The sequence below is a fragment of the Scyliorhinus canicula genome, chromosome 3, assembly GCF_902713615.1.
Source record: "Scyliorhinus canicula chromosome 3, sScyCan1.1, whole genome shotgun sequence".
NCBI lineage: Eukaryota > Metazoa > Chordata > Chondrichthyes > Carcharhiniformes > Scyliorhinidae > Scyliorhinus > Scyliorhinus canicula.
The window spans coordinates 126,587,043-127,078,345 of record NC_052148.1 but is presented as its reverse complement, the minus strand read 5'-3'; the positions used below and the strand labels follow the sequence as shown (position 1 = coordinate 127,078,345).

Below are 491,303 nucleotides of genomic sequence, written 5' to 3'. Positions count from 1 at the left end.
TTGCTTTATATATTTGTAAAAACTTTTGCTGTCTGCTTTTATATTCTGAGCAAGCTTACTCTCATACTCTATCTTACTCTTCTTTATAGCTTTTTTAGTAGCTTCCTGTTGTCCCTTAAATATTTCCCAGTCCTCTAGTCTCCCACCAATCTTTGCCACTTTGTATGCTCTTTCCTTCAATTTGATACTCTCCCTTATTTCCTTAGATATCCACGGTCGATTTTCCCTCTTTCTACCGTCCTTCCTTTTTGTGGGTATAAACCTTTGCTGAGCACTGTGAAAAATTGCATTGCATTGACATTGCATTTGTTGTAAAAGAGAAATGTGGGCCAGGATCTGCATTTGTGAGACACCAGTCATGACGAGGTTGCAGCCAGGACAGGGGGAAAGGATAGTGCAGGTAGCAACTCTCCAGAGGGCAAAGTTACACACAGGTTCTGTTGTGGCGAGCTCAGATAAGTACTTTAATGAAGCAGCTTACAAGGGGGCTAATAGCAATGCATAACCTTAGCACATTGATAAATCTAACAAAGTGCCTATGATCAATGGCAAGGAGCATGAAGGATCAACTTGGCACAGGGCTTTGTACACAGCTTGAAGCCAATGCTTTCCAATAGACAGTGGTCAACTGCGTTTACATGCTGATGGATCAACAATGATGCAGTGTCTTGTGGGCAATGTTGCTGTTTCACTGCAGTACCAGCAGCAACCACCCAATGTCTGGGTGTTGCATTGAATGCTCAAACTGCTGTCATCATGACTGTTGATTACAGTGCTTCAAGAGCTTGTAAGGTATCACAACAGCCTAGCAATCTTCCCTTCAACAGAGGAGTGATAGTGGGTCTGTGGATCATGAGCCTGTTGTCTTCTCTCAGAGAGTATTTGTCCTCCCACTCCACAACTTTCCAGCAGCCTCAGCCAAACTGCTGCCACCCATGCTGAGATGGTGCAGTCTGCCACCTGACATGCGAGAATTTGCCTGAGACATTTAGTTAATTGCACCTAAAATGATATTATCAGAATTTGAATTTGTGTCAATAGGGTTAGCGGTCAGGACAGTGGGAGTAGAGACTATAGAAAACATGTTTCCACTGCCCACATCAGGTGCAAAAATCTGGCATTGGCCAGAACTATGGAAATACCCAAGCAGAATCACTCAACTATTTGAGATGATCTAGATCATCTTGTTCCTTTTGTGATATTATCTGCTGAACAGTTAAACCATCAAGATGGCCATTATGTCAGGAGTAACTTGCTTCAATATCTGAGTATGATGTGATATAACTCATAAAGAAAGGGTACACAATGGCCAGAATTCTTTGGTCGTTGCGATTCACATTTCCCTACCCGCAGCATGCCCCCACTCGCATGTTGCCCAGTGGTGTGGGTAGTTTCAGTGGGAAATCCCATTGACAAGTGGAGGAAGATAGAATCCCACTACCAGTGAACAGTGCGCCGCTGGGAAACACATGTCAGGGGAACCAGAGAATCTAGCCCAATAATTTAGAGACCAATTGTTTTGTTTTTAAAAAATTTACAGTACCCAATTATTTTTTTCCAATTGAGGGGCAATTTAGCGTGGTCAATCCACCTACCCTGCACATCTTTGGATTGTGGAGGCGAATCCCACGTAAATGCGGGGAGAATTTGCAAACTCCACGCAGACAGTGACCCAGAGCTGGGATCGAACTGAGACCTCAGCGCTGTGAGGCAGCAGTGCTAACCACTGCACCCTCATGCTGCCTCAGAGACCAATTGTTTTAACCTCCACGGGTCTTACGGGGTAGCGATGATTAACTACCCCATGGATCTTGCAGAATACATTCTCCCCGATAAGGGGGCAGGGGACCATTAATAATCTCTGGTTATGAATAAGTAGATGTGGCCAGTAAGTCCCAGAGAAGACCCAGTAGGAAATTACTGGAGCTGTATTTAATAGTAGTGTAAAATAAAGTAAGTTTTTTGTTTCAACAAACTCGGTGTGGCCCTTACAAAACAAGTCCTCTAAGGTCAGAACTCACAGGGCACTGGGAAGTTCAATCTCTGCGTTGGCCAAGTTTAATCATCATAGGTCTTCTGGACCTATATGATTGTTCATCATAGGTCACACCAGGCTGTGTGAATCTATTGTGAAACCATAATAGCTGTTATGCTGTCTTGAGTTGTAAACATTTGGGCAATGCGCTTGAGCCTGAACCATGAGGAATTGTTAACTGTTTTTAAAGATTTCCTAATATTTAGCTAAAATATGAACCATTTTTATCATGTTCCTGCTCCTCCTCTTCCTCCTGCTGCTTCTCTGATGCAGGCGTAACCCAGGCTGTGCCGTCATGATGTGAGGTTGTGCAGCATATTCATGAATCTACTTGCCAAGCTACACTGCCAAGTAATGCAGTGCTCCTCCAGTGCAGTCCAGACAGTCTAAGTGTTGGTTTACCATGCTAATGTTCTGCCACATCACATTTTATGTGCTAGCACGACTTTCATTATCACAGTTTTTGATTTGATTTAATTTATTATTGTAACATATGCGTATACTGTGAAAAGTATTGTTCCTTGTGTGCTATGCAGACAATGCATACTGTACATAGGTAAGGAATGAGAGACTATAGAATGTAATGTTACAGTCATAGCTAGGATGTAGTCCGTTCAAAAGTCTGATGGCAGCAGGGAAGACAGTGTTCTTGTACGTGATTTCAAACTTTTGTAACTTTTTCCTCACGGAAGAAGGTGGAAGAGAATGGGCGCAATTCTCCGCACTCACGACGGTGCGGAGAATAGCGGGGTTCGTAAATTTTTACGGCCACGCTAGTCTGACGCCCTCCCGCTAATCTCCCCCCCCACGCCCGACTCCCGACATGAATTGCTGCCGCCGTCTTTTTACGGCCAGCAGCGATTCTCAGCTGGCCGATGGGCCGAAGTCCAAGCCCTTTACGGCTGTTTTTACGAACGGCAAACACACCTGGTCTGGCCATTCGTAAAAACGGCCGTAAAGTCCCGATTTTGAAAACCATGGCACCGATTGGCACGGCAGTACCACGGCCGTGCCAAGGGTGCCATGGGCGCGCGATCGGTGGGCACCGATCGCGGGCAGCGGGTCTGATTCCCGCGCACTCTTTGTCCTTCCGCCGCCCCGCTGTATCACTTCGCGGGGCGGCTGAGGGGCATCCCGGCCCGCGCATGCGGGGGTTTCGCGCTAATGCACGATGACGTCATCCGCGCATGTGCGGGTTGTAGTCTTCCAATCTGCGCATGCGCGGCTGACGTCATGTGACGCATCAGCCGGCGCAAACTCTGGCAAGCGGGCTTAACGAAATTCGTTAAGCCCGCGATGCCGGAGTTCACGGCCGCAGCATACTAGCCCCGACCGGGGACCAGAATCGGTTCCCGGTCGGGGAGGGGGAGGCTGGCGTCAAACCAGCCCGGATTTGACGCCAGCCTTACGATTTCTCCCTGTCTGGGAGAATCGCGCCCAATATGTCTGGGGTGCGTGAGGTCCTTAATTATGCTGGTTGCCTATCCGATGCAGTGGGAACCAGGACAGGTTGTTGGTGATCTGGACTCCTAAAAACTAAAGCTCTCAATCCCTTTCTACTTTGTTCCCATTGATGTAGACAGGGTGTTGTTCTCCACTCCGCTTCCTGAATTCAATGACAATCTCTACGTTTTGTTGACATTGAGGGAGAGATTATTGTCGTATCACCAGTTCACCAGATTCTCTATCTCATTCCTGTACTCTGTCTCATCGTTGTTTGAAATCCGACCCACTTCGGTGGTGTCATCGAGAAAATTTGAAAATCGAGTTGGAGGAGAATTTGGCCACACAGTCATAGGTGTATAAGGAGTATAGTGGGGGACTGAGGACACAGCCTTGTGCGGCACCGGTGTTGAGGATGATCGTGGAAGAGGTGTTGTTGCCTATCCTCACATGTTGTGGTCTGTGGGTTAGGAATTTCAGGATCCAATCGCAGAGGGAGGAGCCAATGCACAGGCCATGGAGTTTGGAGATGGGTTTCGTAGGAATAGTGGTGTTGAAGCTGAGCTGTAGTCCATAAATAGGAATCTGACACAGGTGTCTTTGTTATCTAGGTGTTCCAGTGTTGACTGCAGGACCAGGGAGATGGTGTCTGCTGTGGACCTGTTGCAGCGGTAAGCGAACTGTAGTGGATGAAGGCAATCCGGGAGGCTGAAGTTGATTCGTGCCATGACTAAGCTATCGAAGTACTTCATAACGATGGATGTCAGAACCACTGGATGATAGTCATTAAGGCACGCTGCTTGTCTTTTCTTTGGTACAGGGATGATGGTCATCTTCTTGAAGTAGATAGGGACCTCAGATTGTAGTAAAGAGAGGTTGAAGATGTCTGCGAATACCCCCGCCAGCTGATCCATGCAAGACCTGAGTGCCTGTCCGGGTACCCCATCCGGGCCAGTAGCTTTCTGTGGATTGACCTTTGAGAATGCTGCTCTGAGATCTGCAATGGTGACCTCAGATACAAGTTCATGCGAGGCTTCCAGGGAGAGGGCTTGCTTTCACTGACCTCTTGCTCAATGCGGGCATTGAATGTGTTGAACTCATCAGGGAGGGTTGCGTTGGAGCCGACAATTTTACATGCCTTTATCTTGTAGCCCGTTATGTCTTGCAGACCTTGCCATAGTCGGCGGGGGTCTGTGTGGCTAGCCTGGGACTCGAGCTTGGTCTGGTACTGTCTTTTGGCATCTTTGATGGATCTCCTTAGATCATATCTGGCTTTCTCATATAGGTCAGGGTCGCCTGACTTAAACCCCTCAGACCTAGACTTCAGCAAGCAGTGGATATCTCTGTTCATCCAGATCATCTTGATTTTTTGCTAACAAGGTGGATAACTTGAGTTGGGAATCTCCTGGGAAACCGAACCACCTCAGTTTAAATTTACGAATCACTCACAATGTTTGCTCCAACTGGAGTGGGGGTGGGGTGGGATGGACTCAGATTCACCCACCACTGAAGAATATCCTAGCTGGCTATGGACATGTGTGTTCTGGAAAAACTAGAATAAAGTATCAACCACATTTATAATGACAGACTACAAAGGAGCGGTTGAATAAACTCGGTTTGTTCTCACTGGAACGACGGAGGTTGAAGGGCGACCTGATAGAGGTCTACAAAATTATGAGGGGCATAGACAGAGTGGATAGTCAGAGGCTTTTTCCCAGGGTAGAGGGGTCAATTACTAGGGGCATAGGTTTAAGGTGCGTGGGGCAAGGTATAGAGGAGATGTACGAGGCAAGTCTTTTACACAGAGAGCAGTGGGTGCCTGAAATGAAATGAAATGATGTTACTGTGAAAAGCCCCTAGTCGCCACATTCCAGTGCCTGTCCAGGGAAAGCAGGGACGATAGTGACATTTAAGGGGCATCTTGAGAAATACATGAATCGGATGGGAATAGAGGGGTACGGACCCAGGAAATGTGGAAGATTTTAGTTTGGACAGGCAGCATGGTCGGCACAGGTTTGGAGGGCCAAAGGGCCTGTTCCTGTGCTGTACTTTTCTTTGTTCTTTGTAGGAAGGAAATTTGAGGATAAACCTTGACCCAGCCTCAGTGAAGGATCAGCGATATGTTTCAAAGTCAGGAGGGTTTGCGACCAGCAGGGGAATTTGCAGGTGGTGGTGTTCCCATGCATCTGCTGCCCTTGTGCTTCTAGATGGTAGATATCACGGGCGGGATTCTCTGTTCCTGAGAAGTGTTGTCACCGGGGCAGAATTCGTGGACTTTCACAACAGCAAAATGTGTGTATGCAGCTGTAGCAAAACTGACACCGAACCTGGACCGATTCAGCGACTGTGGAGGGGCTAGCACCGACACCAGGCAAAATTCTCCGACACCCAGCAGGGTCAGAGAATCGCCTGGGGGCGCCGAAAATCCCGCCGCGCCGTGGCAGAGATTCTCCGCCACCCGGGAAGTGGCGGGGGCAGGAATCTCGCCACTCCGATCGGAGAGGCCCCTGCAGTGATTCTCCGGCCCGGATGGGCCATGACCTTAAGTTCACAGTGGCCTGTTAGCGGCATGCTCAGTTCCATAGTTGCCTTTCCGGCTGCGGCAATGGTGTTCCATTCCCTTGCACCCTGACCCCAGAGCCCACCTCCTGGCCATCCCCCGTTACTGCCCCCGCCCCTGGCGGAAGCCCCCTCATCAGTGGCACAACTGTCAGCACACTATGGCGATGTTGGATGCTTTCCGTACCTCCTTTTTCTCCCTCAGCAGCCACGATGTCGATTTCACAATTTTTAAAAGCACAAGTGAACCTCGTCATCGGGAACTCGGGAGCAGAGCATCGGGAAGGCTCCAGAGAATATTGGGTCAGGCCCGCTCATGACATTCAAATGGTGTTTACTGCATGTGTATTCCGGAATGCATTGACGCCACTGTCGAGGTGACGGAGAATTGCTATTTGGCGTCAAATCGGTGCCCGCTACAATTTTAGCGTCAGAACCGATTCTCCGTTCAATCGCGTTTCGTGATTTTGGCGTCAGCTAATGGAGTATCCCGGCCACTAGGTTTGGAAGGTGCTGTTGAAAAATGAGTTGCTGCAGAGCACTTGGTAAATAGTACATGCTGCTGTAACTCTGCATCAGTGCTGGCGGAGTGAATGTGTAAGGTGGTGGATAAGATGCTGATCAAGCAGGCTGCTTTGATCTAGATTGTGGTGAGTTTCATGAGTGTTGTTGGAGCTGCACTCACCCAGGCAAATGAAGAATATTCCAGTACACCCCTGGCTGGTGCCTTGCAGATGGTGGACAGACTTTGACAAGTCAGGAGGTGAGGTACTTACCTCCGAATTCCCAGCCTCTGACCTGCTCTCGTTGCCAGAGTGTTTATGTAGCTGGCCCAGTTCAGTTTCAGGTGAATGGTAACCCTCCGGATGTTGATGTTGGGGGATTTAATGATGGTAATGGCATTGAGTATCAATGGAAGATGATTAGATTCTGCCCTGTTGAAGATGGTCTTTGACTGGCACTTATGGGACACAAGCCCAAGCCTGAATATAGCTGCATATAACCGCGGACTATTTCAGTGTCTGAGGAATTGTGAATGGTACTGAATAAGTGGGTGGGTATGGCGCAAGGTGGGGGGGGGGGGTCCTGTTCATGGGAGGGGGTGGTCGGCCGGAGTGGCAGTGAGGGTGGGTTTGGATATCCGTGCCGCTGGGCAATCCCCCTAGTTCACGAACCTGGAGGGGGTTAGAGCATCCCATGCACGTTGGCTCAGATGCACCCGTTCTGTGGCCACCACAATGTGGGCGATCCTTCTAGTGCTATATTGTCGGGCCCCTCCAGAGCGATCCAGGCACCTAAACCGCACCTTCAGGATGCCGAACCACTGCTCGATCACTCCCCTGGTCGCTGCATGGGCGTTATTGTAGCGGGTCTTCGTGACGGTTTGTGGGCTCCGGATAGGTTTCATCAGTGTATAACCCCTGTCACCCAGGAGCCGAACCCCCAGCTGGGGATCTGGGGGTAGGGCTCGAAGAGGCCGGGAACCGTTGCGTGTGCCAGGATGAAAACACACTAAAAAGGGGTACCGTTGGCAGGAGCAGCGTTTGCCAGCGGTTCCCTCCGACACCCCACTATAGGGACTTCTGTGGGCGTTGCTCTTGGGTGGGCCACGTGATGCTCACTGGTGGATGGCAGCCGGTTGGGGGGGATGTTATGGTGGAGGATGGGGGCTGGGGTGCGGGGGGGTGGGGGGGTTGCGGGATGCAGGTTTGCAGTAATGGTGGTCCATGCCTGGACACCCCGGACCCATGGGGGGATGCCCCGCGCCGCGTGGCCTGTCAGCCCCTGCTGCCCCACCCCAACCCTCCAGCCAGCCTGCCAGCCCACGATCGCGCCTCTGCATGTCTATCTCCTGTCTCATCTTTATCAGTCACAGTGCCTGTTTCCCTATTTTTAAAACCACAAGTGAACCTCGCCGGTGGAGACGGACGATTGCAAAGACCCCGAAGAATACCGGGTCAGGCCCACTCATGATCTGCAAATGGCGTTTCCTGTATGTGCGGAGTGGAATGCATTGACGTCACTGTTGAGTCACCGGAGAATTGCGATTTGGCGTGAACCCGGCGCCGGCCAGGATTTCGGCGTCAGGACTGATTCTCTGCCCAATCGCGTTTCTCGTTTTTGGGGATAGCTGGTGGAGAATCCCACCCATGACCTTTTGAGCCAGTGTTCCATTCTGGCTTCTTCCCATCCAGTTATTTCTTTTAAATTTAGAGTACACAATTAGTTTTATTCCACTTAAGGGCAATTTAGCATGACCAATCGTCCTACACTGCAAATCATTGGGTTGTGGGGGTGAGACCCACGCAGAAACGGGAAAAATGTGCAGACCTCACACGGGCAGTGACCTGGAGCCAGGATTGATCCCGAGTCCTCGGTACAGTGAGGCAGCAGTGCTACCCACTGCATCACCATTCTGCCCCTTCAGGTCTAGGGAGAACAGTAACTGGGATTGAAATAATATGAAGATTAGAAACATTATGAACCGTGTTGAGGATGGTCTTGAAATTCAAAAGGACATAGACATGTTGGTGGATTGGGCAGACAAGTGGTAGATGAAATGGAAGCCGGTGGGATTTTAATTCAGATAATGGATAAATTGGGTGCTAAGAATCCATGGGATTTTCCTGACCTGCCAATGGTGGAACCTATTGTAGCTGGGATGAAAAATTCAGAAAGGTAGCCAAACATCCACTGTCTTTGCGAAAATAATAATTTTGTATATTGTGAATCACTTTGGTTTACATTGGTCACTGTGTTTTTATCAGGTCGTTCTTTGTCCTTCATTTTCAGACAAACCATGAGGTAGCAAAAATCCTGAACATTCTTTATCATATTGCCCAACATGGTGATACTAAAATCCTGTGAGTGGAGTAATATTTCATCCAGTAAGAAATAAAGGTCTCCTAATTATGAATCATATAACTCACACAGGCAGTCAGAAGTTGACCAAAAATTAGGGGAAAAATTTGGTTCTCGTTGTGCCTGATATTTGAATGCAAAATCTATAGAGTGTCGGGGACAGGGCTGGATTTCCAGACATGGTTAGAATGTAGTGGGCCCATTCGCTCCAAGCTCAAATCCCATTATATGTCTTGGAGAGGGCCCTAATTGGTTTGTGCCCACCGAAATTTCAGAATGGGATCTTCCCCTCCCCCAGACAGGTTCATACCCAGAAAGGACGTGAAACTAATTTGCATTATTTAAAATACAGTTTAACGTCATTAAATGGCTTTCCGCCATAGCGTCTTCCTGCTTTTTGAAAATTAAAACCAGTCGCGATGATTATTCTGGTGCGCGGAAGTGAGTACAGCCCCCGGTGGTGAAGGTCATGGCCGGGCAGTGCCTTGCCAATGCCAAGTTGTCAGTGCCACCTTTGCACTGGCAGGAGTTGTCCCTCTGGGGAAATCCATTGAGGGGGGTCCCCCTTTTGTTTTGGAAGGGGCATGCATTGGGGAGGGGGTGTACCAGAGACTTTGAAGAGGGTGGGCACGGAGGCTGTGAGGGGATTGGGGTCAGTGCCAGTGAGGGGGGGGCTGCCCCTTTGATGCTTGCATGGCATGGGGGGGTGCCCACTCCTTTGAGTGCTGGGTGGGGTTGCCCTTCTGCATGTGACGATTTGGGGTGCTCATTAATTGGCAGGGGTCCCGATGTCCTTGGGGGAGGCAAAGGGAGCCTTTGATTTAACTTTGAGATCAGGGCATCCTTTAGAGGACACCTTGATCTCAGAATCCTGGCTTTGCCGGCATTTTTATGCACCGTCCCCTCCCTCAGCTGGCTGTGTAATTTTTGTGAGGGCCACGAAGAATCCAGCACGAGTTGAAGGATAGAAAGAAATAACATTTATTTACAATAACACATATATGCACACACAACAGCAGCAGCAATTCCTTCCTACTCACTCTCCTCTAGTCGGTTCCAAACTGGCCAGCTTTATTTATACAGGGAGCCTGCTAACGATTTCTCAGCCCCCGCGCCCCCCACCCGCCCCCCCCCCTCTCATTGGGGAAGCTCATACTCCCAAAGGATTGTGGGATTGCCATTTGTCCCAAGCCAGTGGTAAGCAGGGAGGTTATAACATCCCTCCCCCTCCAAAGTCCAAGGAATCCACTGAAGACTCTAGCGAAGGACGGCCTCGGACTCGTTTTGCCACAGGCCGGACACCATTTGCACGAGGCACTGGATCGGGCGGGGTGTAAAAAGACGGAGAACAGCGCTTCTGTGATGAACGATGTAACGGTTGTACATCCACGGCCCGTGGGCCTGAGGATTCCCCCTCTGATGCGTCCTGTTTCTCCATCCCGGAGTCGCAGTCCACTGCCTCCGTCATCTCGGCATCTCTATCTCCACGCAGTTCGCAGCGGCTTCGCTGGCTTTGAGTGCGGCACCAGAGGAAGATTGTGAGGAATACTTTCCACTGTGTCTGATCTCTGTGGCTGTAGAAATGAGCTCCGTGGGCGGGGAATCTTTGGAAGGGATGGTCTTCTGGACCAAACGTGGTCTACATACCTGCGCTGGAGACGACCATGGGCTTGCACCTGGTAAGAAATAGGGCCCATTTGGCGAAAGGTTACGCCAGGGATCCATTGGGCACCCCCAGCAAAATTCCGAACGAACACTGGGTCACTGGGCACAAACTGCCGAATCGGCCGATGCCGAGAAAAACAATGGGCAGAATTCTCCGAACCCCCGCAGGGGCCGGTGTAAATCCCGCCCCGCTGTGGCCGGAATTCTCCGCCACCCAGGAATCGTCGGGGGCGGGTATCGCGCCGCGCCGAATGGCGGGCCCCCAGCGGCGATTCCCCGGCCCGCGATGGGCCGAAGTCCCGCCGCTGTCAGGTCTCTTCCGCTAACGTGGTTTAATCTGGTGCCGGTGGGAGCAGGCGGCGCGAGCGGGCCCTGGGGTCCTAGGGGGGGGGGGCGCGGCGATCTGACACCGAGGGGTGCCCCTACGGTGGCCTGGCCCGTGATCGGAGCCCACTGATCAGTGGGCGGGCCTGTGCCGTGGGGGCACTCTTTTTTTTACGCCGCCGCCACGGCCGCCACCATGGAGGCGGAGGTGGAAGAGACTCCATCCACTGTGCATGCGCCGAGGTGTCATCAGCGGCCGCTGACGCTCCAGCGCATTTGCGGACTCACGCCGACCGGCAAAGGCCTTTCGGCCAGCCGTGGCGCCGGGCGGCGAGGCGCCAAAGGCCGTTCACATCGGTCGGCGGGGCGCCAACCACTCCAGCGCGGGCCTAGCCCCTAAAGGTACAGAAAATTCCGCACCTTTGGGGAGGCCCGATGCCAGAGTGGTTCTCGCCACTCCAGTACGCCGGGACCCCCGGCCCTGCCGGGTAGGGGAGAATCCCGGCCCATGTCCCTGCTGTTCTTGTGTGCAACGTACTTTTGCGCCAATGTCCAGGAAAACCATGCTAAGGCGGGTGCGAAGTCTCCGGCCCATTAGGAGTTCTGTGGAAACAAAAAACGAGCCGGTCTCGTGTCCATCGACCCAGAAGACTGCTTCTGTAGGCCTTGTTTGAATATCTGCACTGCATGCTCCGCCAACCCATTTGAAGCCAGGTGGTTTGGGGCGGTGCGGATATGGTGTATGCCGTTCATCTTCATGAACCTCGCAAACTCCTCAGTTGTGAACAGAGTGCTGTTGTCCATGACCAGCACCTCGTGGAGACCATGCATACTGAAAGACAAACGCACCTTCTCGATTGTTGCACAGGACGTTGTGCCTACCATTTTATGCACATTTAACCATTTAGACTGGGCATCGATTAATAGAAGGAAGATGGATCCTTGAAAAGGGCCGGCGAAATCCGCATGCAAACACGCCCAAGGCCGCCCTGGCCATTTCCAGTGATGTAGGAGCGGAAGCTTCTGATGCTCCTGGCAAATGGAGCAGTTTTGGGCCACCTTCTCAATATCGGTGTTGAGGCCTGGCCACCAGACATAACGCTGGGCCAACATTTTCATTTTGGTCACACCCGGATGCCCATTCTGCAAATCTCTTAGTATCAGCTCCTGTCCTTTTTCTGGGACAATCACAAGCATCCCCCACAAGAGGATACCATCTTCCATGCTAAATGAAATGAAAATGAAATGAAAATCGCTTATTGTCACGAGAAGGCTTCAAATGAAGTTACTGTGAAAAGCCCCTAGTTGCCACATTCCGGCGCCTATTCGGGGAGGCTGTTACGGGAATCGAACCGTGCTGCTGGCCTGCTTTCTGACAGCTTGGAGGAAAATGCCTGCAACTCTCCTGGGAGCTGTGTACGCTGCCCACCATACAGGACTATGTGCCAAACCTTTGACAGGACTGGCTCCATCTGGGTCCACTCACGGATCTGTGATGCTGTGACAGGCAAGGTGTCCATAAAATTTAAGGTTGCAACTGTAGCCATCTAAGATGGACACTGGACTACAAAATGGAGAACTGCTAAGGCTGCAGGGAAAAACAGTCTTAGTGAGGACAAACAGCTTGCAGAAGACTGTTTTGCATTCTGCACGTACAGAAACCAGTTTCTGGCCAGGTGCAGAGTTTCAGCCAAAGGTGCAAATGGGAAACAGATCTGCATAGTAATGAGGTGATCCAGATCCAGACCCCGGACAATAGAAACATTTAAGTATCAATGGATACTTTTCCATAGACGCCCAGACAGAATGGCGCCAAAGCAACCAACACAAAGAGCCGTAGGGACCGCCCCACCCATCGAGGAACGACCCTCAGATTGGGGATTTTGAAAGATATCGATTGGGAGAGACCCAATCGATACCTGGCAGGTGAAAGAACCCGCCCCAAGGGGCACGGACTTCTAGGACCTATAAGAGTAGGTCCCGCACATGGTTCGGTCTGCTTGCTCTGGCCCAGGTCTGTTGTTTTGCTCCGGCCCAGACCTGTTACATCGCATCCTGACTCCAGTTTCATCACCGGCCGTTGAGCCTCAGCCATCGAACTGTAAGTGCCAACACAACGATCGCTACGTGATCCAGACCTTGCTAGATCTTGACAACTTTACGAATCAAAAAGTTGCAGACCAAGAACGGGACGAAGGCCTTGCTCCCTGACCTTGCCTATTCCTGTCTAGATAAGTATTTAGTTGTTTAGTATTAGAAGTAAGTTAGTCTCTTTAGCGTATGCATGTGTATTTATTATATTTGTTATAATAAACACCAATCGTTTGGACTTACTAATCGGTGTACGGATTTATTACTTTGAACCTGACCTTGATATACTTGTGACGGTGTCTCAATACGGCACCTGGCGACTCCGAGCATAATTACATATACAGAGCCATAGTAGTGTTAAGCACACGGCCTTTAAACGGAGGCGTGTTAATCACACTCCAGTAAAACGAGCAACACAACCACCTCACCGGTCGTGGGGATCGACTTGGGGCCGGTCGATAAAGGCAATCAGCTCAGTGCGTCAGCATTCTCTATCTGGGTTCCTGGTTTGTGCTCCAGAGAATACTCGTAGGCAGCGAGCAACAAAGCCCAGCGCTGGATGCGTGTGGAAGCAATGGGCAGTATTGGCTTATCCTCTCGGAAAAGTCCCAGCAGAGGCTTATGATCAGTCACGATAGTGAAGTGGCGGCCATACATGTACTGGTGGAAACGCTTCACAGAGAAGACCACAGCCAGGCCCTCCTTCTCGATCTGCACATATTTCTTTTCCGCTGCAGTCAATGTGCGGGAGGTGAAAGCTATCGGCCATTCGGCCCTGTTCACCATCTTGTGGGACAGGACGGCCCCAATACCATACGGGGATGCATCACATGTGATGAGCAAAGGCTTTCCAGGATCATAGTGGGTTAGTAACCCAGACGATGACAATTGTTGTTTTACCTGCCGGAAAGCAGTTTCTTGCGGCTGACCCCAAACCCAGGTGTGATTCTTCTTTAGCAGAAGGTGCAATGGGGGCCAGCGTAGTTGCCTAGTTGCCAGTTTGGGAAGGAACTTTCCGTAATAGTTTACGAGGCCGCGAAAAGAACGAAGATGTGAAGTGTCAGTCGGGGCGGGAGCCTGTTGCATTGTTCACACCTTCTCTGCGATGGGGTGCAAATCTTCGCGATCCACCCGATAACCCAGGTAGAATACGTCCTTCATCTGAAAGACGCACTTTGTGCAACGTAAATGGACTCCAGCTTCTGAAAAGCGTCTAAGGACAGACTCCAAATTTTCCAAATGTTCCTGCTCCGACGTCCCTGTAATCAAAACTTTGCCTAAGTAGACAGTGGCACGCGGTAAACATATCAAAATTCCCTCCACGGCGCGTTGACAAATAGCACAGGCAGAGGATACGCCAAAGGGTAAACATGTATATTCATACAGGCCCCGATGTGTATTAATCATTACATATGACCGGGAGGCAGGGTCCAGCTCCAACTGTGGGTAGGCGTGACTACGTATCATGTATCTAATTTTGTGAATGAGAGTCTGCCTGCAAGCTTTATGTAGCGATCCTCTATGCGAGGCATTGGATATCGGTCGAGTCGGGAAGCCGTATTCACTGTAAGTTTATAGTTGCCGCACAAGTGAACTGTGGCATCTGGCTTCATTACAGGTACAATTGGTGCTGCCCAGTCAGCGAAACAGACGGGCCTGATAATACCCAAATTCTCCAAACAGGTGAGCTCCCCTTCTACCTTCAAGCAAGGCGCAAGGCACCGGGTGCGCCTGGAAATAGCGTGGCGTGGCTCCTGGTTCAATTTCGATATGGGCTACGGTCCCTTTTATTTTCCCCAAACCAGGCTGGAATACATCTGGGTACCGTCCAAGCACCTCAGTCAACCCTCCAGAAACTATTTGGAGGATGTGCTGCCACTGCAGCCGCAAATAGCACAACCAGTCATGACCCAACTGGCTGGGTTCATGGCCGCGCACCACGATAAGTGGGAAACGCCCCTCCTGGCATCCATAAACAACAAGGGTCATCGTAGTTCCTGCAATGTCCAATGGTTCCCCCGTATAGGTGGCCAACCTGGCCTGTGTGTCGACTATTGTAAGGGTCTGTATACCCCGCTTGGTGCGGTTGAATGTCCTCTGGGCAATCACAGCGATTGCTGCGCCAGTGTCCAACTCCATCGCAAGCGGGTGACCATTGACCCATACTGTCACCTTAATGGGGGCCACACAGGGAGCTGCCACACAATGCAGCTGCAGGCAGTCATCCTTCATCTCCACGTCCTCGGGAGTAGTCGCCGCAGGTTCATCCAAATGGAAGGTACTGCCCCTGGGCTATCCAAACGGTCGCTAACATTTCTGACAAGGTCTCACCGTAGTCACAGTACTCCGCAATCCTGCATAGCCTGGATAGAAAATCGACAAGGGATTCTCCTGGGGTCCTCTCAGCAGTATTAAACCGGTAACATTGGACTATCGTGGACGGGGTTGGGTTAAAATGTTGCCCCACTAAGTTCACAAGTTCACCAAACGTTTTGGTGTCCGGCGCAGCTGGGTACATAAGGCTCCTAATCACCCCAAACATATGCGGGCCACAGGCGGTGAGCAATATGACTACCTGGCACTCGTTTTCGGTGATGTTTTTTGCCCGGAAATAGTAACACATCCGTTGTGCGTACTGGTTCCAGCTTTCCAGCGCAGCATCAAAAACATCCAAACGTCCATACAGAGGCATGGTATAATAGAAAACAACTTCCAACCTGTATCCAACAAAAATCCAGGGAGGTGGCTTCAGCAGTGTAGACAGCTATTCACTTTAACCCTCGTCGCCAGTTTTGTGAGGGTCACGAGTTGAAGGACAGAAAGAAATTGTATTTATTTACAATAACATATACACTCAGCAGCAGCAGCAGCTCCTTTCTGCTCACTCTACTCTAGCTGGTTCCAAACTGGCCAGCTTTATTTATGCAGGGAATCTGCTAATGATTTCTCCGCCACCCTCATTGGGGAAGCTCATACTCCCAAAGGATTGTGGGATTGCCATTAGTCCCCAGGCAGTGGTAAGCAGGCAGGTTATAAAAGTAATCCTCATCAGCACTTTTAAATTGCACAGAGTGTTGTTTAATCAGGTAAGAAAAGGCATGGGTGAAGCCGACGAGTTTCATACAACTTTTCCCACCTGATCCAACACTGTGCAATTTTGAAAACCCTAACCATCCATGATGTCCCACCCCTAAAATTCCATCTGGCTGCCAAAATGGAAGCCACTGATTTCCAAGTGACCAGTGTGGTCCACTTAAAACAAATGCTAAAATCCTTGAATACACTAGTAAGGGAAAGTCTATTTTAGGGCTTCAATCACAAATTTGGAAAAGAACGATCTGATGCATGCTCCATTCAGTATATCTGGCTGCCAGGGGCCATTGACTAACAGTTACATTTTTGTTTCTTTAGTTAATGTGGCTCCAGGAAGAGCAGAGGTCCTCCCCCTGGCTTCAGAGCAATATCTTAGGCATGGCTGCTGGCTTGTGCTCACTTCTTCCCATTCACCTCTATACCCCAGATCTTACTGCCAGGCCAGCTCAGCAGGCTGACACTGAACAGGCCTCAACAAGCAAACTGTATTAGGAAACCTCATTGCCATCTGCAACTATTAGTGGAAATGAAGCTTGAGCGCCAAATTGGAGCCAGCCATGGGCCTCCATTTTTTTGCCACCAGTTCCAGGTATGTTGCTTAGTTCATGTACGAAGCTGGTCCAAACACAATTTGAAATCTAGTGCTGGATTCTCCGTCGGGGGGATCCTCTGTTTTGCCAGCAACGCACTCGTGGCCAAATTTCCCAGCAGCTTGGGGGTGTCCGCAATGTGAAACCCCATTGGCCGGCTGCCAGGACGGAGAATCCCGCTGCCATATTTTTAAACTTTCAAATTTGACTCTAAATAGAAAGAGGCCTTTAACATGGCTGTCAAAAAGTTACATTTTGTGAATCTCAGTTGTGTTGTGACCAATGAGATTTTACTGACACCTCTAATTATTCAGGTTGCAGCAAATTTCAATTACTGTGCAAGTGTCTCCAAGTCCTCCCGTTTTAGAAAAGTGTCATTCATTTGAGGTTTGAAAGTATTATAAATCCATACTTTGTGAATAAATTGTTGTATGATTTAAGATAAGGGTTTGAAGGGTAGAAACAGTGGGCTGAATTTGAGGGGGGGGGGGGAATAAATGGCGGGTGGGCCACCCACTGGATTTCACAAGCGAGGGCACAATCCAACTCACTCTCTCAACCCTGCCTGGTCTTCCGACGGATAGGTAAAGCATTGCTTTTGCTTTGAAATAAATAAACCTGTGACTACATGGGGATGGCTTGCCAAATTAATTCAAATAACTGATTTTGGATTCAACAGGTAAGTGAAAAAGGTTTCAAATTCTCCAGACTGGTGATGGCGACTGGAAAGCATGGCTGGAAGATGGAATTAATGTAACATGTCCAAATGGTTGCTTCATTTCCCATACAGCACTTCATACTGTGATCTAGAAATTTGTCATCAACTGGAATTGTATGTTTTGCATATTGATTTATTCAATCGTAAATTTAGTCAAGTTTCTTGGACCTGTCCTCTGCATGCCTGCATTCGCTAAGGTTCATAAAAGAGATTCATCCATCCATTTATCCATGCTATATCTTGCAATGTTGAGGGAACAAATGTTTTCAGCTGCTATGATAATGAGAAAATCATGACCAGCTTGACAAAGGCATTTTTAATAACATTATTCCCAGGTGAATCACTCTTATCTAGTTCCTCAATTGATGGAACCATATGGACAACAGACACCTGACTACCCAATGGTAGGAAGCATGGCTGGGGTTCTCCAAAAACGCGGCTAAGTGTTGACACCGACGTAAACACTGGAGTGTTTCTCTTGGCCCAGCGATTCTGTAGCCCACAGGGGGCCAACACGGTGCCGGAGTGCTTCACGCTGCTCCAGCTGCCGTACGTGGCCCTGCACTGCCGGCCGCGTGTCCGCACATGTGTGCGGCGGCCGCATCTGCGCCATCGCAGCGCAACATGGCGGAGCCACACAGCGGGCCGGCGCAGAAGAAGGTAGGCCCCCCCCCGCAGATCACGAATGTCTGCCGATCGGTGGCCCCCATTCGTGGGCCTGGCCGTCGTGGAGGCACCCCAGAGACTGATCCCCCTGCCCCCACCAGGATGGCCACCGCAGCCGCGACGCTGAGCTCCCACTGGGTGGAAGGATACGTGAACCACGCCGGTGGGACCCGGCTGGTCGACCGTGGAGAATCGCAGCGGGGGCCTCTTTCAACGGCCTCCGATCGGCGTTGTGCCGACTGCGTGCACACAACTGCCGCTGATTCGCAATTCGCCTGAGAATGCCGACCCGGTGTTGGACCCGATCGCGGGTCTGAGGCCCCATTCTCCGGCTCGGAGAATTCCAGCCCATACCTACAGTTTTGAACCCCTAAATATGAATATTATTATTGTTAAGTAAAGCTTTGAGATTGTGACTCATATTACATCTCCATAAATGTAATAGAGTTCAATGGGGATCTTGCGAATGCAAATCATTTACCCAGCCAGGAAAACAGTCTGTAAAGAAAAAATAATGCTATTGAAGTGAGTGAATATTATCTCTGATTCCACTCTCTTGTATAGATTATCACCTATCATAACAGTAACTAGAATTATCTAATTTTCTGGCTATTTCGGTTGAATGTTGTTCCAACTAATCTAATACTGCTCTACATTATGGACTGGATTGAACTAGATGGGAATAAAGTCCTATAGCGAGCGCGTTTAGCCGCATGTTTCCCGGCATTCACAGTGCTGAGAAACACAACGCTATAAAATTACACCCGGGTTAGATAGGGGACCTCAGCAGGGAATGTGCGGCCAAGCCTGCGCATAGCTCACCGAAACTCTTCAGTGTAGCGAGAGATTGGGATGCCTTTTTTAAATGGTGTCCCGATGTCTGGAGCCCCCAAAGTGACTCCTGACCTACCCCCAAGCCCTAACACACTATGGAGGGTCCTGGGGTCCCTGTAACCCCCCCACCCCCTGCGCAGGACACCTGCCAAGCTGGCACTTTTCCTTTGATGGGGAGAGATCCGTGGGTGCGGTGGGATCCGGGGGGTGCAACAACCCCCTGATAGGTGAATTGGGGATTCTGGGGTCACATTGGGGGTCAAGAGATCGGGACACCATTTTAAAAGCGGGGCTCCTCATTGCAGGAAATGGGACTAAGTGCGGCCTCGTCGGGCTGAGGCCCTGAATAGAACCAGAGTTCCAGTAGATAACGTGGTGTTTCCCGTCGCTGCAAGCTTCGGGAAACACCCGGCTAAATGCACTCATTATGGGACTCTATTCCCATTCGGTTAAGTGGCGCACGGAATATTTCATGCTGACTGTTGTTCCAATGCGTGGAGGATAGGTTTTTAATTCCAAATCAGCTCATTGATTATAATAACCTGGATCTTTGAACCCAGGGTCAAGCAGATCTTTATTCAAGTTAATGCACCTTTTCTGCACTCCATCTTTCCCTTTTATTAGATGTAAATATTAAATCAGTTGGCAATTAATTCTTTTTTTATCCAGATGCCTTTTCAATACTTTTTAAATATGTCCAATAAATGTTGTTTTGAATACAAGTTCTCCCTCACCTGTTGCTGCAACAACTCCTTCCTCCTCACTCTCATGCAAAGTAGCCAACATGCTTAATATCAGCAGAGGTATCCTAGCAACTAAATTTCCACTGCCTTGTCAAGTCTTAGCTCCTATTATCAGACAAAAAAAGATTTACTAAACATCTAAATGAGTGGCCTTACTAGGGGAAAGAGCCTGCTACATGCACAGATTTTTTTTTTAGTATAATGAAACATTGACTATCAACATTTTTATTTCATAATACATTTCATTTGTTATAGCACTTCAAAAGACAGTTCTGTTGAAATCAGAATGGAAGAAATGGCCTCTGCAGCTTGTGTCAGAACCTCAGAGTGACGTGACCTGACAACTGGTGTGTGCAAATCTGTTCATATGATTAGACACTTCAGATTTCGATTTGAAATAGAAGGCATGAGTCTGTTTCGAAGAGATAGAATAAAACTAAAATATTCATGGAGTTAGAATTGAACATTTCCAATTGGGGAATGCTTAAAGTAGAAACCATGGGAAAAGGTCACAGCCTGACATATCAAAATATACAGGGTGAACAAAATTGATGAAGGTGAGAGGTTAAGAAATTGAGAAGTAAAATTAAGAAACAAAAATCTACCACAGTGGGTCCTCAATAGTTTACCTTAATAGATGGCATATCCCGACTGGCAGATGCCAGGCCACCCTTGATCCCTGACCTGGCATTATTTGAAGGACTACGTGCAATAGACAAGTCAAGGAAGGGGTACGCTATCCATACTTTCTGCTTATTAATTTTCTGGGATGTACCTGGCAGTGTGCACGTCCCAGTATCATAAGATACTCCAGTGCCAGTACATCCTTTCTCAGGTAAGGAGACCAAAACTGAACACAATACTCCAGGTGTGGCCTCACTAACACCTTATACAGTTGCAGTATAACCTCCCTAGTCTTAAACTCCATCCCCCTAGCAATGAAGGACAAAACCCCATTCACCTTCTTAATCACCTGTTGCACCTGTAAACCAACTTTTTGCGACTCATGCACGAGGACACCCAGGTCCCTCTGCACAGCAACATATTTTAATATTTTATCATTTAAATAATAATCCCTTTTGCTGTTATTCCTACCAAAATGAATAACCTCACATTTGTCAATATTGTATTCCATCTGCCAGACCCTTGCCCGTTTGTTTAAACTATCCAAATCCCTCTGCAGACTTCTGGTATCCTCTGCACTTTTTGCTTTACCACTCATCTTAGTGTCATCTGCAAACTTGGACACATTGCCCTTGGTCCCCAACTCCAAATCATCTGTATAAATTGTGAACAATTGTGGGCCCAACACGGATCCCTGAGGGACACCATGAGCTACTGATCGCCAATCAGAGAAACACCCATTAATCCCCACTCTTTGCTTTCTATTAATTAGCTAATCCTCTGTCCATGCTACTACTTTACCCTTAACACCATGCATCTTTATCTTATGCAGCAACCCTTTGTGTGGCACCTTGTCAAAATCAAATGGCAGCTCCCACAGTACTCCAACTCTAATGGGGAGGGAAACAACATGAGACTCGGCCAAGATTGCAGACACTCAAACCAGTACTGCTGGCTATTGCTAACCTGATTTGCAGAATATTTAAATAGAAGGAGGGAGAATCCCAGGAGTAAGCTACTGTAACAGGAATTGCTAAAATAAAAAGCAGAATCATCTATGACTGCATAAGGATCACAAAGTGCTGGAAATGAGGGGCAGAATGGTAGCGCAGAAGTTAGCACTGCTGTCTCGCGGCACCGAGGTCCCAGGTTTGATCCGGCTCTGGGTCACTGTCTGTGTAGAATTTGCACATTCTCCCCGTGTTTGCGTGGGTTTCGCCCCCACAACCCAAAGGTGTGCAGGGTAGGTGGATTGGTCATGCTAAATTGCCCCTCAATTGGAAAAAATGAATTGGGTACTATAAATTTTTTTTTTTAAAGTACTGGAAATCGAAGGATATGTCAGTATTTGAGGAAAGCACATAAATGGTTGAGGCTTGAGGCATGCTTCTTTCAGTTAGCCTGAATGTAAGATATTTGTGGCAATGTTAGAAAGAGAAAATACAGGAAAAATAGTAAGTATAAAAATATACACAGATTTCCTCACAGGTTTCATGTTGATATTCTTTCTCTGTCTCTCCCTCATGTTTCTCCTTTCTTCTTTCTGTTTGCCTCTCTCTGGGGAGTGTGCATGCTGAAAACAACTTTCAGTTGACAGCATGAAAGAAGTCATGTAAATCTGAACTTAATTATAGACTACCTCAATGAAGCATTTGAGACATTGGGTGTGATTTACTGGCCGCATTGCGCTTAAGCGAGAGGTGGGTCTCGGGGGAGCGTGTGGCTGATGTCGCCACTCCGTAGGGTGGCTCTGGTCGGTGCAATTGGGTCCTGAGATATCCCTCGGGATTGATCGCGCTCCGTACTGCCCCTGCGCCATCTGGCTCTGCCCGCCCTGGCGGCTCCCCAATGTCTACAGAACAGTGTCGATGCCCCCGGCGATGCTCCAGCAAGGTTCATCTGCGACTGGGACACGTCCCCCAGTAACTGGGACATACTCTGCAGCACCTTGGCTATTATCACCTGAGACTGGGATATGCCCACAAGGGACTGGGAGATCTCTCCTAGCGACTGGGACATGCTCTGAGGGGCCTCGGCAGGAGGCGGGGGATTGGCCATATGGGGGGAGGAATGGGGAGCATGGAGGGTATTAGTGGGGTGGTGATGTGGGCAGTACTGCTGGACATGGGTGGGTCGGGGCACAGAATGGTACTGGGCAGTGATGGTGCCAGGCACATTCTCGTGGCGGGGATGGGGGTCCAGTGCCAACCCACCCTTGTGGCATGGTGAAGGTCGTTGATCTTATTATGGCACTGGGTGCCGGTCCTCGTGGTCACGCTCTCCGAGCTGACAGTCGCTGCCACTTCCCCCAGGCGGCACTGGGCAACCCATCTGGCCTCGACTGCATCCAATAATTGCCCAGGTCAGTATCCCTGAATTGTGGGGCTGGTGGTCTCGAAGGCATAGCTGCAAACTATGTGCGATTGACTGTTTAGGAGCGGTTTAAGTGCTGCCCTCCCTTTTTTGCCGGGGGCTGGCGAGCGCGGTCCTGATGAATCAGCCATCGGGATCATCATTTGCGGTGTGAGGCCCTTGGAGCCTCGTTAAGTGGACCAATTAACGTTTCATAGTGGTGGTGGCCTCACCGGTCCGAGCGTCGGGAAGCTCGCGGCAGTTCCTGGTTGCTACCATTCTTAGAAATGTTTTGGTTCAATCGCGCCCATTATTCATCAAGTTCCTCATTATTATTACATGTATCATTACATAACTAATTCAGCTATTAATTGATAAGCTGTGGATCATGTCACTCAAATTTGAATGATGTGTTAATAATTTAATTGGACCATTTTAATAACAAAAGCTATAGGATTTAGCTAGAATCATAGTGATCACATAATCTTGCAAATCAAACATTAATTGGCTTGTTGCAGTTTTCCTAAATGAAGGTCTGGTCATCTAAACATACTCTTCTGAAGAGACTTGTGGAGTTCTTCCTACATGCAGAGAATTATGAGTACATCAGGATTTTCCATGTCTTTGCGTTAGCATTACACAGGTTTCCCTCAGTTTTTCGCTGTTTACACGAGCATTTCCTCCATTATACCATTTAATTAGCAATTTTTATTCTCCAAATTTGAAAAGGGAATCATTTTTGTGTCACAATTGGCTATTTTATTTTCTTTTTACTTCTATCAAATTCTTATTTTGTGAATGTGGCTGCAGTAAATTTGCCTCCGACACCCATTTTGAACTGTGGGCTGCAAATCTACTAAAAGTAGTGTGAAACGAAAAGATGAAAATGTAGTCCATAGTTCCAGGGTTATATGACTCATATCATTTCAAGTGCTAGCTTTTTTCATATGCACTCACGAAATGGTGGTTGCCATGGAGACAGGCATTATTCAACATGCACCGTTAAAGCAGTGAACATACTGAATGAATTCTTATCATGATGTAACAGCAAGAAGTCACATGCATGAACAATATAGCCATTTTAAATGAGTCACTGCTCTGCTTTTGCAGCTACAATGGAATAAATAAGAGTAACAATTTTCAGCCTCCCACTTTGCAAGGACATGAACAATTGCAATTCATCAACTCAACTGCCATCAACGCCTCGCGACTCAATGATAAATGCCTCATTTGCGGTATGAAAAATGGCAATTCTTGTGAACAATGAGCAGAGAGGAGCTGCCCTTAAAAGTCCCACCATATCAGGTTAAATAATAATAATCTTTTGTTATTGTCACAAGTAGGCTTACATTAACACAGCAATGAAGTTACTGTGAAAATCCCCTAGTTGCCACATTCCGGCGCCTCTCGGGTACACTGAGAGAGAATTCAGAATGTCCAAATTACCTAACCTGCACGTCTTTCGGGACTTGTTGGAGGAAACTGGAGCACCCGGAGGAAACCCATGCAGACACAAGAAGAATGTGCAGACTCCGCACAGACAGTCACCCAAAGCCAGGAATCATTCCTGGGTCCTTGGTGCTGTGAGGCAGCAGTGCTAACCACTGTGCCATCATGGCACCCTTTTTCTGTTTTTTAAAAACAAGTTTAATGAAAGTGAACAATTGTGCATATATTGTTATTTTCATACATAAAATATCAACAGAATTTTTTTTTACAGAACATACAGTGCAGAAGGAGGCAATTCGGCCCATCGAGTCTTCACCGACCCACTTAAGCCCTCACTTCCACCCTATCACTGTAACTCAATAACCCCTCCTAACCTTTTTTCAGACACTAAGGGCAATTTAGCATGGCCAATCCACTTAACCTGCACGTCTTTGGACTGTGGGAGGAAACCGGAGCACCCGGAGGAAACCCACACAGACACGGGGAGATTGTGCAGACTCCGCACAGACAGTGACCCAGCGGGGAATTGAACCTAGGACCTTGGCGCTGTGAAGCCCCATAGCTAGCCACTTGTGCTACCGTGCTGCCATGTGGGTCATATTGATATCAAAAAGGAGGAGGTATTGGGCATCTTAAAATGCATTAACGTAGATACGTCTCCAGGGCCAGATGGGATCTACTCCAGATTACTGAAGGAGGCAAGGGAGGAAGTTTCTGGGGCCATGACAGAAATCTTTGTGTCTGCATTGGCTACAGGTGAAGTCCCAGAGGACTAGATAATAACCAATGTTGTTCCTTTGTTTAAGAAGAGTAACAGACATACTCCAGAAATTATAGGCTGGTGCGCCTTACTTAAGTGGTAGGGAAATTATTGGAGAAGATCCTGAGTGACACAGTTTGCTCACATTTTGAAACAAATGAAGCTATTAGCAATAGACAGCATGGTTTTGTGAAGGGAGGTCCTGACTCACTAATTTGATTAAGTTTTTTGAGGAAGTGACTGAGATGATTGATGAAGGAAGGGCAGTGGATGTTGTCTACATGAACTTCAGTAAAGCCTTTGACAAGGTCCTTCATGGCAAACTGGTACAAAGGTCACATGGGGTTAGAGGTGAGCTAGCAAGATGGATACAGAACTGGCTTGGGTAGCGGTGCAAGAGTGCTTTTCTGAATGGAAAGCTGTGACTAGTGGTGTTTCGTAGGGATCAGTGCAACAATTTTGTTGTTCGTAGTATATACAAATATTTTGGAGGAAAATGTAGCTGGTCTGATTAGTAAGTTTGCAGACAACACAATGATTCGTGGAGTTGCGGATAGTCAAGAGGATTGTCAGAGGATTCGGCAGGATATAGATCGGTTGGAGACTTGGGCGGAGAAATGACAGATGGAGTTTAATCCAGACAAATATGAGGTAATGTATTTTGGATTGTCTAATATAAGTGGGATTATACAGTAAATGACAGATCACTGAAAGTGGTAACGCAGACGGATAAGGCAGTCACAAAGGCACGTAGCATGCTTGCCTTCATCGGTTGATGTATTGAGTATAAAAATTGGCAAGTCATGGTGCAGCTGTACAGAACCTTAGTTAGGCCATATTTGGAATAGTGTGTACAATTCTGGTCGCCATATTACTAGAAGGGTGTGGATGCTTTGGAGAGGGTACAGAAGACGTTTGCCATGATGTTGCCAGGCCTGGAGAGTATTAGCTATGAGGAGAAGTTGGATAAACTCAGATTATTTTCACTGGAACAACGGAGGTTGAGAGGTGATCTGACAGTGGTTTACAAAATTATGAGTGGCATGGGCAGAGTGGATAGTCAGACGCTTTTTCCCTGGGTGGAAAAGTCAATTACTAAGGGACATAGGTTTAAAGTGCAAAGGGGAACGTTTAGAGGAGAAGTGCGGGACAGGTTTTTTACACAGAAGGTTGTGAGTGCCTGGAATGCGCTGCCGGGGGAGGTGTTGGAAGCAGAGTTTAAGAGGCACCTTGACGACTACATGAAAAGGATGGGAATACAGTCCCCGGGTGTGTAGAAAGTTTTAGTTCACACACGCATCATGATCAGCACAGGCTTGGAGGGCTGAAGGGCCTGTACCTATGCTGTACTGTTATTTGTACTTTGCTTTGAACAAACAGCCAAAATCGAATCTTTTCAATTGTTATGAAGTTTCTTTGAAAAAATGTTAACTCACTGCAGACCGCGTTTATATTATTTTTGCCATTTATTTCTAAGTTCTTGTAATTACCAGTAATTGTAATATTAACATAAAGTGTATTTTTTTACATATGTTTCTTAAATATTAAAAGGTCATTTTACTAAAATCAGCTGCAAGAAGATTCCTAATTCTTTAGCTTGTTTACAAATCCCAGTGCTGCTGCTTCAATCTTCAGTTAGTTGCTTCTGTACGTTTTTACTGAAGGTGGTGGTGAGTTGTCTCCTTGAACTTCTGCAGTCCAAGTTGTTTAGGTACACCCACTGTATTGTTAGAAAGGGAGTTTCAGGAGTTTGACCCAACGACAGTGAACAACAGCGATGTAATTCCAAGTCAGAAAGGTGTGTTCCTGGAAGAAGAACTTCCAGGTGGTAGTGTTCCCTTGCATCTGCTGCCTTTGTCCTTCGAGACGGTAACAGCAATGGAAGGTGCTGTCTAAGGAGCTTTGGTGGGATCCTGCTGTGCATCTTGTAAATATACACACTGCTGCTACTATGCATCAGTGGTGGAGTGTGAATGTTGAAGGTGGATGGGGTGCCAATCAAATGGGCTGCTTTGTGTTGGATAGTGTCAAACATTTTGAGTGTTGACGGAGCTGCACTCATCCACTTAAGTGGAGAGTATTCCATTATACTCCTGACTTGTGCCTTGTAGATGGTGGACAGGCTTTGGAACGTCAGGAGGCGAGTTACTCGCCACAGGATTCTGAGGCTCTGACCTGTTCTTGTAATCACAGTATTAATGTGGCGAGCCTAGTTCAGCTTTGGGTTAATGGTTACCCCCAGGCTGTTGCTGGTAGGGAATTCAGTGATGTTAATGCCATTGAATGTCAGGGGGCAATGGTTAGGTCCTCTCTTGTCGGAGATGGTCATTGCCTGGCATTTGTGCTATATGAATATAACTTGCAACTTGTCAGCCCAAGCCTGGATATTATCCAGGTCTTGCTGCATTTCGACATGGACTGCATCAGTATCTGAGGAGTTGCGAAAGGTGCTGAACATTGTACAGTCATCAGTGAACATTCCCACTTCTGACCTGATGATGGAAGGGAGGTCATTGATGAAGCAGCTGAAAATGTTTAGGTCGAGGACACTTCCCTGAGGAACTCCTGCAGTGATGTCCTGGAACTGAGGTGATTGACCTCCAACCACCACAACCATCTTCCTTTGTGCCAGGTATGAATTCAACCAGCGGAGGGGTTCCCCCTGATTTCTATTAATTCCTGTTTAGCTCAGGATCCTTGATGCCATATTCGGTCAAGTGCTGCCTCGACGTCAAGTGCAGTCACTCTCACCTCATCTCTGGAATTCATCTCTTTTGTCCGTGTCTGAACCAAGGCTGTAATGAGGTCAGGAGCAGAGTGACCCTGGTGGAAGTCAACTAAGTGTCACCAGAGCAGGTTACTGCTGAGCGAGCACCATTTGATAGCACTGCTGATGACATTGACACGATGCCTGGAGCAATCTGGAGGCAAACCTAGAACCTGAGGGCAATTTGAAAAGATGGACAGCAGCCATGACTGTATTTACCATTTACTGTAGTAATGGCATGGGCCCGTGCCCCGGGGGCATCTCCACAGTTTTTGGATGCCTCCCTCGAGACTTTAAAGGATGCAGTGTCTGACAGGAGAGATGGTTTGCACCAGTATCCAGCAGGCAAAATCTACCTGGGGAAATAAATTGGGCAGGGATGATTGTAGCGATGGAGGTCAGTAGCAGGGGAGTCACCAGAAGTATTTGAGTCTAGTGCAGAAAGAGATTCGATGACTGGTTAAAGTCTGAAAAGATGAGTGGGAAGTGACCCCCCGGAAGACAGGCCTTTAACATTGTAGAGGAACAGCATGCACAGGGGCAAAGTTAGCTGAGTGCCCATAATTCTCCTTAACATTGTTAGAATGAGCAGCCAGTTGCAGCATTTAGGAGCCAGTGACCATCACATATTAGGCACAAGTAAACAGGGGGCATGAGGGAAAAATCTCATGTGATTTTCATGCTGGAATAGGAGGGGGAGGACAGCCCACTCATAAATCTTACTCTTTCCATCCCATGGGAAAAGAAAGTGCATAATCCAAGATAAATCTCTTGGACAGGTGGTGTGCCACCATTCCATATACTAACCCCCAATGGGAGAGGCAGTGCTGAAGATCAGGAACACCCTGTTGTATTTGTAGATGAGACAGGAGGTCATGAAGAGCAGGGTCATTTGGTAGCTTGATATTTAGGTGACAAGCATGGAGAATATCCCTGTCCAATGTCCTATGTGGCTACACAATTGCTATCTTCTATCGGGTTGGTTGTGCTGAGATAGCTACAGACTAGCCCAAGTTTTGTGTGTCTCACAGAGACGATTGCAGTGCAGAAGCAAGAGTGTACTCGCTCAGTTGTCATTTGCTTCCTTGGCGTGGGAGGGAGAGATGCTCTGAGCGTGTACGATCATGCCAATTCAGCACATTGTCCACCAGCACAGGCACACTCACCTTAGGCCTCAATCAAACTTAAAGCTGGTGTCACTACAGGAGCATATCACAAGTGAGAAGGAGAAGGAAAGTGAGGCAGAGTCAGCTGTGAGCAGTCCCCTCAGATGACTAACACAGCCATTTTCAGTGCAGTTCCAGAAACACTAAAGGAGCTCAACATCATCCTGGACAAAACTGCTCACGTGATTGGCACCCCTTCTAAGAACATGAACAGTGGTAGCTCTGTGTACCATCGACAAGATGCACTGTAGGAACTCACCAAGGCTCCTTAGGAGGCACTTCCAAAACCCACAATGACTACTATCTAGAAGGACAAAAGCAACAGATACCTGGGAACACCACCAGCTGGAGGTTCCCTTTCAAGTCACTCACCATCCTGACTTGGAAATATATCACCGTTCCTTCACAGTCGCTGGGTCAAAATCCCTACCAGGTGTACCTGCATCACAGGGACTGCAGCAGTTCAAGAAGGCAGTTCACCACCACCTTCTCAAGGGTAATTAGGGATGGGCTATAAGTGCTGGCCTAGCTAGTGACACCCACATCCCATAAATGAATTTTAAAAATTGCTCTGCAGGATGAAGATGATGAGCCTTGGGTGTTACAAACATGAAGTGTTTTTTGGGAGCACAAGAGATGAGTTCCTGATTGTTGGAGATCCATGAAGCATTGCAAAACCATGGGCAGATATTGGAGGAGTTTGTGCAGTGTGCGTGCTCCCAGATAATTGCGAGTTTGGAATACCCAAATGAAGCAGTGACAAAAACAATCCTGATGGAGTCGCAGCCTGATGAGTCAGACTTCTTTCTTCTTTGATGAGCCGGAAATTATAGGATTACAAGATGCTAGATCAACTGGAAGAAAGGAAAAAATATCATAATGAAGACCATTAAAACAAAGCAGACACATGAGGGTCAGTGCACTGGTAGAAACTGTACCAAATGACTCTTTCTTCAATTGTTTTAGCCCTCCTCCAGTTCCAGAGGATGGGGATCTGATGAAGGTTCTGCAGCAAGACTCACCACTGACTTTGAAATTGGTCACTTCTTGCAAGAACACATAATGCCATGAGCAGTGTTATACTTCACAGAAGAAGCTATTGCAGACGATGATGAAGATTACAATGATGATGATTACGATGATGAAGATTGCGATGGTGATCATTACGATGATGATCATTACGATGATGATCATTACAATGAGAAAAATGAGGAAGCAGACGATGAACCAGAAAAGGAAAACCATGAAGGTTTACTTGCTTTATTTCGCGTTAGTGACAAGGTGATAATCTGTGCAGGATAACGATGCGTGTATAAATTCCAAAATGGAGGGTGCCGAGGTTGAAAGCCAGATTGCAACAGCAAACAAATTAGTTGAGAGCAAATTGACTGCAAACAGCCAACAGGTAACTGAAGAAATAATCCCCATTTTGGAGAAATTGACTCCAGAGAAGCACAATGATTTCCCCTATGTGCAGAGAATAGTTCCTGCAGTAACTTCCCAAGCACTCATGGCCAGTCCATCAAACAATGTGCAGCAAGAGAAGATGGATACATTTTTGTGCAATTCTACAACAACAGACAAAGTATTGGTGCAGCAGAAGCGTGCTGGGCCCATATCCCAGAGGTCGATGGATCAAAACCATTCTCTGCTGGCTATGTTTTTAGGGGCTGTTTAGCACACTGGGCTAAATCACTGGCTTTGAAAGCAGACCAAGCAGGCCACTGCACGGTTCAATTCCTGTAACAGCCTCCCCAAACAGGTGCCGGAATGTGGCAACTAGAGACTTTTCACAGTAACTTCAGTGAAGTCTACTCGTGATAATAAGCGATTTTCATTTTTCATTTCATTATATCAGATGAGGATGAGCCACGAATTGAAACTAAAACGCAAAGTGAAGATGTAATGCCTAATGTTGAGGATATTGATCCAGCTAAGATCCCAGAATGCGAGGGTTTGCAGACCATTCCTCAAGTCGCAAGCTTGTCTGCCATTGTGAAAATGTCCAAATGCATGCCGACATTAGATGCCTCACCAGTTGATGGACATGCAGTACAGCGATCGAGCGCAAGCACCATGGATCAGCCAAAACGTCTCAATCCAACAAAGGCTCCAGGATCAGCTTTTGTGGTAGAACTTATTCAGCAATAAGCTGCTTATTGATACTCAGTTTGGGTTCTGCAAGGGCAACCCAACTCCTGGTTTCATTACAGCCTTGGTCCAAACATGGAAAAAAAGAGTCGAACTCAAGAGGTGAAGTGACTGCCCTTGACATCAAGCAGCAGTTGACCAAGTATGATATCAAGGAGTCCAAGCAAAACTGGAGTCAATGGGAATCTGAGGGAAAACTCCACTGGTTGGAGTCATTCTTCGCATTAAGGTAGATGGTTATGGTTATTAATGATCAATCATCTCAGTCTTGGGACATCACTGCTGGAGTTCCTCAAGGTAGTGTTTCATTAATGCTTCATTAGTGCTTCATTAATGTCTGTCCGTCCATCATAAGGTCACAAGTGCGGATGTTCACTGATGATTACCCAACGATCTGTAACATTTGTGACTCTTTGAATGCTCAAGCAGTATGTGCCCATAAGCAGCAAAAGCTGAACAATATTCAGATTTCGACTGTTAAGTAGCAAGGAACATTCTCACAGACACTAGTGCGAGGCAATGACAACCTCCAACAAGACAGAATCTAACCACCGTCCCTTGGCATTCAATGGCGTTACCATCACTGAATCCCCCACTATCAACATCCTGAGGGTTACTATTGACCACAAACTGAAATTGGAGAAACCATATAAATATTATGACTACAAGTGCAGGCCAGAGGATGAGAATTCTGTGCAGAGTAACTCGTCTCCTGATTCCTCAAAGCCTGGCCACCACTTACAAGGCACAAGTCAGGAGTGTAATGGAATACTTTCTACTTGCCTGGATGAGTGCGGCTGCAAAACACCCAAGAAGCTCAATGCCATCCAGGACAAAGAGGACAATTTGATTGGCACCCCATCCACAAATATTCACTCCCTCATTCACACAGTACCAGTAGTGTGTACCATCCGCAGATGCACTGTAGCAACTCATTAAGTCTCCTTCGGCAGCACCATCCAAATCCATGACCTCAACCACCTATAAAGACAAGGGCAGCAAATGCATGGGAACACCACCACTTGCAAGTGCCCACCAAGCTACACACCATCCTGATATTGAATCATATCACCATTCCTTCACTATTGCTGGGTAAAAATCTTAGAGCACCCTCTGTAATAGCTCTGTTGGTGTACTGGGGGCCGGTTTAGCTCACTTGACTAGACAACTGGCTCGCGATACAGAGCAAGGCAGCAGTGCGGTTTCAATTTCCATACTGGCTGAGGATATTCATGAAGGCCCACCTTGCCGCTCGCCCGAGGTGCGGTGATCCTCAGGTTAAATCACCGCGTCAGTGCTCCCCCTCAAAGGAGAAAGCAGCCTATGGTCATCTGGGACCATGGTGACTCTACCTTTCATACCACACGAACTACAGCAGTTCAAGAAGATAGTTCACCACCACCTTTACAAGGGCAACGCCTATAGGCAATGAATGCTGACCTAGCCAGCAGAGCCCACATTCCATGAATTTAAAAAAAAAACATGATGAGGTCATTATGCCCCTTGAGCTTTTTTGGTTAGATCCTTGCTGATCTGAAATCTAACTCCATGCCTTTGCCTCATATCCATTAATACCTTTGAAATTAAACATTGATCAGTACAGGCCCTTCGGCCCATGATGTTGTGCTGACCATTTATCCTAATCGAAGATCAACCTAACCTACACCACTTCAATTTACCGCTGTCCATGTGCCTGTCCAAGAGTCGTTTAAATGTCCCTAATGACTCTGACTCCACCACCTCTGCTGGCAGTGCATTCCACACACCCAACACTCTCTGTGTAAAGAACCTACCTCTGACATCTCCCCTATACCTTCCTCCAATCACCTTAAAATATTGTCCCCTCGTGACAGCCATTTCCACCCTGGGGAAAAGTCTCTGGCTATCCACTCTATCCATGCCTCTCATCACCTTATACACCTCTATCAAGTCACCTCGCTTCCTTCTTCACTCCAGTGAGAAAGGCCCTAGCTCTCTCAACCTTTCTTCATAAGACATGCCCTCCAGTCCAGGCAGCATCCTGGTAAATCTCCTCTGTACCCTCTCCAAAACATCCACATCCTTCCTATAATGAGGCGACCAGAACTGGACACAATATTCCAAGTGTGGTCTAACCAGGGTTTTATAAAGCTGCAGCAAAACCTCGCTCAACCCCCCTGTTAACGAAAGCCAACACAGCATACGCCTTCTTAACAACCCTATCAACCAAGGTGGCATCTTTGATACACAACATTTGTTCACAAAAAAACCCTGCATCATTTTGCAGAAGTGGTTTCCAAACTTCTACCCCTCCTGGCATGTGCCTAGCCTTTACCTGTCGTGTCTCTCAGCCAATTCCTTAACCAGGTCAATAACTTGTCTTCAATTCCATAAACATGCACTTCAGCTGACAGCCTCGTTTGAGGGTCTTTATCAAATGCCTCTGAACATCCATATAAATCAAAGTCAGAGACTATTTAATAAACCTTTCAAAAAATTCAACCTGAATAATCAGTTCTGGTCTCTCCTTTATGCTGACTTTCACTGATCAGCTGAAGATTTTCAGGCTTTCCATTCACCCTATGCTTAATTAGAGTTTCCAGCAATTTTCTGACAACTAATGTTAGGCTAATTGTTTTTAATACCCTGCTTTCCTTTTCACACTTTCTGTAAAGAGTGGAGTGGCATAGTGGTATTGTCACTGAGCTAGTAATCCTGAGACCCAGGATAATAATACTTTGGGGACCAGGGCTCAAATCCCATCATGGCAGATGATGAAATTTAAATTCAATAAAAATCTGGAATTAAATGCCTTATGATGACCATGAAACTATTGTTGATTGTTCTAAAAGCCCAACTTGGTCACTAAAATCCTTTAGGGAAGGAAATCTGTCATCCTTACCTGGTCTGGCCTACGTGTGACTCCAGACACACAGCAATGTGGTTGACTCTTAAATTCTCTCAGTGATGGGCAATAAATGCTGGTCTGGCAAGCGATGCCCACAATAAAAAAAAATGCATGATTTTCCAATCTAAAGGAATGGTTCCCAAATCAAGAGAACTTTGGAAGGTTATAATTAGGTCATATGCAATGTTCTCACCTACTTTGAAAATACTAGCGTGCAGTACCTTAAACTCTTCAGGATGTCTTTCCTTGTGTTTCGTATGGACCTTATGGGCACGGTCCACTGGTCACGTTCTGCCAGAATCAGTGTGAGGCGCAGCGAGTAAATACCCGGAGAAGCCTCCCCAGGATTCCCAATGGCCATAATGTCTCACAAGACCTAATCAGATCGCGTGAGACGTTGTGATCTGGACCTTGCCCAAAATGGGTGGGACCCAATCTCGTACAGTTAAGTGGGTTCTTAATCGTGCTGATGCCAGATCTAACTAACTCCTGGCATCTATCGGCCTCCCCAAGGAGACCTCCAGTCAGGTGTCGATTAGTACTGGTCCACACAAACGTGGGCCAGGTAGAAAGGCATCTGTGAGGTCCCTCAGGCCACTCATGGCCCCTGGGTGGACAAGGATAGGTTAGGGTGGCAGTCTGACCCACCCTTGGCACCCAGGAACCTTGGCACTGTCAACCTGCCATCTTGGCAGAGAGGTCATACCCATGAAAGGAGGGATGAGAAGGGAATGAAGGATGGTGGGGTTGAAGGGCATATCTGAAGAGGCCTCAGGAAGGTTGGGGGGATGGATTGGGATCCTGAAAGGGTGGGTAAGGAAAGGGCCTGACAAAGTGACTAAGTGTGGTTAGGTGGTGGTGGGGAACCTGCCGACAATGCCAAAGAGAAATTCCCAGCCAAACCCACCTGAAATTACACTATGGGTGCAATCTACTGACCACATTGTGTCTGAAGGTCAGCCCACCGTGGCGTAATGTGACTGGCAGTACCAGGAGACCCCGCTCCCGGGATCTACCTGGCTCGCTATGCCTCATGAGATCTAATGTGATCTCACGATACATCGCGATGTCAGTCCCACCCATTATAGGCAAGATCACATTTTGGCAAATCTGCATATTAGAGCAAGAAGACTAGTCTCACTCTAATATGCAGTTCCCTCAGGTAACTGAAGCATTGGTAGCTATCCCCATCGCTTTGGAGATCTTGGGCGAGCACTGTTCAGTAATGATTCTCACAAATGGGGACCAGGCAGAATGGCACTCATAAATTGGAGGCCCCAGATGCATGCCCTTGGTATTGCTGGCATTGCTGGTGCCACCCAGGCACTCTGGCACTGTCAGCCTGGCACTATGCCCAGGTGGTGCTGCCAGGGTGCCAGGTTGGCACTGCCAAGGTGACAAGCTGGCATATTGTGCGAGGCAGTGATCTGGTTGGGGTGGATCTCTGTGGGTAGGGGGGCTGTGGTAGTGAGTTGAAGCTGGGGTTGGGGGTTCGGGGGCATTAGAGATCTCTTGCTGTACTGAGGAGTTCCCGTGAGCGGAGCTCCTCAGTGCAGAAAACGGGCTAAGTGCGGCCTTGGTCGTGCATTCCCCTCTGAGGCTCCAGATCTACTCAGATGGATTTTAAAGAGCAGGGTCTTTCTCCAGGCACTGAGCACTGGGGAACACCTGGCTAATCACGCGCAACGGTACTCTGTCCCCATTCGAGTAGATTGCGCCCTTAGAAACTTTCCCATTAAATCGCACCCTATATTTATGCCAGGCCTAGCATATTGCAACCATCTCAATCATTCACCGTCCCTTTTGCACTCAGCAGTCAAGGGATAATCACAGGCTAGGGTACAGGCAGTGGAAATGAAGAATAGACAACTGCTGCTAGACAACTGAAAGGCAGATTTATTCAGGAAGTACATCATGTAAAGTGGATTGACATTGGAAAGTCTATTGTACAGTCGGTCTTTTTAATGACAATACTTTCCAAGGTTAATGTAAAATGAAGACAAAGGCTTTTTGTGTCGACCATTGATTGTTTTTAGCTAGTGCTTGAAGTGAATCCCAGAATGACAAAAAATTTCCATGTACAATTTCAATTGAACAGTATCCCTTTAACTAAGGAATGACTTTGATGAGCAGCACAGAAAGAACTGCAACTTTTTATACAATGGTGCACATCGTACAGGGAGAAAAAATGACATTGAGGACAGAATATAGTATCATCAAATTCTAAATTGATATTGTTCATGTGGCTGCCATTTAGTCAGAGGATATATTGCCCTGAAACTCAGTGGAATTTATATTGAGGTATACCTACAGCAGAGGGTTTCACAAAGTGATTACATCATCTGTTTGGTCTCCACAGCGCAGAGCAGACCACATTGTGAATAGTGAATAATAAATAAATTGAAAGAAGTACAAGTAAATCACTTTCACCAGGAAGGTTGTTTGGGGCCCAGGATGTTGAGATTTAAGGGTAGGGGTTGCATCTCCTGCACTTACATGGGAAGGTGGTGTGAGAGGGACAGGGTGCAGGGTGTTGAGGGTAATTGATGAGCAGGCCTTAATTTTGTGGAGGGAATGGTGCTTCGGATTTCTGAAAGGGCAGGAGAGGGAACGGTGTGTTTGGTTGTGGAATCACGCTGGTGGAAGTGGAAATGGAACTGGATCCTCGATCAAATATTGAGGCTGCTGGGGGGGAAGATGAGAACAAAGAGGGCACTCTCATGGCTCTTGGAGGAAAGGGAATGGGTTAATGTGGAAAGATGAGACATGGAACAAACATGGCTGAGATCTCTGTCAACCATGGTGGAAAGAAATCCTCGGTTGAGAAAAAAGAAAGACTTATCTGAACTGGTGTAGTGGAAAGCAGTACCATCAGGACAGATGCAATGGAGAAACTGGGAAAATAGAATTGAGTCCTTGCTGGAAGCAGGATGTAAGGAAATGTGGTGGAAGTAGCTCTGGGAGTCAGGATGCAAACAGTGGATGCGGGTCAATGGCGTATGCCCAGAAATTGATAGAAAGAATTGGAGAATAAAAAGTCAAGAACCATCAATAGACCATATAATGGTGCGAGACGGTGAAAATTGGCAGCAAACCTGGTGAAATTTTCCATGTTGGGGTGAAAGCAAGAACCAGCACCAAAACAGTCATCAATGTATTGGAAAAAGATACGAGGGAGGTTTCCTAAATAAAACTGGAACATTTCACAGATCCCACAAAAAGGCAGGCCTTTTCATGTTTCATGATTTCTAAAAGCACAAGTGAACCTCGCCTCAGGTATTCGCCCCAGTGGAGGCAATGAATCGCGGAGGCCCAGAGAATACTGGGGTTAGTCCTGCTGATGATATGCCAACGACATTTACTGTACGTGTGGAGTGGAATGCATTGATGTTGCTGTTGAGGCACCGGAGAATTGTGATTTGGCGTGAAACTGGCGGTTTGGCGTGATTTGGCGTGAAACTATGACCTTCAGGGGTACACATAGCAACATCTTTGGGATGAGCCAATGGAAAAGTTGTTCAATGTGAGAACGCATTTAGCCAGACAGAGAACGGTGGTGGTAGATGGGGATTGATTGGGCTTCCATTCGAGGAAGAAGTGGGGAGCCCTCAGACAGTCCTGGTGGGGGGTCAGATCTGTAGAGGGATTGGATGTCTGCCGTGAAGAGGAGGAGATATTCAAGACCGGGAAACTAGCAACTGTTAAACTGGCAGGGAATATCAGAAGAGTCGAGGAAGTAGTTTGAAAAATATTGGAAAAGGGTTTAAAATAGAATTAAGATTGGCAGAATCAGTTTAGCAGAGCAAAAAGAATCTGAAACAATCAATCAACTAAGGCAGACTCGTCAGTGGATTTTTGGGAATGGGGTAGATGTAGAATTGGGATTGATGAGGCTTGAGGCTGTGGAGGGAAGATCTTCAGAGGAGATAAGGTCAGTGATAGTCATGGAAATGATGGCTTGATGAATGGTGCTGATGTTATGGTTCTGAGGTGAACAGTAGGTATCAGAAAATTAGCGTTCAGCTTCTACAAGTTGAGGTCAGTTTGCTATTTTCAGCAGATTTAATGATAATATTAAGGTTGGACCTAAGGGAACAGAGTGCTACAAGTGCAGAGGGAGCTAGGTTAGAATAAGTTAGGTAGCAGAGAAATTGAGAGGGCTGATGTCATGGCAGTAGTTCTTAAAGAAAGGGGAGGGCTTCTCCGTTGGCCGATACTAGAATTGGGAAATACGATTGGCCAGGGAATTGGTTTTGACGCTGAAATCGTGACCGCCGCCAGTTTCACGCCAAATCACAATTCTCCGGTGCCTCAACAGCAACATCAATGCATTCCACTCCACACGTACAGTAAATGTCGTTGGCATATCATCAGCAGGACTAACCCCAGTATTCTCTGGGCCTCCGCGATTCATTGCCTCCACTGGGGCGAATACCTGAGGCGAGGTTCACTTGTGCTTTTAGAAATCATGAAACAGGCGCCATGGCTGCTGAGGGAGAGAGGATTCGGAAAGTGTCCAACATTGCCATAGGTTGCTGAAAGTTGTGCCGCTGGGCGGGGTGGGGTGGGCGGGCTTGTTCCAGGGCTGGAGGGTTTAGCGGAGGGTGGCCAGGAGATGGGCTGTGGGGTCGGGTTGGACGGGCATGGAACATCATTGCCACAGCCCGCAAGGCAGCCATTCAGCTGCGCATGCTGCTGACTGCCCACTGTGAAAGTAGGGCTATAGGTCGTTTGGGTGTCCCCCCAGAGCCTCCCCAGATGCCCTCTGGCCAGCCGACCCATCAGCGAGATGGGCGTGCTCAAGCACAACCAGTGCCATCTTGCAGGCTGGGATGGTGTATGGAGAGTGAAGTGTGTATATGAGGCTGAAGCTTGCCGTCGTGGAGCTCCGTGAATCCTGCACTGGTGTGAACACTTAGGGCTGGTTTCTCCGATTTTGCGGCTAAGTGCCGACACTGGCGTGGGAACTGAGGTGTTTTACGACACCAAAATAGGCGGCGAACCCTCACCGATCCTGGGACCGGTGAGAGGCTAGCAGCCATGCCAGGTAAAACCTCCAGCTCCCACACCAAAAATGGTCGGAGAATGGCTGGGTCCGTGGCCGTTCATGTGCACGGCGATGCCCTGCAATGTACAACACGCCACCGGCCGCCGCAGACCCGACCTGCCAAATACGTCCCCATAGGACACTCCCCACCAGTTCCCCCAGCCCTCGTGGAAGCCTCCCCAGCCAGCATCTGGCTCTTGGTTGACTGTGACAATGCTGGACACAGTCCGCAGCCACCGCACCAGGTTCCTAACCACTCAGACCACACGTCAACCGTGCGGTCGGGAACTCAGCCCATCGGGGGTGGAGCATCGGGGGAGGCTCTTCCAATGATGCAATAATGCCATTCCATTAGCTTTCGGCACGCGACACAATGAGTAGGAAACCGGCGTCAAATCAGCACTGCCCCCAATTTGGCTGCCGGAAGGGATTCTCCACTCGATCGCCAATTATGCTATTGGCATCGGGCAATGCAAAATCCCGCCCTTAGTCGCGTGGAATGGAGAATCCAACCCACTGTATTTGCTCCTTACAATGAAGTCTCCTCTGCATTGGCACTTCCTGCTGGTCACCCTCTCTTTGAGGCATGGAGCCTCCATCTCCGACGGCAAACTGGTCTGTCACAGAGAGGCTGCCTCCTGTGCACATGACACGGAATGCCCCACTGCTGGGAAAATGCTGGCAGATCCACAAAACCGCCTAAATGCAGATTGGTTGATCGCATGTGGAGTACACCTCTATTTAAGTCGCAAGCTTAGTTTCGGGTTGCCTATCGTTTTAGTTCTCTACCCCACTCCCACTCTTACATCTTTGTCCTCATCGCCTGAGAAGTTTGAATGGAGCTCAGAGTAAGTTTGAGGAGCAGCACCTCAACTTTATAGCCTTCAATATTGTGATCAACCATTTCTTTTTTTAAATTGTTTTTTATTGGGTTTTTGAACATAGTATATTTACAGTTATGTACACAGAATGAAATAAAAAGAAAGGTGGTAGGATATTGTACACCAGCTCAAAAACAGCAACTCTGAGTTAGCAATATTACATTTAACAAATAAGTAGACACATGTTTGGAGTGAGGGAGGGAACTGGGGAGGTATATATACATTTGGGTGGCGGAGAAACAATTACAGTAGTTATGTCCAATACAGAGAGGGCAATATGAGAATGGATCTGATGTTGGTGTTGTTACTTGCTTCTCCCAGACAGTTTTCGCTGGGGTTGTTGTTGCGCGTTCACCTCCGCTGTGGCCGTTCTTTCTCCTATATTTTCCTGCTCTCTGTTACTGTATTTGCCAAGTTTATCGCCTTTTCCCGTGCTCTCCTTCCGGCTTTCATTCCCTTGCCTTCCCTCCCTCTCTGGTTCCCCTCTATTGTTCCCTGTCTCGTCCTTCTTCTCTCTTCCCTCCCCCGCTTCTGCCCCTTCCCCCCCCTCCCCTTCTCCTGTGGTTCGCCTTTTGTTTCTCTTAGATTTAGCTGTTCCCCTGCCCCAAGTCTATCCCTCCATCTCATGCCTTGGCTACTTTCCAATGATTCTTGGCTACTTGGCTATTCTTCTGCTTGTTCGTTGGCCACAAACAGATCCCAGAACAGTTGGGTGAATGGCTCCCACATTCTGTGGAGGCCCTCGAATGGCGAATTTGATTTTCTCCATTTGGAGAGATTCTGAGAGGCCGGACAGCCAGTCTGCAGCTCTGGGTGGTGTTGCTGACCGCCAGCCAAACAGGATTCTATGGCGGGCGATCAGGGAAGGAAGGATGCCGCCCTCCTCCCCATAAATAGATCTGGCAGGTCATTTACCCCGAAGACCGCCACTTTCGGGCATGGCTCCACCCTCATCCCTACCACTTTGGACATTGCCTCGAAGAAGGCTGTCCAGTACACATCAAGTCTGGGGCAAGACCAGAACATATGGGCATGGTTGGCTGGGCCTCCTTGGCACCGCTCACATCTATCCTCCACCTCCGGGAAGAACCTACTCATTCGGGTTCTTATTCAGTGGGCTCTATGTACTACTTTTAGTTGGGTCAGGCTGAGCCTTGCGCACGTGAAGGTAGAGTTGACCCTATGCAGTGCTTCGCTCCAGGGTCCCCAACCTATTTCAATCCCCAGGTCTTCCTCCCATTTCTTTCTTGTTGCGTCCAGTACGGTGTCGGCCCTTTCTACCAGTCGGTCATACATGTCGCTACAGTTCCCTTTGTCTAGGATGTTTGCGTCCAGTGACTCTTCCAGTAATGTCTGTTGTGGTGGTTGTGGGTACGTCCTTGTCTCCTTTTGTAGGAAGTTTTTGAGTTGTAGATACCTTAGCTCATATCCCCTGGCTCGCTGGAATTTCTCCGTCAGTTCATCCAGTGTTGCGATCCTGCCATCCGTGTATAGGTCCCTGACTGTCAGTGTCCCTCCGTCCTGCCCCACTTTTTAAGGATGGCGTCAGTTCGCTCTGGTGTGAATCTATGTTTATTGCAGATGGGAGCCTTGTCCGACATTTTGGTCAGGCCAAATTGCTGCCATAGTTGGTTCCAATACTGGAGGGTGGCTATCACCACCGGGCTGCTGGAGTGTTGTTTGGGTGGGGATGGGAGTGCTGCCGTGGCGAAGGCCCGGAGGGAGGTCCCCATGCAGGAGACCTCCTCCGCGCGCACCCACTTGGCTTCTGGCTCCTTGATCCATCCCCTTATTTGCTCGGCTATCGCCGCCCAGTGGTATAATTGGAGGTTTTAGGAGGGCTAGCCCCCCCCCCCCCCCCCCCCCCCCCCCCTCCCGGATATTGTTTTTTGTAGGACCTTCTTTGGGATCCTAGCATTCTTCTCACCCCATACAAACGCCATGATTAGTTAGTCTAGTGTTTTGAAATATACCTTGGGGTTGTAGCTCGGGATAGATCTAAGTAAGAAGAGGTACCTGGGCAGTACGTTCATTGTGATCGCCTGGACTCTCCCTGCGAGGGAGAGTGGGAATGTGTTCCATCTTTGCAGGTCCTTTTTTACTTCCTCCGTCAGGCTGGTGAGGTTCCTTTCTGGTTCCCTTTCCAGTCATGGGCTATTTGGATCCCCAGGTTGCAAAATTTGTGTTGTGCTTGTTTAAACGGCAGTCCCGTTAGTGCTGCCCCCCCCCTCACCGCCCCCCCCCCCCCCCGCCCCCCCTTGCGGGTGTACCAGGAAGATTGCACTTTTGCTCATGTTGAGTTTGTAGCCCGAGAAGGCCACCAAACTCTTTCAGGAGCGCGATGATTCCGTCCATGCTGCTTTGTGGGTCCGAAATGTAGAGGAGCAGGTCATCTGTATAGAGTGAGACTCTGTGCTCTCTGCCTCCCCTTCGGATCTCCCCCAGCTTTTTGCTGCTCTGATCGCGATTGCTAATGGTTTGATCGCTCGAGCGAACAGCAGCGGGGACAGTGGCATCCTTATCTGGTGCCCCTGTGCAGCTGGAAGTATCGGGAGTTGGTGTTGTTTGTCTGTACGCTCGTCATGGGGTGTTGTATAGGCCATTTTGTGAGTTCGACTCTGACGGCCCGCAACTAGGAGCGATCACACTCGATCAATCGCGGCCGAAACTCCTGCGAAACTCGATTAGACGGGTGCGAATCAACGGCCACGACACTCCCTGCCTATTCGACTCCAGGAGCACGGAGAGCTTTATCCATCCAGACACGGTACGGCGCTGCTCCCTGCGCACGCACCCCGCGTCTCAAACTATCGCCCTCGCCTCAGGGTCCCATTTGGTTCAAATCACGGGGTATTGTGTCGCTGACCTCGCAATTCAAGGCGCTAAATGCTCCCGTTTTAAACTGTACATTTTCCCTCAACTCTGCGCCCCCCTGCTGCTCGGCCTGGACTCTCAGTGCAGCTACCGGAGCCTGACACTGAAGTTCGGCGGACCCCTACCCCCACTCACAGTATGCAGCCTGGCGACACTCAAAGTTGCGCCACCCCGCCTCTTTGCGAACCTCACTCCCGACTGTAAGCCCATCGCCACCAAGAGCCGCCGGTACAGTACCCAAGACATGACTTTTATCAAGTCAGAGGTTCAGCGGCTACTAAAAGAGGGGGTCATAGAGGCCAGCAACAGCCCTTGGAGGGCTGAAGTATTGGTAGTCCGCTCCGGGGAAAAGCAACGAATGGTAGTGGATTATAGCCAGACCATAAACCGCTTTACACAACTCGATGCTTACCCACTTCCCCGCATAGCAGAAATGGTGACTCAAATCGCCCAGTATCGGGTATTCTCCACGGTTGACCTCAAATCGGCCTATCATCAACTCCCTATCCGCTCAGAGGACCGCCCCTACATGGCTTTTGAAGCAGCCGGTCAGCTGTTTCACTTCCTCAGGGTCCCCTTTGGTGTTACAAATGGAGTCTCCGTTTTCCAGAGGGCAATGGATCAAATGGTGGACCAGTACGGCTTACGGGCGACCTTCCCGTACTTGGCCAACGTCACCATCTGCGGCCATGACCAGCAGGACCACGACGCAAACCTGAGGAAGTTCCTCCAGACTGCCCGGGCCCTCAACCTCACGTACAACAAAGCGAAATGCGTGTTCCACACAACCCGGCTCGCCATCCTCGGCTACATCGTGGAAAACGGGGTCCTAGACCCAGACCCCGACCGCATGCGTCCCCTTAAGGAACTCCCCCTCCCCCATAGCCTCAAGGCTCTCAAACGGTTCTTGGGGCTTTTCTCCTATTACGCCCAGTGGGTCCCCAGATATGCGGACAAAGCCCGGCCACTCATTAAGACCACGGTTTTTCCCCTGACGGATGAGGCCCAGTCAGCTTTCGACCATATCAAGGCCGGCATCATCAAGGCCGCCATGCACGCGGTGGACGAAGCCATCCCCTTTCAAATAGAAAGCGATGCATCAGACGTCGCCCTGGCTGCTACCCTCAACCAAGCGGGCAGACCAGTAGCGTTCTTCTCCCGAACCCTCAACGCCTCGGAAATTCGGCACTCTGCAGTCGAGAAGGAGGCACAAGCCATAGTGGAGGCCGTGCGACACTGGAGGCACTACCTAGCCGGTAGGAGGTTCACCCTCATCACCGACCAACGGTCGGTCGCCTTTACGTTCGATAACGCACAACGGGGCAAAATAAAGAACAACAAGATTCTGAGGTGGAGGATAGAGCTCTCCACCTATACGTACGATATTAAATATCGCCCGGGGAAGCTCAACGAGTCCCCAGATGCCCTGTCTCGCGGCACATGCGCCAACGTGCAATTAGACCGCCTGAGATCCATCCACGATGACCTCTGCCACCCGGGGGTCACCCGGCTTGCCCACTTCATCAAGTCCCGCAACCTACTCTACTCCACAGGGGAGGTCAAGGCCATGACTAAGGCATGCCAGATCTGTGCGGAATGCAAACCGCAATTCTATCGACCAGACAAGGCCCGCCTGATAAAGGCCTCTGGGCCCTTTGAGCGACTAAGTGTGGACTTCAAGGGGCCTCTCCCGTCCATCAACCGCAACATCTATTTCCTCACCGTCATCGACGAATTCTCCCGCTTCCCTTTTGCTGATCCCTGCCCTGCTATGACCTCGGCCTCCGTGATCAAGGCACTGCGCAGCATCTTCACACTGTTTGGTTTCCCCGCTTATATTCACAGCGACCGGGGTACATCATTCATGAGCGATGAGCTGCGTCGGTACCTGCTCAGCAAGGGCATCGCCTCGAGCAGGACGACGAGCTATAACCCGCGGGGAAACGGGCAAGTGGAGAGGGAGAACGCGACAGTTTGGAAGTCTGTCCTCCTAGCCCTACGGTCAAGGAGTCTCCCTATCGCCCGCTGGCAGGAGGTCCTACCCGATGCCCTGCACTCCATTAGGTCGCTCCTCTGTACGGCCATGAACGGGACCCCTCACAATCGTTTGTTTGTCTTCCCCAGGAAGTCCATCTCTGGGGTCTCGCTTCCACCCTGGCTGACGACTCTGGGTCCAGTCCTACTCCGGAGGCACGTGAGGAGCCATAAAACGGATCCAATAGTCGAGAGGGTCCACCTGCTGCACGCAAACCCACAATATGCCTACGTCGAGCACCCGGACGGCAGGCAGGATACTATCTCCCTGCGAGACCTGGCACCCGCTGGCTCTCCCACCTACCCCACCGACTCTCCCACCGACCCCGACGTTTTCCCCACCGACCCCCCCCCCCCCCTTCTACCGATGCTCCCCGCCCTGCACCGACCACCGACTCTGACAGCGCCTCCCCTATAGGGCCCCCTGCCCCCCAGCCGGCGCCGGCTCCGACCACCCTAATCACCCCTGATACCCCCTCCCTCTCCAAGGCAGGCAAAGGCTCAGTCAACCGTGCTCCCGGATAGACCACCATCGGAACCGACCGCATCCACGGTGCCACCACCGGAGCAGCGAAAGTCAGCACGGACGATCAGACCACCACAAAGACTGAACTTATAATTTACAACACTTCATCCCCGACGAACTATGTGTTTTTTTTTAAACAGGGGTGAATGTGATGATCGGTATTTACCTTTAATACCTTGCCCCTTTAAGAGGCTTGGAACCATGGGGGAACTCTGCCTCTAGCTACGCCCCAGGAAACAGTATATAGGATAAGGCTCCATGTTGCGAGCACACTTCTCTCGAATGCAGTCCTGTTCTCTGTATATTAAAGCCTATGATTACTGACCTCGTCTCGCGTCGTAATTGAGAGTGCCTCACTATTCGGCCCTGTCAAAGGCCTTTTCTGAGTCGAGATGATCACCTCTGGTGTTCTCTCCCCGGATGGGGTCATTATCATGTTCACCAGGCGGCTGATGTTCAAGGTTAGCTGTCTACCTTTGACAAAGCCCGTCTGGTCCTCTGCAACCACCTCTGCTACGCAGCCTTCTAGCCTTTTGGCTAGGATTCTGGCCAGCATTTTGGTATCTGCATTTAGCAGTGAGATGGGTCTGTATGACCCACATTCTGTTGGGTCTTTGTCTTTCTTAGGTACCAGCGAGATTGAGGCCTGTGTTCGTGTAGGTGGCAGTGTTTTATCCTAGCCAGCGAGTCTGTGAACATCTCTCGCAGCTGCGGGGCCAGTTTTTTGTGGAAGTCTGCCAGGAACCCATCCGGTCCTGGCGCCTTCCTCGCTTGCATGGAGCTAAAGCTGTCCATGATCTCTTCCAGTGCTAGTGGTGCTTCCAGGCCCCATTTTCTGCCCTCCCCCACGACTGGTATGTCCATTCCATCAAGGAACCGTTTCATTCGGACTCCCCTGTTGAGGGGCTCTGAGGGTGATCAACCATTTCTGATCATAACCACTGCTCCCATTCTTTTCAACAGCAGCTGATGATGATTATGCTATTGCTATTTACACCGTCTCAAGGCTCATCTTCCCTTTGGTTTCTTGTCTCATTGCCAACTACTTTTGTCTTGCAACATCATCTCCGTTGTCATCTAATCTCTCATATCTTCCAGCCTATCACTGACATTCCCTTTCAGTCTTTGCAATCATTCCTGTCTTTCCCTGCCTTTCTAATTTCTTAAGCGCCTCTATCTGCTCAGTATTTCCAGAACTTTTGTTTGATGTAGAAGTAACCCCGATAACACACGGGCAGCCACAGTAGTGTAACAAATCATGTGCTACAACGTTGATTTTCGTCTTCAATTATGTAAAATGCTGACAGCTGTTCTGATTAAAAACTGGCTATTTTTTCAGTTGTAGAACGCTCCAGTTAATTATTATCCCTCAATTCTGATTGCCCCAGTAAACTATTAACATTGCCTGAAGAGCTCATTGAGTATAACTGTTCGTGACAGAGGATAAGACAACAGCTGGATGAATATCTATCTCTGAACAGGATTGGTTACAAGGCAAAGTAAAGACTTTGATCATCAAATATTGTACAAAACATTACATTTTGTCCAGCATCATGAAAATATTGCTGCCAGATGCATCTATTGAACGGTGAAGTTATTATCATGTTTGACTAATAATTTCAGACATTTCACCCTATTAGTTTAGGCATTGGGGAAAATTGGCACAGATTTTCTTCTTCCTAATGGAATTTTTACCTCTGGTCAGTCTCTTTGTGGTGATTCCACTTATTTGTGACTCCAACTAAAATTGGCCTGAGGATGAAAAAGTTTGATGGCATGAATACTATGGCTGAATATTCCCACAAGACCATAAGAAACAGGAACAGGAGACCATTCAGCCCTTCAAGTCTGTACCGCCATTTAATAAGATTATGGCTGATCTAACACTCAATTCGTCCACTTTCCTGCCTTATCTCCATAACCCTTATTTCCCCAACTGATTAAAAACCTATCGATCTCAGCCTTGAAAATGTTCAAGGACTCGGCCTCCACAGCTTCCTGAAATAAAGAATTCCAAAGATTCCCCTCTTTGAGAGAATAAATTCTTCCTCAAATCCATCTTAAATGAACACCCTCTTATTCTGCAATTATGTCCGCCGTTCCAATGCTATCTCATGAGTGGAAACATCCTCATTCTTCTGAAGTCCAAGGAGTACAGATCCAACCTGTTTAATCTTTCCTGATATGGCAGTCCTTCCAAATCCAGGATAATCCTCGTAAACCTCCTCTATGCTGCCTCTAATGATCACATATATTTCCTTCAATAAGGGGACCAAAACTGTACACAGTATTCTAAATGTGGCCTCACTTGTACCTTGTACAGCAGCAACACCTTTACTTCTATATTCCAACCCCCTTGAAACAAAAGCCAGAATTCCATTTGTCTTCCCTATTACCTTCTATACCTCTGTACTAACTTTCTGGGTTTCATGAACAAGGACACCAAATCCCTTTTTGCTACAGCTTTCTGCAATCTTTCTCCACTAAATAATAATCTGCCTCTCATTCTTTCTTCCAAACTGAACAATCTCCAATTTTCCCACATTTGCCAATTTTCTGCCCACTCACTTAACCTGTCAATATCTCCAAGTTATTTATATCCTCCATACAACCTGCCTTCCCTCCCACATTTGTATCATCCACAAATTTGGTCACAGTACACTCTGTTCCTTTTCCTCCAAATCATTAATATATATTGTGAAGAGCTGCAGTCCCAGCACTGATCCCTATGGCACTTTCTGGTTGCTGCCCACCAAACTGAGAAAGGTCCCCTTATTGCTACTTGCAGCTTCCTGTTATTTAGTCAATCCTCTATCCATGCCTGAATACTATCTCCAACGGCAGGAGCTCCTATCTTCCATAATAGCCTTTTAAGTGGCACCTTTTGAAAATCCAAATATACAACATCGACTCTATCTATTCTGGATGATATCTCCTTCAAAGAACTCCAGTAAATTTGGCAGACATGATTTCCCCTTCATGAAACCACACTGGCAGTTTTCCAATTCTTTGGCACATGGTGGCACTGTGGTTAGCCTTACTGTCACATAAAGCTGGGGACCGAGTTAAATTCCGGCCTTGGGTGACTGTGTGAAGTTTGCACGTTCTCCCCGTGTCTGCGTGGGTTTCCTTTGGGTGCTCCAGTTTCCTCACATGGTCCAAAGATGTGCACGTTAGATGGATTGGCCATGCTAAATTGCCCTTAGTGTCCAGGGTTGTACAGTATAGGTTGCGGGGTTACAGGGATAGGTTTGGGTGGGCAAGAGTGTTTTAAAAGAAAATAAATTTAAAGTACCCAATTTTTTTTTTTCCAATTAAGGGGCAATTTAGCATGTCCAATCCACCTACCCTGCACATCTTTCGGTTGTGGAGTTAAGACGTGCCTTAATGAGAAAGAGCAAGATAAAATACTAAAATCCTCATTTGTTTGTGGCAGTTAGAGTGGGCTGGGTTGGGGCCCTGCTTGCAGTGGCTTAGCTGCTGGTGAGCGAGCTTTCACCTTGGTGGTGCCATGTTCCTTGGACGATGGTCACCAACCGAGATATTGTCTATGCTGGAAATCTCAGCTCTGCGGTGCAGGTCATCAGGGTTCACTTCCAAGAGTTCAGGGGTACTTTTATTGAGACATTGGAAGTGCACATGGATGTTCCTGTATTTGAGAAAGGTGGGGGCCCATCTCCATGCTCTCAGAATTCTGCTACATGGCTTGCTGTCCATCCTGTAGGGTTCGGGAGAAGGACACTGAGTAGGGTATACCACGTGGCACAGTCCCTGGTGAGACCTGGTAGAAAGATTCCCTAGTGAATTCAAAAATTAGTTACAACGTTTCGGTAATCTTGATATGTAGGCTGGGTGTATCAGTTTTGATGGAGCACAACGCATCATGTCTCCAAGGTTAGGGGTTGGCCTGGGCAACCGATTGCTGGCCTTTTATTGTCCCGTTCATGATGCTCATCATGAGGAGTTAGAGATGGCCGAACCAGTCAAGCCATCCCCACCAGCCAGGGCCTAAGTTATAGACTCCCTGGGTGTTGGTGAGGTGGTATGGTAGAAGTAATCGTGTCTCGTGCCTTGATCTTCGGAATCCTTGAGAGATGCTGAACAGTGCTCGTCGTGCAGTGCCCTGGATGGGGTTGGGTTGGTGCAGGCTCAGCAGGGTGTGGGTTTTGAGGTTATGTGGGAGTTCCTTGGGACATAAATTCCTGAGTTTTCTTATTGGACGGTGCCGGGCTAGACCGCACCCTGAGCCTTGACTGGTATCCTGTTATCTCCGAGGATCGGAGGTACCCCCTTTTGAGGGAACTTGAGGGTGGTTGGGGTGGGCTCGGAGGGGCTTGGGTTGGTCCCAGGTGCAGAGAGATTTGTAATGGTTTAATGCTGTTCTCAGTAGATATCTTGTTTTTTCCCTGGGGTAAGTGTGATTCTTCCCTTACAGACTGTGGCTGGCTCGCCTTATTGTTGCATCAGGAGAGGCAGTCAAGAAGTTGGGGATGTGGGTTGGATACTAATTCCCTGTTATCTGAGTGATTCGTTCTGATTGCTCTTACTCTCTCTGACTTCTTTTTCTCTTTTGGGAGGTTGCAAAGTTTGTGTCCTCTGCTGGGTTTCTCCCTGTGCTTTTGTCTTTCCGCTGAGCTGCTTGGAAGTGAGTATATTCCTGGTATCTGTTGAAGCAGGTTGGGTTTTGTTTGTTAAGGAGTAGGTCCACTTTGAGCGTTTTTTCTGTGTTGGCACTGGCCTTTCTCCAGATCTGGCCTGTTTGGTGGGGTGGACTCCATGTGGCCGGGCGTGGGGGGAGGGCATTTGCCCTCCCTTCCAGGGTGGTCTATTGAGGGGCATCTTGACAATTCCTTTCTTCCCAGAGCAGGGGCCATCTTCGATTAGGACTGGAAGTATTATCCTTACTCAAATTTTGTGCCTTGAAGATTATCCTGTCATTCCTTTTAGGAGTAAGCTCTCCTTTGGTCAGGTGAGTGGCCTATTCCCTTTTTGTTGATGGACGTCTCACGAGCACTGTGGTGAGTCAGGGCCTATTGGGTCCTGAGCTCTTGTTATCTGGTGGGTGAGCTCTGTTAACTTTAGCCTTTCCTTTCCTCTTCTTTTTCTATGGGAGGCACTGGGTCTGAGAATGTTTTGCTGCTGATCCTTTCTTAATAATTTTAGAACTATATGAATGATATTGGTTTTGTTTTGGGCCTGGAGCAGGGTTAGGTTGCGCCGTGGGGTATATATGGGATTTTCCCTTAGGGCTGGGGTTCTCATGGATTTTATTTTTATTTTTGAAGTGTTGTGTATGAAGAATCCATTTTTGGTTTCTTCCTGGGTGTGACTGGGTCTGGTATCCGAAGGAGATGGCTGCTTTCGGTCACTGATGCCTATGGTGCTGCTGGGGCCGAGTGAATTATATGTTGATGTGCACCCATACTGGCTGCGGGAAATTTTATCCTGACTTCTTGATAATAATCTTTATTAGTGTCACAAGTAGGCTTACATTAACACTGCAATGAAGTTACTGTGAAAATTCCAGAGTCGCCAAATTCCGCCACCTGTTTGGGTACACTGAGGGAGAATTCAGAATGTGGGGTAAACCGGAGCACCCGGAGGAAACCCACACAGACACGAGGAGAGCGTACAAACTCCGCACAAGCGGTGACCCAAAACCGGGAATCGAACCTGGGTCCCTGCTGCTGTGAAGCAACAGTGCTAACCCTCTTATAATGGTTACAGTCCTGTGCGGCATCTGGTTTCGGTTGCATTTGGTGACCTGCTTCTCGGCGGCTAAAGTGCCAGAAACATCTTGTTATTCAATGGCATTTTGCCATTTTCTTCAGCCTCATGGAAGTTGTCTCCGCTGAGGGCGCACTTAGAGTGATTATCAATCCCCCCTCCCCCCCAACCTTTGGGCGCCCCTCACCACCCTCTTCCAGGTACAGGCCACCCCCCCCCCCTCCCCCCCTTCATGGGCCCAATCCCTGGCATTGCCAATCTGCCACCCAGGTATCCTGGCAATGGCAATGCCCCTGCCCCTGCAAGCCTGGCAGTGCCATGCGGGCACCTCTGGTCCACGTTTGTGTGGACCAATACTAAATGGTGTCCTGCCGATGTCTCGCAGATGCAGCAATTGTGTCCCGGGCATCGGTGGAATCTGGCCAACGTTGACTCATTTATATATACTGCTCTGGATCATGCCTAGCGAGAGGGAGATCCAGATTGCTGTTTGTCATTTTTATAAATGACCTGGAAGAGGGTGTAGAAGGATGGGTTAGTAAATTTGCAGATGACACGAAGGTCGGTGGAGTTGTGGATAGTGCTGAAGGATGTTATAGGATACAGAGGGACATAGATAAACTGCAGAGCTGGGCTGAGAGGTGGCAGATGGAGTTTAATGCGGAAAAGTGTGAGGTGGTTCACTTTGGAAGGAGTAACAGGAATGCAGAGTACTGGGCTAATGGCAAGATTCTTGGTAGTGTAGATGAACAGCGAGATCTCGGCATCCAGGTACATAAATCCCTGAAAGTTGCCACCCAGGTTAATAGGGCTGTTAAGAAGGCATATGGTATGCTAGCCTTTATAAGCAGGGGGATTGAGTTTCGGAACCACAAGGTCATGCTGCAGCTTTACATAACTCTGATGCGGCCGCACCTGGAGTGCTGCGTGCAGTTCTGGTCACCACATTATAGGAAGGATGTGGAAGCTTTGGAAAGGGTTCAGAGGAGATTTACTAGGATGTTGCCTGGTATGGAGGGAAGGTCTTACGAGGAAAGGCTCAGGGAATTGAGGTTGTTTTCGTTAGAGAGGAGAAGGCTGAGAGGTGACTTAATAGAGACATATAAGATAGTCAGAGGGTTAGATAGGGTGGACAGTGAGAGTCTTTTTCCTCGGATGGTGATGACCAACACGAGGGGACATAGCTTTAAATTGAGGGGTGATAGATATAGGACAGATGTCAGAGGCAGTTTCTTTACTCAGAGAGTAGTAGGGGTGTGGATCGCCCTGCCTGCAACAGTAGTAGACTCGCCAACTTTAAGGGCATTTAAGTGGTCACTGGATGGACATATGGATGAAAATGAAATAGTGTAGGTCAGATAGGCTTCAGATGGTTTCACAGGTCGGCGCAACATCGAGGGCCGAAGGGCCCGTACTGCGCTGTAGTGTTCTATGTTCTATGTTCTATAAATATGGTCATTCCTTTATTTGAATTATTTATTAGAAGACAAAGTCCATAATATTACAGCATAATCCTCAGTATAATCCAAGCCAAACTAAGTATGAGCATACAGTAATGATACACTTTTGACACATAATTGCTTCAAGTGCATAACAGTGCATCTAGTGCTTAGAATATGTGCAATAGACGCCCGCAACCAGAACAATGCAGAAGAGCAGCAATAAATTGTATCTAAAATGCTCTAAACATTAAATACATCTTAAGTTTATTTACTGAAAATAGACATCAATTGGACGCGAGACAGATGCCAGGTAGCAATGGAAGAGTTAGGAACAATGGCATCAAAGAAGAAACAAAGGATAGGTGATAGTTTTGCCACTAAGTGGAAGGAATGCACAGGAGCTCTGAATCACCGCGCTTTAATTGAGACATAGGCAGGAGGACATTACAGAGGTAGAGCCCGGACACTTTTATAAACAAGGAAGTAGATTTTGCATTCAGTGCATTGTGGAGTGGGTAAGCAATAGAGATTGGCGAGAATATAATTCATGTGCAGGCAGACTTTACTCTCAGACAAGTTATAGGTAATTTTGTACAAGTTGAAGTCTGAAAAGAGTGCGGCTCTGCAAGCAGCAAGGAAAGCATTGGAAAAGTTAAGTAACAAAATGATGAAGAAGGAATTCAGTGTTGGTGAAGGTGCAGTAAGGTTCGAGGCAGATAATGTTTCAGTGATAGTAGAAAGGAGGATATGAGGTTTGAAGTTAATCACTTTAAGCAGAATGGGAAAAGAGATTTTTGCATAAACGTTTTTTAACTATGTATATTTTTAAAGTGCATCAGCTATAGTTGTCATCAGAAGCAAACTGACGGTCCTTGCCATTCTTCTACCAAATGAAACCAAAGGCCCTGGCACACCAATTTGGCAATTTTCAAAGTAATTAGCCCTACCTTAGCATCTGTTCTATAGACACCAGCAAATAGTTTCCACTGCAGGGATGGGACAGCCAGCAACTGTCAAAAGTGCCTCCTTTTCAACTATATGCTCCTGTCTCTTCCTAGGATTCATCTGCAATACAAGACAAATTGCTGCCAAGAGATGTATCAAACAAATGACTGTTAAAGAGACAATATTCACAGCTCATGTTACAGGAATATATGGACAGTGGCAGGCCATTCAGCCCCTTGAGCCTGTTCTACTGTTCAATTAGGTCATGACTGATCTGTACCTCAACTCCATTTCCACCTTTAATTCTTACTCCTGATGACTTTCACTAATGAAACTCTGACAATCCCAGTCACAGAAAATGCACTTGAAAAACATCATGGCAAAGCATAGGTGCAATATGGGAATAATTGGCACTGCTAGGTTTGGAGTTTAATCTGCATTCACAGCCAGGCGTTATATTCCGGAAAGCCACTTGCTGAAGGAAAGAATTGGAGCCAATCTTTCCAATTTTCAACTCTCTTCTAACCTTGTTTATATTACTATTCTGAAATTTCACAGTGCTACCCCATAAGAAATCACCAACATGCATCAAAAAGATGCTTGAAAGTTTTCCTTTATGATACCTAAAATAATTTTGGGATCTGCTTTTAGTTGAACATAACCTATTTTCAGAAAAATGGATGTCACCAATAAATAGCACAATCTGGAAGCATCATTCAGACTACAGACATATTTGTTTCATTTCTACAGTATTTGCTCTCCGTCAGCCACCTTTCTGATTGTAGTTTCAGAAACAATCCTGCAGATATGAGGCTCTTATGTCTATTGATCTTCGCTCACATGAATATGCGGCCAACAGAGCTAAAAGGATTTCAAGATTACATTTCCAGCTGTTGGAGGATCCATTCTAAAATCTGTTTGATGTCACTCTGCAAAACCCCTAGCAACTAGCCTTACTTTAGCCTGAAAGTCCCACTTGCATGGACTTTTCCAGTGAAAATCCATAAATGCGACAAAAGTGACTGACCCTTCTCTGGTATTTCAGGTTAAACTCCAAACTCTCTTCGGCTATTTCAGCCAGTAAATTTTGTCTTTTATTAGTTTATCCTCAAATTAATTGGCAATCGTCAAAACGGGATGGTTATGAGGAACTTCCATTCTGAGTTCTGCTCTGAGACTCTTCTGAAACCTTCATTTCATGGCTAATCTATTCAAGCAATTGTTCTATTTGCACTTTTCTATCTGTCAGGACTACTACTGTGTGATTTTTCTCTTTGGCAGACAATGGGGGCTGGATTCTCCATTACTGAGCCTATGTCCCTATGCCAGCATCGAAACAGTGGAACTTTAGTCCTGAAAATCCTGCAGAAAAGTGAAATGAATTCATAGCACTGTCGGGGGCTAGTTGGGACCCAGAGTGAATCTCACAGCTTTTGCTGCAGATACGGGCCGCCGCACTTCCGGGTCAGAGGGCAGGCATGCGCACGGCGGCAGCCTCCAGCGGCCACGCCGTGCTCCATGGCGGACTCGGACCGCGGAGGTAGACCCACAAAGGAGACCCCCTGATCGACCGCGAACCGACCCTCAAACCCCGCACAATCATTCCCAGGCCGACTGAGTCTGCAGCAGCCACGCGAGCATCCCGACCGGCAATAGCAGGTTAGTTCCACGCCGTCGGGAGCACGGCCGGTCGGAAGCGGAGGATTGCTGAGCTGGCCTCTGGTAATGGCCCCCGGTAGCGCAGCGTACTGTCTGGTGACACCAATTTCCAGTTCTTGGAGAATCGCCGAACTGGCGCCAGGCCCGATTAAGGCATCAAACTAGATTCTCCGCCCCGGCGTCGGCCGCGATTTCGGCGTTGGGGTGCGGAGAATCCATCCCAGGGTCTTTCCCTGTAAGTGATTATTTTCTGCCGAAAAGGTCTCTTTTTGATGCACAATCACTGCATTTTTTGACACACTTGCATAATTCTGTCCACCAATGGATCTTTTTTCTTGATTATCATCCTGAAAATTCAACCCATATTTAACTTGTCAGTGCGTTTCCCTGCAGGTTCCACTATTACCATGTTTCTCTATTTGTTAGACTCTTGTAGAACAGGCCCACTTAACAGCTTGGCTCCCCTGTGTCGGATTAGGGTGTACCCCAAATGTGCACTTGGGAATCCCTCTCGGAATGTTCCCACTTAGGGTTTATCTGGCAATTATCCAGAAGTGCTAACGTCCCCTAGACAATTGCACTGGGGCTCATCTGACAAAGAGATTTGAAGCACTAACTTGAGATGGTTCTGCCAGTTTTACCCTCAGAATTATTCTGAAAGAGTTCGAAGGAATAAAAACACTTCCAACTTCAGCGTAACTATTTTAGAGACCCAGACAGAGCCCAGCATCCCCATCCCTCAGGGGACCCCTCAAACCCCACCCTCAACTAACCACCCCATCTTCCATTGTATTCCCCACCAATCCCCTCCCCTCCCCCATGCCACCTCAAATTGACCCCATCACGAACAAACCCAACTGGGCCCAAGCCTATAATGGCCCGACAACCCACCCTGACTCGAGCAACAGCTCCGACCAGACCTCCCCTGCTGCCTGACTTCCCTCCCCCCCAATGTCCGACTTCCTTCCCCTGCAATGTCCAACCTACCCCCACCCCTCCACCCGATGTCAGGCTCACCCCCGGTGTCTGCCTACCATCTCTACAACCCCCACCCCGATGTCCGCCTCCCTCCCCCTGATGTCCAACTTCCTCTCCCTGATGTCCAACTTCCCACCCTGATGTTTCAGGCCCTGCCCCGGAGATCCGTCTCCCTGCCCTGCTAATGTCCGAATCATCACTCCCACATCCTATTCACTTACCTCAGAAACTTAGCTTATCCCTTTCAATGGGACCTTTAAACTAAACTGCTTTACAGCAGTTAGTGCTGTAAAAAAGGGGGCGTGTCCTCCTTCACTCCGCCCCTTTTGCACTTGGGGTAGCAAATTTAAAACAGAGATGAGGAGAAACTATTTCTCCCAAAGGGTTGTGAATCTGCTTAATTCACTACCCCAGAGTGTGGTGGATGCTGTGACAGTGAATAAATTTAAGGAGGAGTTAGACCGGTTTTTAATTAGTAATGGGTTGAAGGGTTGCAGAGAACAGGCAGGATGGTTTACAAGGGTTTACAAGCTTATGGATTTTAGAGCATGAGTAACTATAAAATGCAGAGATTGCCTTGATCTTTTACAATCCTCCAACAAACCCTTCCATCCACAAAACTGGTCACATATTGTAGCCCTCTAAAATGGACACCAGTCTACAAAATGGAGAACTGCTAAGACTGCAGGGAAAAACAGCCATAGTAAGGACAAACAGCTTGCAGAAGCTTTCAACAGTGAGACACTCGTAAAAACCGGTTTCAAGGCAGGTGCAGAGACTCAGCCAAAGGTGCACATAGGAAAGCGATCTGCATACTAATGAGATGATACCGGCCCAGTCCCAGATACAATAGAAACATTTTTAAGTATCGATTGATACTTTCTATAGCTACCCAGCCAGAATGGCGCCAGAGAACCCAGGTCAATGACCCCTAGGAACCGCCCCCGCCATCGAGGAACGACTCCAGGATAGGGGAATTCGAATGATATCGATTGGGAAAGACCCAATCGATACCTAGCAGGTGAAAGAGCCTGCCCCAAGGGGCACGGACCTCTAGGACCTATAAAAAGAAGGTCAAGCACATGATTCGGTCTGTTGCTTCCAGACTCCGGCCCCAGCCTCCAGATCCTGTCTTTCATCACCGGCCGTTGAGCATCAGCCATCTTTCAGTAAGTGCCAAAACAACGATCGCTACGTGACCCAGGCATTGTTATACTCTTGCCGACTATTAGTGAACAGAAGGTGCAGTCCAGAAAGGAACAAAGGCCTTGTCCCCTGACCTTGCTGGTTCCTACTTAGATAAGTATTTAGTCGTTTAATAGTAGAAATAAGTATTAGTCTTTTAGCGTGTGCATGAGTATTTATTATATCTGTTATAATAAACACTAATTGTTTAGACTTACTGATCGGTGTTAAGACTTATTGCTTTGAACTTGACCTTGATAACTTGTGACGGTGTCTGTTACGGCACCTGGCGACTCCTGAGCATAGATACAGATACAGAGCCAAACCAGTGTTAAGCACATGTCCTTTAAACGGAGAGAACAGTAGAACGAGCAACAATATAAACTCTCAAATAGAGATATCCTCCAATTGTGCTTGTTCAATTGCTTCACATTATGGCCAAGTTTCCAGGCATGGCAGGAACTGCAGTCATTCTTCTATGCAACTTTTAGAGCATTTAAAACAGATAATTCTCATTGACGCTTACTCTGTATTTCCTGTTTCTTTAATACATTTTGGGCACATTTAAAGTAAAAGTCCACTGAGCAGCGTGTTTAGCAGGGTGTTTCTCAGTGCCTGAAGCATCGAGAAAGACCCCATTATTCAACGGCACTTTGACTGATTATAAACCCCCTAACCTTGGGAGGTCCCGAGCAACCTCACCCTCACTCTATCTGGGAAGCCCCACCCCAATTCTAATCCCTGGCAGTGCCAACCTGGCATCCAGGCACTCTGGCACTGCCAGTGTGCCTGGGCAGCACTGACAGGGTCCCAAGCTGTCCGTGCTGAGGTGCCCAGGTACTAGGGGGAGTGCCAGGGTGCCACCCTGCCCTGCTCCTGACCACCCGGGGTCTCCAATGGCCGAGGAGCACCCCACCACCCCACCCCCACCCCCCCACCTTTGGTGCCTCATGAACAGCCCAGTGTGAACCTATTAAGGCCCGTGTGCAATTCACCTGTTGCTTCCGGATTTGTGCGGGCATAATGGGGTCGCTGAATTGTGCCCTTTGTGTCACAACTAGAAATGACCCAAAAATAGAAACTAATCATCAGTTCCTAAACAAGCTTGGCTGGATTCTCGGTCCCCCAGCCACGTGTTCCTCGACGGGGCACCCTCACCGACAGCGGGATTCTCAGCTCCTGCCAAGGGATTTCCCATTGGGGCCACGCCAGTCCACTGGGGAACCCGTGGGTGGGCGTACACCTCCGGCGGAACAGAGAATCCCACTAGCGGAGAATTCACCCCGCTGTGTCTAATATGTAGGAATGACGGTTAACTTTGTTGAAACGTATATCTTCATACCCTAAAAAAGAGTAGCACTTTCCTGTCAACTTATTTTTTCTGCTCATTCATATGCATTTTTAGTTTGAGCACATTCTAATGAGAGTGGCTGGATACTTGGCATCAGCAAAATGGGTGATGGTTGGGCACATTTCAGTCAAAGATTTGGGTTGTACCCATGGAGAAAACCTCAGGTCATGAGAAGGATTCCAACTGACGACCTTTCAGCATGAATTTGTGAAATGTCTCAAGAAATCTGTTATCACTGGAATCAGGCTGATATAATCAATTAGCAACTTTCCTGGGAATTTAAGTTAAGATTAGTTTTGGAACTGTGTGGAGGGAGATTCAGAGCTGTACTTAATTCATATTACAGCTGACCTGCTGTTGCTTTACAATGACACTGAACTTGAGAAGAAAACAATGCTCTATTCAGAGTACTGCCATCCATCACTTAGACAAGCACAAACAAGTATCCTACTTTTGTTCTGTAAATGATGCATCTTCTGCGTCTTCACTTTCTGCAGGTTGATATACTTTCAATTTTTGAACTGTCATTGTCAAGAAATTGTCTCTTCCCTGATATCCTTTTTAACAACCACTCGGCCTGTTCTAAGCAACTATTTTAGTCTCAAGCCAGATGAGAAGACATGTTTTCCAGTAGCCTTGTAAATAGGTGATTTAAATGGTATAGAAATTTGCAAGGTCTTGACTATTTAATATTTCCTATAAATCCCCAAAATAGTAAACAAAGCTGACTGCACGCATGGGCTTCTGTTGCAAAGTCACAGGATCCAATTCTTTTATTTTTTCAAGTGCAGATCTGAGCCTTGCACTAGTACAGTTTTTTGTAACAAATCCCATGACCCAATGTTGGAGCAGAATGTCGAATAGAATGAAAGTTGCAGCTGATGATAACTTTCAATTGTGTAGCATCATTGATTGAGGAAAAATGTCCTAATGTGCTGACTTCATTCTCCTTTTACTCAATCTGCAGAAACAATAGCTTCTAATTTATAAATGCTCCAAAAATAGCCCCATGTGCAATCTAGATTTGCTCATTGTGTGTATAATTACTATTATTTTAATTGTTATAGTTGTTCATTATTGTTCCCGTGATTAAAATCAGTAAGGTGAATTTAAATAAGTATTCATGTGAAGGAAATGATCCTGGAATTTGCAGTAAAATAACTGTGTGGCTGACAGCGCTCACCATTATTAATGGTGCACATGTGTAGTTAAATATGAGAATCACAAAGTTGTCCAAGTTATCTTTGCTCCTCCAGAGGCATTGCCAGTATCTCACTAAAAGAGTCATACTGAAAGTCAGGGAATGCATGAAGTTGCTGTACCTTATCACAAAACATGGCAGCAAAAATTAAGACTTGTCCATTCTACTGTAAATGGATTTTTAGCAGTATAATAAGTTTAAGGGGTGATTTTCGATGAACATTCTAGGTGTCAGAGAGGTAAAGTCATGACCAAGGTGGAGTCTTCAGCTGAAAAGCTGGTGTAGCTCGTGTTTAGAGTAAGACAGATCCAGCTAAAGGAGTTAAAGCCAGCACTAGGAATGGCTGCCTCGAGGCTTGTTTAACAGTTGCTTGCTACTTAAAATGCCTGTCAGCACTTGTTACAGAGGCTGCACTGCAGTTTGGTGGCTATTGTGCTTTAGGCACTTCAACTAATGCCCTCCACTAATAATAACCTACTGTTTGGGAGTAAACATGACACTGATGTTGATTTCAAGTGCTACTTAAAGGAATACTCAGCATTTCATGTTCATTGCTCTGTAGCTGTGAAAAGGACCTCATTTGAGGCTTTCTGAAACACTTTGTCAAAACTTTGGAGCATTTCAGCTGACCCTTATAGGAGTTACCAGGAGAAAGGGATTTGGTCACGGCTAGCTGTCTGAATGAGGAATGGAGGAGTATTGTAACCGCCCCCAAAAGAAGAAGTCCACATCGGGTTGCAGGATAAACAGGAGGTTTATTTAAGTTTGTTAAAGAGACTTTTGTACAAGCCATTCCTCCGAGTGAGTGCCAGTCGGTTCTGTGTTGGCTGGCTTTATATTGGATGTCCTCGGAAGCTCGCCCACCTTTTAGCATATTCTCCAAGGGCTTTTGAGAAAACCAGATCCCCCCCAACTCCGTAGGCTTTTAATCAGCCCAGGATATGACATTCCTGCACCCCCCCCCCCCCATCTCCCCAAATCCTTTTTCATCAAAGCCTTTCCATCAGCCATTGACAAGAGGGAGGAGGAGATATTAAGGGAGAGGAGGGCCGATAAACCCCCTTCAGTGCCGGAGGAACATCTGAAGATTGGGGTGGTGGCACCCCCTGCAGAATGTACTGCGCCAGAGAACATCTCTTATGATTGGAACACCATTGCAGAACAGTGGCGGGCGGACTCTGTACCTCCAGCTCCACTCCCACCCTCGGACATCCCAGGGGGGGTTCAGGCTCTATTTCTGAATCCGAAGAGGACACTGCCATTGGGAAGTCCAGGGGGCGGGTAGATGAGGGCATCACAGGCTCACAGAACCCCTGCCCTGGATCATCAGGAACGGGACTTGTGGACACCAAGCCGATCGCCATGCCTGCAGATTATCTAAATGGCATCATAATTGCTGAGACCCTACCTGAACCCAATTAGACACCAGGCCAGTCTGCTGTAGCACAGTGTCAGATAGCCAATGGGCACCAAGGGTGGAATTTCTGATGAGAACCTTGTGTCCTGGGGCAAAATGACAGGCCTGCCAACCTTGTGTGCATCGCACTTTCGGCCTGATGTCCGGGGGTAATAACCCTCAGCGGGTGCGTCAGTCCATGAGCAATTCTGCTGGAGCCACCCCGGTTACGGTTTGTAGTGCGGTCTGGTATGCTAACAGAAATCGGGCCAAACGTGTGGCCAAGGATCCCATCAGCTGTTTACAGAGGCCCTGCTTGAAGGTCTGGATGGTCCTCTCTGCAAATTCATTGGAGGCCTGGTGATAGGGAGCTGTCCTCACATGCCGGCTGCCATTTCTCTGAAGAAAGTCCAAAATGGCCGGACTCATGAAGGACGTCCCGTTGTCTGCCACAAGGACCTCCGGGATGGAGAAAGAGAGGTGTATTTTCTCCATCATTGCATGAGAGGTGATCGCCACCATCCAATTGACCTCTAACCATTTAGAATGGGCGTCCACTAAAAGAAGGAACATTGATCCCATAAACGTGCCGGCGAAGGCTGAGTGGACTGGGGTCCACGGGCGGCCAGGCAGCTCCCAGGGATGGAGGGGTGCAGCGGTGAGGAGCCGCTGGTGATCCTGGCACATGGAGCATTGCTGCACTAACGTCTTGATGCCGGCGTCGAGGCCCAGCCACCAGACATAGCTCCTCGCCAGCATCCTGATCACGCCCAGGCGCCCGTTGTGCAGGTGCCGTAACACAGTGCCTGGCCCTTATCCAGTCTCACAACCCTTATACCCTACAGCAACTGTCTTCGATACTTAGTTCTTATATCCGGGTAGAAAAGGCCTGCAGCTCCCTAGGCAACTGGTGAATCTGATCACCCTGGAGAATGAGGTGTTGCACCCGGGCAAGGATGGGATTCGTCCGGGTCCAGTTCCGGATACGAGATGTGGTAACTGGCAAGGAGTCCATAAAGTTTAACACAGCAATTATCTCATCCACCAGAGTGGGAGGTGAGGCTGTAGCTGGCAGGGACAGCCAGCTCAACACATTGACATGCGTTACCTGAGTCCATGTCCAGAGGGTACTCATAAGTGGCGAATAGAAGAGCCCGCAGCTTGAAGCGTGCTGACACTATGAGTGGAATCACATTATACCCATGAAAAAGGCCCAGGAGGAGTTTGTGGTTTGTAACCAGAGTAAAATGGCGACTATAGATAGATTGGTGGAAATGCTTAACTCCAAATATCATCACCAAACGCTCCTTCTCTATCTGTGCATACTTGCACTTGGCAGCGGTCAGTGTTCTGGATGCAAAGGCGATCAGTCGTTCACTAACGTCCAGCATAGAATGGGCCAGGATGGCCCCAATCCCGTAGAATGACGCATCACAAGAGATAACTCGGGGCTTACACTGGTCATAGGGTCAACACGCCCAATGAGGATAATTGCTGTTTGTCACGATGGAAAGGCACCTCCTGGATGGTGTCCCAGAGCCAGTCCTGGTGTTTCTTCAGCAGGAGGTGCAGAAGGGCCAGCACCATTGCCAGATTCGGGACGGACGTCCCGTAGTAATTCACCAGACCGAGAAAGGAGCAGAGCCCCATTGAATCGGTCGATGCTGGGGCCAGCTGTATGGCATGCACTTTGTCTTCCATTGGGTACAATCTGCCTCGGTCCCCGCGGAAGCCAAGTTGGACAATGTCTAGCGTGAAAAACACAGTTCTCCTGCCGCAGGCGTATGCCAAATTCCGAAAACCGGCAGAGCACGGCCTCCAGATTCCGTAAATGTTCCTCGTATGTTGCGTCCGTAACCAGGATGTCAGCCAGGTATACTGCAGCTCGTGGTAGACCGTGCAAAATACCTTCCATCTCACGTTGAAAAATTGCGCAAGCCGACAAAACCCCAAAATGCAACTGTGTATACTCATCGAGGCCGCACTGTGTGTTGATAGTAACATATTTATGTGAAGATTGATCCAGTGGCAGATACAGGTAGGCATTGCTCATATCGAACTTGACATAAACATCCTCGATGTGGGGCATGGGATATCAACCGTGAGGCTGTGTTAATCGTACTTTTATAGTCGCCGCAGAGGCAATGTGGTTAACTCTTAGATGCCCTTCGGGATGGGCAACAAATACTGACCCAGCCAGCAACACTCACATCCCATGAAAGAATAAAGAAAAAAAAATTGTGTCATGAAGTCTGCCACCGACTCATCGGGGATACACTCTGCTTATTCAGATGGTACCATTGGACAATGACAGGGATAAGGGGGCTGAAATGTCACCCAACGATTTCCTCCAGCTTTTCAAAATATGGGTGTCCATCGCAACCATCTATGTGAGGTCGCGGATCACCTCGTATACATGAGCCCCACAAGCCATCAGTAGTATGACCGTCCACCAGTCATTGTCCGTAATGTCATTAGTGCTAAAGTAATAATGCATGCACTCTGCATAACAGATCCATCCTTCAACTCAAGGAGCGAACGTGTCCAACAGGCCGAATAAAGACAATGCAAAGGTAATACCACTGAGCAAGGTCATGGCTGATCTGATTTTGGCCACAACTTCATTTTCCTGACACTTCCCCATAATAATTAACTCCTCGAGTTTTAAGGACCTGCCTATCATGTCCTAAAATAGTACAGATCGGCCTCAATGCGATCCTCTTGGGTTCAACACAGTGTCAGTATCTGAGTTGGTGCTGCCAATAGACTGTGATGGGAGGGTGAAGTAAGATGTGAGAAGTAGGATTAGATCATGATCTCAAGAATGGCAGCACCAATGATAGTTAGGTGCCCCTGCCTGTGTCTATGTGCCACCGACAAACCAACAACAACCTCAACAACTTCAACTTATATTTATGTGGCATCTTTAACATGACAAAATATCAAATGGCACTTCAAAAGAGCATTATAAAACAAATATAACACTGTTATATATTTATAATGATATAAAAGCACGGGTTTCTCACAAAGAATTATATATATGTGCTGTTGGTTTATTTATTAATTCTAGGCATATATGAACAAATATACATAGACAGAAAGATTGAAGACATTGGGAGCCAGATTCTCTGATCCTGAGACTAAGGGCGCGATTCTCCGCCCCCCACGACGGGTCGGAGAATAGCGGGAGGGCCTTCCTGACCTCCCACTATTCTCCCCCCCCCCCCATGGCCGCCCCATGACACGAATCGCTGCTCGCCGTTTTTTTACGGCGAACAGCGATTCTCCCCTAGCCGATGGGCCGAGTTCCCAGGCCTTTACGGCCGTTTTCACGAACTCAAACACACCTGCTCTCACCGTTTGTTAAAACGGCTGCAAAGTTCCGTTCCCGACAACCATGGCACCGATTGGCACGGCCGCACCACGGCCGTGCCAAGGGTGGCATGGGCCCACGATCGGTGGGCACCGATCGCGGGCAGCGGGTCCGAAACCCGCGCACTCTTTGTTCCTCCGCCGCCCTGCAGGATCAGTCCGCAGGGCGGCTGAGGGGCATGACGGGCCGCGCATGCGCGGGTTTGACGCATATGCGTGATTACGTCATCCGCGCATGCGCGGGTTGGAGCCGTCCAATCCGCGCATGCGCGGCTGACGTCATCGTGCGTGTCAGCTGCCGTGACCCTTGGCGTGCGGGCTTAGCGACGATCGCTAAGCCTGCGATGCCGTGGTTCACGGGGCCCCGCTGCTAGCCCTGACCGGGGAGGAGAATCGGGTCACAGGAGGGGGCGCGGAGGCTGCCGTGAAACACGGCCAGTTTCACGGCAGCCTTTACGACTCTCCGCATTTGCGGAGAATCACGCCCTAAGTGTTGACACCAGGGCAGGATTAGTGGATTTCTACCACAGCATAATTGGCGCCGCACCTAGACCAATTCACAGACCATTAAGATGCTGGCACCACCACCATGTGGAACACAATTGATTCCAATTAAAAACTACCGGATTCGCCGGATTTGGGATTGACACTCAGGAGGCTGACAAGCTGCAGATACATCTACACACTTCACTCCCCACACACCATCCCAGCCAACAAGATGGCAGCGAGGAGAGCAGCTCCCCATTTCACCCAAACCGGCTGCCATGGCTGGGTGCACAAAAAAACAACAAACCATTTTCAACTGCCCCAACAGTCTCAGACACACACCTGCCATCACAGCCTCCAAAGTCAAATTGACCTTCGCAAAAGTGAAGCCTTGGAAAGTAATGGGTTCCTGATGGAATCCCTGATTGTGCACTCAGATCCTGCGCTGACCAACTGGCAAGTCTGTTCGCGGACATCTTCAACTGCTCCCTACTCCGTTCCAATGTTCCCACCTGCTTCAAGAAGATCACCATCAAACCAGTGCCAAACAAGAACCAGGCAACGTGCTTCAACAATTACCGTCCAGTGGCCTTCACATCTATCATTATGAAGTCATTCGATACGTTGGTCATGAGACACATGGGGCGGGATTCTCTATTGCCCGACGCCGATATTGTAATCGGCGATCGGGCGGTGAATCTTTGTTTACCACTGAATTGGGGTCGGTACCTGTTTTCAGATGCTCCGCCCCTTCCAAAACGGTGTCATCAAGGAGTATGCTGCATGCCTCAGTAAGGCCTCAGCAACATCCCCCAATGGTCCGCCCCCTTTGGGTCAGTTCCCGATGGCGCAGGAGTATATGCTCTCGGTTTTCGTGAACCCGGCGTGGACTGTTTCCAGTGCCGCCACAGTCAGGGGGAGCCGTGCTGTATCCTGGGGGGCTTTGGCAATGCGGGGACTGGTGGGAGTTGGCCTGGGGGTGGCCAAGGGGTGTCTAGGAGGGCGCTATCTGGCAGGTCAGGTCCGCGGCATCCGGAACCATGCTGTACGGTCCGACTGCTGCAGGTCGTCGCCGTGCACATGCGCGGCCACGGACCCAACAATTTTCCAGGCGTTTACATGGGAAGGCCATGCGTTTTACGTGGCGTGGCTGCTAGCCCCTCACCGGGCGGAGGATCGGTGCTTGTGCCTCGCCGATCTTTTCATCATAAAACTAGACACTTCATCCAGACAAAGCCTCAAAATTGGAGAATCCAGACCATCATCTCCATATTCTCTGAATGTCTTGGTCCACTGCAATTTGCATACTGCCACAACCGTCTACAGCAGACGCCATCTCCCTGGCCCTACACTCAATCCTGGAGCATCTCGACAACAAGTAAACCGGACATCAGACCCCTATTCATTGCATACTTAGCCTCCTACTATATACCCTATACACACACGACTCGATCAACATGTTTGCTGAAGACACAACCATAGTAGGTCGGCTCTCGAACAACGATGTGTCAGAATCTAGTAGAGATTCTAGTAGCTGGTGTAATGATAACAATCTCTCCTTCAACGTCAGCAAAACTGAAGAGCTGGTCATTGACTTCAGGAAGTGAAGGACACACCTCTGGCTGCATCAATGGTGCCAAGGTGGAGATGGTTGACAGCTTCAAAGTCCTAAGTGTGCACATCATCAACAATCTGTCCTGGTCCACCCATGTTGACGCTATGACCAAGAAAGCACAAAAGTGCCTGCACTTCCTCAGGAAACTAAAGAAATTCGGCACGTCCACATTGCCTCTTATCAATTTTTACAGATGCGCCATGGAAAGCATCCTATCTGACTGAATTACAGCCTGGTATGGCAACTGCTCGGCCCAAAACCATAAGAAACTACAGAGAGTCGTAAACACAACGCAGTCTATCATGCAAATCTGCCTCCCATCCATTGACTCCATCGACACCTCCCGCTGCCTTGGGAAAGCGGGCAGCATAATCAAAGACCCCTCCCACCTGGGTTATTCTCTCTTCCAACCTCTTCCATCGGGCAGGAGATACAGAAGTCTGAGAACACACACTAACAAATTCAAAAACAGCTTCACCCCTGCTGTTACCAGACTCCTGAATAACCCTCTTAGGTATATCTTTCTGACAGGATACTAGACAGTCATTCTCATTGCTTGAAGGTACTCATTGTGTACAGTTGGATCAGACCATGGCTCTTTGTAGCTGCATGACTCTTTGCTGTAGTGCACTGCTGCTGCCAATGGTCCTTTCTACCACATGCTTTGCAGAATGAATGAAAAGTCGGGCATTTCCTTGGAGCTTGTAGAAGGCCGCATCCTCCACATGGTTTGGTAGGTTTGTGTATTGCGATAAATGCGTCAAAATTTGGGGTTGTTCTTAGATTCTGTAAGCTTAGTTGACCTGCGAGAATCACTTCATACTTACATCCGTCCGTGAGTAGCTCTTTGATGTTATACATTTTGGGCTTGTCTAGCAGATCTTGCTGGAATTTTCCATGGGAATGGAGCTGATCAACAACTCAACAATTCTGTCTGCTGCCTCTGAATTTGGAAACTGACAGAACATAATCATTTCTCTGCATCTGCTGACAAAGTGGTCTATGGATTCTGTAGGCTGTTGTCAGAATGACATGAATGCCAGCTGATGATTACGGAGGTTAAACCTGGGGCGGGATTCTCCCCTACCCAGTGGGGCGGGGGGTCCCGGCATAGCGGAGTGGCGCCAACCACTCCGGCGTCAGGCCTCCCCAAAGGTGCGGAATTCTCCGCACCTTTGGGGGCTAGGCCCGCGACAGAGTGGTTGGCGCCACGCCGACTGGTGCCAAAACCGGCGCCAACGGCCTTTGACGCCTGCCACCCGGCGTCGGGGCTGGCCGAAAGGCCTTCGCTGGTTCGCGCATGCGCTGGTGCGTCAGCTACCGCTGACGTCACCACCGGCGCATGTGCGGTAGGGGGGTTCTCTTCCGCCTCCGCCATGGTGGAGGCCGTGGCGGCAGCGGAAGAAAAAGAGCCCCACAGCACTGGCCCTCCCGCTGATCGGTGGGCCCCGATTGTGGGCCTGGCCGTGGGGGCACCCCCGGGGTCCGATCGCCCAGCGCCCCCCCCCCCCCCCCAGGACCCCGGGTTCCGCTCGCACCACCGCCACCAGAGGTGGTTCAAACCACGGTGGCGGGAGAGGCCTCTCAGCGGCGGGACTTTGGCCCATCACGGGCCGGTGAATCGCCGCAGGGGGCTCGCCGATTGGCGTGGAGGGCACGCCGATCGGCGGGGCGTGATTCCCGCCCCCGCCAATTCCCGGGTGGTGGAAAATTCCGGCCACAGCGGGGGCGGGATTTTCGCCGGTCCCGGCCGATTCTCCGACCTTGCGGGGGGTTGGAGAATTTCGCCCCTGATACTGAACTGGGCTTTCAATGTAGTCCATGGATGGAATTCTCCATTGGCTGACGCTGAAATTGCGAAACATGATTGTGAGTCTTCATTTTCTTGTTGGTTGTTCACAATTGATGTGCTCTCAATTGATTTGTTCACTGCTGCACTCTATTGTCAGCCCCTGTACAGTCCAGCTGAGTACTGTCAGTCTCGCCGTTGTCCTGTACAGATTGGATTGCAAATAAAGTAGATAGACCTACATAGTCTTCCTCTTCTTCTGGCTCATTGTTTGATTCACCACTGTTCTCATCAGATGATTGCAGCATCATATCTCGTGGCCAGTTATAATTATCCTCTGGCTTCATGCTGTCTGGAACGTACAGTCGCTCAACGAGGTTCAGGATGGAAAGTTATACACCAGTTAAGTAGGCATGGGTGAAGTACATAGGTTAGTGATAGGGGCTAGGGCACAATACTTGTACATATCACAATAAACTGTAGGAGGGGGTGTCAGCAACCATCCACCTGTTCACCAATGTCCCGAACTATCTTGGTCCTCTGTCTGAAGGGTGTAAGAGATGGCTGGGCTGAGAGCAGAGAGTGTGCCCATTGCGGGGTTTGTGAGGCTGGGGTGTGGTTGGAGGCCAGGGTTGGGGTAGTATGCGGGTGATGGGACGGACATTCGAGCTGCCGGTAACCCCCAGTCGGTGACCCTGGAGGCGATCAGATTTTCCCATGCACGGCAGCCCTGGTGCACACGCTTTGCGGCCTCCTGTGGCTGCCCGTGCCCCATGTCCTGCCCACCCTTGCCCCCCTCCGTATCCTCCTCAGCAGAAGAAGCCTGGCCTTTATCCTGTTCCTCCAGCACATCACCTCTCTACATTGCGATATTGTGGATGAGACCCTCCTAATGCTACCATTAGCCTTTGTGACTGAGCCAGTTCTGAATCCACCTTGCCACATCACCCCTGATCCCGTGTGAATTCAGCTTTTGTACCAGTCTGCCATGAGGCACCTTGTCAAACGCTTTACTGAAGTCCTTCTGAGTGCTATACTGGAAAGCCCCACCAGAGTGGTCCAGGACCTGAACAGCATCCTCAACATGCCGATGAACCACTTGTTCACGCCCCTGGTTGCTGCATGGACGTCATCACAGCATATAACCCCTGTAGCCCTTAAGGCAACTTCTCACCCGGAGTGTCAGGCACCATCAAGTGTGCCAGGATGAAAGAGAGGTGCATACTGCCTGGGTACCGGGTGCAGACATGCATGATAGTGGCTAGATTAGTTCACTTGGCTAGGCAGCTGGTCCGTGATGTAGAACAAGGCCAGCAGTTTGGATTCAATTCCTCGTACCAGCTGAGGTTATTCATAAACTCCCCACCTTCACCTTCTCAGCCTTGCCCCTCGCCTGAAGCGTTGTGATCTACAGGTCAAATCACCACAAGTCAGTTCTCGCCCAAAGGGGAAAGCAACTTATGGTAGGATGTGCAGCAGGTGGTCACACATCAGCTATTGTGGCGAATCCCGCTGCCCGGGCAACCTGGTGGGCGTCATCCATATCCAGATAGATGTATTGAGCCATCCGGGCATACAGGGCCTACTGAACGGCGCAGACGTACCTATGCATGGAAGTCTGGGAGATCCCAGACAGGTCCCCACTCAGCTCCTAGAAGAACTCTGTTGCAAAAAGGTTCAAGGTGGCCATCATCTTGATGGGCACCAGGAGCGGGTGTCCTCACCCATAATCCCGCAGCTCCAGGTGGGCCATGGCCTTGCACAGATGTCTCAAAGTCTCCCTAATCAGTCGCATCATCGGTGGTACATTTGGTTTGGCAGGTCCTCTTACCACAGACGCTGTTGATGCACGTGAGGCCTGATGAGGCGCACCAGTCCCATCTCCTATCGTGCCTGTTGGGCAGCCAGCTCTCCATCATCACCAACTGGCTCCTGTTCCCTTGGGGCAGGCTCATGTTCTGCAGGGATACAGAACTGGCTCGGTCACAGAAGGCAAAGGTAGCAGTAGAGGGGTTTTTTACTAAATGGAAGATTGTGACTAGTGGAGTTCCACAGGGAAATGTGCTTGGGGCTCTGTTGTTTGTCGTATACATAAACGATTTGGAGGAAAATTTGTTTCATTAGAACGACGGAGGTTGAGGAGTGACCTGTTAGAGGTCTACAAGATTATGAGGGGCATGAATAGCGCGGATGGGCCAGCACTCTTTCTCAGGGTGGAGGGGGTCAGTCACCAAGAGGCATAAGTTTAAGGTCCGTGGGGCAAAGTTTAGAGGAGATGTACGAGGCAGGTTTTTTGCTCAGAGGGTGGTCACTGCCTGGAATGCGTTGCCAGGGGAGGTTGTGGAAGCAGATACATTAACAGCGTTCATCTCGACAAGTACATGGGTGGATGGATATAGAGGGATACGGCACAAGGAAGTACTGAGGGTTTTGGCCATGGGTGATATCATGACCGGTACAGGCTTGGAGGGCTGAAGGGCCTGTTCCTGAGCTGTGTTGTTCTTTGTATCGCAGTCTCGCAGTCTCCATTGGGCCAGCCGTTGTGCTCAGTTTTACAAGGCCCAGCTGAGTGGGCCTCTGCCCCTGACCAGGGAAGCTCGTACTCCACGAGCCCCATGGAGAAACCACAATCATTGTTTTTACAAACTTCTTGTATTTACATATATTTGTCCATTAAACTCCCTGTGGAAGATTACGGCGGGTGATTAAATAGGTAGGTACTCTTTGAACAACGACCTGTCCAGTGAAAGAGATTTTCTCGCCCCACACACCGGCAGGATCTTCCAGTTCTGTGCCAGGAAGAAGACTTTTGACTGGCTTGTCGCCTTATAACAATAATCTGATAACGATCTTTATTAATGTCACAAGTAGGCTTCTTTAACACTGCAATGAGGTTACTGTGAAAATCCACCCCAGGAGGTGCCACTACAGTGGGCCAGAAAATCCTAGCCAAAATCTTGGCCGGGATTCTCCGCTATCCGGCGGGGTAGGCCGTATGGGCGCTGAGGAGTGGCGTGAACCACTCCGGCGTCGGTAGCCTGGAAGGTGCTGAATCATCCGCACCTTCAGGGACTAGGCTGGTGCCAGCATGGTTGGCGCCGCGCTAGCCGGTGCCTGTGGGGTGGCGCCACACCAACCGGCGCCGAAGGGCCTCCGCCAGGCGGTGCAAGTTGGTGCATGCGCATGAGGGCCAGCGTGTTGTGGCGTGATCCCAGCGCATGCGCAGCCGGGTTCTTCTCCGCCCCAGCCATGGCAGGCCGTTACAGTGGCCAATGTGGAGGGAAAGTGGCCCTCTCCCCCGGGGCCAGATCCCCACGCGCCCCCCCCCCCCCCCCCCCCCCTCCCACAAGGACTCCACAGGCCGCCTGCAGAGCCAGGTCCCGTCGGTAAGGGCTTTGTTTGATTTACGCTGGCGTGACTGGCCGAAAATGGGTGGCTAGTTGGCCCATCGCGGAGCGGAGAATCGCCCTGGGGGGGGGGGGGGGGCACTGCCAATGGCCCCCGACCGGCAGCCGGCGACGGGGTGGGATTCACTGTTAATAACGCCGGCTGCAAGCGGCCTTCAAAACGGCCACGAGCATGTAAAAAAAAAATGCGGCCGCACTGCGCATGCATGACATCATCGGCGCGCATGCACAAAACTATCCGCTTGTGCTCCGATGATCGGTCACGCATGCGCAGTGTGGCCGCTTTTTCTTTAAACGGTTGCAGCTTTTTGTTTTACAAGTTCAGGGCGGTTTTATTCATTTATTTTATTCATTTAGTTTTATTTTTTTCTACAAGTTTGGGGGGGGTTTATGTCATAAAATGCTTCAGGAAAAAATGCAGAACTTTGGACAGATGGAGACTGTCTTCTTTCCAATACCGGAAGGCTTCACCTTCATCCACCAGGTTCCATTGGAGGAGCGTGTACGAGGGCCAAATGGACCCAAAACCATTTCCTCCATTTTTGTCAGCAGCAGACAAGGGAAGAGAAAATGGTCGCGCAGGTCGGCCGGCGTGGTCGCGAAGATCGGCAGGCGTGGGTCGCGAAGGTCGGCCGACGTGGGTCGCGAAGATCGGCAGGCGTGGGTCGCTAAGGTCGGCCGACGTGGTTCAAGAAGGTCGGCCGGGTTGGGTCCTGTAGGTTGGCCGGTTGGTAAAAATGGGTCCCCCATTTGGAGAACACTGAGTGAATTGACTTTTGGTTATATTCTATAAACCAGTCAGAGTTACATCTTCCATCTGAAGGAAAGTTCCAGAATATCTCACATCATTTGGGATTCTAACCTGCACAATATATCTCACAGTAATTCCTTTGTCTGGTACCTCGGTTCCCCACTTACTCTTTTTAAAGATTCACAGATCTCACCATTTAACAATAAATCTCTGACCAAGTTTTACTATTCAGCATTCAGTAACTTGCTTTCCACTTTTCAAAATATCCCAACAAATTATATCTAATCAACATCCCTTTTTCCATGTTTTGATGTCCTGCAAGAGCCCACTGGAGTGGAAAATACCAGAATATAACATTTTTATAAAACTTATAAAACTTGGAGGAACAGGACCGCTAATTCGTTTAAACAACAAGAAAGAAACATTTATTAAACATGAAAATTTGGATTATTATACAATACTCATTTATTTCCCCCTTGGTTCAGCAAATGATAATTATTCAGCAATTTAATGATTAACATGGATTATAAAGTACATCTTAAGCTACAACGGTCTCATTAACACAAAAGTCCCTTTTAAGCAGATAAGATAAGGACAACACTGTGGTTAGCATTGTTGCCTCACAGCGCCAGGGACCCGGGAATTCCGGCCTCGGGTGACTGTCTGTGTGGAGTTTGTACTTTCTCCCTGTGTCTGCGTGGGTTTCCTCCCACAGCCCAAAGATGTGCAGGTTAGGTGATTGGCCACGCTGAATTGCCCCTTAGTGTCCAGGGATGTGCAGGTTTGCTTATGAGGTTACAGGGATAAGGTGGGTGGACACTTGTAAATGGGCAGAGTGCTCAATCGATGGGTCAGTGTAGACTTGATGGGACGAATGGCCTCCTTCTGCAGTGCAGGGATTCTATGATTCTGGGATGACGGTGGTTAAATACACACACTGTCCTCCGAACCCAAGCTAGTGTCTGTGTATTTCTCCTCAGAATCCCCCCAGATCGAGTTCACATATGAGTTTCCAAATTTCACCCTCAAAAACAAATTTTTTAATCTTCTCGCATAAGTATGCTTTCCCTTAATGGTTTGCATTCCGAAATCCAGACCACGTTTTCCAAATGACACTTTTAAACAAAGCTTTGGCTCCAATTTTAACAGTGAATGCAGTCCAGTATTTCATATCTGCCCCTTTAGGATTTCTTCATCTTTCACACAAACTCTGAGATCCAACCATCGATTCATAGTTAATTCAATGTATGAAAAATGAAATGAATGAAAATTGCTTATTGTCACAAGTCGGCTTCAAATGAAGTTACTGTGAAAAGCCCCAAGTCGCCACATTCCGGTGCCTGTTCGGGGAGGCTGTTACGGGAATTGAACCCGTGCTACTGGTCTTGGTCTGCTTCACAAGCCAGCTGTGTTCCACAGGCTGCATTAAATATCACAAGCCTGAAAATCACTTCAGATATCTTTCTGGCATTGTCATGTGAGAGTACCTTTAAGAAATGAGTGTTTATAAATGGGTATGTATATAAATATCTGTAGTGAGAGTACCTTTAAGAAATGAGTGTTTACTACTGCAGTAATGTCAGAAAGTGGGTGGAGCTGGGCTGCCTGTCAGCTTTTTACTTTTGTTTTAGCCTGTTTGCTGCAGGGTGTGTTTTAGTTTCATTTTCAGTGTTGGATCTGAAGCTAGACAGAGCAGGTGTACTGTTGATCTCTCTGCCATGAAAATACTATCTCTTGATCATTTGGTGAATTCAGAATTATAAATGTTTTCAGTAGTGAGTGTAAATCTGATGTGCTTCTCATAAAAGGTGTTTTAAGTCTTATGGATGTTAAAAGGAAAGCTTAAAGTATTACTTAGTGTTGGATTCTTTGGGGGTTGTATTTGAGTTAATGGTTGCTAAGATGTTCACTGTATGTTTTAAAAAGGTTAACTTGAGTTCATAGAATAAACATTCTTTTGCTTCAAAAATACTTTTCCATTTCTGCTGTACCACACCTGTAGAGTGGGCCGTGTGCTCCCCATACCACAATCTATTAAAAGTTGTGGGTCAGGTGAACTCCATCATACACTTTGGGGTTCTCTAAACACTGGCCCATAAGAGCATCTCAACCTTCTTCTCAGCTCTGTCTGTCTTTACTGCACAGTACTTTGTTCTGGTACCTTTAACCGCAGACTTCTTGGACACTTCTCTTCATTTCTGTGGTTTACGTAACTAACTGTTCTCCAGATCTCTGCACTTGTTTTCTTAACCATTACTCCATGGTATGGCTTTTCTTCTAGAAAAGCTGAGAGAGATGTTCCCTCTCTAGACTTCTAAACCCATTACTTCCAACATAATTGCAAACAAATGATGTAAACTAAAACTTAAAAGCTTCTTTATCTTACAAGACCCCAGATGCTAAGCATGCTTATGCCTTTTATTTATTCATCATGCCATAACTCTCTCCAAGCACAATAGAGACACAGTTAGAATGTAACCAACCCCCACACATACAAATATCCTTGTCCAGCCCAAATCAAACTATAGGTTTTCCCCTTTCAGGCATCAAAACATTAAATTTAATCCACTTAAAACTACACCATATTTCTAATGCTGACCAATACAAATATGTATTGTTGCTCGTTCTGGGTGAGTGTGCTTTACACTCAATTTGGCTCTGTTTTGTTCCTTATCTCTAGAGTCGCCAGGTATCGTTAAGATACTGCCACAAGTTTCAAGTTCAGACCAATAACTCAATACACCAGTTAGTAAGTTCAAACAAGACACGTTTATTATAATAGTTATCTACTAATTATGCATATAAAACTACAAGACTAGGCTAATCCTACCTCTAACAGGCCAATACCTATCTGGAATAAGGGAACTGCTGGATCAGGGAACAATGGCCTCTTGCTTTGTCCTGGATCCGCAGGCTTCCAGTTGTTGTGGACTAAAGGGGTCAGGAGTGTCTACCCTCGTAGCGTGCGTTGTATGACACTTACTTGATGGCGGCTGATGACCAGGCCTCTCCTTCTCAAGGTCTTCTGCTGCGACGGTGGTCAAGGAGAGCGCTGGCTAAGAGGAGCTGGTCAAGAGGAACTGGTCAAGAGAGCGAATCAGTCCTGGAACCTGACTTTTATAGGTCCCAGGGGCTTCGCATCCTTCTGGGCGGACCCTCTATAAACCTACAATCGATTGGGTCTCTTCCCAATCGATTGATTTGAATTTCCCCAATAATGAGGCTGTTCCTCGATCACCGGGCGGTTCCTTACACCTTATTGGTGTCCTTTGCCTTAGACTCTACTGGCGCCGAAATGTCTGGCCTTCCATAGAATGTTTAACTGTTGTGTCCATTGTGCCTGGGAATCACCATAAATCGTTTCATTAATATGCGCAGCTTGTTAGTTACAATTCTGTCGGGTTTCTGTGGCAGCTAGAATACAGGGGATTCTGCAGACTGCTGGTTTCTTTGTCAATGTCCATTTTACCCTGCAATCTTTGTGTTCTTCCATTTTGTGTGAGGAAGCGGCCAACCCAGGTGGCTACAGTATCCCTTAAAATTACCTTTGTTTTCCGAACAAAAGCAAATCACATTAAGTGCATGAATCACGAATGCTAATCTCGCTTGTGAATTTGGGATGTTTGTGGTGATGCATAAATCAAAAACACACCAGTGGTTGTATAATGGCTGTTCAAATAAAGCTATAATTTAGCAGAAAGTGAATCATAGATAATTGACTATAGAATCTGCACAGAATGACCATAAGGAAACTATATGTAGGATGTAAAAACTGGGTGTCTTAACATATGTAAACTAGACTATTCCATTGCCTGGAGGGTTCTACCGCCCCAACGTTCACTTAGGTTGGGGTTTTCATATTGCACAGGCTCTCCTCGTTAAAGGGAACCCAAGGGTTGATGAATGTTATTAGTGATGCGACCATCAATTCACACGAGACGATGAGTAGAAGTGAACAGTAGTTTTAATATGCTAGATCTGTGCCTGCCTGCGACTGCTCTGTACTGAGTGCTGCCTACAGGCTTACAGGTTTATATACTACCCCTGAGGGGGCGGAGCCACAGGCGGTGCCCACAAAGGCATCAACATAATACAACACAGTAGTGGTGAATTGTAATAGCATATGTTCACCACAACTAGTTACTGTTAAAAGGTCAGCACTGGGGTCAAAGCTGTTCATAATCTATATAAATGATTTGAATGTGGGGACCAAATGTAAGATTTCCAGATATTGCTTATGATACAAAACTAGGTCAGAATATAAGTTTTGAGGTGGATGCAAGGAGGCTTCATGGCTGAGTTGGATAGGCTAAGTGAATGAGCAAAAACATGCAGATGGAATATAATGTGAATAATTGTGGTTATCTACTTTGATATAAACAAAAGGAGAAAGGCAAAGTACTTCCTAATGATGAGAGGTTGGGAAGCGTTGGTGTCCAAAGGGGGTCCTTGTTCAAGAGTCACTAAAAGCTAACTTGCAGGAGCAGCAAGCAATTAGGAAGGCAAATGGCATGTCGGCTTTCACCACATGGGGATTTGAGCATAGGGATAAAGATGTCTTGCAGCACTTGTACAGGGCCTTAGTGAGACCGCATCTGGAGTACCGTATACAGTTTCGGTCTCGTTATCTAAGGAAGGATGAAATAGAGGGAATGCAACAGAGGTACACCAGACAAATCATTGGGAAAATGGGATTCTCTGCTCGTTGTTGGAGGAGGTGCTGTCAGCGGGGGCGTGGGGGCTGGGGGGGGTTTTAGAGAGTGCGGTCGTCTCTGCGATCTACGGCTGGATTATGGGGAGGATAAATGGTTCATGCAAGGGACTAAGGTGAAGTGGGAAGAAGAGCTGGGGATGGGGCTGGTTGAAGTTTTATGGTGTGAAGTTCTGCGAAGGGTCAATGCATTGATCTTGTGTGCTGGCTGGGGTTGATTCAGTTAAAAGTGGTGTGTAGGTGCACTTAACAAAGCCAGTTGTTTGAGGGGGTGGAGGACAGCTGCGGGCAGTGTGAGAGTGGCCCAGCCAATCATGTCAATACGTTCTGGACCTGCCTGAAGTTGGAAAAATATTGGGCGTCGTTTTTCAGCACCATGTCTGAGGTTCTGCATATGGAATTGAAGCCCGGAATCCTGGAGGCCATATTCAGTTTCTTGAAAATATGAATAAAATTTTTTTTTTTTTTAAATTTCACTTTGACCCCAGTCATGGATCCCAGTGACTCCTCGAATATCTTTGCATATTTCTCAGAAATTGTTGAAGATTGTTTGTAGAATCACCAAGTTGGTTTATGATGACCCAGTTTAGCTTAATCTTCCTTAACCACGATCTTCCAACAATGTGAGGAGGCAACTCCACTTTCTGCTCAACATCCAGTCACCTTGAACTGCTCCAGAAGCACCACTTCCTCGGTATATGTCCTGAAGACCACATCAGATGGTTGTACTGGCAGATACTTTAATTTCTGACAGTATATTGATTCAGGTATAAGTGATACAGCAGCACCACGGACATTTCCATTTTCTTAATGTTCTCATTTAATTTTGCAAAGACCCAAAATCATTGCTGGTCTCCTTATACTGCTAGAGTGCCGAGCTTAAATTCCTTAAGTTGATTTGACATTTTTGCACATGATAAGTCTTCTGTTCGGTCATTTAACTGGTAAACTTGCCCTGTAGACTTTGCAGTAAATGTATTTTGTGCTGATGAAGATTGGTGTACATGCCTTGGTATTGTGACCAACTTTTACCATAATCTTTGCATTTTCCTTGCTCTAAATATCTCACTTGGTTGCAGCGATGACATGGTAAGTTCTTGTTGGACCTGCTTCTCCCAAACTCCATCCAATGGACTTTAGCTCGAAGTCCAATCAGTGAAGTTTCGCTTGCAGCAAGTTCCATAGTAGTTGCGATTTCTGTGGCAGAGTTTAGGGTTAATGCACCTTCAGTCAACAATTTCCTTTGGATGGCTTCATTTCTGAGGCCACAAACTGATCAGTCACAAAGTGTATCATCCAAAGTCTGGCCAAATTTCCAGTACTTTGCTGCTTTCACAGTGATGTAACAAAGCGTGGTAGTAGGTTGCAGAGTCGCAGCCTCATAGGTTTGCGTTCCCACGGACCGCTTCAGTGCCTCATACGAGGTCTCCACAGCTCTACCCACTACACCAGTAAGTGTACTGAAAACTTCGATCCTCCGTTTGAAGTAAGCCCCCAGAAACTCGCAGTTGTTCAGTAGCTTTTTTTAAAAAAACTTTTTACTTGCACTAGCGACTGTCGTGATCTACCGGCTGATTCGCTGACGCCCCACTAAAAACTGTACGGTGTCCAAGTATTTACTTGAGAGCTGTTTTTGCTTGGCACAATAATGACTTTGCCTCGGAAGTTGATGATATTCTTCCCAACTTCACTCCTAATGCAGTACATCCCGTGGGCCTGGATCTTCATCGATGATTCCTTTATCTGGCTCAGAAAATCGTCATCGAAAATCATTTTCCTCTAGGGTTTTCTTTACGGCCCAGACCTCACCGCCAGCTTCTCTTTTGTTATAGTCTTTTTTGTAACCACAAAGAGAAAAAATCAGAGGTGGCACGCATTGAGTTTGTATAACACAGTGCAAGGAGTTTATTTTTTTAAATGTTGTTCAAACAGAGCAAACTCCGCAAAAAACCCATGAAACACTCCGATGACATAATTGTCTAATAAGTGACAAAACTCAAGTGAGCGGAAACAAGCCTACAGGCAATTTAAGGCCGAGGCGCAACAAAGAACTTGTGACCTAAAGAACAGATGGTGGATGGAAACAGGGGAGGAGACTCAGCAACTTGCTGACAACCACGATATCCACAGCTTCTTCAGCACTATCACAAGCATCTACCGTCCGATGGCCCAAGGACCCACCCCACTGAGAGCCAAAATCAGAGAGCACTCTTCAAAGACAGAGAACCAATCAGCGTCCGCTGGAGAGAGCACTTCAAGGACCTCCACAACCAAAACACAGCCTTCGACACAAATGCTCTCGACACCATCCCGCAGCGTGCTACCCGTTACCATCTCAGCATAATCCCAGCTTGCCGTGAGGTCATCCGGAAGCTGAAGAACAACAAGGCTTCTGGCACAGATGGAATTCCTGTGGAACTATTAAAATGCAGAGGAGAGGCACTCTTGACATGGATCCACAAACCCATCACCATTGCCTGGAAGGAAGAGAGCATGCCAGACGATCTCAGAGACACCTTAATTGTGACCACCTTTAAGAAAGGAGACAGGTTCGACTGTCACATTACTGTCCACCACGGGAAAGGTCCTCGCGAGAATACTCCTCAACCACCTCCTCCCAGTGGTTGAAGAGTGTGGCTTCAGCCCATCAAGAGGCTCAATGGACATGAACTGCCAACACTTCTAAAAACAGTCTACATTGCTTCCAGGGTACTTAAAAATGATCTGACCTATAATTTGGTCCACTCAGAGGAGATACTCATCTGCATCTTGCTCTTCACAGTACATCCCGTGGGCCATGCGGAATGTGGCTAGTGGCACAGGACATCCCACAAAGCAGCCTTTCGGCAGCTGGAGCCTATGCAAGGGCATTTTGCACATGATTCCACAAACTCTGCATCACTGGGAATTTCCTTGTGTTACTCTTGGGCCTGCTGTAGCCTAACTGTTATAGGCTGATTGGAATGACTAAGCAACAACTCTATCATCGTTGTAGCATCTGAACACCAGTATGATAGAAGGCAATTTGTGGGCCTAGGTGTTACATGATTGAAATCAATTTGAAAGAAAAATAGGCAGCTTGCACAGAATGGCAGTTTAATGATGATTTCTGAAACTATTTTGAAATGATGATAAATGTACCTGTATTGGTGAAATTGAATTTCTGGTGTCTTGTAGATGCTTATTTTTACTTAGAACAATGCAATCTCATTGAATATTGCTGAAAATGGAGACATAGTGGCAAAGCTTTTAATCTTACACTTATCAGGACGAACACAAGAATGCCAAATTTCAAGCAATCATGACTATTTAGGTGTGCTTTTTGGACTCTGGTAAATGGACTTTGATCGGTTGAGGCATTGCCCTGGAAAAAGCAGCACAGTCCCCAAGATTCTGGGTAATTCAAGAAAAGTGCAAGGTTTGAATCTATTTCTTTTGTTTGCAGATAAAAAGTCGCTGCATATGAGTGTATGTCACTACTAGTAAACATAAATGAGCCACGTTACGAGCTTGACTGATTATCTTAAATTGGTTGTAAGTGCACTCAAGTTTGCATAGCAAGTGCTGCCCAATCATACAATCATGTTGTCAGAGCTTTGGGTATTTTGTTGAAACCAACTATTTTTGCCATGTCTTTAGCTCAGGCACAGTTGTTACTTGAACCTTGAAAAGAAACACATTTTCTAGAAACTCATAACAAACTTCTGTGACATTTAAAAATACTTTTAAAAGTAAACATCAGTTTAATTAATGCTTTATGAAATCAACATGACACTTTTGCCAGGTTATTTGCTACTTATTTCTAATGGGGTAGAACTATTCTAATTATCTCTGATTTTTTTCGGGAAATGATAACAGCAGAGTAGGGTGGCACAAAACTAGCCAAAGGAAGTGCCATAATTAATGGTATAAATCACTGACTCCATAGTTTCCCTTTTCCTTCTGCACCAAGGCCCTTACATCTTAGATATATTATTACAATAATGCAAGTTCCCAGGAAAAGCTGGACCATTAAAACTTACTATCCTCTAGCTCTTGGTGATAAATGGCCCACACATACCACCAGCTAGTTCTTAAGCATGTGTGCGAATAAAACTAATGTCCAAGTCCTCACATAACTTTTAACTTCTGGTCAGTTCTTTGCTCCTTCCTGTACTTTTATACCTGTTAATGGGCAAATAAAGCAAGATAAAAGCAATAGTCATAATAATTAAATGACATCCTTTATATTCTTAATCTTAAACTTACTCTTTATGATTTATGCTCTCTCAGTGTAGTGATCCACGGGAGGCAGGAGTTCCGTCACCACACCAATATTTATTTACAATAATGATATTACAGGAGCAGCTCCAAACAGTGCTGCTAGCAGTCCAGTCAACTTAAGACTGGCTCACAAAGCCTACACAGCTGCTTATATGGGCCCCCTCAATGAGCTATCATTGAGGGAGCTCATACTCCAATTGGCCAACCAATAAAGCCAATTGGAGTTCATTACACCCCTTCCCCCCAAGGTCCGAGGGATTCCTGCCAGCTGGCATTCCTCTGAGCTTCTTCCTGCTCCTCATGTCTGGATCTGTCACCTCTGTGTCGTCCGCCGGGTCGTTCTCCGAAGTGGGCGGGGTGTACCTTATAGGTGCCCGTCTTTTCCTTGACGACCTCCTTGGAAGTTGTTCTTCCTCCTCCTTGGGGAGAGGTGTCGCGGCAGCCTCGTCGAACGTGTCCATCTCCGACTCTGATGACTGGATGACAGGGTCTGGAGAAATTGCTCGGGGCTGGGGTGTGGGTATCCTTTCCGTCTGGGCTATCCCAGCTTGAGGCGGTCCTGCATCGCCTGCCTCCAGGTGTGGTTCCGCTGCCCTTATTTGGTCTAGGTGTTTCTTCAACACCTTACCTCCTATCGAAACCTCATAGGATATGGGCCCTGTTTGGGACTCTACCGTGCCTTTGACCCACATTGGTCCATTCCCATAATTCTTGACCCAAACCGGTGCCCCCACCTGGAAATGTCTCTGCTGCCGACTATTATCATGCCCCCTGTGTTGGGCCTCCTGTTGTTTCTCCACTTTCCCCGTTAAATTTGGGAAAAGGAGACTCAGCCTCTTTCGCAGCTGCCTTCCCATTAAGAGTTCAGCTGGCTTCCTGTCTCTGCCTTTGACTCAATCTCGAATAATATTAATTCCATCCACCGGCAATTAAACGTTTTTCAACCCACTGGCATAGTCTTCTATTCCCAACACAAAATGGATCAGACATACAAATTCAACACATTTCCAAGCACAGGCTCCATTTAGGACAAATATGAACCTATTTTTTGCCGTAATGGTCCTCCCCCCTCATGACCATGCTGATCTCAATTTGTAGCAATTACCACACAAGCATAAAACTGGAAATACATGTAGGTCGGAATTTTACTTTTCACACTGGTAGTGCACCCCTGGTGGTGTGGTGTGGTTTCAATGGGAAATGCCATTGACAAGACTCAGAAAGAAAGAATCCTGCACCACCAGCGAATGGCGCAGGGCTGAGAAACACGAGGCTGGGGTACCGGAAAATCCAAGGTATTATTTTACCATCTGCCCCGTCCCTCCTGAACAAAATATATTTCATAATAAAGCTGAAAATTGTGCAGTAAATCTGTGAAACCCACAATAGTTTACATGTCTGTTTAACTCGTCTGGTCCGCACAAATGGGGACCAGACAGAGCAGCACTTGTGGGACTCTCCTAGAGTATCAGAGGCCCCCAGGTGCTTGCCCTCTGGGCAGGGTGCCACCTGGAACTGCCAGCTTGGAACTATAAAGATGCTCAGGTGGCACTGAGGAAGTGCCAGGGTGCCCAGCTGGCAATGCCAAGGTGCCAGGCTGGCATTCTTTCCACGGGAGATCGGGCGGGGAGGGGGTGCCAGGAGGCCCTAAGAACACCCTTACTTGAGGCTTGTGGGGGGGAGGTTCGGGGGTTACGTCGGGGGCGTAACATTTCTAAATGGAGTCCCGATCTCTTCCTGCACTAAGGAGTTGTTCCGAGTATGATTTCCCACATGAATCTTGCTGAGCCTGTGTTACCAGGCATCGGATTCAGCCAACTCAGGGCTCAGCTGTGCATTGCTAACAAGGGGGAGCTGCATTTAAACGGTCCCTCAGCACTCCCTCTCAGTCAAGCCAAGAGGATGGCAGCATGGAGACCTGCTCCTCACTTTCTGGAGGGAGACCCGAGCAGGCTTCTAGACGCCAGGGAGGAGAGGTCGAGCACACTGTACCCCCGTGTAGTTAAGTGACTCCTAAACTATGTGACTAATCCCATCTGGGATGTGGTGGCTGCTGCAGTCAGTGCCAGCAGCCTGAGAACCGATGTCCAATGCTGAAAGAAAATGTTTGATTTCCTATGAGCTGCAAGGATGAGTTCCCACCTGTCTCCTCCTGACATCAGGCCTGTTTTTTACCATTAGAATCTCACCCTTAATCCACTCGCAGTCACCTTGCACCCTCCCAGCACTTAACCTTCCTGCATGTTCCTCGGATCCCCCTGGCACTCCTCATCACAACCCTATTCTGCCTAGGCGCACTGCCCACACTTGCCACCTGCTATCGAACCCCTCACCCACCGCCGTCCAGCTCTGTGGTGAATGTAATTCACACTGTATTGTATGGTATTGTGTCCTTGTGGGCTCTGTCTGTGAGCCATTGCGCGGCTCTGCCCATAGGGGGAGATGAGGAGCTTGTACAGGGCTCCACCCTCAGCACTGCCCATGGCTCCGCCCATGCCCCTCCCACTACCGGAAGTATAAAGTGCTGCAGCCGTGTGAGCCTGCCCTCAGTTCTTCTGGCCGCAGGCAGGCTCAGTTGTAAGACTATTAAAACCACAGTTTACTTCCAATCGTGTTCCGAGTGAATTGATGGTCACATCAATTTAATAGTCTTAGAAAACTTGAAGAAAACTACTATGGAATCAGCCCTCAAACCTGATCGACTAGAACTCGACCCGCAGGCTGCAGAGGCGAAGGAAACCTTCCTACACTGGCTTCGATGTTTCAAGGCCTAACTGGCTGAATCAATCACCTCCGAGACTACAGAGGAGCAGAAACTCAGACTACTGCACGCACGGGTGAGCCATCGCATCTCTACGCAACTCAATTGTACCGACTCCTATACTGAGGCCCTTGCTGTGCTCGACCGATTATACGTGCGGCCGGTAAACGAGGTCTACGCGCGGCACATTTTCACTACCCGCCACCAGCGCCCCGCAGAGTCGCTAGAGGACTTCCTGCACGACTTAAAAGCCCTTGCTCAGGACGGCAATTTTCAAGCTGTAACGGCCTCCCAGCATATGGAACTCGCTGTCCGTGATGTGGGACTCCGGTCTAACTATGTCCTCCAGCGACTACTCGAGAAAGGGGCCCAGAACTTGAAGGACATGGTAGAGCTAGCAACTGCTATGGAGGTCGCGTTCCGAAGTCTAAACTCATTCCCCACGGACCAAGCGACCCCATCGTGGACCCCCGACCAACGACTGCCCCAGGCCTGTGCCGCATGGCCACCCACTCACTATGGAGCGCCAGCGTGCCATTTTTGTGGTCAGCCCCAACACCCACGGCAGCACTGCTCGGCCCGCAACGAGACCTGTAGCTGCTGCGGTCGAAAAGGACATTATGCCAAAGTATGCCTGGCGAAATCAAAACCCTCTAACTCCCCCGCAGTCCAGAACAATCACTCCCCCAACTCGCAGGCCCGCAGGCTCCGCAACGTTGCAGCGTGTCTGCTGACTCCGCCTCCGCCCGACATGTGCGACTCATGGGGGCCGCCATCTTGGCAATCCTCCCCCACACGGCCGGCCATGTGCGAGTCATGGGGGCCGCCATCTTGGACGCCATCTTCCTCGCCGCCCGCCACGTGTGATCCACGGGGGCAGCCATCTTGGACGCCATCTTCTTCATCATCTGCCACGTGCGATCAACGGGGGCCGCCATCTTGGCCATCACCCAAAGTTCACCTCGACGACTACGACCTCCGCGGACAGTCATCATGGGGCCACTCCAGCACTGCTGATCGAGCCGCCGACTACCCGCAACTCAACGCAGTCACGTTGGACCAGTCGCATCTGAAGCACCTCCAGAGCTCGATAATGTCTGTTCAAATCAATGGACACAAGACTCCGGGAGCACCGAGAGCTTCGTACATCCTGACCTGGTAAGACGCTGTTCGCTCCCTATCTCCCCCGCACGGCAAACTATCTCCCTCGCCTCGGGCTCGCACTAGGTCCAAATACAAGGGCGCACTGTCGCGACCCTAACGATTCATAGAATTTACAGTGCAGAAGGAGGCCATTCGGCCCATCGAGTCTGCACCGGCTCTTGGAAAGAGCATCCTACCCAAGGTCAACACCTCCCCCTACCCCCATAACCCAGTAACCCCACCCAACACTACGGGCAATTTTGGACACTAAGGGCAATTTATCATGGCCAATCCACCTAACCTGCACATCTTTGGACTGTGGGAGGAAACCGGAGCACCCGGAGGAAACCCACGCACACACGGGGAGGATGTGCAGACTCCGCACAGACAGTGACCCAAGCTGGAATCGAACCTGGGACCCGGGAGCTGTGAAGCCATTGTGCTGTCCACAATGCTACCGTGCTGCCCTGATTCAGGGCGCCAGCTACTCTAATTTCCAGCTGTACATACTCCCTGACCTCTGCACCCCACTCTTACCCGGGCTCGATTTCCAATGTAACCTCAAGAGGCTCACACTCAGCTTCGGCGGACCCCTACCTCCACTCACTATATGCAGCTTAGCGACTCTAAAAATCGACCCCCCTCCACTCTTTGCTAACCTAACGGCTAACTGTAAACCAGTAGCCACTCGCAGCAGGCGGTACAGCCTGCAGGACAGAGTATTCATCAGAGCCGAAGTCCAGCGGCTCCTAAGTGAGGGAGCCATAGAGGCCAGTAACAGCCCCTGGAGAGCTCAGGTGTGGTCGTCAAGACCGGGGAAAAGTTCCGGATGGTGGTTGATTATAGCCAAACCATTAACCGGTTCACGCAACTCGATGCGTACCCCCTCCCCAGAATTACAGACATGGTCAACCAGATCGCCCAGTACCGCATCTTCTCCACGGTGGATCTGAAGTCTGCATACCACCAGCCCCCAATCCGCCCGGAGGACCGCCACTACATGGGGCTGGTTTAGCTCACTCAGCTAAATCGCAGGCTTTTACAGCAGACCAAGCAGGCCTGGTTTAACACACTGGGCTAAATCGCTGGCTTTTACAGCAGACCAAGCAGGCCAGCAGCACGGTTCGATTCCCGTACCAGCCTCCCCGGACAGGCGCCGGAATGTGGCGACTAGGGGCTTTTCACAGTAACTTCATTGAAGCCTACTCGTGACAATAAGCAATTTTCATTTTCATTCATTCATTTCACATGGCGTTCAAGGCAGATGGCCGCCTCTTCCATTTCTTCTGGGTCCCTTTGGCGTCATGAATGGGGTCTTGGTGTTCCAACGAGCAATGGACCGAATGATGGACCAGTACGGGCTGCGGGCCACGTTTCCGTACTTGGACAATGTCACCATCTGCGGCCATGATCAGCAGGACCACGATGACAACCTCCACCGATTTCTCCAAACCTCCCAGAAACTCAATCTCACCTACAATAAGGAGAAATGCGTTTTCCGCACTACCAGACTAGCCATCCTCGGCTATGTCATGGAAAACGGAGTCCTGGGCCCCGACCCGGATCGTATGCGCCCCCTCTTACAACTCCCTCTCCCTCATTGTCCCAGGGCCCTCAAGAGGTGCCTGGGATTCTTCTCTTCTTACGCCCAGTGGGTCCCCCAGAATGCGGACAAAGCCCGGCCACTATTTAAGATCACACTCTTCCCACTGTCAGCAGAGGCCCGCCAGGCCTTCAACTGCATCAAGGAGGACATCGCCAAAGCTGCCATGTGGGCAGTGGATGAATCCGTCCCCTTCCAGGTGGAAAGCGACGCCTCAGCAGTCGCTCTCGCCGCCACATTGAATCAGGCAGGGAGACCAGTCGCCTTTTTCTCCCGAACCCTCACCGCTTCGGAACTTCACCACTCCTCGGTCGAAAAAGAAGCTCAAGCCATTGTGGAAGCCGTACGGCACTGGAGGCACTACCTCGCAGGTAGGAGGTTTACCCGCATCACCGACCAAAGATCGGTTGCCTTCATGTTCGACAACTCGCAAAGGGGCAAAATAAAAAATGATAAAATCCTGCGGTGGAGGATCGAACTCTCCACCTATAATTATGACATCATATATCGACCGGGGAAGCTCAACGAGCCCCCAGATGCCCTGTCCTGCGGCACATGCGCCAGCGCGCAAGACGACCGCCTGAAGGCTATCCACAATGACCTCTGCCACCCGGGGGTCACCCGGCTCGCCCACTACGTCAAAGCCCGAAATCTGCCTTTCTCCACCGAGGAGGTAAAAGCGGTCACCAGGGAATGCCCGATCTGCGCGGAGTGCAAACCGCACTTCTATAGACCAGACAGGGCCCACCTGGTAAAAGCATCCCGGCCCTTTGAACGCCTGAGCGTCGATTTCAAAGGGCCACTCCCCTCGACCAATCGCAATGTGTACTTCCTCAATGTCATAGACAAATTCTCCCGTTTCCTCTTTACCATCCCGTGCCCCGATATGACCTCCCACACAGTTATTAGGGCCCTGCATAGTGTCTTCACCCTGTTCAGTTTCCGCAGCTACGTACACAACGACAGGGGTTCGTCCTTCATGAGCAACGAGCTGCGTCAGTACCTGCTCGACAAGGGCATCGCCTCGAGCAGGACTAGCAGCTACAACCGCAGGGGGAATGGGCAGGTGAAGAGGGAGAACGCGACGGTCTGGAAGACCGTCCTACTGACCCTACGGTCCAGGAATCTCCCGACATCCCACTGGCAGGAGGTCCTCCCCGACGCGCTCCATGCAATTAGGTCCCTCTTGTGCACCGCCACCAACCAGACCCCTCACAAACGATTATTTGTTTTCCCTAGGGGCACTACCACGGGGGCTTCGCTCCCATCTTGGTTGAGGACACCGGGCCCAGTTCTCCTCCGGAAGCACGTCCGGACACACAAAATGGACCCACTAGTAGAGACAGTACTACTGCTACATTCAAACCCACACTACGCCTTTATTGAATACCCCGACGGCCGTCAGGACACCGTTTCCCTCCAGGACCTGGCGCCTGCAGGATCCAACTCCACCACCGCCGAGGTACCCCTCACACTACACCCCACCCAACCCCCCATGCCCTGCGCCCCCGCGCCTATAGGTTCCCTGCCCACGCTCGGCACCCCCGCACCTATAGGTTTCCTGCGCCCCCCTTCGCCCGTCGCACCGGTCATGAACGGAGCTCGGACAGAAACACCCCTGGAGTCCACCCCCATACCTACACCGACCGTCACCACCCAGCCACCCGAAGAGGCTGCAACCCCGGTGCTCCGCCGATCCCAAAGGATGACTCAGCCACCGGACCGGCTCAATCTGTAGACCCGTAACGCCCGTCGGACTTGATTTTTTTACAGGGGGTGAATGTGGTGAATGTAATTCACACTGTATTGTATTGTATGGTATTGTGTCCTTGTGGGCTCTGTCTGTGAGCCGTTGCGCGGCTCTGCCCATAGGGGGAGATGAGGAGCTTGTACAGGGCTCCACCCTCGGCTCCGCCCATGGCTCCACCCATGGCCCCTCCCACTACCGGAAGTATAAAGTGCTGTAGCCGTGTGAGCCTGCCCTCAGTTCTTCTGGTCACAGGCAGGCTCAGTTGTAAGACTATTAAAACCACAGTTTACTTCCAATCGTGTTCCGAGTGAATTGATGGTCACATCAAGCTTACAATGTTTTCTTTTTGTCCCCACAGAAGAAGATAGTGCAGAATAAAAGGAAGAAGGAGAAGGCAGGTGGGGGATGCCCGGGTTGCTCATCCTCATACCCTATGATGAAAAGGCGTTGGAGATCGCGGCGGTGGGCATGGAGAGAGCAGAGACCGACAGTGAAGTTGGTTTGCACCAGAGAAATGAGGATCCACTGCACCTTCATCCAGATAACTTGTCTCAAGTGATTGATTTATTTCCCAGAGCCTTGTCCTTCCTATTCACTGGACCTGTGTCCCTTGTGATGCAGAATCTCCATCAGATGAGGCCGGGCTATGCGAAATCGCTGCCTCCCTACAACCTAAAGGAGCACCTTGGAGGATACAGGACACTGACAATGTGTCACAGCTATCACCCGCATCATCCATCAGTACAGAGACACACATCTGAGTGGGCGAGATTAGTAGACAGGCCTTTGGGTCACTATCTTCCAAGGGAGTGGGCACCTGGGTATGTTGGAACCCAGGACACAGCTGTCCCCCCAGCCAGATGCTGAGCCTCCAGGAAATGTTTCACCTGAGCTGCTGGAGATGCAAAGGCACAGTCCAGGAGGGCTTTTCAGCAACTGCAAAGCCAACTGGAGGAGTCTGGAATCCTTCAGTTGCACAAGATTGTTCCGGCATTGTGTGGCACCCAAGCCAACACTGCAAGGTTGGCTTCTGCAGTGCAAAGCCTGGGGTGGACCTCAGAGTCATGACTGATGAACTCCAAGGCGTGGTTCAGTATCTGAGAACCATTGCAGAGGGTCTAGACAGCACGGCCCAATTGCAGATGGGCATGTCCCAGACACAGAGGGACATTGCTGAGGCACGTCAGAGCTTGGCCCATTCACAGAGCACCATGACTTAGGGGTTAGGCACAATAATGCAGACAATGGTGAGCATCCATTGACCGAGTGGTCCACATCACCCTGAGGAGTCTTCCACCAAGGAGACTTAAGCAGTCTCCAGCACTTCTGATTCCCCTCTCCTGACACCGGCGCATCTTAGAAGCAGCGAGCAGAACAAGGTAGCATAGCTCCATAGTGATATAGGTCAGTCGGCTGGGGTCCTCCAGGTTTAGGCTCTCCAGAGAACGCCTGCCAAGGGCATCATAAGCCACAGGGAGTATATGGCAGCCGACTGCCTCTACCTATGATGTGCAGCCTGGGGGAACATCTAGGAGTAGCAGTAGGCCTCATAAGATTTAGATGTTTTAGAAGAACAGTGGGCATGGGTAAAGTCAGAAACAGTTAGAAAGGGAGTAGACCGTATGGTACTGTAGAAATTCACCATATTAAAGACCACAACTCAAGACAAAGAACACCTTGCACATCGAAGACGGTGAAACAGCAGAATCAGCCAAGAGACTGATACAGACTTAGTTTAAAATACCAGACACTTTTTTAAAAAATTGTATGTGTACAACTTGACCCCATTTTAAAAACTGCCTTTGTAAATAGTTCATATATTATTTAATAATCATCTTGAAAAAGAAGAGGATGTTATAATATGTAGAGTATAATTTGTGTATGATTTAACAAACGAACTGTATGTTAGGATAGGTGCTGTATGCATAGACTGAGATTGTAGCATCCGGCCACAGGTGGCACGGTGTCAGGAGTAGGTCACTAGAAGACAAGGCCTCATGGAGATACGAGGTAATCGCCTCGACAGCACCGAGACAAAGAATCAGGACGACAAGCTCAGATGCATTTCGAGCAGCTCCTGAGTCGACAGTGATTAGTAAGAGTTAACCATAGTTATTTGTACTTAGCTGTAATATCAAACTGCAATTTTACATCATAGAAACCCTTTAGTGATTTAGTTATTTAATAAAGTTTTGTTCATTTACAAAGCCGTATATTCTCTGAGCACTTCAACTACAAACACCTCGCCATCTGTGCATGCAGAGAATAGTGATTTAAGCAGAAATGCAGCAAAGCGGACACGGGAACGATGCCTGCATGCCAGCGTCCAGACCCCCTTAAAGAAAGGAGCGCCCTGAAGTGAATGGAAGGTAAGGTCTGCTAGCGGCACCTCCCGAAGAATGAAGGGTTAACCCATCCCCTGCCCTGATTTGAACTTGCCTATGTCCCCCATGTCCTCTCCGGTGCACCCTGAGCAGTGAAGAACCTGGGGAGGCATGGCTGCCTGAGCACTCACCTCCAACATCCCCCTCAGTGGTGAAGCTGCCATGTTCAGGTTTATGTAGAGTTATTGTAAATGAAGCCAGCGTGGAGTCATGCCAGTGCCTGCCGAATATTTGGTGAGGGGTGAAGGTCTGGAGAGAGTGTTTGCGAACCACATGCCAATGATGTAAAATGAGGTTTCTGGGCTCACGTGGCGTGATTCGTACTACTCCACTGACGGGATTGGGGGGGGGGCGGGGATTCCAAAAGCCTATCACGCTGGAGGTAATCATGTTTTTGGCTTCAACCTGGGATTTGAGCCTGCGCCAACTTTCTCACGGACAGAGAGGGCTGGCTCCAAATCACCTCCAAAGTTTGAGAGGCTTAAGGCTGATCTAATCGTAGTCTTCAAAATGATAAAAGGATTTGGTGAGTCAGAGGAACGATTTCTCTGCTGAAGGAATTCGGAACAGAAGGCCCTAACTTAAAATTAGAAGAAGGACATTTAGGATGTACTTCTTTATACAAAGAGTAGAGAAAATCTTGAACCTACTTTCCAAAAAAGGAGAGGAGTGATGGACAAGTGAAATTTTAATGTCTGATATCAATAGGCCTTTTGTTAAGTAAAGCCATCAAGGGATCCAGGCCAAGGGTGGGTAAATGGAGCTGAGCTACAGATCAGACATGGTTAAATTGAATAGCAGAGTAGGCTCAAGGTGCTGAAAGGCCTCTTTCCGGTCCTAAAGCATATCTTTCCTTAGTTTGTGAGAAACAATTGTTCTCTTTTGCGAAGCTACAGCATGAATTTTAGAAAGTGTTTGAAGTAGCTTTTGACAAAAAACTATTTAACCTGAGAGCGCAATAAGGAAATTTGAGACACGAAAGAATGAGAAAATGAGGGACAAAATGTGAAAGAGACAGCAATGTATAGACACGCAGAATCAGAGCCTATTCTTTATATTCTTTATTGCATTTTAAATTGTACGAGTAACTATCTTTTTCAAGAATTTGAATAAAGAAATTGATTTGTACAATTGTGATATCTATCAACCTGGAGTAGGAAAGGTAAGTAATTATCGTTTACTTTTCGGCATTCTACTAATACTGATTTCCTTATCTATTGATAAAGCTCTTCCAAACTTCTTTCCAAATTGTTTCATTTCAGTTTTACATCTAATGAACATCAAAGCAGCCCTGCCAATCCCATCATAAAGCAGTAGATCTCAGACTAACTATGAGCAACATAAAGCCAGATCTGGTTTGCCTCCCCCTTGCTTCTCTTCCAATCTCTTTCCGTCTTCTGTTTGATTCAGCACTCTTCTTCATTTTCCCATCTCTCCTCTATCTTAAAACAACGTGGTAATTTGTGTTATTCAAATACCACTCCTTGGCTGTTTTAACTTCAGATGGCTTAAACGACTGCTTGATTCAGGCAATGTTAAAATTGAAGTCCTAGAAAACTTAATAACATGGTATGACGAGACAAAATCAACGTGGATATTCTGGACAGTACAATGTGTGAGGGTCACAAAAGGTGAACAGAAAATCAACCTTGAGGGACTAGGAGGAAGAGTATTGCTTCTCGAAGCATCTAAATAAAATTTTTGTTTGCTTAGCCCTCCTGTCCCATCTGCCAACCCCCACTCATGGTTTACCTGAGTGCTGGTGGGCATCTGATCTTTTTGCCTGCCAGCGACCAACCAGTTACCTCTTTTGCACAAAACAGAAAATACTGCACAATCTCAGCAGGTCTGACAGCATCTGTGAAGAGAGGAGGGAGCTAATGTTTTGAGTCTGGATGAATTTTTGTCAAAGCTGACAAAGTTACCTCTTTGAACCTGCTGCAAGTGGGCAGCTGGCCCACTAAATGTTAATCAGACGTGGCTGTTAAAATCAGCAAACCATAGCAGACAGCCATTCCCCAGCTTTCTGCCCAGAATTAGAACTTTCACTTATTAACTTAAGAGGCACCTCACCTAATTTTGAGTCAAACCTACTGTATTCGATCTTATTTATACCTTCTAAAAATGGTACAAGGTACCAATATCAACATATTAGTAAAGAAATTAATATGGTTAGGTTGCATTTTTAAAAATATTTTGCTGTGTTATTTTATGAACAAAATCTTAAATATCAGACAAAAAATTGGGGTAAATTTTCCATGGTGGAATTCCTGACCTTTCATCATAACCTCAGTGAAACCCTGAACAACTTCGTAGACAGCCATGTATGCTATTTCTCTGGTGTTCCCATTGATCACTTTTGTGACAGCGGAAGATCAAAGAACTCTTCCACAGAAATTCTACCCGTGGATAACCTTGAAAATCCCATGAGAAATTCACCCTCAGGGTTGGAAATTTTTTCCAGGCATCACCAGGATTCCTGTCATTTTAATTACATGTTGCACTAATTATTTTCACAAACTGACGGACAAATGGTGTCAGATTTTTGCTACCGCTGTGTAAAACATAATTAGTCCCACTTGCTTACTTTTAAAAATTCTGTAAAAGAGTATAGGCCATTTGAGATATAGAAAACCTGACATAGTGAACCTGACAAGTGCTCAATTTATTTAAAATTATGCATTTCTGGATCAGAGTCACACTATTGAATTTCTTTTGATTAGCCTTTACCAATTGTAATTACTGAGTAACATTATACTTTTCATTCAGTATTGTTCAATGAGTCAGCATGCAATCTATATCTTCGTCAATTGGAGAAATGCACCCGATTCACATTCATGATTGGATCAGTGTGATTAAAGACTTTTGTGGCATTGATAGTTTATGCAGGTTAAATCTGTGCTGTCTGGAAGGATTGAAATTAGTTTTTACCAAAGCTGTAAACTAAGGAATTTGACTTAATCAAGCCATATTGCTTAAATGAAGACAAATGTCGCACTATTGTGTAGCCCAATATTTGAAGAGAAGAACAAGATTGATGATAGGACATAATATTTGAGATATGTTGATGATCTACTTTCCATTGTGTATAGATAGTGATGTTTCAGAGCTTAATTAAATATCATTTTATCAATAACTGCAGGCAGCTTAATTGAATGAACATCAGAAAAAACATAATTTTCCCTTTCTTCCATAGATTGTTATCCAAAATTTTAATTTTCATCACTTAATATAATAACATCATAGCATAAGAATGCAGAAATATCATAAGGCCAATCAACCCAACCAGCTCCTCCGCATTTAATGTGCTCTTTCTCTATCCACTGTGTTGCTTTGTTTATGGGAGAAATTCAACTCAATGTCACCCTGGTGTAAAAGGGGTTTTTAATCTTCAAATTTCTCTTGGTGATTTGCGGTCGCAGTGCGGCACCAAATACACACCTGTTAAATACTGGGCTGGGTGCTTTTCAGTAATTCTGTCTGCCTGCCTGGAAAATAAATACTTAGATATGCGTTTTGGGGTCCTGTTAGATCCCAAGTGCAAACTTCAGGTATAAAAAGGTGTTCTTCTGCTGCTAATGCTCCACCTAGTTGTCTCAGGAAATGAGCAGCTTACCAAGTGATCCTTAAAGTGACTGCTGTGGGTGCTCAAAGGAAGCCTTAGGCAATTTGCCAATTGATCACCCTCCTCAAAAGGCAAGCAGGAATTTGGCACGTGCTTTTAAATGAGACTCACATTGAATATGGGTCCTTTTAGGGGACCAGGCAAAAATCCTAGCCATCGAGGCTGAATACAGTATACTTCATGGAAATTTCTCAATTTAACTAAATCAAAGGAGAAGAAATTAAGAGTAGATTTTATCCTGCCCCCATCTTTGAAGCATAGAATCCCTGCAGTGCAGAAGGAGGCCATTCGGCCCATCGAGCCTGCACTGAACCCTCTGAAAGGGCACCCCACCGAGGCCCACTCACCCACCCTGTCGCTGTAACCCCACCTAACCTGCACATCCCTGGACACAAAGAGGCAATTTATCACGGCCAATCCACCTAATCTGCACACCTTGGACTGTGGGAAGAAACCGGAGCACCCGGAGGAAACCCATGCAGGCATGGGAAGAAAGTGCAAACTCCACACAGAGAGGTACCCGAGGCCGGAATTGAACTCAGGTCTCTAAAGCACCAATGCTAACTACCGTGCCGCTGAGGTGGAGCAGGGCTGGGAGGACTGAATTCAGGCATCAGACGGCTTCTTGTCCTTGACAAGTGTGGATTGGTCCATTACAATAATGTCATTGGGATGCATGTATAATTTTTACCATGGAAAACTAAGGTATACATTATCCAACCTCTCAGTGAAATCTGGCAGCTGTGCGTAACCTGCCCACAGGAGACCTAGATCAGAAATTATTTTGTTAATTTTTAAAGGTTTCTTGTGTGCCAAGAAGCACTCGTGAAGAAAATTTGGGGTTGTCTTACCCCAAGCTCCACCTGCACCCCCCCCCCCCCCCCACCCAATCACGGATTTTCTGATACACTGTCCATTTTGTTACCAACTTTACTGGGATCAGACTCTCTGGGTCCCTAACTCAGCCTCACTTACCCTCCGGTTATTCTGCCTTCTGGTTTGCCGGAGTCTCTGCATTCAGATGGAAGTCAATCATGAAATGCAAATGAGATCTGGAACTTAATATTTCCTGGATCTCACATTTGTTTGGGGGGAAAGGGGTGGTCGGTGGTGTGCAGATGGTTGGCTCCTGCTTCTGCTCATTCATGGCAGATTTCAAGCTCGAGTTAAGATTACCCTTTAGCATCTTAAATGAATACATCTGCAATGAAGAAATCCTGTGGAAGCTAAGAGCTGCTTGCTGTTCCTGGCATAGTCCATTTGATCAGTTACAGAACACAGAGAAATGCTCACATTTCCAATTAAAAAGGTTATGATCCCAGTGCATCTTAAACATCTCGAGAAGAAAATGACTTAATTCATTAAATTGCAATTCCCCTGTTATTTTTATGGATTTGCTTTTCTACAAAAACGGTCAAAATATTGACTTCACAGAAGAAAATCTATCAAACAGATCTTTGAGTTCATTTTTCTTTATTGTATCCCTCAAGGTTCTGCATTGTTAAAGTTGGTTCAGAAGATAAAATGGACTTCGGAGATGTTAATGCGGTTACTGAGGCAGTTTTTCTGTGCATTGTATGATGCCATTGTTGGGTAAGTCACACAATGTGCTCTGTGACCTCAGCACCAGTATCATCATGCAAATCCCCAAATCACATGCGTCATATTTAACATTAAAACCAAAATAGCAGCACAAAACAAATGTGGAAGAAATACAATAAAGTTAACATTAAAGTTGTGTTATGAGATTTTTTTTGAGAAACCTAGTTCTTGTGTTTATTTAACATTAACTATCTCTCGCAAGTATATAAGAAACATTTCTTTTTACAAGTAAAAGTTTTGCACTGAACCAATGTAAATTCTGTACTAGACTCAGGAAATTAAAAATCACTAAACTACTGATACCATCAACACTTTCATATAACATGTGGTCTTACAATAAAAAAATGACAGGAGTGTAACCTAATTGTTTAATTCAACCAATAAGTGCTAACATATGAACTCTTTTGATATTGAAGTATCTGCAATGCAAAACCTTGTAAACAGTTGTATGGCACAAACCATTTGAATGTATGAACCCAAGTTTTCACCATCACACTGTGAAGTAAATTTCGCATTTTGCCACCTGGGTGGTAACCTGGCAGAGCAATTGCCCACCAATTGTAGATACCATTTAATTTGCATTCCATTCTTTTCTACGCAACTGACGTCGAGCAGATTTGATAATAGTTGAGTGGCCAGCTCTCTCAGGTTAATCCCAGCAGTGGTCAAATTGAAAATTACCCACCCACCACCACCACCCCTCTAAGTGTCTCTTGGCGATACTATTCCTTCTAGTGTCCAATATCTTGTTCCAATTGTTCTCTCATTGATTCTGTAGAATGAATCATTTTATAAGTCAACTTGCGGATGGTGTGGCCATTGCAATTCTTCTGTGTGTGAATCATGACAAAATAAAGGCTTATTTCTATAAACATACCAAAGTACATAGATTAGCAATTACAGGTTGTATTTGGCATCATCACCCTTTAGAAATTCCACATGCCTTAAAATGCATCAATGATTATTTTGCAGCATCATTGCTCATCTCTTTCACAGCAAGTTCTCTGTTCAAGTATGTAGCCCAGTAGACTAAATTGAAAGTTCCAAATAAAACAGGGAACATTATCCTGGACATTCTGTCGATTTTGCTTACGCTGTTAAATGTTTTCTTGGCCTCCTGTGGCTTGGTCTCTGGTTTGGCTTCTTTTGGTTCTGCAGTTGCACTCTTTGCAATTGTTGGTAGTGCTGAGTCCTTAGTAATATTCGGTGCATAATTGGCAACTGCGACTGCATAAGCATTATTTTTCTTCATGACAGAAGCCTTGTCTTTCTTCTGTGGAAGTAAATGAAAGCTATTAATAGATTTATTCATTATTTTTTGTTGCGGAATCGGAAAATGGCACTGCACAAGAGGTTGCCATTTAATCCACTGTGCCCATGTTGGCATTTTGGAATGGCTATCTAGTTAGTCTCATTCCCCTGCTTCTTTCTCCATAGCGCTGAAAACTGTCCCCCGTATTTATCCCACTTTCTTTTTCAAAGTTCTTCTTGAATCTGTTTCCACCATCCTTTCAGATTGCAGATTGACAACTTGCGACATAAAAAAAATGTTCCTCATGTCACCTATGATTCTTTTGCCAATTACAATGTTCGCTAAAATAAGTTAGTTGAAGCAAAGGAACAATGGGATCTTCTGGTTACTTTACAGATGGAAAACAAGTTTTTGAATTAAATAAAAATGTTAACAATATCAAAATGCATCAATAAATCTAGAGATTTATTCACTTCACTGGGAGAGGTGAGCACTGCTCGGGCAGAGGGAAACTTGGAGAGTGCCGCACAATGGATGTGCTCATGAATGGAAGCAGATAGTATGTTTAAAAAAAATGCCCTGAACTATCAGGGTCATCAAGTGGAGCGGGAACGATGGTATCACTTCCAGCTATTGGGATACTGGCATGGGCATCAGTCAAAGTTTACCCTCTTGACCTCCAGGCGTGAAGCTTCCTCTTTGCATTGATTGCCAATCTCCCTACTGGCAGGGGGTTCATGTGATACTGTAAAAATGTGTCCCTCTATAAAAATGTCCCCTCATTAAGGGTCTCGATTGTATTCCCGCTTAAGAGAAGTGGGTTGCTGATTTCATTGAGGGGAAACGTAACCTCTCAAAAACTCACCCAAAGGCAGGATCATGATTTTGAGCTGCCCCAAATGAGTGTTCTGCCTGCTTCCCAGCCACTCCCCAACTCCACACTCACCTGTGAGGGCCAGGAAAATTCCACATTTGGGTCAGTAATTTAAAGAGATTAAAATCGAAGGTAGCTAAGAACTCAACGTAAAAATAATTGTTACATGATGCAAGACAGACATAAATCACAACCGTTTCTACAAACATAATCTAAATATTTAAGCATTTCCATTTTATCTCGACTGTGGAATGATCATGGAATGTACATAAGACATTAAATGTAACGTGAATGTGTTAACATTCGCACTCTCTAAAAGAGCTCAGATATATCCCATGAGCCAAAAGGTTCCACAGATGTGGAATGGCCATTCCTGCTATTTCATTGAGCGTTCCATTATTCTTTCAGCAAAGCACAAATTGGAAGAATCCTGCGAAAACTCAGGAACATTGTTGGGATATACAGTAACATTCCAGGCAACAATGAAGCAGGGTACAATATCTAATGCAACATATATCATGTCCGGGACACCAAATATAAATATACACAATAAGGATTTAATGCAGCTGCTTTGTCTAACATTTTTCATTGGTGAAAGGTTACATGTATCCATATTTTAAACTCTTATTCCGAATCATGTAAAAATGTAATTAAAATTTAAAAATGAACACTGCCTCATTACATGTCAATGGTAAACATCTTCAGCTTGAGCTGCCCTCTCCAACGTTTTTTTTGCCATTATAATCAATTCCTGAAAAAGATGTTCTGCACCTCAGTAATAAACAAATGTTTATTAAATTATATTTATCATATCATTGCAGGTCTTTGTATTCAAAGTGCTTCATTATTGTATTGTTCTAACTTCAACCTCAAGTTCTACTGCTGGCTCTGCACTGTCTGGGCAGGAAAATGCAACTTTTGAAACTGTATCTTAATGGCATTATAGGCGAGATTGACCGGCCTCCCTGCCACGTATTTCTCGGCGGCAACTGGCAGCATGCCGTTCACTGGCGGCGGTACACTCTGCTATAGCCGCTGTCAATGGGAAACCCGCAGGCAGGGCTGCACTGCCAGCGGGACCTGAGAATCCCGCCGCCAGCTAACGGCCGGAGAATTCCAGCCTATATTTAATTGTTGACCAAGGATTGGTGGACGAACCAATTCTTGCATAAAGTTAAAAATAATTCAAAGTGATGTTTAAAAAGGTTGACCATGAAGTCACAAGTCAGATGAAAAACAGTTGGACACAGACTAAAATACCAATAGTGTGCCCAGGACAAGAAAATAATCACTTATAAGCTACACTATGACATTCCTAATTTCCAACACAAGGCATCTTATTTGCCTTATCGATTGCTATTTATTGACAAATGAATGAATTTAATGGAGATAAAATTTGGGTGCATGACAGAAAATGTGCCTGATTTAATTATATCAATTTTTGTGCATCACAATGACCAGGCCAGATCCACCCCATCAATTCACCAAAGTGCCCAGAGTTTTACCATGGCGGAGTCTCTCTCTCTCATGGCAAAAATGGCAGAAGTGCCCAAACTCCATAAATCTTACCCCGAAAATGGCACTTCCCATTTACATGGAGGTGACAATGGAGAGATTCACAATTCATGCAGGTACGTTTTATAAGGCCTATTTAAATTATCAGCTGCCTCCCACTGAATTTGAATTTTGATGGCCTAAGTGTGTGAAACTTGAAGTATATAGATCAGATTGTGTAAGAGCAGGACTGAACTTTGTGCAATTGTTGTTATGTATAAAATTGGAAAAAGCTGAATAAAAATGTTTTTTCAAAGGAGGCTGAATATACAGTCAATTTTCCTGCAGTCATTCTCCCCAGTTTTGAACAGAACCCCATTGGAGAGGTAAGGTACCCTTCTGGATCTGGTCCCTGGTCACACTTGGCCAATTGCTAAAGGTAGGCAGGAATATGTGTAAAATGTGCATAAACTCATTAACTGTCAAACTTATTGGAACTGTCAAAATCAATAATCAAAATTGTCAAAGGGAGCTCCAAGCTATCAAGGCATTTAAAAAGCCTTTGAATCTTTTAAAATTATGTAGTGTGTTAAAAAAATGATTAGTAGCTATTTAACTCTGCTAACGTAAGCTGAGATCTCCCATTACAAGATTACTGCTGCATGGCTGATTTCATAACCATCCATTATCATCATAGGGTGTCTGTAATTTTACAGTTTGATTGGTAGCTAAAAGTGGTTCAATGAAGTGGGACAATGAATTTCAATGCTTGTTGTTATAAGGGATAATGCACTTGAATGCTGTAACTTTGTTGTTGTAAGACTTGATACAGTTGAACGAATGTATATTCAGTATTTCTTTCAAAATAATGAAGTCTTCAATAGACACATATGGCAGAATTTTCCCATATATTTCCTAAATTCAGGTCCTGATGAGAAAACTGGGGAGAATGACTGCAGGAAAATTGACTGTATATTCAGCCTCCTTTGAAAAAACATTTTTATTCAGCTTTTTCCAATTTTATACATAACAACAACAAAAGCAGGTAATAACAAACTCCTCCCAACCCCCTGTAAAAACAACACCTAGAAATCCCCCCAACATTCCTCCTCCCCAACAACTAATGGTGACCAGCTCTTTAAAGTATAAAATAAACGGTTGCCATCTTCGGTAGAACACTTCAATTGCACCCCTCACAGGGCAGCACGGTGGCCTAGTGGTTAGCACAACCGCCTCACGGCGCTGAGGTCCCAGGTTCGATCCCGGCTCTGGGTCACTGTCCGTGTGGAGTTTGCACATTCTCCCCGTGTCTGCGTGGGTTTCGCCCCCACAACCCAAAAATGTGAAGAGTAGGTGGATTGGCCACGCTAAATTGCCCCCTTAATTGGAAAAAATAATTGGCTAATCTAAATTTATTAAAAAAAATAAAAAAAATAAAAAAAATTGCACCCCTCACATTGTACTTACCTTTCTTGAGATATAAAACTCCATAAGATCCTCCAGCCAACTAAGGCGCTGGGTGGAGAAGCTGACCTCCAACCCATCAGCACTCGCCTACTATATTCAGCCTCTTTAACAATTTATTTTTCCACGTGATTCATGCCGTGCTTGTGACGGCTTGCCTCTGACTCGCTCGCCCAGGGAAAATCTAATCTCTGTAACCCTTGGGGCTCTCCTTTTAACCACCGTCTCAGCACTCCCCAGCACTTGTTCCATGTCCAGTCGGGGTAATGGCTGCTGGGAAGACAACACCACATTTCATGGAGGGAGCCCTTAACTAACTTCTAGATTGTGCTGAGTAGATTACATGACATCCTGGAACCACGGTTGGCCAGACATCTAGCAAGCAAAGTCATCAACCCCGCCTGGGAGGCTGTGACCACAATAATAAGTGCCAGCTTGCTCCATAAGAGGATGGGGCTATAGTGCCGAAAGAAGATGAATGAGTTTCTTCATGTAGCCAGGATTAGTCTGTCTCCTCATGCCTCCTGCTGTACCCCTTCACACACCCATCACCTCCACGGTGATCTCTCTCCCCGCCACCTATGGGTTCCCAACACTTGCCATAGACCCCTCCCACCCCCACGTTACCCCCAGTTGACAATAAGCTCCTCCCATTCCCGGTCTCATTCATCTACCACATATGCCAGACTTCATCACCATCTGACCTGACAGGACTCATACCTGCACTCTCTCCATCTGAATCATTGCAGGACAAATTTGATCATAACCAGCGAGAGCGGACATAGCCTTGTGGAGTCATGCCCGAGTTGAGAAAACTAGCGCCCTTTGAGAGCCTTGAGCTGGCTGGAGAGGAGCAGGACCACACCTGTGCAGAGGGCGAGATGGGAGCACCAGACAAAATTGAGGACCCTCGACACAAACAGCTGTGGCGCAAGTCTCACATGAGTTAACTTTCTCCAATCATTATCCCTCGTGATTTACTAATGCCATCTTTCTTCCCTTGCAGGTCAATTTGTTGACCAGTCCAGACCATCTTCACGCCGTCTTGAGACCCCAGACATGTACAGCTCTAAGGGAGACTTCTCGGAGACAAGCATCAAAGAGGTGCCACAGTTGCCGCCCACACCCTCCACCAGTGCAGATACTTGCACCTCGGTGGGATTAAGTAGTAGGCAGGTCTTTGGGTTACTCACTGGGGAGCACCTCACAGCTGTTTATCCATAGCAGGTTGAGGTAGGGACATTCCAGGGATGGATGCCAGAGCCCAGGACTCTGCTGAGCCCCAGGTCAATGGCATGGCCCTAGGTATGGCCATCCCAGAGCTGCTGGAACTGAAAAGGCAGAATTGTGATCAGCAGGAAGGGATGACAGCATCACTCTTTGGATTGAAAGGCCAACCAGACAAGTCTCATTGCCTTCTGATCGAAGACATGCAACCATCATTCCTACTGAACGAGGCCAACTCTGCAACAGTGGTGTCCACAGTGGGGACCTTGGCTCAGGAGGTGCACTCCATGGTGGGGATGTCTGCTTCATGGTTCAGCTCATGAGCTCCATGGCTGAGTGCAGGAGCTCCATTGTGCAGGGTTTCAACTGTATTTGGAATAGTGGGAATCGATTAGTGTCAGCGTCAGAGGATAGCGGGGCTTCTGGATCTCATTCCAACCACCCTTCTATCCCATGGACAAATCCAGGGGAGCCCAGGCACCTGACGAGAAGAGGACAGGCATGAGCACAGACCGGGGCCTTCCACCGAGGAGGTTGTTTGGCTCATCTGACACTCTGCACAGCCTGAAAGTAGGCTCTGATCCTCAAAGCACGATCCCACCAGAGGACAACTGCCATGGTCATCTCAGGCAACAGAGTGTTGAAGTCTGCAGGCTGCCTCAACCTCAGCTGTGGATCCTGGGGAAACATCTAGACACAGCGGGAGGGTGAGGAAGAGTAATAAACGTTAGGCACCACATGGATATGGGTGACTGGCATAGCTGAGATATGTCACAATTGCAACAGCACACTTGTATAACTTTTTAAAATGTTTTTATTGAGAATTTTTCATATTATACAGAACAAAGGTAAGCGTGAACATACATCGAAAATAAAAATATATATTTATCGGTCATTTTTCATTATTTACATTGGTTATCTTCCGTTATTCACAATGGGTACAGCTTCTTGTTTTACATTCTCCAGTCGGAGTTCATTTCTATCTGGGTCTCCTGCCTCCCTCTTCCCCTTTTCTTCCTGACCCCTCTCCCCTTCAGGTCATCTGGCATGCCCTCTTCCGTCATCAGATCTTATGTCTTGTTCCTGTTTGATTGGCGTGATGCTGTGTATTATGTTATTTGCTGGGCATGATTGGGCTCTTTATTCCCCCCTCCACTTTTTCGTTCGCATTCATTTTTGTACCGCGACTACCCTTTTCCTTCCTCTGATACAAACAGGTCTTGGAACAACTGGGTGAATGGCTCCCATACTTTGTGGAAGCCCCTTCCGACCCCTGGATGCCAAATTTAATTTTCTCCATCTGGAGAAATTCTGATAGGTCGGACAGTCGGTCTGCAGGTTTGGGTGGTGCTGCTGATCGCCAGCTGAGCAGGATTCTCCGGCGGGCAATTAGGGAGGCAAAGGCGTGTGTGTCAGCCCTCTTCCCCATGAAGAGATCTGGCTGTTCTGATACCCCGAAGACTGCCACTCTTGGGCACGGCTCCACCCTCATCCCCACCACCTTGGACATTGCCTCGAAGAAGGCTGTCCAGAATCCAACAGGCCTGGAGCAAGACCAGAACATGTGGCCGGGCATCCTGGCACCGTTCGCATTTGGCCTCCACCTCTAGGAAGAACCTGCTCATTCAAATTCTGGTTAAATGGGCTCTGTGTATGGCACGATAGCACAGTGGTTAGCACTGTTGCTTCACAGCGGCAGGGTTCCAGGTTCGATTCCCGGCTTGGGTCACTATCTGTGCGGAGTCTGCACGTTCTCCCTGTGTCTGTGTGGGTTTCCTCCGGGTGCTCCGGTTTCCTCCCACAGTCCCGAAAGACGTGCTGTTAGGTGAATTGGACATTCTGAATTCTCCCTCTGTGTACCCGAACAGGCGCCGGAGTGTGGCAACTCGGGGCTTTTCACAGTAACCTCATTGCAGTGTTAATGTAAGCCTACTTGTGACAATAAAGATTTTTATTGCTTTCAGTTGCATTAGACTTAGCCTTGCCCAAGTGGAGGTGGAGTTGACCCTGTGAAGTGTTTTGTTCTAGATTCCCCACCCTATTACAAATCCTCGGTCTTCCTCCCACTTTTCCTTTGTCTCGTCCATTGTTGTACCTGCCCTTTCTATTAGTCGCCCATACAGCACGCCGCAGTTGCCCTTCCCTAAGATTCCCGTGTCTAGTAAGTCCTCTAACAGTGATTGTTGCAACGGTCGTAGGTGCATTTTTGTTTCCCTATGTAAGAAGTGTTTGACCTGCATGTTACTTGGCTCGATTCCTCCTGTCAGCTGGAACTTTTCTGTTAGTTTATCTTGTGTTGTCAGTCAGTTGACTGTGTAGAAGTCCCCAACTGTCAACGTCCCCCCCCCACCCCCCCTCCCCCTCCACCCCCGTTCTTTCTCCACCTTTTGAAGGTGGTATCCATATGGCTGGCGCGAACCTGTGTTATTGCAGATTATTTAACAGACATTTTGGTTAATCCGAAGTGTTGTCACAGTTGGTTCCACCACTGGAGTGTTGCAATCACACTGGGCTCATTCCGGAGGGAGACTCCATGCAGGAACCCTCCTCCATTCACATCCTCTGGCTCCTTTATCCACCCCAATTGCAACCCAATGGTAATATTGCAGGTTTGGGAGGGTTAGGCCCCCCGTTGTTCTCGTTCTGTGCAGTAACTTTTTGGGGATCCAAAGGTCCCCCCCCGTCCCCCCATCCCCCCACCCAAACAAACACCATGGTTAGTTTTTATAGTGAGTTAAAGAAGGCCTTGGTGATGTAGATCAGTTTGGATCTGAACAGGAAAAGGAACCTGGGCATTACGTCCATCTTGCTCGGCTACATTCCTCTTGCTGGGGAGAGTGGAAGTATGTTCCATCTCTGCAGGTCCTTTTTTACTTCCTCCACCAAACTGGTCGGGTTCCATTTGTGGATCCCGGCGCAGGCATGGCCGATTTGGATCCCCAAGTAGCGGAATTTGAGTCGGGCTTGTTTAAATGGCAGCACCTCCAGCTCTGCCCATCTCCTTGCTCTCACTCTTTCTCAGGTTGCGTTTGTACTCCGCGAAGGCTCCAAACTCTTTCAGGAGCACCATGATTCCCTTTGTGCTGCTTTGTGGACCTGAGATGTGGAAGAGCAGGGCATCCACATCGAGCAAGACACTATGCTCTCTGTCTCCTCTCCCAATCCCCATCCAATTCTTTGCCACCCTGAGCATGATCGCTAGTGGTATGATTACTGGGGCGAACAACAGCGGGGATAATGGGCATCCCTGCTGTGCCACTTGTATTAAATATCACTTTGTTCACCCATACACATCCTCAATGATGTCATGATGTCATGGAGCCATTCTCTACAAATTCCCGCGCGCACTCAATGCTTCATCCCTGTGGAGTGTGGGAATGGCTGTGCTATGTCTCTCCCACCTCCCACACTGATGATGGAGTAAAGCCTTGCCGCTGCTGGCAAGGGCCCACCCCAGTACCCTGCCCCAAACCCCCCATCCATGGAAGGTTACCCCCCAAAAAAACCAATGCTTAGCCACTCATGTCTGCCATTATTCTCTTGTTATGAGGATGCTGAAAACATGTAGAGAGTCTGTCCACCTCTTCAGTAGGAAGAGATAAACACTGTGACCCCTGACCTCGGAGAAGGCTGAGACATGTCATTCAGTCTCTCTGTGCCTCAGGATAAGTCCATTCATGGAAATAATGCATTCAGCTCTCTGTCAGGCAGGGATCAGACATTTCGCAGAGGATAAGAGGAGCATTACTCTGTCCTCACTGAAAGTCATCATCATTTTCCTCTCGGCCCAGGCAATTGCTTTAGCACCCTGCCCATGAATGTAGCCCCTATCATGATGACCTCTTGCAGACACCACAGGAGTGAGCAGATATCAGGCACGGTGGTGAGAGAGGTCTTCACACCCCAGTCCTGGGCATCACTAACCCGAGTCTGTGAGGGCATCCCTAGCCCTGCGCCCCATGCGAGCCCTGGCCATCATCCAAAGTCCTTTTACCTCTTCCTCCATGGGTTGCCCCTCACTACCCATATTGACATCCTTCTTATCTGAGATGTGGTGCTCCTCCATCTCCTAATCCAACTGCTCGCCCTGCTTATGTGCCACTATGACATGTTCCACCCTCTGGGTGCTATATTGGAGGGCGATCACCAACTCCTCCAGGCACCAGAACCACATCTCGATTGCTCCAATCGCCGACTCGGCCAGCGCACGTGTTGACTCATGAGACTCATTGTAGGAAGTTTTAGTGGATGTTTGCATCCTCTGCAATGGTGTCATTAGCCACCTCCTGAATGGGTACCCTTTGTCCCCAAGGACCATCCGTCCTATTATGTTCCTTTATTGTTCTCCAAGATAGCCGAAGTCGTAGTGTTTACAAAGTACATAAAGCTATATGTTTAAACCAAAACTAGTTTATTTTACACTACTTGAAATGGTCCGCACAGTCTATTGAGTAACAGCTAACAAAATAATAGTATTGAATCTATGTTACAGTAATTAATTATCTCTCTCTAATACAACCTACACCCTAACTCAACCTCACACTATCCTTCATCATTAACTTCTCCAACAGCTCCTTCCACACCTTCGCCCAGAATGCTTAGAGACGCAGCCTTTAATACTACTCAGTGATGCCATCTGATTTTGATATACATGAACATCATCTTGTTAACCCTTTACTCTCCTTAGATTATACATATCACACCTCCAACCGCTGGTCCCCTCAAAAACAAGCGCTGCAAGAAATGAAAATGAAAATCGCTTATAGTCACGAGTAGGCTTCAATGAAGTTACTGTGAAAAGCCCCTAGTCGCCACATTCCGGCGCCTGTCCGGGGAGGCTGGTACGGGAATATATCTGTCATGGATGCTCCCCAGAAAACAGGCGCACACATGCATGATTTGAATCATGTAGTCACAGATGATCTGGACATTGAGGGAGTGGTATCCCTTGCAGTTCAAAAATGGCACCCCCTCTTGCTATGTGGAGCGCACAGCCACGAGGATGCAGTAAATGAAACCCTGCACTTAGGGTATGCCTGCCCTAGCATCATGGCTCGCCTGGGCCCAATCCAAGTTGATGTACATTTGGATCCTCACACCTAGTGCATCTGTGACCTCCCTTACACACCTATGTGCGGCAGATTGGGATATGCCGCTACAATGAGGCTCATGAGTCAACATGTGCACTGGTCAAGCAAATGACTGGACCGCTCAAGTTACGGATCCGGAGCCTGGACTGGTCTGGTGGTGCCCTCCAAAGGTGTCCTGCATCACAGTGGCTTCACATGCAGCCCTGAAATGAGCCACTGGCATAGAGGTTCAGTGCAGCAGTAATTTTCAGGGCCACAGGCAATGGGTGACCTTCCAGTGCATGTGGTGTCAACTCTTGTCTCACCTGGCACAGGTGGTCCACCATACCCTGGGAAAGACGCAGTCTTCTGCGGCACCGGACCTCTGACATTTCGGGGAAACAGGTTCCAGGCCAGAATACCTGTGGCCGGCAGTGTCTCCTCCAACTTTACCATCTGTGGTCCTGCTCTGGGATGATCAACACGCCCTGCCTTCCCCTCCTTGCTGCATGCAGCGGCACATCGATGTCGCTGCTGCTGGTCGATTGCAATAAAAAGAATTGCCAGCTCGACAGGCTCCACGATTCTCCCGAATCAAATACTGAGAGTAAGAGAACATCAAAGGGAACGAAGAGAAACCCTGACAATGTCCTGATCCACAGCCCTCTCAGGATCAGGGACATCTACGCAAGCGCATCCTCCAATGTCAGCGCCTTTCCAATGAGCCTTACTCCCTCTCCTGCTACACAATAGCCATTTCCCCACTGTTGTCCCTCTCAACTCCACCTGAACAAAACACTTTGACCCTCGAGTGTTTCAGCAGGCTGCGTGACTCCCCCAAGGGTGAGGAGTGAGGGCAATTGAGTGCATTCAATGGATCTGTGTTCTACCTTAGGGGGGAACAAGACCATGACATCCGTCACCTCCTGAATGGGATTGAAGAGCAAATTTACCCAAATGCCTTTCAATAGGGGCCACATATGTGGCACGTCCCTATTTTGGAGGCATGATTATGAGCCTTGGGAGTTCAATGTTTGGGGGGCTTGGCTTCCAACTATTTTGATGAACACAAATAACCGAGTAAACAAAATCAAATAAACTAAGATACAAATTAAAGAGACAGTGATTAAAGGGAAGCTGCCTTAAACAAAAAGCAAATCATAAATGTAACTTAACAATTGGGCGCCAATCAGTGCATTGCAATGCTGACTAAACTGGCCAACTAACTAATTAAGGAAGCATCAGGGAGGTGATTAGGCGATTGGTTTCCCCTTTTCCCCTTGTGGCCAGTGAGGGACACCTGATGCATGGGAAGACTGCAATTTGCAGTCAACTTCATCCTTCCAGGGCACCCTCATCCCCCAGCTCTCATGGGCTGCGGGTTAAACGAGTCTTCCAACTTGAACAGCAGCCACCCATAGATCAGTCCCTGAGCCTGGCTTCCATAACCAGTGCCCTTGAACTTCCAGACAGCTCATGCACTCTGGCTACGAAGTGTAACCTTAGTGTGGGGGTTCATTCTGACTGCACTGTCCTCACCCATGTGACGGTCTCAGCCCGCATGAGGCTGGAAACCGCGCCTTGTCAGAGTCCCTCACTCTGCCCATGCAGCCTGACTGCTCATGGGACCCTGCTCATGGGACCCCACCCAGGGACCTCGCAGTCATTCCGTGTTGATCCTATGGATTCACCTGTTCCCACCCTCCTCCCAGCTGCCACTCTAAGAAAGGCAATCCCTCAGTGTTTACATCGCCACAACCCCAGCAAGGAGGAAGTGATGCCTGCAAACTAGTCCCAGACTCCTTTAAACCGAGCGGCTCATAAACACGAAGGACTGCAAAGGCCTGCAAGTGACCCCACCACCCAGAGATCAGAGATGCCTAGACTGAACCCCCCCCCCCCCCCCCCCTTCCAGCCCCGAGTTGCAGTTATCTTGGTCCCTGCGTCATCTCCGGTGCCCCCTCTGCACTCGGCACCCCGGTGAGTGATGGCAACCTGAGCGCTCACCTCTGATATCCCCTTCGGAGATCATGTTGCCAGATTCTCATTGCTAAGTAGCTGTTGTAAATTGTCACGCCAGCACCCGTGAATATTCAATGAGGAGGCAAGTCCCAGCAGAACAGCTTGCTAATGAGATGGCAATGTATTTAAATTGGTATTTAAATAGTATTGTGTTTCCTGATTGTTGCCGTATCTTGTGCCCACATCGCTGTTCTGGCTGATGGCTAATATAGTTTGAAAACCTCCCCCCTTAGAACTTTATTCTGTAGGACTATATTTTATCTGGGGCTGGGACTGGTTTAGCACATTGGGCTAAATAGTTGGCTTGTAATGCAGAACAATGTCAGCAGCACGGTTCAATTCCCGTGCCGGCCTCCCTGAACAGGTGCCGGAATGTGGCGACTAGGGGCTTTTCACAGTAACTTCACTGAAGTCTACTTGTGACAATAAGCGATTATTATTAGTATTATTATCTAATCTCAGGATGGTCCTGAGGTCTGTCCATTGTGGCTACTGAGTTGCATTGTAGGTGTCAGGGCAAAGGGTGGTGGGTGGGTGGGGAGGGGGGGGGCTTTGTTGGTATGAGTTGGCACTAAGTTGGCAATGGGACTAGAAAGGACCATGAGGGATGGTAGAGGGGCATAGGTTAGTACAGAGGGTGAGGGGTTATTGGGTGGGTACAGGGTATAGAAAGCATATGGGTTGGCATGAATGACGGATAGAGACTGTGGGTTGAGGACTGGAGGGATGTTTCATGTTTTATTCGTCTTTAAAATAAATTTGTTTATAGTTCTGGAGCCCTCAGGCAGGTTCCACCCAGCTCACCTCCACAATTGGCAGCCTCCTCTGTTCTTCCGGGGTTACTCACCCTGGTTCTAATCTAGCCTGCTGCTCTAAATGAAAATCTGACATCCAGGAAGCCAATTATAGAACTCGGGTTCACAGAGCTGCAAATTCCCACAACTCTGCTCACCCAACCTGAGAAAGAAAATCCAGGTCCAGAGCTTATAACCTTGCATTCCGAAGACCAAAAGGTGAGGAGGCACCAAAAGAAGATTTGCCCCTTCACATTCTTAGAAGCTGTTGTTTATATTCTCTTTAATGTGTGTGGGTGTGTCTCTTTAAAAGAGTAGAATTAATTTTAATTGCACTGTTAACATTTCTTCTTAAAAATTCTACTCTGAGTCTGCCCTCTGTAAATACACTCAACATATGTTTCTGGAATCTACCTCTTCATTCACCTGAGGAAACAGCAGTGCTCTGAAAGCTAGTGATTTGAGTCAAACCTGTTGGACTTTAACCTGGTGTTGTAAGACTTCTTACTGTGCTCACCCCAGTCCAACGTCCGCATCTCCATATCATGGTACTCAACATTAGCTGAGAGTTTACTTCATTCTTTTGAAGGTGTTTTGAGCAGAAAATGGAGGTAAAACCTCAGTGTGGCTGACATTCAGCTGTGCCTCCTCCAAATATCTAATGCTTTCTATGTCAGATTAATGCCTTCTGCGCAATAAGAGTAAAAAACCTGTAGTTTGGCCTTGCCACTTCATGAATTTAGTCTTTTTGAATGATAATTTCCAGTATTTTTATACATCTATGATTATTTAAAATAGATTTTCAAAAGTTTGAAATTGGTAATGGATAGTAGACAAAGCAAGAAATAATGAATCAGCAGCCTGTTTTACAAATCACACAACTTTCTGAATGGGAAAGAATATCGGATGGGGTGTAAAACTAGCGACCAATTTGCTGTTGCCCATTTACTGCTCAAGGCCAACATCTGCCCAATGTTTCTAATAGCCCACTTTTGACTCACCCAGGCTCAATTTACTCCTAAAACTGGACTACCATTCTACTTGGAGGGCACAGACCCTTGGGCACAAGCAGTCCTCTGACACCTTAATCAGATTATGTTCTTGCATCTGAATCTGGATAATAGATGGTGTATGGGGCCTCATAGATTGAGTCTGAACTGGTGACCTCATTTTATTCACTTTCCAATGCAATTTATTTTGGAATGGAAATCTAGGCTATATTTCTCCTGCCTAGCAATGGTGTGCAGATGCTATTTGTTACAGTTCTGTTCTGCACTGGCTGAGCAAACTGAACACATTGGGACAGGCATCCTCCTAACCTGTATTGCTCTGAACTACAGTGTACACTGAATTTACCCACTGAACCATGAAGGATGAACATATTATGTTGGCATGGATTACACATTAAGGTTCGATTAAAGCAGCTGAAAGGACCCCTTACCTTATCATTCACAACACTTTTGCCGTCCCAAGCCCAGCCTCGTTTCGTAAAATAATTTACTGTGGCGAATTCTATTAGTGCAGAGAACACAAAGGCGTAGCAGACTGCAATAAACCAGTCCATGGCAGTTGCATATGCAACTTTGGGAAGAGAGTTTCGAGCACTAATACTCAGAGTCGTCATTGTAAGCACTGTTGTAACTCCTAGAAAAAGATAAAAATCAGGAACAAAAAGCCATAATTTTATGCCAACAAACAATAAGATCCGTAGAGTACAAAATATCCCTTTAAAATTTCCAATATATTTATTTTTTGGACGAAGCAAGGCCGATGCCCAATGATTGCTATAGACAAAGTGAACATGGTTATTTCTGTTGTGACACTGCAGCAGCGTTTTTCTATCGCATTTTGTTACAAAACACATTTTAATATGATGTACATTTCAGATTACATTCTTTGCCAGTCCAATGTTCTGTTGACAAGGAACTGGAGGTTGCATCCACAAGGTGCCTGAGGTACTGAACCTGCCTTTTTAATACATATGAATTGGTATGACCTTTACAATGCTAAATACATTTTTCTGTCCAAGTGGGGTACTAGTCATGTATTAGCAGTTTGATTTTCTCTCATGAAAGAACTTTGTTTACATATATGTGTCCTGATCTGTCCCGAAGCACCTTAATGCTTTTCTTTATCATTAAAAATTAAATAGCTCCTTTTCTGTCTATGAGGGAAAATGTTTGTATATTTTTTATTTCCGGGCCATTTCCATCTTGACTACTTGTTGAAATTCTTGTGGACCAAGACAAATGCTCACAACAAAATTTTCAAATAATCTCATTAAAGTTTACTCAGGTTGGAAAAAGGTTAATCCAATGATTGGCTGAATACTAGCCCTGAGATTCATCTGAAGGCAGCTTCCTACTCGGGGTGAGGAGGTGGGGTGGCACTGCGAGGGTACAATCGAGAAAGTCAGTGGGACAGATTTCTGTCTCTTCGTGAAGGTGGGAATTGGCTCGCAAAATGCAGAATTTTCTGTTTTTATTGCTGAACAATTGTTTTGCAGGAAATATAATTTTAATGTGCCTTCCCGACCTTGTGCAATTTTTATTTGACATTTTTGCAGGTTGCGAAGACCTTGGGTACAAAGAACAAAGAGAACAAAGAACAAAGAAAAATTACAGCGCAGGAACAGGCCCTTCAGCTCTCCAAGCCTGCGCCGATCCAGATCCTCTATCTAAAACCGTTGCCTATTTTCTAAGGATCTGTATCCCTCTGCTCCCTGCCCATTAATGTATCTGTCTAGATACATCTTAAATGACGCTATCGTGCCCGCCTCTACCACCTCTGCCAGCAATGCATTCCAGGCACCCACCACCCTCTGCGTAAAGAACTTTCCACGCATATCTCCCATAAACTTTTCCCCTCTCACCTTGAACTCGTGACCCCCAGTAATTGAGTCCCCCACTCTGGGAAAAGCTTCTTGCTATCCACCCTGTATATACCTCTCATGATTTTATAGACCTCAATGAGGTCCCCCTCAACCTCCGTCTTTCCAATGAAAATAATCCTAATCTACTCAACTTCTCTTCACAGCTAGCACCCTCCATACCAGGCAACATCCTGGTGAACCACCTCTGCACCTTCTCCAAAGCATCCACATCCTTTTGGTAATGTGGCAACCAGAATTGTACGCAGTTCTGTACTGCATGCAGTTGTACTGCGTACAAAGTGCACATGCACCTCGTCAAAGGTCCAGGTCTCCATTATGAGGAGAACAAAAGAAGAGAATTTCCTCTCATGCACTATTTTTACGTGCTGGGGCCGAATTTGTAAGCCATAATGAACCACCTTTTGGGAGAAGCCTGTAGATGAGTTGGAAACATGCTGAAAAATAAGTGTAAAATGTTATGACATCTTCAAATGTCACAATTAAATGTTTCATTGTTATGCAGATGTATTTTTAATGCAGTGATTTAACACAGGGCTCTGTCCATCAAAGGTAAGATGATTATTCCCTTGTCATTGCATGCATTACAGTGGCTGGGATTCTCCTTTTGGAAACTATCGGCGGGATTCTCCGTCCAGCAATGGCGGAATCGCAAAGCACGATCGGGCAGAGAATCAGGCGTCAGTCGAATATCGAGGCCTGCGCCGGGCGCCACACGGAATTCCATGCTCCGGTTCCTCGACAGTGGCGTGAATGCGTTCCATGCCGCACACTGGAGGGGGGAATGAAAATCGTACAGTAAATGCCATTGGCATATCATTAACGGGCCCATCCTGGCATTCTCCGGGCCTCCAGTGATGCTCCTCCTCCAGCAGGAGGAATTACCAATGTTGAATTTAACCTGAGGTTAAAATTGGGAAACAGGCACTGTGACTGCTGAGGGAGAGAGAGAGGAGATAAGACATGTTTCCCAAAGATGCAGCCATGGGCTGCCAGTCCTGCTGCTGGCCGGGCAACTGCAAGGGCTGGAGAAAGTAGCACAGGGTGAACAGGGGATGGCCCTTGGAGTTGCTGTGAATCAGGGGACCGGGGTGTCCAGGCATAGACCTCCATTGCCATGGCCTGCAAGGCAGCTGTCTTGTAGCACACCCCACTGATCCACCCCCTCCCCCCAGGGCCACATGCCAAGGAGCTCACAGACCCCCTCTCACCCCCCCACAAAAAGGCACCACCCAGCTGGTGGGGCACAACGCGGCCCACCCAAGGGGTCGCAAAAGTAGATCCCACGGGAGGTCGCAAGGGCTGCAGAGCATACCGCTGGCATAGGTAGCGCCAGCCACTGGTGTCCCTGCCGGCATGGACGGGTCCCAGGGCCCACAGTGCCAAGCACCAATGAGGTCAGGGGTGCAGTGCGGAGGGTGATGTGTTAGGGGGACTGACTGTGGTGGAGATGGGAGGGGAGGGAGTCATGCGGGGGCAGAAGCTGCAGTGAAGGACGGGGCCAGCATCGAGCCTGTTGGACTTTGTTGGGCATGGGGGTAACTGCCATGCTAACATGTCTGCCTTTCACACCCTACATAGAATGGATTTCAGTATCCAATCAGGGATGGTTGTCATCTGCCTGGCCACAGCAGCCCTGGTGGATGCCATGAGGCTGCACATGGAGGTGCAGCATGGGGAGGACCCTGCGTGACTGGAGCCTATCCCAAAGGATCAGGTGCAGTCAGTGAGGTTGGGGAGCTGGCCATCCAACAGGCCGAGGAGGATATGGGATGGCAGCGCCGCAAATGGCCTTGTGTATACTGGCCAAGACTGTCATTAGAGGACCTGCTGGACTGAGCGTGTCGCCGAAGACTCTGGCTGAGCAGCTGGACTGTGCAACATCACTGCCGCAGTGCAATACATCAAGCTGAATTTGGGCAGAACCCATCGGGTTGCCCGGGGTTCACCACCATTACTGGAATGCCCCAGGTCCAGGGGGTGTTCGACAGGATGCATATCCCCCTACGAGCTGCATGAGGGGCTGGCCTTCTCAAACCAAGAGTTCCACTCGATGAACATGCAGCTAGTGTGTGACCACCAGCTGCTCATCATGCACATCTGCGCCTGATACCCAGGCACGATGCCTCATCTTGGCACACTCGACGACACCCGACACCTTTGCAGCGCACCCCTGGGTGAGGGGTTGGCTATTGGGTGCCAGGGTTTATCTGCTGCGGTCACGGTTGATGACGATTATCTGGTGTCCTCAGACCAATGCGGAGACCTACTACAACGATGCCCATGCTGCGACCAGGGGTGTGATCGAGTGGTGCAGCGGCGTCCTGAAGTTGCAGTTCAGGTGTCTGGACTGCTCTGGAGGGGCCCCCCAGTATAGTTCTAAGAGATTCTCTCCCATCATAACGGCCTGCTGCATCCTCCACAACATCTCCACCCCCACCCCATCCAATCATCCCCTCTCCTGTGCATCTTCCATGCACCCATTCCCAGCACCAGTGCCCCGTTCCGTGCTTCCGACCTGCCAAACTATAGGGTGAAGGCCCTGGGTTCGCAGTATCAGCGGGCCTGGTCCATGGAATAGAGGATAATGATGATCCGCTCAGGTGATCCTTGCATGTGTGCTGGCCATTCCATCTTATGGTCCCATCGAACCACTGGGATGACAGGGGTTGGGACAGGGTCCGGGGTAGCGACGGCTATGGGGTAGGGGTGGGGGCATGGGAGGGCTGGGTAACAGGGTGGTGTGTGCGGAGGCTGGTCTGGGAGTCCTTGTCCGTGGCCCATCCCCAACGCCCGGGCCCACACAAGCCCTCACAGTTTTGACAGAGCACCGAGGCAGTTCAGAACGTTGGTTAGACAGGTATTTATTGTGCTATTAACAGATATTGCACCTTACCCCTATCGCAAACCTGTGTGCTGCACCCGTGCCAGCTTAACCGGTGTCTACCTTTCTGGCCTTATGGGTCCTCGCGCTCCAACTAGGTGATTCTTCAGGCGGTACATCAGATTATCATAGAATTTACGGTGCAGAAGGAGGCCACTCGGCCCATCAAGTCTCCACTGGCTCTTGGAAAGAGCACCCTACCCGAGGTCAACACCTCCACCCTATCCCCCTAACCCAGTAACCCCACCCAACACTAATGGCAATTTTGAACACTAAGGGCAATTTATCATGGCCAATCCACCTAACCTGCACATCTTTGGTTAGTGGGAGGAAACCGGAGCACCCGGAGGAAACCCACGCACACACGGGGAGGATGTGCAGACTCCACACAGACAGTGACCCAAGCCGGAATTGAACCTGGGACCCTGGAGCTGTGAAGCGATTGTGCTATCCACAATGCTACTGTGCTGCCCTCAAATGTGGAGGCAGCCTGCTGCGATTTCCCCCTGTGACCTGGGTCCCCTTTGGCGGCTGTCCTCTGGAGAGACCAAGCCTGGGTGGGTCTGGCTGTCTTCCAGGTGTCACAGTTGGTGTGATGCCATCCTGTTCTTCCCGCTGCCCATCAGATGTGCCAGGGACAAGTGAGGGGGGAATTCAGAGGTGCTGCAATGTTCCACAGTGTTCCAGCACTTTCCTTGCGGGAGTCACAGGCGCGGGCCCCTACCTCTCCTCTTCCCTCGAGGTGCCTGTTGGCCCCTGGGATACTCCCTGGGACAGGGGTGTGGCTGGTGTGAGCTCCGGGAGGCTTCTCTGTCAGATGGATAGGTTCTTGATTAATAAGGGGAGCAGGGGTTATGGGGAGAAGGCAGGAGAATTTGGATGAGAAAATATCAGCCATGATTGAATGGCAGAGCAGACTCGATGGGCCGAGTGGCCTAATTCTGCTCCTATGTCTTATGGTCTAACGCTGCCAGTGCTTGAAGCATCTCTCCTATCGAACAAGGTCTCCATGCTTGTGGCCATGGAGCAGAGGGACTGTGCTGAGTACCTCTGGAACTGTGCCAGGTCTCTTTGTGTCTGGTTCAGCTAGCGCCAGGCCAATGCCATCAACCCTTGCAGCCATGAACCATTGTGTTGGGCCAAGCTCTGGAGCGCCGCTCAATGTCCATGCGGCTCAGATACCTCACCTTGGGGGTTCTTATCTCCACCTGATGTACCGCAGCACCTATGTGGTGTGCACCAGATAGTGCCCCAGGAGCCTCTTCACTAAAGGGCCCAACTGAGGTGAGTGTCTCTGGGGTGGTAGAGGATGTCAGTGACAGCTGTGCTGAGAAGTTGGTGTGGTCTCCGGACACGACATCGGAGGTGTCGCGGGGTTGCGCCCTGGGGGCTCACTGCACCAGCAGGTCCCGCCTCATCGCCAGATGAGTCTTGGGGTTGCAGACAGGGACAGGCGACCCCTGATGACCCCGCCTCATCACTGGGTGATCCTGCATGACAAAAGACAAGAGGCATGGTTAGGTTATGGGAGGGGTGGTGCGGTGTGGGCTTTCGGGGGACGTGGGGAGTTGGGGAATGCCGGGGGGGGGGGTGTTAGGGGTAATGGGAGTTGGAGAAAGAGTGCCACATGTGCTGTAGGGACACCACAATACATCAGGGGCTCACTTGCTTGCCTGATGCCAACCTCCGCCTCAGCGGCTGCCCGCTCTCTGGGCCCACCGACAAGGTTCAACGCCCTCTGCTCTGCGTTAGTAAGGGCTGACTGTCCGGTAGGCCTCCCCAGTCTCCTCTCTCTCCTGTAGTTGTGGGCCATTTTCTCCAGTCGGGGAGAGGGGGTGAACAGACAATGCTCAGTGTGAGGACGTGGAGAGCACAGGCTGGTAGCCTGTGTGTGCAAGGCACCCGGCCATCGGAGATGGTATTGGTGTGTTGGCATGTGGTGCAGTGTGGGGTATGTACGGACTGCTGATGGGTGGGGTTTGATCGCCCCCGAAGGTGGGGGGTGGTGCTACTGGTGTGTGGGATGGCCTTGGTGCCAGGGTCTACGTGGTGGAGGTGGTTCTTCTGGCTGGTCTGGGGGGTAGCTCACCCTCACCCAGCACTGCCTGCCAGTCCGCCTGGTGGGGGACGCATGGGGGTGTGGATGGGACATGGGTAGTGCTAGGGGCATGGAGGTGGTGACTCACCTGGGCCATCCTGAGGAGGTCACGCAGCTTCTTCCTCCACTGCTGACTGGCCCAGGGCACTCACGGCCTCTGCCACCTACGCCCAGGCGCGGTTTACGTCTGAAGTTGGCACCCTCCTTCCCACCCCAGGGAACAAGGTACCCTGCCTCTCTTGCACATCATCCAACAATGTTTCCAGCTCTGCATCTGTAAATCTTTGGACCACTCTTTGGGGTGGCATCATCTCTGCTGGAATGAGTGTGTGTGGGGAGTGGGGTGCTTATATGTGTCTGCAGCCTGTCAGGCTCTCCAGTGTCAATCTTGACCCCGGCAAATCAGACGGTGGCATTGGTTGGAATTGCACTAGTCCCATGTGGCGCTGGTGGTAGCCTATTAACGTGCCCTGAATTGCTCCGGGACAGGCACCGCTTTCATCAAAGGAGAACTCTCACAATTCAATACTGGCACCAGCACTCCGTCTCTCAAATGGAGAATTTGCCCTATGTTCTCCCGCTGGTGGTGAATTGTACCTGATTTGCACTCCTGCTGGAGAACAGATCAGGAAGCAATTCATTATCCTTCGTCATGAAAAATTATGCATTCCAATCACCCCCTCTTCACACTTGGGTAATTTTGAAGTGCTCAGCTTGAAATTGACAGCATTTAACTCTCTTCGAAGTGGTTGATGTTTGTAAACATTAAGGTTACAGCTCTTATTGAACCATGAAAAAGATGAATGAAGCAAGGCTCACAGCTGTGTGTGTGTGTGTGTGTGTGGAAGCTGTCAATCACAGCCCACGAAGGGAAATTAATGAATGGCTTGCAGCTCAAGGATTTGATGGGTTTAAACACAGGTCACTGCTTTCTCTTTCCAGGAATTGACAATCGGCACTTCCTGCCTGAGCCAGGTGTATGCCTAAGTGAGAGTTACAACAGTATTTTTTTCACTGCATCTGTCTCAACTGCTCTCTAGCTTCCAGGCAGGGGTCTCTTTTCTGGGGGGCTTCCTGACAGGCATTTCATTTCTGTGGTCTTTGTGGGGGAGGGGGCGCCACGATTCAGGGGTCCTTGTGGGGGTCCCCATGTTTAGTGTATCTTTGGGGGTTCTCGTTATTGAGGGGGTCTTTTTAATTAGGGGGTGTCTGGGGGGGGGGGGGGGTCTGGTGGGGATGGAGGGAGTGGGCAGGTCTGACATTGTGGGGAGGAGGGTGGTCCTCAGATGGACTTTGGGGACAACTACATTAAGGGGTTAACCCTCAGCCCACCGCAAATTCTACCATGTCAGGGCCATGCTGGGAAATGCCAGTAATAATCCTGGAGAATATGGTGCCAGGCCTGCTAAGTAGATGCAAACAGGTAATTAAGATCCATTTGCATCCTTCCGCTGGCACACGGGTGAGACCCCCGATTCCGTCACCAGTGGGTGGCCGGAACATTGCAATCTGGGTTTTATCTCGGGAGCCCTATTCTCCGCTGCATTGGGACTCGCTACCAGTGGTGGGAGGTGGAGAATCCAGCCCAGTATGTTCTCAATTGGAGAAAGTGACATATGGATTCAAAAATGTTGGAAAATGTGTTAATAAACTGTCAAGTCTGGCACTGGGATTTAATTGTGCAGACAGCACTGACTTTGTAAAGAAAAATCCTGCTTTTGAATGGTAAAGAAATCTACACAAGACAAGCCTGTTCACAGGAATGACTCACAGTTTTACAATGTTGTCATTATATAACCTGCCTTTTATAAGTTTCAAAATTATGGTTACTTTTTATGCAACATACAGGTCACTTACAAGATTAACATGGAATTTTAAAAATATTATCCATGTCAGATTTTTGAATGAGTATTTTATTAGGTATCATTTTTTAAAATCTTCATTTTTTAAAAGCTATTGCATGGCTTTTGAGAGGTGTACGGAATGGATTTTGGCAAGTGCCTATGGAGGATAAATGGGAGGAGTGGATGGGACATGATGGGTCATGGAGGATGGGGGCTTCAAACACTGTTGAAAGTTGAGTTGTTGTCTTTGAGAATCGAGGTAGACCTTCTAACTAGGCCAGACTCTGTATCCACATTCCTTCTGCACTCCATTGCAGCTCACAAACTGCACCACGAACCTGAATGTGTGTGAACACAAACATTCTGGGCAAAGTCACCTGAGTGGTGTGTGGAAAGGTGAGCATTTGCATTCCTCTGAACCGAACAGAAAATACGAGTCAGTGAATCAGAATCTGTGATCCTAAATGAATTGTAGTAATAAATTTTGACTTCCGGATTTCCCATCCCCAGGATAAACAGCAGGCATGATGCACATCCATATGATGCCACCTCAGCGGTGTATAAAACAAACACTTGTATAAATAGATATTGGAGGTAATATGATGGATGCACATAATACAAAGGCAGTGGCCAGATTCAATAATGCAGCACTTGATTTATTGCTGGGTGCATGAGGGAGCTGGAAAGGTATACCTTTCCACAGCAATGGGAGGACGAAATGCACCTCAGCGGTATGGTCCCACACTGCTGTAACCATCTTGGGCTAGATTGGGAGACTAAGTCCCCACGCCGGCATGAAAATGGTGGTGTTTCATCGCGGATGCAGCCTGTGGACCTGGACTGCAAAACTAGTTTCCCACCCCCCCCCTTCGGCTGGCTCACGCGCCCTGGACAAACACGATTTTGGCTTCAGGGATCGGAGAATCCAGCCCCTGGTTTCTTACACAAAACTCCTCACGTCTTCTTCCTGAACAAAAGGTCTGGAATGTTTGACTGCTGCTCCAGAAATACATAACAACAGCTTCCTGGGAATCTTGTATGTATGTTATGTGGTTGTACAGCATTTCCATATTAATATCTCTTGCAGTTTAGAAAAGCCCCTGCTTGTTGTGTTAGTGGTCAGCTTGTCACTAGTTTGCCATTGTGGACATCCTGCACTTGTGTGAATTCAGCTGGAGGACCTAATGGCTACTGTCATCAGAGGGGAAGTTCATGAAACACCAGCCCCGGCAGAAAATCTACTTGTCATGTGCTTTATGTATTTGGGGGCACCTGACTGTGAGACATTTTAAGATGTCTCCAGCAGCAAACTGGAACGAAGAGACAAAAAAGAGTGGCATGATAACTTTCACAACCATTGATAATGTTTGGCCACCAGGTCTAAGAGATAGCAGCTGGCCACCTCTTGAAGACTGCAGACACCTTCCACCAGCTGACATGAGAACCTCAGGCCCTAGATGTACTGCTCTTCTGAGTGGTCTGGGAAGCGGATTCTCTGTCCAGGCACCCTCTAATGTGAAGCTGCCTGTGACTTTGAAACCTTTTGTATCACCCTGCGCCTGCGCACTTTGCTCCTGTGTGCCTCCCTCCTGTCCATGTGCCTCCCTCCTGTGCTATCCACTGCTGTGGATAGTGATGATCTAGCCCCTTTTGTACAGTTTAAAGCACATTCAATGCATCTCCCATTCTGAAGCTCCCGAAGTTAAGAAAAAAGTTGTATGCACAGATTAACTTTCTGCCAAACATTTGCAGCAGGAACTGAAACACCGGCTAGAATGAACAAAGTTTCCTTCAGGTGGGCCTATCACAAACTGAAATATCCACCCGAGTTGCAATTCGATCCTGCCACTGATTGATTGGTTAGCGACCCAAATGCCAGGAAATCCATGCTGAACGTGTTGGCTACAATTTTATAGTGCTCCAGGGTCAGGATGGCAGGGGTACGACTTACCCCGACTTTTACATTGAGTGCAGAGATTCTGTTCCACCATAAATTCAGCCTGCTAAATTTAAAGCCAAATAAAATTCAATTGAAAAATACTTCACTAATGCTTCCTTAAGATGTGAATTGCAGCATTAAAATTCAACCACATGTACTAATTAAAGTCCTGGGGCAGGATTCTCCGTCCCACCAGCCCCATTTTCCGGGGCGGTGCGCCCCCGCCAGAAGGGGGATTCTCCGTTCCCGCAACAAACAATGGGGTTTCCCATTGTGGCCACCTCACGCCGCCTGGAAACTCACGGGCATGGGTGCGCTGCCGGTGAAGCGGAGAATCCCGCTGACTGAGAGTCCCACAGCTGACGTCTGCTGGTTGGGACTTGCAAACACACCACCATTAAATTCAGAAGTGCGTATTGGAGCTGGGTTATGGTCATCTCAAATTCATTTATTTTAACTACTCACCCATTCCTAAACCACCCTATATTAAAGATTAAAATTTCCCCCATTGTGTCCGATGAGGGCACAGGTGCTGTTCAAAATTTGGGAATGGTTGCATCGTGGTAATGTCACTGGACGAGTAATCCAGAGGATCAGTCTGGGAACACGGGTTCAAATCCCACCATGGCAGATGGTGGGATTTAAATTCAATTAATAAAACCTGGAATTGTAAGCTTAGTAATAGTAACTCTGAAACAATAATTGACTGTTGTACAAACTCACCTGGTTAACTAATGTCTTTTTAGGTAAAGGAAATGTGCCCTCCTTACCTGGTCTGGACTACATGGGATTCCAAGCCCACAGTAATATGGTTGACTCTAACCACCTCCTGAAATGGTCTAGCAAGCCACTCTGTTCAAGAGCAATTTGGGTTGGGCAACAAACTGTGGCCTTGCCACGGATGCCCACTTCCCATGAAAGAATAATTTTAATAAACTAAACAAGCTTCTCTTATTTGACAGACAGGCAAATATCTTTTTAAAAGTCCCAGTGGCATTAAACCGCTTTCCTCATGTTTCAAAACATCATGGCTGATTTAGTTTCCATGAACCCGGTGTGTATCTTACTATTATGGTCGATATGCATGTTGTAACACTCGCAATTGGGTGAAATAGTAGTCTAAACTAAGGTAACGATCGTACCATGTTGATATTAAACAATTAGAAAGTAAGCTGGTATAACAATACCTTGGTCATAGAACTATACAGCGCAGTGCCTGTGATGGCCCTTCTGAAAGAACTAACAAATTAGCCAAACTCTCCTGGTCTTTCTCCATAGCCATGCAAGTTCTCACATTTGATGGAGCCCACGAGGGAACAGGCTATTCTGGACTTAGTGTTGTGTAATGAGCCAGAATTGATAAAAGATCTTAAAGTAAGGGAACACTTAGGAAGCAGTGATCATAATATGGTAGAATTCAGTCTGCAATTTGAAAGAAGGAAGGTAGAATCAGATGTAAAGGTTTTACAGTTAAATAAAGGTAATTACAGGCGCATGAGGGAGGAACTGACGAAAATCGACTGGAAGCAGAGCCTAGTGGGAAAGACAGTAGAACAGCAATGGCAGGAGTTTCTGGGAGTAATTGAGGACACAGTGCAGAGGTTCATCCCAAAGAAAAGAAAGGTTATCAGAGGGAGGATTAGGCAGCCATGGCTGACAAAGGAAGTCAGGGAATGCATCAAGGCAAAAGAGAGAGCCTATAATGTGGCAAAGAGTAATGGGAAGTCAGAAGATTGGGAAGGCTACAAAAACAAACAGAGGATAACAAAGAGAGAAATAAGGAAGGAGAGGATCAAATATGAAGGTAGGCTAGCCAGTAACATTAGGAATGATAGTAAAAGTTTCTTTAAATACATTAAAAACAAACGGGAGGCAAAAGTAGACATTGGGCCGCTCCAAAATGACGCTGGTAATCTAGTGATGGGAGACAAGGAAATAGCTGAGGAACTTAATAAGTACTTTGCGTCAGTCTTCACAGTAGAAGACATGAGTAATATCCCAACAATTTAGGAAAGTCAGGGGACAGAGTTGAATATGGTTGCCATCACAAAGGAGAAAGTGCTAGAGAAACTAAAAGGTCTGAAAATTGATAAATCTCCGGGCCCAGATGGGCTACATCCTAGAGTTCTAAAGGAGATAGCTGAAGAAATAGTGGAGGCGTTAGTTATGATCTTTCAAAAGTCACTGGAATCAGGGAAAGTCCCAGAGGATTGGAAAATCGCTGTTGTAACCCCCCTGTTCAAGAAGGGAACAAGAAAAAAGATGGAAAATTATAGGCCAATTAGCCTAACCTCAGTTGTTGGCAAAATTCTAGAATCCATCGTTAAGGATGAGATTTCTAAATTCTTGGAAGTGCAGGGTCGGATTAGGACAAGTCAGCATGGATTTAGTAAGGGGAGGTCGTGCATGACAAACCTGTTAGAGTTCTTTGAAGAGATAACAAATAGGTTAGACCAAGGAGAGCCAATGTATGTTATCTATCTTGACTTCCAAAAGGCCTTTGACAAGGTGCCTCACGGGAGACTGCTGAGTAAAATAAGGGCCTATGGTATTCGAGGCAAGGTACTAACATGGATTGACGATTGGCTGTCCGACAGAAGGCAGAGAGTTGGGATAAAAGGTTCTTTTTCGGAATGGCAACCGGTGACAAGTGGTGTCCCGCAGGGTTCAGTGTTGGGGCCACAGCTGTTCTCTTTATATATTAACGATCCAGATGACGGGACTGGGGGCATTCTGGCCAAGTTTGCCGATGATACAAAGATAGGTGGAGGGGCAGGTAGTATTGAGGAGGTGGGGAGGCTGCAGAAAGATTTAGACAGTTTAGGAGAATGGTCCAAGTGGCTGATGAAATTCAACGTGGGCAAGTGCGGGGTCTTGCACTTTGGAAAAAAGAATAGAGGCATGGACTATTTTCTAAACGGTGACAAAATTCATAATGCTAAAGTGCAAAGGGACTTGGGAGTCCTAGTCCAGGATTCTCTAAAGGTAAACTTGCAGGTTGAGTCCGTAATTAAGAAAGCAAATGTCATGTTGTCATTTATCTCAAGAGGCTTGGAATATAAAAGCAGGGATGTACTTCTGAGGCTTTATAAAGCACTAGTTAGGCCCCATTTAGAATACTGTGAGCAATTTTGGGCCCCACACCTCAGGATGGACATACTGGCACTGGAGTGGGTCCAGCGGAGATTCACACGGATGATCCCAGGAATGGTAGGCCTAACATACGATGAACGTCTGAGGATCGTGGGATTATATTCATTGGAGTTTAGGAGGTTGAGGGGAGATCTAATAGAAACTTACAAGATAATGAATGGCTTGGATAGGATGGACGTAGGGAAGTTGTTTCCATTAGCAGGGGAGACTAGGACGCAGGGGCACAGCCTTAGAATAAAAGGGAGTCACTTTAGAACAGAGATGAGGAGAAATTTCTTCAGCCAGAGAGTGGTAGGTCTGTGGAATTCATTGCCACAGAGGGCGGTGGAGGCTGGGACGTTGAGTGTCTTTAAGACAGAAACTGATAAATTCTTGATTTCTCGAGGAATTAAGGGCTATGGGGAGAGAGCGGGTAAATGGAGTTGAAATCAACCATGATTGAATGGTGGAGTGGACTCGATGGGCCGAATGGCCTTACTTCCGCTCCTATGTCTTATGGTCTTATTTCAAGTACTTATCCAATTCCCCTTTGAATAGTATTATTGAGTCTACTTCCAACCTTTCAGGCAGTGCACAGAAAAATTGTTCTCATCCTCCCTCTGGTGCTTTTGTCAATCAGCTGAAACCCATGTCCTGTGATTACCACCTCTTTTTGCCAGCAGGGGCAGACTCTTTAGTTATTTGAAGAATTGTGAGTGGAACAGAACACTGAATCCACATTGCTGACCTGACGATGCAAGGAAGCTCATTGATGAAGCATTGGACGGCCACTGTGGAAAGGCCATTGATTTAAATGAAAATGTGTCAGGCAATTTCTTCAATGGACAGCAAATCCACAGCTTGGATTAGAATGTTTGTATTGTACTGTGAGATTTGTATCTTTCAATACAAGTAGTAATATTCTTATTTTGTGTCAGTTGTTTGATATATTCGCTGTAAGACAAATTTGCTGTAAGATAATGATAGGCAAACCATTGATAATGTCAGACTAAAGCAGAATGCCAAAAAAAGCATCATATGAGGGTGGATTCTCTGTTGCCCGACATTGGTATCAGGAGTCCCGACAGGTTGGTATCAGGATTCCCGACAGGTTGGAGAACGGCGCATCGGCTGAAAAAGAGGATTGGCGCCGGGCACTGAAACAGTTGGGATACTCCGATCCCCTGCTGGTGGCGGCACCGAGCTATCCGCCCCGTGCCATGCAAAACAGCACTTTGCATGCATTTAAATATGATAAAGGGGCTGCAAGCCTGATTCTCCACCCCCTGTTATGCTCCACCCCTCACAACTGCGGGTCACGCGGGCATGATTTGGTGCCAGTCCAGTACTTACAAGCAGGGCCCAGGCGTTAGGGCTGTTGAGGGGGAGCAAGGAAGAAAGCAAACCATTGAAATATTTGGGGCTTGCGGGGGTGGGGGTGTTGGGGGGGGGGGGGGGGGGGGGGGGATAAGCCTGGACCTCAAGGAGTAATGGGGAATGACTTAGTGGCACGTGCATCTGCTCAGGTGTCCCCCTCGGAATCCGAGTGCCCTGATTGAGACACCTATTGCTGCTATAAATTCATTAAACCCATTGTTAAGCTGCAACTTACAGGCTCCTGGCTGTTGAGACTGCTGACTGCTCACAGAACCCTGCAAATGCTCTGAGGGCTACTGGTCATGTGGAAACCCAACCCTTGGGCGTCTTGACCCATGACCCTGATATCTTTCCCCAGGCCTTCCACCGCAGTTGCCACCCTTTGTGTTGGCCTGGGAAGAATGCATTGTCAGCACCATCTCCTGCATCTGAAGGTGGGTGGACTCCTCCAGCTCTAATGGAAGGTACTGTAATGTTGCTGACAAACCCTTCTGTAGATTCTGGCTCTGCGACCCCAGATGGCCCGGCCTCGTCTGATATAAATCTTTGGACATTGCATTGGGCTCTCAATTGCTTGCCGCATGCCAAACTCCACTGCAGCTACTGCCTTTTCCTCGGCCTCTCCCTGAGTTGCGGGGCCCTTTCCTGAGAGTAGGTGTCGGCCCAAATATTTGGGATTCTCCTTCCCATCTTCTGGCATTTCTGCCAATTATGGCCCACTTTATCTTTAGGGACACGGAAAAGACACAGTGAGACGCAGGGACATGGGTTTTATGGGAGGTTTGCAGCTGGTGGCATGTGTGTGCAAGGCTCCTGGCAAAAGAGAACCATGCATGTATTGGGGATTCGTGGAGAGTGGGTTGTAAGGGAGATGTAGGAGGGCTGAGTGTTATTGGCCTCCAGTGGATTGGGGGCAGATGTGAGGAGTGTGGGATAGGAGTGATGCCAGGGGCACACAGGTGGTTACTCATCCAGCTTATCAAAGGAGGTCATTCATCATCTTATGGCATTGCTTGCCGGTCCTCTTGGTGAGCCTACCAGATCTCACAGAATCTGGTGGTTAGCACTGTTGCTCCACAGCTCCATGGTCCCAGGTTGGATTCCCAGCATGGGTAACTGTCTGTGCGGCGTCTGCACGTTCTCCCTGTGTCTGCGTGAGTTTCCTCCGGGTGCCATGGCTTGTTAGGTGAATTGGACATTCTGAATTCTCCCTCAGTGTACCCGGACAGGCACCATAGTGTATCGACTAGGGGATTTTCACAGTAACTTCATTGCAGTGTTAATGTAAGCCTACTTGTGACACTAATAAAGATTATTATCATTATTATTATTATCCCAGGCGTCATTCCGGATTGTGAGTTGGAGTCTCTGCCTCACCCTGGGTAAGAGGATGTCCCTCCTCTCCTCAACGGTGGACAGCATTTGATCAATGATAGGTCTTGGCGCAGGTCTTTTAGCAGTCATCTTCTTGGCAAGAATGAGAGTCTGTGCTGAGTGGAGCTCTTAAAATCTGCTCCAGGGTCTGAATGTGAATCCCGACCCCAGTGAATCAGACGCCTGCGTAGGTGGGACTTGGGTGGCCTGCGTGCTGGTCAATTTGGATGATATGAATTGCTCCTCGCCGGCGCTCCAAGTGGCAGCACACAGTTCCTGCTTTTCTTCGCTGGGGCAGCACTTGGGGCTGGATGCTCCGGTTCCCCAGCCCCGTGTTTCACGGAGGCGCACCACTCGCTGGCACCAGGGTTCTCTACTCCCGCTGCTTCTCAATGGGATTTTCCATTGAAGCCAACCACACCGCCTGGAAATCGGTAGGCGGGGGTGCACTGGTGGCGGGAACAAAGAATCCCAATGGCTGGAAAATTACAGCCCCAGTCTCCAGAACGGAGAGTCCAGCACCATGTAATAGTATAACTTATATTTATATAACAGCTTTAGAATCATAGAAAACAGGAGCAGACCATTCGGCCCTACGAACCTGCTCCGCCATTCATTCTGATCATGGCTAATCGTCCAACTCAGTAACCTGTTCCCACTTTCCCCCATATCCTTTGATCCCTTCAGCCGAAAGAGCTACGTCTAACTCCTTCTTGAAAACATGCAATGATTTGGTTTCAACTGCTTTCTGAGGTAGCGAATTTCACAGGCCTATCGCTCTCTGGGTGAAGAAATATTTCCTCATCCCAGTCACAAATGGTTTACATACCTGTATCCTTAGACTGTGACCCCTGGTTCTGGACTTCCCACCATCAGGAACATTCTTCCTGTATCTACCCTGTCTAGTCCTGTTAGAATTTCATCGGTTTCTATGCGAACCCCTCCCCTTATTCTTCTAAATTCAAATTCCAGCAAATATGCCATTGGTAAATGCTGCTGGAGTCGAAGTATCTGGACAGTAGGGGTGAGGATGACAAGAGTGAATGCAAAGAGATCAGAAGTGAAATTTAAAAAAACACTTCGGAGGGCAAAGAGGGACTATGGAATTAAATGAACAAGGAACATAAAACAACATAGGAAAATATTTTACAGAAATAGAAGTGAGAAAGAAGGGAAGTTGTGAAAGGAAGGGCCATTTATTGATGGACTTGATAGTCTATCCTGGGAATGACTGCAACGAATTATAAGAAGATATTAATAAACGTGCACATTGGCATAAAATTGGCAAATTGATGTCAATATATGTAAATGTGAGGTATTACATTTTGGCTAGAAAATAAAGAGGTCTGGCAGCATCTCTGGAGAGAGAAACAAAGGGCAGAATTCCCCATTTGGGAGATTATGTTGCAACCGATTTACAATCCACCTGGGAGCGCAAACCAGCAAGCAATTCACTGTTGCTTGCTATGCAAATTTCTACATTCATGGAATACGAGGGATTCCCGAGGGAAACCCATTATCAGGTCGCCATTTTGAGAGGGCGACCAGAGTCCTGCGGTGGGCCACTCCACCCACACTCACCCCGCAAATAAGCCTTTTCCCCATCTGCACTGCACACCAACACCCCAAGTTACCTGGGAACACACCCACCCCCCCTCCTCAAGTACGGCGTTCACCCAACCCATTCCCCTCGGGGACCCCTATAATAGGGAGACCATTCCGGACCCCCTTTTCTAGGTAGACCCCGACACAGACCCCTGTAATAGGGAACCACCACAGGGACCCGTGTAATAGGGAGCCCTTCCCCCCACAGGTACCTCTGATGTAGGGAGAACCACTCTCAGGGACCCCTATAATTGGGAGATCCGACACAGGGACCCCTACAATAGGGAGATCCAACACAGGGACCCCCTGCATAAAGGGACTACCCCCCCCAGAAAAAAAGACCCCTGTATGGAAGCTAGACAGCAGTCCAGACAGGGACAGTGAGAAGAATTACAGCTGTAACACTTACCATGAAACTCCACGTGTCCATTCCTTGAAGAAGAACATCTGTGGCCTGCGTCTGGTTCCCACAGATCCATTAGCTGCATGCTTTCTAGTAGTGGTCTGTGATTTACAGCTGCTATAAACCATCTGCAGCTTTGATTCATTCATCTCCCTTCATGGTTCAGTGGCCTAAGTGGTGAAACCCCAATGTTTACAAACATTGACCATCAAAGAGAGGTAAGTGCATTCCAAGCACTAAGTACATTCCAATCACTCAAGCGTATGTTTGTACTATTACAGGGGTCCCTGGAGTGGGGGGAGATGGGATGTTGGTCTGGTTTTGGGGGGTGCGCAGGCTGTGCACTGTGGGTGGGGAAGCCCTCCGTTGGGTTTGGATGGTCTCTACCAGCATGGCCCTGGCATGGTGAATCTCGCGGTGGGCCAAGGGCTAACTCCTTGGGGGAAGTTACCCCTTTGGCCTACTATGAGGTCCACCCTGCCAGGGTAACGCCACAGGATTTCTGGCTGCTGAGACAAGAGCATCACGGAGGGCTGGAGCATACGGTGCCCGACCCGCTAAATGGATGTAAATAGGTCATTAAGACTAATTTACATTTTCCCGCTAGCATGCAGTCGTGGACCTCGATCCCGCTGCCAGCAGGGGGTCAGAGCACCGCGTTCGAATCAGTGCCCGGTGTCGATCCTGAGCATTTTGTGGACTTTTGAGGAGTTCACCATTGTACTGTTTCAGCAGCATCCTTTAAATAAACCCCTTGCCCTATGTTATGCAAATTCGACGTGCACCATCTCTGATTCTTTCTCTTTGTGGTTATAAAAAAGAATATAACAAGAGAGAAATTGGCGACGGGATCTGGGCTCAAAAAAAACAGGAGAAAAAGAACTTTCGATGACGATTTTATGAGCCAGAAGAAGGAATATTGAAAGAGATGCAGGCCCATACACCATCGGGAGTGAGGTCTGGAGAAATGTTGTCAACTTCCAAGGCAAAATCATCATTGTGGCAAGCAAAAACAACTCTCAGGTAAATATTGAACACCATACAGTTTATAGCGTGGCATCAGCGAATCAGCCGGTTGCTCACGACAGCCGCAGTTGCAAGTAACAGGGTTTTTAAAAAAATAAGTTTTTGGACAACGGAATGTGAACCAATGGGGCTGCCAATTCTGCTACCTACTGTCTGGAAATCGATAGTAGGGCTCATAAACAGCTGGTCTGCTTGTGCGCTGTGAGCGTGTCTGTTTTAAACAGAGAGAAAATAAATGGCAGGGAAGACGGGCTGAAGGCCGAATAGCACAGATCAGGGAGCTGCAATCCAAAAATGGTGGGAAGAAAAGGCGCCATGGACACGTTTGATGAGGAGGATGATCCCGGCCCTGGGCCAGTGTCCGTGTGGAATTCTCCCAATGTCTGTGTGGGTCTCACCCCACAACCCAAAGATGTACAGGGTCGGTGCCACGCTAAAACTTGCCCCTTAATTGGAATTGTTTTTTTTAAAAAGCAATGAAACCATCCAAAGGAAATTGTTGACTGAAGGTGCATTAACCCTAAACTCTGCTTTAGAAAGCTAAATATTTATGGAACCTGCTGCAAGAGAAGGTTCGCTGATTGGAGTTCGAGCTAAAGTCCATAAGATGGAGTCTATGAGAATCAGGTCCGTCAAGAACCTACCATGTCATTGCTGCAACCAAGTGAGATATATGGCTGGAGATATTTGGAACAAGGAGAACAAATGCTAAAATTATGGTAAAGTTGGTCACATTGCTGAGACATGTGGTCATACCAACCTTCATCAGCACAAAAGAAGTGTACCAAGCAAATTACTGCAAAGTACACAGGGCGAGTTTACCAGTTAAGTAATCCAACTGAAGACTCACCGAGTACTAAAGTGTCAAGTCAGCTTAAGGAATTTAAGCTCGCCATTCTAGCCGTATAAGGAGACCAGCAACGATTTGGGGTGTATCCAGAATTAAGTGGGAACACTATTAAAATGGAAGTGGATGCCGCACTGCAGTATCACTTATACGTGAAGTGATATACCATCTGAAATTGAAGTATCCGCCATTTCAACTATCTGATGCTGTGTTGAGGACATATATCAAGGATATTGAGTCACTGAAGAGCTTCATCAAGCTGTCTGTGGAAGTTAACGAAAAGCAAGTGGAGTTGTTTCTTCATATTGTTCAAGGAAACTTTACAGGATTGTTTGGGATCTTGGTGAAGGAAGATGAAGCTGAATTGGACTGTTGATCCAAAAAAAATCTCCCACCACTTCTGAGAAAGTATGCAAAGGTATTCAAGGAGTCACCGAGATCCATGACTGGGACTCAAAGCGAAACTCAACATAAATGCAGAAAACTTGCCTTGATGTTTGAAAACATGCACTGTATCCTATGTTATTTGACCTAGAGAGGTTTCACTTCCTCCTTTTCACTACAAAAAGCACTTAGCTGCTTTTGCAGTGGTGCGGAGCTGTCAACCATAGCAAGAGCACTTATAAACATTGTGGTTAGCATCAAAGCAGGGTAATAGGGATACACTCAAGCTTGAAGGGAAAGATAAATAAACAATTCACCAAGCACCTGTGTCTGGACCAATAAAGCTGTCAATCCCTGGCTAGTGAAATGTATTGCTGTGTGAAATTGAATATAAGATTTGTACATCAAAGACTTTCAGCGGATATGAAGCCCTTTCAAGTGTTCTGGACTTTCAAGGAAGCCTCTGATACTTGCAACAGCTAAAACCAAATTATTATGGATGCCAGAATCTGAAAGAAGAACAGAAAATACTGGACAATCTGAGCAGGTCTGACAGCACCTGTGGAGAGAGAATGGAGCTGACATTTAAAGCTTTGACAAAGGGTCATCTAGATTTGAAACATTAGCTCCGTTCTCTGTCCACTTGTAACATCTATTTCTTTAAAGACTTTTATCTGAGGCAGCAGATGTTATGAAAGGGTAAATGAAAATGCAGTGATTTTTCACTGTTCTGCCTGGACCACTCTTCAGCTTTCAGACAGGAATTTCTGATGGGGGTCTCTGATGGAGGGGTCTGATGGGGGTGACTGATAGGGGACTCTGATGAGGCATTCTGATGGGAAGGCTGGGGGACATTGGTGGGGAGGGGGGAATCTGGTCCGATCATGCTCACATGTGTATGTGTGTGTGTGTGTGTGTGTGTGTGTGGGGGGGGGGGGTGTGGGGGGGGGGGGGGTGTGTGGAGGATGCCCTTCCTTGTCAGCAGCGTGTGCAGGATTTGCGTTGTGGGGGGAAGGGGCCTCCACTGGACCTCGGATCAGGCCGTACACTCAAAATGGTGCCCCCGATACTGGGATTCTGATGGAATTTGGCATGCTCTCCACCATGCATATATAGTTGCATGGTTAAGGAGAGAGACTCGCATCTGGGCCCCACTCCCAGCACCAGCAGAAACTCATCCCAATTATTTGCTGGCTGCATAATGGAGAATCCCAGCCATTAACTGCTTTGAACTAATTTTGAAAAATAATTCTGTGTAGCATTATGTCTATTGAATTTTGTTGCAAGCATTTATAGACAGTATTGGATCAAAGTTTTTATGTGGTCGAACATGATGGATAAATAGCTGGCATGGTCCGACAGGGGAACTGTTTATGTTGTAATCCATCGCAATGTGCGACACAGTGGTACTGCGGTTAGAACTGCTTCCTCACAGCACCAGAATGCGGGTTCGATTCCCATCTTGGATAAGTGTGCGGAGCTTTCACAAGCAGAATACAAAGAATTAGGAAGGAAGTAAAGAAATCGGATTTCAAAGGCAGTGATCTCAGGATTACTATGGTGTAACAGAGTAGAAAAGACAGGATATATAGGATGAATACGTGGCTGAAGAGATGATTTCAGGGGGAGGGTTTCAGATTCCTGGGGCATTGGGACCGGTTCTGGGGAGTTCAGACCTGTACAAACTGGACGTGTTACACCTGGGCAGGACTGGAACTGATGTCCTAGGGGGGGCTATTTGCTAGAGCGGTTGGGGAGGGTTTAAACTAAAATGCCAGGGGAATGGGAACCTACGCAAGGAGTCAGAGAAAGAGGGAGCAAGGACAAAACCAAAAGGTAGAAAAGTGAAGAAGAAAAGTGATAGGTGGAGAAACCAAGGGCAAAATTCAAACAGGGCAATAGAGAAAAATATTGGGAGCAAGACAAACAATGTGAAAAAGACAAACTTAAAGGCTCTGTGCCTTAATGCACGGAGCATTTGCAATAAAGTGGATAAACTAATCGCGCAGATAGATATAAATGGGTATGATATAATTGGGATTACGGATAAATGGCTGCAGGGTGAACAGGGATAGGAACTGAATGTCCCAGGGTTCTCAGTATTTGGGAAGGACAGGCATAAAAGAAAAGGTGGTGGCGTGGCACTGCTGGTTAAAGAGGACATTAAAACAGTAGTGAGAAAAGATGTTAGCTCTGACAGTGTGGAATCTGTATGGATAGAGTTGAGCAATACCAAGGGCCAAAAACACGAGTGGGTGTCATATATAGACCCCCAAACTGCAGTGGTGAGGTTGGGAATAGCATTAAACAAGAAATTAGTGATGCATGTAACAAGGGAATATCTGTGATCATGAGTGATTTTAATCTTCACATAGATTGGACAAATCAAGTGAGCCACAATGCCGTAGAGGAGGAATCCTGTAGTGCATACGGGATGGTTTTCTTGACCAATAAGTGGAGGAACCAACTAGAGAGCAGGCCATCTTAGACTGGGTACTGTGTAATGAGAAGGGAGTCATTGCCAATCTGGCTGTACGAGACCTCTTGGGGATGAGCGACCATAACATGACAGAATTTGTCATCAAGGTGGAGAGTGAAGTAGTTGATTTGGAGACTAGGGTGCCGAATTTTAATAAAGGGAACTGTGAAGATATGAGGCGTGAGTTGACCTTGATAGTTTGGAGAGAGTTACTGAAAGGGATGACAGTGGATAGACAATGGCAAACATTAAAGGAACATATGGGACAATTACAGCAACAGTTCATTCCTGTCTGGCACAAAGGCAAAGTGGTAATAGGGCCAATCCATGACTCACAAAGGAAATTAGAAATAGTATCCGATAAAAGGAAGAAGCATACAGATTGGCCAAGAAAAATAATGGGCGCGATTCTCCGCAAATGCGGTGAGTCGTAAAGGCTGCCGTGAAACTGGCCGTGTTTCACGGCAGCCTCCACGCCCCCTCCCGGGACCTGATTCTCCCCCCCCCCCCGGGTGGGGCTAGCAGCGGGGCCCCGTGAATCGCGGCCTTAGCGACCGTCGCTAAGTCCACGCGCCAAGAGTCACGCCGGCTGACGTGCACGATGACGTCAGTCGCGCATGCGCGGATTGGACGGCTCCAACCCGCGCATGCGCGGGGCCGTCATCTCCCTCGGACGCCCGCGGACTTATCCTGCGGGGCGGCGGAGGGAGAAAGAGTGCGTCCGTTACGGATGCACTGCCCGCGATCGGTGCCCACCGATCGCGGGCCCATGCCCCCCTTGGCACTGCCGTGCCAATCAGGGCCCTGGATGCCCAGAACGGGCATGTTGCGGCCGTTTTTATGACGGCAGCATGCAGGTGTGTTTGCTGCCGTAAAAACGGCCGTAAAGGCCTGGGAACTCGGCCCATCGGCCTGGGGAGAATCGCTGTTCGCCGTAAAGTGGGGCGGCCGTGGGGGGGGGAGAATAGCGGGAGGGCGTGAAAAATGTCGGGGACGCCCTCCCGCTATTCTCTGACCCGTCGTGGGCAGCGGAGAATCGCGCCCAATAGGTCCGAGGATTGAGACCAGTTTAGAATTCAGCAAAGAAGGACAAAGAAATTGATTAAGAAGGGGAAAGTACAGTACAAAAGGAAGCTTGCAGGGAACATAAAGACTGACACTATGAGTTTCTATAGATATGTGAAGAGAAAGAGATTGGTAAAGAGAAATGTAGGCCCCCTACAGACAGAAACAGGGGAATGCATAATAAGGGACAAAGAAATGGCTGAGCAATTGAATACATCCTTTGGTTCTGTCTTCACAAAAGAGGACACAAGTCAAAAACCAGATGTGTTGGAGAATGAAAGGTTTAGTGAGAGGGAAGAACTGAGGGAGATCAACATTAGTAGAGAAATGGTGCTGGGAAAATTGATGGGATTGAAGCCGGATAAATCCCCAGGGCCTGAGAATCTGCATCCCAGAATGCTTAAGGAGGTGGCTCTGGAAATAGTGGATGCATTGGTGGTCATCTTCCGGGATTCTATAGACTCTGGAACTGTGCCTGCAGATTGGAGGGTAGCTCACATCACTCCTATATTCAAAAAGGGAGTTAGAGAGAAAGCAGGGAATTATAGACCAGTAAGCCTAACATCGGTAGTGGGGTAATTGCTTGAATCCATATCAAGGATTTATAACGGATCATTTAGAAAGCAGTGGCAGGATCAGTCAGAGTCAGCCTGGATTTATGAAGGAAAAATCATTCTTGACAAATCTGTTGGAATTCTTTGAAGAGGTAACCAATACAGTCGACAAGGGGGAGCCAGTCGATGTGGTATATTTGGACTTTCAGAAGGCGTTTGACAAAGTCCCGCATAAGAGATTATTGTGAAAAATTAAAGTGCATGGGATTGGGGGAAATGCATTGAGGTGGATAGAAAACTGGTTGGGAGAGAGGAAACAAAGAGTAGGGATTAATGGGTCCTTTTCAAATTGGCAGGCAGTAACCAGTGGGGTACCACAGGGATCGGTGCTGGGACCCCAGCTATTCACAGCTATATATTGATGATTTGAATGAGGGAACAAAATGTAACATACCAAAGTTTGCAGATGATACCAAGTTAGGTGGGAGGCTGAATTGTAACGAGGATGCAGGGATCCTACAGGTTGGGCAAGTGGGCAAATCAATGGCAGGTGCAGTATAATTTGGATAAGTGTGAAGCTTTTCACTTTGGAAGCAAAAACAGGAAGGCAGATTACTGTCTGAATGGTTGTAAACTGGGAGAGGGGAGTGTGCAGCAGGACCTGGATGTCCTTGTGCACCATTCGCTGAAGTAAGCATGCAGGTGCCGCAGGTGGTAAAGGAGGCTAATGATATGTTAGCCTTCATTGCGAGAGGTTTTGAGTATAGAAGCAGGGATGTGTTGCTACAATTGTACAGAGCCTTGGTGAGGCCACACCTGGAGTATTGTGTGCAGTTTTGGTCTCCTTCTCTGGGGAAGGATGTTCTTGCTCTCGAGGGAGTGCATCAAAGGTTTACTGATTCCAGGGATGGCGGGACTGTCATATGAGGAGAGATTGATGAGGTTGGGATAGTTCTCGCTGAAGTTCAGAAGAATGAGGCAGGATCTCATAGAGACTTATAAAATTCTAACAGGACTAGACAGGGTAGATGCAGGGACGATGTTACCAATGATAGGTTTGTCCAGAAGCACGGGTCACAGTCTGAGGATTCAGGGTAAAACATTTCGGACAGAGATAAGGAGACATTTTTTCACACAAAGAGTTCTGAGCTTGTGGAATTCATTGCCACAGGATGTAGTTGATGCTAAAACTTTGAATATATTTAGGAGGCGACTGGATACAGCACTTGGGGAGAATGGGATCAAAGGCTATGGGGAGAAAGCAGGATTCGGCTATTGAGTTGGATGATCAGCCATTATCGTGATAAATGGCGGAACAGGCTCAAAGGGCCAAAAGGCTTCCTCCTGCTCCTATCATCTATGTATCTATGTATTCTCCCCGTGTCTGCGTGGGTTTCCTCAAGGTTCTCTGGTTTCCTCCCACAGTCCAAAGATGTGCAGATTTGGCTGATTGATCATGATCAATTGTCCCTTAGTGTCTAAAGGTTATATGGGTATATGGGGTTGCTGGGAAAAGGGGGGGGGGGGTGCCTGGACAGATGCGATAGGCCAAATGGCCTCCTTCTGCACTGAAAGGATTCTATGAATGCTAAATTGTTCCATGTGTCTGCTTAGCAAAAAAACAGGTGTGCTATGAGTCATGCTGTACATTTGCACTTCCACTCGGAATCCAGAGACTCAGGGTCATGCTTGGGTTCATATCCCACCACGGCAGAATTTGAATTCAATAAAAAAATATTCCATCAGGTGCTGGAGCCTCATCTTTCCATCCAGTGGCAAGAACATATCCTGCTGCCATGCAGGTAAATTTTAATAACATGGCACGGACTACCAAAGTAAGATTCTTAATTTGTATCTCCTATTATTCCCAGATTAGTCCTGTTTACCCAAGTCTCAGTAGTCCCCCCACCCCCACCCCCACAACCCTCCTCAGTTACTCCTACAGTCTTTGCCCTTCTTTTAATCCTAATGTGACATATTGCACTTGCTTGTTTCCTCACTATGACCTCTTCACACTCTTTAATATTTAGCACACAAGCAACACTATTTGCCTTCAACAACCTCAAAATATCTCATCAGAATAACTAACGCTCACCCTTCTTTTATGCAGAAAGCTCTAGCAGGGAATAAGCGGGAACAGGGAACCATAGGAGGAGTCCCAGCCGTACCCCTTCCTGAAGAAACAGTCCGAGACATTGGGTCTGTTAGGAACATGGATTATGGAGAGGCTGTTCTTGGCCATTCAACCCCTTTGCCTTCTCATTGAAATCTCACCTTCACACACTGTACACGAGAAAGTGTGGTTGCTTTTAGTAATTACTTATCTGACTGTGCTTACCCTTGAAACTCTGTAAGGTGCAGCCCATCCAAGGAAGAGGAGATAGCCCTCGGGGAAATGCAATGCCACTCAACCATACCCAACCAGCACCAGTTGAGAGACTGGTATCCTGTGTAGTTTATAGGTTAATTAACTCTGTACTTGGAGAATCATTAAGTACAACAGCCCAGGGCAGCACGGTGGCTCAGTAGGTTAGCACTGCAGTCTCACGGCGCTGAGGTCCCAGGTTCGATCCCGGCTCTGGGTCACTGTCCGTGTGGAGTTTGCACATTCTCCCCGTGTTTGCGTGGGTTTCGCCCCCACAACCCAAAGATGTGCAAGGTAGGTGGATTGAACATGCTAAATTGCCCCTTAATTGGAAAAAATTAATTGGGTACTCTAAATTTAAAAAAAAAAGTACAACAGCCCAGGTGCAAGGGCAGGAAGATAAGGGGCGGGATTCCCCAATAATGGGGTTATGTCCCCACGCCGGCGAGAAAACGGGCGCGAATCACTCCGGACTTTTTTCTTTAAAGTCTGGGGTGATTCTGCATTTTGAAAGGGGGCTAGCAGGGCCCCGGAGTGCTGCATTCAGCTCTGGCTGCATTGAGCACTTCGGGCAATCGCGGGAATGCGTCGCAGATCTGATGTCCCAGTCTCCGCCCCCGCGCCGGCCGCATTCATGACGCGGAGGCTCGGAGAATCCCGGCCAAGTTGGCTCAGGAAACCTGACATTGGAAGGCAATGTTGTATCCCTGCCCTGCAACAGAGAGAGAAGCTGAAGATCTCGAGGGCCCAGCCTAAAGAAGAGAATTGTTCTATGTACCAGTAAATGTCTAATTGCACTAGGCAGCATGCCAGCTAACTTCTGGCAGAGATGTATTTTTAAATTCTATTCATGGGATATGAGCATCACTGGCAAGGGCAGTATTTGTTACCCAACTCCAATTGCCCTCGAGAACGTGATGGGGAGCCACCTTCTTGAACCACAGTGCCCCATTTCTAATTCATGTCGGAAATTTATGCCCAACATCCAGACCTTGCAGTCAACCAAATGAAGCGAGTGGTTACCTCTATGAACAGTTCATTGGGACCCACAGTGATGGAGCCTCAGGTGGCAGCTCAACAGCTTTGATAAAAGCTATGACTCTTGCCTTCTTGATTGAGCTCTAGTATGTTCTCTAGTGTACAATGCATAGAGGACAGTATTGAAAGGGGCTTTGGAAGCATATCTTAATAGTTCTCCACTCTTAATTGTACATAACTGCTGAGGTTGCAGCCGCTTGAAAATGGTAGTGACAGCATGGGAGAGGCAGATCCTGATTGGATGATAGTATGCCTGTTCCCCTCCATACTGTCAATAAATGCCCTGACACCAGATGGTCTGGGTGGAAGAAAGTGGGATTTTAGGACTAGTGCAGGATGAAAACATCATCCTGATTGATGAGTTGGCATGGCTTTGATCATGTACGCTGAAGTGTTCCACTCATGGCCATTGAATAATTATAATTTAAAGTACTTCTGTGAGGGACTGCTTTCATTGGTTGTCAGTGGTTTGCTGGTTTAGGGGCTGGTTTAGCACAGGGCTAAATCGCTGGCTTTTAAAGCAGACCAAGGTACGCCAGCAGCGACGGTTCAATTCCAGTACCGGCCTCCCTGAACAGGCGCCGGAATGGGCGAGTAGGGGCTTTTCACAGTAACTTCATTTGAATAACTTCAATAGAAAATGCCTACCTTTTCTGAATCTGTCCCATTTAGCATGGCACAGTGTCACACTTCTCTTTATCTCTTTCAGTACGTGATTTGACCTTGAATTCACTCCCTTAAATTCCCTCTCGTTCTATAAGAACATAAAAAATAGGAACAGGAATAGGCCATTCGGCCCCTCGTGCCTGCTCCGCCATTCAAAAAGATCATGGCTGATCTGACATTCCTCACATTAATTTTCCTGGCCTTTTTCCATAACCCTTGCTTCCCTTACTGATCAAAAATCTGTTTATCTCAGCCTTAAATATTCACAAGGACTCTGCCCCCACAGCTCTCTGTGGCAAGGAGTTCCAAACACGCACAACTCGCCGAGAGAACAAATTCCTCCTCAAATCAGTCTTAAGTTGCCACCCTTTATTCTGAGACTATGCCCTCTGGTCCTGGCCTCTCCCTTGAGGAGAAACATTCTCTCCAACATTTACCCTGTCAAGTCCCTTGAGAATCCCATGTGTTTCAATGAGATCACCACTCATTCTTCTAAAGTCCAATCATTAGAGTCCCAACCTGTTTAAAATTTGCTGATAAGACAATCCCTCCATACTGGGGAACATCTTAGTCAATCTCTGTCCTTCCAGTGTTTATATCGCAATCTTCAAATCTCATTGGTTGGACCAAAATTCCCTCATTGTGTGGTTGTATCAGCTACCACTTACACCAACTTAGCAGGCAAACCTTCTTTGAGCTGAAGGGTGCAAGGGCAGGTTTAATAAATGATAGATGCCATTAGATTCTTTGTGACAGAAAAATCAGCCCCATTAAAAGAGGCACAGTACAAGGGAAACGCTGGGGAAAGAGAGCACTGGCAGAATTTGGAAAGCACGTTGCAGCTCCAAGACCAGCATGGACAACAGACGGATCACCTGCCTGGGGAGTGGGAGAAGCTGCCAGGGGAGTGAGTGAAGCTCTTATTCCCTGTAATAGGGACAGATGATGAAGACCGTTCAGTGCATCCAGCTGACCTTTCTATTGTAGTACACATCCCACCGTCTGGTTCTAAAGTGCCTTGAGAATAATTCCACATTTTCTTGCCAGCAATATCGCACGCAGATGGTCATTAATCATTCTTTCCATGAAGAAGTGCTTCCTGACATCAATCCTGAACTTGTTCTGAACCAACGTATTGCTGTCACATTCAATTTCATTTCAATTTTTTTATTGAGTTATCTTCAAATTGATGAAGGAGGCACTTCACTACACTTCATGTGGGAAGATAGCATTTTGTCCAGGTGTGTAAAAATAATCCCCTTTAAATTTTCTCATTTAAAAGTAACATATTCCTTGCATATGTGTCACTTTTTTTCCTGGCTTTATTTCCATTCTTAAAGTATATTATTATGTATTAACGTATGTGTCCAACCAACATGTAAGCATGTGAATAACACTTCATAATTGTTATTAGAGCATAATGATAATTACTTGGAGCAGCTGTTCATTTTGGTATGCACTTACAAATCTTTATGCTTAATCTCATTTGATTTAAACAAAACACAAATAATGAATACTCCATGTGTTCCACTGTAATAGCCTTAAGAAGTGTGCAAATGCAATCTTTAAACAGATGTGATTTTACCATTGAACTAAAACAAGAAATGCCTATTTTAATCTCAGAATAATAAAATCAATGCTGTGTGCTGCAAAAAGCAGCATTTTCTGCCTGGCTGCTTCTGTGTATAATCAGAATCTAGGAATATTTCAGATTTGAACAAAATAAACTGAAGAAACTTAATTCATATTTTTGATACTGTACTTAGATTTAAAATAAAACTACAATACTTAATGGCAAAATCTAGGAAATATAATTGGAAAACCTTATGAGGAGTTAACTACGCTTTGCAAAAATAATCTTCATGTATGAATAAGAGGATACATTTTCAACGGGGCTAGAATTCAGCATGGCAGAATACACTTGATTTTCACTTCACTGATTTTAATAAAATAGAAATCAGGTAGGTCTTTACAATCGATCGGTGATATGATCTGCAAGATTATTGTCCATATAGTGAAGAAAAAGATACCCAATTTAATGATGATTGGAACATTATGAAGATGTTCAATAACTTTTCTATCCTCACTAATAAGAGAAAGGTAAAATCGCCATAGTACCAGATGACCATAGGCTGCTTTCCCCTTTGAAGGGACGGCCGGAATGCATTCACCAATGGGACAGAGAATCAGGTGTTGGAGCAAAATTAGGATCAGCACCGGGTGCCAACCCAAACGCGATGCTCCAACCCCTCTCTAGAAAATCAGCCCCTAACCTCCCCACCCCCTGCACCTCAGACCAGTCCCAACCCCTGGATTTCCTGGGTGGCCCATCACCCCCCCCCCCCCCCCCCAAGTAGGATGGTGACCCAACCCCCCCTTGCCCCAGGGTCCCCTGTAATAGGGAAACCTCCCACAGGGACCCCATGATAGGGAGACACCCCCACAGGGACCAATGTAATAGGAGACCCTCCACAGGGGCACGCTGACTAAAGCAAACACCCAAGGACCCCCTTTTTACTAAAGGGACTCACCCAAGGACCCCCGGACTAAGGGACCCCCCCCCCCCCCACACCGGCAACCCCCTCCCCCCACAAAAAAGAGGCAGCTAGAGAACAGTTCAGACAGGAGCTGTGGGAAGGAATATAGCTGTAATATTACCTCATAGCTCCAAGCGTCCATTTCTCGAAGGACAGCAGCTGTGCCTGTGAGTAGTGGGCTGTGAAAACCTCTGCATCTTTGATCCATTCATATCCTTTCATGCTTCAGTTGCCTAAGTGGTGAAACCCCAATGTTTGTAAACACTGACCACATCAAACGGAGGTAAGTGCAGTTAAATCACACGCCTGAGTGATTAGAATGCACTTAGTGCTTGGAATGAGGTGATGGCAGCCCGATTTAGCAGGATTCCCTAGATATCCCTTGTATTCCATGCTGTTGGCATCATCAAGAGGGAAGGCCACGGCCCCAGGCTTTGCCATTGGTCCTGTGTAGCATCAGACAACTCCAAACAGGACAACAGGTCTGAGTCCATTTAAAATAATTACTGGCAGACCCATGTCCTTACCAGGAACATTGATCTGCGTAAAGCGGATTGTCATTTGATGAGTGATGCACTCCTCAAATATTGCCAAGATCTAATAAATGCCGTTAGTTCTGCTTCCTTACAGGTTATCAGCAGCGTGGGGTGATCCTCCCGAAGGTGGGCACGACCTTGTGCCAGGAATTGAAGTCTATATAAAGAAACTGCAGAAAGAACCACTGGTGGCCAAGTGGGAAGGATGCTACCAGGTGTTACTTACAACTCCAACAGCCGTAAAGGGGCTGGTTTAGCTCACTGAGCTAAATCGCTGGTTTTTAAAGCAGACCAAGCAGGCTAGCAGCACGGTTCAATTCCCGTACCAGCCTCCCTGGACAGGCGCCGGAATGTGGCGACTAGGGGCTTTTCACGGTAACTTCATTGAAGCCTACTTGTGACAATAAAGCGATTTTCATTTTTTTCATTTTCACATTATTGGAGCTTATTATGATTAAGATAGCCGCTTTAAAAATGTTTTTTGCTGCCTTGATTTTCAGACGTCCTTTTAATCTGATGAATTGTGGCCAGTTCACCCAGGCTCACAAGGAGTTAAATGACAATACTTTTCTTCATATGTCTAGGGTATATGCTGAAAATTTCAACATCTCCAAATGTTGGGTATGTATTGCTATTCCTATCCACTCAGGAGAGGGTATCCCTTTCTTATCTATTCCTTTTAACACTTCAGAAACAGCAGAATGGTATATTTTTCTGTGTCACCCACTCTTCACAGATCCGTGAAGGAGCAAACGCATGTCAGAAAACCAAGTATCAAGTTAATTTAAAGAAAATAATCCAATTATGGAAATCTGCAGGTTATTCATTAAATACATTTTTAGGATGGTATCAATACAACTATGACAGAAATCAAATTCCTCCCCATATCAATCTCCCATCTACTATGAATCAGCAAGGATCAATATGTTTAATAAGTTATCATCCGAAAGGGATAAAGATGGGATATTGTAACTGTACTCTGCCTTTTGGCTCAGATCTGGTATGTTTCTCTTATGGGGACCATGAATTGGATTCAATTTGAAATGGAATTAGTTTTTGGAGCAGGCAAGGAGCTGGATTAGGGGTTTGCCCCTGTCCACACTCTGAGCTCTGTCTTTGTAACTCAGAAAAAGTAATAATACATTTTCAGATTGTTGGTACCTAGAGGAAGTTGCCCATTTTACTTCTTATAATGGGACTTATTTTATCTGTACCAACAAAGCCTATCCTTAGCTTCCAAAACTCTGGTCATTTAGGATATGTAATGCCTGCTATCCGTAATCTTCCTTCTTTATCAAGACTACCAGTTCAAAGAAATAAGCGTGCCTTCACTGCACGAGATAGATTCCTTGCCCAACTTGTTTCTTTTTATTTGAAGGCAAAAATAGCCAAAGAATTGGATAAAATAATAATCGTCAGAGAAAAAGTAGTTAATGATACCTCTACTGCCCTGGTTAACGTTTCTGCTGAAATCCGAGCTATCCGAACTGTAACATTGCAAAATAGAATGGCTTGATTATATTCTGGCGGAAAAAGGTGGAACATGTGCCTTAGACATGTACTTAGATAAGTAAGTACATCCCAGATAATTCCAAAGAAATCACAGATTTGGCAAACCACAGTCAAAAATAAGTGGAAAAATTAAAACAACCCAAGTCTAACACTCTTTGGAGTTGGGCTGTGGACTGGTTGGGATCCTTGGGAGCCTCAGTGGTATGAAGTCCGGCTATATTTTGTGTACTCATTTTTGCTGTGTATCTTGTATTTTTGACAACCAAATGTGTCTGTAAGAGAATGACAAGAAACCTTGAAGTAGCAATACCTTTACAGGGCACGGGCGTCTCTTTTTATTGATTTCTTATACCTGATATTATTTACTAAATCTACTAATGTAAAGCCTTGTAACTCTTTTAAATGTTTGTAACCCATTCCAATTTGAAGGACAGGGTCCATCAGAAAATTGTGAATGCATTGTCCTTAGCTTATATTCCTTTTGCTTTACTATTATTATACTATTACATTATTCATTTATTAATTAATTTATTTTATTAAGCTTAAAGTAATGAAAAGGGGGAAGAATGTTGTAGTCAACAATTATAGAGGGGGGGTCCTTTAAAATATTAGCTAAAATGATTCTTGAAAATGACTGAATTTGTAGAAATATGAGTAAATTATAATTGCTTGCTTACTGTCTATAGCCGTCTCAAATGTTACGAATAATGTACTACAAGTTCTGATTTGAAAGGCACATTTGATAAGATTGAAACAATATCATAGCTGAGGCCAGACGTGATGTTGGGAGTTTGAAGGTGGGACAAAAGTCATGGGACAGTTAATTAATTTGGGGTTCGACATTGATTAATGTCGAATTAACCAATCACCTGTTAGCTGACTGACACTTTCCTGAACAAATCAAGGGGGTCTCAGCTGAGAATTAGAACCAATGAAACTAAGGAAGGGGCTAAACCTAGATAAGGATTCCCTTAAGATTGTGATCCATCTAACTGGAGAGAAAATTATAGACGTCGGAGAATAGACATTACTTTAAAGGCCTTTGTTGAAATGACTTTTAATTTTGTAAATCTGAAGTCACTTTTATCTGGAAGTTTTTGTTTCTACTTGTTGGTGCTTCAAGGACATTTCGAGAGACACGGGAAAAAGCATTTTCCAGTTAATTTTGTGTGAATGCACCAAAATGTTTTTAAGAAAGTAAACTTTGTTTACATTCATTCAACCGGACTGACGTATTTAATAATAATAATCGTTTATTGTCACAAGTATGAAATTACTGTGAAAAGCCCCTAGTTGCCACATTCTGGCGCCTGTTCAGGTAAGCTGGTACGGTATTTGAACCCGCACTGCTGGCCTTGATCTGCACTACAAACCAGCCATCTAGTCCACTGAGCTAAACCTGCCCTATGAGCGAGAGATAAGACGAATCTTACTCACGCCATGCATAAATTTGCATGGCATGGAACACTGAATTGCATCCTATATCAAGACAGCAAGGGGATTGTAAAACTGGTGGAATTCAGATCCGGCAGGAGAACATAGGGCTGGATTCACTGCTTCAGTGGCTAAGTGCTGGCTCAAATGGATTCTGGGACTGGTGAGGGCAGGCAGCAGCGGCGGGTGTAACTCCCAGCTCCCACGCCGAAAACGGACGGAGAATGGTCGGATCCGTGGCCGGGCATGCGCACAGCGATGACCTGCATCAGTTGCGCCGTACAACATGACGCTGGCTGTTTGCGGACCCGACCTGCCATCCATGATGCCAACCCTTGGCCAAATCCCCACCAGTCCCCCAGCCCTCTTGGAAGCCCCCCAAGCTGACGGCACGGATCCCGGCCGAGTACGCAGTCCGCAGCTGCCACATCGGATTCCCGCTGTGACCACACATGTCCCATGTGGTCGGGAACTCGGCCCATCGGGGGTGGAGTATCGCGGGAGGGCTGGCTGATGACACAAAACGTCGTTGCAATGGCGCGTGGTGCTTAAGCCATTCTCCGAGCCCGATGAGCCGAGCGGCCGGCCCTTCACGCCCGTTTCACCACGGCAGCAACCACACCTGGTCACTGCATTCGTGAAACGGGCGCCGGATGCCCGTTTGGGGCATCCAGAGGCCCGATTGGAACGGGAGCACCGTGACTGTGCTCCGGAGGGGACAGGCCCGCGATCGGTACCCACCGATCGTCGGGCCTGCGTCCAAAACGGATGCACTCTTTCCCCTCCACCGCCCGGCAAGATCAACCGGCCATGTCTTGCCGGGCGGCGGTGGAGAAAGACGGCACCGCGGGTTCGCGTCGTCAGCGCGCTGATGTCATCTGCGCATGTGCGGGTTCTTGCGCATGCGCGGTGACATCCGCGAAGCGCCGTTCGGGCGTCATTTCCAGCGGCTGAGGTCACGGCCGGGAACGACGGGGCCCCGCTCCTAGCCCCCCGGGTGGGGGTGAATTAGGTGTGGGGAGCGGGCCCCGAGGCTGTCGTGAACCTCGGCCGAGTTCACGATGGCCTCCACGATTTTGGCCACCAGCGGAGAATTCCGCCCATTGTGTATTGCAGAGCTAGTTAAGATATAATAATTATAATTAGTTGATAGAGATAGTGTTAGTGAGTGTAGTTTCATTCATACCTGTAGTCTGTTATTTAGAATAAGTGTCAAACTCAAATTTAGTAGCGTTAATAAAATTTCTGATCACTACGCCTTTCATCCTAAAAACCCCTCACGAAGATCACCACTCCCAAGAGTAAAAATACAGGCATGAGACTCAACCTTAATCATACTTAATTATCCTGTAGAAAATATAACAGTGAACAATAATAGTTTTTACAACCTACACATTTATTTTTTAAGTGTTGGAAACAACGTACATTAATAAAACATCTTCTCGGATCTTCAGGCCACCTTAAAGCAAGAACAGCCAATGGATTACTTTTGGCATGAAGGAACTGTTGTTCGGCAGGCAAATGTGGCAGGCAATTTACATACAGCAATTTGCAGACAGCAATTTGCACACAGCAAATGTAGCAGGCCAGGCAATTCACATGCAGCAATTTGCAGGCAGCAAATTGCACAAAGCAAATGTAGCAGGCCAGGCAATTCACATGCAGCAATTTGCACAAAGCAAATGTAGCAGGCCAGGCAATTCACATGCAGCAATTTGCAGGCAGCAATTTTCACACAGCAATTGTGGCAGGCAATTTGCATACAGCAATTTACACACAGCAATCTTGCACGCAGGAATTTGCACATGGCAATATGCCATAAATAACAAACCCAAATTAATGGTAAGCAAAGTAAGGTTGCCATAGCCCCAGGTGACCGAGGCTGCTTTCCCCTTTGACTGGTGGTGATTTAACCTGAGGATCACAACACCTCGGGCGAGGGGAAGGTTGAAAAGGCAGGCCTTTATGAATAACCTAAGCCAGTATGGGAACTGAACTCGTGCTGTTGGCCTCGCTCTGCATCTTGAACCAGCTGTCCAGCCAACTGAGCGTGACAAAGCTGTACCATCACTCCCACCATCCACGATGTCGTATTACTAGCTTTTGTGTTTGCAGAGTTGTGAAACAGGTCAGAATGGTTGTTCTACATGTTGCTCCAACAAATTATGGCACAGATTAGTGCCATGGCTGTGGTTTGATTCCAAAATAACCCAGAGGGTAAACTGACAGTCTCCCAGACATTGCCACATGATGAGTTGCTGAACAAAGTTTCCTTGGAGAGGAGTTTTATTTCAGGCCATTTTTTTCAATTCTTCCAGGCCACTGAATGAAATGAATTTTGTGTGCTGCAGTGTAATGTTTCTGGTCACTGCTGATGTCGAATAATCCTCCCTGATGGAGAATTCCAGCTGTCTTGTGGTAAGCTCCCCTCCTGTTCTGGGCTGGAGTGAGGGACAGCAGCACAAGCTAGATCAACTAATGTGGCAGGGGGATGGGAACCAATGCTGGAAGTTGGAAGGTAGTAAAACAGGGACAGAAACAAAAGGAAGTAAGGGGAAAAGTGCAAGGCAGAGAAGACATAGTCAGAAATCCATAAGGGCGACAGTACAAGGTACAGTGACTGAGGGGAGCACAGTGAATAGGCCCAGTAATAACAAAAGGAATAAAACTGGAGATGTTAAGATTCAAAACAGAGGTAAAAAAACCAACATAAGTGTACTTTACCTGAATGCTCGTAGTATTCGGAATAAAGTAAATGAGTTGGTGGCACAAATCATCGTAAATGACTATGATTTAGTGGCCATTACTGAAACATGGTTAAAGGATGGTCACGACCGGGAGTTAAATATCCGAGGGTATCAAACTATTCGGAAGGACAGAGTGGATGGTAAGGGAGGTGGTGTTGCTCTGTTATTTAAGGATGACATCCGGGCAATAGTAAGGGATGACATCGGTGCTATGGAGGATAGGGTTGAATCCATTTGGGTGGAAATCAGGAATAGTAAGGCGAAAAAGTCACTGATAGGAGTAGTCTATCGGCCACCAAATAGTAACGAGATGGTGGGGCAGGCAATAAACAAAGAAATAACTGATGCATGTAGAAATGGTACAGCAGTTATCATGGGGGATTTTAATCTACATGTCAATTGGTTTAACCAGGTCGGTCAAGGCAACCGTGAGGAGGAGTTTATAGAATGTATGCGCGATAGTTTCCTAGAACAGTATGTAATGGAACCTACGAGGGAACAAGCGGTCCTAGATCTTGTCCTGTGTAATGAGACAGGATTGATTCATGATCTCAGTTAGGGATCCTCTCGGAAGGAGCGATCACAATATGGTGGAATTTAAAATACAGATGGAGGGTGAGAAAGTAAAATCAAATACTAGTGTTTTGTGTTTAAACAAAGGAGATTACAAGGGGATGAGAGAAGAACTAGCTAAGGTAGACTGGGAGCTAAGACTTTATGGTGGAACAGTTGAGGAACAGTGGAGAACCTTCCAAGCGATTTTTCACAGTGCTCAGCAAAGGTTTATACCAACAAAAAGGAAGGACGGAAGAAAGAGGGAAAATCGACCGTGGATATCTAAGGAAATAAGGGAGAGTATCAAATTGAAGGAAAAAGCATATAAAGTGGCAAAGATTGCTGGGAGATTAGAGGACTGGGAAATCTTTAGGGGGCAACAGAAAGCTACTAAAAAAGCTATAAAGAAGAGTAAGATAGAGTATGAGAGTAAACTTGCTCAGAATATAAAAACAAACAGTAAAAGTTTTTACAAATATATAAGACAAAAAAGAGTGGCTAAGGTAAATATTGGTCCTTTAGAGGATGAGAAGGGAGTTTTAATAATGGGAATTGAGGAAATGGCTGAGGAACTGAACAGGTTTTTTGTGTCGGTCTTCACAGTGGAAGACACAAATAACATGCCAGCGACTGATAGAAATGAGGCTATGACAGGTGAGGACCTTGAGAGGATTGTTATCACTAAGGAGGGAGTGATGGGCAAGCTCATGGGGCAAAAGGTAGACAAGTCTCCTGGCCCTGATGGAATGCATCCCAGAGTGCTAAAAGAGATGGCTAGGGAAATTGCAGATGCACTAGTGATAATTTACCGAAATTCACTAGACTCTGGAGTGGTCCCGGTGGATTGGAAATTAGCAAACGTGACGCCACTGTTTAAAAAAGGAGGTAGGCAGAAAGCAGGAAATTATAGGCCAGTGAGTTTAACTTCGGTAATAGGGAAGATGCTGGAATCGATCATCAAGGAAGAAATTGCGAGGCATCTGGATAGAAATTGTCCCATTGGGCAGACGCAGCATGGGTTCGTTAAAGGCAGGTCATGCCTAACAAATTTAGTGAAATTTTTTGAGGACATTACCAGTGCAGTAGATAACGGGGAGCCGATGGATGTGGTATATCTGGATTTCCAGAAAGCCTTTGACAAGGTGCCACACAAAAGGTTGCTGCATAAGATAAAGATGCATGGCATTAAGGGTAAAGTAGTAGCATGGATAGAGGATTGGTTAATTAATAGAAAGCAAAGAGTTGGGATAAATGGGTGTTTCTCTGGTTGGCAATCAGTAGCTAGTGGTGTCCCTCAGGGATCCGTGTTGGGCCCACAATTGTTCACAATTTACATTGATGATTTGGAGTTGGGGACCAAGGGCAATGTGTCCAAGTTTGCAGATGACACTAAGATGAGTGGTAAAGCGAAAAGTGCAGAGGATACTGGAAGTCTGCAGAGGGATTTGGATAGGTTAAGTGAATGGGCTAGGGTCTGGCAGATGGAATACAATGTTGACAAATGTGAGGTTATCCATTTTGGTAGGAATAACAGCAAACGGGATTATTATTTAAACGATAAAATATTAAAGCATGCCGCTGTTCAGAGAGACTTGGGTGTGCTAGTGCATGAGTCACAGAAGGTTGGTTTACAAGTGCAACAGGTGATTAAGAAGGCAAATGGAATTTTGTCCTTCATTGCTAGAGGGATGGAGTTTAAGACTAGGGAGGTTATGTTGCAATTGTATAAGGTGTTAGTGCGGCCACACCTGGAGTATTGTGTTCAGTTTTGGTCTCCTTACTTGAGAAAGGACGTACTGGCGCTGGAGGGTGTGCAGAGGAGATTCACTAGGTTAATCCCAGAGCTGAAGGGGTTGGATTATGAGGAGAGGTTGAGTAGACTGGGACTGTACTCGTTGGAATTTAGAAGGATGAGGGGGGATCTTATAGAAACATTTAAAATTATGAAGGGAATAGATAGGATAGATGCGGGCAGGTTGTTTCCACTGGCGGGTGACAGCAGAACTAGGGGGCATAGCCTCAAAATAAGGGGAAGTAGATTTAGGACTGAGTTTAGGAGGAACTTCTTCACCCAAAGGGTTGTGAATCTATGGAATTCCTTGCCCAGTGAAGCAGTTGAGGCTCCTTCATTACATGTTTTTAAGGTAAAGATAGATAGTTTTTTGAAGAATAAAGGGATTAAGGGTTATGGTGTTCGGGCCGGAAAGTGGAGCTGAGTCCACAAAAGATCAGCCATGATCTAATTGAATGGCGGAGCAGGCTCGAGGGGCCAGATGGCCTACTCCTGCTCCTAGTTCTTATGTTCTTCTGCAAGAGGATAGGAAGGAAGGGGAGATTCGATCTTAGGGATGGCAACTCCCTGAAAGACAAAGGGCAGCCTCTGAAGGTCAAACCTCCTCTTCCTGCCCATCCTATGAAGGGTGCATTTAAAAAATCAGGCAGCCACTTGTGCCCGGCTGCTCATGCCAAACATTTCTGGCGTGGGCAGTATATTTACAGGGTCAATTGGCTTGTTAACAAGCCTATTTGATCTTTGATTACCTGAGTATGTCGGGTAAGCATGGGTGTCGGTGGGAAGGTGGTGGGATGGGCACCTCCCCTATTTTATGTGATTCCCCACATAGCCCCATCCACCAGAAACACACTCAGTGGGGACATACAAAATGCAGTCCACAGAAGGAAGACTACGACACAGTCCAAACCCTTATTTTATCAAACTCTTAAATAGTACGTAAATGATTAAGAAGTTAAAGAACTCAACCTGACCACAGGTAAACTATGGACTCGATTGACTATGGACTACAAAATTTAGAGTTCAATTGGCCTTTCAATTTTATTCTGTAAATTAACAAGATTGCATTTTGCAATGTATTGTAATAATTTCTTTACTGAAATGTTCATAATTGAACAATCCTTTCATTATTTTATTCTTTATCTTTAGCTTGGTGATTGTATATAATTATGTCATGGATTATGATTATTTGCTTTATTTGGATATATATCACCATGATGACTTTTCAACAAACCAATTATCTATCTATCTAACGAGTCTTCACGCTGTCTGATTTTTAAAAGGTTTCATGTGGAAAATTTTTAAAATTCAACCAATTTTAACTTTTAAAATTGTATCAGCCTCCTCATTAAGTATTTATGAACTGAGAGGAGGTGCTTTAAACCTGAAATTACAGATGTATAATTTAAAAGTGTCATTAATTTGGAATTAAGAAGCATTTAGCATAAATTTGCGCCGGTTCTTTTCTTGACATTTAATGTAGAGAACCATCAGAAAAGACATTTGTTGGCCGACTCCAACTTTTAGATTAGTGCACCCAAGAGTGCATTACGTAGCCAGGGATGAATTTCCCCCTGCACAGGTGGAGATGGGGCAGTCATCAATTCGGCTCTCATGAGGACCAGAACCCAGGGGACATTGGTCGAGAATGTCCTATCAGAGCAGCGATATGAGCAGCCTTTTTCTGGTTTGGCTAAAACCACGGGCAAAATTCTCCGACCCCATGCAGGGTCGGAGAATCGCCCGGGGCCGCCGAAAATCCCGCCTCCGCCATGGCGGAGGCAGAAGAGAATCCCCCAGCGCGCATGCGCCGGTGGTGATGTCAGCGGCAGCGCGAACCGGCGAAGGCCTTTCGGCCAGCCCCGGCGGCGGGCGGCGGGCCTGAAAGGCCGCTGGTGCCGGTTTTCGCGCCAGTCGACGTGGTGCCAACCGCTCCGGGAGAATGCCGCCCCACATGTGTACAATAAAGACAGACCATAAAAATTAGGAGCAGAATTAGGCCACTCGGCCCATCGGGTCTGCTCCGCCATTCAATCATGGCTGATATTTTCTTATCCCTATTCTCCTGCCTTCTCCCATAACCCCTGATCCCTTAATTAATCAAGAACCTGTCTATCTCTGTCTTAAAGACACTCAGTGATTTGGCCTTCACAGCCTTTTGCGGCAAAGAGTTCCACAGAATCACCACCCTCTGGCTGAAGAAATTCTTCCTCATCTCTGTTTTGACGATTGTCCCATTAGTCTGAGATTGTGCCCTCTGCTTCTAGTTTTTCCTACAAGTGGAAACATCCTCTCGACGTCCACTCTATCCAGGCCTTGCAGTATCCTGTATGTTTCAATAAGATTCCCCCCCTTATCCTTCTAAACTCCGCCGAGTACAGACCCAGAGTCCTCAACCGTTCCTCAAACAACAATCTCTTCATTCCAGGGATCATTCTTGTGAATCTCCTCTAGATCCTTTCCAAGGCCAGCACATCCTTCCTGAGATACGGGGCCCCAAACTGCTCAGAATACGCCAAATGGGGTCTGACCAGAGCCTTATACAGCCTGTGTTGTGTTGTTCATGGCCACAGCAGACATACTAATACTCTTTATAGTCAATGAAGTAGTTTTAAAGTGTCATCACTTTTGTAATGTAGGAAATGCAGCAGCTAATTTGCACATAGCAAACTTTATTACATTATATTGGCACCAATCGCTCATCAGGAATTGTGCAACATGTTTTGGATTCCTTTGTTAACTCCAAGCTCATGGATAGAATGCTTGAAGACATTAGATCGACAGATCTGTGTCTGGGGTTCTGCTCTAGACCAAAGTGAAACTGAGGCTGGATCACATAACACACTTCCCTTAAAATGATGATATGCTGCATCCTTGGAAGGCATATTACAACATTCCCCTTTTAAAATATACGTAACCCCTACAACGAAGTATAACTATTTACAATACATGTTCATGTTTAGTTACCCTTAAAAGTGTGTATAGGGCTGGTGAATCTATGCATCGCTAAATCTACTGGTATATCCAGATCTTGTAAATGGTAACCTGGTCTCACGATACCTTTAATTGCTCAATCTGTGGGGTTGTCATTCTTGGGTGTTGTCCCTGGTTGCATTTTGGATCTGACTGTACAGTGGTTGAAAAGCTGAAATGGATCTTATTTTTCCTTGGTTACGTCTCACCTTTATGCCTTTGAGTCCGTGACTTCTTAAGAACCTGGTGCTGAACATGTCCTTGCACGTCAGCTCATTGCCAAGTACCTTGTGTGGGATCCTGGAAGCAAACTTGTTGCCCCAACTGTAATTCTGTACCTGTATTTTTATTGTGGATGTTGGAGGTCTTCTCATCGCTTTAAAAGTTGCTGTCTAGTTTCTGAGAGAGTAGAATGGATAAGAGTAGGTAAATTGATAAGCATTGGTCTGCCAAATATGAGCTTTACTTGCGACGGAATAGATGCAGTTACACGTGGCACTCTCATATAACATTGCAATGTGTAGAACTTGCTTGGTCTGCCTACATTTGAGTATTAGGCATTTCATCGTGCAAATCATTCATTCAGTGACCCCATTAGGTCTAGGGTAACAAGAAGTAGCGTCATCAATTTTTCACATCTCACATGTACCCTGAAATGGCTTATTCGTAAATTGCGGACCATTTGTGCTTCGGACCTGTGAGCTTTGTTCACCTGCGAAGATTGCATTGTACCTAGGTTCATTCTTGAGTAGCTCTTCAATGTCATATGCTTTGGGTTTGTCTAGCAGAGTGGTTTCCAACCCGTAGTACGCAGATCACTGGTGGTCTACAAGGGTACTGGAGGTGGTCCGTATGTCCATTGAAGAAAAAAGGGTCCGTGAAAAAAATGTCAATGGAGAACAAATAACGAGTACCTCGTGTGTAGCATACTAATCCTTCTTGAACTATTTTCGCCATTATTTTCGGTATATTAATCCCTGCAATCAAATATTGTGGCCAGTGAAACACACAGCACTGCAGCATGGGGCCCGGGCCAATGTAGGGGGGACCCATACGGAGAGGTTACTGTTGTGGTATCAACACCGTGGGACACCTATCAGAGCCTAAATTTGCTGAATAAGCCTATCAGCAGGCAATATAGAACAATATTTGGCTGTGATTGATGGCCTTCCCTTTCGAGCGGGAAAACAATTCATCAGATGTTGAAAGGTGGTGAAAACTTAGAGCAGTTCAGGCACGGATCTTCTGAAATGCGATGAAGTTTCTGTATTTTCACTGAGTAAAGGTGCAAAGCAGCAGCCAGATTTCTGACATTCAACCTGACGGGTAGCCTCAGGCAAAAGTGAGGTCACCGACCTAACGTCAGCTTGTGAACCTGAAAAGCCTTCAGTGAGGCAGTAGCCATTGAGGCGCGCAGCAGGTGACTCTTCACCTCTAGGCCGGGCTGAGGGAGGCAGGAGGGTGGGAGGGCAACCAACCAAAACGACCAGGGGCCACTAGGCCAGATAGCCAGCAGCAAAAGCCAGGCAGCCAGCCAGTAGCACACGCGGTCGTTGGGGCTCCCGGCCTGGCCACCCGAGTGAGTGCCGAGAAGTGAGCACAGCAGCAGTCGGGAGGTGCTAAGGATGCGAAACAAGCGTTGGATTTATGTCAGGGAATCAGGGAGCAGCTGCTCGTGGGAACAGGTCGACATGACCAGAGGCCAGCCAGGCAGCAGGTCTGAGATTGAGAAGGCTGGGCAGCAACTGGACTGGACGGCAAGGGAGGGCAGAGGCTAGGCCATGTAGCCAGTAGCAACAGCAAGGCAGCCAGCCAGGTGCACATGTGGTCATCGAGAGCTAAGGCTTAAGGCCTAGCCATCTGAGCGAGAGCCATGAGGTGAACAGAGCAGCTGTTGGGAGGTGTGAAGGAGGCCAGGCAAGCCCCAGCATCATGTCCTGGGTAACAGTGGTCAGCAGCAGCGAGGTAACTTGACCAGAGCCAGAGGCCAGCCAGGCAGGGCTGAGAGTGAGAGGGCTGTGCAGCAACTAACATCATCTTTCTTCTTGACCTCGGCAGTGCAAGACAGCCTCATGAAACACTCTTTAAACCGTGCTATTGTGCTGGATTTCTCTCAGAGCTCCCTGATGGACTTTTGGCTTAAAGCTGCCTCGGAATATCCAGAACTCTGCCACAAAGTAGCAAAGTTTCTGACGCCATTTCCAACAATCTAACTTTGTGAAACTGGTTTTTCCGTGTTACATCGGAGACCAAATACTGGAACTAACTCAACATTGAAGCAGATCTTCGATTGAGACAGTCATCCCTGGAACCTGACTTCCAGCATTTGACATCTGCGAAACAACATCAATCTTCTTATTAAGGTGTAAGCTTTATCTTCTTCCATTGACAGGTCAGGTTGCGCTATGGCGAGTGCAATATATTTGTGAGTGTACAGCATAAACTATTAGAAATAGTTGCGTTTTTAATACCCCCTTGATACATTGCACAAGTTCAACTCTCGTCAGCTATAGGCTATGTAAAAAATATTTAAAACAGCTTGCATATGTGGTGGTCCGTTAAAGCTTTGATGATGATCAGTACTCCCCATGAAGGAAAAGTGTGGTAACTGTGGTGAATATGATTCACACCGGATTGTAATCTATACATACATGTCTGTATTGTAAGTGCAGTTACACTACATGTCCTCCAGGGGGAGTAGCTCTGGGAATGCTCGAATTCTATGGGGGCTTATCCCTTGGCTCTGCCCAGGACTCCTCCCCCGTAAGCTGCTGTATAAATGTCACTGCCACATGGTCAGCCGGCCAGTTCACTGTAAGTTCAATGGCTGACCGGCTGCGTCTGTTGTGAGTATATTAAAACCGCTATTCTAATCCTACAGGCACGTGTCCGTAGAATTGTTGGTTCCAACAATTTAATATACTCAGGAAACAGTCGACGAAATTATGGAAGCAGCACTCAAGCCCGGACGCCTAGAACTCGACCCAGAGGATGCAGAGGCTAAAGACATTTTTTCCCACTGGCTGAGATGTTTTAAAGCCTACCTGGCAGAAGCCAGCACCGCCAGAACAACGGAGGAACAAAAACTCAGCCTACTGCACGCGAGGGTAAGCCACAGAATATCCACACAGCTAAATCCGGCCGGTTCTTACACCGCAACGCTGGCGATATTGGACAAAATGTATGTTAGGCCCATTAACGAGGTTTATGCACGCCACGTGTTTACGACCCGCCGTCAGCGGCCTACAGAAACGCTAACTGAGTTTGTAAGGGAATTGAACAATCTTTCCAATGACTGTAATTATCAAGCCGTTACCGCGGCTGAACATAGGGAGCTTGCTGTGCGGGACGTTTTCGTGGCGGGCCTCAGATCTAACTATGTGCGCCAAAGACTGCTAGAAAAGGGGGCCCAGGACTTAGACACTACTGTGGAGGCTGCTACCACTATGGAAGTTTCCTTCCGCAGCCTCACCTCGTTTCCCGCGGACCCCGCGACCTCATCGTGGACCCCCGACCAACAGTCCCCCCTAGCCTGTGCCGCACGGCCCCCCCAGCTACCGCGCTGCCAAAGCCAGCTACTCAGCTGCTCCAGCCAGCTACTCTGCTGCCCCAGCCAGCTACTCGGCTGCTTCAGCCTGCCATTTCTGTGGCCAAAGCCAGCACCCACGGCAGCACTGTCTGGCCCATAACGCGACCTGCAGCAGCTGCGGGCGAAAAGGACACTATGCCAGAGTGTGTCTGGCGAAGAAAGCCCCAGCCTCTAACCCTCCCACGGCTCAAAGCACTCGTTCCTTGAATTCACAGGCCTGCAGGCCCCGAAATGCTGCAGCCTGTATGCCGACTCCGCCCCCACCCGACATGTGCGACTCATGGGGGCGGCCATCTTGGCAATACTCCTCCATGCGGCCGGCCATGTGCGACTCATGGGGGCAGCCATCTTGGCAATCCTCCTCCATGCGGCCGGCCATGTGCGACTCATGGGGGCGGCCATCTTGGGATCCATCCCATTCAAACTCTGAAACTCACCTCGACGACTACGAACTCAGAGGGCAGTCATCACGGGGCCACTCCAGCACAACTGATCGAGCTGCTGACTACCCGCAACTCAGCTCAGTCACCCTGGATCAATCCCGCCCCAAGCACCTACGAAGTTTGATGGCGGAGGTCCAGATCAACGGGTACAGCACGCCATGCCTCTTTAACTCCGGGAGCACCGAGAGCTTTATACATCCAGAGCTGGTAAGACGCTGTTCGCTTTCTATTTTTCCGGTGAGCCAAACTATCGCCCTCGCTTCGGGCTCCCACTCAGTCCAAATCCAAGGACGCACCGTTGCTACGCTCACAATTCGAGGCGCTAGTTATTCTAAATTTAAACTTTATGTCCTGCCCGACCTCTGCACACCACTCTTATTAGGCCTGGATTTCCAGTGCAACCTCAAGAGCCTCACCCTCAGCTTCGGCGGGCCCCTGCCCCCACTCACTATCTGCAGCCTAACCACGCTGCGCATCTCCCCCCCTCCGCTCTTCGCCAATCTCACTCCAGATTGCAAGCCAGTAGCTACTCGCAGCAGGCGATACAGCCTACAGCAGGGGTGGGCAAACTTTTCCGTGCAAGGGCCACATTCAGAAATTCACAATTTTAAAGGGCCGCATAGTATATTAAGTAAAATAATTAATATTTTAAATAGCCAAAATAAAAGGTCTTTAAAGAAAAAAAAGCACATTTATTTGAAAAACAAAGTAACTCAGTAAGTAACAGAACAATGTCAATGAGAATGATGCATCTGACTGCAGTCATTTACCAGTTTGTTGAAATCAGGTGTCAAGTTGCTTGTGCTGATCCTTAACACTGACAGAAGCACAGCCTAGCCGAGTCAACGATAAAAACGCGCGTAGTGGGGTGGATGAGTGGGGCTGCCTTATTGGTCGGTTTAGTTGGGTGTGCGACCAATAGGAGTCCAGGTTACAAACAATAATAAGGCTTATTGTTTGTAACCTGGACTCCTATTGGTCGCACACCCAACTAAACCGACCAATGAGACAGCCCCACTCATCCACCTCACTACGCGCGTTTTCATGCGGCCCGCCAATGAGGTGCCCGGAATCATAACCGGCATTTTTGAAAAGCCGCTGAAGTAAATGCGCTTATTCAATAAGCGCATTTACTTCAGCGGCTTTTCCCCGGCGGCTTTTCAAAAATGCTGGTTATGATTCCGGGCACCTCATTGGCGGGCCGCATAAAAACCTTTGTCGGACTGCATGCGGCCCGCGGGCCGTAGTTTGCCCACCCCTGGCCTACAGGATAGGGTCTTTATCCGATCGGAGGTCCGACGGCTGCTCAGTGAGGGGATAATAGAGGCCAGTAATAGTCCCTGGAGAGCTCAGGTGGTGGTCGTCAAGACCGGGGAAAAATTTTGCATGGTCGTCGACTATAGCCAGACCATAAATCGCTTTACGCTCCTAGACGCGTATCCCCTCCCCAGAATTGCAGACATGGTTAATCAGATCGCCCAATATCGGCTACTTTCCCCGGTGGATCTGAAGTCTGCATACCACCAGCTCCCAAACCGCCCGGAGGACCGCCACTACACGGCATTCGAGGCCGATGGCCGCCTCTTCCATTTCCTCCGGGCCCCTTTTGGCGTCACTAACGGGGTTTCGGTGTTCCAACGAGCAATGGACCGAATGGTAGACCAGTACGGGCTGCGGGCCACGTTTCCGTATCGGGACAATGTTACCATCTGCGGCTATGACCAGCAGGACCACGACGCCAACCTCCACCGTTTTCTCCAAACGGCACAGAAATTAAATCTCACTTATAACAAGGAGAAATGCGTTTTCCGAACAAACAGACTGGCCATCCTCGGCTACGTCGTGGAGAACGGAGTCCTGGGCCCAGACCCGGACCGCATGCGCCCCCTCTTAGAACTCCCCCTCCCTCATTGCCCCAAGGCCCTCAAACGGTGCTTGGGGTTCTTTTCATACTACGCCCAGTGGGTCCCTCAATATGCGGACAAAGCCCGCCCACTCTTTAAGACCACACGATTTCCCCTGTCAGCTGAGGCGCGCCAGGCCTTCAGCTGCATCAAGGAGGACATCGCCAAAGTAGCCATGCGGGCGGTGGATGAATCCCCTCCCTTTCAGGTTGAGAGCGACGCCTCAGAGGTAGCTCTAGCAGCCACTTTAAATCAGGCAGGGAGGCCCGTTGCATTTTTCTCCCGTACCCTATCCGCTTCAGAACTCCGACACTCCTCAGTCGAGAAGGAAGCACAAGCCATCGTGGAGGCTGTTCGTCACTGGAGGCACTACCTCGCAGGTAGGAGGTTCACCCTCATCACCGACCAACGATCGGTTGCCTTTATGTTTGACAACTCGCAAAGGGGCAAAATAAAAAATGATAAAATCCTCCGGTGGAGGATCGAACTCTCCACCTATAGTTACGATATTAAATATCGACCGGGCAAGCTCAACGAGCTCTTGGATGCCCTATCCCGCGGGACATGCGCCAGCACGCAGATCAGCCGTCTGAAAGCCATCCACGTGGACCTCTGCCATCCAGGGGTGTCCCGGCTCGCCCACTACATCAGAGCCCGAAACCTGCCTTTCTCTAACGAGGAGGTAAAAGCGGTCACCAGGGACTGCCCGATCTGTGCAGAGTGCAAACCGCACTTCTATAGACCAGACAGGGCCCACCTGGTCAAGGCTTCTAGGCCCTTTGAACGCCTTGCGATCGATTTCAAAGGGCCACTCCCCTCCACTAACAAGAATATTTATTTCCTCAACATCATCGACGAGTTCTCCCGATTCCCTTTTGCCATTCCATGCCCTGATATGACCTCCCACACAGTTATTAGGGCCCTGCATAGTGTCTTCACCCTGTTCGGTTTCCCCAGCTACCTGCACAGCGACCGGGGTTCGCCCTTTATGAGCGACGAGCTGCATCAGTACCTGCTCGACAAGGGCATCGCCTCAAGCAGGACTACCAGCTATAACCCCAGGGGGAACGGGCAGGTGGAGAGGGAGAACGCGACGGTCTGGAAGACCGTCCTGCTGACCCTCCGGTCTAGAAAACTCCAAGTCCAAGTTCGGACGGGACCCGCCCCGGAGTCTGCCATCGTACCCCAGCTCTCAACACCCACACAGCCACCGCAAGAGGCTACAACCCCGGTGCTCCGCAGATCAAAAAGAACAATTCATCCACCGGACAGACTAAATCTGTGAGCCACCACCCTCGCTGGACTCGATTTTTTTTCGCAGGAGGTGAATGTGGTGAATGTGATTCACACCGGATTGTAATCTATACATACATGTCTGTATTGTAAGTGCAGTTACACTACCTGTCCTCCAGGGGGAGTAGCTCTGGAAATGCTCGAATTCTATGGGGGCTTATCCCTTGGCTCTGCCCAGGACTCCTCCCCCGCAAGCTGCTGTATAAATGTCACTGCCACATGGTCAGCCGGCCAGTTCACTGTAAATTCAATGGCTGCGTCTGTTGTGAGTATATTAAAACCGCTATTCTAATCCTACAAGCACGTGTCCGTAGAATTGTTGGTTCCAACAGTAACCACTGGTCGAGTAGATAGTTCTGGAATACTTCCATGGGAATGGTTGTGATCACCAACTCAATAATTCTGTCTGCTAGCTGATCTCTTGAGCAAGCTGAATGAAGTAACTTGCAGCATAACACGTACCACCTCAACCCTGTCCTTTTATTTTATTCATCCCAGACATTTTATTTTGCCCTGGATTAGAAATAGTAAAAAAACATGAAAGTCGACTGGCCAATTGACCTGTAAAAGTGCATGGACCACATAAAACCTTGGCCAGTTGCATACCTAATGAGCTTATCTGCCATTCTGATTGTTGAAGGGCCGACTTGCACCACCGCCAACCGAAATATCGTGGGAGGGCGCTGTGATGCTGGGACGCACGCCCTATGCCTCCCAGCTCAGTTATGCTGGCTGGTCAATGGGGTTTCCCATTGTGAGGCAGCCCCATGCCGTGGGGAAACGCCCAGGCTGCCGGCAAAATGGAGCATCCCACCGGCAGAGAATTCAGCCCCTTAGCTCTGTACACATTAAACATTTAGAATTTTGATTTGAGGCAATTTACCTTCCAATTTAAACTGGGGGAATTTTGTAGATATTCTGACAATATCCATTTGACCTTCCACCTTCTAAAGTGCTTGGGATGTGTACATTGCTGCTTTCACCCATTTTTCCAAAGCTCTACTTGCCATAATTGCAACCTTCTCTGGCCCGATTTTCCAACATTACTTTGTTTGAATCTCCCTCCCTGACCCATTGTTGATCCAGTCCAAAACCTGGGCCGGGATTCTCCGAGCCTCTGTGCCGAAATGGCTCTCGCCGTGGGGACGGAGAATGGGGCCTCAAGCCCACGATCAGGTCCGATGCCAGGACGCGATTCTCCGGGGACGCGGTGTCGGTCGGGTGCCATTGAAAGAGGCCCCCACGGCGATACTCCGCAGTCGATCAGTTGAGTTCCCGCCGGCGTGGTTCACGCATGGTTCCACCCGGAGGGAGCTCGCGTTGCGGCTCCGGTGGCCGTCCCGGTGGGGCGCAGGGGGGGGATCAGTCTCCAGGGGGGCCTCCACGACAGCCACGCCCGTGATCGGGGGCCACCGATCTGCAGGCCTGCACGATCTGGGGGGGACCTACCTTCTTGCGCGCTGGCCCGCTGCGTGGCACTGCCATGTTGCACGACATCGGTGCGGAATCAGCCAGCCGCCGTGCGCATGCGCTGACCCGTGGCGAGCAGTGCAGGGCTGTGTACCGCAGCTGGTGCAGCGCAGAGCACTCTGCCGCGGTGCTGGCCCACTGTGGGCTACAGAATCGCTGGGCCAAGAGGCCCACTGACGGCCGCGTGAAACACTCCGGTGATTAGGCCGGCGTCAACACTTAGCTGCGGTTTTAAGAGAATCCTGGCCCTGATCTCTTAATTTTCCTGACTGAGCTGACCCGATACTGGTCCTCTTGATGCACTGGCCCACTCACTGAACTGATGGGCTGTGCACTGCAATCTCACCAGGAGGGATCTGTCTGCTTCCCAGTTTTCATAATGATATAAAGACATCAATCACTCAAAAGGGATTGGTTAACCACGTTCATAGAATCATAGAATGCCTACAGTGCGGAAGGAGGCCATTTGGCCCATTAAGTCTGCACCGACGCTTTGAATGAGCACTCTACCCATTTACACTCCCCCATCCACCCCGGCCTATCCCCGTATCCCAGAAACTAATCTGCGCATCCCTGGACATTAAGGGAAAATTTAGCATGGCCAATTCACCTAACCTGCATATCTTCGGACTATGGGAGGAAACCGGAGCTCCCGGAGGAAACCTACGCAGAAATGGGAAGAACATACAAACTCCACACAGACATAGGCCAGAATTGAACCCAGGTACCTGGTGCTGTGAGGCAGCAGTGCTAACCACTGTACCACCACTGTGGGTTCATTTATTAATACGAAGCACATAAGAACATATATACATGGATCAAAGCTTGACGACATCAGCTGCAGAGCTGTGTGTGCTATGTTCTGCTACATTCTAATGTGAAACTGAGCCTGGATCATATGACACATTTCCCTCAAAGTCCCTTCAAGGCATATTGAAGCAAATTCCAACATGCAGCAAGTATGGATGACCAAATACTCCATTTTTGTGATGTTGTTTGATGGATAGATATTGGCCAAGGCAGAAGGGATAATCCATTTTATAATTATTTGAGTACCATGCACTATTTTATGTTCAACTGAGATGGCAGCTCATCCAAAAGGTGGCACCTCTGACAATACAGCACTCTGGTGTGTTTACTCAAGTACTGAGTGGGGCATGAACCCTAACCTTTGATTCAGAGGGCTGAGTGCTAACTGAGCCAAGACTAACACTGCACGGTGGCACAGTGGTTAGACTGCTGCCTCACAACACCAGGGACACTGGTTCAATTCTGGCCACTGGTGGCTGTCTGTGTGGAGTTTGCACTTTCTCCCTGTATCTGCGTAGGTTTCCCTTGGGTGCTCCGGTTTCCTCCCACAGTCCAAAGATGTGCAGGCTAGGTGGAGTTATAGGGAGAGGGCAGAAGAGTGGGACAAGGTAGAGTGCTCTTTCAGAGGGTTGGTAGAGACCCCATGGGCTGAATGGCCTACTTCTGCACTGTAGGAATTCTACGGTTCTATACTGTAGTGGATGAAGGAATAAAAAGAAACTTCATTAGGCTGCTAATTTTCGATTAAGTTGTTTGTATGATTAAAAGTCATTTGTTTACTTCATTTTCTTGTATTGCCCACTTTTTCCTGCTGCTTGGCAGGTGGCCGACTGTTGTGTTGAATAGCGCGCCAAGAGTTAAAGATAAGCAATGGGTATCTGTGAAAGAGTTGAACTGTCGATTGTGGAACTGATTTGTGCTGGGACATGGGAGGTGTGAGCTCAGTGTGTTCAGAATTTGGCTACTAGTGTACTATCCAAATCCAAGTGAACAACCCTTGAATTAGGCATTCACATGTGCAGTTGCCTGGTCGTTAACACATCACATTCCTCCTGCTGCTTCTCCTCATCTTCGGAAGTGACAGAATGCAGTACTGTTTGCCTTTCGGAGCTCTATTCCTTGCTGTGACACTATCTTGTTCAAGGTGCTGCACACCACTATCATTCCAGTTATCCAACCTAGTGCACAATGACAGGTGCGCCCAGATCTGTCATGGCATCTAAAGCACTTCTTCAACAAACCGATTGCATGCTTGGTGACAATTTTCATGTTCAGGTGGTCCTATTTCACCTGGCGGATTCCTCGAAGCCTAGGAAATCCATGCACACACAGCTAAATTCAAATATCCCAGTTAAAAGAGCTGATAATAAGGTCTTTGCATATTATTATTGCAAACCCAACTATTTCAAGGACAATGCTTTCTTTAAGCTGTGAGGCAGCTCGGCAGCCCATAAGTGCAGTGACACAAGTCAAATTCCCATGTGTGTGCGGCCACACAAAAAATTAATTGAGCCATGCCACTAAATTAATAAGACATGTACAACAAGAGAAATTAGGAGGAACATTGCTCATGGCGTTTACTGCATGCAGTAGATTGCGTGAAGGCTAAAGGTAGAAGTTGGCAGTATGTTGCTTCTCAAGTATACCATTAATTACAGGTCTTTTATCCAATTGTCTGCTTGAAAACTCATGTTTTTTGGATTAAAAGTCCCTCCATTGGCAAGGGTTCTAAACTGTGGTAAGCTTACCCTTGGGGATACACTTATCTCTCGAGATGTACACAGTAAACCTGTCTTGACGTTGGAATGTTCATGCGCGGAACCTATTCTCGCACACCTCTGGCTTATTTCCATTCTCTTATTTCACCATAACCTGTAACAACTTGCATTAAATTCGGAGCTGCAGTCTCTCAGTCACCAGAATTAATGGTACCATAGGCAGTTAAATAAAGGAATCTTTTGGGTCCAGTTTAAACATTTTTGCAAGTTGAGCTACTGCTTGCTTTGTTAACATATTATAAAGTTAAAAGAAAGACTTGCAATCAAGAATATTACCAAGGTCACTCCTGTTCAGATAGTATATATTAGGTAATGGATGCAACTCATACTTGTGCTGGAATAGTCCTTGGGTGAAGATGTTGAGCTTTTAAAAATATCTTTGCTTGCTGCTGCCCATGATTGTCTTCTCCTTTGTAAAGTGCCCTTTGCCTCATCTTTCAAGGTGCTAGATTTGATTTTTGCAGAGGAATTAAAATTATTTTATGTTTTGACTTATTTTCAGCAACTTCAAGAGCTGACTATTCCTGTCTCTATAAAAAATTGGTTTTTATTAAGTATGCACAAAATCCGAATTAAGTCTGAAATGCATAACTTTAATGAGGCAGTCTCATTAAAATGTAAAATATTTTAATTTCAAAGGTTAATTTTAATGTTAATTTAATATTTTAATGTTTAATGTTAATTTAAAATATCCCCAAAGCCTGTCCACCATCTACAACACACAAGTCAGGAGTGTGATGGAATAGTCTCCATTTAGCTGGATGAGTGCAGCTCCAACAACACTTCTGAAGCTAAACACCATCCAGGACAGAGGGCTCGCATGATGGACACCCCATCTACATTCACTCCCTCCACCACTGATGCATAGTAAGAAGTCTTACAACACCAGGTTAAAGTCTAACAGGTTTGTCTCAAACACTCGCTTTCGGAGCGCAGCTCCTTCCTCAGGTGAATTAAGAGGTAGGTTCCACAAATATATATACATAGACAAAGTCAAAGATGCAAGACAATGCTTTGAATGCGAGCATTTGCAGGTAATTAAGTCTTTACAGATCCAGAGATAGGGGTAACCCTAGGTTAAAGAGGTGTGAATTGTCTCAAGCCAGGGCAGTTGGTAGGGTTTTGCAAGCCCAGGCCAGATAGTGGGGGATGAATGTAATGCAACATGAATCCAAGGTCCTGGTTGACGCCGTACTCATGTGTGCAGAACTTGGCTATAAGTTTCTGCTCGCCCATTCTGCGTTGTCGCGCATCCTGAAGGCCGCCTTGGAGAACACTTACCCGGAGATCAGAGGCTGAATACCCTTGACTGCTGAAATGTTCCCCGACTGGAAAGGAACATTCCTGCCTGGCGACTGCCGCGCGATGTCCGTTGTCACAGCGTCTGCATGGTCTCGCCAATGTCACGCTTTGGGACATCCTTTCCTGCAGCGTATGAGGAGACAACGTTGGCCGAGTCGCACGAGTATGTACCGTGGGTGGTGTTCTCACGTGTAATGGTGGTACCCATGTCGATGATCTGGCACGTCTTGCAGAGATTGCCCTGGCATGGTTGTGTGGTGTCGTGGTCGCTGTTCTGAAGTCTGGGTAGTTTGCTGCAAACAATAGTTTGTTTGAGGTTGCGCGGTTGTTTGAAGGCAAGTAGTGGGGGTATGGGGATGACCTTGGCAAGATGTTCATCTTCATCGATGACGTGCTGAAGGCTGCGAAGAAGATGTCATAGTTTTTCCAATCCGGGAATTACTGGACGATGAAGGGTACTCTGTCGGTTGTGTTCCGTGTTTGTCTTTTGAGGAGGTCGGTGCCGTTTTTTGCTGTGGTGCGTTGGAACTGTCAATTAGTTGAGCGCCATATCCTGTTTGTCCGGGGCACCTTTCAGCGTCTGTAGATGTCTGTTACGCTCCTCCTTGTCTGAGCAGATTCTGTGTATACGGAGGGCTTGTCCATTGGGGATGGCTTCTTTAATGTGTTTTGGGTGGAAGCTGAAGAAGTGAAGCATCGTGAGGTTATCCATAGGCTTGTGGTAAAGTGGAGTGTTGAGGTGACCGTCCTTGATGGAGATAAGTGTGTCCAAGAATGCAACCAATTTCGGAAAGTAGTCCATGGTGAGTCTGATGGTGGGATGGAACTTATTGATGTAATCGTGTAGTCGTTTCAGTGATTCTTCGCCGTGGGTCCAAAGGAAAAAAACCTCAACAATGTATCTGGTGTATAACGTCGGTTGAAGGTTCTGTGCAGTGAGGAGGTCTTGTTCAAACTTGTGCATGAAGATGTTGGCATATTGAGGTGCAAATTTGGTCCCAATGGCTGTTCCGTCTGGATGAAGAACTTGTTGCCGAAGGTGAAGACGTTGTGATCCAGAATGAAGCGGATGAGTTGCAGAATTGCGGCTGGAGATTGGCAGTTGTCGGTGTTGAGTACTGAGGCTGTTGCAGCAATGCCGTCGTCATGGAGGATGCTGGTGTAGAGTGCCGAGACATCCATTGTGACGAGGAATCTTCCTGGTTCAACTGGTCCATGGGTGCTGAGTTTCTGTAGGAAGTCCATTGTGTTGCGACAGAAGCTGGAGGTTCCTTGTACGATGGGTTTCAAGATGCCCTCGATGTAGCCAGAGAGGTTCTCACACAGGGTCCCATTGCCTGATTACGATAGGATGGCCTGGTGTGTTGGCCTTGTGTATTTTCGGGAGGCAGTAGAGATCTCCAACGTGGGGAGTGCATGGGATGAGAGCACATAGGGTGCTCTGAAGGTCTGGATCCCAGGTCTTGATCAGTCTGTTGAGTTGGCGGGTGTGTTCCTTGGTCGGATCTGCGGGTAACTGTCTGTAGTGTTCCTGGTTGTTGAGCTGTCGGTACACTTCTTTGCAGTAGTCCGTTCTGTTCAGTGTGACAGTGGGCCCTCCGATACACAGTGGCAGCATTGTATATCATCTCCAAGATGCAATTTGGCAATTCACCAAAGCTCCTGCAGCAGGACCTTCCAAATCCTCGCCACTTAGAACAAGAATGGAAGATACCACCATCTGCAAGTTCCCCCCAAGCTGTACTCTGAGTTCCCCTTCTAACTTGGATCCCCTTCATTGTCGCTGGATCAAAATCCTGGAATTCTCTTCCCAACAGCATTGTATATGACTGCATACCCCATGAACTGCAGCAGTTCAAAAAGACAGATCACCACCATCTTCTCAAGGGAAAATTGGGATGGGTAATACCCACATCCGCTGAACAAATAAAAATCTTAGAGGAAACAAAATATTCACAGCTGCAGGAAAGCAATCCTTCTTTTTTGATGTGGTTGATGTTAATTCCATTTGGATGCATTAAAAATAAAGCATCTGGAGGAAGAGTAAATTTCACTGGAAAAGTGGATGTGTTGTAGTTTGCAGGTACCGTGATTGCAAGATCAAGTGACACCCAATGCAGAGAGTTACATTTCTGAAAACTGATGTGCATTGAAGTTTGAAATTGAGAAAAATAATCCTCCATATTCTTGATGTATGCAACATTTGAAAAAGTATTTGGAGTAAGAAGGGATGATCAAAATTAGACTAGTGTCTTAATTATTCATAGTAGCAATTGAACTGACTGGTCTGTCATCCTAGATCTAGGTGAAACTGATGGGAGATTTCCATTCAGCACCAAGTGAAATACAAAACGTTATGTCCACTATATTTGCACAGTTATTTCTGCAATATCCATGCTGCACACTTGTCACAGACATCTCAAATTGAGTTCCAACTAATGTCTTTATAAAATTGCATCGTTTTGCACATACAGTTTATTAAATATGCAGTCCCTTCAGATTTTTCTGTGCAGTTTGTGGACATAATATTTAAATGTTACAAGGCCTGCGTGACCTTTCAGGCTGCTCATGGCTGTGTACCTAAGCAGCTGAGTGGAAACATTGGTTCCAACAAAAATGGTTGGCTGTGTAATGGGTCCAAATTAAGCAGAATTGCCCAAATTGTCAGATAGTGCCGTCAAGTCTTTGCTTTCATTTGATACAACTGACTTGTGTGAAAGTGGGCTTTCATCACTCGCGGGAAATAAATGGAAGTGTCATTAGCGACTTTGTGTAGAAAACAGCTGATGACTTGAACTATCACCTACAACTCCAAACATGCACAAATGCGCAAACAAACAGTTTGTATTGTTAATGATGAAGAGCACTATTAGCCATTGCTTAAGTTGCACATGCATGTTGTGAGGATTTTCCACGCTCTTTACGATGTGTTTCTTGGAAGCGGGAGGTGACCTGCGTATGGTCAGTAGTGGGATCTTATGATGCTGTTGCTTTCAATGGGATTTCTCGCAGAATCCACCCCGCACCAATGGGAAACCCGTGGTGGGGGTTGGTAATCATCGGGAATGGAAGGTCCAGCTGCAGGAACGGCCAGAAACCCCCACCCCATTGTGTTTTGCACATTTTGGGCACTAAATTGATTAGGAAATTAAAACTGTAGAGAAACTACAAAAGAGAATTGAAGAAATTATATCTAAAAATTCAGACAAATCAAAATAATTTTTTTTGTTTAATTTCGAGTACCTAATTATTTTTTTTTCCAATTTTAGGGGCAATTTAGCGTGGCCAATCCACCTACCCTACACATCTTTGGGTTGTGGGGGTGGAACCCACGCAGACATGGGGAGAATGTGCAAACTCCACATGGACGGTGACCCAGGACCGGTATTCGAACCCGGGTCCTCAGCGCCGCAGTCCCAGTGCTAACCACTGCACCACATGCCGCCCCTGAATCAAAAATATATTTATAAAAGAATTAAAACAGCTTTCTTTAAGGTATCTACCAAATTATCTTCCTTATATTCAGCACTCAATATTTACTGGAGTTACTGATAGTAACTGTTGCAACTCACTGAACCTTCTTCGTGAACTTGGGTGTTAGAATTTCTGATTCTGATTTACACTTTTCTGTTGAGAGCTAATATCATTTCCTCTTCAGTTCTGACTGACCATCTAAGTAATAAAATAATCTTCAGGCAGTTTACTTAAAACGAAGGAACAAATGTGACTAACTACAATTCCCAAAACCAATTTGATGTCTAATTGATCATAAAAATACTCAAAAGACACAATATATTGTTAACTAAGCTATAATTATACCAGGACTGAGATATGTGACAAAGTTAATCAATATTATTTTAGCTAATCAATAAATGGAATAAGATAAAATCATACAGAAAGCTGTCTATATACTATAACCGTTAAAATCACAGTATTTATTCATTTCCTGTTAATAAAACTATTGATATTTTGTTAATGCACATATTCTATAATAAACAACATTATGAAAATACAAATTTACTACACTGTGGTCAGATTTAGTGATTTGACACATTTTAGATGTGAGAAGATATTCTATGAATAAAAATTGTTACTATATGAATTGAAACATTGCTAAAACAGAAGTCCAGCCACACATAAAATAAATGATCATTGATGAGGTATCTGTGCTTTAATTCCCAAATTACTTAAATTAAGACTGAAATATACCTAACATATCACTTAACTTCAGTAACTGAGCAATCAACTTTTACTGTAATTTGAGACAATATATTTTTGATGTGTTAGATTTTGTTGCATTAAGATAGAAATTTCTGGGCGACACGGTAGCGCAGTGGTTAGCACTGCTGGCTCATGGTACCAAGGACCCAGGTTCGATCCTGGCCCCAGGTCACTGTCCGTGTGGAGTTTGCACATTCTCCCAGTGTCTGTGTGAGTCTCACCCCCACAACCCAAAGATGTGCAGGGTCGGTGGGTTGGCCATGCTAAATTGCCTCTTAATTGGAATTTTTTTTTTAGAAAAGATAGAAATTTCAATATGTTACTGCAAATACAATCAATAGCAGCAAAATAAATAAAATTTATTTAATATTCAATTGAGATGATTTTGATACTGATCTCCGTGACTGTACAATAAATAAGATTAAGGCACTGATTAATGTGGAAAGCTTATTACCCGAAACCCTGGTTATAGTCTACATTAGCATCCTTCAATCTATTTTAAGTCAATGCTGTCGCTTCCGAATATGTTCATACCTGTATAAAGCAATGAACAATGTCATCGACTAGACAAAATTATATTAAGAGCTCAACCTCAATGAATGCTGTCAACTGAATAAAATTTCTATTCATGTAACTATCCCATAATATTTATAATATAAATTTCCTGAGTTGGTCAAAATATTCCGTTACAAATTCCTTAAATGTAGTACGCTTTATGCCTGTTGGTGGTACTATAAATGTCCAATTTTATTATTAACCTGGAGGTGGGAATAGAGTGCAACGCAACAGCAGGCAACAACTGCCCAACATTGCACAATGTGAGGGCTTTGCCCATTTGATGTACAGCCAACTTGTGTCATTCACGGGGGTTCCATTCTCATGAAGTCTCAAAGGGTGAAACTATGAACGGTGAACTTGTACATGCGCCAAGATAGTCGGAAAGATTCTACATGGGAAAGGTGAGAGTTTAACAGCCTAACATGAGAAACTAAATTGCGGATGAATGAAGTATTGGGCCGCGAACCATGGGTAAACGAATATGCGACAAGAGGGGGTTGTAAATGATGGGAGTTGACTGTGCCTCATTATCATTGTACTTAAGGGTTTTGAGACTGCACAGTATGAGCATGCATTTCATGGACCCAAATGGTGTAATTTCCCTTCAGTTACCTTGAGGCTTACTTTAACAAGAGAGCATCTAATCATTTCCCCTTCACATTCAATGGCATTACCATAACTGAATTCTCCACTTGCAATTGGGGGCGGCAAGGTGACACAGTGGTTAGCACTGATGCCTCACAGCGCCAGGGACCCTGGTTCAATTCTGGCCTTGGATGACTGTCTATGTGGCTTTTGCACTTTCTCCCCGTGCATGCGTGGGTTTCCTCCGGGTGCTCCGGTTTCCTCCCAGCAACCAAAGATGTGCAGGTTAGGTGGATTGGCCATGATAAATAGCCCCTCAGTGTCCAGGGATGTGTAGGTCAGGTTGCGAGTATAGTGCAGACCCGCTGGCCTTCTTCTGCACTGTAGAGATTCTACGATGCTAAGAATATCCTGAATGTTATCATTGACCAGAAACTCAACTGGACTAGCCATATAAATGTTGTGACGACAAGAGCAGGTTCGAGGTTGGGTAATTTGTGGCGGTAACTCACCTCCTCACTCCCCAAAGTTTGTCCACCATCTACAAGGTTCAAGTCAGGAATGTCATGGAATACTCTCCACTTGCCTGGACGAGCGAAGTCCCAATGACACTCAAGAAACACAACACCATCCAGAACAAAGCAACTCAATTGACTGGGACACAAGCAACCACATTTAGTATTTACTCGCTCCACCACCAATGGACAGTGGCAACAATATGTGCCATCTGCAGGATGCACAACAGTAACTCATCAAGGCTCCTTTGACATCATGGGTGGGATTCTCCGACCCCCCGCCGGCTCGGAGAATCGCCAGGGGCCGGTATCAATCCCGCCCCCGCCATGTCCTGAATTGTCCGCCACCAGAGATTCAGCGGGGGCGGGAATCGCGCCACGCCAGTCGGCTGCCCCCCCCCCCCCGGCGATTCTCCGGCCCGCGATGGGCCGAAGTCCCGCCGGCGGAAGAAGCTTGACCTACCTGACCGCCGGGACTGGTGGCGCGGGCGGGCTCCGGGGTCCTGGGGGGGTTGCGCAGAGCGATCTGGCCCCGGGGGATGCCCCCACGGTGGCCTGGCCTGCGATCGTGGCCCACCGATCAGAGGGCGGGCCTGTGCCGTGGGGGCACTCTTTTCCTTCCGCCTTCGTCATGGTCTTCACCATGGCAGAGGCGGAAGTGACCCCCTCCCCTGCGCATGCGCCGGGATGACGCCAGCAGCCACTGACGCTCCGGCGCATGTGCAGACGTACGCCGGCCGGTGAAGTCCTTTCGGCCCCGGCTGGCGTGGCGCCAAAGGCCGTCCACGCCAGCCGGCAGAGCGCCAACCACTCCGGCGCGGGCCTAGCCCCTCAATGTGAGGGCTTGGCCCCCAAAAGTGCGGAGACTTCCACGCCACTCCATCACGCCGGGACCCCCCGTCCCGCCGGGTAGGGGAGAATCCAGGCCCATGTTCCAAAACTTCTGACATCAATCGCCTCGACGGACAAATAACAGGTACAAGGGAACACCACCACAACATTCTTCTTCAAGGCACTTATCATCCTGACTTGGAATTCCTTCACTGTTGCTGGGTCAAAATCCAGGAACCCGTTCCCTAATAGGCACCTACACCAGATGGACTGAAACCATTCAAGAAGGCAGCTCACTATCACCTTCACAAGGGCAATTAGCGATGGGCAATAAATGCTGGTTTAGAAGGTGACCCGCAAATCCCATGAAGGAGTAAATTTACAAATGAAGCGGAGGGAGATTCTTGAAGGTGAGGTAATTACATAATACAAAAAGACAGAGATGACTTCAAGGAAAATGAAAGTTATTCCTTGGTTCACAGATACTTCCCTGGATGTTCCACTGGTTCTGAGCAAAATTTAAAGCTTGTGATACCCTGTGCTCAGCTGCATTTCCGGCCCCAGACCCTCACCCCGGGATCTGAAGGCCCAAGCCCACATCTCACACACACTCTCTGTTCCCACACACTCTCTCTTCTTCCCTACCTTCACGCACACTCTCCTATCCTCCCTGCCTCTCGCATACACTCTCTCTTCATTATTATTATGCTTTGATATTGTTTTCAATGTATTAATAATTTGAGTCAACTGTCAGTAAAACTATGCTTTTTAAGTGAAAATATTAGTGCCGGTTCGCACATTATTTCAAAACAGGAATCACTGAATCATTAGTCTTTAGCATAGCTAGAAATTCTTTATGCAATAGTTTAATTGTGTAACTCAAGCATGTTAAAAAGTGATTCACAGAGATTTATTTACCAGATATAGAACAAATCTGGATAATTCAAATTAAGATACTGTTATAACCCCAATGGAGGTCCCGGGATCAAGACTATATGGTTTCCCATGACTTCTCTGAAATATGAACTTCCCCTTTAAGGGGGCGGAACTTCCCTTTAAAGGGGTGGGGCTTTCCCTTAACAAGGAGAGCCCCAGCTGCATAAAACCAGGGTCTGATTACAGGTGGGAAAGGACCCTTAGAGGAGTGGAGAAGTATTGGAATTGTATTATAATAAACCTTGTTCGATAATTTCTACTATAGTCTAAGCATCCTGCTTACCCTGGATTCAACAGATACAAATCATCCATAATGGCAGAACAAGCTTAAAGGGAGAAAGGTCTTTTCTTGTTCTTTATTCCTATCGAAATATTAATGACTAGGACTTGGTACGTGTGTGCAAGCATTAATGTATCAAGATCATTCTCCAGTCAATTCAAACAAGTCCAGATCTCAAAAAATTATTAGTCAGCGAAATTAATGGCTTGCATAGTATCTCTCTGATTTTCTACAGCTTTTGAGGTTAAATGCATCAGGTCCAGCAACCTGATTACGTTTTAGAGCCTCAAACGAAGCTAAGGCCATTTATGTATTTGCATTTAGGGAGTCAATATCTAAAGCACTGCATCATCCTCAATAGTGAAAATGAATACAAAACATATATATTTACATTTAAGCCATATCCTACTCCTCAATCGGAACCATCATGCTAAATCTTTAAAATGACCTATGTGGTTTTTCTGCCACGAATAGAACTTATAAAGCTTTACCAGTTGTTTTTTTCCCCCAATGTATTTTTGCTATTCAAGTACGGATTTTGTTAACTTCAGCTGTATCTAACAACTAGACATGCAATCTTTCCAATGTTTTATACTTTGTGAAGTATTTATTTTTGAGGCTACTTTCTGACTATTTATGTAAATAGCTTTTATTTTTTTTCTCCATAGGAGCTGGTCATTGACTTGAGGAAACGAAGAGTCATGCACTTCCCAGTCTGAATCAATGGTTCAGAGGTGGATATGGTTGATAGCTTCAAATTCCTCGGTGTGCACATCACCGACAATCTATCCTGGTCCACCCACGTCGACGCTACAATCAAGAATGCTTAACAGCGCCTATACATACTCAGGAAACCAAGGAAATTCAGAATGTCCACATTGACTCTTGCCAATTTTTACAGATGCACCATAAAAAGGATCCTATCTGGCTGCATCACATCCTGGTATGGCAACAGCTCGGCCCAAAACTGTTAGAAACTACAGAGAGCTGTAAACACAGCCCAGTCCATCAGGCGAACCAGCATCCCATCCACTGACTCTGTCTACACTTCCCGCTGCCTTGGGAAAGTGGACAGCATAATCAAAGGCCCCTCCCATCTGGGCTATTCTCTCTTCCAACCTCTTCCATCAGGCAGAGGATACAAAAGTCTAAGAACACGTACTAACAGATTCAAAACAGGTTCTTCCCCGCTGTTACCAGACTCTGAATTACCCTCTTATGGACTGAACTGACCTCTCCATGCATCTTCTCTACACTTCGTATGCTTCACCCGATGCTTGTGTCTATGCATTTACATTGTGTATTTATCGTATGTCCTTTAGTTTTCCATGTATGGAACGATCTGCCTGAACTGTGCGCAGAACAACGCTTTTCACTGTACCTCGGTACACGTGACAATAAATCTAAAAAGCCTATAACTTATCTCCATCGACCAGTCTCCATTTCTGAAACCTTTCTTTATATCTGAAAATTGAACACATTCTTACAGTAGGTACAGCAAGTTGTCTGCAGCAATAATTTCTCAACTAAATGAAACACAATACAATGACTATTGATATGAATTGAGGAGTTGTTAGCATACAGAATGTTCCCACCATAAAAGTGGCAGGAACAGACTCCATTATATATTTCATTTCTGAAATTGAAAAAAAAAGAGAAGAATGTGAAATAGGATGATATGCATAGTTCTTTCTGAGAGCTATATCGTGACAGTGATTGGCCAAATAGCTTCCTTCTGTGCAGTAAAATTCTATAGCTCCCACATGGAAATCGGATATCATCTCAGGAATTAAACCTTCTCAACAAGTCCAAAGATGTGCAGGTTAGGTGGATTGGCCATGCTAAATTGCCCGTAGTGTCCTAATAAAAGTAAGGTTAAGGGGGGGTTGTTGGGTTACGGGTATAGGGTGGATACGTGGGTTTGAGTAGGGTGATCATGGCTCGGCACAACATTGAGGGCCGAAGGGCCTGTTCTGTGCTGTACTGTTCTATGTTCTATGTTGAATAAGGAAGAAATTCTTGTCTGCATCCCCACCTATCTTTCTCCTGCTATACAATCTAGTGAATAAAGTAACGCACCCTAATTTTGGACAATTACCATTGTTTCATGATGTGCATAGCGAATTTTAGGTACTGTGGTCATGCTTCAAATAGGGTAAATGAAGTGATTGACAAAACATGTGAGACTAAAGAAATCTCTATATTCTTAGAATTGCACCCCTTATTTTGTATTGTCTCTCCGTGTTCTCCCCACTAAAATGTAACACCTCCTACTTCTCAGTATTGAACTTCGTCTGCCACCTATTTGTCCACCCCACCAACTTGTATTTTTCTTCCTGACGTTCTATAATGTCCTCCTTACAATTTACAATTCTTCTAAGTTTTGTGTAATTGGTAAGCTTTGAAATTATCCCCTGCGCATTAATACATATCAGGAAAAATAAGGATCCAATACCAACTCCTGGGGAATACCACTACAAAAATTCCTCCAGCCTGTTAACCATTACTGTGTTCTCTATTACTCAGCCAATTTGGTATCTTGTAGCTACTGTCTCTTTTATTCCATGAGCTATAACTTTTCTTACAAGTCTGTTTTGTGGCACTGTGTTAAATGCCTTTTGAAAATCCATATATATCACATCAACAGCATTACCCTCATTCTGTTACCTCCTTAAAAAAAACTCAGCAAGTTAGTTAAATGTGATATTCACTGAATAAATACATGCTGGCTCTTACTAATCAATAATCTTTCCATGTGACTATTAATTCTATCCTGAATAATTGTTTCAAGAAGCATCCATACCAGAGAAGTTAAACAGACTAGTCTGTAACTTCTGGGTTTCTCCTTGCAAACCTTTTTGAGCATGGGCATTATGTTTGCAACTCTCTTGTCCTAGGGAAGACTGAAAGATTATGACCAGTGCCCCTGTAATCTCCACTCTCATTTTTTTCAGTGTACCTGGATGCATCTCATCTGGTCCCAGTGCTTTGTCAACTTTAAGCATTGCCAGTTTCATCCTTTGCCACCGTGGCCTGGGTAAACATCTGTGCAATAACTTGCATGGGAAACATCCTGCTGGAGATGATTGTTTCTCTGTGCTCATTAGTGCTGCGAGCTCCCCCACTGTGGGCGGGGTAGCTTATTAGAACTGATACAAAAGTTCAGCCAAAGTGGGGCTGACCAGAAAGGAGAGGTGATCCAATGAGGCATACTGAGCCTTGTGTAGGTAATGGTGTTTGCTGAATAAAAATACTTCTAAGAAACATGTCAGACACTCCTCACTTTACTAAAATCTGCTTCCTTGGTAAAGACAGATGCAAAGTATTAATTTAACACATTAGCCATGCCCCCTTCTTCCATGTGTAAATTCCCTTTTTGATCCCTAATTGGCCTTACTCCTCTATTTAACACTTTTTCACTATTTATATGCCTCTGGAAGACTGGGATTCCTCTTTATGTTGGCTGCCAGATTTTTCTCTTAACCCCTCTTCATTTCTCTAATGTGCTTTCCCCTCTTCCCTCTATACCTTCTTTGTTCAGCTTAATTCTCAATTGTATTTTCTACCTGACACATTTCTTCTTTTTTATCTTAATTTCTATCTCCTTTTTGAACCCGGGAGCTCTGGATTTGTTTACCCTGCTTTCCCTTTTGAGGGAATATACCTTGATTGTGCCAAAACCATTTCTTTTTTGAATGTTGCCCATTGTTCTATGACAGTTATTCCCACCAACTTTTCATTCCAGTCTATTCAGCTCATCTCTTTTCTTGCCCCATTGAAGTCCGCTTTCCCCCAGTTAATTATTTTTACTTCACTTCATCCACTTCTCATTCCCCTCACTGCCTCAATTGCTCCAGTAACTCCTCTCGCTTCGTATTTCCATCACTGCTAGTTACTCCAATTCTACAACACTATGATTATCGGGCGTGACTTAGCGGCCTTGTTGCGCCTGACTTGGTGTTGGGACGAGGCTATTAAATCTTGCGAGAGGCCTCTCACGAGATTCGTGACACTCAAAATGTGTCCTCACAAGACATCATGATCTGGATCTCTCCCCCACTGGAGAACTCCAGATCAGAATATTTAAATGAGCCTAATAAATATCCATTCACCAGATTCTCCCAGCACCCGGACCCAACAGCTGTGCCTGGGAGATCTCGTCAGGGTGGTGTTTCCACACAAATGTCAGGGTGGGTGGGTCGCACTGCCAGCCTGGCATGTTGGCACTGCCACCCTGGCATTGTCAGGGTGGGTGTGTTGCATTGCCAGGCTGGAAGGGGAACTGCTGAGGTACCAAATGCAATGGTGTCCATGTGGCACTGCGAGGCCTGAGGTGTAATGCCATTGAAAGTGGATGATGGGGAAATATGAAGGATGGGGGCTGAAGGGGGTGAAGGGACTTCATAAAGTTTTGGGGGATGAAGAGTGGGGGTCCGGAAAGAGGGGGGGCCTGAAAATGGGGGGTGTGTAGGCCTGAAGGGGTGGGTACCCTCAATGACCCTCGAGTGGGGTGTCCTCACCTGGTGAGGTAATGCCCGTATGTGCGGGAGGGGGTGGCAGAGTCTGTGGGTGGGGGAGTGGGGGACCCTCAAGCTCACTTACGAGATTGGGGGTGTGATTGAAAGGCCTCCTCGGGCCAGACTCAGTGACGTGACGAGGCCATTAAATCTCACGAGAGGCCTCCTGCGCGATGTGTGACGCACGGAATGCCTCACGAGATTCAACCAGAAATCGTGAGACGTTGCATTCTAGGTCTCACCCTCGCTGGGCGAGATCCAGGGATACAGTATCAACGCTTGCGCCTGGGAGACCTCGCCATTTAGCACTGGTCCACACAAATGTGGACCACGTGTAACGGCACCTGGGGGGGTCTCCCAGGCCATTGGAGATCCCTGGGTGGTCAGGGACATGGCAGGTGGCACCCTGGCTCTCCCTCTGCCACCTTGGTAGTGCCAGCATAGCACCTTGGCACTGTCACCCTGGACGTTCCCAGAACGCCCCAACTAGGCTGTACTCAGTCGCATTTCCTGCATTGAGGTGCTCCGTTCACCAGTGAACGGAAGAGACCGGGTGCCATTTTTAAATGGCGCCCTGATTTTCCGACCTCCTGGCGCAACCCCTAGACCCGCACAACGCCACCAACTCACCTGTTGATTGGTCCTCAAGCCCCCCCACCTCATACGGGGAGGGCAGCCCCAGGGCCCGAGCCCCAGCATAGGCAAAATCCCACATGGGCACCTTGGCATTACCAGCCTGGCATTCTAACACTAGCCTGGCCAGGCTGGCAGTTTCATGTGGGCACCCTGACACTGCCAGTCTGGAACCTAGATGGCACTTCCAGGGTGCCAGGCAGGGGGTGCCACGATGCCCAAGTGGCATCAGCAGTGTCAGGATGCTACCCTGCCCAGAGGTCGACCACCCAGAAGCCTCCATTCACCTGGGAGACCTCCCATGAGCCATTCTGCCTGGTCCCTATTTGTGTGGTGACCAGTGCTTAATGGCGCCTGACTGGGGCTTCCTCGGTAATCCGATAGATCCAGGGGGGTGCTTAGTTCTAGCATAGGCATAGTTAAGTGAGCACTTAAGCTCACTTAACTGTGCAGGAACGTGACGTCTCGTGAGATCTTGTTAGACCTCGCGGGGCATAATGACCGTAGGGAATCCTGGAAGAGGCCTCTCATGGGATTTACCGGCCGCTCCCTGTCCCGGTTCCGGTAGGACATAGCCGGTAAATTGTGCCCTAAGTGTGGGTGAATGTGTGGATCTCACACGAGGGTGCAATTCTCCGTAAACAAGTGTGGTAGCAAGCTGGAATTGCCATGAGCTTCCAATTCAATGTTAATTGGTCCACTTAACAAGGCCTCATGGGCTTCTCACCGCAAACGATGGCTCGCCAGCTGATTCGCTGGGATCGCGCTCACTGGCCCCCCGCTAACAAGATCGAGCTGCATTTGCTCAGCCAACCCCAGCCAGCTCGCAACAATGGTGCCCAGGAGACTGGCCCAAAGATTCGGGGACGTTGACCTGAGGAGGCTCCTGGATGCGGTGGAGGTCAGGAGGGATGCTCTGTTCCTGCAGGGTCCCGGAGGGTGAACTACAAGGCAGCCAGTGTTCCATGGGATGAGGTGGCAGCAGCTGTCAGCTCGGTGTTATCAGGAGGACTGGCCTTCAGTGCAGGAAGGTGGTCAGTGCAGGTCAAAGATCTGACATTAGTGAACCAAGATAGATTTTTACAACAATTGACAATGGTTGAATGGTCATCATTAAACTTTTAATTCCAGATATATTGTTGAGTTTAAATTCCATCACCTGCCATGATGGGATTCAGGGGCGGCACACAGGCGCAGTGGTTAGCATTGCTGCCTATGGCGCTGAGGTCCCGGGTCCAAATCCAGCCCTGGGTCACTGTCCGTGTGGAGTTTGCACATTCTCCCCGTATCTGCGTGAGTTTCGCCCCCACAACCCAAAAGATGTGCAGGGTAGGTGGATTGGCCACACTAAATTGCCCCTTAATTGGAAAAAATAATTGGGTACTCTAAATTTCTAAAACAAAAATGATGGGATTCAAACCTGTGTGCCCAGATCATTAACCTGGGTCTCTGGATTACTAGTCCAACAATAATACCACTATGCCACCATAACCCCAGGTTCAACACTTGATGATCAGCTAAGTGTGATGCTCAATTTCAGAATACATTGCTTGCTGCTCATTGTTTTAGACAATAACCAAAGGAGACCATGGACCAGATTTTCGCTCCCAGGCCAGGTACACAGAAACGGGAGAATTCCCGGCTTCGTAAACCAGTCCAGTAAAAATGTCCACCTGACAGTTCGATTTGCCCTTGGCGGGTGTCTGTGGGGGGTTGGGCACACGGACCCTATTCGGAGTAGGAGTGGTGAGTTGTCAGAAGTGAGCCCAGGTAAGGTTGGATGACTCAGGTGGAGATAAAAGTCGACATTCTGAAAAGTTTATTTGAGAGATAGGAGCGGGATTCTCTGATCCCCGAGCTGGGTTGGAGCATCGCCGGGGGCGTGGGAAATTCCCTCCACGCCGCTCCGACGACGGGCCTCAATTCTCCGGCAACTGGAGGATAGGTGCCAATCGCGCCTGCGGCCTGCGGCCGGTCGGGGGCTGCTGAGATAGGCCCCCACGGGCGACGGGCCGAATTCTTGCCTACATGGTTCCAACCTGGTACCCTGGTACCACCTGGCGGGAGGTCGGACCCACAGCCGCGGTGGATGTCCTGGTGGGGGGTATCTGACTCCGGGGGGGGGGGGACCTCCACGGTATCCAGGCCCGCGATCGGTGACATGTTGCGCTGCGCTGGCACGGAGACGGCAACCACATGCATGCACCGGCGCGGATCCGCGGTGGCCGTGCAGGGCCGCCTTTTGGCGCCTGTGCAGGGCCGCCTTTCGGCGCTGGAGGAATGTGCAGCCCTGCATGTGAAAGGCAGCCCTGCACGGCTGGAGCTGGAAATTCCCGCCACACCGCCTGGCCGCATTCTCCGCCGACTGTAGAAGCCCCCTGAAGACCGGTGAATTGCTAGGCCAGGAGACCCGTTGATGCTGGCATACATCACTCCGGTGTTTATGCTGGCATCAACACTTGGCTGGGATTTCAGAGAATCCTGGCCAGGTTGTCAATGGGTAAGTTCCTATCTAGCATTGTCAGGTTAATGTTCAAGCTGTAAATGCTGTTCAAATGTTAGAATGCCCGAGAATGGATGGCCCATCAAAGGCATTTCCTATGGAAACATTTTCAAGTGTTTCTGCCAAATCAAAGTGTACTCCACTGTATAACCAAAAGCATGAGTGGATTCACAAGACACAACCACAGAGATGGGCTAGTTTTTTTTTTAAAGTATTTTTATTGGCATTTTCTAATTTTAACAATTAGATATATAAAACTCAATTGCCCGTCGCCAATATCGTAATCGGCGGTCGGGCGGAGAATCAACACCGACGCCCAAATCGGGGCTACCGCCAGTTTGACGCCGGTCAGCCATGCACTCCTCGGAAGTGGTGACATCGCGTTGCGTGCCACGGGCTGTTGCAACACCGTAGGCGCATCATTGGCCGGCCCTCTTACGATGCTCCACCCCTGATGGGCTGAGTTCCCGACGCCTTGAGACACGTGTGGTCCCAGCCATGCAGGAAGCGGCTGCGGACTGTGTCCAGCGGTGCCACACTCGGCCGAGATCCATTGGCTGGACGGGGGGGGGCTTTCGCAAGGCCGGGTGTGGTGTGTCCAGGGGGTGGCCTGTGGGGTCACGGATGGCGGGTCCGTGACCCCACAGGCCGGCGCCATGTTGTACGGTGCGACCGCTGCAGGTCGTCAGGCGTGCGCATGCGCGGCCAGGGACATGGCCATTCTCCGGCCGTTTTCATCGTGGGAACCGGGAGTTTCACCCGGCATCGCTGCTAGCCCCTCACCCAGAATCGGTGAGGGTTTCACGCAGATTTTGTTTTTCAATTAAGGGGAAATTAGCACGGCCAATCCACCTAACCTGCACATCTTTGGGTTGTGGGGGTGAAACCCACGCATACATGGGGAGAATGTGCAAACTCCACTTGTACAGTGACACAGGGCCGGGATTTGAACCTGGGTCCTCAGCATCGCAGTCCCAGTGCTAACCACTGCACCACATGCCACCCCTCATGCAGATTTCTGATCGTAAAAGACCACACTTGCTCCGCTGGCACTTAACTGCTGAAACGGAGAATCCAGCCCATAATATTTACAGAATAAGATGTTTCTTATGTACAATTGTGCATGAACCCCTTTTAACAGCCCTCCCCTTTACTTGTTACCCCTGTGGCTTCACGGGTGGGGTGGGGGGGGCAGTGAGGGGGGTTCTCTGCCCTCTCACCCTCTCGCTCTTTTCCCATGTCCCTTCCTGATACTTCCCTGGGCTCCTTCCATGCCTCCCCCGCCCCCCCCCCCCCCCCGCCCACTTGTTCCTCTCTGCTCTGTGCGATCTTGACTGCCCTCATTGGTCCCCCGTCCCCCCTTTCTTCCTATTCACCGTTGGCTTCGAACAGGTCTTGGAACAGGCTGATGAATTGCCCCCGACTTTGTGGAAGCCCTTGTCCGACCTTCTGATGGTGTACTTGATCTTTTCCAGGTGGTGAAATTCTGACCGGTCTGCCAGCCAGTCTGCAGCTGTGGGTGGAGCTGCTAATCACCAACTGAGCAGGATTCTCCAGTGTCCGATTAAGGAAGCAATAGCCAGGGCATCGGTCCTCTTCCTCATATGTAGTTCTGACTGGTCCAACACCCAAAAGACTGCCACTCTCGGGCATGGCTCCACCCTCACCCTCACAACCTTGGACATCGCCTCGAAGGACGTTGTCCAGAGCCTGCCAATTCTGGGCAGGCCCTTATCACCACTGCCTGGTACAGATATTATACTGTCATGTAGTTAGCTGCCAAGGCTCAGCAGGGATCGGGGTTATCGAACGATGAACAGTGCCATTCTCCTTATCTCTTCCACTTGCCCTCTTCCCATCTATCTTTTAGAATGTGGCCACACTGTTATGGTCCCACTCGGTCCCTCACAGCTGCACACAGTCAGGGCATAACAGTGTGACTAAGAGGGAGGAAACCTGTCAGCGGCCGTGGAACACACCATGTAGTCTCAGAGTCACAGCCACAACATGCATGGCATCCAGCAGTTGTGTAGAGCCATTTCCTCCACTATACTTCCACAGTATTCAATAATGATAGAATGAAAATGGTTAGTGTTGTGTAATCAAGTTGTTGGAGCATGGTTACAGGGTTATTACATGACGTACTGATAACGTTACTGGCAGTTTGGATGGGCTAACAATCAGTCTACACTGGCAGTCTGTGTGAAAACGCCTTCCCCAATATATATCTGTTTGTTTTGTATCTTTGTGGTCTGTGATGCACAATCAATGACTACTAAAGCGAGGTTGTAGTACAACTGAAGGCTTTAATAAGCTAGATGTTTCCCCCAGCAGCTCAGGTACAGAAAGGAAGCTGCTGGGGCGGCTCGGGCTATTATACCCCGCCTTGCAGGGCGGAGCTACCATACAGACTCAAACAATAGCAAGCATACATTATCTACCAATGGTGTTCCAGCATTACTAGGTACCGTAATACCTCTACACAGACTACCACAGTCTGAAAGCCTGTACTTTAAAAATACCACAAAGAAAACTGGCGGCTTGGTGGTTGATCCACACTGCAAACACCCGAAAAAGAACTGGAGAAATCCAGTGGAATAAGAAAACTCATTGATCCGTACCAGCCATTCAAAAAGGATCAGGAAGATAAAAACGTGACTCCACCAAAGCTGGCAAAAGGCGTGCCGAATGATAGCAGTAACCATCGGAGAAACCAAAATTCAAACAAAGGTTCAGTGAAAACAGCATCGAAAGGGAGGCTGCCACATGCTTTGCTCAGAACATTCTGGAACAATGCTCAAGTGCTCCCTCTACTGTGAGTGCCAAGTAAAGTAGCAAATTAACTGAGAGCAGGGGAAAGGAACAAACTGAGTTTAGGATTACCTTGTTTGAAAGAAAAAGAAGCAACTTAGTGCTAAAAACTTTGTGGCACACATTGTGCTGACCCAAGCCCATCCCATAGTAAAAATAGTAGGAGTTTTTCACACCATGGGAATGTATGATGAAAGCACTGAGCGCTGGAACTCATACTGAAAGGAGCACTTTGTTCACGTGAACAAAATTCCGACAGACATTGTAGTCCCAGCTTTTCAGAGTACAATTAGGGAGGGCAATCTTTTTTTTTTATTTAGAGTACCCAATTGACTTTTTTCCAATTCAGGGGAAATTTAGCGTGGCCAATCCACCTAGCCTGCACATCTTTAGGTTGTGGGGGCAAAACCCATTCAAACACTGAGAGAATGTGAAAACTCCACGCGGACAGTGACCCAGAGCCGGGATCGAACCTGGGACCACGGCGCCGTGAAGCTACAGGGATAACCCACTGCGCCACCATGCTGCCCTGGGAGGGCAATCTTAAACCTGTGAAATCTGGTGCAGCCAGAAAAACAAGGCGTTAAAGCATATGGTGAAATAGTGGAGGTATTGCAGGGCCATTTCGCACCTCATCCTTTGGTCATTGCCCAGAGGTTCAGGTTCCATCAACATAACCAGAAAGAAGGTGAATCAACCACACAATTCGTAGCTAATTTAAATAAATTAGCTGAAAACTATGAATTTGGAGGTGTCTTGAACAACACCATTAGAGACAGAATTGTTGTGTGGGCTGAGAAGTGAAGCTATCCAGAAAAGGCTGTTATCAGACTGTAACATAAATCTAAAGGTTTTAGAAGTTGCGATCTCTGTGGAACCATCAGCTAAGGAAGCACAATTAAGGTAGAGCACGTAAATCCATAAAATATCGTCTGAGACCCGAACACCAAGACAGGTTTGAAATTGCCATTGATGTTCAAAAACTGGGCACACAGCAACTGATTCCTGGAGTAAAGATGCAAAACACAAGAATTGGAGTAAAAAAGGGCACATGGAACGTGCCTGTTGAAAGAAACAACAAGTTTCAAACTCAAATTATAAAAAATAAGATCCAAATTTATTAGATGAAAAATCAAAAATCCACTGATACAAAAAAAGTGAGAAAAAGGACCAAAATTCACAGTCAGATGAAGTCATCGAACATTACTAGCCACTGTGGGTGCAACAAACCATTACTGGGTCTCTCCCTTTCGGGACGGACAACCAGTGAAAATGGAGGTGGACACTGGTACCAGAAATGGTTTACCAAGAGAAATTATGACACATCGCCTTCAACCCTCAAAGATAATATTAAAAACCGACACTGGGGAAGTGGTCTGTTGAAGGGCCACATCAATATAAATTTCAGCCAAACGGACAGACTTGTCCCTGCACATCGTTAAAGGTAACTATCCAGCCCTAATGGGGAGAACCAGGCTGGCAAATATCAAGCTAAAATGGGCCGAGGTGATTCTCATGTCAGAGTCTGAAGCAGGTCGACCATTGATTTTAAAGAAACATGCCATTTACTTTAATGGAGAGCTGGGAAGCATGAAAGAGATCTCAGTCAAACTAAAAATTCAGAACGAAAGCCAAGCTGGATGTTTCAAGGCTAGGTCAGTGCCGTTGCCATTAGGCCTAAGGTCGAGGCAGAATTGGAGACGCCGGTCAAGGCGGGGCTCCACTAACCGATTAACATAAGTGATTGGGCCACGCCCACAGTACCCGTTATGAAGAAAGATGGTTCGGGAGGAACATGTGGTGATTTTAAAGTCACTATCAATCCGGTACTGTGTGCAGAGCAGTATCCCCTGCCTTTAATTGATGATTTATTTGCTGGGTTGGCTGGAGGCTACCATTTCTGAAAGATGACCTTAGTCAAGCTTAATTCGTGATAAATGTGGATCCAGATTCACAAACGTATTTGACAATCATGACACATAAGGAGCTATTCAGACATAAAAAGCTTCCAGTTGGCATCTTGTGTGCACCTGCGTTGTTCCAACGTGCAATGAATCAAATTCTCAGCAGACAAGGAGTCCAGTGCTATTTAAAATGGATTCTCCATTTCAGGGAGTAAGTCCTGACGCCAGGACAGATTTGATGGGTTACTATGACCATGGAGGCGGCGACGGTCCCGGAGCAATTCAGGATCCGTAAATGGGCTAACAGTGGCACCACATGGAACTCGAGCAATTCCAATGAAAAACGGTGTCCCATTCGCCGGTGTTGTGATTGGCACTCGAGAGGCTGACAAGCTGCAGCCGCATCTGAGCACTCCACTCTGCGCACACTCATTCCAGCCAACAAGATAGCACCCCTAACTGCAGCAACTCATTTCTCAGATGCAGAGCTCGAAACCCTGCTGGATCCCGTGGAGGAGAGGTGCGGCACCCGTACCCCAGGGTGGGAAGGTGGCTGCTATACACCAGGCCTGGGCGCAGATGGCAGAGGCCGTGAGCACCATGGGCCCCAATGCCAGGACCGGCCAGCAGTGCTGGAAAAAATTGCATGACTTCCTCAGTGCAGCTAGGGTGAGTAGCTAGATCCATGCCCCTGGCACCAACCCCTGTCCCACACACCCATAACCACCCACAAGCGCGCCCGCCCCCCCCCCCCCCCCCCCAATCCGGAGGGGGACCGAACCTCACATGCCGGTAGTCTGATTGCACCTCAACCTGCACCACATGACAGCACCCATACCACCCGCCATGGCCATGTGCCCTGTTCATAAAGGCCACCAGCAGGGCTGCCTGAGTCTGACTGCCTAAAACTGCATTTTCTGCTCCCCCCCCCCCCCCCCCCCCCCCCCCCAACCACCCCACCCCCGAGAGAATGTGGCGCACAGCTGCCGGGAGACAGAGAAGGCTGGAGAGGGTCCGTCGGACCTCCGGCCCCCACTGTCTCAGAGCGGCGAGCACTGGACCTGGTTAATGAGCCTGGGGAGAGGTCAGGTGCCGAGACGGAGGTTAGCATCAGGGAACAAAGCAGGCCCCCACTGAGTTGCGGTATCTGGATAACACGTGTGGCACAACCCCCACACCACACACCTCTTCCATCCCAACTCGTGATCCAACCATGCGTCATGTCTTGTGTCTTGCAGGGTCACCTGCCGATGACGTGGGCCGCTCTGGTGTCCCCACACCCTGGGCACAATCACAGGGCACGTTGAGATACGAGGTGGCACCAGATAACGACGTGAGCCCCTAAAATGCCAACCCTCGACACAGTTGGCGAGGACACCGACTTTCCGTCATAGCTACCTCCAAAACCCTCAACCATCACAGAGACACTCACCTCGGTTGGAAACTTTAGTGAAGCAGCTCCTGAGGCACTGTCTGGTGCACACAACAGGATCTACTCAGTTAATGGTAGGGAGTTGGGGAGAGTTACAGAACAAAGAGATCTAGGGATACAGGTTCAGAGCTCCGTGAAGGTGGAGTCGCAGGTGGACAGGTAGACAGGGTGGTGAAGAAGGCATTCAGCATGCTCAGCTTTATTAGTCAGAATATTGAATACAGGAGTTGGGATGTCTTGTTGAAATTGTACAAGACATTGGTAAGACATCACATGGAATACTGTGTTCAGTTCTGGTCACCCTATTATAGGAAGAATATTGTTAATCTAGAAAGAGTGCAGAAGAGATTTACAAGGATTCTTCCAGGACTTGATGGTCTGAGTTATATAAGGAGAGGCTGGGACTTTTATCCCTGGTGCGTAGGAGGCTTCGGGGTGAACTTATAGAGGCCTATAAAATAATGATGGGCATAGATAAGGTAGATAGTCAACATCTTCTCCAAAAGGTAGAGAAGTCTAGAACTAGAGGGCATAGGTTTTAAGTGAGAGGGGAGGGAGACAAAAGAGACCAGAGGGGAAATTTCTTAACACATGAGGGTGTGAGCATCTGGAACGAGCTGCCAGAGGCAGTTATAGAGGCGGGAACAATTATTTCCTTTAAAAAACAGTTAGAGAGTTACATGGGCAGGGTGGGTATAGAGGGATAGGAGCCAAATGCGGGCAAGTAGGACTAGCTTATTGATAGAAATTGGGCAGCATGGACAAGCTGGGCCAAAGGACCTGTTTCTATGCTGTAAACATCAATGACTCTAGGTGGTGGTGGAGCCCCTGCACCCACGTCCCAAGGAGTAGCCCGGGGGCCAATGGGCATCCCGGGGGAGGAGGAGGTGATGAGGCCCGTGCCGGTGACCCCGCAGTGGAGGTGCTGGAACACCACATTGCCTTAGACTCCGTCCCTCGCCTACTGTCCCTGGCGCATCCGATAGGCAGCGGGCAGAACAGGGACTCTTGGGACACCCAAGAGTCTGTCGGGACCATCCAGGCCCAGTCATTCCAGAGGACGGCCGCCAAGGGGACTCAGGTCACAGGGCGGGAATCGCAGCAGGCTGCCCCCACTGTGATGTACGGCCTGGGGATCCACCTAGACGTAATGTTAGGGCCTGTAAGGCCAGAAAGTTGTATACCAGTTAAGTTAGCACAGGTGCAGAACACAAGATATCATTAGGGGCGAGGGACAAACCTGTCGAAACATGTTCACCTGTGCACAATAAACACCCGTTCACAAACGTTTCAACATGTCTTGGTGCTCTGTCAGAAGAGTGTGGGGGTGCGTTGGCTGCAGAGGAGGAGGGGGGGGGGGGATGTGCGGCCGTTGGAGGTGAGCATGGGCCACGGCCTCCAGGTCAGCCACCGCTCACCGCCACACCCCACCCCATCCCTCTTCACATTAATCGGCCAACCTGGAGGTAATTAGAGCGTTCTGTGTGCGGCAGCCCTGGCGCTTGAGTTGTGAGGCCTCCAGTGCCTGCCTGGGACACATGCCCTGCATATCCTGGCCGTTCCCTGCATCCTCCTCTTCGGATGAAGCCTGGCGTTCATGTACAGATGGAGAAGGAAGCTCAAGGTATCATCTTAGGGATCAAATGTTTTTATAGAAACCTTTATAGACGTAAATTTACTTTGCGAACAGATTATCGGCCACTGACAACCATACACAAGTATTCCACCTCCAGCAGCGAGTTGGGTGCAGGGATATTGGCATCTTACACATAGACAGTAAAACATCATAAATCAAATCTCCATGGAAATGTTGATGGACTCCCCAGATTACCTTTACCTGATGAGTGGTCAACACAGTGCGAGTGCGAGTGGTAATATTTTCTATTTCAAACAAGTCGATAACACTACACTGATGACAGGACAAGTTAAGAAATATACCAGAGACAATCCACAATTGTCAGAATTATGGTCATGGTACTTTGTGGCAAGACCGTGGGAGCAAACTCGGAGTTGAAGCCATATGTCACCCGAAGACTCAAATTACCATTCAGTCTGGTTGTCTCCTCTGAGGAATGAAGTTCATCATTCCGGCAATGTTAAGGAAACGTGTCCTAACCCAACTCCATGAAGGTCATTGTGGGATAGTAAGGATGAAGGAGAGAGCCAGAAGCTAATTTTGGTTGCCAGGGCTCAATAGTGAAATTGAGGAGAAGGCGGGGATATTCTTGTCGCGTGCATAAGATCAAAACTGCCGCAACTAACACCATTACGCCCATGGGAATGGCCAGAAGGGCCATGGCAAAGAGTTCATATAGATTATGTCAGACCGATGTCAGGGCAGATGTTACTCACTGTGGTCAACACACGTTCAAAATGGCCTGAAGTCGCCATTATGAAGACTCTGTCCTCAGACAGAAAGATAGAAAGTCTGGGTGAGAACGTGGGCCGTTCTGGTGTCCCCATACCGTGGGCACAATCACAGGGCACGTTGAGAGATGAGGTGGCACCAGATAACGACCAGATTGCAAGACTCGGGTACCCTGAACAACCTGTTAGCGATATGGGCCACAGTTCGTTTCACAGGAATTCACGGATTATCTAAAGGAGAACCAAATCCACCGCATTTGGTACGCTCCTTATTATCCTGCCACAAATGGGCTGACTGAAATGTTTGTTCAGACAATGAAGCATTCATTGAAGGTGACTTGTGAGCGAGGCTCACTGTCAAAATGACTAAACCAATTCCTGGTGACATTCAACAATACAACACATTCGACAACCCAAATTTCTCTGGCATTACTCTTGATAAAATGTCAGTTACGCACAGCATTTGATTTGCTGAAGTTGCCTAAGACAAGAGAGATTGTTGAGAGGAAACAGCAAAATCAGCTTCTGCGACGTAACAACAGGGCTAAACACTATGCTTTTCAGAATTGCCAGGAAGTATTGGCAAGAAACTGTACCACCAGTGAGAAATGGATACCTGCCATCATTTTAGCACAGGCAGTGCTCATAGGAGGAAAGTATTTGTGCATTCATATTGTTCCTAGTGGAAACAGGGTCACTTCAAGGGTTGGTCAAGTGAAGTACTGATGATGTCATCAGCAGTTTGGGTGGGCTGACAGTGAGTCTACACTCGCAGTCTGTGTGATAACACCTTCCCCAATAAAGCTTGGTTTGTTTTGTACCTTTGTGGTCTGCAACCCTGTACTTTAAAAATACAAAGGTTAGTGCATGTAAGCACACAAAGGTGATTGAGAGCATTGTAATGTGAATGGCTCATGAGCTCTTTCATCTTTATTGATAAAATGTCACACATAGCAGACATGGGGGAAAGAATGGGTCCAGCTACCCCACACTTTTCTGACCAGGACATTCAATTATTGGTTGAAGATGGCCCGATGAAGAGAGCAGTCCCTTACCCTGATAATCCATCTGCAACAACCAAGGTGACCTGAATTAAAATCGGACCTGCAGTGAGCATAGCAGCAAACCATCAGCGCTCATAGATTCAGTGCTGGAAAAGGTTCAGTGACCTGCTGTGTTCTGGCATGGTGAGCAGCTTGGCTCATCCACACAGTTCTCCAAGGGAAGGGCCATGTCTTCATTCTGTAGATAAGGTTCGACGCATGGCCCATACCTCTGCTTCAGCATCGAGGCTTGTATGTGTAAGCAGCTGATGTTGATGCACACAGAACACTCGTGTATGAGCACTGTGATGCACACACGCAGTGAAGAACAATAACTCTCCTTGCATTAAAAACCAGTTGAACAGAAATTCATGTTGCTATTGTAATCAAAATAGGCGAGGAGCGCTATGGAGACTGGGGTTCAGTCTGGCTGGGGCATGTCTGTCTCATAGAATGGATGGGCATGGAGAGTGTCAGGGTCTGTTGGTGATGGTGAATTACCATAGAATCCCCATCTATGCTCCCTCACCCATCCCGGGCCAGATCATCTTTTGGAGATCAAGAGGAGGAAGAGATGTCCAAGGAGGCAGCATCATATTAAAGAACAAAGAACAAAGAAAAGTACAGCACAGGAACAGGCCGTTCAGCCTTCCAAGCCTGGCCGACCATGCTGCCCGTCTAAACTAAAATCTTCCACACTTCTGGGGTCCATATCCCTCTATTCCCATCCTATTCATGTATTGGTCAAGATGCTCCTTAAATGTCACTATCGTCCCTGTTTCCACCACCTCCTCCGGCAGCAAGTTCCAGGCACCCACTACTGTGTGTAAAAATACTTGCCTCGTACATCTCCGCTAAACCTTTCCCCTTGCACCTTAAACCTCTGCCTCCTTGTAATTGACCCCTCTACCCTGGGAAAAAGTCTCTGACTATTCACTCTGTCTATGCCCCTCATAATTTTGTAGACCTTTATCAGGTCACCCGTCAACCTCCGTCGTTCTAGTGAGAACAAACCGAGTTTATTCAACCTTTCCTCATAGCTAATGCCCACCATACCAGGCAACATCCTGATACATCTCTCCTGCACCCTCTCGAAAGCCTCCACATCTTTCTGGTAGTGTGGTGACCAGAATTGAACACTATACTCCAAGTGTGGCCTAACTAAGGTTCTGTACAGCTGCAACATGACTTGCCAATTTTTATACTCAATGCTCCGGCCTATGAAGGTAAGCATGCCGTATGCCTTCTTGACTACCTTCTCCACCTGTGGACCTGTACACCTCGATCTCTCTGACTGTCAATACTCTTGAGGGTTCTACCATTCACTATATATTCCCTACCTGTATTAGACCTTCCAAAATGCATTAACTCACATTTATCCGGATTAAACACCATCTGCCATCTCTCCACCCAAGTCTCCAAATGATCTAAACTCTGCTGTATCCTCTGACAGTCCTCATCGCTATTTGCAATTCCACCAACCTTTGTGTCGTCCACAAACTTACTAATCAGACCAGTTACATTTTCAACCAAATCAATTATTTCTACTATGAACAGCAAAGGTCCCAGCACTGATCCCTGTGGAACACCACTAATCACAGCCCTCCAATCAGAAAAGCACCCTTCCATTGCTACTCTCTGCCTTCTATGATCTAGCTCTGTATCCATCTTGCCAGCTCACCTCTGATCGCGTGTAAATTCACCTTTTGTACCAGTCTGCAATGAGAGACCTTGTCAAAGGTCTTACTGAAGTCCATATAGACAACATCCACTGCCCTACCTGCATCAATCATCTTTGTGATCTCCTTGAAAGAGGAAAGTGGCAAAGATACTCCAGTGCGCAGAAATGTGGAGCCTCAGGAACCACCTCTTGAAGCACACTATTTAGACAATCAGCAGTATGTGTGTGGACATTTGGCTGAGTTCCCTGAGGTAGCGGGAGCTCTAGGACTATGAATGGAGGAGCCCATCATGGTCATGAACTCCATATTATCCTGAGGGTATGAGCTCTGACCATGAAAGATTGGACAATCTCATGGAGAGACACCTGCAGTAGCATTCAGAATTAACATAAGGGCAGCTTCGCGGCCAGGAAAGGGTGACCCCTTTCAGTGGCCTGGATCAGTCCACTCAGAGAACGAGTTCTAACCTCCATGGAATACATGAGGAGCTGTCTAGCCTGAAATGCTGGTGCTGGAATGGACAACTACTGTGCACCAACAGCCAATCCCAACAACCCCACCTGGAGGCCAATTCAGGCCAAACAGGTGACTGAAGAATGCAAGGTACTAAATACTTCTCTGCACCCTTAACTTTCTCCACCTCCCCAGCCCTCCTCTAAAGCTCTAGCCTGCTCCACGAGTGCCAGTGACTATGGCTACCCATGCTGGAAGGCAGAGAGGCGGAAGTCACAGTCTGAAGGAGGCCCCCAATGGGTGACTGCATGACGAGGACGGCCACCATGTTCTTCATTGCCATTTAGCAAAGAAGAGAATCTCATGCTTCCACCTCTTCCGAGGCAATGCAGCATCACTTTGTAGGAGTGTGCAAGAGTAAAGAGTGTCATCTCACATTGAAGTCTGGGTTATACTTTCCACATTGTATATGGCACATTGGAGCACCTCCTGAATTCATTAACTTACACTTGTGCAAGATTCATTTTATTTTTCCACGAGAGCTCAAAAAGAATGGAAACATTTGATGGTGTTTTCACCAATGATAATGAGGGCACGATTCAGAGGTCCATCACAACAGATTGTCAACAAGATAATGGTTATTGGTTGTGATATTTTGTACAGCTTCTTCCTTCTCTGCTGTATCACATAAGACTCCAGTGTTCAAAAGCTCAAGCAGTGGGGCTCCCTTTGTATCTTTCATTGTCCATCCAAGCTTGACTTAAAGACAGGCTCAATGATCAGACTCCATGAACAGATACTGGGCTGCAGATGCACTTCAATCATGGGTGCTGGACACAAGGTATTCATCTGCTTGACAGCATTATACATTGACCCAGATGTAGGCATCGTAGCTCAAGACGATTTGTGTACTACAGGTAATATTGGTAATCTGTTGTGCCCAAACACTTTGGCTGCATTTGCATTCCAGGTGTGACAGAATGTGATTTGAGCTATAAGCAGAGGTATGTGGAAGCCAGGAATGTTGGATGTGGCGCCCACTTCATCAATTGGACCATTGGCCGATGCCAACATCCTGTGAACGAATAAAGAAAACAAATAGTTATGGGCTCATTATGCATGAGATTCCCCTCATTAACAGTAAGGGGGCAGGTTGTGAATAACCTCTTATCCTGCGTGTTTGCAATACGATGAGGCCCATGATTATGCTGGTCATGATGTCAGCCATAGGAATGTGATCAAGTCCATTGTATAATTGTGAAGACAATGTACAAGATTCCTCAGGTTGAAGGGTGTCACCAGGGACCGGCTGATATCGGAAGACTTAGAATCTATTTTCACAAGGATTCGTCTGGTGATTACCCTCTCTTGCACAGAGTCAGCCCTGGTTCCATGATTATACCTCCCAGCTATACCGCCATTGGCGGTATCCTCATCTTCATGTTTTTGAATCTTCCGAATGGACAGTAGCTTTCTCCTCCACCTCCTCATCCTGCTCCTGCTCAGAAATTGGAACTCTTCCCAGAGCCTCATGACCATCGATTTGCATGTCCCATCACCGCACAATGTTGTACAGCATGCAGCATACAGCATACCGTTACCATTCTTGATATCTTCACTGGGGCATATTGGAGAACTCCACCTGATTGATCAAAGCACCTGAAGCTCATCCTTAAAATGTTGATGGCCTGCTCGATGGCACAACTGATGACTAGGCTGCTGTTGTAGTTGTGGTCTATATTTGTGACTCCTATGAGGGTCTCTATCTATCTCGCTTTGAACCGAAGCATGGGTCTGCATTGGTGGCTGAAATAGCTGAGGGAGTTGGGAGCTCTTTATTGTGAAGGAACTATGGCAAATGCCAGGCAACCTTATGCGCACATGAAGAAAAACCTTGAGATGATCACAAACCACCTGTAACGTTGGTTGAGTGGAAGGATTTTTTATTTACAAATGTAACCAAATGTTGAGTTGGAGTCTTTATGGAAACCAGGATGCAATCAATAAGTCCATGGCTGGGATTCTCCGCCAGCATGATTCTCCATTATGCCAGTGCCCAGGAGTTTCCTGACGGCATGGGGCTGCCCCACAATGGGAAACCCCGTTGACCGGTCAGCGTAACGGAGAATACCGCTGGCTGGTCGGGGCAGAAATGTGGCGCGGCGGGGCAGAGAATCCATGTATCTGAGGGAAGCCTGTTAATTGGACAAAGGCCGGGCTCACTGCCTGAGACACCAAACCTGCCCACTACAGTCCAACACCAGCATCTCCACATCATTGCTACCATCGACACTGCAAACTGCCGGCTCAAGGTAGAAAAAACACTTGCTTTCAAACAACCGCGCAACCTCAAACAGACCATTCTTTGCAGTAAACTACCCAGCCTTCAGGAGAACAGCGACCACGACACCGCACAACCCTGCCATGACAGCCTATGCAAGACGTGTCAGATCATCGACATGGGTACCACCATTACACATGAGAACACCACCCACCAGGTATGGGGTACATACTTGTGCGACTCGGCCAACGTTGTCTACCTCATACGCAACAGGAACGGATATCCTGAGGCGTAGTACACTGGCGAGACCATGCCGACGCTGCAACAGCGGATGAACGGACATGGTGCGACAATCGCCAGGCAGGAATGTTCCCTTCCAGTCGGGGAACACTTCAGCAGTCAAGGGCATTCAGCCTCTGATTGTCGGGTAAGCGTTCTCCAAGGCGGCCTTCAGGACGTGCGACAACGCAGAATTGCCGAGCAGAAACCTATAGCCAAGTTCCGCACACATGAGTACGACCTCAACAGGACCTTGGATTCATTTTTTAAAAAATATTTTTTAATTCTCCTCCTTTTTCACATTTTCTCCCAAATTTACACTCAACAATAAACAATAATCAATAACGAATGTAATGTCAATCCCCATATCAATAATAATGATCCCATCCTCCCACCAATCCCCAGACATTGGCCCACATGTTAACATAAACAAATGACAAAAAGGAATCAGGAATCACCCATAGTCACCCCTCCGCCAACCTGCCAGCCCCCAAACCCCCTAATGTTCGATGTGAAGCAATTCCTGCATAATGAATAATGCCCATGAATTGTAGAACCCCTCCATCCTTCCCCTCAGTTCAAATTTGATCTTTTCAAGCGTTAAGAATTCCAGCAGGTCCCCCCGCCACGCCAGGGCACAGGGTGGAGAGGTTGATCTCCACCCTAACAGGATTCGCCTTCGGGCGATCAACGAGGCGAAGGCTACAACAGCCTCCGCACCCGTTTCCAACCCCGGCTGGTCCAACACCCTGAATATGGCCTCCCGAGGGCCCGGGTCCAGTTCCACGTGCACCACTTCAGAGATTACCCTAAAAACCTCCTTCCAGTAATCCTCCAGCTTTGGATAGGACTAAAACACGTGATTTGCGGGGCCTCCCCGCAACATTCACACACATCTTCTACCCCCTCAAAGAGCCGGCTCATCCTCGCCATTGTAAGGTGTGCCCTGTACACCACCTTCAGCTGTATCAGCCCCAACCTCGCACACGAGGTGGAGGCGTTCACTCTCCGGTGCACCTCACACCAGAACCCCTCCTCCATACCCTCTCCCAACTCTTCCTCCCACTTTGCCTTGATTCCTTCTAGTGGCACCTTCTCCTCCTCCAAAATAGCCCTGTAAACCGCCGGTACTACCCCCTTTTTCAGTCCCCCTGTCATCAGCACCTCCTCCAGCAATGTGGAAGCCGGCTCTACTGGGAAACTCTGAATCTCTTTTTTGGTAAAAGTCTCGAACCTGTGTGGATCTAAATATTTCCCCCTGCTCCAGCCCATACTTTGCTCCCAGCTCCTTTAACCCCGCAAAACCACCACCAAGAAATAAATCTTTTAGTGTTCTCATCCTTTCTCCTCCCATCTCCGAAAATTTCCATCCCACTTCCCTGGCTCAAATCAATGGTTCCCCCGAATCGGCATTTCCCTTGACCCTACCCCCAACCTGAAGTGCTGTTGAAACTGTCTTCAAATTCTCAACAAAGCTATTACTACCGGACTCCCTGAGTATCTCCCTGGGGCCGTCGGGAGCAGCGCTGTTGCTAGCGCCTTCAATCCTGACCCCCTACCCAAACTCTCCTCCATTCTGACACATTGGGAGTCAACCCCTCTGACCCAGTTCAGTATCGTATCCACATTTGCCACTCAGTAATAATACATCAGGTTCAGAAGACCCAATCCCCCTGACTGCCTTCCTCTCTGTAGCAGCAGCTTTCTAAATCTAGCCACCTTCCCATATGAACGAGGTAATTATTCCTTCAATCTCTCTAAAAAATGCCTTTGGCAGGAATATCGGCAGGCATTGAAAAATAAACAGGAATCGCGGCAGCCAATCCCGACCCGCCAGTGACAGAGGGAGACCATCCCACCTTTCCAGATCAGCTTTCACTCTCCCCACCAAACATGAAATGTTGTACCTGCGGATCCCCCCTCAATCTTGGGCAACCTGCACCCCCAGGTATCTAAAGTGAGTCCCTGCCTTACGGAATGGGCACCCCCCCCCCCCCCCCCCCGCCCCCCTGGCCGGGACAACGCAAAATATTCACTCTTGTCTAGATTTAATTTGTACCCTGAGAAAGACCCAAACACCCGAAGCAGCTCCAGTATTCCCCCTATTGACACACTTGGTTCCGACACATATAATAACAAGTCATCGGCATATAAGGATACCCTATGCTCTATCCCCCCCTCGCACTATTCCTTTCCATACCCCCGCACTTCTTAATGCGATGGCTAATGGCACAATCGGGAGTGCAAACAACAGGTGGGACATAGGACATCCCTGACTAGTCCCACGGTGGAGAGGAAAGTATTCTGAGCTAATGTTATTCGTGCGGACACTCGCCCTCGGCTCCTTATACAGTAGCTTTACCCAGTCCACAAATCTGGGTCCAATTCCAACCGCTCTAGAACTGCCATCAAGTAGGCCCCATTCTACCGGTCAAATGCTTTCTTAGCTTCCAGTGCCACAACCACCTCTGTTTCCTTCCCCTCCTCCAGCGCCATAACCACGTTCAATACCCTCCTAATGTTCGAAAAGAGCTGCCTCCCTCTCACAAACCCCGTCTAATCTTCACCTATCACCTTCGGGAGGCACTCCTCTAGCCTACCTGCCAGTACATTCACCAATATCTTTGCGTCCACATTTAAAAGTGATATGGGCCTATACGACCCACATTACATTGGATCCTTATCTTTCTTAAGTAACAGGGAAATAGATGCCTGCCCCAAGGTTTGTGGTAACACCCCCTTCCCTATTGCCTCCTCAAACATCCCCACCATCAACAGTGCAAGCTTAACCGGAAACCCATCCGGCCCTGCCAACTTCCCCGACTGCATCCTCCCAATCACAGCTTTAATCTCCTGCTCCATTATCGCCCCCTCTAATGTAGCTCTGTCCCCCTCCCCTAACCTCAGGTACTCCAGCCCATCCAGAAATTCCTGTATCTCCCAGCCTCCCCCAGGTGGCTCTGATCTGTACAATCTCTCATAGAATTCCTTAAAGACCTTGTTAATCTGACCTGGAGCTACCACCAACATCCCTGCCCTGTCCCTCACCTGGACAATTTCCTTTGCCACAGCCTCCCTACGGAGCTGACCCGCCTTCTCTCCATGCTCGTAAACTGCCCCCCCTTGCTCACCTCAATTGGTGTACTGCTTTCCTGGTAGATAGTTGGTTAAAGCTCACCTGGAATTCCTTCCTCTTTTCCAAGTGCGCTGGGTCCCTATCTTCTGCATACCTCCTGTCTACCTCCAGCATCTCATCTATTACCCTCTGACCTTCCAACCTCTCCTCTTTGTCTAGCCTAGCCTTTGAACGAGATCACCTCACCCCTCACCACCGCCTTTAAAGCCTCCCAGACAACTGCCTTTGACACCTCATCAGTGCAGTTAAAACATACATTTTCCTCGATTACTGTTTCAATTTTGTCACAGAACCCTCGTCCCCTAACAGTCCTAGCATCTAACTTGCACCCTGGTCTCTGTACCATCCCCTTCTCCAGTACCATATCCACCCAATGCGGAGCATGATCTGATATTGCAATTGTCGAGTACTCTGACCCTTTAACCCCAGCCAGCAGCATCTTCCCCACCATGAAAAGTCAATCCGCGAGTATACCTTATGGACCGCTGAGAAAAACGAGTACTCCCGCTCCCTCGGGTGCAGAAACCTCCAAGGGTCCACCCCTCCTATTTCCACCATTAGCCCAGGCAGCGCCTTCGCCCCCTCTGATGGGGTCAGCGAGCGCGGCCGTGACCTGTCCAATTTTGGCTCCTGCACCAAGTTCCAGTCCCCCCCCCACAATCAGTTTGTGTGTGTCCAAGTCGGGGATGGCCCCGAACACCTTCTTTGCAAATCCAACATCATCCCAATTGGGACTGTATACACTTAACAGCGCCACTAGCCTCCCCTCCAGCGCCCCATCACAATCACATACCTACACCCCTGATCTGCAACCACTTTCTCCATCTGGAACCGTACCCTTTTGCTAGCCCTTGAGCCCTTCCGTCAAATCCAGAATGAAACACCTGACGAACACAGCCCTTTTTACGTCTCACCTGGTCCGTCACCTTCAAGTGAGTCTCCTGTAGCTTTGCTACATCGACCTTCAAACTTTTAAGTTGCGCAAGCAGCCTTGACCTCTTGGCTGGGCCTCTCAGCCCCCTCACGTTCCACATGACTATCCGAACTGGGGGTCTCTCACCCCCCCTTCTTATCCATCATCATACCACTGGGCCCTGCCCAGTGAGCCTGACCCGTCCCTTTTCATTATTAACATCGAACCCCTTCCACCCCTCCCTGAATCCACCCATGCACTTCCCCTCGAGAAAATCTCCCCCAGTATCGATCCTCCCCCCACACCTGCTCACCTCGTAGGCCCATCGAAACCTGATACACAGGCTCCAATGTCCGCAGTCCTTCTCTCCCCTACCTCCATTCACTAGCCGACTTTAGTTAGCTAGTGCGGGTAGTCCCCCTCTCCCCCAAAAAAGCATTCTGTCCCCTCCCACCCAGTCCCAGAAGAAATAGAAAAATAATCTAACCCATGCAATTCAATGAAATAACTTCTTGCAGTTGCAAAAAAAAAAAGCAAAAATGCCAATCAAACCAAACAAAAACTTAAACTCTATAACAATGTGAAGTCAAATAAATTATAATACAGATCAGTGAAAAGAAAGTTAGAACATTTATACATTTTCCAGCTCCCCAATCACAGTCCACAATCTCTCTTCAAGCTCCACTCCTCACTTCTGTCCCAAGCCTTCTGCCTTCATGAACTCTCAGCCGCCTCCACCGTTTCAAAATAAACATTTTTGGTGTTGTAGGTCACCCTCAGCTTTGCTGAGTATACCATATCAAATCGCAGTCCCTTGTTGTACAGTGCCGCCTTCGCTCGGAGAACGCTGCTCGTCTGTTTGTCAACTCCACCGTCAAATCCTGGTAAATCCAAACTCTAGCACCATCCCACTGCACCTCCCACTTCTGCTTCGCCCAGCTTAACACCTTTTCTTTCATGCGGTTTTATGGAAGCAGGTAATTACTGCTCTCGGTGGCTCGTTTACTTTGGGTTTCGGCCTTAACGACCGATGAGCTCGGTCCAGTTCATACCGGGAAGGGTCTTCACCCTCCCCCATCAATTCCGCCATCCTCTTAGCAAAGTACTCAGTTGGCCTGGAGCCCTCTGCCCCTTCAGTTAAGCCCACAATTCTCAGATTTTGCCGCCTCGAGCGATTCTCCAAGTCCTCAAGCTTTGCTCGGAGTCCTCTGTTGACCTCCATTACCCTCTGCAGTTCGTCTCCCATTGAGGTGAGCTGGTCACTGTGCTGCGACATGGCCTCCTCCACTTCCTTCATCTTTTCACCCTGTTCTCTCACGTCGGCCGATGTCTTGCCACATCCACCCACACCGGCGATTGCCTCCTCCAGCAATGATCTCAGTGCGACCGCCATCTCCTTCCTCAACCCCTCCATGTGCCTCGCAAACTGCTTCTTCAGCGCCACAGCCATCACCTCCATCATCCTTTCCACTCTAAGTAGTGCAGCCCCACCAGGCGGTCCAGCATCTGCCATCTTGTCAACGCTTTTACTGGTCCTCACCTTTGGTGGCGAGTCCGTGTTTCCTCCCTTCTTCACAGCTGTTTTTGGCATCCCTTAACCACTTAATATGTTTCTTCTTCTTTCTTCAATCTCGAGATAAATAATAAAATAAATTTTAAAATTTAAAAATTCAAAAATTACATTAAAATTTTTTAAAAATAATTAAAAGAAAACTTATTTTAATTTAAAAAACATTAAATTCTAAAAATCAGAGTTCAAAACATCTCTTCTCCTGCGGCCAGACTTCAAACTTCCCAAAAATGCATTTCCAGCGGGGAGCCATCCTGTGTGCGCATCTCCCCCTCTACATTCGAGCTGGATTCAGGCCTCGCACCTCAGGTCACACTCCTCCCCTGCTGCTTGCTTTGGGCTCGATGCCCCTGCCCCTCCGGTCACAGCAGTCCCCACCGGCTCCAAACCCGGCCGCCCGTCCCTCAGGCCCCAACAGTCGAAGAAATCCCGACCGGCGAAACCACGGGGAAACCCCCGGAAAACACCGAATAGCCGCCGACCGGTGGGAGCCCCTCTCCAGCGCGACCGCTCCGCTCGCACACACCACCAGAAGCTCCCGGACCTTGGATTCATGTCGTATTACATTCAGCCCCCCCCCCCCCCCCACCACCACCACCACCACCATCTGGACTGGGCTTGCGAAATCCTACCAACTTCTGTGGCTTGAGACAATTCACACCTCTTTAACCTGTGATTATCTGTCTCTCCAGTCGCTCCATCTAGACCTGTAAAGATTTAATTACCTGCAAAGACTTGCATCCAAAGTATCATCTTGCATCATTGACTTTGTCTATATATACGTTTGTGGAACCCACCTCTTCATTCACCTGAGGAAGGAACTGCGCTCCGAAAGCTAAGTGATTCAAAACAAACCTGTTGGACTTTAACCTGGTGTTGTAAGACTTCTTACTATGCTCACCCCAGTCCAACCCCGGCATCTCCACATCATGGCATATACCAGACAGGTCTTGTGATGATCTCTGGAAAGATCCTGAGGCATGGAACTTGAGAATGACGGTAACTTCTGTGGCTGCAAATAAAGCTTTTAGGCAAATTCAACCAAGCTCTCCGAATGAATTCCCTGGCTATCCAAACGAACATGTCAAGCTCAGACCTGTACTTAACAGGTCTACTTTACACATTGCAGAATCCACAGGCTACCAAAAATCCAACAAGAGTGGAGTCAGCTGATGAATAAATGACCAGCTGTCTCCCAGCTGCATGAAACATAAGGTTCCCTACGGTAGGCTATTGCAGAAAATAAGGAAGTATGGAATTGAAGGTGATTTAGCGGTTTGGATCAGTAATTGGCTAGCTGAAAGAAGACAGAGGGTGGTGGTTGATGGCAAATGTTCATCCTGGAGTTCAGTTACTAATGGTGTACCGCAAGGATCTGTTTTGGGGCCACTGCTGTTTGTCATTTTTATAAATGACCTGGAAGAGGGTGTAGAAGGATGGGTTAGTAAATTTGCAGATGACGCGAAGGTCGGTGGAGTTGTGGATAGTGCTGAAGGATGTTGTAGGATACAGAGGGACATAGATAAGCTGCAGAGCTGGGCTGAGGGGTGGCAGATGGAGTTTAATGTGGAAAAGTGTGAGGTGGTTCACTTTGGAAGGAGTAACAGGAATGCAGAGTACTGGGCTAATGGCAAGATTCTTGGTAGTGTAGATGAACAGAGAGATCTCGGCATCCAGGTACATAAATCCCTGAAAGTTGCCACCCAGGTTAATAGGGCTGTTAAGAAGGCATATGGTGTGCTAGCCTTTATAAGCAGGGGGATTGAGTTTCGGAACGACAAGGTCATGCTGCAGCTGTACATAACTCTGGTGCGGCCGCACCTGGAGTACTACGTGCAGTTCTGGTCACCACATTATAGGAAGGATGTGGAAGCTTTGGAAAGGGTTCAGAGGAGATTTACTAGGATGTTGCCTGGTATGGAGGGAAGGTCTTACGAGGAAAGGCTCAGGGAATTGAGGTTGTTTTCGTTAGAGAGGAGAAGGCTGAGAGGTGACTTAATAGAGACATATAAGATAGTCAGAGGGTTAGATAGGGTGGACAGTGAGAGTCTTTTTCCTCGGATGGTGATGACCAACACGAGGGGACATAGCTTTAAATTGAGGGGTGATAGATATAGGACAGATATCAGAGGCAGTTTCTTTACTCAGAGAGTAGTAGAGGTGTGGAATGCCCTGCCTGCAACAGTAGTAGACTCGCCAACTTTAAGGACATTTAAGTGGTCACTGGATAGACATATGGATGAAAATGGAATAGTGTAGGTCAGATAGGCTTCAGATGGTTTCACAGGTCGGCGCAACATCGAGGGCCGAAGGGCCCGTACTGCGCTGTAGTGTTCTATGTTCTATGTTCTAACACATCCTCTTGTCATTATCACCCACTCAAAAATGATTGGGCAGTTCCTCTATTTTTGTCATGATGGAGAGCCTCTCCAATGTAACGCAAAACTGGGCCCATAGATCAATTTGTAACAGATGCAGAGACAAAGGATGTGGTTGTGATTTTACAGAAGCAGAACTGGCTGACAGAACAATCAACCTTGTGATAGTACCTACCCCAATAGAAGGGTTCCAGATTATCTCTTGGCCCAACACAAATATGAAAGCATTATTACAAAGCAGATGAAATTACGAAGCTATATTATTGGATATGCAGCATCTACAGGCTGTGTGTAATTCATCTGTCATTGACATACTAGCCCGATGCAGGCAAACTTAGAAAGCATCCTCACGCATGCAGCCATAAATTGCCCAGCTTCCAACAATATATGCAGTGTATTTGGCACCAGACAGCAATAGAAGCACCAGTGCAGAAAGTAAAAGCTGGACCAGGTGGTTGAACATCATTAGAAGCTACAGACCAGTTATGTACAGAACCAACTAAGAGCACCGTCCAATACCAAAACATGATGCACATAATGACTAACCAGGTATTTCCATCGTCACACCCAATACTCTAAGCCGTGTGCAAACATATAACCATTGGAGGAAGGCTAAACTATTAAATCCGCTCCTCCATTGCTACTAAAGTCTTATTCCCGGTGGAAGAGGTCAATTCACAAATACCTGAAACAAAAGGTGCATTCAGAACTGAAGGAAAAGTCACCTCAGAATTCTCCCCCAATTATAGTTAAAATTGGTGCCCTCAACTGAAGAAGGTTTTGTCTCACTCTTCCAAGACAGGGAAGGTCAGTGTATTGATTCTTGTCGAAAAGAAGTTGCACACCAATTATACTGACTACTGGTTTCCCGACCTTTGCTTTCTTGTCTCCATCTCTTTCACCTCCTTCCCTTCCTCCTCCTAACCCCCGTGTCTCCCTGCCCTATTTTCATTCCCATCCCGCTTTCTCAATCTTCCTCCAGTTCTTTCCTCTCATGGAGGTCCCTTAAATATAATGTCTCTACCTCTGATGTTCTCTTGGCTACAAGCATCCAACTTGTCTTAATGCTTCACCTGAGAATTACATCAAAACCCTCTTCTGAACTTAAAACAAAACACTCAGGGTACATTTTCACTTTGACCAGATAGTGTATGTAGGAAGGAAAGAAGGATAATATCCTGGACCCACGCTGGAATGCCTTCCTCACCTTCCCCAACTTTTCTGACATCCTTTATGCATGTCTGAGTTGATTGATCTTTACTCCAACCAAGCCACACCCCCACCTCCCCCCACCGTAACTGGTAAGGTGTTTCGGGGGCTGCAAGTGACACCATGCGCAGCTCACTGAAATCAATTCCAAACCTCACATTTCTCGGTGTGTGCAGAAGTTTCTCCTGATCTCTGATCTAAATCTTTTCATTTAATCTTACACCTGCAACCCCTTATTCTTGGTTCTCGATGACTGGAAACAGTCTGCTTTTATCTGCTCTGACCTATTCTCTCACAATTATAAACACTTCTATAATGCTGCTCGATAATCAGGATTGTTATGGTGAAAAAGCTCAATTTTTAAAAAGTCTTTCTTGAAAATCCTTAGGGACTTTAATGTCAGAGCTGGTATGCACCTGCCTCAGATCTCCACTGCTAACACACACACACACACACACACACACACACTGCACTGGCAGAGGCTAGGGAATCACCAAAACTACATAGCAGCCCTCATTCCCAGCCTATCCCGAGTCCTGCTTAAATCCCGATGCACCTAGTGCATTCCACCAGGAATACGGTGGAATAAAATCATAAAGGCTGCAGATGTTTAGCCTCAACTTTCCTGAACCGGAACAATTTTAGCTGTCCTTGATGCAATAAGATTAATATTTATTATTCAAGCGTTGAAGTTAAATTCATTATATATGGCATTTATCAACATGTTATTAAATGGAGTAATAAAGCTTTGAATTAGGAAAATAATAGTTCAATGAAATGGAAGACGATAAATAAAAATTGATAAAGAGCATTTTAATAGTAATATGCGTTATTTCTTGACAGCCATACCTAATAAAATGTGTCACTTGATCACAAATTACAGGATTATGAGTCTGATTGAAGTGTAAAATGAGTTTTCAGCCTAGTTTATTGCTGTGTTGATTTTCTTTGAGGATTACATTTTTCATTTTATTAAAAATAGTTACATGTAATTATATCAAAACTAAGGGCCAGGTCATTGGTATATGTGGTCCAGGAACTGTTATCAGTTCAATTGCCGGTTTCATCTTTCAATATTTGGGATGTGAATAATTTCTGATTTTTCAATTACTGCTGCCCATTCCCACATCTAGAATGATTTAATAAGACAAGAACAAATGACCCATCTCTCCCTCACTATTTTGGGAGAGTGAGCATTTAAAAATAATTCCCCTTCTAATTTCCTGTTTTCAGCTACCCAAGAACGTACCGCCTGCACAGACAGAGCAGCCTCAGGAAGAAGGGGGGAATGGGGGGGCAAGAACAGCAGCTGCTCTTTGGTGAAGATGCACTGTCGCTTGATTTGGCATTTGCACCTTTAGTGAACAGTGCAGAGTCACTAATCATGAGTTGACTGCATCCAGGCCAGGGAGAAAGGACTTGTCCGTGATGTAGAGTCTGGTGGCTGCTATCTTGCCTTCTATTGCAGCAGAGGCACAAGCCACTCACCATCTTAGTGCTGCAGTGAAGGTATTAAGGTTAATGTTTGTTGCAATGTAGGTTCAAAGTGCTGCCACCATGGCTGTGGATTACAGTGTTCTAAGGGGTGTGTGGGCAAAATGTACAACCTCACATTTAATGACAATGAAATCCATATGCCACGGTTTTGCCCATTTTGCCATTTTATCAATATTGCACTGCAGCTTTGATTCAGAATTACTTGCAATGGCTCCTACTTTGCTGTAACCTTTGCAAATTTTGATAGCATTATATCCAAGGTCATTGATGTACACAGTGAATAGACGATGCCCCAAAACAGAACACTATGAGGCACAATTTCCCACTTACAACCACTCAGAGAGACAGTCCTCAACTCCTACTCTCTGCTCTTTCCTGATAATCCCAATAGTCTGCTATTGGTACATAGCAAAGACTTTTTGGAAGTCCATGTCCATTTCATCCAGTGAATTTCCTCCTCCAACACAACCCTACAAGATTTATAAATACAATTTTCCATTCTAAAATGCATGTGGCTGTTTCTAATTATTTAATCTTCATCAAGATATTTGTCATGTGGGCAGCACAGTGGCTCAGTGGGTTAGCCCTGCTGCCTCACGGCGCTGAGGTCCCAGGTTCGATTCCGGCTCTGGGTCACTGTCCATGTGGAGTGTGATGAACAGTATTAATAACTGCTGTAAACGGTACCTGACCTTTAATACCTTGCCCCTTTAAGATGCTTGGAACCCTGGGGGACTCCGCCTCTGGCTACGCCCCCAGGAAACGGTATATAGGATAATGCTCCACGTGGTGAGCACACTTCTCTCGGATGCTGTTCAGTTCTCTGTAGATTAAAGCCTTTTGATTACCGACCTCGCTCTCGCGTCGTAATTGAGGGTGCCTCAATTTAATCTACAGACACATCAAGATGGACAGCACTCTAAAACCGGAGAAACTCAACCTGGACGCCAGGTCGCCGGAAGCCCTGGAAATTTTAAAATATTGGCTCCGGTGTTTCGAGGACTATCTGGACTCCTCAATGACTGATGTTGACAGCACTCGCAAGCTGCGTTTACTATATGGCCGGGTGGGCCACCGACTCTCCGCCGTGATCGAGAACGCTACAACCTATGATGCGGCGGTCGAAATACTGAAGAAATGCTTCATAAAACCTACTAACGAGGTACACGCCAGACATTTGCTCTCAACCTGCAGCCAGCGTTCCGGGGAAACGCTGGACGAGTTCGTGGAAAGACTCACTGCGCTCGCAAGGAACTGCAACCACAAAGCAGTGACGGCAGAAGACCACAGGAACTTGCATATTCGCGACGCCCTTGTGTCCGGTATCAGGTCCTCGTACATCCGGCAGCGGCTCCTAGAAGACGGGGCAAAGGATCTCCAGGGCACGGTAACGCTCGCCTCTTCTCTCGAAATGGCCCACCATAACCTCCGTACGTACTCCGCAGACCTTGCAAACCCCTCTCGATCCCCTCCAGGCTCGGCCACGCTACAGGCCGGTGCCGCTTGGCGATCCGCTCACTCCGGGGGTTCCCCATGCTATTTCTGTGGGCAAGGCCAGCACCCACGTCAGCGTTGCCCGGCCCGCTCCGCGATCTGCAACGACTGAGGGAAGAAAGGGCACTTCGCTAAAGTCTTCCTGGCTGGGCCCAAAGGTCACAAACGAAACCCTCACCAGGCCCAGAAATCAAGCTCCCGGTCTCACAGACCCCGCAACGTGGCTGCGCTGCGGCCGGGCACGTCCACTTCCGATGCGTCATCGACCTCGTGCGAGTCATGGGAGCGACCATCTTGGCGGGAACCATCTTCGAAACCCGACACGTTCAACCGGCGCCGGCGGCCATCTTGCGACTCCGGGCAGCCATTTTGTGAGTTCGACTCTGACGGCCCACAACTAGGAGCGATCACACTCGATCAATTGCGGCCAAAGGACCTGCGGAACTCAATGATGCGGGTTCAAGTCAACGGCCATGACACTCCCTGCCTATTCGACTCCGGAAGCACGGAGAGCTTTATCCATCCAGACACGGTAAGGCGCTGCTCCCTGCGCACCCAACCCGACTCCCAAACTATCGCCCTTGCTTCGCGGTCCCACTCGGTACAAATCACGGGGTATTGTGTCGCTGACCTCGCAATTCAAGGCGCTGAATACACCCGATTTAAACTCTTCATCCTCCCTCGCCTCTGCGGCCCCCTGCTGCTCGGTCTGGACTTTCAGTGCAGCCACCGGAGCCTGACACTGAAGTTCGGCGGGCTCCTGCCCCCACTCACGGTCTGCAGCCTGGCGACACTCAAAGTTGCGCCACCCTCCCTCTTCGCGAACCTCACTCCCGGATATACCACCATCGGAACCGACCGATGCACGGCGCCACCACCGGAGCAGCGAAAGTCAGCACGGATGATCAGACCACCACAAAGACTGAACTTATAATTCCACTTCACCCCCGACGGACTATGTGTTTTTTAAAACGGGGTGAATGTGATGAACTCTATTAATAACTGCTGTAAACGGTACCCGACCTTTAATACCTTGCCCCTTTAAGACGCTTGGAACCCTGGGGGACTCCGCCCCTGGCTATGCCCCCAGGAAACGGTATGTAGGATAAGGCTCCATTTGGTGAGCACAATTCTCTCGGATGCTGTTCAGTTCTCTGTAGATTAAAGCCTTTTGATTACCGACCTCGCTCTCGCATCGTAATTGAGGGTGCCTCAAGCTGAGGTCCCAGGTTTAATCCCGGCTCTGGGTCACTGTCCGTGTGGAGTTTGCACATTCTCCCCGCGTTTGCGTGGGTTTCGCCCCGACGACCAAAAGATGTGCAGGCTAGATGATTGGCAACGCGAAATTGCCCCTTAATTGGAAAAATGAATTGGGTATATATATTTGTCATGCTCCTTCATATCGCCTCATAACTGCAAATTTTCAAAGCTAAAACAAAGTTTGCTTGCAAGCTTGTGATTTCTAACTGTTTCAAAAATAAGAATGAGACCGTTATAAGCGATGTGTTAAAAGCGAGAATCCAATTTTGTTTGCGAATCATCTTTCAATTCAGATTTAGAGATGCAAAATTGAGTTAGTAATAGTAAATCTTAAGGTCCAATCCCGATGTATTCCTTGAGAAAAAGTATTGCAAATTTACTTCAAAAAAAGGTAGATGACCCTCCAGCTCTTAAAAAATATACTATTTCGTCTGAAGGCGCCGAGGTCCCAGGTTCGATCCCGGCTCTGTGTCACTGTCAGTGTGCAGTTTGCACATTCTCCCCGTGTTTGCGTGGGTTTTGCCCCCACAACCCAAAGATGTGTAGGCTAGGTGGATTGGCCACGCTAAATTGCTCCTTAATTGGAAAAAGTGAATAGGACACTCTAAATTTATTTTTTAAATAAATACTAAATTTATTTTTTAAATAAATACTATTTCAAACTATTTTAAAGTGAATGCCCAGTTTATTGAGGATCTGGGGCTCATCCCAAGCTTGGAACCCCACTTCCACTGATCCAACCTGTTATGGTTAGAGACCAGTAACATTTTGATTACATTAGACAAAGATTTGAAATCCCAGGTATCAACTAAGACAATACAACCTTAAGATTCCATACTGCACAATAAATGGCAGACACAACTAAGACAGATCCCATGGATTTCTCAGCAACCCACCCTGACAGTGGTGACTGTGAATTACACAATCATGAATTACACAGTCTTATTAAAACTCTGTCTCGTTAAACTCTGATTCGTTAATGAGCAATTTCACGTCTTCACTTTTGAAGATCTAGCCTCTGAATTACCTCCAACAATTGCTCTGGCTCGGACTATTGCAACACCTCCAGATTCTTCAATCTCTTCTCCTGAGACTGTGTTCTATGGGATTCACAATGCTGAACTCCAGCATCGACTCATGGGCACAACTCCAACTCTTCAGCCATGCCGGGCAGGATACCACTGCTCCCAAGTGTTGCCTTTGCGCAACAGCCCACAGCACAGGGTCACCAACCTTTCACTCTTTTTCAACTCTTCATGGCTTCTCCCAAGCTCTCACTACCTAGAGCTTGCCAGCAGCAGCACTTTTGTTGGCTGGAGCCTCTTCTTCAGCCTTTCAACACATTTAGTCCTGCGGGCTCACTTGCTCGGTGGTTCCTAGTGGCTGGTGCATAGTGAAGATCCAGCTCGGCAGCTTAAGCACATCGTTCAGAATACCAATGGCTTGTTCGATCATGCATCTGGAAGTCATATGGCATTGATTATAGCACTCTTGGCTTCATTTATAGGCTTTCTAATGGTGCTAGCAGCCAATTTTCAGTGAGTATCTATTATCTTCCAAAAGCCACTTCTAAAGTCTGTTTCTAGGTCCAAAGGCATTGTGGAGCTTGGACTGTTAAAGGATGAATGCATTATGGCAGGCTACCAGAAATCTGGCGTGCTGCTGCAGAATTATCTGTTTTTGCTTACAGCTGCACATTGATGGGATAAAAGCTGATGAATACTCTTGTTTGTTCTGGGATTACCCAGATTGCCACTTGTATGTAGTTGATGACACCATACACCTGTTGAAAGTCAGCCAGAACAGAAAATCTGAGCACTCACTCATTCGAGCTATCGTTGTTGCAGGCACAGTTCACATAATTTGTAACTCTGATAAATGAGTTACCTGCATTCTGCATTAGTAAGGTGTCCAAGTGGGAAATATCAGACATATTTCCATCTGAGTTCTGGAGGTAAAAAAGTTAAGCATGGTGGCCACTTTGACAGCAGGAAGTTGATACTCTTTTTGCAGGCTGCAGATGTCTGCCACCACCTGAAGCACCAGCCAGAGGCACCTGAGACAATGCTGTTCCAACATGTCATGGATATTCAGTCTCTGCCTGTACACCCGGTGTCATGTCGAATGCATCCTATGGGCGGTAGTTCTGAGCTGCTACCCTCTTTGCTGCACACATCCGTTGCCACCCTCACTGCTGTCCAAGTACAGATTCCCAAATGACAGGCTGCTGTTGGTATCAGTCATATTTCTCCTCATCCAAAGTCTAATCTAAGGATCCAAAGTGCTACCCATCCTGATTTGATTAAGAAAATCACCAACATATAGAAAGCAAAAGTACCATGAACATTGTCAAGGTAGAGCAGTGGCCCAGACCCAACTAACTTTAGCTGTTGCATCAACAAATCTTCCTTCATTGTAAGGTCAAAAGTGGGGATGTTCACTGGTGGCTGCAGTGTTCAATTCCTTTTGAAATTCATCAGTTACTGAAACAGCCCATGCCTGCACACAGCAATACATTGGCAACATCCAGGCTTCAACTGATAGATGGCAGTAACATTTGGCCAGGAAATGTCTATCTCCAACAAGAGACACTAACAACTTCCCCGTTAAGTTCAATGGCTATCGATATATCTCTCACCATCAACATTCTGGAGTTACCATTAACCAGAAACTGATAAGACCAGCCATATAAATACTGTAGCAACAACAGCAGGTCAGAGGTTGGGAATTCTGTGGCAATTAACTCACCACCATCTACAAGGCTCAAATCAGAAATATGGTGAAATAGTCTCCATTTGCCTGGACCACAGCTCCAACAACACTTAAGAAACTCAATATCATCCAGAATAAAGCATTCACTTGATCAACACCATCTAACACTTTAAACATTCACTTTCTCCACCACTGGTGTATACTGACAGTATTGTGGATCTACCTCTACCATCTAGAAGGACAAAGGCAGCAGTCATATAGCCTCCAAGTCACATACCATTCTAACTCAGAAACATATCACTGTCACTTCATTGTCATTGGGTTAAAATCTTGGAACTCTACCTCAGCAAAATTAAAGAACTGACATCACAAGGATAGAAGTTCAGAAAGGCAGTTTACAAGGCCGCACAGTGGCACAGTGATTAGCACTGCCACCTTACGGTGCTGAGGACCTGGGTTTGATCCTGGCCCCAGCTCACTGTCTGTGTGGAGTTTGCACATTCTCCCCGAGTCTGTATGGGTCTCACCTCCACAACCCAAGGATGCGCAGGGTAGGTGGATTGGCCACGGAAATTGCCCCTCAAATGGGAAAAGATAATTGGGTACTTTAAATTAAAAGAAAAAAAGGCAGTTTACCATTAACTTCTAAAATGTAATAAGTCAGCCATGCGCATATGTTAAGAACAGCTGAGAGCACTGAATATTTATTGTAATAATTTATTGTAATGTAATTGTGAGGTTGATTCAGCCGCCTCAAGAGCTGTGTTCTCATTTTCCTTTACTAACAAGTTTCAAGGAGCAGGAGAAACTTGTGCATTTGCACTTCTAAAATTTAAACGTCAGTTTAAATATTGCTCTTATTGAGCAATGAGCAAATTTTAATAGCCAACCTGTGTCTCCTAGGGTAGGTGCACACAGGAAGCTATTGCATTGCAGTTAAACATGTAAGTTGGCCAGTTGAAGCTGGCTTCACGACGAGCTGAAATCTTGAATGATTTTACACCCCACCCTAAATTAAACCACATGTTCCCCCAGGTTAACATTTTCCTCTGTGCCCATCCACCTCCCATGGTTTCTGTTGCCACCTATGCCAGGTTACGGCCCTCCATCTTCCATGCCCATTGGCGGAGGGCCCAGGCATCCATTATTCTTGTTGAAGCAGCTGTGCCCCAAGGAAAACATTGTTTGAGTGACAGCTCTGGCTCTCTGATCTCTGTGGTAAATTTCACAATGTTTATTTACACAAGGTTAAGAGGGTTCAAGGACTTGTGGTTTATGTTATTAATATTGCCGTCCTTTGTTTCTTCCCTTTCCACTTCTTGGAACTCTACCTAACAGAAAATGAGAGAACTGGCATCATAGGATAGCAACAGTTCAGAAAGGCAGTATACAAGGCGGCACAGTGGCGGAGTGGTTATTCTGCTGTTTCAATTTTTGTACATGGACAATTAATTAATGGGGCCTATGCACTTCAGATGAACTTCACCTTTAATTCAAGTGGCTGGGAAAATGAGGTTTGATTTGTGACTTCAGGCAAGGCAGATTACAAAGAGTGGTTTGTATTTCGGATCAGCAGATTCAAGAGAGACCATTGATGACACATCTTGATGGACTTAGCTATCGGCCAATGGATTGTTTCAAATTGCTGGGCCTTACCAAAGGCCCCTGTCAATTGGTCGGTGTCCTCTCTGGAATGTTCCTTCCTCTGTGTGACGGTTTTTTGCTTTTACTTTCGCTTTTGTCAGAAGCTGGTAGGTCAGATTTGGCTCAGTTTCACCTCTGAGTCAGAAGGCTGAGGGTTCAAAGCCCAGTCCAGAGACATTAGTACATATCTAGGTTGACACTTAATGATAAAGGTGTGCTGAACTATCTTTCGGTAATGAAATTTAACTAAAGCTCTGTCTGTCCTTTCCACTGGATGTAAGTGATTCCATGGCATTCAAAGAAGAACAGAGGATATTTCCTGGGGTGCTGCCGAGTGTTTATCCCTGAATCAACATCATTTCAACAGACATCCTGGTCACTGTGCAAATGTCTGACTTTGTAGATATAGCTCTTTTCTCTGCCAGCTAAACACATTACAATATGGAGTACTGATATAGTCCCCACAACATGATGTTAAAAATTACTGCAATTTAAAAATAAAATCCATTAGTTCCTTTCTCAGTAATCTGCTTTACTTCAGGCTTACATGAACTGTTCCCAAATAACCACAGCAGTCATCCATCTTGTGTTATAACATGCAAGACTAGGGCTTTATCCATGTTCAGAAAACCATGATACACACCAATTTCATACCCCACAGGTATATTACTAAATCGTTCATCTTTTATGTTAGGTATGAAACGCAAGACAAAGGGATTTTGAGATGAGAGATTTGAGTCAGATCCTGCTTTAGACAAGACACCGACGATGGTGACCAGGTTTGTGCTCTTTCAGCTGCTTCAGAAGTATTAATACAGTTTCACAATTGGCTGATTTAATTCATTATATCTTACAAATTTGTATTTAATAGCATTGGCTTAATAGTGCTCATCTGCATTTATATTGAGAGAGGGATAGCTAAAATCTGCATATAATAAGATCTAACACATCCTCAGAGAAAGCTGCTTATAACTTAGTTACAAGCTGAACTAACTTAATACATTTGGAACCCTTACATCTCTCAATTCTACTCAGGTAATGCGTCTATATGTTTGAAAAATGTGAAATCCTAACATTTTAAACTGACTCATAACAAGATCATAATCAGCTACTAACACACTGGATAAGTGAAAATTCCGTTTTGGAAAGAGCGAACTTGCAAGATTCCCAGAGCTTAATGTCGTCCAATATTATTCAATAAGCTTGTATAATGTAACTTTGTCCACATCAAATATATACCAAACTTCTTTAAGTTGGGTAATCTCCCAGGTCAATATTATTACCTTCTATTTGTCACCTTCGGTAATCCCTTATAATTACTTAAAAATCAGCCATTTGCAAAGACTAGCTTGTAATGATTTAACAATGTGGTTCGTCCGTTCAATGTGATCATAATGAGCAAGCAGTAAATTTCTCCTGGCAGTAAACTGAATTTTATATTTTAGTGGTCATTTATGCATTTTCCTGGATCATATATCTAAAAAATATAAATGCTGTAATGCACATTTTAGAGGTCATTTACCCATTTTCCTGTATCATAAATCTAAAAAATATAAATGCTGTTATACAGAAAACAGTCTTCATCAAGCACATACTAACATGAACTTAATGGTGCAAAACCAATACTTGTTTGACCTTTCTAGCTCGAAGCTTAAAAATGAAAGGTCATTAGTGTGACTAAGGAGGGCGCGATGGGGGATTCGAGCACTGAGGCAATATGGATAGAGCTAAGAAATAGGAAGGGTGCAGTAACATTGTTGGGACTTTACTATAGGCCTCCCAAAAGCGAGCGTGAAGTAGAGGTACAAATATGTAGACAGATTATAGAACAATGTAGGAGCAATAGGGTGGTTGTGATGGGAGATTTTAACTTCCCCAACGTTGAATGGGACTCATGCAGTGTTGGAGGCATAGATGGAGCAGAATTTGTAAGGAGCATCCAGGAGTGTTTTGTAGAGCAGTATGTAAATAGTCCAACTCGGGAAGGGGCCATACTGGACCTGGTATTGGGGAATGATCCCGGCCAGGTGGTTGACGTTTCAGTCGGCGATTACTTTAGGAATAGCGATCACAATTCCATAAGTTTTAGAATACTCATGGACAAAGACGAGAGTGGTCCTAAAGGAAGAGTGCTAAATTGGGGAAAGGCCAACTATAACAAAATTCGGCAGGAGCTCGGGAATGTGGATTGGGAGCAGCTGTTTAAGGGTAAATCCACATTTGAAATGTGGGAGTCTTTTAAGGAAAGGTTGATTAGTGTGCAGGACAGACATGTTCCTGTGAAAATGAGAGATAGTAATGGCAAGATTAGGGAACCATGGATGACGGGTGGAATTGTGAGACTAGGTAAGATGAAAAAGGAAGCATATAGATCGAGGCGACTCAAAACTGATGAAGCTTTGGAGGAATATCAGGAAAGTAGGAAAAATCTCAAACGCGCAATGAAGAGGGCTAAAAGGGGTCATGAAATATCTTTGGCTAACAGGGTTAAGGAAAATCCCAAAGCCTTTTATTCGTATATAAGGAGCACGAGGGTAACTAGAGAAATGATTGGCCCACTCAAAGGCAAAAGAGGGAATTTATGCCTGGAGTCAGAGGAAATGAGTGAGCTTCTTAATGAGTACTTTGCATCGGTATTCATCAAGGAGAGGGACATGATGGATGTTGAGGCTAGGGATGGATGTTTAAATACTCTAGGTCATGTCGGCATAAGGAAGGGGGAGGTTTTGGGTATTCTAAAAGGCATTAAGGTGGACAAGTCCCCACGACCGGATGGGATCTATCCCAGGTTACTGAGGGAAGCGAGGGACGAAATAGCTGGGGCCTTAACAGATATCTTTGCAGCATTCTTGAGCACGGGTGAGGTCCTGGAGGACTGGAGAATTGCTAATGTTGTCCCTTTGTTTAAGGGTAGCAGGGATAATCCAGGGAATTATAGACCTGTGAGCTTGACGTCAGTGGTAGGCAAACTATTGGAGAAGATACTGAGGGATAGGATCTATTCACATTTGGAAGGAAATAGACTTATCAGTGATAGGCAGCATGGTTTTGTGCAGGGAAGGTCATGTCTTACAAACCTAATAGAATTCTTTGAGGAAGTGACAAAGTTAATTGATGAGGGAAGGGCTGTAGATGTCATATACGTGGACTTCAGTAAAGCGTTTGATAAAGTTTCCCATGGCAGGTTGATGGAGAAAATGAAGTTCAGGGTGTACTAGCTAGATGGATAAAGAACTGGCTGGGAAACAGGAGACAGAGAGTAGTGGTGGAAGGGAGTGTCTCAAAATGGAGAAAGGTGACTAGTGGTGTTCCATAGGGATCCGTGTTCGGACCACTGTTGTTTGTGATATACATAAATGATCTGGACGAAGGTATAAGTGGTCTGATGAGCAAGTTTGCAGATGATACTAAGATTGGTGGAGTTGCAGATAGCGAGGCGGACTGTCAGAGAATACAGCAAAATATAGATAGATTGGAGAGTTGGGCAGAGAAATGGCAGATGGAGTTCAATCCAGGCAAATGCGAGGTGATGCATTTTGGAAGATCTAACTCAAGAGCAGACTATATGGTCAATGGAAGAGTCCTGGGGAAAATTGATGTACAGAGAGATCTGGGAATTCAGGTCCATTGTACCCTGAAGGTGGCAACGCAGGTCGATAGAGTGGTCAAGATGGCATACAGCATGCTTGCCTTCATCGGACGGGGTATTGAGTACAAGAGTCATGTTACAGTTGTATTGAACTTTGGTTAGGCCACATTTGGAATACTGCATGCAGTTCTGGTCTCCACATTACCAGAAGGATGTGGATGCTTTAGAGAGGGTGCAGAGGAGGTTCACCAGGATGTTGCCTGGTATGGACGGTGCTAGCTATGAAGAAAGGTTGAGTAGATTAGGATTGTTTTCATTGGAAAGACGGAGGTTGAGGGGAGACCTGATTGAGGTCTACAAAATCATGAGAGGCATGGGCAGGGTGGATAGCAACAAGCTTTTCGCAAGAGTGGGGATGTCAATTACAAGGGGTCATGATTTCAAGGTGATAGGGGAAAAGTTTAAGGGAGATGTGCGTGGAAAGGTTTTTACGCAGAGGGTGGTGGGTGCCTGGAATGCTTTGCCAGCGGAGGTGGTAGAGGCGGGTTCGATAGCATCATTTAAGATGCATCTGGACAGATATATGAATGGGTGGGGAACAGAGGGAAGTAGATCCTTGGAAAATAGGCAACAGGTTTAGATAAAGGCGCAGGCTGGGAGGGCCGAAGGGCCTGTTCCTGTGCTGAAATGTTGTTCTTTGTTCTAACTATAACCCTTTGAAAATGTTAGAACATATTTATTTTGGTCCAATATTGTCACTGGAGTTGTCAGAGACATCTGTATGTTAACTTCTAAATATTCCACTGGCTGTGTTAAATCAACTTACCAAAGACGGTTCTTGCAGGGACTGACTCTCTGTTCAACCAAAATGATACTTGTGAAAGAATGACAGTCATGATACACGGCAGGTACGTCTGGATCACAAAATACCCAATTTTTCTCTTCAGATGGAAATATGTTGTCATGACTTTGTATTCACCTGAAATTAAACAGCAATGAAGAGTGTTTTTGTGGTGAAAAAAATAAACTAATTCTGTAAGCCAAGGCATTGTTCGAAATACACTTTATGCACAAATGGGGCGCAATTTAATGGAAACAAAGTGTCCCGTTTTGGGCATGTGTAGCAGGGTGCGACACTGCTATTAAACGGAAATTTGGGTTTTTTTGGGTCTCGGCGAGGAATGCACAGCCGAGGTCACACTTCTCTCATTTCCTGCACTGAAGAGCTGATCGGTGTTCCATTTTTAAATACCACCCCGATTACTTGACCCCCTCAGCCACCCCATTGTGGCCTCCAGACCCCAAACCTACCTCTTAGGGGGTCCTGAAGTCCCCCTCACCCCACCTCTTAATGGCTGGGTGCACCTGGACCCGATCCTGGCATGGGAAATCCGGCACTTGGGCACCTTGGCAGTGCTTCTGCTAGGTTGGCACTACCAGGGTGCTTGGGTGGCAGTGCCAAAGTGCCAGATTGGCAGTGCCAAGATGCCCAGGTGCCAGTAGGAGAGCCAGGGTATCACCCTGCCCAGAGCCTGACCACCCAGGGGCCTCCAAAGGCCTGGGGGACCCACCCAGGTGCCATTACCCCTCGCCCACGTTTGCATGGATCAGTGTTAAACGGCGCCATGGCGAGGTCTCCCTGATGTGGGGGTTAGTTCCTGGGCCTCGGGATAATCAGGTGCAGAAATACTTAAATGAGTCTAATGGCTAATTTAAATATGTTACTATGTATCTCGTCCAATGAGGCCTCGTTGCATCACCGAGTCGGGCACTACGAAGTTGTTTGATCACACCTCTTATCACCTGTATGCATCTCTCTTAAATGAAAGCTGTATCTACATAAACTATGTGTCGCTTATTCACTAACATTTCGTAAATTATAGTTACATAGTAGATACAACAGCGTTGATTATGCAAAACGTCATACAGCCCAGACTGCACTTTAAATGAAAACAATTTGTTGAGTTGTTTGGGAACAGATAAGCAAATATTTATTAGGGATGTTCATAACGAGCTGGTTGGATAATGGAATACACATATTGTGTGTCCTTTTCAATTAATTAATCAATTAATTATGCTTATCAATAATGCATCCACAAGAGGCATATTGAATCCCTTGGTGGGGCAGACAGGAAGTGGCCTGTCCGCCCATCATCTCTTACACTCCAATGTTCTGACACCAAATTTAAATAGCACCAGATAGCCATTACTCACTTCTGGCCAGGACCTCCAGATTCCATGAAAGAAAATAATGTGGAGATAACAGCAATTTTTGGCCTCATGGTTTAGTGATGCCTCCCTGGAGATTCTCCTCCAGCTGACCGAGGATAGGTCGGAGATTCCTTTTCGGAGGGATGGGAGCAGGAAGCCCTCCCATCTGGCTATGGCAACCCAGGAAGAGGTTGCCAGGGTGGGGAGTGCCCATCAGGTTCAAAGGGTAACCGCCTGTAGTGTGGATGAAGGAATGAATGATCTCATCCACTCTGCTAGGGTACATCAAACTTCTACTCATTGCATACTCACACCATCATAAGGGCACCACGCAGTCCAAGGGTCAGAGTCGACAGGGATGCCACACGCGGTCAGTGGATCAAACAGCAGCAGTGCTATTTCTATTGATCCACAGCAGGTGGAAATTTCTGGCCAGGCCAGCACTTTTGTTGCCCATTATTAATTGCCCTTGAGAAGGTGGTAGTGAGCCGCCTTCTTGAATTGCTGCGGCCCGTGTGGTGTAGAGTACTGAAAGGGAGGAAGTTCCAGAATTTTCACCTGACAACTATGAAGGAACAGTGATGCAGCTCAAAGTCAGGATGGTGTGTGGATTGGAGAGGAACTGTAGGTGGTGGTGTTCCCAGGTATCTGCTGCTCTCGTTCTTCTAGGTGGTAGAAGTCCCAGGGTAATAGTCACTGTCAAAGGAGACTTGATGAGTTGCTGCAGTGAATGTTGTAAACGATACACACTGCTGAAACTATGCCTCAACGGTGGAGGGATTGAATGTAAAACGTGGTCGATGGGGTGCCAATCAAGTAGATCGTTTGGTCCTGGATGGTGTTGAGCTTCTTGCATGTTTTTGGAATTGCACTCATCCAGGCAAATGAATAGTATGCCATCAACCTCCTGACTTATGTCTTGTATAAGGCAGACTGATTTCGGGGAATGAGGAGGCAAGTTATTCGCTGCAGAATTTCCAGCATCTGATTTGGGGCACGATCAACCCGAATGGGAACAGAGTCCCACAGCACGCGTGATTAGTCGGGTATTTCCCGGCGCTTGGAGCGCTGAGAAATCCCACGCTATCGAATGGCCATTTGGCGAGATTGGGAGCCTTAGAGGGGAACGCGCGGCCGAGACTATACTTAGTCCCATTGTCTGCACTGCGGCACTCCACTCGCCGGAACTCCTCAGTGCAGTGATAGATCGGGACATCCTTTTTAAAAGGCATCCCGATCTCCAGACCCCAAAGCCCTCCAAACCCAGAGCTTAGGACCCTCTCACAATTTGAAGAGCAGGCTGCAGGTTCACCTTCCCTTAAAGAGTCAGGGAGAGGACGAGTCAGGGAGAGAAACCCAAAAGGAGCAGAAACGCCAGCAAGACACCCCGGGAGCATTCGCCCAGGACACTCTAAGCGTGCCCCGCTGTTCCACCTCCCCTCTGCAAGTGACTCCACTGCTTGCAGCGGATCAGGCCAAGGAGGGAGCACGTGTGTTAGAGAAGAAGACCCTCTGCATGCTGGGGCCCACCAGGCCTCAAGCCTCCAGAGGATGCCTGCCAAAGGTAACCCAGACTACAGTGCATAGCAGTCAACAGGCTACCTCCACCTCGGCTGCAGATGTCAAGTTGCACCGAGAAGTAGTAGTAGAGTAAGGAAAATTAAAAAGTTTGAAAGCACAAAGGTGGCATTGGTTTTCACTCATTATAGAAACTTCTCACTTTTGTAAATATATTCTGCTTTCTTCCTTCTCCATGTCTCATGGATTCAACAGAGATTCAATTGACACAAAATTCTATAATGCATTCAGGGATGAAATATATGCCTCCAAATAAGAACTCCCAACTGTAACTTTAAATGCAGTGATTCCACACAATCTCGGCACAGTGAGGAGATTTTGTTTCCACATCTGCCATCAGCAACACCACATAATATGGCCAAGAAACCTGGCACTCTTCAATCATTTGAGTGCAGGGAAATTGTTCATCAGGCCTGTTGATTATCCTAATGCTGTCACCTTTTCCTGGAGGACCAGAGATAGGTGTTCCTCCCATTCACACATGGACGCATACAGAGGCATTACTCTTTGTCCAGGGTGAAGAGAGCCACATGCAAGAAACCTTTCCACAGTCGGCTGCCCTCCACCAGCCAAGTCCATAGAATCCCTACAGTGCAGAAAGAGGTCATTTGGCCCATTAAGTCTGCACTAACCTCTTGAAAGAGCACCCTAACCTAGGCCCATACACCCACCCTATCCGCGTAACCTAACCTGCACATATTTGGACTGTGGAGGAAACCAGAACATCTAGAGGAAACCCACGCAGATACGGTGAAAACGTATAAACTTCACACAGTCACCCAAGGCTGAAATCGAACCCAGGTCCCAGGCACTGTGGAGCAGTAGTGTTAACCACTGTAGTCATCCACCTCCCTCCCTCCTGGCCTTTGTCTGCAGCTGATGGCAAATTGCTCAGAATGAACAGCAGCTCCACAGCTCGATGTTTTGAGCCACATGATTCTAGAGTAAATCTGCTGCTGTGTGGGCTTCACCATCCATTGTTAAATCATTGGAAGTGCTATCAGCACATGAATTAAAATAGCGGTACAGACAGATTTTTAAAAATTAATTTATGGGATGTGAGCATTGCTGGCTAGGGCAGTATTTATTGCCCACCCCTAATTGCCTTTGAGAAGGTGGTGATGAGCTGCCTTCTTGAACCGCTGCAGTCCATGTACTTTAGGTCCACCCACACTGCTATTAGGGAGGAAATTGCAGGATATTGACCCAACGAGTTTGCACATTCACCCCATGTTTGCATGGGTTTCGCCCCCACAACCCAAAAGATGTGCAGGGTAGGTGGATTAGCGACGCTAAATTGCCTCTTCATTGGGAAAAAAAAATAAATACTCTAAATTTATAAGAAAAATAGGCATTCTTTGGTTATGCATCTAGTAATGTGCCTTGGTACATTTGGGCATGTTAAAGGTGCAATTCGAGAAAAATACAATCACCAGGGAAGTGGTGTTGAGCAAATTGTTGGAGCTACAGCGAGTCCTCGGGTCCGAACAAACCTAATCCTGTGGTGTTAGTGAGAAAGTTAATGTGATAGTTTTAACTTTCCAAAATTCCCGAGATTCAGGGAAGTTTCCATTAGATTGGAAAATGGTGACGGAACTACTTTATTCAAGAAGGAGGAAGACAGAAACTGAGAAACTACAGGCCAGTTAACTTAACATCTGTCCTAGGGAAAATGTCAGAAGCTATTTGTAAAACCGTTATGGCAGGCTATTTAGATAAATTCAAGGTAATCAGGCAAAGTCAACATGGTTTTGTGAAAGGGAAATCATGTTTGATCAACAGGCACGGTGGCAGTGGTTAGCACCCATTTTAGTTCTGGCCTGGGTGACTGCCTGTGTGAAGTTTGCATGTCCTCCCCGTGTCAGCGTGGGATTGCTCCAGGTGCTCAGGTTTCCTCCCACAGTCCAAAGATGCGCAGGTTAGGTGGATTGGCAATGCTAAATTGCCCCTTAGTGTCCAACAATGTGCAGGTTAGGTGGTGTTATGTGGATAGGGCAGGGCAGTGGGGCCAGATAGGGTGCTCTTTCAGAGGATTGGTGCAGACTTGATAGGCTGAATGGCCTCCTTCTGCACTGTAAGGATTCTGGGTTCTAATTGATTGGAGTTTCCTGAAGTAATATGTGCTGTGGATGAATGGGAACTGGTGGATGTATTATACCTATATCTCCAGGAAGCATTTGATAAGGTGCCACATTAAAAGTTATTGCAGAAAATAAAAACTGGTGTAGGGGGTATATATTGTGGCTGACAGGAAGACGAGAGGCTAGCTCCTTCACATAAAGTAAAAGGTTATGACCATAACTACAGATTAATCCAGAGATTCTATTAGCCAATTCTGGATGCACAGGCTGAAGTAATAACGCATTTGAAAACTGACCCTTTTATTTAAATAAAATCACACCAAGGACTATATGCATTGGATATGTATTTACAAGATATAAAAAGTTATTGCAATGTACTGTATAATAGTTTAATTTCAAATTAGTTCGATTATAGACTTTGACAAAGATTAATGGCTTGGATCCTGCAGTTCTAATAGTTGTGAATGCTGAACTGCCAGTTATCATTTCCCCCACCCCCTTCACAGCTGACAAGAAGATGCAGGCCTATGAGTCATAGTTTAAATCCATCCACAAACACCATGGGTGGAATTTTATATCCCCGACCCCAACCCCCCCACCCCCACCCCCACTATAGTTGTTGGATTTCCTCCCTCCTCTCTGCTGAGGTCTGTGTCCTTTCCAACTCTGGTGTTGAAGTTGCCAAGGAAGATCAACTTGTTGCCCGTTGGGACTCGAGCCAAGGATTGTTTGAGGCTTGTGGAAAATTCCTCTTTGGACTCATCTCTAGCTTCTGGTGTTGGGGTGTATGCACTGAGGACTGGAGCATAATGTTTTGGGCTGGGGTGAGCCAAAAAAGGGGGAATGTATTTATCCCGCAAGGGAGGTTTCTGAGAATTTTGAAAGATAAGCAAGAAGAATGCTCACCAAACGATCAGCTACCTGTTATCTGTAATGTCAATTTTGTCCTTTCTCAGAATGTGGTCAGTCCATTCTTCATCCACGGGCTGGACTGAACAGGACACCTCTTTCAGCAGCTGCTGTCAGTCTCTATCAGCAGCTTCTGTCCATCTCCGGATCCTCCTCTCTCCCGCTCTTTCAGCAGCTTCTGTCCGTCTCCGGATCCTCCTCACTCCTGCTCTATCAGCAGCTGCTGTCTGTCTCCGGATCCTCCTCACACCCGCTCTTTCAGCAGCTTCTGTCCGTCTCCGGATCCTCCTCTCTCCCGCTCTTTCAGCAGCTGCTGTCCATCTCCGGACCCTCCTCACTCCTGCTCTATCAGCAGCTGCTGTCCGTCTCCAGATCCTCATCTTTCCCACTTTTTCAGCAGCTGCTGTCTGTCTGCGGATCCTCCTCGCTCCCGCTCTTTCGGCATGCTGTTGTCTCTCTCCGGATCCTCCTCTCTCCCAATCTTTCAGGTCCTGCTGTCAATCTCAGACCTTCTTCTCTCCCCCTCTCTCAGCAGCTGTCTGTCTCCGGATCCTTCTCCCTCCCGCTCTTTCAGCAGCTTCTGTCCGTCTCCGGATCCTCCTCTCTCCCACTCTTTCAGCAGCTGCTGTCCATCTCTGGGCCCTCCTCACTCCCAAGCTCATTTGAAATTGAAATGTAAGTGATTGCCCTCAGCTTTTTAAATGCGCTGGGGGGAGTATTACACTAGGCAAAGGGATGATTTTGGCTAAAGTGGGCGGCATGGTCCCATTGGGATTATATGCTGGGAGACCAATAAATGGCCAACATTAGGACAAGGCAAATAGGAAGTCCATGGTGGGATGTAAGTGGTGACGGTGTAGGTAGTTACCAGCCAGCGGCTGAAGGTAAAAAGGCCGCCAGTAGTGTGCTGCAGGCCAACAGAGGGGCTGTACCTGGAGGGCAGTGTGCAGCAAAAGGGTACAGACTAAAAATCTGCAGACAGATGTGCTGCCGTATTTCTTGCGTAAGGCATTCTGCATGAATGTTAACTGTCTCCACTTCTGCACCCTCTGGCAGATAGTGAGAAGGCGACAGGACTGCCTATCTGGAGCAATGGCAGAGGCACCATCATGGGTGGCCCATGGTTTGACTCCTGCTTGCTATCCTCCAGACCATAACCAAATGGTGGGAGTTTCTGAAAATATTCCCGCTTGACCAAGCAAGCCTGAATGGAGGATGCAGATGAGGTCACCAGCCATGGGATGGTCTGTAGGACCTGGCTGCTGTGCCAAAAAAAACTGATGACCTTTTCTGTACTGCAAGGGTGAAAGTGGATCACCCTTGCAGTACAGAAAGGGTTACCAAATATCCAATGTAGGTGCACACCTATGGAAGGTTAAGCATGTGTTGTGGTGTGTGCAGAATTACCCAGGACAATAGGAGAGTGCTCCCTGCATGTCCGCAATGGCAACACAAGAAGCATCGGCAGCTGACCAGGCTCCCAGGGTCGAGGGCGTAGGGACGGAGAAGGTTACATGGCACAGTAGGTGTAAAATGAAATGGAGGAGAGAAGCATCAGAGCTTGTTGGAACCACTCTAAGGGTTGGATCTCTCCAGATAATGGGCGCGATTCTCCCGCACCGGGCCGGAGAATCGCCGCAACCGCGACACGCCGCCCCGACGCTGGCGCACAATTCTCCGAGGTGCGGAGAATCAGCGCCATTAAAGGCGCTGGTCACGGGCCGCTGTACGCAGCGCGGCCGCCGATTCTCCGGCCCGGATGGCCAAGCAGCCGTAAGGAAAACGCAGAGTCCCGCCGGCGCCATCCACACCTGGTCGCTGCTGGCGGGAACTCTGCGCGAAGGGTCGGAGGGGACGGCCTGTGTGTGGGGGGAGGGGTGCTCCGGCTCCGGCCTCCGATGGGGTCTGGCCCGCGATCGGGACCCACCGATCAGCAGGCCGGTCTCTCCACCACCCGCCACCCCCCCCAGGCCTACTTTGTTGTGCGTCCCGGCCCCTGAACCCCCACGCCATGTTGCGCCGGGGCTGGAGCGTTCAGTACGGCCACCGCGCATGTGCGGGTTGGCGCGTCGCCATTGAGCATGCGCGGGTTGCCGCCACCCCCAGTTCGCACCAGGAAGTGAGGCTGAAGCGGCATGAACCACTACAGTGCTATGCTGGCCCCCCGAGGAGGCCAGAATCGCTACTGCCCACGCCCGTTCCACACCGTTGTGAAACGCAACGGCGCGGACACTCTGTCCGGCGATCAGAGAATCGCACCCATGGAATTTATTATTGTCCACTTGACTTTTCAGGGAAAAATGATCCATAAGATGCCTGAGAGGACAAGGACCATTGAGGAGGTGCCAAATCTGGGTGCCCTGATAAGGTTGGAGCAAGCCTGGTTCTTGCTGCTGAAGAGGCGGGATAGATCAGTTGGATAAGGAGAAGCCGCAGTTAGTTCTGGGTGGGTAAGGATCAGTTGGACCATTTATTGGTTCTGGGGTGTTGCAAGGGAGTGTATCTGGGACAGATGATGGGATGGGTGTGTGTATGTGGCACTGGATGGATATGAACACCTCTATGACAAGTATAATTCATACAACTTCTCTCTCTGAGACATGTGAATATCTGGCAGAATTTCTAGACTATGCGTGACCTGGCAAGAACGGTGAATGTGTCCATTTTGGTAATGAGTGCTGCAATCACCCCCTCATCTCTGTGCATGGGATCCTCCATTGAGAGATTGGTGATTATTGGAGAGCCAGAACCAGGAGAAAATTCAGGAGATTCTGGGTATATATGCAGATCTGCAAGCTATTGGTAAACAGGGTGGCCAATTGGACATCACACTGGTGGATGAATAACAGCTGACTGTATCTGAGGGCTCCTCTCAGGGCACGCATGACGGTGATATGGCTTCACCACATCCCTAAAAATGACACTAGCGCCTCATGCTGCCGTGGCAATACAAAAGGCTCCTATCACGAGGTAGGACTCTCTTAAAATGCTGGGCAACCCCTGATTTGATGATGACTCCCTGCTCGCTCTCCTCCAAGCTGTAACTGAACAGCAGGATGCTCAGGAAAGGGTGGCATCTCCCCCTCAACAAGTAAGCTTGGGTGGAGGATTCAGACAAGGTCAGCAGCCTTGGGGTTATAGGATCTGGTTGGCATGCCTCAAAAGGCTGAACTACCTTCTCTATACTGAACAGGTTATGTGGGTGCACAACTATGGGAGGGTAGGCATATGTTATGAATGTACAGAATAAAGCAAGGGGAGTGAATGAGTGCTCTCTGTATGTCCGCAATGACAAGTTAAGGTCTCTGGTATCCAAAGGACACTCCCCAAGGCCATCCAGACCAGTGAGGCATCAAAGTCATCAGCCTGCCTCCGGTACTGCTGCACAGCATGCCATCAGACATCTGGAGGTAATCTGAGTGCTGCCTGTGGACCTTTCCTTCAGGGTAATGTCTCCTCATTGGGCAGAACTGCCCACCTTGCACTCTGTGTCCTTCTGGATCTGCTGCATCACCATGCTGCGCAATCAATTGGCTAACAAGGTGCTGCTGCCCCTGGCCCGCGACCTCTTTCCCCTTCCTCTCCTTCTTGCTTGAGGATCCCCACCAGAGTGAGCTATCCGCATGACCCTTTCCTTGTCATTCCTTCCTGCCAGCTGCCCTGTAAGGGTTCCTCGGTCACTGTAACCCCTCTACAAAATCATTCTCCTCCAGATGAACCCTTTGGTGTTTCCCATTCAGAATTCTGCACAAAGTAAACTCAAACCTTCACTGCTCATGCAGTTTCAACTCCAACTCTTCACTGTCTTCTCCTCTTCAGACCTCATTCCTGCCATGATTTCCTCCTCATCATGGACCTTGTGCAATCAGTGTAAAAGCACATGGGCATGATGTGTTGGGTAGGCTGGGTCTGCAAGGATTGCGTTTACTGCAGCAATGAGAGAGACAGGCTTCCAACACTTGAAGAAATGCAACTCGATTTTATTGAACTCTTAACTATCATACATACTTTAACTGTGGGTTGACACGATGCTGACTTGACTGGAGACCTGAGGCTAACCTGACCAGACTGTCTTACTACCACATGGTGTATGTTCTACTTGCTGCTCACAGGCTCTGACTGTCTCAGGGGCTGGATCCCAAAACAGCGGGAAAACAGGTGCCCTCTGGCTTTATAGTGGCCGTGTCCTGTCTGGTGATTGGCTGCTGTGTTCTGTGTGTTCACTAGTCATCCTGTGTGTTAATCACTGCCTGTCTGTGCATCATCATATACCTGTGTGGAAATTATCACAGGGCAGTTAAAAATCACAGTTAATTGCTACATCATTGCCTCAGGTTTACTTTATCCGACTTTGTGCTCTGCTCATCTTCTGTATTATTGCGGTCGGGGATGATGTTGGGGGCCATGCTCTTGTCATGACACCAGATTTTATGGAGGAGTTGGTAGGACTGCTCACCTGAGTCAGGCGCGAGGCCATTTAAAATTCAAGCAGGGGCCTCATGATGTAGATAAGATCCCACTTACCATTTTAATGCAGTACTAGGCATAGCTTGTGATGTGCATATTTCAACCTGTCTCAGGCGGCAATCCAGTCAAAATTTTTATTTTTGAGAGCTGCTAGGATTCCTCCGCAAAACCAAATCGTGGGCTGACCCTCCAGGTAACTCCCCACCCAGCGATCCATAGACTAACTTTCTTTGAACCCTGAAGGTGGTCAGATGTCGGAAGCTGGGGTGGATCAGAGCTGGAAGCTGCCCATTTTCAGCCTGTAGCCAGTTTTCTTAATGCTAATAGAGCCCAATCCTCAAAGCCAAACCAGGCGGCTCACTGAGATTATTAGACAGTCAAATCGCACGCTCTGCTTGCCAGCCAAAGTCCACTTGGTCAATCTACAGCAATATCTGTTTTTTTTAACCAAGTTGTTTACTTTTCTGAGAAAACCCAGGACTGGATTCTCCGATTTTCAGGCTATGTCCTGACGTGGGTGTGGGAACAGTGGCGTTTTATGACTGAAAATTCACGGACCCGGCCTGCCAAATATTGCCCTCCACTTTGGCCGGCTCCCAACCCCCGGACCACCCCCCAACAGTGCCGCCAGCCCCTGCCAAATTCCTCACTGCCCGTGGATCGGCTCTTCCCCGACTGTAGCGGCGCTGGACTGAGTCGGCCGAGTTCCTGAAAATAATAGCATGGAGACCCACACTGTCGGGAATGCGGCCGGTCTGGGGTGGAGCATCAGGGGGAGGGCCTCAGGCAACATCCTGAGGCCGTCGATATGGCATGCGGCCCTTTGAAGGGGGTAGGCTCCAATGACCACGTGACCGGCTCAGGGCCAATTGTATGGGAGCGCACAAACCTCGGCCAATCGGGAGTTTGTGTGGGGCCTTGGGTGCAGGACTCCGGGCAAGGGAGCCAAAGTGTTAAGACCTACTGCATAGTGTTCTGTGCCTCTCACTTAACTGCCTTTGCCTTTCATCAATAAACCCCTTTGTTAACTGTTGGAAGCCTCCAGTGTATGTCTTGAGCAACCACATTGGTGACAAGGTATTCACAGCCGACTGTCACACGAATTGAGGGGGGAAGGAACAGTTGAGAAAATACAGAAGGTCTAGCAAGAGCCGGAATCATTGAAACCATGAATGAAAATGCCTATCATTGATAAACTAGACCCATTTGACCAAGGGGTTGAGCATTGGAGTCAGTATATCGAACGGCTCTGGGTTTTTTTAAACTGTGAATGAGATCACAGGCGAGTTAAGCAGAAGGTGATACTTCTGACAGTTTGCGGGCCCCAAAAGTATAATTTGAGTAGGAACCTCACGACCACAGAGTCGCTCAACTCAAAGACCAGAGAGTAAAATTGGTTAAAAAAGAATCTACGGCCCTCAATCATCCCCCATTGTTATAAGTTTAACAATGCAGTGAAGGGCAGCACGGTGGCCTAGTGGTTAGCACAACCGCCTCACGGCGCTGAGGTCCCAGGTTCGATCCCGGCTCTGGGTCACTGTCTGTGTGGAGTTTGCACGTTCTCCCCGTGTCTGCGTGGGTTTCGCCCCCACAACCCAAAAATGTGCAGAGTAGGTGGATTGGCCACGCTAAATTGCCCCTTAATTGGAAAAAATAATTGGGTAATCTAAATTTAAATTTAAAAAAAAACTAAAAAAACAAACAATGCAGTGAAGGGCCATGAAGGGACTGTCTCAGCCTTCAAAGCCAGACTTTGCAATTTGCTGAGCACTGAGAGTTCAGGACCGCATTTAGTGACATGTTATGTGATCGGCTGGTTTGTGGGATCCAAACCTTACCATCCTGAAGAAGCTTTTGACAGAGACGACACTTGCTTTGGAAAAAGCGATCGAGATAGCTCAGGTGATGGAGTGCACCGACAAAGGCCCCACTGAGTTTCAAGGTGTGGCTGAAGGGGCAGTTAACCAAGTCTTGGGGCGGGGGGGTGGGGCGGTATGGCCACAAAGTCTGCGGAAGGATCAATAGGCTCAGCACAGATCCAGAAATAGTCCTCTGGACCGAACTAGAACCTAAGGAGTGGGAAGAAGTCGGAGGGTCAACCCGAGTCCAAGGTGGACTGCTATCATTGCAGGGGAAGACCATCCCCAGGAGACTTGTCATGTTTGGGGCTTTGTGTGCTTTCAATGCAACCGAAGGTGGTACGTTTAAGTACTTTGCCACGTGTACTTGCCATCCCCCTCTAAGGCATAGTGCATTGTCACTGGACTAGTAATTCAGCGACCTAGGATAATGCTCTGGGGACCTGGGTTCGAATCCCACCTGGGCAGTTGGTAACTCGCTAATTTGAATTCAGTAAAAATCTGGAATTAAAAGTCTAATGACGACCATGACATCATTGTCAATTGTCGTAAAAACCCATCTGGTTCACTAATATCCTTTCGGGAAGGAAATCTGCTGTCCATACCTGGTTTGGCCTACATGTGACTACAGACTCATAGCACTGTGGTTGACTCTTAAATGCCCTCAGGGATGGGCAATAAATGTTGGCCCAGCCAGCGATGCCCACATCCCGTGAACGAATAAAGAAAAAGAAAACAATGATGCGGAGGTCCAACATCATATCCAATCCGCGAGCGCCACCTTTGGACACAAAAGGACAAGAGTCTTTGATGACCATGACATCCGTGCTGACACCAAGATCTTCGTGTGCAAGCTGGTCACTCTCCAAACTCTCCTATGTGGCACAGAAACCTGGGACTACATACAGATGCCACCTCAAGGCCCCGCAGAGATACCATCAACGATGTCAGAGATAGATTCTTTGCCTAAGCTGGGAGGACAGGTGCACTAACATCAGTGTCGTCAAAGGAGCCAGGAGCACCAGCAACAAGGCCATGATCATCCAAAGCCAACTCCACTGGGCCGGTCATGTGCTCAGGACATCAGAGGCCCGACTGCCAAAGTAAATCTTATTTATAAAGTTCAAGAAAGCTTCCCGAAAAGGAGGAGGATAAAGGGAGCATTTTAATGACACCCTGAAGGTTTACCTCAGGAAATGCAACATGGATGTCAAACACCTGGGAAATCCTTGCTCAGAAGATACCTATTTGGAAGAACCTCTTGATTGAAGGGACACAATTCTTCGAGGAAATCTGAAGGCAAGTGGAGGCCCGGAAAATGAGTCTGAGAAAGTCCAATTATCGATGCCACCTCCTAAGTGTGCAGTTGAAGACACGGCTCCAGGATCAGGCTCATCAGCCATGAAAAAACCCACAGAACCCATGACCAGTTTCTTAGGTGCACAATCAAACTCATTAGCGAGTAACCACCGAAAAAGATGATTCGTTGAATGCAGTCCAATTGAATAAGGTGACTTCAATTGAAATTGTCTTAAGGGAAAATGGTAAACCTCTTAAAATGGAAGTCTACACCAGCGCTTAGGTGTCCGTAGTGGGCGAGCAGGCTTCCAATATCTTCATGCTGGAATGTAATCTTTAAGCTTGAAGAGTACTACAGTCAAGCTTTCAAGATACACTGGGGCAGCCAATAATCTAGGGTCCCACAGAGGGCAGGAGGCTGATCTGCCTTTGGTTGTCGTAGAAGGACATGGACCCAGTCTGTTGGGAATGGGAAAAGACTGGTTACAGATTAGGCTCAACTGGCAGGATTCGTCTAAATATTTGACGGCGTCCTCCAAGATGTCTTAAGGAGGCATGAAGACATCTTCCACAAGGAATTGGGCCAGATTAAGGGCGTAAAAGTCAAGATACATGTCATTCTACATTCAATGCCTAAGATTTGAAAAGAAATAATAACCTTATAACCTTCCTAACAGTATGTGGGTGGCATGATGGGGCCCTTACGGGTAATTACAGCAAAGCTGGCCATGGGAGGGGGGGGGGGGCAACGGGGGCTGGGAGAGGTTTCCAGCATCATGTGATCCCTGTCTCCAAATATTGTGGAGGAAGAGGCCAAGGAAATATCCAGGCGAATTTACACGAATATCCACAAACCTTGCAGAAACTGCTTTCATCCCAAATTCCCAGTATTCCCCGCCCACTAACCCCACTACTCCCATCCTCAGTATGCAGTAAATCTGCAACCAAAACAAATCCAGGCAAGGGTGTTTTTCCCTAGGATCAGACCATTTTTTGACCACTAATTTTCATGAGCTACTGAACAGCCAAATAAAATATTATATTAGCATCAGCTTTATTTAATTCTCTTTACAAACCTGTACTGGACTGGACAAGCTCTTCCCCCACAGTTTGTCCTAGTAAATCATACTGATTCAGACGAGAGCCATCTTCTGCGACTTCCACAGAACGTTCCGGTCCATGGGTCCAATTGTAGTTTACCTCCGCGCTTGTATATGCATCTGCAATCACAATGAAGGAGAGCTTGGTCAAGCAGAACAAAGATTATTGCCATTGGCTAAATTGCCAATCTGAGTCTCTGCGTCTTGTCTCTCTAGGTCAAATTTAAATACAGTTTAACCAGAGAGATGAAGGCAGGAGGTAGACATTTTTGTTTCTTCAACAAAATTGCTGGCAGTCTCCACCTGATTATCAGGAAATGTGAGTCAACATCTCAAAGCCTTTCTAAATAAATGGGGCTTACTTTGGCAGTCTCAGGTTCTGAAAAGAACAGAACAGAATCCAGCCTATAAAAGCACCAACATTCTTCCAGGTTTATAACTAAAATGCTTTCTCACAAACTCAGATATAACCAGAGAGATTGGTCTGGATTTTGCTGAACTAATAATGTCAAGGCTGTCAGCACTCACCATTATTACAAGGTAAAACTGGCAACTTCTGGTATCTGTGCATGCGCAGTTAAAAATAGAAATGCAGAGGCTGCTGTCATTAATATCCTGCTCCTCAGCAGGCTGCACTATTGCAGTGTTTGCTAATGGAACCAGCACAGAACTCAGTGATATGATGTGAATTTAGGCGCTTTACTCACCACTCACACTAAGGACTGATGAAAAATTAAAGTATTGTTCAATCAGGATTAACTCCATTTTTAGTAACATAATTAGTAGTATATACTGATCAACAATCTCTTTGTAAAGTTGACGAAACTTTAAGTGTGGAGTCTATTCTTTCAGAAGAAAATTAATTTGAGAGATTTTGTTCTAAATATATGTTTAAGCTTTTCTGTTTCTCTATTTGATAATTTTCCCTTAATCCTCAAATTATGAACCAAATTGTATTTTGCTTTCTAACAATGATTTAATATTAATTTAGATTTTCTGTTTTATTTTATTTTTGCTTTGCTGTCCGTGGGGGCTATTCTGCGCACTTTATGTCCATGAGAAACTCGGCACAAAATCAGAATCTGGAGAGAAGTGAAAAACGCGATTCTCTCCAGCATGATTGGCCTTTGGAATTTTACACACCCTCCCGCTACCCGGTGGAGGAGTGCGAACTTGGTTGCGTGAGCCCGGGAACCTCATTTTAATACATTCGCAAGTCAGTAGCGAACATTCGCTCCAGACCTTCACTCCTCACAGAATATTCACCGGGCACCGGTGTGACGCCAAACTGATGTCATTTATAACAGGTCTACAAAAGCCCCCGAATGAGATCTCGGACAGCCATGATTCTTCAGGCTCTTCACTACTCAGGGTGCACTGGAGAGGAAGCAGGAAATGCAGATACGATCAACTCAGGACCGGGGCTGGCGATCAGTCAATCATTTTCGGCGTGGGTAGGGGGGGGGGGGGGGGTTGCAGACAGGCCTTGCTTTCCATTCACTTCGGGGTGGCCCTTGTTTTATGTGGGTCTGGAGGCTGGCATGCAGGCATCACTTCCTATGTCCTCCTTGCTGAGGAAGTGCCCATCCTGACTGGGAACTGGAAAGTGGCAGCTGGTGAATACTGAGACTTAACACGAGGGATGATTGTGAGGTTGCAAGGGCAGAATGGGCAACTCAGGAATGACTTGCTTCCATGCTTCATGATGTGGAGATGCCGGCGTTGGACTGGGGTGAGCACAGTAAGAAGTTTTAGAACACCAGGTTAAAGTCCAACAGGTTTGTTTCAAACACGAGCTTTTGGATTACTGCTCCTTCCTCAGGTGAATGGAGAGGTATGTTCCAGAAACATTTATATAGACAAAGTCAGAGATGCCAGACAATGTTTGGAATGCGAGCATTTGCGGGTAATCAAATCTTTACAGATCCAGAGAGAGGGGTAACCCCAGGTTAAAGAGGTGTGAATTGTCTCAAACCAGGACAGTTGGTAGGATTTTGCAAGTCCAGGCCAGATGGTGGGGGATGAATGTAATGTGACATGAATCCAAGATCCCGGTTGAGGCCACACTCATGTGTGCAGAACGTAGCTATAAGTTTTTGCTCGGCAATTCTGCGTTGTCGCGTGTCCTGAAGACCGCCTTGGAGAACACTTACCCGGAGATCAGAGGCTGAATGCCCCTGACTGCTGAAGTGTTCCCCGACTGGAAGGGCACATTCCTGCCTGGTGATTGTCGCGCGATGCCCGTTCATTCGTTGTCGCAGTGTCTGCATGGTCTCGCCAAGGTACCACGCTTCGGGACATCCTTTCCTGCAGCGTATGAGGTAGACTACATTGGTCGAGTCGCACGAGTATGTGCCGCATATCTGGTGGGTTGTGTTTCCACGTGTAATGGTGGTATCCATGTCGATGATCTGGCATGTCTTGCAGAGATTGCCCTGGCAGGGTTGTGTGGTGTCGCTGTTCCGAAGGCTGGGTAATTTTCTGCAAACAATGGTTTGTTTGAGGTTGCGCGGTTGTTTGAAGGCAAGTAGTGGGGGTGTGGGGATGACCTTGGCAAGATGTTCATCTTCATTGATGATGTGTTGAAGGCTGTGAAGCAGATGTAGTGGTTTCTCCGCCCCAGGAAAGTACTGGACGACGAAGGGTACTCTGTCAGTTGTGTCCCGTGTTTGTCTTCTGAGGAGGTCGGTGCGGTTTTTTGCAGCTTCACGTAGCATAAGCTGCTTCCTTGATGTATATTCTGACAAAGGAAGGTTCAGACTTGGAGATAGATTTAACACATTTATTGAACAGTTAACAATTCTCCTACTTGGGTTCGACTCTCCTGCTAATCTTACTATAGTAACTCGATCTAACTAACCAGTTTGCTCTAATCCACGCAGTGGGTGTGATGCTTCCTGATCTGCCCCTGTCTCTCTGAGTGTTGCCTATGGAAAGAGGAAGAGCATGTGTGCCCTGTCCTTTTATATGGGTAGCCCCCTTGTGGTAGTGTCACCTCTGGGTGTATCTTGACTGCCCATTGATCGTGTCCTATCTTACTGACCTATTGGTTGAATGTCTGTGTGTCATGATGTCTCTGGTGCTCCCTCTGGTGTCTATTTAGTCCCAGTGTATTTACATTAACCCCTTGTGAATTTGCAGTCCCCTCGTGTATCTACATTAACACCTTGTGCATTTACAGTGATGCATATCACCACATCAAGGACATTGAATTCAAACTAATGCTGGATGACTGAAAGTCTCTACAGACAAGCCACTAAAAATCTGTGGGCAGCTTATGTCAGATGAATGAAAAAAGCCATTTCTCTTCCATTCCAGGTCCTTATTACAGTCCTCACATTCAAAGTGGGTAACATTGCGTTCTGCATCAATACCAGCTCTCATTGTAATTATGTTAACAGACATTGGGTGGAATTGTATCATTTTTTGAGTCGGTGTCAACTCAGGCAAGAAAAGCAGTGTAGCCACCCTGCTCTTGACACTTTAGTCAAACAAAATCCTGGAGGCGGGTCCAGAACATCACAATGGCGGGGTTGGCTCTGAATGAGTCCACCCTGCCAGCGTCAACTTTCAGGAGATTTTCAAAGTTGAAAAAAGGATTGCCTCCATAAACACAGAAGCGTCCCCCTGCACCCCCCCCCCAATGGACATGGGAACCCCCCCCCCGGAACCTCCCCGACGGAAAAGCAACTCCTCAGCACTGTCCCTGGCATCGCAGTGCCAAGATCAGTGCCCGGGCCCTGCCCGGGTACTGCCTGGGCATGACCCGCTCGTCCAGGGGATGTACGTACCTGTGTGTCCTCGGCATGGAATGTTAGCCAGGCCCATTTGTCAGGCCCCTGTTTATCAAAAGTTGTCGTAAACCCCACTGACAGTACATCAGTGGGAGTGAGGGGGGGGGGGGGGGACCCCAACATGAAGGAATAATATGTAAATATATGGTAAGGGAGTTCCTTGCCCTTTTTGGTGGGAACCCTTTATGTCATTGGTAGGAGGCGGGGACAATGGGTACAGTAAATCCCACCACTTAAAAGACACTCAGGGATTCCCGTTGTATTCTCTGCCCCCACCGATTTCCCCGCCTGTCAAAAACATGGGCGGAGAATCCCAGCCATTATTTAGGCTAAGATAGTAGATTCCATTATGTTGTCACATTTAGCTTACCAACTAAAATAGCTGATATCAGGATTTCATTGTAGACTGATGTTTTCACCAATTTCACCATGAATCAATTTGAACTAAAAGCATTGCAAAAATAAATCAATTCTTTTCACAAATTATTTGTACTGCAATTTTACAACATTTTCTTAACACTGACCCTTTAGAAATAATGACAGTCCCTTTCAACTGAATGCTGTGATTATGTATGGATGCAAAAGCATTTGGAGAAAATCAATTTGAGGGCAGCACGGCAGCACTGTGGTTAGCACATTGCTTCACAGCTCCAGGGTCCCAGGTTCGATTCCCACTTGGGTCACTGTCTATGCGGAGTCTGTAAGTTTTCCCCGTGTCTGCGTGGGTTTCCTCTGGGTGCTCTGGTTTACTCCCACAGTCCAAAGATGTGTAGGTTAGGTGCATTGGCCATGCTAAATTGCCCTTAATATCCAAAAGAAAAATGGTCAGGTGGGGTTACTGGGTTACAGGGACAGGGTGGCGGTGCAGGCTTAAGTAGGGTGCTCTTTCCAAGGGCCGGCACAGACTCGATGGGCCGAATGGCCGCCTTCTGCACCGTAAATTCTATGATTCTAAAAGTGGTGGCATAGTGGCATTATCACTGGACTAGCAAACCAGAAATCCAGAGTAATGCTCTGGGGATTCGAGTTAGAATCTCACCACGGCAGATGGTGAAATTTAAATTCAATAAAAATCTGGAATTAAAAGTCTAATAATGACTTTGAAATAATTGCCAATTGTTCTAAAAACACATCTGGTTTACTAATGCCCTGCAGGGAAGGAAATCTGCTGTCCTTACATGTGTCCTTACCTGGTCTGACCTACATGTGACTCCAGACCCACAGCAATGTGTTTGGCTCTACTGCCCCTCGAGTCAATTAGTAAATAGCCAGTGATGCTCACATCCCATGAACAAATTTTAAAAAGTGACAAGTACCGACAGAGAGCAAAAAAAAGAAAAAGAAAGTAATTTCCCACATCGTTTCTCCTGGTCTCCTGCACTGAAACTCTATGAACCGTTTACCTGGAGGTTCTGATAATCTCCTGACAAGAGTTATGACATGAGTCTGGGAAAATCCCTATGGAATTTTAGATCCAGTCATCTATTCAGTTTTGTACTGTTGAAATGATTTGCACCAAGATGAGGAACTGAGATGAAACTTTTATTTGTCAGTGTTAAAATAAACAGTACAGCACAGTTAGAAGCAGAACAATCTTTGTCTATTCCAAATTAACGTCTTAACCTGGCTCAATTTTTAAAAATCTACTTCTTTCGCCTCTGATTTTATGCACCCTAAATAGATTAATTCATATTAAAGTATCAGCAGTTTTGTGGTGTGGGCATTATTTATCGAAGGGCAATGGATGAAACCTTGGTCGGAAGTGTAGAATGGATGACAAGAACAGAGGTAACCCATTTTATGCGCCGTCTAATTTTTTCTTCCGTCATGTAAATTAGGCTCTTGATGCACTGTTGTCCATTTCACACTCCTGTTCAAGATACATTTACTCACCCTGTGCCACTTAATGCTCAAATACAAAAAGTGTTTGAGTTGGAATAATAATCAACTGTAATCTGTTTAGTCACTTGGATAGTCTGAAACCAATATCTAATCTGAAGTTCCTTATTTAAATTTTTTTTTTCAAACTTGCTAACATTTTACTCTCTTGAAGAACTTGGTGCTGATTTTCCTTCCTTTTTCCACATTGTCACAATATCAGCAAGCAATGATTTCTAGTCACCACAAATCTGTTGCCGCTACCACCTAACCACAAACCCCAGGTGAATTCCTTTAGGCAGTTCTCTGAGCTAAATCAGCAAGACTCCCAACTGCATTGGGAAAACCTGCTTTAGGGGAATAAGCAAAATGCATTCCATAAGCATGCGAAGAGACAAAGGTCTGCTCTCCTGCATGCTCCACTCCATATTTAATCAGATTGTATCCGCTGGAGTTTGGAACAGTAAGAGGTGACTTGATTGAAACATGTAAGATCTTTGGCAAGGTGGGTATGATGAGGATGTTTTCTCTTCTGGGAGAACCGAGAACTAGAGTCACTGTTTAAAAATAAGGAGTTGCTCAATTTAAATGGAGATGAGACAAAGTCTTTTCTTTCAGAGAGTCGCGAGTCTTTAGAACTCTCTTCCTGAGAAGGCAGTGGAAGTAGAGACTTTGAATATCTTTAAGGCAGAGGCGATAGGTTACCAGGGGTAGGTAGGATGTACATTTGAAGTACTATTAGATCAGTCAAAGAAAAAGAGTATTTTTATAAAATCAGCCATGATCTGATTAAATGGCGGAGCAGACTTCAGGGGCTGAATGGCCTCCTCCTTGTTCGTATAACAGCACATGGATTCTCAAAATAGCCATAATTGGCAGTGGCAACAACTAATTGACAAGAAAATGTGCACACAAAACAATTTCAACAATTATTCTCAGTTTTCAAAATGGTTCCGAGATATTCCTTTGGAAAATATGTGTGTTTATCCGAGAAAGTGGAAATTTGATGATTGCGTCAGGACTTTGCAGAGTAGTCTGACAATAAATGGAATAGTCCAGATACGTGGAAACATGTCAACATGGCCATCCAAAGGTAATGCAAAGTAACTACCTTTAGTGTTCTACGAAGCCATGGAGTGATTTATTCCACATCTGCCTGTGTTGCTTCATTTATACATAAAACACGTCTCATAAATAACAAGCATTTTTGTGAACTGTATTTTTATAATCAGATGGCTGCACACCACTTCAAGAATCTGTATCAGTAAGAGTATTTATGAGTTTCTCCGAGTGATAGATTATCAGTGGCAACAGGAATTATAAAACTGAAGATTCAAAAATCATTGCCGTCACGTATCAACAAGCAACAGCGCTAGAGAAGACTGGGGATGGGGGGGTGGGGAGCAATAGAAAAATTCATTCAAAATGGGAGCAACAGGATAAATTATATTACAGTGGTATGGTTTGGTGATTTTCAATACAGGTACAAGACATTATTCTCTGGGAACATAGCTATGGAGATCAATCTTTATATTTATTCTTACTTCAGCCAACACTGATACAGACAGAAATTGTGTAACTATTCTGTCTCTGTCATGATTTGGAACGAAAAATAAATTTGTAACATTTGATATTTGATTCACCAAATGCCCTCAGATGTTTTCAAATTTCCTTCTCGTGTGGTGGATCAAAAAACCTTGAGCGTTGAAAGGACTGAAAGTCCCTACACTACTATGGTTGGCCAGGGTTACAGTGGGATCAGCCAATTTATATAATGCTAGCTGTGCCCGTATGGCCACCACTTCCGCATCTCCTGGGGGCAGGTGTTGTGGGTGAACTGGGGGGAGATAATGAATCATGGAAGGTTGCTTAGGGATGCAGTCAGGTGAACAAGTGCTCAAAAGTTGCAGCCATGCAGTCAATTATTCTCCTTTCTAAGAGAGACGATGTTAGAAAAGATAATTATCAGGTGGGGCAATGGTCTTCGGCATGCCGAGTCCCGCAGGTCCTCGAATGACAGGCGCTGCAGGTACTTGCGAGGTCTCACACTGCTCTTCCTTTGCACCTCCTCCTCGGCCTGTTGGGCGGCCAGCTCTCCATCCTCAGCCGCTACCTCCTGTTCCTCTGGGGCACGCTCCACTGCAGCAGCTTCCTCCTCCTCCTCGAGCAGCTCCAGCTCGTACAGCCGCAGACGCCCCCTCCCCACAGCTGCGGCGACTAGTAGGAAGGCCACCATTGTTGGTTAAATTCCAATATCCATTGTTTGCAGGGCGTGAAAGGCTGACATGTTAGTCTGATGCGCACCCCCGTGCCAACTAGCTTCAACAGGCTAGACGGTGGCCCCGGTTGGCACTGAGGACTCTGCATGTCCCCCCTCCCCAATTCCCGTACCCATGGGGCCTTTGGCCCTGATGCCCATTCTTGATGCCATGAGTATCATTGGCTGTCATTGCCCATCCCAGCAGTATGCTCCCCAGCCGCGGGCCAGGTGGGCCGCATGATGCCCCGCCGATGGGTGGAGGCCAGTTTGGGGAGGTACGGCGGAGGGTCAGGTGTGGGAGAGGGGGCTTGGGTAGTGAGATGGGTTAGTGGGGGCTGGTGTGCTGGATTGCTGGGGTGAGTGTGTGGGGCCTGGGGTGTGGGTGTCAGGGGTGCGGCCACTCATATGGCTGGTGTCATTCTGCAGACCCAGAGGCCAAGGTAAGTGGTCAGTAGGGTGTGCACTAAGATGCTGCCTTGCAGGCCAAGACAATGGTGGTCTGTGCCTGGACACCGCCCCAGTCCCATGGGGGGTCACTCCAGCCCCAAGCCGATCCCCGGGTTCACCCGCTCCCCTCCTCCCAGCCCTGGCAGGGCTCCAACCCAGCCAATGTCCAGCCAGGTAGCTTCTCCACGTCCTACCTCCTCTCTCACCCTCATCAGCCTTAGCGTCTGCTTCTCGATTTTTAAAAGCACAAGTGAATCTTGCCATTGGGATTTCCTCCCAGCGGAGGTGGAGAATCGTGGAGGCCCTGGAGAGTAGCACGTCAAGCCCACTAATGATATGCCATCAGCGTTTGCAGTACATGCGGAGAGGAACACTTTGGCGCCATTGTCGAGGCACCGGAAAATTGTGATTTGGCGTGAAACCGACGCCGCCATGATTTTGCCATGAAAACAGACTGTCCGCCCAATTGCATTTTCAGATTCTAGTGGCAGCCGATGGAGAATCCGGCCCAGTTAGTTGAACTGGGATTTTCTGCACCATATGTTCGGCAATGCAAATAGTTTCTTGCTTGGTCTAGGTATTTGATAAATGTTGGCTAGACCATGGACAAGTACTTCTGGCTCTTCAAGCCAGCAGGATCTTCTGGTCCTGCCGATGGCATACCCTGCTGCAGGTTCCCTAGGGTACACGTAAAGGACATGCTGAGACGCATGAGGCAAATTCTACAGCGGGTCTTTAGATTGTAACATGTGTGTGCAAGGCACCTGGCCAAAGAGGACAATGTGTAGGTGCAGGGTGCGATGTGAGGGAAATGCGGGCAGGTGGGTTTTGATTGGCTTCTATGGGAGTGGCAGAAGACAGGACGGGGTGCATTGGACCTCAAGCTCTCACCCCCGTCAAGCAGTGGGCAATGGAATTATCTGAGGAGGTGTAAAAATGGATTATCTCTGTGGTGGAAGTTGGCATGCGACAACCAAGGGAGCCCCTAATGCAAAACGATGGTCTTGTAGCAAGTGAGTCATCCCTCTTCCCCAGACCACTCCTTCCCAAGATCTCACCATGTGTCTTGCCTTTTGTCTTGCAGGATCACCATCAGACCATGCCGGATGTCTGGGGTACCTAGCCCCCAGCCACATCCAAATACACACCGGAGAACCAGTCCTGTCGGGGACAACACTGACCTCTCGGCACTGCATTCACCTGCACCTTCTACCATCACAGGTTTGAGTGAAGAGACTCCTGGGTCACCTTGCTGACACACATCGCAAATGCTGCAGCACATCAGGAGAAGGTAGGGATTCTGAGAGAGCCGACCGTTGGAGGGCAGTCCAATCCCAGGAAACAGCTGTAGTCCAGACAGATGTTGCACATCTGGAAAGTATGATCCCATCAGTGATGGTGATGCAGTCGCAGAGTCAGTATCTACTGCATGCCCGGTTCTTCCTGGCCATCCTCCTCATCCTCCTGGTCAGATCATAGATCATAGAATTTACAGTGCAGAAGGAGGCCATTCGGCCCATCGAGTCTTCACCGGCTCTTGGAAAGAGCACCCTACCCAAGTTCAACACTTCCACCCTATCCCAATAACCCAGTAACCCCACCCAACACTAAGGGCAATTTTGGACACTAAGGGCAATTTATCATGGCCAATCCACCTGATGAGGCGTGGCTTTCTGCCTCCTCCTCCAGAATGTCCTCTCTCTGCTGTGCGATGTTGTACAGAATGCAGCAGGCCAGTACAATATTGGAGACTCTCCTGGGGCTATATTGGAGAACCCCACTGGAGCAGTTCAGGCATCAGATGCACATCTTGAGGAAGCTGATGCACCACTCAATGCGCTCCTAGTTGCCTCATGGGCATCATTATAGCGCAGGGGTGGGCAAACTATGGCCCGCGGGCCGCATGCGGCCCGCCAAAGGTTTTTATGCGGCCCACCAAGATCAAGTCATTAAAAAAAAAAAAATTTTTTTTTAAATTTTATTTTTATTTAAAAAAAATTTTTTTAATAAGGTTAATGGGGGGGGGGGCTGTTGGGTTACTGGTATAGGGTGGATACGTTGACTTGAGTAGGGTGATCATTGCTCGGCACAACATCGAGGGCCGAAGGGCCTGTTCTGTGCTGTACTGTTCTATGTTCTACATGAGGCGCCCAGAATCATAACCGGGTGAAGCGCCATTTTTGAAAAGTAGAGAAAAAGAGGGCTAAAGGCAGGATGCCACCGGGGGAAGCGCTGAGGTATATGCTGCACGCTAATTGGTTACAACCGGGACTATTAATTAATATACTATGCGGCCCTTTAAAATTGTGAATTTCTGAATGTGGCCCTTGCACGGAAAAGTTTGCCCACCCCTGTTATAGCGGTTCTCCGCTTTGATCACTCGAAGCTGTCGGGAACCGAAGAGCACGCCAGGATGTATGTGCCGTGCACACTGCGTGGGTACCAGGCACAGACATGCATGATGTGCAGCTGAAATGTAATTAAAATGAGTATTCCCTTGCCCATCCAGATCCACAGGCTACATGTTGTCCCTGAGTTTCACTTCAGCTCCACCCTCCACATGCCCCCACCCCCCCCCCCCCCCCCACCCGCAGCCATGGATGAGCCGTGTGTTATCTCACCAGCAGATGGCATCTGGTTGTGTGGTGGAGAGGGTCATTGTGTGCCACCAAATGCCTGCATGTTTAGAGGTTTGTGTATGGGTACGTCCTACAGATGGGGGTGAGGCAGGGAAGTGTTTGTCTGCTGGGAGTGCAGGTGCAATGTGATGTGGGTCCTAGTGTTATGGGCCAGTGTTGAGAGAACACCAAAGTATATCATGGAGTTCATCGGACCTACAACGTTTAATAGATTTTGGTTACGGGGAGTACAAGGGTCCACTCTCCAGGTGTTATGCAACAGAGACCTAAGTATTTTCAAAACAAAACAATGTTTATTCTATGAATTCAGTGAACACTTTATAAACACACAGTTAACAGTTTATCAACTACCAACACTGATGATGCCCCAGATACAATACTCTATAGGTAACCCTTAATAACTTTCCTAACAACATCCATTAGTCAAAAAACCCCTTTTAACAAAGACAGCAGGTTTGAAATCTCTACAGAAAGCAGGTATCACGTTTAAATTATCAAGTGATCTGAACACCTTTTTAAACATAGAAAGAGAGAGAGAGAGACTCCAACATCCTTGTAGTCTGAATACAGCTTTCAACTGAAAACAAAACTAAAACACACAGCAGCTTCCAGCTCAAAACGAAAGTAAAGGACAGAATCACATTCCAGCTCCACCCAAACAATTACATCGCTGCAGTCATTTAATAAAACACACTTTTCTCAAAGAGACCCTCACATGACACCTAGGTGTGACACACAGGTTGTGACAACCTGTGCAGGGGATGGGAGCAGGGGTGAAGTGGGTAGGCAGGGCTTGGAGACAGCAGATGGTCCTGTGGAGTGGGATAGCTGATAGTGTTGCTGGTGAGGCCTCCTCCCTGAGGGGGACAGCACTCCAGAGTGGGTGCCAAGGCCACAAATCAGGTGTCCTTTATTTGGGGTCAGCTCTGCTATTGCCTTGATCCCCTGCAGTGGGGCACAATTTTGATGAGTTCACTGAGTGGCAACACCTGGTATGCCACTAATGGATGGCATGGTAGCACAGTGGTTAGCACTGTAGCTTCACAGCGCCAGGGACCCGGGTTCGATTCCTGGCTTTGGTCACTGTCTGTGCGGAGTCTGCATGTTCTCTCTGTGTCTGTGTGGGTTTTCTCCGGCTGCTCCCGTTTCCTCCCACAAGTCCCGAAAGACGTGCTTGTTAGGTAAATTGGACATTCTGAATTCTCCTTCTGTGTACTCGAACAGGTGCCGGGATTTTCACAGTAACTTCACTGCAGTGTTAATATAAGCCTACTTGTGACACTAATAAAGATTATTAATTGATCAGCTGCGGTCGGAGGGTCTCCGGAGAGGCGAACTGGGTGAGCTCCCAAATAATCAGAGGCTTTGTGAACATTTGCAGGATACAGTGAGTGGTCAGGAGAGTGAGCAGCCGGGGCCTGTAACTTGTACCAGATGGGTGTGTTCAAAACAAATACTGCAGCAATGGTGGTCTGAACCAGGCCACCCCAATCGCAAGGGGGCACCCCAAATACACAGAGCTGTCGCCAAGTGTCAGTCGCCAGTGATGTCCCTTCCACCGCCCCCGGCCCTGGCAGCCACACCCAGCAAGCGGTACAATTGTTTTCTTTTAAAAACAAATCTTTTTTTCCAATTAAGGGGCAATTTTGCATGGCCAATCCATCTACCCTAAACACATCTTTGGGTTGTGGGGGTGAGACCCATGCAGACACGGGGAGAATGTGCAAACTACCCACGGACAGTGACCCGGGGCCGGGATCGAACCCAGTTCCTCGGCGCTGTGAGTCAGCAGTGCTAACCACTGCACCACCATGTCGCACAAGCGGTACAATTGTTAACAGTTTTTCAAACTTTGCTTACCTTCTCTCTCCCCCTCAGCAGCCGGGCCTCCAGTCCCCGTTTGAAAGTACCTGTAGTATATTTTGCTCATGTGACTTCCGCATGAGAGGGGCAGAGCATCACAGAAGTCCAGAGCATAGTGGGGCAATCGCGTTAATCACATTTAAATGAATGCAAATGCCGGTTTTTCATGCGCCGCCAGCGTGGGGTGCAAACCTCATTATCGTCACCAGCGAGGGCCGGAGAATGGCACCCGAATCAGTGTTGGGCACAGACTTCGAATTTGGCATGACGCCTGATTCTCCGTCCGATCGTGGTTCGTATTTGCGACATTGCGAGGTGGAAAATTTCAACTTAGAAAAAAGAAGTCGCTGACAAGATCTGTGCCGTAAGAAAGGGAAGAAAAACAACTTTCGAAGAGGATTTTATGAGCCAAAAGAAGGAATCATCGACAGAGATTCAGGCACATACACCACTGGGAGTGAGGATAGGAAAAATATTGTTGACTTCCAAGTAAAAACAACTTTCAAGAAAATACTTGGACACCGTACTGTTAGTAGCAGGGCATCAGCTGGTGCAAGTAAAGGGGTTTTGAAAATTAAAAGCTATTGGACAATTGCAAATTACTGGGGCTGTACTTCAAACATGGGATCTGAGTTTTCAGTACACTTACCGTTGGAGTGGGCAGAGTTGTGGAGACTGCGCTTAAGGCACTGAAGTGAGCCGGAGGAATGCAAACCTACAGAGCTGCCAACCTACTGCCCAGCAATGGATAGTAAGGCACCCAAACAGCTGGTCTGCTTGTGCGCTGCGAGTGTTTCTGTTTTAAACAGAGGCAAAATAGGCAGCAGGGAAGACAGGCTGTAGGCTGAGCAACACAGATCGGGGTGCTGCAATCCAAAAATGGTGCGAAGGAAAGGCACCATGGACACGTTTGATGAGGAGGAGGAGACATGGAACTTTTATGAGGAAAGTTTCCAGTCATTCCTTAAAGCCAATCAGACACCAGCAGACCTGAATACTGCGACCTTTCTCAGCTCAGTTGGGAGGAAGACATTCATGTTGCTGCAGCATTTAGCGCACCCAGCTAAACCTGAAGACAAGTCACATGATGAGTTAATGAACGTCTTGCAAGAACATTTCTCGCCCCGTCGACTATTAATAGCTGAAAGGTTCCACTTTCACCGTTGTGCACAGGAGGAAGGGGAAAACATTTCACACTTCGTTGCATCACTGCAAAAGCAGCAAAGTATTGAGAATTTGGCCAGACTTTGGATGTTACACTTTGGACCGATTAGTTTGTGGACTCAGGAATGACACTATCCAAAGGAAATTGTTGATTGAATGTGCATTAATCCTAAAATCTGGTTTAAAGGTTGCAACAACTATGGAACTTGATGCAAGTGAAGCTTTGCTGATTGGAGTTCAAGCCAAAGTCCATTAGATGGAGTCTGTGAGAAGCAGGTCCATCAAGAACCTACCATGTTATTGCTGCAATCGCCATGGTATCGCCATGTTATGTTTCAGTACGAATATGTGGGGATTTCAAAACGGCTATCAACCCTGTCGTATGTGCTAATTCGTACCCTTCATCACTTATCAAATATCTTTTTGCAGACCTCTCAGGTGGGCAAAAATTTAGCAAAATTGATCTTTCCTAAGCCTATCTGAATGTCGCTATTCAGTCTCGCCGTTACTGGCCATAGTAACACATAAGGGCCTATTTTAATATCGGATAATGTCAGTTCCGGCTCTCTTCCAACAATCTATGGGTCAAATGAGTGGGCTATCAGGTGTGCAATGCTATCTGGATGACATTTTGATTACAGGTTCGAATGATGCAGAGTATTTAAAGATGTTCTTGCAAGACTGCAACTACATAATCTCAAGGTCAAGAAAAAGAAGTGCAAATTTTTTACATTTTCAATTCACTATCTTGGACACGTTGACCAAGACAGTCTGCACAAAGTACCTATGAAGATGTTGGAGATCCTGGATGTTCTACGACAACAGAACGTGACTCAATTAACGTTCTTTCTTAGATTCTAAAATTGCTGTGGAAAGTTTGTACTGCACTTGGCAACAAAGGCTGAAGAATTTATATACAGATCTGGTGATGGGGGTGGTGTTGGGACTTGATTCAAAAAGGCACTCTAACACAAGAGCACAGAAAGAATCAGACCGTAAACCCTATCTTGTCAGGCATCATGAGTTGACCGTACAAAATGGGGTATTGTTGTGGGGTATTAGGGTAATCATTCCGCCGTGTCTACGAAGTGAAATCCTGGAATAGCTGCACGAGGACCATCCCGGTGTACTTAGAATGAAGCAGTTGGTGAGAATCTACTTCTGCCGGACCGGATTGGATACCCAAATAAAGGAGAAGGTGGAGTCATGGAACCCCGGTCGAAGGATACATGTTTTTGGTCATAGTTGACAAGCATTCAAAGTAGCTGGAGGTTGCCATCATGAAATCACAACTACGAAACAGACTATAAAAAGGCTTGAGGAGGTATTTGCAAGAATCAGGCGACCTGAATAACTCATGAGAAGTAGTAGTGCCCAGTTCACATCAGCCAAATTCGAGGGCGACCTAAAGGGGTGCATCCACCATATCAAATCTGTCCCCTACCCTCCAATTACCAACAGCTTAGCTGAATGTTTCATACAAACGCTCAAGCATGTAGTGAAGGTTTTGAGGGATAAAGGCACTCTACCTAAACATGTTAAAGCTTTTTAATGACATACAGAAACACTGCACATTCAACAACACAAAGCTCACCAGCTATTCTTTTTTTTAAATATAAAAGATATTTTATTCCAAACATACACAACATCAATAGAATACACAGTCCATCAAAACAGCCAACAGTTTGTACAGCCTTCCCCCTTCAATCCTCCCCTCCCCCTCCTTCCCCCTTCCCACGATGAACATCTCCTTAAATAAGATCATGAATGGCCTCCACTGCCCCTCGGAACCCTCTTCTGACCCCCTCAGAGCGAACTTAATTTTCTCCAGCCAGAGAAAGTATTCACCGCCCATTCTAATATTCCAAAAGAAAACTATACACACAGTTCAACCTTTTGATCCCCCCTTCTACTTCAGAGATAGTCAGGCAACAACATCAGATGCAAGTGGCTGGAAGCGAATAACATTCCAAAAGCAGACTCTGTCGCCATGGAGAATGTGTTCTTGTGAGAAATTACACCTCAGGCAAATAATGGACTCCAGCATTTGTATTAGCCAAAATGGGTCCAATTTCATACACTGCACAACCTGATGATGAACGAATTTGGCATCAGCATGCTGACTAATTATTGTCTGAATGTAGTGACAGTACAGAATCTGCACCAGATGTTTACACCACAGAAATTGTGGATAGTGACATGCCCGACTTGAGGACTACAACTGCCAAAATTACAGAACCTGTAACGACAGAATCATCCACACAACCAGTTTCTGATTTGGTTTCATCAGATGTAACACTGACCAGTGTACAGGAAAACACTCCTGGTACCCCTAACAGCTAAGTTCCTGAACCTTGTGTTCTGCCAAAATGAGACAGACGTCCACCCAAGACTATCTTACATTTGTATCCGTATCATAACAATGTTAGTTATGGCAAAATGTGTTGGCTCTGTGTTAAAGTGTTTGATTAAATAAAAATGCTGGAGGCACTAAAGGAGTAAAAAGGGAGGGATGATATGTATCAGAGTAATATCATTGACTGGTGTAATGTTACATGTTACACAATGTCATCGGAGCGTTTCGGGGGCTTTTGGGGAGTTCACCATTATACTCTGTTTGAGCAGCATCTTGTAAATTAAACCCCCTGTACCATGTTGTACAAACTTGGCCTGTGCCACCTCAGATGCTTTCTCTTTGCAGCTATAACAAAAACTACAGTGGCAACCTTTCCTTGGATTGCTACCTGTCCATGGTGGAGAGGCTGGAATGTTCCGTTACCCATAATGGTAAGATCAAACGGGAGGAATCAGACAAAGTGCAATCCAAAACAAGTCCAAGTTCTTAATGGCGGATCAGGCGGAAGATACTTGTTTGGTGTCAACGGCTGCGATGGCGAGTGAAGACCGCAACAGTAGGAACATCCCCAATTGTTGAGGTTCCCTTGTCACTGGAACTGGACCTATTCTCTGTCAAGGAGCTGGTTTAGCACAGGGCTAAAGAGCTTGCTTTAAAAGCAGACCAAGGCAGGCCAGCAGCGCGGGTTCAGTTCACGTATTGGCCTCCCTGAACAGGTGCCGGACTGTGGCAACCAGGGGCTTTTCACAGTAACTTCATTTGAAGTCTACTTGTGACAATAAGCGATTTTCATTTCATTTTTCAAGGACCACGTATCTGATTATGTCCAACGGTATACCCACTTTAAAAGATGTCTGGTACCAGGCATCTACCTAGCGGAAACCAGCATACTCCTCACACTGTTGATGGAGTTTTTTAGGTGGAAAATCATGCTCATTAGCGAGTGATCACTGAAAAAGACGACAACAGAGAATATAATAAATGGGAAATCCCATTGACAGCAACGGGACCAGAAGATCCTGCCACCAACCTCCTGCTGCCGAAAATCATACCATGGGGGGGTCAGAGAATTTTGCCCCATATTTATGGTTCATCTCTAATTTACTTAAGAAAATGATATGGTTCTTCGCCATGAAAGGCTATAGTCTATCAGAATATCTCGTGTGGAGCCCATGTTGTTCCCACAACATTGCTGCTGTTGTCCTTATTGGTGGGAGAAAGGTGCTCTTGAAGTAACTTTGGTAAGCTGGAGTGCATCTTTGCAGAACTCATTCTGCAAGTATGGTGTGCGTGTTGAAATAGGTCAATTCCAAGTGGCTCTGTAGTCAAATAGCAGGATCCCTGATCAAGGGAACTGCTTTATCCTGCATAGTCTCAAGTCTCTTGAGTATTGTTGCAACTATACCGATCCAGGTAAATAGTGCGTGTTTCATCACTCTTTGGACTTGATAGTTGGCGATTTGTGATAGGTTCTGACGGTCAGGTATTGAGCCAAACATTGCAAAGTATTCAGTATCGATCCCAGTTCTGCTATTGTACCCCAGTCTGGATGTGGCTGTTCAAGTTCAGCTTATGGTCAGTGATGACTCAAAGTTGTTTATGGTGGTGCCATTGAAGTTCAACAACAAATATGAGGCTGATCGTTATCTGCTGATTATGTGGTGCAAATGTTATCTGCTGCTCGTCAACTCAAGCCTGGATGGCACCCAGGTCTGCAGTTTGCTGGCATGGGCTGTTTCATTATTGCACATCTATGAATAGTGTTGAACACTTGTGCAATAGTCAGTGAACTGCCCACACCTGGCCTTATGGTGGAGTAAGGACACAATGGAGCAGCTAGTGATGCTCAAGTCAAGGATGCTTCCATGAGGTTGTGACAACTGACCTCCTAAAATCACAGCCACTGTTTTCTAGCCAACCGAGGCAGTTCCACTGAACCTCCATTTATAGAATAGAATAGAACAGTACAGCACAGAACAGGCCCTTCGGCCCTCGATGTTGTGCCGAGCAATTATCACCTTACTCAAACCCACGTATCCTCCCTATACCCGTAACCCAACAACCCGCAACCCCCCCCCCCCCCCTTAACATTACTTTTTAGGACACTACGGGCAATTTAGCATGGCCAATCCACCTAACCCGCACATCTTTGGACTGTGGGAGGAAACCGGAGCACCCGGAGGAAACCCACGCACACACGGGGAGGACGTGCAGACTCCACACAGACAGTGACCCAGCCGGGAATCGAACCTGGGACCCTGGAGCTGTGAAGCATTTATGCTAGCCACCATGCTACCGTGCTGCCCGTGCATTTGTTTTGCTGGGGCTTCTTAATGCCGTATTCAGTCAAATGCTGCCTTGACTTTGATTTGATTTGATTTATTGTCACATGTAGCGAAGTACAGTGAAAAGTATTTTTCTGCGGCTGAGGGAATGTACACAATACGTACGTAGTAGACAAAAAGAATAATCAACAGAGCACATTGAGACATCGGCAAAACAGTGATTGGTTACAGTGCAGAAAAAGGGGCCAAACAAAGAAAATACGTGAGCAAAAGCAGCGTAGGGCATCGTGAATAGTGTTCTTACAGGGAACAGATCAGTCCGAGGGAGAGTCGTTGAGGAGTCTTGTAGCTGTGGGGAAGAAGCTGTTCCTATGTCTCGATGTGCGGGTCTTCAGACTTCTGTACCTTCTGCCTGATGGAAGGGTCTGGAAGAAGGCAATACCTGGCTGGGAGGGGTCTCTGACAATGCTGTCTGCCTTCCTGAGGCAGCGGGAGGTGTATACAGAATCAATGTGGGGGTGGCAAGCTTGTGTGATGAGTTGGGCTGAGTTCACCCTGTTCACACTCTGCAGTTTCTTACGATCTTGGACCGACCAGTTGCCATACCAGGCTGTGATGCAGCCAGATAGGATGCTCTCTATCGCACATCTGTAGATGTTTGTGAGAGTTGATGCAGACATGCAAAATTTCTTTAGTTTCCATAGGAAATAGAGCTGTTATTGGGCTTTCTTGACTGCTGCATCAACATGAGTGGACCAGGGCAGACTGTTGGTGATGGTGACCCCCAGGAACTTAAAGCTATCGACCATCTCCACTTCGGAGCCATTGATGCAGATGGGAGTGTGTGTCGCGCTAAGCTTCCTGAAGTCGATGACTAGTTCCTTGGTCTTTCTGACATTTAGAGAGAGGTTGTTTTCGGTACACCATTCAACCAAGTGATTTATTTCCCTCCTGTAGTCTGAATCGTCGTTGTTTGAGATATGGCCCACCACAGTCGTATCAACCAGAAACATATAGATTGAGTTGGAGTTAAATCTTGCCTCACAGTCATGTGTGTATAGGGAGCACAGTAGAGGACTGAGCACACATCCATGCAGGGCCCCGATGTTGAGGACTATTTGTGGAGGAGGATGTTATTTACATTCTTCATACATCACCAGGGGTTTAACCACCAGTTTAACTCTTCTTTCTGACAGTTATCTCTAGTTACACTCTCATTAGCATGATGGCGCTGGAGCGTCATGAGAGCTCTCTTACACAGATACACTTCTTACATCTCCTATAACCGTACACATTTCTTAAAACTTAATTCTAACACTAACACTATCCATGTACTTGCATTGTGTATTTTATGTTTGCCCTATTATGTATTTTCTTTTCATGTATGGAATGATCTGTCTGAGCTGTGCACAGAACAATACTTTTCACTGTACCCCGGTATACATGACAATAAACAAATTCAATCCAATCCAATTAACCAAACAACCTGTAACCAAAAACATGCGAATCTCAAGAACATTTGCCTTTGACTCTAATATTAACTTGGAGGCAAATGCAGTGCAGGGATACTCTGCTGTAACATGGCCAAAATAGAAGTGTTTTCAATGGACCTGACTGACACTTTCATACAGCGTATTTTAATTTCATACAGCGTTATTTTCATTTTACTCCTGGGTTTGGCATCGAATGCGTGGCAACACACATGATAAAATCTGAATTTAGTAGTTAAGGGTTCAATCCATTGCAGAAGGGATTTCACAACACTTGGGAAAGGGGGAGAACAGGAAGTGCTCTGTAAATATCTCACACTTTGAACTGCAGAGAAAGCACAGGAGACAAATGATGTTTTGACATCCCTAGCTATCCAGGATGATGACTTCCCAGCTACCAACTGTGACAATTAAATTTAATTGATTCTTATGTTACATAACAATCATTCATGTGAATATGTCATCATCTTCACAGTGATAAGTTCCAACTTCCTTACATTGTCAGTAGTAATTCATATTTTTTCTCTTCAAATCCTTCAGGAATTTGGCAATGGTTGCTATACCACAAGATGACAAATCTTCACAGCAGCTCATTCCTTCTGTGTTTGTACCATCACAGGACTCATGCTTGCCATGCACTGATAGTGATTCTGGGTTTTTACCCAATGACCCACAGCCCACAAGCCATCAAGAGCAGACAGTGATGGCAGGGACCATAGTGGAAAGTCTGCGGAAGAGAATCTTTCATTCTCACTCCACAGTATAAATATTTCCCACTCTCTCTGTCTGTTAGCTTTGACAAAGAGTCATCGGACTCGAAACATTAGCTCTTTTCTCTCCCTACAGATGCTGCCAGACTTGATGAGATTTTCCAGCATTGTCCCTTTCGGAAGACAATCTATGCTCTCGCCAAGCTCAGCTCAGCTGAACACAGGCTGCATCCTGAGGGCTGACAATGAAAAGCATAATCACTGAGGGACAACAGAAAATTTTCAATGTACTGTCAGGATTCCGTGCACAATATCTATGACTGCATAGAAAATGAAGATTTTCACCTCAAGCATGACTGGGTTGGTGGCGACAGAACAGTAAGGATATATTTATCTATGATATACTGGCCAATCCTGTGCAGCATTAATGACAGCAATCAAATACATCCATCTGGGCCTTGACCACCATGACACCTTAATCTTGGTCTTGCAGGAGGACCTCAGCAGAGTGGTAGGAGTGAAGTATGACTGGTCCATGAGAGGGATGATGGAGAGAAAGAACATTAAAGTGGGGATGGCACTCAAAGAACCCCTCTTTTCACTCATTGCTTCCCCCTTAGTTAGTGCCCAATGTGCTGTCTCCAGTTGTAGTTCCAGTCAATGCAGTCTTTGAAGGTATCCTCACAGGTTCCAAAACCTGGAGATAATAAGAGCACCTCAGCAATCAGTACAGGGATCTGGGTAGGCAGGCTCTACCTCTGCTGGCTTTGCATCAACGTAGGAGCAGTAGGGAAAGGAAGAGTACAGCTTTGTAGGCGCATATAGGTGTTTGACAAAATCACTTGTTGAGTGACTTATCTGGTAGTCATGCAGCTGCCATTACATTACCTTTGAGTCCCACTGCTTTGGCTAATTAGGAGTATCATCAGGCCAGTATGAATGGGTATCACTTAGCAGCCATCCTTTAAGTCTGCTTACAGATCCAAAGATATCAGATAGCTTGGAGAGCTGCAGGATGAAATTGGAGCTTCCTTGGAGTCTTGCACCAATCACAAATAATCCTGCCTGATTCAGAGGTGCATGGATTGGCATGTGTGTGTGTTCAATGATGCCCTGCACCTATCAGAAGCAAGTCAGAGACACAAACCTTAGCACCCACTCATTCTGACTGGCATCATTGTAGCGAGGTTGACGAATGCCAACCTTGGTAAACAACCCATCAGAGACATAACGCAGCTGACTGGGAGATACTAAGAACATAAGAACTAGGAGCAGGAGTAGGCCATCTGGCCCTTCGAGCCTGCTCCGCCATTCAATGAGATCATGTCTGATCTTTTGTAGACTCAGCTCCACTTTCCTGTCCGAACACCATTCAAAAAAGTTCAAAAAACTATCTATCTTTATCTTGGGTATGCCTCTGTGGAGCCCTGGGTGTTGGATCTGGAGACATTTTATTTAAGGGCAGTGCCACTTTCAGAGACACTGGTAATATGTGGCCATTGTGTTTAGGAGGGAACAAAGATTTCTTCTCAAAGGCTGCAGATGTCTGCCACCCACTGATGTGACAAGCTCAGTCTCTGATAACTCTGCTCTTCAGGGAGGATAAGGAAGCTGAGCTGCTGCTTGTGTGCCCCATAATGCAGGTAGTGTTTCTTCCAACTTTGACCCCTCTGCTGCCTACCCTGTCTCCAGGGCTCAACATTGCAGGCTCTTGTTGTTCCTGATGGTTATCTTGCTTCTTATCCGAGGTATAATCTAAGCTTGTCAGGTTTTCAGCCACCTTTATCTGAATCTCAATACCTCAAAGGTTCAGAAACTAATCTCTTAAAGCAGGGGCTGGTTTAGCACACTGGGCTAAATCGCTGGCTTTTACAGCAGACCAAGGCAGGCCAGCAGCACGGTTCAATTCCCGTACCAGCCTCCCCGAACAGGTGCCGGAATGTGGCGACTAGGGGCTTTTCACAGTAACTTCATTGAAGCCTACTCGTGACAATAAGCGATTTTCATTTCATTTCATTTCATTTTTCAAGTACTGTGGACACGTCTTTGCCCAGTGATAGATTTTTCCAATTCTGGCCTGTTCAACATCATCAACAGCAACTTATATTTATGCAGGAACTTTTGATATAATGAAACATCCCAAAGCACTAATAAAATATATTAATTAGGCCTCATCCAGTACTGCATCCAGTCCTAGGTACTATACTTGAGGAAAGATGTGAAGGCATTGGAGAGAGTACAGCAGAGATCCACAATAATGATTCCAGGGATAAACAACTGTAGGTATGAAGTTAGATTGTAGTGGTTAAGTCTGTTTTCCTTGGAGAAAAGAAGGCTGAGAGGAGACTTGATAGAGGTATTCAAGATCCTGAGGGGTATGGACAGTGTGAATAGTGAAAACATTTTCCCAATCAAGAGAGCATCAACAACTAGAGGGCAGGTTCAAAATGTATTATTTTTTTAAAATTGAAAGTACCCAATTCAATTTTGGTTTCAATGAAGGGGCAATTTAGTGTGGCCAATCCACCTACCCTGCACATTTTTGAATTGTGGGGGTGGGACCCACACAGACACAGGAGAATGTGCAAACTCCAAACAGACAATGACCCGGGGCCAGGATCGAATCGGGTCATCGGCACCATGAGGAAGCAGTGCTAACCATTGCACCACCATGCTGTCCACAGGACACAGGTTCAAAATAATTGGCAAAAATATTACAATGATGTGAGGAAAGGTTTTCCATGCAGAGGGTGGCTGGAGTCTGGAGTGAAGTTCCTGAGAGGTTGATCGAGGTATTCGAAAGGGAATTGGATTGTTATCTGAAAAGAAAGAATGTGCAAGGTTACAGGGATAAGGCAGGGAAGTGGGACTAGGTAGAATGCTCTTTCAAAGAGTCAGTGCAGACTTGAATGGGCCAAATGGCCCTGTAAATAGTCTATGAAAGCACGTCATATGAGCATTATAAAACAAGGTACGATACCAAACTACAGAAAGCATGGTGGTTAGCATAAATGCTTCACAGCTCCAGGGTCCCAGGTTCGATTCCCGGCTGGGCCACTGTCTGTGTGGAGTCTGCACGTCCTCCCCGTGTGTGCGTGGGTTTCCTCCGGGTGCTCCGGTTTCCTCCCACAGTCCAAAGATGTGCGGGTTAGGTGGATTGGCCATGCTAAATTGCCCGTAGTGTCCTAAAAAGTAAGGTTAAGGGGGGGGGGGGGTGTTGTTGGGTTACGGGTATAGGGTGGATACGTGGGTTTGAGTAGGGTGATCATTGCTCGGCACAACATCGAGGGCCGAAGGGCCTGTTCTGTGCTGTACTGTTCTATGTTCTATGTTCATTGCTGACCTAATCACGCCACCACTGAAGGCACTGTCTTCAGCTGTCAAAACCTTAAACTCTGGTATACTCTCCCTAAAACTCTCCTCTTTCCTCCTTTAAGATACTCCTTAAAATCTACCTCTTTGACCAAGCTTTAAGCCATCTGCCCGAATATCTCCTTTTGTGATTCAGTGTCAAATTTTATTTATTACGTTAAAAGTTGTATATTAGATATTTTATTGTAGATTAGATATCAGCTGGGAGCAATGCATTTTCATTACTCTGTTTGTCTGACCTTCACCGAGCTCTATGAGTGACCATAGAACCTTAGTTTCATTACTATTTTTGAGAAACCCATCAAACCCTTGAATGTGGCATTAGTATTGAATGTAGATTGAAATATTGCCAGAATTCAGTGATTAACATATTTAGTTTGCTGCCTCCTCTGAGGGGGATACTTGTAACCAGTTGAGCATGTTCAAGTTAAAGCTGGAAGTTGGCAGGTTTGAGATGGCTTGTGGATATATACACAGTTTTGGCCATTTGTAAATCCCACCCAGGCCATTCCAGATTTTACGACAGTTTAACTGATCAAGGCTATTGGGCAGAAACACAAGAAGAACGTGATACAAATTTTAGCTGCAATTTCAAATTCAATCTATTGTTCTACTAAACAGCCAAGAGAATGTAATATGAACAATTTCATCAACTGAAATATATTTATATCAAACATAAAAGACTCAATTTTTATGTCTTGTGTCAACAGGCAGATCTGGCAGGATTGAGGCAAATTCCACACAAATGCCACTGATCTCAGCAGGGTGAGGTCCATGCAATTTTAATTTCCAGGCCTCAACTACATGACGACTTCTGCTTTAACCAGCTTTGCAGATATATCTCTGGCTGACTGGATTTTCCAGGCTTCAAGAAAGCCAGCAGCTTAAGGTAGGTGAGAAATACTTCCCTCAATGCGCTAAGCTCTCCATGCCATGTGCTGGTACCCCTCAAGGTCCTCCACAAAATTCCTACGAGCTACAGTAGGTGAGTGCTGAGTGCTCCCTGTCTGAATGAAAACCAAAACTGTCAATCAGACGGACCTCTGGGTGTCAAAGCAAAACTCCACAGCAGGTAGTGAAACTGGAGCTCCTTGGTTTTCTGGCAGAAACTCCACCTCCCACCCACCTGCACATCCCCACCTTATCTAGATTCAACCACACTGTGAGCCATGGCAGAGTTAGAGATACAAGGAGAGAGAGAGAAAGGATATAAGGCAGGGGAGGTAGTTTCCTGAAGTAGCAGCTTAATTCACTGACAGGTCCATCATATTCCATGACATTTAGTGCCATCATTATTTCACTAGAGCCTGTCCCATTACCTTTCAGACAGCTGGAATAGATTTTGGTTGCAGTTTGAGTACCATTCAGCTGGCACCTGTTGCTGTAGAAACCAAAAAGGTTGTAAACGTCTAGCATCAGGAGCCCAGGAAGCATTCTGAGAATTAGTGCTGACAATTATAGAGGTGTGAAAGATAATCCTAAACTGAGAACGCACAACAGGGTGGATGCTGAGTTTGTGAGAAAAATGAATGATGAGCAAGTTGGCAGCCCATTTTATATATTTCTCAATTATTAGTTCCATTGAATTTATTTGAGAAAATAGTAATATAATCATAAATTATGCAGCATACAATAGGTTTGAAATGACATCTTATGAATATCAATGTACAACACTTACAGTATTCATGAGAAATTTTGTATACTGTTTTAACAGAGGTGTTAACATAGTTTAAATGGATTAACATCTCTGTTAATATCACGCCGTTAGCTCAAGGTCAATGAACACAAATAGTAAATCATCAGGTTCAAAATCATGATGAAAATGGTATCAAACAAACCAGATCATGTCCAAACTTAAATACTTACAGCTTCCAAATTTCAAGGGGCAAGAATGTGCATCCATTGGAAAATCCTCCAAGTGCATTGGGCACTCTGCCTGGACAGTAAGCCTGTGAGAACACACATTCAATGACTACCTAAAATAAACTGCTGCTGTTATACAGTATGACATGTCATGAGCACTTTTATCGCATGAGGGATGGCGTGTATAAGTGAGGAAGTCTTGCACCAACTGTAAAGGGCATTGGTGAGATTGCACCTAGACTATTGCATGCAGTTTTAGTCTCCTTATTTAAGGAGGGATAAACTTGCATTGGTGACAGTTGAGAGAACGTTCGCTAGATTGATTTTGGGGATGCAGGAGTTATCATATGAGGAAAGGTTGAACAGGTTGGGCCTACAGTCATTGGAGTTTAGAAGAATGAGATGTGATATTAAAGCATATACAATTCTGATGGGGTTTGACACAGTAGATCTTGAGAGGATGTATCCCCATGTAAGAGGATCTAAAACTGGGGGCACAGTTTAAAAATAAGAGGTCTCCCTTTAAATGGAGATGAAGAGGAATTTCTTCTCTCAGAGGGATGTTAATCTTTGGAATTATCTACCCCAGAAAGCAGTGGAGGCTGGGTCATTGAATATATTCAAGGCGAGGTGGACAAATTTTTGATTGACAAGTGAGTCAAGGGTTATGAGTGGGCAGGTAGGATGGATAGTGGAGTTAAGGCAACAACCAGCCATGATCTGATTGAATGGTGGAGCAGGCTCAAGGGATCAAATAGCCTACTCCTGATTCTGCTCCTATTTATTATGTTCTCATTTACAAATGCACTTTGAGAATTGCGTTGCACCATTTATAATTTTTTTAGCCTGCAAACCTGTGGCATTTGACACTGTCAAAAGGAAAGTAAGGCTAATTAAACTGGCAGAGTTTCTGCGGACTTTACCGACATTAATAGATGTGCCAGACAGTTGTCTTCTTCAAGGTCATATAACTCTAGTTGTACATAAAATGATCTTACTGCACTATATGAGGACGATGATTAATCAATTAGTCACAGTAACGTGACATCAATGAAATACAGATACACACTTCAACTGTTTCAGATAATGCATACATCACCAAATATGAAAACATGTTGATGTTTATCCTGTAAATGAATCATTTCACACAACTGAACTCGACTTCAAAATAAAATAATCACTTATTTTGCAGATAGCACAACATTCAGAAATGTAGTAAAGAGTGAGAAGAATAGTAACAGGCTTCAGGAGGAAGTGGATAGACTGGGAAAATGAGAGGATACATGATCGGCAAAATTTAACACAGAGTAGCATATTTGCTAAGGTATGGGGAAAGACTAGGGCAGTAGGACTAACCGGATAGGTCTTACAAAGAACCAGTCATGATGGGCCTTCTCTGTTACATGATTTAATGTTCATGCAATCTTTGCAATTTATTCCACTAAATCTAGCAAAAATATCTCCTGGGGTCATATTAGGAGCAAAATTACAAAATTAGAACAAAACCACAGGACTAGAAATTTGGCTGTGCCCATTTTCCAAGTGCAGAGTGGGTAGACTTCATTTCCTGCCATTGACTTTGATTGCATTATACTGGAGTATATTCATCATAATAAGTTCAAGGTCGAACAACTGCTAACTTCACAGCAGCCCTGAGGTAAGCGACCCATGGGTCGCATCTGGGATAATGATCAGGAATCTGGTGGTACAGGAGGGGGGTCAAGGTGGGGACAGATTGCAATGGAAAGGGAGTAGTAGTGATTAGTTTCTTTCGGTACTCCTCCTGACACCATGTTCAGTTAAGTTACTTCCTGGCTTGGCCTTAGAGAAGGCCCTGAAACAGGTTCAGCCGCATGAGGAAAAGGGTTACTACTGGCTTCAGGCATCGTTAAACAATGCATATTTTTGTCTTCATGCAAAAAAGGTGGGTGGTGCATTTATAACTGGAATTATGCACACGCCTCTTATTCACCATTAAGGGACCTTTCCAGTTACAGTTGTCGGATCAATTTCAGGCTACAGATATAAAAAGAGAATAAAAAGAACGAAAGGACAGAGGCGTGAAATATGAGTGCGTGTATTAGGCCAACGACTATACCTTTCTTTTAGCTGAAATGTGAATCTTCCTTGCCCTAATATGGATTAGAATGCAGGAGGATTTCATGGGGCCTGCAAGAACAGGAATTGTGGTGGGGACGGTGATTTAATTAGGTGATGGTGATTTCCTGATGGTAGGTTCAAATGTCAAGATTAATACAGCAATGTACTATGGACGGTCCTCTCGCTGACCCATGATTCTTTCCTATCTGTAATTCATTTACATGCCATAAATACTCATTATATTGAAACATTCTGTAATTGCATCCTGCCTTCATGATAATGCCAGCAGCACCCAAGAATCTCGTGACACCCAGTTCATGTTCATTTAAAAGTCGGCATGCAACAGTAGCTTTCTAAAGTTGTGTTTTAGGTCAGAGGTTTTCCTTGTTCTATTTTGCGGCACAAGGAAGACAAGCAGGAGAATGACAGGTTGAATAGACGTTCAGGACTGACAAAGTGAGTCATTAGTAGAGGGGTGAGAGGGTGTGGTGTGGTGCGGAGTCGGGGGACATGGAGGTGCAAAAGAGATCCAAAGAAACAGGGTGGGGTCAGGTTTTTGGAGAAATGAAATGGGAAGGGCCTGGATCTTAGGTATGGCTCGGGGCACTGGCAACAGTCAAGCTAAGAAAATGAGGGACCTAAAGGGCAGTGTTAGTATTGCCCACACGTGTGTCCATCTCAGGATGGTGGCTGCAGAGTCCTTCGAAGGCTTTGGGTCTCAATTTCAATTATCATTGCTAAGCATGCTCTCAGCCAATATCCTTTACAACGCATAAAAGGGAGGACCAGCTATACCTGCAATTTCAGCCATGTCCCGCAAAGGTGGTGAACACAACACTGGACACTAACATAAACATTCAATAAAGAGTGAATGCAGAAACACAACATGGTTTCTTTCACAATTTAGAAATGTCCCGAACTCCTTTGTAACCATCAATGCGTGCCAAGCATGATGCATGCCAATATATTTGGCTCTTTGACAAATCTGGACCCAACAAACAATCATGAAGCAAGTGTAAACAAAGTGAAACCAATGCAGCGTGAAATATTTACAAATAGAATTTAAATTTGAAAGATAAGCTTTTTCTTTGTGCTCTCAATAAGTCTTCTGTTAGTGGCAATGGGCTGGCCAGGAAAGTAGTGGCCAAGTTGAAGAGCCTCCCTGCATGTCCAGGAGGCTCCTACTCATACCTGCTGCATTGCCAGCTGACAGCGGCTTTCACCAGTGAAGAGCTTGTCTCTCTGCATGACTGCACATGTCCCTCAAGCACATCGCCAGCACTTTAAATTTTAAATGTAATTGTGTGGGAACCAATGAAAAGCAATAGATCAGAAGGGACACATATTTCCTGATCCACTGCTGGGAACAGGACACCATGGTTAAAACTCTGCCCACACACACACACACACACACACACACACACACACACACACACACGATTGCAATGGTGAGTTTCAAACACTATTCCTACCATTTTCAGGACTATGCCAATGAACTTTGCTACAGTTAAGTGAATTAAGAAACAATATAAAATTAGGTTCTGCAATCTTTATCTATTACATACCACTGCAAAATGAAAGGAAAATGTTATATCTGGCTTTGATTAGGGCGGCACAGTAGCATAGTGGTTAACACTGTTGCTTTACAGCACAAGGGGCCCAGGTTCGATTCCAGGCTTGGTTACTGTCTGTGCGGAGTCTGCACGTTCTCTCCGTGTCTGTGTGGGTTTACTCCGGGTGCTCCGGTTTCCTCCCACAAGTCCTGAAAGACGTGCTTGTTCGGTGAATTGGACATTATGTCCGTGTACCCGAACAGGCGCCGTAGTGTGGCGACTAGGGGATTTTCACAGTAACTTCATTGCAGTGTTAATGTAAGCCTACTTGTGACACTAATAAAGATTATTATTATTTAAAACCTGTTCCGCTACATTATGCACGCCTCTGCATTAACACTCGCTTCATGGCAGGGACACTTAACACTGGGCTTCCAAATGGAAAAGTTGCAAAAATAGTTATTGGAGCTTTTAATGTTTAACATTTTACCTCATTGTATAAAGAAGCTTCCCATCATCTTGGATTCGTAGCAGCTTGTTAGGCATGGTCATGTTATGTGCCACTGATTTCTTGCCATTATAAAAGAATGTGTCTGGTGTCCATATCTTACTGGCCATCAGGTTGTTCAATCGAAGAATGTTCATTGGACCCTTAAACTTAAGCCTTTCATCACTCCAACTTTGCCGAAAGAACACATCAATTGTGTATTCCTGTTAACATTAATCAGTTTATATTCAGAACAGTAGATACATCTTAGTGGCAAAAAATGCATGAAGTTATAGTCTCAGCACATGATGGGAAAGCAAGATCAAATCCATTGCTTTTCCCTCTGTTTTCACCAAATACCTAATGAGACCATTCTTCGTGTAGTGTCAAGATGATCTTATTTAGATGGTAAGGAGTTGGGAGTGCTGCTCTTAGCTAGAAACCTAGGACTCAGAAACATCACTGTCGTAAAATTTAAAGACAATATTTACTTCATTTTTGAAGCTACAACATTGTCGAACAGTTCTGATAATCCTCCCAATTTCATAGTGCCTTTGTTCAGAGTAACAGTGAACAGGAAACAAACAGTTTTCTTGCAGTTTATTTATTCAGTAGTTGAATTTTTCCAGTAAATATAAAGAAACATTGTGATATCTTGACCAAATGGCACATTGCTTTTTCTTGATGTACATCTGATTTCAGTATATTTGGAGGGTAGACAATGGCATAATGGGGCAGACAGTAACATGGTGATAATTTCACTGGAAAAGTAATCCAGAGGTCTAGTCTAAATTCTTGGGGCTGGTGAACAGCAGCTGGTGGAATTTAAATTAAATTATTTTTAAAAAATCAACTGATTAATAAAATCTGTAACTGAAAGCTGGCCTCAGTAATGGTGCCACGAGGCTATCATTGATTGTCAAAAGGCCCAGCAGGTTCATGATATGGCCTTTAGGGGAGAAAATCTCTCATCCTCACCTTAAATAGGTCGGGCCTACATGTGACTCCAGATACACAGTAATGTACTCAACTCTTAACTGCCTCTGAAATTGCCTAACAAGCCGCTCCATTGTAAGAAATTCAATAAACTGGATTATCCACTTGACATCAACTTAGGCACTAGAAAGAACAAAGGGCACACAATCCTGCAAAGTGCTCCATACCAACATGTGGGGCCTTCTGCCAAAATTGGAAGAGCTGGTCCATAGACCTTTCAAAGCAACAGATTGACATAGTCATACTGACCGAATCATACCTTACAGATAATGTCCCTGACACCATCACCACCATCCCTGTGTATGCCCTGTCCTCCCGGATGGACCCACCAGAGGAATACGGTGGTATACAGTCAGAAGGAGTGGCACAGGAGTCCTCAACATTGACTCCAGACCCCGTAAAGCCTCATGGCATTAGGTCAAACATGGGCAAGGAAACTCCTGCTGATTACCACTTTTCTTCAGTTGATGAATCAGTACTTTTCATATTGAAGACAACTTGGAGGAAGCACTAAGGATGGAAAGGACACAGAATATACTCTGGCTGGCAGACTTCAACACCCATCACCAAGAGTGGCTTGGTAGCACCACTACTGTCTGAGCTGGCTGAGTCCTGAAAGATAAGCTGCCAAACTGGCCTGCAGCAGGTAATGAGGGAAACAATGAAGCGGAAAATCCCACAATACCTTGTGCTTATCAATCTACCTGTTTCGGATGCATCTAACCTTGACAGCATAGGTAAAGTGATCACTAAACAGCTCTTGGGAAGACAAATTCCTATCTTCTCACTGAGCTTATCCTCCATCACGTTATGTGACACTACCCCCTTGCTAAATGGAATAGATTCAGAACAGATGAGGCAGCTCAAAAGTGGGCCTCCTCAGGGTGCTCTTGGCTATCAGCAACTTTTACAGATGCACTATAGAAAGCATCCTATCGGGCTGCATCAGAGCCTGGTATGGCAACTGCTCGGCCCAGGACCGCAAGGAACTTCAGAGTCGTGAATACCGCCCAGTCCATCACACGAACCTGCCTCCCATCCATCGACTCCATCTACACCTCCCGCTGCCGGGGGAAAGCGGGCAGCATAATCAAGGATCCCTCCCACCCGGCTGACTCACTTTTCCAACTTCTTCCATCGGGCAGGAGATACAGAAGTCTGAGAACACGCACGAAGAGACTCAAAAACAGCTTCCTCCCCACTGTCACCAGATTCCGAAATGACCCTCTTATTGACTGACCTCATTAACACTACACCCTGTATGCTTCAACCGATGCCAATGCGTATGTAGTTACATTGTATACCTTGTGTTGCCCTATTATGTATTCTCATGTATTTTCTTGAATTTTGTTTAATTCCCTTTTCTTCCATGTACTGAATGATCTGTTGAGCTGCTTGCAGAAAAATACTTTCCACTGTACCTCGGTACACATGACAATAAACAAATCCAATCCAATCCAATCCAAACAGCAAAACTGTATTCAACCATAATCTGTAACCTCATACCCTGGCATATTCTTCACTTTACCATTGCCATCAAGCCAAAGGATCAACACTGGTTCAATGAAGAGTGGGCAGCATTATAGAAGCAACACCAGGCATGCCTAAAAATGAAGTGTCTATCTGGTGAAGCTATGACACAGAGCTAATTGCATGGCAAACAATGGAAGCAGATTACAATAGATAGAGCTCAGAGATCCCATAACTAACAGATCAGATCAATGCTGTGCAGTCCTGCCATATTTAGTCCTGAACGTTGGTGGACAATTAAACAATTAACAGGAGCAAAAGGTTCCACAAATATCTCCATCCTCAAAGATGGGGAGCCCAGTAAATTAGTGCAAAAGAAACCGCTGAGGCATTTCCAATCATGTTCAGCCAGAAATACGGAGTAGTCAACATGGGCCAACACCTAATTGGAACAACCATATAAATACTTTAAGTACAAGGGCAGCACGGTAGCATAGTGGTTAGCGTAAATGCTTCACAACTCCAGGGTCCCAGGTTCGATTCCCGGCTGGGTCACTGTCTGTGCGGAGTCTGCACGTCCTCCCCGTGTGTGCGTGGGTTTTCTCCGGGTGCTCCGGTTTCCTCCCACAGTCCAAAGATGTGCGGGTTAGGTGGATTGGCCATGCTAAATTGCCCGTAGTGTCCTAAAAAAAAGTAAGGTTAAGGGGGGGGGGGTTGTTGGGTTACGGGTATAGGGTGGATACGTGGGTTTGAGTAGGGTGATCATTGCTCGGCACAACATCGAGGGCCGAAGGGCCTGTTCTGTGCTGTACTGTTCTATGTTCTAAGAGTAGATCCGAGATAGGGAATTATGTGGTGAGTAACTCACTTTCTCATTCACCAAAGCAGGCTTACCATCTACAAGACCTATTGGGATACTCTCCAATTACCCGGACGAGTGCAACTCCAGCAACACTCAAGAAGCTTGACACTTGGTCAAAACAGTCTGCTTGATCGGCACCCCATCCACCAACTTAAACATTAATTCCCTCCACCACTAACGAACAGTGGCAGCATTGTGCCCAATATGCAAGATCCAATTCAGCAACTCATCAAGACTCGTTCAGCAGCACCTTCCAAACCCATGACCTCCACCACCTAGAAGGCCATGGGCAGAAAATGTGCAGGAAAAACACAAACTGCAAGTTCCTCTCCAAGCCACACAATCCTGACTTGGGACTGTATCACCATTCCTTCACTGTCATTGAATCAAAGACATGCAACTCCCTTCCTAACAGTGCTATGGGAGGAACTGCACCAGATGGACTGCAGTGTTTTTCAAGAAGGCAGCTCAACATCACCTTCTCAGGCAGCACGGTGGCGCAGTGGGTTAGCCCTGTTGCCTCACGGCGCTGAGGTCCCAGGTTCGATCCCGACTCTGGGTCTCTGTCCGTGGGGAGTTTGCACATTCTCCCCGTGTTTGCATGGGTTTCACCCCCACAACCCAAAGATGTGCAGGCTAGGTGGATTGGCCACGTTAAATTGCCCCTTAATTGGAAAAAATGAAGTGTGCACTCTAAATTTATATTAAAAAAACATCACCTTCTCAAGGGCAGTTAGGGGTGGGCAACAAATGCTGGCTTTGGCAGCGATGCCCATATCCCACGAAGGCATAAACATTTTGTGAAAATAGCATGTGGGCAATAACAATACAAACATGCCCATCGTTATTGCCCATAATTATTATATAAATTATATCTGATAACATTTGTTCTGTATTTTGAAAGTTATTTGCTATGGTTACTGGAGCAAGATGTCAATTTGATTTACCATAATGACTGTCGATGACATTTGTTGACACACACATAATAGAGAATTTATTCAGCCATCCTTGATTAGCAAAATCAGACTTTTGACCTTTTCTAATTACAGACTTCAGAAAGAAAGTTTATTATCTATCTCTTATACTTTTTCAGTACTAAAAATAAATAAAGGAATGCACATGGTAAACAAGTTGAATAAGATTAAATAATTAAATAACCAAATATTTTATTTGTGCAATGCATATGTAAATCTCGTTTAGAATATGGAAATGTCTGTGAACAACAGACAAATTTAAATATTTTGAAATAACGCTGGATCATCCCAAAGAAACACAAACGCTAAATAGGACAGATGCTCAAAATCCAAAATTAAAATGGAAAATGCAAGAACACACAAGTCTGGCAGCATTTATGGAGAAATCAACAGAGTTAATGGGTGTGGTTTACCGCCCGCATCCCCCCAGAATCGGGACTGGACACGGCCGGTAGATTTCGCGAGAAGGTGTCTTCCGGAATTCCCGACGTTCGTTTCACCTTGCGCCCAACGGTCATTATGCCTCGCTAGATCTAATGGGATCTTGCGCGATGTCACAATCTGGATCCCACCAACAATAGGCTTGCATAGTTAAGTGAGTTTAATTACTCACTTAACTATGCCGACGCCGGATCTAATCGACACCCATAAACTGGGACCAGTGCTAAATGGCGCACGGTTGGGGGCACCGCGGGGTTTCTCTCAGGTTATTATATACCCCCGGGTGGTCGGAGACAGGGCAGGATGGTACCCTGGCACTCCGATGGCACTCGGCACCTTGGCACTGCCAACCTGGCACCCTGGTAGTGTCACCCAGGAACCTGGGGTCCTTGCCAGGGTTGGGGATGAAGTGGGGGCAGGGGGGTTGTCAATAAAGCAGGGGGGGGGACCTGAAAAGGGGTGGGGGGGGGGGGGGGGGGAGAAAGAGGAAGATCTGAACTGCCATTCAAAATGGCACCCCAATCTGCAACTAAAGTGTGGCCTCAGTGCAGGGAAACCCCCAAGGCCAAATAAAACAACAAAGTGATGGTGAATAGCGGGATGGTCCTCAGCACTGAGAAACACCCAGCTAACCACACCCGAAAGTGGACTTTAACATTTGTCCACTGAATTACGTTCAAAATATTTGAGGTAATAGATGCATTGGTTCTAATTTTCCAAAATTGCCATCAAAAGTGGAAAATAGTGACCCAACTCCTCGATTTAAGACTGGAGCGAGACTGAAAGCAGGAAACTACAGGCTGGTTACCTAACATCTGCAATAGGGAAATGGCTGGATTCTGTTACTGAGGAGGTTATCCTGCAGCACTTAGAACATCTCAATGCAGTTGATGGACGTGGGGGTGGAGGACCTCGTTGGGGGAAGTTAAGAAGAAGTGGGAGGAGGAGCTGAATGAGGGATTTGATGGGGGGGGGGGGGGGTTTGGCGTGAGGCACTGTTGAGGGTAAATGCGACATCCACCAATGAGATTAAACTTAATTCAATTTAAATTGGTGCGTAGAGCGCACATGACAAATCAGCGTATGAGTCGTTTTTTCCTGGAGATGGAGGACAATGTGGGTGGTGTTTAGGGAACCGGTGAATCATATTCACATGTTTTGGTCATGCCCGAACTTGGTGGAGTTCTAGGAGTCCTTCTCGGGGACCAAGTCAGAGATTTTGCGGTGAGCGTGTCTCCGAGCCGTGGGTGGCGATATTCGGGCTTTTGAGGATCCGGGAGTGCAGGTGGGGAGAGAGGACGACATGTTAGCCTTTGCCTCCCTGATAGCCCGGAGGCGGATCTTGCTAGGGTGGTGGGCTTTGGAACCAACCAAAGTGGTGGGGCGGGTGAATGACATGGCGGCGGAATGAATTCCTGCATCTGGAGAAGATAATATTCACCATTCGAGGGTTAGAGGAAGGATTACTCTTGAGGTGGAGATTGTTCATCTCCTGCTATAAGGATCTATGAATGTCAGCGGCTGAAGGGTGGGTTGTGGAGGTGGAATTGTAGATGGGGGTTGGGTTTTGTTTATTGTTTTGAACTATAATCATTACTGTTTTATTGGTTAGTTTTAAACGTGTCATGTAGAGTGTTTAGTGGGGTGGGGTGGTGCAGTTATATGATAGATGCATAAAGCTGGTGGTGTTTTTGTGTTTTGTATAAAAATGAAAACACCCTTGAATAGAACATATTTTTTAAAGAAAATCTCAATGCAATCAGGCAGAGTCAACGTGATTTTGTGAAAAGGAAATTACATTTGACTAATTTATTGGAGCTCTTGGAGGTCAATGTGGATAATGGGAAAACTGTGGAAGTATTTCAATTTCCAGAAGACACTTGACAAGGTGACACATAAAAGGTTCTGATCATGTGAGAGATCATGTTGCAGGGGGTAACATATTAGCATGGATACTGGATTGCTCAGCTAACAGCAAACAGAATGTTGTATCCGGGTTGGCAAAATGTGACGAGTGGAGTGCCACAGGGATTTGTGCTGGGGCCTCAACTATTTACAATTTATATCAATAACTTGGACGAAGGGTCCAAATGTATGGTAGCTAAATTTGTGATGACACAAAGATAGGTAGGAAAGTAAGTTCTCAAGAGGGTATCAGGAATCTGCAAAGGGACATGGATAGATGCAGTGAGTGGGCAAAATTTGGTAGATGGATATGATGTGGGGGAAATGTAAACTTGTCCAAATTGACAAGAAGAATAAAAAAAGCAGCATATTATTTCAATGGAGAGAGATTGCAGAACTTGAGGTATGGTGATATGCCTGTGCATAGCTCTGTATACAGCTAGCAGTACAACCTCCAACCAGCTGGTGGCGATAAAGATCTATCATGTGACTCAAGACACCCGCCAGTTGGTAGTAAGACATGCAAGAAGATAGTCGCACCTAGAGTAGCTCCAGAAAAATTCTGTGAATTCATTTATTCGCCATCATCTGTATTATAGTTCGTTAGTTATCTTTTCCACATGTTTGTTAATAAATCATCTTTACAGTTAAACAACTAGACGTTCTGTGTACATCATTGCAACGGTCATATCACAAAACACAACCTGAGGTACAGAAGGTCCTGGATGTCCTGGTACATGAATTAGGATGCAGTAATATGTAATTACAGCAAGTGATTAAGAAGACAATGGAATATTGTCATTTCTTACAAGGTGAACAGAATATAAAAGTAGGAATGTTTTGCTAAAGTTGTACAGGGCCTTGGTGACACGATAGCCGGAATTCCTTGGTTATAGGGATTCTCTTTTCCCTCCGGCAGTGCATCCTGCCTATGGGTTTCCTAGTGGGGTGAGGTGGCTTCAATGGGAAATATCATTAACAAGGGGAGGGAGAAGAGAATCCCACCACCAGCTCACATTGCGCCACTGAGAAACACACGGCTGGAGGAACAGAGAATTCCACCCCAAATTTGTGTATAGTCTTAGTCTCCTTATTTAAGAAAATATATAATCGCATGAGAAGCAGTTCCGAGAAATTCCCCCCGACTGACACTTGGAGGGAGTTACCTTATGAGGAAACTTTGGTCAAGTTGGGCCTATATCCATTTAAGTTTCCAAGAATGAGGTGATCTTATTGAAAAACATATGATCCTAAGGGGACTTGACAGGGTGGATGCTGAAAGGTGGGAGAGATTAGAGGCGCAATTTTATCACTGCATTGTGCCCAACGCAGATCTGAATGCATCGGGTAAACAGAGGAAAAGGTCAAAATTGAGGTTCGCTCTGGGCGCAAATCAATTTGCTATCTAACCGGCCCGCTCCCGATGGTGAGTTCCAGATAACGACCAAACATGGTGAGCATATCATTATTCCTCATTTTCAATCATTTCCAGCTCATTAGCGAGATTGAAGTCGAGCATAACGGCCTCCCGGGAACTAACTGTCTCCCCAGCAAGAAGTCACTCCGGTGTCGTTTTGTACTCTTTTTTTTTTAAAAACGTGAAGATGGCGCAATGGCAAATGAGGGGAACTGAGGAGGTGAGTAACCATTTTCATTTTCCGGAATGCAGCTCAAGGACACTGGAGCTGTTGCCACGGTGCTCATGTCGGAGGGGGAGAAGGCAGCAACGTTGGCGCAGACTGGAGATGCCACCCTATATGCAGGGGACCGCCCATCAGGCTGAGGAACCCAGAAGGTCACACCTGCAAGGTATACAAGCATCGTTGGTGTTTTGAGGAGATGATGAACATCATGTGCCACAGAAAGCTCAATCTCAACAAAGAGACAGCGCTGTACTTGTGCCATGTCCTCGTGGACTCGGCACCCCGTAGAGGAGGAGGAGGACACCCGTGGCTGTGAAGCTCATCGCAGCCCTAAACATCTATGCCACCTGTTCATTCTCGGGTTTGAGCGGCAAATTGTCTGACATTTCTCAAGCTACAGCCCACAAGTGCATTGGTGAGTTCACAAATGCCCTGTTTTCCCTGGCAGCTAATTTTGACCTGGACGAGGCCCACCAAAGTGACCGGTGCAGGATTCTCTACCACTGTCGGGATGCCCCATGTCCGGGGGTAATTGATGGCATGCACATTGTTTTGTGAAGGGATTCCACTCTCTGAATGTTCAACTCATGTGTGACCACCACCTCCAGATCATGCACATGTGTGCACACGTCCCAAGGAATGTGCATGATAGCTGCACCCTGGGAAACATGGAGATCCCTGGCGTCTTTGACGAGCACCCGAGGATGATGGATTGGCTCTTTGGGTTGGGGGGGGGAGGAGTTAAGGGGTACCTGCTGATGTCTTGGCTGATAATCCATTGTGGAGGCAGGGACCAAGGTGGAGGCCCGATATAATGAGGCCAATGCTGCCACCCATGGTGTCACTGAGTGGTGCATTGGACTGCTCAAAATATGGTTCCGATGCCTGAACAGCTCTGGTGGTGCACTGCAGTACGTTTCCAGATGGTTTCCTCTTTGTGGTGGTCTGCTGTGGAAGGTGAGAAGGGAGGTAGCAAAAGGGTAGGTGTTGCATCTCCTGTGCTTGCACAGGAATGTGCCATGGAAAAGGGACTGAGGAATGGACCAGGGTATCATGGAGGAAATGGTCCCTTTAGAATGCTGAAAGGGAAGTGGAGGGGGGGAAGATGTGTTTGGTGGTTTATTGCATCTTTTTTTTTTAAACAAGTGAGAACAAATCCAGGGGTCCTAATTTTGTTATACTGCGATTGCGAAAATGCCAGGAGCATCAGAAGGCTAGGTTGTGACCTTGATATTACGATTCCTGGCTTTGAATTGAAGATTCAGCAGAGCCTCTGCCTGTACCTCACAAGACAACTGGTGTAGAAATGAGCAAGGCCAGAGACCTAATTTCAGTATTCAAGACTTTGGAAGGACCTGACAAGTGAATGACAGACACTGAATGATGGTTTTGGGCCCCTCGCCTTAGATTTGACCCCCTAAGATTTTTGGAATTTTAAAAACATTTTTTGAGCAAACTCCTCACAAAGATAGCCAGTGGCACAACTTCTTACTCTTTTTCACCTCTTCAGTGGCTCATTCAAGAGATGTGCACTTAAATCTGCTATGAAAAAAGGGACTGCTCCTAAGCACATGCTTTCTTTGGGTCAGCAGCAGAATTTCCAGCAAGGTACATCTTGGCACCAGTGCCACAATACAACCCACTGGCCCCATGGACTTCCTCTTTCTCTCAATAATTTATTTGATAATTGTGATGTCTGTGAAGCAAAATTATCAGTTATATCTGCGGAAATATTATATCAATAAATATTAAGGGTACTTTTGTGAGCCTCGTTCACTTACAGACACTTGTAAGCAGCAAAGTCGGAAGACCAATGCTAGTGTTATAGCTGTACTTCTGTTTTTCACCAAAGTCTGTACCAGGTTAGCATCTCACAAAATGACCATGGGCTGGATTCTCCACACCCCGACGCCGAAATTGTGGCCGGCGCGGGGGCGGAGAATCCATTTTCCCGCAAGGAATCGGGACTGGCACTGGTTCCCCGATTCTGGGGGCCCAGAAAAGTCGCCTAGGACCTACCTGCGGCCATTGCTAGAGGCCCGCTCCGCCATTCTCCGCCCCCAACTGGCCAAAGGCCTGACAGCGTAGAACTAATGTGGTCCAGCCGATCAGGATACTCGCGTGGCGGGCCGATCGGAGGGCAGGGAGGCCTTATAGGCGGCCGGGAAATATTTGTGCAGGCGGACAGGGTCGGGCGCGCAGCCGATTGGGGGGGTTTATTTTTCAGGTCCAGCTCCGCGGTCCGAGCCCACTATGGAGCATGGCGCGGCTGCAGGAGGTCGCCGCTATGCGCATGCGCAACCTCTGACCCGGAAGGGCAGAGGGCCTTATCTGCAGCTAACGCTGCTAGGTCTACGCCAGATCCCTGCTATCCCCCTGTAGGACTAGGAATATGTGACCCTTTCATGACAGTTTTTCTGGCGTGAAACTCCGTTTTGATGCAGACGTGGGGACATAGTCCCAATAAAGGCGAATCCAGCCCCTTGTGCATTAATACCACAATAAGAAGAATTTAGGGTGCATTTCAAGAGGATTATTTTGTGCTTTAAGGTTCGTAACAGGACAACCTCTGCAGAAATTCAGCCTCTTTAGGGAAAATAATATAGGCTACAAAAGGATGCAACAGATGGACAACTTGGATTACACCATATTACAACATACTTCAATTGTCATGTACAATTTCTAATTTTATAAATGTCAATAAAACCTCTTGCCTGAACTACATTCAGCAGTTTGAAGAAAATTCAGTTACAACCATACTGTACAAGTAACTGTGAAATGCAGTAAGCAACTGTGAAATTATATCCTTAAGTTGTTGTAGCCTTTATAAATGACATAGCGACTGAGACAATTACAGCGCGTTCCATATTAGGGAATAAACTGAATTCTCTGAAGAGCTGTTGAATTCAAAAGCAGCAAGTAAAGTGTTTAGATTTGTGTGCTGATGTTGCTGTGATATGACAATGTTCAGTTTGTGCTTGGAGTTGTAAGCAAGGAGTGAATCAAAACAATTGAAATCAGATAAAATAACCCGATTTAAATTTCCATTCAATTGTTTTATGTGTTGAATGTGGACCAAACAAAAAACATTGAAAATAATCTCCATTAATGTTTTTCCCTCGAAAGCTTGCTGTTGGCAGAGTCAATGCAATATTCACACTGCCAACATCACTCAGCAATATAAAGATGGACTCTGCATTTCCAATGGACTTTTTGTACTTTCTAAAAACCATCAGAGGGAGTGAAAATGGTTCCTTCCTGATGTGTCCAAATTGGGAAATAGAGGTGTATTGTCACCCGGGCATAAAACTAATGTTGCAGATTGGCCCCCGTTACAAAAAATTATCCAGGTTTCATTGCCATTGTTATCAATAAAAATTAAAATTCAGCAATTTTTGTAATGGCTGGAATAAATTTTAAAACCTACCTCATTGTCACAATGAGCTAAAATAGAAATGTTTTGGCTGAATTGCTGTAAATCATCTGCTAGCACTTGGTGGGTGGGTTATAATTCAGCAGGGTTTCATAGGTGAGAATAGAGCTGGAACACAGGAGCCTAAGAGTCCAGGACAACAGAGGCCAAGGGCTGGAGGGTTGGATTTTTGCTGTGGAGGCAGGAAACAGGAGCAGGTTTGTTTTTGGGTAAGAAACCCACCTCCAGTGGGAAACTGATTTTGATTAACATTTTTGTTCAATGAGTATAGGCGACAGGTTTCCTATCCATCAAAGCCAGTGGGGATGCGAAGAAGGCGAGTCAGATGAAGTATGGGACTGATTCAGATTCCCCACAGCATCCATCACCGAGGCTGCTGTTACCCTGAGAGAGAAATCTGTTGATTGTGCAAATGCTTACCACAGAACCAGATGGGAGTAAGATGTCCAGGAGAGCTGGAGGCCTGACACCCAGGGCAAGCCTGCCCCTCATTTCATCGATGTCGACTTGCATTTTGTGTTACAGGCCATGAGGGAAAGGGAGGTCCTCTTCCTGGAGGGTGGCAAGAGGAGGCTGTTGTGTTTCTATGTCTACTTTACATAAACTCACCAATCTCACATCAGGAATATACATAGGTTCAGTTTTCTTGGAAGATATATTCCGGATGGCTGACCAGATCTACTTTATGGATTCAGCAACTACTCGCAGGTTCAGCACTGCTGCAATTACTATACCCACCACTAGCTGATGATCACACGCAAACATCTTGGGCGCGATTCTCCGAGCCCTGCGCCGGGCCAAAGAATCCCCGCAACCGTGCCACAAACCCCAACGGCAGCGCACGATTCTCTGAGGTGCGGAGAATCAGCGGCAATTGCACCGGCGCATTTGGCGCGGCGCAGGCTGCGGACCGATGGAATCGGCGGGGCCGATTCTCCGGCCCGGATGGGCTGAGCGGATACGGCAGAGTCCAACCGGTGCCGCTCACCCGGTCGCTGCCGGCGGAAGGTCGGGGGCGGCCTGTAGGGCGGGGAACAGCGCTCCTTCACCGGGGGGGGGGGGGCGCTGATGGGGTCTGGCCCGTGATCGGGGTCCACCAATCAGCGGGCCGGCCTCCGCCTCCACCACCCCCCCACGCCCGGCTTACTTTGTTGCGTGGCCGGCCCCTGAACCCCGACGCCATGCTGAGTCGGGGCCGGCGCGCTGAAGAAGTCCCCCGCGCATGCACGGGTTGGCACGGCGCCATTTGACGCCGGGAAGGAAGGCTGGAGTGGCGTGAACCGCTCCAGCACCGTGCTGGCCCCCTGTGGGGGACATAATCGGTCGTTCCTGTGCCCGTTGCGCGCCGTCGTGAAACGCGACGACGTTCACGACGGCGCGAACACTTGGTCTCCATTTTGGAGAATCGCCCCCCCTTGGCTGCTTCCTTATTTGGATATTCCTTTAAAGTGGTATCACAACAATGCCTCCCTTTTTTCCATGATAACATTACATATATTAAGAGTAAAAATACATGCACAGCAGGCTGATTGCAAAAACGATTCACACAAAAGATAGATCTCTGTTTAACAGTTTAAAAGTCTGTATAACACATAGGCTTACTAATCCTCCTGAATCTCCTAATGATATGAGCTCCTTGAGATCTAGATTTATCATTTAGGTGCTTTGACTTGTAGATACTTTAGAATATCTGTCTTAAGAAAGCTCTGACTGTTTTCACGTTGGTCTTCCATAATTTCACTTTTCGAGTTCATCATTGGATGGGTTTGGATGAATACCTACAGTGCATAAGGAGGCCAATCGGCCTGTCGAATCTGCACTGGCCCTTGGAAAGGGCACCCGACTTAAGCCCATGCCTTCACCCTTACCGAGTAACCCTACCTAACCTTTTGGACATTAAGGGGAAATTTAGCATGGCCGATCCACCTAACCTGCATAACTTTGGACTGTGGGAGGAAACCTGAGCAACCGGAGGAAACCCACGCAGACACGGGGAGAATGTGCAGACTCCACACAGACAGTCACTCGAGGCTGGAATTGAACCCAGGTCCCTCGAGCTGTGAGGCAGCAATGCTTACCACTGTGCCATCGCATCGCCCCTTAGGTGCAATTGTAGTGCTGGATGTTATACTGTTCTGCAATTCCCATTCACTAGATTCTGTTTCCCCTTAACGCTGTCTCATTTGGTTTTGTGAGCTCATAGGATCTAGGGTCATTGCACACTGTGCGGGTGACCAGATTCCCTGGGTAGGAGGTATAACCTCCTCTGTTAGGTGCAGATGAGACAGTTCTGCACTTGCATGTCAATCACGTGCTGTCTTGATTCTCTCTTGTTTATCAATAAGTTTCTCTTGTATTTGTGAGAAATGTGATAGCTTGGCAAGGTTGTCCTAACCTGCCTTCTGAACTTGATTTCTGTCGGTGACATCTATTTTCATCATCTGTAAATGCACACTGCACTTATTGGGAGGATGAATCGATGGAATTGTATCTTCCCTGGGGCAGGGAGACCTTTGGAGCCCTGGTGGTCAGGGACAGGGCAGGGCAGTGCCCTGGCACTCAGGCAGTGCCAACACGCCAGCCTGGCAGTAGCCTGGCACTGCAGGGGTGTCAGGTTGACACTGCTCAGGTGCCAGGGGCAGTGCCGAGGGGTGGGGCATGAAGGGGGTATGAACGATGGAAAAAGGAAGGCCGTGTTGGGGGGATGGGGTGGCAAGGCCTGAATGTGGGGGGACTGAAAGAAGGGGTGGCCTTAAAAGGTGGGGGCCCCTCAGTGACCCCCTAGCAGGGTATGCTCACTTGGCGGGGGGGGGGGGGACACTAAGCCTTGAGGAAGCAGAGGATGGATGGGTATGGGGCCGGGTCATTCTGATGACTGGGAGGGTGATGCAGACACAGTGATGGGGGGAGGTTGCGGCCCCCCCTCCCCCTGATGCCGCACTTCGCTTAATTTCCTGCACTGAGGAGTTCTGATGAGTGGAGCTCCTCGCTGCAGGAAAAGATCCCGTGGGGCACCATTTGTAATGGCGCCCTGATCTTCCGACCGCCCCCCCCACCCCCAATGCGACACCTGAACACCCCCAATGCCCCAACTTACCTAAAAGAGGGTCCTCGAGGATTCCCCCCACCCCACCTCACACGGGCAAGGTATCCCTGGGTCCGATTCCCAGCATGGGCAAAATGCCAAGGTGCCCGGGTGGCACCAGCAGTACCAGGGTACCAGCCTGGTCAAAGGCCAACCATGTGAGGGCCTCTGATCGGCTGGGAGATCTCCTAAGTGCTTGTATGCCTGGTCCCTATTTGTGGGAACCTACACTAATCGGAAATCGGCTGGGTTCTCCTCGGTAAGGCTGATAGATGCAGGGTGGTCATTACATCCGGCATTAGCACAGCTAAGTGGGTTTTTAAACTCACTTAACCGTGCGAGACGATTAGCTCTGCTTAGTCCTTGCAAGGCGCAATGACCATTGGAATCCTGGGGGAGGTCCGCCGCAATCGGAGCGGGACGCAGTCAGTAAATCGGGCCCTAAATGTGGGTGGATTGCGATCTGGAAAGCTCCCATACACCTGGCAGCAATCACTCCACATTCCCACCCAAAGTGACAATCAGTTTTCAGGAGAATCGTGCCCTCTGTCTGTAAAGGGACCCTGCCTCCTGAGATCTCCAATGATATAAAGCCTTTGCACAGCACAGAATGTGGCTTTTCCTGCAACCTATAAACCTTTGTTAGTTTTTGTAATGGAGAACACTGCTTCTCACTGTATTAAGCAAACACAGAAATACAACATAAACTTACCAATCTCTCAAAGGACCGAAAAACTAAACATAGTTTTGGTTTATTTTAAATCTAGTACAGGATCATTCAGCAAATAGATTTACTACAAAGATTCAACAGCTGTTGTTAACAGTAATGTACACCTGCAACTCCACACCCCATGCTGCTAGCTAAGCGGGAAGCACCTCTGAACAATGTTTACTGGTCACATGGTTTGCACCTTGGCTTCTTACTCATTACTTAAAGCAATATTACAACACCTACGTGCAACCCATTTCGTCATTCATCCACTCATCCATTCACTAACATTCAAACTGGACCTTTTAACTTGATATGGCAGCTAGTGCCGTAGAAAAGTGGAGGTGGGGGGTGGGGTGGGCGTCCTATCTTCACTGGACTCTACTCCACTTTGACTGAGTTTTCCCAAGGGATGCTGCTCTCAACATTTCTGGTAAAGTTGGGCTCAGAAGACCCAGCTAGAAATGCAGAATAGCAGCAAATCAGGGGAGAATTCATGCAGAGCGACAATCCAACAATGATTGCTGCTTCTCGGAAGCTCTGAGCCTGCATCTTTATCTATCCAATTGAACAGTCCCGTAGGTGAGCTGAACAGGCAGGTAGGTGGCAGGTACAATAATGCAAGTTAACACTCAATTGGTAAGCAGTGAAGAGTGCAGATAAACAGAGGCATGTCGTTTTTCAGTCCAAGAATTGTCCTCCTGAATTGTAAAATAGTCAATGTTACTCCACTATTTAAAAAAAGGAGATAAACTAGGAAATCATAGACATCTGGTTTAATGTATGTTGGGAGGAAGCTACTACAATCTATTATTAGGGACAAGTGACTGAACACTTGAATAAACTTGAGCCAATTAGAGAGTTAGCATGGATTTCTGAAGGGTAAGTCATGTCTAATGAACCTAGCTTGAGGAAGTAAATTGCATAAGGAAGTCTACATTGTTACGATCCCAGTTGATGTTATAACTGGACGGGCAGATCCCACAACGGAACCTTTGGCTCAAAAGACCTTGGCTGGATTCTCCGAGCCTTCGCGGCAAAATCGCATTTGGCATATGGGCCGAGAATGGTCGTAAACCCGGAAATCGGGACTGGCACGTCCCCGGAGAACTGCTTGGGAGTCTCGGGTGAGCAAACTACGTGGCGCGGGTAGGGGGCCATTCACAGAGGCAAAACTGGCTGAGTTCCCGATGGCGTGGTTCTAACCATCTATTGGCCGCCAGGAACGTTGAGTGGCGGCTGCGGACTCAGTCCACGGCCGCCCTGGTGAGGGCAGGGGGATGGCTCATGGACGACCAGGGGAGCGATCAGGCATCACAGACCCGCGGGTGCGCGCAATCTCGAGGGGGGGCCTACATTTTTGGTGCCGCTCCGCGGTCCATGTCCGCCATGTCCCACGGGGCAGCCGCTGCAGGCCGCCGCCATGCACATGCGCGGACTCCCGACCCGAAGTGCCGGGCCCCGTATCTGCAACCAGAGCTGCGAGGAGCACTCCGGGGCCCTGCCAGACCCCTGCAGGTAAGCAAATCGCTCAGGACTTTCTAAAGGAAAATGCAGAGTGAAATGCCAGCTATTTTACGCTGGCGTGGGACATAGCCCCATTATTGGAGAGTCCAGCCCCATAACTTTTTTTCATAAAATGTGGAAGAACAGAGTCACAGGATCACTAATTAGTTTTAACAAAATAATACATTAAAAAATTGGATGATGATAGAATACACCTTTACTCCCCCTTAGTTTAACAATTAAGCGCAGGTTTTAGGATTAACACAGATTACAAAGTACATCTTAATCTACAATTGTCTCATTAACATAAAATTATTTTCAAGCACACAGGATGACTGTGGGCAAATCCACTCTCCACTCTGTGGATGCCCCCCCAGTCGATTGTCATGTGAGTTTCCTAACTCCACTCCCAAAAACACGCTTTAAAATCTTTGCACAAAATGATGCTTTCTCTTCGAGGTTTGCATTCTGAAATCCAGAGCAGATGTTCCAAATTACATTTTTAAACAAATCTTCCACTCCACTTTTAACAGTGAACCCAGTCCAGGCTGTTACAACACCCCCTTTTAGTTTTTATTTGTCTAAACTGCTTTTACACAAACTCCGAGATCCAACCTCCGATTTCTGTAGATATTTCAACTCACGTTCCACAGGCTGCAGTAAAATCTCACAAACCTGAAAATCATTTCTGATATTTTGCTGGCGTCTCAGCATTCTTTTCAGCTCAGTCTATCTTCACTAAACAGTGTTCTCTATCCTCAGACTTCTTGTAAACGTCTCTTCATTTCTGCAGTTTCCTTAACTAGCTGCCCTCTCTGAGCACAACAGAAACACAGTTGGAACTTAACCAACCCCCACACATACAAACATCTTTGTCCAGCATAAATCAAACTACAAGTTTTACACTTCCAGCCACATAAATATTAAATTAAGCCCACTAAAAACTATATCTTGGACACTATTTACTGGCCTTGTCACGCCCGACCTGGTGATGGGACAAGGCCATTGACTCTCGCGAGAGGCTTCTCGCATGATTCACAATGTTTGAAACATATCACAAGCATTACCATCATATCGCGAGCATTGCGATCTGTACCTTGCCCTCATTGGGAATGATTCAGATGAGCAGGTTTAAATAAGCCATTACACTAATTTAAATATGTCTGTGCCAGATTCTCCTAGCGCCGGGGACCTAATGGTTGCATTTGGGAGACGCGCCAGGGTGCCGTTTAATACTAGTCCACACAAATGTGGACCAGGTGTAACAGCACTTGGGGAGGGTCTTCCAGCCCATTGGAGGCCCCGGGCGGTCCGGCATTGGGCAGAGTGGAACTACCTCTGGCACCTAGGCACCTTGGCAGTGCCACCTGGGTTCCCTGGCAGTGCCACGCACAGGCTGGAAGGGGCACTGCCAGTGTGCCAGTCTGACAGTGTCAAGGTGACCAGGTGCCAGATTGCCCGTGCCAGGTCCAAGGTGCCTTGCCCATAAGAGATGGTATGAGGGGTTCTCGAGGAACCCGGAAGCTGTACGTTGGGTGCAGTGGGAGGCCGCTGAAGGAGATTCAAAGATCGGATCTGCCTTTAAAAATGGCGCCCCCATGTGCGAGCCACCTTCCTGAGCTGAGCTCATCAGTGCAGGAAATTATGCAAGAGCAGCCATGGCGCGGCGTTCCTCACCGAAGCCAAAAAACCAGCAAAGTGCCCTTGAATAGCGGGGTGTGCAGTGCCAAGAAACGCTCCGCTCAACACGTTGAAAAGGGGGCTCTGTTTTTGTCCAATTAGACTCTGTCCCATATTTCAAGTGTTTACTAATACAAATATAAATCCCTTAAAACTACCTTTGTTTTGATAACAATATGGAAGTTATTTTTACGGACTTCCAGAAAACATTCTACAAAATTTCACATAAGAGACTTAACAATAAAGAAGAGCACAGGGAATTGAAGGACAGTGAATTGGTTTGGAGATAGGAGACAGAAAGGATTATCAACATGTACTCAAATCTGGCAATGTAGCTAGTGAGACCGAATTTTTAAAAAGGTACAGTTTGGAGGTGGGTGGGCACTCAACCTGACACGACCGGTCTCCATTTCACTTCCCCACCATGATCCCAATTGAGAGTCACTTTGAAAGGTGGTGATTCGGGTCAGATTAATTAGATTTCATTAGGGCCTATAAATCTCATGCCAACTGGGATTTTCTGCATGGATCACTAGGATCATGGCTAGGTGGTTGTGAATTAAACATAAATAAATAAACCTCCTAATACTGTGATGAAGATCACACTGTCCGTAGAATTCGCTTTAGAATAAGGACATCTATAAGCAGCAGAAATTAATACATCGAGCATTTTAATTCAAAGTAGAATAAAACCACTTCAGCGAAAGGTCTTTCAAAAGTCACCATTTGCTGCAAAAACTTTGGCTGACTCTGAGGATCATTAAGCCATTCCAGACAAATGTGGGATAAGAAGGATCCTTGAATTGACAGCGCGTAAACTCGTTAAATTACCTTCCTTAAATTATAACCAAAAGCTAGACGCGGGAAGGACACTACAAGGTAGCAAGATAAATCAATTAACAAATTTCTTTCTCAGCTATATAACTTTTGTCACTTAAGATAACACCATTCAAAATAGTGTATATCTGAACATCTACATAGCTAAGAAAGTTGACACATTGAAAATAGACATAACTAGAAATATGTCTCAAACTACTCCCTGTCCAACCATATATTTTAGAAACCTGGCATTCAAGCAGACACTAATATCATTAAATCACATATTGTTGATAAAACAACAAATCTGACCATTTCGCTATAGGGAATCAGCCAGATTAGATAACAGGAAAGCCCTTCACTAAATAGGAAAAATTATGTATAAAAAGAGGGGCATTTTCACAGAACCGGTACTCTCGCTCCTGCCAGAGTGCGTCAAAGTTCTTTTCTTCAATCTGCTTCATCAAACAAATACCATCGTGGTTTTTGTAAGTATGTTTCTATTAAACTTCTTAGAAATGATTTAGAAATTGATATGAGGTACTTTCCGATTTTCTTCCTTCTCTTAGAGAAGTTAGTTTGTTAGCAGATAACAAAGGCTGTTAACTGTTTTATATCCTTAACAGATAACAAAGGACTGTTCACCAATTTATATTTTGAACTCTGCAATTCTGTGTGTATCAACTGAGAGTATTTTATAATAAAAATACCATTATTAGAAATTAAACTGTGCACTCTTACTCTCAATAGGTTTTAGATCCTAGGCACTCATTTAGGAAGTCTTAAATGACAAGGATCCACGATCGGCAGAGGTAGGAGGTTTTAGTAATGAGTGACGTATCTGAACTTCTACCACAAGAAAGTAACTGAGACAGAAAAGTAACCTCCCCTCATGAGAGCTATTCTGAGTCTTAATAAAGGAACAAATTTCCCTCATTTGGTGGCTTAACCTGATACAGGTTAGTAAGGTAGTCTTTCGGATCGGAATACCGAAACCCGTCGCACCCTCATATTGGCAGCTCCCACCTTGGCTGTCGGGTTTGCTGATCTTCGAGTTTTGGAGGGTGTCCCATTGGTCTCTATGAGAACTTGCCTACCATCCATGATTTGGTGACGAACCCGTTCCCACATCTTTATTGGCTGAAGCTTTGAAGATTCTGGTGGGGATGCCTAAAGCACACAGTGTGGGATCAGGTCCCAGAACTGGTCCCATACTTAGTTCTTGATCTGTTATTAAAAATTCCACCCCTGGTGTCTCCATTAGATCTGTACTAGGATGTACTAGGATTAGGCGTGTGTTCCCCTGAATGTAGAAGATTAAGGAGTGATCTAATTAAGGTGTTTAAGATGATCAGTTGATAGGGCTGACAGTGATACAATTTCTCTGGTGTGGAAGTCCAGGCAAGGGCATAACCTTAGAATTAGAGCTAGGTGATTCAAGAATGATGTCAGAGAGCACTTCTCCACACAAAAGATATGAAAATTTTGAATTTGAAGATTTTTGAGGCTGTCAAATATCGAAAATATCAAAGAAAGAGATGAATTGACTTTTGTTAAGCAACGTTATAAAGGGTTATGGAACCAAAGTAGGTTGTTAAAATTGAAATGCAGATCAAGCATGATCTAATCGAACAGAAAATAGAGTCAATCAATGGTCTTCTTTTGTTCCCAGGCTCATATCTTCTACACATTGTAATTATTTGAAAGTGCAATTGTGGTAGAAAAGAATCATAACATAGACATAGAATTTAAAGTGCTGAATGAGGCCATTCGGCCCATCGAGTCTGCACCAGCCCTTGGAAAGAGTACCCCACCCAAGCATGCACCTCCATTCTCTCCCCATAACCCCACCTAAACTTTTGAGGACACGGAGGGCAATTTAGCATGGCCAATCCACCTAACCTGCACATCTTTGGACTGTGGGAGGAAACCGGAGCACCCGGAGGGAACACAAGTAGACACGGGGTGAACGTGCAAACTCCACACAGACATTGACCCAAGCCAGGAATCGAATCTGGGACCCTGGAGCTGTGAAGCAACTGTGCTAACCACTGTGCGGCTGTGCTGCCTTAGAAATTTATTCGTTCATGGAAAGTGGGCGTCGCTAGCTGGGCCAATATTGATTGCACAAAACTGAGCGCATTTAAGAGTCAACCACATTGCTGTGCGTCTGGAGTAACATTTCGGCCCGACCAGGTAAGGACGACAGATTTCCCTCCCTAAAGGACATTAGTGAACCAGATGGGTTTTTCTGACAATCAACAATGGTTTCATGGTCACCTTTTAATTCCAGATTTTGTTTTAAATTGAATTCATATTTCTCCATCTGCCATGGCAGGATTCGAACCCGGGTTCCCAGAGCATGACTCTGGTACTAGTCGAGCGATAAGATCACTACGCCACCGCCTCCCTTAGTAGAACAATAACATCTTGCGTATTGTAAATTGGACCATTTAAGTGTAAAAGTGATGATAAATTGAGACAAACCATTGATTATCTTACTGTGTGCATTTTTGAAGCAGTATGTAACTCGCCCCTCCAACCAGCCAATTTTCAGCTACACTTTCTGGCTGCTTCATAAGAACTTAAGAAGTAGGAGCAGGAATAAGTCATTCAGTCCTTTCACTCTGCTGTGCAATGCAATTGAAGCATGGCTGAACTTCTACTTCAACTCCACCCTCCCATTGTGGTGGGTTGCGGAAAAGCCTGCATTTTTATGAACATAAGAACTAGGAGTAGGAGTAGGCCATCTGATCATGGCTGATCTTTTGTGGACTCAGCTCCACTTTCCTGCCTGAACACTATAACCCTTTATTTCTTTATTCTTCAAAAAACTATCTATCTTTATCTTGAAAGCATTTAATGAAGGAGCCTCAACTGCTTCACTGGGCAAGGAATTCCATAGATTCACAACCCTTTAGGTGAATAAGTTCCTCTAAACTCAGTCCTAAATCTACTTCCTCTTATTTTGAGGCTATGCTCCATAGTTCTGCTTTCACCCACCAATGGAAACAACCTGCCCGCATCTATCCTATCTATTCCCTTCATAATTTTATATGTTTCTCTAAGATCCCCCCGCATCATTCTAAATTCCAACGAGTACAGTCCCAGTCTACTCAACCTCTCCTCGTAATCCAACCCCCTCCACTCTGGGATTAACCGAGTGAATCTCCTATGCACATCTTCCAGTGCCAGTACGTCCTTTCTCAGGTAAGGAGACCAAAACTGAACACAAAACTCACTAACACCTTATACATTTGCAGCATAACCTCCCTCATCTTAAACTCCATTCCTCTAACAATGAAGGACAAAACTCCATTCGCCTTCTTAATTACCTGTTACACCTGTAAACCAACTTTTTGCAACTCATGCACTAGGACACCCAGGTCCCTCTGCACAGCAGCATGTTTTAATATTTTATCATTTAAATAATAATACTTTTTGCTGTTATTCCTACCAAAATGGATAACTTCACATTTGTCAACATTATATTCCATCTGCCAGATCCTAGCCCATTCACTTAAAATATCCAAATCCCTCTGCAGACTTCCAGTATCCTCTGCACTTTTTGCTTTGCCACTCGTCTTAGTGTCATCTGCAAACTTGGACACGTTGCACTTGGTCCCCAACTCCAAATCATCTATGCAAATTGTGAACAATTGTGGGCCCAACACTGATCACTGAGGGACACCACTAGCTACTGTTTGCCAACCAGAGATATCCCCACTCTTTGCTTTCTATTAATTACCCAATCCCCTATCCATGCTTTACGCTTAACGCCATGCATCATTATGCAGCAACCTTTTGTGTGGCACCTTGTCAAAAGCTTTCTGGAAATCCAGATACACCAATCCATTGGCTCCCCGTTGTCTACCGAACTGGTAATGTCCTCAAAAAGTTCCACTAAATTAGTTAGGCACAACCTTTCCTTTATGAACGCAAGCTGCGTCTGTCCAATGGGACAATTTCCATCCAGATGCCTCGCTATTTCTTCCTTGATCTTCCCTACTACCGAAGTTAAGCTAACTGGCCTATAATTATCCGCTTTCTGCCTACCTCCTTTTTTAAACAGTGGTGTCATGTTTGCTAATTTCCAATCCGCCGGGACCACCCCAGAGTCTAGTGAATTTTGGTAAATTATCATGAGTACATTTGCAATTTCCCTAGCTATCTCTTTTACTACCCTGGGATGCATTCCATCAGGGCCAGGAGACTTGTCTATTTAGCCCCGTTAGCTTGCCCATCACTACCTCCTTAGTGATAACAATTGTCTCAAGGTCCTGACCTATCATAGTCTCATGTTCATCAGTCACTGGCAAAACTAAAAGCAAATTAATGCGGATGCTGGAATCTGAACCAAAAGAGAAAATGCTGGAAAATGTCAGCAAGTCTGGCAGCATCTGCAGGGAGAGAAAAGAGCCAACGTTTCGAGTCCGATGACTCTTTGTCAAAGCGGACTCTTAGTCACTGGCATGTTATTTGTGTCTTCCACTGTGAAGACCAACCCAAAAACCTGTTCAGTTCCTCAGTCATTTCCTCATCTCACATTATTAAATTTCCCTTCTCATCCTCTAAAGGATCAATATTTACCTTAGCCACTCTTTCTTGTTTTATATATTTGTGGAAACTTTTATGATCTGTTTTTATATTCTGAGCAAGTTTACTCTCGTAATCTATTTTACTCTTCTTTATAGCTTTTTTCATAGCTTCCTGTTGCCCCTTAAAGATTTCCCAATCTCTGCCATTTTGTATGCTTTTTCCTTCAATTTGATACTCTTCCTTATTTCCTTAGATATTCACGGTTGATTTTCCCTCTTTCTACGGTCCTTCCTTTTTGTTGATATGAAGGTCACTTTAATCCCAAAGTGAAACTAAGAGAATTCTGAAAAGAGGGAATTGTTTTTGAGATAGGAGAGAGAGAGTATAGATAATTAACATGTATTCAGATTTGGCACAATGTGACTAGCGAGACAGGATTTTGAAAAAGGTACAGTTTGGAGGCGGCGCACAACTTGACGCAGCCAGCCTCCATTTTGGTTCACCGCCACAATCCCCCAGTTGGCATGAGATTAATAGGCCCCTACTGAAATCTAATTAATCTCAATTGCTAATCTGACCCCGAGCCGCCGCCTTTCAAACTGACTCTCAATCAGAATTGTGGCAGGACCAAAATGGAGGCCCTAGTAGGGGAGTTTGTACTCCGCAAGGATCATGGGGCAGACAATCATTCCCACCCCGTAGGTCCCGTGTGGGACATTACAACATCCACCTCCAAACACATCCCCGGGCCACCTCTCACTCTCTGTCCCTTTCTCAGTCAGGTCAGAGAGGGTGGTTTAAGAAGCCTGAAAGAGTTTGTCGCTCATATTGTGCAGTGATGCGAGTGAGGAGCATTCTGTCTGGCAGAGGGAAAGGAAGCAAAGGACTGGGTAAAGACGGAGCAAAGCAGCACCGCAAAATGCTTTGTCATAATAACAATTCAGAGACTTCCAGTGGCAGCCATGGAGTAAGAGGACACGCATTTGGCAGCTTCCGCTCATGACAGACCTTTTGGACCTTTTCTCCTGATTTTCTCGGAATTTCATGAGAAACATCGGTGGAGAGTGAGACAGTGATGAGAAATCCCCCACCAGTACATGGAGCCGTGGACCAGAAGTGATCATATAAGAATTCGTCGAGTAACAAAGGCGATTGTAGAACCTGCAGCATGGGAAAGCATGGCGGAGATACAAGATCCCGGCTTGGTGGCACAGTGGTCAACGGCACAGCTGGTGGAGTTCATTCAGGAGAGCTTCGCCAAGCAGAAGAAGGAAGGGTTAGACCCGATTAAGGCAACGATTGATCAGGTGGAACAGGAGCTGGAGGCCCACGGACTGGCGATTCAGAAGGTGGAGAAGAAGTTGCAAGACGACCATTTGACTGCGTTGGAGGAGGAGGTGGGGCTGATGAGGGACCACCAGAAAAGGCTGCAGGATAAGGTGGAGGACCTGGAGAACAGATCCCGGAGACAAAACCTGAGGATCGTCAGCCTCCTGGAGGGCAGTGAGGGATCGGACGCAAGGGCATATGTGGCAAGTATGCTGGAAAAGCTGATGGGAGGTGGGGGTTTACTCGACCCTTGGAAGTAGACAGAGCGCATAAAGCGCTTGCGAGGAAACCGCTAGTGAATGAACCGCCGAGGGCGATGGTGGTGCGAATGCACCAGTTCCTGGACAAGAAACAGATTTTGTAGTGGGCCAAGCAGACACGGAGCTGCAAGTGGGAGAACTGTGAGTTGCGCATCTACCAACACCTGGGCTGGAGCTGGCCAAAAGACGAGCCGGATTCAATAGGGTAGAATCGGCCCTCTTCAAGAAGGGGGTGGAAGTTTGGGATGTTATACCCAGCGCGTCTGTGGGTCACTTATGAGGGCCAGGAACATTACTTTGAATCACCGGATGAAGCGATGGACTTTATCAAGGACAAAAGGCCAGGGCAGCACGGTGGCGCAGTGGTTGGCATTGCTGCCTCACGGCGCTGAGGTCCCAGGTTCGATCCCGTCTCTGGGTCACTGTCCGTGTGGAGTTTGCACATTCTCCCCGGGTCTGCGTAGGTTTCACCCCCACAACCCAAAGATGTGCAGGGTAGGTGGATTGGCCATGTTAAATTGCCCCTTAATTGGAAAAAATTAATTGGGTACTCTAAATTTATTTCAAAAAAGACAAAAGGCTGGCAGGGGTCTGAGGGCATTGAACCTTTGGGGGAGGGTATTGCGGTCTCGATTCTGTTAAAGTGATTTTCGTTTTGAATTGTATATGCAGTGCCCTTTGTAACAAGTTTTTGGGCCGTTGCTCAGATCTGTAAGTTAACTTTGTTTCAGTGGGTGGAGGGTGGAGGGATTTTTTTCTACTGTATGTTTATTGGTGACTGTGATGTTTTGAATATGTATTTATCGAGCGGGAGAGGAGGGAGAACAATAGGGGATAGGATATCTGGTGCCATGGGCGGGGGGGAGGGGGGGGGGGTTACCAGGCTAGCTGGGTGGGCTAGCTAAAGGAAGCACAGTGGAGGGCGAGCTGGTGGTAAATTTGTTAAGGGGGGTTGGGATTATGGTGCTGTTGATGGAGTGGGGGTGATCTGCTCTGCTGACAGGGGAGGAACTGTTGCTGGGAGACAAATGGAAGGTCGAGGATGGTGGATGCCTGAGGGCGGCTCCACGGAGGTGGGGGGGGGGGGGGGGGGGGGGGGGGAGTCTCCCGACTAGGCTGATCACAACATTAGAGGGCTGAATGGGCCGGTTAAGAGGGCTCACGTGTTCGCGCATCTAAGGGGCGGGGTGGGTCGGCCAAGTATTTCATTCAGGGTTGGATTCTAAGACGAGAGAGGTTGCGATCCTGATCAACAAATGGGTGGCATTTGAGGCAGGGAGAATAGTGGCGGATGTGGGGGGCAGGTACATCATGGTGAGCGGGAAGCCTGAGGTGATGCTGTGGTGCTTGTGAATATATACGCACCAAACTGGGATGATGTGGAATTTATGAAGCGGGTGTTAGGGAAGATCCCGGACCTAGAGTCGCATAAGCTGATCATGGGGGATGGACTTTAATACGGTCACTGATCCAAGGTTGGACCGGTTGAGGTCAAGGACAGGGAGGGTGCCAGCCGTAGCGAAGGAACTAAAGGAGTTCATGGAGCAGATGAGGGGAGTAGACCCATGGAGGTTCGGACGGCCAAGAGTGAAGGAGTTTTCTTTTTTCTCCCATGTGCACAAAGCATACCCCTGGATCGATTTTTTTATTCTTAGCGGGGCTTTACTGGCGGGGGTGGTTGATACTGAGTATTCAGCGATTGTTGTGTCGGGCCATGCCCCACATTGGGCGAGTAAGGAGAGAGGGCAGCGCCCGCAATGGAGGTTGGATGTGGGACTGTTAGCGGATGATGGGGGGTGCAGCAGGTGAGGGAGTCCATTCAGAACTATCTGGAAATAAATGACACAGGGAAAATCTCGGCAACAATGGTCTGGGAAGCGCTGAAGGCAGTGGTTAGTGGGGAGCTAATCTCGATATGGGCCCATAAGGAGGTGGAGTGAGCAGAGATGGATAGGTTGGTTGGGGAAATACTCCAAGTGGACAGGAGATATTCGGAGGCCCCGGAGGCGGGGTTACTGAAGGAAAGGCAGAGGCTACATATAGAGTTTGGTCTGTTATCTACAGGAAAGGCGGTGGAGCATTTGAGGAAGGCGAGGAGGGCGATATACGAGTATGGGGAGAAGGCCAGCAGGATACTTGCGCACCAGCTGAGGAAAAGGGAGGTGGCAGGGAGATAGGAAGAGTGAAGGACAGAGGTGGGAATGCGGTCTTGGGCCCAGCAGGGGTGAACGGGGTGTTTATTATAGCAGGCTATGTGAGTCAGAACCCCCAGCTGAAGGAGAGGGGATGAGGCAGTTCCTGGGTGAGTTGAAGTTTCCGAATCTGGAGGAAGGATTGGTGGAGGGGTTGGGAGCCGCGATTGGAATTGAATATAGTAGAGGGGCAGGAGGCCATGCAGTCGGGTCAGGCCCCGGGACCGGACGGCTATCCAGTGGAATTCTACAAGACGTTATCGGAGATGCTGGGGCCGCTGCTGGTGAGGGCATTTAATGAGGCAAGGGAGCAGGGTGTGTCCTTCCCCCAACAATGTCACAGGCCTCTATCTCACTGATCCTGAAGCAGAAGGACCCAGAGTTATATGGGTCATAGGCCAATGTCCCTATTGAATGTCGATGCTAAACTGTTGGCTAAAATATTGGCCTCAAGGATAGTGTATCGTGTCCCTGAGGTGTTAAGGGAAGACCAGACGCAGTTTGTTAAGGGCAGGCAGCTGACGGCAAATGTTAGAAGGCTCTTAAATGTTATCATGATACCCTCAGAAGGCGGGGGGGAGAGGTGGAGGTGGTGGTTCGATGGACACGGAAAAGGCCTTTGACCGGGTGGACTGTAATTATTTCTGTGAGATGTTAGGATGGTTCGGGTTTGGGCAGGGCTTCATTGATTGTGTTCGGTTGTTGTACCAGCCACCGTTGGCGAGTGTAAGAACGAATCGGCCGACGTCGGGCTATTTTAAGCTGCACCGAGGGACAAGGCAAGACTGTCCCCTCTTCCCACTGTTGTTTGCTCTGGCCATAGAGCCATTGGCGATGGCATTAAGAGCATCGAGGGACTGGAAGGGGTTGATCCAGAGGGGGGGTGGTGCGGAACACAGGGTCTCGCTTTACGCTGACGACCTGCTCCTGTATATTTCGGAACCTTTAGGGGGGGAATGAAAATGAAAAAATGAAATGAAAATCGCTTATTGTCACGAGTAGGCTTCAAATTAAGTTACTGTGAAAAGCCCCTAGTCGCCACATTCCGGCGCCTGTTCGGGGAGGCTGTTACGGGAATCGAACCGTGCTGCTGGCCTGCTTGGTCTGCTTCCAAAGCCAGCGATTTAGCCTTGTGCTAAACAGGGAGGTTATGCGGATCTTCGGGGAATTTGGCCGGTTTTCGGGGTATAAACTGAATATGGGGAAAAGTGAGATGTTCACGATCCAGACGAGGGGGCAGGAGAGAAGACTGGGAGAGCTACTGTTCAGAGTGGAGGGAGGGAGCTTCCGCTATCTAGGAATCCAGGTGGCACGGGAATGAGAGGCACTACACAAGTTAAATCTGACTCGTCTAACAGAGCAAACAAAGGAGGACTATGCTCCCGCTGTAACTGGCGGGGTGGGTACAGACGTCCTCCCCAGATATCTGTTCGTTTGTCAGCGCCTCCCCATCTTTATCCCAAGAGCCTTTTTAAAACGGTTAAACAAGGTGATTTTGGGCTTCGTGTGGGCGGGTAAAATCCCGCGAGTGAAGAAAGTGTTGTTGGAGCATAGTCGAGGGGAGGGTGGGTTGGCTCTGCCAAACTTTAGCAACTATTACTGGGTGGCAAATATAGCCATGATTAGGTAGTGGGTAGTGGGGAGGAGTTGTCGGTGTGGGAGCGAGTGGAGGCGGCATCATGCAAGGACACAAGTCTGGGGGCATTGATAACGGCACCTCTGCCGTTCTCGCCAGCCCGATACTCCACAAGCCTGGTGGTAGCGCGGCCCTGAGAGTCTGGGGGCAGCGAAGGAAACATGTGAGAATGGAGGGAGCATCGGTCTGGGCCCTGATTTGCAATAACCATCGGTTTGTACCGGGAAGGCTGGATGGGGGATTTTGGAGATGGCAGAGAGCAGGGACTGAGAATATGGGGGATCTATTCATAGTTGGGAGCTTCCCTTGTTTGAAGGATTTAGAGAAGTTTGAACTGCCAGCAGGAAATAGATTCAGGTATCTGCAGGTATGAGATTTTTTTCGAAGGCAGGTTGCGACCTTTCCGCTCCTACCGCCATGGGGAATGTATCGGGCAGCTACAAAGAGCTTATGGAGTCGGAGGAAACTCAGATAGAGGAGCTAAGGGCCAAGTGCGAAGATGAGCTAAGGGGAGAGATAGAGGTGGGTCTCTGGGTGGATGCTTTGAGCAGAGTTAACACATCCTCATCATTTCATAGAATTTACAGTGCAGAAGGAGGCCATTCGGCCCATCGAGTCTGCACCGGCTCTTGGAAAGAACACGCTACCCAAGCCCACACCTCCACCCTATCCCCATAACCCAGTAACCTCACCCAACACTAAGGGCAATTTTGGACACTAAGGGCAATTTAGCGTGACCAATCCACCTAACCTGCACATCTTTGGACTGTGGGAGGAAACCCATGCACACACAGGGAGGATGTGCAGTCTCCGCACAGACAGTGACCCAAGCCGGGAATTGAACCTGGGACCCTGGAGCTGTGAAGCAATTTTGCTAACCACAATGCTACCATGCTGCCCTCATGTGCCAGGCTTACCCTGATACAACTTAAGGTAGTTCACCGGGCACACATGAAGCTTAGGGGAAGCTTAGGCAGATGTCATGTCCATGGTACTAAAAACATAGGTGGTGGCGAGTGCAGGGGTGGCGATCTTTGTAGTGTCAGAGGATCCGGGAGTCCAGGGGGAGAGAGAGGCTGACATCTTGGCATTTACCTCCCTGGTAGCCCGCAGATGGATATTGCTAGCGTGGAGGGACTTGAAGCCCCCGAAATCGGAGACTTGGGTTAGCGACATGGCTGGGTTTCTCAGTCTTGAGAAAATCAAGAGTGGGGGTGGGAGTGGAAGTTAGGCTATTTTCTGTTAAGGGTAGGAGGGACTTGTTAGGGATGGAAATTATGTATGTACTACTACGTTTATATTTGGATTTGCTTTCTTTTCTGTTGTTGTTATTGTTATTATTATAAAATTACAAATACCTTAAATACAAATAAAAAAAACCTTTCTATAGGCCTCCGAAAAGTTCCAGAGATGTAGAGGAAAGGATTGCAAAGGTGATTCTGGATAGGAGCGAAAGTAATAGGGTAGTTGTTATGGGGGACTTTAACTTTCCAAATATTGACTGGAAACGCTATTGTTCGAGTACTTTAGATGGGTCAGTTTTTGTCCAATATGTGCAGGAGAGTTTCCTGACACAGTGTGTAGATAGGCCAACAAGAGGGGAGGTAACATTGAATTTGGTACTGGGTAATGAACCAGGCCAGGTGATAGATTTGGAGGTAGGGGAGCACTTTGGTGATAGTGACCACAATTCGGTTACGTTTACTTTAGCGATGGAAAGGGATAGGTATATACTGCACGGCAAGAGTTATAGCTGGGGGAAAGGCAATTATGATGCGATTAGGCAAGACTTAGGATGCATAGGATAGGGAAGGAAACTGCAGGAGATGGGCACAATTGAAATATGCAGCTTGTTCAAGGAACAGCTACTGCGTGTCCTTGATAAATATGTACCTGTCAGGCAGGGAGGAAGTGGTCGAGCGAGGGAACTGTGGTTTAATAAAGTAATTGAATCACTTGTCAAGTCACAGAAGGAGGCTTATGTAAAGATGAGATGTGAAGGTTCAGTTAGGGCGCTTGAGAGTTACAAGTTAGCCAGGAAGGTCCTAAAGAAAGAGCTAAGAAGAGCCAGGAGGGGACATGAGAGGTCCTTGGCAGATAGGATCAAGGAAAACCCGAAAGCTTTCTATAGGTATGTCAGGAATAAAAGAATGACTAGGGTAAGAGTAGGGCCAGTCAAGGACAGTAGAAAGTTGTGCGTCGAGTCCGAGGAGATAAGAGGGGCGTTAAATGAATATTTTTTGTCAGTATTCACACAGTAAAATACAATGTTGTCGAGAAGAATAATGAGATTCAGGCTACTAGACTAGACGGGATTGAGGTTCATAAGGAGGAGGTGTTAGCAATTCTGGAAAGTGTGAAAATAGATAGTCCCCTGGGCCAGATGGGATTTATCCTAGGATTCTCTGGGAAGCTAGGGAGGTGATTGCAGAGCCTTTGGCTTTGATCTTTATGTTGTCATTGTCTACAGGAATCGTGCCAGAAGACTGAAATAGCAAATGTTGTCCCCTTGTTCAAGAAGGGGAGTAGAGGCAACCCCGATAACTATAGAGCAGTGAGCCTTACTTCTGTTGTGGGCAAAGTCTTGGAATGGATTAGAAGAGATAGGATTTATAATCATAAGGTTCCCCACGGTATGCTATTGCAGAAAATACAGTGGCATGGGATTCAGGGTGATTTAGCAGTTTTGATCAGAAATTGGCTAGCTGGAAGAAGACAAAGGGTGGTGGTTGATGGGAAATGTTCAGCCTGGAGTTCAGTTACTAGTGGTGTACCAAAGGATCTGTTTTGGGGACTGCTGTTTGTTATTTTTATAAATGACCTGGAGGAGGGCGTAGAAGGATGGGTGAGTATATTTGAGGTTGACAGCAAAGTCGGTGGAGTTGTGGACAGTGCAGAAGGATGTTGCAGGTTACAGAGGGACATAGATAAGCTGCAGAGCTGGGCTGAGAGGTGGCAAATGGAGTTTAATGCAGAAAAGTGAGAGGTGATTCATTTTGGAAGGAGTAACAGGAATACAGAGTACTGGGCTAATGGTAAGTTTCTTGGTAGTATGGATGAGCAGAGAGATCTCTGTGTCCATGTACATAGATCCCTGAAAGTTGCCACCCAGGTTGATAGGGTTGTTAAGAAGGCATACGGTGTGTTGGCTTTTATTGGTAGAGGGACTGAGTTTTGGAGCCATGAGGTAATGTTGGTGCTGTACAAAACTCTGGTGGGGCCGCATTTGGAGTATTGTGTGCAGTTCTGATCGCCGCATTATAGGAAGGATGTGGAAGCATTGGAAAGGGTGCAGATGAGATTTATCAGGATGTTGCCTGGTATGGAGGGAAGATCTTATGAGGGAAGGCTGAGGGACTTGAGGCTGTTTTCATTAGAGAGAAGAAGGTTAAGAGGTGACTTAATAGAGGCATACACGATGATCAGAGGATTAGATAGGGTGGACAGTGAGAACCTTTTTCCTCGGATGGTGATGGCTAGCACGAGGGGACATAGCTTTAAATTGAGGGGAGATAGATATAGGACAGATGTCAGAGGTAGGTTCTTTACTCAGAGAGTAGTAAGGGCGTGGAATGCCCTGCCTGCAACAGTAGTGGACTCGCCAACAGTAAGGGCATTTAAATGGTCATTGGATCAACATATGGATGATAATGGAATAGTGTAGATGGGCTTTAAATTGGTTTCACAGGTCGGCGTAACAACAAGTACAGGCCGAAGCCTGTACTGCGCTGTAATGTTCTATTGTTCTCTCAAATGCTTTTTTAAAGAAAAATAACAATTCAGATATTAATTCAGTTATTATACAAACCCTAAAACATACAGCTTTTGGAGTGCAGAGCGGCAATCTGATCTAGTGGGAGAGGAGAAGGAAGAATTTGTGACAGAACCCATCATCACCTCTACCTGACTTCACATGTAAATTTAATTTTGAGCACAGTTTCCCCAGATATCGTGTCAGTTTTACTTCCGTACTGTAAGGATCCTCTTATAACTCCTTGTCTAATCCGGGTGTCCTTTTTAATCCCCGTCTTGCTGGCCGTTTTTTGCTGGCTGATTTTGTTGGCTGCTGTTATTAAAACTACAGACTTTTGGTTTTGAATTTCAACTCCCCTGCTACAATCTGATATTTGAACTGACCCAGGGACACCCCTCCAGGCAGTGTTCTCTGTGGCATAGTCTCTGATGTCATTTTGATGGACTTGGCTAGCAGCCAATCTCCTCTTCTTAATTTCTGGGACATTTTCTGTTTTCGATTGGGATTGGTAGAGACCTTCAGAAACTTCTTGAAGATTCCGGGAAACCCAGGTAATTTCCATTTTGTTTTTCAGTTTCTGCTTAAGGCCTGGAAAGCAGCACACAGCAGGTCTGAGCTCTCTCTATCAACTCTCTACCTAGTGGTTTAAAATGCTCCCAGCCAGCCTGTGAGAAGTTCCCATGGAAACTAAAGCAGATGTCTTGATCCAGGCAAGATCCAGTGTCTTTGAGGACCACCCCAGGATGGCAGGTAGTCTCGTGGGGGACAAGGGATATCCGCCAGGGTGATCGCTGATGACACTAGCATAGAGGTGAGAGCGATGGGGAGACTCGATTTAATGAGTCCCACGTTGCCACTCGTGCTATGATTGAGCAGTGTATCGGGCTGCGGATAACATGGTCCCGATGGCTGGAACGGTCCTATGGGGCTCAAAGTACACCCCCCAGAGGGTCTCCCGCTTTGTGCTGTGCCCTTCACAATCTGGCACAGCAGCGGGGCGACATGCTGGAGGAGGAGGCGGAGAGACATGCGGCCTCATCTGAGGAGCTGGTGGACCAGGGAAAGTGGCATAGTCTACTCACTGCAAAGTGACAATAATAAGGGCATCCAAATAGCCTACAACTGAGAAAAATGGCCTTCCCTAAAGAACATTAGTGAACCAAATGGGTTTTTTATTGGCAATATTTTCATGGCTATCGTGAGACTTTTCATTCCAGATTTTTTATTGGATTCAAACTTCACCATCTGCCCCGGTGGGATTCAAACCCAGGTCCCCAGACCATTACCCTGGGTCTCTGCATTAATAGTCAAGTGACAATACCACTATATCACCTTCTCCTTCAGCCAAGGCACCATCCCTTTGTAGCACAACATTGTGCAGAGCACAGCAAACAATGACGATTGAAGATACTCTGTAGTGAGTATTGGAGAGCTCCGTCTGAGCAGTCCAAACAGCTAAACCTCATTATTAGGACTATTGTCTGCTCAATCGTGGACCTTGTGGAGACATGTGCAGCACCATTCCTCTCTTCAGCGGCTCTCTGCAGATAGCAGACTGGCATCATAAGCGAGGTTTTCTGGAGGCACCCATGTCCCAGGGTGACAGCCCTGCAATTAGAGGTCCCCCAAAAACCTACGGTACCTGGGGATGATTTAGAATGGAAGCCTCTTGAGGGCTCCCTGGGAAACAAACACTAATATGCAGGATTTGCCTTCTGTAATCACAAAGCACTTTCACTATGAAAATTTAATTGATTAGTGTGACTGGCTGTTGCCAGGGAGCTCTCAAGGCCACATGTGTGCAGTCAATACGGCTTTGAGTGAAACCTGTAAATGCTGTTGGCTGGATTTTGGGATCCAGGCGGAATTTGGCAAATTGGTGCACTTTCCAAAACAGGACATCTGTAACCTCTCAGATGCACTTGTGTACTGCTGACTGGGGAGATGCTGCACAGATCTCCAGTGGGACAGTGGAAAGAACCACTCGCAAAGAGGTTGAAGGTGGTGGTCACCTTTAATGCCACTGGCATGGGATTGCCTCCATGTCCTTGTGGCTCCAGATCCTGGGGGAGAAGCTGGCAGATGTGAGCAACCACCTTCTGGGACATCCCGAGATACCTCCACATTGCTGCTCGCTCATCTGCAGACAGGTGCATCATCTTCGATATATCTGTGGTGGGACCAATGCTTGCCATTTCACCGGACTGTGATCATCAGCATCCTGACATAGTTGAGGCTCCAGTGCCTCTTGCTGCTTATTTTGTTGCTCTTTCTAACTCTATGTCAACCTGGACTGGTCCCTCCTCCTTTTCATCTTGATGAAAGCTAGTAGAAAGGTAGGGTTGCCTAGGCCTCAGATGGTCAGAGATATTTGTGCCCTCACTGCCAAAGGCCTCGCACTCCCATAGCAGTGACCAACATGTCCTACTAGTGACTGTCACAGATACTGTACCTTTAAGTTTTTTACTTTTTTTTCATTCCCAGAATCAGCTGTGGACCCTAACGGCCTCATATATGGCTGCACACCACTGAATCTTGCTGGTCACTGACGCCTTCTTTGCCTGAGCTGAACAGCATATTCATTTATGGACAGGCATGCAAGAGAGCATTGGGATTTTCACTATGTAGGGTGCTCTTTCCATAGTCTGGTGCAGACTCGATGGGCCAAATGGCCTCCTTCTGCACTGTAAGTTCGATGATTTTGATTCTTTGTCAGTGTCACTGGTTTGGCTAATATTTGTTGCCAATCCCTTTTTCTGCACTGCTGGACAGTTCTTCTGTGGGACCCACCATTGCTCACCTCTCCTGTGACCTCCATCCAGGTTGCTGTGGCCAGCGAGGCGAGCCTCCTGCTGCCATCTCTGGAAAATAGCACCTCCTGTCTTTTCTTGACAGCCTGGAGGAGTGTCTATAGGGGCTTTCACTAAACTATGGGGCCACACGTCGTCTTCCCTGCAATATTTGGGTAGCATTAGAATCTTGAATGACAGCCAGGCTCAAGCTCCTAGCCTGCAGTGAGTGAATGGCTATCCAGGCGCCCTTTACATACATAGAAACATACATGAAAAAATAACAGAAAACCATTCAGCCCTTCGAGCCTGCTCCTCCATTCATTATGGTCATGGATAATCAAGTTCAATATCCTGATCCAGCTTCCCCCCCTCCCCCATATCCCTTGATCCCTTTAGCCCCAAGAGCTATATCTAATTCCTTCTTGAAATGACACAATGTTTTCAGCTCAACTACTTTTTGTGGTAGTAAATTCCACAGACTTACCACTCCCAGGGTGAAGAAATTTCTCCTCAGTTGAGTCTAAAATATTCACCTTATCCTCAAACTATGACCCCTGGTTCTGGATCCCCCACCATCGGGAACATTCTTTCTGAATCTACCCTGTCTAATCCTAAACCTGTTAGAATTTTATAAGTTTCTATGAGATCCCCTCTCACTCTTCTAAATCCCTAATGAAGATCAACCGAACCGACTCAGTCTCTCCTCATACGACAGTCCCGCCATCCCAGGAATCAGCCTGGTAAACCCTCGCTGCATCCCCCCCGCCACAACAAGAACATCCTGATAAGGACATCAAAACTGCACACAATACTCTCGGTGTGACCTCACAAATGCCCGATACACTTGCAGTAAAACATCCATATACCTCTTCTCAACTCCTCTCACTATGAAGGCCAACATGCCATTTGCCTTCTTTCTGCTGCATCTGTGAGCTTACTTTCAGTGACTGATGCATGAGGACACCAAGGTCTCGCTGAGTATCCACCTCTCTCAATTTAAACCTATTCAAATAATAATCTGCCTTCATACCTTTGCCACTGAAGTGGATAACCTCACATTTATCCACATTGTACTGCATTACCCCACTTTTTATTTTCACAGGATGTCGATGTCGCTGGGTTGGCATTAGTTGGTTCAATGGCAGCAACAGATACTTGAAAATGTAGGTGGCAAGAAGCCTGAAATATCCCCCCCAAAAACACCTGCCTTAATCTTACAAATAATTGAGAGATATTGTAAATATCATAGGCAGGATTCCAAGTGGCGAGGAGCAATCCCAACAGTTTGTCTACGGTTCCGTCCCAAGTGCTGGTGTTACCTCATGTTACAGCCTGTTTAAAACCCAACAGAATTAAGAATGAAAGTATTACATGAAGTTTCTGAACAAATCAGGACATCCGTGACCGCAGATAAATCATTTCTTAGAGAAATATGAGCAGTGCAGGATGGATGATGAGCAATCAGGTTATTTTTTTCACTTCCTAGCTGCCATGGAAACTATTGTCACAAGTTCCAAATGTTTTCTGCTAGCTGTACCTCTCTCTCTGGCCAAGCCCCAAAACATGTTCCCTATCATTATGTTTACAATCAAGAATTGCAATCAAAAGCTAGAGGGGAATAAACAAACACAAAAAAAATGTCCAAAAAATGCCACAGTGGTCCAAAATAACTAGCCTCCGATGCAGACTCCGCCACGAGGATGGGTGTGAGCGCGCTGTCAGCAGACAGGCAGGAGTCAGACTGAATCAGAACCTGAGGAGCAGCACAGCTTTCTTCAAAGCGAGTGGTCTTCACCCTCTTGCCTTGAATAGTGACCCCACTGACAGTGTCAACACAGGCCCATCACCCTGGTGTCATGTACCATAGACCCTCGGAGAGGGGGATTGGGAGGGGACAGGGGGATATGGGAATGGGGAACAGGGAGATCAGGGAATGGGCAGCATGATAAGGGGGGGGGCATGTAGAGCTGACGGATACACACCTTAATCTCATGCAAATCTAGAGATTATGAGGGCCTCCCTCATCCTCCTGACAGGTCGGTGCCTTGCTGCTGCCTAACCTCCATCCTCCGGATCTTCCTCGGGCTCGTCCACGAGACCCACCTGGTTCGCCACCTCCTCAGACAAGGCTGCATGTTCAGACTCCTCGTCCTTGTCCAGCAAGTCGCCCTGCCACTATGCCAGGTTGTGGCGGGCACTGCAGACCACCATATAACGGGAGACCCTTTGGGGGCTGTACTGCAAAGCACCGCCAGAGCGGTCCAGCCAGCGGAACTGCATTTTCTGCAGCCCAATGCACCGCACAATGACAGAATGGGTGGCAGCATCAGCCTCACTGTAATGGGTCTCTGCTTCGGTCTCAGGCCTCTGCACTGGCATCATCAGCCATGACCTTAAAGGGTATGCCTAGTCCACCACGAGCCAACCCGCCATCCTGGGGTGGATCTGAAAGACACCCAGGATCTCAGAGTGTCCAGGATGTAACTGTCGTGCATGCTCGCAGGGTAGCAGGCACAAAGGTGCATGATACAGAGGTTGTGGTTCCACACGATCTGTACATTCAAGGAGTGGAACCCTTTCCTGTTTGGGGTGATATACGTGCCATTGATGGCCCCCTGGACCTGCGGCATCCCAGTGATGGTGGTGAATCCTGCAGCCCGGGCATCCCAGTGGGCCTGGTCCAGGCCGAAGGTGATGAAATCAGATGCCTGGGCACACAGAGCATGTACCTGGGATGCACGTGATGTATTTGAGATGCCACACAGGTCATCACTCGAGCCCTGGAATGATCCAGTGGAGTGACAATTAAGGGTTGCCGTGACCATCACAACTACCAGGAGCAGGTTTCCTCCTTCTCCACTGGGTGCCATATCTGCGAGACCGTGTCCCAGGTGACACACTGTCTCCCTGCTGAGACACAGTCTTCTGCAGCAGATGTTGACCATCAGCTCATTGTAGGACCATCAGCTCCTGCACACCCTTGCTTATCGTTAGTGTGCCCTCTGGCCCACATCTCAGCCTGATGGATGGCCGAATCTTGAGTGTGCGCAGTGGCTCCTGGCAGATGTGTTGGCCTTGAGTGACATCTGCCTGCCTCAATTGCAACAATCAGAACAACAACAACCTCCGCGGATTAACTCCAACATTCATCTTTGTATCTGGAAGAATTTGGAGGAGGAGAGGGACCAACAATCAGTTAGGTCATCCAACCCAGGACCCTCAAACTCCCCATGCAGCCCCCAACCTTACCATGACTGTCACGCCCTCTCTCGGGAGTGCCATACAGTTCAGCTGTCAAACGTCACTCTGCACACTCATTCCCGCCCAGGTCAGGAGACTTCAGACTTCAGACCTCGACCAGCAACATTAGGGAGGTTGTGCTCAGATGTCCTCCGCTCAGCCAGCTAGTTATTCTCTTGCTGCCAGAAGATCCTTAGTGGTGAACCTCTGCTCTTTACTGTTTGATCGTTGGCAGATTCCTCTATGGTGCTGACAGTCCTGGAGTACAGGCAAACTGTTCAGTCATCAAAGGTTGCAGAAGATGGGGCGGGATTCTCCGAACCGAAAGTGCACTCAGCGTGGCGGCAGAGAATGGGCATGACGCCGAAATTTGGAGAATCCAGTCACCAGAGAATCGCCTCCAATCGCCGCACGGTCGATGCAGTGCTGGTTGGAGACCATTGAAAGAGGCCGCCATGGCGATTGTCTGCCAGAAACTGGACGAGTTCCCACCGACGTGGTTCTAACATGGTTCCACCTGGCGGGTACTTGGTGTGGCTGCTGCGGGCCGGGTCGGCCGCCCTGGTGGGAGGGCGGGGGGATCCTTCACCGGGGGGGGGGGGGGGGGGGGGGGGGGGGGGGGGGGCGCTCCAGGACGGCCAGGCATGCGATCAGGGGCCACCGATCTGTGGGCACGCACGATCCGGGGAGGGGCCTATTTTGTGGGGGCTGGTCCACTGTGGGGTCTGCCATGTTGCGCAGACCTCCGCCCGGCCGGAAGTGCAGGGCGCCGTATCGGCAGCCGGAGCTTCGCGGAGCACTCCGGTGCCCTGCTGGTCCCCTTCAGGTAACTGAATCGCTGGGCCAAGGGGCCCGTTGACGCCGGCAAGAACCACTCCGGTGTTTATGCCTGCGTCAACACTTAGCCGCCATTTCGGAGAATCCCTCCCATGCAGTCCACAAAACATCCTCGCAGCCAGATCATCTGTTCTTTTGAAGAGGCATGTAAAAGTCCAGGAACCGTGAAGTGTTATCATAGAATTTACAGTGCAGAAGGGGGACATTAGGCCCATCAGGTCTGCACCGGCGCTTGGAAAGAGCACCCGACTTAAGTCCACACCTCCACCCTGTAACCCAGTAACCCCATCTCACCTTTTTGGACACCAAGGGCAATTTATCATGGCTAATCCATCTAACCTGCACATCTTTAGATTGTGGGAGGAAACTGGAGCACCAGGAGGAAACCCACGCAGACACAGGGAGAACGTGCAGACTCCGCACAGACAGTCAACCAAGCCGGGAATAGAATCTGGGACCCTGGAGCTGTGAAGCAACTGTGCTGGCCACTGTGCTGCCATGCAGCCCTTTCTGGGCAAGATCCTGAACATGCCATCTGGAGCGGGCCGGGAGAATGGCACACTGTTTGGCACCAAGCACGATTCCTGTGTTTGGCCTCCCATATTATGCACCCGACGGAATGGAATCGGCACCATGCGCAACGCGATGGGAAGCATCGGGTGGAGCATCGGTATAGGGGCGGTGCCGACTTTGGTCGCAAGACTAGACACATGCTCCGGACATAGCCTCAAAATCGGAGAATACAGCACTTAAGTCTCAGAAACGGAGAATGCCACCCAAGGTATTTTTTCACGTGTGGATGTTTTCAAGTGTCAAAATCGTAATTGTTTTGATCAGCGAGAACTAGTTAAATCACAGCAGAGAAGATGAAAGCACAATCTGACAAGCCATTGTGTAACATTTTTTACTGCATAATGGTGGTCTCTTCAATAGAAAGCACAATCATATACAAGGCTTGCCAATGTAGGGATTAACTTACCTTTACAGGATACATCCTTATGATGAATCACTTAGTTAAAAATATATCTAGATGCCCTAATAGTGACATTTGAAGGTATGAAACTACTTTGCACTAACCTTTCAGAATATTCCAGACTGTTCAGAAGTCTTTCAATTTTCTTTGCAAACTTTTAAACCTGGCGTGTTCTTAATGGGATCCCAAAATTAATCAACATCAGACGAAAATAATGGGAACAGCACGACCTTCCCATCCCCATCAGGTCCAAGGTGTACGGTCTTACGGGGAGCAGCACCGTGGCGCAGTGGTTAGCACTGCTGCCTCACAGCACCAGGACCCTAGTTCAATTCCAACCTCAGGTGACTGTCTGTGTGGAGTTTGCACGTTCTCCCCTTGTCTGCGTGGGTCTTCTCTGGATGCTCCGGTTTCCTCTCACAGTCCAAAGATGTGCGGGTTAGATGGATTGGCCATGATAAATTGTCCATTTGTGTCCAAACATTAGGTGGGGTTACGGATTTACAGGGATAGGGCGGGGAAGTGGGCCTAGGCAGGTTCCTCTTTCAGAGGGTTGGTGTAGACTCAATGGGCCAAAGGGCCTGCTTCTACACTGTAGAGATTATCTGATTCTATGGATCGTTTACCATTCAACCCCCATTTAAGACCTTTATGTAGGCAATTAATGCCCATTTAAGGCCCTCAAACCGGCACTACTGGTATTAAAATAGCAGCAGGCAACACAGAGCATGGCAATTGTTTCCTACAGGAGCCTGTGATTAGCAAAAGAGCTGCCAGCCTCTAATTGGCCAGCATCTCTAGTGGTGAGACCTTTCACCCCTGGGGTCCTGGTCCTGTGGAGGACTTGCTATTTGCCAAGATAGACTTGTAATTTACCAGGCCTTCTCTAAAGAATTAGCTGGTGGCAGAGACCCCTATTAGAACCATAGAATTTCTACAATGCAGGACACCATTCGGCCCATTGGCTCTACACCGACACTCTGAAACAGCACCCTACCTAGGCCCACTCCCCAGCCTTATCCCATAACCTAACCTGTACATTCCTGGACACAGAGGCACTGGAGCACCCGGAGGAAACCCATGCAGACACAGGGAGGAAGTACAAACTCCACACTGACAGTTACCCAAGGCCAGAATTGAACCTGTGTCCCTGGTGCTGTGAGGCAGCAGGGCTAACCACTGTGCTAGCATGCTGCTGCATTATCTCCATGAGATTCCCTTTTAGCATTCCAGGCCTACAAATAGGACAGGAGAAAATGCTCAGCTTTGACAAAGAGTCATCGGACTCGAAACATTAGCTAGTTTCTCTCCCTACAGATGCTGCCAGACTTGCTGAGATTTTCCCGCATTTTCTCTTTTGGTTTCAGATTCCAGCATCCGCAGTAATTTGCCTTTATCCAGGAGAAAATATTGTGCAATCAGAAATGCAAAGGAAAATGACGCAGCCGGTAGATGCCGGGAGAGGCTTCCCTGCCAGCCGGTATGCCTCGCAAACCTAACCAGGTTCCGCGAGACGTCGTGATCAGGACCAAGCATCGCACTCTTAAGTAGGTTTTAAAATACCAGGCAGAACACCACCCAGGTATCTCCCAGGCCATCGGAGGTCCCTGAGTGGTAAGGGACAGTTCCCCCCTGTTTCTCCCCCTGGAACGCAGGCACCATGGCATCAAGGTGCCTGGGTGGTACTGCAAAGCCGAAAGGATGCTCAGGTGGCACTGCTAAGGGTCAGGGCCTGAGGGGGGCCATGCCCATGAAATGTGGGTTCAGCGGGGGTATGAAGGGATTAGGGGTGCATGGCAGGTATGAAGGGGCCTCTGGAATGTTGGGGGAGGTGAAGAATTGGGATCCTGGAAGGGGGGACTCAAATGGGGGCATGGTAAGGCCTGAAAAGCAGGGTGCCATCACTTGGGGAGGGTGTGGAATAATTTCCATGTGTGCGGCGGGGGGGGGGGGGGGGGGGGGGGGGGGGGCTAACATTGCACATTGGTGGGGAGTATGGAGGACCCATAATCCCACTTCGCAACCGGGCCACCGTTCAAAATAGAAACCCGATCTCTGAGGCGATTTCAGCCCTCCAGTGTTGAAAACAATTCGGCAGGGTGGCTGGGTCGTGTTAGATCTCGCGGAGCATTGCAAGTTGAGTAGATCCCAGGAGTGGGGCCTCCTGTCTTCTCTTGGCCACCCTGCACCATGGCGAGCTGCTTTTCAGGCGCAACGTGGCCATTCGATTGCAACCTAAGTATGGTCAGATAGCAGTGGGGAACTCACCGACAGCTGGGGAGAAACTCCCAGGAAAACCAGCCACAAATGACACTTGACACTTTGAAGCTTTTCCGTTGGATCATGCCCTAAATGTGACAATTTGCGCACTGAAACGTGTCTCCACACCCAGAGATTCTCGGAAATGGCCTTGGGTTTTTCAATTCAGGCATGGTCTGTTTATGTAATGCAGAGTCTGAGCCCAACCGGGAGGCCAGATTAATTTCCACCCCATAAATAAGTCTTCACGAGATTAAACAGGATTGTGTACAGCACTATTAATAATTGATGCATCCTTGATTGTTTTTTCAGATAAGCTGCCAGGCCTCTCTTGATTTTGCACTCTTTGTATTGGTAAGATCCTACATTTTACTTCTATTTGCCTGAGGAAACGAGAGAAAGAGCTGACCAGGCATTGCATGCCGAAGAATCAAACGGCTTGAAATACTAACCTTTTTCTCTATCTACAGATGTTACCAGACATGCTGAGTGTTTACAGCATTTTCTGCTTTTATTTCATATTTCTATCATCTGCAGTATTTTGCTTTTGTTCGAGTATATTTAGTACGTGTGTCACAGAAATAATTTGAAATAGGTTCAAAGAGCCTATGGGATGTTTTTATTTTATCAGGAAAAGGATAATTACCATTCTTCTGCAGAATGTAACAACCACTATTCAACTTAGCAGTGGATATGATCTTGTTGTGGTTGATTTAATGAGAAGCATATTGACCGTCAAGAAGTAACGGCAAAGTTACTAATAAATACACAGCTATAATAATACTCCTGTCACATTTGCCATCTGGGCCTTGTTCCAGAATAATGTTCTGACCACATCTTTCTCTTCTTTTTCAGTCTATAGATGGAGATGAATAAAGACTATTGCTTTGTTGAAAATTTGAGATTGCATGCTCCTCCGAGCACTGGCAGATCTTCCTGAACTTGGTGAAGATCACCAAAGTAACAGTCTTGATTCCCTGCAGTGCAGTCTGCTGGAGAGGTTAAAGTTCCAATTTAGACCGGAGGCAAGAAGAGGGGGATAAGGCCAGCGGAGTGGGTGCCAGCATGGAGCCTGGAGTAAAATGATGCCTGTGCCCCATTACTATATCCCTGTTCGGGCAAGGCAAGGACATCATGGAGCTGCAGGTTGTGGTGATCTCTATGTGTGCATGTACACAAGGGGTTAATGTGTCATCAGTAGTACCACATGATCATTAGAGGGCCGGACCAACAGAGGTATAAAAGGCAGACACATTGTCTCTCTCTCTCTCTTGGGTGCACTAGTTTAGATGACCAGTGGAGTTACGTATAGTTACCATAGTTAGATCTTGTTAACCTTATCACTAGTATCAAAGTTAAAGTAAAGAACTCATGTAAATATTGTTGTAGTTACTCAATATACCTTTTGTTACTACTGGAAGAGTTTGAATCTTCTTCATCGGGATTCAGAATACCTCATCACTAACCAAGGATTGAGTAGCACATGTTACCTACAAGAGGTAACAAAACACAGGTGATTGTTGGGGACCCAATAAAAACAATTCCCAGCATTCAGTTCAATGTATCATGATGTGATCCACTAGGCGTCAGTCCTCCTGGCTGACAAGGAAACTTTAAAAAATCTATCAAAATAACTTAATTATCAGCCCACTCTCGCATAGTCCCATTATTCATGAATGAGGTCAGCATATTCAAATCTGGTTGGGCTCCGGTTGGTAGCACCAACTTTGAATGTTTGTGAGACTTTCAGCTCTCAGCAACAAGAGCCTTACATACCTCAGAAACCTGAACGCTAAATGTATGGCCAGACAGAGTGTAGCGCCAAGCCAGTTGACACGGCCTCTGTAATAAGATCGATAAGCTCCACTCTCACCAGATTTGGGGAGAAACTGGCTTTGCAGAGAATGGCCATTCGTGCTTTGGTAAGAGTTCCTGACAGCAAAGGAAGGTCACTTCATCATAGAACCCATCGTCCCACAAAGAAACCTCACTAAAAGTTTGGTGCCAAAACATTCAAAACATCCATATTTAATATTAAAAGTTGGATTCTCATTTTGAATTCAGGTAGCACCCCTCAGGATATGGTCAACCACCAGATGGAAAAGAGCATCTCACATGGATATGTGCTGTGCAAGTGTGTTCAAAGCTGTTATGGATGTGACTCACTCAACCCTTGCAGAATTTTTCCAGATGTTTAATTTATTTCAGTAAAATAATTGAAGAGCATACAAGTTCACTAATAATGCAAAAGCTCATGTGCAAATCTTTCCAAACTGTTTGGTACTGTTAAAAAAATGTTAAATAATTATAAGAAATAATGGTTTTTAAATGTTTATAAATTCTGCCACATTTGGTACAATCATTCTGAGTAAATCATATCACTATTTTATCAATAATGTCACATGCTCACACCATTGATTCATTTATATATTTTCTTTCAACTATACAAAGTACTGAGTACAATAAACCTAAATTGTATGCTGAATAAATTATTTTGTTAATTGTAATATTTGAAACTGAATCTTTAAACAATGTGAGCTAAAGATGTGTTAAAGATAATTTTCCGTAGCGGAAGTGCAATTCCTGATCTGACAATTCTCGTTCATGTTGATTAATCCTCCAGTCAGTGGCTTCTCTGGGGAGGTGAGCAAACATTGTGAATCACAGTCACTGCGAGCAGATCTCGAATCTGATTTCAAGTCCAACACCTTAACCACTCGGTCATCGCGGGTAGAACATAGAACATAGACTTGTTCTTGTTGAGGTAGGCAGCACACAAACTTGATGCTCTCTCCTCATTTGCATGGCCTCCATCTTTTGCATGGCTGGGGTCTTCCTGCCAACACAAGTGCCCTGCAGCTATTTCACACTAAAATGAGTGTTAAGTGGCTACAGGGAGGACTTCCACCACTCACTGGGGAGATCCATGTTTCTGATGGAGGGACAGCACCCCTACCACCTTCCCGCCCTGAATGACAAACAGACATACTTTAAAATGGCTGCCTGTAATAGCACTGGTTGCAAGTAGGAACAGTACCACCATGGGCAAGAAAGAGCTTCCAGGGACGAGTATCTTCTGAGGTGGAAAATGACAGGAAGAAAGTGGTCAGATTTCCTTGAGAGCCAGGAATTCTTCAAGGTAAACCGTCTGAAGAAAAGGGGATCAAGAGGAATGGGAGCAAGTGGCCAGGGAGAGTGACCCATAGACTGCCTCTGAAAACCTGGTAGCAGTGCCATAAGAAGTTCAGTGACTTCATGCAGGTGATCAAGTGCAGTGAATTCATCTTCAGGCAATGTCCCAGGCACAAGCAACATAATCCCTGGGTGCATCCTGTTCCATTGACAGGATCGACCCACCGGAGATGTTAGCACAGTGGTATGCAGTGAGAAGGGAGTTGAAAGGGGCGACATGTGGCGCAGTGGTTAACACTGTGACTGTGGCACTGAGGACCCAGTTTCAAATTCTGGTCCGGTTTCACCATCTGTGTGGAGTTCGCACATTCTCCCCATGTCTGCGTGGGTTTCACTCCCACAGCCCCAAAATGTGAAGGTTAGGTGGATTGGCCACGCTCAATTGCCCCTTAATTGGAAAACAAAATAATTGGGTACTCTAAATTTTAAAAAAAGACAGGAGTTGGCATGGGAATCCTCAACATCGACTCTGAATCCCATGAAATCTCATAGCATCAGGTCAAACATGAACACACAAACCTCCTGCTGGTTACCACCTCAGTTAATGAATCAGTATTCCATGTTGAACATCATTTGGATGGAAGCACTGGCCAACTTCAATGTCCAGCACCAAGAGTGCCTCAAGAGCACCACGACTGATCGAGCCCGAGAGGATATAATTCCTAGACAGGGTCTTTGGCAGGTGGCAAGGGAACCAACAAGAGGGAGAAAAAAAACTATGTTATCTCATCCTCACCAATCTACCTGTCTCAGATACAACGGTCCATGACAGCATTTGTAGGGGTGACCACTGCACAGTCCTGCCTTCACATTGAGGATACACTTCACCCTGTTGGGTGACACTATCACAGTGCTAAATCAGATAGATTTTGAACAGATCTAGCAACTCAAATTCATGAGACTTTGTGAGCCATCAGCAGCAGTAGAATTGTATTCAACCACAGTCTGTAATCTCATGGCCCAGAAAATTCCCCATTATACCATTACCATCAAGCCACAGGATCAACCTTGGTTCAATGAAGAATGTAGGAGGGCATGCCAGGAACAACACAATGCAGACTTAAAAGTGAGGTCCTGCTTGCCGCCTGTAGCGGGGTCCCGGATGCGGCAGAGAATCTAAAAATCGGGATAGGCGCCGAGCATTGGCAATGGCGGTGAGATCGAGGCTTGCGCCAGCGGGAAGATGTAAATGAATCCCGAAGTGGGCTCTGCACCCTATTCTCTGGCTCTCCATGATTCCCCAGTGCACTGGGCCAGGAATCACCTGTGAAGGGTATACTACAGGTCTCACCAAACGTGAGCCTGACGGGGTAGACCTCGTGGTGGACCGGGGATAACTCTTTCAAGGAGTTGCCCCAAAGTCCATCTGAGGGCCATCCTCCCAACCCACAATGCACAATCTGTACACTTCGCCTCTACCAGACCACACCTGCTGAGACCCCCAAAATGGGAGAACCCCACCAAGAGACCCCCTTAATAGGGAGACCCCAGGGGACCCCCTTACTAAAGAAACATCCCACAGAAACCCCCAAACAAAAGGGACTCCCCATAGAGACTCCCTGACTAAAGCAATCTTGCCCAAGGTATCAACCTGTTGAAGCTACAACACAGGATGCATGCATGCCAAAAAGTGAAAGCACCAAGTCATAGACAGAGCTGAATAATTCCACAGCCAACAAATCAGTTATAAGCTCTGAAAATGGGTCACATTGAGTCTTGACTAGCAGTGAACAATTAAACAACTCATTGGAGAAGGAGGAGGCTCCACAAAAATCTCTATCTTGAATGATGGAGTTGCCCAGCACATCAGTGGAAAATATAAGGCTGAAGCATTTGCAGTCACCTTCAGCCAGAGATGCCAAGTGGATGATCCATCTCGGCCTCCTCTGGAGTTCCCCAGCATCACTGATGCCAATCTTCAGCCAATTCTGTTCACTCCACATGATATTAAGAAATGGCCAAAGGCACTGGATACTGCAAAGGCTATGGGCCCTGACTAAATTCTGGCAATATTACTGAAGACATCTTGTGCTCCAGAAAGAGCTGTGCTCCTAGCCAAGCTGTTCCAGTACAGCAACAACACTGGCATCTACCCGGCAATGTGGAAAATGGTGCTGGTATGTTCTGCACACAAAAAGCAGGAAAATCAAACCCAGGCAATTAGCGCCCCATCTGTCAATCATCAGCAAAGTGATGGAAAGTGTCATCTACAGTGCCATGTACGTGAAATTTACTCAGCAATAACCTTCGTGCTGATGCTCAGTTTGGGTTCTGCCAGAGCCACTTAGCTTCTTATTTCACTCTTTGTTCCAAACATGGACAAATAGGCTGAGAGGTGAGGTTAAAATGACTGCCCTTGACATCAAAGCAGTATCTGATGTGGTGTGGCATTAAGGAGCCTTAGCAAAATTGGTGTCAATGGGAATCAGGGGAAAAACTAGCAAAAAGAAAGATGATTTTGGTTATTGGCGGTGAATCATCTCAGTCCTGGGCCATCGCTAAAGGAGCTCCTCAGGGTTGTATCCCAGGCCAAACCAACTTCAGCTTCTTCATCAATGACCTTCCTTCCATCGTAGTTCAGAAATGGGCATACGCGATAATGATTACATAATGTTCAGCACCATTCATGACTCCTCATATATTGAAGAAGTCTGTGTCCATAAGTGGTAAGATCCAGGCAACATTCAGGCTTGTGCTGCTAAGTGGCAAGTAACATTCCGACCACAACCCTGACAAGAGAGAATCTAACCATTTCCCTTGACATTCAATGGCATTACCATTGGTGAATCCTCCACTGTCAATGTCCTGGGCATTAACATTGGCCAGAAACTAAACTAGACTAGCTGTATAAATACTGTGGCAGGTTAGTGGTTAGGAATTGTACAGTGAATAACTCACCTTCTGACTCCCCAAAGCCTATCCACCATCTACAAGGCACAAGTCAGGAGTGTTATGGAATATTCTTCAATTGCCGGGATGAGTGCAGCTCCAACAAGAGTCAATAAGCTTAACATCATCCAGGACAAAGTAGCCAGCTTGATTGGGATTCTAATCACCACAATAAACATTCATTCCCTTCATGACTGACGCACAGTGGCAGCAGCGAGGAACATCTACAAGTTGTACTGCAGCAATTCACCAAGTCACTTTTGGCAGCACCTTCCAGACCCATAACCTTGACCATCTAGAAGAATAAAGGCAGAAGATACCTGGGAACACCGTCACCTCAACCTTCCCCTCCAAGTCAATCACCATCCTGACTTGGAAACGCAGCACCATTCCTCCATTGCCGCTTACTCAAAATCCTGGAACTCCCTCCCGAACAGCATTGTGGGTGTACCTACAACACAGGGACTTCAATGGTTCAAGAAGGCAGCTCACCACTACCTTCTCAAGGGCAATTAGGTATGGGCAATAAATGCTGGACTAACCAGCGACACCCACATCCCATGAATGAATATATAAAAATCTCCTACCCACTGAACTACCAACCTGTTGCACCTCTCAATGCACCACACCCCATAACTGACCAAGCAGGAATCACTAGCAGTAAAGACTCAGGCCTTACATCCAGATACTTTGGTCTGGAGTTTCATAGCTGAGTCGGTAGTTCAAGTCATGAGATTTCCAATTTGCCAGATCTGCCTCAGTAAAAACGCCATTGAATGTCTCTACCTTCACTCCAAGGGATGGGGTCAGGCTTGCTGATGCTGAAAGCAGTGTTTAATTGGGCACGTGATGGGCACGTGCCAAGGCATGCTGGTTAGAAAACCAAACTCATTTTTCTGGATATCATCCCGGTCGTATTATAACATTTCAGGCCCTTGAGCCTTCACTGTTCACCCGCCACTTCATGCCCATCCCCACCCAGCACCGTGGTCTTTATACCTCCAATTGGTGCCAACTCATGCCCTCTCATCCACCTCCCTATCTATGGCACCTTATATCCTGATGTCTACTCATGGTAACTCACAAAGTATCCACTGAACATACCTCAGGAGCCAAGTAGAGATGACACAAAATAAAGCTGTTAAAGTCTAATATATATCTGACTTTACAGACTTGACAATAAGATAAAACTCCCATTCATGAAGCCCATTCAAAGATGTTTTTAAATTCTCAAGTGCTTAATCCCTAATAAAAACAAACATCTATCCATAACCCACATAAAAGACAGATAATCTTAAATAGGCTTGCCAAACTGTTAATCAAACCTGACCTCAGAACACTGCTGAGATAGTTGTAGCTTTTGGAAATCATTTGGGCATTCATAAGGAGACTTGAAAAGAACCAGTAGGATAGTTATTGAGACAAGGTCAAAAATGGTGCTGGAACGTGAAGCAGAAAAATGCTTTTGAAAAGATCAAAAATATACTAATTTCGTCAGAAATACGAACAGACTATGATTCGGATTTGCTAACAATTGTCGCAGTGCGCACATCAGCTACTGGCCTGGGCCTTGTGCCATTTCTGCTGTTTCAAGTTCAAAAAGTGCTTCCAGGTCTTTCACGGATATAGAGAAGAGGAATGTAATCATCACAAAAGAAGGAGTACAGCCACATGGGTCTGTGAGAAGTTCTCTGATTATCTCCTGGGGTTATGGTGTAAAATTGAAACCAACCAAAAACCTTTGATTACTCTTTTTAATCAAAAGAAAATTTCAAAAACGCTGTACAGAATTCAAGGTTTTAGACCATGACTCATGAGATATGATTCATTTACTGAATACGTTCAAGGGAAGTGCCAGACCACAGCAGATACATTTGATTTAACTAAAAAAAAAAGAGTCCATTCTGGGTTTGAATAGCTTGTAGCGCCGGGAATGACCCCGCTATCTAACGGCACTGGGTTTTTTTTAAGGGCCCAGACAGGCAATACCCCCGCACCCCCCCCCCCCCCCTCCCCAAAGCTGCACTCAACAACATTTGCTGCACTGAGGAGCTCCAGTATCCCAATCTCTTGGCTTCCCTACACGGCCCCCCAACACCCAACCCGCCTATAACGGGGTCCTCACCCCTCCCTCCTCCTCTCCCGCACCCCTGCCACACCCCACCTCACACGGGCAGGGCACAACCAGGCCCGATCTCCAGCATGGGTAAAATGCCAACCCAGCACCCTGACAATGCCCCTGCCAGACTGGTGGCACTGCCAAGATGCCCAGAGGCACTGCCAAGGTGTTTGTTAGTTCATCTAAGTTTGCGGGTCTGTCGCCCATGTAAAAGTCTGACTGCTAGCATCCCCCCACCCTGACTCCACTTCTTAAAGGTGGTGCCTGGCATGACTGGTGGAAATTTGTGGTGACCGCAGATGGGGGCCATCATAGAATTTGCAGTGCAGAAGGAGGCCATTCGGCCCATCGAGTCTGCACCGGCCCTTGGAAAGAGCACCCTACCCAAGCCCACACCTCCACCTTTTCCCCATAACATAGGAACAGCTTCTTCCCCACAGCTGCAAGACTCCTCAATGCCTCCCGCTCAGACTGATCTGTTCCCTGTAAGAACACTATTCCCTGTAAAAACACTATGAACTCTTGCTCATGTATTTGCTTTGTTTGGCTCCTTGTTCTGCACTGTAAGCAATCACTATTTGTCGATCTACAATCTGTTGATTATTCTTGAACCTGGGGCCCTGGACCTGTGAGGAAAGTGTGCTAACCACTGTGCTACCGTGCTGCCATGGAGGACACCTCGGTTGAACTAAACTGTTGTCTAATTTGGTTCCATGTCCTCAATGTGGCTACCACCACTGGGCAGGATGTGTATTTTGCCAGGGGGTTGGGAGCAGTGCCGTGGCTAGGGCTCGGAGGGTTGTTTCCTTGTAGGAGGACTTCTCCAACTTCAGCCATTCCGTATTCGGTCCTCATATTTATCCCCTAACTCTCTCGGCTGTGGCTGCACTCTCCCCGCCAGGGAAAGTGGGAGTGCATCCCATCTCTGTAGGTCGTTTTTAAATTCCTCCGCCAGATGGTCAGGTTGCATTTGTGGATCTGTGTCCAGTCGTGGGCTATCTGGATCCCCAGGTCGCGGAATTTGCTTTGGGCTACTTTGAATGGTGGACCCCCAGCTCTATCCCTCCCCCGTTCAGGTTCACCGGGAATGCCTTGCTCTCACCCAGGTTGGGTTTATAGTCCGAGAAGGCCCCAAACTCTTCCAGGACCTTTATGATTACTTTCAGGCCATTCTGTAGGTCCGAGTTGTCGAGGAGCAGGTCATCCACATAGAGTAACACTCTTGTGCTCTCTGCTTCCACTTCGGATGCCCATCCAGCCTTTCGCATCTCGCAGAGCGATCGCCAGAAGTTCGATTGCCAGAGTGAATAAGAGCGGGGACAGCGAGCATCCCTGCCTCGTGCCTCTGTGCAACTGGAAATATTCAAAGCTGGTAGTGTTGGTCCGAATGCTCGCCTTAGGGACGTTGTATAGTTTCACCCACGAGGTGAATCCTGTCCACAGCCCAGACTGCTCCAAAACCTCGATGAGGTGCTTCCATTCGACCCGGGGAGGGGGGTGGGGGGGGGGTCCATTATTACTTTCAGCAGTCGCCTGATGTTCGCAGTTAGCCGTCTACCATTGACAAAGCCCGTCTGGTCCTCTACAAAAACCTCCGGTACACAGTTCTCCAGTCTCTCAGCCAGGACTTTCGCGAGTATTTTCATGTCTACATTGAGCAGCGAAATGGGTCTGTATGATTCGCATTCCGTCGGATCTTTGTCTTTCTTGGGTATCAGCGATATGGCGGCCTGTGTTAGCATAGGAGGCAGGGTGCCCCTCACTAGAGAATCTGCAAACATCTTGCAGAGGTGCGGGGCCAGGGTGGTGCAAATTTCTTATAGAAGTCCACCGGGAACCCATTGGGCCCCAGTGTCTTCCCCACCTGCATGGAGTCGATGCTCTCCATGATCTCTCCCAGTCCTATTGGTGCTTCCAGCTCCCCCGTCTATCATCCCCCACGATCGGCATGTCCAGTCCATCGAGGAACCGTTTCATCCTCGCATCCCCAACGAGGGTCTCAGAGATGTACAGTCCCCAGTAGAAGGCCTCAAATGCTTGGTTGACTTTTTTGGGTTTGGCTTCCAATCTGCTTGTGCTATCTTTCATCTATGCTATCTCCCTCATGGCTGTCCATTTTTTCAGCTGGATCAACCATACTTACCTGGTCGACGCTCCCCTGCACTTCAGGGTTTACTTTTGCTGGGGGGGCCATCCAAAATGGCTGTGGTCACTGTTCTCACTATGAGATCTGCCGCCTGCACTCGGGGGTTTCGCTTTGTCCAGGAGACACCCAACATGTCTGCTTGCGGCACCACCTTGTTCCCTCAACCTGCACCTTTCCTACTGAAGCCATCTGTAAACCAACCCTTTCTTCTCTTCGTGTTCCCCTTGTGTTCCTTCTCCCCCCCCCCCCCCCCCCCACTGTCTCCCCTACTATTCCCTTCCCCTCACCGTCTCCCTCTTTACATTCCCCCTCCCTGTTCATGCCCTGTGTCCTCCCCCCCCCCCCCCCCCCCCCCCCAGCCAGGCGCTCCCTCCCTGCCGGGAGGTGCACCGCGACCCCCCTTGTATTCGTACCTCCTGTGCCAGCTTTCTCTGCTAGTGTGGTGACCCCACTCCCAGGGCTGGTCTTACCCCTGCCTTGTGACTGTCTGCTTCCTCTGCCTGTTCCTCACCACTGCCCTCGCCCTTCCCTTGATCTGGCCTTTCGGATCAAAGAGAGGCAGCACAGTCCTGCATAAACATATCGTGTGTCCATCATAGTTCTTTCTTTCCCCCTTTCCTCCTCTGCTTCACCTTCAGGGTTACTTTGCCTGATCCTTGTCCTGACCGTTGATCCAAACAACTCGCCTGCCTCCGCCGCGGGGTTGAAGTAATATTCCTTATTCTGGAACGTGACGCCGAGCCTGGCTGGGAGCAGCATTCCAGATTTTACTCCATTCCTGTACAGGGACGATTTCGCCTGGTTGAATTTGGCCCTGCGTTTTGCGAAGTCTGCCCCACTGTCATGATAGACCCAGATTCTATGTCCTTATATGTCTATATACTCGCCTTTCTCTGTCTTGGCCACCGCAGGATCCTCTCACAATCCTGGTCCCAGTGCAATTTTGCGATAATCACCCGAGGTTGTTCCCTCGCCTTGGACTTCAGTCGGAGTGACTTGTGCGCTCTGTTGATCTCCGGGGGGGTTGGGGAAGTTTTCCCACCCGACTAGGTTTCCCAGCATTTGGGCGGCCTAGCCCATCGGGTCCCTGGCCTTGATCCACTCTGGCAGGCCCCTATTCCGAACGTCCTGGCGTCGGGACCTATTCACCTGGTCCTCAACTTTCCCCTTCAAGCTCCCCTGGGTTGCCACCAACCTTTCGATATCTGCCTCCGGGGGGTGAGGCTGATGTTCAGGTCGTCGGTCTCCCTATCTCCGGGTGGCCGGGGTCCCCTCGCCTCATGGGTCTGCCGGCTCGCCCGCATATTATTCATGGCCTACCTGTGATGATATGCCTATGAAAAGTTTTGTACATAGTTAGTAATGCGACCTCCAGCCAGCTGGTGGCGTCAGACATCGGTCACTTGACGTCGAACACTCGCCAGTTGGTAGGAAGGCATACAACAGGATAGTCCCATACAGGAGAGTTCACTGAACTAATTTTGAAACTTTATCTGTGGAGTAATCTGTTTGTTATCTTTCCACGTGTTCATCAATAAATCATTCTAGTTAAACAACTAGATGTTCTGTGTGCATCATTGCAACAGCAAGAACAAACAACACAACACTACCGTCTCTTCAGCCTCTCGAGCTCCCATTAGCTGGTATGCTGGCTCTGTTCCGTCCCTTTTTTAATTGAGGGTATGATACTACCGAATTTTCGGGCTAATTTCGCCTAAATGTGCCTATTTGTAATAATAATCTTTATTATTGTCACAAGTAGGCTTACATTAACACTGCAATGGAGATACTGTGAAAAGTCCCTCGTCGCCACATTCCGGCGCCTGAGGGAGAATTCAGAATGTCCAAATTACCTGACAGCACGTCTTTCGGGACTTGTGGGAGGAAACCGGAGCACTCGGAGGAAACCCACGCAGACACGGGGGAACTTGCAGACTCTGCACAGACAGTGACACAAGCCGGGAATCGAACCTGGGACCCTGGAGCTGTGAAGCGATAGTGCTACCCACTATGCTATCGTGCTGCCCCTACGGCTATGTTCTACTCAGCACATCACCGTCACCGGACGTCCAGACTGTATTTTTTAATGGCCCACAGTTATCAGCCAATATTAGGCGATTGCTAAATGTTGTGTTGTCATCCTCCTTAGGGACCGAGCCAGAGATTATTATTTTGATGCACGCAGAGAAGGCTTTTGATAGGGTTGAGTTGGGGTACCTCCTTGAGATCCTGGGGTGGATTGGCTTTGGACCAAAATTTATTTCACGGATTAGGCTTTTGTACAGGACTCCACCGCAGATGTACGTACTAACCCACTGAGCTCAGATTATTTCCAACTGAACAGGGATACAAGGCAGGTGTGTCCGTTGTCTCTGCTTTTGGTTGCCTTAGCAATCGAGCCACTAGCCATTGCGTTGAGGTTGCCTGACAGCTGGAGAGGGATAAAGAATGAGGGAGGGAGCATACGGTGTCCTTATAAGCGGAAGATTTGTTACTATATAACACAGACCCACCTCCTAATGTGGGGGAGATAATGGAGTTGCTCAGGAAGTTTGGCTCCTTTTCAGGGGACAGCTGAATCTGGGCAAGAGAGAATATTTTCTGGTGAATCCCCCAATGGGAAGGGATCTGATCCGGGGAGGCTGCATTTAATCCGGTCAGAACTAGTTTCCGGTATCTGGGTGGTCCATCATTGGGCCTCGCTCCATCAACTTAAACTTTTCTGGTCTGGTGGATGGGGTGAAGGCTGATTTGAAAATGTGGGATGCCCTTCCTCTGACCTCAGCAGGAAAGGTACAGGCGGTAAAAATAAATATTCTCCTGAGGTTTTTTGTTCCAGCGTCTCCCAGTCTTTCTTCCCAATACTTTATTTTGCAGGGCTAATAAACTAATATCAGCTTTTGTTTGGGCTGGTAAGACTCCTTGGGGTTGTAGGACATTTTTGCAAAGGATTAGGCAGTCAGGAAAGTTGGCACTACCTAATCTGTTACGTTACTACAGGGCAGCAAATATTGCTCAGGTGTGGGGTTGCTTCAAGGATCCGGACTCTATGTGGGGGAGGATGGAGGAGGTTTTGTTCATCGGGTCGAGTCCGAGAGTCCTTGTTACTGCACCACTTCCCTGCTAGATTCTCTTTGAGCCCGGTGGTGATGCATATTTAAGGATTTGGAATCAGTTTAGGCAGCAATTTAAACTGGGTTCCATGTAGCTGTTGGCTCTGATTTGCAGGAACCATAGATGTGCGCCATCTTGCTTAGATTCATCGTTTGGGGCATGGGAGAGGGATGGGTTGGGTAGGTTTCGGGACATGTTTCAGGAGGTTGGTTAGCCAATCTAGACAAGTTGCTAGAGAAGTTCCAGCTCCCGAGAGAAAATGTATTCAGGTACTTTCAGGTGCACAATGTTTTATGTAAGGAGCTTCCTTCATTTCCCCTGGTACCGTCGCCCTCGTTTATGGACAGGGTCCTGTTCTTGGCCGAGTTGGGGGAGGGTAAGATTTTAGATGTCTATGGGCAGATTTTCCTGCTGGAGCAGGTATTGTTGGAGACAGTAAAGAGGAAGTGGAAGGGTGAGCTAGGTTTGGTCTGTGGGGGGAAGGGGGTGTCGGGAACAGTGTGCAGTGAGGCTCTTCACAGGGTCGACTTCACACAGGATGCACCTGACTAGGGCACGAATGAGTGGGTACTTTGAGAGTGGAGGATCGGTGTGAGCAGTGTTCTAGGGGGCGAGCGAATCATACATACACATGTTTTGGTCTTGCCTCAAGCTTGTTAGGTTCCGGGTCTGCTTTGTTGATACAATGTCAGAGTGTTCAGCTGAATCTGTGCCATTGGTGGCTAGTTTGGAGTATTGAACTCACCAGTGCTGCAGACAGGGAGGTGGGCTCACTGTTAGCCTGGAGGCGAGTTCTGCTTGGATGGAGGTTCCCAGTGCCACCTAAGGCCCTGGCTTGGCTGGGGGACCTGCTGGAAATTTTGCACCTTGAGAAGATTAAGTATACCATTTCAAACCGGGCAGAAAGCAGATTCAAAATGGGTCTGGGCAGAGGGATCAGGGTGTCTATGTTCATGAATCACTGAAAGTCGGCATGCAGTTACAGCATGTAATTAAAAAGGCAAATGGAATATTAGTGTTTATTGCAAAAGGACTGGAGTATAATAGTAGCCAAGTGCTGTTGCAATAGTATAGGGTGTTGGTGAGACCACATCTGGAGTACTGTGTCAGTTTTGGTCCCCTTATTTCAGGAAGGATGTGGTGGCATTGGAAACAGTTCAGAGGAGGTTCACCAGATTGATTCCGAGGTTGAAAGGGTTGATGTATGAAGAGAGATTAAATAGTTTGAGCTTATACTCGCTGGAGTTTAAAAGGATGAGGCGGATCTGATCGAGATATATAAAATACTAAATGGGATTGATAAAATAAACATAGACCAAATATTCCCCCTTGTAGGGCAATCTAGAACGAGAGGTCATTGAGAGGTGGTAGATTTGGAGCTGAGATGAGGAGGAACTACTTTGTGGAACTCGCTGCCCCAGAGTGCCATGGAATCTGAGTCATTAAATGGTTTCGAGAAGGAGATAGAATATTTCTGACAAAAAAAAGTGTTAAGGGATATGGGCCACAGGTTGGGAGGTGGATTTGAGACCAGGAAGAGATCAGCCATGATATGATTGAATGGCGGAGCAGGCCCAAGAGGCTGAATTGCCTACTTCTGCTCCTAATTCCTATGTTCTTATTGGGTGGGTGTACTTTTGGCATTGTACGGGGTTGAAATTTGGTGTGTTTTCTTTTGTTATAATGAAAATTATGTTTGAATAAAAATATATATTTTTTAATTCCCGGAGTTGTTTCTTTGGAACAAGTGTCACTGCTCATCTATGAAACTGGTAGCATGTCCCTTCACTTCTGGCAACTTCTCCCCCTTCTACTACCATCTGGCAATGTCCACAGTGCACCACCTTTCCTGCCACTGCATGCTGGATCCACCGATGACTGTTTAAGAGAGACATCATTTCGCCTTTACTTCTTTCCCGCCTTGTTTAACCAAGCGAGCACTTTGCTCACTGTGTATCATTGATAAAAGGTAAAATGTGTCTTATTATTGGCAGTTCATTGGACTTGCAAATATATAACTAGTCTCCCATTATATCACTGCCAACATTGGTAAGATCCAGAAATTATATAATTGCTTTCTAGCTAAACACAGTCCACTCCCATTTTACTAGCACCAACCCACTCCACCCAACTCTTTTGAGTAGCTCATTAAAAATCTGGCCCATTCCTCTTCACAGATGCTGTCTATGATTTTCAGCAATTAGTGTAGAATACACTGTCCATACGCTCAGCCTGAATCAGGAGTTCAGTAACAACATTTATTCTTGGGTTGAATTTAACATGGGTGCACTATTGTAGCTAGGAAGGCAGGAGGAAGTCTGGGCCCATGCTGTGTCTTAAAGATTATAGAACCATTAAAGGACCAGGCACATTTCAAACCCTATGGAGCACCATTTTTGCACCATTTATTTTTGCATGCAACCGGGCAGAATATTTATTCTGATGACATCATGAAGAATAGTAGATTCTTAATATAATAGTTCTCAATCTATCCGTGCCAAGGATTGCAAGGAAACAAGACCATGTTAAAGGTCATCACAGTTATTTAAAGCTTCTAATCTCAGTGAATAAGTTTATGTACCTTCGTTGTAACAATAGCAGCACTTCATACAATAGCTGAGGCAACCCGACAACCTGCCTTCAAGGAAGCTAGTATGATGCTGGTACCAATTTTTGTTTTATTTCTCGATGTGACGTGGTGTGAGCATCGCTGGCTAGGCTAGCATTTATTACCCATCCCGAATTGCCCGCAAGAACTGCTACAGCCCAGCTGACAAGCAATACACAGAGAAACATGGAAAACAAGTGTGGTTATGAAGAATGATTATCAAGGAATAGGAGGAGTATACGGATTTCACTTGAGCAGTCTAAAATGAAACTATGATTTTGAAACCAAAGGTAATTTTATCCAGAGTACCCAACACATCAATCTCTACCCACAATACATGAGGGACTCCTCTGATGTCTTTCAGCTTTTTGGAGATTCCAAATTGCTGGTTTAGCACACTGGGCTAAATCGCTGGCTTTTAAAGCAGACCAAGGCAGGCCAGCAGCACGGTTCAATTCCCGTACCAGCCTCCCCGAACAGGCGCCGGAATGTGGCGACTAGGGGCTTTTCACAGTAACTTCATTGAAGCCTACTCGTGACAATAAGCGAATTTCATTTCATTCCATTTCTCTGACTCAATCATCACCATTTCACCATGTGATCCATCACTTAGTAACATGGTCTCATGATCTTCCACTTCAACAATATCTCATGTCTTTCCACTTTAACAATAAAAAATTGTGTCTGATATTGCCTTCAATGTCAGATTTTGCAAAGTGCTTCAAAAATGAACTGACATCAAGGTGATATTTAGGACAGGTTACTAAAAGCTTGGTCAAGGATGTAGGTTCAAAGGAATGTCTTAAAGGAAGAGAGAAAGGGAGAAAAACAGAGGTTTAGATAGGGGAGTCCAGGGTTTAGGATACATGTATGTAGCTGAAGACAGAGTTGCCAATTGCAGAGCAATTAAAATCATAAATGTGAAAGAGACCAGAAATGGAGGACCATAGAGATCTTGGAGATTTTTAAGGCAGGAGCTGGTTATAGAGATAGGAGGAGGTGGAAACTTGAAAATGACAATCGTAAAATCAAAGTGCTCCGGATCAGGAACAAATGTGGCTCACTGCATTGGACTAATCTTCATTCATTGCCAGTCTCTGTGAATGTACTCGTTTTCATTTTGAACAATTTCTATTTTAGCTTACTTAATTCCTTCAGATAAATGATGTCACCATGGAAACTATGAAAGTCCCAGCTATGCCTGACTTTTTGCAAAGACCTGTTAAGTACATAACCTACTCAGGATCCCTCTTTGTCCTCTTCCTCTGTAACACTGGTAACTGTGTTTGTGTTCTTTGCTGCTCTTACTACAATCTTCCAGTTATTGTTGGAAAATTGTTCAATTTCATCCATCGGAGCAGATTATCTGCTCTTTCTAAAAGCCGCCTGATTCTCCATTGGTTACATCAACAGTGCTATCAAGCTGCATTTACTCAGCAATAAACTGCTCATGGACGCTCAGTTTGGGTTCCGCCAGTGTCACTCCGCTCCTGACCTCATTACAGCCTTGGTTGAAACGTGGGCAAAAGAGCTGAATACCAGAAATGAGGCGAGAGTGACTGCCCTTGACATCAAGGCAGCATTTGATTGAGTATGGCATCAAGGAGCCCAAGCTAAACTGGAGTCAATGGGGGGCCGAACGGGCAAGGCAAATGAACTCAGGGCATGGATGTGTACTGGGATATTATAGCTATTACTGAAACTTGGCTAAAGGAGAGGCAGGACTGGCAGCTCAATGTTCCGGAGTATAGATGCTATAGAAAAGATAGAACAGGAGGTAAGAGAGGAGGGGGATTTGCGTTTTTGATTAGGGACGGTATCATGGCAGTACAGCGAGAGGTTATATCCGAGGGTTCACCCACGGAGCCTATATGGATAGAACTAAAAAATAAGAAGGGTGAGATCACTTTGATAGGACTATACTATAGGTCTCCAAATAGTCAATGGGATATTGAGGAGCAAATATGTAAAAAGATTACAGATAGCTGCCGGAAAAATAGGGTGGTAATAGTTGAGGACTTTAACTTTCCCAACATTAACTGGTACAGCCATAGCATTAAGGGTTTGGATGGAGAGAAATTTGTCGAGTGTATTCAGGAAGAATTCCTCATTCAATAAGCGGACGGCCCGAACAAAGAGGGGCAAAACTTGACCTCCTCTTGGGGAATAAGGAAGGGCAGGTGACGGAAGTGTTAGTGAGGGATCCTTGGGGCCAGTGACCATAATTCCATTAGTGACATGACATGCACAGGCAGCTGGGATTAAATAGATCCCTTGAAGAATATAGGGCCTGTCGGAGTAGAGTTAAGAGCGAAATCAGGAGGGCAAAAAGGGGACACGAGATTGTCTTGGCAGATAAGGCAAAGGAAAATCCAAAGAGCTGTTACAGATACATAGAGGGTAAAAGGGTGATGATGGAGAGGGGAGGGCTTCTTAAGGATAAACAAAGTCATCTATGTGCAGATCCACAAGGGATGGGAGAGGTCCTAAATGAATATGTCTCGTCAGTATTTACTGTTGAGAAAGGCACGAATGTTAGGGAAATTGGGGAAATAAAAAATGATGTCTCGAGGAGTGTACATATTACAGAGAAGGGAGTGCTGGAGGTATTAAAGCGCATCAAGATAGATAAATCCCCAGGACCTGATGAAATGTATCCCAGGATGTTGTGGGAGGCTAGGGAGGAAATTGCCGGCCCACTAGCTGAGTTATTTGAATCATCGACAGTCACAGGAGAGGTGCCTGAAGATTGGAGGGTAGCAAATGTTGTGCCCTTGTTTAAGAAGGGCTGTAGGGATAAGCCTGGGAACTACAGACAGGTTATAGCCTTACTTCTGTAGTGGGTAAATTGATAGAAGGTATTCTGAGGGTATGATCTACAGGCATTTAGACAAGCAAGGACTAATTAGGGAATTAGTCCTAATTAACTCTACTCCGACAAGCCCTATATTCTTCAAGAGATCCATTTGATCCCAGCTGCTTGTGCATATCATGTGTCTCCTTCTTCCATTTGACCATGGCATCAATATCCCATTGCTTTGTAAGGGGAAAGTCATGTCTCACCAATTTGATTGAGTTTTTTGAAGGGGTAACCAAGAAGGTAGATGAGGGCAGCGCAGTCGACTTTGTCTACATAGAATTTAGCAAGGCCTTTGACAAGATACCGCATGTTAGGTTGTTGCAAAAAGTTAAATCTCACGGAATCCAAGGTGAGGTAGCCAATTAGATACAAAATTAGTTTGGCGACCTAAACCAAAAGGGTGATTGTGGGGGGTGCTTTTTCAAACTGGAAGCCTGTGACCAGCGGTGTGCCTCAGGGATCGGTACTGGGTCCACTGTTATTTGTTATATATATTAATGATTTGGATGAGAATGTAGGAGGCATGGTTAGTAAGTTTGCAGATGACACCAAGATTAGTGGCATAGTGGATAGTGAAGAAGGTTATATAAGATTGCGACAGGATCTTAACCAATTGGGCCAGTGGGCCGATGAATGGCAAATGGAGTTTAATTTGGATAAATGTGAGGTGATGCACTTTGGTAGATCAAATCAGGGCAGGATCTACTCAGTTAATGGTAAGGAGGTGGGGATATTTACAGAACAAAGAGATCTATGGGTACAGGTTCATAGCTCCTTGAAGGTGGAGTCGCAGGTGGACAGGGTGGTGAAAAAGGCATTCAGCATGCTAGGTTTTATTAGTCAGAATATTGAATACTGGAGTTGGGATGTCTTGTTGAAGTTGTACAAGACATTAGTAAGACCACATGTGGAATACTGTGTTCAGTTCTGGTCACCCTATTATAGGAAGGATACTGTTAAACAAGAAAGAGTGCAGAAGAGATTTATGAGGATGCTACCAGGACTTGATGGTCTGAGTTATAAGGAGAAGTTGGATAGGCTGGGACGTTTTTCCCTGGATCGTAGAAGGCTTAGGGGTGATCTTACAGAGGCCTATAAAATAATGAGGGGCATAGATGAGGTAGATAGTCAACATCTTCTCCCAAAGGTAGAGAAGTCTAGAACTAGAGGGCATAGGTTTAAGATGAGAGGGGAGAGATACAAAAGAGACCAGAGAGGAAATTTCTTCACACAGAGGTTGGTCAGCATCTGGAATGAGCTGCCAGAGGGAGTGGTAGAGACGGGTACAATTTTTTCTTTTAAAAAATAGTTAGACAGTTACATGGGCAGGGTGGGTATAGCGAGATATGCGCCAAATGCGGGCAAGTCGGACTAGCTTAGTGACAGAAACCGGGCGGCATGGACAAGCTGGGCCGAAGGGCCTGTTTCCATGCCATAAACATTTTTGACTATGAATCAGGGAGAAAACTCTCAGCTGATTGTCATACCTGGCACAGATAGTTGTGGTGATTGGAGGTCAATCATCTCAACTCCAGGACATCACAGTTGGTGTACCTACACCTCAAGGACTGTAGCGGTTTAAGAAGGAACTCACCACCACCTTCTGAAGGGCAACTAGGGATGGGCAACGAATGCTGGCCTAGCCAACGACGCCCACATTGCGTAAATAAACTTTAAAAAGCACAGATGAAGTTGTTACTTTGCTAACCACCAATATTCCATCAGTAAGTATAAAACAAAGCTTCCCATGGCGAGCCACTTTTCAGCTCCTCTGCCCATTATCTCACCAAGTTATGTATCTTTGCACTCCTGCACTAATCAACAAGGTTCAGCACAAATTTGTCACTGGCAGAGAAAATCAATTAGTAGTTTATAACTTTGGCAACATTTTAAAAATATGACCTCTGACATTTAATCCACTCACAAATTATTGGACTTCAGAGTGCCTTTTTCTATTAAAAGGAAATAAACTTTCTGTTTATATGGCACCTTTCACATCTTCATTCCATTCCAAATGATCTACTTTTGAAATGTAGTCATCGTTATTTTGGCAAATGTAGTAGCTAGTTTTGGCACAGCAAGGTTCCACAATGAAATTAAAGATGAGATTATCTGTGTTGTCTAGGCTGAGGGAAGAAAACTTGGAGACTTCTCCTACGTTTCCTCAGAAATTGCTAAACATCTTTCACATTCACCTGAATATCCACTTCATTAGTACCTAAAGAGTGGACACTTAATAAGGTGGCAACTTGGAATCTACCATTTGAATTATCATGAACAACTATGTGGGCCAAAACACCATAAATCTACAAATTAGAATTTTCTACATTAGTATGTTTCCAGTCCAGCAAAGGAAGAGCCACTGCTGGATCTGGTTCTGGGAATGTGGGAAGCACATTTTGTAATGTAACATTTAGAAGCAGTGACCATGGGCTGGATTCTCCCCTACCCGGCGTGACGGAGGGTCCCGGCGTAGGGGAGTGGCGCCAACCACTCAGGGGTCGGGCCTCCCCAAAGGTGGGGAATTCTCCCCATCTTTGGGGGCTAGCCCCGCGCCGGAGCGGTTGGCACCAGAAGAGTGGCGCAAAAAACCAGCGCCCCCGGCAGCTGACGTCACCACCGGCGCATGCGCGATGTGGGTTTCTCTTCCGCTTCTGCCATGGCGGAGGCCGTGGCGGCCGCGGAAGGAGAAAGAGTGCACCCAGGGCACTGGCCCGGAGTCTGAGCGGGGGGCCCCGATCGCGGGCCAGGCCACCGTGGGGGCACCCCCCCGGGGTTCGATCGCCCCCCGCAGGACCCCGGGGCCCGCTGATCCCGCCGTTACAGAGGTGGTTCATCCGGGCCGGAGAATCACCGCAGGGGCCTCGCCGATCGGAGTGGCGAGATTCCCGCCACCGCCACTTCCCGGGTGGCGGAGAATCTCTGCCACGGCGGGGGCGGGATTTCCGGCGGCCCCAGGCGATTCTCCGGCCCTGCTGGGGGTCGGAGAATTTCGCCCCATAGTATCAAAACATCTTTGCCTATGGGAAAGGTCAAGGAGAAATCCAAAATAAAAATAATTAATTTGAGGAGGGGAAACTTGTGCGAGTTGAGAATAGATCTGGTTCAGGTAAATTAGGACAGCATATTAAAAATAAAATACTGTGGCTGCTGGAAATCTGAAATAAAAACTGAAAATGCTGGATAAACTCAGCAGGTCTGGCAGCATCTGTGGAGAGAGAAACACAGTTGATGTTTCAAGTCCATATAAGACCATAAGACATAGGAGCAGAATTAGGCCACTCGGCCCATCGAGTCTGCACTGCCATTCAATCATGGCTGATATTTTCTCATCCCCAGTCTCCTGCCTTCTCCCCATAACATATGACTGTTCTACAGAACTCAAGCCGGGTAGGAAAGCGATGAATTATATGATTCATCGTAATTCCATACCTCTTCAGTTCTGTAAAAGCGTCATACGCACCTGAAACATTAACTGTGTTTTTCTCTCCACAGATGCTACCAGATCTGCTGAGTTTATCCAGCATTTTGTGTTTAAATTGGCCCAGCAGACAGGTAGATAAAATATTCCCAGAACAATGGACCTGATTGAATGGCTATGCTGCTCCGTGAAAGCAGCTCACTGTGGCGCAACGTGACTGATAGAAGCCAGGAGACCCCACTCCCGGGATCTATCCGGCTGGCAATGCCTTGCGTGATCTAACACAATTTCACGTTGCAATGTAAATCCCGCCCATTGTGGCATGTCACTTTTTGACAAACCTGTGTATTAGAGCGAGACAGCTAGACTTACTTTAATTTACAGTTTCAGAGGCACTCGAGGCATTGGGATCTATCCCCTTTGCCTCGTAGACCTTGGGGAAGCCCCATTCAGTACTAGTCTCCACAAACTGGGACCAGACGTACCGGCACTCGTGGGGTTCTCCCAGGGGATCAGAGGCCCGCAGGTGCATGCCCTTTGGGGAGGGTGGCACCCTGACACTGCTGGTGCCAGCCTGGCACTGCCAGCTGACAGGGGTACTGCCAGGTACCAGGTTGGCACGGTCAAGGTGCCAGGCTGGCATTTTTCACATGGTGGCAATCGGGCTGGGGTGCCCTGCGCATGTGTTGGGGCATGCGGGGACCTCCCTCATAGTGGGTTGGGGCTTGGGGGGTCCAGGGGTTGCGTCAGGGGCTCTCGAGATAGGGACACCATTTTTAAATGCCGTCCCAATTTATCGCTACATTGAGGAGTTCTGGCGAGCAGAGCTCCTCAGTGTAGAAAACAGGGCTGTGTCCTTGGCCACGTATTAGCCACTGAAGCCCCCTATCTAACCCGAGTGCTCGGGAAACACGCGGCTAAACATGCTCACTGTGGGACTTTGTTCCCGTTTAATTAAATCGTACCCAATGGATTTGCTTTAAAGAGGAGATCTGTAGTTCGGATAGGGTCAAGGTACTTTGCATGAGGGAAAAAGGTAGGGCAAACAAATTCAGAGCCCCGAGATGATGATGGAAATAGAAACTGAAATAAAGCAGAAAAGGGATCATGGAATTTACAGTGCAGAAGGAGGCCATTCGGCCCATCTAGTCTGCACCGGACCTTGGAAAGAGCACCCTACCCAAGCCCAGACCTCCACCCTATCCCCGTAACCCAGTAATCCCACCCACCTTTTTGGACACTAAGGGCAATTTATCATGGCCAATCCACCTAACCTGCACATCTTTGGACTGTGGGAGGAAACCGGAGCACCCAGAGGAAACCCACGCAGACACGGGGAGAATGTGCAGACTCAGCACAGACAGTGACCCAAGCCAGGAATCGAACCTGGGACCTTGGAGCTGTGAAGCAATTGTGCTAACCACTGTGCTACCATGCGTGTGATAAATGTCAGGTCAAAAACACAATTTTGAACCAGGCTTAAAATAGGAGGTTCGGCGGGAATTGATAATTAAGAGAAGCTACGAACGGTGTGCTAGTCGACTAGCAGCCAAGATAAAAGAGATCTCAAAAGTCCTCTATAAGCATATAAATTGTAAAAGTGCGGTAAAAGGAGGAGAATGTCCGATAATGGACCTGAAAGAGGATTTATACATGGATGCACAGTGTATGGTAAAGGCATTAAATGAATAATTTGCACCTGGCTTTACCAAGGTAGCAGATGCTGCCCAAGTCATTATGAAAAAACAGGTAGTTGAGACACTGGGCGGTCTAATAATTAGTAAGGAGAGTTTTTAATCTGCTGGTTGTAGTTAAGATTCATAGAATGATCACAACGTAGAAGGAGACCATTTGGCCCATCCTCCCTGAGTTGGCTCTCTACAAGTTCAAATCACTTAGTCCCTTCTCCTGCCTTGCCCCTTAGTCCTGTAACTCTGTTTTGAAAGTCCCGTTGGAATCTGTCTCCACACACTCTCAGCCAGTGAATTACGGATCCAAAACCTTCTTTGGCAGTCCCTCAGGGTTGAGGACGACTTGCTTCCACTTCGGGGAGGTGGGTTCTGCGGTAGTTGAACAGTCCGATCCCTTATCCGCAAACTCTGTCACAGGTCTGGCAGGCAGTGTTTGATGTGGTGGGTAGGTGGGATGCTCTGGATTCTGCGCTCTCTTTCCGCTATTTATGCTTGGCCTCTGCATGCTCCACCCTGTGATGCTCGAGGTGGTTGGTGCATTTGGGGATGCATCCTCTCCAGTTTGTGCATTCCAAGGCAAGCAATTCCCACATGTAGATGGGAATATTGCATTTATTCAGTGGGGATTTCAAGTGCCCTTGTAGCGTTTCGACCTCATACTGCCGTTTGTCATTGTGGAGCTCAGAGTAGAGCATTTGTTTTGGGAGTTTTGTGTCAGGCTTGCGGACAATGTGGCCCATCCATCACAGCTGGTCAAGCGTGACCATTGCCTCAATACTGGGTGTATTGGCCTGGGAGAGGATACACATGTTGGTATGTCTATCCTGCCAATGGATTTTGCAGAGACAACATTGGTGATATCTCTCTGGGGATTTATGGTATATACTGTACAATGCCCATGTTTCTGATGTATACAGGAGTGCGGGGACCATTGCTGCTCTGTGGACCATGAGCTTGGGTGTTGGATTTGAGGTTATGGACTTTGAATACTCTGTCCCTCAGGCGCCTGAAGACTGCACTGGCACATTGGATTTGATGCTGGATTTCATCTTCAATGTCTGCTTGTGCTGAGAGGAGCCTCCCGAGGTATAGCATATTATCCACATTGTCCAGGGGCTCACCGTAGATCTTGATAGTTAGGGGGAAATTTTGTGTGACAGGAGCGGGCTAGTAGGAAAACTGTGTGTTCTGGATGTTTAGTGTAAGGCCCTTTCTCTATGTGCCTCGATGAATGAGTCGACGATGGTTTGTAGCTCGGCCTCTGAACGTGCGCACACACAAGCGTCGTCTGGGTATTACAGCTCGATGATAGAAGTTGGGGTTGTCTTGGTTCTGGCCGAGAGGCATCAGAGATTGAACAGTTTCCCACTGGTCTGGTAGGTTAACTACACTCCAGCGAGGCGCTTCAGGGTGATGGGTGGAATGTTGCTGGGACGAACATGGAGAAGAGTTTTGGTGTGATGATGCAGCCCTGTTTGACCCAGTTTGAACACATATCAGGTCTGTGATGGTTCTGTTGGTGAGGATGACAGCTTGCATGTCATCGTGGAGCAGGCGGAGAATGGTGATGAACTTCTGCAGGCAGGCGAATTTGAGGAGGATGTTCCAGAATCCATCATGGTTGACAGAGTCGGAGGCCTTTGCGAGATCGAAGAAGGCCACTTGGAGCATGATGCTGTTCCCTGCACTTTTCCTGGATTTGTCGCACGCTAAAGGTCATGAAGATCATGTCCTTGTGCCTCTTGATGAGCAGAAGCTGCACTGAGATTCAGTAAGGAGCTCTGCAGCCACTCAAAAGAGGCAGTCGAGGAGGATTCTCGCAATTACCTTTCTCGTGGCGGTCAGTAGGGAAATCCTTCCGTCATTTCCACTGTCAAGTCTTTCTTGAAGATGGTCACAGTTAAGGCATCTCTTAGATCATCCGGCATGCTCTCTTCCATCCACACAAGGATGATTAGGTTGTTGATTCTTGTCAATAGTGTCTGTCCACCACATTTTAATCACTTCCTCAGTGATTCCATCTGCGCCAGATCCAAACCACTCACTATGTAAATACGTTTTTCCCTTGTGTTGTTGCTGCCTCTTTTGCCAATAACCTTTAATTGGTGTCCTAAAGTTGGTAAGTTACTGTGATGTTCTTTGATTTCTGAATGAGGATGACTTCAAAGTGTAGTATCTCACAAAGAACATCAAGCGGTGTTTTGAACAAAGCTAATTTATTTACACTACAACTAAATATATTCGACTTTCTTGCTAAGATATAAAAGATTACAGATTGTTTAACTACCGAGCTCCTGATAATACGACTATTCACTATCTCGCCTAACAACCTACTCCCCGAATCAAGAATATCACGTGATCCACGTGGATGCACTTGATCACCATCTAGTGGTTGGATGTAGTTACAGTAAATTGTTAACCCTTCATTATTCTTACAATACACATATTGTCAGTCATCAGAACCGGTTAAGATGCATCAAAGGATATTGAGGGCGTAAGGTGGAAACTGCAAAAGTACCATCCCTAATTTTTCTTTTTAGATACACATATGGTGCCTGAGAACCGGACAACTGTAAATGTTCAAAAAAGCATTTGGGATAAGCCCAGCAACTACAGGCTAGTCAGTTTAACCTTGGTATTGGGGAAGCTTTTGCAACCACTGGCTGGAATATTATGCCCTCAATAACGGGATGGAATATGGGGAGGGGGGCCTTGAAATGGGAGTGTCATACCAGTAGGGCTGTTCCTAGAATTATGTGGCCCCACCAGACCCTGCATCAATTTGAGTAACAACTGGGGACGTGTTGGGTGCGTGGCCCACTGGGTTGGCCAACTGAGGCTACTTTAGGGCCTCCCTTCTGATGCCACTGGGAATTTATCTGGTGGGGAAGGCTGCCACCAAATGTCCAGCTCGCCAGCTGAAACCTGGTAGACTGGTGGCGAGGCAAGGGGGACTCCTTATCGAGAGCACTATGTCCATCAGAGGCCCTCCCCAAGGTTTTCTCCCCCACCCACCCCTCCCCTATCCATAAGACCATAGGATCATAAGATATAGGAGCACAATTCGGCCATTCGGCCTATCAAGTCTGCTCCACCATTCGATCTGTTATGGGCCAGGGTTTAGAAAACTTCAAAGTATACTATGGAATTCACCTGACCTACAATTGTTTACTGGTTTTGGTTACGATGAGCACACGGGCCTGCCTTTCTGGTGTTATTCAAACAGAGTTCTTAGGTGTTTTTAATTTTTAAAAAAACTTTATTCTAAGAATTTAGTTAACATTTGTATAAACCCATACAATAAGAATTATCAACTACAAACATAAAGACCTCACATAGGCCACAGTAATCTATGTATTACCCTTCATGAATTTCCCCCTCAACTGTTCCAATTAAATAACACGATCCCATACACCAAAAACTCCTTTTTACCAAGACAGTAGGTAACTAAACTCATTGGGTTTCTTCCTTGGAATAACACTTTAAAATTGAAAATAGTGAGACAGGCCAAAACACTGCAGCAGCAAAATGTGAAAATGAAAGTAAAAACTCACAGAGCCACAGCCCAGCTCCACCTGCACAATGGCATCACTGAAGCCATGTAATAGGACAAAAACATTTCTTAAAAGGACACTCCCATGACAGATCATGGCTGAAATGTTTCTCATCCCCATTCTCCTGCCTTCACCCCATAACCCCTGATCCCTCACTTTCTTTTAAATAAATTTAGAGTTCCCAATTATTTTTTCCAATTAAGGGGCAATTTAGAGTGGCCAATCTACCTACCCTGCACATCTTTGGGTTGTGGGGGTGAAACCCACGCAGACACGGGGAGAATGTGCAAACTCCACACGGACAGTGACCCAGGGCCGGGATTCAAACCCGGGTCCTCAGTGCCGTAGGCAGCAATGCTAATCACTGTGTCACCGTGCTCCTGATCCCTCACTTAATCAAGAACCTATCTATCTCTGTCTTAAAGACACCCAGTGATTTGGCCTCCACAGCCTTCTGCAGCAATGAGTCCCACAGATTTACCACACACTGGCTGAAGAAATTCCTCATCTCAGTTTTAAAGGAGCGTCCCTTCAGTCTGAGATTGTGTCCTCTACTTTTAGTTTTTCCTACAAGTGGAAACATCTCTCCATTTTCACTCTATCTAGACCTCTCAGTATTCTGTAAATTTCAATGAGATTCCCCCCCTCATCCTTCTAAACTCCAGAGTCCAAAACCATTTTGCATATGACTTGGGCAGCACGGTAGCACAATGGTTAGCACTGCTGCTCCACAGCGCCATGGACCTGGGTTCGATTCCCGGCTTGGATCACTGTCTGTGCGGAGTCTGCACTTTCTACCCATGTCTGCGGGGTTTCCTCTGGGTGCTCCTGTTTCCTCCCACAAGTCCCGAAAGACGTGCTTGTTCGGTGAATTGGACATTCTGAATTCTCCCTCAGTGTACCCGAACAGGTGCCGGAGTGTGGCGATGAGGGGATTTTCACAGCAACTTCGTTGCAGTGTTAATGTAACCCCACTTGTGACACTAATAAAGATTATTATTATTACAAGTCTTTATTCCCGGGGTCATTCTTGTAAACATCCTCTGGACACCCACCCAAGGCCAGCACATCCATCCTTAGATACAGAACCCAAAACTGCTCACAATATTCCAAATGGGGTCTGACCAGAGCTTTACACAGCCTCAGCAGTACATCCCTACTTTTGTATTCTAGCCCTCTTGAAATTAATGCTCACCTTGCATTTACCTTCCTAACTGCCAACTGAACCAGCATACTGACCTTAAGAGAATCCTGAACTAGTATTCCCAAGTCCCTTTGTGCTTCAGATTCTCGAAGCCTTTCCCCATTTAGAAAACAGTCTATGCCTCTATTCAGCCTTCCAAAGTGCATATCCTCACACTTTCCACTTTTTTGCCCATTCTCCCAGCCTGTGCAAGTCCTTCTCCAGCCTCCCCACTTCCTCAACACTAGCTGTCCCTCTACAGATCTTTTTATCATCTGCAAGCTTAGCAGTTCCTTCTTCGAGATCGTTAATCTATATCGTGAATAGTTGTGGTCCCAACACTAACCCCTGCAGAACACCACTAGCTGCCATTCTGGAAAATACCCCTTTATCCCCACTTTCTGCATTCTGCCTGTAAGCTAATCCTCTGTCCATGCCAGTACCTTGTCCCTAAAACCATGGGCCCCTTATCTTATTTAGCAGCCTCCTGTATGGCACCTTGTCAAAGGCCTTTTGGAAGTCCAAATAGATCACGTCCACTGGTTCTCCTTTTGTCTAACTTCCTCGTTAGCTCCTCAAAGAATTCTAACAGGTTTGTCAGGCATGATCTTCCCGTGACGAAGCCGTGCTGACTCAGCCCTATTTTACCATGCACTTCCAAGTACTCTGCAATCTCATCCTTCATAATGGACTCTAAAATCTTTGTCCCATCTACCCAGCCTCCACCGCAGCAAGACTCCAGACTTACCTTTGTTCAGGCTCCATCACAGTTTGCCTCCATCTGGGAATCTCTGCAGTACTAGCAGTGGCCACCTCTCCCATGAATCCTCAAGAGGATAGTGTTGAACTTCATAATGACATAGACAGGTTGCTGGAATTGGTGGGCAAGTGGCAGATGACATTTCTGCAGTGTGAAGTGATTCATTGTCATAGGAAGAATGAGGCAAGGCAATATAAACAAAGGGTATAATTCAAAAGGGGGTTCAGGAGCAGAGAGACCCAAGTTAAATGTGCACAAATCACTGATGGTGGAGGGGCAGGTTGAGAAAGTGTGTTATAAAGCAGACAGAATCCCGGGCTTTGAAAATAGAGGCAAAAAAGTAAGAAAGTTGTATAAAACATTGGTTCAGCCTCAACAGGAGTATTGTGACTAGTTCTGGTTTTCGGAAAGACGAGAAAGTATTAGAAATATGTGCATAGGTTACAAAAGATCAGTTTTTCCTTCATCATTGTCTCCCCTCCCCATTAGAGCCATCTGTTCTCTGCTCCAAGTTGACGTTTGACACAGTGCTCACCTTTGTTCTGCCATTAACACATTCTGATCTCAATCTGCCACTATCGGCACCCTTCTTAGCCTTGATCACCACCATTTACATTCCCTTTGTCTTTTTGTCCATGACATCTGTGTCAATGTTCACCTATCACTGTCCCTCTATTCAGCCCCAGTGCTTCACAGCCCCCTCCGCGAAACAGCATAAATCTCAACCTATTTCCAGTTCTCTCCAGCTTTGTCAATGAGTCATCAAGGCTCAAGACGTTAGCTCTGTCTCTCTCCACAAATGCTGTGAGACTGGTTCAGATTGCCCAACAGTTTCTGTTTTTGTTGCAGAAGCTGGGGTTGTATTCCTTGGGGAAGAGAAGATCAAGAAGACTCTGTACAGGGCAGATAAGGAGAAACTGATCCCTTTGGTGGCTGTATCCAGAACCAGAGAAAGGTTCTCTGATAAGGTGCAAAAGAAGCAATGGTCACACGAGGAAAATTCTTTGAATGCAGCAAGTGGTTAGAATGCTGGAATTCACTCCCCGACAGTAAGCTGAAGGCAGATTAAACTGAAGCATTTAAAAAAAGCATTGCACAAATATTTAAAGAAAAAATAAACTCAGGCCATGGAGAAAATGCAGAGGAAATGGACTAGGTAAGTTCTCTTGCAGAAGACGGCACAGAGATGACAAGTCGAATGACCTCTTTCTATAACGTAACCATTCAATGCTTCAATGATGCTGCACTCCGACAGAAGGAATACCGTATTGATGTCCCCACAGTGTGCAAACCTACGCAGATAGTGAATTGATGAAAGCTTGTGCTTTTACTCTGTTAGTCTCGCTGCAAACTCTGAATGCGCTGTAACTGGGTTAACAGTTAGTAAGTCCAATTAATGCCAAAGACCATCACTAGCCTTGAAAAGCTGACTTCATATTTGCAGAATGTTAAGTTTCTGTATTATCTTAATGTAATCATATTTCTGCGTTTTGTCTTACGTCTTAATCCAATTATAATCATTTACTTCGCTATATGAAAATTTAAAGTGAAATGTAATCAGTGATTTTAACTTCCTGACTTGCTGTCTATGAGAATACTTCAATGGGATTGGTTGATTATTTTGCTTGCTATCATTACTGTTGATGGAAGCTTCCCGGTTCCCAAGACTTACAAAGAACAAAGAAAAGTACAGCACAGGAACAGGCCCTTCGGCCCTCCAAGCCTTCGCCAACCATGCTGCCCATCTCAACTAAAATATTTGACACTTCCGGGTTCCATATCACTCTATTCCATCCAATTCATGTATTTGTCAAGATGTCCCTTAAACGTCACAATCATCCCTGCTTCCACCACCTCCTCCGGCAGCGCGTTCCAGGCACCCACTACCCTCTGTGTAAAAAAACTTACCTCGTACATCTCCTTTAAACCTTGCCCCTTGCACCTTAAACCTATGCTCCCTAGTAACTGACCCCTCTACCCTGGGAAAAAGTCTGACTATCCACTCTGTCTGTGCACCTCATAATTTTGTAGACCTCCATCAGATCGCCCCTCAACCTCCTTCGTTCCAGTGAGAATGAACCAAGTTTATTCAACCTCTCCTCATAGCTAATGCCCTCCATACCAGGCAACATCCTGGTAAATTTCGTCTGCACCCTGTCTAAAGCCTCCACATCCTTCTGGTAGTGTGGCGACCAGAATTGAACACCATACTCCAAGTGTGGCCTAACTAAGGTTCTATACAGCTGCAACATGACTTGCCAATTTTTATACTCAATGCTCCGGCCTATGAAGGCAAGCATGCCGTATGCCTTCTTGACTACCTTCTCCACCTGTGTTGCCCCTTTCAGTGACCTGTGGACCTGTACACCAAGATCTCTCTGACTGTCAATACTCTTGAGTGTTCTAACATTCACTGTATATTCCCTACCTGTATTAGACCTTCCAAAATGCATTACCTCACATTTGTCCGGATTAAACTACATCTGCCATCTTGCCGCCCATGTCTCCAAACGATCTAAATCCTGCTGTATCCTCTGACAGTCCTCATTGCTATCCGCAATTCCACCAACCTTTGTGTCGTCTGCAAACTTACTAATCAGATCAGTTACCTTTTCCTCCAAATCATTTATGTATACTACGAACAGCAAAGGTCCCAGCACTGATCCCTGCGGAACACCACTAGTCACAGCCCTCCAATCAGAAGAGCACCCTTCCATTGCTACTCTCTGCCTTCTATGACCTAGCCAGGTCAGGATAACAACTTGGCATGAGTCGTAAACTGCCATCAGGAAAGGAAAAATCCAAGTCACAGAGATTACTACATGTTTGTGGGCAGCATTTGAAAACGATAGTGAATACATTGCTTTGCCACTGAATGTAAACTCCCGCCCATAGTTACATTAGGCAAACATACTCTTTTATTATTATTTCTGTTCTATGCATTGCAAAAACTAAATAATTAACATTTTTGTATTTCAAAAACATATACGTACTTACCATGTCAGTGTCTGAAACAGGTCCAAAGCTTGTAACATAGATATCTGTCTTGACTTCTGTTATTCTTTCTGATAAAATGAGAAAATATAAAAGACTGATAGTTCCCAGTAAATAATTAAAACAAATTTAAATATGTCCTAAAAAATGAAGTGAAAAAAGAATCTTAACATACTGCACCCTACAGCAAATATAATATTTTCAGTTCATGGTGCCCCTACAATAAGGAACAGGTTCCTTACTTTCTAACAATGTTCTAAATTTGCGACATAACATGCTAAATGCGAAGCTCAAAAGAATAATGATTCTATTATGATTCTATATTATGAATGAAATATGCAATAAATATTGATCTTACAGACTGCTTTTTTGCACAGACATTAGAAATGCATATATTTTACATTTAATAGAGCATACTGAATTCTGAGAGGAGTCTGCAAAGGAATGGTAGCGAATGCACTGAGATGATGATGATATTTGAATATTTAGTCAGGGGATTCAGTCCATATCTGTAGAAATAATTAAATACGAATGGCCAGAAAATTTGCAAATCAAAATTCATTGATGAGCTTCTGCCCACCTAACCACCCTATCAAGATTGCCTTCTATTTCTACCTCAGCAAAGAAGATGGTTGTGGTTATTGGAGCCCATATTGCGCAGACATGCAACACCTCTGCAGGTAGTAACGTGGCCCAACCAGATTCAGCACTTTAATCAATGATCTTCCCTCCATTATGAAGTCACAAATGGGGATGCTTTCTGTTGATTGAACAATTTTCAGCACCAGTCGTGACTCAGATACTGAAGCAGTTTAGGTCCATATGCAGGAATATCTGGACAACATTTAGGCTTAGGCTAGCTAATAAGTGCCAAGTAGTATTCATGCCACACAAGTACTTGGCAAGGATCATCTGCAACGAGAGAGAATCAAGAGTGTGATGGAATCTCCACTTGACTGGATGAGCGCAGTTTCAACAACATTCAGAAGCTCAATATCATCCAGGTCAAATCAACCCACTTGATGGGCAACCACGATAGCACCTTAAACAACAACTCCTTCCACTACCAAGCCTCCTTTGATAGCAACTTCCAAATGTGTGCCCTCTATCACCTAGAAGAACAATAGACACATGGGAAAACTGCCACATGCAAGTTCTCCTCCAAGCCATCCACTATACTGACTTGGAATGCTATTGTTGTTCCTTCACTGTCATGAGTGATAATTGTGGAATTCCCTTTTTAAAAGCACTGCAGGTAAACGTATACCAGTCGAATTGCAACTGCCAAGAAGACAGCTCATCACCACATTTGCAAGTGAAAATAGGAATAGCCATCCCATGAAATAATTTTTTTTTTTTAAATGACCATCTCTGTCCCCCTGCATCAGCTCAGCTGCTGTTGAAACATTTGTTATGGACCAGGGTTTAGAAAACTTCAAAGTATATCATGGAGTTCACCTGACCACAAATGTTTATAGATTTTGGTTATGACGAGCATAAGGGCTTACCTTTCAGCTGTAATTCAACAGAGGCCTTAAGCACTTTTAATCAAAAACTAGGTTTATTCTACAAATTCAGTTAACATTTCTATAAACACACACAGTAAGCATTTTTATCAACTACAAACATAAATAACCTTCACAGCTACAGTTCTCTCTCTCTCTTTAAAACCCTTAATAACTTCCCTTTCCGCTGTTTCAACTTGATAACATCCAATAAAACCAGAAACTTTTAACCAAAACAGTAGGTTTGAATTCTTTCCAGAAAACAGTTGTCACTTTTAAATTATCAAGTGATCTTGACACCTTTTAACATGCAGAGAGAGAAGCCTTCTTTGTCTGAATCCAGCTTCCATCCGTGTAAACCGAAAGTAAAACCCAGAGCCACAGCCCAGATCCACCCACAAAATGACATCACTGAAGCCATTTGATGAACACACATTTCTTAAAGGGATACTTTCATGACACACTCATTCATGTCTTGTTACCTTCTAGGCTTTTCTACTAAAATGATTTCCTGGCCAGACTTCCATCTTACACAAACTTGAACTTATTAAAACCTCTACTTTCTATATTCTAACTTTAACCTGCCCTGTTCACCTATTAGTCCTGACCTATATTGGCTCCCAGTCTGGAAACAACTTCTGGAACATTCTCACCCTTGTTTTCAAATCTCTGTTTGCCCTTGTCCACCTCTATCTCCGTGATCTCCCGCACACCTCCAAACTTCTGAGGTTTCGGTGTTCTGCCAATTGTAGCCTTACCGAGTTCAATTGCTGAACCATTGGCAGCATCGCTCTATACTGCCTGTGTCTTAGGCACCAGAATTCCCTCCCTAAACCTCTTAATTTCTTTTGTTTCGCTTCTCTTTAAAGATGTCCCTTAAAACTTACCTTTTTGACCAAGCTTTTAGTCAGCTGTCTACTGAGCTGGTACGTCGCTCAGCCAATTTTGATAACGCTTCTCTGAAGTGCTTTGGGATGTCTTACTATGTTAAATGTGCAATATAAATGCAAGTTAATGCAGTTGTTATTGATCGAGAATAGCATAGAGCTCATGCCCCTCATAAACCCTAAAGAAACTAAATATCTATAAATGGGAGGACACACAACAGGAATTTGTTCAGCAATGCAGGATATTGGATGCTTTGGGACATTTGAGGCAATGACATAACTCAGCAAAGTCTCACGAGCTGATTCTCAGAGGTGCACAACTGATAATCACTTCCAAATAGAATAAAGGGGCTGGTTTAGCACACTGAGCTAAATATCTGGCTTTTAAAGCAGACCAAGGCAGGCCAGCAGCACGGTTCAATTCCCGTACCAGCCTTCCCAAACAGGCGCCGGACTGTGGCAACTAGGGGCTTTTCACAGTAACTTCATTTGAAGCCTACTTGTGACAATAAGCAATTTTCATTTCATTTTCATTTTCAATATTGTGCATTACTATGTCATATGTAAGCAATGTACTGACATATGACACAGATATTCCCATTCTATGTTGTATGGTTAATATCTTTGACTAAATATATTGCCAAACAAATTGCAAAATGTATGCTAGCTACATTGACAATCCTCCAGAGAAAAGAACCTAATTCCTGTAATCAGAACACAGCATGGTAAGCTGATATTAATTATCCAACCTAGGACATAGATACAGCAGTTATATGAATAACAGGCATATTCACAATTTTCCTGTGAGAGTACCTTTAAGAAATGGGTGTTTATCAGTGATGTCAGAGTGTGGGTGGAGCTGGGCTGTCTGTCAGCTTTTTACTTTTATTTTAGGCTGTTTGCTACAGGGTGGGCTTTAGTTTCATTTTCAGCATTGGAGCTGATGCCAGACAAAGCAGGTGTACTGCTGTTCTCTCTGCTATGAAAAGACTATCTCTTGATCAGTTGGTGAATTCAGAATTATAAATGTTTTCAATAGTGAATGTAAACCTAATGTGCTTCTGTTAAAAAGTGTTTCTTTTGTCTTTTGGATGTTGTTTGGGAATTTATTAAGGATTACTTAGTGTTGTATTCTTTGGGGGTTGTATTTGAATTGATGGTTGCTAAGATGTTCACCGTATGTTTTAAAAAGGTTAAATTGAGTTCATAGAATAAACATTGTTTTACTTTAAAAAATACTTTTCCATTTCTGTTGTACCACACCTGTAGAGTGGGCCGTGTGCTCCCCATACCACAATTTATTAGAAGTTGTGGGTCAGGTGAACTCCATGATACACTTTGGGGTTCTCTAAACCCTGGCCCATAACATTACATATAAAGAGGACAGCACGGTAGCATGGTGGTTAGCGTAAATGCTTCACAGCTCCAGGGTCCCAGGTTCGGTTCCCGGCTGGGTCACTGTCTGTGCGGAGTCTGCACGTCCTCCCCGTGTGTGCGTGGGTTTCCTCCGGGTGCTCCGGTTTCCTCCCACAGTCCAAAGATGTGCGGGTTAGGTCGATTGGCCATGCTAAATTGCCCGTAGTGTCCTAAAAAGTAAGGTTAAGGGGGGGTTGTTGGGTTACAGGTATAGGGTGGATACGTGGGTTTGAGTAGGGTGATCATTGCTCGGCACAACATCGAGGGCCGAAGGGCCTGTTCTGTGCTGTACTGTTCTATATCGACCAGTTGAAGTGTGATTTCAAATATCTCCATAGCCTCATCACTCCTTATCTTTGCAACTAACCTCTTCCAGCCCTACAGGCCTCCAGAATCTCTGGGCTTCTTCAATTCTGGCCTCTTAGCATCATTACATTGCTCTCTTCATTTAAGACATCCTTTCACAGCTGCCTCTTCAAACAAACCTTCGGTCACCTGCACCAATCTCTCCTGATAGTGTCATAAAGTCATTACGGCAAAGGAGGCCATTTGACCCATCAACTCCAAGCACGTTCTCTGTACAATAATCCAATTAATTATATTTCTTTTGTATCTGATTATTAACTCGTGTTTCACACTCCTATGAAAAAAAATACCTCAAGACCCTATGCTGTATGAAATATGTTATAAAATGCAAGTTGTTGTTTCTGACAGATACACAAAATTAAAATTCTGGGCTTGCTAGAATCAGAGGATACATTATGAAAACCATTTAATCTCTATTTTCCCCATCATGGTTATTTAGAGTAGTCAATCATTTTTACTAGATTCAGGGTGATCTAAACTGTGGATGATCCAAACATGCATTCCACTGAAGTTCATCTCTCTGGTACATTTGTTCTCCCATCATGGCATCTAATTATGTTTTGAATGATACAAAAGCTTTTGTCATCATTACATGATTTGGCAAAGTTCCAAATGTTTATCATGCTCAGAAAAACATATTTTTCCTTAATTCTGTTCTTTGCTAGGTTTCCAATTTGAAAAAACAACCTCGGATGACTATGTAATTTAATATTTTATACACTGTCATGAAGTCTCCATAAAGTTATTTTTCCTTCCTAACCTTTTGCACATCGGATTAGTCACATCCCTCTTTTCTGCCCCTCACTAACTAGGTTTTAGTCTATGTATGATCTGATCGATGCAATGTGAAACCTGCTCTCACCAGCTATTGTAAAAACTCCTGCAGATTTATGTTCTATGTTTCTGGTTGTAGGGGATTCTTTTAATGAACTGATATAATTGCTTTGTCGCATTTTCGTTATTTTCCTAAACCGTCAAGTGATTTTGATCAATTATTACTTCAGAATGTCCTTGCAAGTCTCCCTCTGCTCATCTAATTCCACTCATAGTACACTTTATTGCACTATTTTTTGCAATCTAGGGTAATACTTTACATTTATCAGTATTAAGTGAGTATGTCAGTTACCATGACAGCTAGTTGAAAGTGTGTTTTTTCCCCAAGCATTGTGGTCAGTGAAACTGGATGCTTTTTGGCATGACACAGCCAGGCAGATTTCTATTTTGCATGCTTAGGCATCCATATTGAACTCAATGCTATTATTCACCCTTTCAACAAAGTTCAAATAAATCAATGCTAGGTGATAATTTAGCTCACTCAGTTTAATCTTCTTTTTTTGAAGATATTTTATTCCAATCGCACAGAATAACAAAACATCCCAACATAGTTGGCAGTTTGTACATTTTTCCCCTTTTAATCCCTGCTCCCCCTCCCTCCACCACCCCCCCCCACCCCCCCCCCCCCCCCCCCGCAACGATGAACAGCTCCTCAAATATTGTCATGAACAGCATCCACCATAACTCAAAGCCATCTTCCGATGCCCTTAAGACAAATTTAACCTTCTCCGACCAGAGAAACTCGTACAGGTCTCCCAGCCAAGCCACAAACCCTGGTGGCGTATCTGATCACCAATTCAAAAGAATCCATCGCCAGGCAATCAGAGTGGTGAAGGCCACAACATCAGCCCCCTTCCCCTCCAGCAGCTCCAGCACCTCTCAAACCCCAAAGATTGCCACCACGGGGTCGGGCTTCACCTCGGTCCCCACTATCCTCGATAGAGTCCCAAACACCACTGCCCAGTAGCACTCTGACCTCTCGCACCCCCAAAACATGTGAACATGATTCACCACACCCCCATCCCGCACTTCTCGTAACCATCTGTTAACCCCAGAAAGAACCCATTCATCCGAGCCCGCGTCATGTGAACCCTGTGCACCCTTTTAAACTGAATCAAGCTCATTCTGACACAGGAGGAGGAGATTGAATTGATTCGCCATATCGCCTCACCCCTGAGTTCCCATCCTATCTCCCTCTCCAACTCCTCCTCCACTTCCACTTAATCCTTTCCATGAACGCTTGCCCTGTTCTCCCAACCACCCATATATGTCCCCGATCCTGCCCTTCCCCACCTCACCTTGGAGCAGCATTTTCTCCAGTAGCGTATACTCTGGTAGTTGGGGGAACGTTATTAATTCCTTTCGCGCAAAGTCCCGCAACTGCCAGTATGTAAACTCTCACCCCTCGGCGACTCGAACCTCTCCCACAGTTCATCCAACCCAGTGAATTTCCCCTCCAAGAACATATCCCTGACCCATTCCAACCGCTCCTCCGCCCACCACCTGTACATCGCATCCATCTTCCCCGGCGTAAACCTATGGCTTCCACACAGTACTGTCAACACCCACCTTTGATACAATTTAAAGCGCCTTCTGAAATCAGCGCCTCCACCTTCTGGAAAAAGTCTTTGGAGAGAAAAATTAGGAGGGACTGAAAAACAAACCGAAACCTTGACAACACATTCATCTTCACTACCTGCACCCTCCCCGCCAATGTCAAGTGCAACATATATATCCCTGTAGTGATCTGGACATCTGCTGGTATGTAAAGGGTTAACAACTGCATCATAGTGTTTGACAACCACTAGATGGCAGCACTAGATTCATATATATATATATATATATATATATAAACTGAACTCTGAGGATTTCCCGCCTCTTTGAACCAGGAGTGACTGAGATGTGGCTTAGTTGGCACGTGTAGTTAAACATAATTAATACTTCTTCTGATTTACTTTATCATCAGTTATAATTGTGGAGAGTGAACGAACTCTTAGAATTTATATTTGTTATTCATTAAATATTATTTGCTTTAAATTGAAGACTGATAGTTTCATTGAACTGCAACCATCAGGCCATTCTGCAACCATCAGGCCATTCTGCAACCATCAGGCCATTCTGCAACCATCAGGCCATTCTGCAACCATCAGGCCATTCTGCAACCATCAGGCCATTCTGCAACCATCAGGCCATTCTGCAACCATCAGGCCATTCTGCAACCATCAGGCCATTCTGCAACCATCAGGCCATTCTGCAACCATCAGGCCATTCTGCAACCATCAGGCCATTCTGCAACCATCAGGCCATTCTGCAACCATCAAGCCATTCTGCAACCATCAGGCCATTCTGCAACCATCAGGCCATTCTGCAACCATCAGGCCATTCTGCAACCATCAAGCCATTCTGCAACCATCAGGCCATTCTGCAACCATCAAGCCATTCTGCAACCATCAGGCCATTCTGCAACCATCAGGCCATTCTGCAACCATCAAGCCATTCTGCAACCATCAGGCCATTCTGCAACCATCAGGCCATTCTGCAACCATCAGGCCATTCTGCAACCATCAAGCCATTCTGCAACCATCAGGCCATTCTGCAACCATCAGGCCATTCTGCAACCATCAGGCCATTCTGCAACCATCAGGCCATTCTGCAACCATCAGGCCATTCTGCAACCATCAGGCCATTCTGCAACCATCAGGCCATTCTGCGACCATCAGGCCATTCTGCGACCATCAGGCCATTCTGCGACCATCAGGCCATTCTGCAACCATCAGGCCATTCTGCAACCATCAGGCCATTCTGCAACCATCAAGCCATTCTGGGAGTAAAGCAAAGAGTAACGATGTATTACGATCACGTAATATAACAATCCGAACTGTTAAGAACCCCTTGACCTCTTCCACTAACCCTGTCAAGTTCCACCTATGCCTTGTGGTCCACTTATACATTACTTGAATCCCCAGATGCCAAAACCACTCCCTTGCCACCTTGAACGGTAGTACCCCCAGGTTTACCTCCCCCCGTCCCGCAACTTTCACTAGAAATACCTCACTTCCCCTATATTCAATTTATAACCTGAAAAGGTCCCAAATTCCAACAAACCCATGATTCTCCCCATACTCTCCAGCGTTTCCGACACAAACAGCAACAGATCACCCACATACAGAGATCTCCGATGCTCCCTACCTCCCCTCATTATCCCTCGCCACTCAGCCGATGCCCAAAAGGCCATCACCAAGGGCTTGATTACCAAGATGAATAGCAACGGCGAGAAAGGGCACCCCTGCCTCGCCCTCCTATGCAACCCAAAACACCCGAAACTCGTCTCATTTGTTTGCACACTAGCCATGGGGACGTGCACAACAATCGAACCCACACCACAAACCTCTGCCCAAACCGAAACCTTCCCAGCACCTCAAACAAGTACCTCCACTCTACCCGTTCAAATGCCTTCTCCGCATCCATAGACACTATTACCTCTGACTCTTGCCCCCTGATGGAGTCATAATTATATTGAACAACCTCCTAATATTACTGGAGAGGTGTATTCTTTTTGTTTAAACATTGCCGAGCGAATAATAGAAATGGCAGATCTTTTGAGTTGAAAAATGATTTATTGTCCTGTTTAGTCACAGCGTTTTAACTTGGAAAATACCCATTTATTATCATGAGGCCCATTAATAATGTGCCAGTGCGTAGATTTGCAATGGAGTGCAATGCTATGAAGATAGTTGTTCTTATATTGAGCAGAAATTGTCCATTGCAACTGTTATTTTGTAATTAAAGTCTAATAACATTTTAGCTACAGCTGTTTTGAGCTGATTTGAATGCCTTGGAGATATAATTTGGCATTTCATGTCACTATCAGAGATCGATATTGGATTTCCGTCCATCAAGCATGTTCTTTCTCACAAGACACCACTGATCGATTATGATATGGAATAAAACTGAACAGAGATCAATCCTCTTGTTTTTGTGCCTTCCAGGGATGTATTAATTACCAAGGAACCAATTTTAAGCATTTGTAATACAAAATAAATGGTATTCACAGAATTAAAATAATTCCACTTTGTTATTTCTCATAGAATCCCTGCAGTGCAGGAAGTCATTGGCCCATCGAGTCTGCACTAACCCTCCGAAAGAGCACCCAACCCAGGTTCATTCACCTGCTCTATCCCCTATAACCTAACCTGCACATCTTTGGACACTAAGGAGCAATCTAGCATGTCAATCCACCTAAGCTGTACATCTTTGGACTGTGGGAGGAAACCCATGCAGACAAGGGGAGAACGTACAAACTTCACAAAGACAGTCACCCAAGGCCTGAATCGAACCCGTGTCCCTGGTGCTGCGAGGCAGCAGGATTAACCACTGTGCCACCATGCTGTCGAGTTGTCTTTCATGCTGCTTTGTAAAAATTATACATTTAAACAATGTGGTGTCAGTGGAGTCCCAGAACTGTGCTTGCAATTATTGTATGAAACCAGAGATGCATTTAGAATTTTAGTCATCCTGGCAGAAGTTAATTACTGACACAGCAACTGGGGAAGATGGACGATAAGGAAGAAAAGGTGTTAATCCATCGCAAAAACTTTTATGAGGCTGGGAGCAGGAAAGGTTTGGCATCAGAAACTGTCGTGTCACCGAAAGAAATTCCAAGAGTCAAAAGGTGTGTGAATCATAAGCACACTTGAACCAAAGCTATGATGCACAAACTGTAGCTGAAGATTACATTCCCTTTGCTTGCTCACAGTAATGTCTATGAGAGCATGGGATTCCACATTTTAATGGTGTTCCTGGTCACAGACTCAGTGTGTTAATAAACTCCTGTTTAGAGCCAAAATCCTATGTACTTCCACCACAGAACGGTCACAAATTAGACTTGCACCCAGATTGGTCAGGAACTACATTCATATTGGGAAATGAATTATTACAAATCAAATCGACCACAAATTCCAACCAATGCCAACAGCAGGAACTCCCAACACCGAGCATTCCGGTAGTTGATAGATTATTGCAGGCCAATAATAAATCCATCTTACAATTAACTTGTTCAGTCTGGTCTGAATGAACTTTGAACAAAATATGCCTTATAATAGGGAACCAGCATTCTGGAATGTTTCTGTCATTTTAGGACCTCCTCTAATCATTATTATGGTCATGGCGTACAAACATTAGAGCTGAGAAGCTTTTGGAATCTCTGCCACTGAAACCGAAGGACCTTCTGGGGTCAGGCGGCTTTGAAACTGAAGTACTATTTCTAAGTACAGTCATTCTTGTATTGTAGGAAAAGCAATGGCAGTTTTCACTTAGCAGGGTCCTGCACACAGCAAAGTGATTCCAGCCAATTCAACTGTTTTGTGATATTGGTTGAGGGAGAAAGTTTGACCAGAAAATTATGGTGAATTCACTCAAATGTGGTGTGCATATCTTTACCCTAATTTGCATTGATTTCCATTTCAATAATGAGATTGAAATCGAATGTTAAGGCCTCCCTGGAAATAATCGGCTCCCCAGCGAGAAATCTCGCAGGCGTCGTTTAATACTCCTTTTTAAAAACGTAAAACTGGTGCAAAGGCTGCTGAGGGGAACTGAAGAGGTGAGTAGCAATTTCCATTGTCCGGCATGCAGCCCAAGGACACTGCTTGTGGGTGGCGGTGGGCAATCCCTCAGGGTGCTCGGGTTTAGTCAGGGTGCTGAAACATTCCAAGCCGGGGATCGGCCCTGGACTGGGGGGGGGGGGGGGGTGCGCACAGTGGACAGTTCAGGGGCTTTTTATATGTCAGGCCTTCAAGTCACCTTTAAATATTGTGGTTCCCCATGACAGAGGCAACACAGCTGCTGCCCATCTGTCCCACCAAACATCTGGGACAGAGCCCTGTTCATGTTGATATGTTGAATGTCACTTTAACTCCCTTTGACTGTGAGCAGCCTCAGGCTTCACAGCCTCAGGCTTCACAGCCTCAGGCTTCACAACCTCAGGCTGTTACTAATAAGGAATTGGCCTTGTTAGTTGTGTGTGAACTCCACAGCTGCAGGTTGTTTTTGCCACTGCTGGTGGCTGCAAATGCCTGGAGGCTGCTTTTGCTGTTTTCACCTTTTCCATAGCCGGAAAGAAGGACAAAGGTTTCTAAGATACCCGAGTCCTGGAACACCGGGCTCAGGGAGCCAGACAAGTCCAGAAGGCAATTGGTTTGAAGCAAGATGACGCTGCAGGACCTGGTGCATGTCATTGATCCAAATGGGCCACCTGATGATGACAAATTAAGTTCTTTACCCGTCAGTCTGGCCTCAATAAAACTCGAGAGGGATTTGTAGGTATAGTATTATTTATTTTTAAACAACTTGCAAGGCTGACCCGCTCTATAGAGATTCAGAACACATGCAGTCTCCTGAAGCCCCCAGAAATGAGTGAAGTCAGAGACAAAGAGAATTCTGCACATATCATTCAAATGACATCAAGTTTCGCATACAAGATTCCCATAGGTCATCCTATACACCTCCTGACCTGGCCATATATCCTGATTGGCTCACTTCGCATTCCTCAACCCTGGGCCTCTTGTTACCCAGCATCCTTTTCACCACCCTCTGCACGAGGCTCACTTCCCCCCCCCCCCCCTCCGAGCTATGCTTTGCTGAATCCCTTTGTTCTCTGTCTGTGAGCTCACTACCATCAGACTGGCTCTATCATCAACATTATTCTAACTAATAATCCTATTTTATATCACATTCGTTTGTTCAATTCCTCAATGATGCCACTGAAGAAATGCTTTCATGCTGTTTCTGCTGGTGTGGCGAGTGCTGCATGTAACTGGCACATCACTGTGGGTTAAGGATGTTCAGCTGCACCTCGAGCACCAGTGGAATATGTGGATGCCAAGATTTGATACCAATGAGATTGAGCCGTGTGGGAGGGCCTGCAGAGCTGTGGTGTATGGACGGAGAACGGTACTGAAATGCGGAATAACCAAAAAGTAATGCATTGATGAACAGATCATTTCTCAGACAAAGTTCTGGACAGATAACATTCGCAGGCTTATCTTCCATTTCTGTTGAAGAATCTGCGAGTGTATCTGATAGTGTATTGGGTTTATTATGTAATGAAGATGATATGGTTTTTGATGGCGCAGACGTGATGGGCCGAAGGGCCTTTTCAGAGCTGTATGATTCTATGACTCTATATAGCTTTGTATTGGTACCAATATAGAATGGCGATGTTTCCTTATTGTTTCATGGTTAGTGTAATATGTGGAATGTTACATAGTTGATTTTGGAATCTTTTTTTTACTGTTTAATAAACAAAATCTTCTCAAGTGCATTTACGTGGGTACACGTGCCATGTCTCACAGGACTATTGCATCGCATTTCAATAAACCTTTGAAACCTGTGATAGGGTTCCCCTCCAAGGGACGCCTGTAATAGGGAGACCACCCACAGGGACCCCTGTAATAAGGGACCCCCCCAAAAAGACCCTCTGCCTAAAGGAACCCCTTCCACCAACAACCCCCTCCCCCCACTGACCCCCCTCCCAGAAAAAGGACCCCTGTCTGGAAGCTAGACAGAAGTCGAGACAGGACAGTCGGTCGCATTATCACTATAATACTTAACTTGCCGCTCCACCTGTCCATTTCTCGAAGGAGAGCAGCTGTGCCTGCATCTGGTTCCCACAGATCCACTACCTGTAATCCATTCATGGCTTTCCAGGAGTGGTCTGTGATTGAGAGCTGGTAAAAGCCACCTGCAGCTTTCATCCATTCATAACCCTTCAGGCTTCAGTGGCCTAAGTGGTGAAATCCCAATGTTTGTAAACATTGAATACATCAAAGAGACGTAAGTGCACTGAGTGCATACCAATCACTCAAGCATGTGATTTCACTGCACTTACCTCTCTCCGCGAAAGCTACAAATGAGTTGCAGATAGTGGATTTGTGGGAACCAGACACAGGCATAGCTGTTCTACTTGGAGGGATGGACATTTGGAGCTACAAGATAGGTATTACAGCTAGAATGCTTCCCCCAGCCCCTGTCAGGATAGTTTTCTAGCTTCCAGACAGGAGTCCCTTTTCTGGGGGATGGTCTCTGTATTTGGGAGGACAGAAGGGATCTGGGGAGTGTGTTCTTTTCGGCAGGGGATCCCTGCGGGGGTCCCCCTATTCCAGGTGTCGCTGTGGGGTGTCCCCCTATTACATGGGTCCCTGGAGGTGTCCCCCTATTGCAGGAGTCCCTGAGGGGAGTCTCCCTATTACAGGAGTCCCTGAGGGGAGTCTCCCTATTACAGGAGGCCCCAAGGGGAGCTCCCCTATAACCGGAGTCCCTGAGGGGAATTCCCCTATTTCAGGAGTCCTTGGCGGGGGTCCCTCTATTACAGGAGTCCCTGGGGGAGGGTTACCCCCGCACATGGGGGTAGGGGTCAGGGTAGAGGGGGTGCCAGCCGTGGGATTTCACCATCTGGCTGCCCGCTCAAGATTCAGCTCGATAGTAGGAATCACTGGGAATCTCTCATATTCCACACCATGCATGAATTCCATGGCTTGGAACACTGAACTTCATCCCATTTTCTGAACACAAGGGAGTCATAAAACTGGTGCAATTCAGCTTCGGTGAGAGAACGTAGTCTCCCAAATAATGAATCCAGCCCCAAATGTCTTCAGAAATATTAACCTTTTTAAAAAGCCTCCTTCAGCAGATGAATAGTGCAGGTGTATTCGAGTGCAAACATGGTGAACTTCCACTGACCCCAGAAGGTCCTTCGGTTTCAGTGGCGGGAGTTCCAAAAGCTTTCAGCTCCAAAGTTTGTATGCCATATCCATAATAACAGTTGGAGGAACTCCAAATATGACAGAAACAATTCCAGAATTCTGGTTCCCTTTTACAAGGCATATTTTGTTCAAAGGACAAACCAAACAAGTTAATGAAGACAGATAAAAATGAACAAGTTAATGAAGACAGATAAAAATGAATAAGTTAATGAAGACAGATAAAAATGAACAAGTTAATGAAGACAGATAAAAATGAATAAGTTAATGAAGACAGATAAAAATGAACAAGTTAATGAAGACAGATAAAAATGAATCGCACAGATATGGTGTGCTTTTACTGATGCTTCTTCCAGTTACCATTTTCAGCCCTTGATGGGCATTTGTCTGAAAAGAATAACACATTCAAACCTGAGGCCTTGCTGTGAAACTCAATAAAATCATACTTTCCTGGGAATAACCCTGCAGCAACATTCTTTGACCAGCAAATGAGCAGAGTCCTAAATTAATATGAAGCAACAAGAAAAACCTTTCAAAGAAATACAGCATCAACTGTGAAAAGAAGGCTTATTTCATGGATGTTACAGAATACAAGACATCCTGAATTATTGTACTCAGAGCGCAAATTATTTACCGTTGTACAAACACATCCAGGGTGTTCAGTTGCACTTTCTCCGAAAGACTACCCGGAGTCCAAATTTAACAGGTGCTTATTCATATCATGAAAAACAAGAAAATTACTGTAGTCTTCAGAGGATGGAACTGTAAGGAATTAGCTACTTCATTTGTCTGGGAAACATAATGGCAGCTGATCAAGAGCTTGAAAAGGAGATGAATCATACTCTGAAAGGCTGCTGGAGCTTTTCAGCTGCCAAGGAATATTAACAGGATCACAAAAGATCTCGAAGAACTCAATCCTATCTGCCTTCTCTACGGCAGTCAAACCCGATAAAACAAGATACAATGTAAACATTGCAAGAATAATGAATATAAGATCAAAACGCCAGATAAGGAATCTGCTACATTAGTTGGAGAACAGTCTAAGCAGCAACATTGACAAAGAAAGAACATCAGGGACACATCATGAAGAAACTCTCACTGTATATCACAGTGTGATATTCTTTGTTGTAGTCGCAAAGAGAAAGAATCAGAGGTGGAAACGTCGACTCCATATAGCATAGTGCAAGGGATTTATTTACAGGATGCTGCTCAAACAGGGTGCAATGGCGAACTCCATGAAGCCCATGAAAGGTGTCAAAAACAGAAGAATATAAGAAATAGGAGCAGGGGTAGACCATACCGCCCACTGAGCCTTCTCTGCCATTTAATGAAATTTGACTTCAACTTCACTTTGTCAACTGCTCCCCTTGAATTTCTCAGGCCAAACATACATCTATCTCAGCCTGCACAGCTGAAGCACTGACAACCCACCAGGATAGAGAAGTGCAAAGAATCACAGCTCCTTGAGTGAAGAAAGGTCTTTTCATCTCAGTCCTGAATGATTGGCCCTTGTTCTGAGACTGTGTCTCTCTGATCTAGATTCCCTGACAGGGAAAACATCCTCAGAGTGTCAACCCTGTCAAGCCCCTCCAGATTCCTGTGTGCTTCAATGAGATTCCATCTCATTCTTCTAAATTGCAGACAGTACAGACCCAATTCACACAGCCTTTCATCAAAGGACAATCCTCTCTTCCCAGGGACCAATTTAAGTACACCTTCACTGTAATGTCCCCAATGCAAGGATAGCCTGTTTTATCATGTGTTCCGGGTGTAGTTGGGGTTACATGTTGGGGTTGCATCATGGAATTTATAGTGCAGGAGGCCATTGACCCATCAAGTTTGCACTGGCCCTTGGAAAGAGCACCCTACTTAAGTCCATGCCTCCACACTATGCCTGGAGCACAGTAACCCCACCGAACCTTTTGGACAGTAAGAGGCAACTTGGCATGGCCAATCTATCTAACCTGCACATTTATGGACAGGGTTCGTCAGAGTTTGGCTATTTTCCTGAAGTGAACAACTCAAGACAGCGGTTTGTTAAAATTATCATTTATTTACAGACCTATGAACATCTTAGGAACTCTGAGCAAGGTTGGACTTCTTCTCCCACCAGATCACTGTTACTTAGTCATGTGACATTACATCATAGTTGCATCAAGTGCTTATTTTAACGCTTTATTCTACATACATTTCCTTAAATATGGAGACCAAAACTGCGCTCAGTATTCAAGGTGTTGGATGCGATTGAACGGCCACTTACACCTGAAAAGCAGCTCGCCACAGCGCAATGTGGCCGATTGATGCCAATAGAACCTGCTCCCGGAATTTACCCGGCTCACAACGCCTCGCAAGACTTAACTCGATCACACAAACGCTGCTGTATGAATCCCGCCCATTGTGGCTTTTGGCCACATCGCTTTTTGGCAAATCTGCATATTAGTGCGATTAGTGCAGCTAGTCTCACTCTAAAATGCAGATTCCCGAGGCACCCAGGCTTTGTGATCTATCCCCTTCACCTCGGAGACCTTGGGCGAGCGCCGTTCAGTACCGATCTCCACAAATAGGAACCAGAAGGAGCAGCACTTGTGCGGCTCTCCCAGGGGATCAGAGGCCCCCAAGGGCATGTCCTTTGGGCACGGTGGTACCCTAACATTGCTGGTGCCACCTCGGTGCCTGACTAGCATTGCCAAGGTGCCCAGGTGGTGCTGGCAAGAGCACTGCCAAGGTGCCCACATGACACTGCCAGCTGGCAGGGGCAGTGACAGAATGACACTGCCAAGCTGGCACTTTTGCACACCATCGATTGGGCCAGGGGGGGCCCTGCACAGGTGTTGGAGGGGTGCATCGAGGGCTCGGTGTCACAATCTCTTGCTACACTGAGGAGGTCAACAAGCGGTGCTCCTCAGTACAGAAAAAGGGGCAATGTGCGGCCTCGGCACCATGTAGTCCGCTGAGGCCTCCTATATAACCAGAGACACGTTAAATAGCATTGTGTCTCAGCGCTGCGAGCACCGGGAAGCCTGAGGCTAATGCACTCGCTATGGGACTTTGTTCCCATTTAGTTAAGTCACGACCGTTGTCTCACAAAAATGCTGTACAATTGTAACTTGTCATTGTTTTTGCTCACATTCTTTGCAATAAACGTCAACATGCCATTGGCGTTCCTAATTGCTTGCTGTACTGTATGCTAGCTTTCTGTATTCTTTGTACAAATGGACCCAAGTACCTTGAACATCAACATTTAGAACTTTAGGGCGGCATGTGGCACAGTGGATAGCATTGGGACTGCGGCGCTGAGGATCCGGGTTCGAATCCCAGCCCTGGATCACTGTCCGTTTGGAGTTTGCACATTCTCCCTGTGTCTGCATGGGTTTCACCCCCACAACCCAAAGATGTGCAGGTTGGGTGGATTGGCAACACTAAACTGCCCCTTAATTGGAAAAAATAATTGGGTACTCTAAATTTATTTAAAATAACATTTATAACTTTAATGCCTTTTGAAAAAATATTTGGGGTGGAATCTTCTGTTCTGGAGTCCAAGCACGGTGGCAGGTGGAAAAATCATTGTGATCCTCAGCGGATGATGGTATGGCTGCCATCTGTAATCTTCCACTGTTCTAATTATGCAAGCACAAAGAAGAATGGCGAATCCCATGGTAAGGAGGCAGAATGTTGCCCATCCAGCTTCACCTAATGGGGTCAAAGGTCCTGGCACCTTCAAACAGCACCTGGACACACATTCACTCAATGCAGGCCATGAGCTCCATATTATTCCTCCAGAGTCCTTGTGGCCACAGTTCATACTGGAGAAGCTGGAAGATGTGAGCAAATGTATCCTGCTATATAGGAAGGTACCTCCAGCATTGCCTTTTGCTTATTTCTAGGTAAGAACACCACCTGCGATACAGCCGTGGTCAGACCAATGGTCGCCGCTGCAGTGCATTCCATTTACCAGCAATGACCTTCTAAACCTTCTTGAGGCCCTGCAGCCTCTTGCTGCTCAGGCACTTGTTCCCCTAGGGTTTGTGTCATCTTGTGATGGGTCCGCTCCTATCTCATCTGGTTAAGGCATGACCAAGGCAGGATTTCGTGCAACCTGCTTCAGAGAGGCCAAAGTGGATCTGTGAATGAACTGAAGTGATATATTTAGTGAGCATGGCCTTTACAGGTTTCCCCCATCTCAAAGCCAGTTGGCAACTGAAAAGTCTTTCACCTGGCCTCATTGTCGACTTGGCTTCCCCCACGACACCCTTTCCAGATGACGGACATCCTGGAGGACCAGAGATGGGTGTTCCTCCTGTTCACACATGACTGCGCATGGAGACCTTGCTCTTTGACCAAGGTACTGAGACCATGTGAAGGATGCCTCCCTGTGACACTATTTCAGTTGCCTCCACAATCCTCAAACATCTATCAAGAGACAATTGCCTTGGTAGCATAGAAAGACGAACGCATGAGCCCTTGTCAGGCATGATTGTTCACCCAGAAGGGTGTGGAGTCGTAAGTCCTCTACTGCCCACCACCATGTCTCTTGAAGGCATTCACCTCCCTCTCTTCGTATCTGCCTCTGACCACAGCTGATTGGAAATGGTACAGAGTGAATGGCTGCTCCACACCTTGCTGGGATCTGGATGTTATGTGACCCAAGAACAAACATACTGCATTGTGGCCTTCACCATAGAGAGACCACTTAGTTGTCTCATAATCATTCAGGTGCCCCTTTAGTCGGCCACATGTGCTGACCTTGAACTCCATCTACCCAAAAATACCCTCCTCCTGCTTCGAGGCATCTCACTTAATAAGCATAATCTTGAGCCTGCACTCTCCACCCGCAGGATCGGCAGCACGGTTTGAAAATATCGGCCAAACATGATTCCAGCTGAAGAGATCGCATTTCCCTATTTTTTCCACCTTCTCGCCGCCAATCTCACAAGACCCACGCCCACAAAGTGTATGAACCTCATATTAAGAAATTTGAATTCATTAGAATGATATTCGTGGGCCCTCCAAATTATCCCCCTCGCTAAATCTTCATACATGCGTCGGCGAGGTTTACTACAGATTAGGCCAGGTGTAAGGTCGTGGAGGGGATCACTCTGGGAGTGCTGGGATAAGTATAGCCGCTGGGGGGATGGGCAGGGTGGTGGTGTGGAGGGGCACACCCAGCAGTGCCCTGGCACAGGTTGGCACTGTCAGGTTGGCAACTTAGCAGTGCCAACCTATGCCAGTGGAAAAGCCATCTTAGTAGGAGCCCCATGGAGCGAGGTGGTGGGGAGATAGTTCGTGGGTTGGGGAATGGGAGGGAGAGCGGGCATTGTGGTGGGGGTTGCGAACAAGAATCGTCCGGGGGGGAGGGGGTGTTGCCGCCGAGGAATGTCGGGGACGTGGGAAAGGGGAAAAGAGCCCTCGATATTTGCATCATGGTGGCTGGGGGCTGTTAAGCTGCAGGACTGATCGTGGCGTCCTTTAAGGAAGGATGTTCTGATTTGGAACCGGCTCCATGAGGCCCTGCCCTGCTTGAGTGATGGCTTAAACAATGCCCACTCATTCTGTTTGGCACAGAGGCTGAAGATTCCATGAAAAAATTGACCTGTGCACCTGGAGTGTAACACGTCAGTTTTCTGCTCCTGACACTTTGCCAAAATCTGAGAGGATAACTAACTGTGTAGTTAAGATCAAAATTGAAAAATGGTGCACGTCACATTCTCGGCTCGCTCCACTATCTTCTACCCTCTTCCTGTTACCTACCAACTTCCTCCGCATCACCATGGAGCTACCCAATATCATCCGATTCGCTCCCCTGTCACCTTTGATCCTCCCCTGGTTACCCTGGATCCAATCACAATCTATATCCCTATGCTTTTCCTCCCCTCGGAGATGACACTCGTTACATCCCTGCCCCCACCAGTTATCAGAGCCACCTGTCTAGGCCCCCTGTGACACCCACCCAATGGGTCCTTCACCTACCAGACTCTCACCCTGCCTACCACCTTACTGCATCTTCTCCCCCATCCGGCTACCCCACCAACTGTTTCTTCCTATCACCAGAATATTGAGTACATTCTCAAGACCCCATCGTTGATACCACTAATCCCGGCGCCCTCTATGACACTCTCTCCCTCCCACTTCTTCAGACATGCACTCCATCCCATTTCCTCAGGCACTCTCTACCCTTTCCCCCAACACTCTCTCTTCCCCACCCCTGCCTCCCTTAGCCTGCCTGCCTCCCGTGTCCAGCCTTGGTACATCTTTTGCTACCGGCACTCAAATCAGTGAAGCTGTGAGAGGTCACCAAAAAAGTTGAAAGCAGCATCTCTTGACATCAAATTCATGGAAGCGGTGAAGCTCTCCAGTTGCACTTCATTTAATTACAATCACAAAAATGAACGGTCAAAATTCTCACTGGCGAGAATCTTAACATGGAGGTTAAATTTAATTTCAATAAGGTGGCCTTTTAATGAGAATGCATGAAATGCTAATGCATGCAAATTGGATTCACGACATTGTTGGCTGGGAAGCTCAACCTGCTTTTAACCTGCCTCGAAAGTTGAGAGAACAAATTCAATGAGTTTATTCGTTCTACTGGAAACAGATTTTTAAAATCCTGCCAAACTAGCTTCCCCCAGCACGGTGCCCACCACAATTCCTTTTTTTCCCCCCAATTAAGGGGCAATTTAACATGGCCAATCCACCTACCCTGAACATCTTTGGGTTGTAGAGCCGAAACCCATGTAAACACGGGGAGAATGTGCAAACTCCACATGGACTGTGACCCAGCGCCGGGATTAGACCTGGGACCTCGGCGGAGTGAGGCACGAGTGCTAACCACTGCGCCACGTGCTGCCCTCCCGCCACTATTCCTGATGCTGGCAGGACAGGAAGATCCCACGCTCTGTTTCTCTATTCTTACGACCAAAGCGAATAACCTCACACTGAGACTCCATTTGCCACCTTATTGACCACTGAATTAATTTGTTTATTTCTCTAGCAGCCTCATCTGACCGCCTCAGAGCTTGCATTTCCACATAGCTTTGTATCATCAACAGAATAGATACATTATGCTCAGTCTCTTTGCCCAAGTCATGAATATAGATTATACATACCTAAGGCCCCAAGGGCGGCACGGTGGTGCAGAGGTTCGCACTGCTTCCTCACGGCGCAGAGGACCTGGGTTTGATCCCGGGTCACTGTCCGTGTGGAGTTTGCACATTCTCCCCGTGTCTGCGTTGTTCTCACCCCCACAACCCAAAGATGTGCAGTTGGGTGGATTGGCCACACTAAATTGACCCTTAATTGGAAAAATATTTTTAAAATTAAATTAAAAACAAAAATAAATAAATACCCAAGGCCCCAGCATTCATCCTTGCCGCACTTCTTTAGTCACAGCCTGCCAAATTGAACATGCGCCATTTTATCTCTACTCTTTGCTGCTTGTTCATTACCCAATTTACTTTCCATGCTGATATATTACCTCCCAGCTCCATGAACCCTAGGGCTGGATCTTTCTTTCGGGAGACTTTTGTTCTCCCACAGGAGCTGAATTGCTTCTGGGAGCGGCGCCCAGATGCGATTCAGTACCACTTGCCATGTAAATTTATCCATGGTGTGGATTGCAAGTGATTTCATCGTGAATCACACCAATGGGCTGCCATTTTGAGTGGGCAGCCCAATAGCATGGTCCAGCGAGGTCTTACAAAAGGCTCCTCCCCCCCTCCCCACAAGGGAGGAATCCCCACAAGGGAGGATGCCCCGATATGTCGGGGCATCCTCCGCCCACCCACAATAGGAATTGCTTGGCCCTGCCCCCGCCACCACAGAACGCACGCAGGAGGTGTGACTCAAACCCCCACATGAGATCCCGCTCCCATAGGAGAGCACTCCCCGTCAGTCACCCCTTCCTGGAAGCCAAATAGCAGTTCAGGCAGAAGCAATGAAAATAATTGCTGCTTTTTCACACACCTGTCCCTTTCACTGGCTGCCTCAGGCAGATGTCTAGAAAGCAACAGCTGTAACTTAATAGCAAGTCAAAGCCACATCACAAGGCTTTAAACCCCCTCGGATCCCTTGATCTGCATGGCTTCTGTTCACTTCAAAGATAAATAGCTTTGGACAACATGTAATTGACAACTTCCAGAAATGAGGTAACACTTTATACAGAGAGTGGGTGGGACAGCAAAGCACTGCTTGAGGGGGTGACATGTGGCTCAGTGGTTAGCACTGGGACTGCTGAGGACCCAGGTTCGAATCCCAGCCCTGAGTCACTGTCCATGTGGAGTTTGCACATTCTCCCCATGTCTGCGTGGGTTTCTCCCCCACGATCCAAAGATGTGCAGTTGAGGTGGATTGGCCACGCTCCATGCCCTTAATTGGGGGAAAAATAATTGCATTCATTAAATTTATTTTTTTAAAAAGCACTGCCTGAGAGTAGAATCTGTGATGACAGATTCAACTGAGGCATTTCAGAGGGATTTGGATTATTATTTGAAAAAGGGTGTGCAGCGCTATGGGGAGCAGGCCGGGGTGTGGCATTAGGTAAACTGCTCCTTCAGAAAGACTGTGCAGACACAACAAACAGAATGGTGTCCTATGCGATAACCATTTTGTGATTTTTTGACTCTCGGTTGAGTTCTTTGAAGAAGCAATGGCACTGGTTCAGAAATATGGGGCGCGATTCTCCGCACTCCGGACGGTGCGGAGAATAGCGTGGCTCGTAAAATTTTACGGCCACGCTGTTCCGACGCCCTCCCGCTATTCTCCCCCCCCCCCACACCCGACTCCCGATACGAACCGCTGCCGCCGTTTTTTTACGGCCGGCAGCGATTCTCAGCTGATGGATGTGCCGAGTTCCCAGCCCTTTACGGCTGTTTTTACGAACGGCAAACACACCTGGTCTGGCCGTTCGTAAAAACGGCCGTAAACTGTCGATTTTTAAAACCGTGGCACCGACTGGCACGGCAGTACCACGGCCGTGCCAAGGGTGCCATGGGCCCGCGATCAGTGGGCACCAATCGCGGGCAGCGGGCCCGCTGCCCGCGCACTCTTTGTCCTTCCGCCGCCCCGCAGTATCCATTCGCGGGGCGGCTGAGGGGCATCCCGGCCCGCGCATGCGCGGGATCGCGCAAATGCGCGATGACGTCATCCGCGCATGCGCGGGTTGGAGTCTTCCAATCCGCGCATGCGCGGCTGACGTCATATGACGCGTCAGCCGGCGCTAACTCTGGCAAGCGGGCTTAACGAAATTCGTTAAGCCCGCGATGCCGGAGTTTACGGCGTCGGGATGCTAGCCCCGACCGGGGACCAGAATTGGTTCCCGGTCGGGAAGGGGGGGCTGGGGTCAAACCCGCCCGGATTTGACGCCAGCCTTACAATTTCTCCCCATATGGGAGAATCTCGCCCACGGTTGATGCTTTGTGTTTGGCATTTGATAAGGTATCACATATTAGTTTTGTCAGCAAAACTGAATCCCATAGGATTAAAAGGAGTAATGTCCATTTGGATAGAAAAGCAGCAAAATAACCAAATGAATAGCGCAGTGGTGAATTGTTGCTTTTCAATGAAACATCAGGTACCACAAAGGACACTGATACCAATAACTTTGAGAATGACTCAAATTATCCACAAGGAACAGTCATTGAGCACAACGCAAATGACAAGAATAACGACAAGAACAACAACAAAAACAACAACAATGAAACAACAACCTGCACAACATGGTAGAACCCTGCACATGAAGGACAATGTTACAGAACAGTCCAAAACAATGACAAGAGTTGAAACATACCATGGACATTGTTCACACAAAACAAATGTCATGACAATGAATTTCACGAGTTCATATTTGCTCCCAAATAAAGAAGCAACACAATGTTTAAGGCAGATGACATATTAAATCGATACCACAAGCACAGAAAAAAGTCCACGTCAGTCAACACAAGTGGTTCAACCATTCGAATACCTGCTGATGACTTGTTGGTACTTCAACACACCACGATTGATTGTTTTTTTTCCTCAAGTGTCACTTAATGAAGCGATATTTCGGGACACCATGACCAACAATTCAACTAGTCAAGACACACAACTATCAACACATCAATGTCTCCACTGCAACTTCTAAGAAGGTCATTGCGACCAAGACGGCGACCTAAAAGCCTGGAATCATGAAAACTTTGTTTCCTATATTTCCCGTACATATATATTTATATATATATAGTTGTGTATATAAAAGTCACACATGTTCTTTTCATGTTCTGACCTTTAGTATTGTCATCCATTTTTTCTTATTACCACGCAAGAAATGTAAATTTAAAAAAGGGAAGGTGTAATGATTTGTAGACATGTAACCAATGGGTAATCAGAACACCCAACTGTGGCATCACCACTAGAGGGCATTACACGACCTGACCACTTAAAACACAACACACACAGGCTACTCGTCTCACTCACCCAGCAGAGACTGGAGGAACGTAGTGTAGCATAGATCTCAATCACGCCACCACATGTGGCCTAGATAAAGTTTGGACAGCTAGTCAAGTTTACTGTGTTACTAGAGTTAGATCAGCAGAGTGTCAAACTCAACTAATAGCTTCGTCGTTACTAAATACTTTCAACTTACTTCGAGGACTGGTGTATCTTTCAACATTGTCTACAGTTAGTAGCGACTTATGTTACTCAAATAAAATAACATAATAAGGACCACTGCTCTTTTTGATATAATGACCAGGCTTGGATATCAAGCTATCATTAAGTTTGCGGACACACATCGGGCAGACTTTTTCCATATTTTTTCCCCAGAGTGTCAGGTTTTGACTGAAGACCAACCTGTCGCTCTCCAGCTGCGCAGCCATGTTTATAGTCTAGATTTTCCGGCACTCAGAAAAAAAAATTCAATGGGAAGGGTTTATGCCATCCGTCTGGTGGTGGGGGAGGGGAGGGGGGGGGGGGGGGGGGGAGGGGGGGAGGGGGTAGGGGGAGCAGGATAGGGATCAGGGCACCTCTTAAAAAAGCCCGTGATCAGCACAGAACACAGAAAGTAAACAACCTCTACCGCCCCACATAGCACAAGCAATGAGGCTCTCTTTTCCCCATGCCCATCACCACAAAACAAGCAACAGGGCTTCCCTACGACAAACATAACAGGATGTTTCCCCCTCCCTCCTCAGAGGGTCCTCCTCTTCCATTTCTCCCTGGCACTGCCGGGTTTGAAGTGTCAACTTGTGCCAGGTTGACAATGTCAATCTGTGCCAGAGCAATGCCAGGTGGTAGTGCCAGGGCAGTGTTCAGGCATGTCCTCTCCCCTCCTGCCCCACCCAGGGGGGACTATACTTACCTTTGCGTCCCTGGATTGGATCTCCTCGACTGAGTCACGCCTTTATAAACCTGTTGTAAACCTCACCAACATGATGTCATGTTGGCGAGTTATAAATATTCAGTGAGTGGGATCACAAATTATATTAGAATTTATTAAAGTGCATTACAATGAGGTTCTTGTTACCGGCGAGAAGCGTGAAAAATCAGGAAATTAGATATCGCCTGCGAAAGAATTTAGAAATGTAAACAGAACAAAGAATGGTAAAGGTTTTCCTTAGGCTTTATGCTGACAATTGAAATGGACAAACACGTGACAGATGAAAGATGTCAGAGGATCGTAAAATGATGCACATAAAAGGAAGAATGAATCAAGGTAATTTAGACTGGGGGTGCGATTTTTCAGGCCTAGTCACATGGGCACAAATCCCATAATGGCAGGTAACTCACGAGAGGTCAAAAATGGGATTTGCGCTGGTGAGAACTCCGGACATAATCTTCCCAGGCCCCACACCCAGAAAGGGCAGGAACCCGATTTGAAAGCATTTGAATCCATTTGAATGAAATTTGCAAGTTTAAAATCTGATGTTACGGCCTCACTGAATTTTCTCGCCCACCGGCATGATGTCACATGGACGCAAATTGCTATTGCTTTTTAAAAATGGGGATCAGGCGCCATGAACTCAAGAGGAACTATGAAAATGAAAAATGAAAATCGCTTTTTGTCACGAGTATGCTTCAATGAAGTTACTGTGAAAAACCCCTAGTCGCCACATTCCGGGTGTACAAGGGGAAAGTAACTGCTGGCCGGATATAGGGGTGGGGTCATTTCAGGGTGCTGGGGGTTAGGGCAGTCTGGTTGGGAATGTGGAGGGCAGGTGGGGGTCTCCCCTGGGATGGGGGGGGGGGTCGCAGTTATTCTGTGTTACCAGGAAGCTTGCTGTGTGCCTGTTTTACTTCACAGCCCAAAGCTATTCTGCAGCCTGTCTGTTTTAAAAGCAGTTCACAGCCCAGAGTGAGTGAAGGCCCTTTGTTTAAAGAAGCCACCCATTATGATACTTGTTATCGTCCCCCCGCCCCCCGCAGGGTTCATTGACATATGAACAGAGTGATGGCCTGGGTTGCCTGTGTGATGGAGCCACTTGTCAAAGCAGGAGGGTGACGACGACTCGGTGTGAGGAAAGTTCTGAAGGTCCTCATGTTCTGTACATGTCTGACTCCTGTCTGTTTGCTGACTGAACACTGACCCTGGGTTCATGTCCGATTGGGGGTCGGGGATTCATGCCTTTATAACCACAGCTCCAAGGGGGAGAAGGGGAAAGGTAAAGGATGCAGTCATTCCAGGACGTCTGTTACTGTGGGTCTCATTGAATGTCACTGTTGCCATTGTTTGGAGGGCCTGTAGGAAGAGCTGAGTCCAGATGGGAAGATGATCTTTCCCTACGGGAGAGTGGTCACAGACAGAGGCGTTAAGGCTTCGAAGAGCAAATTGGATTAACTTGTTCGGTACACCCTAATTACTGCTGCTTAACTTCAATTTGCACACTGGAACTCTTTAGTCTTGCAATGCCTACCGCTACATGTCGGTGGATTGCCAGGATTCACATCAGAGGTGGAGGCGGCTGCTGCATTCTACATCCTGAAACCCGAGATGCCCTTGGCAGACGTCCTCTGGACGGCCAGGACCTGGAGAGACCTGGCCGACTTTTGCACGTCACTGGTTTAGCTACGTCATCAAGTTCTGACATCTGGTACTGAGAAGGGGAGATTCACAAGGGCTGGAGACTGCCAGAGGATCTTTGGTGGAAGGCCCCAGCAAGGGCTCCAATGCTCCCTCCAGTCTCGGGGCATGTGTGGGCCCCTGGATGACTCCATGGGATGGGGGGGGGGGGGGGGGGGGGGGGGGGGGGGGGGGGGGCAACTGGACTGAGCTCCAGATGTCTCTACATCTTCTGCCGCTGCCAGTCCTGGAGGCCTAAAATTGTCTGCACCATGGTATCATACCCTCAGCAATTGTGTCTGGGCCAGGCTCTCAAGGCTCTCAGCCATGGTACTCAGAGACTGAGCCATGCCTTGGACTCCACCACCCATGGTTTGGATGTCCTGCCCCAGGCTTCCCACTGCGGTTGCCGCCCTTGCTGTGTTGGCCTATTGCCAGGCAATGTCGGTAACATCTCCTGAGACTGAAGGCTTTGGGACTCCTTCAAACAGCCATGCGTTTGCAGGAATGTTGCTGACAACACCTCCTGGATTTCCTGGCTTTGTCTTTACATCTCCAGCACATGAGGAAAGAACTTCTCCAGAGGCTGGGGCATAGCTGAACCCTGGTATCCAGCAGACCTCTAACTGCCCGCTTCCTGGGACGTTCTGTCTCCACCTGATGTGCATCTGAAGCAGTGTGGTACTCACCAAATAGTGACCAGATACCTCTCTGCTAAGTCTGCCCACCGAGATGTGTATGAAATGTAACTTCAGGCTGCAATATTTTCACTCTATCAGCACCCGAATACAGGCACTTCCACATTGGTGAAGGTGGACTCCTGAATGTCTGTGACACTTGCCCAAAACAGGTCCGTAACTTTGTTTATATAAATACTACAGTGCAGAGGCAGCTTAAAAGAACCCTTAAAAGTCCATCATCAAAACATAAGATTAATGTTATATTTACCTTTGTGCATACTCGAGATGAGCATCTAAAAACGGAACATAAAGGGTGGAATTTTCCAAACATTGTGCAGGGTGCTGGATCAGGTGAGGAAAGCAATGTGAAACTCGCTGATTTCCCAACTCCCTTTCCTCACCAGGTCAAACAACACTCTGCGTGATTTCAAACTGCTGGCCAGGATCACATAGCCAGCTGGGGGCAGGTCTAAATTTGCCGGAAAAGCTGGGATTCAGAGATCGGGGTGCCGTTTTTAAAGGGCACCCTGATCTCACGGTAAAGGTAAAGGCCCCCCTTTGCCACTACCCCGGTACATCGGGATCCCCGGCAGACAAGGGGAATATCGCAAATCCTCGAACACAGAGGGCCAACCAACACTCAATGGTCGGATCACCCCACTCACATTACACAGGAAACAGGCTGACCCAACACCCCCCCTCCCCCCACCCCCCGCCCATCTTTGCTAGCATCGGGGCAGCCCCCATTCTCAGTGTACGCATCCCCCCCCCCCCCCCAGCCCATGCAGGCACAACATCCCCCTCCATCATCGTCCCCCGTCCCATCTAATGGGAACCTACCAAATGGGAGTCCCTAAAGACACTGCCCCTGTCCCACCTACTCCACCCCTGGCAGTACCAACCTCACAGGGGCAGCACCCTGCCCCTTACCACCCAGAGGTTATACTCACCTCTGCACATCTGATCATCACAACTGGTTTCCGTTTTGGATACCAGTAATAATTCTTGCCAACACGTCCTGGAAGCAATGACATTTAAGCCAGATAATAATATATAAATGTAGTCAATTTCATGCTGATCAGATTCACCCCTTTTCTGGTGGTACGATTCACCGAAGGTCCATGCCAAAATCGCGAAACACGATTGGCCTGAGAGTCGGCTCCGACGGCGAAATCGGCGTTGCCACCAGTTTCGGGTCAATTTCCGATTCTCCGGACGCCTCCCAACACGACAGAATCGCGGCGCGCGGCCCTCAGAATCGCATCAGGTGGCCCGATGACTGATTCTCCGGGGCTTGAGTGATTCTGTGCGAAGTCCTGATGGCGTGGTTCTAACCACATATAAAAAAAATCATGGAGCCAGCGTGATGGCTGATGTGGCCGCAGGAGGAGGTAAGAGTTGGCGTGGGGGGACCGCGGGCTCCTGAAACGGACATCGACGGTGGCTGCTGTGGGGAGAGCGGGGGGCTCTGCCAAGGCTGGGGAAGTGGCTTGGGGAAGTGGGGTGGGAGGGGGGGGAAGAAAGACAGGTAGAGCAGTGGAGAACCCCCCCGCCATGACATGGCGGTGCCCACGCAATGGGTGCCAGTACGGTGGCCATCTTGTTGGGCACCCACCCCGGACGCTGGATGAGTGCACAGTTAATGGCTGTATGGGTGGGTGCTGTATGGGTGGGTGGGTGCCCGGCGAAACCCACCGACGGCATCCCCCAGTGAGGGCAGTGCCACAAACTGTGGCCATGGCAGCAGGGATGGCCGCCAGGAGCGGGGGCACTGACGGGGCAGAGGTGGGGGTCACGAGAGGCTGGGGCGTGCGGTGCCAAACGGGGCCACCATGTAGTCCATAGCACCTGACTGTGCACGGGTCCATGCGTCATTATGACATTGTGTCCCCTCACCCCCTGCAGAACATAATGTTTGGGAACCATCCAACAATGTTGGCCGGCGTGGCAGGACCCGCTGCCCTGCATGCAGCCCTGTGGCAGCTGCCCTGAATGCAGCCCTGTGGCAGCGTGAGTGCATGCAGCTCAGAGAGGAGGTCGAGGCCGCAGCAGAGGAGTGGGCCGCAGAGGGACAGGTGCTAGCTGCTCAGGCTTGAGGGCCGCCCGCCCGAGGAGGGGTAGGAGGAACAAGACGAGGAGGGTGAGGACGAGTAGGAGGAGGAACAAGACTTTGAGGCGGAGGGGGGAGGATGAGGGGGGGGGGGGGGGGAGGGTGGTGGTGCCAAGGAGGTGCCTGATGAGGCCCCGCATGTACTGGTGCCACATGTCCTTTGGTGACCTTCCGGACCGGGCATGCCGGAGGAGACTGCAGATTAGCCGGGAAACCATCGGACATATCTGCCAGATGATGGCACACCTGCACCGCATGGGAGTGGGGTGGGGGGTGGGGGGGGAACACCCGCTACCGGTGGCCGTCAAGGTGGTCGCCCTGAACTTCTATTCGATGGAGTCGTTCTAGTCGGTGAGTGAGGACCTGCCCGTCATCTCGCAAGCATTGGTGCACAGGTGCATCCGCGCTGTTACCGATGCCCTATGCCCTGCCGGACCAGTACATACAGTTCCATGTGGGCCGCACCCACCAGGATGCCCGGGCAGCAGGCTTCGTTGCCAGGGTGCTCATGGTCCAGGGGGTCATCGATGGGGTGCAAGTTGCCCTTTGGGCACCAGCGGATAACAGGCCAATGTTCACGAACAGGAAGGGATACCATTCCATGAACGCACAGGTGGTCTGTGACCACTAGATGAAGATCCTGCACGCCTGCGCCCGATACCCAGGCAGTCTGCATGACTCGTTTATCCTGGCACAATCATTCACCCCGGCATGTTCAAACAACCCCCCACCCCCCCCCCCCCCCTCCCCCCTCCACACACCCCCCATGCTCTTGCCCACGGAAGCACCTGCCACCTTGGTGATCCCTGCATGCGAGCTGGACACTCCATCACATAGCCATGTCATATCGCTGGGGACGGGGTGATGGGTGCTGGGGTGGCTGCACAGGGCACCCACTGGTGCTCACTCTTCCATCACCCTTCACCCACAGTGACCCTCACTTACTGCCCCACCCCCACACCCATCAGACAGAGCACAGAGGCAGCTTCCATCGATGACAACAGGTGTTTATTGTGCAGAGATATATACAGTCTGTGCATTAGCCCCAAGAACGAAACTATGCCCTGCTCCCGTGCCAATTTAATTGGTGTCTAACTTTCTGGCCTTACGGGTCCTCTCACTATGCCTAGGTGATTGATTGATTGATTTTTATTGGCACACGTACCAAAGTACAGTAAAAAGTATTTTTCTGCAGCCAAGGGAACGTACACAGTAGACAGTACACAAAAAAATAATCGACAGAGTACATTGACAGAGGTGCATCAACAAATAGCGATTGGTTACTGTGCGAAACAAGGGCCAAACAAGAGCAACGAAGGGTGTCGTGAATAGTGTTCTTACAGGGAACAGATCAGTCCGAGGGAGAGTTGTTGAGGAGTCTAGTAGCTGTGGGGAAGAAGCTGTTCCTATGTCTGGCTATGCAGGTCTTCAGACTTCTGCATCTTCGTGACTGGTTGAAGAGTCTGGAAGAAGGCAAAGCCTGGGTATGAGGGGCCTCTGACAATGCTGTCTGCCTTCCTGAGGCAGCGGGAGGTGTATACAGAATCAATAGGAGGATGGCAAGCTTGTGTGATGCATTGAGCTGAGTTCACCACACTCTGCAGTTTCCTGGGCCGAGCAGTTGGCATGCCAAGCTGTAATGCAGCTGGATAGGATGCTCTCTATCGCACATCTGTAGACGTTTGAGAGAGTCGATGCAGACATGCCAAATTTCTTTAGCTTCCATAGGAAGTAGAGATGTTGTTGGGCTTTCTTGACTGTTGCTTCAACATGAGTGGACCACGTTGCAGGTTGATGTAAAGGGGGGGGGGGGGGGGGGGGGTCGTGCTGCGCTTCCTGAAGATGATGATCGGTTCCTTGGTCTATTCAACATTTATGAAGAGCTTGTTCTCGGTACACTATGCAACCAAGTGATCTATCTCCCTTCTGTCGTGTGATTCGTTTGAGATACGACCCACCACAGTCGTATCATCTGCAAACTTATAGATTGAATTGAATTGGAGTTGAATGTTGCCACACAGTCGTGTGTGTATAGGGAGTACAGTAGAGGACTGAGCACACATCCTTGCGGGGCCCCGATGTTGAGGACTATTGTGGAGGAGCTGCTGTTGCCTATCCTGACAGATTGCGGTCTGTTGCTGAGGAAGTCAAGGCTGAGGAAGTCAAGGATCCAGCTGCACAGGGAGGGGTCAAGTTTGAGGTTGCAGAGTTTGGTTATTAGTCTTGTTGGGATAATGGTGTTGAAGGCGGAGCTGTAGTCTATGAACAGCAGTCTGACGTAGGTGTCCTTGTTGTCGAGGTGTTCAAGAGTTGATTGTAGGGCCAGAGAGATAGCATCTGCTGTGGATCGGTTGCCGTGGGAGGCAGACCCTCTGGGAGGCTGGCATTGATCCGTCTTATGACTAGCCGCTCAAAGCATTTCATGATAATAGTGGATCCCCAGACGGAACAACAGTAGTGGAGGTGGGCTGCTGTGACCCCCTGCCCTGCGACTAGGGTCCCCGTTGGCACACGTTTCCTGGGGCGGCCCGGCCTGGATGGGTCAGGCTGCTCCACGTGCATCCCGACTGGCGTGGTGCCAACCTGTTCTGACCGCTGCCTACCAGATGCACCAGGGACGGGGGGAGGGGAGTCTGAGGTGCTGCGATGTTCCGGGACCTCCCCTGCATGTTTCACCGACATAGGTCCCAGCCGCTCCTCCCCCCTCGGGATGCCCGATGGCATCTGGGCTTCTCCATGGGACAGGGGTGCAAGCGGAACATCGCCCGAGCCCTCCCCCCCCCCCGACACCTGCCACTGCCAGTCCTGGAGGCCTGCTCTGGTTTCGACCAGGGTCTGTATGTTCACAGCCATGGAGCTCAGGGAGTGGGCCATCCTGACTGGGGCTGGACCACCTCCCTCTAGCACTGCGCCATCTCCTTCTGGTCAGTGTGACTGTGGTAAACCACTGTTACACCTGTATTAGGCGATGTAAGGTTGGACTTGTACTACAGGTTCGCCGGTAATCCCTGTCTGCTGGCTCCACCCAGTAGGAGGAGTATAACTGTGCATTTCCTCCATTCAGCAGCCATTTCGCCAGCTGCTGTGGGAAGCCACACATCTCAGAGCAATAAAGCCTCATTTGTATCCAACTCTAGTCTTTGTACAATTGATCGTGCATCAATTTATTGCTCTAAGATTTTCTCATAGATGGACCTCCGAATCAAACCGGATCGCCTGCAGCTGGATCCACAATCAAGCGACACCAAAAAGGACATTAATCACTGGCTAGCTTGCTTCGAGGCGTATATCAACTCAGCGACCACCCCTGTTCCAGAGGCTCAGAAGATACAGATCCTGTACTCAAGGTTGAGCTCCAACATGTTTCCACTGATCCAGAACACCCCGAACTACGCCAAAGCCATGGCACTCCTCAAAGAAAACGACACACAGAAAACGAACACGCTCTTCGCCAGACACGTACTCGCCACTCGCTCTCAACTCCCTGGTGAGTCCATAGAAGACTTCCGTCGGGCCCTGATCCCACTTGTCTGGGACTGTGGCTGTCAGACCGTTACGGCCACCGAACATTCCAACCTTCTTATGCGGGACGCATTCGTAACGGGGATTAGGTCGGACCTCATACGCTAAAGACTGTTAGAAGGGGCCACGCTCAACCTAGCTGAAACAAAGAAGCTAGTGCTCTCCATGACAGTCGCCTCACGTAACATCCAGGCCTACCCCACCAGCCGCGCGGCCCACCCCTCCTACCCTTCGTGGACCCCACAAACGGCAGCCCCAGATAGGGCCTTACCCAGCCAGTACGCCTGTGCCACATGCCGGCCCGCGCAACCCACGGGTCCCCGATGTTACTTCTGCGGCCAGAAGTACCCTCCCCAATGCTGCCCGGCCCACGCTGCCCTTTGCAAGGCCTGCGGCAAAAAAGGGGCACTTTGCCGCGGTGTGCCAGGCCCGCGCAGTCGCCGCTACCGCCTCCACCCCTCTAGTTAAACACAATGAGCGCCGCCATCTTCATCTCCCCAGACCACGCGCGGCCAGTGGGCGCCGCCATCTTCACCTCCCCGGACCACACGCGGCCAGTGGGCACCGCCATCTTGTCCAACCCCCGCAATGTGCGGCCCATGGGCGCTGCCATGTTGTCCCCCACAGGAACTTTAGGCACCGCCATCTTGTCTCCCCCACGGGACATGGACACCGACAGCATTCCAGGACCTGGGCCCCCCACCATCCGACGTCAGTGACGACCGACCACGACTGGCCTCAGTGACGTTCGACCAGTCTCGTCCACACAACCTGGCCACCGCATCGACCAGTGTGAAAACCAACGGCCACGTGACCTCTTGCCTGCTGGACTCCGGGATCCCCGAAAGCTTCATATACCCGGATACAGTAAGGCGCTGCTCCCTCGCGGTCCACCCAGCCAACCAAAGAATTTCCCTGTCCTCCAGATCCCATTCCATCGTGATCCGGGAGTTCTACACGGTCACACTCACGGTCCAGAGTGTAGAATTCAGCGGCTTCCGCCTCTACGTCCTCCCTAACCTCTGTGCTGCCCTACTCCTAGGCCTGGACTTGCAGTGCAACCTCCAGAGCCTAACCCTCAAATTCGGCGGGCCCCTACCACCCCTCACTGCGTGCGGCCTTGCGACCCTAAAGGTCGATCCGCCTTCCCTCTTCACCAACCTAACCCCGGATTGCAAACCCGTCGCCAACAGGAGCAGATGGTACAGCGCCCAGGACAGGACCTTCATCAGGTCCGAGGTCCAGTGGCTGCTTCAGGAGGTCATTATCGAGGCCAGCAGCAGTCCCTGGAGAGCCCAAGTGGTAGTCGTTAAAACTGGAGTGAAACACAGAATGGTCATGGACTACAGCCAGACCGGTATACGCAGCTCGACGCGTACCCCCTCCCATGCATATCAATCAGATTGCGCAGTACCGGGCCTTCTCAACGATAGACCTCAAATCCGCCTACCACCAGCTCCCCATTCGTAAAGCAGACCATCCATGCACCGCTTTCGAGGCGGACGGTCATCTCTACCACTTCCTCAGAGTTCCCTTCGCCATCACTAACGGGGTCTCGGTCTTCCAAAGGGAGATGGACCGAATGGTCGACCGGTACAGTTTGCGGGCCACCTTCCCGTACCTAGACAACGTCACCATCTGCGGCCATGACCAGCAGGACCACGATGCAAACCTCACCAAATTTCTCCACACCACTACTCTCCTCAACCTCGCCTACAACAAGGAGAAGTGCGTGTTTAGCACGACCAGCTTAGCCATCCTCGGCTATGTGGTCCAGAATGGAGTTCTGGGGCCCGATCCCGACCGCATGCGCCCCCTCATGGAGCTTCCCCTCCCTCACTGCCCCAAGGCCCTCAAACGCTGCCTGTGGTTCTTCTCGTACTGTGCCCACTGGGTCCCAAACTATGCGGACAAGGCCCGTCCACTCATTCAGTCCATCCACTTTCCCCTGACAGCCGTTTCTCTCCCAAAACTTCTACCTATACAGTAATTGCAAATATTTATAGTTGACCAAGATCCTTGTGTTGATAAAACAAAGGGGCTTTGTTCAGCTTCTCTGCTCACGGCTTCTGGTCCATTGTTGTTTTGGCATTGTTCAGACATTTTGAACGCCCTGGAACAATATACAAGCTCACTGGCTTGTCAATGTTTATTTCAGATATCTTTCCTACAACAGCAGATAGAATTGCCAATGTTGCTGAAAAAAGTCTGTTTCTCACAATGAATCCCCTCTCTCCCTACTCTCCTGCAACAATTATGGGTTTGAATTTTCTGTGAATAAACTCTTGGCTAGCCTTTGCATTTTCTTGTGTTTCAAATGGTCTGTTGAAGGACATATTGTGACCTCATTAGAAGCAATCGGGCCTTTCAACAAATTAAATACACAGTTCACTCCAAGCAGCTACCTCTGAACCTCTTAGCGGCCCTGCTCACTCCCCCCTGGTTTCTCCAAGCAGATCCAAAATTAATCTCTGCATTTCCTCCCGGAATGTTTTCTTACTCACAAAGAAGTTGCTGTCATCTGCAACCTAATTGTAAAAGAGTCCATCAGTATTCTGGCTTGGACTGGGCACTGGCTCTAGAGTAGAAACACCTGGTCCCATATAGAAGTCACCCTACCCAGTTTTCTAATACTAGACCTTATCACATAATCACAACACTAGGGTGTTGCCCTTATCACATAATCACATCACGGGGTCTCTTCTTGCCGACTGCTCTCCAACTCACCAATTTGTCACTGAAATACCCTCTGTTCTTTCAGCCCTCAGCCTTTGAACTGAGTGACTCTTTTTCCTTGATGATTTCAAACTTAATTTCAGCACCGTTTGTCCATTCTTCCTTGAATTAATTTTCTTTCTTGCAACTTACCGTACCCAAGTTAATCCTATTCAAGAGAGCCATTTCTTGCTCCCCTCACCATTATTCCCAGTAAAATGGTAATCATTTATCCTCCCTTTGTGGTCCCTGTGATTGGCAACAGTTCCATTGCCTCTCTTTCAGTACTGCTGTGGTCTCTGTGATTGTCAACACTTCCATTGCCTCTCTTTCAGTACTGCCATCATCAACCATTTTACAAAGAAGTCCACACAGAATTCCTCATGCTTGAAAATTTTCCATCCCATCTCCAAACTCTCCTGCCCCTCTATAGACCTTGAACAAGTTGTTGCCTCCCAAATCTGTCCTCACCCTTGCAACAACCTCATCGTCGAACCTTTGCATTCAGGTTTTCACTCCAACCACGACAGTAAAACAGCCCTGAAAATAGCTGCAGCTTTTGAATTTGTCAACCACACTATGCCCCTCAAACAGTTCTTCCTCATGGTCCAGCTTGGTGGAATTCCCTCCACTTTTATCTATCCAATTGTTGCCTATCTTCGTAACCTCCGACAAAGCTGCTATAAATATCTGCTCGATATTCTGGAATTGTTTCTCCAAACCCCTCCAGAGTCCCATCGCCAGCTCCTTTTCTAACATCATCTGAGCAGCTTTTCTTCACCCTTCCTAATGCTTCCTTCTCATCCAATGTGTTCTAATTATCCCTCTGCTTTGATACACGTTTCTATGTTAAGGATGCTATATAAATGCACATTGTTATCGTTGATGCTGTTTGATTTCTTTCTTCAGTCGTGTTGCAGTCTTTATATGAACTGTTCCACTTCAGATAACTTGAATTTTGATGTGGTTTGTCATTTATAAATCTGCACTTACCACAACTGGTCTATTCCTAAACAGGAATGCTGGAATTAGTGCATGAGGTTTTCAGGTAATCGAGCGATAAATGCACTGCTCTGAACTGTTCCCTAATCTATGAGGATTATGGATAAAAAAATTTCTGGATTAAAACAGGTAGGCTGTGGTGCTTCACTATTTTACTGCGATACCATACCAGTGATCGTTGGAGCTTTAAATTTATATTTTCCTTTTTTAGGAAGGCACAAATATTTAGAAAAATGATAATACACGGAGTAAAAGAAAACCAAATGAAAGTCCAAATACTTTTCAATTGCTGACCTCCTAATCCTGGTCTCAAACGATTGTCGTAGCCATCCAGGAGGCGGTCAAGAATTCTGGTAAAGATGGTGATGTTGTCCCTTGCTTCATCTTCCACTGAGCCAGGCTCCCCTCTTCTGAATACAAAATTGTACACATTAAAACTTCTGATTTGACCAGTCGTCCCTGCAATCATAATACAGCAGTCAAGCATGAAAAGGTGTTACATTTTAACTAAAAATATGCATGCAAAATGTTTTACCGATGTAACATAAAGCTCTGTTACCACAAATTTAAGGGTCATGTGAAAAGAGTAATCTCTCTCTACTTGAAACAAATACATTACATAATAAAAATTAAAATGTGAGGAGAAAATTTCTTCTGTTCACGGTTTGTCATGAAATCATCAACATGCACATCTGCAACGGTGCATCTGAATTTTCTACAAATATTGCACAGATAAAATATTCCCACATGACTATTCCTCTTAGCCGCATCGCAACAAATAAATCAATGAGATAAAGTTACAGTTTCAGTACATCGTTTAAAGCAAATTTGTGCCAAGTATTTTAATGAACTTCTGAAACATTGGGCTGGATTTTTATGTGCCAATGCCGGTGTGTTTTTGGCTGGGGGGGGTGGGGGGGTTGTGGGCACATTAAATAGGGTGGATATCCAGTCCACCACCTTGCCGCCCCTATCCGAGGTCACCATCATAACACAGGAGGGCGGACACCAAAATCAGCAACGTGTCCACCATATGCAAATAAATAATTGAGGGTCAATTGAGCTTGTTAACAAGCCAATTAGCCTCTGATAATATGCTGCCCACACCATAACATGATTGGAGTGAGCAAGCAAGCGAGAGAGTGCAGACCCTTTTTTAAAAAAGTTTTAAATGGGCAGGAAGGAAGGGGGGTATTATCTTTGGGGAGTGTCCTTTGCGCATCAGTGGCGGCTTCCAAGATAGTACTTCCCATTCCTTCCGACCCATCTACTTTCAAAATCTGTCCCTCCCAACCCCCTGCTTAAGCTGGCCAAATCCTCACCCAACCAAAAACTCTGAAGTTACCTCACTCCAGGATACATTAGACCTTCTTCTTGGGACTGATTGCAGTCCCAGCAGCACCCACTATTCTTTCAAAATTAATTCAGGGGATGTGGCTGTCGCTGGCTGGGCAACATTTGTTGCCCATCCCTAATTGCCCTTGAACTTAGGGCCTGCCTAGGCCATTTCAGAGTCAATCACATTGCTATGGATCTGGAATCACACGTAAGCCTGACCAGTGTTATGACAATGGAGAAAAACCCTGGAATTATACAAGGAAATATTGCACTTTTAAAAAAGAGCAGAGTTGTATATTTTTAAAAATGGATCAAACACTAAAGGTAGTTGACCATGTGCAACTAGACACTGACAAGAATGGCTGCAGGGGTTTTTTCCAAGGAATAATGGGCACCTCACTGTACCTTCAGATAAGGTACTTGTAAAACCATCCAAAGACTGATTACCATCTCTGGGAAGGACAAAGGGACAAAATGACTCTGGGTATAAAGGCCTAGATGGCCTCCATTCTAGGAATACACAAATGGGGTTAAAAGTCTGCTTATTACCAGCCTGTGCTGTCTGTCTGAGAAAAGCAGCTTAAAGCTTGCCACACTGAAAAGAATTCAATAACCGAGGCAGGGCCCCTGCATAGTAACCATCTTTTGCAGGAACATCTAATACTCTCTCTGTGGAAGTCACAGCTGGAAAAGAACTGAAATCTCTACCAAACTGCAAGACACTTGAACCGAAGAATCAACTGTTCACCAGCAGAAGCCAACAATAGGAAAACAATTGCAACGGCCGTAATGAGTCATTGTCTACTCCTTACAACTAGAGGACTGTTCCACATACTTTTTAAAAATAAATTCAGAGTACTCAATTATTTTTTTTCCAATTAAGGGGCAATTTAGCATGGCCAATCCACCTAACCTGCACATCTTTGGGTTGTGGGGGCAAAACGCACGCAGACACGGGGAGAATGTGCAAATTCCACACGGACAGTGACCAGGGCCAGGATTCGAACCCGGGTCCTCAGCGCCGCAGTCCTAGTGCTAACCACTGCTCCAGCTGCTGATCCGACCATGGAATGGATGCAGGGAGGTGCGCACATGCGTAGTGGAACCGGCATGAACCCGCGCATGCGCACTCCCACCGGCGCGATTCCCTGTCTCCCTTGACCATGTCGGCCCTGACCCAACATGGCACAGGATTACAGGCAACGGCGTGGAAGAAAGGAGGCCAGGAGACAGAGAGGCTGGCCCGCCGATCGGTGGGTCCCAATCGCAGGCCAGGCCACATCGGAGGGCCCCCCCTGGGGTCAGACCCCGCCCCCTCACCCCCCTCCACAGGATGCCACCCTACCCTTCAACGCTGAGTTCCCGCCGGCTGAGAGCAAGTGTTGATGGCGCCGGCGGGACTCGGCGTTTCCACGACGGCCGCTTGGCCGATCCCATCCCGGCCACATAGAGCAGCCCACAACCGGCGCCGCGCCCAACACGCTGGTGCCAGTGCCATTGATTCTCCGCGGAGAATCACGTGCCAGTGTCAGGGCAGCGTGGCGTGATTCGGGGCGGCGTGGGGCGATTCGGGGCGGCGTGGGGCGATTCGGGGCGGCGTGGCGTGATTCGGGGCGGCGTGGGGCGATTCGGGGCGGCGTGGGGCGATTCGCACCGGTCGCGGGGATTCTCCGACCTGGCCCTGGGCTGAGAGAATCCCGCCCAGGGAGTCATCCATCCTCACCCAGGCTTGCAACCTTTTGGGAGCATCCCAGCAAGACGCTGACAAAACACTGGGTCTTGCGCTGATCGATAACCTTTTGGGACCCCACCTGGGGCTGTTGATAACACCAGGTAAGAATGGCAGATTTCCATCCCTCAAAGACATTCGCGAACCAGATGCGTCTTTACAAATATCTGGGATGGGATTCTCTCAGCCCGTGCTGGTTCGGAGAATCACCTGGCCGGGCGCGATTCGCACGTCGCCGCCCCAACACCGGTCCGCCGATTCTCCAGTCCGGCGCGGTACTGGTCAAGGGCCACTCTACGCGGCGCTCCCGGCGATTCTCCACCCGGGATGTGCGGAGAGTAAAAAAGGCCCGAGTTCCGCCAGCGCCATTCACACGTGGCCTTACCTAGCGGGTGATGGCCTGTTTGGGGGGAGGGGGGGGGGGTCCGATCACCGTGGCTTGGCCCGCGATCGGGGCCTACCGAACAGCGGGCCGGCAACTTCCAGTGGGGGCTTCTTTTACTCCGCGCCGGCCCCTGTAGCCCTACACCATGTTGTGTCGGGGCCGGCACAGAGAAGGAAGTTACCGCGCATGCGCGAGTTCGCACCGGTCGCAGTGCGCATTCGCACCGGTCACAGCGAGCATGCACAGACCCACGGTGCACATTTGACACCGGTATCGGCAGCTGGAGCGGCGTGAGTCACTCCAGTGCTGTGCCGGCCCCCTGTCGGGCAGAGGATCGTTACACTAAGCGGCCCGATGATGCCGTTATTAAACTCTCCGGTTTTTACGACTGCATCAACACTCTGCTGTCAGAGGGGAGAATCCCGCCCCCGATTTCATGATCATCATTAGAAATGAAATGAAATGAAAATCGCTTATTGTCATGAGTAGGCTTCAATGAAGTTACTGTGAAAAGCCCCTAGTCGCCACATTCCGGCGCCTGTCCGGGGAGGCTGGTACGGGAATCGAACCGTGCTGCTGGCCTGCTTGGTCTGCTTTAAAAGCCAGCGATTTAGCCCAGTGAGCTAAACCAGCCCCAGTTCCGTCTTAGTTCCAGATTTTTATTGAATTCCAATTTCACCATCTGCCCGTCCCCAGGAGCATTTCCTGAGTCTCTGAACTACTAGTCCAGTGATAATAACACTAAACCACCACCTCCCCTCTTGGAGCTACATGGTGTTTCATGTTTAAGGAAAGCAGAGCTTCCAGTGTCTTCTCAGTGAGAGGCCTTTATTGAACTGATCTCAAGTTAGCAGCCCCTAGATACACTGCCACATGGTACACATGGTACAATCACATGACTGTGGCAAGCCAGGTATGACCATAGAACCTCCTACAGTGAAGGAGGCCGTTTGGCCATCGAGTCTGCACCGAACCTCCAAAAGAGCATCCGACCGAGGCCCACTTCCCCGCTCTATCCCCGTAACTCAGTTAACCAGCACATCTGTGGACCCTAAGGAGAAATTTTGCATGGCCAATCAACCTACCCTGCGCATCTTTGGATTGTGGGAGGAAACCAGAGGACACAGAGGAAATCCACGCAGACAGAGGAGAATGTGCAAACTGCACACAGTTACCCAAGGTCCGAATCAAACCCGGGTCTCTAGCACTGTGAGACACGGTGCCACTCCAAGAAATACAAACTCAAACATCCCCCTTTTGATACTGAACAGAGACAAATTTGAATGCACAATCAAGTGTAACTGTGAGTGACCCAAATGACACCCACTAGTCAGTCTCTGCTGTGTTAATGATTTCCAGAACAAGTGCGTGTCTATTCATCATATTTTTGTCTACATATTGGGTGCAATTCAGTGACTCTGTAGCGCAGGGCGCACATCCGCGTGCAATGGGTGAATTGCGCAAGAGCCCTAAATCGGAATCCACACTGGGCACTGGGCTTATCACGAGTCACCGGACTCGTTCCGCCCGGTGAGATCTGGATATTTAAATGATCCAATAACCCGGACGTCAAATTCATCCGGAGCCTGTGAGTCAATGGCTGTGCCTTCAAAATCTCGCCATGGTGATGTTTGATACTGGTTTACAAATGTGAACATTTGGCAGCACCTCAGGGGGTCTGTCATGCCATGAGAGACCCCGGGTGGTCAGTGACAGGGCAGGGTAGTACCCTGGCTTTCCCCAGGCATCTTGGTCAATGGGACCAACACAGTAAAGCAACATCATTAAGAAGTGATCAAGGCACTGACATATATTCCACAGAGAAACTGACTTTAAAATGGTTGGGATAGAATCAAATACACGGATACCTGGCGAAATGAGCACCTTGGAACGTTACGAGCAAATTAATATATGGTGTTGTCGAGTCATGTTATCGTTAAGGTTTATATGTGTCGCTGCTTGTTTTTTCATAGAATTTAGAGTGCAGAAGGAGGCCATTCGGCCCATCGAGTCTGCACCGGCTCTTGGAAAGAGCACCCTACCCAAGGTCAACACCTCCACCCTATCCCCATAACCCAGTAACCCCACCCAACACACAGGGCAATTTTGGACACTAAAGGCAATTCATCATGGCCAATCCACCTAACCTGCACATCTTTGGACTGTGGGAGGAAACCGGAGCACCCGGAGGAAACCCACGCACACATGGGGAGGATGTGCAGACTTCGCACAGACAGTGACCCAAGCTGAAATCGAACCTGGGAACCTGGAGCTGTGAAGCAATTGTGCTAACCACTATGCTACCGGGAATGATATTTGTGTGTCTGTGCAAGCGTTCATGATTTCTGTCGAAAACTGTGATCTTTGAGATCCTTGTTCAAGTGACTTCAGTCAAAACAGTTGACGAAACCTGGAATCATGTTTTTCTGGCCAGAGGCATAATTCCGAGATAGTTTTGGTCAACATGTGGGAATATTAATTCGGATACAAATTCACATATGTAAGAGTGCGATAATTTTAATTTCACAGGATTAATTGGAGTTTGAAATATCTAAAATGATTATAGCCAATTCTGCGTTCGATTGGAGCTAAAACATCTTGCCGGTTTCAAAAAATAATTATTCCCAACACAACTAATACAAGAAGAGAGACTCAAAAATTATGAGATTGGAGTGTAAAGTAGCGATTTTTAAAGAAAACAGGTCCAACAAAGAGAGGTGACGTAATGATGTCCAGTTAAAAACTTTCACTCCATCCCCTTTTTCAAACAAGCAAAGAATTAACAGCTGAAGATATATTTATATTTTTAAACAAGTGTTGGAAATTACAAATTTTAAGTTTGAATTGTCAGATCTGGACCAATTAATTAACCCATTTTGCCCCAAGCAGAATGGATCTTTTGTGTTTTATTTTACAGGTAATTGCAAGTGGAACAAGATTTGCAATTTAGCTGGTGTCCATGGATATGTGGACAAAGCCTCTTTTGAAAAAGAGATGAATTGGACACTAATAAAAATTTGAAAGCCTACAACACTGGTTTGAATTGGGGCAATTCAGGGATGTAGACAGACATTGTAATGTAGCAAGACACGTTACAAAAGATGTAATTTAAGACAAAGAACAAACAATCACAATGCTACTGCCTGGAATCAAATGGAAATGTTTGATTTCTGTTTTAAACAGGAGGATACTTTATTGGACTACAAGATTTCTCCAGGGTTGGAATAGGATTAAGTAATTGAGGGGAGACAATTGAGACAGGAAATCAAACCAGGAAATGGGAATTAGGATATTGGGTGAAATTCAATGGAATATTTCAATCTGGCACTAATATGAAGGGGACAATCCAGAGGAGGCTAGTAAATTGATAAAATTTCTCTTGGCAATGCTTGTGTCCTTGTCTATGCTTTTATTTAAGAGAACAAAGTCTGATACTCTGGTCACCACCCAACGCATCGAGACCATACGTGCAAAGATAAGTAACAATTTTGCGATCTTTTGATAAAATCATAAAAGGTTCAAGAATGTGTGGTCTGACATTGGGGGCACTGCATACGTGCGCAGATGAATTACGTGTGAAGTGACTAATAGGCAGGCCTGCCATTATGCATTGAAGAACAGGCCTTATGCATGCACACTACTTGACAAACAGCATGGCGAGAAATGGTCAATGAGGCCAATAGAGTCAAAAAGCATTATTAAGTGATCAAGGCACTGACACATATTCCATAGAGAAACCGACTTTAAAATGGTTGGGACAGAATCAAATACACTGATACCTGTCAAAATGAGCACAATTGAAGTGACAGGGTAAACTATTTGGATATGAACACGTTAAGGGCCTGGTAGCAAGTAAACCTGTTGAGGAATATCCACAAGATGGATCGAGACAATTTGGAGAGCTGGAGAATATTTTAAGTCCATGCATGATGCTATTTTGAATGATATTGAGTGAGATGATCTGCAAGTGGGGAGTGTCAGAGAGAAAGGAATATTTATTCAGAAATCACATTCAAATGAACTAGATTATGGAATAAACTGGAATCAAAACCAAAAACAAAGAAGAATATTTTCTCTCTGCACAGATCACCCCACTCAAGGGCTAGAGAAAGAAAGTGACCAAGAATATTGTACGTTACAAGTTGAAATTATATTTATTTTAGTTAAACACATAATCTCTTTGTACTTATTTTTGCTATATATATATATATATATATCTTGACATTCTTTTACAGATACATTTGTTTGTCACAAATACAAGAGACCATGAAACAGCAGCACCTTTACAGGATACAAGAGGCTCTAACTATTAACTCTTTACCACTAACTTTTACTAATTCTAAATGCTTCTAACCCTATTTTGAGAAGCACCCATCCCTGTGTTGAAGATTGTTCTTAAACAAACGGACAACTGCGAATGCTCCCAAGTATCCTTGGGGTGGAATGTCAGGGATATGTTAATTCTCTCCACTGTGAGGATACCTGGCAGCCTTCCAGGGCCAGGATGTTGACAGGTGTTCAAACTCAGGCGTTCTCATTCCAAGCTGTGCTTGTTTAATACTATTTTATCCAATTATTTCCAACATCTTGCTGACTTCCCCAGCCACTTATCTCTCCTAGACCTGTTTATTTCACTGTATAACTAAAAGGCCCTTCTGCTTGTTCGCTGAACTTCATCTCGGACCTGAGTCACGACAGGTGCCTGGAGCCGAATCTCGAAGCTGCCGCTTCTGGTGTTGTATTCTTACCTTATACCATTCTTATATCATATTATTCTTATCAATAAAGTGGAGTAGACAAATTTCTGTCAGTGTTCTCTTAATTAAATTCTGTCCGAGTCATAAAGAAGCGTTGGAGTAATCCAAGATGGCTGCAGGAAAGGATGTTCTGAGACGTGGTACATCGGTTCGGTGAGACCATGCAGACGCTACGACAACGGTTGAACTGTGCAACAATCGCCAGAAAGGAGTGTTGCCTTCCAGTCGGTGATCACTTCAGCAGTCAAGGATCTTCAGGTAAACATTCTCCAAGGCGGCTTTCAAGACACACAACACAGAATCGCCAAACGGAAATGGTAGCCACGTTCCGCACATGTGAGGACGGCCTCAACCAGGGTCGCAGATTAATGTCACATTACATGCAACCTCACCATACTGCCCGGGTTTGCACAATTCTACTAACTAACCTGGCTTGAGACAATTCACACCTCAATTACCTGTGATTATCCCTCACTCCACTCCACCTGTAAAGACTCACACTCCAACCATTCTTCACGTTCCAATCTGTATTTGCCTTGCAATTGTGTCTCTCCTATATATATGGTTTGATTGTGAATCTCCAAGTGCTCCGGTTTCCTCCCACAAATCCCAAAAACGTGCTTCTTAGGTGAATTGGACATTCTGAATTCTCCCTCCGTGTACCCGAACAGGCGCCGGAATGTGGCGACTAGGGGATTTTCACAATAACTTCATTGCAGTGTTAATGTAAGCCTACTTGTGACACGAATAAAGATTTTCATCATCAAATATCCTTCCCCAGCTTAACTGGTTAGTGGTAAAACCCTTAATTGCCAAGTTTTAAAGTATTGGGCATCGGACCCCGCAGCAGCAACCACCCGAGTGCGCTGGTGGATCCAGGAGCCTTCATGCATCATTTGGGTATCCATGTGCCTTAGCAAATGAAGGACTCCACTGCTGTTGATGTGAAAGGAGGGAACAATCAGACAGGAGGCCATTGACGAATATGAGGGGGCATGGGCAATGCCCGTGGCCATTGAGGCAATGTGTGTTATGCCCAGCAGCTACTTGACATGGTACATGCTGCTAGAGATGGTGAATGGTTGTTATCCACCAGGACTACGAGGACAAGGGGCATTGGGACCAATTGCGAATCCTGAGATGGATAACCTGATTGTCTCTCTCTCTCCTTCTCCCATTCCTCCCAGATGATAAATAAATTTTGAGATAGAGCCAGTCGAGCTGGCAATTATCCTTGTAAATGCAGTGGAGATCGACAAATGTCGCCAACTGCGCCAACACCAATCCAGGCTGGAGCCTGCACCAGAGCAACAGGGCCTACTGGTCAGGATCCGGTTCCGGTAGCCCATCAGGCTGAGGAGAGGGCCCGAAATCAACACTGTAGGCGATTGGCTGTACAGGACTCGCATGCCCTACAATGAGCTGTCAGAGACCATTCAGACTTACCAAGGGGACAGTATGGCACTCGCGGACCTGGCACCATGTGGAGGAGGAAAACACTTGCTCCCGATGGTTGTGAAGGTCACAGCAACCTTCAACTTTTCACCACACGGTCATTCCAAGGCTCGAGCCACAACTTGTGAGGTATTTCTCAATCATCAGTCCACAAGTGCATCTGAGAGGTCCCTATGGCTCCGTATGTCTGGGCATCCAATTACATCCACTTCGAGCTAGACCAGGCCCACCAAGATGCTCGGGTTTCAGGACTTATAAGACATAGGAGCAGAATTAGGCCACTTGGCCCATGGAGTCTGCTCCGCCATTCAATCATGGCTGATATTTTCTCATCCCCATTCTCCTGCCTTCTCCCCATAACCCCTGATCCCCTTATTAATCTAGAACCTATCTATCTCTGTCTTAAAGACACTCGTGAATTGGCCTCCACAGCCTTCGCGGCAAAGTGTTCTACAGATTCACCACCCTCTGGCTGAAAGAATGTCTCCTCATCTCTGTTTTAAAGGATCGTCCCTTTAATCTGAGATGGTGTCTGTGATCCTAGTTTTTCCTACAAGTGGAAACGTCCTCTCCACGTCCACTCTATCCAGGCCTCGCAATATCTTGTAGGTTTCAATAAGATCCCCTCTTATCCTTCTAAACTCCAACGAGTACAGACCCAGAGTCCTCAAACGTTCCTCATACGACAAGTTCTTCATTCCAGGGATCATTCTTGTAAACCTCCTCTGAACCCTTTCCAAGGCCAGCACATCCTTCCTTAGATATGGGGCCCAAAACTGCTCATAATACTCCAAATGGGGTCTGACCAGAGCCTTATACAGCCTCAGAAGTACATCCCTGGTTGCCATTGCCAGAATGTCTCAGGTCTAGGGGGGGAGGGGGGGGGGTGGGCAATCAATGGCACGCATGTGGTCTTATGAGTACTGTGGCATCAGTGTATGCCCTTCATCATGCAAAAGGGGTTCCACTCCCTGAATGGCCAAATAGTGTGACCACCACCTCACATGTGTGCATGCTATCCCGGAAGCATGCATGCTAGCTGTATACTGGGGCACTTGAGAAATGCCTGGGGTCTTCAAGGACCACCCCAGGCTGATGGGTTAGCCTGTACGGTCAAGGGATAACCACTAAGCTCATGGCTGATGACACTGGTGTGAAGGCACAAGGCCGAGGTGGAGTCTCCTTAAAATGAGGCCTCAGCTACCACCCGTATTGTAGTAGTCTGCAGTGCCCTCCACAACATTGCGCTGCAAAAGGCAACATTCTGGAGGAGGAAGGAACATGCGGCTTCCTCTGAGGAAGTGAATGAAGAGGAAGTAGAAGATGAGCCTGAGGAAGACCTGGAGGATGGAGGACAGGAGCTGGCAAGGATCCAACAGGCCAGGAGGAACACGGAGGTCCTCATAGCTTCCAGATTCACCAATTAGGGCTTGGTGTCCGACAGTTCAACAATTTGAGCAAAAGCTTCAACCCTCCTCTCTCAGAACGCTTTCCCCCGTACCCAAGACCCATGCTCCTTCCTCAAAGGTCTCTTTGACCTCACAACAGACAGTTTGCACATTCAGCGTCAGAGATCAAAGTCTCTATTTGGAGTACTTGATAAAGGATAGATTACCTCATTGAATAAATCAGTGCCTAATACGAAATCTGCATTAAATATGTGAGTTTACCATTAACCAGGGAGTTTAATAACGCAGTGGCAATGGACTTGACAGTCTGGAATAAGGATTTGGGTTATTTATATACTAAACTTCAAAGATATGGCAGCCAGATTTAGCTCATCAACTGTGATACACAGTAAAGACGAAAAGGCCGCTTGTTATGTGAGAGTACCTTTAAGAAATAGATGTTTAAGCAATGTACCTTTAAGAAATGGAGCAGCTCATATTACTGAAGTGGTGTCAGAGGGTGGGGGTAGCTGAGTTGAGCTCACTTCTGCTTTTTGGGAGTTTTTAGTTTCAGCTTTGAGGAAAAGAGCTTGGGTGTGTCTGTGTTTGCAGTGAGCTGGATCTGCTGTGATCTCTGCCATAAAAGACTATCTCTGAATCATTTGGGTGATTTAAACTCATAATAGTAATGTCTTTAACCTGATGTGTTTCTGTTTAAGGGTGTTGAGTCTTTTGGAGGTTTGAAGGAACATTTTGAGGGATTATTTAGTGTTGTGTTATTTTTGGGGTTATCTTTGAAGTAAGGGGTGGTAAGTGATCCAATGTTTATTTAAAAAGGTTAAGTTGAATTCATGGAATAAACAGTGTTTTGTGTTTAAAAACCCACGTGTCCATAATTGCAATACCACACCGTGTGTTTCTAAAGCAACAATACATTAAAGGGGGAGGTTGGTTGAACTCCATGATACATTTTGGGGTTCTGAAAACGCCGCTCCCATAACACGTTATTGACAAGGCCCTGGAAAAAAGGAATGGAACAGGATTAGGAATGCCAATGAAGTTTCTAATGAAATGAAATGAAATGAAAATCGCTTATTGTCACGAGTAGGCTTCAAATGAAGTTACTGTGAAAAGCCCCTAGTCACCACATTCCGGCGCCTGTTTGGGGAGGCTGTTACGGGAACAGGTAATGGTGGGGAATTTGGCAATGAGGAATTTCAAGAGATGTGCAAAAATGTAAATATTGGGGCCTGTGCAGCTGAGAGCTTGTTTAGTAATGGTCTCTGCGAAAGAAACCCTGCCGGAATAGATTACAGGTTACATAAAATATTGGCGGATCAACAAGATTGTAAATTGCAAATGGCATTGGTATGGGCAAGGACCTTTTGCAAATGGTTGGGTGGTACAGTCCATACCAATTGGTGTACGGAAAAAATCCAAAGTTGTCTTCTGTGCTGTCAGATGCTCCCCCTGCTCCAGAAGAGACTACCATTAGTTCTTCCCTTTTTGTGCTCATTTGAATGCCTTGCATGCAGGAGAAACGTTTTAATGAAAACTGAGATTTAGGAGAGAATTCGACGAACCCTACGGCAACGCAAAAGGCCATTGAGTGGTCAATTCTGGCAAGGAGATATAGAAGGCCAAAAGAGTGCAACGGGCCTGGCAAGGTCATAGGGAATAATGGGAAAGGAGGAATGGCAATCAGAGTAATCCAGACTCAAAACGTTGGCTTCCTTTTCTCTCTACAGATGCTGTCAGACCTGATGAGATTGTCCAATATTTTCTGTTTTTGTTATGGAAATCAAATTGTTGGGTACGAACTATACATTCACAGGTCCTGAATGGCACATAGAAAGTAGGCAGCATATACCAATGCCACACAGTGCTGATTTAGGGGTGAAATTATGGAACACTGAGAAGCAGACTGCTTGGTCCTGAATGGTGCCTGTTATAAGCAGCACGGGTATCCTGGGTGTTATGGGCCAGGGTTTAGAGAACCCAAAGTGTATCATGGAGTTCACTTGACCCACAATTTTTACTAGATTGTGGTATGGGGAGCACACGGCCCACTCTACAGGTGTGGTACAGCAGAAATGGAAAAGTATTTTTTAAAGCAAAACAATATTTATTCTATGAACTCAAGTTGACCTTTTTAAAACATAGTGAACATCTTAGCAGTCATTAATTCAAATACAACCCCCAAAGAATACAACACTAAGTAATCCTTAAGCTGTCCTTTTAACATCCGTAAAACTTAAAGAAAAACTTTTAAACTGAAGCACATCAGGTCAAAGTCACTACTGAGGGCAGTAATTAGTTTTAAATCACCAAAGGATCGATTTACAGTCTTTAGATCACAGAGATTCTGGCTGTGATTGCAGCTATCCAGCTCTGAAAACGAAACTAAAACACACCCTGCAGCAAACAGCCTAAAATGAAAGTAAAAAGCTGACAGACAGCCCAGCTCCACCCACACTCTGACATCACTGATAAACACCCATTTCTTACAGGTACATTTCTTAAACACCCATTTCTTAAAGATACTCTCACATGACATGGGGCAGGGATGATCCACTGCCCAATGAAGCTTGCAGACTTCATGTGCCTTTGTATAAACAGAGTCTGCCAGTCAGGCATCGACTAGAGAAGACCCAGGAGGGAACTACTGGAGCCGTATATACGAGTAAGTTTTGTTTATCTCTATAACTCAGTGTGGACTCCTTTTGTTTCCCCTTACAAATGTGTCAAGCTTGTTAAATGCAATTTTAACTGTACACTATACACGGGCAGTTGGGAAGCAAATAAGTATTCCATCACAATCCTGAGAAAAATCTCACATTTTCGAGTTTGCAGGCAGAGTTGGGGTGGGGGAGGCAAAATTCCTTGTTTGGTCTTCCCACCAGGCTCCCACCCACTCCAAACCCTTTGTAATTTTACAGTGGGATAGATGATGTTGGTCCACCCTTTCCCAAATTGAGGCCTTTAAGTAGCCAATTAATGATCTCCACTAACAGCCAGCTTTTAACAATCTGATGCTCCCCCCCCCCACCTGCCACCCAAGGTCTGTCCCCTGCAGATGATCCCACGCATCCTGGCCTCTCCAACCAACACTCCCACCCACCACCTCTGTCCAAGCTCCCAGTCCTCGCCTCTGTACCCTGCGCTATTTGATGCTGTGGGACTTTGACTCTGTAGTCCCAATTTGTCCACTGCAGCTTCTAGCGCTGCTGGGAAGCGGCAGTCGCTGAGGTGGAAGTCCCATCTCTCGTCACTTGATACTCCTTGGAGAGTTAACTGGACTGAAGAGTTTGTCGTATGAGGAACGGTTGAGGACTCCGAGTCTGTACTCGTTGGAGTTTAGAAGGTTGAAGGGGGATCTTATTGAAACTTACAGGGTACTGCGAGGCCTGGATAGAGTGGACGTTCCACTTGTCGGAAAAAATATAAGCAGATGAAACAATCTCAGACTAAAGGAACGATCCTTTAAAACAGAGATGAGGAGGAATTTCTTCAGCCAAAGGGTGGTGAATCTGTGGAACTCTTTGCCGCAGAAGTCTGCGGAGGCCAAATCACTGAGTGCCTTTAAGACAGAGATAAATAGGTTCAGGATTAATAAGGGAATCAGGGGTTATGGGGAGAAGGCAGGAGAATGGGGGTGAGAAAAATATCCGCCATGATAGAATGGCTGAGCAGACTCGATGGGCCAAGTGGCCTAATTCTGCTCCTATATCTTATGTTCTAACTGGCTGAGTGGAAGCCAGTATCAGCAAGGACATGCTTCCTGCTGACTCTTTGGAAGGTGGGAAAGTAAATCCCGGCATCCTAAAAATCGTAGTTCACTGAGCTTTTGTCTTGTAGGTGGTGGAGAGACTCAGAAGAGTCACTATGTAAGTCAATTATCATAGTGTACGCAGCCATGTCTAGCCTTTGTCGGTATTTGTATGGCTAGTCAGGTAAAAATTCTGGTCAATGGTCATTTTGGGCTTTATGGAGGAAAATTAATTAAAGGTAAAGATTTTTTTTGTTAGAGACAGGTTATTATCCAGAATGTATAGTTAGTCCCACTTCTCAGCCTAATCCTGGGTGTTCTTCAATTCCCTACATCCATTGACATGAACTCATTCATCACCATTTAATATGGATAAGTGTGAACAGATACATTGGGATATATGGATAAGTGTGAACAGATACATTGGGATGAAGAATATATAGAGGCAGTATAATCTTTAATAGCACTATTATCAGGGTTTGCAACGGCAAGTGAGCCCTGAAGTACACAATCACAAGTTGAGAAGGCAGTTAAGAAAGCACACAGGACACTTGGCTTTGTATATGTGGCACCTTAATACAGAACAGGAAGTCATGCTAAATCTCGCAAATTACTGGTTAGGCCTCAGCTAAAGCATTGCATACAACTCCAGGCACTGCACTTTAATCATGATGTCAATGCCTTGGAAAGGGTATATAGGAAGTTTACTGGGATAATACAAGGGTGAGAGATTTCAGTTATGTGGAAATTTTGGAGAGAATCTGGGATTGTTCTCCTTAGAGCATTTAAAAATTATATGGAGTTTTGGAAAAGCAAATAGGAAGAGAATGTCAGTAGTTTGCTAATCAAAGATCACAGATTTAACTATTTGGCAAAAATTTTGGAAATGTACAGAATGTTTTTCACAAAGTGTTGCTAAGATTTGGAAGCAACTGCAAGACAGTGATGGAAGCATATTCAGTAGGAATTATTAAAGGGAAGCAAAAGTACAAAAAGTTGAAGGGCCAAGTAAATTACCTATTTTCACCTACTCCCGAGGTCGACCAGATGCCAGCCTTCAACCAAATCAATTCACGACATTATGGCAGGAAACAGCTAAGCATATTGAATACATCAAGGCTATGGGCCTCAACAAATTCTTGGTTGTAGTGCTAAGGAAATGTGCTCCAGAATTGGTCACACCCCCTAGCCAAGCTGTTCCAATAAAGCTACAACATTGGCATCCACCCCATGTGGAAAATTGCCCAGGCATCACCTGCCCACAAAATTTAGGACAAATCCAATGTGACCATCAGTCTACTCTCAAACATCAGCAAAGTGATGGGAGTTTTTGCCGTCAGTGCTATCAAGGAGCACGTATGCACCAATAACCTGCTCAGCGACGCTCCATTTGCTTCTGCCAGGACGACGCAGCTCCAAATCTATTACAGCTTTTACCAAACATGAAAAAAGGAGCAGAATTTCAGAAGGTGAAAATGACTGCCCATAACATCAAGATAACATTTGGCCAAATATGCCAACAAGGAGCCCTAGTAAAATTAGAAGTCAATGAGAAACAAAGGGAAAAGTTTCTATTGGTTGGAATGATACCTGGCAAAACAGGGGGTGACTATGACTGTTGAAGATCAACCAACCCAGCACAGGTCATCAGTGCAATTCCTTCGGGTTGTGTCCTACATCCAACAATCTTTAGTTGATTCATCAATGACCTTCCTACCATATAGAGTGAAAGGTCAGGGTATTTGCTAATAATTGCATATTCATAGAATCCCTACAGTGCAGGAGGTCATTCGGCCCATCGAGTCTGCATCAACTCTCCAAAAGAGTATCCAACCGAGGCCCACTCCCCATGACCCCACCTAATCGTTGGTCATTAAGGGCAATTTAGCATGGCCAATCCACCCAACTTGCACATCTTTGGATGTTCAGTTCGATCCACAGTTCTGTCAATAATGAAACAGTCCATACCTGCATGCAGCACGACCCAGACAACATGCAGACTCGGACTGATAAATAGTAAGTAACAACAATGCCAGGCAATAACCAACTCCAGCAAGAGTGAATCTAAAATTGCCCCCTATCTTGATGGCTGCTGGAGACAGCCAGCACAGAGCTCCCATTTGCTTGCCAAGTCCTTTATTAGGTGATAGCCTGAAGCCCTGTGCTTCCTGTGCACCATTAGCAAAATTGAAAAAGCACCACAGAACCATCGCGACAAAGAACAAAGTCTGCCCTCCATGTCAACTGCCTTTAGTAAAATACAAAAACCAACTGAACTTCCATTCTGATTAATTCTGTTCCAATTATTCACCCCCACCCCTGCCTCAAATCCAATTCCAGAAAGGCCCTGTAAAATTGCAGTCTATGTTAATCTTGGTAAGAAGCTCCTTCCAGTGCTCCGAAAGCTAATGTTTGAAACAAACATGTTGGACTTTAACCTGGTGTTGTTAGACTTCTTACTGTGCTTACCCCAGTCCAATGCCGGCATCTCCACATTATGTTAATCTTGGACATTGAGCAGAATAGCAACTTGTTTTAAGTAAAATTCAGTTGCTCTGAATAACCATAATATACAATCTGGCTTTGTAACAATAGATAGTAATTCCATCAGTTTATGTCTATCTATATTACTCAATTAATGAAAAAACAGGAAACAAATGCGGTTTCACCTTACTGCGACACCCTTTAGTGTGTCACAGCCATGCTGTTATGACATTATTGAACTCTATTTAAAAAAAAGCTGAACTAAAAGACTGAAATTCAAAATGGCGTCTGAAGACCATAAATTGTTCTTGTGGATTACAAAACATTGGGCGGGATTCTCCATTGGCTGACACCAAAATCGGGAATGGCGATTGGGCGGAGAATAGGTTGCCACGCCAAAATCGCAGCGGTAACCGATTTGACGCCAAGTTGCAATTCTCCATCATCTTGACAGCGGCGTCAATGCAGTCCGGAACGCACGTACAGTAAATACAGTTTGCTTTTAATTAGCGGGCCTGACCCAGTATTCTCCTGCACCTCCCCGATTCTCCATCTCCGATGGGCAGAGTTCCCGACAGCACAGCTCACTTGTGCTTTTAAAATCGTGAATCAGGTGTCGTGGTTACTGAGGGAGAGTGAGGGGGGTTAGGAAAGTGTCCAACATCACCATAGTTTGCTGACAGTTGTGTTGGAGGGGGGAGTTTCTGCCTGGGCCGGGGAGAGCAGCGGTGGCATGGCCAGTAGGTAAGCTGTGGGGTTGACAGGCACAGAACACCAGCACCGCAGCAGGAAAGACAGCCATGCAGCTGCATACAACGCTGACTGCCCATTATGAACTTAGGGCCACAGGTCTTATAGCTGGCCTCCAGGCTAACCCCCTAGGTGCCCTCTAGACCCAGCTGCCCCATCAGTGGGATGGGCATGCTCCAGCCCAACCAGTGCCATCTTTTTGGCTGGGATGGTGTGTGTGCGGGGATTGCGTTGTGTATAGGCGGCTGCAGCTTGTCAGCCTCTCAAATGTCAATCACGGACTCGGCTAATCTCGCACCGATTTTCATTGGAATCGATTGAGTTCCACGTGGCACCGTTGCTAGCCGCTCCACAGTTGGTCCAGGTTCGGCACCAATTTACCGGAAATGCAACACGGTGCTGTGTCGGGCGTGCTTAGCTAGTTGTTTCTCGGCACTGGCAGTGCTGAGAACGACCGTCCTATTAAATGGGAGTCTACTTCATTTCTGGGCCTTGGCGAAGTACACCTTGCTGAGCCCTCACTTAGTCCCATTTCCTGCACTAAAAAGTTCCACTCACCAGTGCAGGAAGAGATGATGCCCAGTTCTCTGAAACACCCACCACAGCCTCCGGACCCATCCCCCAATGCCCCAGCCTACCAATAAGGGAATCCTCAAACCCTCCCACGGCACCCCACCTAATAAGGGCAGGATACCCTCGGCCCAATTTCCTGCACGGGAAAGATGCCACCCTAGCACCCTGGTGGCACTGCCAGGGTGCCAGGCTGGCAGTGGCACAGTGCCCAAGTGGCATTGAGCCCAACCTCCCCAAGCTGGTACGCCTGCTCCACGTTGGTGGAGCCAGTGCTAAATGGCACTTGATCGGGGTCTCCAAACGCAGGCGTTAAATTCTGCGCCTCTGATAACTCTGCCGCAAACATACTCAAGTGAGCCTAACTGCACACTTGAATATACAAATCTAGATCCCGCCCATTGAGTGATCCAGATCTTCAGTCTGTACGCATTCAGGACCCTGACCTTCCCATTGCTTGCCATTTTACCACAAGACCCTGTTCGCATGCCCACGTGTCCTTGGCCTGCTATAATGTTCCAGTGAAGCTCAACGCAAACTGGAGGAACAACATCTCGAGCGCGATTGTCCGCTCCCCATGCCGGGTGGGAGAATCGCGGGAAGGCCGGGCAACTCATGACACGCCCCCCTGGCGCCCCCCGTGATTCTCCCACCCCCTCTCGGAAGAATCACTGCTTGCCGTTTTTCACGGCAACCGGCGATTCTCCGACCCGGATGGGCCGAGCGGCCTGCCGTTCCCGACTGGTTCACGATGGCAGCAACCACACCTGGTCGCTGCCGTCGTGAACATGGGCGCCAAATGCTCGTTTGAAGCTTGTGGGGTGCGGAAAGGGGAGTGAGCACCACCATGTCGACATAGAACATAGAACATAGAACAGTACAGCACAGAACAGGCCCTTCGGCCCTCGATGTTGTGCCGAGCAATGATCACCCTACTCAAACCCACGTATCCACCCTATACCCGTAACCCAACAAACCCCCCCTTAACCTTACTTTTTAGGACACTACGGGCAATTTAGCATGGCCAATCCACCTAACCCGCACATCTTTGGATTGTGGGAGGAAACCGGAGCACCCGGAGGAAACCCACGCACACACGGGGAGGACGTGCAGACTCCGCACAGACAGTGACCCAGCCGGGAATCGAACCTGGGACCCTGGAGCTTTGAAGCATTTATGCTAACCACCATGCTACCGTGCTGCCCACAAGTACATGACACAGTAGTTGGGAGAGTCAGTGGATTCAGCCCACCGTTTGGCCAGGACATTGGGGCCTACCTTGCCAAACAGTGGGCGGGATTTAACAAGGCCAAGAAGGTGCTCTTTGGGAGCAAGGTCTGGTTTGGGATGTTGTACCCGGCCTAACTTTGGGTGACTTTCAAGGGCAAAGGAACATTATTTTACAATGCCGGAGGAAGCGAATAACTTTGTCAAGGAGCAGGAGTTGGAGAGGGCTAATGGTGGGAACGTTTTGGTTTTGACTTTTATGTACAGGTTTTTGCACATGTTGGTCTTGCTTTTGTTTAGGTTGATGGGGGGGGGTGGGGGGGGGGGGGGGGGGGGGGGGGTTATAAATCCTGAATTTCTTTCGTCACATCCTATAAATGAATTTTTAAAAAAGGTGTCTACCAATATTGCCCTAAAATTACTAACCACGCCCTAAAGAAATCGAGAGGGGATGGGTGAGAGAAATGGGTGTTTGTAAATTATGTTAAAGAACACTGATGAGTCTGCAAGGTCAGTACGTATATTTTGTTCTTTGTTTGTATCCTTCACATAATATGGATACCATTGTGGATAGCACTTGGGGCGAAGGGGAGAAGGATATTGGGGGGGGGGGGGGGGAGTGGTGGTAAGGCAGGATCAGGTTATTGAGTTGGATGATCAGCTATGGTCATAATAAATGGTGGAAAGCCGAATGGATTCGAAGGACCGAATGGCCTCCTCCTGCTCATATTTTCTATGTTTCTATTCCAAAGTAGAAGAAGCTTGGGAGGAATGGAAGTCTATAGACAGGACGATCTTAATCTCTGCTGCTAAACGAGGTCTAGTGAAAATGCTGTTTTGTATGCTGGCCAGATTTAAACAGCAATTGTTATTGAAAAACAACTCACACCTTCATTGAAAGTAACTATCTTAGTAAGCAGCTGGAAAGGAAAGGATGAGGTTCAGTTGAATTTGGTGACATTTCTAGGTGTGAAGTTCTGCCGACACCAAGTAAATTAAAGAAAACTGGAGACTATCGGTCTACGAGAAACATAATTTAAAGTCAAAATCAAAGTCAAAATTATGAGCTGGGGACACAATTGGAGAATAAAACTATAGAAATGACAGAAATTAAAAGTAACATCTCTTGAAACAAAAGCATTTTTGAATATCACAAAGGAACTTTGAACATCACAAAGGACAATATAATCAGATCTGAGGACTGAGGCCATGCCCAAAATGAATACTTAGTCGTGTTAGAAGAATTCAGATTAAAGGTAACTTTTACAATCCAAGGGAAATAATAGTTACTTTACAATAAGGTCATAAAAACTTAATAACTGTTAGAAAGAGAATATAAACCCAGAGACCAGAGCAGGAACTACCAGGACCAGAACTCAGAGAGAGGAGAGAAGCAGAGAAGGAACAAGAGAAGCAAGCATATTCAGCTTAGTCAGCTCGGTCATGGGAACGATAAGACATAGTAGCCGAGCTAAAACAGCTAATACATCCAAGGAAGACTAGAATTTAAAGAGGAGGCAGAGCCAGCTTAGAGTCGGCTCAGAGATAGCCAGCAGAGCCAGCTCTCATAGCTCAGTACATGGGATCGACATGACACAGCAACCGAGCTCACCAGCGAATACATCTAAAGAAGACTAGACTTTAAAGAAGATTGATTGTCAAGGTAGGCCTGAAGGTCCCTTCAACCAACCAGCAGGATCCAGAAGCAAGATCTTTTTACCTTTCTGTAAAGAAAGTGATTGCAGCTTTTAAAAGAAAAAAATATAATGATAAAATAACTTAATTTAACCTGAAACAGTGGTTATTCCTAAGTCTATTTTACTTACTTAGCAATGCGGGACCCAGGATCGATGCTACTAAGTGGTAAGTAGATGAAATCGTCGGTGAAGGTATGGGTTATAACGGGGATAACTTGAAAATATAGTTTGACCTGAATAGCACCCACCGAAGCCTGCATCGGATTCAGGGAGTGAGAATCCCTGTTCACCATTTAGAATGTCGGCCCTTTTTGGTATAGGGGGAATTCTAAGAATAGTGGTGAGTTTTCAACAGCACCATGCACGGTTAAATGAATGAGGGGGTGCTATACATAACAGCCTGGCTTGAAAACAATGTCAATGGAAACCAGGATACGTAGAACAAATAGAGTAAGCTTCAACTGGACCTCTGGGACCTTTTGTGGTTAATTGGCAACAACAAAGAATTAACTATTGCACTATGTGCTGCTTAGTACCAATCTACTTAGCAGCAACAAATAAGTTTGAGGGCACCCTAACCTCCTGAGCTCAGTGAAATGAAAAACAAGGCACTTTCTGAGCAGATACTCATGAAATCAACAATCCTCTCCAACTGATCAAGAATTGGTTAAAAAGAGAATGCTCCATTATGATCAAAAAGCCTCTAACAATGGATGTATCAACTTATTCAGGAACCAGGTTTTCCAATAATGTCTGTTGGGAATCTTGCTGATCAGGAAGTTATATCACAAATTAATATATGTGCTGTGCACAATTTTCCAACCTTTTATGTCAACAGACTAAGATTGTGCAAAGCACACAGCTGAAAGTTCACCCATTTACAGATTAGGCTTCCTGACAGGAGGGCAAAGCTAAAACATGTGCTCTGACAACTCAGTTACGAGCAAAGGAGGATTTATTTGAGTGCAACTTTAATTTGTTTCAAATAAAGAACAATATGAAGGAATGAGAAGAGACTGACCTTCAAAATGAACGGTTGATGAAGGGTGGCGGTCACATGTATTTGAACATTGCTGGGCATCAAACATTGCTCAAAATAAAACTGCAGATCTTCTAGAATGTAATGAACCTTGCAAGTAACAATAATAGATCTGACCACCCACCATAACAAACTTTTGACATTTGATTTTACAAGCCTGGTTGAAGATGATTTCCTCAAACTCAGCAAGGTTTCAAACATCAATAAATAAAAACCTCTGGCTCACAGTTGACAGTTTAATAATCATATTATCAGCAAAAGTAAAGCAGCTGTGGATGCAAAATCTGGCCCCAACCTCCAGAAACTCCACTGTGACAGCGTGTACAGTAGTAAATGTTGGCAGTGCCTATTGCTAAGATTATTCAGAAAGCACTATTGTGAATTAGTCTTCAAATCAGGAGAATGGAAAAAATTAGTGCAAGATATTTCATGTACAGTAAAAGTTAAAGGTCCGTTAGCCTGGAAACAGATGTGGTGATTTGACAAGTGCAGAAACAAGGGGCCCATACTGATTCCAGAAGTGCAAATAGATCCATCAGCTCCTTTCTGTGGATCTTACATTTTGTTAGGTGGGCAGCGAGGTGACGGAGGGCACCGAACATTGCAATGTTTCCCAACGGTGTCTTGAATGAGAGGACCATCCCATAGTTAGACACCTATGTGCTAGTTAGACAGTTTATTGATTGAATGCACAAGAATGAATTTCTCCTGGTTTGCTACTGGAGCAGGTCACATAAAATGTTCTGTTTGAATGCACAATTCAAACAGAAAATTCAAAAAGTTGTAACATCTGACCTACTAGATCCAAACAGTCAATATACCATATGGTCTGTGCCATTAGACCTTACCTTGTGCCTAATTCTACTCAAAACTTGCCCCAAAGTCTAATAGGAATCTAACTGTCACTATCACAGGCTGTTGGGTAGCGACTGGAAGGAATTCTAAAACACAACAAACTGGATGGAATCACAATAAAAGATCCACAAAATGCCAGTAAAAATTTCAGACATTGCTTCGAAAACAGCCTATAAATTATTCAATCACTGTTACAATGGCTGTGTCATAAATTATTTCCTTGATCTATCCTTAGGGGGTCCTGTGATGGTTCATCAACCATTTAAATAGACAAGACAAAGAAAACCCTGGGAGGTAACCACTGTCTGAGCAGATTAAATTGAAAGGCTGCTATTGAAAGGCATCTTGGGGCGATGAAAAATTGGGAGTGCTCTCTCCTTTAGGAAATCTCTGAAAGCTAAACCAATCCTTAATAAAAACAATTCAAAAGGACATTCATCTAGATACCTGAGGATTAGAAAGAGCCAAGAGTTCCCCGCCTTCGAATTACTAAATGCACATGCCATCAGCTTTGAGAGATTTTGTTTTGGTTGTTATGTAGATGAATATGCAGTGCTCCTCCTAGGAATTGGATCACAACACACAGTTTTGGAGGGTGGATTGGGCTATCCAAGTATCCAAAATCACATGGTAGTTGTCATAATATTATGCATGAAGAATAGCCGAGGCAGGATTTCTCCGGTCGTTGCAATTCACTTTTCCCACTGGCAGTGCATTAACGCCAGCAGGGTTCACAGCGGCAAGGGATGGTTACAATGGGAAGTACCATTGATAGGCGGCAGGAATTTAGAATCCCACTGCCAGCAAACGGCACACCGCCGAGAAACATGTGGGACCGGAAAATCTTGCCTCGTGTCCGAGGCCCAGCCATCTTCAGCAGCTTTATCAATAGCCTGTCGTCCAACATCAGGTCAGAGTGGGATCTTCACTGACAATTCCACAATGTTCAGTACCTCCTCAGATATGGAAGCTGTTTGTACCCGAATACAGCAAGACCTGTACAACATTTAGGGTGATAAATGTCAAGTAACATTTGTGCCAAACAGATACCAGGCAATGACCATCTGCAACAAGAGGCAATCTAACCATGTCCCCTTATCATTCAATGGCAGTACCACCATAAATATTCTGAGGGTTATTTTTGATCAGAAACTTAACTGGACTAGCCAGTAGACTACAGTGGCTACAAGAGCAGGTCAGAGGCTGGGAATTCTGTTGCAATTGGTTTACCTCCTAACTCCTCCAAGCCTGTTCACCACCTACAAGGCACAAGTCAAGAGTCTGATGGAACACTCTCCATTTGGTTGGATGAGTGCAGTTACAACAAAAAAGGTTCAATACCATCCAAGACAACACAGCTTGCTTGATTGGCACAGCATCCACCATCTTAAACATGCACTTCCTACACCACCAGTGAACAGTCACAGCTGTTTATACTATTTACAAGATGCACTGCAGCAACTTCCCAAGGTTCCTTTAACAGCACCTTCCAAACACAAAAATGTGTATCAAATGCTTGAGAGCACTACCACCTGTAAGTTCCCCTCCAAGTCATACCATCCTGACTTGGAACTATGTCACTGCTTCTTCACTGTCACATAGAATCATAGAATTCCTAAGTGCAGAAGGAGGCCTTTCGGCACAATGAGTCTGCACTGACCCTCCGAAGGAGCACCCCCTAGACCACTCCCCCGCACATTCCCCTAAACCCACCTAACCTTTTGGACATCAAGGGTCAATTTACCATGGCCAAACCACCTAAACTGCACATCTTTGGACTGTGGGAGGAAACCGAAGCACTGAGAGGAAACCCACGCACCAATGGGGTGAATATGCAAACTCCAAATAGTCACCCAATGCTTAAATTGAACCTGGGTCCCTGGCACTTGCAGGTGGCAGTGTTAACTACTGTGTCAACATGTCGCCCTGGCATATCCTTCCTAACATCTTTGTGGTGTGGATGTATCTACTACACCAGGTGGTCTGCTGCAGATCAAGACGTCTGTTCACCACCAGCTTCGAGAGAATTAGCAATGGGCAATAAATGCCAGCCTTGATATGCCAAGTGTGAATAGAAAAATAGATCCAACTCAGTGGTAGATTAAATAAGCACTTCTGTACCTAGAAGATCATTAATTCTTTTGGATAATGGGAAACCTATGGATGCGGTATATCTTGACTTCCAGAAGGCGTGTGTCAAGGTGCCGCATAAAAGATTGATCCAGAAGGTGAGATTCCAGGGGGCTGGATGAAGAATACTAGATTTCATTGAGGATTGGCTGACTGACTGAAAGCAGAGATCAGGTTAAATGGGTCCTTCTCTGGCTGGCGAACTATAACTAGTTATAACTATAACTAGTGGGGTGCCGGAGGGTTCAGTCCTTGGACCTCAATTGTTTACAATGTATATAAATTATCTGCAAGCAGGGACAGAGTATAACATAGCAAAATTTGCAGAGGATACTAAAATAGGTGGGAAAGCAGGCAGTGAAGAGGAAATTTTCCAGACGGATCAAGATAAGCTAGGAGATTGGGCCAAAATTTGGCAAACAGAATTCAATGTGGATAAGCATGAGGTTATACATTTTGGCCGTCAGAAGAGTCAGGAAAATGATCTAAATGGAAAGCAGATTCAAAATGGGATTGGGCAAAGGGATCTGGGTGTCTTTGTTCATGTATTGCAGAAAGTCTGTATGCAGGTACTAAATGTCATAAGAAAGGAAAATGGAATGCAAAAGGACTGGAGTATAAAATAAGAGGAGTATTGTTGCAATTGTGTCAGCTGTTGGTGAGACCACATCTGGAGTATTGTATCCAGTATTGTTTTCCTTATTTGAGGAAGGATGTGATGGCATTGGTTCAGTTCAGAGAAGGTTCACCAAATTGATTCTGTGGATGAAGGGGTTGATATACGAGGAGCGATTAAACAGTTTGGGCTTATACTCATTGGAATTTAGAAAAAAAGAGGGGATCTGATCGAGGTATATAAAATATTAAGAGGGATTGAAAAAGTAAACGAGCCTTGTGAGGCAATCTAGAACAAGAGGTCATTGAAATAAGTTGAGAGGCGGTAGATTTAAAACTGAGATGAGGAGGAACTACTTCTCGCAGAGGGTGGTGAATTCATGCAACTCGCTGCCCCATAATGTGGTGGAGTCGGAATCATTAAATGGTTTCAAGAGGGAGATCGATATATTTCTGATTTTAAAAATGGGTTAAAGGGACATGGGGATCAGGTAGGAAGGTGGCTTGGAGACCAGGAATAGGTCAGCCATGATCCGATTGAATGGCGGAGCAGGTTGGAAGGGCTGAATTGCCTAATTCTGCTCCTAATTCCTATGTTCCTATGTTCTCAGTACAAATTATCAACAGGCAAGTTATAACTTGAAGAGATGGCTGAGGACATTGGCAGGGTCTAGGAAGGAGATAAGATACCCTTTTTCCTAAGATTTTATGCTAAAGAAGTGTAGCAAAGAATGTTACCATCTTTGTGTGTGAGTGGCATCATCCTCTGAAGTCTAATTTTGGCAAAAAGAGGTAACCAGTGTCAAGTTGGCACTTCCATGGTGTCAAGGGGTGGGGCGCCATGAAAGAAGGTGATGGGGTGGGAAGCATAACAGAGTCTTGCTCTTCTTGGGAGTGGCGGCTGCTGGTGACAAGGATTGTTGGGGGAGGGGGCCTGCTGTTGGCTAGAAGCGGCTGGGGTTGAAGGGGAGACCCTTGGGAGAGCCTTGGTGCCAGCAATCGTTGGAGGGGGGTGTACTTTCACTTTGAGATTGGGACGCCCTTTCGCTGTGAGGTCTGGCTTGCCAATGTCTTTTATCCCACACATCGTTTTCTTGGAAGGTTTCAGCGTAGGCTGCAAACAAATAACTGCATGTGGAAGAATTGTGATGTAAATCACATCGGAACAGCCAGTGGGATTTGCACTGGATTTCCCGCCCAAATTGACACCTGTGCCAGAATTTGGCAAGTGTCAGGTTCAGACAGAAAACTAGCATTTAAATCTCCAGTTGCACAGGTCAGTTTTCTCGCAGAGGCTATACAGATCAGTTTCCCATGGGGCTATACTTACCTTTGCACCCCCAGAGGGATTCCCTTGAATGCATTTAGTGGGTGGGGGAGAATCATTTGGCGGGAGTGGGTGGAGGCACTAATTATATTGGAATCCATTCAAATGAGATTCACGCCCTTTGGGGTGTGAATCTCGTAACGTCGCCGGAGAGAGGGGGGGGGGGGGGGTAAATCAGGAAACACAATTTCTCCGGCGGGAATCGCATTTCCTGATCCTCGTGAGATTTTCCACCTGTGCTGGGTCACCGCAGACGGCAGGTGCAGGTTCAAGATTGCACCCTTAGCCATCTTTTGGGAGAATTCCGCCCATGTTTTCATATTCATGCATGCACATTATCCAGCTCCTGTGAAGTTCTCCAAATGATGTGCCTCACTTATCAGAAAACATGTTGAAAATGCAGGTTCACTCTTTTTGAGGTAGAATAGCCATTTGTATGACACCATCAGAGTTCTCCAAACTTGCAGCACTTTGCAATCATTTTACATCTGCAGGAAAAACGATTATTTCATAGAAGAGAGAGAGACATGCAACCAAGGCATGTTTTGGAATAGGATGGGGTGGCGACCATTCCACCATTCAATTTGATCCTGACTGATCTGTATTTCAATAACGATTACCTGCCTTTGTTCTAGATTCCTTCATACCTTTACCAAACAATATCCATCAATGTCAGTCATGAACATTTCAACTTTTGCAGACAAAATTCCAGAATTAACCATTTAAGCTCTCTTTTTATTCTGGTAGATCTGCTCTCTACCCCTTCCAAGGACAGTAATGAGGATGGGTTGGAAAGTTTGGGACTATTCTCCTTGGAGAGAAGGCGGCTAAGATGAGACTTGATTGTGACATTCAAAATCATGAGGGGAATTGACAAGAGTAGAAACTGTTCCCCTTGTAAAAGGATCAAGAACGAGAGGACACAGATTTGAAATGATTTGCAAAAGAAGCAAATGTAATGTGAGAAAAAGCTTTTTCACACGAGCGGTTTGGGCTAGGAATGCACTGCCTGGAGAGTGGTGGGGCAGGTTCATTCAAGGCATTCAAGAGGGCATTAGATGATTACTTGAATAGAAACAATGTGCAGAGGGAGGGGAAAAGGCAGGGAAATGGTACTAAGTCATGGTACTCATTTGGAGAGCAAGTGCAACCACGATGGGCCAAACAGCCTCCTTCTGCGTCATAACAGTTCTGTAAAAGTACATTTTCCAATGTTTGATCGGTAAAACTAAACACATCCTCAAGACAGGGTCTGACCAAGGTTCTGTACAACTGAAAAATCACATATTCAATTCAGAATGATAACCCCTTGAGATAATAGCCAAAGTTCCCTGAGCCTTTTCAATTACATTTAGTGCCAATACACTGGCTTTCAATGACTTGTGTATGGAGACACTTAAATGGCTCCTCAGTAGTTCTCAGGGAAGGATTTTCCAGTCCCATCCAAATGGCTCCTCAGTAGTTCTCAGGGAAGGATTTTCCAGTCCCATCCAAATGGCTCCTCAGTAGTTCTCAGGGAAGGATTTTCCAGTCCCATCCCTCCCCGCAGTATATTTTCTGCCGGTGGAGGTGGCTTACCATTGGCTGCTACCTGCTCCCACCAATGTCTAAGGTGCTTTGTGTACTCGTCTGTCACTGGGAGCAAGGGGGTGGCCTTCGGCGGGAGCAAGATCCCACTGGCAGCAAGTGGCCGAAACCTCCCGGTCATAGTTATGCCCACTCAATAACATTTCCAAATTCTTCGGAATTTCTTGCTCCCATCCACACAACCTGCTCAATAATCTAATGGGTGAAAAGCCACGGTCATAGCACCATCCTCTGAGGAATGCTACGGGCCCTATTTTCCTTCTGGGCGTGGAAACCAATAAAGGGATGGTTGCTTATTCCTGACCCTGCACCGCTGGAGGCAGGAGGCAGGTGTGGGGTGGGGAGGTAAGAAAGTAGTCTCAGCCCTCAATTGTCTCAGAGGCAGTCTGCTAATTGATTGGATGAGGGCAGGTTATGCAGCTAATTAATGGCTGCGCAGATGGGAATCGTGGCGGGTCGGTGTCCAATGTAAACAGACAATGACAGTCATAACTGTGGGTGTTGTTCTATTGAAGTATTTGTAGCAGAAATCCTGGGAGAGGATATACAGAGGGCTCACACCCAGGGCAGGGATATATTTTGTTTCACTGATGTCGACCTGGAGACCCTCTTTGAGGCAGCGAGGGAGAGGTGGGGCATCTCTTTCCAAAGGGTGGGAGGAGAAGGTCACCTTCCCAGACCAATTAACCGTGGATAGATGTTGCTGAGAGTATTGGCAAATTGCGTAGTCCTATACAGAAAAGGATTCAATTACTTATTCAGTCTGGCAAGGTAAATGCAGGAGCATTTAATACTGCTTAGAATATGTAATATTGCTTAGAATACTAAGCCTCTAGGTATTCAACCTCCAGCAGAGGAGCCCAAGGACACATTTTGTTCCTGATCAAGGGGACTGACCAACTCCTCAGCAAGGCTCAGAGCCATAGTGCTGTTGAAGACTTACCAGTACATAGACACAAATCTTTCTATGTCAATGAGCCACTTGCATGGTCCACGACAGCCAACAGTGCCTTATCGCTTTTTTGTCTTTCTAGGAGACAATGGCTCATAAAGGCAGAAAAAGGATGCCGCCGGGAGAAGCTGTGCCCCACCTACAAATTGGAACCACTATGTAAGATAGAGGCATGAAAATTGGCAGGGTAACCGCGCCACCCTACCCCCCCCCCCCCCCCACCTCCATCCTCCTGGCAAGCTTGCTGGAGAATGCAAGGTGAGCATAAAACGGCCGGGAGGGCGATTCTGGAGGTAACAAATGCACGAGTAAGAGTTTCAGCAGCAGGTGAACTGAGGCAGGGAAGAAGTCGGGCGATGTTAGAGGTGGAATAAGCGGTCTTAACAATATTACGAATATAAAAGGTAACAAATTTCAGGATTGAATGTGGCACCAATGTTGCAAACAGATTTGGCTTACTCTCAAGACTGTTGCCTGGAAGAGGGATGTTGAATAAGCAATCTGATAATTATCAACAGTGAAACAGTCAAGTGAGGTGGTGATGAGATAGAGCGGAGTATCGTCAGTATAAGTTAGAAAATGACTAACCTGCCTCCTGGAACCAGGTTGGTTGCTTGCTCCCTTGTCAAGCCTCTTAAAATTAGAAGCAAGTGGGCTAATGAAAGGTGGGAGTTAGATTTAAATTTTAAACATCCAACCTGTCCCCAACCCACCTCTATTTTATGTGGCTAAAATTTAACTTCATGATGCTAGGAAATTAATCATGCCCAAGCCTTTACAAATCCATGCTGATTCTCTTCAACTGTCCAAGTTCTCAGTCACTCTACGATGACAGGTTCCAGTAACATCCACACAACGGGGGCTGAATTGGTGTTTGGCAAGAAAATTTGCACAAGTGACGTAGGTGAGTAAATAGTCTATAAAGACCAATTGTCAAAGGCTTACTGGGACTGTGCAGGAGTGAGCACAGACTAGAGACCTCTCTGAAGGCAAGCTGCCATTCACTCCACCCAGCTGTATACTCCACCCAGCTGTATACTCAAGTGATTCATACAAAACCTTAAAGAGAGAAGCCAAGGATTTCACCACCATTAAAAGGGTGCCACATCCATACCTGGAAACACTTAGCTGTATCTAGCAGTTAAGCATCTCATTTCTTTCATATACCAGGTTAGCATCTAGATGGAGAATGAGAACAACTATTAAGCAATGATCATTATAGACTTAGCTGGCAAGTTCCCGAAAACAGTGTGCTAAATAAAAATGCACTGAACAGAAATAATTTTCCTGTAAGGATTAAGATGGGTTACATTCCTGACTTGTAATCTTTGGGCTAAATTGTATGCTGAAGGTGGTGGTTTGTGTGTGTGTGTGTGTGTGTGTGTGTGTGTGTGGAGGGGGGGGGGGGCATGATGTTTAACCATGGTGAACTGTTCCCAATGACACAATAAGTGGGTGCTACTATTTTTGTCAGGTCCCACGTGATTCAAGTGCAGATGTTGTATACAGGTGACAGATGTGGTCATGCTTCGGGGGAAGCTTTTCAGTGGTGAAACCCACCATCAGGTGACAATGAAGCAGATACGGGTGAGCTATAAAAGAGCCTCCTGGACAAAGAGAGACGTTCTCCAACACAGCTGCAAATATCCTCCCCATGCCCATTTGACTTGTTGAGAGAACAAACTTGTTTTTCCAAATTGAAATTTTACTTGCAAATATTTCACATTACATTATTATTACTTTACCGATGTTTGCATTATCGGTTTTTGTTGGGACTAGATTAGTCACAGATCTAAATGTACTGGCATGCCTCACGATTGGCATGCATTGATGGATACAGGGGAGTAAGGGAGATTTCTTTATTGAGGAAGAAACTGCTGTGTTATTGCATTCACTCTTTATTGAATATTCATTTTAACGTTCAGTGCTATACTCGCCACTCTGCAGCACATAGCTGAACTTGCAGAATCACCTGGCCCTCCTTTTTACCCACTGTGTGGGGCATTGTCTGAGAGCATGCTCAGTGGGAATAACTGAAATTTTATAAATGAATTAAGCCCTGCAAGGACTCTGCCAGCCAATGCCCCGAGATTTACTCACGTGAACCATACTGGCCCTTTACGCCCCTCATTTTCCTTGACTGACTGTTCCCGTCAGCCTCAACTAAATCACCAGGCTTTTCCTCTCTTTTTTATTTTTACATGGGAATGTGGGCATCACAGACTGGGCCATCCCTAGTTGCTGTTGGGCTGAGTGGCTGGCTCAGCCATTTCACAGGGCATTTGAGAGTCAACCACATTGCAATGGGCCAAGTAAAGGCGGCAGATTTCCTTCCCAAAAAAGGACGTTAATGAACCAGATGGGTTTTTATGACAAAACGAGAATGGTTTCATGGTCATCGCTGGACTTTAATTCCAGATTTTTATTGAATCAAATTTCACCATTTGATGTGATATGAACCCGGGTCCCCAGAGTATCACCTTGGGTCTCTGAATTACTAGTTCAGTGACAATACCACTAGGGCATCGCTTATACTGTCTGCTATACCCAACTTCACTCCTCACAACACAACCCTTCCTTTGATTTGATTTATTATTGTCACATGTATTAGTATACAGTGAAAAGTATTGTTTCTTGCATGCTATACAGGCAACACATACTGTACATAGGGAAGGAAGGAGAGACTACAGAGTGTAATGTTACAGTCATAGCTAGGATGGAGAGAAAAGATCAACTTAATACGAGGTAGGTCCATTCTAAAGTCTGATGGCAGCAGGGAAGAAGCTGTTCTTGAATCAGTTGGTATGTGACCTCAAACTTTTGTATCTTTTTCCTAACGGAAGAAGGTGGAAGAAAGTATGTCCGGGGTGCGTGGGATCCTCAATTATGCTGGCTGCCTTTCTGAGGCAGCGGGAATTGTAGGCAGAGTCAATGGATGGGAGGCTGGTTTGCATGATGGATTGGGCTACATTCGCAACCTTTTGTAGTTTCCTGCGGTCTTGGGCAGAGTAGGAACCATACCAAAACTGTGATACAACCAGAAAGAATGCTTTCTATGGTTATCTGTAAAAATCACCACAAAAGTTCCCTCACCACTGACTCACTCAAGCCAAACCCATTCTCCTGTTCCCCTACCTTGTGGTGCAGAGTTGAAGAATCAAAACCACTAACCTCAGACACAACTACAGAAAGCTGACTTGAGCATGTCACCTTCAAACAACCATGAACTGAGCACCACAAGATTCCTGGATGCTGAATTGATCTTGAAGACCTGAAATCATTTTTTAAAACCTTTACGTTAATAAGTCTGCTTGGCGTGCAGAAGTATTGGAAGTGGGAACTTGCCACAGGATGGCGTGAGGAGTCACAAAGGCGCTGCTGACTCAATCTCAGCATCACAACCTGCCGTTGGGAAATCAAAATTTCTGTTCCTGCCTAATTCAGCCACACTGCATACAACCTTCTGCTCTTGCAGGCTCCATAAAATACCAATACGCCCCCAGCACACTCCACCACTACAACTGCCCCAACCCCCCACCATTTGCTGACTCCAGAAGCTCCTCCCACCAGATGCAGGGATCTGCTGACTGTTTACTTGTTGGTGGAGAGCGCGAAAACCGGAGAAGTCTATTCAGTCCCTTAAGTATGATAAATTGATTGGAAGTGTTGTGGCTAAGTGGGTAGTGCCCTGCTTCGGAGCCAGAAACTCTGGGTATGTCCCACTCTGAAACTTGATAGTCAAGGAAGAGGAGTTCATAATACAGCCAAACAGGTATCAACTTGAAAATCCTTCCAACATGTGCCAATGGCAGGTGGTAAGAATCTAGCTGCAACATGCATGGGCTTCAATTTCCCCATAGCAGCTGGGGTTGAGGTTATGGAGCGGTGGGTCAGGCCTGCATTCTGGCAAAGAACTCACGAAAACACGAAGAAATCATTGGAACTGTTTTTTATCTTTGTGCATAGAGTTAATTTGTATCGGCTACTTTTATGTAGCAGATGAACGGTTATCCTCAGCATGCAGACTTACACCCCTCTCATAGATGAAATGTAGATATCAGGTCCCTGACCTCCACTCAGTCCCAATTTTTCGTGCCCCACAACCTTACCCCACCCCTGCAACCCTCTCACCTAATCTCATTCAATAGCTCGGCTCTTCACAATGTCAATGTGCAGTCACTGTTGGCTTTCTGGTTGATATATTCTACGTTTAATATAGGTGTCAGCTATGGCTCAGTGGGTTGCACTCTCAGCAGAGCCAAAAGGTCATGGGTGATTAACAGAAATTAAGCAGAAGATAATGGTGCGTGTGAGGTTTGATGAAACATGTTTGAAATATTGCTTCTGCTGAGGTGACTTTGAATTTTAATTGAAATGGTTGTTCATTAAATATTGCAGGATTTGTCTTCCTGGCAGAGGGTATAGTAAAACTGGAAACTATTTGACCTTATAGTCTTTATCAGCATCCTCTTCAGGACCTGCCTGACCAGTCCCTTGTATCTGATGGTTTGAAGAAAATAATTATGCAGTGTTTCATTTCGGATACTTTCGGTGCTGATTAGGTCACCCCAACTTAGTTCGAACAATGCAAACTTTGCTTCATCATGCCTATTTTATACTCCACCTGAATCCTGGTAAAAACATAAGCTTCGTATATTTTCTTTAAACTGTGATTCATGGATTTCTCACTGGCATCATGAGTCAGGCTCAAATGCATAGTCCTTCTCCCCTGGGATCCAGCGATCCACTGCTAATATTCTATTAAGTAGTGGTGACACCGTCAATTATGAAAGTATAAACATACTGTGGTAGTTTTTAAGGAGCCTGGAATGAAAATGCACGATGGTTCCACATAAGCTGTATGTTAATAGATTGAAACGCCTTTCTACTAATGAATAGCACAGACTTATTAAAAATGACCAGAGTTCTCTGAATAAAGTCTTTGCAGTCTGCATCCAGCACTCCTTTTGTGCTATCAGTGGCTTTCCTACATGAAAGTGTAGTCATTAGCCCAGCAGTGGGCAACCTGCAGCCTGGAAGCCACATGCGATCCATCTGGCTTCTGAGTGCAGTGGGAGAACGTGCAAACTCCACACAGGCAGTCACCCAAGGCCTGAATTGAACCTGAATTGGCGCTGTGAGGCAGCAGTGCTAGCCACTGTGCCACTTGAAGCAAACTACTAACTGCCATAACCAGAATCATCCTTGATAAAAGGCCCTATCAGTACAGGGTTTTTGCACGGAGAGTCAAATTCTCTTCAGCTAATGAACAAATAAATTAAAATACAATTGAACAAATAAAAGGAAAATGGCTAAAATCATACACCAAAAAAAAGCAACAAAAAAAATCCCAAGAAAGTACAATACTGTCCCACACTCACCCGCATAAGATGGAGCAGTATAGAACACTTGTTCTGCCATGTCTAACGACATGGTACCAGTAGTCTACTTTATCTAACTGATTTACCTCGGGTGATTCAGTGACGACCAGCAAGTGCCTTACAACAGCATGGAGAAGATCCGGGCTCCTCCACAGCTACGGATCTCCGGCAATCTCGACGCCAACTGGCGGGTATTCAAGCAGAGGTTCCGTCTCTACATTCAGGCCTCGTGCCTCGAGCATGCGTCCGATGTAAGAAAATTGCGCTGCTCCTATCGACTGTGGGGGACCAAGCCATCCAAATTTTCAACTCGCTCACTTTTGCCGACGACGAGGAAAAGACCAAATTCGAGACCATTTTAGCTAAATTCGACAGTCACTGTGAAGTCGAAACGAACGAGACCTTTGAGCGCTATGTCTTCCAGCAACACCTTCAGGGCAAGAATGAACCTTTCCAATCCTTCATAACTCATCTCCGTATATTTGCGCAGTCCTGCAACTATGGTGACACCACTGATTCCATCATCAGGGATCAGATCGTCTTTGGGGTCCACTCCAACGCTTTGTGGGAGGAGCTCAAAATTAAAAACATGACCCTGCCAGTCGCAATTAAGACGTGTAAAGTGCATGAACAGGCGAGAAGTTTGTACTCTCATCTCAAATCGGCAGAACATGAACAACTTGCTTCCCACGAGGCAGAGTGTGTACAGGCCATCACCCGGTTGCGGCGCCTCAGTATCGTGAAGGCGGCCATTTCGCGCGCTTTTCCCGGGGTCTCACGCATGCGCACCACGAACGGGAGAACGAAGCGGCCAAAGACCAAACTGCGCAGGTGCGACCGTCAGCTGACCGCACTGCACATGTGCGACGAAGCACGGAGCGGAACAACGTCAAAGTCATGACATGCCCGAACTGCGGCACCGCCCATTTAAAGTGGCAATGCCCTGCAAAAGGAAGGCGATGTTTAAATTGTGGGAAGGCTGGATATTATGCAGCCTTGTGTAGGTCTGCACCACCGGTCAAGGCCCAGCGATCCCATTTCCAACGCAAACGCGTTCGATGTGTACAGCAAGGTCTACTGGACTCTGATCCTGGTAGCACTACGGATCCAGAGGACAACTGCCTGGAGTCCCCCATATCGTGTGGGCATCATCACTACATGTGAATATGCCTCCTCAAATTCAGCAAGATGCCTATCTAGCCTCAACGTGGATTCTGCAGACAAATGGCGTGCTGTCATACACGTTAACCAATGCAGTATCCAGTTCAAGCTGGACACTGGTGCTTCAGCCAATCTCATCTCTCCAGCAGATTTTGACTGCATTAAAAAGCAACCCAAAATTCTTCCGCGGGCAATGCCATAACTGCATTAGGATTTTGTCATCTGTATGTCTCCAACAAGACCATCAATGCCACACTGCGATTCGAGATTGTCAAGCCTGTCAAGGCATCCCTGCTTGGTGCACATGTATGCAAGCTACTCAACCTCGTACAGCGAGTCCATGCCATGTCCTCTGCCAATGTGGATCTTCAGGCTGACATTGATGAACTCGCACTTCTCCTTGTTATACGCAAGGTTGAGAGTGGCGGTGTGGAGAAATTTGGAAAGGTTGGCGTCGTGGTCCTGCTGATCGTGGCCACAGATGGTGACATTGTCCAGGTGCGGGAAAGTGGCCCGCGGTCCGTACCGGTCAACCATTCGATCCATCTCCCGTTGGAAGACCGAGACCCCATTGATGACGCCAAAGGGAACCCTAAGGAAGTGATAAAGGCACCCGTCTGCTTCGAACGCAGTGTATGGGCTGTCCGCCTTACGGATGGGGAGCTGGTGGTAGGCAGATTTCAGGTCCACTGTCGAGAAGACCCGGTACTGTGCAATCTGATTCACCATATCAGATATGCATGGGAGGGGGTACGCGTCGAGCTGCGTGTAACGATTGATGGTCTGACTGTAGTCAACGACCATCCTGTTTTTCTCCCCAGTTTTGACCACTACCACTTGTGCTCTCCAGGGGCTGTTACTGGCCTTGATGATGCCTTCCCGAAGCAGCCACTGGTCTTCAGACCTGATCAAGGTCCTGTCCTGGGTGCTGTACCATCTGCTCCTCGTGGCAACGGGTTTGCAATCCGGGGTTAGGTTTCCAAAAAGGGAAGGCGGGTCGACCTTAAGGGTCGTGAGGCCGCACAATGTAAGGGGTGGTAGGGGCCTACCAAGTTTCAGCGTTAGGCTCTGGAGGTTGCACTGGAAGTCAAGGCCGGGTAGCAAGGCAGCGCAGAGGTTGGAGAGGACGTAGAGGCGGAAGACGCTGAACTCCACGCCCTGGACGGTGAGGGTGGTGATGCAGTACCCCCGGATTGACACGGAGCGGGATCCAGAGGCCAGGGAGATTCTCTGGTTAGCGGGGTGTACCATGAGGGAGCAGCGCCTTACCATATAGGGGTGAATGAAGCTCTCAGTGCTCCCGGAGTCCAGCAGGCAGGAGATCTCGTGCCCGTTGACCTTCACCTTTGTTGAAGTGGTCACAAGGTTGTGTGTTCGAGACTGGTCAATCGTGATCGAGGCGAGACGGGGTTGTTCGTCGGCGGTCGCAGGCGATGAGCAGCCTGATGAGGTGCCCGATGGGCAGGGGTCCTGAGTCGGGAAAGATGGCGGCGCCCATGGGCCGCACGTGCCCTGGGGGAGGCATGATGACGGAGCCCATTGGTCCTGGGAGAGACAAGATGGCGCCCCCCCCACCAAGCCACCAAGCCGCAAGTGTTGTGAGCAGAGCAAGATGGCGGCGCCCACTGGCCGCATGTGGGGGGTGCCGGGACAATAGCGGCGGTTGAGTGGGCCTGGCACACTGCAGCGAAATGTCCCTTCTTGCCACAGGCCTTGCAGAGTGCAGGCCGGGCAGTGCTGTCAGGGGTGTTTTGACTGCCCACAGAAGTAGCATTTGGGTCCCCCCCGGGGTTGGATGGCTGCCGCGCGGCACAGGCGTGGGGTTGGCGGAGGGCGGTCGCTGATGGGGTCCACGATGGGGTGACCGTCGGCGGGGTCCATGATGCACAGGGGGGGTGGGCTGCGCGGTCGGGGGCATAGGCCTGAATGTTACGTGAGGCGACCGTAAGTGAGAGCGCTAGTTTCTTGGTCGCTGCGAGGTCGCTGCCGGATGTAGTCAGTCCCTATGCCCGTAACAAATGCGTCTCTCATCAGCAGATTCGAGTTTTCAGTGGCTGAAACGGCCTGGCATTCACAATCTCTAACTAGGGCGAGCACAGCATGCCAGAAATCTTCCACCGACTAACCGGGAAGTTGGCACCGCGTGGAGAGTAGATGCCTGGCATACATTTTGTTAGTCCGCTGAGCATACTTTTCCTTCACTAGCGCCATGGCCTCTGCGTAGGTAGGCGCGTCCTGGACGAGGGGAAAGACTTTGGAGCTCAGCCGCATGTACAGAATCTGGAGCTTCTGTACTTCTGGGATTGCGTCTGGCGCAGACGCGATGTACGCTTCAAAACAGGCTGGCCAATGTTCAAAGTCCTTTTGGCATTGTCTGCTTGAGGATGCAGCTGCAGGCGATCCAGCTTGATGCGGAGGTCCATCTCTGAAAAATTTCAGTGTAATAAATTGATGCACTATTACGAGAAGACGAGAGTAGAATGTAATCGAGGCTTTAGTACACTGAGATGTGTGGCCTCCTACAGCAGCTAACAAAATGGCTGCTGTACAGGGTGCACACATATTTATACTCCGCCTACTGGGCGGAGCCAGCAGGCAGGGATCTACCCCCATACCTGTAGTACAGGGGCCTTACCGTAAAAAAAAATATAAATATATATATATAAGAATATATATTAAAGGGTTCACCGCTTGGGTAAAGCTCCTGTACAACGCTCCCATGGCGAGTGTACAGACCAACAATACCAACTCCCAATACTTCCAGCTGCACAGGGGCACCAGACAAGGATGCCCACTGTCCCCGCTGCTGTTCGCACTAGCAATCGAACCGCTAGCAATCGCGCTCAGGGCAGCAAAAAATTGGAGGGGGATCCGAAGGGGAGGTAGAGAGCACAGAGTCTCACTCTATGCGGATGATCTGCTCCTCTATATCTCGGACCCACAAAGCAGCATGGACGGAATCATCGCGCTCCTGAAAGAGTTTGGAGCCTTCTCGGGCTACAAACTCAACATGAGCAAAAGTGAGATCTTCCCATTACACCCGCAAGGGGGGGGGGGGGGCAGCACTAAAGGGGCTGCCGTTCAAACAAGCCCGACATAAATTCCGCTACCTGGGGATCCAAATAGCCCATGACTGGAAAGGGATCCACAAATGGAACCTCACCAGCCTGACGGAGGAAGTTAAAAAGGACCTGCAAAGATGGAACACACTCCCGCTCTCCCTCGCGGGGAGAGTTCAGACGATCAAAATGAACGTACTGCCCAGGTTCCTCTTCCTGTTTAGATCCATTCCGATCTACATCCCCAAGGCCTTTTTCAAAGCGCTGGACAAACTCATCATGGCGTTCGTATGGGGGGGTAAAAATGCTAGGATCCCAAAGAAGGTCTTACAAAAAACAAAAACCAGGGGAGGGTTAGCCCTCCCGAATCTACAATTCTACCACTGGGCAGCAACAGCCGAGCGAGTAAGGGGATGGATCCAGGAGCCAGAAGCTGAGTGGGTGCGTGCGGAGGAGGCCTCCTGCATGGGAACCTCCCTCCGGGCCCTCGCCACGGCAGCACTCCCATCCCCACCCAAAAAACACTCCAGCAGCCCAGTGGTGACAGCCACCCTCCAATCCTGGAACCAACTGCGGCAGCAACTTGGCCTGACCAAAATGTCGAACAGGGCTCCCATCTGCAACAACCATAGGTTCAAACCAGCACTGACCGACGCCACCTTCAAAAGGTGGAGGCAGGACGGGGGGACACTGACAGTCAGGGACCTATACACGGACGACAGGATCGCAACACTGGACGAACTGACAGAGAAATTTCAGCTAGCTGGGGGGAACGAGCTACGGTACCTGCAGCTCAAAAACTTCCTACGAAAGGAGACAAGGACGTACCCACAACCGCCACGACAGACACTACTGGAAGACCTACTGGACGCAAGTATCCTAGAGAAAGGGAACTGTAGTGACATGTATGACCGACTGGTAGATAGGGACGACACCGTACTGGACGCAACAAGGAGGAAATGGGAGGACGACCTGGGGATGGAGATCGGGTGGGGACTCTGGAGCGAAGCACTGCATAGGGTCAACTCCACCTCCACGTGCGCAAGGCTCAGCCTGACGCAACTAAAAGTGGTACATAGAGCCCACTTAACAAGAACCCGTATGAGTAGGTTCTTCCCGGAGGTGGAAGACAGATGTGAACGGTGCCAAAGAGGCCCGGCCAACCACGCCCACATGTTCTGGTCCTGCCCCAGACTCGTGGAGTACTGGACAGCCTTCTTCGAGGTAATGTCCAAAGTGGTGGGAGTGAGGGTGAAGCCATGCCCGATAGTGGCGGTCTTCGGGGTTTCAGAACAGCCAGATCTATTCCTGGGGAGGAGGGCGGATGCCCTTGCCTTTGCCTCCCTGATCGCCCGCCGTAGAATCCTGTTTGGCTGGCGGTCAGCAGCACCGCCCAGAGCTGCGGACTGGCTGTCCGACCTCTCGGAATCTCTCCAAATGGAGAAAATCAAATTTGCCATCCGAGGGTCGGACGACGGCTTCCACAGAACGTGGGAGCCATTCATGCGACTGTTCCGGGACCTATTTGTGGCCAATGTACAAGAGGAAGAATAGTCGGGGGAAGGTAGCGGGAGGGGGGGGGGGGCTACAGGTTCGTTACGGGGGTTCGATGGCTAGCTAAGGCCCAAAACCAAGCTAAATAAACATGTTGAGGGGGGGAGGGGGGGGGGGGGGCGCAGTTACTACTACGAAGATGCTTACCTGTAAATATGTGTGTTAATTTTTGCGTGTTTGTTTTTGTTTGTTTTTTTTTTCTCTCTCCTAACAATTTGTAATTTGTTCAATATAAAATACGAAAACTGAATAAAAACATTTATAAAAAAAAAAGAATATATATTAAAAAAAAATATATATATATATATATCAGTGATGACTATCACAAAATCTTCCACAGGATCATGGAGCAGATGATGGAGGGCATCGAAGGTGTGCGTGTTACGTAGATGATATAATCATATGGTCTATGACCCCCGAGGAACACATATCTCGTCTCAAACAAGTCTTTCGACGTATCCATGCAAACGGCCTCAAGTTGAACAAGGCCAAGTGCTCCTTCGGCATAGAACATAGAACATAGAACGATACAGCGCAGTACAGGCCCTTCGGCCCTCGATGTTGCACCGACATGGAAAAAATCTAAAGGCCATCTAACCTACACTATGCCCTTATCATCCATATGCTTATCCAATAAATTTTTAAATGCCCTCAATGTTGGCGAGTTCACTACTGTTGCAGGTAGGGCATTCCACGGCCTCACCACTCTTTGCGTAAAAAACCCACCTCTGACCTCTGTCCTATATCTATTACCCCTCAATTTAAGGCTATGTCCCCTCGTGCTAGCCACCTCCATCCGCGGGAGAAGGCTCTCACTGTCCACCCTATCTAACCCTCTGATCATTTTGTATGCCTCTATTAAGTCACCTCTTAACCTTCTTCTCTCTAACGAAAACAACCTCAAGTCCATCAGCCTTTCCTCATAAGATTTTCCCTCCATACCAGGCAACATCCTGGTAAATCTCCTCTGCACCCGTTCCAAAGCTTCCACGTCCTTCCTATAATGAGGCGACCAGAACTGTACGCAATACTCCAAATGCGGCCGTACTAGAGTTTTGTACAACTGCAACATGACCTCATGGCTCCGGAACTCAATCCCTCTACCAATAAAGGCCAACACACCATAGGCCTTCTTCACAACCCTATCAACCTGGGTGGCAACTTTCAGGGATCTATGTACATGGACACCGAGATCCCTCTGCTCATCCACACTACCAAGAATTTTACCATTAGCCAAATATTCCGCATTTCTGTTATTCTTTCCAAAGTGAATCACCTCACACTTCTCCACATTAAACTCCATTTGCCACCTCTCAGCCCAGCTCTGCAGCTTATCTATGTCCCTCTGTAACCTGCAACATCCTTCCGCACTGTCTACAACTCCACCGACTTTAGTGTCGTCTGCAAATTTACTCACCCATCCTTCTGCGCCCTCCTCTAGGTCATTTATAAAAATGACAAACAGCAACGGCCCCAGAACAGATCCTTGTGGTACGCCACTCGTAACTGAACTCCATTCTGAACATTTCCCATCAACTACCACTCTCTGTCTTCTTTCAACTAGCCAATTTCTGATCCACATCTCTAAATCACCCTCAATCCCCAGCCTCCGTATTTTCTGCAATAGACGGCCGTGGGGAACCTTATCAAACGCTTTACTGAAATCCATATACACCACATCAACTGCTCTACCCTCGTCTACCTGTTCAGTCACCTTCTCAAAGAACTCGATAAGGTTTGTGAGGCATGACCTACCCTTCACAAAACCATGCTGACTGTCCCTAATCATATTATTCCTATCTAGATGATTATAAATTGTATCTTTTATAATCCTCTCCAAGACTTTACCCACCACAGACGTTAGGCTCACCGGCCTATAGTTACCGGGGTTATCTCTACTCCCCTTCTTGAACAAAGGGACCACATTTGCTATCCTCCAGTCCTCTGGCACTATTCCTGTAGCCAATGATGACCTAAAAATCAAAGCCAAAGGCTCAGCAATCTCTTCCCTGGCTTCCCAGAGAATCCTAGGATAAATCCCATCTGGCCCCGGGGACTTATCTATTTTCACCTTGTCAAGAATTGCCAACACTTCTTCCCTACGCACCTCAATGCCATCTATTCTAATAGCCTGGGTCTCAGCATTCTCCTCCACAATATTATCTTTTTCTTGAGTGAATACTGACGAAAAGTATTCATTTAGTATCTCGCTTATCTCCTCAGCCTCCACACACAACTTCCCACCACTGTCCTTGACTGGCCCTACTCTTACCTTAGTCATTCTTTTATTCCTGACATACCTATAGAAAGCTTTTGGGTTTTCCTTGATCCTACCTGCCAAAGACTTCTCATGTCCCCTCCTTGCTCGTCTCAGCTCTCTCTTTAGATCCTTCCTCGCTTCCTTGTAACTATCAAGCGCCCCAACTGAAACTTCACGCCTCATCTTCACATAGGCCTCCTTCTTCCTCTTAACAAGAGATTCCACTTCTTTGGTAAACCACGGTTCCCTCGCTCGACCCCTTCCTCCCTGCCTGACTGGTACGTACTTATCAAGAACATGCAATAGCTGTTCCTTGAACAAGCTCCACATATCCAGTGTGCCCAACCCTTGCAGCCTACTTCTCCAACCAACACATCCTAAGTCATGTCTAATGGCATCATAATTGCCCTTCCCCCAGCTATAACTCTTGCCCTGCATGTTATCCATCAAGTTCTTGGGCAATCAGGTATCCCAGTAGGGTGTCCAACCGGATTCAGACAAAGTCAAGGCCATTAACGCCATGAAGACCCCGGAAGACAAAAAGGCGGTACTAGCTTCCTCGGTATAGTAAACTTCTTGGGAAAGTTCATTCCCAACCTGGCATCACACACCATGGCTCTCAGGCATCTGGTGAAGAAGTCCACTGCATTCCAGTGGCTACCCACACATAAAGCAGAGTGGCTCGAGCTAAAGGCAAAGCTCACCACTGCTCGCTACTAGCGTTTTTTGACCAGGACAGGGAGACAAAAATCTCCACAGACGCAAGGCCAGGACTGCATTGGTGCGGTGCTCCTCCAGAAGGATGATTCCTCATCCTGGGCTCCAGTGGCTTATGCGTCAAGGGCCATGACTCCTACTGAACAGAGGTATGCTCAGATAGAGAAAGAGTGCCTGGGCCTCCTAATCGGCATTGTAAAGTTCCATGACTACGTCTACGGTCTACCAACCTTCACAGTGGAGACTGACCACAGATCCTTGGTCCATATCATTCATAAGGACTTGAATGACATGACATTCAGGCTTCAGCACATTCTCCTTCGACTCCGCAGATATGATTTTGAATTAGTATACACACCAGGCAAGGAGCTAATAGTTGCGGATGCCCTGTCATGCTCCATCACCTCGCCCTGTGAACAGGTTGACTTCATCCGCCAAATTGAGGCACAGGTGCAACTGTGTGCCAGCAATCTCCTGGCCTCAGATGAAAGAGTTATCAACATTCGTGAAGAGACTGCCAAGGACCATCTTCTGCAGCGTGTAATGCACCACCTCGCAAATGGTTGGCAAAAAGGGCAATGCCCTCAGTTCTTTAACGTCAAGGACGACCTGACAGTCGTCGAGGGGATCTTCCTCAAGCTAGATCGTATTGTTATTCCTCAACGTCTGCAGAGCTTAGTGCTCAAACAAATCCACGAGGGACACCTCGGTGAAGTGTAGGTGCAGGGCACGGCAGGCTGTCTATTGCCCTAGAATCAGTCAGGACATATCCAACATGGTCCTAAATTGAGACTTGCCAGTGCTTCCAGCCTGCTTAGGCGAAGGAAACGCTCCAGCAACATATAACCTCTCCGTGGTCCAAGGTGGGAATCGACCTTTTTCACGCCAATGGGCATGAATATGTGCTCATCATAGATTATTTTTCAAGTTACCCAGAAGTTGTGAAGCTGTCAGACCTCACATCCAGGACAGTCATCAAAGCCTGCAAGGAGACATTTGCCAGGCATGATATTCCACTCACTGTCATGAGTGAGAACGGTCTTTGCTTCCACAGCCAAGAGTGGCCCAATTTCGCCAAGTCGTACAAATTCAAACATTACCACAAGCCCACACTACCCTCAGTCTAACGGGAAGGTCGAGAAAGGAGTCTATATCGTGAAGCAACTGCTCTGCAAGGATGCGGACTCTGCTTCTGACTTCAACCTTGCGCTGTTGGCGTTCAGGGCAATCTCTTTGTCCACCGGTATGTCTCCGGCACAACTCCTCATGAATAGAAACCTGCGGACAACTGTTCCGGCCATACACTTACCAGACCTGGATCTCCTCCCAGTGCTGCAAAAGATGCAGCAACTCAGGAATTGGCAAAAGCTGACGTACGATGCTCATGCTACTGATTTGCCTGTGCTACCTCCGGGAGATGCTGTTCGCATCAAGTTGCCTGGTGGCGGCTGGTCAGCCCAGCTATTGTTGTTCGACAGGCTGCTCCCAGGTCGTTCGTGGTTCGTATGGCTGATGGCGCCATTGTCAGGCGCAAAAGAAGGGCACTATGCAAACTTGCATGCCCACCACCAAATCTCACTTTTCCAGATGTTGTTATGCCTCCTCCGGACACCTCGCGCCATGAGGCCACCAGTCTGGCTGCCATCCCGCCTGTCAAGTCGGCGGCGTCCCCACCTCCACCTCTCAGACGGTCGACAAGGATCCAACGCCAGCCCCAAAGATTGGATTTATAGACATTTATATTGTACATATTGTTCTGTATCTGCACGCTAGACACCTTGTGAAAAAAAAGGAGGGATATCATAATGTGCACTCCTGCACATAATGAGATAAAGACAGGCAGTGACACACACCCAGTGCAGCCAATCAACACACAGGACAGAACACAACCAATCACCAGACAGAACACCAGGGAGGGGGGGTTTCCCCACTATAAAACACACGAGGCATCAGCACTCTGCCTCTTTCCACTGGTAACAACTGTAGTGACAGTCAGGGTGTATATATCAGTTAGCACCTTCTACATGTGGCTCAGAGCTAGTCTGGTCTAGGTAGTTATAGTTAGAACACTTAGATTAGTAGAGTGTCAACCCTCAGCGAACTGTGTGCACTGCTACAGAAGTTCAATAAAACATATTGAACCAATGTCTAAGTTTGGTGTCTACTTTCCAGTACAACTGCATCCAGTTGCAGTCCGTGTTACCCCAGGGTGAATAACACGACAGGCCACAGCCGAGTAGTGTGTGCAGTTCTGGTCACCGCACTATAGCAAGGATGTGACTGCACTAGAAAGGGTGCAGAAGAAATTCACTAGGCTGTTGCCTGGGTTGGAGAGTTTCAGCTATGAAGAGAGGCTGGATAGGCTGGGGTTGTTTTCCTTTGAGCAGAGAAGGCTGAGGGGGAATCTGATTGAGATGTACAAAATTATGAAGGACATAAGTAAGATAGATAGGAGGAAACCTTTCCCGTTAGTTGAGATGTCAATAAGCAGGAAGCATAAATTTAAGGTCATGGTCAGGAGATCTGGAGGGGATTTGAGGAAAACTATTTTCACCCAGAGGGTGATGGGAATCTAGAACTCGCTGCCTGAAAGGAGGCAGGAACCCTAACAAGATTTAAAAAGCATTTAGATGAGTTTGCATGTGGGTGTAGGACCCATCAATTTCCCCAGGTTAAGGTTAGGGTTAGAGCCACCCGCCTTCCCACCTGCCCCGATCTGCCTGCAACTTTATGTTGCAAGCCTGCCCTTGCCTACTTGAGGCCCTTAAATAGCCATTTCTTGGCCTCATAAGAACCTCTTCCTGCCAAGTCATAATTTTGATGTTGGCTAGAAGAATGCAGGGACCCAGGTGGGGTCCAGTAGATCACCTTGCTCAGGCCTTGGATGGAGAAGATTGGAGGGGGGATGGGGGTCTCCATCAAGACCCCCATCCCCCTTCCCCACCATTCCCAAGCCTCCCCTTCATCCCTACCACGAGACCCCAGACCTATGTGGTTATAAGGCACTTAGACTGGTGCGATTGCTTGTAGGAGCGGCAGGGCAAGAAATGGTTTCCATTGTCTCAAAGAACCAAATCAAAATAGTTAAATATAATTTTCCTTTCACAAATCTGTGTTGACTTTCATTCTTTAGCCCATACTATTCCAAGTGCCTATTAACTTTGTTCTGGAATTTTACCTTCAAAATGTTTCACCAACTCTGACATTGAATTGACTGACCTGAAGTTGCAGACTATATAAAAATATAAGAACATAAGAAACAAGAGCAGGAGGTGTCCATCGTGGTCTTTCAAGCCTGCTTCAAATAAACCAATGCTGATCCTTCACTTCAAATCCATGCTGCACATATTCCTCGAGTCCAAACATCTATCAAGCTCAATCTTGAATTATTGCATCCCTCTTTAGAGTAGAATTCACAACCCTCTAAAGGAAGAAATTTCTCCTCATCAGAGTTTAAAATGGTTGATCCTTTATCCTAAAGAGTGCCCCTTAGTTCTAGATTCTCCAGCCGCTCAATAGCTATCCTGTCAAGCTTTCTCAGAATCTTGTACTTCAATGAGATCCTTTCATCCTTTTAAACAACAGAATTTAGGCCTATTTTATTCAATCTCTCCTCATAGGGCAAGCCTCTCATCCCAGGACATGATATAGTAAACCTTGGCTGCATCCCCACAGGACAGGTATATCCTTCCTTAGGAACGGAGACCAAAACTGGACATGGTACTCCAGAGTATGGCTTCACCAAAACTCTGTACAACTGCACCTTAATCTTCTCCTCTGACCCTTTTACATACAAAGTAAACATACTATTCATCTTGCCAATTGCTTGTTATATTCTACATATGTAAATGTACCCAAACTAACATTTTTTCACAATTTATTTTTCTATTCTTCCTACCAAACTGAGCAACCTCATTTCCCCATATTATACTCCATCTGCCACATTCTTACTTGCTTATTATCGTATTTATATCTCATTGAAAACACTGAGCTCAATATTTGGCTCCTCCACACTGTCAAAGTCAGGAATGGAGGCCGTGGGGAAGCCCAAAAATAATAGCAAAAACCAGCTGGTATGTCAGTATCAGGGTAGAGATCCTGGCCTTGCAGTGTTAACCCGGGCAGGAGGAGGATGGGGGCCAGGGCAGAAGGAGGATTGACCAGGAATCCAGTTCTCCTTCATATTGAGGACAATCAAAGCATTTTAAAAGTTTGTGAGAGCTGACTATTCAGTTTTTGTTTCGGACTTCCAGAGCCTGCAGTACTTTGCTTCTACTTTTGTCGCAGCTTCCTTGTTTTTTTAACTCTATGACCCTATTTATGAAGCCTAAGGTTCTGTATACTTTATAAACCACTTTCTCAACCTTCCCTTCCACCCTCAATATACGCCCAGGTCCCTCTGCTCCTGGACCCTCTTTACAATTGTACCTTTTATTTTATATTGTCACTCCTCATTCTACACACCAAAATGAATCACTTCACACTTTTCCATTGAATTTCATCTGCCACTTGTCTACACATTCTACCAGCCTGTTTATGTCCTCGGGAAAATTATTATCCTCCTTACAGTTCACAATACTCCCAAGTTTTGCAGCATCCACAAGTTTTGACACTGTGCCCTTTACATCTATATCTCAGTCATTAATATATATCAAGAGAAGCAATAGTTCTTACACCATCTACTGCAGAACGCCACTGCACCTTCCTGCGGTCCAAAAGAATCCCTCTATCAATCTATTAGTTGGAAGAGAAGAAAGTGCGTGGAACATGGAAACATAGAAAATTTACGACACAGAAGAAGGTCACCCGGATCATTGTGCCTGTGCCAGCTAAAAAGAGCGATCCAGCCTAATGTCACTTTCCAACTCTTGGTCCGTAGCCTGTAAGTTCTGACATTTCAAGTGCATATCCAAGTGTGCTTTAAATGTGGTGATGGTCCCTCCATCTACCATTTATTCAGGCAGTGAGTTCCAGACTCCCATCACGCTATGGGTGATAGCATTTCCTCCAGCTCCCATTTAATTCTTCTGGCATTGTGATTATTGTTCTTTCTGCCGAAGTGATTCTTCTTTTTGAGGTCACCAAAGTCCTTATTTGAATATGCAGCTGAACTAATAAGGAAAACGTTAGATTTAAATAATACAGTTGTTTTAAGAAGATAAGCCTGGAAAACTACAGGCCAATAAGTTTATTCTGTTGTGGGAAAAATACTGAAAGTGGCTAAAGGGGGCATAATGACATCCTGAAGGCAGGGCATGGTACAATGACCCTGATTTATCATCAATTCATGGGAGGAAGCAGCTGCCTAATAGCTTAACATTTTCAAAAACATTACAACACGTCGGCTGAGAATACAAATTTGCAGAAGTGATGGCTTTTGACATGATGTCACGGAGCAATTTGTTGACAAATGTTGGAAGGCATGTAGAAAGTAAGGTTCTGAAATGTTTTGAACATTAGGCAAGCAGAAAAAGCAAGGAATAGTTGAGGCTGGAGCTACATTGGCATGACAAGGATCATCAGCAGGATGATGCTGAGGGCAATGAAGTTCACAGTATAGGTTAATGATTTGATGCTGGGGTCAGAAAAAACTGTCTATGTTTGTGAGTTATGTCAATTTATGGCAAGGAGCAGTTCAAATAATAGAGAAGAGCAAAGCAAATACAAGATGATCTCGATAGATTAGGAAGGTTAGCTGATAAGGAACAAATGATATTCAATGTTGACAAATCCAAAGTAATGAGACTGAGAGAGGGAAATAAAGAACATGAATATAAACAAAATAGTTCTAGGCTATTGGAGGCATTCCAGGAGAAGATGGAGGGTGAGTAGTGTGTGCCAGGACACTGGATTCTGGGCTCAAAACTAGAAGGATATAGTAATCTGTATTGTACTTTGTGTGCATGCATGGATCAGTGTTTAACTTGCAGTTTCAGGGAAGGGCAAGAAACAGAGAAAAAATTGCAACTTCAGTAAAATGAGTCCGAAGGAAGAATAGAATTCATATAGTTCTAGAATAATAGAAGCAGAAAGATTCTCTATGGGTTGAAATAGGACTAATTCACTTAAAAGCCCTCTTCCACAACACTCAGAACTTGGTACAAGCCCGATTAACTTCAACTGACTGTCCTTTCTCATCCCTGATTTCGACCACGTTCATTTGTGCAACAATAAGCATTTATATAAATATATCTTATGTAATAAAGTTTTATGAACCACCAGGCTGAATTTGTCACCAGATACGCTGACTATGCCCTTAGCTTTGCAGTCCTACCTCAATCAGATGTCATGAGGTTAGATGCAGACTGTTCAAATATAATGTTTAGTTTAGTTCTTTGAAATAAGACTTGCTGATCATCTTTCACTCCCATCTTTCACTCCTATTTATGTAACTGATCACACTGATCTGGTGGGAATAAAAATATTCTTCAGCCATGACTTGTATGAATCTTGTGAAGAAGCCCAAGCTAGTAATGGACTATGAAAAATTGTCTTGAAGCACCTTTTTAAGCACACCAACTTCCCAATAAGCAATTTCAATTGCCTTGGAAACTTTATTTTATATTACTACGGTAAGCTTCTTTAGAAAAGGTGGAAAGAACAGCCAAAACATGAAACATTGGGTTCACTGAATTTCTAATGAGTGCTTCCAGAATACTATCTTGAAAAGGTACAAATCAGAGAATATTCCAAATCAACATTTTTCAATAGCTAAGGCAACTACGTCACGAGAAAAGATAACTTACCACGAACCGTATATAGCTACACGACAATGTACGTTTGGCTAAAAATCTCAGAGTAACTACAAGTCTGAAAACATACTGGTGGAAGTGATAATGAACAATCTGGTGCTCACCTTACAGGGGTCAAAGTTCCCAAAGAAGGGTCAAAGTTCCCAAAGAAGGACCCTTTTGAAGCTGTGCACATAGTGGAAATCAATGCCTGTGGAAGAAACAGATAAAAAACTGTCTTGCGTCGTGGCAGAGAAAAATCTGAAGGGAAGCCCAGAGTGCCACTCTGTATCAAATTGCATGAAATCTAAATGATTACTACAACACACTCTGGGGAGATTGAACAGCAAGTTTGATCAGAAAACTAATATTAGACTTGTGTACTTGATTACAGTAAGCATACGTGGGCCATGCACGGGATGGTCGACTTAGAAAGTATTACTACTTGGGTCAGAATGTGATGAAAGTACTGATGTTTTTTTAAACAATTGATGTGATCTTGAATGGGCATGTAGTATACAATGTCACCTCAAGGAAGTACTATTTTGATTTCCTTTTGAAATTTAGAAGCTAAACAGAACAGCCAAAAGCAGGAAAGCACCAAGATTGAAAGGTACAATAAAAAAAATAACAGGAAGTCATGATTAACAGAGTTAAAGCATAGGATTTAAAAGCCTGTATATTGTACGAGGGAGGCAGGATTTGTGGTTCTCTGAAAGAATGGGTCGAAAGCTGTCTGATGAGTCTTGATTTTAATATAGTGGTAACTGGAAGGCGAAAAATATGTAGGATAATATATTTGGAGCTTAAAAAAGGAACATGAGGAATGTTTGAAAAGCATTGATAGGATCAAGGAACAGCAAAAAAACTTGCAATGGATAACTGATAGTTAGAGATGAGAGAGGGAGCAGCTATCAGATGGCAAATGTTTCCTTCTATTCTGTTCAGGGAGTTCAAAAGGTAATGAAAGAGCATCGAAATATGGAAGCAATAATTAAACCTAAAGCAGATTTTGTTCATCTGAAGTTGGTGAAAGAGATTGCGTTTTGTAGCCAATATGTTTGTACCCTACAGTATCCTCACAAAGATGTACAGTGGAAATCAACAAGTCACTAGGGTTCAGAAATCTCTAAGAAATGCAGAAAAAAATCCAACTTAACAATACCAATTTGTCCATTGGTTTGTGGTCCTTGTACATCACTTTGTACTCCAGAAGCTCTGCAATTTGCTTAATCCAGGAAATATCAGCAAAACCAAAACCGGCAAATAATCCATCAAACCATTCATAAATAAAATAACATTTGCAGAATACCTAAATTGATAACATGAAAATTATGTCATGCTGTAATTAGTTTTGTTTTCGTTTTAATAGTACATTGAATTTCACAAAAGCGTATCATAGAATCACAGAATCTCAGAAGTGCAAAAGAGGACCATTTGGCCCATCAAGTCTGCACTGAACCTTCGAAAAACCACCCGACATAGGCCCAATCTCTCGTCCTATTCCTGCAACCCCACATTAAGGGGCAATTTGGCATGGCCAATCCACCTAACTTACACATCTTTGGACTATGGGGGGGAAACCAGAGCACCCAGAGGAAACACATGCAGACATGGCGAGATGTACAACTTCCACACAGCCACCCGAGGTCGGAATCGAAACTGGGTCCCAGGCCCTGTTATGCAGCAGTGCTAACCACTGTGCAATTGTGCCGCCAAATTATCTGCGCCTTCAAACACAAAACCTAATCTTAAAAATTCATGCTCAACTACAGGGAACATGTACTGGAAAGTTGGGATCACATTCCCCATGATTTTCTATCTTTCTACATTTTAATGGGTAGCTAATTGTGAGGAGCAATCCTAATATGCAATGTCTATGGCAAAGCACAACACTAAGGCCAAAATTTTCATGGCGTCATGAAGACTCTGGGGATCTCACAAAATGGCAGACCCAAATGTGGAAGTTATGTCCCCATTTCCGACTAATTCAATTTTTGCAAGTAGGGGAAAAGGGACAGGGCATAGATTTTTTTTCAGATGTGGGCTTCGCTGGCAAGGCCAGCTTTTGTTGCCCATCCCTAATTGCCCTGGTGGTGGTGATCTGCGTTCTTGAATTGCTGCAGTCCACGTGGTGTGGGTACATCCATTGTGCTTTTAGGGAGCGGGTTCTAGGATTTTGACCCAGTGACAGTGAAGGAATGATGATATATTTCCAAGTCAGGATGATGAGTGACTTGGAGCGGAACATCTGGGTGTTGGGTTTCCCATGTATCTGCTACTCTTGTCCTTCTAGATGGCAGTGCTCCAGTTCAGTTTCTAGTCAATGGTAACTCCCAGGATGATAATAATGGTGGATTCAGTGACAGTAATGCCATTGAATGTCATGTTCTATTTGCTTTTATTGGATGGTCATTGCCTGGCACCTGTGAATGTTATTTGCCACTTGTCAGTCCAAGCCCGAGTATTGCTCAGATCTTCACGTGGACTACTTAATTATCTGAGGAGTCATGAATGGTGCTGAACATTATGCAGTCTTCAGCGAAATCCCCACTTCTGACCTTTTGTTGAAAAGGTAATTAATGAAGCAACTGAAGATGGTGGGGCCCAGGACACCACCCTGAAGAACTCCTGCAGTAATGTTCTGTAGCTGAGATGATTGACCTCAAGTAACCATGGACGGCATGGTAGCACAGTGGTTAGCACAGTTGCTTCACAGCTCCAGGGTCCCAGGTTCGATTCCCGGCTTGGGTCACTGTCTTTGCAGAGTTTGCATGTTCTCTCAGTGCGTGGGTTTCCTCTGGGTGCTCCGGTTTCCTCCCACAGTCCAAAGATGTGCAGGTTAGGTGGATTGGCCATGCTATATTGCCCTTAAGTGTCCACAAAGGTTAGGTGGGGTTACTGGGTCACGGGAAAGGGTGGAGATGTGGGCTTAGGTAAGGTACTCCTTCCAAGGGCCAGTGCAGACTCGATGGGCCAAATGGCCTCCTTCTACACTGTAAATTCCATGATTCTAACCACGACCTTTGTGGTATCACTCGAACCAGTGTCAAGTTTTCCCCTGATTCCTATTGACTCCAGTTTTGCTGGGGCCCCTTGATACATACATAGATACATAGAAGATAGGAGTAGGAGGAGGCCTTTTGGCCCTTCGAGCCTGCTCTGCTATTCATCACAATCATGGCTGATCATCCAACTCAATAGCCAAATCTTGCTTTCTCCCCATAGCCTTTGATCCCATTCTCCCCAGGTACTATATCTAGACGGCTCTTCAATATATTCAAAGTTTTAGCATCAACTACTTCCTACGGTAATGAATTCCACAGGCTCACCACTCTTTTGTGTGAAGAAATGTCTCCTCATATCTGTCTGAAATGGTTTACCCTGAATCCTCAGACTGTGGCTCCTGATTCTGGACACACCCATCACTGGTAACATCTTCCCTGCATCTACCCTGTCTAATCCCGTTAATCCCTGCATCTATCCTGTCTAATCCCGTTAAATGTTACAAGTCTCAAAGAGATCCCTCCTCATTCTTCTGAACTCCAGCGGGAACAATCGCAACCTAGTCAATCTCTCCTCATGTGACAATCCCCACCATCCCTGGAATCAGTCTAGTAAACCGTTGATGCACTCCCTCGAGAGCAAGAACATCCTTCCTCAGAGAAGGAGACCAAAACTGCACACAATACTCCAGGTGTGGCCTCACCAACGCCATACTCAATCAGATGCTGCCTTGATGTCCAAGGCAGCGCTCTCACCTCACATACATGAATGAAACTCAAACTCGTGGGGCCATCTGAACTCAGTGCTGAGTTAAACAGAAGCATTCAAAAGGACTTCAAGCCACATTGTGAGAGTTATGAATTTTTGGAGGAGATGTAAATGATCTAAGTATCTGCAAGAACTTCCATACTGTTAAGTTACTTAGTCCTTAGTCTTTTAACAATTAAGAAGTTTTCTTGTGTCATTGAAAGGATAAAACTCTGTCTGGCTAGTGACAATAGTTGTTTATAAGGGTTATCAGTGTGCTATTAATGCTTGGCTGCTTTCCACAACTTATAATTATCTCAAAGGGTTTTGGGACGAGTGGGGGCACTAACTTCACTTCTATATTGATGCTCAAAGAGGTTATTAAAAGGATTAGCTGTCTTTGATGTGGGGTTATGAATAGGTATTTTTTTTTAATAAGTGATCTAACTTGGGAAGATGTAAAATGATTGAATTGGCATCCATGAATGGGAGTATTTTTATTATAGTAAAAGTTGTAATAGATATTTAGCTCTTTATGGCAGATGCTGGGTGAATTAGAATGTAGGGTATAAGGGGCAAGGATGGTAGGTGGGTTGTCATTATGTTGGCCTCGAGGACATGAGGGATAGAGGAACCAAAATATTATCAAATAACAGAGATGAAGTTCTAGAGAATTGAAATTGGCCTCAACAGCCAGCTTAAAGCACTCGGCAACCCCTTTGACCACCTCTGATCGGTAACAAGCCTGACTCCATCCCACACACACACCTTCCCCTGTGGAACAAAGGTCTTGCCATGGTTGGGGGGGGGGGGGGGGGGGATTATGATTTATGTATCACCCGTCGCCTTGGGAACTGCATACGGATGCCATCATTTGCTCTTCGAACACCCCCTGCAGTGGCATGGCCTCACGTCTCTGGGAGTCCACTATGAAACATCTTCATGGGGTGTTGATGGTTCCACATTTGCTTCTGGAGCTAGTTTCTCCAGAATTGGTACAATATTTTCTGTTTTCAGTTGGTTCGGAGTTCCATCAGTTTTGACTGAGGTGTCTGCTGCTGTAATCTTGCCGTCCATTTCGACATGCTCCATTTCAGAGTATTCGCACTGCTTGGGGTCCGGTACAGGCTGGGTATAGTGAGTATACCTGGTGAGCAGCTTGTCATTCCGCCAAACCACCGACATAGCACTGCACAGGCTCCCTCACCGAGTGTGCCATCTCTCCCACGAAACAGCTTTACTGGCATTTCATATTCATCCAACTCCAGCTCATCAAACAGACGTAGGCTTACTTCATTGATGCATCAATGTACTCATCTTCAGAGTCTCTGTAATCAGCAAAAACTTCTGTAAATAAGACATTGCACATGGAATCACGTGTTCACACAGGATTCAACCAATTTCAAAGTCAACAGCAAGTCTTGCAGAAAATGTTTTATTTAACATTCCACGCTGGAGCTTCTGAAGAAAAATGAGTAATTTGGTACAGTTTTTCTATCCGTTTTGCGAGTGCTCCGACCGTTATGCTTTGGCTTTATTTTAATAGTCTTCAATAGTGACATTTTTTCCTTTCTCCCAGTCAGTCAATCTGGCAACCGGTGCATCCCATGATTCTGGTTCATCATAAAATGAGAATTCCCACTCGTCGGGCCGTGATTCCAGCCGGTACACTTTTGTAATTACCTCGTTTGTAAAATACTAATTTAGCTCAAATGTAAACTCCAGAGTGAAGCTCAACAGCTGAATACACTCAACATTTAACATTCACATCTTGCGGATGCATTAATGCTCCTGTATCATGCCACTCAGTATATACACCTTCTTGAAGAGTGTTAACCAGAAGCCTGGAATTCCCTTTGGCTCTTCCAGCACCTCATCGGATTTGTCATCTTTCACCTGGACCTTCGCTTGCTTCTTATCTAGTGAGTATACCAGCATATCTTGTTTCGTGCTGCAGTAACTGTCTGGCCACTGGCTGTCAGGGCCATACAGCCGCTCACAACTATTCTGAAGGATTTCTTCACTCGTGTCGGTTGGATCCCTCCTGGCCCTTTTCCTAAATTGGATCAATAAAGAACTTATCTTTCAGAGGCATCTACTCCACTGCATTAACTGCTCTAATTTAGTCCATTGAAGGGTGTGAAAAACATTATTTTGCGAAATGATTCGGTCGCCCGCACCTGGATCATACTTTTCCATAAGCTGGACATTGCCGTGGGCCATGTCGGTAGCCACATTTCTGGCATAAAATGGCTGCTTGCACCGAGACCACGTTTCTTATTGAACTGTGTCAATAAGAAGGCGCTGGCGCCTTCCTCCATGTTGGCACCAAAAAGTTGAGCTGAGTGTACTGATTTGCTGTGCAGCCAACTCACTCGCATATCAAATCTTAATTTCTTTTTCCAATGTTAAAAGTTCTTCCCACAGCAATTTCTCACGGAACATTTGATTTGCGAAATACTATTTGGTTACGGATCATTGAAGATTTTAGATTACTGAAATTTCAGGACTGGGCCTTCAGAAGATTAGTCAGGTTTTGGGTACGGGTACGAAAAATATATCTTTCAACTGTCTCATTCTTTTGGGGAAAGCAATGCCGATCAAAATACTCTATCACTTGATCATATCTCCTGCTTTCCTCTTCGCTATCGAAAGAAAATGTATTGTAGATTTGGAATGCTTGAGGAGCTGACACCGTGAGCAGCAATGCAATGTGCCTCTCGTCAGGCTGTGCCTGCAGGCCAAGGGCTGAAACAAATAGCTTAAACTGCTGTTTGAAAACCCGCCAGTTTTTGTCTACGTTACCCGATATTTGAAGCTGGTGACGTGCGTTTAAACTCTCCATCTCGAGCTTCACCGCCTTTTATTGCGTGGAGTCTCCACAGGCCGTAGTTTACCAGGTCGGTTGAAGAACCTTTTTTTCTGCTTCATTCTTCGGCCAGTTTTCCTTTGTATTTTCTTCTGTTTCCTTAAATATTCATATGTTGAGTTCTGTTGCCTTGTCTTTGCAATGATTCATACAGAACTGCTGATGACTTACTTAGAATGATGGTTTATTAGTTAACACATGGAAGGATAACATACAGAATGCTATACAGACTAAGTTGCTCTGGAACTACGTGATATCCGGCTGTCCTTGTGTACGCCTTAATACCAACTGTTGAGTCTGCCACATCACATGACCAAGGTCTGGCGCCACCAGCTGGTTGGAGGTCGCATTACTAACTGCATACAATCTTACAGACATATCATCACACCCAAAATGGGGGCAGCTCCAGCTGCTGCCAGTCTGTCCCACCAAATACTCTTGTGACATAGCCCCACCAGTGGTAATATGGTGATGGTCACTTTAAACCCCACTCACCGTTGCGGCCGCTGGCCATTCAGCTGAAGGCTATTACTAATGAGAAATTGGCAATTCTAGTAATACAAGCACCTCAAAGCTCACAAGTGGATTCCATGTATTGATGTGCAATGAAGCAGGCGAGTGAAATTGCCCAGCAATCCCATCAGGCTGTGAGGCCTGGACATTTTGCCTGAACACCGGAGGCACCAACACCTTGGAGGCAGTGGCCAGCATCCAAACACTCAGGAGCTGGTCCTCAGCACTGGGGACATCCCCATGAGCAGAGGATGGGTGTGTGATCTGGCCCAGGCAACAATATCAGCAGGTATTAGGGTACAGGGTGAGGGCTCTGGTGCCCAGGGGCCACTGCTGCAGCTGGGAGTGCATGTGCAGGGCATCCCTAAAGGATGGCAGGGAGACCGAACTGATTGCCTGTCTCTCACCCTCTCCAATCCATTACAGATATTACAGGATGATTACCTTGGACACGGTGGAAGCTGCCCTTGTGGTGGCATTCGCAGGCCAGGTGGCCAGATGCCGGAGGTGGCGGCAGCAGCGTTGACAAGAGGCTCGAGGCGGCGGCCCATGTGCAGGGCCCCACCTCACACCCTGCCGCCAATCAGGCCAGGGAGGGAACTAGAGGGGGAGGCCAGCAACGACCCAAGGTGTACCAGCATCGCCAGTCCTTCAAACAGATGGCTGACAGCAAGTGCTGCAGGAGGCTCCGCCTGAACAAGAAGGAATGCGCACCTGTGCCATGAGACCCAATATAATGAGGCCCATGTGGCAACCTGGGCTGTCATTGAGCGGCGCATCAGAATGCTTATAATGTGATTCCGATGCATCAACTGCAGTACATCCCGTGAAGGGTCGCCCGCTTTGTGGTGGACCAGCCGGAGGATGGAGGACAGGTGGTGGCAGAGGCGAGTTCTGGCTCGCCCGGAGGATCAGGGAGCAGGGAGGACCTCATCCTTGTCTGCTTCTCATAGAAATGGCTTTGTACGTCACCTGTCCCCCTGCCCCGTACCGTACTCTCCCACCCCTGCCTCACACTATCCTCTCCTTTACCTCCCCCCACCGATCATACCACCACACACCCAACCATTTTCTGCACCCCCCCACCCCGTCAAATCGCCCTATTCCACCCTCCCGGGTCTGAGATATATCACGCCAGGGTGATGGGCCTGTGTCGCACAGTCAGCGGGTCACTAGGCAAGGCAGGAGGGTGATGATAACCCACTGCGAGTTGAGCTCTGGTGCTCCTCAATGTAGACCATTGTCTGACTCCTGCCTATCTACTGAGTGTCCGCTGACACCCATCACCTGCACGTGGCATGTTTTGGGGGGGGCGGGCGGGCAACCAGATGAGGGGGTGCATGCCTGTGGTGCAGAATAAAGTGATGGAAGCTTCACATGTCTCGGGTGCAACATTTTAAAAATGTTGTACAGTCATGACCCCAGCTGTCCTGAGCGCCCGATGGTGCTTCCCTCCCTTCATGCCAGCATCCTCTTAGTGATCCTCTATCTGCTTAGCCCTCCATACTCTACCACTATGTCTCGGTGCGTCCCCAGGATGCACATCAGCGGTGGTGGCAGCCTGCTGCTTACTGTGTCGCGTGGCCTTTGATGCTCCAGGTGGGCCCCACCTGACTTGGCGATGGCACATGCCTCGCCGTGCCACCTTGTTCCCCACGCAGACCCCGGGACACAACAAGGAGGGGTAGACTCGGGAGAGCTGCTGACCAGCGTTGTCACCCCGTAGGGAGTCTCCAGGTCAGCCTCCAGCACTCCTTTCTCCCAAATCGGTGCCCATAGAGCCCTGGGGTCACGTCTGGGTGGAGGGGCAGCTGGATTGAGCTCCAGGTCCACCTGCGCCATCTAGTTCTGCCAACCCTGGCGGCTCCCCAATGTCTGCACCATGGTGTCAATACCCTGAATGATGCCCCTCTGTGAGCGGGCCATGCGCTGCAGCGCCTCGCCAATGTCAACCTGCATCTGGGACACAATTCCCAGCAACCGGGACATGCTCTGGAGCACCTCGGTGATGCCCACTGGAGGCTGGGACTGCTCCGCAGCACCCCCGGCAAAATCCAACGGAGACTGGGACACATCCCCCTGAAATGGAGACTGGGACACATCCCCCTGAAATGGAGACTGGGACAGGCTCCTCAATGCCTCGGAAAGATCCACCAGCGTCAGGAACAGATCACCCAGAGACCAGAATATGCTGTTGATGCACTCAGCCATGGCAGTCGCTGACTGAGCAATGCCTTGGACACCACCACTCATGGCGCTGACATCATGCTCCAGGCTCTCCACTGCGGTCGCCACTCTAGCAGTATTGGCCTTTGTGCCACGCATTGCCAGAGACATCTCCTGCGATCGTAGTCTTTGGGACTCCTCCAATCAGCTACGAGCCTGCTAGAGTGTCACTGACATCGGCTGCATGAGCTCCAGAATAGCCTGGTCCTGAGGCTCAGCAAATGACTTTGACTCAGCTGAGTCCTAGGATCCAGCAGACCTCCAACTGCTGTCATCCCCCGGATGTTCCTTCCTCCATCTGATCTGCATCTGCATATGTGTGGTGCTCACCAGATTGTGCCCCAGAAGCCTGTCACTACTCACTCACCACTGGTCTCTGCACGGTGGAAGGTGGGGGTGACAGCCATGACGCATCAATGCTGGCATCCTCGGAGCTCTCCTCCGAGGTGTTCTCTTGGACTACAGTGGGTGGGGAGCTATTGCAGGGGACAGGCGTGGGCACCATTGTTTGGCATGGGTATGGTGTGCTGGCAGGTACCAGGGTGTGCTGCAGCATTTTGCTGCATTGTGGTGGGGGGGGGGGCGGCATCAGAGAGTCGATGCCAACTCACCCGAGCGGCCCGGTGGAGGTTGTTAAGCTTCTCGTGGCACTGGTCCACAGTCCTCCTACCGCTGCTGCCACTTGCCTCCCAGGTGGCATTGGCTGACATGTGGCTGGCCCTCCAACCCTTCCAAGGGAACAGGGCATCCCATCTAAACTCAACCGCGTCCATAAGTGTGGGCAGGGCAGCATCCTCGAATCGTCGTCTGTTCTTTGTGGTAACATAGCTGCATGCTGTCTGGTGTTTGCTCTGTGGAATCAATTTAAATGCTGTTCCCCCTCGTTAGCAGGGAGCTGCCAGGCTCGGTCCAGGCGAATCAGCCATTTAATAACAATAATCTTTATTGTCACAAGTATGCTTAGATTTACACTGCAATGAAGTTACTGTGAAAAGCCCCTAGTCGCCACATTTTGGCACCTCTTCGGGTACACAGAGGGAGAATTCCGAATGTCCAAATTACCTAACAGCACATTGTTCGGGACTTGTGGGACGAAACGGGAGCCAAACCCACGCAGACACAGGGAGAACGTGCAGACTTTGCACAGACAGTGACCCAAGCCGGGAATCGGACCTGGGACGCTGGAGCGGTGAACTGTGCTACCGTGCTGCCCGTGAGATATCATTAATTGGCCTAATTAATGTTAGATACTGGAGACAGCCTCGCCGGGTCAGCTGTCGGGAAACATCCGGCATTTCAGCTCATCACCACACCTAGAACAAATTTGGTTAGATCGCACCATATATTATTATTGGGCCTAACCATCTTCGTCTTCTGCTTAATTGACACTGTGGCTACTGGCTTTAGGCTACCAGAGCCTTCAGGTGATTCTTATTTTGATTATATTTGAAATTATAAAAAGAAAATGTTATGTACAGTGGGGAACTTGTACATGACCTTTACATGTATTACAGAAACCTTCACAGAAGGAGGTTAATCAGACTCTCGAGCAATTGCCAGCTCTTTGAAGCAGTTCTCCAATTAGACCCATTTGCCTGCTCCTTCTCCTTTAAAATAAATATCCAATTTTCTTTTGATAATTACAATCAGATATGTTCCAACCACCCTTTCAGGCAGTGCATTCCAGATTAAAATTGCAATACTTAAAGATTTATTCATCCCCCCACCTTGGTTATTTTGCCAATGGTTGCTGACCCTCCTGCCAGCAGAAATAGTATCCACGTATCGGCTGAAATCCTCCGTCCCCTTTCCTGGCTGGGATCGATGGAAGGATAAAATAGCAGCAGCAAAACCAAGTGCCAGAGCACAGCTAGACCAGTCGGAGGATCAAAGAATCATAGAATCATTACAGCACTGAAGAAGGGCATTCAGTTCATCATTTTCATGCTGGCTCTCCTAAGGACCATGTACTGCAACTCCCCTGCCCTTCCCCACATGCCTCCTTTTCAGGTATTTAGAAAATGTAGAAACTTTTACAGCACTTAAGGCGGCTTTGCCACCCATCATGTCCACATGGGCTGGAAAACCAAGCTGCCCAGTCCAGCTCGGAGGTAGATGCATATAAACCCATAGCATTAACTCTTGTTTCTCTTTACACAAATGCTGCCTGACAGGCTGAGATTTTCTAGTCTTTTCTGTTTCTATTTCACCCAGCCTAATTTCATTTGAACACTTAGCCTGTGGCTCTGGCGGTTATAGGATGTCAGGCACATATCCGGACACCTTTTAAATAAGTTGAGAATTCCTGCCTCTATACCCTCTCAAACTCCGAGTTCCAGACCCCTACAACCCACTGGGCAAAAAATATTCTCCTCATCTCCCCTCAAATCTTTCTCCCAATCACTTTAAATCTATGTCCACTAATCAAAGACCTCTCTGCTAAGGGGAATAGGTCCTCCCATCAACTATATCCAGGCCCCTCACAAATTTGTACATCTCAATCAAATCTCCCCTCAGCCTCCTCTATTCCATGGAGAAAAACTCCAGGTTTATCCAATTTTCCTGATAGCTGCAATTGAATCTTGGTAACATCCTCGTAAATCGCATCTGCACCCTCTAAAGTGTAATTACATCACATGACCAAGACACAATTTACGTTTTGAACCTGTTGTTTTTTCACTCAATTGTTTTGGAGAATAAGTTGAGAAGGATGACATCCCTAATTCACTTTTTCCCTACCTTGCCTGAAATTCCGTTTGGGATTATCAACCTATTGGAAGAGAATCCTTATCTGAGTCTAACTTATCTGGATTTTGAAACCTGAAAGCAGAGATACAAAGAATTAATCAAGCTCTATATTCTCCTCCATGTCAAAGCTCTGTTGGGGAGAACCTCCAGACAGCTACTGGGTGTAGGGGTTCATCTTCAAATGAGGGAGCTCCAGATCTGCAGCGTTGAAACCCTGCAACCTTGATCCTGTATTTTATAAAGCCTATCCTCTGAAACCCATCTCGACAGAAACTGTTTGTCCTTGGTGTGGGTGTGTGCATGCTGGGGTATGTTTAAAAAGGGATAATTAGTTATACTTCCAGAGTACAATTGTGTGAGTTCTCGTAACTTGTTGTTTTATAATAAATCAATCATTCTGAGTGTATTGAAATAAGCCTGGTTAAAGGTCTCTTTTATTCTGGGTCTTAATAGTAGTGAACGCAAATAATAGGCCATTTTGGTGAATTAATTAAACTTTTAAACTGTGCATCTGTGCTCTCCTGTTTCATAACAGTACGAATAAACTAAACAAACTTTAAAGTGCAAAAGCCCCTGGTTCCAATGGATTGCAACTACTCTTTTAAGGAAGAGATAGCAGAGGCATGACTAAACATATTTAATAATTCAATAGCTAAAAGGTGTAGGTCAAGTGAACAGCTAATGTCATTCCTATATTTCAGAAGTGGGACAGACCATGTCGGAGAATTCTCAACCTGCCAGCTTAACATCAGTGGTAGGAAAAATAATGAAATCCTGACTAAAAGAAAGAACAGCTGGAAAATAAGAATATAATAATGAATAGTCAGCATGGATCTCAAAAAAGGAAAATCTTGTTTGACCAACCTTACTGAATTTTTGAGAAAGTAACAGAACAGAGTAGACAATGGTAATGCAGAAGATGCAATTGATCTGGATTTCCAAAATTCCTTCAATAAGGAGCCCCATAGTAGACTAATAAATAAGGTCAAAAGCTTTGACAAAGAGTCATCGGACTCAAAACATTAGCTCTTTTCTCTCCCTACAGATGCTGCCAGACTTGCTGAGATTTTCCAGCATTTTCCCTTTCATAATAACTAAGGTCAGCAAATGAATATTAGGGGACAAGTGACAGAATGGATTGCTAGCTAGCTTTAGCAGTGAGTGCAAATAAAATGTGGTCATCTAGAGTGGCAGAAGGTAGGAAGTGGCGCTCTACAAGGATCACCGATTTGGACTTCGGAATCAAAAGCACAATTTCTAAATTTGTGGATAACACAAAATTAGGAAGGACAGTAAATACGGAGGGAGATTGCAGCAAATTACAAGAGGAGGTCATTAATAAACTTGCAGAATGGGAATAAAATTGACAGAATGAAGCTGAGATAAATATATGAGGTAGCACACTTTAGTCGGAAGGATAGGGAGGTCCTTCATCAATTACTACTTGGAATAGTGCAAGTTAAGGTGGGATGGAGGAGAAAAAGTGATCTCAGAGTACAAATACACCAATCACTAAGAGTGGTGTCATGGCTTAGCAAAATGATAAAAATAGCAAACCAAGTTTTATTTCTAAAGGGCTAGAATTGAAAAGTAGTGAAGTTATGCTAAATTTGTGTTGTTAAACCATGCTTCAATCACATTATATATTTTGGTCACTCTATTATAAAAATGACATCACGACACTGTAGATGGTGCAGGGATGATTTACTAGGATGATACCAAAAATGCATTTCAGGAAAGGGTGAAAAGGTTTGGTCTCTTTTCTCTTGATTAAAAAAAGGCTGAGCATTGAACTAATAGAGATCTTTAAAATAACGAAAGGTTTAGATAGTTATACAGAGACTTTACACTTGCTAGAAGAACATAGCTAGAAACCATCAATAAAATATAGTCAACAAGAAATTCGGAAGAAACTAAGATGGTGAGAATGTGGAACTCCAGCAAATACTGCCTATGCGTTTAAGGGGAAGCTCAACAAGCCCATAAAGAAGAAGGGGACGGGGGGGTATTGATGGTAGGTTTAGATGAGGAAATGTGGGCGCAAGTTCAATTAGAGCATAAATGTCAACATGGACTGCGAGGAAATGGGCAATTTCTGTGCAGGATAAGAAATGTAATCCTGGGATGATTCTCCAGCCGTGTTATGCCAGGCGCAAATCCCCCCGCGATGTTGGGAGAATTGCTGGAGAGCCCCGAAACAGGATTTGTGCTGGGTGCAAAACAGTTCCTAATTCTCCAGGCCCACTCCAACTGGCGTGATAAAGATTTCATCCAGAAAGGGCGAGAAACTGATCGCAGCTAATTTTCATTTATTTTAAACTCATTAGCTGATATTTGCTTTTTTATCAAATATAATGGGCGCAATTCTCCGACCCGCACGCCGGGTGGGAGAATCGCGGGAGTACCGGGCGATTCCCGCCACGCCGCCCTGGCACCCGCACGTGATTCTCCCACCCCCCCCCCCCAAAACGGCGTGCCGTGTTTCACGACAGGCCGCTCGGAGAATCGGCGCTCGCAGTTTCTAACAGGCAAGCGGCTATTCTCCGGCCCGGATGGGCCGAGCGGCCTGCCCAATCCGACATGTTCACGCCGGCGCCACACCTGGTCGCTGCCAGCGTGAACAGCGTGCGAACGCTGCATGTGCGGCCTGTGGGGGGGGGAAATCGAGCACCAGGGGGGTGCTCAGTAGGGGTCTGGATCGGCGGGCCGGCGTCTCTAAAGGACACACTCTTTTCCTCCGCCGTGCCGCAAGATCAATCCTCCATGTCTTGCCCGCGGGGAGGACGGCAACTGCGCATGCGCGGGTTGGCACCGGCCAACCTGCGCATGTGCGGGTGACATCATTTAAGCGCCGCCGGCCGCGTCATATACACGGCGCCAAGGCCCGGCGCGCGTAATTGACGCAGCGCCGCTCCTAGCCTCCTGGGGGTGGGAGAATAGGGGGCGAGGAGCGGCCTCTGATGCCGGAGTGAAACACTCCGGTTTTCACTCCGGCGTCGGCACTTTGTCTCCCTTTGGGAGAATTTCGCCCAATAGCTTCATGCACTTTTCTGCAAAACAAATATTTTTAAGCTGCGCCCCTCTCCTGTTGCCAATAACCAAATACAATCCTATGATCAAAAAGTCTGCCTGCTCCTTCTGATGGGTTAACATTATGCTGTAATAGGAGTAGGTAATGGAATTGCAAAAGGATTAAATTTGATGAAAAGTGCCTATCCACTTTACGTTGCTTGATAAATAGTTAAGGTGGAAGCAGCATGGCATACACCAGTTTATTCTAATGCGTTTGTTTACTTTGTAATGCATAAGCATTAATGTTTGATTAAATTACATCATTTTAGGTATTAATAACATTAAATTGGATTGGCTGTGCCCAGTATTATCACATTCATGAAGAACTGGAAGGTGATAAAACAGGTTTGGCCAAATGTTAGATCTTTGAGCTATCACAACAGATGTTAACTGAGCTCCATCTGTTTGATTACAATAATTGAAGAGCAGGGTGATGTATAATCTAAAATTATTTTTAAATTAGAGTGTACAGGTGAACAGATATTTTGTAGAACTCAAGATACTTGAATTCATAACTAACTGTCAAACCAAATGTAAGCAGTTAATAAACAGCATCTTGAGCAACTTTATACACATCTTAAATATTGGCTTAGCTGAAGCATTCATTTTTTAATTTATTTATCCTTTTTTAAAATAAATTTAGAGTACCCAATTCATTTTTTCCAATTAAGGGGCAATTTAACGTGGCCAATCCACCCACCAAGCACATTTTGGGATGTGAGGGCGAAACCCACTGAAACACGGGGAGAATGTGCAACTCCCCAGTGACCCAGGGCCAGGATCGAATCTGGGACCTCAGTGCCGTGAGACAGCAGTGCTAACCACTGCACCAAAATGCTGCCTCCAGCTGAAGCATTCATAAGGGAAGTCGATTAGATTCCTGTTTCAACGTATAACAGAGGGCTGAACTAAAGAAAGTGCTGTGCCCCCCAACCCCAGCTAAAGAGCCAGGATTGGGATTGGGGGGGGTTAGAGGGAGAGAGCCCACCAAGGGGAACTCCCTCCCCTGCAGCCATTTAATGGGTAATTCAGCATGAAGAGACTGGAGGAAGGATTTCCACCCTTCGGGAGAAGGAAATTCAATCAGGGACCAGCAATTCTCCAGCACCAGGAGGTGTGTAGGACACTGGGTCAGTATTTTGAGTCTCATTGGGTGCCAAACTAGCAAGCTTGGGAGGAGTTGTCCTTCACTCAGCCCAGTGCACAACCCTCACCGGGAAACCTACCGGGCTAGCCATTTGACAAGGGCCTTTCTCCACCAACAGTTAAACTCTGGTAGCAGTGTCATTAAGTGGGAATAAATTGCCAATTTAAGATTCTGAATTGGTCCACTAGCAAGCAGGTCACCCAACACTATTCCTGCCGTTGGTATAACTGCAATGGGGGCTGGGGTGGACAGTTAGGTGTTGGGCATGCCATCCTCTGGCCAGCAGCAGGGGAGTTTAAAATCCAACCCAGAGATACAAGCTTTGTGAAAGCAAAAGCTGGGGGCTGGTTTAGCTCAGTTGGCTGGACAGCTGGTTCGTAAGGCAGATTGAGGCCAATAGCACGGGTTCAATTCTCGTACCAGCTGAGGTTATTCACGGAGGAATGAAGGTCCTGCCTTCTCAACCTTGTCCCTCGCTTGTAGTATGGTGACCCTCAGGTTAAATCACCACAAATCAGCCCTCAAAAAAACAAATTGGGGGCTAGATTAGCTCATTTGGCTGGACAGCTGGCTGTGATGTAGAGCAAGGCCAACAGCGCGGGTTCAATTCCCAGCTGACGTTATTCATGAAGGCCCTCTTTCTCAGCCTTGCCGCTACTGGAGGTGTGGTTAAATCACCACAAGTCAGCTCTGCCACTCAAAATAGAAAAGAGGTCATCTGGGACTGTGGTGACTTTACTCATTTACAACTTACTAAAAGGCGAAAGAAAATTGACACTTTAGATCTTGAATATGGACTTCTATAATAGAGGGATCTCATGTTCACATTAAATATTACATATCATGGGCTGGATTCTCTGTTGTGGAAACTAAGTGCTCCCACCGGCAGAGACATGCTCCAGGTCTCTGCTGGCGCTAGGACCAGCACCTAGGTGCAAGTCTCTCTCCTTTACCATGCAACTGATGAATGGAGGGGAGCTTGCCAGATTCTGCTGGAATCCTGTATCAGGCCACCATTTATGTTTTTAAAACAGATATTTCAATCCAAACATGTTCAACGTAGTAACACAACCTCAACATCCAAAAGAGTTTGCACATTTCTTCTGCATTTACTCCCACCTCCCCTACCCCTGCAACAAATAGCTCCTCATATAAAGTCATGAACATCCTCTGCCGTACCTCAGAGCCCTCCTCCACCCTCTTCAGGCAAATTTGAATTGGGCGCTATTTTCAGCACGCAGCCGAATACTGAGGTCTGACGGTGGTCCCTTCTCTCCCCAACCCCCATAACACAAATGATGCACCCCCACCGCTGACAAGTACAGGCATCTTAAACACTCTTGCTGTGACTGACAGTTCCTCACCCCATCAAAAGCTGCTAAGTGCTCTTTATTGTGAAAAGTCCCTGCTTTCAACACTTTTAACTGCCAATCACAGCAAGAGAGTGTTTATAAACATTATGGTTAGCATGAAATCAGGATAATGGAGATCAAGATAGCTCAACAATCCACCAAACACCCGTCTCTGGAGTAATTAATCTGTCAATCATTGGCTACTGCAATGTACTGCTGCATGAAATTGAATGGAGGATTTCCATCTCAAAGTCTATCAAGAGACCTTTAAGCCCCATTGAAGTGTGCTTGGCTTTCAAAGAAATCTCTGACACTTGGTAAAGCTGCTGTTTTAAAAACTTTTGTTCTGAGACAGCCGATATAAAAGAAGGGCAAGTGAAAATGGAGTGATTTTTCACAGTACTGCCTGGACTGCTCTTCATGTTTCTGACAGGAATCTCTGATGAGGGGAGGGGGAGGGGGAAGAGGAGCAAGATTTTCATTGTGAGGGGGTGCCTTCCAATGGACTTGTGGGGGGGGGGGGGGGGGGGGGGCTCCTCAAATATGCACTGACACTCTTGACCCACCCGCAGGGTCCATGCTTGAGGAAACCTGCACCAATGAGGGAGATAGAGAACCTAGTGCAACAACAGCAGTCTCTCCATCAATGCCAGCAAAACTAAAGATCTGGTCATTGACTTCAGGAAGCAAAGTACTGTACTCTCCCCTGTCTACATCAACGGGACCGAAGTGGAGATGGTTGACAGCTTCAAATTCCTCGGGGTGCACATCACCAAAAATTTGGCCTGATCCCCCCACGTCAATGCTACGACCAAGGAAGCACAACAGCGCCTATATTTCCTCAGGAAACTAAGAAAAGTTGGCATGTCCACACTGATTCGTACCAACGTTTACAGATGCTCCATAGAAAGCATCCTATCTGGCTGCATCAAGGCCAGGTATGGCAACTGCTCGGCCCAAGACAGGAAGAAACTACAGAGAGTCATGAACATCCCCCAGTCCATCACACAAACCCGTCTCCCATCCATTGACTCTATCTACACCTCCCACTGCCTTGGGAAAGTGGGCAGCATAATCAAAGATCCCTCCCACCCGGCTTACTCACCCTTCCAACTTGTTCCATCGGGCAGGAGATACAAACGTCTGAGAACACGCATAAACAGATTCAAAAACAGCTTCTTCCCCGCTGTTACCAGACTCCTGAATGACCCTCTTATGGACTGATCTGATTAATACTACACTCCTATATGCTTCATCAATGCCGGTGCCTATGAATTTACATTATATCTTGTGTTGCCCTATTACGTATTTTCTTTTGATGTATTAAATGATCTGTTTGAGATGCACGCAGAAAAATATTTTTCGCTGTACCTCCGTACACGTGGCAATAAACAAATCCAAACCAATCCTGCCATGGGAGTGGGAGTCGATGCATAATGGTGGGTGGAGACTCGAGCTTCTAGAACATCTCAGATGCAAATCGGTGCAAATCACCGATTTGCATCCTTCCACTCGCGTGGGCTGTGTAGCTTGCCGCCCGCAGGAGACCAGAGCATCAGAACGGGATTGGCGGCCGTTTTTTGGCCGCGCTTAATTCTCCGCCGGATTGGGAAACCCACTAATCGGCATCATTTGAGAATCCAAAATACTTTTCACTGTACTTCGGTACATGTGACAATAAATCAAATCAAAACTCAAATCCATTACAGACATAAAAGCCAGTAAAACCTGCTTGCATAAAATCTTCTACAAATCTCATTTTTTTCATCTAAATATGCAGTAAACATTCTTATTGCCATTACACTGCATGGTATATAACAAATAAATAGAATTAAATATCCTAAGACAAATTAAATGTAGGAAAATAAAGCATAATATAGCAGAATAAAATAATAAAAGAGAGCTCTATAAAAGAGAGAATAAAGAAGATTAGCTCAGTTGTCGATTATTTTTATGCTAATAAATTCATGAAACTAAGTTAAAATGTGATTGTGTTGGGTGTTAAATGGTTTAGATTTGTGGATTCATTCCCGTTTAATTGCTGTTACACAGACAGACTTTGACCCAAACTGATTCATGACAATAAACGGGCTCTATTGTAAAATAAAGTAAAATTGGGGGCATTGCCAGCAGTGTGAAGAAGATTGCACAACACATTCACACAAAAACACAGCAAAGTATTAAATAAGCTGCATATTAGTCTTTTTTGTCATTACCAGCTGACAAACTGGAATGATTCTCCAAGTCGATCTGCTTGTTGCATCATTGGTTTCATTGATAAAAATGGATTATTCACAGGGGCTATGATGTGGACACTGATGCATTTCATATTCCATTACAAAATTTCTCACACCCATTTGCGTTCTCACTAAGGGTTACATTTTCCAGGCCTGTTGTGGCAGGGATGGTGCCAAAAAATGTGACCAGCCATTTAAAGGTTGTTTGCCTTCAGTGGGACCAGGAAATTCCAGCCGAATTCCAGCACTTTGTGCTGAACTCCTGCACCATTCCCACCCAGTGCCCCTCGCTTACCAGTCCTTTACAATTTAGTTCCTCCACAGTTATTTAAATAGCGAAACCTGTGGACCAGATCTCTGGTTAATTGCAGCCTTATGCTGCAATGCCTCTCACTCATATGTACAACGGACATTCATGGATGACAGGTATTCAGTGTTGCCAGTCATCTCTGCTGTCTTGATCTCTGCTCCTTAGCCTCCTGTTAATGCCCACTCATCCCCTGGCTTCATCTTCCATGTAGTGCCTCCTGCTGAAGCCATACGTAGAACATACAGTGCAGAAGGAGGCCATTCGGCCCATCGATTCTGCACCGACTCAATTCCACCCTATCCCCGTAACCAATGAGGTGTAATGTAATGCTTTAGCACCTTACATTGCATTGTTCCTTAGGCTACCTTACCTCTGGGACTCTAGCACATGTTTGTGAGCAACATTCCATTCCACATATGTTACATCTGGAGCTCTGTGGGACGGGGGGGAAAGGGGGTGAGAACTTGTAAATTAATTCATTAAAACACTGAGGTTCTGAACTCCACTCCTTGACGTGGCATAACTGTGAAACATTCTTTTGCTCATGGTGAATGATCGGAATCAGTCTGGCCACTGATGAATAACATTAATTGTTAACCCGTGACTCCCTTCACTGATGGAATGGCAAGAGTTGATGCAACTGTGACCCTTTCACTCCAAGGCTGTATTCCTGCCTTCCACTATGTAGCTTTTCCAAGTTTGACATGAGGCTATTGCATTGTGTCTATCCCTTTAAAAGTGCAAAATTAGAAATCTGGCTTGATCTTACTTCCTGGGCAACGGGCTCAGGTGTCCTGTGTAAATTATCTGGATCCTGTCCAGTGTTGCGGAACTAATAAGTGAGCATGAGTTCGAAGAACAATCCCAGTTTCACGGTCTTCTCACACCATCATACCCCTCCTGGACAAAACTGATCTTTAGATTTTCAAAATTTTACCCAAGTGCTGAGATGGTGGTGTTGCACCTGTATTACAAGACAGGGGGCAGCCCTCCATCCCTCACTGCCCGCATGCCTTCAATTTACCTGGAGCCTCAGGATCTGCAGGTAGAGATGACACTTGTTATTCTCCAGTCACCCTCACTAATATGGATCCTGTCGTCTGGTGGCGGACATTACATAATCCCCCCTCCAACCAAACTATAGCCTGCGAGGTGTACATGACTCATAGATCTGTACCCACCCCAACTGGGGACTGTACCCACCCCAACTGGGGACTGTCCGCACCCTCACTTACAGGAGTACCCCCGCACACCCATTAGAGCTTCACCTACGCACTCTTCATTATGTGCTCCACCTTGTATTATGTGTTGCCTATTTACAAGGCTGCAGATGCCCCATGACCAATCACCATACTTTCCTCAGCCCAGTACAGAGCCCGCCAGAACCAGGGGCATCATCTGTAGAACAGCCCTGCACACCAAGTTACACATTTTTCCTTGGAAATACACAGCCCTTGCCCTTCCCTGCAGCTAGGGTACATCATTCTTCCAATAATTATTCCTGCTGCATGCCCACTGCACTGCTGCGCTGTATCTTTTCTCGTGACTTCAGACGGAGGTCCACATAACCCCTGGACTGCCCATCATCTATGGCTGTTTTCCATTTCACACCAGGAATGTCAGCTCTTTCTGAGTCCTATCTGCCAGCCCCTAAACCTAAACGTAAACGGCAGCATTGACAGTTTCCATTTCAAAAGGGGACTGTGAACAAGAGTAACCTTCACCCAAACGGTGTTCATATGAACTATCCCTAATGTGTCAGACTAAGAGGCACCCACTCATAATTCACAGTCTGCATGCATGCATTTACTTTCAGTAATACATGTACTATCCCTTTGGCCCTAGTTTGTCTCCTCGTCATGTAATCTCATTGGGTCAAGCTTCTGTCCGCCTTACATTATTCATCCTCTTCATCCATGTTCTTGCCCCTCCCCCTGCCATAGGGAGCCCTTGCATCTCCCGCCCACCTCCTTTCACAGTCCTCCCTCAACATTGCCCCCCTAATGTTTGCCCTTTCCCAACTCCTCCTTGCACCACCCATCCTAGCACATTGCCCCACCTTGTCTTCAGCAGCCTACCACCCCCAGGCCTCACCTCGCATCCCATCCCCGGTCAAACTTTGAACCTTTGTTGAGGTGGTTGCACGAGTCCCACAGCACAATGTTGTCCAGATAAAGACGGTGTGTAGCACCATGGGGAAGAGATCCCTGTAGTCCCCAACCCCAGACGCAGTACAGATACAACTCAGTGACACAGGGAGGTTCATGAGTCTAGCAGCACAGTGCTGTCCACGAAAATCAGCTCGGCATAGAAACTGAGGGCAGGAACCGGCGTATCCTGGCAGAACAGAGTGCAGCGCATATGGGGCAGTGCAGCACTATGGCAATACTTTATTGCACTCATCTCGAAGTCCCTGGTGAACTGAGGGCAGCCTTGTGCATGCCACTCTTCTCGTGATTCAGATCAGCCCGGGGACAAGCCGAAGAATCCGCACGACAGGCGGGAATCATGCCAGGCCACCCGCACGCGATTCTCCGCAGAGCAGAGAATCAGCGCCATTGTCATGTGAGAGTACCTTTAAGAACTGGATGTTTAAGCAATGTATCTTTAAGAAATGCAGCAGCTCATATTACTGGCGATGTCAGAGTATGGGTGGAGCTGGGTTTTTAGCTCAGCCATTTTGCACTGTTTAGGTTTCAGTTTTGAGAGAGAGCAGCTGAAAAGTGCCTGGCTGGTTTGCTGTGAGCTGTTTGAAAGGAGAAAGCCAGTTTTGAGGAAAAGAGCTTGGATGTGTCTGTGTTTGCAGTGAGCTGGATCTGCCGTGATCTCTGCCATGAAAGACTACCTCTGAATCATTTGGGTGATTTAAACTCATAATAGTAATGTCTTTAACCTGATGTGTTTCTGTTGTTAAAGGTGTTAAGTCTTTTGGAGGTTTGAAGGAACATTTTGAGGGATTATTTAGTGTGGTATTATTTTCGGGGTTATCTTTGGAGTAAGGAGTGTTAAGGGATCCAATGTTTATTTAAAAAGATTAAGTTGAATTCATGGAATAAACATTGTTTTGTGTTTAAAAACCCATGTGTCCATAATTGTAATACCACACCTGGAGACGAAGCCGTGTGCTTCAAAAGCAACAATACATTAAAGGGAGAGGTTGGTTGAACTCCATGATACATTTTGGGGTCCTGAAAACGCCGTTCCCATAACAATTGGCACCCCCGTGGTTGGCGCGGTGCCGGTCGGGGGCTGCTCTACGCAGCCGGCCCACCAATTCTCAGCCCGTGATGGGCCGAGCGGCCATCGTAAAAAAGCCGAGTCCCGTCAGCGCTGTCCACACCTGCCCTCAACCGGCGGGAACTCGGCGTGGAAGGGTCGGGAGGGTGGCCTGGCCCACGATCGGGGCCCACTGATCGGCAGGCTGGCCTCTTTCGCTGGGGGCCTCCTTCCTTCCGCGCCGGCCCCTGTAGTCCTGCGCCATGTTGCGTCGGGGTCGGCGCATTGAAGGAAGCCACTGCGCATGCGCGCGTTGGCGCCCCGGTGCCACTGCGCATGCGTGGACCCAGCGGCGCCAAGTTCATGCCGGGATCAGCAGCTGGAGCGGCGTGAACAACTCCAGTGCCATGCTGGCCCCCTGTAGGGGCCAGATCTTCTTATCCTGAGGCTGTGTTGACGCCGTCAAGAAACCCGATGGCATTTTCGATGGCGTCTACACCTTAGCCTCAGGATCACAGAATCCCACCCGGGATGCCTGATGGGATTCCATCGGGCAGCTGTTTTAATGCGCATTCATAAAATACACATCTTCCAGAGGGAAGACTGATCCGCATTGACCCGCCACTGGGAGAATTGCAACGCGATTTTACACTGTCGGCTTCTGACATTTTGGCTCCAGCTACATTCTTCGCTCCCACCAAACCTACCAAAGGCAGGATGGGAGAATTGCACCTTGTGTTTTGAGATTTGGAAGCACAAGTTGGTTGGGTAAAGTCTTTACCTTGCCCGTTGCAAATATATGGGGCGAGATTCTCCCATCGGGGACTAAGTGCCGACGCCGGAGTGAAAACCGGAGTATTTCAACCCGGCGCGGAGGCCGCTCCTCGCCCCCTAATCTCCCACCCCCGGGGGCGGCTAGGAGCGGCACCACATCATTTACGTAAATGACGTCACCCGCGCATGCGCAGGTTGGCCGGCGCCAACCTGCGCATGCGCTGTTGCTGTCCTCCCCGCAGGAAATGTCGGAGTGATCTTGCGGGGCGGCGGAGGAAAGGAGTGCCTCCTTCAGACAGGCCGGCCCGCTGATCGGTGGGCACCGATCGCGGGCCAGACCCCTTTTGAGCGCCCCCCCTGGTGCTGGATCCCCCCTCCCCCCTCACAGGCCGCCCCGCCAGCGTTCCCGCGCTGTTCATGCCGGCAGCGACCAGGTGTGGTCGGCGCCGGCAGGAACACGTCATATTGGCAGGGCGCTCGGCCCATCCGGGCCAGAGAATCGGGCGTTACAAAGGGCAAGCGCCGATTCGCCGAGCGGCCAGCCATAAATCGCGCCGCGCCGGTTTGGGGGGGGGGGGTGGGAGAATCTTGTGCGGGTGCCAGGGTGGCGTGGCGGGACTCGCCCGGCGCCCCTGCGATTCTCCCACCCAGCGTTGGGGGGGGGGGGGGGGGGGGGAATTCCGCCCATGTTTTGCCAAGGCTCCTTGATGGTACACTCTGCCAGATACTGCCTGCCTTGAAATCAAGATCAGATCTTTTCATCGCGCCTCTGCGATTCAGATGCCCGTTCCGAACATATATTTTTTCGGTCTGCACAGTAGAACAAAAAATGTAGTTTATCTCGTGTAAACTCAGTAATTTCTGTAATTTTGCAGAGGGAAAATAATAATCCATCGACTCCAATAAACTTTCCCAATAGTGCACACATGAATTTATTAAGAACACCTTTCAAACTTAGCTGGCAAGATAAAGTTCAGGCCCTGATTAGAACAGATTAAAAGAAAGCACATTGTTCCCTTAAGACAGTGTAACTATCCAGTTTGTGCCTGGAGGTACATTCTCAAATAGATTTAAATATCAATACAAGAGATTCTGGCAGCAGCCTTCAAGTATCCCTGGGAAAAAGTGAGGCTGGTGGCTTGGAGTGTAGGGGAAGCTAATCAGAGAGGATGGAAGCAATCAGGACAATGGTAAGAGAGAGGGGACGAGAGTGTCCAGGGAGGGGGAAGGACTAAGGGGAGCCCAGTAACAGCACGGCAGTGAACACAGGTCCACATTTTATTTTTAAAAGTATGCAGACTTTTGTGGTTCTTTGAAACCTGAAGAAAACACTTTCCTTCTTGCAGCAGTTCAGGCAGCCCTGGTTTCCACAGATGGCTTCCAATAGCTCTTTGACCCTCTATTTGCTTGGTGAGAGGCACATGCCTGCTTTAGGGAAGTATTTTTATCTTCACTGATAGAAGGGCAGTACACCTCTGGCTTAAATTGTGCACATTTCAACCCACCATACAATATGCTTATAAAAATCTATTTATATAATATATTTACCCTTACCTCAATTCATATTTTTATTGTTAAATGCAGAAGTGAAATATAATCAGAGAGCGAAAGGGTTGCAACGGCTAGCGAAGTTGTTCAGAAGAAACCATTAACTGCATTGGTCAATTAACTCAGCCAATTGTCTGGGTGGCTTTCAAAGGCATTAATTAAGTCCAGTGAGTTTGCAGTGGCATGTAAATAGATGCCTAAACCATACAAGTCATATCCTATGATGTGCTATAATGTATACACATTTATAATGTGTTTATACAAAATTATGTAAAATTCTCATCAGTTTGTGCAATATCAATAAAATGCTCAAATGGTGAAGTATATGTTATGTGCTAGTACAAGGTGCCTTTTTGTGGAAGTTCTGCATTTTTGTTTGGCGGTGTGGGGGGTGGGTGTAGAATGTCCACAGCTCTATGACCAAAGTGAGAACTGCACAACTAGGAAAACTCCTCCAGAAATTCACCCCTATATCTCCTGTGCTCTTTCCAAAGCGAATCAAGTATTCTGTGGTTACCAATAGAAAAGCAGTCAAAATAGCAACGTGGTTCAGGGCCTCTGCCCACCCTGAGCCTGTTTTCCCAGTTCTACTTTCCTTATTCCCCAGTATCTTGGAAAAAGAATGTCTATTTTGCATGGCAGTTTAAGATTCACTTTACCTTTATGTACATGCCCATCCTATGACCTGCCCTCCATCAATTCAGCATATTTGTTTCAGAATAAGCCTCCAACAAAGCCGTTAATATCTCTTCACCTGCAATTCTTGATATTACTGTTAATTTCCTGTCATCTATTTCAAGCAAGACTTAAAATACATTATTATTTTCTACTCCATTTTCTCACATCTATTCCTCTGAAACCTAAGTAGTAAAACATCCTCCTTAAAACTTTACAGAAATGCATTTGACACAAATGCTCCAATGGTCCTCAAACAAGTTGAAGAAATGGTGAAAAAGACACATTACGCATGCATTGCTTGCCAAATATTTTCATTGTTTAATGTCAAAAGGACAAAATTAAGATTTTTACATGGAGAAAAATATACAAAATTATGTTTCTCACTCATATCGTCAGGACAGTCAGATATATGCCAAGGGAAAAATGTGACCCTGGTGAGACCACATTTGGAGTATTGTGTGCAGTTCTGGTCACCATATTATAGGAAGGATGTGGAAGCATTGGAAAGGGTGCAAAGGAGATTTACCAGGATGCTGCCTGGTTTGCAGGTTAGGTCTTATGAGGAAAGGTTGAGGGAGCGAGGGCTTTTCTCTTTGGAGCAGAGGAGGATAAGAGGCAATTTAATAGAGATTTATAAGATGATGAGGGGGATAGATAGAGTGGACGTTCAGAGACTATTTCCTCGGGTGGATGTAGCTGTTACAAGGGGGCATAACTATAAGGTTCAGGGTGGGAGATAGAGGAGGGATGTCCGAGGTAGGTTCTTTACTCAGAGAGTGGTTAGGGTGTGGAATGGACTGCCTGCTGTGATAGTGGAGTCAGACACTTTAGGAACTTTCAAGCGGTTATTGGATAGGCACATGGAGCACACCAGAATGACAGGGAGTGGAATAGCTTGATCTTGGTTTCGGACAATGCTCGGCACAACTTCAAGGGCTGAAGGGCCTGTTCTGTGCTGTTCTATGTGAGATTTCCACTAACACGAACAGCTGAAGCTATGACCACATCCTCCAACATGGGAACAGGAGTAGTCCATGCAGCTAGTCAAGACTGCTTCACCATTTAATACAAATCATGGCGGATCAGAACCTCAATGCCTTTAACATACACCATCCCCATAACCCTTTACGTCATTATTAATCAGAAACATATCAATCTCTGCTTTAAATATGCACAATGACTGAGTTTTCACAGCCCTCTGGGGCAGATAATTCCAAATATTCACAACTCTTATGTAAAAAATATTCTCCTCATCCTGGTCCTAAGTGGCATTCTAGACTCCCTAGCCAAGCAGAGCCTGCATCTACCGTGTCTATTCATTTAAGTATTTTGTATGTTTCAATTAGATCACCTATTATTCTTCAAAAATCTTAGAGAATACAGGCCCAGCTTGCCCAATCTCTCTTCATAAGACATTTCTGCCATCTGCAGAACAAGTCTGGTGAACTTTCATTGCACTCCCTCCACAGCAATAATATCCTTTGAGGAAAGAAGACCAAAACTGCACACAGTACTCTATGTGCGGTCCAACCCAGCTCCTGTACAATTGAAGCAAAACCTTCGTACTCCTGTACTTAAATCCTGTTGCAATAAAGGCCAACATTCCATTAGCCTTCCTAATAGCTTGCTGCACCTGCATGTTAGCCTTCAGTGGCTTATGAACAAGGCCACCCAGATCCCTTTGTACATCAACACTTCATAATTTCTTGGCATTTAGGAAATATTCTGCACATCTGTCCCTTCCTCATAACACACATTCCCACCTAATATTGTATCATCCATGAACTTGGAAACATTACAACCGGTCTTCAGCTGCAACTCAGTGTTATACCTGCCTGATTATTATTGACTGAGGACTATTGGATATCCCACTCTTTGTATGAGCTCCCCCAATGAGGTGGGCGGAGCAATAATCTGCATAAATAGAGCTGGCCAGTGTGGAACCAGCTAGAGAGGAGAGAGCAGTGGTGAAGTACTCCCACTGCTGTATTATTTACGCTAATCCAACATCCATGTATGGCCTTAATACAACTTGGTGGCAATTGAGACCTGACTCCAGGTGCAATCAAGGAAAATCTCCCCTTGCATGATAAGTCTGATTGTAACTTTTGGAAAAATAAGACTCTCTGCTCTTCACAATAAAGGACTGAAACATTGAGTACGGTAACAATTTTATTTATTGCACAGATGAATGAGGTGCGAGTCTTTAATAAACTGATATATTTTAAATTAGCACTTGTACACCATTCCTACGAGTTTCCTCAGGAGGAGGGAGCAGATGTGATGATTAGCTACTGATCTAACTGATCAAGATACCTGGAAATCAGAAGATCCAACACTTGAAGTCTGTTGTATGTGCCACAGTTCCAGGTTCCCTGCACTGTAGTCAATGGGACTGGTCATGGTATCCAGTCACTTATATGGAGTCAGAATCACCGGTGATAGTTATTGTTACTTGATTTTTCCTGTGTTTCACCACACATTAGTTTCTTCATAACGGCCTTACTGTGTTCAAACATACAATAGTTGGCTTCTACAAAAAGGTCCTTGAATGCCATCTTGATGGTCATCTATAATATAAGCATTGTCCAAGTAAGGTGAAGCTGACCTTGACCATATCTTAGATAGACTCCAAAAAGCAAGACATTCCTGCTATTTTACCCATTATGTCGTTCAAAATAGCTGCCATTACAATTGGTTTTTGCGTTGTTCCTGGTTCAGCTTCAGCCTGGCGTATAGACAATCACTTATTCAAATCTTACACTCCTTCAGGCATGAAAAAAGAATTCCTGGCCAATATTGTCCATGCATTCTAAAATTCTTTGTTGGAAAGCAAGTTCCTTAGATTCTGCATCCCAAGGATAGTCATGAGGGCTATTGGACATACTGCCTAAACCTGCTGCCCATTATTAGCCACCAGTCAACTTTAGATGCCAATTTGTACTTCACTATGCTATTTTACAATTAAATACAATAAAATATCTGCATCTGATGCAAGTGTTGGTGATGATAATTTGTGAATGTTCCTCCTGATGGCCACTGGATTCTCCATGCTCTGTGAAGAGAGGAGATGAACTATTATTAGTGTCAAAACACAACTCTCAAATGGGTAATGTTCTCCTTACATGACCTATGAAGCATTTGTGTGTAACCTGCACACAGACAATTTCATCTAATATATGGAAAACAGCATAGGATTATTACATACATACCAAGTATCTGCTATTCTCAAACCTTCTGAGGAACCTCCCTACAAAACTTTACTTGTCCTGATCACGGTTTTAGCAGAGTCCTTTCAAAATTAGGTCCACCAGCTAGTCTTGTAGTTGCTTTCCTGCTCACTGCAAGCTTCTGTTTAAATATACATTGTTAATGGATAGATGCCAATTTATCATTCACAAGAGTGTTATTTATCTGAATTTTTTGTAAAAGGTGTCAGTTATAATCTAATTCCCCATAAATGTTCATTGTTTTCATTTAGTGGTGACTGACTTTGTCAGCTAGAAATTCATTTATTTCAATATGTTGGCATTTTATTTACTTGATTCACTCGACGTTATGAAAAAATGACAAACGGGAAAGGACGACTCCCTGATACATCAAGCCTTCTCCCAAAAGTTTAAATATATGAAGTATCATAATTAGACACTCATTACCCAGCAGCAGCAATGCAATCTCCTTGGTGAGATTTTTAAAAAACATTTAGAGGGGCAAAAATCAGGAAAATTCCTCTTGGACCTCTTTCTGCAATTATAAACCAGAGCAGGACAGCACATTGGCAATGATTATATTGCCTTATATTATACAACATTTGGGGAGATCTCTATTCCAGTCAGGTATTGGTTCAGCTTTTTTATTGAAGGTTTGGAGAATTAGCACACCGGGCAGGGGCTGAGTCCTGGGAGAACCTACCGCTCCCCTTACATAACTTGACTGTATAAAATTTTACTTCAAATCTCTCATTTTTAAAAAATGAATAGACTAGGCTTTTTAGGCCTCGCTAAATAACCGTACTTGCTTTGGTTGTGGCTTTAGCATTATGAACTTCAGTGAATTATGGATAATATTGCTTTTCTCTCACATTTCAAATCTGTTCCACATAATGTGAAAATATAGTTGGTGCTGCTCTTGCCCAAATGCATAACACTGCGTTTATCAAAAATACATACCGAGTTTAACCCAATCTCTTCGTAGCTCAAAGTCTGCTTGCAGAAATTTTCTTTCAGTCCTAATAACCACAATGTTTGCATCTGCAACCATTCTCCCAACAATTCTGATAAAGCATATCTAGTAACTACTTCCAAGCAGATCCACAGCCATCAACAAAAACCTTTTGCCTGTGGTAGTGTAGCCAATTCTTAATCTATTTGCAGCAATATTCTAATGATTTGACAAGATTCTGCCACGTGTGTGATATCTTATCAAATACCTGCTAAACATCTAAGAAAACAAAATCTATTGGGATACCCTCATCCAAGTAAAAACTAAAAAAAAAATATAGCAAATTAGAAAAGCTAATTTGAATTCAAAGAAATACCACTCTTTGCAAGCCATTTTCATCCCTTCCACTTTAAGACTGGTTGATTTTACTAATCACATTGTTAAATTTATTCCAGATCTTCTTAGTCATGGGCACAAGTTGACCGAGTCTCTTTACATTCTGTAACTGACAATTGATTTCCCAATTCAAAAGGTTTTTGGCCATGCCAGGAGCCCACGTGGGTTTAGTGGCAGACAGGAGAGGAGAATCTAGCAGGAGCCAAAAAGTCAGAAACTAGCATAAAATCGAGTTGTAATTCTCCCAATGCAAGAGCGGTCTTCCCACTGTCTGGTGGCACGAATTCTATTTGCATCTCGTGAATGCCCATTAAAAACAGCTCGTCAGGCCTTCCAATCTTGCATCACACCAATATGAAATTATGTCGGTCCAAAACCCGATTTCTAAAGAGTAGCCTGAACAAGACGGTCCTCAGTTCGCAAGAGACTGAGGTGAGTGCAACAAAACCTTTCTGCCACAGGTGCTGCATTGTTCCGGATTCGCTGTTCACTGCTCTGCCAGGGAAGACAGGAACCTATCTCCATGCCAAGCTGGTTTCCATGAACAGCACCGTGCTGCTAGACCCATGGACCCTCCTGAGTCACCGAGTCTGATCAGTACAGCGCCTGGCGTTTGGGAGTATGGGATCTACTACCCCCTGGTGCTACACACCAGTGTCTGTCTGGACAACACTGTGCTGTGGGACTCATGCAACCACCGCAACAAAGTTCCGAAGTTCAACCGAAGGTGGTGGAAGAGGAAGAGCAAGGGTTCACGATGGCAGGCAGAGTAGCAAGGAGATGGAAGAAGGAGAACAATGGAAGGCAGAGGGAAGACCTGGATAAGGCTGCATGAAAAGCTCGCAATCAAGGGGGGTCAAAGGAATACCACATTGTTTATTGGAAGGGGATGCATGAAGACTCTAGATGCCGTGGGTAGAGGTCCAATTGGTGGATGAGTCAAGGGTGAGTCGAGGAGCAGACATCTTCTTGAGACTGCTAGCCTTTTTCCTCTGGGTTGCTTACATCTTGCAAGGTCTGGTGAAGGCAGGTGGTATGGAGAGAGTGATACAAGCATGCTGGACTGGTGTTAAAAAATGACACCGGGACCTTCAAAACCAACAGCTGACGGTAGGTGGATGAATCAGCTCCCGGACCGCCAGGAGATTTGGAGGGGAATTTGTCTGTGCATAATTAATGAGGTTCAAGTCAGAACGTGGTGCAGGATCCAGTCATGGGAAAGGCGACGCCAGAGCTGCCCATCACCACACTTAGGTCTCAAAACTAATTCCACATACGGAGTCAGGATTAACACTCACTGCCGAGTCAGAACCCATACAATATAAAAAAGGTTTAAGTGACGTGCAATCAGAAGTGCTGTCTTTTGGACAAAATTTCAAACCAAATTCCCAGTCTGTCCTCGTAGGCGAATGTGAGATCCTGCAACACTATTTGAAAAAGCAGAGTAGCACCTCTGGTCTCACAACATTTATCACAACCAACACTAAAATAGATTATCCCGCACTTAATCACATTGCTGTTTTTGGAACTTCTGATGTGTACAAATTGGCTGTCATGTTTTCTGTATGACAACAATAACTATTTTTCAAAAAAGTACTTAATTGGCTGCATAAAGCATGCAGAAATACCAGTTATCTCTGCGGCCAGGCCTGTAAAATAAAGCTAAATAAAATATATTGCATAGCTGTTAGGTACAAAGCTTAAAGTAAACTAGTCCTAAATGGCAAGTATTATGTGCAAATTTAAATACTTGTTGAAGTGCAAAAGCAGTATTGTTACAAGCATATCCTGATATTGCATTGGATTGCACAAAAACTCTACACCAACGATTGATACACATGTGGTATCTGGATTTTGGTCTGTTAAATTTCACTAATTAAGGACTGTTCACAAAGAGAAAAAGATTGACAATATTTCTATAGACCTATTAGATGCAGAACCAGACAACTGCAGAACACATTTCCCCCCACACAGTGGAAGAAAGGTCATCCTGGAACCGGAGAGACTGCCGAGAAGAAGAGGAGACTTACTGGGGCTAAAATTGGATAACCCCCACAAATGGATGGGGCAGTTTTTTTCTTTTCAATTGGACGTGGGATTTGCCAGCTGGGCCAGCATTTACTGCCTATCCCTAAATTGTACCCGAGGGAGCTGTTAAGAGTCAACCACATTGCTGTGGATCTGGAATCACATGTAGGCCAGACCAGGTAACAATGGCAGATCTCCCATCAATAGCTTAATTATACACCCATATTGACAAGGCAATATAGCTTTGATCTGACTTTTTTTAATTCACTGACAGGATGTGGGCATTGCTGGTTAGGACAGAATCTATTGTCCATCCCTCGTTGCCCTGGAGAAAGTAGTGGCGGGCTGTTTTCTTGAACCGCTTCAGTCTGAGGTATAGGTACACCCAGTGCCAGGATTTTGATCCAGTGGCAGTGAAGGAACTGCAAGAGCCAGGATAATAATCTTTTTATTCTCACAAATAGGCTTACATCAACACTGCAATGAAGTTACTGTGAAAAACCTCAAGCCGCCACAGTTCCGGTACACCAAGGGAGAATTTGAATGTCCAAATCACCGAACAAGCACGTCTTTTGGGACTTGTTGGAGGAAACCGGAGCACCCGGAGGTAAATCCACGCAGACATTGGGAGAATGTGCAACGTCCGCATAGATAGTAACCCAAGCGGGAATCGAACCTGGGACCCTTGCGCTGTGGCGTGCGACTTGCAGGGGAATCTCTAGGTGGCGGTGTTCCCAGGTATCTTTGTCCTCCTAGATGATGTTGGCCATGGTGAAATCCTGCAGTGCATCGTGTCGATGGTACATGTTGCTGCTACTCTGCATCTGTTGGTGGTGAAATCAAGCAGAGCTTTCTGTAGCATGCTAATTCCAATGTTTAGATAGTCCTGCTATAACTGTAGATTGCAGAGAGGGAAACCCATCCTTGCAATGTCATGCTCTTTCCCCACACCTCAGGATTATAAAAATTCAGGTGTATGCCCTTGTGGACATTATCAGGTGGCTGTCCAGCATACACTGCCAGCCAGCTGCCGCATCATCAAAAAAGTTTGACAACCTCAGAACATTTTTCAGACTGATTCAATAATAATTTTTCTGCTCATCTGAGATACTGCTGCAGGGACTAAAGCTCAATTACTACTTCTGCTGCAAAATTCAAACTGTACATGAAAAGTAAGTTTACTTGGATTAATTTTCTGTAAAGGTTACTTTAAGTGTGCTATTTAATATGCAGCATAATATTTTGCATATCGCCAGCTGTCCCTCCATACCAGGGCAGCAAGATAGCATAGTGGTTAGCACAGTTGCTTCACAACTCCAGGGTCCCAGGTTCGATTCCCAGCTTGGGTCACTGTATGTGTGGAGTCTGCAGATTCTCCATGTGTCTGCTTGGGTTTCCTCCCACAGTCCAAAGATGTGCAGGTTAGGTGGAGTGGCCATTCTAAATTGCCCTCGTGTCCAAAAGGTTAGATGGAGTTACTGGGTTACAGGGATAAAGTGGAGGCGTGGGGCACTCTTTCCAAGGGCCGGTGCAGACTCGATGGGCTGAATGGCCTCCTTCTGCACTGTAAATTCTGTGATTCTATGATGTCTGCTCAGGGTTGAGAGTTTTGGTCATGGACCTTCATGTGACCGAATATGCCAATTCTCAGCCTGAAATACATGGGCAGATGTCCCATCAAGTAGTGGAATGTAGAATGCAAGATTTACCTTCTTTTCTTTTCTTCCGGGCCTCATCATTGTGTTTGTTTGACTCAAAGCATGGTGCAGCTGGAAACCAGTTTGAGCGATTGGTAAAAAGCTCCACAGTCATAAAATGTCAGTGCTTCCACACTTCAAGAAGAGTCTTTATCTTTGTAATGTTCCCTTTATCCTCCCAGGAGCACTGGCCAATTAAGTTGATAAAAAAAAAACAGGACCTGGCAGGGGAGGCAATTTTCAACCCTCCGGACACGCTGTCCAGTCCATCAAAGTTAATTTTGCAGAAATCCTGCCCGAATGCTTGGTTTCAAGAAGGGCACTTTTGCGTGTTCAATAGTCCTGCCACTGAATTCAGAATGTGAGGTAGAGGCATTGCCGGTGGAATTTCTCTAACATGTGTCACCAATACAAAGTCCAGGTCTCACTGCAGTGGAGGGGAGTGAAGTGACAACTGCTCTGTACAAAGGATTTTAAAAAGCAAAAAAAAAAAGTTTTATATCTCATTACATTGTTAAAAAGAAAAATATTTCTAAAAGCCAATTATATATACCCAAGAGACTGTTGATATTTACATCACATCTCCCTATATCCTGATGAATAACCTGATCTAACTCCGGCAACATGAACTAACAGAAAGCAATTACCAACTATGCCCAAACATGGAGTGATTTATTAAAATGCATGACATGCTTTAAATCAGGACGGTTCAAATAAGCAGTGGGCTCATGCACTGCCAATCTCAGAATGAATAGTAAATAACTGCCTCACTAATATGCAGATTTGCCAGAAGATGAACAATCCACAATGGGCGGGATTCACATTGCAACGGCTCGCGAGATTGCATTAGATCATGCGAGCTGGGTATATCCTGGAACCGGGATCTCCCAGCATCTACCAGCCGCGTTGCGCCCGCACTGCCTTTCGGGCGTAATGCAGCTGGTAGATCGCGGCCTGTAGCTCCTCACTAACATGTAGCATGTGTCATTTAAAAACTTCAGAAGCTGGTCTATTGACAACAATAAATACACAGCAACAAAATTTTACACTGCAAAAACAAAACAAAGTAAGGCAGGATAAAATGGTCTGAATATTGTGCCCATATCAAGATTTAGGCTCTCCAGATGTCATTCTGAAACTAAGAGTGTCTGCCCCAGAATCGACAAGTAATCTTGCTGCCAAAACATCCCAGATTTATTCAACTCACTAAATTCAAAATACTTTATTTAAGAAAATGTTCAATAAATACTCCCAAGACTGCAGAGAGTAGCAGTAAAATATTGGTACTAGGCCAAATTTTAAACTTCTTCAAATATGTTTCTTTGTTCCAAAGAAGTCAGCTCACTTATTCAAAAATGGAGACATTTATAAGATAACGCTTGAAGGCTGGAAGAGGTGAAAATTAATTTGGTCACTGGTCATTTTCCAATGGTATTTCTAATAGAACTGGCTTCTCAGAAGTATGTTATAACTTTGAAGTACTAATTTATTTTAAAAGTACTTAAGAATTTTCTTTCCTAAAACTGTGGTCGCCATACTACCAGAAGGATGTGCAGGCTTTGGAGAGGGTGCAGAGGAGGTTTCCCAGGATGTTGCCTGGTCTGGAGAGTGAGTGTTAGCTATGTGGAGAGGCTGAAATACGGAGGTCGAGGGGTGACCTGATGGAGGTTTACAAGATTATGAGGGGCATGGATAGAGTGGATGGGCAGGCACTCTTTCCCAGGGTGGGGTGGGGGGGTCAGTCACCAGGGGGCATAGGTTTAAGGTCCGTGGGGCAAAGTTTAGAGGAGACGAGAGGCAGGTTTTTTTATGCAGAGGGTGGGGCATGCCTGGAACGTATTGCCTGGGGAGGTTGTGGAAGCAGATACATTAACCACGGCGTTCAAAAGGCATCTTGACAACGCATGGATAGGATGGTTATCGAGGGATATGGCACAAGGAAGTGCTGAGGGTTTTGGCAAAGGGTGGTATCATGACTGCTACAGGCTTGGGAGGGCCAAAGGGCTTGTTCCTGTGCTGTATTGTTATTTGTTCAGTGTCAGAACTGATCACTTCTATCAACCAATTGTTTAAGTAAATGTCCTTTAAATCTGGGTGTCCTTTAAATCTGGATGTAGTTTAACGAACTAACCAATTTCAAGACTTTTTGCAAAGCAATTTCTATCACTTCATCACTAAATATTCAGTGGCAAAAAAATTGTTGTTCTATTTGGTTTTGCCAGTTATAAATGATAAGAGTCAAGCATTCCCCAGCAAAATATTTCAAAATAGATAGTTTGACAGAATGTAAATGCAGAGACCAATTAGTGTGTTTCCAGAATTACATCGCTTACATCACTCATGGTGAAATCATTTGAAAAGACAAAACATGTTGGATATATACCTAAACAAAGAGACAAATCAGTAAAACATACAAATACAGACACCCTCACACAAAATGTACAGGATTGTTTTCATTGCTCCAGAGTTTATGATCAGTGGTAGAAGGTGATGGCACTCCTTCCTTGCTGACCACAAAGAAAGCTGCCCACAAAGATCTAGTGATCTCTGTCGCAGTTTCCTAATATCCCCAACAGCAGTTCAAATCTGGTGCCAGCCAGGTCAAGGGGATAGCTCGGCATGCAGCAGTTTGTGATGCCAGCAAGCGGGAAGGAGCCAATCACACTGAAGAATTCACACACAGCAAAGTAGGAAGTTGAAAAACACTAGTATCCTTCACATTTAAAATTAAAATTTTCAGGTAGCAGAATGAATGACAATGATTGGAATAGTATAGAAGCCAAAATAAAGATGAACAAACTTTAAAAATTAAACATGTGGATTATTGTGGTGAAATTTAACATTCCCCAAATATAAAATTATTTCTTCGGGGAGGATTAATCCAATTATACCTCATTCAACAGACTGTTTAAAGAGTTTTCACAGCAAAATTAACAGCACAAGAGTGGCATAGTCATCAATTCAATTGACAAGCCATTGATTTGAGTCTAGGGATGACTCACCAGCACACCCTCTGGGAAAGTGTAGAATAACTGACAGCAACTTTTGGAAAATCATTAGTGACAGAGACTACTAATAACTATGATTTTTCCCTGATCACCATTCATAGCACCCAATGGATTTCGAAGGAATGCAAGTCAGAAGCACTCTTTAAACAGACGGGTGATCTGCTCAATGGTCGGAATTCTCTGGCTGCTGCAATTCACTTTTTCTACCAGCAGCGGATCTCTGCCATGGGTTTCCTGATGGGAAGTTTCCATGGGAAATCCCATTGACAAGCAACGGAAGAGCCAATGAGCGGTGCACCACCAAGAAACACGTGGCTGGAGAAGCGGAGAATCGAGCCCTATGTGCTGTAAGTTAATTCACTGGTTGTTAAAACACTTTTGGGACATCCGAACATTAATGAAATAACTTACATTTATACATTATCTTTCACAAAGAAAAAAATATATCCTATACTTTCTGAAACCCAAAGAGTGCTGATAAAATGCAGGCAATGCATGTTTTTGTTTGTAATTATATACTTAACCAAAATTATCCTCTGGTATTAATCTTTAAAGAAGAATCCATTGGGCGGCATGATGGCGCAGTGGTTAGCAGTGCTGCCTACGGTGCCAAGGACCCGGGTGCGATCCCGGCCCACTGTCTGCATGGGTCTCACCCCCACAACCCAAAGATGTGCAGGTTAGGTGGATTGGCGATACTAAATTGCAGAAAAATAAATTGGGCACTCTAAATTTATGTTTTAAAAAAGAAAAAAAAACAGTGAAAGAAGAATCCAGAACAAATGCAAAGTGAAAGTAAAGCCTGGAGACCAAGGCTGGAGACACACAATGGGATATAAAGCAAGTCCGCTTCAGTATTAATACTGGGTAGCCATTTTTGGCTTTTTTTTTCCCTGTGTGAAATGTGTCCTGTTCATAATGCGAGTAAACTGGATAAGTATCATTAGAAAACCTGGCAATGCAAAATTTCAAAAAAAAGCAAGGCAGTCAAAAAATGGTGCAATCGTTTGATTAATTTAATAAGAAAACATATGAAAATTAATGGTATTGCCTATCTAACCAACTACTGATGATATTCTTAGTTTATCGTTATCCATGCACAATTCGAAGCACAAGCAACATTCATTATATTAATAAATTGTTGTACCCGTTATGGATTGGAATTCACCTACTAGAAAATCTGAAATGGTGCACTAACAAAGATGAACAATTAACAAGGGAATAAAGCAATATATTTTCTTTTCCACAGCAGTCAAACCACCCTTAGACAAAAGGTATGCCTTCTTTGAATTAGTCATATGTAATGTCATAGCTTATTTTGTATTGTTGGATTCTTGATAGTACTGCATAGTCAATATAGGAACACATGCTGAATCATTGCACAATGCAATCCCAAAAGATTTCATAGGGATAGCTTGGTACAAATGAAAATGCGTAGTTTAAAAGAAATTATATGACATTCAAACTCAGTAATCCTACCAACACCACAAAACATACCCAACAAATACTGCATTATATGCAAAAGACCTACTGTAAAATGTCAAAAACCACAAAATAATGTGCCAGTCGATAGCTTGTGACAAATCCAAACAACCACGAAGGCAAGTTCTCATATGAAATTAAAAGGTACAAAATCATTTTTTTTTGCCATATAGACCTGTCGGAAATATATTATGGGCCCACCATAGTGTCAGGCAATCCTGGTCAGTCACACCTTCAAATTACAAAGGAAATTTTCAACTATTTGCTGAGCCCACACAGAATTATCCTCATCAAATGATGGCTCATGAATTTTGAGATATTCTCTGATAGACTGGAACATCCTATGCAAGCAGTGAAGCCTCAGCAACACAGCTGGGCTCAAAACAATACTGCTTTTCATCAAGGATTCCAGTTCTTTCATAAATAATGGTGGATGTGCCGTACAACCTCTGTTATACAACATAACCATAACACTTGATCTGATGCTTGCATCAACAGTAGGTTACGAAATCCTGTGTTTCACTGCATTCATCAATTCTGTGTGTAAAAAGCATCATACACATTCACTATTTTTGTGATGGTTATATTTGTCAGTTTTTCCATAGATAACCAGCTTATACTTAGAGGTCTACTTTTACTGAACACTTGTGCTCACCATTCTTACAGTTCTGAATGCAGGAAGTGTCCAGCACAGACCAGGCTGTTAATATTGGCCCAGATCTTGCAGTCTCCAGCTTGTCGGAAACCAGACATATTCCACAAGATGTGCTTTCAGACCCCTCAGACATCCCGAAAACTAATTCCATGGAAATTGTTTGGGAAGTTTGAACTTCCGATGGGAATTCCTTTGTTCCTGGGACCTTCCAAAAAAGTCTCTACCCCCTGGCCAGTAGCACAGGAAGCATTAGACAGAAAAATACTAGTTGAACATTTTGTAACTCTAGACTATAACTCCCACCACCGAACTCTCCCACCCAGACTCCACTAGCCCCGACCACCCTGCCGACCACTCTGACCAACCCGCCTCACCCAACTGTCACCACCCCATCCACTTTCACACCTACCATCCAGCCACATTCGCCAACACACTGAAAAGCTGTTTAAAATTCCATAGGTTTTCAGTGTGTTCATGCACACTTACCAGCATTTGACGACAGCCAAGGCTTTACAAAAAAGGGGGGAAAAAGGGTCTCTTCCCTCTCCAGATGACCTAATGCCATGAAACAGTTCAATGGAAGACCGCTCAGCGTTTCTGAAGCAGCCTGGATTGGAAAACCAGCCAGAAATTCAGAGCTCCGTTGTAACGCAGAAAAGTTGGAAGTGGACTGGCAATCCGATGGTGATTGCCCTCCTTGGAAAATTTGGCCCATTATTTCAGTTACTATACATCTATTCTTTGGTTATTCTTGAAATTTCTGAACAAACAAGTGCAAGGTAGAAATACATGGTTCAATTAGCTGGATCACAACACATAGATTTTCAATCAAATCAAAACAAAAGAATTGTGGATGTCGGCAAGCTGAAATAAAAATAGGGGGGAAATAAAAGGCCCAACAGCACCGGTGGAGTGTAACAGGGCTAACATTAATTTCAGTCTTTCTTCTTAATATTGGACACGTAGCGCGGGATTCTCTGGCCACGTCCACCCGGCTCCACCCAAGGTCAAGGAGCTCTCCATTGTCCGCCTCTCACCTGTCGCGTTCTTGTAATGGGCAGGGCGGACAAATCCAGCACGGTAGCATTGTGGGCAGCACGGTAGCATTGTGGATAGCACAATTCACAGCTCCAGGGTCCCAAGTTCGATTCCGGCTTGAGTCACTGTCTGTGCAGAGTCTGCACATCTTCCACGTGTGTGCGTGGGTTTCCTCCGGGTGCTCCGGTTTCCTCCCACAGTCCAAAGATGTGCAGGTTAGGTGGATTGGCCATGATAAATTGCCCTTAGTGTCCAAAATTTCCCTTAGTGTTGGGTGGGGTTACTGGGTTATGGGGATAGGGTGGAGGTGTTAACCTTGGGTAGGGTGCTCTTTCCAGGAGCCGGTGCAGACTCGATGGGCCGAATGGCCAGCTTCTGCACTGTAAATTCTATGTCTATGTAAATAAAGTTCCACTTTTTTTCTCTCTACTGATGCTGCCAGAACCGCTGAGCTTTTACAATATTTTCTGTTTTCAATCATAGAATTTACAATGCAGAAGGAGGCCATTCGGCCCATAGAGTCTGCACCGGCCCTTGGAAAGTGCACCCTACTTAAACCTACGCCTTCACCCGGTCCTTTAGATCATGGAATTTCAGTGTTGTGGTATTCTGTGTGCCTGTATTAATTTAGGGAATGAACATTTGAACAAGCCCATGTGAATACATTCAGTTGACAATACAGGATATATGTTAGTGTTAGAATGGTTATGACACAGATGCAGGCCCAGCACAGGAGGTCAATTGCCCAGGGTGTCCGTGCCTGCTGAAGCTGAACACGTCCCACTCTTCCACCCTTTTCCCCATAGCTCTGCGATGGTTTCTATTCAGGTGCTGATGAGATAGTAAACTAACAAGAGTAGTTTAAATGTCATCATAAACTGTAAAAGTAAAAAACTCTTCTCCCTTCATCACAGACTATTATAATTCACTGGCAGCCATCCAATATTTACAGGCCAGTGAACTTCTGATACTTTATGACTATTTCATTTCACGTTGTAAATGTGATGTTGGGGCAGCAGGGTGGCGCAGTGGGTTAGCCCTGCAGCCTCACGGCGCCGAGGTCCCAGATTCGATCCAGGCTCTGGGTCACTGTCCGTGTGGAGTTTGCACATTCTCCCCGTGTTTGCGTGGGTTTCACCCCCACAACCCAAAAGGTGGGCAGGCTAGGTGGATTGGCCAGACTAAATTTCCCCTTAATTGGAAAAAATTAATTGGGTACTCTAAATTTAAAAAAAAAGTAAACGTGATGTTAAATTAGTACCAACAGAGAAACATTGAAAAAGCTACAATGTAAGAATTTGACATTTAGAGCACAGGATGTAAAATTTGCCGTGGACCCAGAAGACCATAAGAAGACCCTTTGTGAAAGATAACTGACTGGTGGCGATTGAACCTGGAGGTCACCATACTTCAGGGAAGAAGCAAGGTTGAGAAGGTGGGACCTTCATGAATAACCTCAGCGAGTATGGAAACTGAACCAGTGCTGTTGGAGTAACTCTGCATTATGAACCAGATGTCCGGTCAACTGAGCTACCCAACCGCATTCTATAAGATTAGATTATTTACCAATTGGAATTACAAAGAAAAAGCTATCCCCAATTTGGTCTTGAATTATCATAGTATTTACAATGCAGAAGGAGGCCATTCAGCCCATCAAGTCTGCACTGGCTCTTGGAAAGAACACTCTACTTAAGCCCACACCTCCACCCTATCCCTGTAACCCCACTCAACCTTTTTTGGACACCAAGAGCAATTTATCATGCCCAATTCACCTAACCTACACATCTTTGGACTGTGGGAGGAAACCCACAGACACAGGAAGAACATGCAGACTCCGCACAGACAGTGACCCAAGCCAGGAATCGAACCTGGGACCCTGGTGCTGTGAAGCAACATTGCTAACCACTGTGCTACCATGCCGCCCAGGGCTACCTGTTTTATTTATGTGAATAAGCCAAAAACTGTTATTCAGCAGAATTTTGGAAACCAGCATGTCATTTACATTCAGTACTTCTCAGAAATTATAATTAAGCCTACTTCTTTATGGCGATTAATATCATTTTTGAGGAAAGCATTACATTGTTTTCTGGGACTTTTGGATCATTTCCAAGAAATGAATTGTGTTTTTTTTAATGAAAACTACAAATCAATGGGCTGGATTATACCCCTATAGCCCCCAATAGCTCACACTCATTACTATAATTGCAGTGTTAATGTAAGCCTACTTGTGACAATAACAAAGGTGCATAGATACATAAACATACAGTGCAGAAGGCCATTCAGCCCCTCGAGTCTGCACCAACCCACTTAAACCCTTACTTCTGTCCCATCCCCATAACCCAATAACCCCCTCCTCACCTTTTTGCACACCCCAAGGGCAATTTTAGTATGGCCAATCCACCTAACCTGCGCGTCTTTGGACTGGGGGAGGAAACCGGAGCACCCGGAGAAAACCCACGCAGACACGGAGAACATGCAGACTCCGCAGTGACCCAGTGGGGAATCAAACCTGGGACCCTGGCACTGTGAAGCCACAGTGCTCCTGTGCTGCCCATCGTCATCATGCTATTGCGTCAGCAGACAGCTAAACACACTGAAGGTGTGTGCTTTTTGTAATTTTGACCCAATATTTTTAAATCTCATTATTTTGTCACAAAAACGTGCATAAGAAGTCAACATGAAATTACCCAGCAAGTTTGCTATATAATTGCCAATTGTTTTTGTTTGATCAGTTGAATCTATAACACGCACTTCCAAGTTGCATTTGAGATACTAATGCAAGTAAAATGAATGACATCTATTTATTTGAAGAGCTCAAAATACTCTTAAATCAGATAAATTGTCACCAATGAACACAATCATCTTGACAAATGATAATTCGCTTTGACTTTCGATACTTGTGGTTCGCCACCTATCAATCCACCAAAAGGAAATGATTTATTTCAAAGCCAGATTGAAAGAAGGGCACCAGATGTCATATAAACTTAATAGCATTAGTCTTTTCTCATTGCTCAGTGACATTCAGTAGTGGGCGCATGACTTCCAGAAAATTCCATCGACCAACAACATGTGTCAATAATTCTTCTTGACACATCAATTACAATTAAAAGTTAAATGGTAAATTCTAACTTTGCAAATGTTTTAACTGGAAACGGAAAATGTGCTCGTACAATTTATTTAAATTCTTGATATTAAGCCAATTTTGCCACACCATATAAATGGACACTATTGAGTATTTCAAGATTTTAATTCTGGGCTGCTGCTGATGGATATTCTGCATACAAAGAAAATAATGAAGACCTAGCAAAACATAATGATGAATGCTTCTGGATTTTTTGTAACATATTGTTTGTATTGATTATGTTGAATACATCTTTTTAAAGCTGTATGCAAAAAAAAGGAGGCTCCAAACAGAAAAATAACAGAGAATGCTGCTTGGCATAGCTCCAGTATATGCCAAAGCACAGGCTTGCTTCGCCCACAAAGTTCAGTGGGTGGATGCCGTATGTCGGGCATGAACAACTGCAGCAGAGTTCCACAAAACATTGATTTTGACTTTTACATCAGCATATCTTGATTATGCTTTGTAATGTATTAGTCTTATATTACAATCACCATTACAGTACATATTATAGGAAAAAGTAATTTTAAAAACTTGATTGGTGGGAACCAATAAAGCAGAATTATTTTTTTGCATAATATTCAACATAACTGAAGTCTGCACACAGTCCTATTTTATTTTACTTTTAAAACAGTAATGGCGAGTGAAAACCTCATAGCATCAACTAGCCCTGAAGCACATTTAACAGACTTAAATGTCACCAGTAATTCGGACTGCTAATTGTGATATGCAAGTATATCAAAAATCCTGCCACTGTAAGAAATCTAGCATGATTCTTCTGCATCAGTTCTGACATAGCATCCCAACCAAAGAATTAACCTGTCTTTCACATTTAGCTGTGGATTGACCTGCTATGCATTAAAAGCGTTTTCTATTTTTATTTCACAATTCCACAGCTGGTGTGCGAATTATTTATATATGCTATATAGAGAAAATATATCTATGACTATGATACATGGCTATCTGACATTCTGAATGGATATTCCTATTGAAAGCATTGTATTTGAAAAACCACATCTGACATTCTGAATGGATATTCCTATTGAAAGCGTTGCATTTGAAAAACCACTAACCACATATGCTGTCAATTAGCAATGAAAATTATTAACATTATGATTATACAAGGTTATTTTGTAAAACATACAGCAAGCAGTTGTATTTTGTTTGCAGCAATGTTCAAGATTAGATACATACCTTGGAGGCTCACAACCCCCATGTGTAGTTTCATCAATGTTTAGTAAAATTGTTAAATTTCTCACGCTCCATGTACTAACTTATTTGTCTCTGATTTAGGATTTATCCATCAAATGAGGAAGCAGCAGTAAGCATACCTCACTTAATTATAAAAGACAAAATTGAGGATAACAAAAACAACTGTAAATAAAACAGAGTTACCTACATTGCCATGTCACGTGGACACCATGTGGGTCATAATGGGATATCCCTACCTTATTGCCTATCATAAAAATGGTCAGCCATGCCATTCTCATTGACAGAAACAAATATTTTCAATGGTATACGAGAAGTCACAAAAATTGTGCTGCTCAAATCAAACAAAGGAGTAAAGTTTAGTTGAGCAGACAATTCACTTTGACCTTTATTCCTCCAGAAAATTCTGCTTATGCTAGAAATGCCAATTAGAGGAAATCATTTCATAACAATCCCCAAGACAAAAAATCTTCACTCATTAGTTTTAAAATAGTGATCTGGAGATTCTTTCATTTATATCTGGCCGACGAGGTAAGTTTTAAAACATCATATTTTAGCACAGATTTTTTTATCAATTGTTAATAATTTGACCAACAATGTTTATAATGTTTTTAACTCACCGTAAAACTGACTAACGTTGTTTAACTAGGACTCCTACTGCTCAGCCTATGCTAAAACATCAACACTAACTGGTAGCATCACATGCCATTCTAGTTGACCCTCGAAAGAGTTCTAATAAATACAAGACATATTTTATAATACTAATGCACTATTCTATTGATATGATCAAACTAACCATACATTTTTTCCCCCCAAATACCTACAGCCAAGCAGTCACTTTTCACAGTTTTAAACAATAAAACCCTTGCTCATTCAGGCAGCAACAATGGCTCTTTTTACTGAAGTTGTGTGCTGACACCACCTAGAGGTTTTAAATGAGAAGCGGCTTTGTTTCTCAAAGTGAGCTAAGGTGAAAATCACCTGATCAATTTTCCATAAACCATAGTTTTAACACCTGAATATTTACCAAATTCCACCCGGTTAAAATGTACTTTTCTCCATTTCCTTCAAATAACCACAAGCTTTATTCACACCAGCCATTTTGAAATTGGGAAATTTCAACATGGCAACTGTTTAACAAAGCCTTTTGCCTCAAATCCTCCAATATTTTCTAGTTTTGTTGAAACATAAACAATTAAGTCTATTACACAATTAACAGTTCTATTGTATGCCTATGTATGAACAAGCTTTATCCTTGCTTTACAAATGCATGCCACACAATTGGCCATTTCCTCTTGACAGAGAAGCGTACCTTAGTATTTCAGAGAACTATATCCATCTCCCTACTTTTCAGATTTCAGTGTCACTTTTGGTTAACTCTATCAATAGCTTTTATTTAAAGCATATTATGCCTCGTGAAGAAATGCAGGTACTACATTTGTGTGGCCATACATCTAGTTACATTGACATTTTTCTTTCCCTTTTCAAAAAGGCAGGTTGAACACTGGATTGAGGAAAACACACAGGTCCAGTGAACAGAGAATGCATTTAAGACAATAATTTATTCCAGTTTCTGACTGAAGTGGCCAAGATGGAAACACTACACAGGTATGTTATAGATCCAAGATTGGGAATTGCTTAAATCTGAAGCTGGGCACGTTCCCTCTTACTTGGTACAACTGAAGTTTATAAAGGTTAGCAGGAAGCTATAGGTGAAAAGGTTTAATATTCATCACTCCTCTACTCACCCTGCTAGCCAGGAGACCACCAACGCCAGGCTAATAAGGGCTGACGGCAGAAATTTATTCATGGTCAGATTTCTCTTCATGGCTGTTCCCCTGAAAAAAAAGTTAAACAGCACAGATAAAGAATAAGGTAAAAAGCAAGACTACATTAACCTCTACAAGTGTCGGAATCATGCTGATTAGTTTTCACTGACTTCAGTATGGAACGCTAATTGCTGTGACAGAGCCTTCTATGAAAGCCTGTTTTACCATAATTCAGCTTTCTGTCGCCGAAGTCATGCATTCAGAATAATTAAAAGCGTATATTTTAAAATCAGATGTTTACATTACATATATATCAACATAAGCAAATAGTGATTTTTTTTTAAGCATCTCACATTAATTTAGAGGAACGGGTGGAATAAAGCCGTTGCAATATTAGCGACTTTTGGAGAGAATTACACATCTGCCCAATTGCAATCAAACAGCCCGGGTTTACAAATCCTACACAGGGCGCGATGCAAAAGCTAAGGATGATTGCAGCCAGCATATTATTTGCCTCAAAACACGAGCCCAAGTGTGCAACTGGGCGAGCGCAAGGCGGAGGGTGAGATAGTTATCTTCGAGATCTTTTGCGGGATTCCTCAGTGAGGGAAGCAGCGAGTGGCTGCTGCCAGCCGAGGACCGGGGCGCTCGCAACTCTTACCTGGGTGCCTGAGGGAGGGGGTGGAGGGGGAGGAGGGGCTCTCCAAGCCTCCCGCTGAAGTGTTGGGCGGCTGCAGTCCGCTGACACAGGAGGAAAAGCCCTGAGCCGGGAAAGTTGGCTTGCTCCGAGTGCGATACTGCAGCGGGCGACAGCCAAGTGCGCGCGCCAGACCGGCTCGAAACCGCGCGCATCCAGGAGCGTGCCTCGGGAGCGCGCCCCTCTCTGCTGACACAACCTCCGGCAACGCTAATTTATGCTGATCTGTAGTGGCACCCGAGTGATGACCGTCCACTATCCATAACCTGCGTCAAATTGCTGGAGGAGCGGCTCTCAGACACAGGTCCCGGGCCATTCGCAAGCTCCACCATCTCCGGCACGCCTCCGGGTCCTAGCGCCTGCCTCCCAAACACTGATACCCAACCCCCCCCCCCCCCCCCCCCAGCCACCAGCCCACCCCAGTGAAACATGTACCCACCCATATAAACAACTCGCCCCAGCTAAACACACCCACCTACCCCAACTAAATACTCGCACCCACATAAACCACCTACCGCTGAAGCCATCCACTTCAACTAAACACACTCATCCACTTACACTACCCACCCACAGGAGCCGCACACTACAACTAAACACACCCACCTATACAACTAAATGCATCCACACAAATTAATCTACCACATCAGGCACCCGTTTCAATAAACACAGCGTCCCAACCATATAAACCACCCACTCACATAAGACACCCAATCCAACTAAATGCACCCACCCACATACACAAACCCACATAAACCACCCACATTAAAACACTCAACTCAACTAAACACACCCACCCACTCACATAAATCACCCAATCGCATAACCCGCCCCAAACACAACTTCCCAGCCACATCAACACAGACACGCCAGCTAAACGCGCCCACCCCCATGTACAATCCCCCCCCCCCTTCAAAAACCAGCCACACCAGTTAAAGACTCCTTCTCCTCCACCCCATATGAAAGCCCATGTGAACTGTGCTAGTATTTAATCGCTTCACTGCCTCTTCCACTGTTAAAATGAGATAAGTACTAATATTTCTTCCATTATCTGTTGGTACAATTGTTGCCGTTGTGCAGCGGTATGCTGGATTTGGCAGTGTTATGCTATCATCAGCCCATTGTATGTATTTTGAAATGTAAATACAATGTGTGCTCCAAGATGCAGATGTGCTTCTGGTGTCTGCTCCGTCTATCCGCAAACACACGACAGGAAGGAAGATGTCAATCTGATCGTTTTAGTATTCCTTTCAATCGCTGTCACTGTTCCTATTCTCAGCGTTCCCTTTCTGGTTTTCCAAGGACCCCTTTGGTCGTTTCCGTTGCAGCTGTCACTTCATTTACTTATGATATCTTGATTTTTCTTCCATTATATTTTTAAAATACTTTAACAGGCAACTTATGTGTTTTCATTTGTATATTATTTACAAACCTGAATAGAATCGTTGTTGTAATCGTTTACTGTCACTAATATGTGCTTGTTTGATATGTATGAGTATATTATGTCAGATTATAATTCTGTTTCTGTATGTGTCCGTATTTACGCCGCTAATTATGACCAAACACTTATCTGCTTGATGTTATCTTGTGCGGAAAGCATGAATGCCAATGAAATAACTTGGCCCTTATAATCAGTAAAACAAGTAACCTGATATGCAAAACGTGCTAATCAATAAAGTATTCGCTGCTTTTTTAACCTACTTTCTAATCTGATTTACAGCACTTAACGCCAGTATAAAGCACTTCAAGTTATACAGATCAGTCATTTAAATTCTGCCTATGTACACTTGCCATGAATAATTAAATGCCTGTATTTTCACAGCCTCCCTTGACAAGGAAGATAGAGAAACTGCAGGAGAAGAGAACAAAGATTGTGAACGCGTTAACTGCTATTACAACACTTACATATTCCGCGTCTTTTTGTATCCCTCGGTTAGCTAGCATTGCTGCATGAATATTAGATGTATTTATCACTTTGTATTATTTCAGTTAATGGATGGCAGTTTACCTTTTGTCGTTATGAGTTAAATATCTTATTGTAATTACATTTTATCCAACTTGTAGAGAATGAGCTCTCAGTGCTTTTTATTAAACCAAACTAATAGAATAATAAATGTATTATTTAAAAATATATGTATAGTTAAATAATGTTGGTCATTTTGATACATTCATACAGATCCCTGTCACATTCAGCAAAAAACCAAACATGCCTAATATTTCAATCTGAATTGCTCTTTCGCAATTTTTCTGAGATGCTTCTCATACTAAATTTAAAGATGTCAGAAATAAACTTTATATAGTGTTCAGGTCTGTTTGCTACATTTTGGTGAGAAGACAAACATATTGGAGTTGCCCAAGGCAACTATAGAAAATGTGAGTTTTAAGCATGACAAACATGGTAATCAATAGGAAAATGTGTATTCTGTATGCCAAATTTATACACCTAAAATTATTAACCACAATGCAGCAAATGCACATGGATAAAAGGGTCTTTGTTCCCATTCTATCACAGCCAACAAAGCCTCTCAGAACTATATGGCCCTTTGCAATGCATTTTTCAGTGTTTCCAGGTTCAAGTTTCTCTGTAAACAATCATACAATTACAAGTTTTCCAGCTGTGATTTGGTTAACACAAGATTTAGTCATTTTGAATGAGTTTTCGGGGTTGTTTAAATAGTGCTAGCTCCCCACTATTTTCTCATCCAGGTGTTCATTCTCTTCATGCAAGTTTACGCATCCATCTAGCTGTTGATCATGAAAGGCATTTGGAGCAAACCAAAATCTATCCTCAACTGGTATTCAGACCTATGCATTTTTAAGGAAAGATTGCTGGCTAGAGACCAACAACAGAAACCCTGCATTATGATGTTTTCCTGGGACAGGGTAGGTTGCTTCTTGGGACAACTATTCTCAAAATGAATGGAGGGTCTTCTGGATCCTGCCATCTTGTAATCTAACTAAGAATCATAGAATCACTATGGTCACTCAGGTCTACACTGGACCTTTTGGCCACTCAGGTCTACACTGGACCTCTGAAAGAGGATGCTGCCTAGACCCTATCCCCATATACCATCTAGGGACAATTAGCATGGCCAATCCATCAAACCTGCACATCTTTGGACTGTGGGAGGCAACTGGAACACCCAGCCAAAACCCATGCAGACACCGGGAGAAAGTGCAAACTCCACACAGATAGTCATCTGAGTTCGGGAATCAAGCCCAGGTCCCTGGCACTGTCAGGCAGCAGTGCTAGCCACTATGACACTCTTGGAAGAATGAAGAGCAGGGCATTTAACAATTGTTTACATCAGTGACTAATATTTCTATAATTATACAATGGTATTGCGGAAATATTTGGAACAAAAATGACTAGCCCTCACCTCATCACCCCAAGCCCTATAATTTCCTCTCCCTTTAAGTAGAATTTTTAAGTGTCTTTGGTCCAATTTGTTTGAAACAAATCCACCGAAAATAATGATCAGTAACTATTTTACTTACATGTAGAAAAGTCTAGGCAAAAAGGGATATGTTAGGAATCTTAATTTGAATATGAACAGTATCGCATACAAGGCAGTGGTATAAAAAAGTTGCACTGATTTCTTAGTGATTTAGATCATTCCTGTTCCTTTGTGATAACAAGGATTGAATCAATTCATTTGAAGCAGGAGCACGCAAAATCTATTTGTCATACAATTCAATTAGTTTTCAACTTATAGACTCTAAATATAAAAAAGATAGGTAGCTCAGTGTTTTAAAGACAGGTCCATGTCAATATTTGAGGCCAAATGATCACACGCCAACACTTAAAGCACAAAATGTAACAAGATTAAAAAACAATAAAGTTCAATTTTGGGCATGGTGTCATGGTAAACTACAATAATTTGTGCTGTGCCCCAATTTCAATCTAAACTAAAACGATAGCTTAAACATTTATCTCCATAGTGTAAGTTGGCATCATAAAACCGTCTATAATTCACATAAAAATTGGAAAAGTTGGAAATCTCAAAGCAACGGAGCTGCAACAACATATGCTGTGCAAAATGAAAACATCACGTTGATTCTACAAGTAGTATGCTTCCTGATGAACTACGGAGAAACTTTACCTTGAACTTAGCCTATATTATGCCTATCTTGAGCTCAGCACCAGATACCAAAAGCGACTATTGTTTTATCCCACAGAACTGTCATTCATTATGTTGTTTTTTTTGAAGGAAGGAGAACTCACATTATTTTCATGGCTTTTGTCTCCACTATCTCCCTTGATTTCTCTGGCTATGCACTTCCTGCAGTCTCGAGATAGTGTGGTGAATCTGCCCAAAGATAACTAATTGGCCCAGAATTTGTAATGAGAATACCAGTGAGGCTATCAGTGCTCACCAGCATTATGGAGGCAATCCAGCAGAACTCTCCGAAGCATGTACATACACATTTAAAAGTGATTGCCCAGAAGTTGCTGTCAAAGGTAATCCCACTCAGGCACAGGGTGCAACATGCAGCCTTTCCAATCAACTTGGTATCAAAATGTCTGTAACAACCTGAACTTGAGGTTCTTGACAGGTATGCATTAAAAATGGCTGGAAAAGTTAGGGCTGATGCATTTAGGAGTAAGTATTATTAACACAATAAGCAATGATTTCTGCTGAACAACCTCTCTGGTTTTGAAAACATAATTTTACAGTGTGAGTCGCATTCCTCAAGAAGAAAATTAAGACTGGATATTTATTTGTGTTATCCTTTATCCCATCTTATCCCATCTATATTTTTCAATATTTATAGGATACCTTTTGTATCTTTAAGTCTAATTTATATTTCCTGCTTTACATTTCCTTGTTTGGAACCTGCATATCTTTGTGAAGATCCTCCAATCTGATTTGTTGAACAGCCTCACTGTTTTTCATGTTTACATCTGCAAGAGATCCTTTGTAAAGGGCACTGTATGAATCAGACACCAGGAATGGGATTTCCCTGCAACAACTGGCTTGTCAACTCAGGTAGGAGCATTCATTCAGTGGGCAAAATTCTCCCAAAAAATGACAGTGATTCTCCAGAAAGATTTTTAACTGTTGTAGCAAGCAGGAACTACGATGAGCTTCCCAGGCTTGACCCAGTGAGGCCAGCAATACTATTCAATGTTAATTAGTCAACTTAGCGGGGCTTCACGGGCTCGCCGCAACTGAAGGCTCACCAGCCGATTCACCGGAACCACGCTCACCAGCCCTTTGCTAGCAAGATTGAGCAGCACTTGCTCAGCCAATCCCAGCCAGCTCACAACAATGACACCCAGGGGACTGTCCCCAAGATCCGGGGATGCAGATCTGGCCAGGCTCCTGGATGCAGTGGAGGCCAGGAGGGATGTCCTGTTCTCCCGAGGGTCCTGGAAGGTCAGTCTTAGGGCAGCCAGAGCTGCCTGGAACACTGTGTCAGCGGCTGTGAGTGCCAGGAGTGTGACCAGGAGGACTAGCTTCCAGTGTCGTAAAAAGGTCAACAACCTACACCAGACAGCAAGAATGAGTTGACACCAACGCACCCCCGCCCTGAGACCTTTCTGCTTCCACGGAAGCATCCACCCCAAATATTGATGTGATCCCCAACCCTCTCTCCAACCCCCTCCCTTCAATCCCCCCCCCCCCCCAAGTCTTCCATCACACCCCCACCACTGTGAACTAAGCATGTGATTAACAATGCCCTCTCTGTGTCTCCTCAGGAAAAGCTCTGCAACAATCATCAGGAGAGGGCTCCCAGACTGGCAGTGGAGTGCCAGATATAAGAATCCTCACCACCTTCAATGAGCAGGCCCTGGAGGTGACTGGTGTGGCTGAGGACAGAGTGGTCACCAACATGGAGGCTGGTGGATGCCACAGAGGTGAGGAACCACTGGGCCCCGGCCAAAGGAGCTGTCAAATGTGAGTAGTGATTGCCTTTTTGACTGACCCATCCTTCCCACTGACCAAATATCCATTCTCCCTCAGGTCCTCCAGCCGACAGCGTGGCCCATCCCGGGTCGCCCCTCTCTAGCCTCCCAGGAAAACCCGTCAGAGTAGAGCTCAGAGGATGCCACCATAATAGTCACATCACAGCTGTCATCCCCACCCTCCACCAGCGCAGAGACAGGCACCTTGGTGAGAAATGTTAGTGGTCAGGCTTTTGGGGCACATTCTGGTGAGCACCACTCAGCTGCTGATGCATGTCAGGTGGAGGCAGGAGCCCCCAGGCGAGACAGCAGTCGGAGGTCTGCTGGATCCCAGGCCCCAGCTGGGTCATAGCCTGATGCTGAACCTGTGGAAGAGGTCATCCCAAACTTGATGGATACATTAGGGTGTGTCCATCACATTCAGAGAGAGACGTCAGTGACAGTCCATAGTCGCTTGGAGGAATCCCAGAGGCTAGGGATGCAGATGATGTCTCTGGCAATGCGTGGCACCGAGGCCAACACTGCTAGAGTGACGACCGCAGTGGAGAGCCTGGGGCACAATGTCGGCACCATTAGTGGAAGTGTCCAAGGCGTCACGCTGTCAGTGATGGCTATGGTTTGTCAGACGCCGAACCTGTAGCCTCCCCTGGTCCTCTGGTTCCTCCCTGGCCTGGTACTCCAACCCAAGCTGGTCCGGTGCCACCTCGTCATCCTCCTCAGCCTCCTCCTCCTCGGAGGTGGCCACATGTTCCCCATCCGCAACCTCCAGCTCATCGCCCTACTGCTATGTGATGTTGTGGAGGGCACAGCAGACCACCACAAAGCAGGCAATCCTCTGGGGCTGTACTGCAGGGCACCACCAGAACTGTCAAGGCAACAGAACCACATCTTGAGGAGTCCGATGCACCCCTCAATCACAGTCCAGGTAGCCACATGGCTCTTGTTGTACCCGGTCTCCACTTCGGTGTCCGGTCTCTGTACGTGCGCTATTAGCCAGGTACTCAGCAGATATCCTTTATCCCCCAAGAGCCAGCAACCCATCCTAGGGTGTTCTTCGAAGAGACTGGGGAAGATTGACTGCCCCAGGATGTAGCTGTCGTGGACACTCCCCGGGAAGCGGGCACAGACGTGCATGTACACCCTGGACCATTATGGGACTCCCCCTCTGGGTCCCTCCCTGGCCTCATCATACACACGAGCTATATGCTTCAAGGAGTGGAATCCCTTTCGGTTAATATAGGGCACCTCCGAATGGCCCGGTGAGCGCATGGCAACATGCATGGCATCCATAACCCCCAGACCTGGGGCATCCTGGCGATGGAGAAACCTGCTGCCCGGGCATCTTGTTGGCTTGGTCCATATCAAAAATGATGTAGTTTTTCATCCGGGCATACAGGGCATTCGTGATCTGTCTGATGCACCGGTGGGCAGTGACCTGTGAGATGCCACACAGGTCCCAGCTCAAGACCTCAAATGATCCTGAGGTGTAAAAGTTCTGGGCTGCGGTGACATTGACGGCCACTGGGAGAGGGTGTCCTTATCGTCCACGTGGTTCCAAGTCTACGAGGACATGGCACAGTTGCGGCACCGTCTCCTTGTTGAGGCGGAGCCTCCTGCTGCACGCACTGTCCATCATCTGTTCGAATGACCAGCGATGCCCGTAAACCCTGGACAATTATGGGACTCCCCCTCTGGGTCCCTCCCTGGCCTCAAGGGCTGCTGGGTCCTCAGGGTGTAGGGCGGGGTCAGGCAATGGTCTGCCACTTCGTGCATCTGCTGATGCAGCTACTACCACTGTCTCCCGCTTCTGGCCACCCGGACTTCCAGCATGACCACGAGGGCAAGTTCCAGGTCCAAAATTCCTGCCATAGCTTTCAATATCTGTAAGGTATTGGGAGAGAGTGTCAGACTGACAAACAGTGGTGTATTCCACCCTGGGACCCTCCAATCCCCCATTGATCCGCCCACCCCCCCACCCGGAATGCCCTGTCCACGCACGCCTAGCCGCAGCGGGCCCTCCTCACTGGACCGCAGACCGTGTACCCGGACACCAGCTCCCCCGTCACCTGGATAGGGCGCTGGTCGCCTCTCGTGGAACTCACCCACCTTCTGGCCGTGGACATGGAGCTGTGTCCCATCTGCTGGGTGTTCGGATGTTGACTGCTGCGTGCGTGGTGTTGCCCCCTGCAGTGTTCAGGCACAGTGTCCAGACATCACGGTTTGATTGGGATTCCAGGCAATGACTCCCACATACTACATGGCCCGTCCACCCACGGGAATCCACTTGGGTTGATTCTGTGAACTGCTCCCTTAACCACAATTGCAAATTCCATATTAACAATAGCCTCAGCCACATGGGCCAGAGGCCCCGGCAATCGGTAGGGTTATGTGTGGGCGGTGAGGCAGGTGGGCAGGTTCAAGGGTTGCCCCCAGAACAGGTACACATGATCCAGGGATTGGCATGGTGGTGCCACGAGCGGTTGCTCCCCTGGTTTCCCCCAGCGCACCCCTCCACCCTCCCATGGTGGCCCATCGCTGCAGAGGGTCCCTCACCCCCAGCGGAGGCCACCCCAGTCAAGGGTCCCTCCTCCCCCCGCCGAGCATTGAGGCGGCAAACTCAGCGCTACTGGGCTCTTTGCCTGTGAGCAAAGATGGCTACTCACCTCCTCGACTCCCCACAGAAGCCCCTCCGCCAGTTCACGTTTTTAAAAAGGAGTACTAATCAGCGCCAGCGTGACCACTTGCTGGGAAGACTGTGAATGGCGGGAGGCCGTTGGATATGAGGTCTCTCCCATTCATTGTATGGAAATAGGACTTGATTGGTGATCATTGGTTTCTCGGCACGCTACGGCGGGATCCCGATTTCACGCAAAGTGTTTTCAGCCTGGTGCAGTTCTCATTTTCTGCCATTCCCGCTATTCACTGGCCTTGTATCGCTTGAACAAGAGTGCAACTAGGCCGGAGAATCCCCCCTTTCAGCCCTTCTTACAGGCCCTTCCTTCACTCCCCCACCCTTCATGCCTCCTTCACCCCCCTTAATATCCACCATTCATACCCTTCACCCTTCATACCCTCTTCATAGCCCCTCTTTGTGCCCCCACCGATCATACTTTGCTTCGCCCCCCCCCCCCCCCATTTCAGGCCCTCCCCCCATGCACCCCTTGATGGCTTCTTCAGACCCCCTTTCTTGGGTATAGTCCCCTCAGGCCCCTTACCTGGCATTGCTCCTTTCACCCAAGCAGTGCCAACCTGGCAACGTGGCACCCAGGCATGCCAACATGGCACCCCATGCAGTGCCAACCTGGCAGTGTCACTGCTCGGGTGCCTGAGTCAGCACTTCCAGGGTGCCATGGTGCCAGTTTGGAAATTCCTGGGTGACAGAGGCAATGACAGGGGACCACCCTGCCCTGTTTCCGACCACCTTGGGCTCCAATCGCCTCACAGCCCCCTGGAATGGTCATCATGTCCGGTTCCCATTTTTGGAAACCAGTACTGATTGGCGCCGACCTCACTTTGCGCCACTTATGCCCGTGAATCTCGGGAGCAGGGAGGCCCTGGCCTCGAATGGCCTGCACATATTTAAATGAGTTTTAAGACTCATTTAAATATTGATCTGGATCACGCTCAGCGAGGATGTGATCCAGATTGCGTTGGGATTCACGGGTCGGGAGCATCGCAATCAGTTTGGCTTGTGGCTCGGAACCTGTGTTTGGGCTCTCCTGCTATTCACCAGGAGCAGCGGGATTGATGCCAAGCGGAATGCAGCCAGGTGTGATTTTACTCTGAGTGACAAATTAATAGTCAGAGGTTGGCTTGGTGTTCAATTAGGGATGATGGATGGGCTCTCGAAGATGGAGGGCCAATCATAGTCCTTCCAGCTCAAAAGCACCAGCAGGCCACATTGGCCGGTAAATGAGGGACAGGCTGCTTCAAAATGAAGGCACCTTCTCTCTAATCTTTTCAAAATTTGCCGCCAGGCCATTACTTTATGGATGGGTTCAATCATGGAGCCCAAGTTAGCGTGTGGTTGCTCCTGCAATATGCAAGCAGAAAGGTCTTCTAAGCTTGCCTGGAGCACTGACCTCCCATTCTGACATTGGCAGCCTGTCAACAGGTAGCTAAACTGACCCCCGGTGTCTCCATGAGCTCGGAGCCTGACTGGAACATCCCTGAATCTACTACAATTAACCTCAAATTGGCATTAACAAGTTTAATCTTTTACCTGCTATGTGTAGCAGATAGCCCTGCCACCTTCACCCTCCTCCCATCCACCCTCGGGAAATTTGCCCGGGGACAGGACGGAGCTGGAGAACTGCCAGACAGACTGGCAGCACTATTTTTAGCACTTGCCGGGCTCTGCTACTGACCCCAATGAGTGTTAAAAATCCAACACAATATTACTGGAAATCTCACATAATAAAAGCAAAATACTGTGGATGCCGGAGATCTGAAATAAAAACAGCAAGTGCTGGAAAAACCCAACAGGTCTGGCAGCATCTGAGGAGAGATAAACAGAGTTAACATTTGAGTCCAATATGACTTCTTCCAAAGAAGACTCAGATTGGAATTGAAACGATAATTCAGGTGCTGCAGGGATCCTGTCTCTGGTACCTGATTCAGCACAGCACTCACTACAAGGGATCTGTTGAATGTGTGAACAGGCAAGAAACAGTGAGGCTATTCAACAAATCAGGGGCTGGATTCTCCGACCCCCACCGCCGGGTCGGAGAATCGCCGGGAGGGGCCGCGTGAATCCCGCCTTCGCCGGCCGCCGAATTCTCCGCCACCGGATATTCGGCGGGCGTAGGAATCGCGCTGCGCCGATCGGCGCCCCCCTCCCCGGTTATTCTCCGGCACGCGATGGGCCGAAGTCCCGCTGCTGTAAAGCCTGTCCTGCCGGCATGAATCAAACCACCTCCCTTAACGGCGGGACTACCGGCGTGGCCGGAATCCTGGGTCCTGGAGGGGGGGCGCGGGGCGATCCACGGTGGCCTGACCCGTGATCAGGGCCCACCGATCCATTGGCGGGCCTGTGCCGTGGGGGCACTGTTTTCCTTTTCACGCGGCCATAGCCTTCGCGATGGCGGACGCGGAAGTGACCCCCTCCTCTGCGCATGCGCAGGGATGACGTCAGCAGCTGCTGACGCTCCCGCACATGTGTGGACTTCCACCGGCCGGCGAAGTCCCTTCAGCCCCGGCTGGCGTGGCGCCAAAGGCCTTCCACGCCAGCCGGCGGGATGGGAACCACTCTGGAGCGGACCTAGCCCCTCAAGGTGAGGGCTTGGTCCCGAAAGGTGCGGAGAAATCCGCACCTTTGGGAGGCCCGACGCTGGTGTGGTTCACGCCACTCCATCCCGCCGGGACCCCCCGCCACGCCGGGTAGGGGAGAATCCAGCCCCAGGTCTTCACAAAGATATACAAAAATTGGAAAAAAGTTTAGGAAATGCAGATTGGGTTAAGTGAGAGGTATAAGAGACAGAAAAAACTAACAAAAAAGTATGGTATTAATTTTTTTTTCAAGGCGTGACACCACAATGTAAAAATAAAATTTCAAGGCCAGAGACGTTGTTCAGAAGTAATTAATGCTTTTGTGCCCTTAATAACACTTACTCCAAAATGCATCAGCCCTAACATTTTGCAGCAAGCTTTAAATCTCTCCACAGATGCTGCCAGATCTGTTGAGGTTTATCAGGACTTGCTGTTCTTATTACTAGAAAACTCCACTGACCAGCCAACATAGACTCTGAAGGCAACTTTCAGATGGATGGGTGTTAAGCACCATTCCATCACTGCTGAGAGCAAAGTCGAGGTCAATGCTACACAGAGCAATTGGTCAAAAGGCGCACAGACATTGCTGTGAATAATTGTGGTTTCAGACTTCTCTCCTTGTCTGGAAGAATCTTGCACTTGGCGTTTCCTGACAATGTCACAACTAAATGAAAGAATTTGCAGAAACAACTGGAAAATAAGACATCCCAAAGCACTTGTCAGAAGTGGAATCAAACAAAATTTGATACTGAACCACATAACCAGACATTCGGACAGGCCAGGAAACATGGTCAAAAAGGTAGCTTTTGAAGAGCATTTTAAAAGAGGAGAGAAGGGTAGAGAGGCACAGAGGTTTAGTGAAGAAATGCCAAAGTTAAGGGTCTCGGCATCCTAAGTACAGCTGCCAATGAAAGAGCAGCAGTCAACTTACCATTTCTTCGGTAATATGCTGTGCCATTGCATTGAAGAACTGTATTTTAGTAAACTTTGCAATCAATTAATGTCCTTCATTTGCCACCCCAAGTGATTACAACATAGAAATATAGTACTGAATATTAGGGACAGGAAGCATATTGCTAAATCCCCCTTAGAAAAGTCAGTTGCAAGCCGACCAACTTTAAAAAAGCCTGCGCACAATATGTCGGGGGTGCCCTTAACGAGGTATTAGCCACTTAAGGAAAGGAAGTTCTCCCCTTGAGATGTGTCAGACAATCCGATGAGCTGGCAGCTCAGTAGTCCCAGCAATGCCAGTACTTCGTCGTGGCCGGTTCTGTGACTACAAGCAGTCCCAAGGCGGTGATCCATGCCCAGTGGATTTAAAGGTCAGTCTGGGGTTCTTGATTGGGAATGGATCTGGGACCCGAGAGAGTGATTGAGGGGAGTGGGGAGTGGTTGGGGTTTGTACAGCAAGAGTCACAAGGGAAAGGCTAACACCTTGAGGGGGATGCACTTGATGGGCACAGGGAACTCCCCAAAGAAGGAAACTCTTCCACTTCCCACCTTTTCACCTGTGATGGGGAAATGTTGGGCTGGCCTCCCTGGTTATGGCCTCTCCAGCTGCACACATTATTGCGGCAATGGTGGGGGGTGGGGGGGAAAACAAGCCCTTAGCTGCCCATTAATTGGTTAGTTTTTAAAAAAATATTTTTATTCTGCTCCTTTTTCACATTTTCTCCCCAATTTGCACCCACCAACAATAAACAATAAGCAGTAACAAATATAATGTCAATCCCCATATCAACAACAACTAATCGCACGCCGGAGAATCCTGCTCGGCTGGCGATCGGCAGCACCACCCAAAGCTGCAGACTGGCTCGCTGACCTCTCAGAATTTCTCCACCTGGAGAAGGTTAAGTACACCACCCGAGTGTCAAAGGAAGGCTCCCTGGACACTTGAGGGCAGTTTGTCGGCCTGTTCCAGAACCTGTTCGAGGCCAGCAACGAGGAATAAGCTAAGAACACAAGAAAAATGTAATGTATACACACAACAACTGTTTAGAAATAAGAAAAAAGGCAATAAAAAGATTTTCAAATGAATAGAGGGGTCACATGTGCGGACATTTCCAGAATCTTATAATGAATGCATCCATAAGTTTCCAAGAGGAACATCTTTATGTTACAAATCAAAGCAAAATATGAATAGTGATTTAGGTTCTTTCTTTTTACTCATTCATTGTATTTGAGCATCACTGGCTAGGCCAAAATTTATTGTCCATCGCTGATTGCCCTTGAGAAGGTGGTGGTGAGCTGCCTTCTTGCATTACAAGGTGTGGGTACACCTTCAGTACTGTTAGCGAGGAAATTCCAGGATTTTGACCCAGTGACAGTGAAGGAACGGCAATATGTTTCCAAGTCAGGATGGTGATTGGTGTGGAAGGGAACTTGCAGGTGATGGTATTCCCCTGCGGTATTCCCCTGCATCTGCTGACCTTGTCCTTTGAGATAGTAGTAGGTTTGGATTTGGAAGGTGCTGTCTAAGCAGTCTTGGTAAGTTCTGCAGTGTATCTTATATTTGGTACACACTGTTGCCATATATGTCTATGGGGTGCCAATCCAGTGGGCTGCTTTGCCCTGGATGATATCAAGCTAGTTGAGTGTTGTTGAAGCATCACTCATCCAGGCAAAGGGAGATAATTCCATCTGTCTCTTGACTTGTGCCTGATACTGAACAGGCTTTGGATAATCTGGGGTTGAGCTATTCATGACAGGATTCCTCGCCTCTAACCTGCTCTCGTAGTCACAATATTGATATGACTGGTCCAGTTCAGTTTCCGGTCAAAGGTAACCCATAGGATGTTGATAGTGGGGGATTCAGTGATGGTAATGTAATTAAATGCCTCTTATTGAGCTGATCATTGTCCTGGCACTTGGTTGACATGACTATTAATTACCATTTATCAGTTCTACCTGAATTTTGTCCAGATCGTGCTCCCAGTGGCATGGAATGCTTCATTATCTGAGGAGTGACAAATGGTACTGTTCATTGCGCAATTGTCAGTGACATCCCAACTTCTGACCTTATGATGGAGAGGAGATTATTTATGAAGCAGCTGAAGGGTGTTGGACCTCGACCATTAGCCTGAGGAACTCCTGCAATGATATTCTGGCCTCCAGCATCCACAACCAACTTCCTTTGTGCTATCTGATTCCAACTAGCGAAAAGATTTTGCCCACATTTCCATTAACTTACTTTTACTCAGGCTCCTTGATGCCACACTCAGTGAATGCTGCCTTTCTGGCAAGGCAAGTAACTCTATCCTGACCTCCATTTTGGCTCAAGTCTGTCATGAGGTCTGGAGTTGAGTGGACCCAGCGGAACCCAAACTGAGCATTGTGAGCAGGCTATTGCTTACTAAGTGACATGTATTAACACAGTTGATGCCACGTACCATCACTTTCTTGATAAATGAAAAATAGATGATGGTGTGGTACTTGACCAGATTTAATTTATCCTGCTTTTTGTGAACAGGAACTTGGCAATTTTCCTCGTGGAATGTATGAGGGATCATTGGGAGTGGGTGAGGCTATGGGTTGGCATGGGAGGGCTTGGGTGGGCATGGAAGGTGAGAAGGGGAGCTGCAGAGATATAAGTTGTGAGGTTAGTGGGCCTAATATTCAACCACATGAACAGAGCACACGTGAGCCTTTTAGCTAGTCCGCCTTGGCACAAAGCAGTCCCTGTGGCTGTATCTGACCTCTTTCTGGGATGATGAGTCCAGCGTTCATCTGCCCCCCCCCCCCACTGACACCGGAATGACGATCCCGTTATTCGGGGAAATTGATCCCGAGCCAGGTGTGGTGAGCCAGGCAATTTCCTAACTTTAAGCACCTGTACCGGGAATGAAAATCCCGGCGAAGGGATTTAGGTAGGTTAAGTGAGTCGGCAAAAGCTTTGCATCTGTAGTACAATGTGGAAAGATGTGAGGTTGCCCACTTGGGGGGAAGAATAGGAAAGCAGATGATTTAAATGGCGGGAAACTGCACAATGTTGCAGCACAGAGGATCTGGGTGTCCTTGGACATGAAGCACAAAAAGTCAGCATTCAGATACAAATTCAGATAAGGCAAATGGAATGGTGGTCTTTATTGAAAGGGGAATTGAGTATAAAAGTTCAGAAGACTTATTACATCTGTACAGGGCATTGGTGAAATCACACTGCGTACAGATTTAATCCCCTTATTTAAGGAGGGACATCCTTGCATTGGACACATTTCAATAATGGTTTATTCAGCTGATTTCAGGGGTGAGAGCTTTATCTTATGAGAAAAGGGTGAGCAGGGTCACAGAATTTACAGTGCAGAAGGAGGTCATTCAACCCATCGAGTCTGCACCGGCCCACACCTCCAACATATCCCCGTAACCCGACCTAACCTTTTGGACACTAAGGGCAATTTAACATGCTCAATCCACCTAATTTGCACATCTTTGGACTGTGAGAGGAAACTGGAGCACCCGGACGAAACACACGCCGACATGGGGAGAACGTGTGAACTCCACACAGACAGTAACCTGAGCCTGCAATCGATTAGGAAAGCAGATTATTTAAATGGAGAGAAACTGCACAATGCTGTAGTACAGAGGATCTGGGTGTCCTTGGACATGAACCACAAAAAGTCAGCATTCAGATGCAGGAAGTAATTAGGAAGGCTCGACATGATGTTGAACTCTTCTTTCGTCGCCTTCGTCTCCGTGCCCACT

At 46.7% G+C, this 491,303-nt stretch overlaps 1 protein-coding gene across 9 annotated transcripts; it reads right to left on the bottom strand.

Moving 5' to 3' along the window:
- Positions 1-96,141: 96,141 nt before the first annotated feature.
- LOC119962946 (gamma-aminobutyric acid receptor subunit alpha-2-like) lies at positions 96,142-475,791 on the bottom strand. Of its 9 annotated transcripts, none has more exons than XM_038791286.1 (11): positions 475,394-475,435; positions 474,712-474,801; positions 427,851-427,936; positions 377,088-377,218; positions 339,992-340,059; positions 264,130-264,350; positions 259,990-260,072; positions 233,842-233,985; positions 219,188-219,340; positions 111,925-112,127; positions 96,142-97,560 (listed from the first exon to the last, which is right to left on the bottom strand). In XM_038791286.1, the coding sequence occupies exons 3-11, from the start codon at positions 427,919-427,921 to the stop codon at positions 97,249-97,251; spliced, it is 1,386 nt and encodes a 461-aa protein (XP_038647214.1). In that variant the 5' UTR covers positions 427,922-427,936; positions 474,712-474,801; positions 475,394-475,435; the 3' UTR covers positions 96,142-97,248. The 9 variants fall into 9 exon arrangements, with proteins under 9 accessions (XP_038647214.1, XP_038647215.1, XP_038647207.1 ...); XM_038791287.1 differs by having other exon boundaries at positions 377,088-377,215; XM_038791279.1 differs by lacking the exon at positions 427,851-427,936 and having other exon boundaries at positions 475,394-475,791.
- Between the last annotated feature and the right edge of the window lie 15,512 nt (positions 475,792-491,303).

Bases quoted from the DNA above. Each gene is read 5' to 3' on its own strand.
- LOC119962946 (XM_038791279.1), bottom strand. From the start codon at position 475,584: ATGCGCGCGGTTTCGAGCCGGTCTGGCGCGCGCACTTGGCTGTCGCCC. The intron at 474,802-475,393 runs GTAAGAGTTGCG...CTTTTTTTTCAG, and splicing joins CCCCTCCCTCAGGCACCCAG to GGGAACAGCCATGAAGAGAA. The intron at 377,219-474,711 runs GTGAGTAGAGGA...TTTTGTATTCAG, and splicing joins GTGGTCTCCTGGCTAGCAGG to AAGAGGGGAGCCTGGCTCAG.